This window comes from Phyllostomus hastatus, unplaced genomic scaffold, assembly GCF_019186645.2.
Source record: "Phyllostomus hastatus isolate PE091 unplaced genomic scaffold, TTU_PhHast_1.1 phas_scaffold_78, whole genome shotgun sequence".
NCBI lineage: Eukaryota > Metazoa > Chordata > Mammalia > Chiroptera > Phyllostomidae > Phyllostomus > Phyllostomus hastatus.
The window spans coordinates 105,593,678-106,103,167 of NW_025334041.1; the positions used below are offsets into that span (position 1 = coordinate 105,593,678).

The 509,490-nt window shown below is 46.9% G+C and overlaps 1 protein-coding gene across 1 annotated transcript; it reads right to left on the bottom strand.

Moving 5' to 3' along the window:
* Positions 1-4,653: 4,653 nt before the first annotated feature.
* Positions 4,654-476,521, bottom strand: PRKCE (protein kinase C epsilon). The gene is made up of 15 exons (XM_045827647.1): positions 475,245-476,521; positions 297,247-297,310; positions 170,753-170,912; positions 168,694-168,728; positions 167,328-167,413; positions 165,653-165,782; positions 155,880-156,022; positions 153,415-153,511; positions 150,135-150,334; positions 146,423-146,596; positions 84,561-84,715; positions 36,490-36,628; positions 31,909-32,097; positions 27,942-28,088; positions 4,654-7,491 (listed from the first exon to the last, which is right to left on the bottom strand). The coding sequence occupies exons 1-15, from the start codon at positions 475,590-475,592 to the stop codon at positions 7,345-7,347; spliced, it is 2,214 nt and encodes a 737-aa protein (XP_045683603.1). The 5' UTR covers positions 475,593-476,521; the 3' UTR covers positions 4,654-7,344.
* Between the last annotated feature and the right edge of the window lie 32,969 nt (positions 476,522-509,490).

Consider the following 509,490-nt stretch of genomic DNA (forward strand, 5'->3'; position numbering starts at 1 on the left):
AAATTACCATGTGATGTGCTTAGCACAATGTCTGGATCAGAGAAGATAATAAACATTAAACTTAAATGATTAATAACCTAAAGAAGGAAGCATGGGTGGTGACATTTCTTGGCTGGTGCCCTGGGGGGGGCCCTCGCGGAGCCTCTCTAAGCAGCCAGTGGGTGGCCTCTCGCTCCAGGGGGCAGGAGGCCCGGGAGGGAGTGGGGTTTGTATGTTACCTGGCAGACCCCGGAACTGAGGCGGGCCTGACCTCAGCCCTCAGGCAGCATTTACCTGATCGGCTGGGGAAGAGCAGGCAGTGAAATGAACCCTCCTGTCACACACAAAGACAGGTGCCTTTCCCGGAGGTCTGTGCTGAAGGTCTCTTACAGATACTCTCACACCGCTTTGAAGGATTGCTGTGACCTTGACAGTCACGGGTTGAGAAACGATGTTGAGGGCTACTGCAGTGCTGCTCTGGGACTCAGGCCCTCCACCCCTCAGCCCTTCATGCCACTGCTGGTGAATGGCCAGCCAGGATACCCTTCTCTGCACTTTGTCTACCCACATCCTCCTCATCCTTCAGTGCCTTCTCACCACTGCCTCCTCCAGGAAGGCTGCCAGGACAATACAAACCTAACCCCCTTCTCTGACTTTCCTGGCACCATCTGCAAGGCTATCTTTGCCCCTCTTGTCTGCCTTCCTCTGCTTTTTCTGCATTGGCCCTGTCTCATGTCCTGCTGGTTTGAAGTTCCCTGAGGCCAGGACCTGCTTTTTGCTGCTTGTGCTCCCTCCCTGCCCCATGGCAGGTCCTTCACCAGTGGGGTGAGGATGTCAGGTGTTCCCAGGAGTGCTCAGGCGAATGGGGAAAAGCAAATCAGAGAAAAGGCAAGTGGCTCCCACTATAGACCAAGCCGAGCTTCCCCAGACTCAGGCTCTGCTCTGGCCAGGGGAAGAGAAACAACGGCAAGAGTCCCAGACACTGCTGTGGAGGCTTCATCTCACTGATATTTCACAACAGGCCTTTGAAGCAGTAGGTCTTATTGCCCCCATTTCACAAATGTGGCAACAGGTTTAGCAAGGTACAGCTACCTGCCCAAGATGAAGGCGCTGAAGCCAAACCTGGCCTGCTGTGGGCTCCCGGGGCCACACCAGTCGGCTCTTCTCAGAAGAGCTCGGCAGCTGTGAGGGGGGAGACCTCGCCGCTCCCTAACAACCTCACGGAGCGAGTTCTGACACGTGGACAACAGACATTTATTAGCAAGCAGACACAGCGGAGTCTGTAGATATTCCCAAGTTCCCTGAAGTTGCAGCTGTCCGTTGGTTTGAGTGGTTATGAGTCCCTTACAGGGGGGGTCCTCAAGGCAGAGGCCACCCTGTTCCAGCCATGGGATCAGGCTTCCTGTGAGAGTTAGGCAACCAAGACGCCTCCTAGACAGCAAAGACACAGGCAGTTTACAGACCCAGCCTAGGGGGCCATTGTCAAGGGTGACAGACAGAGACCACCCTGGGTTTGGGGGGTAATTCTTTACTGAGAGGTGCACAGGTCTAAGGGAAAAGCTCAATGAATTATCACAAAGTGAACATACCTTTTGCCAGGTCCCACCTCAGAAAACAAAATCCGCACCCCTGACGCCCTGTGGCGCCCACTCCCAGCCGCCACCTCTCCTCCCCGGAGAGCAACCAGTGGCCTGATTCCCAGCAGCACGGGAGGGCTGTCTTATACTTGACACAAATGGGATCATACAATCTGGGCTGCTTCTCTGTGCCTGGTTCTTAAACTGCGCGTTACATAGTGAGGTTCACCTGGTGTTGCATGTCGTTGGAAATCATTCATTCTCATGGCTCTGTAGTGCTTTTCTGGCAGAAATATGCCACATTCACCTGGTCTACAGTTGCTACTTTTCTGCTGAGTCCAGGGTGTGCACATTTCACTTTGGTAGATATGGATCAAGCTTTTCAAAGTGGTTGTAGCATTTTATACCCAAACCTTAAACACGGAGAGTTCTGATTGTCTCATATCCTTAGTAAACCTTGCTGCCTGCTTTGTTGATTTCGCCATTCTGGTGGGTCTGCAGGGTGCTGCATCGCCCTGACTGCTAGTGAAGCTGAAGCCTCTCCAGGTTCTTACATCCTGTGTGTTTTTTAAATGTAGAGGTGTGTCATAAAATATCTGTGCCAATCTACTTATCTCCAATACCATTAGTATCACCTTTCTAACAGCCTTTATGCTAATTAACATGTCACCATTTTCCTTGAGAAAATCCTTTCCTGGAATTCTTTCTGCTAATAACAAAGCTTCTAAGTGTTGATGGCAGATAAAAGGGAGCTGAAGCAACTTGTAGTAGCCTTTGGAGTAAACACTGTCCTTTCATTCGATCAGATAGCTGTCCCTCCCTGGAGAGCGCCACCCCAGGGCGGCAGATCACCCTCCAGGTACAGTTGAAAACCAACACACCACGCACGTGGCATCATTTTCTAGGCAAAAGGACTCTAGAGTGAAAGCAGAATTTATAATGTGGCCTCTAAGCCTCCTTCCCAACCTGTCTCTGCCACTGGAGGCACTAGACAGCACAGGCCTCCTGTTTCAAGAATTGTATCGCATGGGGATCGCCAGGCTGCTGGTAACCCGGGCACTGGACTGCACTCGGGTGCAAGCACACAGAGAAGGGGCGGCCTTCCCACAGATCCCCTCTGTGAGAAGTCTGTTCAACTTGCTGTCTCCTGGGCCAGGGCACAGCCGCACGGACAGGCTTTCCTAAAGCGGCTCCGGAGCCATCTGGCCCTTGCCAGGAACCAGTGGCCGTGGCTCCTGTGGCACAGACCTGCCGGCGCCTGGACTGTGGTTGAGTGGGGGGGGGGGGGGAAGTTCCAAACCGGGAGCGCTAAGTGGCAAGCGGCCTTTCTCGAGGCTTCAGCATGCTTCGTGGGGCTCGCGGGTTTGGGAAGGCGCACTCTCTCATCTCCAGGACTTACCGGGGGTGTCTCTTCCAGGCTGCAAGGCAAGAGAGGTGTAGACCAGTCGTATTTCCCGCAGTGAAATGCCTGGAGATGTTTTCTGGGCTTCCCAAAACAGCTCCTTTTAGTTTGTTTCTCTTGGTTTTTATTTAAATTCGTAATAAGACAGACACACTGATGGGAGACTTGATTCTCCTGAGGCAATCACTTACCTAGAGACAGCTGCCTGGTCAGAGAGGAACATGTGTCATAAACACGACTTTCTTCCTGAGGTGGGTCAGAGGCCCACACTCCCCTGTTGAGTTAGGCAGGCAATGTTGCGGATGGCAGAAACTGCTGGACGGAAGTCCTTTCGGGATGATATACGTACCAAAGTCACCAGCAGGCTTATGAAGAAGTGACTCTGTGGGCTGACAAGTGAGGTCATCCCCTCATCTTAGAATGACACATAGTAAAACAGCAATTATTCCCATAATTCCTTAAGGAACAGGGAGTTTCGTTCATTGAAATTTCTGGTGTATTCAAGTATACTTTTGGGTTTCAAAAGTTCTTGAAAAATCTCTGCTGGAGAAAGAAGAGGAGGAGCCTTGGGGAACCAGCACAGCAGAGTGCAGTGGCAGGAAAGGCACCCCAAGGTGAGGGAGGAACTCAGATGGCCGTGAGGACTGGCTGAGCAGGAGAAGTGGGCAGTGGCTTCACATGAAGCCCCGCTGGCCAGTCTGCACTCCCCACCCAGCCTTCAAGGGGTTCTCAGGCCGGGAGTTTCTTGGACTCCCAAGGCCTGAAGTTCTGAGTAGCAGAGACTGAGTGAAGAGGCTGGACTGGGCATTGGTTGCAGGGAGATCTAGCACTTGCTTTTCAAGAAAGACAAAAACAGGGGTGCTGCGTGCTGTGCTTGCCCGTGTTCCTGCAGGCCCAGGCAGCTCCATGCGGAAGCAGCCCGGCACCACATCCAGTCCACTTGGGCCCCCCGAGTCCCTCCTGCACTCCTGGCAGCCCCGGGAGCACAGAGGTGAGGCGGAGCGGAGGTGAGGCATGGGAGGGCACGGCCGCCTTCAGACAAGACTGTCGGCCTCCTTTGTGCTTCTTCAAGTGACAAGGGGAGAGCTGACACTACGTCCAGGCTTCCAAATTTTTGAGTCTCTAATGTACAAAAGGTGACAAGCTTCATCAGTGCCACCTTGCCACTCACAAGGAAGATAAAACTGTTCACAGGGGCTGAGAAATAAGATGTAACATTATTGTATTTATTAGGTTCTGAAACAATACACATTCACATCCTTTTGAATACAGTACATTTGGCACAATAATGTTTACAATGAAATAACACTAATGAATGGCAAGAGATTAAAATTACATCCAGAAAGGAAAAAAATGTACAAATAAAGCATCACAATACAAAATAAAAAACAAATCCCTAAAATTGAATACATTTTCTATTTAGCCAGAATTATTTTGCACATAATTTAAAAAGAGGTAATTTTTAAGCCTTCTTTTTTATTTAAAGCAAGAATGCATTTTTTCACCTTTGGAGGAAAATATGTTTCCACTTCACAAGGTTTCTCACTGCCATAATGAGAGAACACAGGAGGACAACTATCCTTCATATATTTTTTGGCTTTTTTTTCCACACTCTTTTTTTTTTTTGAGAGAGAGAGAGAGGGAGAGAGGGAGAGATAGAGAAGAGAGAGAGAGAGAGAGAGAGAGAGAGAGAGAGAGAGAGAGAGAGAGACATGGACCTGGACAGATTAGAAAGGATCAGTAGAAATGTAACAGTGTGTCTACTTCTAAACTCTTGTAAAAACTCAAATGAAACAATGAATACTCAAGGAACACACAAGCTTTTTTCTACAGACTACATGGGATTTGAATCGGCCAGTGTGAGAACTTATCAGCTCCAGCCCCAAGGAGGAGGTGTCCCAGCGAGCATGGAGCTTTGGGTGCGGACAAGGGTGTCTCTGGGCCAGGCAACCTGCTGACTGCCTTGCCTGGAGCTGCCGGCTGGAATGTGTTATTATTTGCCTTCCCAGCCAAAATGCCAGTTGTCCCGCTGGAAGGGCCCTACCCCGCCGACGTGGGAATACCACCCAGCCCTCGGACAAAGCCATGTGGCATGGCAGTGAGAGCTGGCTGGGATGTTCTCAGCTCATCCTGGTGAAGGAAGCGGAGAAACACAGAGAGCAGAAGTGACGCATGAGTATGACGGATGGGCAGTCTTGTCACGCCTTCCCCCAAAATGAGATGATGCCACCAGGAACATGTTTCTGTGCTTGTGCTCAACTCCAGAAGATAGTCTCTCCCCAGTATGTCAGGCTACCGAAGATAAATTAAATTACTCTACTGTTCTTCATCACTTCACTGGTATGCCAAACACACAAGCTGACGTAGCATAATATTGGAAATTATCATAAGAACAGATAATAATTACACCTGAGTTTTTAAAAAATAAAAACAAAAGAGAACTGAATGTCACCATTAGTAACAAAGGCTATGGCCAGCCAGGTGCAAACATGGACACCAACTCCCTACAGGCTCAAGCTGGTTCCCGTCCACACTTTGACACCTCCATCAAGAACATTCCTTTCTCTTCCCCATCTCTATCAGGGCACAATAGAGCACAGGAGAACGATATGTGAGATTTAATATAGCTTAATATATGTTTACATCTTTTAAAACAAACCAAAAGGCAATAAACAATACAAAGGAGACCCCCCTCCCGCAAAGAAACAAACACACCTTATCTCTCGGTAACTTGAACCAATACACATACAGAGTATTGCACCTGGACATTATTAGAATTATTCTTTCATAGACTAAAGTTTTATAGTATGCCTGAACATGCAGCAGTTGATACCTCTAAAGTCAATGAATTAATTCCACAGGCCTTGCAGCAAACACTATATACAAAAATCTCAAATGTACAAAAGGCAAAAAGCTTCAATAGTGCCACTTTGCCACTCACAAGTAGATATATTTAGGGGCAGCTGGGAAATCCACGTGCAACGGTTGGAATGGATTCCATTCCCTGCTGAAACAGTTCAGGAAAATAGATAATCCAATGACCTCCGGGAAACATGTACACAAAGCCACAGAGAACCCTTGGGAATCAGAGAATGTAACACTGTCAGCGTATCTACAGGAGGTAACATCGCATCAGTTAAATAGTGTCCACATGAGTTGCCTCTGCATGTCACACAGCAGCAAGCCTCCGAGTCCGTCCTGCCACACTGTCAGTTTCCGAGCAAGGTGCTGTTCAGTCTCGCCACACCCTCTGCGTAACCCATGTGTAACCTCAGTCTGCTTGCTCCAAAGGCAGACACTTCATAGTCAACGTTACATGTTTAATGTTCAAAACCACAACACAGTAGTACTACCATTTTGTAGAAGTGTGTAAAAAGAACACACTGCTGCAGAAAATAAATAGAGTTTATACCGGGAACTTAGGACGAAACTGGAAAGAGAATTTGGGAGCCGAGTTCTGCGGGAAACCTGGGGTCCTGGCCATCAGTGCGGTGGCCTCTGCGTCCAGCCGACCTTCAATCGTGAGGATCACTGCTTGTTTCCTTTCAATCCATCCAGCCCCCACGCGCCACTAATGCACTCAGAGCATAACCCTCGGACAACTGGTTTCTCGTTGCATATTAGCCCTTTAATATCAACCTATTAATAATGAAATTTATATCTCTTGGCCAATTAGCAAATTTGAGGATATATTTTTCAAATGTTTATAATAGAGTTCAAAGTCACATTTCTTTTTCTACAAGGAGTGACTTCTTCCACGAGATACATGCTTCCACGACTTCGGCATGCTCCACAGCCAAAACCAGGGCAAGCAAGAATGAGCCATTCCAGGCAAACCCAACACAGGCAGCCAGCCCGTGCATCTCCCGCTCTCCGTCCTTTGCAGGCACGCCTCGCGGGTGCCCACCCTCGTGCGGAAGAAGCACAGTCTCTTCTCCTGGACAGGAGGGCAGAGGGGTGGCGGGTGAGGGGACTGGAGGGATGAGAAGCGAGAGTTGCTGGAACTCTATGTCCGACAGCACAGCCTGAGTCTTGTTTGCTTTTTAAGTTTTCCTTTGCAGTCACAGAACTGAGGTCGCGTCACTGCCGGCAGCCCCCGAGAAGTGGAAACAGGCTTGCCCAGGCCGAACCCAGCGCCATGTCCAGCTGACTGCTGACCCAACCGGATTCTGCTCCAGTGGTGAGTCAGGAGCCAAGACTGCCTTCTGGTCACCAGGCAGAAGGAAGGAGGAGCTGGCTTGGGTGAGGGGACACAATAAATAGAGTGGACAGGGACGGGGGCTCCGGGGAGGAAAAGTAGTTCAAGACCCTCTGAGCCTCTGGAAAACAGCAATCTTCTCAGGGTCCCTTCTTGCAGCATCACCGAACTCCACCTGGCGGGACCTCTCAGGGCATCAGGTCCTCCCCAAAGTAGGAGAAGCCTTTGAATTCCTCCTGGTTGATCTGCTTCACAATCGCTTCGTCCACAAGCGTGAGTATTGGCTCTTCTCGGGTAAAGTCTTGGTCAAAGTTATTGACGTCTCTTTTGGTTTTCTGTGGAGAAAAGAGAAAGCACTGACTCCAGGCTGACCTGGCTCCCCAGGGCCCCCCACAGGGAGTGAGCAGCGCGCTGCCCAGCCTCTCGCCAAAGCAGGCCGCTAGCTACCGACAGCAGACACAGAGCTGTTCCAATGAGGTCATGACGGATGGCCCCGGGACCAGGAGGTGACAGAGGGCTTGGGCAGGAACCAATGAGCTCCGGTGAGAAGGAAGGAGGGGCGAGAGGTGTGATGGAAAAGCAGGGAAGCGGGTTCCCACGGACGGTGTGTGCGGCGTGTGGGCGTGTCCGGGAGCCTGGGGCGCAGGGCTCCCGCCTCCCACTCCCCTCAGGCATCTGCCCTGGCCCTCCGGCTCCCTCCAGACCTCCCTCCCTGGGACCCAGGGAGCAGACTCCCACCTGCCTCCCACCGCGTCTCTAGGGCCCTCTCTGACCCGCAGGCAGACCCCATAACCTTGCTGTGCCTGCCCCATACGACACCCTCCCTACGGTAGGCAAATAGGCAGGGGTGGGGATGTCGTCTGGAAAACCTGCCTGGATCTCCATCTGCTCTCACCATGACCTCGGTTTTGTGCCCCCACATTATTTCTGTTCTCACACTCAACACTCTAGTTTGCAGTGAACTGTTTATGCTTCTCCTCGGCCAACAGCTCCTCAGAAGCAGGGACCTCATTCAACCTTGGGTTCCCAGCCGTGAACACGTGCTGAGTAACTGAACATGAAGGTAAACCCACCCCTAACTGCCCAGCTCAGAAGGTCCCACCCCGACTTGGAGGCTCAGGTTCCCAAAGTAGGGCTCATGGCAATCGAACAAACCATGGCTTGGGGAGAAAACCAGGATGTGTAAGCCCTGTAGGGGCTCGCGGCTGAGTCAGGAGTCAGTATTCCCATCTGGAACTTCTACAATGGTTAGATAAACTGGCACTGAGAAGTGGGGGCTTGGCTGAGGCTTGAAGACTGAGTTTCAATCGTGTTGGTAGAGATGGGAGAAAGGCACCTTGTTAGGAAGAAAGATGGGCCATGGGCAGGGGCAGGAACATGAAAGACATAAACACAGGACAGTGGGTTTGCTGAGCTGCCTGGGGCAGAGTCCAGCGTGAGGGTGGCAGGAGGTCAGAATGGAGTCCGACTGTGGAGGCCTTCAGTGCCAGGTCTCCTGCCCCCTACGGTATACAGCCCAGTGCTGAGAAGCTTGAAAGGCCTCTGGCAATTCTTTCTCATACACAGCTTAACTGGTGCTACCCAGGGTTAGTGACCTGGATGATGGGTAAGTTTTGTGGAAAGATTAGCATTATTATCTATAGGAGCAATAATATTAATAGATGCTATGTTCTGTGGAAGCCAGTAACTGAAAAGGTGTTAGTAAGTCGTCCATGCAACAAGTGGTTTTGAGATAAAGCTTTGTCTTGTACCCCTTTCTTGCATGTTAGCCATGCTCCTCGGCACAGTGCAGGCTCTGAGACATCCCCGAGTCCAGAGACCCAGCTGCCGTTTTCAGGCCACGCTTCCCCAGACTTGGCATAATTTTTTTTGTCCTGAATAATTTATTACTATTTCTCCCTGAAGCAGAGTTCTGCAGAACCTGGTGTGGGGTGTTCGCTGTTTACAAAGCACCTCTGCATTTGTTTGCTCATTGACCCTTGGAATGGGCTATGATCATCCTGAGTGTGCAGGTGAGGAAAGGCGGTTCACAGAGGCTTGCTGACTTGCCAGAGTCACCCGGCCAGGTAAGGGCAGAGCCAGCCTCCAAGCCAGGTGCCAGCAGGGTGCCTGACATGATGCGGGGTGTCTGGGAGGCTGGACACCGGAGAAGTGGGAAGACCCAACAAGGGTCAAACTCAATCAGGAGATGTTTGGGGAAGGCTACAATGCAGCCAGGAAGGCTTGCCAGGAGGCTGGCATGGTGGCACAGGGCTGCGGGGCCAGGAGACAGGGCACAATGCAGAGTGGGTGAGCTCAGCAGGGGAGTCTGTTTTCAAACGGCCCAGCCTGAGATCAGAATCAGATGCACAGCACGAATCCGGGATGAGATAATCTTCCCGAACCCATCAGTGCAGCTCGGCCTCTTCTCCCTGGGCTTGAGCTACACAGCAGGCAGGTCTCGGAGACCTGGGACGGGAGGCAGAACGGAGAGGCAGAAAACCCGAGGGATGGAAACAGGCCCTGCAGCTGAGGGGAGTACGTGCCGCCTGTGACCTGGCACAGCCTCGTGCTACGTCATCTCTAGCAGGAGGCCTGGCCCCCGGCATGCGGGCTATCTGCTTTCCATCTCCACTGCGCACAGAGCAAGAGGAAAACGGGGGGCCTGCATGGAGACTGCCTTCAAAGGAGAACATCCAGGCCCATCCCCACAGTGTCGCAAGTCAGTCATGGGAAGACGGCACCTGGGGAAGGTGTGCTGACGCCTCTCCTGCAGATCTCTTTCGAAGGAGGGCTTACAGGGTGCGGGTTTGCGAAGATGAGTGGAATGAGTCCAGCAGGAGGAGTGGGGAGGGGAGGAGAAGGTGGCCGTGACTCAGGGGACACTGGGGGTCATCCCAGAAGGTGACCATGGGACATCCTCCGTGGGGGCTGGAGGGCCAGGAGCTGGTGAAGAAGAGGGGCCGTGGCCCAGGGCAGGAGGAAAACTCAGCACAGCAGCAGCAAGCGCTGCCCAGGCCTCCCGTGCTTTCCGGGGCAGGGCCGCCGCTCTGCCAGCTCACGGTCCCTGGTCAGTGAGGGCAGGGGTGCGCACAGAGAACCTCGTGGACCTGCCAGGCCTCTGCTGTGGGCTCTGCCAGATCATTGACTTGTCTGTGCTTCTCTCAGTCACTGGTGTCTATTGGTCTCGGAAACTGGTTTGTTTCCTGAGCATGGTGTCAGGCTGAGACCCCACATTGTGTGCGAACATCACAGCCCGCCAATCAGGTACCGGGAATTGGTCTCAGACAACCCAGCTGGGAACCTCCTTCCCTGAGGACCTCTAGCTCCCTGGCGGGCTGGCTTGGGGGGCCGTCTAGCTCAGTTCTGGGCTTTCCGGGCGTCTCAGATCATCGGCGGTACGTGAGTGAGCGTGCCACTCCTTAAGAGCTCTGCAGGAAAACACACTTGACTCACCCAGCCCCTATGCGCCCGGGCCCTGTTTCCCCAGACATCTTAGGTGCATGTCAGTCACTCACTTCCAGTTCAAGTAGCCAGCGTCCCCACTGTGTGCAATGCCTGCTAATTAACCATGGAGACTTGGGAAGTTTTCCAAAGCACTTATCTCTGGGAAACACCACTGCCTCTTAGTAACATGTATGCAGCATGGCAACCCCACACTTGGGGAGGACTGGGGATTGCATCCTTCACTCATCAGTTTTATTCTTTGAAAAGCTGCTGCCTCCCTCACAGGCATAAGAGTTGACTCCAAGGTTCCAATGGACAAACTCCTGGAGAGAGCCCAGTTCACCCAGCTCCCCGGTCACCCCAGATGCCTGCCATGTCTAAGGCAGACTCTTAGCCCACACTGCAGCCTGAGAGGTGACACTGGGACACTCGGAACCCTCGAACTCTTCAGATGTTATCTCCTCCATGAAGTCATCCCCCATCCCTTGGCCCACACGGGTGGGGCGCAGTGAGCTGCACGGAGGGAGCCAAAGAGCACCGGCTGACCTCTCACCCTGTACTGTCCCTTCCTGGTTAGATGACGTTGCTCTTCCAGCCTTGGTCTTTTTATCTGTACAAGGCAGGTGGCAAGAGTGGCCTGAATGAGATGCCAAACATTGGGTGCCTTGGTGACCCCTTATCCCACGGCAAGTGCTCCATAAATGTGAGTTCCAACTCTGCCTCCGAGTCGTAGCGCTTGTGCGCCTTGGGCAGGTGCCACGCACAGCTTGGCCGTGTCACCCAGCGCAGACCCTGTGCTCCGCCCGTCAAGGCTGTGAGCTTCTTGGAGGCGGGGACTGGGTCTTACATTCCTCTGCACACCCCCAAATCCTGAGCTAGTGCTGAGCTGGGGCCTGCCTGGACATTCAAGGGCTTCCCCCAGGGGTTGGGTTTCCTGGGAAAAGCCCCAGGTTCTTATACATGTTTCTAAGGCCCTTTAGCACCTTGTCCTGCCTGTCGGCCCGGCTTCCTCTCTCACAAAGTTCCCTGGACTCGTGGGCTTGCTCCTGCCTCCAAGCCTCTGCACAGTGAGTCCTCTGCCTGGAACACTCTCTCTGCTCCTTGTCACGGAGTGGACTTCGCTCACCTTTTGTGTCTCAGCTTAGAGGCCCTTCCTTGTCCCTGTAGGCCTCTTACGGATGTCAGTGATGGCCCCTAACCCTTAACACAGCACCCAGCACCCTGGATTCCCTTCTCTTCTCAACTAATCTGTGAGGGACTTGGGGGCAGGGACCGGGCTGAACTCACCCTTCCATCCCCAGCCTAGTGCAATGCCTGGCACATAGTGAGTGCTCAGTGAATGTCTACTAAAAACATGAATGAATGCATCTCTCTTGCTGCCACTTCATCTAGAGCCAGCAATGTGATCTAGGTTCAGAACTGGTGGCAGCTGCCCTGCCAGAGGGGTTTCCATTTGGGGAAGAATGGATGGAGTGAGGAGAAGGCCGAGGTCTGATTCTCGAAGGGCCCAGAGGAGCAGGCCCGGCTAATGGGGTCTCTTCCCCTGGCAACAGTCACCCGGGCACTTGGACTCCCTGACTGCTGCTGGTACAAGACAGAAACGAGTCCAACCAGGGTTTGGGGAAACAGCACCATGACAGATGGCTGAAGGGGAGTTCAGGGAGTTGGTGGGTGTGTCCCTAATCCTCGAGCTTGGGGTTAACGGGAAAATGACATTCCTACTCTGTTTGGCATCCCTGCAGAAATGAAGTCTTGGCTGTGAGAGGTCTAGGGGTGACCTTGGTGAAAGGGCACACTGCTGGAGTCTGCAGTGGGGAAGCGAAGTAGAACTCGTGGAAACTGAGTTACAGGCACTCCAGTTCCTTCCGCGAAATTGCATCTGAGGAGCGAAGCCCTGAGCTCATCTGATAAATCACTCAGAGGCCACCAGGTGCCAGGGGCTCAGCTGGGTGTGGCAGTGCTGGGAGCCCAGCACGTACTCCCTCTGGGGCTGGTATCATTCTCTACCAGCGCTCACTGTGCTGAAGCCAGAAGCACAAGCTTTCAGAGGAGCCAGCGATGCCTGCTTCTGTCTCCACTTGTCACTGGGAGAGCAACAGGTGACTGTTATGAAGCATCAAGAAAACTCTCTGATCTTATGGGCTGGGGCATGGGGCCAGCTTTCATGTGGCCACCTTGGGGGTCCCTGCTCACCTCTCCACCTCGGCTAGGCATGACAGCAAGCACATAGGTAGGGTGACCCCAAGCCAGGGGTGCCCTGCCCAGAATTGTGACTGTCTCCACACGGTCCCAAAACTCGAGCTTTCCTCGACACCCCATGTCAGGTTCCAACTCCCTCTTGAGTCTCCCCTGACGCCAGCCTCATGCCCATCTCACCCTCTTCCCGGCCCCCGTGGTGCTCCCTGGACCGTGCGCTTGGTCCCTCCATCTGGCAGTTTATGTGTCCTGATACCCTCTCACCCAACAGACTCTCAACATGCATTTCCTGAAAATAACTGTATTCACTGGGACAGTCAAGCCCAAAACTGCTCCTAGCTTTGAAATGTCAATAGTCTTATCTAAGCTTGACTATCTTTTTAAAAGATTCTAGAAGGAAAGGCAAGAATTTCAACAGTCAGGATGCTTGCGCAACAGCAGTTACTTAAAACTTGGCCACACAGTGTCTTGACTGGCTGGAAGGCTGGGTTGGAACCCAATTTCCAAGGTAACTGCCACTTACCTAGACATTTCTTTAAATATCACCCTCTACCGCCACCCCCTTTTAATTTTGTCCACCAGGAGCTGGGCACACATTGCGCTTCCTTTGTAGAAGACAGGGCAGAATGCAGCGCTCGTGTGGCCCGGGCGCCCGGGCAGCCTCTCATAGCACCGGTCGTGCCCCATGCCCTCCAGGGTTCCCTGCCGTGTTTCACCCATCGCCTTCCTAGAATGCGGTGGCCAGGGCCGGCGGATCCACTCTCATCTCTGGTCTGAGCAACACCACATTCTGTGCCATGACCTCTCCTTGGTGGAAACCCTCAAGTTAAACTGATAGCTAAGATAGTACCAATGTGTTATCATCCTTCCTTAAGTAGCTGTCATAAATCGAAGTGTGACCAATCCAAGCTAACCCTGTGACAGGTCGGACGGTGTCCCCCAAACAGATCTGTTGGAACCCTAATTCCTGGGACTGCAGAAAGTAACCTTAAGTTACTTTCAAAGTAACTTGAAAGTCTTCAAGTCTTTGCAGAGGTAATCCAATTGAGATGCGGTCACTGGGGTGGGCCTTAATCCCATGTGACCAGTGTCCCTGCAAGAAAGGGGAAACTTGGACACAGAGACAGACATGCTCAGAGTGGAGGTCATGTGAGAGCCACAGACAGGGTAACACCATCACAGACCAAGGGACATCTGGGGCTGCCAGGAGCTGAAAGGAGAAAAAGGATCCTTCCCCTGCAGGTCTTCAAAAGTGCAAGATCCCACTGACACCTTGAGCTGAGACTTCCGGCCTCCCCAAGGGTGAGACAATATAATTCTGTCATCTCGTGCCCCCAGGCTGCGGCACTCATTGTGGGGACTTCGGAAACTAATACATACTCCTAGTTTTCCAAGACTGCCTTTTCAAATCCCAGTGTAATCCTTTATATTTGACCTTGATTCTTGTTGGTATTTATTTCTAGCCTGCCAAGATCACCACAAATAATGATTCTATAATTTTCCTCTCTGAATCTCAGTTAATTTACTAAAAAGTGGGAAAATAAATACACCTAGGCTGCTGAGGGTTATTAGGAGGGCCTCAAAGGAAGGCGCACTGGAACTCCAAAGCACCATGCGAACGTCAGGACACTCTGGTCGTCCTCCTGCCTGCTGCACCTGCAGCTTTTGATCATCCTGAAATGTCATTGGCACGCCCCCCATTTCTCTTCGTAGAGGTGTATCGGAACAGTGTGCAAGACCGGTCAGGCTCCGAGCCCTTCCCAGAGCCCCTCACCAGCCGTGGTCACTTTTTCCATCTCGTTCAGGAGGACGGCATCGGAGCCTCACACTAGATCTCCCAGGCTTTAAATGCAGCCTGGCTGAATGGGTGGCACAGCTCTCCCATGTGTGACCTCTGCTGTATTTGGTAAAGCTGCTTCCACCTCTCAGGGGAGGAGAAATCAAGACCCCTTTGCTTTTTAAGCACCGACGATTAGCTTCATGGCACTGAAAAATGGGAAGCCACTTGCTTCTTGGCCACTCCCAGTCCGAAGGAGGGTGGTGGCCTACATTGCGGGTACATGGGGGTGAGGAGCCACCAAGCCCCAGGCAGTGGCTTGAACGCCCCACCCCCCAGCCTGGCCTGCTGCCTCCTGTCCAAGCCACTCCTGTGGGAAAAAGCTGCTTCACTCCTGAGGCGGTCAGTGCAGAGAAAAATATTTTAAAACTGGTCCGAGTCCACTGGACCTCAGACCACCAAGCATTCTGAATAGACAACCACACCTGGATTCTGTCCCATCAGCTGTCTGAGGGAATGCAATCATCTCCCTTCTCAGCTCGTCCTCGCTTTATTGCTGGGCATTAAAAAACACATTTATTTCTACAACTTCTGTTTGAACAGCTACTTTGGAAACTCCTCTTAGCTAACACTACCCTCCCTCTCACACGCAGCAAATACTCCAGCGGTCACAGGAGCTCGGCGGGTTACGACGTGTCCTGTGAATCAGCCGTCCATAGGGGTATGTGGAGCCGGCCCTCGGACCTGCATCACAGCAGAGAGTGCGATCCCCAGCGGCAAGAAGTTGTTACCCAACTTCAAAAACGTGTCACAATGCTTTTTAAACAAAACTTCAGGGCGACGGCCCAAAAGCTGGTCGGAAGGCAGTGCCAGTTTGGAAACCCCTGCCCCCAGAGGGACAGGGACCACCATCCCTGTCTGCCCCTGGCACAGCGGGAGCTCATCAAGGTGATTCTCAAAGCCACTCCTGCCTCTAACTTCCACGGCTCAATCACTTTCTGTAAAAGTAAAGCATTTTCAGCAAGCCTTCTTAACCTGGCTTCCTGCTCCTAAAGCAGAGGCAGCGCATTTTCCGGGCAGGGCCAGGTGGTCCATATTCCGGGCTCTGCACGCCCCAGGGTCTCTGTCACAAGCACCCCGCTCTGCCGTGAGGCACAAAGACAGCCGCAGACAAGACGGAGGCGAGGGAGCGTGGCTGCGTTCCAACAGCACTTACTTGACGGACAGTGACTTTCCAACTTGCTATCGTGTTCACGTGTCACCAAGGGTCTCTTCAACCATTTGAAAAACATGCAATAACTGTCTCAGTTCGAGCGCTGCACAAAAAAAGGCAGCAGGCTGGGTGGGGGCGGAAGGCCGGGGTTGGCCAACCCCTGCCCTAGGTAATGGGCTTCCCGGAACCTTGTGAAATGCAGCCCAGTGTGCCGAGTGTCTGCATGAATTTGGATTTTCCTGGAGAGAGTTCGCTGTATCAGATTCTCAAAGGGCTGGGGTGGGGGGTGACTTCACTGCTAAGTTAGGAACCACAGGTTTAAAAGTTTCCCCTCCAATAAAACCTGAATTCCTCAGTGCCACGGTAACTGTCTCTGAGTATCCACTTAGAGGACAAAGCCCCGAGAGGCGATTCCAGGACCTGAGATGCCCCCTTCTGCTGAAATCCCTCCAACCACAGAGGGGCGGGGGCAGCCCCAGGCACTCCCTGCAGCCACTTGTTGCTGGGTCAGCAGGAAGGCCGAGGTGTCCCTCTGGAACGGCTGGGTAAAGTCGCTCAGATGCAGACTGTGTGCCGAGGGCTCTTTCGGGGCTCTTAAAAGAGGGATCTTTTAAGACCAGCTGAAGCCATTTATCTCAAAGCTGTAGCTACACAGACACAGTATTTCTCCATTCCTTTCAGAGAAGGAGGTCCTTCTGGGTATTTCTGAAGTGCTTGTAATACCTGCCTCCTCAAATCCTCCTCGGCCTGCCCTGGTCCACACGTACTGGACTCTGAAATACGGTAACAGAAGTATGAAGCATACACTCCGGCCAAGAGTCATCCCGGGTTCACAGTTCTGGATGAGTGCTCATCACCTGGACAGCGAACCTCTGGCCCCTGACGCCATTCAGCGGGGAACTTAGAAATGGCCTGAAGGTGTCTCTAAGTGCCCCCTCATGAGGCAGGTGGCGTCTCGGGGCGAATGATGCCTGCTGCACGTTCCCTGGCTAGTGGTGTCCAAGCCACAGCTGGTCCTCGCCAGCTCCCAGTTAACCACATTGGACCCTGCTGGTCCCCAGAGGATGGCAGGGAGCAATAGCTTTTCTCACACAGGTGACCACCACCCTCCAAGACCAGAAGCGAGAGCAAAGGAGGGTCCATTTCCCCCTCAAAAGCAGCAAAGGAGCCCTAAAACCATTCCTGAGGCCACTAACAAGGAGGGTCTCATGCTGCTAGGAGGGACAGGAAGGCCCCTTCCTGGGGAGCCACCCCCCAGCCAGGCCGGCCTCCTCCTGCACCTCCATGGCCCGTGCCGCTCTTTCCTGGTACTTCCCGTAACTGGAACTAAGTGACAACTCACTCAGGAACTGTTCCGCCTGCCAGGCAAGGAGCTCCTTCTGCTGGGTGTCTGTTTTGTGCTTCTAGTGCCAGCACAGTGCTTGGTGCAGCCTCGGTTTCTTCATGTGGAAAATGTACTAAGGGTCCCAGATGGAGACGTCTCCTAAGTGCTTTACCTGCCTGCCTCATTTAACCTCACACGCCACCCTCCCGGGAGGCCGCAGCCACCGCTGCTGAGATCGGTAAACAGCCTGCCCAAGATGCACACCAGCCAGAGGCAGAGCCAGGAACGAACCCAGCTTGTTCGGACCCCGCAGCCCTTGTCCCCGGCATGTGCCGTCCTGCCTCCTGCTGTGAGGCGTCCACGCACTCACATGTGCCTCTGGAGGGCTGGACGGCTGCTGCCCGTGGGGCTGTGGCTGTGTGACAAAGGCGTAAACACACAGCTGCCTCCCACCCTGTACCCCTCGCCGTGCATGGGGCCACCATCCCCACGACACCTTGTGGGGTCATTTCTTAGACATCGGGGTGAAGAAAGGCATCACCCTTCAAAATTTCACATCACAGGCAACAGCAGGAAATACATTTTATATATGACCTAGCACACAGCACCTCCTGGTACCACCCCCATGGAAGATTCAGCAAGTATGTACTGCCTTTATGTGATGTGTTCTGTGTTCTAGTCTAATATTCTATCCCACCCCACCCTACCCCATCCCATCTCACCCCATCCCATCCGTCATTACGAGATTTTTTGCATCTGGCCCACTAAATTGATTTTACAGCCCACTGTTGTGTAGACCCCAGAGTGGGGTGAGGGGGCACCCAGTCGCAGAGCCTGGGACTGAGAGAGTGTTGGAAGCCCAGTGGACTCCCAGGAACAAAAGCCTGAGGAGGAGATGGTGCCCCGCCTGCCGCGGCTCGCCTGAGGCCCGAGCTCCGAGCCTGGCTGCACAGCAAGCTGGCCCCGCACGGCCACAGCGGACGTGCTGCTGCAGGATCTGCGCCAGGAGCTGCAGCTGAAAGAGGGGAGGCCCACAGTGGCACCGTGGCCCCGCGCTGCTTCTAACCATGGGGCCCTCTCTCATTTATCGTCTGCTTTTCAAAGCAGTGTCTTTACTGGGAGCTGTCGGGCTCAGCTTTCCAGGGATAACTGTTGGTGCCCAAAGAAAAAGCTTTCCCATCTGGTTCTGGCAAAATCCCTGTTGCTCCACTCACTAATCTATTCCCTCCTTACTTATGAAAGTGCTCTAGATAGAGATCCGTTCTTTTGGCCGGGGTTCATTACTGCTCTGCCTGCTGGCTTTGAAACAGGAGCTGTAGACACTCTAGCATATGTCTCTCAAGTCAAGATGAGGTGACCCCCCTCCTTTTACCATTTGGTAACATCAGGGTTCCTAATGCAGGGTCTCGTCACCCCTAAATTCCCAGGCACATACTGGAATCAGTCTGGGGCCATAAGAGGTGAGAAGAGAATTTAGAGATGGGACAAAGAGAGAAACATTCTCTAGAAAAACACTGTAGATCTACACAATTCATTCCTTCCACAAACACAGACCGAATTCCTACTATGAGCCAGGAGCTGTTGCTGAGGATGCAGCTCTGAGTATAACAGATAAAAAGCCCTCCCCCCAACCAATTAACCAGGTCTTGCTGACTGATGTGGTGATGGGCACAGGGGGATTCTCTCTCACTCGGGTACACACTTAAATTTTCCATAATATCAAGTTAAAAACATAGATCTCAAACCTGAAGCACAGGACGCTGCGTGAAAGGGGCCTGGCACAAAAGCCTGCCCATGACGTGGCTCCACAGACATGACCCTCTAGGGGAGGTGAACCTACTGCGGTGACGGAGAGCAGACGAGGGGCCGCCCAAGGCACAGGGCACCGTGTGGGGGCTAGAGACACCCCATCTACTCACTGCTCATCGCAGCACACTGTACACCTGAAATGAGTAGGCTTTATTCTGTGTGAATGTTATTATAGCAATGTTGATTTTAAAAACCCTCGATCCCTGTCCTCACGGAGCATGTTTAAATGGAGTGGCTGTGGCTGGCAGTTATCTCAGGGACTGAGTGCGGTCTCATTTTCAGGAAGGGAGCAGAGAAGTTCAGTGACTTGCTCAGGATCTCACAGGTACTAACAGCAGGGATGAGCACCCAGCTCTGCCCAACCTTTTCCTCTGAGCTCACTGCCTGTGATGCAGGTCGGGGCTAAGTTCTGGAACCCCACGATTTTGGGTGACTATTCTGAAGCATTGGGTGGAACACCCCCACCCCAGGTCTCTGCGTGAGCGCAGCCCACATCTGCCGTGCCCTCCAGGAAGACCTCCTGTTATTGCTGAACCAGCTGGGAGCCAGCAGCTGCGGGCAGAGGAGGGAGTCCGCCAGATGCCCAAGTCAAGGTCTTCTTTATTTTGTAAGTCATTCCAGTCGATAAGCTCACTCTGGCTTATCTTCTCATCTCTCTACTTAAGGCAAGAGACATATTTCCCTGTCCTGGCGGTTGTCTACCCTCCTCCACACCTAGCTGGGCTCACAAGCCTGAAATACTCCACTCACACCCAGGCTCTGCGCACTAAGGACACCCCTCTGCAGCCGGGGTAGATCCCAGGAAGGACGAGCCAGAATAGCACGGAGGCTCGGTGGCTGCAGGCTCACGGGCCAGGTCTTCTCACTTTGGAAAGACTAAAGTTGATGTGGAAACTTACTGAATCTTCACAAACCTACTGTGTGTCTGTCAAATCACAGAATTCCAAAATGACACCTGAGTGTTGAGTTTAGGCCAAATCCAATGGTCACCATCCGCTACCCCAGCACACACTATGGGGAGTGCACAGGGCACCAGTCTCCCCACGTGCAAACTTGGGTTTCCAAGAGCATCTTTCCTCTAGGACAGAGGCGGCCCTGCAGAGTCAAGGTCCTGCACTGGAGGCTGGTGTGGGTGGGGGAACCAATCAGCTCGCAGAATGTCCCTTGGTGCCTGCAGCCTTCGAAGAGCAAACTCTGGTTTCGAGGAGACAAGACCGAGCCCCTCCAAGGGGAAGGTTTAATGTTCCTTCTGCTTCTACCTTGATGTGTGTTACTGAGCCTCTGACCACTGCCCCACCACCTCTGGCCGCCAGACCACTCTTTGGCTTTCTCTGCAGAAGTGGGCAGGAGGGCACTGGTCAAGTGTCCCCTCCTGGACAGGACCTCCTACAGGACGGCAGGTGGGAAGAGGCTCCTGTGACACATAGAGGCCCTGCCTCCCAGCTTGTGTGTGTGGGGGGGAGCTCTTCTTCATGCCATCTCTTCCCCTCTGTCCATTACTGAACTGCAAGACTCCCCTCTCAAAGTCAAGCCCTGGGTTTTACCCTGTGGCCTAGTATTTCTGTTACAGCATCTCGTCCCACCACCTACACTCCTCACGATGGTGACATTAAGGTGATGACAGGGGATTCTCATCTTCCTATGTCAACTGCCCTCTCTGGGGCTTCAGGGAGAGCACAAAGTACATCCTCAATAAATACCCATCAAAAAGAGCTGATCCGAATCCTGCCTTTCTCTTTCTCAAGCCTTTGCCCAGGTCGTCCTCTCTTCCGAACCCTTCCTGGCTTCCTCTGCCAAGACCCAGCTAGTGCAGCGAACCTCTCCTGACTGCCCCCGCTTCCCCATCCTTCCATTGGGCACGGCCCAGGAGGTCCCATGTGCCCAGGGAGGTGCCACCTCAAGTGGCAGTGGTACAGGGAAGAGATTAAATTCAGTCACACTAGTTCGATGAACCCATGAAGGCAAATCCCAACAGCTATCAAGTCATAAGTGAACCCCTCCGGGGCTTACAGAAATGCCGAGCCCAGGGCTCAAAGTCTTGCCTCCACCCCCTCTGCATGATGAGGGGAGAGGAGAACTAAAGTGCAGGCAGCCCCTCTCCCCAGGCTGCAGGAAGGCTCCTGCAAAAAGAATTCTGAGGTGAAGAAATCTCTGTCAAAGGGCTCACTTGAGGCCACTCAGCTCAGAAATTCTTGGGAACCTGCCATGCTAGCACGGTGCCTCAGCGACGGTGGCCACCATTTCAGGGCGGGGCACCGAGGGGCACAGACAGCTACGCACAGCAGAAACACTGCTGAGCACGACGGCGGAGAGAGGAAAGGTAGTGCGCAAGTTCAAAGGATAATGGGGGGTAAGACCATGTGAGAAACTGGGGTGCTATTTCAAGGCTCAAAACAGAGAGAATTCTGGCATCCGGGGTGATCTCACAGGGTCTTGCATCGCCGCCCTTCCTCTGGTGTTCTCTCGTCTCAGAACTAAGCCCAGAAGGCTCTCTGGCAGAGTCTGAATTACGTTTTGTTTTTTGTTTTTGTTTTTTGCCAGCATTCGGATGCCTTTCTGTCCTGGGACGATTTCTTCCAGAACTGCGCAGTGTCATCCTTCATCTGAACTCCTGGTCCCCCCTCCGCTCTGGAGCAGGACAGCCTCCCTGGGCTTAGACCCGCACCATCCCCGTCACTGTCAGCACCACGCCGCGCTCACTGCACACCAAGGACAGCCTAGTCCGCTCACACAATCCAGTGTGGCAGACACTACCATTCCCACTCTGCGGGCCAGCGGACGGAGGCTCAGGGAGATGGGGTGACTCTCCCAAGATCCTATAGCCCGAACTGGAACCTCAGTGCATCTGACTCTATAGCCCAGCCTCCGAACCTCACACTGCCTCCTGCGATCCTTAAGTCTTGATTCTGGGAGTCTTGGGATGAGAGGAAAAGGGGCTTTAACAGGCTGGGGTGGGGACTGGTGAATGGAGAGAGGAAATAATTCAGTGAGCAAGGCATCCTGGGCTTGTTCGCTAGTCCTGTTTATGACACTCTGAGCTGGTGTTCTCGTCCCCATTTTAAAGGTAAGGAGGGTGGGGGGCTCAAGGAGGCCAGACGTCTGGGCTGAAGGGAATTTGCAGGTTTGAGTGGTGCTCCTGTGACAGCAATTTTATTTAACCCCAGTCTCTTCGAGGTCAAAGCCAGTACCATGTCCACTATACCAAACCGCCACCTGGGCCAACTACCAAAACTAGCTTCCTGGACTTCTCCCACACCCTCCAGCCCTGGGCCAGAGTCCTCGCTCCTTGAGGGGCCTTGCAGCCTCTTGCAGGCTGAAGGCGCTCACTGCAGCATGGACAGCTCGGGGGGATGTCCTGACTGCCAGGCCGTAGGAGTCATTTGCTCCCTGCTTTTGCTCTGCTGGGTAGGTGACGAGGACAGAGTCTAAGGATCACCCGGGCTCTGTCCTATGGTCCACACCATCAGGCGGCCCCTGGCCCGGCGGGCTGACTGCAGGGGAGGGGCTGCCCCTTCAGCAGGGCTCCTCCTCAGACCACGAGTCGGTGAGGGTGTGCGGGTCTCAAGCCCACTTCCCAGTGTTCTCCCAGCACAGCCCGGTCATGCAGGAGCATGCAGGAAAGGCCTCCCTGGGCGTCCCGCCATGCAGTGTTGATGGCCGGATGGAAACGGATTATGAGGTCGGAAGGGGCCTCCATGTCACCGGGCCTGAGGGCTCACCTACCTGGAGAGACTCCCCTCTCTGGAGGCCTTACCTTAAAGAGGGACATTCACACTGAAGCAAACTTGAAAAGAGAGAACACGTACACAAAGAGAAGTTTACTTGGCCAGCATTTTCCCTCGTTGCCTTTGGCTTTCACTGAGGACTGCTAGGTTTCTGGGGACACAGATCTCTCCTGGCCTCCCCCCTTTGTCGGTGCCAAGGCCCTGGGAGCCATAACCTCAGAGCCTAATGCTTTTTTTGTGGGGGTGGGGAGAGGGGAGGTTAGGAGGAATATGCAGGAGGGAAGCTGGGAGTGAGTAAAATACTTTGGAGATCTGCAAGGTCAGAGGACGTGTCCCCAGCCACACCGAACACATCACTTCTGCCCTCTATGGTCCCATGGACACAAACCCACCAGCGACACAAAAGCTCAATGTGCTTCTTTCACTGGCGACATGATGGTGCTGTCGTCTTGGACCCAAATCCCCAGTGAGACAGACCAATGAATTCGAGGCTTGGAGCTTTTTTCCAGCATCAGAGACCTTGGCTCCAGCCTTGCTGGCTTTTCTGTTCCCTCACTCACGGCTGGGTGCCCGCTCCCCACTGCGTGTGTCCTTGCTCTAGAGCCAGATACCCCAGAAAACCCGTGTGAGTGCCCGATAGCACCAAGTCTTCGGTTTCGTGTGGACGGCGCATTGCTCGCATGTCAGTTGAGCGTAGGGGCGCACAGGAGGAGGACAAGAAGGATGTGAAGGAGGGAGAATGGATAACGGAGCTGGGAGGATGAGCGAGAGGAAACTCTCCACGTGGAGACAGAGGCCACGGAAACTGCTGTGGGTGGGGGCCCGTGCAAAGGAGCGTAAGTAACCCTGAAGGCGGGAAGCCCAGGGGAACTAGTGACAGCCAGGGAGTCAGGGCAGGGGTTAGACAGTGAGGCTCAGGCACCCGGGCGCTTAGCAACCATCCCAAGAAGGCAAAGGCCCGGAGGGGACAGCAGCCAGTGGAGGTATGTGACAGAAGCTGACTGGAGGCCGAATTCCAGCTGTGGATCTGGACAATCTCCTCGGTGCTCTTTGGATGGGGCGGCCCTGGGGAAGGACAGAATCGGGCCTGGGAACTGCTCTCCTGCCACATCCCCAGCCCCCATGGGGGTGACCCCGGGACACCAGCCTCCGGCGGCACCAGACTGGGCAGAGCACAGGCTCAGAGTGCCCCCCAGAAGGTTCTGCCGAGGAGGAGGATTTGTGTCATGGGCATGGACAGGAGCCCTGGAACACATGCCACTGTTCTCAAGGCTTAGACCGGACGACTTGACCTTCACCAGCCTCACCACCACCACCGACCATCAGGCAAAACCAGTTCCTTCCTGAATCAGACAGACACCCCACCTCGGCTTCAGCACGGCCAGCTGGGTGGGAGGACAGTAGCTATTCAGCAGGTTTCTGGGACTGCAGCGTTCTGGTGTGATGTCAGTGGGCATGGGGAGGGGCGAGTGGAGCTGGCCCAGGACACCGCAGACCCGCGCTCCCTCCCAGGCCCCAGGCCCTCGCCCGGATGCCCTGAGAGCTTCCGCCTGCTGAGAGCAGCAGGGTCTGTGCGCCTGGTTTCCCGGTCTGCTACACACGTGCGCTGCGTCTCGAGGCCACCACCACACTGCAAGGCTGGGGATGGTCGCTGACACTTGTGCCTCCCCTCAGCCTCCTTCTCACCGTGTCTTTCTTTTGACCTGGAGTCCGCCCCTAAGATCCAAGAGCCTCACTGTCCCTGGCTGCTTGAAACCAACTCTCTGGCTACTTCCTCCCAAGGTCAGCCTCCAAACCAGCTTCCCTTCATTCCCTCTGTCAAAACCTCTCTCTCCCAGCTCTCCCTGGAAGGCACCTGATGTGGCTTCAAGCCTGTGACACTGAAAGCCTGTCTTGTGACAGAACTCCCTGTCCCATGAAGGGAAGGTGACTTCTATGACCTCTGCTTCCTAGTGTCTCTCCAATGGCCAAAGACAGAGGCCTATCTTGCCTGAGGGTAAGGCTGACCCTATGTTTGGGGCACAGAGCCGTCCTCACAGCTGGTTTCCAAGCCAGGCTCCCACCCACTCCCCCAGGGGCTAATCCTCAGGGGGGCTGGAGACGGGTGAAGGCTTATAAAAACTTCTGTGAGATTTCACGTGGGTCCTGCCAGACCCTGAGATGAGACGTACAGTACATTCAGCACTGCGGAGGGCTTTCATCGACTCAAAATTCACTTCCGCTGGACACGAGCCCTCCGATGGCTGAGGCTGCTGCCGTTAACACGTTTCAGAAAAGAGCTTTCGACTTAGGGGTGGATTTGGGACACGTTTCCAACCTGCTAACTAGATGAGGACTATCCTGTTCTTCCCCAATTTCGATATTTTTCCAAAGAGAAATCTCTAGTCTGAAGGATATAAATGTGATCACGTATTTAAATAATTTACGTCTTTAAAGATCTGTAGCCGAGAACTCTGTGAGGATCAGCATGATCTGGCTCCAAATGTGACCGGACACACCGTGCTGCACAACGTCAGGTTTCCTCCTGTCCTCCCGGCAGGTGCTCTAATTCTCCCCTCCGGACTGAACTCAAGTCAGCCGAGCACGTACCCTCTGCCCTCACCCCCAACAGTGGCGGCCTGTGGGGGGTGAGCAGGAACACGCATGGGGGCGGGGGGGGGGGGGGACTTCCAAGGCAGTGATGAAATCAGGCGCCAGGATGGCTAAGACGGTTGGAAATTGGTGGGAGCTCCTGGACAGCCCCCGCCCTTTGTCACTGCCATCCTGTCAGGGGACAGTAAGGCCTCTGAGCCCACCTGAGCCCCTCAGCAAAGGAGCATGCAGAGTTTTGCCCTCTGCTCCCAGGGGGTGTGGCGTTCTCTGGAGGTACATGGAAGGAAGCAAGCATAGGCCCCTTGTACTGCAGGCGGAGATGCGAGGCCCACCCGACCCTCAGGTGGTCCTGACCTGCTAACCCGGAGATGGACTTCTATGGCTGGTACCCAAGGGCCCCCTCACATCCCTGCCCACAGGAGCACCTGCGCTCCTGGCCAAGGACAGCTGTACGGCACCCTGCCTGTCTAGGCCAGGCGAGGCCTGCAAAGTAGTGGATCAGGCCACGGGCTTGGCCTCCGGAGTCATTCCTCACTCTTTCCCCTTCCTCTGTGCCAGGTTCCTTCCCACCCCTCTGGGCCACAGAAGCCTCACACCTGTTCTTCACACCTTTCCCTCACTCTGGGGAAGCCAGGCACTGCTGCCAGTGTCACTCCTCTGAGGTCTGCACTTTCCCTGGCTTAGAGTTTAGACCAGAGGGTGGAAGCCCCATGAGGAACCCCAGTGCTGCTAGGGCCTTGGGAAGGGCTTCGGGGGCCACAGCTGCTCGGACTCCTGAAGTCTCAGAGCACTCTCCTCTGCTGGATCCGTGCCATGCTCTGCCACCTCTGTGATGTCAGTGAGAGACTCTGCCCCCTGAATCCATAACGGCTTGCTTCCATGGCGCCTCTCAGCAAAGACCTGCTGCCTGCCTCTGCCCTACCCCAGGCCCGCTCTCCCCTTCCCAGCCCTTGTGGATGGTCCCCTGGGGCTTGTCCCCGTCCTCTCCACCCTGCATGCCACAGGAAGGAGCCACTCCTCCAGCCTTGCCCCAGCCCTCCGCAAGCTTAACATTAAGTCGTTTTGTTGACCTGAAGTTCAGATTGAGGTTTAATTCGCTTTGTAGACCTGTGCTGGATGATCAGTTCTAGATCTTGTACTGGGTTCCTGTTTGTTGGGCCTGGATTCTTTACTTAGCTCTACTACCCAATTTCTTTTGGGTTGACTCACTTGGATTAACCCTAAATTAACATGTCACCCTCAGATCAGCACTCTGGTTTCTCCTCCTCCTCAGCCTGGTCTTTGGTTTCCTACTTCCCCTCAGTTTGTCAGGGGGAGAGCTAATCTTGTCCTTGAAGGCCACCTGCACAGACCCTGGGCGGTGGGGGTGGGGGAGCGGTGGGGGGGGGGGGGAGCGGTGGGCAGCCTTCAGCAGGCTGGTGTGTACGGTGAGCCCTGCCTTGGCACAGCAGGCCCCAGAGCTGTGGGGCCAACAGGCAGGGGTGGCGGAAATGTTAACCGGGAAGGAAGGTGAACCTAAACTTAGCCCGTTCCAAGCTGTGTGCTGGCCAGTGAAAAGTCTTCAAACCAAAGAAGAAAGCACGTGGAGAATGGTGACAGGATGGAGTGTCCAGGGACAGTGGACCCACCCTGCAATGAGCCCCACTGAGGCCTGGACCATGCCCTCGGCTCAGAGCCACCTGCCCCCAAATGGAACACTGGGAAGCAAGGCAGTGTCAATATCGCTCCTCGGAAAACCTGATTATAACGGAATTCCTCTCTGATGATCCGCAAAGCACAGGAGGGTCGCTTGTGTGCCTGACAGTGAAGGGGACAGGCCGCCTGGCACTGTGGGGCGGCTGGGGGCTGGCTGGGGCTCTGCCCAGTGAAGTCCGGTATCCCACACCCTCTTCACTCCCTGTAAGCACGCCTGCTGTCCACCCACGTTTTCAGCCTCATCCTGCTAAAAGCCAGAGAATTAAGAGGCCCGCTTCCCACCACACACACGTTCTTGCTAACTTTAAGGAGAGCCACGCCAGCCCTGTCCCCTTCCAGCAGGTCACTGCTGGGCATGACCTTTGCTCTGGGTCAAGCCCCGACTCAAGGGTTCTATTCCTCTTTCCAACTTCTGGGCTTCAAACACCATCTACGGCGCCCCCTCCACTGGCACCGCCCTAACAGGCCGCAGAGCCTGGAAGGAAGGGAGTGCTGACGCTGGAGGGAAGTCCGAAGGGAGAGCCGGTGGGAGAAGGGACAGGAGGTCTCTGGCGTGGCCTCAGGAACTGGCCACCCCCCCATGAGTTCCCATGGGACAGTTCTCAAATGTCAGCCACTGAGTCACAGCTTCGTGCTCTGTGCTAGTTCCGCACAATGGCTGTGAAATACTGAGCTGATATTTTTCTTTAAATTGACTCATTGAGAAAACAAACCTATTTATAAAGAAACCTTCTATTGTTACCACACACAGAGAACTAGGACCAGTTGCCATTTTTGATCAAAATAAACAAGTGCATCTGTAGTAAAGTGAAAAGGGCTCTTCAGTGTCCCGCAGCAGTCGCACCTGGTTATGGCTGGGGGCCGGCAGGTTTCTACAGTGAGCTCCTGGGGCCACACACACAGCTTTTTAGCGAGCGTCCTGGCTGCCTCACCACTTGTCATTCTGGTTGTACGTGTGCCCAGCCCAGCTCCCCTGCACGGTACCCAGGCCCCGCCGCGCTGTGGGAGGGGCTCTAGGCCCTACTTACAATTCGAGGTTTGAAGGGCGGCTTGATCTTCTTCTGCTCCAGGAGCACCCAGTCGATCTCCTTGAAGAACGGGTGCTGCTTGATGGCATCCTCCCCATTCTGTGCTGCCACACAGCCCAGGCGCTTGTGGGGGTTCTTGGTCATGAACTGCGGGGACGAGGACATAGAGAGAATTAGCAACAAAGGCCCGACAGGCACAGGCTGTGAGGGGAAGATGGAAGCCAGCCAAGGTGATGTCTTTGGGATGCTGCCCGAGCCTGCGTGCTGTGTGTTCAGGGTCTTCACCCTTCAGGGTGTATTGTTAACTCTTACACAGCCCTTACTGTGTGCCAACGACCATCTAAGCAGAGTGTGGTGTGTGTGTGTGTGTGTGTGTGTGTAAATTCATTGCAGCCAGCTGCAACCCTCTGAGCCACTTCTACTATCCCTGTTTTCTAAGTGAGGTAGTTGAGGCACAGAGAGGTTAATTAAGTTGGCCGAGGTCAAACAGCCAGCCAAGTACCCAGTTTGGTTTGGAAACTCAAGTTCTTACCAACTCCCTTATTGCCCTCAGATTCTCAAGCCTTCTCCTCGGGGAACTGAGGTCCGATGAACCCACTTACACGGAGAAGTCAGCAGTCCGTTCTGAGGCACGAGAAGAGGATCAGACTCTTATTCATATTGGGGTAAACGATCAAAGGTGCCTCCTGGCCCTTTCCCTTTTCCGGACCTGGGTGCTCCTACTTTTTAAAGATTTGAATTTGTAATCTCTAGCACAAAATACACATGTAGATAAAAATATTTTGAAAAAACAAGAAAAAGAAAGTCTTACTTCTCAGCGCTTGCCCGTAAAAACCACATTGATGACTTTTTTTTACATTTTTTGGCTGGTGTCTTATGACCCAACACACCCACGGGAACTCATTCCTATTAAATGAGTCAGTCCTGACAGCAAATGTTAATTTAAATGAGCAGATATGTAACAACATAACCTTGGGGGGAAAAACAGTGCTAGTAGGTAGAAATATTTTTCATACTCACCCAAAATAATGGTAGGGATATGGGTGTGCATGTGTTGGAGACAAAGTGTTACATTTCATAGGGAGAAGGCTGAGTCTGTATTTAACAAAGGAACTTTAGAGGACTAACTATAAGCCAAAGGAATAAATCTATAATGGTGGAATTTTAGGCTTCATCAGCAAGAAAGACTGGAAGAGCCTCCTACTGTCTGTTGCCTGGTGCCCCTGAAACCGAAGCACATGGGTACAGACCAAATGCTACTGGAGGGGTGGGAGCCTCAGGTGAGAGTGTAACGGGGTGGGGGGTAGCTGTGAGTTAGGAACAGTACCGACGCACGTCACCTTTCTAATCAGAGTCAGCTGAGGCCCCCTGCTCAGGCACCTCCGGTGGTTTCCGATCTCCTGCAGGCTGAAGGCCATGCTCCTCACTTTGGCGACAGAAATTTCTTGGTCTGAGCCTAGTCTAGCTTGATGGCCTTTTGCATCCTTTGTCCCTTGGTCAGATGCTCTTCTCCAGTGCCCATGCATCCTCTAGGAACCAGCCAAAATGCTGCCTCCTCTGGGAAGCCTCCCCAGATGCCCTCCTCTGTGGGGACTGGGACCTCTTATTTCTTGTGTATTTAAATTATAATTTGTCTGAACATCTCCTTCCCTTGGTAAGTTCCATGACACGGGATCAGTCCTATGTTCCCAGCACCAGGCTTTGTGCCTGGCTGCTCTTGAGCACACAAATGACTGATGGGGGCGGGGCTGAAGGTGGGGCCTGGTGCACCGTGGGGAGGGTGGGAGGCAGCAGGGCTGCCTCTGATAGTGGTGGAGGCTGTGCACAGTGTAACCCTGCAACGCAGTGGCCTTCTCTAGAGCTCTGTGCCACCTTCACAAGGCGGCAGCCCTCAGAGACGCAGCTCGGTGGCCAGAGTCATGGAAAACCTGGCCTGGCCCTGGAATCAAGCGACAATGTGAGGAAGTGAAGGGTCCCAAGGCCAAGGGAGGAGAAGCCTGTTCCTTACTTCCTCAGCTCTTCCTGCCCTCCCACTCGGGGAGGAGACGGATCGGGGCTGCAGAGAAGCCCACAGGTTTTAACGCCTCAGGAAGCTGCCCCTGAGCCGGAGGAGGCTCTTCTCAGAAGGAGGGTACCTTTTCCCAGGCACTTCACCGTCACCAGCTGTGGACACGGACACGGTCTCTAGCTTCTGAATGTCTGTAGGTCAAAGTTCCTCAACCTCTGTGCTAATGACATTTTGGACCAGATACTTCTTAGTCTCGGGGGCCTTCCTGTGCGCTCTAGGAGGTTTAGCAGCATCCCTGCGCCCTACACACTAGCTACTCATAGCGCCCCCTGCTCCAAGTTGCGACACTAAGAATATCTCCAGATACTGACACGGCTCTGGGTCACCCAAAATGAAAGGACTCTGTCGGGCGGCTGGCAGGAGGCCCCCAGGAAGGTGCGCCAGGCTGGCGTTCAGAGCCTGGGCTGAGTGGCCGGCTCTGCTGGGCTGGGGCTCCGACTGCCTTGGGTGCTACAGGGTTCTCCTTAGCCAGCACCTGGCGCAGGGCCTGCCACATACTAGATGCTCAATAATACATGTTGAATAGATGAGTGAATAAACATGCTCTGTTTGGCTCCTTCACTGATCTTACTCCAGTTGTGATCACATATGGATGCATTTCTTAGGTATTGCCCACTTCCTCCCGCCGGGCTGTGCCCTCTCCTGGAAGGGACGACAGCCGCTGTGCTCACCAGCACTCACTTTGCACCTAGTGTAGTGCTTGGCGCTCTGGGGCACTCAACCAACAGCAGTTCCGTATGGACTGAATTAGTTAGTGGAAGGAAAGACGGAGGGACAGAAAGGGGAATTGATGAGGCAGGGAGGAAAACACTGAGGTGAGGGATAAAGGAAGGAAAAAGCCCCAAGTATAGCAAAAAGTAACACGTTCTGATGTGGCATTTTCCAAAATGTGGTGTGTGTCCGCCCCAGACACCTACAAAATCACTTTAGTTCTTTTTAACATTTTCATATGACGAATTATGTAAATTACTTATGGCAAATGCTACTGATTTTCCATTTATAATAGCAACATACAATTTCTTTGTAAAATATGTATAACTAGGTAAATATGGGGCGTGGACTGGAAGAACTAGGAAAGTAAGTCATGCTGGAGAGAGTACAGGGATTTGGCCAACTTTGGGAACCGAACTTCGGGGTGTTCTGGCCAGCACTGAAGTCACGGTCCCTGGGCTGTCACCACGGTCCTGCCTCAGCCCAGCTAGGTGGCCCTTCCCAGGCAAACTGGTCCACAGCCTTCCCAGGGCTACAGGTGACCACTTATTTGCCTCAGCACAAGTGTCTTCCGTTGCAGAGACAGCTGCCGTGGGCAAGTGTTAAGTACTTTCGCATGTGAGGGATTTTCTGAGGGGGTGGGGACAGTCTCTCTATGACATGTCTGAATCCAGAACAGCCGCAGGGATCCCGGGCGGACACTTCTTCTGATCAGCTCTTCAGCCCCAGCAATGCTGTGGTGGACACAGGGGCAGTGGCCTCCCTCCTCTTCCCCATCACAGGCTCCAGAGGAAGACAGGCCACGGGGGCAGGTCTGGATGCAGGGTCCAGCCCCAGGGCCGAAGAGCAGGGGGATCCCAGCGCAGTTTGGGTTGGTTTTGCTTCCTCCAGAGCACTCACCGGGACTCGCCCATGTGCACACAGCTCCCTGCCAGGAAGCACGACTACACTGTCCTCTTCCCACCAGAAGAGCAGTTCGTCCAAGGCCCCACTCTCTCGGCGGCCGCCCCCTGAACATGGCCCAGGCTCCCAGTGCTTACTGCCCTCTACTCCTTCCCTTCAGTGGTGAGCAGAGGTGGGACAGGGAGAGGCAGACAGAGGAAGGGAGAAAGAGGGAGGAGGCGGGTGGGGAGGAGAGAGATGGACAGATGAGAAGAGGGAGATGGTGGGTGCAGGGTGACGACTCACAGCTTTCAGGATGCTGACGGCCTCCTTGCTGAGCCAGACGGGGTAGAGCACGTCATCGTGGAGGATGGACTCGAACAGGTCGTCCTCGTTGTCCGCCTCAAAGGGTGGCTGCCCAGCCATCATCTCGTACATCAGCACCCCCAGGGCCCACCAGTCCACCGAGGGGCCGTACTCCAACTCCTGCAGGATCTGTTCGGGAGACGGGCAACGTCAGAGCCCAGCAGGGACTCCCGCCCACGCCCACACCTGTGCCACAAGCGCCCATGGGCACAGCTGCGCCTTCACCTCCAGCTTGCTCCTCCAGAGCGGAGCCCCGTGTCACATAAAGTCAGGTTCTCCGTCGGTGACCTCAGTGAACACTGAGTTTGGGAGACACTGTGGCACTGTGCTGGGGACCAGCTATCAACTCTCCAAAGTCAATCTCCAGTCTGAACTCCAGGGGGGACAACTGGCTGTTTCTTCGTTTAAACACCAGATGAAGTTCCTGACCTGTGTTTATTTATGGCCAAGTTAAAAAAAATGCTTCTTTTTTTTATATTAAAATCGGGGTCAGAGGAGCAAGATGCAGAGTAAAAGCGACACAAGCAAGCCACAAGTGACCGCATGCAGGAGATGCAGGCCTCCTGTCCCACACCCAGTCCAAGGCACGGCTCTCTGGGCGATGGGGTGAGCAGGATCTCCGTCTTCTTTAAATGACGACAGTATGCGCTTACCTGCGTGCTATGCTCTCGGAAAAGAAACTACAGTCCATAAGCCTCCCCACTCTTTCCTGTTCTAATCAAAAAGGACCGCTACTCTCTGGCATATTCCAAGGGAAGACTCATCGCCGGTGTTTCTCAGGATCTCTGTACCACTTGCTAACGGATCCCTCATGTATCTGCCTCCATAAAGCCTCAGGCAGGAGCCCCAAACGGCAAGGCCATGTCTAATCACTGTAGCTTGCAGGACACCTCAGACAGGTAACTTCTCAGATAAACTGTTCCAGAACAAGTCTCTAGCTCAGTTCTCAGATCTCAAGACAGCCAGGGAAGAGGAGGCTGAAGCCCAGTCCGTGAGCTCTCGGGGTCTACTCCACACCGCCTCCTGGGGATTACAGGCCGCTTGGGATTAAATACAAAGACTTGGATACAAGGATTTTGAAAATAGTAAAAACATGTTCCAGAAATATTTTGAATTTACAATGAAAAGAAATATAAGCAAATATAGCCAACTCTAAATTATTTGGGGCTAGGAGTGTGTTTGGTGCGGATCTCTGGTCTCTTAGCCCAGGTGTGAGTACGTGGTCTCTGTCAGAGGTCAGAGTCACAGGCTCCGCTGTCCTGAGGGGCCAGTAGTGTTACTCTATTCCAAAACCCAAGCCAGTGCCTCCCTCAGCCTTGAAAGATCCAGTGCCCCAACCTGCCTTACTACAGAACAGAAAGAACCACCACTGTCTGTTCTCCAAGGTTATGATTACCACCCATCTCCTTGGAAATCTTTGTCGGACCTCCCCAGTCTTTCTCCTATCCTAAGACCTTTACCTGGCCCTAAAACCCGCAGCACCTCCCCAAGTACTACCATGATTTTAGTTATATTTTTCATGGTCAACTGACCCTCCAGGGAGTTTGTGACTGAGCATGTGGTAGGGGCTCTGCATTCTTTTGAGCCCCCACTGTGACCAGCCCAGTTCCAGCCCCCGGGCAACTGGCTGTCACACATGCCTGCTGTGTGTGCCTTACTGGGGTGGGACTTCTTTCACTTCTTGGCTCAGGGGACTCTAAGCGCTGAGGTGGCCACACTCCGGCCTCCAGGAGGTGGCACAGCTGAGTTCTATGCCTCGGCAGGGTGACGGGAGGGAGTCTCCAGGTGCCCGTGTATGCTCACACAGGATGGTGCTGTAGGAACCACAAAGTGGCCCTGGCACCTTCCCCCTAGCCTCTTCCAGGGCCTTCCCATTTGGATGGCATCTTCTGTAAAATTGGTTTTAGGCTTGGCCCTAATTATCTGCTTTCTAATCTGCTTGTCTGCAATGGAGCTGGTGAGAAGGGCAAGGCTTTGCACGCCATGGGAGGGCACCCAGCGCAGCAGCCAACCCCTGGTGTGGGTCAGAGCTGGGGTGGAAGGGAAGGGCAGGTACTGGGTCTGGCGGCCATTCCTGAGGCATGGAGGGTGGGGGTGGAGAAAGAAGAGGGTGTGGTGGGGTTGGCCAGGGGCATGTGGTGGGAAGAGAAGCCCTGGGGCAGAGCTAGCACCTCAGGAGGAGGTTTCAGGTTTAGCCTGCCGCCTTACAATTCTTCCTCCTGAATAGAAGCTTACGCTTTCTGAAGCTATTCAAGCTCCATGCTTTAATCTCATTAGATTCTCAAAACAGCTTGGTGAGGTGGGTAGGGCAGGCAGAAACTGTGAAAGGTAAAGACCCGAGGATGAAAACCATGTGATCAAGGTCACATGTGGGCATTAGTGGTCAAGTCTGTCCTAGGATCTCAACACTCAGGTCTATGCATTTGCCACCTGACTGCACAACCAGCAACGACAGTAATGATGGAGCAGCCGTTCGTTACCCAGTGCCTGCAGTGGGCCAGGTGCTGTGCTAAAGGCTTTAGAGTCACACTTGCATTTAATCTTCTGGTATACCTTTATCAGCTGTAACTTGCCTACAGAAAGACCACGGATTATTAGCCACTTCACACCCAGATGTGAGTCTGCATAGTGGCCGCAAGTGTGGAAAGGGAAGGAAGAGTGTCTCGGCCTCCTCGACAGAGATCAGAGTTGGTCACTGTGAGTCTTGCCGGGGGATGGCTTTTCAAGAACATTGTGTGGGCATTTTGTTCATCAGGAAGTGGACGTGTGTCTTGGGCTGGCTCCTGAACTACTGCACTGGGCTGGCAACCTTTGCCTCTGGCATCAGCTCAGAGGGACTGGAACCAGCATTCTGATGCTAAAGGATGAATGAGGAAGATGCTGAAAAGCAGGACCCAGTGGCCTTTACTGTCTTTGTGAAGGTTAAATTCCTAGTCTTCCTGCTAGGGGAACACATTAGTAGAGATTGGCTGAAACCTCTTCAGATCTCTTAGAAAGCAGATGTGCTGACGAGAATTTACCTATTGTTTGATCTTTGCTTCTCTGACCCTCCCCAGGCCTCTCCATGTCTCATGTGGCCTGTGGAAGTCTCTCAGTTGTCCTCCCTCGCACTGTGCCCTCTGATCCACACTGCTGCTGCCCATCTTCTTCCTGGGACTGGTATGAGTATGGCCCTTCTATACTGGGAGGCCCTTCGTGGGTCCTCAGATCCTATAGGATAAAGGCCAGCTTCTTTGGTCCTTTATTCTAAGCTCGTTCATTCCTACTAAGAAATCCTCTGTTCTAGCTCCTTTGTTTTTCTTTCTTAAAAAAAGGCCAAGAATGTTGTCATCCCTTCATCTCTGCTCCTGTTGGAGGGTCCCAGGTTCTCATTCGTTTATTCATTCAACAATCCATGATGAAGAGCCGGATTTGTGTGCTGAATCCAGGAAGTACCCAGATTAGAAACAGCTCCTGCCCTAAAGGAATCAGAGCCCAGGGATGCTGAACCTCCGCCCCTGCCCTACCCCCACTCAGTCCTCTCTATTGTTCTCAGGAATGTTCCCTGCCCCCACCACCAAAGGAAATCCTGCTAATTTTTTACAACTCAATTCATTCACCAGGTGCTTCAAGAAGCCTTCCCCAATCCTTGAGGATACCATCCTGTATTTTGTACCTATTTATTCTACTTAATTAGTTGTTTACTTACCTGTCACTCCCTCTAGACCAAACGTTCTTTTAAGAGAGAGACCAGTGTCTTAGTCAGTTCTGTGCCCCCACACTGGTCTGTGCCTAGCAGGTGCTCAAACAATGCCCACTGGGAGGAAATGAAATCCGAGTGTGTTAACACACACCCATCCACCATGGGCAATGCTTAATGGGGACTGGTACTTCCTCCCCACCTTCCACGGGTCACAACACTCAAGACCATTTTTATAAAGGACATATGACAGGCTATGTCTTAAATCAAAATCATATCACACTAGGTATCTCTCAGTTGGGCGAGCTGGAACTAGAAAAACTCGAGGCAAACACACACTTTATGATGAAAAAAGCATCTAAGTAACTTTCACAAAAGGCAACCCATGGGTGCGGCTCCAAACGAACACCTCTGATCTCCATTTATAACGAGGCAATTTATCTCCTCCTCCTCCTGGACCCGGTGCGCCCCCTCTGTGGAACTGTCACCACACTAGAAATGGCCAGTTACTCCTGGTTTTACTGTAGGCAAATTATAGCCTTTATCAATGGTGCTCCTCTACTCGGGTTAGACGTGAAAACAATGGTACATGTCAACACATTTCTCTCGATCCCAGTTTCACGGATAGTTCTGGACTGGAATAGAAGAAATATTTAGAAGGACCTGCCCAGATTTGGGGAATTGCCTGTTACTTTCAGCTCCCCTATTAGCTTCCCCATCACCACCACTTCCTTGTGCAGCCTTTCTTCCCTGGAACCCTCCTGGTTCCCAGGCCCTTCCCCCAGTACCACCAGGCTCAGCCGCGGCAGCAGCAGGAGGTGGCCCTGTACACACAGTCTTACCTCGGGAGCGATGTAGTCGGGAGTCCCACAGAAGGTGGTCGTTGTCACCCCGTTCAGAATCCCTTCCTTGCACATCCCGAAGTCGGCCAGCTTGCAGTGCCCTTCTGCATCCAGAAGGATGTTGTCCAGTTTCAAATCCCTGCAAGATAGCCCAGGACCACGTGGTTAATGCTTCACTCCTCCCAACACAGTCTTCTCGAGCTGGAGAGAAGTGCACATCTCAGGGAAATCTGCTACAGAAAGCAAAGTCTTGAGGAGACTTGACCTGTCAGCAACCAACTTCAGTCTGGGTCTCTTGCCCATGACTGGCCAACCCCCAAAGCTGCCTCCATTCATCCCAACATGAGGGAGGAGCTTCTGTACCCCCAGGACTGCTACAGCATAATAGATCAAAGTTAGTAGCTAGTCATTGAAGCTACCACATGTGCTGAAACTCATAGAATTTAGGCCCCGGCCTTCATGAGTTAACCATGCAGACCACCCAGAGGAATAAGGCTGACACATGTTAACATTCACGAGTCAGATACAAGCCACGTAAGAATCAGATGCCACTTTACACAGCACCTACTCGAGCTGTTGGGTTTCAGGAGGAGGCCACTGACGGCTGGTATGGGCAGGAGGGCTCCCAGGAGACAGCTACTCTCCAGAGAAGCTTGGGTAGATGGTAAGGTTTGGAAAAAGAAAAGTTGAGCCCTGACTGGTGTAGCTCAGATGGTTAGGCATTGTCCTGCAAAGTGAAAGGTCGCTGGTTCAATTCCTGGTCAGGGCACCTGCCTGGGTCGCAGGTTCTGCCCTTGGTTGGGGTGCCGAGGAGAGGCAACTGATTGATGTTTCTCTCTTACATCAGTGTGTCTCTTCCTGTCTTCCCCTCTAAAAATAAGTAAAATCTCTTTAAAAAAAAAGCTCAGTGTTCTATTGAAAGTGGAAATCTGATCCTACTACCTACTTAAATGCCCTTAAAAAAAGGTGGGAGGGAGGGGAGAGTCAACACAGTAGATGCAAAAGGTAGTGAAGAAACCAGAGAACTGCATCCCAGTGAATGGTGACGCAAGACAGGCATGTTGAGACCAACCGTGACGAGCCTCCAGTGCCAGGAAGAGGGGTCTGGCAGACACACTGAGGGTGATGGGACCCCTACTGCAGTGGACCAAGTATTGTGAGACCAATCTTGTAGAAGCAGAGAGGCTGGGTGGGGGGAGGGCCTGCGACAGGACAGGAGACACACAGGTTGTGATAACCAGGACCTCTAGCGCCCGGGAGGTTTGGTGCATGAGTAGCAGCTGGATCAACCAGGGCAGCTCCCCTGTGGTCTGCGTTACAGTTTGGGGGTTCTGTGTAAGATCTTGTATAAAACCTGGGGTTCTGGACAAGAATTCCCAACCAACCAAGTCTGCAAACCCCAGACCTGTCCCACAGAAAGACTTAGATTCTTGAATGCAGCCCCTCTATACAGTCTGGGTGGGGGTGGGGTGGGGGTTTTGCAAAGAAGGTCGACTGTCCTGCACATAGAGCAAGAGAGATTCTCTTCCAAGCCTGCTGGCGTCTGGACTTGAACTCCTTCTCTGAGGAATCCAGGCCTGAGTGCAAAGGTGGGACAGGAAGCATTTGGGGACTGCCTGCCTTGCACCCGTGGCCCCATTTTCCACTTACAGCTGGGACTTCTTGAGAAAAGAGCACATAAAACATGCTGCTCTAAGCAAATGCTCACAGACAGCAGAAAGAACAGTGAGACCAACCAGTGCTAGTCACTGTGACTGGGGTCCCTGACCCCCCAGTGGGGCCACTGTGTGTGGTCAGGGCTCAGTGTTGGCTGGGGGTGGAGAGCAGTGAGATGAATACCAGCTCGGCTTCAGCATAGGAGGTCTGGGTTTTAATCACTGCTGTGGGCTGGTCCTGGTGAGGTCACCTTGCTGCTGTTACCTTATCAGTCAAGTTGGACCAGATACATTCCTGCTCCTAGGCGTGTGTGCGTGTATGTGCGCATGTGAAAGGCAGCAGGTCTTGTATACTGTTATACCTACTTCCTTCATGAGGAAACTGAGCTAGGGGGAACTGGGTGTCCTGTCTGCCCACTGGCAACTGCTGGAGTCCCTGAGAGGTGGACCTATGGGTCTAGGGAGTTACGGCCCCTCTACACTCTCTAATCTAGAGTTGCCCTTCCAAGACCCAAGTGCAAGCATAATGATCCCATGGCAACACTCACTGTAATAGTAACAATAACACCACCAACATGTGGAAAGCCCGGAGGCCTACAAAACACATTCGTGCTCTGAACAATACGAGGGCTAGGCAGAGCACCCTCAGCTACTGCTGCGGCAGAAATAAGTCAATAGAAACCGGAAGAAGGTAAGTGATTTCTGTAAGGTTACAGGGTGTTGGTGGAATTAGGACCCCAGCTCAGGTTCCCAGCTCCAGAAGTTGGTATTCTTACTTCTTTATAAAGGTCCCCAAGTGCCACTGTTCAGAGTACTCTCTTTTTTAAAAATATATATTTTAAATATTTATTTACTGCTAAAGAAAGGGGAAAGGAGGGAGAAAGAAAGGGAGAGAAACATCAATGTGTAGTTGCCTTTCGTGTGCCTCCCCATGCGCCTCCCCACCGGGGACCTAGCCCGTAACCCAGGAATGTGCCCTCACTAGGAATCGAACCAGCCACCCTTTGGTTTGCAGGTTGGCACTCAATCCACTGAGCCATACCAGCTAGGGCTCAGAGCACTCTCTTTTAAAGCCTTTGTTATGTCATAGAAAGGACTAGTTCTAACTGGTATGAATGGAATACATTCATAAGTTCCACACCAGCCTGAACCTTGCCCTTGTTCTGAAAATTGAGACTCAGCATTTCCGGCCGATCAGGCTTAGCCTTTCCTTCACCTCAGGGATCCTATTCACAGCAAGGGGTGGTGGAAAGTCTTATTTCTCCTCAGCTCCTGCTCTTTCCCTGACTTGGGCCAGATGCATAAGATCCCCTTGCTTCCTGCTCCCTCCTCCCTGGGGGAAGAAGCTGCCCTAGCTGAAGGCCCAGGGTGGCCTGGGAGGAGTGTACTCGGCAAGCAGCTGCCCCTGAATGGATCTGCCTAGGGCCAGCTATGGTGTGTAGGTTCTTGACTTAGTGCAGGAGGGATTTCACAACATGAGTCCAGGTGACTATGAGGATACACTTCTTAAAGATGAGGACAGTGAAACGTAGAAGGGCTTAGCTTAGCACAGGAGAGCCTGGGCTGGGCTGCCTTAGCTCACTGGGAGTCAGAGAAAAGGGGCCTTGAGGGACAGGGGTTCAGGGGACCAGCCTGGGCCAAGCTACCAGCTGCCCAGAGTTAAGGAGATGTGTACCTGTGGAGAAAGAAGTGGGGGAGAAGAGGAGGGAAGGAATGGCACAAGCTGCTCCCTGCAGGGAAAGCATGCACTGGGCCCTCTGTCTTGAGACTTCTTTCTCTCTCTTGCAGGTGGGAGTCTTAGGGGAGGTCTCAGGGGAGGGTCTCATAGAATATTCATCCGTCCTCCAGGTGTGCCCTTTCAGGGTCACGGTCTCCACTGACTGGTCAGTGGCAGGGCAGTGTCTTTAGTCATTGCAGTGGGTCCTGGTGTCATCTACCTGGTTCTGCTGCTTTTCTGGGCCTGGAGCTGAAACACAGCTAGGGCCTAAATGTTGTCTCCAGGGAGGAGAGGCCAGGGGAGAAGAGATTACCCAGGGGGTGAGGTCCTTGTTTTCTGTTTTGCCCCCTTTCAGGCACTGGGGGCCTTCTCCCTGGTGACTATCTGCACTGGGCTGTAAATTGCTAAGCCACTGTGCTCAGCTCACTCGGTTTCCCTATTCTGCTAGCCAAAGACCTTTCCCAGCTTCCCACTACCCTATCTCAGTTACTTCCCACTGTCCTGCCACTGATGCCTGAAATCCTGCCATGAGTCACTCCCTCCGAGTCCCCTTGCTGTATGTATTTCCCGAAAACTCCAACTCCCCACACAAAACCCAGCTCCCAGACAGTGACTTCTGTTCCTTTCCTTTGTGGTAGGAAGACTAGTGAAGATTGAAAGACCCCTGGGGCCAGAAAGGCCTTTCCTAGAACATGATTCCTCTGGGGGTCTTCAGTCTCAATAAAAAGAAACATATTGATACCACCGGACAACCTCTGCCTGGTCCTGAGCTCTCGGTGAGCTCCTGAGTGGGATGTCGGTGGATGGGAGAGCTCAGGGAAGCCCAGGGCCATGCTTGCTCAGACAGAGGAAACAAGAGGGAAAAACGCCTTTCCCCACCTGGGGCTAGGGGTGCGGGCTGCTGAAAGAAGGGGGCATCCCTGCAATTCTGCCTGATTTCCAGCTGGTTGGGGGCTATGGTCTCCTCCTGGTTCCTCCCCGTCTCCTTCCCAGCACAGCCGCCCCAAGACCCCAGACTTTCTACTTCCTGTTCCTGCCCTGTGCTTCTCCCACCTGTTGGCTTTAAGTGCTGCCTCTTCACTAGGGGCCTCTAACTCCCCCTGGGAAGGGGATCAGGGACAAACGTCTCCCAGCCTTGCCTGCTCTAAGGCCCAGCTCGCAGAGCAGCAGCGTGAGGCATTTTGTCTCCTTCCTGAGAGTTCCCATGGTGCTCGGCGCTCAGGGTTCGGAGTGGCCCAGGACAGAGCAGGTACTTGTCAAACTCGTTGACTGACAGCTTTGCAAAGAAGGGCTTCTGCTTAGCTATAATCCCTGCTACTCAGTTCTGAAATGCAAGGTCAGGGCACTTTTGAGGCCTGGGGAAATTCCTAAGGAGTGGGGTCATTTTTTTAATAGTGAGGGGGAAAAAGGCAGCCAAATCCCTTTCCTTATGTATGAGCCAATGTGACTAGACTTTGCTTCTTAAGTTTCCCTATTAATAGTTTCATGTAATTTTTCAATAGGTAGTACATGCATATATTTATAAAATCCAAAGTATAAAAGGGCATACAGCAATACTCTCTCTGCTGCATCTGTTCCTCACATACCCCTTTCTCCCCTGAAAGCAACTGTTTTTATGTAACCTTTGTGCATCCTCTTGCTCACACTTTGTATATAAATGACACAATGTGAATATACCGTATTTTTCGAACCAGAAGATGCACCTAGGTTTTAAAGGAGGAAAATTGGAAAAAAAATTTTGAAGCAAAAGATGTAGTAAAATATTTAGTAACATAAATAACATATTTCACCAATGTAAATGTAAACAGAACTCAACAGCGGCATTAACAACCATTGTTCCTTCCAAATTGGGTGGGAGAGGTGCATCTTATAATCCGGAAAATAAGGTATACAGGTGTATCTTGGAGATATTGCAGGTTCGGGTCCAGATCACCACTATGAAGTAAGTCACAATTTTTTTTTTGTTTCCCAGGAAATATAATAATTATATTTACACCACCCCATAGTCTATGAAGTGTGCAATAGCATTATGACTTTAAAAATGTACATACCTTGATTAAACATACTTCATTGCTAAAAAATGCTAACTATTGCCTGAACTTTCAGCGAGTTGTAATCTTTTTGCTGATGGAGGGTCTTGCCCAAGTCACATCAAAGATCGTTGATCATAGATCAGGATAACAAGTATAATAAGAAAGTCTGGAATATTATGAGGATTACCAAAATGTGTCCACAGAGACACGAAGTGAGGAAATACTGTTGGAAAAGTGGCTTGCTCGAGGCAGGGCTGCCACTAACCCTCGATCTGTAAAAAGACAATGTCTACGACGTGCAGTAAGATGAGGTACACCAGCATTCACGTGCCTCTTTTAACCAGATGGAGCTCACTATGTTCACTTGTTTGTGTCTTAGCTTTTCCACCTGAGTTTTAATAGAGATCTTTCTGTGTCGGTGCAGAAGGAGCCTCCTAATTCTTTTTATGGCTGTACATACTGCACCATGTTCACTGGGGGACACTCAGGATGCTTCCCATGCTGTGCTACGCAGACAGGGCTGCAGGGAATGAGCTCGTGCTTATATATGAAGGTCATTGCACACACTCCCTAGAAAAGAAACTGCTGAATCTGATAGTCCAAGAATGTGGATTTCAATGGACATTGTCAAACTACCTTCTTAGAAGCTGAACAACCTACACTTCCATCGGCAGTATAGTATCTTGGTATTTGCTTAAGTTTCTCTATAAGTTTGAGCATTTTTCATCTATTTGAAAGTGATCTATATTTTTTTCCTGTGAACTGTTTGTTGCCCATTTTCCTTTCGTGGTGTTTGTTTTTTATTGATTTTCTGAAGCTATTTCTATATTAGGGATGAACTTGGTGTAGGTTAAAAATTATATTTGTCCTAGTTTCCTGTTTTGACATTTATTTTTAACATTGCTTACAGTGATTCTGCCACACTGGTATTTATTTTTATGTAACTGAGTTGATGTTTTGTTTTTATGGTCTTTGGATTTTACATCTTAATTTAAAAGGGCATATCCATTTCAAAGTTATAAAAGCATACTCCCAAGGTTTCTCCTAGGACTTTGATGCTTTTATTTTATAAACTTGTCTTTGATGTACTTGGAATTTGTGCTGATACAAGGTGTGAAGTATGGATCCAACTGTGTGAGCTGTCCCAGTTCCATATGCTGAAGAGTTCACAGCTTTTCCTCACTGACTGAAACACCACCTTTGTCAAATACTGGTGCTAGATCCCCACATGTGTTTGCACTTGTTTTTATACTCTTCCTTCTGTAATATTGATCTTTAGCACACTTTTAAACTTAACATAGGTTTATAATACATTTTAAAATTTAAAAAAATTTTTGTTAAGACTTTACTTATTTACTTTTAGACAGAGGGGAAGGGAGAGAGAAGGAAGGGAAAGAAACATCAGTCTGTGGTTGCTCCTCATGCTCCCCCAACCAGGGACCTGGCCCACAACCCAGGCCTGTGCCCTGACTGGGAGCTGAACCAGCGACCCTTTTGTTTGCAGGCCGGCATTCAGTCCACTGAGCCACAGCAGCCAGGGCAGTTTTATAATATGTTTTAATATCCAGGAAGGCTGGCCCCCTTATTATTCTTCTTTTTCAAAATTACAGGCTATTCTTGCTTGTTTATCTTTCCATGTGAACTTTAGAATCATCTGTCTAGTTTAAAAAAAATCCTGGTGATTTTATTGGGAAGGATCATGTTTAGGGTTATAAATTAACTCAGGGAGAATTGATATTTTTATGAGGTTGAGTCTTCCTATCCAATAATACTGTTCGTCTATTTGCACAAGTCCTGTCTGTGTCCTTTAGGAAGATTTTAAAGTTCTCTCGTATAGATCTTATACACATCTTATCACATTTTATGGCAGACTGCTGGCCGTCCCAACATCCATTCTCATTTTCTTCCTTAGTAAGAGAACTTTTTTAAAGCCATGCATATAGCGATGGAGCTATAAGCTAGAATTCAAAGCCTTCTTCAGAGCTGGCTGTGGTTATGTGTCTAAGTTTGAGCCAATCAGATGTGTGAAAGTCTCCTTAAAAAGAATTCTTCTTTCCTCCCTCTGCCCTGTTGCCTGGATGAGGATGTGATGCCTGTGGTCCTGGCGTGTGGTGGGCGACGGCGACTCTACGATAAGCCTTGAGCAGTGATCAAGGGCTCCAGGACGGTCTGGCCCACATCACAGAGCCGGACAGGGACCTGGGAGCCACGGCCTGGCTATCAGGAAAGTCACGAAGTTGCCTGACTGGTGAGAGACAGACTCCACGTGACCGTCCGTGACCACCTTTCAGATCAAATATAAAATCCATGAGGTGGAAATCTGTCTCTGCTGATTGGACCCAAATTCCTGTGGGCTGGGAAAGGAAGGCTTCCTGGTGAGAAGGGGAACCCAGAGACTGAGAGGTCGCAGTCGCTGATACAGAAGAACTGACTCAGGGGCCCCGCGGTACACCCATGGTGCCTTTGGGGCAGGAGCCCAGACCTTTTCCAGAAACTCAAAGGACAGCCAGAGGGGAGATTCCCCAAACAATGTACCTTTTTTTTAAAAAAAGCAATTCTATAAAACCTGAAGGGGGGAAAGACCTAGCAGTTAATTTTATGAAGGAAAGAGAAAAGCTTGTCTTCTAAGAGCCACTGTGCTCCTGTATTGGGGCGGGAAAGGGAGCGGGGCCTGCGAGCAAAAGCAAGGAGCCCCGGAGTGAGTTTTCCGTGCGGTGGGGAAGAGTGGCCTCCTCCCGAGAGAGTGGTGGTGGGTCAGATGATACTTGCCCTTTTAACAAAAGTTTAGTGTCAGTGGGATAACAATCCATTGTTGATATCTCTAGAGTCACGGGTAATTTTGGCTTCTAAGAACGGCCTTCCCTCACAGCTGTCTATGCATCTAATTTGGTGTCTGGCTCACATACAAGCCGTTGTCGGAGCCGACATGTGTGATCTGAAATGCTCGGTGGCTCCCCCAACCCCCCGCTTCCTGGTGTTCAGATGGGAAGTGAAGGGATTCGGAGGCAGAATCATAAGGAGCAGAACTGTAAGTAGCAGAACCTGCTGCTTACTAGCTGGAGGAGGCTGGGCTGGTCCAAACCATCTTTGAGACTCGGTTTCCTACCTAGAAAGTGGGGATAACCTTGTCGTGACTGAACGATACAGCAGAGGTGAGGCTCCAGCACAGTGCCCGATACATGGTAGTTACCTCGGAAGTCCTGCCCTCTCCAGCAAGCAACAGTCATTTTTCTTAAAACACACACCCCTCATGAAGGAAAGTCACTAGATACCTAACGACTGTTTAATTTTTAAAAAATACTTACTACCTTCTATTGTGTGTAAGCCACCGAGTTAGACACTGTGGGGTGAACAACAGAAAACACAGGCAATGGTAACATATGGAAGAAAGTGATAAATGATGCTTAAGTGGCAGAGAGAGGGTGAGAAGGGGAGAGAGAAGGAGGGGTGAAAGAGAAGGAGGGGGTGGGGAGGGAGAGGGGGAGAGAAGGAGGGGGGTGGAGAGAGAGAGAGAGAGAGAGAGAGAGAGAGAGAGAGAGAGAGAGAGAGAGAGGGAGGGAATTTCAGTTTAGCCCAGTGAGAACATCAGGAATCCCTTTCCTCTGGGCCTGGGGAAGGATGGATGCTGCAGGGTACACCAAGGGCCCCAGGGAGAAGGACCAGCAGGGGAGGCAGGGAGTGGGGCTAGGGCTGCGCAGGTGTTACTGGTCAGGGTTGTCGGGACAGCCTCCAGATCCCAGCCAGCTTCTCCGACCTGGGATGGCTGTGCTGTGAGCGGGGCCTTTCTGCAGGGCCACAGGGGCTGCTGTGGTCAGCGGCGTTCATCTGTCCCTGGGCTCTGGGGTTTGCCAAGCACTGCCGCTCACCTTATCTCCCTTAGTGCCCGCAACAGTCCCGGGCAGGGGGCATCGTCACCCTTGCTTTACAGATAAAGAACTTGGGGGGCACGCAACTCACGGAGCTGAACTGGGACCTGAACTTCGCAAGTTGGGTAGAACCCAACTTGTTTTCTTAACACGGCACCTCAGTGGTCTCATCTAAGAATTTATCCGTTCCCATTTATAAAATTTAGTTTTCCCAATGTGATGGCAGGGTCCCCAAGAATAAGCACCAGAAAACCCTTTCCTGTAAACCGCATAGCATGTAGCAAGGGGTTGGCACACGTGACAGCCTTCACGCACAAGAAAAAAACTGAAAAGATTTTTTGCTTGGCCTGAACACTTGCCCTGAAGGAAGAGCCCCACAAGGCCCGGTCTCTTCGCCCAGGCCCCGCTCTCAAAGCTCTCGCTCCCTCGCACACTGGACCCCTCTGCAAGGCTAATCCCACGGCGCTCGGGCATGAGTGCCACATGAACAGCAGCAAATTCTTTCATTTACTTACAGATAAAAGATTAGAAATAGGACTTCGCAGATGCCAAGTATTTGGAGCACCAGGGCACAGGCCCTGGGGAAGTTATGAAGAAACTCTGCTTGTTTTTGGACAAACAGTGGAGACTCGAGAGCGACCGCAGTGCATCACGTGGGGACACAGGCTCTCCTGGCAGACGCTGCCCAGCACCTTTGTAAATCCAACGACAAATTCAGGAAGGAGACAATTCCCCCTTCAACACAGTCAGACTCCCCCCAACACTGTGGCGAATGTCGGCATCCTCCACTAGGCTTTCTCTGCACGGCCCCTCCTTCCTCTCCCAGGAACGCCACATCACGCAAGTCCCACCCAGCCCACGCAGGATGGCAGGCGAGAAACCTAGGAACAGGCAGCGCACGCCCCTCTATCAAACAGAAAAGCCCAAGTTGCTTCAGAGCCAAGGTAACTGACTTCAAAATTCTCCATTGCAGGGCTGACGCCTGAGAGCCAGCAGTGGTATCTCACTGTGGGCCAGTCTGTAGGGCAATCCTGCTCCAAGCCTTTCAGTAGAAGGAGCTCAATCATTTAGGGGAAAAATAACTTTTTTCCCCCAAGAGCTTCTGTATGTCAGGCTCAGTTTTCAGTCTCTTACATGGTTTATCTCATTTAATCTCACAAATAGCCTATGAGTCTGGTAGCACGATCATTATCCCCCTACAGGGTGAGGAGGAAGGATACGTGGGGGTTATCTACCTGGCCCAGGATGCACAGGTGTTGAGTGACGGAGTCAGTTCTGCCTCACGTCAGCTCCCATGCTAGTAACCGCTTTGCCTGGGTGCTTGAGGAGGGAAAAAAGTCTGTATTCACACTCCTGCCCTTGTGGGGGATTGAGAACACAGCTGATGCTGTTGGGGTGATGGCTCTGACTCCCAGCAACAGGGTTACAAGATGTAACTGATAAGCTAGATGACGCTGTTTTGAGCAAACCGATGACCCCTTGTCTGAAGAGAGCACACTTTCAGCTACTGCAGTGGCAGCTGGAAACCCGAGGTGTGAAGCAGCATCCTCATTCCCAGCCAACACAAATAGCCTGGGACCGCACCTGCGCATTAACACTTGGAATCGAGGCAGAATACCTTATCTGATTGCAAGGCGGTCCAATTACTTATTTTACCCACAGCAATTAAAGCAAATTCTTCGCCTTCATACTTGAGAATAATATCCTGACCTCCGCCGATGGGAAATGGGCCTTGACTTGTGTCCCCACCAAGTGGGGTGGGCTGCCCTGCCCATCATCCCACTACGCCCAGGGCCCCCATTCCTCTCCAGGCTATCTATCAACTTGCTCCTTGAAATGGCTATTTTGGGGTTCAGTGTTTGGACTGGGGCTAAGGACAGCGTGGCCTCACGCAAACCACTTCTCTGAGTTTTGCTGTCCTCAAATATGAGATACGGCGGCTGGATGAGTTAGACCCCATGGACGCTTCTCGTCCACAATCCTGGGAAGCAAAGGCAGCTGGAGTCCATGAAACTTGAAGGTGAAATCCTGGCTGTTGCACACCAAATGCTTCCCCTCCCACTTTGCATCAAACCGTAGACTAGCAGGCGTTTTAGATGAAGTGTAAATCAGATGAAGCTCTCCTTCTGCTTGCACTCTTTAATGACGCCCCATGGACACGCTTCCCAGTACAGTGGGAACCGCCTCTGTGGACTCCACCAGCCTGGTCTTTCACTCTCATACCTCACCACACCCCCCTCACAATCCACACCTGGGGCCCGAGAGACTGGGTGGGGGGCGTTCCCAGGTGGGTAAGGCTGTCTCCTGCCTCAGTGCTCCAGCATGGGCCCCACTGTTTCTGCCTTCCACCAGGGAATGGTGAGGGCAGGGCCCAGAATCCCCCCCTTGCCTGATGCGTCCTAGCTTCTCAATACTGGTTGGTTAGAGGGATGAAGGACTGGCTGACTGAGGAGAGAGGGGATTTGAGCATCATGGCCCCGTGCAGCCAGATGACTTGAACAAACATTGTCAGATAACACATGGAACTATTAAAACAAAGGCCCAAACCATCACAGGCAGTCGAACCTGATGTTCTCTTGAATCTTCTAATCCCATTTCCCAATACACCCAGGAAGAACCCCTTTGCTAACTTCCAGGAGCCTCCATGGCGGTCAGAGTAGAACTCAGGTGCCTCATTCCAGGTCTGGGGCTGGTCCTCCTTCCCCCGTCATTTGGTGCCACTATCCCCCTCCGTTCAGCCACAGGCATCTCGGACAGTTCAAGCTCACCAAATACTGTCCTGCCTTGAGACTTTTGCCATATTCCTGTTCTCTCTCCCTGGAGAACAGACTCCTCAGTGTTCAGGTCTCTGTCTCCAGACCCTTTCCTCAAAGGAGCCTCTCCTGCCCAGCCCGTCCCGCCACTGCCCGCCCCGGCCCCTTACTTTAATCTCCGTCACATTTAGAGTAGTGATCACAATTCGTAATTACTTTGCTTTTTCCTTGAGTTTTCTTCAGTGAGCTTCATGAGAACCGGGACTGCGACTTCAAGTTCACAGCTTGGTCCCCAGAGCCCTGCAAAGTGCCTGACACTCAACATTCATTGAAGGTCTGGATAAGATAATGGGAAGGATCTGGATTAAGTACATTTTAATGACGGTCTAGTTAATGGCATGATTACAACTACTAACTCGCTGCCTACTTGGCCCTGCTGTGTAATGTTCCGCAACATTTACTGAGTTACCCCTCCCAGTCTACCGTCCCGCTAGCTCTTGAGGATACTCTGAGAGAAGACACAGCCCCTATCCTCAAGGAGGGGCCTGGCGGGAGCCGTGGGCATGAGGCACGGATACTTGGGATGGTAAGTTCTATACCAGACGGACGGACAGGACACTGCCGTTGCCCCTAGAAGGCTAGGACTGCTGGTCTCGCCTTTTTTGGGCCCAGTGATTTGCAGCTAGAGAGGCAGCCAGCATTCTGTCATCACAGAAAGGGCCACTGCTGCTTAAGGACCAAGAGTAACCTTTCCGGGGCCGTGCCTGGAGCCCGGCGGATGTAGACTGGAGAGCCCTACTCGGGGTCCAGAACTGCTGCAGGGAGGCCAGAGAGCCGCCCTTTGGGCTCCTTTGTCAGGATGAGAAGCTGCCAAAAGTAGTGAGGCAGGTCTTCCACATCCAGCCACATGAGGAGCCGCGTGCTAGGAGAGTGGTCAGCACCTCGCAGGCCACCCCAGCCCGGATGGAGAGCTGAGGGAGCACGAATGGAGCTCCGCACGAGTTGAGGGGGATGTAGGGAAAGCACGTCTTCCTGTAAAGTGGGGGTCACCCAAGTTACGGAGGATATCAGAGGCCTCGTGCAAGGCCAGGAAGCTGAAATGGACTGACCTCTGAGGGGACAGAGAACAGATTTTATTATTTTTAAAAAACGAAGTCTTACATTTGTATTTGTTTAATTTGGCCACTGAAGGTATTTGCTTTAAGACCGTGTGGTGCTTTTCAGCTAATCAGAAATGTGAGCGTGCACACGCATGTGGGCGCATGCACGCGTGCCGCCAGGGAAGGGTCTGGGGTTGCGCTCACACCCGCACGTGTGTCTACAGGGTTAGGCCTGTGGCTGACAAATAGGGAGAATACACAGGTCCATGCGCATCAGGCAGGTTAAGAAGATCCCTGTTTTTCACTGGAGCAGACACGTTCTGGTTGAGTTTACAAAACAAGGGGGATTAGAGCTAAAGACAGCTTCCGTTGCTCCTCTTGATGAAGATGAATATTCATATTAAGTACCTTACTAAGTACCAGGCAGGGCCAGGTTTTCGGTGAGAGATGGCAGGGGTCTACCAGTAGTTCAGTTCACACATTCTGAGTGCAAGGTGCCTTGGAGACATCTCACTGGACATGCGGAGCAGGTGGTGATACATGAAGGTTTGGGCTGGAGAGCTAAGCAGCGTAGGTGAGATTTTCTGAGAGGAGGATATTGCGTGAGAAAAGAGGCGAGGCTAGAGCTGATCTTTGGGCAAGCCTAACAATTCAATGCTAGGACTTGCAACGGACCAACCTGAGCGGGGACCAGGAAGCCTGAGGAGGGAGGGGGGGACCTCAACCACAGGCCACGTCCGTCACTGACATGCTGTCTTAAGTTTGCTGACTCAGCGGCTCAGAGGTCTTTTTATCCAAGGGAAATAGAGTTATTTGTCCTTATTTACATTTATTGATATTTTCTCTTCATGCTTCGAGATTCCAATTTAGTAATAATAATAATAGTAATGGTATCTTTTAAGAAGAGACTTTCCAGATCTATATGGGTATCATGTGCCAGGGTCTGCCCAGTGAACAGTGTTAGTAAAATACTATAAACTTCAGGCCCACCAATGGGAAAGGGGAGAAAAAAACACACAAAAAAGGAAGCAACAGTTCTGTCAGTGACATTAGGGAGACGTGCCCTTGCAGAAGACAGTAGTGCTCTCCTTGTAAGGAGAACCCCCATTCAGAGAAAACCTAGTGGGGCTCCATGTGCTCTTGGTTGGAGCCTTCCGGGCTCCTCGTGTGGCTCCTTCCAGGCTCCAGCCAAAAAGACCTGGCGGCTTCTCCTCCTGCTCCAGGTTGGTGGGTGCCCGGGTGCTCCAGCTCAACAATCATTCCGTTTCTGGGCCCTTCTCCCTCCACTCCACCAGCCACTGCCTTCTGCCTGCTGTCCCCGGCGCTCCCTGCACACTGCTCCATCTGACGGGAGGCTGTGCTCCAGACAGTTCGCCACTTCTTTTTCTCAAAAATCACCCTGCCCAAGTGGTAAGCCCTTCTGAGTAACTTGCGAATCTGTTCAATGTCATGAAACTAGGGTGGACACCATGGCTTGATATGCAACCTACCCCAGGGAACCTGCGTATATTGATCAGATGTACACATTGGTCAGAAGACTCTGGAGAGTTACTAGAGGAGATGGGGTGTGGGCACAGCCTCAATAACACTTCTCAAATCCTGGCTGGAGGGCGTCTTGATCCCCTCCAGGGCCCCCCAGTGGCCACTGCCTCACTCCCACTCTAAGTCCAACCTGATTCAGCCACTTCCTTTTTTCCCCCCTTAACCCGTGACCATTCCTGAGGCAAGACTGGGATTTTTTTATGTCATCCAGCTCAAATTCAGAGTGCTGTTTGTTCCTTGACTTTGCTAGAAATTAGTGGCTGCATTTTATCCTCACACTAGAGCAAGTTGTTTGGGCACAGATGTGGATAAAATAGTAATCAGTTATGTTCAACAACAAAAAAATACTTAAGGGTGACCCATCTCTACTTTATGAAAAAGTGGTAACAAAATCTCTTTCAATTACAGCCGAGGTCATGGAAGTGCACCGAGGGCGTGGGGATATGTGTGCAGAACAGAGCAGACCCTGAGAATTGGCATGTATCGCTTTACCAATCCTGAGCTACCCCGAGGGCCCATGACAAGTAGCAATTGCTACCTGTGTTGAGTATATATTTTAATTTGAATTTTAAGGAAGCCAGTGTGTGTGGAGCCCAGCTGGCCAAGCAAATGAGTCCGACCAGATGGAGACAGACGAGGTCTGTGAGAGAAACAGCTCTCAGCCAGAAAGCAAGTGGTTTGACCCAATTAAACACAGGGACGTGCAACTGGTTGGTGGTCAGATCTGGGACCAACACGTCCTCCGAATAATCTATTCCGAAATAAAGCATCATTGGCGAGCTTACTTAGCAAGCACTAGGGCACCAACTGAAACTTTGCTGCAAACTAAAAAGGTGGTTAGCATGCTGTATGTGCCCAGGCAACACACAACTCTCAGCATCGCTCTCTATATACGTCTTTATATTACATTAAGCATATTATGTACTTTCTTACATGCATACTTCATTATACATTAAATGTGCACTTCATTTTGCATATACAGTTAATATATGTAATTAATATGGACAGATAAAGCCACACAGGGAAATGCTGTAAGTGATGTGCTGCCTGTACATGAGAAGTGTACATGCAAAGAAGCAGATGACGTGCAGTGTGGGGATGAGCCCCAGCAACACACAGCTCTCAATCTCTCTTTCTCTCATATACTAATCACACAACTTGACTGTGTGTCTATATAGTAAGGCATACATAATAAATGTACATATATGTAATAAATATGCAGTATGATTAATATATGCAATATATAGAGGTATTGAGAGTTATGCATTGCTTATATATATATATATAAAGTTCACGTGATAAAGCATTCGGTATCATTGATATTTGTAACAAATGTTTAGTATAAGTATTTGTGTATGTGCATTTATACTTTTATAATATATGTACACATAGTATAATACATGTAGCTATAGTGTATGTTTTACATAAAATCAACAGAAGTTTGACGTCTTGGATTACATTTGGTGTTTGGTCTCTTCTTAAATTTGCAATAGATTTTTTACCCACTGCTTTATACTAACAGAGATAAAAAGAACAACAACAATCACTCTTGAAGCCTTAGAATATACAAATACAAAATCCATCATCTTTTCAGGCTAAAAAACCCCTATATTTTCGTGTGCTAACAGCCCCAAATGGAGGTTAATTACACAAATGTCAATTTCCTAATCTGTTGATGACTGTCAAGCAGCTTATTGCCAGAGATTAGCTGTTAAGATATACATATCCACAACCATATCTGCTCTTTTCTGCAGCATAAATGTTCTGATTTAATGGAAAATCACTGCAGGGCACAAGTATAAACTAAAAAACAATTAAAATCATAAATCCAAATGGCAGCAATTCCCAGTGAGTCTTACAACATCCAGCTAAGCAGCTGCCAGTCTGAGCAGCTCTGCCCTGGGTCCTGCAGGTGAGCTGGCCGGAGCCGGGGCCAGAGCCGGGCACAGGCGGCTTCCTGCGCTGGGTCTCCAGCAAGAACCCAGGAGGGCTGGTGCCCCATGGGACGGGGGGTAGTCAGCCCCAGGGCTCAGGAGGTTCCAGGGCAGAGGCTGCCCACAGGTTTCAAGCCAGCTTGTTTCCCTTTCATAGGAAATGCCATTCATCCATGCATTCAAATATTTACTGAGCATCTACTGAGTGGCATGTACTGTTCTCAACATGGAGGAAACAAATGCCCTGCCTTTGTGGAGCTTATGTTCTAGCGTGGGAAGAGACAGTCAGCAGAACGATAAATAGTACGTTAAGGAAGGAAAGTGCTATGAACATTGAGACTGGGATTAACTCTGGTCCGTGTCTGTGTTCCTCTTCCGTTAAGTGACAATTGTTCATTGAGCACCTGCTAAATGCCCCGGCCTTTGTGAGATGACTGCAAGGGACAGAAATTCTAAGACTGGCTTCTTCTACTCACAGGTGAAACAAGGAGAAAACCAGGAAGCCACTGTGCTTGATGACAGCATTCCGTCAGTATTTGCTAGTGCACCCCGTGTCCCCACATGGACGATCTCCTCCCCTCAGAAATGCTTTTCAGTGGCTCTTCCAATCACCGACGAAACTGAGCCTCCCAGAGGGTGACTCCCTTGCAGAGAGGCCCACGGCCGGTATGGGGGTGGGGAACCAAGATGTGCGCCTTGCAGAGGGAGCTCGTACCCACACCCCTGCATGTGTCTACACTGGGCAGGGGAGACAATAAGCACTGAAGGACTGCCCGAGAAGCTGGGAGCTTCTCAAAGAAGGACGCATACCTGCTACATTGTCTGCATTCTCCTCAGGTCCACAGCGCCTGGCCCATGCTAGGTGCCAGCGGGGTCAGTAAGTACTGACCGTCTCGTCCTGCTCCGGTGGTCTCACTGCAGGACCACCCACTCTCCCATTCCAGAAGGGCTTCAGGTGCACCCGGTCTTAACTTCTCAATAATAACACTTCATTGGCTTATTGATTATTTTTAATGGTCAACCAGAGATCTGGGAAAACTGGGTAAAGACCAGGACATAAGGATTGGGGAACATTTCCCCAAACAGGGACTTTCCATGATGTCACATAGGGGTGAGTAAGGCTGCGATGCCTGAGCCGGAGCAGGAGACTATGGCATCTCACAGAGCCGAGTCTGAAGACTACTCCACTCTGACTTACGAACGAGATGCGAGTACAGTGACTGAATGCCACTGAGCCTCAGGCTCCTCACCCGTAAAACGGGGAAAATGACACTCATTTCAAAGGTTTACTGTGATGCTTAAGTGAGATGACACGTGAAGAACTTCTTACAGTTCCAGCACAGAGTGGGTACTTGACAAACAGTTCTAATTCCTCTTTGTGAGCGGTTTCCAAACGTGATCATTCAAACCACTGATTTCACACTCTTCCCTCACCTGCAACAAAGTGACTTTCTGCCACATAAACACACTTGAATGTGTGCTATTTCTTCAGACTGACCACATTCCAAGTGCCACCATAAGGAAGGACACAATGGCAAACAACCACTTCCAGCAGGAGGGAAACCAGACGGGGACATGTAAAGCAGAACTACAGGGTGGTGGCTGTACTCTTGCCACTTTGATTTCACCTTGATTTCCCACTGTAGCAGATGCTGTCATGGACAGGTGAGGCGGGCACCTCAATGTGTGAATTGTGAAAGGACATGAGACACCGAGTCTCAGCCACGTTGACACTCCCCGTGGCTTTCGAGGCAGGGTCATGAAGGTGAAGGGACTGTGAGCTGACCAGGCTGTGGTGTCCCATGCTTACGTGTAGCAGGCATGGCTGTGTCCAGCCCCCTCAGCTGGACACAATTTCCTATTCATTTTTCAACTGGCCCATTGTGTCTGCAACCTGTCCCATCTCAGTTCAGCAAATTCCTTGTCTACGCAGGTTAGCCAGAGGTAGGCTTACTACTGAGACCCCTGACTGAACCCCAGGTCCCAGGCCAGTCTAAAAACTCCATGTACACCAGTGGTAGCAGGCTGCCCATGACGACAAGCACTCACTGTCAGAGGCTTACAGACTTGGGGCGCAGGAGCCTGGCTGGTGTATTTTGAGAGTGGGGAGGCCCTGCCGGCCATCACACATCTGCAAGTGCCTGCCGATCACCTGCTATGCATACAGCACTGGCTGAGGACGAGACCAGCACTGGGAACAGCAGCCCAGGGCAGCAGAACCAGCAACACCAACTGCATTAGGCCTCGGTACTCTAAGACAAGGCTGGGGCAGGCCGTGCCAGCCGATGTATATTGACATGACCCATGAACATCCAGAAGGTGAAAGGGTGGGATCAGAGGCTGGTTTAGTGCTGTCTTAAAACATACAAAAAAGCCCTGGCTGATGTGGCTCAGTGGACTGAGTGCTGGCGCGTGAACCCAAAGGTCACCTGTTTCATTCCCAGTCAGGGCACTGACTGCTGCATCTCTCACACATCAGTGTTTCTCCCCGTTTTTCTGCCTCCCTTCTCCTGTCTCTAAAAAGAAATAAATAAAATCTTTTTTAAAAAAATGTGTTTATATAGCTCTTCTACTCCAACTTGAAATAAAGGAGAAAACATTAAACATTAAACATATTACTTAAACCTGGAGGCATCATTTTGAGGGACAACGTGTTGAAAGGACTCTGAGAACCCAGGGTCTCCATGATGTGTGAAGAAAGCACTCGTGACAAAATGTTCAAGGGCAAGGCCCAATGACGTTGGGCTGAGCAAACCTGGAAGGCCCCAGTTAGCACGCTTTCTGGGCCTCAGTTCTATTTCTGGACTTGGCCCCTCACCTCCCAGGGTAAGGGTCGGGAGGCTTAAAATAGCACAACCGATTCCAATTTTTAAAGCTCAGCAACAACACCCGTGTTTCAGAGGAGCTCCTAGAGAAGTCCCTGAGCACTGGGCCTTAAGAAAACTCTAAGTTCCCAGAGAAGAAAAAGCAAGAGGAGTTAACCACCACCAAAACTGTGCTAAAAGAAATGTTAAAGGGACTTCTTTAAGAAGAAGAGAAAGGGGGAAAGATAAAAATATGAACAATAAGATGGCAATAACTACACACCTATCAATAATTACTTTAAATGTAAGTGGAGTAAACACTCCAGCCCAAAGCCAGAGTGACCAGGTAGAGAGGGAAACAAGACCGGCACCAGTGCCGCCCCCAGGAGGCCCACCTCGGATCCACGGACGCTCAGACCGAGAGTCACAGTGGTGGATAAAGATGCTTCATGAAAATGGAAAAAAAACCCTGGGGTAGCAATATTTATAGCAGGCAGAAATGGACCTTAAAACCAAGCCTACATCAAGACAAGAGCCCAGTAAGGACATTTTGTATACAACAGCCAAGACAGAGAGGGAACCCAAGAGTGCACTGAGGGACGGTTGGGTACAGAAGACGTGGTACACACACACAATGGATATGACTCGGCGTGAGAAAAAGTGAGCCCTGACCCATTTGGTTCAGGGGGTGGGGCATCATCCTGCAAAGCGAAAGGTCGCTGTCAGGGCACACTCCCAGTCAGGGCACAAGCTGGAGTCGCAGGTTCTATCCCCAGTCAGGGTGCAGACGCGAGGCAACCAATTGATGTTTCTTTCTCACACTGATGTTTCTTTCCCTCTATTTCTCCTTCCCTTCCCCACTCTAAAAACAAACACACACATTTTTTAAAAAAAAGAATGAAATCTTATCATTTGCAACAACACAAGTGGACCTAAAGGGTATTATGCTAAGTGAATTAAGTCAGAGAAATACAAATACCATATTATTTCACTTATATGTGAAATCTAAAAAACAAAACAATCAAAACAGAAACAGACTCAGAGGTACACAGAGCATTTTGATGGCTGCCAGACGGGGGTAGGGTTGGGAGCCGGGTACAACAGCTGAAGGGATCAGGAGTGGCAGCTACAGAGCAGTCACAGGAACATGAAGTACGGCACGGGAAACACAGGCATGCTATCGTCATCGATGCGCGTGATGCCGGGTGGTTGCTGGATTTACCAGGGAATCCCTTCGTAATCGACATGAATATCTAACCACCATGCTGTGCACATGAAACTAATGCAGTAGTGAATGTCAACTGTAGTGGGAAGAAACCTTTAAAGAAAACTGCATCAGTGAGGTGTGACTTCACTATCTGGAGTGCTTCCTCACCTCACCCGTCTTCCTCAGTGACACCCCTCTCCCCAGCCCAGCGCCTGCTGCCTCTGCGCTCTTCCACTGTCCCCCCGCCAGCTCCAGGAAGGGCAGGCACCTTTGTCTACCCAAGTCATATCCGTCTGCTAGGTTCTGTGGGGGAGATCTGAAAATGTTAAGAAAGAGTTTCCACCAGGAAAGAGTTTTGAATCTGGTATTAAAATGGGAAATACATGTTTTTAAATAATAAATGGCAAGTAAAAGGTATGAATAGTAAGTGTTCACTTTGGGGCTTTTGCAGAAACTGTTCTTTCTGCCTACCACACTCTTCTTCCCCAGCCCCCCCTCACTGGCCAGCTCCCATCCCTCTCTGCAAGGAGCTCTCATGGGCTCCCCCACTTAGGTTAGTGCCCCTTCCATGGGGTTCCAAGGCACTCAGACCATCCCTGCCATAATATTCACAACAATGAAATGCGGACATTTACTTATCTGTCTGTCTCCCCCACTAAGCAGTGAAATGCACAGAGAGGGGATGGAGGGCGGGGAGAGAGGGACTCCCACGGGACTTGTACACGGGACGTAGGAGGCACCTAGCGAGTATCTGATGGCTGACTGAGAATGAACGCAGGCATGGAGGGGAGACCCAGGGAGCTCTCTGTGGGCTGAGGGGCTCAGCTTCCACGAGAGCAGGCACTCAGGAGTACTTGCTTAAGAAAGACGCATTAAATAATTTTCTTCTGGAAACTTAGTGTTGCCTGTGCCACAGCTTGGATGCCAATCTGATAAAGCCACAAATCCTGCACCCGCTCTACAAGAACCAACCTGCTGGGCTATTAGTGCCCCGGCTTGGCAGCCTCAGCCCTGTTGCTTGCATCTGCTGTGCTGTTTGCACAGATTAACTTGCCTTAAATAATTTTTAATCATTTTAAACAGGTACTTCACTTGGATGAAATGAAGACACATACAATCCAATTTTGATTCACACTCCATTTTGTTATGGCAGTAATCATATAAGGAATGGACTTGGATTTTCCTGCTTATTTAATCCTACGGTGAATTAGGAATGACTCACTGCCATAGGCTGAACATCTGTTTGTCTCAGACAGTCCTTACCTATGGACTTACGAAGTGTCTCTGTATTTTAATGTTTTTTTTTAATGTCTACATTTATTGGCATGTGTGAACTTAGGAGAAGGGAGTTATTCAAAGACACTAAAAAGTGGAAAACTCCATCCGTCAGTTGTACTTGCCTGGATGACATTGATGGCTACTTCATTTGCTTCTTGACTAGACACAGTGAACCACATCCAGGAACTGGCTCTCCCTCCCTCCTCCCCACTTTACGCCCCACACGGCACAGGCCGACCTCTAGTCCGATATACGGGCTTTGGAAAAGATTCTCCTTTTCCAGACAAGTTGATTCCCATAAACGCACACTTTTACTGAATGCCCAGTCACCGCTGCCTGCCGCCAGGCCCCTTGCCTGGAAACCACACTCAGCATGCACCTCCGCATCAGGCTGCCGGAGCGCCGAGCCGTGTCTGTGACATCTGCACTTTATCTAGATTTGTTTTGTGCATCTGTTAGCAAGATGTGTCCTAATCTAATTGCTGTTTTGCTTTACCCCATTTCTCACGCAAGCCTGTAGAAAAAGGCTCTAGGAAACCTGCATCAGAACCAAGCAATCCTCTTCGTCAGCCTCGCATGGGGACCACGCTATTTTTCCTTTCTGTCCAAAGTTGGGTGACTGAGGTGTGCAGAAAGCATGAACCATTGCAATGGCCATCAGTTCATTTCCCCAAATACCCTTTGCAAAGACATTTCTACTAATATTTAAATAAATGTAATGGTAAATTGATTGAATTCTAATTCTCAAAAGCTTATACACATACGCGCGACTAAGCACGGCAATGAAGAGCTGGGGGAGCTGCTACAGAGAGAGAGTGTTGGGCAGTTAGTTACTGGCTGCCGTCGGCATGACCCCGCAGCAAGCTATTGCCCGAGTATCTTATTTGTGCCCCAAAGGGACAGTCCAAGTCAGAAATCCCTTTTTCCAGAACAGACTTAACTCTGCGTAAAAAAGTTCAAGACTCAACATACCAATGAAGTGGAGGTTGCCCGAAATCATCATAGTTGTTCAGGGCCACCTGCCATTGCACAAACATGCCACACAGCCTCTCCCATCCTTCCTCACACTGGCTCTGTGAAAGATCTTTGCTAGATGTAGTGGGAGCTCAGAGAGATGTAAGACTTGTTCCCTGTCCTTGAGGAGTGTCTAGTCTGTCAGAGGGAGACCAACGAAAAAAGTCCTGGGTACAAAGAGTGTGATCTCTTTCCTCTACCCAGAAGCCCTAACAGAAATGCAGGCCCATGGATTTACAAGGTCATTTTTAAATATAAGTAGGGGTCTCCGATTGGGGAATGAATAGAAAGTTATATGGCAGTACCAAGGTTATTGATCAAATAAGCTTTCAACGGAGAATAGGCCTGATTATGTTAATATCGATGGATTAGATTAGATTATTATTTAAAGGGAAATTCTAAGATGGTTGTCTACTCATATTCCTTAAGAGTCTCAGGGGGCAGCCACACTGATATGGTTAGAAATGGAAACCGCTGGACACTGGCATTCCTTCATGAACAAGCAAACAGTTAAAAGCCGCTTTTCCAGCTACTAACGGCTCAGTGAACCCCCTGGCAACCGCCAGGTGCCTGAATCCAGCAATGCCTTGAGTGTGCCTCTGTTTCCACCAGTAGGTGCCTCATAAAACATTTTCTTCCTCATTCACTGTTGGTAACTTAGTTTCTTTGTGCTTAGAAGAGCACTGTCCCTCCCCATCAAACACCTTAAGAGGGTCAGGAAGGAACAGGATATGATATAACAAAAATCATTCCATCTGCTTCTGATCCATGTGGTACAGAACAGAATTCCTAAGGATTCTGAGAGTCAACAGGTGAAGTCATTCCTTCCCCCAATAAAAGTAATTTCTAGCTTTTGATAAATACTTTTGATTTTCCCCCAATTTTTGTATTCTCATTACCACACTGCAGCTCATTTCAGTCTCACTTCTCCCCAGTAACTGTCCCGCAGTTGGAGGTGACAGTTTAGGACATTAAAGTGTGTTCACCTGCTTATCTTGTTGTTCTGAGTTTCCTTCCAACAGAGTGTAGACACACACAAAGGAGGGGGTGGAGAGCTCGAGTGTTTTCCTTTGTCAGGCTTTTCCTTTCCTTGTATTTGCACATTTTTGCTAGTGAACTTGGGTAAACTTTCTTCCTAAAGTTTAAACATACATTCCACAGCGAGTTCCAGAATCCATGACCACTGAGCAGCAAATATTGCCACCGTGACCAATGGCCAGTTGGTCTTGTCAAGTTTTCTAGAATCTCTTCTCAAGCTTCACTAGCGAGGACTGAACTCGATTTTAGATGAAAACCAATTTGGCTTCGCCAGCCTCTCTGACGGAGTGTACGGCGGCAAACACTTGTCGGCACAGGGCGGCAGGAAGTGCACTCTGGCGTCGGAGCCAGGTTCTAGTGCCGCTCCCTCACTTCCTGGCGATGCGACCTTCCTGCTCCGTATCCCAGCGTGAAGCCTCAGTCTCTTCCTCTGTAAAATGGGGACACGACTGTCTACCTCACAGGCTGTGTTCCTGAGGGTTAAATGACAGTATGTAGGAAAAATATGTATTTCCAGGCACAGTTTGACCCCTTGATAATTATTACGATTTTCAAAGTGGGGAGCTTCACATATCAACCCAGACTTGGGCGAGATCAGAGGGCTACAATAAAAGGCTATTTAGGGTATTTCACCAGCAAGGTCCTTTAAAGAGACCTAAACGTAAAACTTGTCTATGGGTCAGGGTGGCAGTCACCTCTGGGGGCGGGCTCTGCACTGCCTAGAAGGGCACAGGAGAGTCTGCTGGGGTACTGGAGTAGTCTGTGTCTTGGTCTGGATTACACAGGTGTACATTCAAGTAAAATTCCATGGACATCTAAGAATTGTGGACTTCACTGTAGGCCTGTTATGGCTCAATAAGAAAGAAAGAAAAAGGGAGGGAGGGAGAGAAGGAGGGAGAAAAACAGGGAAAACAGAAAAGAAACAATGAGGGCAAGCATAAATGACTTTGCCCTTGGTCTGCTTGCTCCTTTTCAGTTACATGCAACCCTAATTCAGGAGAGTCTTGTTAAATGAGTGAGCTGACTGGCTGGACATACAGTGCCACCTTTCCTCTGTGATCAGACCCTCAGCCTGGTACAGAGTTCTCCGTGCGTGTTACTTATGGTGTGTATTTAGGTGAACACATACCCCCCACGGGGGTATGTGTTCAGAGCTGGCATGTTGGTCTGCTTTCAGTCCAAAGTGCCCATTGACACGTGCTCCATGCCTGCTCCTGTGAGAACCTTGTACTGACATTGTTGGGCCTCACCTTCAACCCAGAATCTTCCGTCAACAAGTTGGCCACCATTTTCCAGCCGTCTCTTGCAAGTCCCCACCCTGCCAGGTCCTGTAAATACCCTACGGGCAATTGTACCATCTCGAAGCCTGATCGCTGTGCTGCGCAGACTGGGCAGGCATGTGCAGGTGCCCACCATGGTTGTCAGAGGCAGTGAGAGAACGTACCGGGCACTGTGGTATCAGAGAGACCAGAACCAGGTGACTTCTCCAGTGTGCAGGGTGGAGCCGTCCCAGGGCGCGGGGCTGGCGCCGCCTCGGACCACTCTCATGCTGTCAGACACTCAAGGCCGTCTGGTCCCACGAGGCCATACGCAATGTAATGTTTACTGCAATGTCTACTTTACGGTGGGTGCACTGGGGTGGAAACGAAAACTGTCTACTTGTGTATTCTTAATCCTTTTAATCCCAAGAACGCCAAACCATTACTGGCAGAAACCTCCCCATTAAGGACACTGAAAGGGTGGGGTGATATAAAGGTGCTCTGGTTGGATCAAGTTATGAGGGTAAAATTGTTTTGTTTGAAATAATGCTAATCTGCGGAGAAGTGGTTTGAGTTTGGGAGTAGATCCAAGCAGCTCAAAAGGATGCTGCCGCAAGTTCTTGGTGCACACACACGAGGGCCAGCGCTGGGAAACCGACAGTAACACATTCATAAGAACGAGGGTCACATTTAGGTCCCCTCTGGTTTTTCAGACATGAGTGGTATCTTTTGGAAGAAATTTCAGTACAATCTGAGAAGTCACACTGTGAGCAGAGAAAAAGGAAGGACAAGTGGAAGTCTCTCGTTTATGCCTTCCTCTACCTTCAAAAAGCCTTCACCACCTTGACCCGATCCCTTCGGGGTCAGAAAGCAAGGCAGTTCTGGTGGTATTCCATCTAGGCTGCGGAAACCTTAACACACAATCTCGCTAAGCCTTACAGTTGCATAATGACAGAACTTTAGAGCCAGGACAGGGTTTTTCAACCTCGGCACCACGAACATCTTGGGTTGAACAATTTGTGGTTGGAGGCGGGGGCGTCCTGCGCATGCGTAGGGGGTGTTTGTGTGTGTGTGTGTGTGTGTGTGTGTGTGTGTGAGTGTGAGAGAGAGAGGGTGTGTAGCAGTGCCCTTGGCCTCCACCTGCTGGCTGCCAGCAGCAGTGCCCCCCCCCCCAAAGTTGGGACAACCGAAAATGCCTCTACCAGAGGTGTCTAACCTTTGGCATCTGGACCACACTGGAAGAAGAAAGGTTGCCCTGAGCCACACGTTAAATACATTGAGACACATAACCACAAAAAATACCTTATAGTGTTTTAAGTAAATTTATGTTTTTGTGTTGGGCTGCATTCATAGCCATCCTGGGCTGCGTGCAGCCTGTGGGCTATGGGCTGGACGCCCCTGGTAGCCATTACCAGATGTCCCCTGGGTAAAATCACCACCAGTTGAGAACCACGTGCTGGAAGAACATCAAGAATCACCTGGTCCAATCTCATCTCTGAGAGGTGAAGAGGCTGATACAATGTTCTGAACCCACATTCAGTAATGTTCCCTGTAAACAGTGTTGCCACGTAAGAACCATATTCTTTTGTTGTTGTTGTTGTTTTTTTGGCCTGAGTTCCATGCTGGGAATGAAGTCTACTCAGTCTATTGTCCAGAAAGACAACATCTCCTGGAGCCTCAGCACAAAGGAGCCTCTTGGCTGCAGGCAGAGCACAGCACATCCAGGGCAGCACTCCAGGGGCCTCTTATTTGCAAACTCCCAGGGAACTCACCACCCGAAAGCCAGGAGAATCCAACCAATTCCCAGGTGGCCTTTTAAATGACACAGTGTAACTACAGAATCCAACTGCTCTATCCACCTTCCAGCAAAGGAACTGAGAATCAATCCTAAACCAAAATTAAGACATACTAAATGAATTCCACTAACAGGATGGGGTGGGTGTTTCTTGCCAGCTCTGGGTGAGAATCTAGCTCTTTCTGCTGCTGGAACGTGTGTGTCTATAAGTCCATTGGTTTTGAAGGTCTTGTTGCAGGAGGGTTTTCGCTTGCTAAGAGGTAATAGTTTCTGAGAAAAGAAGTCACTGGAAACAGTATTACATCTCCTAAACTAACGTAAACCACCCTGCAAAAGGAGGAACTAAGCTAAAAATGAATCTCATCCTGTTCATCCTAGAGCTATCAGAAATTAAAGGAATTCAGAAAACATGAGCCCCTGAGCTAATAAATCATCTTTAGAACCACTTGAATGCATTTAATACTTATGGGAATTTTATTTACGATAAGAATTGAATGTTTTCTGACCCCCGCTCCCACCCCCAATTATAAAGATTAAGTGACATCATTTAGCTAGAGCACTGAATGCCCTAAAAAGAACGGGCCAAATTGTTTCTACCATTTAGGAAAGGAAAAAAAAAAAAAGAAAAACCAAACCAAACCTAACAAACCCTGGGGTTTTTTTCCTCCTTCACAAAAATAACAGAAGGAAAGCTGCTACTGTAATCAGCAGTGATTACAGGCATTTCCTGTATTTTTATATCAAGCTGGATGTTTTTTTTCCATTACATACCCAGTGAACTCTAGCTGGGTCAAGACTAGAGAAAAACAGGACTAATTATGCCTCCAAACCCACCAATCTGCCTACTTAGCTCCCTGCTAATTTTACTGGGTTGGCTCCACACTTCCCAGGAGCCAGCCGGAGGAAAACCTCCAGGAGCCCCTTGCTGCTCTCCTTCCCCAGAGGCCACGACCCCAAACAACCCCCACCCTGACCCCCACCATCCTCACCCATGGAGTGTGTGGCACCCTAAGAAAGAACTTTTGCTCCACCTGCCCCAGGCTGAGATTCAATCAAGTTGTTCAAATGAGAGGGGCAGGGGCCAAACACCACCTTTCTCAGAAGTTCCCCAGGGTTGGTGCTCCGGGCCTACCTCTGGGCAGGACAACACCCAGACCTCCAGGGCCCACAGCTACTTGTGTCCATCACTAGGGGTCTGCATTCTCATGTTCTATCCCCAACGAGGGCAAGAAGGTCTTCTTCCTTAGGCCTCCCCTTCCGTGTCTTTGGCTTTAAGCCCATTTCCTCCTGCTTTGTCTTCCTTGGTTAGGAGGCAGCATTAGGAGGCTCCCCACTGAAGTCAACTGGCATGCAGTCATAATCAAGTAGCCTCATCTCCATTTTCCTTTTTTTGTTGCTTCGAGATTTTCCATGAAAGGTGTATGCCCTGTGTGTCTCTCGGCCTTTCCCCCTCGTTTTCAGTATCTTGTTTACCGCACTGGTGTTTGCAGCCCTCACGCTGTTTTCACAGTTGCCAGTATCTAGTTTCACTTTCAGCCCTTCCGAAAAGCTGTGAAACCCTTCCTTACCGATTTAAGATCATTACAAAAACGGTGATGAGAACTTCTGCCAAACTTGGGTATTTGCTCTTTCTCCACCCTGCCCCATACCTACGCAAGTGCCCACTCCTCTTTGTTTGGGGAGTTTTGGGTAGGTTTTTCTTCTTGGTGATCCTCTCATGCCCAAGTCAAACAAATTACTTCATGGTTTTAAACGACGGGGCCACAGGGGAGTTTCTCCAGTTGACAGTTTCCCAAAACCATCCTGAGCACATTTGCCTCTGCGTGGTACCCACAGGGTGACTGGACTCGGGCAGTCTCTTCTCCAATTATCCATGCTACTTAACGTTTCTTCCTGCTGTTCGTGTTAGTTCCAGTGTCGGATGTAAGAGTCGGTTTCATCAACTATTAGAGCTGGGGCGGATCCCTGAGCTAAATAAATGCCACTCTGAAGTTGTTTTACAAGATTAAGGATTAGAGACGTTTTCTTTGTCCACCTGCGGTTACCTCAGGTGACCCCAGCCTTCCAATACAGATCTCCATTCAAGTCAAGCCTTGACATTCTCGGCATCAACCTCGCAACCAGTCGACCAATATTAAGTGATTACCTACCACATGCCAGGCTCCACATTAAGGCATTATAAAAGAATAACAATGATAAACAATTACTAAGCCCTTCCTCTGTGGTTTTCCAGCATTACCCCATTTAATATTCATAACAGGTATTTTTGAAATGAGGACACTGAAGGTCAGAAGGGAAGAACTGACTAGAGTGCGGTGCCGGGAGCCCACCTGCGCCAGGTGTGCGTGGCTCACAGGTGTGTGCAGTCGCCCACCGGGCTGCGGCGTGCCAGGCTCCCCGGAAGTCACCGTGGAAAGTGCTGAGGCGGCTGCCTCTGCCCACCTGCTCTCTGGACCTCCTGCAGAATTTCTTTCAGAATCCTTCACTTTACAGTCACTTAGAAAAATCGGGGTTTCTCCATTTTATACCTATACACACATTACTTTTGATCTGAAATGGTTTCAGAAACCAGATTTACCCCCAAAGAGGACTATCAGACACGAGAGAGACCAGCCAAAGAAAAGCCCTGAGAGGAGTGTACAAACGTTCAAAGTAAAAGCAGTATTTCGTCCTGAGAATAAAGTCTGCCAGGACTCTCGTAAAGGAGATGACAGTACTCGTTTGGCTGTACAAACTCTGGCATGTTTACTTAAATAAAAATCAGTCTATTTCCTTATGGCACACCTGAGAAACTCCCAGCCCACTGGTGCCCTCCCATGCTTTCTGGAAGGGCTCACGCAACAGGATTCTGCAGCACTTGTGATAGTCAATTGGTTTTTTCCCCACTTTCCTTCAAACATTAAATTGTGTTTTTGGCTATTAAAGACAAAATCCTTTGTTTCATGTTTCTTATTATACAAAATTTGAGCTATAATTTTCTGTACCACTGGCTTCCCTTTAAACAGTGGCAAGAGAAACCACCCCAATTTGTCAAGTCCAAAGGAAAGGTCTTTGTGCTACCCACAGTTCGGTCTTCCCCTCTCCAAACCCGGCTACTGCGGTACGCACCTTCTCAGGAACTACTCTTTCTCCTCCCCCAGTTCCAACCTAGGATGTTTTTAATCCTCTCATTTCTCTAGCTTGGCTTTCCAGGAGGCTTTTGTTTGTTTTGTTTTGTTTTAAACAGATATTCTTCTTAGAAAAAGCATTATTTGTGACTTTAAAATGCTTGTCTCTGGCCAACCACAGAGCGAGTGGAAAGGGACAAACACATGGACCAGAAACTCAGGTGGTTAAGCACATGGAGGCTGTGGGCTTAACTCTATTGAGCGCAGAGCAAACCCCATGGGCCTCTTGGCTTCGGTGAAGGGCAGAAGGAGGGGATGCAGGAAAGAACACACACCCGGGGTAACCCAGCCTCTGACTTCATAACTGTTCCTAGATGTCAATGGACCAGGTTATCATCCTTGCAGCTCTCCAATCTCCTTTCACATTTTCTTTTATCATCTTATTTTATCTGAAACTTGAATGGAAGCACCCAGGTCACCGTTACCGAACTGCTTATTGCTCGATTCCTGGGATGTTTGCGATTAGAATCCTGAGGCTTCTCCTGTGGGCTGCAGTCACCATGTGGCTCATGTCCATGTGTGCACACCGCTCTCTGGGAGGTCCTAAAGGGCAATTCCCACTGGACGCTTTCCATCTGTGGAAACGTGCTCACCTGCCACACAGGGACATTCTTCCCAAAGCAGGCTCATCTCATACACAGCCCCACGGGGCACCTCAGGGGACGTGAGAGGAGGAGAGGTATGGTCCCTAAGTAAGGGCTAACAATTTAGTTGGGAGACAAGACTAACAAAAGTGAAACATTTCAAGATGGGGCAAGCACTCTATCCCTACCTACACGCTGACATCCCATAAGCCACTGGGCAAGTGCTCCTCCACCTTTCGGGAAAATCTCCCCCCAATCTTCTTGCCCCCGGAACACTGTAAAGCAAGACCTCTCCCTCTGTAACTTTAGGCCTTTGCTTCCTAAAAGTAAGAAAGAGTCATGTGTAATGACAAAAGAAAAGGCAACAAATGATGGGAAAACTCTGAGCTGCATGCCCCCAGTTCCCCTGGGTACCTTCTGCGATGAGGTGCTAATTACAGATGGGGAAGAAGCCTAAGTCTGATTCCAAGCAGGTCCTAATTATAGCTCTGACTCTTGCTGCCATTGAAAATGCTGATTTACAATTCAGACAAACACACAAAAAGAACTTTGAAGCAAGCACTGATGCAAACACAGAGGGCTCTAGACTCAGGCCTGATGCATGCAAAGTTCTGTCTTCACTGATGGTCAGACACTGTGTTGTCTGCACACAGACGTGCCCCGCAGACAGCAAAGGGTTGCCACGGGAGGACGCTGTGGAGTCTGCAGAAAAGTGAGGCTTCTGGGCTCCTCACGCCCCTCAGCTCATTTTCCCATGTGTGTGTTCAGTGGCTGAAGTCTCTGGACAAGACAGACTGGGTGGACATTTTTCACTTCGGGCTTGGGCTTTATGAGATATGCACTTCTTTGTGCAACAAATAAATTAGGTTTGAGACTCTCACCAATAACTATCACTTCTGTAAGTCACAGGGACCTGGAGAGGATGGGAAGCAGTGTCTGGGAACAGACCCTGTCTGTGGAAGCCCGCAAGGCCCCGTGATGAGAGTTCAAGGTGGCAGACGAAGCTTGGAACTTTTGTTGTGCTTTGGATAGTGGACAACTTGTGAAGTAATATTTCCCTGCCACTTTGGTCAGTACCTATAACCCTCTAGTGCCAGGACTGAGGCTTGAACTCCATTATGGTTGAGGAGGAACAGCAGACAGAGAACTTCTCCAGGCCTGCCATTCGCGTGGAGGGTGTTACTCAGGACGGGCTGGACGGCTCCGTGGAGCTGTCCCTGCATTTCTGCTGCGGCCCAGGCCAACAGGACAGGGTTTCCTGGGATCTTCTAGAACAAATAATCTCGGGGAAAGGGACCTCTACATACATATTATTAAGGCCTCAAATTCTTTTTCTCCAAATCCTGTACTTTTCTTGGCTTAAGTCATCCAGACAATTACTCTAATTTGCTATAATTAGAAAATTCATGTCAGCATATCACAGAATTCTCACAGTATCATAAAGCATGGCAAAAGGGCTCTCTTGAAAGAAAGAGTTTTAGATTCTTCTAGAAGCCTTGGACTCCAGAAGGGTAATGTTATATTCGGCCATGTTGGCCAGTAGATGTCCAGCCTCTGGAAATTGAAGCCCTGACTCAGAAAAATCATGACCAAAGCCCCTGGACCATAGAAAACTGAGCCACAGAAACCTTCTCTTAGGCAGGCCAGCTCTGCACATGCTCAGTTCCGTGCTGTTGGACGTGCCCGCTACCTCTGGGAAGCACGGCCAGGCTCTGTAGGGTTCTCCTGGAGGTTCATCCTCCCTGCTCATCGGGGCCCGGGGACCCAGCCTGGTGGTTGTTGAGACACTAAAAATGTGTCCAGAGAGTGAAGAGAGAGGCAGTGATTCATTCCCACTAAACCCAAACTGCAGATTCAGACAACAAAAATACAAGGGAAAAGTAAATAAGAAATTAAAAGAAAAGGAGTAACTATAAGTTATCTAGAATACTCCTGAGGACAAAACTGCCAAGACAAAGCACACCCGTCCACCGGGGGTCCCCACGACCACCTCGGCCGGGACGAGTGTGCAGCCGGTATTCCGTCAGGAGTCACTGCTTTGTGGTGGGTGTGCGAAGGGTGGCTGCTGCCATGTCGCCCCCGTGCCCACATCAGCCAGGAAGCTCCTCTGACCTGGAGCGAGCCCTGCCCGGGGCTGAGAGGGAGCTCTCCACAGGAGGCAGCCGGGGAGCAGCTCTCCCCTTCCCCACCTCCAAGTCTACCTGGAGAAATTTATCCCTATAGTAAGGCGTTTCCCCTGCTAATGTTTAAATTCTTCTATACACCCTCTGCCTTCATCAGCTCTGAAGTACTCCTGCCTGGGGTTTCCAGCTCAAAAAGGGAGACTGAGCCACACAGGAAGCATCTTGTTTAGAAGAGGAGACATGATGACAGCTGATAACAAATCTAATAACTGTGCCTGGGGTTCCTGCTGGGTCCTGACCCCATTCTGTGATGGAGGTATAAATACATTGTACAGGTAAGGAAACTGCGATTCAGAGAGGCAAAGAAACTTCCCCAAGGCTAGGTATTTATTGTAAGCAACAAGTCTGGGATTCAAACGCAGGGCTGTATGACCTCTGAGTTCTGAATTTAAGTGTGGCCCACACAGCAGACAGCTAAGAGGACATACTTGCAGTAAATCACCACAAAAACAAACAAACAAACACACACCCAGTCCAGAACTATATTCCTATGTATTTAGACTGGTTATCCTCAACTGTGACGCCATGGCAGAAATGGGGTGTCTAAGTTAGCTGTGAGGTCCACACAGCAATTGGGTAGTACCGATACAGTCATCATGGAAATGGTTAGTATCTAGTGCTCACCGCCAAACCCAACGCAGCGCTGAGCCCTCTGCTGCACGGTCCTGATGAAGCCTCATGACCTCCCTGTGAGGGGACTGTGACCATGTTTCACAGATTCCAGAAGACACTTTTAAATAACAATGTTGCAGTTAAGATGAATCTTACAATCAAAATGAGCAGTTTTTCTTTTTAATGCCAAAGCAACTGAAAAAGAGGGAGGGAAAAAGGAAATAAAGGACAAATATAATGAACAGGAAAGAGTGATAAAGACAGCAGATCTTAGTCCTGCAACATCACAAATCACTTTGCATGTGAATGGTCTAAATACACCAGTGAAAGGCAGAGCTGTCAGAATGAATTTAGAAAACAACAATCAAGACCCAATTATATGCTGTATAGAAGACACCTACTTTAAATACAAAAATTCAGATAGATTCAATGTAAAGGGACAGAGGAAGAAATACCGTGTTAACACCAATGAAAAGGAAGCTGGGATATGTATATTACTTTCAGATAAATCAGATTTCATAAGTGAAAATGATCAGGAATAAAGAGGTAAAATGATCAGATTTCACAAGTAAAATTACCAGGAATAATAAGAGAGTCAATTCTGCAAGGTGACTTAAAATCCTAAACACGTATGCACCTAACAACAGAGCATCAAAATAGAGGTAAAAACAGAGAGAACACAAGACTGCAAAGGGATATACATCACACCCACTTGGATATAAAATTGAAAAGACAGATAATAACAAGTATCGGTAGGGACACGGAGACACTGAACCCTTCCTGTGTTGCTGGGGGTAATGGGAAACAGCTTGGCAGATCCTCAGTAAGTTAAACATAGTTACCGTTTGACCCAGCAATTCCGCTCCTAGGTGTATAACCTAGATAAATGAAAATACACATCCACTCAAAAAACTTATATGCTGATATTTACAGCAGCAGATAATGACCAAAATGTCTATCAGCTGATAAATGAATAAAGAAAATGTGGCAGATCCATACACAGAAATATTATTCAGCCATTCAAAAGAATGCAGCACTGGTACATGCTACAGCACGGATGAGCCTTGACGGCATTATGCCGAATGAAAGAAGCCATACACGAAAGGCCACAGTGTACAGTTCCATTTACATGAAATGTCCAGAATAGGCAAAACGATGGAGAAAGTAGGTTGGCAGTTGTCTAGGGGTGAGCAGTGGGGTGGTGAGAGGGCTGGGGGGTGAGGGTGGGAGGGTTAGGGGGGTAATTTTTAAAAGGAAAAGAGTTTCAAGCCCTGGCTGGCGTAGCTCAGTGGATTGAGCACGGGCTGCGAACCAAAGTGTCGCAGGTTCGATTCCCAGCCAGGGTACATTCCTGGGTTGCAGGCCAGAACCCCCAGCAACCGCACATTGATGTTTCTCTCTCTCTCTCTCTCTCTCTCTCTCTCTCTCTCTCTCTCTCTCCCCCTCCCTCCCTTCCCTCTCTAAAAATAAATAAATAAAATCTTAAAAAAATTCTCTATTAAAAAAAAAGGAAAGGAGTTTCTTGGGGGGTGACAAAAACATTCTAAATTTGTGGCGATCTTTGCACAACTATGTGAGTATACTAAAGACCAATGATTCTATAGCTTCAATGGGTGAATTGTATGGTATATGAATTATATTTCAATGAAGCTGTTAGAAAAAGTTTTTTTGAGCTCAAGGGAGAAATGGGCAAACACCCTCTTTTGGTGATAGATCCAATAGGCAGGAAATAAATAAGGACATGGCGGGTCAATGTTCAACCACCCCTCTCCAGGCGCAGCATACCTCGCTCGGCAGCACTTCCTGATTTCCATGGTAGAAATCCTTCTCCCCAGGACGCTTTCAAGCTACCAGTGGGATGTGGCTGATCACGGACATGGGAAGAGACATGTGCAATCAGCTGTCCCTTCGGTGTGCTGCTGTCAGTCCAGATCAATTGTTCAATATTCAGGAATTTTGTGAGCTGATTGTCAAACACGGGTAGTTTGAAAATGGCCGTGGGGGGAGATGTTTACACCATGGAAATCAGCAATAAACCAAGTGTTTCTGCTGGTTCAGCCAGTGCATTAACACACCAGCAAAAAGGAAAACAAAAAAAAACCCCAAAACACCAGAGCCCCAACTCATGGTTCTGCTCCTGTCGCTAAGAAACTGAATGACCTTGGGCAAGTCACGCAGCTTCTCTAAGTTTCAGTTTATTCATCTGTACGTGATGGAACTGGAGTAGCTGGACCCCAAATTTCCTCCCACTTCTGAAACTCTATTAAACAGCAGGCCCCGCTTCCTCAGTTCTCACACACAGGATCACATCCGTGTGAACGTACATTACTTTTGACAGTCATTCTATGGCCCCTCGGGATGGGGTTCCTGGTCTCCCTCATGCCTTGCTGCTCACTGGGCCTCCCTTTGCATTTTGAGTTTCCAGGCATGAAGAAAGTCTTCAGGCCCACAAACCCATTTGGCTTCCCTCTAACATCCTGTTCCCACTCCTTGGCACACTCTCCCACGCCCTTTCACTTGGGCCAACTCCTACTCACCCCATCAGGCCTCCATGGGAGAGGTCACTTCCCCCAGAAAGCCTTTCTTGTTTCTCTCCAACTAGAGGAGGCATCTCTGCTGTGTGGTTCTCTGGCACCCTACCTCTTCCCTGTCATCCTCCTTATCAGTTTTTATTGTTACTGCTTCCTTTATTGTCTGCCATTCCACCCAAACAGCCAAGAGGGCAGAAAATATATGTGTCTTTTGCTTTTCATTGCATCTGGAAGGCCTACCCCTCACACATTAATGGGGCTGAATCATCGCTGTTGGCTGAACAAATGAGCGTCTGTGTAAACGCACTGCTCCCCAAACAGCAGAGACTTTTTCTTGGTTGCTCCTCCAGAAAAGGTACAAGCCCGAACAGAAATCTCTTTTGGATGAAGGCTTTTCCTCTAGCAGATTTCCAATAAGGGAGGGAATGTCCTCTGAGAGATGCACCACCTGTGAGAGGGTTCTGACCCGGGGCTCTGAGAGTCTTCGTCCCGACGGGACCAGGACTCTCTAATCAAGCAGCCCTGCTTTCCAGGCAGTTCTTGCCTGTGTGGTGGGTTCTGGCCCCTCGGCGGAGCTCTGCTCCCCACAGGAATTAACATGCAACGTGGCAACAACAGAGCCTTGAAGCTGTTTGTTCTGATCGAAAGGGAGGACTGTACATACTTCACAGATGGGGAACCCACCTCCAGGAATCTGACACTCAGAGAACAGAGCACAGGCTACCTGTGGGTGAAGTCCCACATTCTGAGGAAACATGGGGATTGTGGGAATCACAGGTCAGGACCGCTGAACCCTCCCAGTGGGCACTGGGCATTCCTGGTCCTTGGACTCCCTTCCCTCCAGAGCCCCACTGAGGTCATCTGGAGAGGCCATTTCAGAGGTTCATTTTCAGATTCTGTCCAAGGCATTCCCAGACCTAAAATCTCGGGATCACAGAGCCCGATCATCCAATCCAGCTGTCATGTAAGGACCAGAGTCCAGAGAAGAGAAGCAATTTGCCTGAGGCAGAGGTTCATTCCAGTTCTGGCCCCGTGTTGTTCCCATGACAATGCTTCACCGACGAGACCCCGTGCAGGGTAAAAAGACTCGTGGACTGGGGCGGGGCCCACGGAACTGGCTCAGGGCAGTGTGGGTCCTGCAGGAAGTGCATTTGAAAATACATCTTGTGGCCAAACACGCTTAGAAAATTCCTCTACCTCCCCATAAGTAGTTTCTGGATACATTTGAATAGGTTGGCCAAGAAATCAAGAGCCATTGGGTAAAACCATAAGTTTTGCATAATCCCAGAAAGCTCTGAAAGAACTTCCAACCAAGAAGTAGTTACACTACTATGTGAGGAATGCTCTGATATGATCTAGCAGATGCAATGCTAACAGCAGGAGGACACAAACCTTGCTTGACAGGGTCAAGGGACATGAGCTGAAGCTGAATCTGAAGGCTGGGAAGAGTTGGAAACAAAAAAAAGTGCAAAAGGAGGTGTGGCATTCCAGGAAAAGGCACGGTGTTCCTGGGCAGAGGCACAGGTCATGTTGTGACAGCCAACGTTCAGGACCTAGGTGAGAAACGCACACTGTGTACACCTGTGTTGAGGAGGACACCGGCTGGCCCGAGAACCGGTTTAAGGAGGTCAGCAGGGGAAGCACTTGGGAAGACAGGGGTGTAGAAACTTGTGTGCAAGTCCCCGAGGCAAAGCTAGTGAGTGGGTCGAGCTTGGGGATGGCTTCGGGCGGGAGGCAGATGAGCCCCGACGTCGTCCTGAGACAACGTGGAGTCCTCGCAGAGTCCTGAGCGAGAAGGTGCCCCAGCGCCTTGTTTGATGACCATTAACCTGCAGGAATGGTCAGCCGGTTACCACGTGACCAAAGAAGGATGCAAAACCATTCTAGTGAGGCCCCTGTGCCCTCCACACGAGGGGGTACTCTGCTCCAAGCCCACCCCGAGCCATCTTGAGCTCAGCCAGGGCCCACAGAGACTGAGGGGCCAGCGCAGCCACTCACACAGACTCTGCTTACATGTGGCATGCTGCCCACTGTTGGCTCAGGCAATTCCCCTTTTTAGTAGCGCAATCACTAGCCAAAGGCATTGAAGAAATAACACAGAAATGACAACATCTATGGGAATTCAGGCTCTACCTCAGATACATTGCATTAACACACGTTCCAAGATTTCAACTTCCTGTAGAACACTACAGAGTCATAAAATAAAAGCTAATACACAGATGCTGAATTTCCTTCATAAGACAGGACCCAACTCCTCACACTAGCTGTTGTTTGGACGACTTTAACCTAACAAAATGTTTTCACCAGTGTGCCAACTGGCAGGATCCATTTGGGGAGAAATTTTCAAGACGAGCAAAGTGAGTCTTACCCACTGTCTACTCAGCCATTTGTGACATGGAGCAATGGCGGTGGGAAGAACGGTGGGAAGCTAACATGTAACAAGCGCTTACTCTGCACCAGACACAACAGTAATTACTTGACATGCATTAACCTGTATTTGACTCTCCCACTATCTGCCAGGGGGAGGCAATATCCCCATTGTTCAGATGAAGAAGCTGAGGTTTAGGGAAGTGAGTTGCTTGCCCAAGATCACGTATCTTGAGAACAGTGGAGACAGAGTTGGAGCCCAGGGGTCCTTAACCACCGTGCTGCGTTCCCAGCGCTAGGGACGGTGTCACGAGAGACACAAAAGTAGGGTTCCCGGGCACTTTTCATTTGAACACACACTGCCAGCTGAAACACTCAAACAAATTCAATCAGGAATTTCCCTCTGGTCCCAGACTTCCTCTTTGCACTGAACCTACAGTGTCAGTGGGAGTCAGGATCCTACTTCCAATCTGGTGGCAATACGTGGCTTCCGCAGAGGAATGTAAACCCCTCTTTCATCCCAGCCACCTTAGTCTCCACTCTCCCTCCCCCCTCCCCTTTGTCATGTCGCACCAACTTCACCCCACCCTGTCCCTGGTGGGTAACACCACAAAAAATTTGGGGTAACAGCCTCACATCTAAGTAAAACTGGACCCACAAAAAAGTGACCACTCCTGAAAAACCCATGATAATATTTAGCGTTCCTTTACCAGGAGGACAAGCCCTTCAGTTCTACAACATGGTGGAGGGACAGAATGACTCTCATTACCAAAATGCACATTTTTAAGGTCAGCCTGTTTGCGGAAACAGGTTGTGTAGGGACTGGGTGTGGAGGGGGGGTGCTGCTCGTGAAGATGGACAGATGCAAAGGGAGCCCAACGGGGGGGCTGAGGCACCAAGCCAGACGTTGCAACTCTCCAACGCAAGCACATCTGCCAGCTGTCTCAGCCCACTGGCCACTGCCATGCGCACTGACCAGCACTTGCTTTCCCTGTCCCAGGGTCCCCAAGTGCTCATGGTGGTGCCCTGCTGCCAAAGAGAGGCTCCCTTCTCTGGAATACTGCCGGGCCCTGAAATCTGGGCCCTGCCCTAGATGGCTGTTGGACAGAGACTCATGTATCTACCACCCTGCTGCCCTCGGATCGGTGGACAGAGACTCACGCATCTACCACCCTGCGGACCTCGGATCAGGGCGTTGCTGCACTGTCATCACTGCTGGTGTGTCTATACCTCCCTCAGGCCTTGCTGGGCCCCAAACAACTTCCTGGGGCCCTACTATGTCCATTAGCTTATTTAAATCTTTTAATTTATGCCCAAACTGGTCATCTTATTTTATTTAATATCTGTTATGAGCTCTGCTTTACAGACACGGAAACTGTGGCTCAGAGAGATGAAGTCATTTGCCCAGGGCTATACCATCAGTAAGTGGCAGTAAGGTTCAGTGCTGTGCTGTGAACCCGGGTCCTCTGTATTAGTTTCCTGCCAGAACAAAGCACCACAGACTGGAGACTTACACAAGAGAAATGTATTCTCTCACAGTTCTGGAGACTAGAAGTTCTAGATCATGGTGCTGGCAGGCTTGGTTTCTCCTGAGGCCTCTCTTTTTGGTTTGTAAATGGGTCTTTCCCCAGTGTCTTTATATCGTCTCCCCTCAGTAGATTTCTATGCCCTAATCTCTCTTTATGAGGATACCCATCATACTAGCTTAGGGCCTACTCACATGATCTTATTTTACCTTTTACCTCTTTAAAGGCCCAATCTCCCAGCACGATTAGGTTCTAAGGTATCGGGGATTAGGATTTCACTGTGCCAATTTATAACAGACACAATTGATTGTACCCGGCACTTCTGCAAATGTTTTCTCATGTAATTCTCAAAACAGTCTGGGGAACTTCGTGTTTTAATTCCCATGGTAATATGAGGAAACTACATTTCAAACAGTTTGAGTATTTGCACCTCCCGCCCCCCCGCCCCAAAACAACAAAGATGAGGCAGGCCCAGGATTCCACCCCAGTTCCCTGACTGCAAACGCAGTGCTATCTCCAACGTCCAGCTTTGCTTCCCACGCGAAACCGTAGCTGGCAGCAGCGGGACAGGGTGACCCGACCGTGGCAGCCATCGGGTGGGACTGGGCAGGATCTCCCTTTTTGGAAAGATCATAAATCCCGGATAACAGGGGGATCTACCACAGGGGGGTGCGGCGATGACTAAACTAACCACACAGTGCTCAGAGCTGGTCTGGCTCATGACAAAGGCTAAACAAGGGTGCTGCTGCCACTGTTGTTGCTGCTGCTTCTGTTGCAGTGGGAACGGTGGTTATTTTTGTTGTTATTGTTATTATTATTATTTTATTGACTTCTGGATAAAGAGGGTAGCGTAAGTACCCACAACTATTTTTCTTTTCTTCCCAGAATCATACACAAAGGCTTAAATATACAAACATGAGGAGAACAAGAGAGGAAACAATAGCAACAGAAGTTTGGAAGCTGGAGAGCACAGGGATAAGTGGTAAATGACTTAGTAGACCCAGAAAAGAGCCGATTCCTAAACCAGCCATGGGGAAGTACAGGACAATCAGATTTATGGAGCAGAATCTTCCACCTTCTGTCCCACCAAAGCTCAGGAATTTGCAGCAACAGTCACCTCTGGTGGTAAGAGTGATGTGGAGAGAGACAAAATAAAGGTATTTGGTTGAAAAACAATTATACACTAGATTTTCTTCTTTACTCTGCACAGCCCCTTCTGTGCCCCCTCTTCTCTAGAGAATTAAAATTCTCTAGAGAAGAGAAACAGAGGTTCTCCAGACCCAGGGTAGAACAGGGGGACAGGACCAGCACCAGGGCACAGAACTGGAAACAAGCCAATTAAATGAACACACGTTTTCTGGGAGCTGGGCCCTCCAACCCTCCTCCCTCACTGGACTCCGGATATATGGGCTGCCAAGCCCTCTCTCTCCAGGCAGGACCCTGGAAGTGCCTTCCAGGGTAACTTGGGCACTCTCAGAGGGAAGGTACAGATGCACTGACAGACAAGGTGCCCCAGCTAAGTGGTCAGCCAGGTTAGTCTACTATGAACCCCAGGTTGACTAATCCAATATCTGAATGCTAGTTCCAGAATGAGAAAAGAGAGGAGGAATTGCTAAAGAAATATTTTCCAGAACTAAAGGACATAACTTTTTAAATCAAAATGGTTTATCCAGGGCCTAGTGCAATGGATGAAAATAGGCCTATACCATATCATTAAGGAATTAACAAGCTCCCAGAAATTATAATATATGCTTACAAAAGATCAAGAATCAAAATAGTTTTAGCCTTCTTAATAGCAATACCAGGAGTTAGAAAGCAAGGGAACAATAGTAAATTCTGAGAAATACTAGTTTTCAATCCAGTATTCTATACCCAGCCAAACTGTTTACCAAGTTTGAAAGATAAAGATGATTTCAGATATAAAAAGAAGATCTCAAAGATTTACTTCCCATATTCTTTCTCAGAAAACTGCTGAGGGTGCTTCACCGCACGGAGGAAGTTTATCAAGAAGGAGGAGACAAGGAAGGGAAAGACAGGAGTTCCGAGAAGGAGAGGGGTGAAAAGGAGTGCTAGGGCCAGAGTGCAGGCAGGTCCCAGGGTGACGGCTGTGCAGCAGGCACCAAGGACACCCACTCAGGCTGGAGCAGTTTAGAAGGCTCTGGGAGAAGTGTATCCAGGACTAGGAACTTGACAGAATAGCTACGGCACCTAAACACCCTGAAGGGAGAGGCAGACAATCTGTAGAAAGTTCAAGTTGAATTAATAATGTCTACATGGAAAACCAATAGATAATTCTTATCTGCAAAGAAAACAAAGAAATTTGTATAGAAAAGGAAAAGTAATTAAAGCATACCACATGGCTTCATTCCAAGTAGTATTTCACAGTCATAATAATGTATACAAAGTATATTCACTTAACCAAGATTACACTGAACTCTAGTGAGGATGGGGGGATCGGAAGGGGGGGAGAGAACTGAATTCTCACTTTGGTAGTGGGAGGCCACTAGATAATGCCTAAAATAAAGTTTCAAGAAAGGAACAATAAATGCATGTTATTTAGAAAGACACAGGTTTGTGCCCAAGCGTCAGCTAGGAGAGTTGAAAGTGGTTGTCTCTGTGGAAGGAGAAATTGGGGGCGGGGGGCAGGGAGGGAGGGCAGAAAATGGCTTTTTATTTCTTTAAACACCTGGTTGAACAGTTTGACATTATCTATATGTACATCTTAGATTAAAATAACATCTGAGCTTTATAACACCTCATTGTGTAAACTGGGGTGAGTCACGGCTCAGGTTTGGTTTCCAAGTTCGATCTGTAACAGGGAGTTGGATTAGGTCACCTCCGAGGCCCTCGCTGATCTAACACTCACACGCGAGATTCCTGCCGCAGCAGTAGCCGTGCCCTCCCGTTACACACTCAGCCCTAGATCCTCAGGAACTGTGTGTTAGAAGGTCATTTTCTAGTTCTGGTGAAGATGGCGGACGATAAGGATTCTTACCAGATGTGATACTGGGGACTGTAAGAAGATGTAAACAAAGTGAGTGCATTCAACACTAAAATAAAATAAAAGTAAATAAAAGTAAAATGGCATTTTTAATGGGTGGGGAAATTGCCGACAGCTGAGAATGATACTCTGTGGGGAAACAGGTCCCCGAGTACCCTAAATGATTTTCTAAGGGTGAGGCCCTTAGGAGGGAGGAAAAGGGGATGACCCCGACTCCTCCCTTTTCCCTGCTTTGTTTTAGCATTAGATTGAAGATGTATTGAAAGACGGTGAGACTCTAAATATTAGACCTTCCATCTGTTAACACAGGATTTAAGTGGAGACTTCACTGAGTCAGGAAATGCCCACTGTGCCAAAGGGCAGAACATGGTTCCAGGGACACGGCGGGCTCACACCTCCTCTCCCTTTGACTAGCAGGACAGCAAGGCCACAGTTTGCGTCACAACTCCACATGCGTCTTTCAGGAAGGCTTGGCTTGGAGAGTACAGCTGCAGACCTCAGTATGTCTCCAGCTTTTCTGAGGGAAATCCCTTCTAAGCCCCTCCCTTTTGGGCTTTGTCCCCCAGACCTGGAGAGGACAAGACATTTAAGACTCGGGTTTATTTAGTGCTCTGATGTTTGACTTCATCTTTGTTCTCTGCTCTTAATTCTTATTTGACTTTTTATAAACATCATCATCAACAAGAAAAGCCTTTTCTAGGTACTTCTTGAGTGCGGAGTGAGCCAGACTCCGCCCAAGCAGAGACACTCTCTTTCTCCTCTTCTCTCTCCACTGCCCACCCAATTCTGGCACCAGGCACACAATAGGCTCCTGGGGCGCACTGACTCCTGAGGAGTGGTGATGACAGCTCGTCAAAGATCGGAAGTCTTGCCCTGGCCAGTGGCTCAGTTGGTTGGAGCGTCGTCCCGTACACCAAAAGGTTGTGGGTTCAATCCCTGGTCAGGGCATATACCTAGGTTGCAGGTTCAATCCTCAGTCTGGTTGGGGCAGGTACAGTAGGCAACCAGTTGATGTTTCTCTTTATATCTCTCTGTCCCCCTCCTTTTTTCTAAGAATCAATAAACATATCTTTGGTGTGAAAATTAAAAAAAAAGATTGAAAGCCTTGGAGAATTTAAGGAGCACCATAGCTTTATAACTCATAACTTCTTCCTCTGCTAGAAAAAGACTAAATTTTAGGGCTCCAAGTGACAAATGCTAATCATTAATAACAATTTACATAAATAAAATACCTGGTCTTAGCCTTCACCTCCATCGCTACAGTCTGACGTCCAGCCACCCCTCTCAACTACCATGGGAGGGAGACAGGCAGGCACTCCTGAACTTCTCAAGTGGAAGCCTGTCCCAAGGAGGTTCAGTAACTTGCTCAGCAAGATTTCTTAAACCTTTTAGAAACCGTTCAAAGGTTTTACCCAGGGGGCTATGAGGCTGGTGAAGGAAAAACTGACTTTATACATTTCTTTGCTGCTTAAATTATTATTTGTCCTATGACTACTACTTTTATAATTCTTTTAAGAGGAGTTTAATTTTATAAGAAGGGAGGAAGGAATTCATTTTCCTGCAATTTCAGAATTCCCTTTTGAAGCCTGGGCTGAATGAAATATCCCCAACGTTCTTTCAACACACCTTAATAAAAATCAACTCAAAATATGATAACATTAGCTACCTGAGAACTTAGTGTGGCAGGCACTATTCAAAATTATTTAGACCTAGCAGCTCACTAAACCCCCAAAGACTCAAGACAAAGATACAACAACTATCCCCACTGTACAGATGAGGACACTGAGGCATAAAATGCTAAGATGCTTCACAGGGTGGCAGAGGCCACGGTCTCCAACCCACTCTGCTGCAGTGCCCCTGGCTTCTGGGCTGTCTGCCGAGCCCTGGTTCTCTTCCCAGGGCCCCCAGCTGCCCTCTGTCTGAGGCAGGTCACACAATCTCCCTTTTCCATGTCGCATGGACAGAGGAGCGCTCTCAGGGAGTCAGTCAGTGCCACTGAGCAGCTCAGAGAAAAATGCGCAAGCACTGAGCAGCTGGTAGTGGAGGAGGAAGTTCCCCGAATCACCTTGGGAAAGAAGGGCCACCCTTCGAAGCCTCCACCTCTCATGGGGTGTGCAATTGCGTAGGGAGGGAAAGAGACCTTTAAAAGCCGTAGTTAGGAAGAGTGGACACAGTGAGCCAACGCCTTCCTCCACAGAGGAGTGCCAGGAACGCTGGGAAGGGGACACAAAGACGGGGCTCTGCTGCTGCCCGGTGTGGGAAACCAGCGCAGAGAGGGACTGGAGGAAAGGAAAGGCGGCTGTGCCTGTCAACCCGGGCTGTCCTGTGAGTGTGAGCCAATGGCCCGAGAAACGTCTTCTTCCTTTGGTCCTGAACACTGGCCAGTGAGTCGCTCATCTGTGTGTCAATTCTAGCAGGAAGGCTGAAAAATTCAATCTCAACTTGAGCAGTGAAGTTCTCCTCCAATAACTGGTTTTGCTATTCTTCCAAATAAAGCCCTGTATCATACAAACTATGGCCTCTGCCCGCGCCCCAGAAGAGCCAACAGGACACACTCTCACTGCCTCTCCAGCCAGCTGCAGACTAACTGCCCTGAATAACCTTCTGCTGACAGCTTAAAGCAAAGCATCGTGGGAAACAGAGACCACATGGTCCTCATTAATCCATAAAAGGAGAGATATGAAGAAATGGGGACCTTTTCGGGTCAAGGAAAAAAAAAACTGTCTACTGCGTGTTAGGAATGCTTCTAACACAGACTTTTAAGAAGTATACACCTGTGAGGTAGAAAGCCACTGGACTGGAAGGCTCTGGACTTACAGACTGGAGTAACAAATACCTAGCGAGCACCTACTACAAGCAGGGTACTGTCCTAGGCCAACAAGGTAAGTGCTCAAATGTGGTGTCTCAATCACAGAAAAAAAAAAGATTAAGGGGTTAAAAAAGAAAAAAAATGACCCTTAAGAGAGTTTGCTACTTAGTGAAGGATCCACGTGGATGCTTAGGCCCAGCACAAGGTGAACAGTGGTAGGTGCAGCCGTGACAGTCCCAGACTGCAAATGAGAGTGTGCGGGACAGGCGGGCTCACTCTGGCAGGCGGGATCAGGCTTTGTGAAGGCAGGAAGTACTGCATGGCAGAGAGGGGAGCGAGGCGGGGCACAAGCATGGGAAAGCTGGGCACTGGCAGATGAGTTTGAGGAAAGCTAAGAGCCTTGGTGGGTTCAAAACAAGGTATTGTGGGAAGTGAGAGAAGGAAGGTGTATGGGCTGTAGCAGGCAGAAGCTAAGGTGACCTCCAATGATGCATACTCTGGCATAATTCCATAATTCCCTCCTCTTGACTTTGGTGGAAACTGAGACTTCCCTCTAACCAAAAGAATGTGGAAGAAGGGATGGGACATCACTCTCACGACTATGTAATATTACAGTGCAAAGGCAAAGGGATTTGCAGATATAATTATGGTCCCTAATCATTTGACTTTCAGAAATGAAAAGGAGATTATCCTGGGCAGGCCTGATCTAAATGAATAATTCTTTTAAAGGAGGGTCCAGGCTTTACTTAGAGACTCAAAGCAAGAAAGGCTTTCTCTCCTGCTAGCCTCAAAGGAGCAAGACACGTGAATTCTACATCTACAAGGAAATAACTTCTACCCACAACCACATGAGCTTGGAAGAGGACCCCAGACTTCAGATAAGAATGCAGCCTGGCTGATATGTCAATCACAGTAGAGAGATCCTGCGCAGAGGCCCAGGTACACCAGGGCCTGGACTGCTGACCCACAGGAACTGAGAGGTAATAAACAGTTGTTATATTAAGCCACTAAGACTGTGGTAACTGCCCTGACTGGCGTAGCTCAGTGGACTGAGCATGGGCTGCGAACCAAAGTGTCGCAGGTTCAATTCCCAGTCAGGGTACATGCCTGGGTTGCAGGCCATGACCCCCAGCAACCGCACATTGATGTTTCTCTCTCTCTCTATCTCCCTTCCTTCCCTCTCTAAAAATAAATAAATAAAATATTTTTTTAAAAAAAGACTGTGGTAACTTGTCCTGCGTCAATAGGAAACAAGTAGGTGAACTCACAGTGCAGGAGGTCACGAACAAGAGGGCTAGAAAGTGCCGGCTTTGTTATGCAGCCCACAGGGAACCACTGACTCTGAGCAGAGAGGCACATCATTCGGGAAGCTAAGGAATGTCATTAGGAAGCAAAGCCTGGGTAGGGGTTGGTCAGAAACCTTTTCAGAACATTTAGTTGCTCCCAGGAGTGGGAACTTGAGTGACCAGTGAAGTTCTAGTGAGTGACTAAGTTCTGAGATGAACCAAACCAGCTATCCTTCCCCCAAATTAAAAAAGAGGGTGAAAAAGCAAAAACCAAGAAATTGACAGTCACTGAAATAACTTTAGAACTTTAGTGGCCTGTTGCTAATTATAAATATTTACTTCTCCCAGAATTCCTGACCTCAGAGAAGAGCCTGCGTAAATAGGCCGTCCTTACTGGAAAATGTGTGTGTGCGCGCGCATGCGCACGCTGCGTCTCATGTTTTCTTGGACCGGGGACAGGGCAGTAATCGGGGACTAGATGATCTGCAGAGAGTCACTTCCTCTGGATATTGTCTAGTTCCCTTCCTTTCCTCGGCCTGGACCGTAAACCCTGAGACCCCCGGGCAACTCCTCCTTCTCTGATTCTATCTGCTGGAGACAACTAAGCCAAACAAACTGAGGAAGTGGCAAGAGGTTGGGAAGGGGAGGAAGTTCATGGCACAGAAGGAAAAAGTAAAGAGAATGCCCTGATGTCGAAGGAAGAGGGTGGGGAAAGAAAGAAATGAAGGTCACACCAAGGTCGTTGGGCACCAGGCCCTTAAAATGTCGTTCTTGGGCTTTCAATCAAAACTGGCACAAGCAGCGGGTCTCCTGGGGCTATTCAAATATTAACATTCGCGGCGATAAACAGCCGCCCCCTCCCCAAAGTCCTCTGTAAGCAAATTAAAACAAACAACTACTCTGAAGCGGGTTACTAAGAGACCAGCTGGGCAGCAGCCAAAGGCAGTTCGAGTGTCTGGAGGGTTCTCTCCTTGCCCGCTGTCGGGAGGGGAGCGGGGCTGGAGAGCTACCTGTAGATGACTCCGTGTTGGTGGAGGAACATGAGGGCGGACGTGACCTCTGCAGCATAGAACCGGGAACGAGGCTCGTCGAACTTTCGGGAGCGCTGAATCTGGAACATGAGGTCTCCGCCATTTACGTACTCCATGACGAAAAAGAGGCGATCCTGAAAGGAGAGGAGAAAACGCCATTTAGCTCATTTCACTGTGGCTGCCCACACAGGCCGGCATCCGGGGAGCCCATCGTGATAGAACCAGGATGCTACGGGGACCTGGCTGCTGGCTGGATCCTGGAAGCACGCATACAATCCAGAGAGAAGATGAGTGCATGCCGCGCACCACTGAGGGTCCGGGGTGCTAGCTTAAAACCTCTTGCCCTGTATTACTTTCACGGGCATTCTCTCGGTCTAGCAGAAGAAGACCAAAGTTGACATCAAGGAGACTTGGATTTTTGTCCGACTTCTGTCACAGCCTTGCAGTGTGGCCTTGGACGGGTCTGGAGGCACCAGCTCCCTTTACGTGTGTGGAAGGTTGAATAATGGGCTCTCCAAAAGATATCCATGTTCTAATCCCTAAACAGGTGAACATTCCCTTTGATGGCTATCCTGGGTCACGGGGCGGGGCAGGGCCTTTCCTGCAACCACAAATGTTCTCAGAAGAGGGAGGTTTGAGAAGGGAAGAGAAAGCAATGTGACCAGAAGGCAGAGACTGGAGTGATGTGGCCACAAGCCAAGGAAGGCAGCTGCCACCAGGAGCTGGAAGGGGCAAGAAGACTCCCCTAAAGCCTGGAGGGAGCACGGCCCACCCAACACCTTGTGTTGGTCCATGACGCTGGTTTCAGAATTCTGGTCTCCAGAACTGTGAGAGAAGAGATTCTATGTTTTCAGCCACCAAGTGTGTGACGATGTGTCAGAGCAGGTGTGGAAACCATACAAAGTAGCACAGAACAAACAATGTCAGAGCCCCTTCCCATGAGGGCCACCTGTCACTCTGGATGATGTTCCCTCTGGGTTCCTGCTTCAGCCCTCAGAAAAGCCAGGCCACAGTCTCAGCTCCTGGCGGCAGAGGGGTGGTGCCTGCTTCTCCACAAGCCATGGTCATGGGGAAGAAGATGAACTGAAACGCATCTTGGCTACGATTTTCTAAGCCTGTGGGGGGTGGGGTGCTATGCTAGGCAGGGGGTAAAAATTGTAAGTCATAACTGTCCTTGGGGGACTTATCATCCAGGGGTGGAGATGGAAAGGGAGCCAAGTGATGAAAACAGAATAGAAGCAGAGTGCCTTAAAGACACCGGGTGCTGACAGGGTTGGAGAAGGGAGCGCTCCCTGAGCCAGGGGACCATGCGGGATTTTCAATGGGGCGAGGCCTGGAGAGGAGGGGGAGGTGGGGCAGGGGAGACACACACAAACGCCTGGGTGTGGGGATGCTTGGGGACCAGGAAACTGGCCAGGGCGGCTGGGGTGGAAGGTGATGTTTGAGAGACCAGAGGAGCAGAGCACCTTCTTAACATACAGGTGGAGTCCTAAGTGGATCTCCCAGGAGAAAGTCAGCATATTGTTTTCAGTCAAAATTCATAGAATCACTTCCATTAAGACTGAGTAAAATCACAATGATACTTTTTCATTCACGCAACTGATAGTGCATCTACTTTATTATTGGCATCTCTTTGAAAAATAAGTCCATCGTTAAGAACTGTTATTAATTCAGATAACCTTCTCTCATATCCCAATCTCCAGAATTTTTGAGGCTTTCCTGGTATTCAAAATGGGCCCAAGGCCCAAGGTCTAGTTTCTTTTCCATTTGCCCCACCCTTCCCCTTCAAGACCTGACTCACTTTCCTCCCAGAGTACAGTTTTGTACTCAGAAGTACAGAGGCTGCCTTACTGACCATTCATTCATCCATTGCCCATTCAACTATTCATTTCAAAACCCGGATGCTCAGAAAAACCCCGGGCCCACGGAACCAGAATTTCCGAGGGAAGGACTCAGGCATCAGTGCTTTAAAGCTCCCCGTGTGAATCCCATGAGCAGCCAGGGCTGAGAACCACTGACTCTTCCATCTGGTTTCTTCCAAGGTGTTTTGCGTCTGTGAGATATATGGATTATAAGTTATTTGAGTTTTCCTTTTTTTTTCTCTTTTCTTGTCAAGGATCCCCGAGAACAAGGATTCTTGAACTTGTATCAGAATCACACAGAGGTTTGTTAGAACCTGGATGGACTGCTGGTTCTATTTCTGATGCAGAAGGTGAGGAACGGAGCCTGAGAATCTGCAGCGCAGTCCCCAAATGATGTCGATGCTGCTGGTCCTGGGACCCCAATTTTGAGGACCACCACCCTGGAGCACTTGCGGAAAGCCTTTCACCAGGCACGGACCCTGCACCATGTCGTGGACACGGCCCTCGTCCAGCTGAACCACACCATCAGAAATGGCCACAGCTGCACCACTCCAGCGCCACCACTTTGGACCTGGGCTTTAGAGACCACGGAGCATTTCCTTGGCTGTGTTTGAATGAGTTCGAATCTTTAAAGAAGAATCTTCTGCCCTCCCTGCTTACCCTTCCTTGCTGCTTTTCCCTTCTAACACTGGACGCACGGCGTTAAGAATAGTGGCTGTGCAGTGAGAGAGAGCTCCCACCCCAGCTTCATCACGTGACTGGCTGAGTGACCCGGGGCAAATGAGTTCCCATCTCTGTGCTCAGTGTTCTCCTCTGTAAAAATGAGGATGGTAATAAGACCTGCCTTAAAGACTTCTTAGGAGGATTAAATTATACGTTAAAATGCCTGACTCATAAATGGTGCTCCCCAAAGATCATCTATATTATTGTTTCTGGCAGTATTAGAGCTGCTATTATTATCACGGTCAAGTCTTCATTTTTCCTGTCCTTTCAGCAGCATTTTCCCCTGGTCACCGTCTCTTCCAATGAACACTCACTTCCCTTGGCTGTCAGGCTGCACTTCCTCCCTATGTTTCTGGCAGGGTTTTTTCTGCTTCCTCTTGTAGGCTTCTCCCTTCCCCAGCCACTAGGTGTTAGAATTCCACACAGCTGGTTCTAGAACCACCCCCCACCCCCACCACCACCTTTGCTCACTCTGTAATTGCTGAGTGATGTCATTGATACCCACAGCGTTCAGTGTACCTGGACTCGGAGGGCTCACAAATGTCCACCTCCATCCTAGACCTCTTCTGCAAGCTGCAGACCCATTTATCCAACTCTGTTTCTGACATCTGCCGCTAGGTGCCCCAAAGTCAGTTATGTTCAAAACTGACTTCGTAATCTTCCCCTCAGCCAGCGGGTCCTCATCCAGGGTGCCTGTCTCAGGGTCGGGCTTCACCCTTCGGCCAACTGTACACGTCAGAAACTGGGAAGTCATTTGCAATACCTCCCTCTCCCTCTCCCTCACCCCTTGCATGCACCTTTGAGCCCTGCTGCATTCACCTGTTGTATCTTTGCACTTCCTGTTTTGTACATGTTATATTTGTCTACTTTGGTCCATCTCTACTACCTTCATGACCACCATTCTGGCTCAAACAGTTATTACCTCTTGTCTAGACTCTTGCCTTGTATTCCTGCTCCCTACGTCAACCCCAGCATCCCCACCACATGCTGATCGCATGACAGGCAGTGTGCCCTGCTGAAATGAAATTCTGATTGTAACTCACCCCCTTCCTCCCCTCATTCTACTGGCCAATTCTTTTAAAGGCTTCCTGTTGGAATACATAGAAAACTTCTTAATGTGCCATACAGCTCGTATGGTCTGGCTTTACCTACCCCCGAGTCATCTCACTTCTGGCTGCCTCTCATTCCTTCTGCCTCAGCAGAGAACTCCCTCCTGCCACAGGGCCTTTGCTCATGCTGTTTCTTCTGCTTGAAATGTTTCCCCTTCTCCCTGCACCTTGTTAATTCCTCCACATCCTCCAGATTTAAGTGCAGCCATCTTTCTTCTAGGAAGCTGTCCCTGACTTCTCGGCTGAGGTCAAATCCCCCCAATATGTGCTATGCTTTCCACTATAGCGTTCAGAACAGTGACAGTTTTATTTGTTTGACTGATGTATGCATTTCAACCCCAGTAGTCGGTATACTAAATTAAGGCAGGAACTGTGGAAAATTCTGGTTTTTGTTTTTAAAGGACATTAGCCTAACCCAAAAGAAAACTGCTACAATTTCCGTTAAAAACAAGCACTGTGTGGGCAGAGGAACAAATGAGGTTAGGGGGCTGTAAGAGAGAACAGGAACCAAAGGGTGCACTAACATTTGTGTCTGCCGAGCCCCGCTGTGTGAGGACCCGAAGACAGTCGGCGCGCTGCGGCGCCTTCCGCCTGCGGCATCTGGAGTCGGGGTGCTCCGACCACGCTGCCCTCCTGGAATCCGCCTCTCTCGGCCCCCACTGCTCAGGCGCAGCTTCCAAAAGCCCTTTTATTTTGTGGACAGATATCTTCACTTCCCTGGGAGATGCTCAGTTCCTTAAGGAGCACGTCTTATTCTTCCTCCATCACCCCTGGCTCTGGACTCTGTACCTAGGGAGGTACTGCACCGAAGTCTGCTCATCCAACCCTCCCTCCATGCGAGCGTCAGGGAGAAGGGATTTTTGCCAGTGTGCGCCCTTACCGTATCCTCAGCAACTAGGACTGAGCCCGGCCCACCGTGGGCTCCTAGTATGTCTTTGTCGAATGTGTGAGGGATCGAACTGTCGAATGTGTGAGGGATCGAACACTCACCATGGATGAGGCTCTAGATGCTGGAAGTTCAACAGTAAACTATATTTGCTTTCCCCATATTATTAGCCTCATTCTGAGTTATTCTAACATAGGGCAATTTTGAACTCCAGTTTTAACCTGCTTTCTACTCAACACAGCTCAGTCGACCCTTTCTATGGAGGAATGTTTTAAGGCAAGATAAGTTTTTCACTTCCCCTCCCTCCATTCAGTGAGTCCGCATTGTTTCTGGCCTCCACACCTAACACATCTGAGAAGCATGTTTTGATGCAGAGTGAGAACCTCCAGTCACTCTGGGAACTGCCTAATTACATAAACTGAAATCCAAAGAAAGCTGGCAAACCCAGCGGCTACTCCTTAATCCTCTCTTGGCAGGGATCGAAAACAAAACAAAAGAAAACACTAGCTTCCTGGTAAAGTAAGCAAATATGTTTTCTGAGGTAATCAAAGATTTTAAGAGCCTTATTCTACCTTCTCCTCCCTTAATCTCACCTGAATGTCTAAACAGTTACGATCTTGTGATACCAAGTAAAATAATACAATTAGGAAAGAGATTATATGTCACGGCCATTTAGGGTAAGAATAGTTAATAATGACCTACAAGCCGGAAGGGCCACACCATCTATTAGAAATCCCCGCTGTGCCCCACTGCGCCCCATTTTCCCAGAGCGCTAACCTTTCCTGCCTTTGAAGGGAACACTAGACCCGCCCTATTCACCCTTTGAGGTGTGATGGATAGTCGGGGGCTTCCTCTCCGCAGCACTGCGTGTCCTGCCAGTGGGTTTGTTTGGACACACACTCTTCATCATTTGTTAGGTGTTTATATGTGCAAAGATTCTATCACTTTTGAATGCATTTCACATAAGCGCCCAACAAAAGATCGGACTTGGAACAGTTTGCCTTTGATGTGCCAGTGACATGATGAACGATTTCTACAATGTGCCGTCTGAAGGTCCTCACCCCACACTCTGTCACATCTCCTTTTCCCCCGTGTGTCTATGTCATTTGACCCATAGACACAACAGGTCTTCCTGGGTACCCAGCCCTGGGGCAGGCGACTGGAGAGTCTGGAGTATGATGTAAGCCACGACTTCGGTGTCCAGAAGCTAGGAACTGAAGACGGGAAACCACAGACAGCAAGGCAAAATGCTCCATCATTAGGGGACAACTCTCTTCTTTCAAATTCAATTGTGACACCCATGTCTCTGGGTCATATTTTCTTAGCCCCACTAGAAAGTAACTGCCCGTCATTCGGGCCTTACCACTTATAGGAGACCACTGTAAGAAACAGTCATATGAAAACCCTTTTATGTTTTATTTTTCGTAATACTAGTGGTATTGATGGAACTGGCCATTGCTATAGCTATTTGGTGAGGCAAGTCTGAATTTGAGGAAAGGCCACTTGAGTGAGGTCAGGAACACCGGGAGGAGGGAGGAGGGAGGAGGGAGGAGGAGGAGGCCTGGCGAGTTAGAGGCACAGCCTTGTGGGGCAGCAGTAAGCAAAGTGAATGCTGTATACGGGGACGAGCAGGGTAGAGGCGAGCCCGAGAGAAAACTCACTATCTAGGAAACGGCTCATCAACTCTGGATACAGGCAGGATGGAGAGAGGCTGGGTACTGATGAGGGGACATGGTTCTGAAAACATATGTGGAAAGTAAAGAACTCTAGAGATCTTTTGAGTTATAAAATGGCATCATGAAAGCTGATGTTAAAAAAATGAAAACTACTCTAGCCCTGGCTGGGTGGCTCAACTGGTTGGAGCATTGTCCTGTACACCAAAAGGGTGAGGGTTCAATTCCTGGTCAGGGCACATACCTAGTGGGTTTGATCCTCTGTCAGGGCATGTACAGGAGGCAATCAATAGATGTTTCCCTCTCTTGCTCTCTCTCTCCCCTCAATCTCTAAAATCAGTAAACATATCCTTGGGTGAGGAGGACTAAAAAGAATAAAAAAGAAAAACTATTCTAGAAACAGAGTTTAAGATAAATGAAAAAGTTTAAGAAAAAGTTAGCTTGAAGTCACTCCATCTCTTCCCTATTTCCACTGTCCTAAATATCTTATTTTTGAAAAAGAACAAGCAACCCTCCCTCTCCAATACACTGCCTTGGTAGAACAGGAAGCATCTCCTGCAGTGACCAGGGCCACGTCTCCCGCACCTGGCTGTGTCCTTACAATGCCTAACACCAGGCCAGGCTCACCCAAGCCATTCCAAAGATGCCATAATACAGCACTTACTGTGTCTCTGATACTGGGCTTACTGTGTTTCCACAACTCTAAGACACAATCATATCAAGGGCCTGAAATTCCAACTATGGCTAGAGAGCTATGCTTTCGTAACCTCATTTCTTATCTTTTTCTTTCTATCAGTCATAATGGGCTTGACGTTTAGTCCTATAGAGTTGTTGCTGGGTTCATACACATGGCTGCCCTGAGCCAAATCAACCTCTCCGTGATGGCAGGAAAGCGCGGCTGACATTACCACTGCGCTCTGGCCCCTTTCATGTTCTGACTCCTGTGACAGAGCCAACATGAAAATGTGCTGCCCTGGGGGAAACTGGCAACTTGGAAAGAATACACTGACGTACAGACACAGCTCAGTCCTGTGGATTCTGAACACTTGATCACATTGTTTTAAACCTTAAGTGGCATGGCTGGTGGCTGCAGGCACCTTGAAGAGGATTTCTGTACCACTTCACTAAGACTTTCATTTGATGACAGGCTGAGCATGAAAGGAAGCTTTTTGGTTATTACATTCTTTGATTTCCATACTTCTGCCCAGGATGACTCTGAACGCTGGGCAGAGTGCTGAGATAAATGTATAAATATGTGGTGTCATAGCACAGGGTCCTCTCTGAGGAAGGGTTTAATCATGGTCGTGCTATTGTAAGAAGGTGCTTGATTCCAGCATGGGTGGTTTTATGAAAATCTAGGAGCACAGACTCCAATTCACACCCTGCAGTCCGCTCTGAGCGGGCAAAGGGGCCTGTAGAAGCAGAGCAGACACAGCCTGTGTTTGGTCTGTCCACAAACCTTTTGTTCTTAACGACTTGGAAAGGTGGTGAGGCGGCCAGAGCAAGTGGCAGTGTCAGGAGCGAGTCACCTTGTGACGGGGACCAAGGGCTCAGCAACTTGGATAGCCAGCTGGTTTCTCTAGATGTAGAAATCCATGATCTGAACAGACTTGTTAATGCCACGAATGAGAGAAAAAACTTGGGAGCTTGAGAACCTCAACTGAAACAGTTCATGCCTGGACAGTACACCATCCTGTTTGTGATACTCTGTCATGAGTGTTTTTGAATGTTCTGATAGCTTTCTCCATACACACCCTCCCCTACGTAGTCCAGACTCAGGCACTGCATCCCGTCTGCCTGCGTGTGAGTCCTGGCTCAGCTATTGTACTTACGGGCTTTGTGAGCTTGGCCAAACAGAGGTGTTGGTTGCCCCAGCTGTTAAATTAATATCCGATAGTAGCTACTTCATGGAGAATTAAAATAGGTTATCCTTAATTGTAGGTGTCTGACAAAAAGAAAGAAAAGCTGCTCAGGAAAATATTAATTCTAATTTTTCATTCACAAGCCTGCGTTTGGTGGCCACATATGGTGTAGTGAGGGACCAATGTCCTATTGGTCAGTTAGTTTGGATTTATAGAGAGTCTTCAAAAGGCTACAGTCCAGTTGGAGGAATGAGAACTTCTGATGAAATATGAATTACCACCACAGTATTTCATTCCTAGTGGATTTGTGATGAAGAAATAGTGAAGGAAAGTTCCATGGAAGAGCTGGGACTTCAAGGAGGGGAAGGGGAGCATCAAAATGAGTCAGGTCTGAGCATCCCAGGAGCAGGAATGCCTCCCGAGTGCAGAGATGGGATGCAGCTGGTGTTCCTAGGCAACGGTGAGGAGACCTCACTGCTTGAAGCAAACCATCTCCATCTTGGCCTTTTATTTCCTTAGAAAAGTATAATCTAAGGCTAATGTGAGACAACAAACAAGGAGAGGTTAACAGTGGCAATCATGTGTTGAGCACCTACCACATGTGAGTTATGAGCTACGTTCCCACTGATGCGAGACTCTCGGAAGCAGGCGTTAATACCTGCATTTTCCAGAGTGAAACAGAGGCTCAGAGGTGGGAGCTGACTTGCCCAAGGCCACAGGGCTGCTGAGTAATACAGCCAGACCTTGAACCCAGGCCCATTTGTCCCAAAGCCAGGCTTCTTTCCATTACGATGGGAGCCACCCTCAGTGTCATTCAACAGAGCTGACAATAGAGCTCATGTTTTATGCACCAAAAGTAAAGGTGCTTAGGGCTAAGGTTCAAGACTGAGTGCTCAGGTCTGCACATGAAGCCTTTGCTCAGGCTGTATTTATAAACGTGGTTCTGAATCTCTAGGACAAGAACGCAGCTGCTGTTTAAGGGGGCGTGGCAGAGATCTGCTCTTGCGGTCTCCAGGGTCCACCTGGAGTCTCGGTGAATACAACGTCCTGTCTTTCGTGGGGTCTACTTTCTGGCAAACTCCAACATCTAAATTACCCTGTGACCATCAGGGGAAGAGGTCCTCCACGTGGGGAGGGAAGTGCTGATGCCCAGAACCACATGATCCACACTGACAGAGGCTAACATCGCCCTCAAGTCCATGGGCCAAGGACAACTCTGTGATACTGCAGGCAAAATTAAGGTTAGTATTTTAACCTGAAGAAAATTCCATCCTTTCTTGCTTATTGGAACAGTCATGTGGGAAGTAAAGGCCTGAGTGATTGCTAGAATTGACCAAAAAATTGCTAATCTGGGGCTGTTTAAAATAGGAACAGCAGTCCTAACTTCTTATAGCCCTGAAGGCATTATTACACCAAAGTCATCAAATAAACCTGAAATAATATTCAAACTTATTTTTACCAAGACTTAAAAATGTGTGCTTATGGTTTATCATAATGGTAATTCCATTGGTACATATGATCATACAATGATCTAGCTTGGAAAATTCTTTCTATTGAAAGTAATGTGGAAATCTAAATTTCCTGATAAATTCCAGATAAATGAACTGATTCAAATCAGGTGGGAACTGATTTTTTAAATAGTCAGAAAATACATGAATGAGTGTATTTTAAACTATAAGGCATTAATCATCTAGGTATGTTTGTTATTGCTGCTGATTTAATTGCTTTTTGCAAAGCACGCACTTTAAAAAATCCCTGCTTATAAAAATGCATCACAGATGCATACTACAGCACTGCTCAGACAAGACCTACCCTCAGCCTGGAGACACCACTTCAAAGGCTAGTTATATGACTTCAGCTTCAACAGTTAGGTGATTGGCAACTTGGATGGAGTTCATCTTGCAGATGGCGGGCACACTGAGTGAGAACACTGAAGAGGCTTCTATGTAAAAGCCATTTTCCCAAATGTCCTGGATTGTCAGCTCACTCAAGAGCCTTCAACAGGTCTTCGCTGTCATTTGGAACAGAGCCCAAATTACCAGTAGTCCTGCTTTTCACACTTTAGCACGTATAAAGAATCCACTGGGCACTTACACACACACACACGCACAGATTCCTGGACCCCACCCCCCCAAAATTCTGAGTCTGGAGGTCCAGGTTAGGACCTGAGATTCCGCAATTCTAACGAGCTCTCAGGTGGCGCAATGCCGCTAGTCTGCAGACCAGACTTTGAGTAGTCCAGGTAGGGCCTCACCCAGTCCTTCTTCTCATCTCGCAGCCACCCCTTGTTCTTGGTCCTCCCTGACCCACCCAGGCAACTCTGCTCCAAGTCCCTCCTCTCCACACACCAAACACTTCCTCTTCCCATCCTCCTCTTTGGCGACGCCTTTTCCAGTGAAGACAGCATACAGAGAACTCTTCTTCTTATGAACTCATAGTAGTACTTCAACCACCCATGTGATGATTAATCATATCCTATACATGATAACCTTACACCACTATTCAGGCACAGAGGGTTATTTCATTTAGTGTTATTTTTCTGCCCTACTTCTTCAATTGGACTTTTCTCAGTCCTTGAGAGCAGGAATTATACATTGCATATATGTAATAGTCAATCAATAAATAATGAGTGGCCCTGGCTGGTGTGGCTCAGTGGACTGACTGCTGGGCCTGTGACCCAAAGAGCCGCCAGTTTGATTCCCAGTCAGGGCACATGCCTGGGTTGCAGGTCAGGTCCCAGTACGGGGTGTGTGAGAAGCAACCACACATTGATGTTTCTCTCCCTGTCTTTCTCCCTCCCTTCCCCTCTTTCTAAAAATAAATAAATAAAATCTTTAAAAAATAAAAATAAATAAATAATGACCAATTAGACTTACCCATCAATATAGGTAATATAATTTTGGTTTTGCTTAGCTAAGATTGTTTGAATTACCAAGGTGGGTGACTGAGCACCATTACTTTGGACAATCCAACTCAACACCACTTTATGGTCTTGGTTTCCAGAGCAGCCCCTGAAGTCTCCTTCTGAATCCCTTTACTGAACCTAATGAAGTAGGCATGTGCATAAATTAGATGGCTGATGACTTAAGCAGCTCACCTAAATAGGTAACTTCTCTTCATTCTGGATACAGACCAGCTAAGGCCTATACACTTGCATAACCCTTCTTCTAAGAATTCCACAGAGGCATGTGCCTGCCAATGAATCAGAGTGTAGGCAAACCACAGTGTTTCTCAAGGACAGTGAAAACAAAAGATATTCTAATTGTCTTCTGACTAATCCCTAATTAGTAAAATAATCAGTGAGTTGGTGAGGAAACTGCTTTCCACCACAGTATTATGTTAAAAATGTGTATTCTTTTGCAATACTGACCTACAAACAATCCAGTGCCAGGAAATTCTAAACAAATGCCTGGAAAAGGAATACATTTCCACATTTATATGACTTTTACTGTTACTCTACTTTGTGTCCAATTCTTGGTCTGCCAAGTAGGAGGCAAACTAAGTAACTATTACCAAGCGAATTGGTTTCATAAGAATCAGCAGTCCTCGACTTCGGGCTCCCAGACTCTGCTACACTAACTGGAGGGTTAGCACTGGAGGGTCTTGCAAGTGCCAATCAATCATTAGCAGATACCTGTTGATCTTCTACTACATGCAAGCCCCCGAGTGTTGCCGCCAACATGTAAACTGCTCATTCTCTGTCTTCCTCTCAGAACTCCAAGACACGTCTGTCCTTGAAATTATACTTGGTGTTTCATTTTGTACCATGTAGTCTGGGCCTGTACCTAAATATGCACTGAGCATGCAGAAGAGTCGAGCAAGAGCACAAAACCCACTGCCTCGGGCTGACAGGTACCCCTCACCTCTGTCTCTCTGCCCCCGCTCAGGAGTCTAAACCACTGCTTCAGTACCATTCTTTTCTCTTGAAACCAAACTGTTGGAACCAAATTATTTTCATGGACATGCACCTACCGCGTAGTGCACTTCATGCATCTGGCATCTGTTCAAATAGGACATTGTGGTACCTTAAAACGGGAGCAAACTGAGAATTAATTTTTCTAAAGAAATGCATTGCTTGGCCACTTAATAGCCAATTCACACGCATGAAAATTTGTAACTCATTTAAGAACACAAATTGTTAAGCAAGCACATCGACAGTACTCATCTAATTAGCAAATGCGCTAATTAAAATTGCCCTTATCTTTTTAGAATGGAAGGTTCTGAGGAACTCCTACCTGGCAGCAACGTGTTTCCTGCTCACACATGACAGTAATATGATGTCACCTTTTTGAACATGTTCCGTATAATTCAGATTTGCCACCAATTCTAATTGCCCAAGTTAGTTTTCTTTTGCTGTATATCTCTGTTTGGGTAAGATAGAACTCTGCCAACTTGGTTAAAATAGAAGCGCTGACAAAAGAGTCGTCAGCAAGAGCTCCCCACCGACCCAAAGGCAGACCTCACCACAGAGCTCTCTCCTCGCCCTCTCCTGCTCTCCCAGAAGCCCTGGACAGCGTTCCCACGTACTTACGGCCCCAGGTCAGCCAGTGAGAACGGTGGCCTGATCCCTGACTACACAGCAAGACTTCTGCCCTGCTCCAACCAGCCAAACGGAAAATTTATGAGAGACAGAAACAGATCAGTTCACAGACTATGCCCCAAGCACTAGAAATAACTTACTTTCACAACTTACTTGGACAAAATGTACTAGGTAATATGAAGTTGTTAAATGAACAGAAGTCTAGGATTGCTAACTGGTGTAGATGGTTCCCTACCCCCTTTCCCAGAGACTGGGAAAGTCAAGATGCAACCTACAGCCTTAGCGCTGATTCAACCCCCGTTCATCCAGTTCCATTCATAATTTGGGGGTGAAGAAAGGAGGGAAGGAAGGCAAGGTCTAAATAAAGGTAGGTGATTCTCATTACTTCAACACTTCCTTTGGGGTGACTTTAGCCAAGCCGACACTCAAGTGGGTGTGCTGGCAGTAACAGAGGGGAAACAACCAACCACAGGAAGAGAAGTTTATAAATGCTTTACCTTCACCCAATAGCGATAGTACAGGGCTATCTTACCCCCTCCCCGCCGCGCCCTGCAGAACCCTGAAGCCCCTTACCACTTCCATGTCCTTCCTCTAGGGCACAGCCTGCTACTCCTACATTTTCTCAAGGGCAATGCCAAGCTAACATGGCTGTTGCACTATCAGCATCCAGACCTTCAGAATGTCTATGAAATGGCACTTTCTGGAGAGCTGCTGTCCCCAGATCTTTGCGGATGGGAGGGGGTGGATGGAGAAAGGCAGCAATACAGTCTCGGAAAAGACAGCTAAGACAAGTTGAAGAGCAGCCTTCATTGCACAAGCCCCACTTGCAAGGGGCCAGGGTGCCTTAGCTTCTCAGGAGACAACGCCACCAGTTTCAGCATGAATCAACTGGTCTGCTCTATTTTCTAAACTTGCGCAAACACTTTCCTGGAATCAGCAACATGACTCAAAGCACCTGCAATCATTTATTTATGGCTCAAAAATAGAATAAAGATATTTCGGGATAGTTTTCCAACTGGAAAATATTTAAATTTTCTCCCCCCGCCCATATATTTCTGACCTCTAGTGACATCCTATCTCCAGCATTAATATAGAGACCTGTCAGAAGTATCTGATTCTAGAATAGGAAGTAAAAGAGTTTGGGCTGAAATCTGAAAAGGAGTCACAGCAGATCTGATCTGAACGGTGGTTCTCACACACAAATAACATTTGGCTCTTCAGATGGGAAGTGCAGCCAATCATTGACCAAAATGGCTGAGTTCTTCTTTGGTCTGTGAGGCTTAAGTGGACCCACAATAAGACAGAAGGGCTGTTGGTGGAGTCAGAGAAAGTCTGCATGTGAGGTGATGTCTGCTTTCGCTTCTTGGGAAATAGACGGCTCCGAGAGTCCATTAGAAGCCATGACAAACCCCAAACACCATTTCTCAATGAGGTTTTTGGAGGAGTTAGTTCACCCAAAGACACATGCCCTGTCCTTTGGATACCAGATACAACAGCATTCTTTCAAGGCTTTAAACAGTTGCCTCCCCATTTTCTCTTTCCCTAAGTAGGCTTTTTGGCTTCAATAAAGTGGGAATTACATCAACCCCCATTCCTTTACCTGTCTGAATAAAGGAACTTTGGAGAATTATTATCATCCACTCTATGATACTAGCTCTGAAATCCAGAAGAATTTAAATTAAATGTTTTAAAAAGTCAAGAATGTGCAAGGGTCAAATAATTTAAGAGTGTGGTCTTGCAAGTTAGAAAGTCAACACTTTCTCCTCCATATTCCAGTTAAAAATGAAGAGCAACATCTGTAGAAAGCTCAGGCTCACTGTCAGCAACAAGAGCACCCCCCCCACTTCCTCCCCCTCAATCACACCAAAGGGAGATGCATTCCACACATCCCAGACCAGGGACTCAGACAAGCCCAGAGAGACCAGGAAGCATAAAGAAGCAAAATCTACAATGCTCAGGAGCCCAAAGAGAGAGAGAGCCCAAGAGAATCAGGAAAAAATTCTGTAACTCTAACTCTGCCTCCTGTAGTAATTTATCACGCTGCTAGGTTTAGACCAATATACGGCACTTTCCTATTCCCACAGTTTGTATTGTCACCTAAATCAGAGTGTAACCAGTGTTAGAAAATGTTTCTTTGTATCTCCCTAATTCTTCTTTCTATCTAATCTAGAAAGGAGATTCTATTCAGTAAGACTCTGCTGCTGGAGCAGACTGCTGATGATAATCTAAATCCCTTGGGCTACAGTGTAAACCTTTGTTGCCAAGACTGTTCTTTCCATTGTCACCCAGTGCCATTTTTTTTAATATAAAAGAAACCATCAGTGCAAGGAAATCTCATTAATTTGGGGTTGCTAATTAGTCAGTATGAAGAAACACATCATTAAATGAAATTTATGTGAACTTTATTTGTAAATATATTTGCATGATTTCTGGGTGTCAAAGAAACAAGTCTATATTTTATAGGCAGTTCACCATTCTTATATATAGCAAAAATGAGCAAATGAAGCATTTGAAGATTGAAACCTCATTATAGTCTACAACTCCTGGGGCTCAGAGAGGAACTCAGAGGCGCTCAGAAATGAATCCTCTACCCTCTTCCCCAGTTCTTTAATAATGCGTATCTTCAATGAGTGTGACAGAATGCTCCTCCAATTCAGGCAAAAGAGGAGCCACTAACTAGCAAGGATTATTACAGCAGGAAGAACAGAGATGAGGCTTTGTCTGGCAATGCCCTGCACATCCTTTCCTTCCCCTTTCACGATGGTCACAGTTGCAGAACTCTCTGTCCTGGGAGCAAGCTTGGCTTCCATTTCCACAGGCAGGGGAAAACAAACAATGGGCTGCTTCACAGAGCATTGGACAGCTTTTCCCAAAGATGAGCCTCATCTCTCATCAGGTGGAGTTTGTGGCCCTGGCCACAGAACCCGTCTGGGAGTCTGTGCTCAAAAGTCCAGAACAATTCAGAAATTATTTCAGCTGTTCTCATTTTAGAAGTAAAACAAAAACACCCAGTAGAAACAAACACATGCTTCTGTGTATCTATTTTTAAAAGAGAAGCACAGCTCTGCCCCTGACATTTTGTCCATTTTTTTTTCCTGCTTGACTTCAAGATCTTGTTCATAAAAAATACACTACAATGCTGGAAATGAGGATGTTTCCAAAATTCCTTCTCTTTGAATGTTACAAATTCACTCACTTATCTTAGCCTAAACTATTTTAGGGCTTCGTCTGCTCTTTCTGGCTCTGGATCAATCAAACGAAATAACCAGTTGCTGTTTCCTCAATATTGACTTTCTCAGCAATACCTTTCCAATTTTGATCACCCCCTAGTGGCAAAAGCAGTTAACTGCAAGGTACTCAGCAACTGACTGTAGAAAGACCAGCTTTTCTCCTCCCTGCCTTCTGATGCTGTTTCCAAGAATACACTTAGAAAAAGGAGAGGCATGCTTGAAGATTTGTGTGCTATTGTTTTACATGTAGGGAAACCTACATTAGTAAGCTGAGTGTGTACCCTTCAACTCCTAGTTAAAAGAATATGGGTAGTGAGGAGGGGTGGCCAATCCAAATTAAAACGAAAAGTTATTACATTGCAAAGAACTTTAGCCATCTTTCTAACTTCCCTATTTACCTTAGTCCCCATGGTTTGTTTCTAGTCCCTGATTCCCAGAGAGAGTTTTAGAATCACAGCAGGGCTTCCTTGGCATGCTGGGCTTCTCATGGCTTCCTACCGGGAATGCTTTGCATGAAGAGGCCGCCTGGATTGGGTGAGACACATCCACCCAGGGAGCAGCACTCTGGCAGGGCGGGGAGTGACCTGTCACCGGAACATGTACATTAGCCCATGCGCTGGGGCAGACTTTGCTCCTAAAAGTCTAAAACCCCTTCCTCAGCAAGACGATAGGGGCCATGTCCATATTACTCATTTTGACATCACCAGCGTCTGACGCAGTGCTTTAGACCAAGTAAAAGAGCAAGAAACACTAAGCTTATGCCTGAATAAGAGCAAGATACTGCAAGGGTGCTTGGCAAAGCAAGGGCAATGCTAACCTCCAGAGGACTCTGCCTGTAGGCCCCGATGTCCCTCCGACAACTAAAGAGAGGTAAAACTCTACTGCAGGAATCATATAGATCCCAAGCCACCAGGCCACCAAGTCCCCCCAGCTCACTTGAATAAAAAGGGGATTCCCTTTTATATAATTTCTTAGAGCTGCTCCGTAGGTTTCATGTCAAGGAAGGGTTCCATTAGTACAAACAGCCTGAAACTACTGCATTAGGACACTGGTCTCAGCAGAGTAACAGCCAATCGGAGGAAACAAGGCTAAAGAAATTACAGGAGAAAATCAGAATAGGACACAATTTAAAAAATAAAATTAGACAATGAGACCGACGGGGTTAGAAAGAGTGTTCTTCGCATTACTGGGATGGGCGAGCATCTCGCGAGCGCCCAGAAGTCTCCGCAGCCCTGCCCCCACCGCACGAGGTGACTCCGCAGCCCGGCAGGGGAGGCCTGTTTCCTGCGGCACGTGCAAGCGGGGCTGTTCCCCTTCTCTGGTCTAGTCCGTTTCTTTGCAGATATCGCGTTTTCCTCAGCGCAGACGTGGGCCGCCCAGGGCAAGGGAGCTCTTCACCCTCCACTGCTCCGCCCACCCAAAGTCTCATTCACGGCAGGCTCCATGCAGCCTTGGCGTCTCCCCTCAAGGAGGGCAGGCCATCGGGCTGTCCAGGCAGCACGCATGGAAGGGAAGGGACGTCTGACCCTCTGTGGTGACTGTGTGAGAACCTGCTTCCTCACTCATCACTCCTGCTAACTTCAGTTTTGGGGGGCTGAAACAGTGTTCCCTAAATCGAAACTGCACATTTTTTAGAGAAAAGATACACAGCAAAACTACTTCCCCCAACCTTTAATAGTATATAATTCAAAGCCAAAACTATGCCCTGCTGTTCTGTAATAGAAATGCAGAATAATTCACATTCAATGAACTCGATGACTACTCTTCTTTAGTCCTTTCCAGTCCTTTATTTTGTTTGGTTTTCGTTTTCACCACGTATGTGGTAACAGTGCAGACACATGACCCTGAGCACAAAGCAATGAGGGAATGTCAAATCAGTAACAAGAAAACGCGCGTGCTGGCTAATCTCTAAATGTTCCACATCTCTTGAAGTTTAGTTTATTTAAAAAATAATTCAGATATCGCCTTGGATGAGCACATCACAAGTGGCGAGCAGATGACCCAGACCAGACGCGGGGTTTAGAGAGCCGTAAGACGCACAGGCCTATGGGGAAGAGCCAGAGGGACGGAACGCCTCTGGCATCCGCCTGGAAACCCGAGCAGAGTCACTGATTCTCGCAAAAGCCAGGTACATTCCAGTGGACTCACAGGTGAAGGCTTCTGCATCACATTCTGGGTTAGTCACTTCATGAGTTCTAACCCATGACTTACAGCATGCGGGTTACTTAACAGAGCCTGCTCACAAGGATCACCCTGGCTGACGCCAACGATCTGTGCGCTGAGGCCCCTGGACTAAAGAAGTCACTGGAGAGAATGCTACAGGCCCAGGGAAAACAAGGGAAGTGCAGGCAGACAGGCATGGATACTATTTTATTTCACTTAAGTGTGTCATTCTAAGTAACAGTACAGAGTGTCCCTCCATGGGACTGAACCCGTGGCATTTGGTAAACCTTTCAGAAAGAACATCTGGAAAACTGGAAGCACCTGGGTCTGTCCTTGCAGTGGTAGGAGCCCAACCCTTCCCAGAGCTGTCTCCCCGGGTGACACACAGAACGTGTCCTGCAGTGACATCTTTGCCACTGGTCTCTGACAGGGCATACCTCTGGCCTCCCCTTCCCCACTGCCTGCTCCCTCCAGGCTGGGTTGGTGGGATTTAAAATCCAGACTTTTTGGCTTCTTCAGCTGAAGTCTGGTTTGATCAAATAAATATTTAGCATCTGAAACAATGAGCCAGTTCCTTTGGAAACATTCCATCCGCACACAATGAGCTCCTGGCCCCTGGCCAGTCCTGTTCCAGCTTTGCAGAGGCTGGGGTGATGGCGTGGCCAGGGGACCTCCTCTTGTCCTGACCTGCCACTTCACCCTGGGCACTCGTGTCCCGTCAGAAGAGAAAGCTAAGGTCCCGCACACCCCCGCAGAAGCTGTGAGCCCTGGTCTAGTGTCCGTGTGGCTGGAGCCGGCCACGCTCCCTCGTGGGACTCGAACTCGGTGGTCTCTACAGCTCCTCCCCATCTGGATGGCAGAGCACGGAGACAGGCAGGCCTTTGCCCCTGATTGCTCTGCTGTGACCTGAGAAGTGAGGGCGAACAGGGCAGGGGAAAGGGAGCTGGGTGGGAAGGTAACTGTTAGGGTCTAAACCTAACTTTGGCATTTCTTCTGTCGGTTGCTTGGTGAGTGGGCCTCTTGCTGCTGTGACTGGCCAGGGCGAGGAGAGTCACTGCGAATAGTCCCAGCGGAAGTTTGCACTCAGCTCTTTTCACAAGTGGCTGCTCTTCTGATCCTTGCAATAGCTCGGCCTGGGTGACCAGGGCGCTCGATCTGAATCTCCATTTCAGTGGAGGAACAAGTTGAACTCCTACATGCTTGAGTAAAAATTGCAAACTCCAACAAAACAAAACACAAGCCTGTGGAAGTTCAGCCTTTCAGCAAATGAAATGAATTTGAAAAGGCAATTTTTGTTTTCTTATCCCAAATCCCACTCTTTCTAATACGTCATAGCAATCAGTTTATCAACTAAGATTTTAAGGAGTCCCAGATCAGAAAGAATCCGTGGGAAGGAGGTTGTGTTTGCCAGGTCACTGCCACAGTAGTCCTCATCCTACAGCTCTGTGGACCTGGGTGGGCTTCGGGGGCAGCGGTGATGGCACAGGACTCTCACAGAGGACAATGCAGCTTCCATACTGCTCACGGGAAGATTCTCTCTGGAAGCCTTCAGCCACCACGTGAGCGGTCTGGCAGCCCTGAGGCCACTATGCTATGAGGAAGGCCAAACCAGCCCATGCAGAGACCACACAGAAAGGCTCTGAGACTCCTGGAAAGAGAGAGAGGCCAGGCCGGCTCCCAGACCTGAGAGAGGTCAGCCCAGCTGCTGCCCCCTGGAAGGATGGTGTGATGAGGACAGCATTTAATTATTCCAGAGAGCAGAACTGGAATTGAGAATTGAAGTCACAGCAAGGCCAATGACAATGAGGGGCAGAGACTGTCAATTTGGACAGGAGATGCCCCAAGAACTGAAGACTTGTTGCCCTCCTGTAATTCTTCTCTACCTAACACCTTACATATGTGGGATGTGTGTCCTGAGTGGGCAGGGGCTAATGAGTAGATACACACTAGATAGAGTGATAGAGACCTTGCTGTACAACCTTGAGCAATCACTCAGTGTCCCTGCACTGTAGCTTCCTCCGTGACCAAATGCAAGTGCTAAGACACAGCACAGGGTATGGTGAGGAGCCACAGCCCTCTCTCGAGTTACACTGCCTGCATTTGTACCCTGGCTCTCCATCTTACTAGCAGCAAGTCAAAAACGACTTGTGCTTCAATTTTGTCATCTGCAAAATGGGAATGATCACAGCTCCCATCTCCTAGTGCTGTTAGGAGAATTCGGTGAGTTAGCAATTTGTAAAGTGCCGGGAGCAGAGCCTAGCACAGAGTAAGCATGAACTAAGTGTGAGCTAAAAGGAAGGTGATAGGACTCTTCCTAGCTTACTGGGAGGTTGTGAGTAGGGGGAAAAAAAAGAAAAAAAAAAGAGCCATACATAGGAAATAAGAAATAAAAAGAATTTGAAATAAAAAGTAGCTTTTTTATGCTACAAAGTAAACTCCCTTGTAACATTATAAGGTCCCTTACTAGGTCTGAATTTCTCAGGTTGCAAGTGAGTAGTAGGGTCCAGACAGTGAAAGAAGGATGCTTCCTCCTCAGACCAGGGCTTCTTACCATGTTTTCACTGTTTTGTTTTTCTCTCACATCCAGCTGTTTCTTTGAAATCACTGGGGTCCTTGACAGAAAGGTAATCTTACGCTCCTGCTTACACCCTTCATGCCAGCGGCCCCCAGCTTCGACATTCCCCTCCTGGAAACTGTGTAGGAAGCTGCATGAGCAGCCTACACTTCGGTTTGTGATCCACGTTGAGCTGGTTTTAGTATGTGGTGTGGGAGAAGGATCTAAATATCTACCATTTGTTGAAAGAGCCATCCTTTCCCACACTGAATGATGTTTGACACTGTTGTTGAAAATCAATTGACCGTAAAGGTGAGGGTTTTTTTCTGGACTCTCAACTCTGTTCCATTGATCCAGAAGAGGTCTACCCTTATGCTGGCACCATGCTGTTTTGATTACTGTAGCTTTACAAAAAGTTTTGAAATCAGGAAGTATGCATCCTCCAACTTTGTTCTTCTTTTTCAACATTCCTTTGGCTGTTCTGAGTCCTTTGGATTTCCATATGAATTTTAAGAACAAATTGTCAGTGTGTACAAAGAAGTCTGCTCGGCCTTTGATAGCAATTGACTGAACATGTAGACCGAGGTGGGGAGAAATACCGTTTTAATAATATTGAGTCTTCTAATCCGTAAACAGAGGCTGTTTCTCCATTCATTTAAATCTCCCTGAATTTCTCTCGGCAAAGTTTCGTATTTTTCAGCACTTGCCTGAAAGAGCAGCATCCCACCTGACGTGACACACAAGTTGCCCCCCCTTCCTTCCCAACTGGGCACAGGACGGGAATGGGGGGCAGGAGCATCGCTGAGAGTCAAAACCTCCGCGGGGCTTCTCGGATGATGCCACAGGAGACGCACCTGCCCAGGGTGGGCATCGAGAAAATGCACTGGGGTTTTTGCTGTTGCCATTGTTTTGTATTCTGGAAATGAGTGAGGCTTTGACAAGAAGGAAGAGAAATGGGAGAAGGCACATTCAAAATGGGCCAGGTTGCCCCCAAATTATTCCCAGAACATGACTGAAAAAAAAAAAATCAAAGCTCTACCAGGTCATGTTCTTTCCATGGTAACGGTGTCCTGAAATCGCCCCCAGATGGAACGTCATCGAAAAGGCCAGTGCTGTGGGAGCAGGAGGGAGGGGGAAACAAAATCCTTGTGCCTTCGCACCCCAAGGCCACGCCTAACGTTTCATAATCCATTCAGCCCGCTAGGGAGGGGCAGGGAGGCAGAGAGGAGTTGGGAAAGGAAACCACAAAACTAGAAGTAGTGTTTCCTCCCAACACAACCCACATGGTTGAAAGCCATTAAACTGTGAGGTAATTAGAGAAATTAGACACCTTTTAAGTGGCAGAACACCAGAGCCTAGGTGTGCCCAGGACAGGCATGCAGGGGCGGCTCAGACAGCTTCTCACGGCTGGCTTGGGGATTAGGAGGAGGACTGTTGACTTAAATTTCACAAACTCTACAATCACAAAGGGCCCATAAGAAATGACCAGGGCTAGAGTCTCGGTGACAGTGCTTCTGTTGAGCTTTCCCCCTTCAGCTTTGTTCTTGCAAAAGGTAAACATGATCTAAGAGAAGTGACTTCACAGATTAAGCCACCTCTGCCCCCCACCACCCCACCACCCCGCCCCATGAACAGGCCGCTCAGAGCACTCGCTGGGGCCAGCACCATGTCGCATTAGGTAGACAGGCAGACCTGGTCTTTGCCCAAGGGTCTTACAGTCATGATGGGGAACTATAAACCACAGGAAATTAATCACAGGACATACAATGGCACGTCCTGAAGGGCTAAGCCGATGCAAAGCATGAGGAGTTGGGCAGTGGGCAACAAACAGGGAGAAACAAGCTAGGCTCTCCAGAGCAGATGAGACTTAGGAGAGCACACAGCAGAAAAGTGGAGGTGCGGCCCCTCAGCTCTTGCTGACACATGGAGTCAAGTGAGAGTACTTTCTCATAGCTGCAAGGGAACCAGAGGTGTTTCCTGCAGTGGGTATGAAACCTGCAGATGCTTACCCCTCACCAGAGGACTTCTTAGGAACAGCTTAGGTTTACACTAGCTTGGCTCCTCGAGTCCTGTCCTCTGGTCTGGGCTCACAGTTAACTGCCGAATGTGTATGTGAAGGGCTCTGCACCCAGTCTGGTACGTGCTGTTCCATCTCACCCGACCTCAGACCACTTGAAGTCGGCAGAGGGTTAAAGGGTTTGTAGGCCTCAGAGAGGGCCTGGCTACTGCACTGCCAGGATGGAAGGAACCCAGGGCAGCGCCAGTCCAGGGGTGGGGCTGCCCCCTTACTCCAGGCCCATTCTGCAAGCAGTCACTGGTTCAGAAGCTCCTAAGCAGAAACCCTGGGGCCCCTGGGGACCACTAAATAGGGCAAGGGATTGGGTAAGTAAAAGTTCAGGAAGGATGGGCCTGGACAGAAAATCCTTCCCCAAGTTCAGTCCAGAAAAGGAAAGAAAGGCCTTGTCCTTCTGCCCTTCCAACTCTGACTATTAAGGTCAAGTCATCTTCGTAAGCGATTTCCAAGGAAAGCCTTGGTACTCTAGATGTGGGAAAGAGCCAACTACATTGCTTTTAGAGCCTCTACTGAGTTCCTCCCGTTAAGGTCAGGCATGAGGCACCACTAGAGAGTCACGTGACCCAGGCCCAACTACTGCGTTCTGGGATTTGTACCACATGGAAGAGGAAACAGGGAGAGTGCATTCTCTCAGGGAAGCAGAAGGAAGAGGGAAACAGTCACAGGTCTTGTGGGATGGGCAGAATTTCCCCACGTGGAGAGAGCTCTGAGTTTTCTGACCAGGCCCTTTTGCATTCAAAGCCCAAAGTGTTTCCTACCCAAAGGAATAGGTCACCCAACAAAGGCTGGTTTCCTTCGGCACCACCAAAACCCCCATGCAGAACAAATCACTTCCAGCTATACCCTGTCTCCCTCTGGAGAAAGGCTGAGTGTTAGGAGAAAAATGGGATCAAGAACAATTGGGCTGATCTCCACACTGGGCAAACCAGCCCCACCCCTGGGCGCCAAGACCCAGAGCCTTGCTCAGCAAGCCATCTGCCTGGTCAGAGGTGCTGGCAGAGGGGTGCTGGTGGGATACCAAGAGCAGTGAACCTCACTGAGTCTCAGGTGAGGGTGAGGAATACCTGGAAGAGGGAAACCAATGGGGGAACACAAAAGGAGCACATGGTGGAACATTTCCATTTTACTAATACTCTTAGGACTTTTCAAAACACTGCCCTTTACACCTCAGGGTAGCTCTGTGAATGCAGTAGGTAAGGAGTAGTGTCCCATTCCACAGATGAGGGAACTGAGGCTCAAAGGGATCATCATATAATTGCCCTTAGGCCCTACAGTCGTCAGAAGAATAGAAAATAGAACTTAAATTCTCCTCCTTTTCCCGATGTACCCTTCCTTATGTTAAGTCATTAAACCTCACAGTTGTGGGCAGGCGGGCTTATCTGTGGAGTTCTTGCCAACTGGGCAGAAATGTAAGAGTTAAATTAAAAGACACTGATTTTGTGACTGTTGATAATAGCTAACAGGTGTGTTGGCCTGGTAAGTTTTAAAGCAGTTTCTACGCTTAAATGAGCAACCCACACAATATGTACCACCTCCTGTTGCTGGACTCGCATTTTAAAATCAAGTTCAGTTTCCTAGGATTTGCCTAAAACTTGATGGGAAACATCCCATATGCAGGTAAAGGTCAGCAGTCAAAGTGGGAATGCTTTGATAGGATTTTTTTAGACCAAAATGTCCTCTCTCTTAAAAAAAAAAAAGCTTCCCGTTTATGCTTTTGAGTCATTCAGCAATCTCACCCAAAAATCAGCAAGTTAATTAAGTAAATAAGTGAGAGGAGCGGAGAGAGTGAAGTGCTTTGACCTGAAGCTCTGGACGAGTGAAATAAGGGACACCGTCAAGCCTGTCCCGATCTACTGCAGTGTTTCCAAATGCACAGCTTCTCAAACACTTAACATCTACAATATGATTAATGGCTTAAGATTCATGGCGCTCTCTAACTCAGCAGGTTGCCCAGTACGTGCCAACTAACCTGCTTGCGTTAAACACACAGCACTGGGAGCTGGGCAGCCCGCTAGGTGGGAACGAGCATGAGGAACTCCCAAAATGACAGTTTCCATGACACATGTCTTGCCTTTTTCTTGTGCCAGCCATGTGCCTTCATCACTCTATAAAAGAGGACCCGCATCACCAGGTAACCGTTGTGTGTATCAGCCCCCAGTGAGACCTTGTCAAGTTCAAGTGCCTGAAGTTCTCCCAACCAACTGGAGATCAGATTTTTGTACTTCTTTGAACTTCTGGTCAAGAGGCAGCATAGGTAAATGCAGTACTCACATACTCCCACAACCATATCAAAATTACAAGTAAACTACAGAACAACCATCATTTAGAACCACTGAAATCTAGCTGATACTCATCCTACAACTAGGGATTTAAAGAAGAAGCCACATCAAGGCTGGTAGGAGGGGTAAGAGACACAGGATGGGCTAGTCCCACACCCACAAGTGATAGATAAAAATCGAGAGAGATGTCTCAGCTGCAAAGGTCCCCCCTGAGGAGCAAGGGTCCCAGGCCCATACCAGGCCCCAAGCCCATGGTTCCAGTTCTGGGAAGAGAAGTCCTCAGAACTTCTGGCTGCAAAAATTAATGGGAATTGAGGCTGAGTGAGACAGCTACTGAAGTCCCAGGCAGTTCCTCTCAAAGGGCCCTCCCACAGACTTACTCTCTCTGAGCTCCCATGCTGGGATAGCAGGTCAAAGTGTACCAGGGACATACAGGGAGGAACTAAAGTGACTGGCACCAGGGTGAGAGCTGAGAGGCAGCTTCCTCCCAGACAAAAGTACTGGCAGAGGCCATTGTGTCTTTGATTAGCCTTCCCCACAGAGCCAGCAGGTGGGTGCCATATCTGAAACTCCATCAACTTGGCTGTCACTGCTCTCCCTGCCCTGGTGATTCCCTATGACTCTGACCCACCACACTTGTGGGCCTATCCAAGTTGTTTCCTGTGCCTTTTCCATACAAATGGCCTGTATTGGCTCATGCTTCAGACTTTCCTAAAATCTCTCAAACAAGCAGCATCTAGCCTCATGTGCCCCATACTTTTTGCTAAGTGGACCCAGGTCCAGCACAAGCATCAGATGGCCATGGTTCACAGCTTGGCCTCTCCTGGGCATCTCCAAGCCCAGCACAAGTAGCAGCCATCTGCAGATCACTTTGTAGCTCAAGCCAGGTGGCCCTGTGTAGAATGCAGGTGTGGCTGACCTTGGCCTGCACCTCCCAGGAGGCCCCAGAGCCAGTGTACCCAGTGGACTACTTCAGACCATGTTGAAATATCACCTTACCACTTTCACAGTGACTCACTAGGGGAAACTCAGCAGGCACCAGAGCCCTTCTGAAGTAAGTCCTGCTCTGTGGGGCAGGTCCCTGCCCAGCTGACCCTCCACAGTGGATGGCTGTCCCAGCCAGTCCTTGCAGCAGATCAGCCTGGGGGTAAATCCCTCCCATTGAGGTACCAACAGCAATTAAGGCTCAACTACAACAAGAAGGTATACACAGCCCATGCAGAGGTGGGGGTAAGGGGTGGTACAACTGGAGTGCCCAGCTTGGATGATCAGGGAGGCTGTGCCAATAGACCCCACAGGATATCTATTACATTAGGCCACTCTACCAAGCCCAGAAGACATAGCAGCTCTACCTAATACAAAGAAACAAATACAGGGAGGCTGCCAAAATGAGGAAACAAAGAAACATGTCCCATTTGAAATAATAGAACTAAACTCCAGGAAAAGAACTAAACAAAATGGAGACAAGCAATCTACTAGATGCAGAGTTCAAAACACGGGTTATAACGATGCTCAGTGAACTTAGAGGAAAAGTAGTTGAACTTACAGAGAACTTCAATAGCATAAAAAGGGACGTGGAAACCATAAAAAAGAATCAGTCAGAAATGAAGGATACACTAACTGAAAGGAAGAATAATTTACAGAAAATCAACAGTACATTAGGTGAAGTCAAGACTCAAGTCAGCAATTTAGAATATAAGGAAGCTAAATGCACCCCAATCAGAACAACAAAAGAATCCCCCCAAATGAGGATAGTGTATGGAGCCTCTGGGACAACTTTAAGCATTCCAACACTTGCAGCATGGAGGTGCCAGAAGGAGAAGAGAGAAAAAAAATTGAAAACCTATTTGAAAAAAGAATGATGAAAACTTTTCTAACCTGGTGAAAGAAATAGACATACAAGGTCTGTCCAGAAGATACCCAGTCATGTAATATGAAAAAAGGAGACATTCATTGAAGAAGATACAAGGAAAAAAGAAACATAGTACATAGGGCAATGATGGTTCAGTCCCCTTCAAAGTAAGCACCTTGTAACCTCACACAGTTCTAATTGCCATCAGCTGCCCTGTTTTATTTTCCTGAATTTCATCAACAGTCTGAAATTTCCCTTTCAAAGGTGATTTTAATTTTGGGAAAAGTCAGAAGTTGCAGGTTGACAAATCTGGGCTGTAGGGGGGCTGAGTCACCTGGGTGATTTGATGTTTCTTTCATCAAAAAACTCTTCACAAGACATGATGCACGTGAGTAGGCATGTTGTTGTGATGAAACTGTCAATCACCAGTTGCCCATAGGTTCGGCCTTCTGCATCCGAATAGTTCCCACAGAGGAATGCTCAAGCTTACTGCAAAATTTGATGCAGATTTCTTGCTCTACTCATTCAGTCATTTTGAATGCAACAGACACACAGTACACATGCTCACTCAATGGTGTCTACTGCCCCAACTGACTGGTACAGTGAAGTCATCACTGTTCAGTCATGTGCATTCCAGTCCATGCTCCTTGGCTTCCAGGTTATATTTATGTCATGCAAACTGTTCTCATTATATTAACAATGGCTGGACTTTTTCTGGATAGACCTTGTTGTACAAGTCCAGGAAGCTCAAAGAGTCCCAAACAAGATAAACCCAAAGAGGCCCACACTAAGAAACATCATAATTAAAATGCAAAAGGTGAAAGACAAAGAAAAAATCTTAAAAGAAGCAAGAAAAACGCAATTAGCTACCTACAGGGGAGCTCTCATAAGACTGTCAGCTGATTTCTCAACAGAAACTTTGCAGGCCAGAAGAAATTAGAAAGAAATATTCTGTGGTGAAAAGCAACGACTTACAACCAAGATTACTCTACTCTGTAACACTATCATTTAGAATCCAAGGACATATTAAGAGCCTCCCAGACAAGGAAAAGCTAAAGGAATTCATCACCACCAAACCAGTATTACACGAAATGTTAAAGGACCTTCTTTAAGAAGAAGGAAAAAAAAAAGATAAAAAATATGAACAATAAAATGGCAACAAACACATACCTATCAATAAATGAATCTACAAAAACAAATACCAAAAATAAAAAAGCAGAAGATAAACAGATTCATAGATACAAAGAACATTTTGACAGTTGCCAGATGGGAGGGGCTTTGGGGGATGGATGAAAAAGGTGAAGGGATTAAGAGGAACAAATTGCTAGTTACAGAATAATTATGGGGCTGTAAAACTACAGCATAGAGAATACAGTCAATAATATTCTAGTAACTATGTACGGTGTCAGATGGGTACTATTATATAATGTCTAATCACTGGGGTGGACACCTGAAATTAACATAATATTGTATGTCGACTGTAATCGAAAAAGAAAAATCATTTAAATGGGAAAAAAAGAGATTTTTGCACTCTTTGTCCAATACGTTTTCAGAAAGCAGCGTAGCAAAGAGCTGTCAGACAAGTGGCCCAGCTCAGTGAGAGAACTTCGGCCATCAGCTTGCCTGGCCCAGCCTGCTCTGAATTCTGTGCTGTGAAGAAACTTCTCTAACTAGGGGTAAACGTGGCCAGAAAGTCTGGATCTCCAGAAAGAAAAAAAGCAGCCACAGGGCTTCTCAAACATCTCTTAAATCCCATCCAAGTCCTTGTATATAAGATAATATTTTAGAAAGGATTCCTGAAGGAGGTGGAGGCCCTAAGGGCAGTGCTATACTGTTGCTTCTACACACAGCTGAATGCCCCCACCCACTTTTAAGTTTCCAGCCAGCTCTGTACAACCCTGACCAAGAAGAGCCCAAATGAAGCCACCTCAAACATTATTTCATTATAAAATAATGCACCCTACATGCTTAAGTTTTTCCATCTTTCAGTGTGATATGTGTATCAAAGAAACTGTAAAACTTAAATTCTCAAATTTTACTGTGCAGAAGAACCCCCCGGAAGGCTCATTAAAATCACCTGGAATCAGCCCAGAGATTCCACTTCAGCAGGTGATTTTGATGTAAAGCCAAAGTTCTCTGGGCCACTTTCTGAGAAAGACTGCCTTGTGGAGCTATGTGTCTCCATGTACTGCTGGAAAAATCACCTCTATAGCCCTAGAAGTGGGACAAGCCCCACAGCCATGCCAGAGTGCTGGAGAATGCCAAACCAGGCTAAAGACTGTTGTATTTAATTAAAGAAAAAATGTTCATGGAGACACACTGAATGACTTTCATGACCTACTAGTTAAACAAGACCTGGATTTGAAAAAGGCTGCTCTAACTCTCCTGTTAGTGTATAGGACACATGGTTTTAAGTATAGGGCTCTGTAAAGTAAAAGGTGAGTACAAATACATAACGTACGATAAAGTACACTTTAGAATAATCTGGCACAAGCTCATGACTTAACATATACTAGCATCCCACTTGTGTGCAGTGATGCCCTCCTCCTGAGGAGGTTTCCCTGCTTGGACAAGCAGGGAAGAGTTGAGAATCCCTGAGCACTGAGCAGGTCCATGGCTCACGTGCCCGAATTTATTTATTTGCCAACCACCTATAATTAAATTAGTATAAATTTTACAAAGTTTTGTGTGTGGTGACCCTACAGCATTCCTACTGCTGTCAAGAACTGTTGAGCATTCTAGGTGTCTACAGGACTTTGCATTGAAAATGTTAAAGGATGAAAACTCCAGATTGAATAACAGCATACTAAATCAGCAACCACCTCGACTCAAGAATAGCTCTGGCTGGTGTGGCTCAGTGGATTAAGCACTGGCCTGTGAACTAAAGGGTCGCTGGTTCGATTCCCAGTCAGGGCACAACATGTCTGGGTTGCAGGCCAGGTCCCCAGTAGGGGGCACACGAGAGGCAACCACACATTGATGTTTCTCTCCCTCTCTTTCTCCCTTCCTTCCCCTCTGTCTAAAGTAAATAAATAAAATCTTTAAAAAAAAATAAAGACGTGAAGAGAAAATTCTGAGCACTGGCGTAACAATGGGACCCCATCACAGCTAAATACAATAGTATTGATTATGCAGTATGTCTCCACAGAATAATTAAGCTGTTGCTCTTGGAGGAAAGCCCCCAAACCACCGTGTGAGCTCAGCTAAGACTACTGCTGGCCTTCGGTGAGACGTAACACTGTAGGAAGCAACAGATGCTGGATGGAAAAACTGATAGAGCCTCTGGTCCAAGTGTTACATAAGGAAACAGCCTTGAACCTCTCCGTGAGAACAACAAAGCTGTTGTGTTGCCCTGTGTTTTCCTGCATACAGACCTGTGGGGCCGCTCCTCAGTCAGAGATGGGTGGAGTTTTTAAAAAAATTATTGGTGTGACATGGGTTAACAAAGCCATGCAGGTTTCAAGTGCACAATTCTACAACACATCTGCATGCTGCATCGTGTGCTCACTACCTAAAGCCAAGTCTCTCTCTGCCTCCCTTTATCCCTGCTTCACCCCTTTCCACCTGCCCTAACCCCTTTTCCCTCTGGTGATCTCCAGACTGTTATTTGTGTCCTTTTTACTTAACCCCTTCACCTTTTTCACACATGCCCCCAAACTTCCTCCCTTCTGATAGCTGTCAGTCTGTTCTCTGTATCTGTTAGTTTGTTTCTATTTTGTTTGTTAGTTTATTTTGTTCATTAGATTCCTCATGTAAGTGGAATCATATGGTATATGTCTTTCTCTGACTGGCTTATTTCACTTAGTGTAATGCTCTCCAGGTCCACCCATGCTGTCGCAAAAGATAACATTTTCCTCTTTCTAAAAGGCTGAGTAGAATTCCTTCATGTAAATATACTACAGCTTCTTTATTCACTCACCTACTGGTGGTCATGTGGGCTGCTTCCAGATCCTGATATTGTAAATGATGCTGCAGTGAACATAGGGTACATACATTTTTTCAAATTAGTGCTTTAGGCTTGTTTGGTTAGATTCCCAGAATTAGAATCAGCGGGTGGGTCATAGAGCAGTTCCACTTGTAGTTTTTTGAGGAAACTTCATACTGTTTTCCACAGTTGCTGCACCAGTCTGCATTCCCACCAACAGTGCATATGTGTTCTCTTTTCTCCACATCTTTACCAGCACTTGTTGTTTGTTGGTTTACTGATGATAGTTGTTCTGACAGGTGCGAGGTGATATCTCATGGTGATTTTAATTTGCATTTCTCTGATGATTAGTGATGTTGAGCATCTTTTCATATGTCTATTGGCCATCTGGATATCCTCTTTGGAGAATATCCTCTTTGGAGAAGTGTCCATTCAGGCCCTTTGACCACTTTTTAAATAGGTTGTTTTCTTGATGTTGAGTTTTATAAGTTCTTTATAAATGTTGGAAATTAATCTTTTATCAGATGTGTCATTGGTGAATATGTTCTCCCATTCAGCGGGCTGTCTTTTTATTTTGTTGATGGTTTACTTTGCTGTGCAAACACTTTTTAGTTTGATATAGTCCCATTTATTTATTTCTTCTTTTCTTTCCCTTGCCCAAGAAGATACATCAGAAAACATACTGCTACAAGGAATACCTGTGATTTTACTGCCTATGTTTCCTTCAAGGATTTTTATGATTTCATGATTTACATTTAAGCCTTTATTACATGTTGAGTTTATTCTTGTGAATGGTGTAAAAAGGTGGTCTAGTTTCATTTATTTTGCATGTATCTGTACAATTTTCCCAAAATCATTTATTGAATAGACTTTTACCCCATTGTATGTTCTTGCCTCCTTTGTCAAATATTAATTAACCATAAGGTGTGGGTTTATTCCTTGGCTCTCTATTCTGTCTCATTGATCTGTATGCCTGTCTTTATGTCAGTACCATGCTGTTTTGATTACTATGACCTTATAGTATAGTTTGATACCAGGTAGCATGATACCTTCAACTTTGCTCTTCTTTCTCAAGTTTGCTGTGGCTATTAAGGGTATTTTGTAGTTCCATATAAATTTTTGAAATATTTGTCCTAGTCCTGTGAGACACGCCATTGGTATTTTAATAATAATTCCACTGAACGTATAGATTGCTTTGGGTAGTATAAACATTTTAACAATGTTAATTCTTCCTATCTATGAACATGGTATATGCTTCCACTTATTGGTATCTTCTTCAATTTCATTCTTCAATATCCTATAATTTTTCCAAGTACAGGTATTTTACCTCCTTGGTTAAATTTATTCCTAGGTACCTTATTTATTTATTTATTGTTGCATTGTAATGGGATTGTTTTTCTTAGTTTCTGATTACTCACTGTTGGTATATAAAAGTGCTACCAATTTCTGATTATTAATTTTGTATCATGCTACTTTAATGAATTCTTTATCAGCTCTAGAAGTTTTCTGATGGAGTCTTCAGGGTTTTCTGTACACAGTGTCATGTCATCCACAGATAATGACAGTTTTACTTGTTCCTTTCCAATTTGGATGCCTTTCCTTTCTTCTTCTTGTCTGATTGCTGTGGCTAAGACTTCCAGTACTGTGTTGAATAAGAGTGGTAAAAGCAGAAATCTCTGTCTTGTTTCCGATCTTAAGGAAAGCACTTGTAGCTTCTGTCCATTGAGTAAGATGTCGGCTGTGGGTTTGTCACATGTGGCCTTTAATATGTTGAGGATTGTTCCACCTATTCCCACTTTGCTGAGAGTTTTGATCACAAATGGGTGCTGAATTTTATCAAGTGCTTTTGCTGCATCTATTGATATAACCATGTGATTTTTATCCTTCCTTTTGTTTATGTGGTGAATCACATTTATTGATTTGCAGATATTGTACTAACCTTGCATCCCAGGAATAAATCCTACTTGATCATGGTGTATGATATTTCTAATGTATTGCTGGGTCTGATTTGCTAATATTTTGTTGAGGAGTTTAGTACCTTTCATGGATACTGGCTTACAATTTTCTCTTTGTAGTGTCTTTATCTGGTTTTGGAATGAAGATAATGCTGGGCTTGCAAAATGAGTGTGGGTGTGTTCCCTTCTTTTGAGATTTTTGGAATAGTATGAGAAAGATGGGTGTTAGTTCTTCCTTGAGTGTTTGATATAATTCACCTGTAAAGTCATCCAGACCAGGACTTTTGCTTTCTGGGAGTTTTTTGATTGCAGCTTCAATTTCATTCATTTTAATTGGTCTATTCAGATTTTCTGATTCTTCCTGATTTAGTTTTGGAAGATTGTATATTTCTAGGAATTTATGTATTTCATCCAAGTTGTCCAATTTGTTAGCATATAGTTTTCCATAATATTTTCTTACAATCCTTTTTATTTCTGTGGTGTCAGTTGTTACTTCTCTTTCAGTTTTGCTTTTATTTATTTGGGTATTCTTTTTCTTTGAGTCTGGTTAAAGGTTTGCCAATCTTGTTTATCTTTTCAAAGAACAAGCTCTTGGTTTCATTGATCTTTTGTATTTTATCATCTCTATGTCACTTATTTCTGCTATAATTTTTACTATTTCCTTTCTTCTACTTACTCTGAACTTTTTTGTTCTTTTTCTAGTTCTTTTAGGTGTAGGGTTAGATTGTGTATTTGAGATATTTCTTGCTTCTTGAGGTAGACCTATAATGCTATGAATTTTCCTCTTCAAACTGCTTTTGCTGTGCCCATAGGTTTAGGCTTGTCTTGTGTTCATTTTCATTTGTCTCAAGGTAACTTTTGATTTTTTCTGGATCTCATTGTTGACCCAATCATTGTTTAGTAACATGTTATTTAGCCACCACATGTTTGAGTGTTTTTCAGTTTTTCATTGCAATTGATTTCTAGTTTCATACCATTGTGGTCAGAGAAGATGTCTGATATGATTTCAATCTTCTTGAATTTATTAAGACTTTTTTGTGTCCTAACATATGGTCTACCCTAGAGACTGTTCCATGTGTACCTGAAAAGAATGTATAGTCTGATACTTTGGGGTAAAATATTCCATAAATATCAATTAAACCCATGTGGTCCAACGTGTCATTTAAGGTCACTGTTACCTTGTAATTTTTTGTCTGGAAGATCTATCCATTGTTGTCAATGGGGTGTTAAAATCCCATTCTATGACTGTACTACTGTTGATCTCTCCCTTTATGTGCACCAAGATTTTCTTTATATATTTAGGTGCTCCTATGTTGGGTGCCTATATGTTTACAAGGGTTATATCCTCTTATTGGATTGATCCCTTTACTATTATGTAATGTCCTTCTTTGTCTGTTGTTATGACCTTTGTTTGAAGTCTATTTTCAGTCAGAAATGGAGTTTTAGACTCACTGATGGATTCATATCATTCCTTCAGCCAGAGGAAAATTATGGACCAAATACCTTCCTGCTTTGCCCCATGTCACCCAATGAGGCAGCCTTTTCTCATAGTGGAGTCTACAGTCTTCCATCATCTGGTCCCAACCTCCCTACCCAAACTCTTCTTTCTGCTTCCCCTGCTACTCTTGTCAGGTGAGAGGCCTCATTATCCTTCCTAACTCTGATCTTCCCCCACCAATCTCTCTGTCTGCTTACACCTGCCACCAAGACGTTATTTATACGGATCCCTGCCTTGTAGTGTTCCCCTACTGCTCATCTCTAAGAACTCAAATGTTTCCCTTCTACCTCCTTGATGAATGAATGCCTTCCCCAACTATCCTAGACACCATCAATATCCCTGTTCTCTAACAAATGGTGTCATATAATTGTTCCTTTTAATTATTTCATGTAGCTAAATCTTCTTTGCTAGATGAAAATCTAAGTGCCTTCAGGACCAGACCCAAACTTCTCCCTCTCATTCATTCATTCAACAAATACTTATATCACTAAGACCAAGTTGCTCTTCTCTTATATTCTTAGTCTGTAGACCAAAGTTTTTCAGAGCCTCCAGCCTATGCTTATTGTATGGAATTAAATTTAATGTGTATAACTGGTGACCAGGATTGAAAGTGTGCTTCGGATCCAAGGTGCCTGGCCTGAAACCCTAACAAGGACAGAGCCCAGTATGTCACCCATCGCTGCTATGTTCATGACACTCAAACCAACGGGCCCAAGAGGCACTCTGTGTAGGTCTTGCCCCTTCAAAATTCTGCATCTACTTAGAGATAGTTGCCATAAAGATAAATGAGGGACTGCTACATAAAAGTCACTATTTCACTCATAAAAACACTCACATTTTCAGACAAATTGAGGAGAGCTCTAACAATTCATGAACACAGAAATAGAAATTTCTTTCCAATTCCTTCACCTGGAGTTCCATAATGGAGATTCGGGGGAACAATGAGAAGTAACAGAACCCCTGTCTTACTTTACTTTCTCTGAGGGAATCATCTCAGTTCCTAAAATCCCTTCCTGTGCCCCTCACTCCCAGCACATCCCCACAACCCACACACACAACCAAGGACTGTTTTTTACTGATGACAAAAAATTTGGTGGATTTTTCCATTACTTACGATGACACCTCGTAGGCGACGATTGCCTTCAGACCCACACATCTCTGGGAGTTTACTGTGTATCTGCCCTTTGAGTTAAAAACTTCACTGTAACATATCACAAAAAGATATCAACTGGGTATTTCTAATACTACTTTTTCAAAAACCCAAACTGGAATAATTACCATGTGTATGACTCCTACCCTTCACTGTTGGACGGAAGGTTGTTTTTCTTGCCATATAAGCATGTCTATAAGAAGTCCAAACAAGCTCTGGGTTATATAACATATTTTGCATTTTGGGGGGCTATAATTAGAGTGATAAGATTGTGGCAATGATCCTAGAACAGATTAAGGACATAATTGTGATGAAAGAGGGCTTTGGGTCAGTAAAAGTACAGATCTGAAACTGTTTTATTTAACATGATTTTGGCACAAAGCACAGGAATAATCCCATATTTACAGAACACCTTTTCAGAAACTGTTTTTCTGAAGGCCCCACAAAGTTTTCCCACGTTAAATGTTTAATTTGGATGGGAAGTTGCCTTGTGAGTTTCAGATGAAGTTATAAAACAAAGAGGGTCTCTCAGGAAACCACCACAACTTTAAAAGGGCTTGAAAAGGCAGGAGCTACAGAGGCCAATATCATTTGTGAAACTTGACTATGTCCTTCTCTTAAAAATGCTACCCATGGAACAACAGTGTTGGTAGAGCAATGCCTGAAACTAAAGTGCTGCCCAGGTTGGGGCCTGTGAATAAGCACGTCCGAGGAGAAGCCCAGAGTCAGGCTGGAGTAACCATACCAGTTAACCTGGGGGGCAAGGACAGGGCCTCAGTCAGCAGCAGGGCCTTAGGGAGTGAGCCCCTGCCTCTCGCCTCTGCTTTTTAAAAAGAAGGATAGAAGACTTCTGTGGAGGAGGCCTGGCAGAGATCTCTTCTCCCATTGGTTACTTAACAGTACACTGCTCAGGACTCACTCATGCCACTGGTTGAAATTAAATAGAAGGACCAAAGGGGGTTCATACCATGGGCTTTAAAGTGGTGGGGGTGGGTGGACCCTGGTTCTCCAGAGGCAAAGGGAGAAGAACTGCAGGCTGGCATATATACCTCTCGAGCTGGGCTCTGCAGCTACATCTCATTTATATTAGGAACAGAATCTTGCACCCTGACCTCTCTTGTTTACTTTCGTTTATTTTCCCTTCTTACCTATGTTTCGTTTGAAAAACTCCAACTGCCCTAGGCAGTAAGCAAATGGGGAAATCTTTTTCCCTTGCCTTAATAAGAATAAAAAGGGGCAACATTATCTGGGGGGACAAGGATGCTGGGGGAGAAAAAGGGAATAGGAAGGGGGAACTCACAGGGATCAGAGGGGGGCCGGCAGTGGAAGCTACTACCCTTCCTGGCTGAGACCCACACACTACAAAGGCCAGCAGCTACTGGTCCATAATAAAGTGCTAACTTACTCATTTAAGTTTTCCTGTTCACATTAAACTCCTATATTCAACAATGTTAATATTAACTGGCTGGTATTCCCAGTTAGTTAGCTTTTGGAATTTAGCTGCAACTCACGTATACAAAATACAACAAAAGATAGAAACAGGATTCCTGGAAAAGGAACATGAAATGATGTTAGAACCTGTGGTATAAGAGCCATACATTGTGATAACTAAACTTCAACCATAGAACAGAAAAGCTCACACATCTTTAGGACAGAAAATAAGAGTGTTCAAGCTGACATGTCAGAGTGTGCACGGATTGTCTCCACATCAAACTGTTGGCAGTGCCATGGAGTTTCCGGGTGAATTCCTCCAGCCCAGAGAACTTTAAATTTCACTAAGCAATGTAATGTAAACTGACCTACACTTTGCCAATGATGCACACGGGAAGACATTCACAAGGAAACATTTCAGTACTATGTTTTTCATTCCACATTAAGCAAGAAGCTATTATGTGTGATTGCCAGTTAGGTTGGTGAACAAACCCAAAGTCACTGCCTTCATGGTTACTCAGGCCAGTGCTGCTGAAGCCTGCTCCAGACCGCGCTGGGCTGCTCATGGTTCCTGCAAGGGCCACAGCTTCCTGCGCCGGGAATTCCTCTGCCTTTCTCCTGGAGGACTGCATGCATGTGGCCTGAGTGTGGACAAGTGTGGGGAGAAACAGGCATATGTGGTTTTCCTTCTTTAAAGCCCAGGGTGTTCCCATGGGGGTGTGTGCTCTCTAAGTGCATATGACTCGATGAGAGCCCCAGTGTCACGTAAGGGAAAGGCTAATGGACTAAATAAACCCTCCTCCGTGAAAAGCATTTTGTTTTGTTTGCGTACTGCTCTAAAATTCTTCATAGACTGTGGGCATACCCAGCATTCCATGATCAAGAGTAATTATTTGTTACAGTTCTAAGGCTTAATTACTGGTATCAATATGAGAAACACTTAAGACGGTGTCCTTGCCATGAACTTGAAGACCTATGGAAACAAATCTACTTATGAAATGAATACCTCGTGTCACTTATTCATGAACAGAAAGGATTTTCAAAATGTCAGGATATGACAGTTAACTGAATGACTTACTTGGAATACTGGAAATATAAGCAGTGCTTTAACTAACTTGCACATTTCTCATTCCTGGTACATGTGGTGGCTTTTGCTATGACCCAGATATAGGCTGAAGTCTGAACTACATTTAAAATTGAGATTAGTCGGTTTGTAAGCATTCAGCAAATCAGCAATTTTCAGAGTGCAAGGGTTACAATTAAGGAAAAGTGAGGGTAGTGAAGTCTAAGTAAGTCTTCAGCATTGCCCATCCTCATTGTTATCAGTCTTTATTAATTCTGTGTCACAAACAGATCTCTTCCATTGATTTTTATTCAATTCTTTCGCAATTCACTCTAGAATTTTAAACTCCAGCTTGGAAGACTTGGCAGATTCTGCCACTCCCCCAAGAGTGTTGACAATTTATATTAAAAGAGGCCTCCTGCTGTGGGACTCCCGCCACATTCTGCAAAGTTACCCTTACGTCCTAAGTCAGTGGTTCCTGTCCATCCCCAGAACCCTCCCCAGGCCCCAGTTCCAACTGAACTAGGCTGAGGCCCAGTGGGGGTATGTTTTTCAAGGAGCCTGAGTGATTCTGACCTGAAGCCAAAGTAGACAGTGCTGCTCTAAGGTATCCGGAGCAAGCCCTCGGTCCGTCTTCCAGTTCCCCTTGTTATGTAATCAATCAAATTGCACTCTAGTTGCTGTTTGCTCTTCGGAATTCCTGCTCCCACCTGTGTTTTTCATGTAGCATCCTCTCCCTAGAATGACCCTAGTTCTCTAGTTCTCCCAGCGACAATCTAGTCATTCTTCATACCGTGTTTGGCTCAGAGAATCCAAACAATGCATGAGACATAGGACCTGCCTTCAGGGAGCTCCCAGCCATAGTTGAGAAGCCACAACTTTCTGCGATGTCAGATGTCTACCCTCGGTAGGTAACAATGGCAATTCTGGAAATAGCACAGGTTTGTAAGCATGGCAGCCCAGAAGTACAACCACAGAAAATTCAAGAAGGACATGAATCAATCTAGGTACCATGGAGACCCACAGAGTGTGGATGGTGGTGGAACCCTTAACATTCCCCTCCTAGATCAGTGAACACGAGCCACAGAGAAAATCAGCAAGCACCAACTTGAGTCTAGACAAGGGGGCCTTATTTGGAATGTCAATATTGTCACCCCTAAGTATTCCTAGAATAAAGAACATATAAGAGGAAAGGTACTTTAAAGCACATTAGCCATAGCAGACTTCTGGAAGAGGAAGACTGAGTTGACCTGCAGATCCATCTTATACCTTGGAAGACAAGTTTATGTTTGTGTTTTGTTTTTTAAAGAATATGAAGCAATATGCAGCTAGAAAAGCAATGGTCAGTAGAAATAAGAGGGACAGCTTGGGTTGAGGTTTATTTAGCAACAGTGTTTTGGAGCATCAGGGTGGGGACTTGAAGCTCTGACAGGTCAAGTGCCACTGTGAAGACAATGGTGTCAGAAGTGACAGCTGGTTGCCGAGCTCCCTGGAGCCACTCTCCCAGAAGGAAGGCGTGAGGCCCAGAGAGACCGGGTAGGAGGCAGGAGAACAAGAGATGGGAAACCTGAAGAGAACAATAGTAAAAGTCATAGCAAATTATGTGTCATATGGCTTACTAAAGACTTGGTATTGAAATCACTCACTTAATCCTCTAAGTTTTCCTTATTAATTATGGTTCTCTTCATTTTGCAGATAAAGAAACTGAACCACAGAGAAGTTGCTGGACCAAAATCACGCAGCCAGTTAAAACAGAAGTGGAATTTACACCACGGCCATGACCTCGCCACCATGCTGAACGGCACTTTCAGCAGTCCATATGAGGCCTTAGGAACTAAATAAATGGCACTTGAAAGACATTTTCTCAATATAAACTAGAAGCCAGGAAGTGAGCTGGCACTTGAAATGTTGATTAGTTAAGATCTGGTTCCCAACTTGAAGATATTCACAGATGCTATAGCAGAAAAACAAAACAAAACAAAAAAAACACAAAAATTCAAAGTAAGTAAGCATTTTAAAAATCAAAATAACTCATGTATTTTTGTCATGTTACTGTTTGGAGTTGGTAGAGGAGCTGTGTTTGTCATCATGAGGTAGGGCTGAGCCTGGAAGCTTGATGTAATGGAACAAGAAGGTTACTCACAAGGAAGTGTCTGGAAAAGTGCTGTGCACGAGAGGGCATGCATTCGAGAGGGAAGCCGTCACCACGCCGCCTTCATTTCTCCTTTCCAGGTGGTTCGCCACCCTACCACCAAGGACCGTGGCGAGCACTGGGAAACGTCGGGGAGGCAGGAGCGTGTGTGGGTTGCCACACTTTTCGGGCCTCTTCCAAAGCCGGTTCATTCTAAGTTCACACATCACTTGGGAACTCGCAGTAGTTTGAACTTTTGGCCTGCGAGACATCCTGCCCATTCGTGAGTAAACACGCGGCTGGGGACAAACAGTTTGTATAGAACTGCTCTTCATTGTACGGTGATAAGATCTGGGGAAACTTTTTTTTCCCCTAGTTTAGATTTCTTTATTCAAATATCACACTCAGAAATTCCCCATCCCACTTTGCCAAGGCCTGACATTTGCTCCCTCGTCTGGGAACTTCAATAATTTGGCAATGGCTGCCAGTGTGTTTTCTGAAAAGAATTTTAAATGCTATGTAGCCTCTTGAATTTCTTTCTCAAAATTACACCACGAGCAGAGTTGGCTTATAAAGAAGATAAATGTAGTGGAAGGGCCCCCAGCCACCCAATGCCACACCCAACTGGCCTCCAGTCACCGTGCTACCAACTTCACAGACTGCATGGCATCCGAAGCCTGAAAGAACTCCAGGACTTGGTCATTAGCGCCCTGTCCCCAGGGTTTCCCAGCTTTAATGAGATACAGTTGACCTATAACATTGTGTTGGCTTAGGGTGTACACTGTGATTTGTTATGCTTATGTCATGCAAAATGACTACCACCATGGTGTTAGCTCACACTTGTCCCATTCCTCTTTTTAAGATGAGAAAACAAAGGTTCCAGGAGTTTCAATAATTTGCTCATAAGTCGACCAGCCCTCAAAATAGAGGGAACACGTGTGTCTAGCTTTGAAGTTAGGGATCGTTTCCCCTTAGCTAGAGCTCATCTGCCATCTTCGAGACGTTTTCTCCCACCCCCAAGGCCCCGTCACACTCCCTGTAACCCAACTGTAGCCCAGACCAGTTTCTGTAGGTTGAGGGGCAGCCTAGGAAGAAACAAGAGCCTCATGACATCCTGCCCACGGAAGTAAGGCTTGAGACTTGTGGTTATTTCTTTCAAAAAGTAGTATTACCAGGCTGAATAATGGCTTGGGTATTTTTCTCCGTCTTTTAAAAAGTGGCAAGTAAAATAATACTCAGCTATAGTGTTACAAACCTGGAGAGGTAAACATTAGCCTGGGGCACATCTGAACTCCTTCATGAAGAGTATCTTATGTAACAGTGCCTCTCTGAACCAAATGGCATCAGCAGGTAATCCCTGTTTGCCGTGTCTTATGGCGGCAGCACCCCCCTGCATTTCTCACGCATGGGAGGGTGATCGCAGAGGAAGGACAGAGGTGAGCAAGTCAGAGGCTGCGCTTGCAGAGATGCCCGACTTGGAGCTGGGGATCCTTATCTTCAGCTCTTGCGCGCTTCTGCAGCCCAGAAACCGAGCTATACTTTTCATGAGAATGGCGAGCTGCCCACCCCTGCCTGTGGGATTCCAGTGGTTGCAGAAAGACCGGGAGAGAATTCCTGCAGACCTCAGAGTTTTCTGTCTGGGGAGGGTGCCTGGAAGGGGACAGGGTCTGTGCTCCTGGCAGAGGGAGAGTCATCACTGGAAGGGTTACAGGAAAGTCTGAGTCACCAGTGGACTGGTTGAACCCGAGGCAGGGAGATAGGCCCGGGCCTGGGCCTGGGCCTGGGCAGCTTTGGGAAGCCTCCAAGAGCTGGCATCTCCACAGTCCTGGGCCCGGCTGCCACTTGGGTGGAACAGAACTCGGGACAGCCACGCTTCCACTGGTTCTTCACAACTTTCTCATCCCTGCCTGAGTCCCTCTAAGCATAGCGCCCACCTCTGTGTTCAGCTTTATCTCCCACTAGGCCCGACGCCTCAGAGCCAAAGCACATGAAGAAGAAGAAAATGTATTAGTGCCATCTGGTTCCTCACCCATTTTATAGTCCAGTGTGGTGGGCAGTACTGTCACAGGCACAACCACCACATGAAGACTCGGGAGGCACACACAGCGCCACAGGGCAGCGGAGTCTCAGGAGGGTTAAAGGAAGAAGGCAGCAGACTTGGTTAGAAGGACAGGGGGTCACAGACAGTGCAGCTATCCGCAAAGAAAGAGACACTTTAGGGGGATCTTAAAGGTCAGTGGGAGAGGAAAATCTTTGAAAAAAAATTTTTTAATTTGTTATTTTACAGAAAGAGAGCCCTAAAAATGATGCTGGGAGGCTTGTGGACTTTCCTTAGTGTAGGTGGCAGGAGACTCCCAGCTGAGTGTCAGGGGGCCTGTGCAAGAGACCCCCTTCCATCCCACATCCCTGTGGAATTTCAAGAGCATCCCCCCGCGTTCCTTCCCACTGAAGGAGGTGATAGTCTCCTTTCTGCATCCCGCCTAAGGATCACATAAAAGTGAGTGTGCCAAAAATTTGAAACATACTTTATAAGCAACATCAAGGTACAAACACTGAGGTCCCGAACTCCCACAGATCACAGTTTACGGTGCCCCGAGGCACCCTTTGTTTCCGAGCAAAATTGCTAAAAGCCCAGAGTGTGGTTTGCCACCTGCCACATGGTCTGGGCTAAGACCTCGCATTCTGATGGGGGCCTGGGCCACTGCCCACTTTCGGTGCCCATTCCAGGTTCATTAACACCAGACTCCAGGGAGCCCTGGCTAATGCCTGCTGAGCCTATGGCTTCTGTGCCCGGAGACATAAGCTTTCAGGCCGGTGAAATACCAAGCTCTAGGCTGCCCTCACATGGTGGCCCCCATCAGAAATGCCCTCTTCGCCCTCTGAGTCATCTGTGCGAAGTCTGCAGTCCTCCAGGCTGAGCTAGAGCACACCTCCCAGTGCCTTGTGGGCCCTCTGGGAACTCCCCTCCAGCAGTCCACCCTCTGATGCCGTCCAGCCCTGCACTGCCCACTCTGCTTCATACATGTGCTTCACGAGGATAAGGCTCTCACAGCCTGTGAATCTTCTGCAAATCCCAGCAGGCCTAGGACAGTGCCTAGAGCACCCACTTGCTGATCGACTTGAAAGCCGCTCTCTCCAACAGCAGATGGCTGTGCCACTATCAGGCAGTAAAAAAAAAAGTGGCCACCTAAAGTGTGGTCACTGAGTGGACCCTGCACCAAAAAATTGCAAATCCTGAGTCCTGCTGCATGCGAATCTCCAGGGGTGGAACCTATCCCCTGCCATTGGATCAGCCCCCTGACAGCTGCAATGCACACTGTTCCTGAACCCTGAAACAGGGGACCGTGCAATAACCCACTTAGAAAGAGCCATGTCGGACAGTGATCAGGACACGGGGTGTGGGGCTCCCACTCTGGCGGGACTTCCCACCCCCATGCCTAGTGAAGCTGAGGAGGAGCAGCAGCTACCTGGCTGCCCTCTGGCTCCCCAAAGGCTGGCGTGGTGATGTGCTGTTCATTCCTGCCGATCAAATCGCATGCCTGAGTCCACAGCCAAGGCCTGGTCCGCCTTTTCTCCTCTCTCATCCCCCCAGAAGGGACTGATCTCTGTAAATACTACCTGTTGATCTCTTACCCCTGCATCAGGGGCGGAGGCCATCTGATCCCCACCCCCGCCCTGCACCTCTCACACTGATTACAGACGAGAATGGGCCTTTCTCCTCCAACTGGATGGCTCCCGTTCTATAAATGAAACCTTGACCTTTAGAAGCAGCCCTGATGATGGCTGCTTCATTTTCCATACTTTCCTGTTTCCAGTACATGGTGAATTCTTGGCAAAGAGTTCCTTTCTCACAGCCGAAAACACCGGCAGACCACAGGTGTGGGGATCTCAGCTGCGAAACATGAAATTCCATTAACATCCCCAAAAGCACACATGTTGGGAGAGAACTCTGCCCGTGACTAATTAGAGAGTCACTCCTAATGAAACAATAACAGAGAGGATTAAAACGCTCATCCCTTTCTCTCAGAGTCCGGATCAGGAGCGCCTAGGGTTACCGGGCTCTCGTAAATCACCGCTGGCTGCACCATGCTGACTCCCAGCGTCAGCGGCCATCCCTGCTGGGGGGCTTGTGCGCCTGGCCAATACAAACTCCCATGTCGCCCTGGAACGCTCTGGGACAACTGGGACGGAAGAAAAACACAGGGTAACCTCTAACAAGTCCTACTGCAGAGACAAGCAGAGGAGAAGACCCTGGAAGGCTGGGAGGGGGTGGCCTGACCCTAATGAGCAGGATTCTCACCAGCAAACTCACGCCCATTCTGACGGGGACCATAGTTTTCTCAGGCCGCTGCCTGGTGTGGGGGTTCCGCTCTGCCCTTGGCGAACGCTGCCCCTCTCCCATCGCCCCCAACGTGAATGTTGCTGGTAGCAGAACCCCTGCGGCTGGCACGCACCATGAATTACGGGCCCCTGAGCAAGTCTCCACACTAACTTGCGCCTGTTTCCTCATCTGTTGCCAGAAAATCTACTGCCATCTGCTTATCTCATAGGTACTGTGACAACGGAGTGAGGCGAGAATGCACGAAGGACTGTGAACAGCAGCTTCAGAGTCGCACGGGGGCTGCCCGCCAGGCGCAGCGCAGACGGCTGTCTGCACTCTCACCCAGTTCCCAGGGCAGCCCTCTGAGGGAGCGGAGTTGCCTCCACCCTGGGCAGGGGGAACCACCATCACGGGCACCCTGAATATTCGCTGGTAGTTAAAGAAAAAAAAAAACAGACAAAATAATAGGTCTCTGAAAACTAAATCACTGTTCAAATTGAGACACCCTGGTCTGAGGAGCTGTGACATGAGTTTGTCCCAGGTGCTTCTCTCCCGTGCGAAGGGCAGTCAGTCAGGTCGGGCCTGGGAGGGCAGCGTGGGTGGTCCAGAACGCTCTCCCCCCTTCCACAGCCACATGCTGAAAGAGGGGGAATGACGCACTAGCTGCAAGACGGCAGCTGGTAAGTCGGGTGATTTTAATTCACCCAAAATGATTGCTGCTGGGCGTGGTCACGCTCACTTTCACTACCATTGCTACCACAGGATGCCTTTACTGAGCACTTACTCTGGGTAAGTGGGCTTTTCCTACACACACACACACACACACTCACGGTAGAAGTCTGCATCAGCCTTCGGGAGTTTAGCAGCTGGTTTAGGATAAGTCATTTGTGCATATGAACCAAACAGAGAGTCAGGGTGCACGTGCTGGGTGCCAAGTGAGAAGAGTAATTAATACATAATTAATGCCCAGTCAAGGGTTCAGATGGACTGAAGGGTCCCCAGGACGGGCTGGCTGTGGGAGGAGCGGTAAGAGAGCTAGGTCACCAGAGACGCGTGGCCGCGTCACTCCGGGCAGAGGGAACGGGCAGGAGGGCAGGAGTGCGCAGGGCACGCCTCGGACTCGGGCAGTGAGACAGAGGAGGGCAGCGTGAGAGCCGACAAAGGACATTCTATTTCACAGGCCACGGGCGGTGCCCAGACTCTCAGAACAGGGTAGTGAAAGTGGTCAAGCTCTTTTGGTTTATCTGTAAAACTCCCTCTATAAGTGATTCATTTCACATAAACATCAAAATGGCTGTGTCTCACTATAACCTGCTGCTCCTGGTGCTACCGAAAATAGTACTTAAGGCAGGTCCATTTCAATAGTCTTCCCTGCTCACATGGAGCTTGCCCTATCACTCACAAGGAAGCTGTTTAAAAATAGTATGCCTTAGAGGTAAGGAGTTCAAGGACAAGGGCAAGGGCCAGGTCCCAGGGAAAGTTTCCACCTACTATAAGAGAAAACACAAAACAAAAATCACTACTTTCGGGGAGAAGAAACTTACTTACTCTATGGTTGACAAAGAGAGCAGGACCCTAGAGTTTGCGGGCTGAAGGCAGGGACTATGCCACATCGGGTTAGGAGCGGGAGAGGGCAGAGTCCTTTTAGCAGATAATTCCTTCTTGATATTGTTACAATTCAGTTACAGTTTGCTACAGGAAAGTGTTACTGCAGCAGCCACCCTAGGAGACATTCATCTCAGTAATCCTAAAGGTAGCGGCATCCTTATAACTCACACATCTCCCTAACAGCCTCTGAAAGAGGCCCTCACTCTTCAGAAGCAACACTGACGGGGAGAAGGGACAGAGTCCTCAGGGCGGTGCGAGGCTGGAAAAGGCCACGGGTGATTCTGAAGATTGCTCCTTCTGTCCTCCGTGTCTCCCCCACTTCCTATGGACCTCTCCCCACCCAAGGTCAAATACTGCTGTCCTGAGGAATTATGAGATGATAGCACGAGCTTAAGTCTGATGAGGACACCAAGAAGGTCCTCCCGAGTCCCTGGTATGGGTGTAAAGGATGCGGATATGAGACGAGGAGGTTATGGTCGGGGTCCTGCTGTCTTCTCAGCAAGTTGGCTGTGTTTCGGAGAGTATCCATCTGGAAGGCCCTCCAGAGCTGCCTTCTCCACGTGAACAGGAGATGCCCAGAACTTTGACCATGGTTTTAGAGGACAGAGCCAGACATGGACATGTTCCACCTCAGGCAGCAAGGACCACGAAGCGCTGTCAGCTCGGTCGCCCTACTCAGCCACCCAGCAGCTGCAAGTGAGGACCCTTCACCACTCCCTGGTGAGGAGTAGCTTAACTCTCTGAAGGGTTTATACGGTCTCCTGGGCATGTTTTGTGGGTAGACTTCCCTCCTTACATCACAGCAGGGGCACCAAGAGGAAAGCTGGGGATAGGAAACCTTTACTTAAACGCCTGACTTGAGGAGAGGTCATTCTGCATGGAGCCTTCTGTGACGAGGACCCCAGAAAGTCCCCCTAAACATCATTTCCTCCACTTCTATTAAAGAGAGAGAGAGAGAAAGCTGGAGGAGCTGGTATTTTCTTATAGTTTCCTTTTCCTGACTCTCTCTGTGCAAAATGATGTAGTTGTTTACTTTAAAGCTCAGGAGCCGGCCAGCATTGTATGAAAAGCTTTCCCACAAAAACCCCACAATACGACAAACTCCTTTCCATGATGTTTTAGCAATTAGCAAGACACGAACAGGCTTGCTCATGCTCTCGCTCCAGGATCTGCTCCTTCCTCCTGGCCCAGGAGCCAAGCGCCCTGTTTCCTGGGGGACATGGGGAGCACTTCTCATTCCCTGGGAGTCAGGGGGTGGTGTGAGGAGGGGCGTAAAGACGTCAGGGACAAGGAATAAATGAGATCTTCACTGGTCCCATCTCCAAGCCACTTTCAGGGCTCCCTCTGTCCAATCCTTCATGAAATGAAATTCCAAACCTCAGTATGCTTATCCCTGAAATGGGGGAACAGTAACACCGGCAGAGGTGCGGCGAGAGCGAACCGCCTGTGGAGTGGTTGGCCTGCCGTCTGAGCCGGCGCGGCGGAGCGGTGAGCACGGGCACAGAGGCAGTGGAGACTGCCCGGGTCCACATCTCAGCTCCACCACTCACCAGCTGTGTGACGCGGGGGAAGGCGGTCCACCTCTCGGCATTGGACAGACCTGCCTCAGAGAGCCCGCGCAAGGGTTACAGTCATTGATATATGGAAGGAGCTTTAAAAGTGACTGGTGCACAGTAAGTGCTGCAGAAATGTCGGCTGCTATTATTTTTGGCTTATAGAAAACGTTCTACAGATGTTTGCTGCTGGTGGTGGCAACAAGGAAAGCTGTTTTCAACGGGCAGTGGGTATGGGGGAGGGCGGCCCAGGAAGGGACATGTCCCGGGCAGAGCACAGATACGTCACAATCTCAAAAGCAGGTAAGTATACAATACAAAAGCAGAATTAATTTATAATTAGATGGAAAATGGGAAGATGTCTATGGTTTTCATAATATAGATTGTCAACGGAAATGTTTGGCTACATCATCTTCTTGGCTGTAAAACACGGCTTACAAAATGGTGAGATGCACCGAAGTTGTGGAAACCAGGGAAGATTCCGCCCCTAAGAAGACCTGCATGCTCAAAATGTCAGGCTGGGCTGGGTGACTCCCCAGGCTGGGCGCCAGGGAGGCCAGCTTTCCTGCGGGTAACCCCTCGATTTCAGCCCCAGCCTGGCCTTGGTCTGGGGTCAGGAGATGGGACTAGACTTCATCCTCCCAGCTAAACAGACCCTGTGAGCAGTGGCCACACTTCCTGTCCTTGAGACAGCCCTCGCTGCCAGAGACAACAGGAAAGTCAGGGCTTTCGTGGCAAAATAATGGTACGCAGACACTGCACTCGAGCTCGGTTTTCACTCGTGAGAATTTTTTGGAGGGGTATCATTATTTAAAGTGCAGATATATGCAGTTTGGATACCTTCATTGTCTTGTCCTCCTCTCCCTCTTTTATTACGAAGTATACCCACAGAAGAATATATAAAACATATATATTAAAGACTAACTCAATAAAGCAAACTCTCTCTTAGTCACGACGCATCTTGACAAACAGATCCTTGCCCATCCTCAAAGCTCCTTAAACCTCTCAGGTGGTGGCCCCTCCCCTCCCGCGCACCCTCCCCACCCAGGGATTATCATCATATGGACTTCCCTGGTAATCACTGACCTATTTTTTTCTTTGTAGTCTCACCACCAATGTGTTTATCTCTAAACAAGACATCGTTGAACTCTTCCTGTTTGGGGACTTTATATAAAGGTAGTCATACTGCACATACCTTTCTGGGACTTACACCTTTCATCTGTGGATCCTTCTTTTTAACCACCAGTTCTTATGGCTCAGGGCTCAGTTCTTAAGGGGGGCATCCCTCTTCCTCTTTTAAAACTGTCCTTTCAAAAAAGCCCCTCAAGTATTTTCCTTAACCTATCATGGCACAGCCACTGACCTGATTCATTCTGTTGCCCCAGATGCAAATTGCCACATTTAGGTAGGCTGCGGTCAACTCCTCAACTTTTCAATTCAAACATCATTTCCTTACATCAAAGTGACATTTTCTGATAGATTTAAAGATCAAAGAAATACATTCAAACCTTTCGAATTACACCATCTTCCAAAAAGACACTTTATCTTCCCCAAGCACTGGCCCTTAATGTTTTTGCACAGGGTGCTCTGTCTCTCTCTGGTTGGGGCCAACTGCGCACGCTCCTCCCTTTTCTTGTCCTTTGCCTACGCAGTCCAAATGGCTCTTTTTATAAAATTGGGATTTTTAAGTTTCACATCTTTACCTTAACCTTTGAACAATTTGTATAGATTAAAAAAAATGAAAACAAAAACCCCTCTAACCTTGTGTTCTTCCCCCTCCCACCAAAATGCGTATTTGGATCAAATGGGCTTTTCACTCTCATAACCCTGCAAAATGTTAGCACCATTCCCCCACAGAGGAGGAAGGAACGTCTGAGCGCTTGCATTTTATGCTAAAGCTCGTGTCTTCAAAATTCAGGAATTAACATGGAGCTCAAGAACTAAACAGAACCTTGGCGCCTGGGATGTAAAGGTACAGGAGTCACACGGTTTTTGAGCTGGAGGCATCTATGATTTCAAGTTTCTGGAAAAACCGAGTTTGTTCCTAGTGGCATCCACAAGACGTTGACTTCCTGTGTTTACCCAGCGCCCAGGACAACAGGCTCTCCCCAGTTCCCTTGGCAATGAGCTGATGTTCCTCCCTGAGATTACTGCGGTTTAAAGCAGCAGACATCAACACTGGGCGAGGCAGCGGGATGGGAAGATCTGGACGACAGAAGCATCTGCATCTGTCTCAGAGGCTTCCACACAATGTCGTGACTGCACAGAGCCGATCCCACTGATTCAAACAGGCTCTCTCCACTGTGCCACCATCCGTCCTGGGTCTTCCTCTTGGGACAAAGCCCTTCATGTGTGAAGGGACAGTGCCCCTCCAACTTGTAGCAGTATGCCTACTACTTAAGCCCACTCACATCTTCTCTTTCTCCGACTTTCAACGATAATTTCTGCACCACTCATCGTTTCATACAATCATACTTAATTTTCTGGTTCACCTGCGCTAGTCTTGCCTCCCTGGATACACGAGACATTCTTTGGACAAAGACTGTCTTGTTTTTTTTTATCCCTGGCATACCTGGTACTGAGCTGAAGATACACCAGATTTTGAAGAATACCAACCATCCAACATATTCTAAAGCAGAACCCTCCCCCGCTGGCCGATGGTGTGGCTTCCACGCGTCTTCCTCCACTCCCAGCAGAGGTGGTACCGCGCCTGAGTTACCACTCTGTTTAAAGCTTCGCAGTTCCGTTACTCTGCGAATACCCCCACACGCCAGCCCCTCTACCTGGCAATCCAAATGGGTCTTGCCAGTCCAGGGTGTTTTCTAGGGAATTCTTCTGCAAACATTTGATAAAAGGAGTTGGCTTATGTAGGTGTGAACAGTCACACCTAAAATTTATTTATTTTTAAAGCCCAGCTTTTATTTCCAAGTTTTCTTCTAGTGGCCCTACTTATACTTCTTTGCGAAGTTCACTTCCAAGTTACTACCTTAAGAAATACTTTCCACATCCCTAGTAAATCCCCCAAAGGAACAGCACTCCGGGCGCATTAGAGTGTGGGAGTATTTCGGCTTTAATGGCACCATGTTTCATCTGGTTGTCTGTGTTTTTATTGTTAACAGTGGTGAATCTAGAAAAACCTTCACAAATCAGGGCTTGATAAAGGAGGCTGGGTTTAGCCTATTACCCAAACCGCAAAACAAAGCAGGCCTGAGTTAGGTAAATGATGGAAAAGACATTGAGAACAAAGACAGCATTCCCCCACCACTCCCACCCTTGAACTTGTACGAACTGCCCCTTCCATGCCCCTTTTACAGGACTGAGGGAGGCCACAAACCCCACTGCCACCCTGTAACCATCGGTGGGTCAGGTCCAAACCCAGCTCTAGAGCCAGGGCTGGATAATGAGCTCAGTTCCCTAGCAACCTGCACACAGGTGTCCCTGATAAAATGGATTACGTACTGCTGAGGAGTCACACGTGAAGATCAGATTGACCCAACAAAAGAGTTAATTTGTACCTCCCGCCACTGCACAGGGTAGACTAAGAGAACTCGAGAACTTGTCTGCCCGTGTTCCCTCCCGGCACTCTCCCTGCGACGTCATGGTGAAAATAAAGTGCTCTGGTGGGGTCAGAAGTGGGGGCTTCAACTTCCTATGGCCTCTGCCAAAAGTTCTCATAACAGGAAGAAGAGGGGCTGTTATTCCTTTCTCTTACTTTCCCAATACAATTCAGATTGCCTAAAATACTACCCCCAAGGAGTTATTCCAGGATGCCCTGGATAACAGACATAAGTAGTCTGCTCGCCCCACTATGCAGGATGGGGCGGAAGTATGTGTGCAGTTGTTCATATGGAACACAGTACAAGAATGAAGAAATAATGATGCAAGAATAATGAAGAAATAATGATGCAAGATGAAATAATACATCTGTTTCGTAGACTCACAGATGTAAACCGACTTTTGCCCCACCCTGTAAATCAACCAACTGCCATTTTATATACACCTTGGTCTTTTGGGAGTTCATCAGTCCTCAGGAGCCTAACCTCTCCTGGTCATCAGACAAAATGAAGTTTCTGGAAGCCAACTACAGCAGTGCCCCCCTTATCCATGGTTTTGCTATCAGGGGCTTTAGTTACCCACAGTCAACCATGGGCTAGAAGTATTAAATGAAAAATTCCAGAAATAAAAATATCATAAGTTTTGCCCTGGCTGGTGTGGCTCAGTGGACTGAGTGCTGACCCTCGAACCAAAGGGTCGCCACTTAGATTCCCAGTCAGGGCACATGCCTGGGTTGCGGGCCAGGTCCCCAACAGGGGGTGCACGAGAGGAACCACATGTTGATGTTTATCTCCCCCACTTTCTCCCTCCCTTCCCTCTCTCTAAAAATAAATAAAATCTTTTAAAATTTTTCATAAGTTTTATATTGCACACCATTCTGAGCAGTGAGTATGATAACAGCTGATGCCTTCCCACCCTGTCCCTGGCATGATGTGAATCATCCCTTTGTCCAGTGTAGCCACACTGTTGACACTGTCCCCACATTAGTCACTTAGTAGCCACCTGGGTTATCAGACTGACGACTGCGGAATCCCAGGACTCGTGTTCACGTCACCTCCACAGCAGCCAATGCTGTGTCCCAATGCCTATGTTGTTTGCCTCCCTTCATGTCACGCTTAGGCACAGATCATCTCACATCAGCGCAAGAAGGGTAAACACAGTATAATGAGATACTTTGAAAGAGGGGGAGACCACCTTCATATAATTTTTGTTACTGTATATTGTTACAATTGTTCTACTTGATTATGATTGTTAATCTCTGACAGTGCTTAATGTATAAACTTTAGCACAGGTATGTATGTATAGGAAAAAATAGTATGTACAGGGTTCAGGGCTACCTGTGACTTCAGGCACCCACTGGGGTACTAGGATCTGTGCCCTGCAGATAAGCGGGGACCAATGTACCTGGGTTTGCATCCAGGATCTGCCACTTCCGGCTGTGTGACCTCTCTCTGGGCTAACAGTCCCACCTCAGAAGGCTCATGTAAAGATCGAATGAGTTAATACATGTAAAATGCTTAATATAAACCCCGGCATGTAATGAGCACTACATGAGTTTTTGCTCTAATTGGTATTACCGAGCCAAGGATGACCCTGAAATGAAAGGTGACGGCCAGCCTGGCTGGCACACTTGAATAAGACAACGATAACACCTCCCAGAAGATCTTCTCATGTGGGACCCTCCGCCACTGAAAGTGTTTGGATTTGCAGCCCAGATACAGAATGGCAGCCTGTGGACACAAGGGCTTTGAGAAAGGCAGGAACATTTACTGAGCCGAGCGTGGAGAAAGGGGACCCAACAGAAACACGTTCACTCGTGCGTTAGAAGCAAGCCTGCAATGGCCCCATGGGTGGTTCCCAGGGAGCTGCATCATCACAGATCTTTACGGTCAGATTTAGGGACCCTTACAGGTCATGTTGCCTCGCTCCCCTCCGGGTTCTCCACCCTGTTTTATCGTGAGTGGAGAAACCCATGTCCAGAGAGCTGTCTCCCAGCCAGCATCGGTGGCAGAAGCCAGAGCTAGAACCCCAGTGTCTTGACCCCGTGCCCTCTTTCCTGCACCCTGTGTTAACTGCAAATCAGCATGGCACGTGGGGACATGAGGAGCCAAGTGGGACATACCCACCACCTGGCAAGACCTTCAAAGTCAAGGCAGAAAGGGCCAGCAAAGTTTTTGGAAGGGCCTGAGACCACTGAAGAAAAAGTCCCGGCTGCCTGAGAAAAACCTGTTGCTTAAACTGAATAATCTCAACAGGCTGAGTGGGAGGGTCTCTACAAAGTGCCCATGTGTAAAACAACATCGGTCCATGGTCAAAATTCAGCATGAATTTAAAAATAAACACATTAAAGAAAAAAAAGGTAAATCCTGAAACCCAAGAGGCAGCACGGGGTGGGGATAGGGGCATTCTGAAGTCAGCCGACGAGGAAGCTGGCTTTGTTTGGTGAACGGGTCAGGTAACTCAGGCCTCTGGTTTGATTTCAAGATGAAACTTTTTATTTGAACTCAATCATTATGCACCCATTGCACTGTGGGCGAATGGCACCTTAGAAGTGGGTAGGTCATATAACCCCACTGGCAGCAATCTAAGCTCTTGTGTCTCATCGGGCCAGGGTCACATGGCCAGTGTTTTCCACAGTATTAACTGGAGTGGGCTACCTTCCCCACAAGCAGGCAGCCCTCCCAGGTGCCAGGGGACATGGAACGGCCTCTGAGGATTCCAACTTCAGAAGTTCTTCCACCGCCTCTGGACCTGAGTTACTGAAACAGCCTCCTCACCAGTAGCTCTGCTTTTTATTTTTCCCTTTCATCCCCAGCTCACAGAGTGGCTGCCACATTGTGCTTCCTATGTTATCACTTCCTGTCACACTTTTTGGGAATCCTTTGCTTGCAGAATAGGTCGAAACTCCTTGTCTGGCATTGTACAAAGCCCGCAGCTGAGCCAGAATCTTCTCATGAAGCTATCTTTCTCACACTCTCCCACCAATGGGTGCCTGCGATTTCAGCACATGTCTTTACTCTTCTTAGTTTAGGGGTTTCTTCCTGCAAGCTCCTCCCTCCCTGAAATTTGCTGCACCTTGCTCCTCACCCTCCAGCCAGACTCCCCCTCAGAGCGCTTGGCTGCTCCACGGTGGTCCTCTCCCACAGGATGCAAGGGTGGGAGCACCGGTCTGAATCCTAGATCTATCACTAAACTATGTGTGACCCTGGCCAAGTTGCTAAGCCTCCCTGAGTCTCAGTTTCTGCACCTGCCCAGAGAAATGAGAACAACATGTATACCCCACGGGACTTGTATAAGATTTATGAAATTAGTTCTTGTACAAGGCTTTGCCACATAATAGGTGTTCACTAAACCTCTCCCTCTTTATCACATACTACTACCTTTATTCTAAGTTACCATTTGATATGCAAATGTTGTCATCTCTCCTTGAACATATGAGTCCCAGTCCCTGTTATCTCCCAAGGGCACCTAACAAGTGCAGACCCTCAAGCTTATTAACGGAGAAGGGCCATATCCAGGTCCCATGCTCTCTCTCTATGATGGAAAACCTTCTTTGGTGAGCCAAAGTGCCCTATGCACATGCTTTTGGGTATTGTGTCCCGCAGGTACCTCTCTGAGTGACCCAACCAAAGGAGACACGGCGCGCACGGAGAATGGCAGAGACGTGCATCTTGAATCTGCTTCCGGAATTCCAGCTGCACTCCAGTCTCAGGAACAGGCACGTATTGGTAACGCGTGCACACTTGTAATGGAAACCTTCAGAAGATGGTGCCTGCTTATGCACATCCAGTCACGTCTGGGCAGTTAAAAATTACCGAGACTTACTCCAAACTCTCAGCAGAAGTTACAGGGGTTTTAAACTTTGTTGTTGTTGTTGTTTTCAAAATAAAATCCTTTCTTCTTAGAATTCTATTTGGTGCTCTACTTGGAATACTAATATGTGAAGCAGCCAACAGTGGGACTTCTCTGAATGGAATGAAAGGAGGAAGGTGAACGTCCCCTCGCCATAGCACATGCAGGGTCTACATGTCCAGAAGTGTGAGCGCACGTGTGTGTTTTGCACATGCACAAAGTGGAGCTCCTGACGCACCTAAGTCAAAAAGCTAATTCAAAAACTACAACTTAGAAGAATGAGTGAATAGTTTAGGAGAATGGGTAACTATACTCCTTACTGGTGAAAACACATCTACTAGACAAACATACAGACAAAAAAATACGTCAAATATGGAATTTAAATCTTGCTCATATGATTGACCTATGAAATAGGTCAATGTCAGATTTTTTACAAATGGCACAGCAGTGTATGTTATAGAAAGAGAGAAACACAAGGAGCAGGAGGTGGGTCTGTGGCACAGATGCCATGCTGCCCCCGGGTGACTCCGGGCACAGCGTCCCGCCTCACTCATGCCCTGCTGACATCAGCTGCCCAGGGACCCGAGGATCGACTGTGACCTGCAACCCCCAAATGCTGGATTTCTCTACAGGAAGCCCTCAGGTACCGTAGAAACTTAGAAATCATTTGGTTGGAGACTATTTACTGAGAACAAAAGCAGTTACAATATATATCACTTGGTGAAATAGTTTCATAGAGGGGTATGTTACCAGTTTTATAAATGTATACGTCTGAACAGAGGTGTTTTTGAACTGGGATTTTACACAGCAAACATTAATAGTCATTAGAATGATTCTTATTGTCCTTTCTGAATGTTCCAAATCTTTGACAATTAACAAATATCCTTTGTCATAAAAATTAAATATTCATTATTCATTATTATTTAAAAGCCAAGGCCAATAGTTTCTGAAGGAGAACAAAGCAGTGCGTTCTGGGCACTACCAGAGGCCAGCATTTTCCACACTGTGGACCAGTAAACACGTTCCTATGAGGCTAGGAAATACCAGCTTCTCCATCACTAAATCCCTTGACAGGCAGCATGACGCCCATAGCACGGCACATAGTAGGTGCTCAGTAAACGATGGCTAAATGGACGAGTGTGAAGGCCTCGTCCTGCTCCAGCCCATTTTGGACAGAATTCCTGTGCTCTTGCCCCTTGTCCTCCCTTCCCTCTTGCTCCCGCAGAGAACAGAAACACTTCTGAGAACAGGTTGCTACTCTCACCAGCTTCATGGGCATTAACTTTTTTTAATTCTACTCTTACGAGTGCAAATAAAATAGACCCTTTTTCACATGTGGGACAGCAAATGGGACGTGGGGAGAGGGGACCTGGAGGTGAGCATATCTGAACTAGAGAACTGGACAGTGGGGAGGCGTTGGAGACAAAGTAGCGCCCTATCAGGAAACCGCAGCCCCAATCCTGGTGCTGTGACGCACAGGCTGTGAGACCCAGCCGGGCCTGTTTTCCCACCTCTGAAGAGAAAGATGCCTCACAGTGACCTCATCAAGGAAAGGTGGGATGACTAATTAGGCAAAGGCATTTTTGAAGGCAACTGTCCTATTTAAATGCAAGGTTTCCTTAGAGGTGAAGAAGGTACAAAAATCAGCAGCCCTAAATTAAGAGCCAACAGGTAGACCTCTGCCCCGGGGGCATGTTGTTTTATCACACAGAGTGCTTCCAGACCTAGTCCTCCACCTCCATGAAGCCTTCCTTGATGATAAAAACTGTGATCTATTCTCTCTGATTGGCTTGGGCACCCCTGACCTGTCTGCTCATATACCACCCATCACCCCATCCCACCCTAGACTTTCTTTCTCTCTGCCCCGCCAGTCCCCAGAGTCCTCAGGCCATCCGTCCTCAAGTGAATAGAGTTTATATATCCCCACGAACTTGACAGAGGCCCCAGCAGAAAAGTCTTGCCACGCCCTGCAGTGACCTGCATGCTGCAGAGCCTCCCTGAAGACGTCTTCACTGGCTGATTGGTAGAAAGGGCACAGCAGGCCGGCCCTCACTCTGAGGCAAGAACGACCTTCAGGACTCAGGAGACAGAGCTTGCTGGAGTCTGATCATTCCAACAACTGATTCTGCCAACGCTCAGCACGTACCTCCTACCACGGAGCTCATTTCTCTAAAATCTGGTGAAAACTACTGCAGCTACCTCAATTTGAAATCTTTTACTGGCAATTGTATTGATTCCCACGTGGCTGCCTGGCCCCTGGACAAACCCCTGGTGTTGAACATCTCAACCCCCTCTTGCGAGGCACTCGCCAAACCCAGTAGAGCCCCTCCGGCATTGTGTGGCCTCAGGGTGCGCGCTCCTGGGGGAAGAGACCCCTACTTTGTTCAACTGTTTGCCTGGCTCTTTTAGATTTCATCGGACATAATCGCCTCTTTTTTTTTTTAAACAAAAATCTACCAAAGGCCTAGCTTTTAACTTTTTTGTTCTCTGCATTCACATTCGCTGTTCTTCAGAGTTAATGGTCAAAATATACACCAGAGTTCTGTGAAACTAAAAGTTCCCCCTGATGGCCAGCACTCCGTCTCAGCAGTTCCTGCCCCACGCTCAGACTGGTTATTAAAAGTCATCTGAAAAATGTCTCCAGTTGCTTTTTAAGGATTTTTCCATTTTGCATTTCCCCCAGGGCAGTGAGCAAGGCTGGCCAAGGGAGATTCACTAGGAGTTCACTCTGTGTTTCCTGCACAGCAGCTCCAGGGCAGAGCCCTCCTCCAGTTGGCTTCCCAGGCCAGGCGGGAAATGCCACAGGGAGGGGGACAGGAATGATTACGGAAAGGGTATTAACGAGGAAAAATCTCGGATGAACTTATTCAAGTCAGGTTTTGTGGGGTCCAACTGGAAGAGATGATTTCACAATGGAGAGCCTACCCAGAACCTTAAATTGCCTGAGAATTTTAGTTTCTGTAACTATAAAAACAAAAGCAAAACAAGCCTACCACTCAGCAGCTCTCCTGTCCCTAGGAGACTGAGTACCCAGGGGCAGTTCCTAGAGTCACTCCTCCCCCTAAGGCCTGATTTACCAAACACGGAACTTTCGGAGCCTCGCTGAGCGCCCAGCCCAAGGAAACAGCCTCCAAGAGTTACCCTTCCCTCCCTTGCAGTCTGATCCCCTGCAGAAGCAGGAATTCCCTCCTTTATTCTACAAAGACTCCTCCTTTCTTCCTCTCCTTCCTTGTTGCCGTTCAGCCATTGTCATTTCCTTGGGAGAAGCAGGACACAGAATCAGCTGGGGACTCCAGCTTTGAAAAGGAGTAATGAAAATGAGATTTGGTCTCATCAACCATCTCTTCGCCCTTACCCTATTCCTAATGCCACCCACTCTTCAAGGTCCAGGTTAGATTGCACCTCCTCCAGGAAGCCTTCCAAACTACCTTCTGCAAAGCTTCAAAAGAATCACCTAAATGGCTCCATCAGAAGAGCGACCATGCTGTAGAATGTCACTTTTTTGTGTCATTCTCCCCACGAGACAGTGACCTCCATGAGTTTAGAGTTGATATGTTTTGAGTGTTGTAGCCCCAGAGTCTAGCTGTCTGATGCAGTAACAGATGTTCAACAAATACATGTTCATTCACTGAGAACATTATAGGCCATACCTTTTTCTTCTAACCAAGGAACAGTGTGTGTGTGTGTGTGTGTGTGTGTGTGAAAACATCAAACACTGCTACTAATTTAACGCCATCCATTAAATCACTGGGCAGTGTTAAAAACTAAAAATATGAAAATTTTAGTTTCTCATGCATATGAACAGATAGTACAATTTCTATAATTCTTTCTGGCTGTGTCAGTCTTGATAAGCAATGTGTCTTTATAAAATAAGCTTTATGGTTTAGGGTTTTTTAGTTGTAAGACAGAGAACCCAAGAGGAAGGAGGCTACTCCATCTCAGCTAGAGCCAGAAGTCCCTGGTCCCCTTTCTCCCCTACATTTGGTCGTTTAATAAATATAATTCAGTAGCTTTCTCTAGTTCTCTGAGTTTATCCTAGCATCCCAAAGAGCACATAGTGGGGTGGGAACTCATGTCAAACACTGGTTTAAATTTGATTGAAATTAATGTCACTCACTGAATTTACTGGCCGGTCTGCCCTTTCTCAGTAGCCCTGGAAGGCTGGAACCACTTCGCTGGCTTGTTTTCCTTCCAGACCCCCCAGGACTGATCGGAGTTCAACGAGCCGAGGGAGGTGGGCTTGCTACACAAAAGGCTAAGTCACTCCTGCACCACAACCCGGCCATTCATTGGGCTGCGGGGACCAGAATGAACCCGTGACCTGACTTCGTAAGTGACGCCCGTGGCTTCGCACAACCACTGCCACTGGTCCTCCTACCAGGCCTGGTACCCGTACCTCACACACATCAAGTGCCATCAGCAACCTGTGGAGTAGCCAGAAACCATGAGCAGCCCATCAGGAATGTTTCCATAGGGGCTGTTTTCGTCCTATGAACTGAAAAATAAAGGCTCACCTAAAAATAACTAAGCCTGCCTTTAAACATTATTGATGCTCTGGGTGTCTAAATTAAACAAGAAGGCAAAAAAGCTTCCTCTGTTTGTACTTCACTATGGCATTGTAAGCACCTGTTTACATCCTTTACTGCATGTGATGTCATGCCATCAGGGCCTGTGTTCCTCAGCTGCATATACAGAGTCTTGGTTGAAATCAGGTTCGCATTGGCTCAGATGAGCTGTCCTTTCTTTTTGGGAAAAGTGAAACTAAAGCAGGAGTGACCTATGGCTACTGAGCCCAGCGGACTCTCCCTGGTGACTTCCCAAGCTCCACCATGGACAGGGGGCTCACAGGACCCCACAACTAGAATGCACGCCTCCTGGGATGTTGGGTCTCTTAGCAATGTGTCCAAAGAGAAGATGCTAGTGAGGAGCCCCGCCCAGGAAACCCGCTCCGTGAAAGAGGTGGCTCACCTGCTAGGGGTAGAGGGAGAAGGGTGTTTCCCCACAGAGGGGACACTGTGCGGAGTCTGGCACGTGAAAGAAGCAATGCAGCATCACAGCAAGGCCCCTCCGGGTCGGGGGTCCCAATCCAGAACAGGTAGTTAAGTGCAACTCAGCCCACGTGGAGAGTCTGTGGGCAAAAGACTTTGACTTCCCTAAAATCTGGGAATCTTTCTCACTGGCATGAAGAGTGGAAGAGAGAATTTCTAAAAATCTTCCAGTCTTCCAATTCTGATAAAGAACACTTATTATTAGGTGTGAGGCCCTGTGAAGGCACCAGGGGAGATAAAGAAATACTGGACACATTCCTTATTAATCTAGAATTATGCTCAAGAGGAGAAAAGAAGAAAGCTGACCTTGAGGTTAATCCTCTATTATCGTGCTGGGCCTTCTGTGTGTATGTGTATACACAAATGCACAGACCCACAGACTTTAGGCATTATGTAATACACATCAAAGACAAGGATAGCTAATGTAAGTCCTGTACTTGTTCAGAAATGGGATTTCCAGATTTTCTGAAGCTATTTCTCATTTTATAAGGGATCAGAGGAATATGAAGAATTCCATTAGATGTGGTTCTCAGTGTGGAATGGTGGGGCAGAGTTTGAGATCAAATAATTGAGAAGCAGTAGATTAAATAAAGAGAATCTTTCAGCCCTGGCTGGTGTGGCTCAGTGGACTGAGCACTGGCCTATGAGCCATAGGGTCACTGGTTCGATTCCTGGTCAGGGTACATGCCTGGGTTGCAGGCTGGGTCCCTGGTAGGGGGGTGGTGTGAGAGGCAACCTCATGTTGATGTTTCTCTTCCTCTCTTTCTCCCTCCCTTTCCCTCTGTGTAAAACTAAGTAAATAAAATCTTTAAAAAATAAAAAAGATAACTTTTCTCTTTTCATTGCAGGTTTCCTCAGGCACTTTAACAAGCAAATGTATACTGAGAAATTCCAAGAGCGGTCAAGACTGCAGTGTTCCAAACTATGGGCCACAGGGTCCTCTGTCCTTAGAGCTTCTCAGGGGAGGAGGGCCCTCCCCAAACGCCCCTTGGGAGACGGTGTGGCAAAGAGATGCACTGTGTCCCCAGCACCCGGCACCCGGGAATGATCCAGTGAAATATAACACACTAACAGTCGGCCACACGGCCACATGAGCAACTGCTGAGTTCTAGGCAGGAAGACTGGCAGGCGCGGTGACGTGGAGGTGAGCGTGTGCCACCGTCTGCGCTCCGAACGGGCACAGGCGAGAGTTTCGGGGGAGGTTGCCTTCATCTTTACAAGAAGCCCAGGGCTACAAATCCATACGGCACCTGGAAAGACTCTTACTTTTTTTCTCCTAAGAAAGAGGTCATAAGAGCTTCTTAAAGAATGCTGGCATTTCTCTTCTTTACTAGGAATAAGGAATAACTCAGAGGTCAGACTCCATAAGGTAGTGACAGATTATCTTTGTTTCTTTACTGCCACCCTCTGGTTACCAGGTGCCTACGTGACAAATCCAAAATGTCACCTACATTTGTATATCGCTATGGCATTTTAAGCACTTGTTTACGCCCTCTACCTCCTTGGACCTTAGGCAAGTTAAGAGCTGTAAGGGGGGCCTTCATTCTTTTTCCTTTGACCTGAAGGCAGCCGAGAACTTTAGGGATTTGCACAGCGATAGTGAGTTAGGAGCAGAGCGAGGACTCACCACACCTGTTGGTTTCTCCAAAGAGCAAACACGGGGTTTAGTTGTTTGGCTTTGTCCAGATACATCTGCAAAGAGTTCTACAGCTCTCTCATCCCCTCACAAATCCAACCTTGAATGGGAAATTCCATGCCCGTAAAAAAGAGGATGCTGTTCACATACACCCTGATCTATTCAAGGGTAGAATCCATTCCACTTTACAAGGTTTTTGAGAAAGAATGTAAAGGGTTGATAACTGATTTTTCACTGAAGGCTGAGATACCGTAGGCCCCCCAGCGTGACTCCAAGATGGTGGTCCACCAGCTTTGTCCTACACATACCTTGGTTTGGAAGCAGCAATAGAGTTGGGTTAGGTACGGGTGTTTCCGTGCTAGAGCCAAAATCCTCTTCTCCGTCATCGTGCAGTCCACGTCATCGTCCTGCAGGATGACGTCCTTCTTTAAGACTTTCACAGCATATACTTCATCTTTGCCTTTGAGCTCCGCCAACATGACCTGCAATCAACCAGAACCACCTGGTCAGTGTATATAGGGAGGGGGACAAAGGGGAAACATGAGTCGATACCGACCGCCTAAAAACTGACTCCCTTTTCCTATCCTTTTAACTACTGTGACATCCTTGACAAATATGCAAAAAACTACCCATCCCAATATAGCTATTGCCACAGATTTATTTTTCATCTCTAACACAGTGTCCAGGCAAACAAGAGTTCAATGCACATCTGTTAATTATTCACATGTTCACATACATTTCTCATACTTGCAATTATAGCATAGTAAATAGAATAAAGCATTTTTTAAAACCAAACAGTAGTTCATAAGCAGTTTTCTGTACAGTCTTCGCCATTATCATGGTATCTGATACTCAATTCAAGTAAGTACATTACAATTTATTTAACCTTTTACCTCCTACTGGATACTTGAGTTACATGTAATTAATAAGTATTATATAAAAATTGCAGGCCCTGGCTGGCATAGCTCAGTGGATTGAGCACGGGCTGGGAACCAAAGTGTCCCAGGTTCGATTCCCAGCCAGGGTACATTCCTGGGTTGCAGGCCAGAACACCCAGCAACCGCACATTGATCTCTCTCTCTCTCTCTCTCTCTCCCTTCCCTCTCTAAAAATAAATAAATAAAATCTTTAAAAAAAATTGCAAAGAGTATTTTTGTACATATACCTTTTTCTTTCTTTTAAGTCATATCTTCAAGACAGAAAGTGTTAGAAGTAGATGATGGGGTTAAGTATTCACGCATTCCTAAGATTTTCAAAAAGGATGTACAATAGAATCTGCCACTAGCAACAGAGAAGTCCTTTAGTTTCATGGCAATTTACCAACGCTAGGTGCTTTCACTTAAAAGGTTATTTTGTTCATGCAGTGGGTATGAAATGCTACCTTAACACTGTTTTAACCTGCAATACAAATTTCTAAATATTTGTTTTCTAATTAAATTTCTTTTCTGTAAACTATTTGTCGGTCTCCTCTGTCTAGTCATCTTCAGTTTTATATTATTTTCTTATGCATGTGTATGAGCTTGGTATATGGACATACTAAGACTTTACTTTCTGTTAAGGTTTTTCTAAATTTGTCTTAAAATTTTCTGTTGTTGTTTTTCCTACTGGATAGGATCATTTATCTTTACATAGTTGAATCTCTCCTTGTCTCCCTTTGTGGTTTCTCCTATAGTTTTAAAGCTGGCAATATGATTCCTTCTCCAGAGAACAAATGAACAGTTCTGTTTCTTGGTATTTTTGTACTTATTTCCCTACAAATGTTGTAACAGGGTGACTTCACCGGTGTTTTAATCATATTAAAACCTGTGCCTGCGCAGAGCCAGGGAGATGGGTGTGACTCCTATGCGAGATGTGATGCAGCTTGGAGGTGGCTTCTACACCCTGGGGCCGTGCCTGCCCGGACTAACTATGGCAGCCCAAAAAGGCAGAGAATATGGGAGTGCCAGCCCATGTCACCTATTGTGGTAAGAGCTGGAAATGGCGTTACAGAGGAGGTTCCAGTTTGGGGTTTAAACAGGAAGGTTGGCCACCATGTGGAACAATGCGGGACCATGTGGGTCCATAAGGGTTGACAGGACTCTCACTGGTGGACCATGAGGAGGTGCCACATGGTTTTGGATTCAGAACTGGAGACGGTAGCCACACAGCTGATAGTGCTGGGAACCGTGGGAGGCCTGCCCAGCAGGGCATGAATTACTGGGAGGAACCAGGAGAAGCGAGCTTCAGACTGCTGGTTTTTCCTCCTGGAGGACCGTACTTCTGACTGGCCTGCTCTGAGACTGGCCCAAATGGGCAAAGAGGGGAGGGCAGGACTGTGTGTTTGTGGGTCTATCTTCGTTTCCAAGAGGAGTGAGATTTAATGGTAGAATCACGCTATTATTCTAAACCTGTATAACTTTTAATTAAATAACTCCCTTCCTTTTTACCAAACTCTGGCATCGAAAGCCGAAGTCCTGAATACGGCGGCGGGCATAAAGGATCTGGAATACAAAAAGACCCAGGAGTGGGGGGGGGTTGTTTCTGTAACAATGTGAGTGGCTTTTCTCCCATTCAGTAACTCACTCCTCAGTATAGTCCCAGGGTAAGTTGTGAGAACTAAAGAACGGTAACTCAGAAACTCAATGAGGGAATTCAGAATGTTAACTGGAAGACCTGTAGTTGCCCATATACAACACAAACTCCTTAAAACTGGCTCACTTTGACAGGGATTTTTCCCAAGAGAAATGTCTAAAATGCTCCAGAGTCATCCCAGTTCCCGTCCTGCCTGCCTACACCACACAGGAACCTGGAGACTCAGAGGCTGCACATGCCCCTGGAATCTTGCTCACAGGAAAACCTGCTCACGTGCTAGAGTCACACCTGCCAGAGGACTGGGGTCTGCTTCTCATGTAGCCAGTCTAAAGAATGTGATTACTTCAGCCTTTGCCATTCAAATAAACCCAGTCGCCTTCCCAAAGCATTGATCTCAGACTGAGATGGGGCCGGCAACCAGGCCCTGTACCCTGGGGGCTTCACAAAGCCATTCTCTTGGGAGCTGAGTGGAGACAGGGGGCTCTGTCCCTCAGCAAGCCTCCTGACTCACAGGCTGACACATGAGGGCTTGCGACTCCGCACCCACCCCCTCCAGGAGCTCCCAGAGGCAGGGCCCCTCTGCTCTGGGAGGTCCCTGAAAGACAATGCCCATCCACTCCCAGATGTGGCTTTGCTATGAGCCAAGGAGCCGAGAAATCATCAGGGATCACAGCCGAAATGTTAACCAGTGTCCTAGGCTCTCTGCCCCTCTATCTTTTGCTAAAATGAACGGGACGCACTGTTCCATCTCACCCCACCTTCAGAATGGTAGCTGGCCGCCAGGAGTGCTTTATTTGAGCGCCCTCTGCCTCCACACTGCACACCACTGTGCCTGTCCCCATGGGGAGCGGGATAGGGAGAACGGTGCTGAGGGCAGAGGACCCTGATCCAAGATCGGGGGTGACCCCCCACCCTCGTGCCACAAGCAGAGGATAAACAAAGCGTTTAGTAAGTGCCAGAAAAGCCAGTTACACAATAGTTCATTCCCAGAGTAACACACTCTAAGATTTGTTTTGAGCCCCGAGTTCATCGAGGGCAGAGATTCTAGAGTTCATTTCTAAGTCTCTGTAATGAATTAAAACCAGAATTTCAGATGACTCTGAAGGAGGAAAGAAACACAGTGTTACTCATGTTGATGATGAAATGCCAAGCACATGTAAAGCAATGGAAACCTTCAGAGTACTTTCTCACCCACTATGTCACTTGGTGGTACCCGTCCCCATTTGACAAGCGGGATATGCGGAATCCCAAAGAGATAAAATGCCTCCACGGATGTCCCACTGCCAGTTAAGAGCAGAACCCCAGCTCCGATACACTTGACCTCAGGTCACTTCCACTCAGTAAGCGAGGAAAACATAACAAGACCGGGTGGGAAGTTGATCGCTTAACCTTACATCAAACAAACAAGGGGACAGATGCCACAGGCTTCCACCGACACAGCCCACAGACCTTGCCAAAGCTGCCTTTGCCCAGCACTTTGATGAAGTTGAACTCCTCCAGGCCCAAGCGCTTGGCCTGGCCTTGCCGGACTTCACCGTTCTCGCCCGGGCTCGCCAGCTGGCCATCCGTGGATGCGGCCGCCCTGTGTTCCTCCCCTCGGTTGTCAAACGACAGGGCCTTCCGGATGTTGTTTTCAAGTTCTTTTAATTCTAGGCCCAAGGGTGACAAGAGAATGCATTAGTACACACCTCACGAGCCCTTCCGACAAGGACTCAAAACTCAGAATTCCACCCCCATGAGCTCGCAACCCTCTTTTTTGCTCTTTGTAGCAACCGATCCAGTGCGGCATCCCTGTAGGTTCCTTTATGTGCTCCGCACACGCTCACTGGTGCCAGTGAACAGCAGGGCCTAGGCGTGCAGAGAGGAGGGGGACACACCCACCAGCCAACTCCTCCTGCTTAGATTGGGACCCTGAGGGCTCTCTGAAAGACCCCCGTAGGCTAGTAGCCTATTCCATTATTCTTGGTTAGTGCAAGAATCGCTGTCTTCCCTCCAGAACCTTGCCGAGTTCCAAAGGCAATGGGTAACCTTTGGGTTTCCTTTGAAGATTAGAGATTAATTGAGAACTGTCATCTTGGTAATAAAATTATTTCACTTTCTAAAGGACTTTACTTGGCTTTGTTGCTAGGTTTACTCTAAATACCCATCTGATGCATGGGAATTTAACAAAGAGAGCAAGGAGCTGATCATTAACCAAAGAATTGCTTCCCAAGCGACATGGTGCAAATTTATCTCAGATGGGGCTGGAATTCCTCAGTAGTGTCACAATGGTGAGATGGTCCTGCTTCCTCCAGAGTATGAGAGCAGAACTCCCTGGCGGTGATAATGCTAGAAGATCCTTTGACCTTTTCCCTTTGAGGGACTTTATTGTTAGCTATTAATTCACCAAGACACACGCTCCTCTGTCTATCGGGTTGGCCAAAAAGTCCATATGATTTTTTTCCATAAAAGAAAAGATATTTTTCATTTTCACTAATAACTTTATTTATTTGGATATTTTGAGTATGCTGCCTATCTCCTGTGTTGCATAACGTTAATTGTCAATTAACGTCTCGATTTGATTGCTATCAACTTCAACTGGTCTGCCCAACTGTGGAGCTTTGTCCTGTGAGAAATCTCCAGCTCAAAACTTCACAAATCAATTTTGACACGTTTGATCAGTCACAGCACCTTCTCCATACACCGAACAAATCTTTTTCTGCATTTCAGTTGTGTTTTTACCTTTCTTGAAACAATAAAGCATAGTATGCTGAAAATGTTGGGTGTTTTCTTCCATCTTCAATATAAAATGGCTACATAAAAATTCACCAATTTTTTTAAATGCATGCTGATATGACAGCTGTCACAATACAGTTTAACAAAATTGGTTTGAATGAAGTTAAAGACAATTAAGCACTACTAGGGCCACCTTAAGGAAAAAAAATAAACTTTTTGGCCAACCCAATAGAAATGGACATCTTGAGCATGATCCAATTTTGAGATGCCTGTGAATAAAGCTGGGATTACAGAAGGAGAACACTGACTTTCAGCCCTTAGGAATTAGAAGCAGCCGCGAGTGATCAGATGCTGTTTGACACAGATCTTCAGCTTCTTTCCAGAAGCACAGAGGCCCATGAGAGCTTGCTCGAGGAACCTGGAGATCTTTCTCAGACCTGGTGCTGGGCTCCCCTCCTCAGGGGGAATTTCCTACCACATACTCTTACCTAAGCATAACTTTTAGTCTCAGCATAGACCAAAAAGTCTCAGTTTCCAAGGCAAGTTATCAAATGTATTTTCTTTAAATGTCTACATGTCCTTACAACAGAAGACAGAGAAACCATCACTGTTCTGTAATAATGCCACGTTTTGCTCAGAGGGCTTTCACAGTCACCTGCACTCACGTCACTGCTGGGTAATACTGGTACCTGCATTCACCAGGGCCAGAGCAAGGCCCGGGAGGTCCCTCGCTCAGCCAAGGCTGGAGAGCACACTGAACAGGAACCAGGCCTAAAACCTGGTCACCTCACTCTCACTGAGGGTCTCTTTACCATATGACCCCATCTCCCTGAAGGTCTCAGAGGGGGTCTCAGCATTAAAATGGGAGACATGAAAACACCCACACTGGTCCAGGGCACTATCTATTGTTCTGAGGGTCATACAACATCATCAGATAACTTACAAATGGGTTAAGACTATTTCGGGGTGATGCATGACATACATGTGCAGAAAGTAATCAGAGCATCACGAAGAGAGACTTGGACCAATTATTTTGTGGCCTCGGGGCTGGCACACTGGCCCTGCAGCTGTTCTATTCTCCCCTGGGTAAGAAGAGCTGGGTCACAAGGATGATCTCCAAGGAGGGTTTGATGGCACAGATTCTGAGTGTGGGGACCCTAAGCCAGGAGGGGCACGGTCTCACCCTCATCCCTGGCATAGACCCTGACCTTGGAACAAACCTTTTCAATTCTTTGACCTTCTGCTTCCACCCAGGAACATGAAAACGGCAAAGAACACCAGCACAGGCTTGGTGTGAGCAGAACATTCAAATGATGAACACAAAAGGGGGCTACAAACAAATCCGGGCACTATAAGGCAGTGATGGCTAGCTCTGTCCTGCTAGGCACACTTCCCTCCTAGCCAGAGGGGAAGGTTTTAAATGTGTAAGTCCCTGCTCAGCCTCGACATTCTTGCCTGCAGAACCAGGCAAGAAGGAGGAGACAGCTGAGCTGAGCTTTCAGGGGAGTAAGGCCCAGCGCTGGCTTCCTGCCCACTTCTGGCAGTCTCTTCCCTAGCGTTGTCCTATCCCCCCACCACCCGCCCTGATCTCAGGCTTTGGGGGTGATGGCTTGAGTCTGGTGGAAGGAAGTCAGATTCAGCTGAGTGACATTGTCAGGCCTGGGTTAGGCACTGTAGACCCTGGGGCAGAGTGGGAGGAGAAGGGGCTGTCCCTCATCCCTCTCCTATACTCAGAACGAAGGAAATGAAAGAACCACAGCATCACGTGCTCTCCTTTCTAGCTCCGGCCTGGAAGGGATTAAAGGTAGAAAGCCATTTGGTGCCTTGCCCTCAAGAAAGCCTTGTAGAGTGAAAGAACAGCTAACGAGTCAACAGGGAGAGTGTGTCCCCAGACCTTCCAGGGCCGCTGGCTGTTTGGGCTAACACCAGGTCACTCTTGGATAGAGAGGTCTCAGCCCCTTGGAATGTCCAACGACCAAGCTCAGAGGTAAAAAAGCAAATCTGAGGGTCTCACCCTGGTCACAAGGGGAGGTGGGTGCTGACTTGGACCGATCTTCCTCAGAGGGTGAGCTTCCAGAAGCAGGCTGTGGGGACTCAGCGCCAGCAATGAGCTAGAGAGAGGGAGAGAGAAAGGGGGGAGAGAGGCATCAGAAAGGATGGTGGTGAGTTTCCCCAAGGTCAAAAGCATCGAGATCCCACGCTGAGCACCAAAGGAGCTCCTGCTGCACAGAACACTTGTCGAACTGATCATCTGAAAGCACAGTCTCGAGGGTTCATTTGCCAATTAAAGAAAAGAGAACAAGAGACTTCAGTTTGTTCAATTTGTATTCTGCCCAAACACAACTAATCTTTTAAAGCAAAACTCAACCACAGCCCCTTCTGTAAACCTCCCTTGCCTGTCCATGCAATGCAAGTCCCCTCACCCAGCGTGACACTGACTGTCTCCAACACTGGTTTGGCATTTGTGCTTCATCCTGCTCAGCTTCAGCCAACAACATCTGATGTGTAACTGTGCAGGGCTCTCTACTTAGGTACACTATGGGTTTGTTGAAGGCAAAACCCTATCCAGGATGGTATTGACTTCCTGCTGACTCACACAAAATGATACACATTAACAGACGCTCAGTAATGCTTTCAGATGTATTGATATTTGTTGGCAAAGTTTAACAGAACATTCCCAGTGAACTCTATTTTCTCCACAACTGCTGGCATGTCCGTTTTAAGTTCCCACTGAAGTCAGAGGACTAAGAGACCACAAGCACATCTGCTCTTGGTCTGCCAGCTGTGTGCGCATGCCCCTTCTGGATGATGGACTGACTGCTTGCAAGGGGCCCTATGAAGGGAATGAAGGCTCCAGCAAGCCTGACACTCCTGCACAGAGGCCCCTGTAGCTTCTGACCACGGGCATCTGCCTCCCATCCTCTCATACTAACTTGAGTTTCTACGTGGTTCCCTTGGCTTTCCCCAGCTTTTGCATCAGAAATATTGCAACAATAAAAACAGCATGACTGAGCTCCCTTAGTCTTTTACTCTGCTGCTTCCTGAATTTCTCCACGTTGGCTTCTTACCACCAGGTTCCCAAATCCAAGATAGACTGGCATTATAGCCCATGTAAATATGCGAGAGAGGGCAGGCACTCGGTTCTCTTTTAGGTGTTTCATGACAATAGAGATTCTGTCTCAATTTACCTCTAGCAAGGAAAACAAAGTCTTCTGAAAATGGCTCTGTCTAGAATTCTTCAATGTGTGTGTCCAATACTGTCAACACACGGTGTTTGCATAACCAGCCTCATCAGGGGGGCCCTAGACCTCTTGGGTGCTGATCTTTTGCTTGCAATTTCAATGCCTTGGGTCAATAACATAAGTCCTGTTTCCACCAGTGGGATATAACAGAGCAGAGAAGAGCCACCGAGGCACAGACTCTCACAGTTAACTAGGAAAAGAGACTTTTTTCCCCCTGCAACTCTTGTAAAACAGCTCGTTTATTGGGAAGGTAGAGAACAAACCATTTAAGAAAATGAAAACAGTCCATATCTTCCCATTCAATGGAGAAGGCGCTTCTGAGAGACACCAGGGAAAAGGCGTGGCAGTTTCTAAGATGAGAAGGGAAACGCAGAGCCCTTCAGAAGGCATTTTAGTGCAAAATTTAGGAGAAGCATTCAGGAGTCATGATTGTAGAGGCGCTCAGAGTAAGGCTTGCTGTTCTAGTAAAAGCTGGAGAATGCCTGGTACTGGGCAATGAGGGCCACTGCCCAGCTACCTCCACCAGGATTTCTTGCCCAGTGAACTCCGTTCTGATTCTGTCATTACTTCGTTTGTTCAAAGACCACTGACATTTTCTAGATTAGCAGCCTACGATAAGAGGGACCTTCAAACAAAATGCCATAGATACCTTTCCCCTCTGTTTACGTCTGTGGGCCCTGAATTACCAAACCAACATTTTTGCAAATGAATCTCTCTTCCTACTGACGTTCAGAATGTCACATGGATAGAGACAGGGCTCTGGTCTCCAAAGAGAAGCCCAGATGTTTCGTGTCAGGGGGCACTGACAATACTCCTGGGGCAGCTGAGTGCCGGCACTATCACAAAACTTGGCTTGCTCCCTCGAAAAGAATGTGGTTCCAGCCCTTCATCCATTTAACCTCATTACAGCGATCCCAGAGGCAAAGTTCAAACACGACATGGCTTTCCTGCTGGTTCTGGAGGCCGATACGCCTACTTCCTTGCCTAGAACTGCCCCGCTTCTCTAGAGGGAGTTCCAACTTGCTTTGTTTTCCCTCCACTTTGGGAACTGAAGGACACTTTAATGTTACCTGCCTGACCTCTTTTTTTTTTTTTTTTTCACTTAAGCACACACTGTTTTGAATCCAGTGTCTCACACCGAGCAATCTTGCTACTTCCCTCCCAAGCCCCAGCAAGAAGCCAGCACCGAGATGCTAGCCACAAGGAGCTCCAGGAAGCCCACCGAGTGGCCCGTTACCTTTTTCCTCCTCTGGCCGCTGTTGGTGATTTTGTCTGGAGTGACGCCAAGGTCGGCCAGGACTTTGGCGATGCCCCTGGCGTCCACCCCGCAGTTGGGAGCCACGTTGGTCTCGCAGCGTCGGTGAACGTTCATCTTGCAGACTGTAGGGGGACGCGGAGAAGAGACTTCAACAGTGTTCACGGCCTAAAACCGTGTCTGTTTTTTTCTGATGGTAAAAGCACTATGGGTTCATTTGATAGGGTTTGGAAAAGGCAGGAAGATGAAAAGAGGAAAATAAAAATTGCCCATCATCCTATCACAGAGAACTAAATTCACCCATCAAACTATCATACACGGATAACCACTGTTTATCAATTAAATAAATGTCACATTCAAATTTCCTTTCAGGGGACAGAACACTGGCTGGAGATTGGTTTATCTGAAGAAAAGTTCATGTGGCTCGTGAACCCAAAGGGGTCATGTGTATACAGCCCATTCTGTTCCTCTGCTGAAAGGGGATTATTGCCCAGAGAGGGAGGCCCAAACAGAGCCTATGAAGATGCCCATCTGAAAATGAGGAGACTGAATGAAGGAAGCTCTGAGGCACTTTTCAAATCTAAAATCCAGTTTCAACAGAACAAAGGCCATGCTTGCATGTCTTTCTTCGGCCTGCATTGCTTAGCTGTTCTTGCTACGGGACATCAAAGAGAAAACAAACTATTCAGGTTCCAGGCCAGCACGTAAGCAGCTTAGAAGTAGTTACTCTGTCCTAACAAGTAAAAAGCTGAACAAACTGAAAAATCAACAACTCTTCTTGGATTTATCAGAAAAGTAAGGTCACAGGGTAAAACACCATCCCCAAAATGGGAGCGACAGGCGACTCCCGTGAATCACAACCCACTGGGACGGAAACTGCCCAGCAGCAATCTCTGCGGGAACCCGGACCCAGAGGGGAAAATCTGACCTGAAATGGGCAAACTGCCGGAGTCTCAGAGAGGACAAGCCTGAGGCTCCAAAACGCTAGGCAGATCCCACCCTTTTGTGAGTTTTACCTCTAGGAGTTCGACCACGTTCTCATAGTGAATATCGAGGGAAATATTCCCTGCTCTGGCAGAAGGAGGAAAAAAGGAACCATATGAAATACACCAGAGCACTCCAGAGCCTAACCCATCTAGGGGAGGAAAAACCCCCAACGCCAGCCTGCTCTAGCCGTCCTGTCCCACCCAACAGAGGAGAAAAACCTGAACTTGGGAAGCTCACAGTGCAGAGGCACAGGGTCACTGGAACACAGATCTAATCACAGGACCACAGAACGTGTCCCTTCCCCACACCCTACCACCACATTCCGAAAGGCCTGTTTACTGCAGCTCCTACTAACCAGCACCTCATGCTCAGCTATCAGGAAAAAAAAATGATAAGACACACTAAGTGACAAAAAACATGATTTGAAGACACAGATCAAGCAACAAAACCAGAACCAGCTATGGCAGGGATGCTGGAATGATCAGACTAGGAATCTATAACAACTACAATTAATGTGCTAAGGGCTCTGAATAATAAAGTAGGTAGCATGTAAAAATAGATGGGCAATGTAAGCAGAGAGACTGGGATTCTAAAAGAGAATCAGAAGGAAATGCAAGAGAGCAAAACCACTGTAGCGGGCATGAAGAATGCCATTGGTGGGCCCATTAACAACATGGACAAAGCCAAGGAAAGAACCTTCGAACTTGAAGATATGGCAACAGAAACTTCCAAAACGAAAAGAGAAAGAAGACTGGAAAAAAGGGAACAGAATACCTAGGAACTGTGGGACAACTACAAAAGATATGACCTATCTGTTATGGAAATAATGGAAGGAGAAGAAAGAGAGAAAGGAGCAGAAGAGAAATTCAAGCAAAAATGACCAAGAATGTCCTTGAAATAATGTCAGACACCAAAGCACAGATCCAGGAATAATATCAAGTAGGATAAATGAAAAAAATAAAAATAAAAAACCACACCTAGGCACATCATATGTGAACTGCAAAAAATCAAAGACAAAAAAAAATCTTAAAAGAAGCCAGAAGGAAGTTTCCTGTAGAGGAGTAAAGATAACAGTCACACCTGACTTCTCCAAAACCATGCAAGCAAGATGAGAGTGAAGTGAAATATCTAAAAGTATCTAGAGAAAAAAGAAACCCAATATAGAATTTTGTGCCCTATGAAATTATCTTTCAAAAGTGAAGGAGAAAGAAAACCTTCTCAGACAAGAATTGAGGAAATATGTTGCCAATAGACCTGCCTTGCAAAAAATGTTAAAATGTTAAATGAATGAAGGCATCCAATAGAAAACAGTAGCAAAAATGTAGACATTAATTCAACTCTATCAATAATCATGTTAAATCTCATTGGTCTAAATATAATTAAAAGAGATTGTCAGAATAGATAAAAAATAAGTTGCTACTCTATGATGTCTACAAGAAATGTACTTGAATTATAAGACATTCATAGATTAAAATTAAAGGTATGGAGAAAGATATACCATGCTAACACTAACTTTAAAAAAAGCTGGAGTAGTTATATTCATTTCAGACAGAGAAGGCTTCAGAGCAAGGAATGTTATCAGGGGTAACAAAGGGGATTATATAATGATAAAAGGGCCAGTTCTCATTAAACCCTTAATGTGCATGCACCTAAAAAGAGCATCAGACTACAGAAAGGGGGAAAAAAAGACTGCCAGGATACTATGAATCTCTTATTATGATTGGAGACTTCCATGCTCATCCTATCAGAAGTGAACAGGTCCAGAAGGCAGAAAATCAGTAAAGACATAGTTAAAGTCAACAGCGCCATTAATCAATCGGACATAATTGATTACTACATCTACTGACTACTTATCCAACAACAGCAGAATAAACATGCTTCTCAACGTCACATGGAACATGTACTAAGACAGACCATATTCTGAGCCATAAAACACACCCTAACAAATCTGAAAGGATGGAAATCATACGGTGTCTGCTCTCAGATTACTGTGCAATTAAATTAGAAATCAGTAAGAAAAAGATGGTTGGAAAGTCCCCAAATACTAGGAAATTGCATAACACATGGCTAAATAACCCATGGGTCAAGGAGGAAAACTCAAGAGAAATTTTAAAATATTTTGAACTGATTGAAAAGGGAAATACAACATATTAGCAGGAGACAGCAAAAGCATCCTTGAAAGACATGATCTGCTAAAACTCAAACAAGAAATAGACAATGTGAAAGTCCCATATCTAAGAAACTTAGTCAGTAATTAATAACTTTCCAAAACAGAGAGTATCAGGTACAGATGGGTTCACTAGTAAATTCTACCAAATATTTAAGAAAGAAATCATACCTATTATCTACAACATCTTCTAGAAGATGAAAGCAGAGAGATCATTTCCTAATTTTTCAAAAGGCCATCATTACAAGAAACCAATCAACATTATAAGAAATGACAACTATACACCAATATCTCTCATTAATTTACCCTCAACAAGGTGTTAGCAACCTGAATCCAACAATGTATAAAAAGAAATAGACATCAGGACCAAAAGGAATTCGTCCCAGTTATCCAAGGCTAGTTCAACATTTGAACATCAATTAATATAATCCATCACATTAACACGCTAAAGATGAAAAATCAAATGATCCATTAATAGATGCAGAAAAAAAGCATTTGATAAAACCCATTCATGATAAAAATCTCTCAGCAACCAAGAGAGAGAGAGGGAATTTCCTCAACTTGAAAAAGAATATCTACAAAAACCTACAACTAACATCATACTTAATGCTGATAAAGAACTGTTTATCCACAACATACAAAGAATGCTTAAAAGTCAATAATAAGAAAATGAACAACCCAATTTAAAAAATGGGCAAAAGACCTGAGCAGAAACCTCACCAAAGGAAATACACAGACTCCATACAAGCACGTGAGATGCCGTTCAACGTCACATGTCACCAGGAAACTGCAAATGAAAACAGCCAGCTCCCACTATGCACTGTTAGCATGGGCCAACCCCAACACACTGACACCAAAATGCAGGTGAGGGCGGGTGTGGAGCAGCTGGAGCTCTCCCTCAGTGCGGTGGGAGTGCCAAATGGTGTACCTGCTTAGGAAGACAGTTTGGCAGTTTCATATAAAACTAAACATACTTTAAGCATTTGATCCACCAATCACACTCCTGGTATTTATCTCAATGAGTAGAAAACTTATTCCCACGCAAAAACCTGCACATGGACATTTACAGCAGTTTTATTCCTAATTGCCAAAACCTAGCAACCTAGAGGTCCTTCAGTCGATGACTGGGTAAACCGTGGTCCATTCATACAATGGAATGTGTCCTTCAGCACTAAAAATAAGTCAGCTATTAAGCCATGAAAAGACAAAGGAACTTTAGATGCATATTACTAAGTGAAAGAAAATGATATACTCTATATATTCTATGGTTACAATTATATGACATTCTGGAAAAGTAAAACTACATAGACAGTGAAAAGATCAGTGGTTGCCAGGGGGTAGGAGAGGGGCAGGGATGAGCAGACTCAGCACAGAGGATTTTTAGGGCAGTGAAACCACTCTGTATGATACTACAGTGGTGGATTCATGGCATTCACTATACGTGTGCCCAAACCCATGACATGTGCACCACCAGGACTGAATCTGAATGTAAACTGAGTGAGGACGAAGTCTCAGTGGAGGCGAACCGATGGTAACAAATGGAGCACTCCGGTGGGGGACGCTGTTGGCGGGAAAGGCTGTGTGTTGTGGGGCTGGAGTAGTATAAGGAGAGATGTTTGTGCCTGCCCTTCAGTGCTGCCGTGAATCTACAACTGTCCTAAAACTTTGTCTATTAAACACACATACACACACACACACCTGTTTGTGTAGAATGAAACCAGTCAGGATGGCCAGACCCTCCGCTGGCCTTGCATGGCCTGATCACTTCCTGGCCTCCCACCCCAATTTGGTGGGTTCAGCTGAAGATGCCTAGAGAACCACCCGTGGAGGTGTGGGCTGGCTGTGCTCGTGGAGAGGGGCTTTCTCAGAAAATACAAACAGGTAAGAAAGCTCCACCCAAACTTAGCCATGACGCCGACCTGATCAGTTGAATGTTACTAATGATGCCTGAAAACCCGAAGACCCCCCATGTACTCCAGGCCACAGCACTGTGTTCTGAACTCTCTGCCCGACTCCCCTCAGCGACGGCTCCCCCTGACACTCAGTTCACTCTACCTGCACCTGCCCACCAACCCCTGGAACATGTCTTCTTTCTTTTCGTTAGGCAACAGAAAGGAAGACGGGAATTGAGATAATTTCTTACCAGGGGCAGCGTGTGCACATAATTTAGCCACTGGTGCCCTCTGGTGTTGAAAATCTGGACCTGTTCTAATAAGTAGCTTGGGTTGGCAGCTTAGCAAAATAGAAGTGGTCTTTGAGGACTTCGTTTTTTTTTAGTTTTAAAAACTCTGTTATTTTCTTCAGTGAGCTGTGTAGTTGTCTTAACAGATTAAAAAAAAAGTCCCAATGACAGGTGGCTGACTCTGAAAGTGCTTTTAAAATTCTGGAAACAAAAGGACAAAGCTGGCTGAAGATGGGGAACGTGGACAATTTGGGCAGCCACAGCGGGGCTCCTGGAGGCAGGAGGGTGCCAGCGGGAGGCAGCAAAACCAAACAGATGTGCCAGCTGGAACCCAGGGGACCCTGAGTCTCACTTGGGCCCAGTAACGAGGGCCCGAGAACCCATCCCAATCCCCACCCCCCTCACCCATCGAGACTGCTGGCCTGCCACTCCTAGGCTGCCCTTGGGGCTTCTGTTTGCAGGCTGCCTCTCATTGCTCATTTTCAGCTGCTTTTGCAGGGATGAACTCTGCTGGGAGGGAACAGAGCAGCCCTGCTGGGGCTCTCTGGAAAGGAGAATCAGCACTCTGCCACCACCCAATTTTGCATCGCACATTTTTTGGCTTCTCCTGTGTGCGCTGGACGGGGCTGCAGCAGCAGTGCTGTCCTCAGGGCAGAGTGGGGCTCAGGCACGCTGGCCTCAGGCACCCGGGACTGCATTTTGGTTTGGTGTCTACACCCTTATCCCAGCTGAGATTAGAGCTGGGATAGCAGTGAGGTGGGTCAGACTGCCAGGAATTCTTCCAAAGCAAGCAGCTTTCTGAGAACAATGACAAGGCCGTGCCTGGGGAGAGAGGCGGGCCCATGAGACCCCCAGAAGTTTATGTTAGGGTGATCTGGCCCCTCAGGGTGAGTCAGGGCAATGGTGTGATTTCACAACAGGTTTAAGTCAGCCATGCCATTCTTGGAAACTGCGAACAAACAGTTGTGACCAGGAAATTGTGTAACTGTGTGAGGGAGGTTGACAGGGAGACTGAGTGCAGAGGTCTAGGCAGAAGACGAGAGACGGAGGGTCACACTGGGCACCAGTTGTCACCGGACAGGGAACTGCAAGTCCCGATCACACTGAAGATGTCATCCAAGGCTTTCCAGAGACTGGGACTGGCCAACTGCCTGCTGCCCAGCATTCCTCAGATGAAAACACTGCATGCCCGATGGGGGTCCCTAAGTGCTGATTTTTTTTTCCTTTCGGCCATAGCAGTAGAAAGAGCCAGGCTGAGATCCCGGCAGGAAGGGCCCCTGCTCTGGTCCATGCTGGCCTCTTCTGGCCATGACCCTGTCTACAGGTGAGGCGACTGCAGGGGCAAAGAGACTAGAGGTTGAGAAAGAATCAAAAGAGAAGTAACCCCATGGGACTCGGGGACAGGGCAAGTACTCTGGATGGTGCTACATGGGTGGGTACATGTCATTACACATTTGTCAAAACACACTGAATGTCCAGCAAGAGTGAGTCCCAATGCAAACTGTGGACGTGGGAGGATTACAATGTGTTGGTGTAGGTTCAGTTGAAATAAATGCACCGTTCTGGTGGGGGGATGTCGATGGTGGGGAAGTTCAGTGCATGTGGAGGCAGGGCGTATATGCGAAACCTCTGTACTTTCTGCTGAGAACCTGAAACTGTCCTAAGTAACACAGTTTGTTGAGAGGGAAGCGGGGAGGACAGGAAGGAGGGTCACAGGAGCAGGAAAGCAGCAAGGGGACGTGGCCAAGCCAGGTACCAGAGGAGCGAGGGGCCAGAATTCTGGATGCCTTTGCCCCTGGTTTCTGCGTGGCCTGACTCCCTCGTGCTCCCTGGGGCTCCAGCGCTCAGCTACCGTTGCTGCAGGCAGCCTCACTCTCCCATCCTCTACCGGAGCAGGCGTGAGCGCATTTCCTGCCAAAACAGCGCTGAGTACACGTCTCTGGGCCCTGCTTCTCCCAGGGTCATCCAGGGACCCACTGCCCAACAGCAACGGCTGGGTGTCTGGGTTGCTTTCTTAAAATATCAATATTTATGAGATAATGGCATCTTCATTGGAATTCCCTAGATAGATCAATAATGAATATATTTACTAAAAGCCAGACGTGGCCTCATCTGAGTCCCTTCCAAAGCAGGCTCTGTGCTTCCCAGCAACTCTGCTCAGCGGTCCAAATACCCAGCACTCCTCTGCTGAAAACACTCACGGTTCCTGCTCTATTATTTTCTTTTCTCCCCACATTTGATTTTCTCACTCTTCCTTTGCTGTAATGTCATTTAATGTGAAAAAGGATTCTGGCAGGCTGTTTCCTCCAAGATTGGGGGCCAGAATCCTAAGAAGGGATGCGTGAATGTCTGGGAACCCAACACAGGACACCGGACATGTCACCAGTCAGCACTTCCTGCCGTCCTGGGTCGGGCCGCCCTCAGTCCCCATCACGGCCATCTCCAGCCTTCACCACCCTCCTCACACCTTCCACACCCTACTTCCCACTTCAACTTCAAAAAGGATCTGTTTCAGAAAATACGGAAACTCGCATTGCATTGCCCTCGGCAGATTCAGAACTTCCATGACCACTTTGTGCCCCCTCTTCCTCCTGGACTGCTACCCCGGACGGGACACAGCAAACATATCTATGTTCAGGCTGCCTCTTGAGGCTTTGCCTCCTCTGGAAGGAGCCTCCATCCTTCCCCAAGGCCCACCTCCCCTGGTCCCCCTGCTGTATCAATGGTCTCTTCTCCCTTCTGGTGCACTAATCTCCCCTTTTCCACCATCTTTTTCCTAATATACAACATCCTAAAAGTGCTACACCCTCTGTCCTCTATTCAGCCTCTGCATTTGGGCTTCCACTCCACCGTCCCACCAAGATAGCTCCTGTTGAGGTCATTAGAGACTCTTTGTCATTAAATCCAACCCCATGCTTTAGTTCTTATCTTAAACAACCTCTTGGAAGCACTTGGCACCACCCATTGCTTCCTTCTTAATTTTTTTTTAATGCTCTACCCTTTTGGCTTCCACAGTGCCATTTCTCCACACTCTTCTGCCTGCCTCTGAGGTCCTTCCCCCTGTTGTTTTGCAGGCTCATCCTTGGATGCTGGTAACCCTCCTCCCCCTGGCCCCCAAGGTGCTAGCATCTCTCTTCACACTCAGGGGACTTCTGGAGATGACACCTACCCTGCAGCTTTCACTACTTAGACAATGACAAATCCCAACTCGAAGTGCTCAGTCTAACCTCTCCCCCAGATGTCTATGACAATGTCCAGAAGTTGGAGAGCCCCACGTAAATTTCCCATGGGCACATTGGGCCAAGACGTCCCCAGCTCAACTCCACCGCATCTGCCTCCAGCCCTGTAGCCTCTCCTGTGCTCCCATCTGAGCAAACGGTGTCACTGTCCTCCTGGAGGGACCTGGTCACCACATGCACTTAATTACTCCTTAGCATCATGTAGGTTACCCATTACCGGCCTCTTTATTCCCACTGAAGACATTGCCTTATTTCCAATCCTGACAATTTCCCATTGGGATCCTGTCAAGGACCAATTTGTTCATGACCTCAGTTTTCCTTCTTATACTTTACCTCTTTTTCTAATTTTTTTCACAATGGGAATTTACTAATAATATATTAAGTACAACTAATAAAACACTGTTTTTAAATAGCCATGCAATATTCCTGACTTAGAGTTCACAGTTGTTCAGCTCTGTGAGTGGACAGACCACCTAACAGAACTGGACACTCCGTTTAGGCCCCCAGAGTACGTTCTCACCTCCCCATATTATATGCTATTACCTGTCACTCCACATAACCATTTGTGCAGAAGATAACGCATGGGCAGGTAAGCAGGAAACACAGGAAGGAACCCAAGACTCAAGCCCTACTTATGCTAACAAGCTGTGTCACATAAACAAGTTCCTTAGTCTCTGAGCCTCAGTTCCCTCATTGGCGACACGGGGATCAATAAAATGTCTTATGTGACAGTGTTCTAGCATGGCTCCTTCCCAGAGTAAACTCTGAACCACGGACTGTTTTTCTGAACCACAGAAAAATATCGATCACTTATTTCAGTGCCTAACTCGAAAAACATTTTTCCCTTCTGCTCCAATGTATCTTTTCCTTAAAAATTTCTATGCTTTTATAGACTCCTCTTGTCTCCCCAGCTTGTTAAATCTCTTAAAAGGGGCAGTCATGCCTTCTTCCTGGAGTTCCCTTGGTGGAGTTCCCCTGGCCGGTGTCTGCACAGAGAGTATTTAACAAAAATGCAGAGTAACTAACGAGGGTTCAACAAGAGCTTGTGTTCATTCATCCCGCCAAACCTGGGACCTGCTTTTGAGGCTATGAGAACAGATGAAGATTTTTAAGAAGAGGAGATAACAGGGGCATGCACATGCGGGGTGTGGGGGGCGAGGTGGGGCACGGAGCTCCTTACCTTTGCACTGCAGACCCTGCCGCAAGAGGCCCCAGAGCAGTGACCCACAGTGGTCACAGAACGTGGGGACCTTGTAGTTGTGGATACTGAACTTGTGAGGCATGTTGACGCTGAACCGCTGGGAGCCCACCTGCAGGATTGCAAAACACAGGGTCATGGCCAAGTTCCTATGCACCCTGGAGCACTTATCGCTGGGCCTTCTACAGATCTTCTTTGCAGAAGGCACGGTCATTGTGGGTGGCAGGTCCTGGCTTGGCTCTGAAAGCTGCCCTGAGAAATGACAGGACTAAAGCCTCCGTCCTGCCCCAGGGCCTTTGCCCCTGATGCCCTTATCTCATGTTCTGCTGCCAGTTTCACTCTGCAGCCCTGTGCAGGACTTCCGGCCTCTACCTCTCAGGGCACACAACACTCAACGTGCACCTACGCTTGGCCATTAATGAGCTGTCACCATGTGCTTTCAAGGCTGCTTTGTGTGCAGAAGCCACGCCTGGACAGCTTTTTGTAGACATGAAATTTTATAAACACCCTGAAAACCCAGCCTAGCTGTGGAACCTATAGGGTGCCAATTAGGACAAATGGTAATGGTAGAGAAGACTGCTAATACAGAGCGGTGACCACTAAGGGTGTTACGGTGTGGGTGCTGACCACAGGACAGGCACCTCCAGCTCAGTTAAACCTCACCTCCACCCTCCTGGGTGGGCACCACTGTTAGCCTGTGTTTACAGATGGGGAAATTAAGGTGGAAGGAGATTAAGAAACATGCCTATAAGCTGATGAGGGGAAGAACCAGGATTATGGGAGAATTAAAACATGGCTTTGAAACCAAGTATTGTGAATATAGGTAACACCCGTACTGACCCTCACACTCTTCTCCCAAAAGGTCAGTTAGGAGAAACCTAGCTTTGTTGTTGAATTTTCTTGCTTCTTTACCCTTAGCAACTTCCCTAAGGGTCAATCTGACACTAGTTTGTAGGATTAAAAGACAACATAGTGCCATGGTCAAGGGCTTAGACCCTGGAACAGATGACCCGGGCCTGAATGTGGCCCTTTCACATACTAGCTGTGTGATTTGGGGCAAGTTAACTTGACCTCTCTTTGCCTCTATTCTCTCTGTTGTAAAATGATAATAACATCAATCACATTGAGCTTGTTAAGGGGTTAAATAATTTATGATAAAGTGCTTACATCAGGGCATGGTAAGTACCCAATGAATGTAGGCTGCTGTTACTCTCATGGTTTTTTTCTGCTTCCTAAGTGTTTCTTGGGTTTTCCGATTCCACTCCATTGCTCCATAACCCCATAAAGATAAGATTTCTGCTTGCGTGTTGTGTCTCTCTCACTGTTTATGAGCGGTGTGGAGCCTTTGACACGCCAGTTAGCCGCTTCCCTGTTCCGATGAGATGATGGCATGAAAGAATTCCCATTTTCCCCTGTGGGCTTTAGCCCTTGGCAGAGTCTCCACAGACGTAAGACCGACATTGAGCCACACTCATTCCGTAGGTTGTGCCCCACAACCGGAAGGCTGTGGACAACTCCCTCAACTTTTGATCAACACAAGGAAGAAAGCGGTGGAACCTCAGAGAGATAAGGTTTTTTCTTAGGGCCCACAGAGGAGGCCGTGGAGGGCAGGATGGCAGGGAAGAAAGCCCAGAATGTCAATGTTATAAATATTTACCTCGTCAGGCGTTTCCTGTTTCTTTAATCCAGCACACTTCGTAATTATGAGCTCATGGCATCGCTTGTGGACCACGCAAGTGCAAACTGCAAACAGCAAAACATGGAAAGGCTGAGCAACAAGTGGGGGAAGGAAGGTTCCACTCCAAGATTTAATCAGGCTTCAGTGAAGGGATGAGGGCAGCCAGACCCTTCTGTCACTGGTAATGGAAGCCCTTTCTGCTGTCATTTCAAAGCCCTTTGCCATCAGAGCCATTGTAGTGTCCTAACTGCTCTGGAGAAGAACAAACCATTTACATCCTTAGGGCATCATCAGTTTTCTCTTATTTCACGAATCCCAATCAATTTTCTTGCTCCCATACACCAAGGTCAGGGAACAATTCCCCTTCCGTGAAGCACTGTCTATCAGAGGTGTTGCAGACCTCTCATGCTCTCCACTCAGGGCCATGTAAGGGCTGGCTGGCGTGGTGGGGAGGGTCGCAGTGGGAGAATGTGTGTTTCATGGCAAAGAAGTTCTTAAGCTTTTGACCTGGTTGTATCCTTACAGGCCAAACTCAAAAATTTCCATTTGATTTACTAACTCCACAAGAAGTGGCCTATAGCTCGGTCTTCGGCATCATGGGGCAGTGTGGGCAGTAAGTGGCTGAAGAGGCCAGTAACTTTTTGCACACCCAGCGATGTCCAAAAGAATCTACCCAAGCCCACAGGGGTGAGGCCCAAGTTTACCTGTGGCTTGAGAGGAGGTGGAATGATCTCCCAGGCCAAACCACAGAGAAGCCCCCACACGACCACATCACACACCCGCCCTCCGATTCTGGGCAACTTAACCTTGCCATTGTAGTCAATTAACTGCAAACAAACTTCAATAACTTCGAGTGAGGTTTAAATGTTTAAGAGCTAATGACTCCCGAGTAGAGACAAAAAGAGACTTGGCAAGGACTGTCGGAGACACTGAGTAAATAAAACAAGCAGTGAGGGAGCTTCTCCAGGGAGCCACAGGGTAAGGGGACTGACGGCACCCCTGAGGCAGGTGTGGTGCCCAGGGGGACCTTCATGGAGCCTCAGACTGAAGCACGTGTCTCAGCAGGAAAGATGGGCGTGCTACCCACAAACAGCTAGGCCCCTGGGACACCTGGGGACAGGTGGTTCCTCGAGGTTGTCCCACACATACACTCCCACATGTGTGGGTGGGAGTCACGGCCAGTCAGTGACAAAGAAAACAGGGTTCTGCTCCTCAAAGAGTGCGCGTGAGCATGGGAACTGCAGGGACTTAAGTGTCCTTAAGCCCAGCACACACCTCCTGCGAGCACTGTAGCATCAGTGATCTGGGGGGCCCCACGGGATTCAGTTCATACTGTATCTCTTACCTTGACACTGGTATCCCTGCTTTCCTATGACACCCCTGAAAAGAAGAATACAGCCCTTTTAGAAATTTTAGTAGGTCAAAACCACACAAAGCCACCCCATTCTGGTCACCACCCACAAAGCCCCAAGTATACTGAGGTCTCCCTAGCAGTGTAACTGCACCCCCACTTGCAGGCTGCCCTAAGTCAGCTCCTTCAGAAGGGCAGCCCCAGCACTCGGAAGGAAGTGCAAGGTTTGGTCGGTATCCGGGCTTGGTTTGGTTTACAGCCATTCCCGCGGGACCAGCAGTGCTCTGGAAAGCCACAGAGACTCTGCTTGCTCTCTGCAGGCCTCCCGGAGTCCAAGGTGCCCCTCCTTGTGGGTAATCATGGCAGGGGCTGCCGCTGGCAGGCACTTTCCCTGGCATTCCAGGAGCTAGCAAGGATTATAGGTTAGTCTGTGGCCAGGGCTGGGGGTTCGATGTACCATTCAGGTGAAGGCCAACATTAAAGGTTCCTTCTGTGGCCAGAACAGAGTCTCCTAGGGCCAGTTTAGGGTCAGCAGGGACACAATCCGATCAGCCTGGCCTGAGCCCTGTCCTCAGTGCACTAACCACAAGTGGAATTCCAGCCCAGTGGGAGGAGCCGGAAGTCATTCAGGCTACACCTCAGCAGACTAGGAGCCCAGCGGTGTTTGTCGTGGGCTCACAGGAGACCTGACTCTGTAAGACTCAGCTGTCAGGGCCTGTTCCCTCAGAACATGCAATTTGTTACCATGTTACAGAAAACGGAGGTCAGAGGATTGAGTCAGTTCCGAAACTGAGACCTGTCTGTGGGTGGGAGTGGGGTGTTGTCTCTGCTTCAGTTGGGTTGAGTTTGCTCTGAGCTTTGTCACCTCAGACCTTCATGTCAACCTCAGTGACCAGTTCTGGAAAACCACCAGGACAGGACAAGCCACTCCCGGACACCCTGGGAAGCCAGGGGGTTCCTGAGAGTGCAATTCAAATGCACCCCAGCTAGGTTTATGCTGCAATTGGGCTTCATTTACTTTTGCCTGCTGGATTCAACTGCATGGGCAAACTCCAGTCAGCTTTAAAGAGCTCAGAGAGGTTGCCAGAAAAGCTGGTGGGATGTCAGGAAAAGCAGGAGCTTTGAGCTGTGCTCACTGGGGTAGAAATCTGACACTTCCCAGCTGGAGGACTGCAGGCTCCATACTGCTGTTAGTGGAATGAGCTTCATAATACATAGCTCACAGGACCCTGGGAAGGTTTAATAAAATATTTCCAGTGCCTGAGAGACAATCTTACTTGTGGTGGGTATTCATTAAAAGTCCCCTTCCAATCCCCAAGACCTGTGTTCCTCATCTTTCTCTACCTCCCAAATAGGCCTACTACTTACCTGTCTCGGTCTATCAAAATCTGAGTCATCATGAAAAGAGAAATGCCACCTCCTCCAAGAAGCCTTCCCTGAGCTCTCCAGTCAACACTACTCTCTCACTCCTCTGAAACCACAGCATCCTAGCAGCACCAGTGTTACAACAGGTACTAAGAACTGCTTTGTGTTATCAATATTGGAAACCGAGTATGTTTAACTCTATTGTGAGAAAACTAAAATGTATACAAAAATAGGGAGATGCACCTCATTTACCCATCACCCAGCTCCAACAGTGACCAATACATGGGTGGTCTTGTTTCATCTCTACTCCTAGGCCCTTCCTCCTCTCCCCACCCTATTTTTAAAAATAAATCCCAGGTTCCTATCATTTGTAAATAACTCAGTTTGTCTCTCCAAAAATAAGGATACCTTTTAAAGAGTCTACAACCACAATACCATTGTTGATTATAAAATCTTAGCTCCTTAAATGTGATATGTGATATGATTCTAAGAGTACAGTCACCAGGAACTACAGCTTCTTTCCATTGATTGCCCCAAGCACCACACACTCAATCTTCCAGAAAAGTCTTCTGCAATTAAATAAAGAAGAAATAAAGCACATCTGCACTTTTTACGTGAAATTTGTAATCTCCCAGCCTCTCGTCCCAGAGAAGGCATAACTAGAGGTTCACAGGAGAGAGGGCCTTACCAGATAAAATCTCTGCAGTGGGAGCAGTAGGTGGGCTGCCGAAGGTAGGTGGCCATGAACTTGTGGCCGTTGACCTGGTGGACCCTGCGCCTGACGGCCCCCTGCCGCTTCCTGGGCCGCATGCGCTCCCTGAACACGCGCTCTTCATTGTCTTTCGGGGCTGGGGAAGGACAAGAGCAGAAAAGAAAGCACAGTCTGGGTTAGCACACCTTGAAAGTGATCTGCAGGAGAGACCTACTTTACATCCCTGGATGCCTGGAAGTAGGAGGGGATGTGGGGGGCGGCCTTCACTGGTAGAGGGATGAGGTGGGCTGAGGAGCCTCGCTGCTCAGCTCCAACAAGAGTCCACATGCGTGGGAAGGCCCAACTGCGGTTTGGATGCCAGCTGCCCGCTTAGTATACATCCCAATCCCAGCTTGGCTCCAGATGTGGCTGTTCCACTCCTCCTACACCAACTGTACATTGTATGGGTATGGGGTCAAAAGGCATAAGGTTCAATCTTACTGCAACTTCTGAGCAGCATGACCTTGGACAGCTGGTGCTCCCTCGCCCTGAGCCTCTGCAGGTGCCTCCTTCTGTAAGTGCGGGTGGCAATGCCCACCCCAGGGGGAGCTTTGGAGTCAACAGTGTGACTTCCCTCGGCACCCAGCCACCTGGCTCAGAGTGGCTGCCTAATAAACCTGATTCTTCTTCCTCTTCCCTCTTATCTAGACAATGAAGAGCCTTTCCCCAAAGCTGAGAAGGAGAGGGGAGTACAACACTACAAAAGCTGAGAGTTTCTGAAGGGCGAAGACCCACCACCACAGTGGCCATCCACGGGTCAGGAGGAGGGCCCTCACCAGAACCCAGTCTTGCTGGCATCTTGAGCTCGGACTTCCAGCCTTCAGAACCCAGAGAGAGAAATTCCTTCTGTCGAATCCACCCAGTCTGGGGTGTTTTGCTAATTTGGCCTGAGCTGAGTAACAGAGATGACGACAGCGGCATCTATCAAAGACACACTCTGTGGCAAAGTACTCTGAGTGCATTACCTGTAGTAACTCACTGAATCTCCCCAACATCCCTACTCAAAGGGTACTGCTCTTAACTCCATTTTGCAGGTATGCAAACTGAGGAATAGGGAGTTTAAGTGACCTGTTCCTGTTAACACAGCTATCAATGGCAGAGCCCAGATTCTAATCCAGACAACAGGGGAGGAGCCACACACTGCTCCGAGGGGCAGTCCCCTCTCCCCACAGCAAGGCCCAATGCTCTCATCTGAGTGGTTCTCATTATGGAAGAGTCTAGCTGCCTGTGGCTTTTCCAAGGGCAGGAGAGGGGCAGGCTCTGGCTGTCCTGCCAGGCTCCTAGCCCCAGTTCAGGCCCTGGAAGGTCACTGGCGTGGCATAGCTTCAAGTGCTCTGGAGAGGCTCTGTGTCTCCTAACAGCCCTCCCCCAGACATCACACTATAACAGTGTCAGTCCTCGGGGAGAGCATTATCCCCGTCGAAAATAAGGTTTTTGAAGAGGTCCCCCCTGCAGGGACCTCTTTGAAAAGAAGATTCCCTGCACTGGGGATCACAGGTGTGAGCAAAGCAGCTGCTCCACCCACGGGCATCTGGTCAGTCCAGAGAGGGTAGCGGTAGAGGGAAAGTAAAACTGAGGGAGGAGAAAGGCCAGGGCAGGAACACATGACCAGTGGGGGCTTTGAGAGGAAAGCAGCCTCCCAGCGAACAGGAGCATGTGGACAGGAGGCTGCCTTCTTAGCACCGACACTGAAAGCCCAGTTGTGGGTCTCCTTGCGCCCCGCCTCCTGGCCTCCAGCCTGCCTGTCTTCCCTTTTCACCTGGTGCTTACAGTTTCAAAAAGCCACTGACACCAACTACCTTCTAGGTGTGGAAACCCGCCACCTCCCACCCTGCAACCTGGGGGCCGAGACCAGCTGACTGAATTCTCACTCGAGGACCCCAGCTCCATTCCAACACAGAGACTCTATACGCGCACACATACAGAACGGCGGCAATCACCACTTAGTGGTGAGTCAGGTGGTTTTCAATTCCTCTTCATACTTTTCACTGTGTTTAAAATATTCTACTACTTTTATAAGCTGGAAAAGAAATGGGGCGATTAAAAAAATGTATTCAATAGCTCTAACTTGCTACAGAATTAATCTACACCAAAAACCCAGTCCAGGGCAGCTCAGGCCAGAGGATGGGAATTCTCTTTGCAGAATGCATCCTTCCTATTCTTTCACAGAATTCACCAATGAACATATTTAAACAGTAAGTCAGCCCCCTAATGCATTTTAGATGCAATTTAATTTACAAACCCATCAAATTCCTTGGTCATTTTGATCCTGGAAAATTGTATTTTCAGTTAAGGTGGTGATGAGCCCACTCTAGGGTTCTCAAGGGGGCACTGCTGTGATGGGCACCCTGGGCATCCCTGAGGGCCTTATTTCTCAACCTCTTACAGAGACAACCAGAACCAAACGTTCTAAACTGTGTTTACATTGATCCAATAGGTAAACATAGCAACCACTCAATTTAACTCCAGTTCCTCTTAAAGACCTCTTGGAGAAGTGCACTGAGACCAGGACAGGTGGAGGGGTCTTGGGGGCCAGAGAGCTCGGATACCTCCCGCTAGCCTGGGGTCTGACTGAACTTCTGCAAAGCGGTTCTGATCCTCCTGCCCACACACACTGCTGTGTAAGTCAGGTTTAGGTCACAGGTGTAGGAAAACAGAAGGCTACAGGAAAGGAAGAACACAGGGAAGCTTCACATTCCCAATGATGCCCCACACACTCCCCCACCCTCCCGCCAATGCCCTGTGTATAAGGGAGCGGGATAGGCAACAGGAGAAAAGGGGTGGGCCCTTGCTGTGGAAATACCCCCAATACCACATCCCTCTGCATGAGGGAGCCAAGGGTCTGGGCAGGGCATCTCTGCACCCATCACCCCACACTCAGAAGGAACAGACTAGATGATGTGAGGAGGAAAGCCACAGGATTCCTCAGCCTCAGAGAATGACATTGCTGGAATCTGGAATCACCAATAGAAAGCGATCTCTTCAGATGTCCCACTGCTATGAAGGGTCGCTATTAAAACGCAGCTCCCATGAGGGAGGGGTAATTCAGTGTGTGTGTGTGTGTGTGTGTGTGTGTGTGTGCGTGTATGTGGGAGAGAGGAGAGAGAGAAAGAGAGAGAATTAGTAGTAGTGTGAATATGACAATTGATTTATAAATGTATATGTGTGTATATCAATTAACATACTATATAATGAATCATACATATTATATTAATGTATTTGATGGCAAACAATAATTGTATTATATATTATAATTACTATTCTAACAAAATTATATAATTATAACTTAATTATATTAATAACATATTATATATAATGTACAATATGATATAAACATATACAATTTTGCTGAGCCATTTCAACATTGCAAACACAGTCAACAATTTACACCTAAATACATCAGCCTTTATCCTCTAAGAACAAAGATATTTTCCTTCATAACCACAATATCAGAGTCAAGAAATTTAACATTGCTATAACATTATCTGATATATAGTTCATATTCAAATTTCTCCAATTATCCCCAAAATATCCTTTATAGCTGTTCTAAAATTTTTAATCCAGGACCCAATTAGAGGTCACACATCACATTTGGTTGCCATGTCCCTTCAGTGTGCTTCATCTGGAACAGTTTTCTTGACTTTTATCCTTTTTATGACACATTTATGAGAAGTCCAGGATGCTGTGTTATGGAATGTTCCCCAATCTGGATTTGTTAACTTTCTCCGAATCAGTTTCCAGTTAAATGCCAGGAACCCCAAAGAGGCCTATGTATCAACAAGTCCAAATACACACATCGAGACCCCCTGTAGATAACTGTGTAAATGACACGAACATACTACGTACAGGAGAACCATAAAATATTCATTTTTATTGGGAATTTTTAAAATGCAAAGCAGAGCAGTTTGGATATAACACTAACATACCATGTAATACTTAATAAAGAAACAATTTTTTAAAGGAAATGGTAAGTTCATTTTTTTACCATATCTTTTAAAAAAATTTTGGATACATTTGTTTTAAAATGGTATTACCCACTAATGGGGAAGCTGCTGTGAAACTGCTCTATTCATTCTCTGCTCCAGGCCATGTAATGTAACACTTTCTGAAAGTAATGCTGCAGTACACAGCAAACACAACGAAGAGATGCATAGCCTTTGATTTGGCAACTCCTTAGGAATTTAAGTCAATAATGAAACAGAAGCTAAAAGCTATACACTTATAACTCATAGATGTTCCCTCATTGCATAATTACATTGGCCAACAAATAGAAGTAACTTGATTGCCTAACATTAGGAAAGTGTTCTAATAAATTATATTATACTATGTAGAGCAATTTAAAAATGGTGAGGAAATACCATGTAGGAAGATGCGGAAATGTGACAAAATGTAAAAACAGAATGCACAAGAACACAACCCTATGTAAAACATACTTGCAGGTTTAAAGTAACATAAGAATTATCATGCTATACAAGGACGGTGGGATTATGTATTGTAATATTTGAAAAAATCTTCTCTAGTGTTCCTTAATGGCTTTTAAAAGCAGCTCTCTCTACCCAAAGCATTAGCTCAAGGAAGGGCCCCTCGTGCTGCAAGGATGGGGGCTGCATGGCAGGACAGGAAGAGAAGAAACGAAAGGGCGCCCTGGGAAGCAGGGCAAGTTTCATCAGCTTCCCAGCTGCCTGTGGTTCTGAACTGAGTGAAGAATGACCCCGATCTAACCCCTCCACCCGTGAGCTGTCCCCGCAACCCGTGCCTCCCTCTGAAGGATGCTCATTGCTGTCATTGGATGCACCCGGCCATGCCCACTTGGTGTGACCTTTTATTGGCTGCAGCCTCTGAGGCGAAACCAAGGCTGGCTTCCCTCCTTTGTTTTATGGCTGCGTCTGTCACATAGCAGATGGGGCACCTTTTCTGGCAAGTCTAATTACTGAAGGGCTCACCATTCTGCCATCACCTCCCTCACCCGGCCTCATCTCCTGCACAGAAAGGGAGCCAAGGCGACAGACTGAACACACGAGAGCAGCCTGAATTTCAGTGCTCTTGGGGTGCCTTCTGGGATAGGAGTAGCCACCAGAGCAGTTCTAGTTGGCCCAGGCTTACAAACTCCTGCTCTGTGTAGCAGGACTGCTAAATCCAAGCACCAACCTTGCCCAAGACCCTCCAGACTGGCCAACGCTCATGACTGGCCACCGCTAAGCACCGCTGTCATTCCTCACTGCAGCGTGGTCACCTGCCCTTGGTGTTCAGGGCACATAGGGTCCTTCCCTCAAGCAAGTATGCTGTGGGGTCTTTATTTTTTCTGACCTCTTCTGCCATCATGGTTGAAATAGGTGTTAGGAGCCCAGACAAACTGCCTTTGCCTCAGACTTGCATCAGGTCCTCAAATGAGTCATTTAATCTCTTTGGGCCTATTTTTTGTTTGTTTGTTTTGAATCTATCAAGAGTGGGTAATGTAACGGCTCTGCCTAAATCCCAAGCTGGCACACTTCTTTCTCTCCCTGGCGCCAACATGACACCTCATTGCTGAGGAAGAGTGAAACAGCCTCACCGCCACCCTGCACAACCTACTGACAGCCCCGGTTGCCCCCACCCTGATGGGGACCAGCTGCCTCCAGACGTTCCGCACCTGCCGCTGTGAGTATGGAAGAGAGTCAGCCTTCTCTCCCCACCCCATCCATTAGGGGCTTTAGAAAAACAGACTCCATCCTCAGACCTGGAAAACTGTCAGGAAGATTGGGCTGGGCAAGGAGTACGGCTCAGCTGTAGGACCAAGGCAGTAAGAAATGTGGGTGGTTTGAGAGAGGCCTGCGGACTTCCTCTGCAGGCTGGCGCAAGCAAATAATGAACCCGGTCCTCGATGTAGGATATTTCACAACACAAAGAAACCAATTCAATCATCCTGATATTTTTTTATCTAAAGAGCTTTCAAACCTTGGATCATTTTCAGCTGAAAAATTACAGCCACCATATATAGGGCCCCTACCAGAGCTGAGTACCATTCTAAGCATCTTACATCCAAGACGTACTACTGTACTCCATACACACAAAGTGCTGTTCCATACACATGGAATACTGCTCCATACATGTGAGGCTGTTCCATACACAAGAGGTTCTGTCCCACACACAGAAGGTTTTGTTCCACACACAGCAGGTTCTGTTCCATATACATGAGGGGTTATCACATATACATTAGGTACTATTGCATACCCCTGAGGTATTACTGTATATTCATAAGATGTTATTAGATAAACATAAGGTACTATTACATATCCATGAGGTACTATCACACACGTACATGAGCTATGTAGGCAACTTACATACATCCTCTTCTAATGCCATGAGCTGGTATTACTCTCAGCTTACAAAGAAACCAAGCCTCCAAGAAGTTAAACAATTAATTTGTTGAAGGTCACACAGCTCACCAACAGTAAATGTCAGCTCAAAAATCCCCTCCCTGGCTCATCCATTCATGTCTCCCAGAGATAGTGCAATAGCCTGGGTCCCCCTTGTACCCAGGTCAGCGTGTGGAAGCCTCCCGCTGCTGTCCACCCATGTCTCCACACGTCCGCTCCTGCTCTCATCTGGAGAACCAGAAAGAGGGCTCGAGGGGACGGCTGACTCATGGTACACCCACACAATGGGATTTAGTGCACTGGTTTCAAAAAGCAAGTCCACTGAGAAACAAATGGAAAAAGAAAACCAAGAAAAGTGTGTATAGTTTGTATTTGTATAAAGTAAAAAGGAGAAAAGGATAAATAAACTCAAACAACATAAGCAAAAATACACACTGAAACTTTCTAAAAAATAAACTGTTCATCCAAAAATGTAAATCATGTGGATACTGGATGCCAGGCTCTGCTCTGGGCACAGGCCCTTGGCCACACTCTAATTATTCTTCTCAGATATCCCGGACTCAGTCCGCCAGAGACAGGGCCCCGGGACAAGACAGGAGTTACTGACACCCCAGCCCAGCGTGATCGGGCTTGATCCCGACAGAGGCGAGGCAGAACCTCTCCCCCCAATCTCTGAGGAGTTAACATTCCCTCACAAAAATTCTCTGGTTTGATCTTATGGCCTTATTGGAAAAAAAAAAGAAAAAAATATCAGGTAAAGGAAAAAATAAAAAGATAAAACGAGGTGCTGAAAACTGAAGGAGCAATGCCTTTTATTTTTTAGTTGCCACGAGGAAAACAGGTTATAATATGTTCAAGTGAAATAAATGCTTCATGACAGTTTGAACTATCGAGTAAATATTTATGTGATGCCAAAGAATATGTTGCACATGCTGTACTCACACAATACATTAAAGAGAATTTCTGTTCAAAACAGGAAAGAGGAAACAGCAATGAACTCCCTGAGTGAGACCAGCCCGTGCTATCTGCTTCTTCCCAGAGGGCCTCACGGCGTGGATCGGAGACGGCTGGGAGGAGAGGCGTGGAACCGTCTGCGTGTGTTGTTCTGTGGGTAATCTAATCAGGAGGGCACTGGTGGCCTTTCAAGATTGGCATCTCGAATTTAATGTAAACCATCTCTCTCTCTCCTTCACTTTCTGAATGATCTGTTCTGTGTTCATGGCATTGCTCATGCTCTGTCCACTCGTTGAAACAAAGCTTAAGCTATTTCATGCTTTATAGGAAAAAATCCAACATGAAGAAGGAAGGGAGAGCAACACTGGTGTAAATGGAGGGAAAACAGAGTGGTGGCCAAACAATGGTCACTGAGGAAGAGTCCAAGGGAGAAAGTGGAGGGCACCCCCCAACCCCGCCATCCCATGCGCTGATTGATGCAAGGCCCAGGAGTACAAAGAGAACCACTGGAGAACGGGGATTTACTTAAGCAGGAAGTCTGCTTGCCTCCTTCCCATCTGCACTCCTTCATTTACTCCCTCCCTCCCACCTCCATCCATTCAAAGCTTCAAAATCACATGTGGGAGTCAATGACACCTGACTGTATGCCTCTGGTACCCAGGAAAAGTCACTACTTGCCAGAAGGAAACCACAGAGCAAAAACCCTCCAGGCAGACCTACTAAAAGCCCATAGAGTATTCACAGCCTGGGAAACCAGCCCAGTGGGGCACCGGCCAAGGGTGGGGCCGGAGTCCCTCCTGGTGCCAGCGATGGGCCAGTGATTCCTATGACAGGAAACTGAGCTGTTGCTGAATTCTTGGGCACCTGAGCCTTATGGAGCTGATGTCCATGAGGCCAGGTTCTGTCCATTGTTCGTATTAGAAATACGTTCATATTTAGAAATACTGTTCATATTTCTAAAATGCTGTATTAAAAAATGCCTATGGGAAAACAGTGGCAGAAGTCCCAGCAGGGCATCTGTCTATTCCCACATGCTCCTTGGTGGTCCTGGGTAGGGGGAGGTGCCAATGCCAAGTGAAGGTTGACACTCCCCTCCCATATACGCTTCCAATATCGTATACACTTCTAATATCATATACACTTCCAATATCATATATAACTAGCCCGTCAATGCCACAGGCAACCAAGCCAAAGGATGAGGGGGTATTTATTGAAAACCCTATGCCTATCCAGTGCAGTTGGTATCCCCCTTTCCATCATATTCAGTCAGCAGCCAGCAGAGTTCAAGATGGGGCGAGCAGAGTGAGCTAAAACTCGTACCCCTGAATTCCCTAGGGACCCCATCTACCTAAACTGAGCTCTAAAGAGCTTCTCAAAATTAAGTGCCTGCACCATTTCCCCGAATACCACAGCAAACAAACTCTTTGGTTTCCCCAAGTTTCTTCTTTGCTTAGGTGGTTTTGAGCTCTCACTAATGGTTCAGTTAAAATTGGAAAGAAAGCCCCTGGCCTGTCCCAGAGAGAGCTGGAGGCCTGAGCAGGGTTCCCACGAGGCTGACGAGGTGGGTATTCTATTGGACTACCTGGGAAAGGAGGAGAGTTTCTGGAGAAAATCAGAAGATTATAAAAGAAGAAAATAAAAGGCAGTGGAAGGATGGTGAGACAAAGGAGATGAAGAAAGAAGATAAAAAGAAGATGACTATTAAGTCACAAAGCCCAGGCTGGCAACTGGCTGAAGAAACCCCATACCTGTTCAGGAAGAAGATGGATTTGTGTGAAGTCACACAACCTCCTCTGTGTGCTTTGGTCCATACTGACCAAGACATGAGATCACCTTCCTTCCACCCCTGTTCCTAGTAACCCAGGCCTGGCTAGTCTCTAGGGCAGGGCCCTGGGGGACGGACCTTCCTTAGGAAGACAAACACAGGTGGACAAGCCCCAAGGCTTTCTATAGAAACAGCTGTAATGGTCACAGCACTTGCAGAATTATATGTCTTCTCTCATCACCAAAACCTGCTTAAATGAAACTTTCTCTTACAAGTTTTTGTTCCACTGAGACTGAGACCAAAACTCTGCACATGAAGATGGGGATAAGAAGGTCAAAAGCAATAATGCCTTTATTATGAACCAAAAGCATCCCATTATCCAACCCCTGCTCTGATCTCTCTCTCTTTCACACACACACTCACACACACTCACACACTCACACAGACACACACACACATACACACCCCCGACACTGGTACTTCTCCCCAGATGGGGACACTGTAGTCTAAAAACCTAATTAATTCCCAGCTATTGCTTCTTAGGGCCTCAAAAATTCCTATTTCCTCCTGAGCTGTCTTCCATAGTGGTATGAGAATGTTGGGGAAAGAACAGTCACCATGTGAGGAAAAAATATGTTTCTAATAGCTCCATGAAACAACAGAGACATCTGGTCAATTTTGGGCTGCACAGCTGTAAATTCCCATACAGTGAACACAGAACTACCAAAAAAACAAGAAGGGAGAAAACTGCCCCCCCTCATTTTGGTGACCCTAGGAAAATATTCTGAGGCCAGAGATTCTTAAGGGAGATCCAGTTGGCTTAGGTCTTAGTGCTCATAAAGTCCAAGTGGAGATGAAATTCTCTAAATAAGTAAGTTATCTTTGTCCAGAGGGAAAACATGACTGGCCACAGGCCCTGGCTTGAATGCACCTCAGCAAGCTTCTTGCAGGTGTATGCTCTTGGTCACTAGGGCCCTGGGGAAGAAGTAGTTATGACTCTTCTTCCCAACTCCCAATCTATAATTTAGCATCTTGGGACAGCCCAGGAGCTGTATCTTTACATATAGAAGGTGGCACTATCCTAACCTGGAAATCTGAGCCCTTCTTCATACAGTGAAGTTACCTGCCTGCCCTTTCAGTCAGTCTTGGTTCAAGCAGTAAGTGGGACGAACCAGCAATGGTTAGGCTGAGGTTAAGGTGTACCACACAGTCTTGAGAGTCTTAAGAATCCTGTGATAGTGAGCACTGCCTCTGGCCAAAGCACATCGCTTCCACATCTCTGAAGTGTGAGTGAGTCTGGCTATCTGTTATAGGTCAAGAGATGCCTAAGGGAGAGCTGAAGTCCATCTAGAGGAAAGAGACAAAAGTAATTTCCATTTCTGGGAGAAATAAGAAAGGGTTGAATGAGAGGTATGGTATCCAATCTCCAAGATGACCCCCAGTGACCCCGCCTCCTGGTATCCACAGAGACGACGTGCTGACTCGTGTAACCAGAAAGACTTTGCAGAAATGACAGAGGGTGACTTCTGATGCTAGGTCACTAAAGACATTGTGGCTTCCACCTGGCTCTCTCTTGGATCACTCACCCCGGAGAAAGCCAGCCGCCACGTCACAAGGACACTCAGCAGCTCTGGTGGGGAGTGGAAGCCTCCTGCTGAGAGTCAACCCCGACTTGTGAGCCACACGTGTCAGCCGCATTGGACTTGGATCCTCTGGCTCCAGCCCAGTCTTCAGCTGATCCTTCAGCTGAGCATAATCCAAATGTGACCTCAGGGGAGCCCATGGGCCAGAACCGTCCAGCTAAAGCTGCTGAATTCCTGACTGGCACAAACTTTATGAGACAATGCATATTCATTATTGTCTTAAGCTGCTACATTTGTGGTGATATGTTATGTGACAATGGATATCTAGTTCAAGAGATAATAGATAAACCAAGCAGCAGAGACGTAGGACAGACATGGGCAAGAGCAGATTTTAATTGTGACAATTGTCCATTCCCTCAATAAGTATTTGCTGAGTGCCTCCTAGGTGCTAGGTACTGTGCCTATACTTCGTGTTACACATTAATCCTGCCCGTGGAGAGAGAGAGAAGGAAAGGAAGAATAAATGTTGACAAGACAGGTATATTAGAATCACTGTCACATGCATCCCGGTAATAAATAATCAAAGTGAGGTAGGCTGCCCTGGCTCCTGAGAGCTGAGAAATCAAAGCTGCTGGTGTCCTAAAAACCAAAATGATCCCTGCTGCTTCCAGCTTCACTGCATTCGCTTTATCCCTTAAGCTTGAGGCTTTCAGCCCAGTTAAAACACAGATCCTCTGGGAGGGCCATGATGAGTGTGGTATGGATGAGTTTCGGGTCCTTTTGGAGAGGCTGTGCTGGGAAGGTAGGAAAACCGTGGGGCAGAAAGGGTTGTAGGACCCTCAGGGAGAGTGGTGGCAGGAGATCATTTTGGAAACTTGACAGTCAAAGGCTAATGGGTGCTTGGCATAGCTTAAGCAAAAGATCAAGTCCATTTTCTAAAAATCTAATAAAAATTATAGGTACCACTGACTGACTAACATGTGTGATCAGAACAGATTTTCTCTACGTCTCAAAAGGATCCTACAGGTTTGGTATTAGTGTCTCCATGATACAAATGAGGAAACGGGGGTGAAGAAAATCAAAGTGAATCGCCCAAGGGTGCACAGTCATTAAGTGCAAGAGCCTGATTTTGTACCAAGGCTGTCTGGCTCCAAAGTTCAGGGTTTCCCCACCAGACACCGCGTGTTAAAGAATATGGAACGAACACTGTTTTCCCCTTTTCACCTCATATGGAAACTGGAAAGAACACTTAAGAAAATTTGAGCATGGTGTTCACATTTCTCTCACAGGTGGTTTATAGACTTTTAAAAAATGAAATTTCCTTCTCAAATGGTGTAAATGAAAGAGCTTTGAGGAAAATTATTAACAGATTGGCAGGAGAGAGGCCAATTTCTTTCAAGTGAATATGGGGTTGGATGAGAAGTTCCGAGAGTTGTTTTGGAAACCAGACTGCTGGCAACATAACAGAAAACAGAACCTTGCAGAGACGACTCACTTCCATGCCACAAGCCACATGCCAGGGAGCACAGGGCGGGACAGAGACCGGAGCCCCTCCTTTCAGACCATGAGCACTGATTCCCGTCTGCTCCTCCCGAACCCGAGAGGCGGGAGGAGATGTGAGGTGTGACACAGGAGCAAATACAATCCTCACGCAGGCACCCACCTCCCAGAACACAAAGTTTGTATCTGCTTGAGCCAAGCAAGGAAGCAAGTTTCAGGTCAGAGCATCCCCTAACCTGCCCCCAGCCATCATGTGTGCGGCAGGAACACCTACCATAAAGGAAGACAGCTCTGTTCCCCAGGTCGGTCCCCTCCTCCATCCTAAGGCTAAAAAGATGGAGGCTTATTGCTACTAGTTTTTTTAATAAACATTATTCTCTTTCTCCAAACAGAGCAGTTAGCAAAGGCCCAGATCAAATCTATTACTAGAAAGTTAGAATGGAGAGATTAAAAAATTGTGTGTGTCTCTGTGTGTATGTGTGTAAGGGATAAGAACTAAAATAGAGCCCCTACCGGTGTGGCTTAGTTGGTTGGAGTGTCGTCTCATACACCAAAAGCTTGTGGGTTCAATCCTCAGTCAGGGCACATGCCTAGGTTGTGGGTTCCATCCCCAGTGGGGGAGCCTATGAGAGGCAACCAATAGATGTTTCTCTTTCTCTCTCCTTCCCCCGCTCCCCCCCACATACCCTGTCCTCTCTCTCTAGAAGATATGAAAAAAATGTCTTCAGATGAGGATTAAAAAAATAAAAGAACTAAAATAAAGATATGATACTATATCCTGTGTTCTTTCAAACCATCTTCCTGGAAATAAAAAAGAGCACAGTGTTGAGAAGGCATCCTTCCTCTTTTCTGGGGCGGCCCTGCCTGTGGCTAGCAGCCTGGTCTGGATGACCTGTGGAGAGGAGAGTTCTTCCTCTCCACGGGAAGAACAGGGCAGTGATTTCCCTCTTGCACTGGGGAAGTGTGGAGCTTTGTAAAAGCTAACACAATATCCTACACCCTTTTGTGCAGCTCAGGAGAATTCCAGTTGATTTCAGAGGGAAGATGACCTGGAACTTGACCACTCATTAACCAGAACTACCGGCTGATTCTCAACCTATCAATCTGAAATGTCCACCCATTAGACCCCTGACTTGGCTCTATCTGATGCTGCTGCCTCGCTCCAAAACCTTCCTGCGTATCAGAAATGGCCTCTCATTTTTCAAGGGGAAATCTCATTTCCTGTTGGAGTGTGATGGCTAAAGGAGATCAGAAAAATGTTTTAAAGGCTGAAAGGAAGGGGGGAAAAGGATCTCTTTCAGACAGACAGTGGCCACCGTGTCTTATTAAATGTGAATCAGAACCCAGAAGAACCCAGATCAAGCCTATCAACATAATCCCATCACCGTTTTCTTCTCAATGACTTAAATTCTGAGGTCTTTACCTCCTTAAAATAGTAGTGGCTCTCAAGCTTTAGCAGGCATCAGAATTGCTTGGAGGGCTTACTGAAACAGAGCTCTACCAGACCCTGTCCCCAGAGTTCCTTTCGGCAGGTTTGGGGAGTAGCTGAGAGCTTTATTTTTAAGAGGCATCCGGGTGATGGTAATGCTGTTGGTCTGGGACCACATTTTGGGAGCTGTCTGGACCGCGTTCGCCACCTTACTCGAATCACCTATGGATAAAAGTGGCACACTTATTTATTTGGAAGTAACCAGGGCCCTGCTCAGAATGGAGGAAGCTAAAAGGGTCATCACTGCCACCGTTACACCAAAAACAGGGGGACAGGCAGCCCAAGGGAGCAGAACGGAGCCCGGCGACTTGTCTGCACGCACATGTTCAACCGACTTTCAGCGAAGACGGAAAAGCAGTACGATGGAGAAATTACTGTTTTTTTCAACAAACAGTACTGGAACAATTAGCAAAAAATAAGCAGGGATCAATACCTTGCACCTTGTACAAAAACAGACTATTGTCACAAAGGGAATTTTGAGGGGATACATGGAGATCTTTTTTTTAAATAGACTCAAAACAGATGATAGACAAAAACATAAAGCCTAAAACTAACAAACATCTGGAGGAAAACACAGGAGAAAATCTCTGTGACCTTGTGGTTGGGTAAGAATTTACTAGACGTGACGCCAAAAGCACAATTCACAGAAGAAAAGACTGACACATGGAACTTCACCAAAAGCAACAACTTCTGTTCAAAAGGTGTCGTTAAAAGAGTGAAAAGGCAAGTCCCCAAGTCGGGAAAAATATTTGCCAACTACATGGCTGGTAAGGCACTTATGTCTAGAATATCTAAAGAATTCTTAGAACTCAATAATAAAAAAATAACAATTAAAAAAATGGATTAAAGATCTGAAAGACACCTCACCAAAAAAGATATATGGATAGCAATTAAGCACAGGAAAAGATGCTGAACATTGGCTTTAGGAAAATTAAAATTAAAACCACAATGAAACCACTATATAACCATTAGAATGGCTAACTTTAAGCTAACAATAATAATAATACATAAACATATGAAGTGAGGATGTGGATGGAAAGTAACTGGCATTTTCATACATGGCTGGTAGAAACAGAAAATGGCCTCCCCACTTGGAAAACAGTTTGCAGTTTCTTACAAAATCAAACACACAGTCACCACACACACCCCTGCAGTGCCATCCCTAGGTATTTACTCAAATGAAATAAAAAGTTACATTACATAAAAACTGATATGCACATGTCTATGAGGTTTTTATTTGTAATCATTTAAAACCAGAAACAATCCAAATGTCCCTCAACTGGAGAACGGATGAACGAACAAATTGGTGTCCATCCATACAGTGACATTCCACTCAGTAACGAGAAGGAATGAGGGACTGATGCCATCAACAGCATGGATGAACCTCCAATGCCGCATGAAAAGAAGCTGGATGCAAAGGGCTCTGTGCTGTATGGTTCCACCCAAAAGGCATTCTGGAAAAGGCAAAGTTACAGGCACCGAAAAGGGATCAGTGGTTTCTGAAGGTGGAGAAAGGCTTTGACTATGAAAGGGAAAGGTACTTGGTGAATTTGGGGGGATGATGGAACCACAGAATTCTATATTTTGATCCTGGTGATGGCTACATGACTGCATGCATTTGTCAAAACTGGCAGAAGTGTATGCTGAAATGGGCTATTTTTTATGTAGTAAATATGACCTTATTTTATTTTTAAGAAGGGAAAAAAGTAATTTGGGAGGACCTGCTACATCCTCAGCCCTGTATCAAGAGCTACTACAAAAAAACCACATTAGATGTTAGAACGAACATCTGCCTCAAGCATTTAAAGAGCCCACACCTGGGAACTCAAGTGAGGCAACTGTTCAATGAGCCTGGAGACAGCTGGGGTCTCTGGTACAAACCTGGTCCCCTCCACTACCTGGTTCTACCTTCAGTGCAAAGGCTCTTCGTTCTTCCTCTCATGCTCCCACCACCTGAGCCAGGTTGATCTCCTGACTGCCCCTCACAGAAGTCATGTTTATTCCTGCCTCCGAGTTAATTACACTGGTCCTCTGCCCTAGGACACAGTTCTTTACCCCTTCCTCCTAGTCAAAATAATTCTCATCCTTAAAGATACACATCTCCCACGAAACCTTTCTTAACCATAGCAGTCCACAGGGATCACCTCTTCTTTGAACGATCATGGCACCTGGAGTTTTTACTATTCAGTATGACATCCATTCATTAAACATGTAACATACGCTTTCCCAGTGCCTGACATGGTGTTTATACTGTCTCCCCATCTATTTTAGGAAAAGAAGAAGCCCTTAAGATTTCTCTTGAGTCCTTGTCCCCAACCTCACCCCGAAACTCCCAATGCCTAGTTCGAACCATAATTAATTGAATGAGACACTGATTATTAAGCAGAAGTTTGCACAACAACCTTAGCTCTCAGTTAGACTCACCTGGAGAGTTGGACACATGCCGGTGCCCGGCGCCCACCACAGACAACTGAATCACAGTCTCAGGGGGGTAGGGCACTGGTATTGCTTTAAAGCTCACCCGGGATAGTAACGTGCAGCACTGATGGAAAGGGTGGGTAGTGGTGCAGTTAAGAATCGGGAGAGGACTTCCAGCAAGATGGAGGCATAGATGGATGCACCGTACCTCCACGCACAACCAAGATTAGAACAACAACAATTTAGAGCCAGAATATACCCAGAACTGATAGAGAATTTATATGAATGGAAGTCGAACAGCCAAGAAGTTGAAGTAGACCTGTTCATCCAGACCAGTAGGAGGGGCTGAGAGGAGGAACGGGAGCGGGTCACGGCGCGCAGAGATTGGGGAAAACTGGGCGCATAAGGCAACCGGGAGCATGTAAGCCTTCTGGGATGCAGCGGTGGACCCTGAGTATGCAAGCGGCAGCGGGCAGACCCACTGAGGCGGCATTGTGAACCAGGGCAGAGTGCGCAACCCAGGATCCCAGAGAAGGGACTGAGGTCCCAAAAGAACGGAGCTACCGCCATTGTTCCCTCCTGCTCCCGCCCCCGCCCCCACATACGATGTCACAATCTAGCGACTGGGGTGCCCAGCCCAGGTGAACACCTAAGGCTCTGCCCCTCACCAAAACAAGAGCGACCAGACCCGCCCCCCCCCCAAAAAAAAAGGAGAGAGAGAGTCATGTCTCCAACAGAAAAACAGATCAGTCTCCCAGGACTCATCCTTTTGAGCAACCAAGAAATAGGCAATCTATCAGATGCACAGTTCAAAACACTGGTGATCAGGAAGCTCACAGAATTGGTTGATTTTGGGTGCAAATTACATGAAAAAATGGAGGTTACCATAAAAGAGATGAAGGAAGATGCATGGAGAAGCAATAGTGAAGGGAAGGAAACTGGGACTCAAAACAATAGAGTGGACCAGAAGGAAGAAAAAAACAACCAAGCAGGAGAGAATGAAGAAACAAGAATTCAAAAAAATGAGCAGAAGCTTAGGAACCTCCAGGACATCTTTAAACGTTCCAACATCCGAATTATAGGGGTACCAGAAGGAGAAGAGGAAAAGCAACAGATTGAGCACATATTTGAACAAATAATGAAGGAGAACTTCCCCAGTCTGGCAAAGGAAATAGACTTCCAAGAAATCCAGGAAGCTCAGAGAGCCTCAAAGAAGTTGGACCCAAGAAGAAACACACCAAGGCACATCATAATTACATTAGCCAAGGTAAAAATGAAGGAGAGAATCCTAGAAGCAGCAAGAGATAAGGGGACAGTAACCTACGAAGGAGTTCCCATCAGACTGTCAGCTGATTTCTCAAAAGAGACCTTGCAGTCAAGAAGGGGCTGGAAAGAAATATTCCAAGTCATGAAAGACAAGGACCTACATCCCAGATTGCTCTATCCAGCAAAGCTCTCATTTAGAATGGAAGGGCAGATAAAGTGCTTCTCAGATAAGGTCAAGTTAAAGGAGTTCATCATCACCAAGCCCTTATTATATGAAATGTTAAAGGGACTTATCTAAGAAAAGAAGATAAAGAAAAAACATGTATAGTAAAAGGACAGCAAACTCACAATTATTAACAACCACACCTAAAGCAAAACCAAAAGAAACTAAGCAAACAACTAGAAGAGGAACAGAACCACAGAAATGGAGATCACATGGAGGGTTAGCAACAGGGGAGTGGGAGGAGGAGAGAGGGGGAAAAGGTACAGAGAATAAGTAGCATAGAATGTAGGTTGAAAGTAGATAGGGGGAGGGTAAGAATAGTATGAGAAATGTAGAAGCTAAATAACATAAGTATGACACATGGACATGACTAAAGGGGGGGATATGGGTGGGAGAGGTTGTACAGGGTGGAGGGGAGTGAAGGGGGGAAATGGGACAACTGTAATAGCATAATCAATAAAATATATTTAAAAAAATTTAAAAAAAAAGAATTGGGAGATGCATGGAGGGATAGCAGCATTCACAGAGCCAGTGACATGGATGTGTTTCCTTCAGTGTTTTTTGGGAGTTACCCAGAAACAGGTATTCCAGGGGAGGTATCCAAGGCAGAGGGAGAGAGAGAAGGGAAAGGAATTGGTATTCAGGAAGAGGAGGAGAGAAAGAGGGGGCAATGTTTGAAAACGCATGAAAGGTGCCCTCAACTGGGACTCTGGTCATGGAGGATAAGACCTTGGTTCTGACACAAATCAGACACGCGACCCCTGGGTAAGCCATTTCCCTTGCTTTGGTCTCAGTTTCCACAAAATAAACTTACAGGAGTGGCTGTGTGTTTTCAAGCCCCTTCTGAGCTGAGATTTTCCAGGTGTGTTCTATCAAAGTCACCAGGGTATTAAACGGGCCTTTGTTTGTGACAGTGAGGGAGAGTAGGGGCTTCAGGGCTGAGTATCTTCCAGGTAATCTAATGCATGTGCTAAAGATTGAGGACAACTGGTCAAGGGCTTTTTGGGGACTATCAATTATTTGAGAATTTCATTAGCACGAACACCACTCGGTAATGTCCAAAAAGGTAGCTGGCTCGACCTTCCTGCCAATGAAATAAGGTTTCGAGGTGAACCCAGACTACCATGAAAAAGAAATTTTCATAGTTGTATCTATAGCTTTACTTGGCTACTGTGTTTTGTGTTTTCTTAATTTATAAGCTCTGTGAAAGTAGGAACTGGTTGTCTAACAGAACCCTGGTATTACGTGGCCTGGCTTACACAAAGCGCTTCCTCGGTGTTCTTCCTTTTTCTACAAAAGTTAGGTTCTTGGAAAACTGCATGTCAAGGGAACCACCATCAATCAAACCCAAATTTAATGCACATTAAGTGCTATATCAAGAGCCATGAGGTGAGCACTTTGGAAGAATGCCTACATTTTTTTTGGAAGTGCTAATAATCACACCTTAATTCGGCTGTTTGGTAAGTCTAAATTTAACATAGCAATTTCCATGTAAAATAGAGGTTGTTTTATGTTCCTTTAAATTGAACCCTTAATGAGGGATTCTTGGGCATAGTACGGGGGCCGGTACAAATAATGCCCCCTTTTATTACAAAATCATAAGCATGTAATACTGTAACATGACAACATCACATTCAAACACGCCATATGACATTTTAGGTGACATGTTCAAATTGCTGTCCACCACATGCAAGATATCTGTGCATCCTACCAACCACACCCAAGCAGGCATTCTTTCTATGGGACCCCATGTAATAAATTCTATAGTCCGTGCTCCTTCAGAATACTTTCAGCAAAAGGAGGCTGTTTTATTGGTTTAAACCTCAGTATGCTTCTATGTGCCGAGTCACTTACACACACAGAACAGTAGGTGACCTGTGAATGGTACAAGGCCCAGGAGCCGTGTGGTGTCATGAGCTGAGCATGATTACTGCGGGCTGGGGGCCTAGGTTCACCTGCTCACCACCTCCCAGCATGCACCCTTGGGTGAGACCCCTTCCTTTTCTGGGCTTCAGTTATCCATGTGATAGAAATATTGGACTACTGATTTCTAATGTCCTTTTCAGCTCTGGGATTCCAGGATTTTAGGGTTCTTTGGAGAGTCTAGATCATCTAAGGCTGTCAAATTTTACAGTCCTAAAACCACTCTATTAGAGCTTTAATCCAACTTGGCACAAGCCTGGAGGATGAGGTGTGAGAGAACCACACTCTCCATGTGGGTTGTGCACTGCAAAAAGGTACCCCCTTTTGCTGCATTTGCTCAGTGGGGGCCCACTGTGTTAGGTGCTTACATGGCCTAGCCTGACGCCGGTGATAGCGAGACCTTTAAACCCAAGGGCAGCAAAGCACAAATCAAAGTGTGGTTCCATGACAAGAGAGCTATTCTTCTGGGTCCAGAGGAAGCCCAGCCCAGGTGTGGTGATCAGGTGCTCATAAGTGTTACCTAGTTTCAGTGAGGAAGTCAGGTTTAAGGAGGAATTATGGAAGCCCAAAGACTTGCAAGGTAGAGGGACATACCCTGAAAAGATGGCTGCTAGTGGAAATGTTACTTACTGAATAGTCTACATGAAGCTGTCCCTAGAGGGCCTGGTGCCTCCCTGCAGGCTCACATTGAGGTTGAGTCGTAGAGCTGTGTTCTCAGACCTGGCTGCTTATTAGAGTCACCTGGGAAGCTGGTGCAACCACAGACTCCCGCACCACTCCTCAATCCCATTGGATGAGGCTTGAAAATCTGTAATTCCAATCAGTGCCCCAGGAAATCTGGCATAGCCAGCACAGCACCAGACAGCATACAGAGTGTTTGAAGAACTCTGGTTTGGAGTGACCACCCTGGCTCCAGGTAAGTAAGAGTCAAGCTGTGGAGAGGATTGATACGCAGTTCACAATCATGACCAGGGACAGATGCCACTAGAGCAAGTGCAAGTACAATGCTTGGGGCTGTCACGGTGGCCAAAGGAATGTGGTCCCAGACCTGAAATCTAAGGCCACCCACTGGGCAACAATAGGTCAAAGAAATGGACCTGGTAGTTGGAGGACATTTCACTAGGGCAGCCGAGTTCTCAGAGGTCCTCAAGGAATGCCGACCCTCCCACTTGTCCTCTAGATGCTACACCTCATCCCTAAACCCTTCTCACCTTGAGCCAACAGGAGTGTGAGCCACGGAGACTAGGCAGACACGTGCTGATCTGCATCCCACCCCCGGTATTCATTCTCTCTCTGCCCTCCACAGGCCTGCAGGGACATTTTTTATGCCATTCCTCATTAGACACTTGGCCTGGGGCATCACCAAGCCAGGCATCTGGCAGTCTCTGGGGAAACTGGGCAGAGTCAAAAATAAACCCTGGTAATTGACCTTAAAAGCGATTTATTTTCTCCTCGCCCAGTCAGAGTTCTCCATGCAAATGCACTGTGACATCTTTATCAGCTACCCTCAAAATTAGAGAGAAGAAGATAAAAAAAAAATCTCAGTGTCACTGAAATTCTGCCAGCAAATTTTAAGATAAAGGTTTTTATAAGAAAATGTAAAGATCAAATGTACTTATCTAAAGGCTGGAGACTGGCTAGTGCCTGTTAGACGGTGATAAATTGCCTGATCTCTAAGGCAGCGATCTGTTTCTATGCCTACTACTTAAGCATTAGTTTTTGGTAAATAATGGCAAAAAAACAACTAAGCTAAAGATAGTTTCAGCCTTTGGTCAAAAATTCATTTTGTTATGTTCCCCAGGATACCAATTAGGGACACATTTTGTAAGGATTTATTTTAGGCAAGTATTGAGCTTTAAAAAATATTTAATGGGAAGAAATTAAAAGCCTGAATGGATCTATAATCATTTAAAAAATTCAATTCCAAAATCAGTGCATTTCTGATTTAAATCCCAGTAGGCTTTTCATAGAATTTGAGAAGTTGATCCCAAACTTCATTGAACAAAAATGCCCAAAAATAGCCAGAGAGAGAGAGAGAAAAGTAACAAATTAAGAATGAAGAATGGGAGCATGCACTATTGGATATCAAGATTTCTTTCATGGCTAAAGCAACTGAAACAATGTGGGCTGGCCCAGGAATGGATCGGCAGACTACAGGACAGAACAGAACTGTGGGGCAGGGGACCCTGGGGGAACACGGATGTGACAGCAACACGGTCCAGGTCCGTGGGTTGTCACACCAACCCAACGTCCATAGGGTGTCAAACTGGGGGAAAGTAGAATTAAAACCAAGTGCAAAAACAGTAAAACACTAAAACTTTCACTTAAAACATAAATAGGAAAATATCTCTGCCATTCAAACAGGGAAGGATTTATTAAACACTGCAAAAAGCACAAACCAATCATAATCACATTAAAATGTAAGACCGCACAGAAGACACCACAGATAAGTGGCAGCAACAAGCCACAGACACTGGGAGAAGATAATTTACAACACATAATAGACTCAGATTTAGTAGTTCTGTATTTATCCAAAATTTCTCCCATCAATAAAAGACCAATAATCAAGTAAGAAAAAGACCAACAATCAAAAAGAAAAATGAGCAAAATTGATGAATAGTTTCCACTCAAGAAAAATACAATTGGCCAATAATCCTGACAGAATTCTCAACCTTACAGGTAATCAGGGAAATGCAGATTAAAACAATAATGAGATGCCACATTATACTTAATGGCTGGCAGAAATAAAAATCCGACATTATTAAGTGTTGGTGAGAATATAAAAAGACAAACTCTTACTCACTGCCAATGGGGATGTGAACTAATAGAACCATGTTGAAGAACAATCTGGCAGTAATGAGCTGAGCTGATGGTGTGTTGATCCTATAACCGAGCAGTTGCTCCCTAAGTAAACATCCTAGAATGAACACATATACCCAAACACGCACATGCACGCACGTGCACACACACACACATGCAAAGATGTTCACTGGAACGCTGTGGAAGTAGAAAACTGAAAACAACTGAAGTGTCCACCAACAAGTGAATGGATAAAAAGTGTGATATTGTCATACAAGTAATATCATCTAGTAGTTAAAATGAATGAACCAGAACTATATCAACAGGGACAAATGTTTAAAACATGTTCCCTTAAAAAATTACAAAAGAATATGCACAGTATGATACCATTTATACAAAATTGAATGCGCAAAACAAACATTTATAAACACACATACCAATAAAAACAACAAACATGAATAAATACCAGTTGCAGCCCAGCAGTTGGTTACCGGGGGGAAGAGATAAACGCTTCTACAGGGATTGTGACCATATCTGGCGTTTTCTTTCTTTAACAAAAGCCAATGAAAAAGATCCACAGCAAATACTAAATTCTCATATTTCCTAACTAGGGTTAATTAGACTATTCTTGCTTTTTCATCTATTTTTAAATATTTTCAACATTTTTAAAGCTTCTGTGTGTCCATTTGTTTGAATGTGTTGCATTAGTATGTATGTGACATGTGAATGCTCATAAGTGGCTGCTTTGCACAGCACAACTTTAAAACAAATGCAACTTACAGACTGACTGCCCCTCACAGCTGTGGTTACCAGCCAGCATCCAACATACAGACAGCAGACACTTACGTGCAAGCAACGCTTGAACTCAGTCTACCATGAGGTGGGAGGGGAGTTTATCACTGTGCAAAGAGACACTGCTGCCCTCACACATGCATTGCTCTCTGACTTCCTCCTCTTCTAAACCATGTTCATAGCTCCAGACTGTACTGGGTAAAGCAGGCTAGAAAGGGAATATAAATTCATTGCAAGAAATTTTGATTGGACAGTCCCACTCTAAAGAAGTAATCCTAAATAAAATTTTTAGTTCTATGGAAACACTATCTATAGTAATAACCAACGCTGCAACCTGGAAACCTGCATGCCTACCAGCCAGAAAATAATTAGGCAAAATGTCAAACTGATAGACTACAAGTGATAGCTCTAAAGACTCTGTAACAAAATGAACATTTGCTGAAAGGAACAGTGATCGAGGCACACCAAAACCACAGAAAAATGTGTTCCAGTGGCTGAAAATCAGGAGACATGTAAACATTAAAATACTTTGTTGGCATGTATTATTATAAACATAATTTTAAACTTTTCTCCAGCATTTTGATACATTTAATCCTTAGATACCTTTTTTTGATCACAGCTCTTTTTGGAGATATAATTCACATATCACACAATTGACCCACTTAAAGTGTAACATCATGGTTTTTAGTATATGTGGAGTTGTGTGACCATCTCCACAGTCAATTTTAGAACATTGCATCACCCCCAAAAGAAGCCCCCACCCCTTTTAGCAAACATCCCCCAGTTCCCTTCCTCCCAGCCCCTGGCAGTCACTTTCCAACTCTGTGGAAGTGCCTTTTCTGCACATGTCATACAATGGAATCACACAATATATGGTCGTTTGTGCCTAGCTTCCTTCACCTCGAATAATGTTTTCAAGGCTCATCCATGTTGTAACAAGAATCAGTGCTTTGTTCCTTTTTACTGCTGAATAATATTCCACTGAATGGGCAAAGCACACTTTATTCATGTTTTTACATGAATAAATACTATTTTTACAATAACAATACATAGACTACGTGATGGAAAGAGGCTTAGAGAGTTTTCCTTCTACCGTATTCTGACAAGAATAACTCTTGGTGGTTGAAAGGTGACCTTAGAGGAGCTAAAAATCTCATAGCGTCTAGGTCTCCTGGGTCACACTTGGGGCTCGGCTGGTAGGTAGGACAGGCCTGATGGGAGAGGCTGAGATCCAGGGACCAGAAGTCTCTAGGGGGCAGAGCTGACCACTGATATGGTCTGGTAGAGAGAAAGGGTAGCAAAGGGGGACTTCTAGCACAAGCAGGAGGTGGCTGGACTGGTGGGAGTTGGGAAGGAGGGTAGGAAACAGGTGGCTACAGGTAACCAGTTGCCCAGGGAGATTGAGCCACAGAAGGAGAAGCCCAAGTGTAGGACTGGGCCAAGTACAGGCCCAATGCATGGAAAGCCCTGGGACACTGGGAGGGAGACCAGGGTTTGGACCTGGCTATGGGGTCAGTGTGGCTCCTAACTACAGAAAGCTTGGTCAAGGCAGAGCCAGGCTACTCAACCTGGGATCTGAGACCAGAGAAGGGCCAGGGATGGCAGGGCTAAGAGAATGCTGTCCTCTGTGTCCTGAAAACTGAACCTTAGCAGGAGGTAAGGGTTACGAAAGCCATGAAGCTCAATGGGCTGGGAGGGAGGAAGGACTTCCATAATTGTCATAACAACAGGCACCAGTGATTATATGCTGTGCACCATGCACGGTGGCTGGCAGTTTATCATACATTATGTCACCAGTCCTCACAACCAGTTAAAGTGAAAGAACAGTATTACCCTAATTTTACAGGTGAAAAAATTAAGACTTAAAGAGGTTAGACAATGATACAACAGAAAGTGACAAAGCGGACTCTGAACCCAAGTCTGACTCCAAAGTCAGAGTCTCTAATGCTGAGGGTGGCAGTGACGGCATGCTGAGTCCATGGCAGACCAGTTCTTGGAGCTCCTGGCCACTGTAAGCCAAGACAAGGCTACTTTACATCCCAGGCTGTGTAGGAGTTAGGAGGGTGGTGACAGCTAACATTTACATTGGGGTACCATCCTGAACTGATCGAGAATATGGTCATACCAGCTTTTATCAGGACTTACTTTCCACAGAAGCCCCATAAGGCTGGCAGGGGGACATTAACCCAGAAAATCATCTTGGTATCTTTACTACAATCTGGCTCTATGGACCTTTAACTCAACTCCTCATGGCACTTCAACAAGAACATCTTACAACTGGCTGTTTCCCAGGGCACCAGTGTAGATCTCAAAAAATTAAGATGTGGACTTCCAGCCAAGATGGAGACATAGGTAGACACACAGTGCCTCCTCGAGCAACCAAAAGAAGGACAACAACAATTTAAAAGCAAAAAAAAAAAAAAAACACACAACCAGAACTGACAGAAAACTGAACTGTATGGAAGTCTGACAACCAAAGAGTTAAAGAAGAAACATTCATCCAGACCTGTAGGAGGGGCAGAGTCAGGCAGCTGGGCAGAGAGGACTTGCGGCAAGATGGCAGCTGGAGGATCCTTGAGGCGGCAGATTGTGGAGCCAGAGGTCCCATATTTGCATGTGGATAAACCGGGAAGAACAACTGGGGAATGAGACAAATCTCACAACCTGGGGTCCCAGCCTGGGGAAATAAAGCCTCAAACCAGTGATTGAAAACACCTGTAGGGGTTGAGGCGGCAGCGGGGGAAAAACTCCCAGCCTCGCAGGAGAGTTTGTTGGAGAGACCCACAGGGTCCTAGAATGTCCACAAACCTACCCACCCAGGAATCAGTACCAGAAGGGCCCACTTTGCTTGTGGGTAGCAGGGGGAAGTGACTGAAATCTGGCAGAGAGCAGAGCAAGCAGCATTGTTTCCTCTCGGACCCCTCCCCCACAAAAAATGTCACAACACAGCAACCTGGATTGCCCCACCCTGGTGAACACCTAAGGCTCTACCCCTCACTACATAATGGGTGCATCAAGACAAAAAATATGGTCCAAATGAAAGAACAGATCAAAGCTCCAGAAAAAATACAACTAAGTGATGAAGAGATAGCCAACCTATCAGATGCACAGTTCAAAACACTGGTAATCAGAATGCTCACAGAATTGGTTGAATTTGGCTACAAATTAGATGAAAAAATAAAGGCTACGCTAAGTGAAATAAAGGAAAATGTACAGGGAACCAATATTGATGGGAAGGAAACTGGGACTCAAATCAATGGTGTAGACCAGAAGGAAGAAAGAAACATCTAATCAAAATAGAATGAAGAAATAAGAATTCAAAAAAATGAAGAGAGACTTAGGAACCTCCAGAACATCTTTCAATGTTCCAACATCCAAAGTATAGGGGTACCAGAAGGAGAAAAGGAAGAACAAGAAATTGAAAACTTATTTGAACAAATAATGAAGAAGAACTTCCCCAATCTGGCAAAGGAAATAGACTTCCAGGAAGTCCAGGAAGCTCAGAGAGTCCCAAAGAAATTGGACCCAAGGAGGAACACACCAAGGCACATCAGAATTACATTACCCAAGATTAAAAATCAGGAATCTTAGAAGCAGCAAGAGAAAAGGAGATGGTTACCTACAAAGGAGTCCCCAAAAGACTGTCAGTTGATTTCTCAAAAGAAGATGCTGGAAAGAAGTATTCCGAGTTATGAAAGGCAAGGACCTACATCCAATATTACTCTCTGCAGCAAAACTATCATTTAGAATGGAAGGGCAGACCAAGTGCTTCTCAGATAAGGTCAAGTTAAAGGAGTTCATCATTGCCAAACCCTTAGTATATGAAATGTTAAAGGGACTTATCTAAGAAAAAGAAGATAAAAAATATGAACAGTAAAATGACAGCAAACTCACAGTTATTAACAACCATGCCTAAAACAAAAACAAAGGCAAACTAAGCAAACAACTAGAAAAGGAACAGAACCACAGAAATGAAGGCCACATTGAGGGTTATCAACAGGGAAGTGGGATGGGGAGTGGGGGAAAAGATACAGGGAATAAGTAGCATAGATGGTAGGTAAGAAATAGATAGGGTGGGGTTAAGAATAGTATAGGAAATGCAGAAACCAAAAACTTATATGTATGACCCATGGACATGAACTAAAGCGGGGGAATGTGGGTGGGAGGGGGTGTGCAGGGTGGAAGGGAATAAAGGGGGGGAAATGGGACAACTGTAATAGCATAATCAATAAAACATATTAAAAGAAAAAAATTAAGATGCGGTGGGCTGGCAGGGTGACTCCCTGTGCTGCTCAGCATTGTTGACCTTCTGTGAACAAAAGCTCAAGGGTAAACCTTCGGGATTAAATGGCCTTTTTCTCCAGGACCTCGCCTTTTCTCCCCTCTGGACGGATGTTTCAGTTGTACTCACGTTCCCTGAAAGTCCTGGGAAAAGCTGAGCCAGCATGTTCCAAAGTTCTGACTTGGGTCATTTATAAGCCATTTCATTTCCATAAAATTTAAATAAAAAATAGATTCAGGTGAAGTCAGACAGCAAACAAATGGGAAGGCAAATCGGCCAAGTGGCCTGACTGCACAGTTAGTCTAAGACTGACCGAGCATGGTCACAGCCACCAATGATCTCATCACAGGTCTCGTGGGCCAGGAGCCCAGTGGTGGGCAGGGGCTTAAGAGACACGGGGCACCTGGGGCTCCTCTGTGAACTCTGGTCACCTCACTTGGTATTCAGCCAACGCCTTAAGCCCTGGGAGGCCTCTGTCAGGTTCATAACCCACCCCAGCCTTGCAGATGAGGGATTAATGGCAGCCATAGTCATTAATAAACACAGAACAACTTGTGCATGTGGATTACTGAGTCCATGTTTTGGTTTGTCATCTCTGCCATCCAGCACTAGCCTCATAGGTGGGCATAAGGGGCCCTTCGTGTGGAAGAAAATGGAGAAGCCTCTCACCACATGGCCTGCCCACCGGTGCCCAACATTCTACCATTAGCGAGTCATTCTTGCCTCTCAAGAGGCTGTGTAAAGTAGAGGCAAAGAACCCTGGCTTTGAGGGTCACGTGCCTGGGTTCTAATGCTGGCTCTTACTGGCAGTACAGTCACACAACCTCTCTTTAGGAGGTCTATAAGGATAATAGTAATAATAAAAGTAGTATTTGGAGAACAGTGAGCACAGTGCCTGGCACACAGTAAGTGCAGAATGCCCCAGAAAGCAGCAGGCAAGGTGTGAAACGATGTGAAGTAGGCCAAGAGAGTATAATAAATGACAGCTGTGGTTTTGGGTGTTGTGCAGACCTCTTAGGTCCTCCTCTAAAGACAGAAATCTTCCCAGAACATGTCCTTGTCTTAGTGCATTAATGCACTCGTCAGTTCCCTGCCTCATGGGAAGGACCTGTGGCAGGCTCGGGCTCAGGGGAGGGGTGGATGGAAGAGGAGCAGGAAATGGAAGAACCATTATGGGAGAGAAGGGCACTGGGAGGCATGGCTGGGGACACAGAAACAAGTGTCTCCACTTGACTGAGGTTTTGGCCGTGGGTGGAACTCACCAATCACAATGTCCAAGGATTTATAAGTGAAGTTATTTGAATGCGGCTTTTTATGAGGATTAATTTACATAAAGTGGAATGCAAAGATCTTAAGTGTACAGGGTGGTGAGTTTTGACAAATGTATATGCCAGTGTAGCTGCCACTCTAACTAGAGCTGTCTTTCATTTATTGGCTCAAAGATTTCCATACAGAGCTCACACGCCAGAAATACCCATTGGGGAAGTCACAGCTCTTCCCTACAGCCCTGGAAGCTGAAGCGACCCATGGCGTGCAGGACAAAAGTGGTGCCAACGGGTTGGAATGGAGAACATGGGATTAGAACAGTGAAGCAGAACGGAGAGGGGAACTGAGTTGCCAGCTAAGAGATTCCATCCTAAAAGTCTGTGTATCAATGAATCTGGGCAAGAATCTGCATGCAGGGGCCCTGTGGGAGTGTCATGGGGGCTGAGCACTGGGACTGACTCATGACACCTCGATTCTTTCCACACCTGACTCAGCCATCGTCCCACTAACTGTCTTTGAGAAAATCACATCATGGCTTAGTGCCTTAGCCTCCAAACCTTGCAAAACCATGAGAGTGGGCCAAGCACTTTTCTCTGTCTTTTCTGGCTCCAGCAACTTCAACAATTGTCTGTAGATGATCTAGACAGGGCAGCTTCACTACACAGTGACTCCAAGTTCTCCCTTGTTTACTTACTGCAGACACAGCCGCCCCCGCCACTGTCTGGGGCGTTCTGCGAACTGCGACTCTTGACAAAGGGGACACCAGAAAGCAGGCACGGAGGCTCATTCACACCAAGACAGGGTAATAAGGCTGGCACATTTTATATCCTGGTGTCTGGTGAGAACCTGGTCCTCCTCTGTCCTCCTCAAAGGCATTTGGGAAAGTGGAACGGGAAAACATTTAAGAAAAAGGGGGATCTGGAAAGAAGGAAGTCTCCTCTCTGTCATTTCCAAGATTTTGACTGTAGGACAAGTTCTCATCTTGTATGTCTAAATTCTAACCGACCTGCAAGGCACCCTAACCACCCCTCCCTGGGAAGCCCCTCCTAAGCCCTGGCTAGAGGGGCTCGTGAACTCCTGCACCCCTCTCTACACACATGCATCCTGTACTGTCATTTAGTGTCTCCCAGCTGAGCTGGTTATGGTCTTTCTACTCTTCCACAGGCCAGTTAAGTGCTTTGTACATGGTAAGCACAAAAGCCTGTATTAAAATGGAGCAATAAATGAATGGGTGTCTGTCAGGTTTATGGGAAACTGAACTGTGTCCTTTGACAAAGAAATTTACCTTCTGCCAGTAGAAAATTGTCTAAAATGAGCCCTTAGATCCTCCTGAATCTTCATTGATGAGTCCTAGCCCACAATATGTAACGATTCTCTTTGGCAAAGATGAACAGTCAATTTAGACAATGCTGTAAAAGTTGAAAGATTATCTGAAATAAATAAAAATTAAAGTAGTCCCGTGTATTTGCAGGGCACTTTGAACTCCTCTGTGAGGCGGGAAATGCGGTGGCAGCTAACTTCCGGGGGGGCGGGAGTGAGAGGACAGGGGCCCGGAGCTCAGGCAGCCTCTGTCTCCCTCCTCCTGGCACTCTCTGCGCTGTCCAGTGCGCTTCTCGAAGGATGGGTGGTTTCACTTTTAAATCACACTTAACTAAAACTAAAGTTTACAGAGAGTTTTGACACAGAGCCACTCATTTAATTACATATACACTGTAATATACATGATGTATCATAATGCGTTTTATTGTTGAAAAATCGCAATCTCAAAGAGGTTAAATGACTTACCCAAGAGTTAACTGCAGAATCAAAAAACAGTGTGCTTACATTACAAAACACAGGAGGAGAGAAACTGGTGTTCCATTCACGTTCTAATCCCTCGAGGTCACAAGAACCTCGCCATCAAACCAATGTAATTTGCTAAGTGCATGCCCTGCACCAGTGCCTGCTGTCCTCACCACCCCCCAACCCCCATGGGCTCCCGGGAGCTGTAGGGACTGTGCTCACCACAATGGCTGTCTGTTCTTTCAGATGGGACACATACATAAGATATATGCAGGGGGACCCCCCCCAAAACAGAATTATCTTCCGGGGGGCAGGCCTCATAGCACAGGCTTCCCCCACTAAGTGACTGTTCTAGAAACCCATCTGCATCTGTGTACCAGCTAGTATTGTTGTGAGAGGCTGCATTCAGCTTCAGTGAATTTTTTGAAGACTCTCTCAATGCATTTGCCCATTTCCTGATGGGTGATTTATGAGTGCACCTGCCCACAGCACGCTGAGTGTTCAGCAGTTTTTGACCAAAAATGGCCTCACCCCAGTGCCTCAACCTCCCTATTCACCTGATCTGCCCCAAGGGCTTTTGTTTGTTTGTTTCCCCAGATGGAAAAAGTCCTCAAAGGGAAACATTTCACCAGTGTGGAAGAGGTAAAACAAAAAAACGGCAGGAGCACTAAAAGGCATCTAAATCTATGCATTCAAAAACTGTTTTGAGCAGTGGAAAAAACATCTGGAGAGGTGTATTGCATCAAATGGAGAATACTTTGAAGATGACTGGAGTTTAAACATGTAAGAATAAACATACAATTTTTTATAAATAAATTCTGGCGTTTTTTTGGGTCCCCCCCATACAAGGGACTTGCTCATTTATGTCACCTAAATGGATTCTGGAATGGGAATGTTGCCCACATTGTTACCTTTTGCTCACCTGCACAGTTTAGAAGTCCCCAACCATGTGATGTCATTATCCTGGTCCACGTGTAACTTTTTTCCGGGTATCTCAGGCTACACCCAGATAAGCACTGTCTTTGGCCAGAAATGTTTCTTTAATTGGTGTCTTTGGAACTTAACTAGCACAATGATTCAATCTGTCAACACTTAACAGGTAGAAATAGAATCAATCTCTTATTGAATCTGCCTCAGATGAACAAAAGAAGTAAAAAAAACTTTATTTTAGTGCCTAGTTCCCATATATCTCTCTCTAGGCACGAGCGCTCACACTCCGTGGACCATGTGAGGGGGTGTCACGCCTCTGGAAGAAGCACCAAGTTCAGAACAGGGATTAGGTTTGGTTTCCAAGAGTCTGCCTGGACAGCTACTTGGAAAGACAGAGCCCACTGGGACAGAACTTCTGGCTAATCACAGCAGCCTCTTGCCTTGGTCTCCTGTTTTAATCAGTGTAAAAGAGCTAAACCTCCCTAGCAACAAGGGTCCTTTATCCCAGTAAACAACCTCCCCATAATCAGTGGATTTGTCACCTCTTACCTAGAGCCAGCCAGGAAAGGCTGTCATGTCATAAAATCCCAGGGCTCACTCGGACCTTGAAGGTTATCTAGGTCAATAACTTTCCATCACGAGACTCCCTCTAGGCTCCTCCAGTGTATGCTCAAACTGCCTAATGAGCAGGTGGGTACTCACTTCGGAATAAATAAATTTAGCTCTGCAGGTCCTTGGTCCCTCTGCAGACGGAACTGTGCTGGCTGAATACGCCTGTCCCTCTTCTTGTTAGTTTAATTATCTATCCTTTGGGCCCAGCTGAAATCCTGCTCCTTTTTCAAAGTCTCCCCACTGACCCACTCCCTCCTGGCCCTCCTTCCTCTGGATGGCACAGTCCAGCATGTTACGAACACTTGCCAGGGCCTGGTTTGACACAGGTCTGTATTATCTCCAACCCAAACACCAGGTGTCTGAAGACTAGAGACCATGTCTTCTCCTCCCCCCTGCCCTCAGGTCAGCTAATCCACAGAAGACTACACCGATGGTGTCCACCCAATATGTGCTGAATGTGCAGAAAATGGCTAAACTTCAGCGTGCACATGCCATATGCTTGGGTCTGATCCTGGCCATCAGAACAGGCTAAGTCAGTCTGCTAGTGGCTGCTAGTGCTCTCCATGGGATCAGACATGCCACCACTTCCCCTTCTGATTCAGGGAATGTGTGTCCCTGCTCTGGGTCACCACACAACTCATCTGTCCAGCTGGGAATAGGTGTCTATTAAGTTTCCAGGCACTGCAGGTTATTAAGCAAAAGGTGCACATATGTGTTTGAGAGTCTAGTGTGTGTGTGTTGGTGAGTGTGAGAGTGGGAGGCAGTATGGCAGTGTTTGTGTTTGTGTGAGGGTGGGAGTGAAGATGGGTGTAGTGTGCACACCTGTGAGTGTACAAGTGCATGTGGCGTGCAGAGGGTGTGTGAGTGCATGAGTGTGCAGGCACAGGTACATGCACATGCCCTAGGGCGCAGGAACCACCTTTGCTCTTGCTCTGATTGACACACTCTCTGCATCTTTCATTTCTTGGACCTACTCAGCTTGACTAAGCCAGAAGTCTTCAAATATTTTTGACTACAAATACCAGTAAAACCTTTTTGATATGTAGGTTTATTTTCTTATAAATTATAAACATATATGCTAGCAATCCATACATTAAATATTAAAATGAAATCATTTTCTTGATTCTTAGGTAAGAAAACAAATACAAATGGAAGGTCTATCACTTCTTTCCCATGTCCCAGCAGCCCACTTCGCCCAGCCCAAGCTGTATGCAAATTCACTTTTCAGGCCACTCCTCTGAACCACAATGGCACTTACTCCGGGTTCTCACCCTGCTCCTGGACACACACACACCCTGCTAGCACTTAAGGACAACCTCCAATCTGCATTGCTGATGCCAATTTCTAGAAGCCAGTGAGGGACAAAAGGAAGAAGCCAAGAAGATGCAGACACGAGTTCTAACGCATGACGTCAACCAAGCAAGGAGACCCAGAGAGTGCATGGGGGGCGGGGTTCATTCGTGTTTCCAGAACGTACCTGCTGGCAGGTCAGGGCCAGCCCAGCATGGGGAGGGGTTGGGTTATTCCACATCTCAGAAGTGCCAGCAGATTCCCCCAACAACGAACTATAAGCATGCCTTAAAAGTGCATTAGTGAACCGCTACTGGAACCACTTAAGTAAAACACTTCTTTAATTCACTGCATTTTCTCTTAATGACATGGAATTGAGAATGTCTCTCTGTAAGCCTTAGTCATCTAGTGAAGGAGAGTGCCCAGACTCTGTTCTACAAGAGAGTTCAGTATAAAATGAGGACAGGGCAGCAAAAAGGTCAGCCAGCTCCAAAGCCCAGCCACCTGGTGTGAGTGAGTCTCATTAGGGAGTGGAATGGCAAACTCCAGGAAAGGTGGAGGTGCTAGTTTTATACCTGCCAGTCTCTTGTCTGTCACCATTGGGATGCTACCAAGATAAACTCGTAAGATGTTTAATTAATGACATTTCACACTTGGATCAAACTTCTCTTTCCCCAAACACCTCTATTTCCATTATTTCGCAGCAGACGTGCAGTGACTGTCTGAATGAGGCTCAGAGAGCCTGATGTCTAGAGGTCTGTGTGTGCTCACACTTTCCAGAAGAAGAAATAACTCAGAGAACTGACACTCCAGCACCTCCTCCACCCCGGCAGGCTGGCCGCTCTGAGCTGGATTTCACAGGCACTGGCAGGCGCAGCCAGTGGGGAATGAGCCTACTGCGCTGGATTCCTGAATGTTGACCCAGCCACAGCACTCCTCCAGGGCAGAGCTCGAAAAGTGCCAGAGCAAGTTATGTATGAATGAGGCGCCACCATGCCTGACTGGGTGAGAAGACCAGCCTCTGCCCTCTGGGGTTTACAGTCAAATATCTTACGAATGGGGCCAATGTTTTTGAGACTTGAAAATAAGTGAGCAAGAAAATTGGCTCAATTTTGTAAGTATACTCTGTCCCTGTTTAAGCAAATTTATATGTCTGTTCCTTTTGTTCTGAAAGTTGCCGAAAAAGGCATGATACTAGTTACGGTCAATTAATTAGGAAAAGGAAACATTTAAGCAAAAGAGAAGGCGTCCACAAGTTAGGAAAGAATGCAAACTGGAGGCCAGAAAAAGTTTGCTAACTGTTAAACAACCAGCTGCTACAAGGGTCTGGTGGGGGTGAGAAGGGTAGGTAATAAATATGGAAAGAGCCCCAAAGGCTAATCAAGGAAGCAAGGTGGGAAGTTCAGGGACATTTACAGAGCAGGTAGGGAGAGTACAGGTTTTGAAATGCCCAAGAGAGTCCTACATTTTTTCTGTTTTCCCAAAGTAATTATGAATAGTGCTACCTTTTGCTTTCAAGTGTGTCCTCTCTTGGAGGGTAAACTACATACCCACCCTAGTTCTCAAACGCTCACAAGATGCACTGAATTACTAGACAGCGCCTCCTTCAGGCAAGCCATGTGCACTGGCTTCTCCATTTGTAGAACCTCTCCAATGGGCTCAAAACCGCCCCCTCAGCCACCCTGAGCAGGGGAGAGCTCCTGTTCTCTCTGGAGCAGACGGGTTTGCGGGTTTGCAGGAAGGTACAGTTCTTTGTTTCCGGGGGCCATGCTGGTTCCTGAGAATGCCAGGGAAATGGAAATTTTGTTTACTCAGCAGACAGAAGAGGGACGACTGGGGTTTGGGTGTTGAGGCCTCTACGGGACATTAATGCTGAGTAAAGCAGAACTCGCCCTTGCTGTAGAGAGGTCAGTGAGCAGGGTGAGGGGGCCTGGGCGTTCTGCTCCCAGACCCCATGGCCCCCTGCTGAGCCTCAGTTTCCTCATCTCTAAAACAATGGATTATACTATCTGCCTTCCAGAGTTAGTGGGACCTGGAATGTAATCAATATAAAGTATCAGGCACATCATAGGCACTTAACAGTGTGGTAGCTGTTGTTGGGAGGATGACGGCTGCCTAAGGGGAGTTTTCTCAAAACCAAAGCACCTAAACCATGGGTACGACCAGGTTTTAGTTCCCTCCAACCCCGGAACCCTGTAGCTCAGGTCACCCTCAGGCAGAGAGACAGGGGAAGTCACCAGTATTCTGTGGGGGACCTCAGTGGTGGTCCGAGGGAGACAGCCATGGCTGGGGCACCAACAGCGGCTGCTACAACCACCCCTCAGGCATTCTGGTTTAAGTACAATTATACAACTATACACAAAGAAACCTTTTCAAGCAGTAGGTAAAAAATATATGGATGAAATTTAATCTTTTCTCCCCAAATGGGGTCACATGGTTCATCTCTGAGGCCGCATGTCACCTCCCCTGTAATCACTGCCCCGAGCACCTACACTAGAGGTCTGAGCACCTGTGGGGTTTGAAATACAAGCACTGGAAGCCGCCTCCCACCCACACCGGGCCCTGGTCTCCACGCTGGAGATTCAAGGCACAGCCCTGGCAACTGTTTGGCAAATGCCTGCTCATTGTAGCCTGAAGGTGTAAGCAGGACAGGCAGAGCGACAGCTTCTGTCCCTGACCCTTTTAGTAAAAACACACACCTGTAAGAGACTGGGTTGGAGGAAGTCTCCTAAGACTGGGACAGGGTATACACTACACCCACAGAAATTTTGTGGGTGCCCAGAACCACGCTTCACAACTGAAGCTGAATGAGGCCTTAGGATGCTTAACGGTTAAGAAATAATAGCAATAAAAGTTAAGTTAAAAAAATAATAGTAATATAGCAATCAGTGATCATGTAAAATACCTTCTTTTTTAAGGGAGGGAGCAGGGGCTGCAGGCTGCTGGCTGCACTCTCTAGACTCTAAGAAAAACCTGGAGGCATTTTCTGAATGTGCTCACCAGGGCCACACGGGGGCGCGAGAGTCAACGCCTTGGATCCAGGCTGAGGGTGGGTGGGCCTTCTCTCAGTAACAGAAGAAAAGAGGGTTGGGTGACCAAGAGTAGAGAGGCGCTACAGGATGGTTTGCTGCCTGGCCCCCTTCCAGGAAGGCAGTGACTCAGGCTGATCTGCCTTGAGTGTTTCAAAACTGTGTGGGTGTCGGCCCCAAAGGTTTACCCCCTCACTTTCTAAGCACGTTCCCAGCACCATGGCCTGGGGCACTGGTTGCTGTTATTACACCAGAGAGAGGGGGAGCCAGGTGGGACCTCCTAACCTGCCAGCAGGGGAGCAACTGAATAACCCCCAAAGGAGAACCCTGGAGGACAGCATGCTGGGGGAGGGGGTTACAGCCAGCTCTTCAGTGTGTCACCATGGTGTCCTTGGCACGAAAGGCATGCTTATCCTCAGTGCCTGCCAGCTTCTGTAAAGAATCCAGCTTGAGATGCCGGGCAGCGTGCTGGCTCCCGAACAGAGCAGTGCTGCACTTCTGGAACAGATGGTCTCTCACATCCACCACCACACACGTACATGTTCACGCCCAGGGCCAGACCAGTGGCCCCAACACCCATCATCGCCAGGCACGGGGAGGTGCCGGCAAGGCTGGGCTCCAGCTCCAGGGTGCAGGTGGGCCCACCTTAAAGATCAGGAATGCAACTTGCAGTCACTGTTTAATATAGCACTGAATAAAGGATGCAAGCGATCCATGGACGAGTGATCAACTGATAGCTCTGCAAGTAATTGACTTATTTTTCTTTAATAATGTTGCATAAACCAATGGGGGGTGGGGGGAGATCAGGATGAATCCCAACAGCACTGATCCAGCAGATAAATTAGAAGAAGGTGATTTAAATCACCAAAATCTATCACAGAAGAATTTAGTAGGCTATGATTTTGGGGGATGGGGCCAGGGTGGGAAGATTTTGGAAATAAAAAAACATTTTTGTTTTTAAACACCGAGTAGAATGCAAATATTGAAGTATTAACATTATTTTTAAAAAACACAAAATAGGACTTCAAAGAAGTTTCTAGCTTCATGCCAGCTTAGGGGAGTCCCAATTCCCTCTGCCCTTTTATTTGTGATGAATAAACACTGCTTACTTAATAAAAAGTCAATTAGAGCAGAGAATCATGAGAAAATAAGACAAATATCCTTTAAATATTTTAACAGCACACATCAAACTTAAAACATTTATCTGAAAATAAATATGTATGGCCATTGGCCAGTAACATAAGGCCACAGTCTCTTCTTCATGCACTTTCTCTCACAGATAACAGATTATCTATGGTTTCTAATTTACATTTCTCTGCGATGGAGCAAAACCTTAGACATGTTTATGAAACAAGTCAAATTTAGACTCTTTTCAGAGCTTCATTATCCAACTGTCCCCCAGAATTTGGTTGTTTTTCTCTCACATAATTCAATGGCAGTTTTATTAGCAACTCATCTTCATTGACTCTAACACATTCAACTGCTTTCACAGAAACTCTTTCTTTTCATGCTCATGAAATAAAACCAAAATTATGTGATTATAAATAAGAATGGTGAACACCAGCGACTTTTGAGAAACACACCACTACAACGATGGGGACAGGAGTGCACAGCGCTCTAGAGGACAGGTCAGTACATTACAACTGTGAGCTTTCAAGTTCACCTTGGTCATCAGTGGGGGGAGGGGAGGGGAGGCAGAGTCGATTTAGAAAGTCAGTAAACCAGAGACTGGTTAAGAGAACAACCCTTAAACTTTGGTGGCGTTGTCTGAAAAGTCACAGACTCAGCATTTATAATAGGGCCAAATTTATTAGATATAATTTACATGCAGCTCTTCATAAAAACAAACATGAAGCATGAGCAAGAAGCACCAGCAGCGCCCACATTGCCTGACCCCAGTACAACTGACCCAAGTTAGCACGGTTTCACCACAGTGCTGCCCAAATCCTAGGTTTGCATCTCAAACAACCTGGTTTACCTAAGCTTAAAAAATGACTCCCAGTTGAAAAGGCAGTCACATTATGTGGAAGCAAAACAATCAAACTTTTGGAAGATGGGTGAATGTCTTTGGGTGGGCAGCATTTTCTTTAATCAGGACACAAAAAATGCTAACTATAAACAAAAATATGAATACATTTGACTACATTCATTAAGAACCTATATTTATCAAAACATGTTCTTAAGGAGTGAAAAGCAAGCCACAGATTAGAAGGTACTTGTAATTCATATGTTCAACAAAGACTCATATCCAGAAGATATTAAGATGTCCTACAAATCAATAAGAAAAAGGCAATCTGGTAGAAAACTGGGCAAAAGACTTGAGCAGGCACTTCTAAAAACAGACATCCAAATAGCCAATAATCATATAAAAGGTGCTCAAGAGAAATGCAAAGTTACAAGACAAATACAAATTAAAATCAGAATAAAATTGAAGGATGCTTGGAGAAAGAGAATGTCTTATGTACATGCAGTGCAATACTTTTTGGCCTTAAGAAGACAGGGAATTCTGATGCCTGTTCTAACATAGATGAGCCTTGGGTACGTTGTCATAAGTGAAATAAGCCAGTCAGAAAAGGACAAATACTGTACCAGCCTGTACATTATAGGAGGCATTTGGAGTAGTCATATTCATAGAGACAGAAAGTAGCATGGTGGCTGCCAGAGGTGAGAGGAGAGGCAAATGGGGAGTTCGTGTTTAATGGAGACAGAGCTACAGTTTGGAAAACCAAAAAATATTCTGGAGATAGGTGGAGGCGATGATTGCACAACAGTGTGAATGTACTTCATGCCAGGGAACTGTACACTTAAAAAGGTAAATTTGAATGTTATACATATTCTACCACAATAAGAAAAAAATCACACTGAAACACATCCACTAGGACAGCGCACAGTGGCAGAGACGAACAATACCCAGTCTGGGCAGGGTCGGGGAGATCTGACGGGAGCTCTGACACACAGTGGCGGGGGTGTCAGTCAGGATGGCCGCTTCGGAACACTGTTCACTAAAGCTGAACAGCTGCAACCTCATGACTCAGCAATCCCATTCCCGGGTGTGCGTGCAACACCCACGTGTGCATTTGTTCACCCAAAGATGTGAAGTAGAACATTCAGAGCAGCATTATTTGTACTAGCCCTAGCCTGGGCACAGCCACTGGTAGAATGGATAGATATATTCCCACAGTGGACTGTCCCACAGCAATGCAAATGAACAATCCACACACAAAAGTATGAGCCAACCTCATAAACATAACGCTGGAGGAAAGAAAGCAGATAGAAAAGAGCATATGCCACATGAATCCATTTATCTAAAGTTCAAAACCAAGGAAAATCATTATCTTCGAAGTGAAGATGGCCAGAGGAGGGGGTATGACAAGACAACAGCACGGAGGGAGATGGTCAGGTTCTAGTTCCTCTGAATGCTGACCACATGGTGTATTCACTTTGTACACTTAGGGACTAGGCATTATTCAATGTATATGCCACTTTAAATTCAAAGACTGGACAAAAGAACAAAATCAGTCATATGTAGCACTGCATGTTAATAAAGTATTCAATGATGGAATATTTAGGACACAAGAGGGTGGGGAACTTAAGCTGTAATGGAACATTGGTGAAGTGAAATAATGCAGGCAGCTTCACTTAGAGTGCAACTCACCATCAGGGAGCCATCAGGAGTGGGGACAATTTAGGTCAAGGAGCTGATGGCACCAGAATGTATTGTTAGGGCATTGACCACCTCTGTCATTCATTTTGGCATCTAATCACATGGTGCCTTGTTCTATTACTTAACTGTCTAATGAGTGTTTCTTCTAACTATACGCTCCCTGAAACAGGGACTCTGGTGATACTATTGCAGTATAAATCAGAACCTAGCACAGGGTCAGGTGTGCCATAGGCTCACATTGTACACAGCACACACACATACACATAAAACAATACAGCATAACATCAGAACTAGATGACAATGCTATAATACATGAAATGTGTTATCATCTAAGGCAAGGACTTAGATATATTAAAATATCTATCCAGGGGCACCTTTACAATAAACAAACAGCTTGTTTTATTTTTCATTAATTACATTATTTGTATTGTATTTTTTCATATAAAGAGCTTGGGTTTTGAAGCATGACAGACTTGCACAAGTCATACAATGTGTCTGGCCTCTGCTCAGCAACCTCAGAGCGAGGATATGAGTGACCTCATACAATCGGTGTGAGGATGAAATAAATTGAGATAAAGCTGAGGAAATAGGGCATCAGGGCACAATAATGTGGCCAGCAGCACACAGGCAAGTATCGTAGCTCTCTTCTCCTAAACCCTGAGTACACTTCTGACCCTGAGGAGAAGGGAAGGCAGGAAGCAGAACTGCATACTTCTCCATGCTTCCGCTCCTCCAATCTTTCTGAAGCCAGCTCCTAGGAAATTGCACCTCATGCCTTTATGATCTGTCAGCAAGAATCCTTTTTGCAGCCACAAGTTTTTTTTTTCATGAGCCAGATGCCTCTTTATTAATTTCATAACTCATGTATTAAGTTCCACAACTCTGAATAACTTGATATCCCAGTGAGGGCAGGGGTTGGTTATCAAAAACATCGCACTTTTCTAAGTACAAATACGTACTTGATGCCACATTTAACTGTTACACGGGTCTCCTTTCCATCAAGTCTCCCTCCTTCCTCTAACTCAACACCCACGTCGAGGCTCCTGCTGCCAGCGGGGGTGGATGCTGGGAGCTCTCGGCCCTGCTGGGATTCTCAGAGGTGATGATGTGGGTGTTGGGTGGGGAATCCAAAGACTGAGATCCAGTTCAATTTCTGCCAGGCTCTGCCTGTGAGTTGCTGGGCCTCTAACCTCCTCTCTTTGAGCTTTGTTCTCTCATCTGAAAAGTGAAGAATCTGTTCTCTTCCGACTTTAGTTCAGATTCTCTCAATTACAAGTAACAGGGACTAGAAGAAGCAGCTTCAGCACACAAGGGGAATTTATTGGAAGGACACTGGACTGTCTCCCGGACTCTAAGGAAGCCCTTAACCCCAAGCCACAAGAAGAGTGCAGCAGAGATGTCCAGGGTGCCCCACAATGGGAAGTTATGGGCTGCCCTCTCATCCCCATGACTCAGCTCTAGGCAGCCACGAATTTTGGAGTTGCACAAAAGCAAACAAACAACAGATGCATTAAGTGGATTCTAGGTGGACTAAGTCATGTGAGTGATGGAGAAATATAAGGGTGTGTGTGTGTGTGTGTGTGGGTGTGTGTGTGTGTGTGTGTGTGTGTGTGTGTGTGTGTGTCCACAATGAGGACACAAGGACTCTGTGTATACACACCCCCCCAACCATGAGGCAACTGTTCATTATGGAGTACCCACACTGCCATGCCCTCTACAGACCAAATACAACTATTCAAATTGGAGGGTGAGCAGTGAGAGCCTTCCTCGGAGCTACCTATGTGGAAATGCCCTGCCTCATGGACCAGTCTTGGTCCCTTTCTCCCTAGTAAGGGGCAAGGTGGTGTCTGGGGAGGGCTCTGAACTTAGGTTCTGAAGATGTGCTGTACAACTGTAAGACCCACCAAGCAGCTAGCGTGAACCAGTGGGTGTTGTCCCGGATCTACCACCAATGAACCAAGGCATGTTGGTCAAATGTTCTGAACACCTTTAGCCTCCATTTCCTCATTTTAAACTGGTCAGTACTACCAGGTCGTCTCCAAGTCCCTTATCAACCCACATGCTTTCCAAACACTGAAGCTAACCTTCCTCTATTTCTAAGTCACTCCATGACATCTAATTCAGCTATCTTTAGACTCCTCATTGTGGGGTGTCACACGAACAGTAATCAGGTGACTGATAAGCTGGATGGATGTGCCAAAGGAGAACAGCATCAGACCTGAATAATGAGAGCAGAGTTCATCTCTCACACGGTATTTTTCAGAAACCATAATATGTCTGCTCTGGTTTGTTCATTCATGAGTTCACTAAATGACCCATTTATTCAACAAGCAGGTATTTGGTGCTCACCTTGGACCAGGCATTATGCTAGGCATTGGGTTGTACCAAGGCCTTGACCTCAGGGTACTCATGCACTATAGGAAATGCAGACCCTCCACACTAATCACACACAATCCAACATAATAAGGGAGGACTGAGCACATTGTAGGCAGGGGGAAGAATTCAGGAGAAAAGAGCAAAGAAAGATTCGAGAGAAGGAGAAGACTCAACTGATAGAGTAAGTTCCTGGGGTTAGGGCTGGCAGATAGAGAGGGAGCTGGAAGAAGACAGTATTCCCATCCATTTTTTAAAAATCCTTAAAGTTAAAAAAATTGCAGGGCAGAAAGAACCTTTGATAATTTGAGTCTTCCAAGTGTCTGGCTTTGGCAGGAGTCAGAAGTGGGAACTTTCTTTACCATCCTAACATCTGGTTGGGCCCCTAGACAGTCTCATTTTGCCGTAAGGGGCCCCAGCTTTCTGCATCTTCTCTCTGCTTCTCCCTCGGTGTCTGCTGCCTAAATTCAGCCCCATGGGAGGATGAGTGGGACTTGAGAGCATGGTTAAAAGCCACAAAGTGGAGAGTATGCACAAGAGTAAAGTGAGTTATATATGGGCATCTTCCGCTGGGAGAAATCACTTCCCTGTCACTCTTTTATTTCTCAGTCTAAGGCTTAAGCACAACGCATTTTTCGCTTTTCCATTCCAATTAGCTGCATATTTTTAGCACGTGTTATATAAGGCTCATCTGCCCAAATTTGTTGGCTCGGGGCCTTTCCTTCCTTTCATTTCAGTGGTAGGTTGACCCGCGTGGTGGGATGACAAGTCTGTAAATAGCCTGCCCGAGGAGGGGTGGATGGAAAGAGAGCTCTTGAGATGAAGTGAGGGTTTGTATTTGGTATGCCAGAGCTAAATCTATCCCTTCTAAAAGGGGAAAGCAGAAAGAACGCACTATTCCAAACCGAACTGTGCCGAGTTAGGAAAGGGCTGCTCCACCTACAGCGAGCACGTGAAGGCAAGAAGCACAACTCAGACAGGTGGAGCTGAGCACCCACACAGAGGCCCCCAGATTGCCACTGAGCGGGGTGACGAGGTGGCTGACCTCAGGCACAAAATGTCCCAGGGCCTCCATCCGCTGCAGACTTGTCTAATGCTGGTGTGCACATTACTATACGGGTTGCAGGCCTTTCTAGGAAAAAAAAAAAAAAAGCTCATCAGCACTGTCAATGGGAGGCAGTGAAAAGCATGAAGTGGGAATGAGAAAACCTTGCCCTAGGCCCACCTCTGTCATCAAGTCCTTGTATCCTAGGGAAGACACTTCACCTCTCTCAAGATCGACATCCCTATGTTATAAATATCTCCCCTCACTTTTATATACAGGGTTGCACAAGGACTAAAATGGAACAATGAATGTGCCCAAAAGAGTATAACATTACATTCAAATGTAAAGCCTCATTGTTATGAGTCTGCACCATAACCAAAATCAATGATTACACTCCCCAGGCAAAGTCTGCAGAGAGCACTGTCAGCTACCTCCTTCAGAGGTCACAGCGTGGAACAAGTTAAGTTCCTCTACAACCAGAGCCTAGCAAGGCTTGGAGGGAGGTGAGAGGGAACCCTAGAAGCCAAGGAGTTGAGTGCTACCTTAGAGGGGTACTACCTTAGAGTGCAAAAGAAAAACACCCTTCCTCAGGTCCAGGGCTCATTGAAGGCAAGCCTTTGGACATTGAGACCCTTCGGTCCATCCATCCTCTTCTTCCTCCTCCAGGTGATGCAACAGGCAATAGTTACCACAGAAAACACACCGAATGAAGCCTTGGACATTTCAAACAGTGCCTGAAGTCACTACGGAAAAATCTGCCTCAAGTTAAAGAAAAATAAAGCTGTATTCTTCCTCAGCATTTATCAGAAGTTCGCTGTTTACCAATTCAATGGCAAGACCAGTGTTCAAATCCACTGCAGGAGAGAGGACCCAGCCTCTCTGAGGTAAGTATTTGAGCGCTAGAGATGAAATCCCTTCTCCAATGCCCCTAGGCTGAGCTGCAGACCTGTGTAATGCATCCCAGGCTGCGTGTCTGGACCAGCAGTTACTGACTAGTGCTTAGCATGCCTGGGAGGGGTTAGGCACTGTAGGGATGCCATAGAAAGTGATGGCCTTTGGGTCAGACAGGCCTGGATTCATGTAGCTTCATTAGATGACCTTGAGGGAGGTATTTATTCTGTTTACACATCTTGTTTTCAACTGTGATAATAATACCTGCTTCAAGGAGGTTGTGGAGATAAAATTAGATGCATTTTTTAAAAAATTAATATTAAAAGCACAGGGCCTGGCACACTGAGATCAACAAATATTAATTTCCTTCCCTTCTCTAGGTTCCAAACCCAGGGAAATCCAACTAAATTTGTTGGTTCAAAAATTGTATCTTTATTTTAATATCCCTTTGCTCTAACAACACGCCCCTCCATACACACGCACTCACACATACACACATATAACGCCTTATTCTGTGTCTATTTTCCAGCCCAAACCTATAAGCCCAAATTCTATTTCTATTTCTTAATTGCTCTTTCTGATAGTCTGTTGTTAGTATATAGAAATGCAACAGATTTTTTTGTATTGATTTTATATCTTAAAACTTCACTGAATTTGTTTATTAGTTCTAGTTTTGTGGGTGGAATTTTTATGACTTCCTATATATAATACCATGTCCTCTATAAATAGTGACAGTTTTACTTCTTTCTTTCCAATACGGAAAGAATTGCTTGGGCAAGGACTTTCCACACTGTACTGAGTGAAGTGGCAAGGGCGGGCATCCTTGTCTCATTCCTGATTTTAGAAGAAAAGCTTTCAGCTTTTCAAGGTTGAGTACGTTACCTGTGTGCTTACCATATATGGCCTTTATTATACTGAGGCACGACTCTCTATACCTGCTTTGTCAAGAATTTTTATCATACATGGATGTTGAATTATGTCGAATGCCTTTTCTATGTCTATTGAAATGATCATATGATTTTTATCCTTTATTTTGTTACTGTGGTGTATCACGTTAATTGATTTGTGGATGTCACATCATCCTCACATCCCTGGAATAAATCCCACTTGACCATGTATAATGCTTTTAATGTATTATTAAATTTGCTTTGCTAATATTTTGTTGAGAACTGTTGTATCTATATTCACCAGGGATGTTGGTCTGTTATTTTCTTTTCTTGTGGCATCCCTGTCTGGTTTTCATAACAGCATAATGCTGGCCTCATAAACATGTTTGCAAGAGTTCTCTCCTCTTCTTCTTCTTCTTCTTTTTTTTGGGGAGAGTTTCCAAGCACTGGTATTAACTCTTCTCTGAATGTTTGGTAGAATGCACCAGTGAAGCTGTCAGATCTTGGACTTTGGTTTGTTGGGAAGTTATTGCTTACTGGTTCCATCGTCTTACTAGTAATTGGTCATTTCATCACTAGTCAATCCCGGTAGTTTGTATGTTTCCAGGAATTCATCCTTTTCTTCTAGGATGTCCAATCTGTTGTTATAAATACAATTGTTCATAGTAGTCCCTTATGACCCTTTGTGTTTATGTGATGTCAGTTGTAACACCCCTTTTTCATTTCTGATTTTATTTGAGTCATCTCTTTTTCTTGGTAAGTCTAACTAAAGGTTTGTCAATTTTATTTATCTTTTTAAAAAACAGCTCTTAGCTTCATTGATCTTTTTTATGTTCCTTTGTCTCTTATTTATTTCTGCTCTAATCTTTGTTATTTTCTTCCTTCCACTAACAGCAGAAGTTGGAAAAAGTCTCTTCAATAAGTGGTGCTGAAAAACTGTACAGCCACGTGAATAAAAATGAAACTGGACAACTATCTTACACCGTATACAAAAACCAATTCAAAATGCATTAAAGACTTGAATGTAAGACAAACCACAGAATTCCTAGAAGAAAACACAGGTGGCAAGCTCTCTGACACACATTTTGGCAACATTTTTAAAAATCTGACCAAAAGCAAAAATAAACAACTGGAACTACATCAAATTAAAAAGTTTCTGTACAGCAAGGGAAACCATCAACGAAATGAAAAGGCAACCTACTGAATGGAAAAAGAAATATTTGCGAATCATGTATCTAATTAGGGACTAATATCCAAAATATATTTTAAAAACTCATTCAGTTCAATAGCAAAACATCCCAAAAGATCCAATTAAAAATGCACAGAAGATCTGAACAGACATTTCTTTACATAAGACACACAGATGGCCAACAGAGACATGAAAAAGTGCTCTACACTTCATTAGTTATCAGGGATGTGCAACAAAACATACTGAAATATCATCTCACACCGTTACAATGGCCATTATCAAAAAGGTAAAAATAACAAGTGTTGCAAAAGATAGGGAGAAAAGAGAACCCTTGTGCACTGTTGGTGGGTACAGGAATTGGTGGAGCCGTGATGGCAAATAGTATAGAGGCTCCTCAAAAAATTAAAGTAAAACTACCATGTGGTCCAGCAGTTCCACTTTTGGATATAAAAACACAAAAATGCTAATTTGAAAAGATATATCAAGCCCCAGGTTCACTGCAGCATTGTTTATAATCGCCTAGATATAAAAACCACCTAAGTGTTCACCAGTCACTGAGTGGATAAAGAAACTGGGGTGTGTGTGTGTGTGTGCATTTATTTATTTATTCAGCTACAAAAAAGAATGAAACCTTTCCATTTGCAACAACACGGATGGGTCTTGAGGACTTTATAAGTGAAATAAGTCAAACAAAAAAAGACAGATACCAGAGGAGCTCTCATATGTGAAATCAAAATTAAATATAAAAATAATAACAAACCAAAACCAGTTACATATAAAAAGAATTACATGCCATCACCAAATGGGTTTTACTTCAGTAATATAAGGCTAGCTTAATATCCAAAAAGCAATGGATGTAATATCCCATAATAGAATCAAGGACAGAAACAATAATCATCTCAGTAGATTCAGATAAAGCATTTGACAAACTCAACATCCATTTATGATTTAAAGTAAAAAGCACTCAAAAAGCTAAGGAGAGGAGAGAACTTCATTAATCTGATTACCACAATCTATGCAACGCCCATATCTAACATCATTCTTCATGGCAAGACTGGATGGTTTCCTCCTAATATCAGGGGCCTGCTTTTGCCACTTCTATGCAGTGGTGTGTTAGAGATTCCAGTCGATGCAATAAGGGAAGGGGGAAAAAGAAAGAAAAAGAAATTAAAGGCCTCTGGATTATGGGAGAAGATACCCTGCATTTATGTGCAGACCACATGATGCTTCATGCAGAAGTCTCAAAAACATTAGAACTAATAAACTGCTTTAGTGAGGCTGCAGGCTATAAGATCAATTTATAAAAATCAATTGAAATAGATTATACAAAAATATATGTAGAGAAGTACTGTAATTTAAGATTATTGAAATATCATATATTTGTAAATACATACTGTAGAAATAGTATTTCTATTTACTAGCAAAGAAAAACCTGGCAATGAAATAAAGAAAATTCAATTCACAATAGCATCAAAAAGAGTAAACTATAAAGAGTAGATTTGGCCCTGGCTGGCGTAGCTCAGTGGATTGAGCACGGGCTGCGAACCAAAGCACCGCAGGTTCGATTCCCAGTAAGGGCACATGCCTGGGTTGCAGGCCATGGCCCCCGCAACGGCACATTGATGTTTCTCTCTCTCTTTCTCCCTCCCGTCCCTCTCTAAAAATAAATAAATAAAATCTTAAAAAAAAAGAGTAGATTTAACAAATAATAATACACAAGACACGTACATCAAAAACCACAAAACACCGCAGAGAAAAATTAAGGGAGATCTAGATAAATGGAGAGAAATTCCATGTTCATGAACTGAAAGACCCAATATTAACAAGTTAGTACTTTTTAATAATTGATCTTTAAATTGAAATGAATCCTTACCAAAATCCCCACAGGCATTTTTGTAGGAACTGACAAGCAGACTCTAAAATTTATATGACAAACAAAGGACCTAGAATAGCCAAACCAAATTTGACCAAAAAAAAATAAATCCTCATAATATTAAATTTCAAAACTGACTACAGCCACAGGAATTAAGACAATGTGACACTGGTGCACAGGTGGGTACACACAGCGATGGAAGGGACTTGGAAGCACAGAAATCTATCATCCCACATCTGGGTGCTCGGTGCCAACAAAGGGGACCAGGGTCCTTCAAAAGAAGGGCGGTCTCTTCCCTGACTGGTGTTGCAGTAACTGAACATCCGAATAGGCAATGATGAACTTGAATCCTCACGCCACATTATACATACTAATTACCTCAAAATGGATTAGAAACCTAAATCTCAGAGCTAAATGATAGCACCTCTAGGAGAAATCACAGGACAAACTTCAAGATCTTGGGGTGGGTGAGGAGTTCTCAGGACAACAAAACACAATCCATAAAAGGAAAAAACTGATAGATGGGATTTCATCAAAATTAAAAACTTTTGTGCCCTGACACAGATAGAAAAGACAAGGTAAGCCACAGATTGGGAGATAATATTTACAACTCATACATTTCATGAATGATTTCTATTGAGAACATATAGAGAACATGTCGATAACTCCCAACATTCTATTTCTGGAAACCCTTTCTGGTGCCTGCGGGCCACGGGGGCCGTTCTCTGTCTGAACATTCCTGGCCATGACTGTCCCTGCCACTCATCTGATACTCACTTGACAAGATGCAGTGGTGAAATGATTAAAAAATAAAATAAAATAAAGTAAAGCAAACACTGGCTTGTAAATTCTCTGAATCTCAGGTATCTCAGGTGGAGATAACAATACCTGCTCTGTCTATCCCATGGTTTTGCTTTAGGCTCAAATAAGATGACCTGTACAGAACAGCTCTGTCATCTGCCAATAATTTATAAGTACAAGGTTTCCTCTCCTTCACCACCGTCACCACCGCCACTATCATCACCACCACATTTGCCTCCATAATCATCACCACCACCGCCATCATCACAACCATTGTCACTGCCACCACCACTGTTGTCACCAACATCATTGCAGCAGCAACCACCACCACCTCCATCATCCTCATCATAACAGAGAGTCTGTGGGACGTGGGCACTCACATGACTCACTGAATTCCCTGGCTCCTTGCTGAGCTGCTGTGCAATGGAAATTTATTTGTGCCAGGCTTTTCTTTGAAGAAAGTGGTTATGTGTGGCTGCTGCCCTGAAACAAGGAGTGATAACCCCTCTGCCCCACGTGCCCTTGGCCAGGGCCCTGGGGAAAGGAGAATTCAGAATTAGCCAGCCAAGTTTCCATGCACATCATTGCAAGCCCCAGCAACCTCAATCAGCTGCTGAGCAGCAGACCGAAAATTCATGCCTGCCAACCTTGTCATTTGTCAGAATTTCTGAGTTATTTATACCACACAGGTCTGTTAGATGCAAGTCCCCAGTTTCCTGGGATGTCAGAGAAACTGGCACGATTTTCTTCTAGAAACTCCCAACCAAAAGTGGGTAGTAATAAGAGATCTAATCTCCTGCCCCAATGAATTTTCCCAATCTGATTCCACCCACCTAAATCAGTCTTGATTTGCCACTGAACCCCTCCCTAGGGGGACCCCTGCATCGGGGCCAGAAATGTCAGCCCCCATATTCTGTGTGCTTATGGGAACCCTTGAAGTCCTTGTCCCAGTCCCGCCTGGTCCCGGAAGTCTGCTGAAGTTTCCCCAGCCCACAATGACTGACAGCAGCTTTCTCTCATCAGCATCAGCATCACCAATCTTAGCTCTCGAGAAGAGTAACTAACCCTCAGCCTAAGTGATCCTTGAGCATCCCGCGAGCTCCCTGAGCTGACGCTCCAGCACTCTCCTGCAGGTTCAAAGCTGAGCTGGATATATCTTAGGTACACAGCGAACACCTACTGATAATAAGTGATAATAAAAATGAAGGATGCTTGGAGAGGTCAGGGGAAATGAGTATCAGGACAATTTGCTAGCAGCATATGGGGCCTTTCAGGAAGCAAAGGAGAAAATTTTCGCCCTTTGGTATAAGTCGTATGTTTCAAAAATGAGAAACTGGACATCTTAAAAAATAGTCCTCAAGTGCTGCTTGCCCGATATGAGGCCCCAGATATTTCTCTACTTTACGATGTTAGCAAGTTTACCCTTGAGGCTGGGTTGGGTACCTTTAAAACACCCTGCCCACCCAGGCCGGCGCCAGCTGCCCTACTCCTCTTCAGTGTTCCTCAGTTTCCCCTCACCGAATCTACTCGAGAAGTCTTGGCTGCTCAGCCCTGAGTGCCATAGGCCCCTCAGGCTGGTGCCTTGTCCTCTGTGCTCAGAGCAGCCCACATCCCCGCTGGCTAATGAGCCCGGAGGCATCCAGAGTTCTGCTAGTTTCTGCATAGCCAGGCCTGGCTTTGGGAACCGGCTCCACCGTCTCTGCCCTCAGCGCTGTGTCTGAGGCCAGCAACAGAGCCATAATATCTCTAGGTAATTGTTTACTGAGCACGTATTATTGGCCAAGTGCTTGTCCAAACACTTTACGTGCATACACCCTGTTAAGCACTGTGACAACCTGAGGAGGCAGGAAGGTAGGTGCTAGTATGTTCCCCAGTGAGTTAAACAACTAACCTGAGGTCCCGCTTCTGGGAACTGGGAAGTGGGAAGTGGCAGAGCCCAGATCCAGTCTGGGCGGGGACAGCGTCCCAACTTCCCTGCTATCCGGTCTTCACAGAACGCCCACGACAGTGAAGAATGCCCCTTTCAACCCACCCCAACAACCACTGTTTTCTTAGTATCTCCTCGCCCTCAGCCCTTCATCTTCCCATTACGCAAAAATGACTGGCTTGGTAAAGAAAGCCTCAGATGTGGCATCACGATTTTTCTTCTGGCAGGAGATCTATTTGTTTTACCTCTCCCCAAACAAAAGTATATTTGTTTCCCTTTGTTACAATGACCAAGAAACGAATTACTTAGCAACTCAAGGGCCAGGCCAGGGATGAAGAGTCCATGCCACTGCCCATTCCCCACCCACAAGCAGAGGTTCCCATGGACGTCCGTGACAGACGTAAGTCACAGAAGAAGAGAGAATGTGGCCCAGTGGGTTAGGCCCATTTGTTCACTGGGAAGACCTGTGGAGGGAGAGCTCACGCTCGCGCTCTCTGTCTCTCTGTCTCTCTGTCTCTCTGTCTCTCTCTCTCTCCCTCCCTCTCCATATACAGGGTCCGACAGAAGTAACACCTATGTGAGTGTGGTTAAGTGTGATATTGTTATGTTGCAGAATTACATGCTTGTGATTTTGTAAAAAAAGATTTTTTAGATTAAAAAGGGGCATTATTTGTACTGAACCCTGTATGCATGTATACACCCCACCCCCCGAAGGAGCCTAGCACATACAAACTCATGTTTCGATGTTAATTTATTCATGCCACTCTTCTACAAACTTCCAATAAACCCTTCTCCCTGCACTGCCCACTGCACCTAACAATATTGAGCTCTGGTGAGTGTGGTTCCCACACATTCCTATTACATTCCAAGCTCAGTCCAGCCACTTCACCTTTGCTTAACAAGGCTCTTCCTGCCTGGAGTTTTCCCCGTCTCCCCTGCTACCCTTGCTCATAGAAATCCATCCTCCAAGGCCAGCTCCAGCCTGACCCCCCATGGAGTCTTCAAGCCCCTTGAAGCCTCAGGGAGAGCTCCCTCCCTGCTCTGCGTGCCCACCTCATGAGGCTGTGCTACAGAAGTCAGCGCTTAATTATACCCCAGCACACACTGTTCCCCATGTGGAACGCGTCTGGGGGAAGACACCTCAAGTCTTGTACCTCGCATCTGCCTCAGTGTCTGAAACGGGGCTGAGAACCCAATAAAGGCAACAAACACCCTCAGCTGGCTGATGGAAACTGGAGATGTCCCTGGGCTCTGGTCTACCTCAAACGCCAGTGTCAAAAACAACAGTTTACAGGCCAGAGTCACAGGAACTACTGACCCCACTGGGCCTCCCTTCTCCAGACCACACTGTGAGACTCCAGGGCCTGGGCCCATGGCTTGGCCCACCCGGATGCTGTTCTGGGCACCCACAGAATGACTGGTTCACTCTGCCCAAATTACCCAGCACCCCTGCCTCCAGATCTGAAAGCTGTCAAAAGCTGAAGAAGAGGTAAACGCATCCCAGCATCACTGAGGGGGGCCAGGGACCTGTCATTTCTCCATTTCCTAAAAGACCTTCAGTGCCATAGTCTCTCCCACAGGAACTTTCTGAAATGCTCTCCACTCAGCGAGGCCTAGGCCTCTAATTGTTTCTCCCCATACAAATAAACACTCCAAGGAAAACTGAAAAGCACCACTTTCCTCCCCTCCATTATAAGCACAAAAGCTCAATTTCTGTTGCTTTCCTTTATCCTACTTTACAGAAGGCATGTGGTATCTTCCCCCCTTTGATCCTGAAAAAAGAATTGCCGATCCCTGTAAATCTGGGGATATTGGAACATGATCTTTGTGCACTTATTATTTCCAATAACTAATACGTGGAGGATGTATCCTCAAGTTGCAGGGATTTATCACAAAATCAGAGCTGTAAGAGAATGGTCTGGTGATTCTTTAAGTGTTCAAGCACATCCCAGGGCCGGGTGAGATACACACGTTTTCAGTGTGGTCTGCACTCCACGATAATCTCCGGGCAACCAAAAGCCAAGCTGCTTAGCAACACAAGCTGGAGGATCAGCTCGGCTCATGTGTCTCTATTAAAGAGAGGCTCTTACCTGGTGGTAAGGTCAGGTCTGAGCTGGAGGCATTGTGGTCAGCCAGCTGCCAGGCAGAGACCAGCCCAGGAGGAAGGGTTTAACAAAGACAGGCAGTGGGAAGGGCGTGGGTGGCGGGTTGTTCAGAAGTAACAGGAGAAATTCAAATAGGCTACAGTTCCAGAGAGGACCCCTCCAGAGAACTTGAAGCACTTCCTTGCACTTAACTTCTAACTCCTCTGTCTCCCTCTCTGGACTCCACACTCCTTGAGGGCATGAGGGGACTTGACTTTAGAACGGCCTCATAGTCAGCCAGCAGCTGAGCCAGTACAAAGACTTTTGGGGCCCCCGTCCAGCTCTTTCCCGCTGAATCACACTAAACACAACAGGAAAGAGAACAGGGATTTGTGAAACCATTATCTGACAGATTTTTAAGGAACTCAAGCTTTACCAGATGCCGTGAAGAATAAAACAAAAATACAGGGTCAGGGAGCATGTAGTGATTTTAGACCTAGGATACCCGGGCTGGAGAGCAGACAACCGCCAACCAGCTCTGGGACCATGAAAAATGCTTCCCAGGCCTTGTCTCTAAAGAGGAGGATAATAGTACTTGCCCTGTTCCCCACTGGGTTCTTGTGAAGAACAAATGAGGAAACAGCTGTCTGGAGGAAGTTCTACCTTTCTTTGGAGCTGTAGCATCAACACTGTGATAAGATACATCAAGGAGTCTGCTCTGGAGAAAAGCTGAACTGGATGTAGAGAGAGGCCAATGCATGGAGCAATGTGAAATCGCCAAGGGGGGCATGGCAAGGCCGCAGGAAAAGGGAATCAAGAGACTGGAGTCTGTTCTCCCTGTTGTCTGATTTACAAGCTTCTTGCCTGAAGGCTGGGCAATGGAAACTATAGGAAAACCAATTCACATTAATCTAGAGAGGTCCTCAGGGACAGAAGCTCCTTTGTCATAGGTTTAAACTGGTCTGTGTGTCGAACCAGTTCTATGGATTTTAATCATACAGGCTACAGCGGTTCCCCAGAGTCAGACCACCTCAAATTGATGTCAATAGACACTCTGCCATCTCCACCCCAGATCTTTCAACTTGACCTCCTAGAAGAACATCAGATCATCAGTGAGCAAGAATGCCCCCACGTAGGGAAAATTTGATTTTGAGCCCTCAGAGCACCTGCCCATCTGTAATCTCATCTAAACCTTAGTTCATTATCCTTATATAAGGATCATATGGATAAATAGTATTTATAATTATAATTCTATGCCCACCAACTACCAGAATACCAAATACCAAAAATTGTCTAGAAATCAGTTTAACTGCCTCCCTTTATTATGCATCCAAATCAGTTCAGTCCGAGGCAACAAGTGTGTCCTGAGCCATTTCTGAAAGCCAGCAGGCACCACTCCAGGAGGAGATACCAAACAAGGACGGTGCTGGGGCGGTGGCCTCGTGGCATTATACAACTTCAGCTTTGTGTGGAATACCACGTGTGGTCACGATGACATTTGACCAGCATGTAGGGTAACTGCATGAAGCTGCTCACAGCAGAGACGGTGGACCCAGGGGCTCTGGCCACCGGGACCTTCCTGTCAGTTTACCCTGGCACCACTCCTTACTAGCTGGCTACCCTTAGGCAGGTGACCCAACTAACTGTAACCGAGTCTCTCAATCTGGGAAAAAGGGACAATAATAGCAAATCACTCCCTGGCCTGTGGTGAGGAACAAACAAGCTATTACATGCAACACTTATAAAACAGTGCTGGGCACAGAGTAAGCACTCAATTTAGGTCAACTATTGTGTTTCTCCCTTCTTTTCTTTTAAGAGGGCCTTGTTCACTCTTTTTATGCAATTGTACCTTATTCATTTTTATTTTCTATAATCCTTGGACACAATTTTTCTCAGAGGCTGTCGGAATTTCAGCAGCTGCCATTCCACATACATATTCCCTGGTACGAGTCTCCCCTTCACAAACACCTCAGGAGTTTCACTATGGGCTTTGCCCTGGAAAATACCCGTCCCCTTCCCCGACATCTTTATGTGGCCCATATTCTTCAATCTCCTTAGGTTCACTAAAGACCTAAGCCCAATTAATTTATTCCTATTTTGTGACAATATTTTTAGGTCAAGTTTTTAGGCCAGGGCTACTTGTGTCTCACAGCCCTCTCATTCCATCAGCCGACTCACCTCAGCAGGGATGAGCTGAGGGCCTGGCTGCCTGTTAGAAATGTCTTAACTACAGGCATGTGCCTGGGGGAAGGGGGAGAGGGAGGAGGGAGAGGTGGGAGATGGGAGAGACAATTAATTGGTTGATTTTTAAAAATTCAATGTTATTGAGGCATAATTCACATACTAAAAATTCATTCATTAAAGCGTACAGTCCAATGGTTTTTATTATAGTCACAGATATGCACAAACATCACAATTTCAGAAAACTTTCATTGCTGCAGAAAGAAATCTCTTATCTTTTAGCTATCTCCCCCCTAATCCTTCAATGCCCCACACCCAGCCCTAGGCAACCACTAACCTACCCTCTGGCACTACGAGTTTCCCTCTTCCGGACATTTCGTATGAAAGAAATCATGCAGCGCATGATCTTTTGTGACTGGCTTCACATACTCACACAATACAGTCAAGGTCCATCCCTCCTCTGCATGCCACCCATACTTCATTCCTCTTTACGGCTCACTAATATTCCCTCACACAGATACTCCACATTTATTTATTCAATAGCTGATGGACCTCTGGGTTCTCTCTGCATTTTGGCTATCACAAAAAATGCTTCTATGAACATCCATGTGCAAGTTTCTGTGTGGACATATGTTTTCATGTCTCTTGGAAGTAAACCTAGGGATAGAATTGCTGGGTCACGTGGTAATTCTACATTTAATCCTTAGAGGAACTGCCAGACTATTTTCCAAACAGCTGGACCATGATACATTCCCATATTTAGTTAATTATTGAATGGATAAATTAGAAAACCTAAAGCTGAGGCCTTACTGTGCACTCCTTCGTCTTCTCAAGCTGACATCACTTTACCTTCCTCCATGCGACCTTGGGAATAGAGTTTTTCTCTTGTCAAGGAGAAATTTGATTGTAAGGGTGTCCTGACCCTGCCGGAACACTGAAGGTAAAGCTGTGTCCTTACCTCTTGGTGGGGGTCCTGGGTGTTACACTACTGACCCTGGGGCTGCAGAGAATCAAGATGATGGGTGTGTTTGCACCAGTTGGGCACATCGTGCACTCACGTGGAAACAAAGCTTGAGGTCGGCTGCCTGGCCCAAGGTCACTAGGCAATTAACGTGGCCAGGAAGAGGAAAGCCAGTGCTTACGTCCCCAGTACCCAGTGGCTATGCTCTGCCCACCCACCTGCTTCCCACACCTAATGGACACTGGTGCCAGCGCCTGCCTGAACAGCGAAGATGTCACACACATTTCTTGACCTCTTCAGAGAGGTCCTGACATTTACGTCCTCCTGCTTTCATTTGTCAGAACGAACTCCGTGCCTGTGGTGGCCGATGTCCCTCGGCTGTTTGCTGTGCTTTTCTCTGGCACCCCAATCTACAGCCACAGAAGGCCTAGACTTTTTTTTTTTTAAAGGTGATTCCCAGAAACAACCTGAGTGCTCTTGGGCTGCCTTCCTCAGCTTTCCCAGGGCCTCTGCCTCCTGGCAGCCTTCCCCACCCCAGGTTTCCTCACTGTTCCCCAAAGCATGAGCCATACAGCACTGAGTGGCCCACGGGGCTGGCTCACCACAGGAAACGGAGGTACAGGAGGAGAGGCATGGGTTGTCTCCCAAATCCAGGCTAAAACAAGGCTTACACACACACTTCAGTGGAAAGGCAGTAAATCCATGAGACGGGGACAGGAGGCAGGGAGAAGAAGGGCAGAAGACAAACACCTTGATGTGCTCTGGCTTTCCTGTGGTCTCCCTCACAGAGCTGTTCCGCGGTCACGTGCTTTGGAAAGGAAGAGGATCCCTGGGGCCAAGCCGGTGCTGGAGCAGCCAGCTCAGACCGCCCGCACCTGGTCTCCTAAACTAAACTGATGCTACACTGACGCCTGTCTACCTTCGCTCTCCTGACAGGTCATCTGCACCACATCACCCGGTGAGCCCAAGTCACCGTCTCTTCTCCATCCACCTCTCCTCATCTTCCCACCCCCAAAGTCCTCTTGTTTTCAAATAAACTGAAGTGAAACCAGCTGTTTCCATGCCACAACCTGGATTTACATAAACCTTCCTACCCAGCCAAGATGGGCTGGCTTCTGGCCAAACTTGTTCTGACCACTCTCCGGGTGACACACTCTCGGTCCCAGCTGTGACACCCTGGCCGCTGCCATATCCTGCCGGCTCCTCCCGGGAGCCCCTCTAGGCCCCTGGAGTGGTCATGTTTCTTCTCCCCGCACCTTCAGCCAGGCCCACGTTCCTAATCCACAGAAGCCTTCCCCGTGACTCCAGCCCACGCAACCCCTCTCACACTGTCGGTACCGCCCCCGTTTTCATCTGCCTGGGACATCTCCCAGAGAGCTCACGCTTTGTATTATTTTCATCATAGACACTATATAAGATTATGAAAGACCACCTGTGAAATTCAACAGGTATGGATGGACGATCATTCAGCATTCCACCATCTGAACACAACACTTTGTATTGTAATGTCCTCGCATGTGTGCATGTATGTATGTGTATGTGTGCCTGTGTGTATGCCCGTATGTGTTCCTTTCCGCCACAGATCTTGCCTTGTTTACCTTTTCAGTTCTGCCCCTCCCACATTTGTGTTTACAAAGGAAGCTCCTTGAAGACAAGAAAGGAGAACTACACTTGGGCATTAAAAGGAGCCATGAGACAGGCTCCTCTGGCAGGGGTGTCACCCTCACTTTCACCAGGGGCCACATCAGCCTCGCAGTTGCCTTCAAAGGGCCAAATGCAATATGTGGACTGTATAAATGTAACTACTCCTTAACAGTTAAGTAAGAGCTCGGTGCTGCTGCCGGGTAGAAACAAGGTGGTGGGCCGGATAAAACAAGGTGGAGGGCCGGATTCGGCCCACGGGCCTGGCATTCGCCACCTGCGCTCCACACTATTCCCTATAACAGAACCACCCTCTGGGCTTCCACCAAGCAAACTCATGAGATAGGCTCTGTCTGAGGACACGCGCTTCTCCCCTCCCTGCCCCACTGCCCCCTTGCTGACCTCCGCCCCCTGACAGGCTCCTGTAGGCATCAGCCCTAGTGTTCCCAGGCCCACCGCAGAGGACTCAAGCCAGCAATAAATCTGGCCCATGAAAAAGATTTCCTATATGTGCCTCCAGTTTCCAGCTGGTGGACAGATTGGTTTACTATACACAACCATGAAAGCTTCAGGGACTTGGACTGAATTGGAATCAGCTGGTTTTAAAGGAACTCTAGAGACCTAAAAATGATTTAAATGGTGATTTTCTCTCTTCCCACTGCATGGTCTGGACCCCTTTCCAGTCTTTAATGCTATGTGGTTTTGCATGGTAGTCATCTAAGTGTGTCTGCACGCACGGCCCTTGATAAAAACAGCTGCTTTACCTCGACTCCTCAGCCAGTTCCCTGCTTCTTGACTCTGGCCCTGTGCTCCTTCACCATCCTTGCAAAATGCTAATAGAATAGTAGAGGCTTAATCTCAAATGTGTATTGTTGATAATACAGTTGGGTATAATGATCAAGAGCTAAACTAAAAATAAGTATGAGTTACAATTTTGAAAAATGTTAGTGGAAAGCACTTGTAGAGACTAGACATAAAGAGATAAGGCTAAAGCCCACCTTACAAACTCCCCACTCAGGGTGGGGAAGGAAATGCACCACCTACACCCCTTCCGCAGCTGCCAGGTGAGGTTTCACGTGCAGGAGCAAGTAAACACCACCACGGAGCTTTACTGTGGATCCACGCTCTTTTAGAACTACAGCCTAGGGAGATCGGAGCACCTAAGATCCTATATTTGGCTAAAGATATACTCAATAGGAGAGGAAGTGAAAATCCCCAAATAAAACAATACTGTGGACTAAGCTTTGTCAAGTGATAAATTTCCCCAGTGTAAACAGAAGAAAACTATTGCTCTCTCCTGTCACAGGAGCACTAGATCCTAGAAAACTTTAAAGGGAAAAATAAGTGACAGAAAAGACCAGCCCCAAACCCAGCAGATACCAGGCTGGCCCTCCTCTGGGTCTGCAGAGTTTCTCCTCAACACGGCCACCTCTCACATGAGCCCCAGAGCCATGCTGGACTCTCCAAGTTCTGCCATTCTTTTCGCAGATCAGGGGTAAATTAGGACAAGTTCAGAAAATTGACCTAATTTTTCTGGCTGGCGACATTACTGTTCTGAGAGATAGGGTGTAGGTAGATGCTATGAAGGGACATACCCTTCCGAGTTTCTTTAGTCCTCCACAACTCAGGCCATCTCCCGAGACCAAGGGCATGCGTAGTTGAGTCACACCAAAGCAAGGCCATGATACGGACCCACCGGCACCCCCCTCTGCTGAGCTACCTGGCAAACGGGGGAAAAGATGGCGTGACTTCGGGAAGAACTTGGGGGACAACTGAAGATCTACCTCCATCTCTAGGAGGCTCCCACACCCTTCATCTGTCCTTTGTTCATTCTACAGGTAGGAAGTGCTTGCTCCCAGAAGGCCCCCAGGGAACCTGGCTCTCTGACAGTGAAGGGCTGAGCTCTTCAGGGTTCACTGGCACTTTAGTGAATTCTAAAACACTCATACAGAGCAGCCAATTCCCAACTTTATTAATATTTAAAACCTGTCTGCTTGCAAATTCATGCCATGGATCTCAAAGATGTGCTTGGAGGCTAACAACAGATGTGATGGCTGAACATTTTTAAAAATCTATTTATTCAAAAAAAAACAACCCAAAATTAAAAGTCTTTGGGCTGAAAGAACAGCACGGGCCTACTCCTGTATTATTTTGCACAAAACTTCAGGTATAGGGAAAGGACAAAAATCTCTTTAGTCTAAAACACACTGTAGTAAATCCTTGCAAGAGGACACCCCACCCCCCCAAAGGCTGACAATGAAGGAAAATAGAAATTTGAGGAGGGAAGATCAAGAAAGGGTTCTCTACCGAGTCTGCGTGTATAACCCTCAAGCTGGGCGCTCCTGGAAAGCAATGCATGGTATTCACTCCTTGCCGTGTATGCCCAGCCAATGAAAGCAACACTTGATTAATTTGCCATCCATGAAAGACCCTACGGACTCTTAAAAAATTCCTAATGTGATTATGGCTCATTGACTTTAACATGGAAACGGGAATAATATCTGCATTTCAGAGCCATATACCCTCCTCCTCCCAGTTGATACTCAAACCAGAACTTCGGAATGTAGGTCATTCAGCCAAGCAGCCTCACTTTACAAATGAGGAAGCCAAGGTCAGAGAGATTACGTGGCTTACCCAAGGTCACATCACTAGCACTGGCAGAAGCAGAACTCCTTGCTCTCAGTGTTGTTTCCATTGTAGTTAGTGAATTGTGTTCTCTTTTTGACAAGCGTCAGTCAGAGATGCTAAAGTAGGATGAGGAAGACTGTTCTACTGTAACTGATGAAGGATGGTTCAAGACCCTGGAATTGCTTAGCTTGAGGGGAATAAAAAAGCCGGAGGAGAAAAGAAAGGCTGCTTTTTAGTCTCTGAAAGGCTATCAACGTGGACAATGAGGACAAAGGTTTACTCCGCAGAGCTCCAGGGAATTGCCCAAAGCCTGCCAAGAGTGGAAGCTACAAGCAAGCAGGGTTTGGATCAACCCCCAGGAGAAGTTTCTAATAAGAAGATGCATCCCCAAGGCATGGGCTGAATGTTGTTCTGCATGCTTCAGGCTCTCATGCATATGCCTGGTGTGAACGAGGAGAGAACGCTGGGACCCAGGGGCTTGATTCTCAACTGCATGAAGTAATATACAGGGAATCCTCTTTAGGGTGGGAATTTGAACCAGACCAGCAGACCTTTATACATGGTCGATGGTTGGAATCTCTGGGAATGCTTTCATATACAGATGACTGAACCCATAGGTGGAAACTGGCCTCAAAACAGGTACTTAAACACACACACACTCACTATGATTTCAATGATCCTATAGGTAAGGGAATCAATGAAATGGATTAGTGGTGCTTATGCATTTTGACCACGACCCATAGTATGGAAAACATTTTGCACAGAAACTCAGGATACACACCTATTTACATAACTAACACACATTTCCTGACACAACAGCTGCACCTACTGCACAATGCACTGTGATATTTTCTATTTTATCTTGTACATATTCTTTAAAAGTTAGTTGAGACCCACTAAATTCATTTTGCAAACAATTAATTGGAGCATTTTGAAAAATACTGAACTACACAACCTCCCAGAACCCAAGAAATGGAAAGCAAAGTTGAAAAAAAGAGAGTGTGCCCAGAGGGGAAAATAAAAGGAACCATGGGCTTAGGTTCTATTGGTTTTTTGCATGTATGTGGTTCAGTTGTTTAAGGTACAGCTGAGAAGGGACCAAGCAGAACCTCGAAGTGGGTGCTCATGCAAAAAGGTATTCAAAGAGGTGCTAGCTGTCCTTACACTGCAGGTAGGCTGACAGTTACTGAATCTTTTAGAAGCAAAACATCTGTACAAACCTCCATGCACATGGGTTATCTTCCCTTGGAGAGCTTTGGAGAGGCAGCAAAGATCAGTCTAATCTATGCAGTTCATTATGCTAGCAATTGAAAGCGTGTTTTCTTCCTTTGCATCTGCATTATTACTTGAAAATGGCTGTTAATTAAAATTATAGCAAAACTTCGCTCAGAGCCCAATGTGCCCCATAATCCTATAGCAAAGGTTGCCATTGTGGCCCTGGCATGGTGGAAGGGCTCGGGGGCTGGTGGATGACCTTCCCTGTGAAGGTAAGCTCTTCAAAGTCAGCTGAGGACATGCATGTGTCTCCAGCCTCTCAGAGAAAGGAAGAAGTGGCTGCCTCTCCCACCTATTTCTGCTTTTGTCAATCTGATAATTCAGGTTCTCCTTAGCTGATACCTGGATGGTTAAAAGGTAATATAGGGAAAGCCCAGACAGTGCCTCTCACATTTTAATGTGCATGTGCATCACCTGGACCTTATTAATATGCAGATTATGAGTAGGTCTAGGGTCTGAGAATCTGCATTTCCAATGCTGTCCTGGGTGATGCCCATGTTATTAGACTTGGGAGCCAGGCATACTGAGATTTGAATACCTACTCTGCCATTTCCTATTTGCAATACCTTTGGAAAACACTTTTAATAACCTTTATTGGGGTGGGAGTAGGTATTTCTGTTTATAATGGTAATGTAAAGAAAGCACATTATTTCACAGCCCCCACTGTTTGGGGCAGTATTGGAAGCTCTCACCCATGCCCTCTCTTCCCCTTACAGTCCTCAAAGTGGGATCTCCCTGCACTGCCCCACTCCTTCACTGATCCTTCTTTCTAGTCAAGTCAGTGCACCCTGCCCTTTGCCCTTAACTTCCCCTCAAGTCTGCTCTGCCCAAGGGCACCAGGAACCAATGGGTGGGTGCCACTGCTCAGTTCTCACTTGATCACTCTTGAACACCCGACACTGCTCACTATGCCTTTGTTCTGAAAATGCTCTTTGGTTTGGGGACCAGCCCCCACCTGCTCATTTGGTCAATCCTTCTCCATCTCCTTTGTAGGTTCTTCTTCCTCCTCCTGCCCATGCAACGGGGACTTCCTTGGGCTCTGCCCTTGACTGGGCTTTCTGTCAGGTTCCCTCTACACACACTTCCTTGACCCCCCAGAGCACCAGGATTCCCCAAATGCTGACAACCCAAATGTGAATCTGCAGCACAGAACACTCCTCCGAGCTCCAGATCCAGAAAGCCACCAGCCCTCCGGACGCTATGTCCTCAGGACATATACAACTCCATCTGTCCAAGCAGAACTTGTCACTTCCTCCTGTGTTCTGTGTTCTGTATTCAGTACTGAGACCTGCCATCGGCCATCTGATTAGATATTTAAGGCATTACATATTTACCTTCAACCTTGCTGGTATCATCATTTTTTGAATTCCCATATGGATGTATCATCTCCCTAACAATTATGTAGTAAGTTCCCTAGTGCCCTCAGCGCACCTAGCATGATGCCTCCTTCATAGTTGTCACTGAAGTCACCAATTGTTATTTCAGAACGCAGAATGTGAATTACACTTTGCTACACATGCGGAGAAAAATGCATGCACTAACAGGTCTTGGTCCTATTAACGGTTTCTGCCCACAAAGGAAAGTACTAAGCTCCATTAAGTTTGGAGGTCACCAACAAAATCTCAGGACATTCCACATGAATGAGAGAGAGGCGCAGGGTCGGGGGATCCCAGATTTTCTAGGACTTGAGGGCTAGACGCTAACGTTATGGCAGGCCGGTGTTATCAGCAAAGCCCTGGAATTACCAAAGATGAGGAACACACTATAATTCACTGTAACTCACCTGTTTACACACCTGGCCCCTCTTCCTGACTACACATGCAACACCTGGGTGGCAGGGACCATGTCTGCAGGTTACACCCCTGCGTCCCAGACTGTGCTCAACATGTTAGAGTGTCCAGCAGAGCGGTGGAGAGACGGACAGGGGGACGGAAAACTGGTCTACTGGTGCTGACGTAGGTGTTTCAGCCCAAATGCTATGGCTGGAGGGATGAGGCCAGACCTTAGAGACTTCAAGCAGCTCGCAAATGAGAATCACCTAATCCAAGGAGCCCCAGGACCCAGGGCTTCTGCTTATACCAAGTATTCACAAACTGTCTTACTTCTCTCTAATCTGGAGATTAGAGAAGAAACACGTGATGAGAAAACTTGTCTAGCTCCCTCATTCTGTTAAGTGGTTCTATATAGTTCATCAATGTCACCATATTACTGCTGTGACCCCAGAGTGGCCTAGTGAGGTGTGGTCTTGAATGTCATCAGGATGCTCATTCTGAGTCCTGGTGTGGTTGGCTGGTGGCCCCCCACAAGGCTTCCACACAGAAGACTACAAGTGTGCACATGGCCCCCTTCCAGATACCCGAGCTGAGGTAAGTCTATTTTGTCATTTCCAAGCCCTCCATCTCACAGGCTCTCTTCTCTGCAAAGCTTTTTCTTTGAAATCCAGTCTGTATTAGAAACCTTTAAGATCTGCCCAGCTGAACTGAGAATGGGTCCTGGCTGATTCAGTGCCGATTTCTGGGGAGAGATGCTGCCAAGGTGCATTTCAGAGGCCACTCCCTGCCACCTGCAAAGCCCCTTGCTCACTGTCTCCAGGGGCACTCCTGCCAGCCTCCTGAATGACCTACATTGCCGAGAGGGGTCAGATGCCTTCTCTGGAAAAAGGCTGGGATGGTGAGCCTCAACCCTCCACAGTCAGAGCCCTGCACCATGTGGCAGAATCTAGCCCACTTGACAGGTGCCAACAGTCCCCAGGAAAAGGGCCTTCCTCCACCAACTGAAGGCAGAGCAGGCCCAGAGGGATGAGAGGCCACGGCTGTCATCGCCTCCTTCCCTGTCTCCTCCTGCCTTCCGTGTACCTGGAGCACACTCAGTGGCACTGCCCTGCAGCTGGGGAGGCAAGAATTATGGGGTTTCCATCTTTCACTGACTAGCTGTGTGGCTTCGGGCAGGCCACTTATCCCTCATCTCCTGTATTATAGCAGATAACACCTTCCCTGCCTACCTTTCAGAGTGCTGGATCCAATCGAATTATGAAAGTGCACTGGAAAAAGCTGGCTTTTATTGCTGGTATTTTTCTGATTGCTATGACCAATATGCCCTGTGGGTAAGAAGCCCCTTTGGGGAGGGAGAAAGCCCCGAAGCATGCTCGCTCTCTTAACAACTTAATTGCTAAAAGTTTTGGGCAAGAGTGTCCTGATCCAAGGCAAACTAAAAATTCTCCACTGTTCTCTAGTTTCTTCATCAACACCCCTGCCCATGGCCATGCTGACCACAGTGACCTCGGCACCACAGCAGCGGCTGCAGTCCTTGAAGCCAGGTAACATTAGCAGATTGGCTATCCTCTGGCCTGGAGGACTCCTAAACACTCAGAAAATGGGCTGACAGATTAACAATCCATCCTTCTGCCTCCAGGCAGGGTTTACAAAGAATATTCTTTAAAAGCAACTTCTCATCTGGTCTCCAGGGTTTAGGGAAGCATCTGCAGCCCGGGGGCATGGCCTCCCTGGAAACGGAGAGTCGCAGCTGCTTCAAGCCACATTTGGGATTTGTTGACCCGTTCTCCCAAGAGACTGCCCTGTTCCGCATGCACAACACAGCAGTTCTGAACAAGCAAAACGCGCACTGTCTAGCACTGTGCAGGCGATACCTCCTCCACCGCCCATTTCCTCAGTGATTCGTGTTTTGAGGAATCGTGGGGAGGGCTGCATAGTGGTGGGGCTAGGAAAGGTATTTATAGGAAAAAGACACAGCTTTCTGTTTTAAATAACCCATATCTGCCTAATGTTGATCGACAGAATTTTTTCTCCATTTCAGTCAGAGGAAATCTGTAAAGAAAACTCCTTTAGGCTGAAAACACCAGCGGTCAGTATTTCTTGGGATACTGAGGCAGGAAACCTGAATGAACCACAGCAGTGAGCTGCTCAGGGCAATCCTCCCAGATCTCCAACACTGAAAATATGCCATCTGTGATGGGCATCACTTCTTGCCCTATTTCCTATTCCTGACCTCCCACTCCCCTTCTGTGCATCTATGACCTTCAACAAACTCCCCTAAGCACACATTCCCTTCCCACAGGCCTTCATGGTTTGCTGCACAGCAGAACCCAGCCCCTGTCCCTTTCCAGTACTTCCAGGACTGCTGACTGCTCCCTGCCCCCTGCTGCCTGCCCAGGCGGGCAGCTCAAACCCCCAAGGCTTGGCTGTGTTCTCCCCCACCCTCGAACCTTCTTTTCTCCAGCTCCACCACTGTCTCACCCCTCCCCCCAAAAGGTAGGAAAGAGGTCTGGATCTAGTTTTCACTGAGCACCTACTATGTGCAAGACACATGCTAGGGTCTCCAACAATACATACCATTTCATTTAATTCTCATAACCACCTTCCTGCAAAGGTATAGAAGTGGAGGCTCTGAAAGGTTAAGAAACTCTCCCAGAGACGCTGAGCTAATAAGCAGGAGAGTTAGAGTTTGAACCCCGGCCTGCCCCTGCGGAAGTCTCCCAGTTTCCTTTCCACGGAACGAACAGCTTGAAGCCAGTGCAGCATTAGAACACAGGAAGCGCCTCTGAGCATAGGATCTTCTCGCCTCCGACGACACATGCTTTCGGGGCAGGGTGGCTGCTTTAGCACTCTCCGGGTTCCTCCCCTCCCCTCCCCCCACTGCCGAGTCACTCTGCACACAGCCCTTGGGACCCCAGACCAACGCCGTTTTATGGTCTGGCTCCATGTGCGTGGTGACATTTTTTTAAAACAACTTAGCCGTGACATTCCTAGAATCATTAACTACAAATGGAATTACAAGTGATTATTCTGAAGTGTTTCGTTCTGCTTTTTCTTTTTTTCTTTAAGTACCTTATAGAGTGAGTTTAGGTGACCTGCTCATACATTCCTGGCCACTCGCCTGGGGGGGATTTTACTGGAAAGGGCCATGGGCAGAAATGCTGCTCTGCCACTTCTCCCTCGCACATGAGCAGAAGTGTGATTCCGGTTCTATTTGAGGGAGAAGGCAGTAGACTGTTACCATGACAACCCTAAGCAGCATGCGGAATGAGAGCCTAAAGAAGGTTTGGGGAAAATTAAGTTGTGGTTGGCCTCCTGTCTGCCCACCTTGTCATGTGCCGTGGCTCGGAATGCCCGCCAGAAGGAAGCAGACAGGTGTGGTGACTTGGAGGGGACGTTCCAGGAGTGAGGGCAATGAGCACTGCCTGGCGGACTCCTGCCCGGACGGCAGTCTGCAGACTTCGCCGTGGAATGTCAGCCTAACCAGGAAAAGTGAGCACCGTGCGTGTGCGCGCTCGTGTGTGTGTATGAGAGACTGAGTCGTTTCAAACACATTGTATAGATTATTTACCTATGCTTTTCTTCGTGCTGACTTTTTTTGGTTTTATCTGTTATTTTAACACTTTTTTAAATTTTAGAGAATTCTCAGCTATGCACTTTAGAAACAATACGGTCACTGTCATTTCAGGAACAGCCCTGACACCCAGCTATAGGCTGGCCGCACCTGCGGAGTCTTCCTCAGTATGAAGTCACAGAGTTTGGATGGGGTAGACTATGACCGGCAGTATCAGCAAGTTTACTGAACTGTCAATATCCTCTCTCATAAGAACACAGGTGTGCATCCAGTTCTGTACCTGCTGCCCTGTGGGTCTGGGCAAGCTCATACACCCAGCTGAGCCTCAGTTTTCTGGGGACAATCATCTTCTTTCATCTCATAATGGCATTTTGAGTATCAAATAAAATAAAGACTGTGAGAGTGCCCTGTAATATCATCCACAAATGGAAGGAAGTGGTACTGTTATCATCATAATATTAGTAAGTGCAGGATATAATGCAAAGGAGTTGCATCAGTAATGACAACATTATTTTAGCAAAATGGCTTGCTGTTTTTCTTCCCTAACCTTTTCCCAAGTTCAAAGGCACAATGAAAGACAGAAGCCTGCGTGACTAGCTGGCTTCAAGGTCAAAATTCAGTCATGCATCTCTACGTCGCACAAAGAGTGGCCAATCGATTGGACACAGAGATCAGAGTGCTAAGTAGAAAGCTGCTTGAACAGATGACCGCAGGGCTCCGAGGAAGGAGGTACAAATTTGCCAGCCGCCCAGCTGCCTGCTGCCCTCTCTCAAGGGTTTTGCCACCTAGGAGGATAATCCTTCTCTCCCAGGGAAACCGGAGCAACGCTCCCTCAGAGAGGCCCTCCGCTCTGCCCCAGGGGGGCCTTATTAGCCTCACTCTGTCTTGTTCCCACCTAGCTGGTGTTGAGAAACCTGTGGGCGTGAGAAGAGAAGAAAAACCAGTGCACAAGGAGGGAGGGCTCCTGATAGGAAAGACATCCAGGCCGTGCCAATATCCTCTAGACCCTCACTCCCCAGGCAGGGCCCATGAACAGCAACACCGGCAAGACTGGGGACTGGGGAGACTGGGGAGAGGCGCAGCCTCTGCAGCCGTCCGCTGGCCCACTGAGTCCGAACTGCATTGTAACACGATGCCCAGGCGACTCCTGTGCAATCGAAGTTTCAGAAACACTGCTCTGGTAGGTACCCCAGAGTTAGAACTTGGAAGTTGAGGGAACTTCTCCCACCTGCCTTGGTCCTGGGGGCAGCGCCTGCCTCCTGAGCACTGGGCAAGGAGCAGGACCACCATGCAGGGCATGCCAGCTTTCAGCAAGAAGCCAGTAGGTGAGATGGACCCCTTCACATGACAGCTTTCTCCTCCTCTCTACCCAGGACCACACGGGGCCTTGGCCCCCTTTGGCACTGTAGAAAACGTGCCTTTCCAGTTCACTAGGCCTTTATCCAAAGAACGTGAGAGGCTGGAGTGGTCACTTCCAGTCACATTTCCTTAGTGTTCAGGAGCAGGCTGCACACAGGCCTTGGAGCCTGAACCCTGCGCCCTCACCCATCCCTGACAGGCTGGGCGGTGCCCGGGCCACAGTGCCCTCCTGCTCCCATGGCCAGGGCCTGGCTGCTCGTCAGTACTCGTTTCTTCCTACTGCCCAGGAGTTCTTTCTCATCTGTCCATTTGTCTTCATCCTGCACCTGGGGAGCAGGCCCATATGCCCAATACCAAGACTGGGAAACTGAGGGAGGCAGAGGGGAAGTGGGGAGACAGCAAGGGCCACAGGACTCGATATGATTCCTTCCTCCTCTGACGTGGGACAGTCACGCTGGCTCAGGGTTCTTGGTTTCTGCGTTCCCTCATCACCAGCCAGCCAGCTGCTCTGGAAAATATCTCCACAGTTTTCCTGTGCTTCCCCTATCTCCAAAACAGGGCGATGATGGACTTCCCCAGCTCACAGGTCTGCAGAGGCTGAAATGAAACAGGGTCAGAGGAACTGAAACCTGAGAGGGACACGAGAGACCGTTTGGGATAAGTTTTATTGATTTAGATGCCAGGCACTGTTCTCAGCACTGTATAAGCCCTGCCATTTAACAGGTACAATGAGGCTATGAAGTCGGTACTACTAGTGTGTAAGGATGAGGTCCAGAGACCCAGAAGCCCCAGCGTTTGCTCGCAGTCCCCCCGGAGGAAAGAGGCAGAGAGGGGCTGTGATGGCAGAGAGAGGCCAGGATGGCAGGCCGAGGAGCCCCAGGACTGTGCCCCCCTAACCTGCTGCTCCTTCCCGAGACAGAGCCCTCCCCAGAACAGTCACAGCCGTGGAGACTGGCTCTGGGGGGAGACAGCATGTGTGACAAGGGTCAGTGACCCTCAGCAGCTGCCTCCATGGCACGGAAAACCTCAGAGGGCGACTGGTGGGTACTTCAGGGAGGTGTGTTCCATCACGTACCTCCCTGTCAGGGACAAATCCAGTCTAATCCCATTTTCTCCTAATTCCACAGGAGAGTTCCCCCAGGGGGAAAAAAGACGCTCTTGGCCTCTGAACCCAAACACAATCTGGTACATTCAAACGCTTCCTCAATATCCAAGTGCCTGCCGCTAATTCCTGAAAGTCACTCAACAGGGGGCTGATTTATTTCTCCCTTTGCCAAGGGCCAGCCCACTTAAAAGTCTTTTACTCTCAGTCAGATGCTCTGTGATACTGAAAGCTTCATTTTCTCTCCCAGGCTTCCTCCTCCATTGCTGATCCAATCACTTGGACAATTTTAACCTTTGTTCTTCAATAATGTAACACACCCCCTGATGTTCTGGCATCTGCACCACTCTCCACCTCCCCCTGCCTTGTTCCGCAGCTGACCGGGGGCACCGCCCAGCATGATGCCTACAGGGGGCCATGGGAGGGAAGCAGTCCGTGTCCCCTACACTCCTCCAGGGCCCCTCCCTGCCTGGTCCTCTGGGATGGGGCTGACAAGAAGAAGTCCCAGGGCAACCCTCCCCTCGTAGAGAAGGAAGGCAGGCAGACCTTCTGCAAAACAGTATCCCAGCCAAGGGTGGGCAGGACCAATTTCCAGAGAGGTTCTGGGAATGGAACAGGTGTTCCAGTCGGTGCTGGCCCGAGGCCTCAGCCGAGCTGCACGCTCAGCCAGGCATCCCGGAAGCTGCCGGAACACTGACACACAGCTGCCACCTGACAGAGGGTGGGACAGCAGCAGCAGGTCATGGCTCCTGTTCCTGCTGCCTGGCGATCAGGGGACACATGGAGGAGCACAGCCCCCTGCCCTGGCAGAGATGGCTGCTCTCAACCCGGCCCGGCAGAGGGTGAGATGGAAGGATGAGCCGAGGAGCACACTGGCCAGGCCTGTGTTCAGAATCCCATGGAAGATACTCCAAGAACAAAGGACACCCTTTGCCTTTCTCGCCGCCCACATTCAACCGCAGTGCTGTGCATAATGCCAGTGCCACAGGTGGAAAGGGCTCACCTTGGTTTACTGTGGGAGTTCTGGCTTTGTTTTAGGAAATGCACAATTTTTCATCTTCAGAGTATCTTAGAGCGATTCTGCAGCTGGAGATCTGTAGGGATTTAATTAACCTAATTACTGTCAACTTCCTGCCTCCAGAAACCTGATCTCAGAACCTTGGCAGCATCCCGGCCCTGCAGTCCTGCGGCCCTGCGGCCCTGGCCCATCAGAGCCGCCTGTTCCCTGTGAGTAGTGCTACCCTTGCGGACCCAGTACGCGCAGGCCCAGCAGCCCAAGGGAGCAGGAGACGCACAACAGTCCAGGCACACGAGACTGCTCGAGTCACCCTGCGTGACCTTCCAACTGACTGGCCCAGCTAATTAGCTGGAGAATTCCATATTAGATTCCAGCGTGCTACCAGATACCACGTCACGCCCCATACCTGGGACATGGGCAGGGCGGAACTGAGGTGCTTCATGGAAAGCAGCCCCCCCAACCTCACCCCTACATGCACAGACACGTACGCACACACGCACCACACCGCACCATGCACAAATGCAGCCCTCCTCCCACGGAGCCTCTTGAACTAAAGACCCTAACGGAAAGTATTTCCCACTGTGGGAACCACATCTCACCCAGTTTGCAGCTCTGATGATAAGCACAGAGCTGGGAGAGCAGTTCAGGTGATATGTGTGCTCATGGACTACGCATGGCAAGTGTCAGTCCCCATGGCCCCTTCCACACACAGTTGTGGTTTTCCCCCCTTGCCTCCCTCCTCCCTGCCTGTCCTCCTCTGTTCACTCCAGTGGCAGCAGAGGCTTCAGCCCGTCTGCCCCGCAGGAAGGGTGCACAGGGCCTCGACACAGGACCCAGCGTGAACCCTGCTCTGCCCGACTGTTAAGGAAGCACACGGGGCTCCGACGTGCTGAAGCTGTGTTTCACTAGACTGCAGGATGTTTTCCACTGATTATTAAAGTCATAGTCAACTATGGCCCATCAACAACCAATTTGGCCCCAGTAAAATGGATTCCAATTCCCCCAGCGCTAGTCTCCTAGCAATCAGCTCATCAATATACATAATGTTTAGAAGCTGGATATTGATTGTGGAATCTAATGGACTCTTATACAGGGTTCGGCTTCACCTCCAGAATAACATTTTCTTGGAGCTTCCCTCTCCTCTCACTATCAAATTCCAAAACTGGGGGTGGGAATGTTGGAGAATAAGCAAAGAGGTTCCTGGACCTTGGCCATAAATCAAGGATGCTCTTGACCCGGGGTTTTCCCCAGCCATTGGGAAGTAGGCTAGACTATATAGCCTGCCCCCCTCCCCCGCCCCCGGCATCACTGAATTAACAAGGAGCTGCTGTTGCCATAGGATACAGCAAGCACCAGTGGTGTGATTAATGCTGGTGGCCACCAAGGATCCTGTGTGTCACTGTACCCTTGAAGGAGACTTGGAGTCCCGGCCGGTGTCTCCACAATGGTGAGCAGAAGCTCCGTGCCCTGCCCTCCAACTCGCCCTCCAGAGCCCAGCTCCCCAGCGTTCCCTGACCCTCCACCCAGGGCCCAGCAACACACATTTACAGGACGGGAGCTGACCGGACCCCAGGCTCTCAGGAGCCTGTCCCACAAAGGACTGTGGGAAAGGTGGGCTTCTGGGGCAGAAAAGAGAGGCGGCCTGTTATCAAGAAGAGTATAGCTGGGGCGGGTGGTCCAGCTACTCAGCAGCAGATCATGGGGAGCAGACCTTTTCCACAAAGAGACCAGTTTGATTATCGTTCCTCTGATGCTATATCCCTCAGTGGGGCCAGCAGGTAAGCCCTGGCTTTTCCGTAATCATCGCTGGACGTGGAGCGAAGACGTTTCCCTTCTTACCCAGGAAAGGAACACCCAGAGCCTCCAGTCTCCCAGCTCCTCAGCCCTCCTCTCATCTAGGGTCAGTATAATGACACATTTTGGACCATCGTTTCATTTTTACATGCGAAATAATTTGGTGTCCTCAATTACATTTTCAATTCCAAAAATAAGGGGTGGGAGTGTTCAGTAAGCTTATCTTCTTACCCTCTCCCCCACTGAGGTCTGCCCTAGACCAGTGCAAGAATTTTTAAAATGTGCAATACCTGACTACCCAGTCGGGGCACTCTCCTCTTCTCCCTTAGGCTGTCAAATAAAAAAAAAGTGACAACAGCCAACACAATAGTCATCCAGTGTGAATGAATCAAAATTATACCTATTTGTCAGATCAGCAAAAAATATAATGTATTTTTGGTGTGCTACAGAATTTCAGGGATTACTTTATGGGTGCCATCAGACGAAATGGTCTGAAAATCACTGTCCTTGACAGACACGGGGCCCGCCCACACTGTGTTCTCGGCAGGCAGGGAATTTCTAGTTCTTTTGGTTTCAAAACTTCTAGGTTTAGGCACAAATGACTTCTTCCTATGAAACTGTGATGTTTCTACATTTTCAAGAGGAGCTGAAAATCTGTGTGTGTGAGTGTGTATCTGTTTTGACTAAGGTTTTGGCTCTTACGTTTATTTATTTGTAAAAGTGTGTGAGCCAAATAAAATACCTCCAGGCTACAACCTCTCCTATATAAACTCTCCCAAACTGAGGAGAATGGGAGTGGGGGGGGCGGCACCTGGGGACATGGTGACCCATCTTCCAGGTGGGAGGGCCTGGGCCCTCGAGAAATTAGAACATACCTGTGTTAAGTTTGCCTTGACCTTTTTTAGTCATTTTCTGGTCTTTGTATCTAGGCTCCCCCAAGCATCCTGAAAGAGGGTACCAGATTTAGAAAATAAAAATACAAGATGACCAGTTAAATCTCAACTTCAGAGAAACAATATATTATACGCGTGTGTGTGTCCGTCCCAGGAAATATTTGGGACATAGTTATACCGAACAGTTATGCAGGATCTGAAATGCAAATATAACAGGCATCTTGTATTTTATCTGGCAGCCTCAATCCTGCCAGCTCTTTGAACTTCACCTTCACACACAGCCCCAGTGACAGCAGCCAAGTCCTCTGTCCCAGCAGTGAGGATGTGCTGTTGATACAAAACCCTTCCCCACATTTGAAGAAAAGAAAGGGAATGACATTAACCAAACAACTTTGTTTAAAGGCCACGTTATGCGTCTACTATGGAGAAATAACCTCTGAACTCAGATGGCCCTAGAGCACTTGACTTCAGGCTGGGCAGCCTTGCAGGACCACTTATTCGCTGGTTTCCGTCAATAAAGTCCCTCTCACTCCCTTCCAGTGAATCCCCTTGGGCTTTCAGACCACTGAAAACATGACTCTACTGCTAGTGACTTGCACTAAAAACACACTGAAATAAAATTATTTAGGCTAGCATTTCCTCGATTCAATTATACTCTTTGGAACTGTATTCCTGCAGAAGCCTCCTAAAAAAAAAAAATCCTGGTTCCGTGGTTGAGGGAGCAGGAAAGTACCCACTGTCCGTGCGTGTCCAGGAAAGTCACCACAAACCTCAGCACATAAAACCCAACTCACGTGACCGCACACCCCCTGGCCTGCACTTTCCCCACCTAAAACGTATTAACCCTGTAGAGAACACCTCAGATGGCTGTTTCTCAAACACCACAAATACCGGAGTTTCCACCCCCTGGTTTAGGTCGGGGCTTCTTCTGGGTCCTTCAGTAGTCTTCCCAGCCCTGCTCGCTCCTCCACCTGTTTGGTCATGGTCTTCCTTCAAGGTCTTCCCCACGCTCCACCTGTTCCATGAGGACTTCCTGACCTCCTGACCCCTCCAACCCCTAGGGACCACCCCTTTCTTTGTTTCTCTGACCTTTCATTCAGCAACTATTGCCAGTGCGCCATTCCCAGCACACCAGTTCACATATCCTGTGGCCTCGGGATTTTAATCCAAATTAAATCCTGATTAGATTCCATCAGGTACCAAGACAGGCTGCCCCCAAATATCCCACAGTGGCATACTGATCACTTTGAATTAAAGTTACTTGGCCAGTGGAAGGTGCCAGAAGGACACCTCGATCCCTGCCCCCCTCACAACACCCCCCTCTGCCTCCTTGAATGAAGGAAGTGAATCTACCATGTGAAAGGTGCCCTCCTCACACCTAGAAAAAGTCCCTTTTCACCAGAGTAAACTCAAAACTGGAAAGTCTGTATAAACAAATCTTACTGCCTCTTTTCTAACTTATGGCTTTGTTTAGATTCCTCATTAATGAACACTCTAACACTGATTGGATTCCTTTCTAATAAGCATTATCCTTCTTTGTCTTACCAATTTCTCACAACCTTATTGTTTCCTTGTCTAAGGGGTATAAAAATGTACCTGGTTAGTTCATTCCTTTCAGTTCCATTTTATGATCTGAGCATCATAGTGGGATCCTCCCATGAATGGGCATTAAATTAATTTTTCTCCTATTAATCAAGTCTTATGTCAAGTTTATTATTTTATTATTGGTCCAGCTGTAAGAACTAAAGAAAAGTGGAGAGGAGGAATTCTCCCTCTCCCCAACTATTTTTTTTTTTGCTATTATTTTCTGATCCTTTCATTTCTATATATTTTGGCTCTTTAGCCAGACTTGAAGCTACATGGAGGCTTAACCGCAGCCACGCAGTGCAAGGTGGGCTGCGCATCCAACGGGCCTTCAGTTAACATTGGTGGCAGAGTTTCGTGCATTCGCGCACCGTGTTCTGCCTGTTGCAGGTTTCAGACATGATGGTTTCTCTGGAGAAGCCGTGCACTGGCTTCGCTCACGCACCACAAAACATGAAAGAGCAATCTCCGAGCCACCTTCTTCACCAGGCACTGGGTGCCCTCACATCGGTTACTACACCGCTGGCAGACACCCCAGCTCTGAGTTTCATGAAGCTGAAATAACTTTCCAGTTCGCTTATCAGTCCAACTTCCAGGGATTATGAGATCTACAGGCTTAGAAATTCCAATGATTTCAAATCTTCTGTCCTGGGAAATACTGCATCACTTCCCTAAGGCAAAGACACTGTGTGCTCCTCTCAAAAAGAGCAGACTCTAGCAAACTCTGAAGTCACTGTCCTCTTACTGTGCCTACTTCGCGTGCCCGGAGGTCAGGGCTTTGCTCACATTTTCCCGTGTGCTCCATCGCACATGAGGGCCTAAGCAATGACTTCCCATAGTCTTCCAGGAGCTCGCATCTTCCACCCCAAGGCACTGACTTAAAAAAAAACTCTGGCCAACAACAGGGATGTCTTTAAAATGCGTAATGGGAAATCGAAACACATGGTACACCTCAACTGTGTCCACACTTCATTGTTGCAGCAGCACATGTCTTTCCATATCGAGGCAATTGTTCAGAAAGTCTTCAAACTCCACACTCGACATTTTAAATAAATAGCCTCGGTTTCCAAGGTGAAAGAGACTGATCTGAACAATAAATAAGTGATAAAAATACCAGTAGCACACTGATATTTTAAAATCAATTATTTTCTAAAAGGCATACAAGTCTTTGCATGAAGGCCCGTGGCCAACTTCATTGGATTTAGTTCCTGAAAAAATTAAATGAGAAATATGCGAGGGGTCTAATACATTTCCTGGATGAGCACACTGCCAGGTCTGAGAGTGGGTATTGGGTAAGGAAGACATAACACTCTATGCCACTGATGCCCTGCTTGTCCCCATTTCAACCTCAAGCAATAGATCAGGAACACTTAACACAGGCACTGTGGGTGCGCAAGCATAGTTCGTAAGTAGTTTTGGTTTCTGCAGCAATTTCTGTATCTCAGAAATCTCGGTGAGAAGTCAGGTAAAAGGGAATTCAGATATACTCATTGAGGTTTAATGGATCAAATCATTTCTCCTCATTCAAGATTTGCTTCAGGGTCCTTTCAGCCCATCCCAGCTGAAGCGCCCCACCCACTCACATGTAGACATGGGTCCCCATCACATTAGTTCCCTGCTGTTACCTTTCTCAAACTCCTTCTAGCCCCTGTACTGCCTTCCCCATTGACTAAATATTTGTTGTCCACCCTCTATCAGTAAAGAATAATCTAAGCGTTCTCCTTGCAATCAGGCCCTCTGCCTGGCTCCAGGCTGTATCTCCATGTGTCTGGATGGGGGCCTGGCAGCCTATATTTGTAAAAGAATTACATTAAACATTTTAAAATTTTATTGTGGTAAATATACATGACAGAAAATTCACCATTCTAAGTGTCCTGTTGGGCGGTGTGAAGTGAGGCACACTGTTGTGCAACTGTTACCACCCTCTCCAGAACTTTTCATTTTCTCAAAACGAAACTCTGAACTCATTAAACACTGATTCCCCATTCCCTTCTCCCCCCGGCTCTAGGCACCCAGCATTCTGCTGTACTTTCTGTCTCCATACATTCAACCGCTCTGGGAACTCGTGTAAGTGCAATCATGCAAGATTTGACCCTTTTTGTCGCTTATTTCACTTAGCACAATGTCCTCAAGGCTCACCTGTGTTCTATCAGCTTTTTATCCCTCTGCAAGGCTACACACAATTCCACTGTAAGCATACACTACACTTTGTTAATTCATTCATCTGTCAGTGCCCAGTGGAGTCACTTCCACATTTTGGCTGCCATGAAAAATGCTGCTCTGAACTCGGGTGCACAAATACTTGTTCTAGACCCTGCTTCCAGTTCTCTGGAGTACACACCCAGTAGCTGAACTTCTGAATCTTGTGGTAATTCCATGTTTAAGTTTTTGAGGCAATGCCTACCTTACTGTTTTCCATAGTGGCTGCACCATTTTACCTACCCACCCGCAATGCACGAGGGCTCCGATTTCTCCACATCCTCACCAACACTTGTTCTTTTCTTTTTTGCCAATTCTGTTTTATCTGGAGCAACAGTTCCTGCTCAGGCCTTCTGTAGATCCCTTCGCGGGTCTGATGAGAAGAAACTTTGAGTATGACTCAGTTTACCACCTAACGCACAGTCTGAGGTCAAGAACGGAAAACAGTTTCAGTTTTACAGCTCAGCCTGGGCTAACAGCACAAGAATATTCTGAATATTCAGAGGCACCTCACACTAGAAAGATCAGTGAAAGAAAAGAGAACCAAGTGCTAGGTAGCGTTCTCCCTGCACCAGTGGCCATCCTGGCTGCAAAAGAGCCCCAGCCAACAGCAAGCAGGGTCCCTGGCAGGAGCTGCTCGAGAGCACTGACCGCAGGCCCTGCCACTCCTGGAAGAGCATGAAAGGCCTTTGGGAAACTGTGTGGTGTTGGCTATTAAGACTGGGAAGGAAGGACGAGTGGAAATTACAGCCATCTGAACGCAGTTGCCTGGCTCTGTCTTTGCCCGACACTCTAGGAGCCTATAAACATCGGTAGAGGGGAAAAGGTTTAATTTCCAAAGACATAAAATTTTCAGAGCTATGTGACCTCTGAGAGAATAAGGCCATCTGAGAAAACTATTTCCTGAAACTCAAATCCAGGCTTGGGGAACGAGGCCACTGGCCAAGGCTCCGTCTTCTACTCCAAATGTTTACACAGGAGCCTTTCCTGCTGGATTTGGAGGCTGGAGAGAAAAAGGTGTGGCTGAGCTAACTCTGTCTCCCCGGCTTGGCACCCAGCTGGGAAAGAATATACATTTCCTGAAACAATAAGTGAATGGATGACCAATCTAAGAAGATCGGGAGCTTTCTGATTAGAGGTGAGAGAATGTTGCCTTCTTGGCATTTTCCACCCTGGCTGCTGTCTTTTTCGTGCATGGACTAGGCCTTAGTGTTCTCTGAATACCCGAGACGGCAGTCCTACACAGAACCCCTCTAATGGTCAAGGCCTCACGTCAGCTCAGGGCTGAGACGGCCTTCTCCAGCCCTGCTGTAGAGCCGTCCCTCAGAGATACTAACCCAACTAGTATAATTTTCGGTCCCCTCTCTCTGCACCCCAACCTATTTCTGTATCGCCCCCCTCCCATCTGCTGCACTGGTTCCCCTTCCAACAATAACAGCAGTAGGGGTAACAATGAAAGCAACAGCCAGCTTCCTTTATTGTTTGACAGTTTACGTAAGGCTTTCAACTGCATTAGTTTATTTGACCCCCAGCATAACTGATAAGAAAACCAAGGGGAAAGCTGACTTACCGACAGTGTGTGAGCAATGTGTTGTACAACCAAGTCTCCTGCTTCCAAAAACCCAGTCGTCTTTCAGTTAGTGGCTCCCTGGTCCGTCCGTAAACATTACCCAAGCATATATGAGTCTCCACACCCGGACTCTCATCCTTTAGGACTGTTCCCAATTACCCACTCAGAGGAGAGACAGCACTCGGCGGGTAGATCCTAATCACACTAATGCACTAAATGATGGCAAATGAGTTCATGTGTTTGTGGTTGTTTAAAGCTATGTCCACAGACTCTTTCATACTCTGCTATTCAAAAGATGGAGCTTAATTCTCTCCCCTTCAAGTGTGGGATGGCCTTGGCGACTTGATGCTGATGAATAAATAAGCAGAAGTGACGATATGTGGTTTCAGAAACTAGGTCCTAAGAGCCACTGTGGCTTCACCTCTGCCCACTCTCTTTGATCACTGTCTGTGAAGGAAGCCGGCCCCAGGCCGTGCGGCCACTCTAGCGACAACACGGACAGACTCACATGGCGAGGACCTAAGGCCTCCTGCCAGCAGCCACATGAAAGTATGATTTGGGGAGGGGATCCTCCAGCCCCATCGAAGCCTTCAGGTGACTGCAGTACAGGCAGAAGAATGACTGCAACCTCCTGCGAGTCCCTGCGCCAGAAGCAACAAGGTTATGCTTTTCCTGAATCCTGAGCCACAGGAACATGGAGCCAAATAAATGTTCAGTGTATAAAACGGCTAAGTTTAGGGGCAATTTGTTACACAGCAGTAAGTACCTAATACAGTTTTCTATCACTTAGGGAATATTTATACTCTAAGAAAGATTACCTTTAAAAATCTTTCATTTTTATACCATTAATGTATAGTTATTTTATTAAAATTTTAAAGAAAAAATTTTAAATTACATTTTCATTCAGCAATAACTAACTTTACTATTTTAATGCATAACTTTTCATGTTTCCTACTTGTGTTTATTTTTCTTACAAAAATGAGCTCATGTTACTTGGAATTTGCTTCTTGTCATTCAATAATACTGGATATTATTTCAAGCCTTTAAAGATAATATTACAGCAATGTTTAAAATAATTGCATAGAATTTTATTGCATAAGCATACCAAGCTATATTCAACCAACCCTTTCGTAAGAAAGAGATCTAGGCTATTACAAGTTGTCTCTATCACTGGTAAGGCCACAGTGAGGACCGTCCATGTGCCTTTGGGAGCTTGCCCAGCTACATCTTCAGCGCAAATTGGTAGAAGTGGAACTGCTGAGTAGGAAAAGGCACATCTTATGTGACTGTCCCACATATTACCAATTACATCAAAGACTGGGCACATTTATATCCTCCCAGCAGCTTATCAGGGTGTCCTCCTCACCATACCCTGGTCAGCAGTGGTTGGTATTAAAAGCCAATTCTTAACTCAAAGAACTGAATCTCTAGTGAGAAGGATTTCTGAAAGACCAATAAAAAAGATATTTGGGTGGCTCAAGAACTGTTTCTCTTAAATCATACGCCATACCGCAACATTCCCTCCATCTAAGTCTCTGCCAAACTGACCTTGACCCCTCTTGCTTCAGCCAGGCAGACCAAGGGAGGAGGCAGAGTGCACCCCTGCCATGCAAGTCACCAGACGCAGCTGTGGACAACGTGGCACCGTCCTCTGGTGCATGTCCCGACATCTGGCAGCTGGCGTAGACAAAAGTGCCTTTTTCCCCCAAAAGAACCTCAGTGGCACTATGGTCTGTAACACCAGCTATTCATTCATCCATCAGACCTACATAAGCTTTTCTCAGGTTTTTAAAATAAAAACCATCAAATGACTTGTTCCTGTTGGCATGGGCCAAGATGGGCAGCCTGACCAAAGAGAGAGGACTTGATTCATCACACAGCCCTGAACAGTGGTCTCCAAGCTTTCTCCTGAGGAAAACCGGTGTCCTAAAGAAGACTAAAGTTATCACCTTCCACAAGATACAGCCTGGAAAACACTGGCCGAGGTGATATACTCACATGCACGCACGGATAGATGGATGGATGGACAGAAAGATGGATAAATGGACAGACAGATGGATAAAACAATTATTAATGACTATACTTCTATAAAACTAAAGAGTAGAAAGTGCTCTAAATCATTCAAATGTTTAATATAATTTTAGCTCTTTCAAAGAACATATTATATTTAAAGATACCCCCAATCCAGTTATTAATGGTCATTATTGTTTTTCATCTTTCATTTAAGGTTGCACATGAAGCTCTGGGTCACAAGCGGGTCACCTCTGGCTACTACAGGACGTACATATTTATGTCAGGGTTATTGAGCAACTGTATGTGTTTTCTCTATAATCTGTTAAAATAGAAGTAATTGTGTACTTCACTACTTTGACAAGGGTATATTGATCCAAACTGCCTCCTGTCTTACAAAGAAAACTTGTACATCATGCTATTTACAAAAAAAAAAAAGAGCCAATTTCTTGATTGAAATGTGTAAATCCAATATATAAAAATCTGGGGAAAGGGAATACAAAAATAAAGCTGACAGGGAAATACAGGCATTTAGGTGGACATATCATCCTCGCAGGAGGACTAGACAATGAGATTTCCAGAGACAGGACGGAGCACAGAGGTCCTTGGGCTCCTTCTCAGCCAGGGTCCCTCAAAGCCCATGACTTTCCCATTGCTGCCTTTAGAGCCTGCGCAAACCATCTAGAGGTAGGGGTGGGATGACGACACCATTTAACCAACCTATGAAGAGATACGTGTACCTTAAAGAGGTTAGGGGACTTGGAAGAGGTAACACAGCCAGGCTGGAAATAAGAGAACCAGAACCCAGATCTCCTGATCCCATGCAGGAGCAAGTTCAACGTTATAAACACTGCTCAGCAGATGACCGCCCTGGAGTAGGCACATCCAGGACAATCAGCACAGAGTTCTGGGACTCTTATCAGAAGTGCCTTCTGCACCTGAACCCTTCCTGAGGACACATTCACACAGTGTGTCTCAGCTGCAGCCCACACGCAGCTCCTCTGGAACCCCTGGCCCGTGCCCCCAGGCCCTTCTGTGTCAGCGATCCCACCCTCCCCAGTACTCCTCTATCCCTGCCCCTGCACCAATCTCAGCGTGCCCAGACAGTTCCTGCTTTCCCAATGTACTGGAATGGGAACCATACCCTCTTCCCTGACGCTCTGTCAGCAGCAAAGGCTCAGCAAAATTTAACTCAGCTGAGATGGAAAAGCTGATACCATCTACTCCGCATGCCTTAGGAGTGACTTCTACCAAATGATGAATAAACCATGATCACTTTGCATAAACTCAGAAAAGCATTTTTTTTCCCTAACCAAATTAAAGAAGTAAAGAAATCAGGCTTTTCCTGGTGGCCTACGGTTATTCCTTTTAAAAGCACCATGTGGCAATCTTGCCTTGGTTGGCTGCGTCACATATTCCCACAGTCAGGGTCCAGCCCAGTGGCATCAGGGCACATAAGGACAGCCGGACCTTCCTTCCCTGGCTAACAGAAGCACTAATAGAAAGTCCCTCTTTTCTCACTGAAACTCGCCAAAGTCAGTATGCAGGGCACAGATTCACTGTGGCAGGAGAGCTGCTGTTACCGCAGCTCTAGAGGAGCTTACCTGCAACTTGCAGTGCTCATGCGTGAAAGAAGGAAAGCAGAACAGAATTGACTTACGAAGATGCTCCTGGCCCACACCACTTACCCTGCGGGAGAAACGCGTCTCACTTCCCGGCAGCCATCCTCTCGACACGCGTCCAAACCCTCACAACTGACGCCCTCAGGGAGCCCCTCTCTGCCTAAGCTCCTAAGTTTATCCAGCTTGATGACATCAGCGAGATCACTTTTTAGGTGATCTTTTTTTTTTTGTATTTTAGGGGGACATGGAAGGGAACTACTGCAAGCCAGGCAATACACAGGGTGTTTCTTATACACTGTTCCAATCCCATCTTCACATCAACTCTGTGAAACAGCCTTATGACCCCCACTCCAGGGTAGAGGGCACTTTGGCTCAGACGCCCTGGGTACCTTGCAGACATCTGCCCTCCCCAGCCCCTGCAGGCTGCCCCTCATCTTAGGGGACGCTTCGTTGTTAACTCCCAGGCATTCGGTCTATTTCACCTTTAACCTAAACTTACCCTATTAATTTTTATCACTATTAGACACTCAGCTTCCTCTCTAGCTATCTCTACCTGGCATTAATTCGTTGTTCAGCGAAGTATCAGTTCCCTTACTCTTCCTTTATCAAACAACCTGTTTCCTTTATCACCCTGAATAAGACAAGTTCCAGGCCTCTCCCCCGACCCTCACCCCCACGGTTCTAGTTCCAAACGCTTGCAGGCTAAACTCAGAGCTCTAACAGAGATCCACAAAAACTGATATTGCAACAATGTTCATCACCCCTTATTAACAGACATGTACACACAGAACAGCTATTGCATGTCCCAGTCCTGTGTGACAACATGTATGGGCTGCACGGGGTTGGAGGGGTGGCCACCCAGCCAGTGCACTCTGAGTGCCCGCTATGTCTGGGCACAGTGCACGTGACCCTCTCTGGTCTGACATACCCTTGTTTCTATTTTACAAATGAGCAGACTTAGCCTGTAAGTCCTTCAGCTGGAAGCAAGAGAGGCAGGATTATGGTCCTAGAGGCCCAGCCCCTGCAGCAGCCTCCCACCTGCTGCTGGGCGCCGAGCTAAGGGCCCTTGGGCATATAGAGAACAAACCAGCCCCGGGCGTGGAGCTCTGGCCTCATTGGGAAACTTGGCTTTTCCAAAGATAAAGAACCTACAACTTAAGTGGGTGCTTGCTGTGGGATCGCTGAGTGTCCAAACAAGAGGAACCCCTGAGGTGGGAGGAGCTGGGCAGTCAGGAGGCCCTGAGCAGAAGGACGAGAGCCAGGTGAGGGAGAGAGGAGCTGATCCCAATGGACAACCCCTCCCGTGAGCTCCCTGCACACGGACCCTACTGGGCAGTGGTCACTTTCAAGGGTCATTCCCTCCTATAACCAACTCTCCACAAGTTCTCTGAAGATAAGGGCCTTTCTTTTCTTTCCACAAAACTGCCCAGCTGAACACTCCCCAGGTGCCCCAACCCTTCCCAGCTCTCCCTTCTCGCTCTTCCCTACCCGAATTTTGCTGTGCATGTGGCCTTGAGGGTTCTGCGAGGGACACAAAGAGTCAGCCCAAATCCGGGGCCCTTTTCAACACTTCTCTGAACAGCTGAAGGAGGCTAATGGAAAAGTGGGCCAGAAGCCCAGGCTGACGTTCATGGTCACTCCTTGAGCCACCTGGGGATGTTTCCCTTGAGAAGTCATCAGTCAACAGCAATGCCATGGACACAGCATTGACTGTCACGAGTTTCTGCAAAGAACATGAGGATACACATCAAAGTTATACATCAAAGTGCGAGCTGTGAGAATAATCCACCTGCCATCAGTGTGCATGGATACAGCTTATCAAGCAGCCAATGTTGCTCAAGTACCTGCCACTCATTTCTATTTATACAGACACACACTTTGGTCACTGGAAAAACTTGCTGCTTAACTCTGGGCCACCTCTAGAGCATGCTTTCAAACCAGCTGGGCCCTCGAAGTACACCCAGGAGCACACAACAAAGGGCCTCCATTTGCTTCATATGCCACTGAACTGCCCCATCTTCCCACACTCACCTCCCATACCAGCTTGCCTGACTTTGACTTATGACAATGCATTTCTGCCTCTGCCTTTTATACTGGACCTTCCATGTTTCTATTTTTTTTCCCATTGTAAAAAAAAACAAAAAACAAAACGAAAATCAATTATCTAGTGAGCTCCTGTGTGCCAGCACTGTGACAGACAGCACAGAGGAGAAATACAAAGCCTGCAGCACATTGGCCACTGCGCACATTGGTCTAAGTGAGACATGAAAGGGCCCGGTGAGCAATGCACACTGTGCCATAAGAGCTGAAAGACAGTGGACACCTCTCTCTGGGGAGGTCAGCAGAGCCTGAGTGGAACAGCGATCCTGTTAGGCAGAGAGAGCAGAGGGAAAGGCCTTTTGGGCAACAGAGCTATCATTGAGTAAAGCACAGAGCTGGCAAGGTACAGGATATGTCTGGGGACGTGCTTAGCCAGAGAGGAAGGTTTCCGTAATGATAGACAAGGCTAAAAATGGAGACCAGATGCCGACTATGGAAGGCAGGCCCAATGTAAGCAGTTAGCCTTTATTTCCCAGGCAACAGGAGGACATCAGAGATTATTCGAGCCAGCGCACTGGTTTGGTGGAACAGTACCACTGTGTAGGAAGGACTGGAGGTGGGAGCAACTAGAAGCAGGAATGCTGCACAGGAGATGCGCTGGTGCACCTGGGCTCTTGGAGGTTGCCATGGAAATGGAAAAACAGAAGCTAGCATATGCAAATAGCTTTTTTAAGGAAAAGGAAGACCAGGTGACTGTGCTGGGAACAATCGAGAGGAAACAGTCCAAGATGATAGTGATGTTCACAGTAGACACATTATCCTTTGAGTATTTGGCATCTATACCCCTTTCTACCTGGGGGGAACCCCCACCCTGTGCTTCTGGATGAAAACAGGGTCCATGTCTTCTGGAGAAGCTGTAGGAGCCAGACCTCCTTTCTGCCTCCCCCTGGCAGCCACTGTTCAGATGTGTGACCTACACCACCAATCAGACACTCCCACCTGGGACTTTGAAACTTGAAGGGTGACAAGGACATATAGAGATAATTTAGGATTCAATCCCAGAGAAGGCACCCCAAGGTGCTGGGCGGCACCAGGGGTGCGATTGAGCCAGCGAGCTTTCATGGTCCAGCTCAGGCTGGGTCTCCTGAGGTCCAGCAGAGCGCGATGCTCCAGCCACTGTCCAGGCCGGTGATCCTGTAGGTACCTGACAGGCTCCCAACACATTCCCCTCTAGGGTAAAAATATCAAACTGATCCATGCTCTGTGCCCCTCCTCAGAGCCTTTGTCCCCAGACACCCAGTCCACACAGCCTCTTGCTCTGCTGAACCACTCGAGCACGTCTGGACACAGGCTCGGCGGGCACCTGACTTAGGCTCACTTCTGTTCGCCGGTGTCCCAAGGACTGCAAGTGCCATTAGGATACAGGCTGATATTTCCTACACCCGCCGCTCCACCCCTTCCAACAAAACCTGATCCTTCCCCACACCCTGCACAGCACCCTGGGCAGAGCAGGCACTCTGCGCGCGCCTGCAGTGTGACCTGAACATGGATTATTATTCTAGACAAAACTCGGAAAAGCCCTCCACATGAGTTAAAAGTCCCGCTGCTGCAGTGATTACAAAATTTTGTAAAAGCATTGAGAAATAACATAGAGAAAGAACAGGGATAGAATAACACTAAAATATATACTTTTATGATAATTTTTGTTTCACTGTATCTCCAGGGGGGAGGGAAAATGGGTACAAGCACAGGTGGGACAAGACCAGTCGTGCCTGAGGAGATAACTCACGCCAGCAATAGGCATGGGGGGATTTACTATACTCTCCTACTTTTGATATTGAAATGTTCCATAATAAATACTTTAAAAGATTAAATAATATCAACATTAAGTGACTAAGCACAGATGGAAAGGGGATTGTGGTCTCTGGTAACTGTGTGGTAAAAATTACTCTGGACTTAGCAAGCCCTGAAAAGCTGAGATTTGGTAATGATGCAAAACTTCTAGTTATGAAAGTGCTCGTCACAGGGGGAGAGGGGGCTTCAATAAGGAATCACCACTGAGGGATCTGAGCCCAAGGGGCAGAGAGGGGGAAGGAGTGGTACTCTCCACCGTGAGCTCACGCCGTTTCCACACCCACTCTGCCTGTGACGGTAACTGGAGAAGCAGCTGGCACTGTGACATATATTCATATACATGGAATCTGTGTCATCCCACAACTTCAGGGTCAGTAAACCAGAACATGTAAAAAGTTAAGGGCGCCAGACACATGCTCGAGATGGTGCAGAAATAACTCCACCTCTCAGCAAACTCATTTAATCTTGTAACTCCCATTTCCCCGTGCCTGGGAAGGCTACATCCACGTCTACTGAAGGCATGTGTGACGGACTTCCTGAGGGAACCCACCTGTGTTAGGGAGCGGAGGTGCACACTCAGGTTTGAACGCTTTCTCAAATAGCCCATGCCCTGTTTCAATGCTTAAACTGTGACTTCCCAAAGGACTTGCTTGAGTATGACATACACATGCCACACACTCTTTGATAGTTAAAGATAGAAAATTCATATCAATGAAAGATGCACTATAAGATACAAGTTCATCTCGGAGGGTGTCTTCTTCTACCCTCTCCTGCATCATCTGATTCTTGGAAGGCACTTACTGATTGACTAGATGTATTGATGGTCCAATTCTCATCACTGTCTCTGGGGCTTTGCTGTCCTGACTGCAAATCCTTATATGCAGGGGCTGCCTCCTCCTGCCTTCACGCAGTTCATGTATGCTCAACCGCAGGCGTCACTCATGGAGGTCTCCTGCCCTCACACCCTCTCTGTCCCCGCTCTGCCCAGCACACTCTCACCAGAGACCCTGAGCTCCCTACTTAGCTGCCTTTATTCTTCTTGAGCTACATGCAGTCCCTTCTCTGTAATACCATCTGCTTCTGTAACAGGCCGGCACACATGAGGAGGGCTCTCCAACTGCTTAATGCTTTATTATTGTTGTAGCTTCTACTAGTGACAAGTTCCCTTTTCAGAGGCCCCTGAAGAAGACTCTCAGGCTGTCCGGATTCCTAAGAAGACCCCCTCTGTCTACACAGGCTCATTTCCCTGGGCCTCCCCACCTCTTTGCAGGGCAGAGTGCCACCCTCCCTTGAAGAAATCCTATCATTCTGACGGTGGACATTCCTGATCAAAGCTATTGAAAAAGTCAATTCCCTGGAAAGAAAACAAATCTTTTCTCCAGGGTAATCGCTGCCTTCCTCTTTGAAATAGCATTTCTCAAGAATGTGGGGACACACTACTTCTGCATCCTTTAAAAGTGGGGCTTTCCTATGGCCAAATAAGTTTGAGGAACCTTTGCATGCTATATCTTTATTGGTGACTCATGCATACTTTTGCATAGTAAAGGCTACAATTAGGACTATTTTTTAACATATCATTTCCTCTAATAACATCCAGTGAAAGTAGAGTTCTCTAGAACCCCCCCCCCCACCCCCTTGGGATGTTGTGGCTACAGCTGAACAGTCCCAAAGAAGTGGAGCAGAAGCCAGAGGCCATCCTGGGGCTTTTTGCCACCTGTTTATCTAGGGGTCATTGACACACGACCCCCTAGATGCACGACTACTCCAGGCTCTGGTTGTCACCTCAGTTCTGTCCTCTTCAGCTGATCCTGGTTATCAAGGTCCGTTCCTACTCATCCCTGAGCACAGAGGATATGAGGGACCAGTTTTCGACATACATTCTACCATCTTTGCAGTGTGTCCGCCTGCCCTGCAGAGGATGGAAAGCTAAAACCACATCTCCCAGATCTCTTCCAGCTAAGGTTCAAGATGTGAGTTAGGTTGGGCCAATCAGAGGTACTTGTGTGAAGTCTGGAAAGCAAAAGTGAGGCCGAGACCACACTTCCGCAGTAGCTGCCATCTGCTCGGCAAGCGAAATCCAGGAAACATCTGGTTCTTCTAGGACAGTTTCAGCCAAGGTGTCGGCATCTAGGTGCCAGCTTCACGGGTGTCAGGAAGCAGGACCTGCACTCCCATTTGCATGTATGAAACGTACCAGTGTGACGTGATTCTGATCATGGGAGCCTCTCAATCACAGCCCTCCCAGTGTGGCTCCGGGGAGCCACTTCAGGCTGTGAAAGAGGCAGCAGCTTCCTTGGCGGCTCTGGCTCTTTAGTTTGGCTTCGGGACACATTCCCGAAACCTCCACCTGGAGACCTGTGTCTTCAGAACTCTTCCTAATTCTTCAGGCCATTAAAGTCCCTACCACAAATCCCTTCCCCCCTAAGTCTGCGATATTGAATTCTTCTCTGCAACTGAACTGGGGCCAACCCTCCAAGGCAAGCTATAGTTTGGGTGTCAAACCTTTTGGAATCTCTGGGTCACACTGGAAGAAGGATTGTCTTGGGGCCACACATTAAATACACAAACACTAACAAAACTGATGAGCAAATAAAAGGTTTTAAGTAAATTTACAATTTTGTGTTGGGCCACATTCATAGCCATCCTGGGCCGCATGTGGCCCACAGGCTGAGAGTTGGACACCCCACAGATTCTAACTTCTCGGTCTCTCCTAGATGGTAGTGGAATTCCACTGTCTGTGTTCCATCCATGTAGGAAGCCTCCTGTATGGCTAAGTGCATCCAAACAGCTAGAAACCTGCAGAGCCGACCCTCTGTAAGCCAGCATGCATCCCAGGACAAGTCAACACGGATGCCTGCCTCACACAAAGTAATGATGTAGTAATGCCGCAACTGTGTGACAGAAGCCACTAGAGGTAGAAACCACGCAAAACCCAGTCATTAGAGTTCACAGGAAGGAGAAGCACACCTGAGTTCTAACTCCAGCCCATATCATTTAAACTCTGAGTTGCAGACCCCGTTCTGCCAGGTGGACACAGTGACACCACCTACCTCGCTGGAAGACAGGAAGGAAGTTAGTAGGCCTGAAAGGTCTTGGAAGGGAAAAAAGAATATTCTATTAAAGAATGACATTTATACTAATTAATATTATTAGCATACAAGAATCATAACCAAGACAGAAAACTTTTTTCCATACTTTTAGAGACACTTGTGAAATCTTTAACACTCATACTTTCCAGCACATTGGCATTTAGAGACAAAGCTTTACAAGTTTCGTAAAAAAAATCAGAGCACTTGAAGTGCAATGTTTCCTTTAGATTATAGCCAAGCACTGGAAAGGTTTTTAAAAAATCATTTCACTTCAACACTCAAGACTCACTGCAAGGTCACTGTTTTTATGTCCCTTGTCTCTGTGCTCTGCCCTACAAGACGGCTGGAACGCTTCCTGGACCCATAGAGTTCTGGGCTGTTGTTGCCGCTGTTGTTTGTTTTGAAGGAAGCATCACTCCTGCTTCTTCGGTTTTTGACACAACAGGAAGTCAGTGTGGCAGGTTTGCTTCACTGCCAGCCTGAAAACGCAGCGTCCCCTTGAAGCTAATCCTCTGGACACAATCTCTAAGTGCTGCTCTCAGATAACGGACAGCCACATGGCAGGGGTTCTCAGAAGAAACGGTCTAACAGACAGGAAAGCAGGCAGCAGCCTGACCCAGAGGAAGGAGCTCAGAGCTCCAAGGTCTGTGCAGAGAGGAGTCAGTTAGAAATTGGGACAAGTGACAGAGGGAGAGTGAGAGTTGCCAGCAGCCAGAGCTCCCTTGGCTGTGGACAATTCTGCATACAGGTCACCATGCATTCCAGGACCCAGGAGAGAAGTCACCAAGTTCGTGGTACCCAAAGGTCAGGGCAGGTAAGAGTCACACCTGCCAGGAAGAGCTGGGCTGACAGCAAGAGGCCCAGGCAGCTGTCGTGGTGAGAAGGGAGAGAGGAGGAGACGGTGGAGGGAAAGAGAGGAAGAGGAAGAGGAGCAGCAGTGGGAGGACGTGGATCAGGAGTCCTGAGGGAGGGATCCAGGCCCCGAGGAGGTGTGGATGCATCCCTTTTACATCTGATTCTCGGACTGACAGGACCAAACCAAACAAACAAAAAAAGACCTTCATTAAAACAAAACATGTAACTCCACAGGATTCCTTTAAGACTCCTTCGTGCATTTAAGATTTAACTTTTTAAATGTTCTTACACATAAATAACATTCCAAGAAAATATCAACATAAAATCAAAGTAGCAAAACCCCATAAATCTGTGTGCTTTTTAACCATAGGAGAAGCCATTTCACACTGCAACATGGAATCACAGGAGTTGGTCTAACCCCAAAATAGGCGCTTTAGGATGTTGAAAGTGTTTGCTTTAACTAGAAAACTAAACCTCATTTGTCATCAAGGACTGGCAAAAAAAAAAAAATGTTACAGTATGAGAATGCACTGCCCGAACAGCCAGGCCGAGCGCAGCCAAAGGGACGTCTGCGTCCACGGAGACTAAGTGCTCTTTAAAATGAAGTTGGCCGGGCTCATTTTGTGTGTAGGAAGACAGATTTAAAAATACACACAGCCACGTTCTACCACCTGACTACTGGTAACAGCTTCCTTCAAGGAAAAGAGGGTGAGCTGCAAATACAAACGTCCCAGGCAGAAGGGCTCTGAACACAGGGCCTTCTGAAGAGAGCTTTGCTGTATTCTCTGGGATCTAAAAAAAAAAAAGAGAGAGAGAGAAGCTTTGTCAGGTCCCTTCCCTCTAGACACACACATCATTTTATTTGGAAGTCACATGGTGTGATTAAATTTAACTGGGTGGAGCAGTGGAAAACCACAGTATTAACAACATAATTCTTTTTGAGGAGAGATTCTGCCAAGTGCAAGGGAGATAATACTGAAAGCTTTGTGCCGCTAGGCACCGCTTTCAACATTTGTTTTCAAGGCAGGGGTTCTGAGATAGGAGTATATCTCTGCTCGCCATGGCGCTGCTTCTAAAAATCGAAATGCTGAATACTCCCCGAGTCTTCATCATTTGGGCTCCTGGTGAAAAAATGTATGACCCATATACAAGTGGGTACATGCAGCTTATATACTTATGTAAGTATATGCCTGTGTGCATCCATGTGTCCCATTTCTGGAATGTTACAGAAAAGTAAACAGAAGTCAGCTCTGGGGAACAGAGTCAATTGGGGGCAGGGGTGTCTTTCACGCTTCACTCTACACCCTTTTGTCCTAGTTGAATTTCTACCACAAGTCAGTATGACTTTTGTAATTAGAAAAGCTAGTCATGAGGCCCTGGCCAGGTAGCTCTGCTGGTTAGAGCATTGACCCCATACGCCAAGGTTGCGGGTTCTATCCCAGGTCAGGGCACAGACAAGATTCAATCAATGAATGCATAAATAAGTGCAGCAACAAACTGATGTTTCTTTCTCTTTCTGTCTCCCCCTTCCTCCTTTTCCTCTCTCCCTACAATCAATAAGTAAAAAAAAAATTTAAAGAGGGGAAAAAAACTAGCCATGAAAACACTTTTAAAAATCACTTCAGGAGCTCACAGACCAGGAACTCTAAGGTTTTCAGTGGCCAAGAAGCTGTAAAGGTGGAAATGTTTTACGACTATAAAATTCCTTACAGCTTACAAGACATCAACTGCCTCCCTTTATTCCTATAACAGTGTCATAGGCATCCAGGAAAGACCCTATTTGTTCTTGGGGCCACAGGCGCCATACACGGGGACCTACACTTCAACCCAGACCTCCCTCCTCACTGTCATCCTATCTTTATACTGTGAACCCTGGGCAGGTCACTTATGGGGCTTGACTTACTCATCAATAAAATGAAAGACATGCTTTCAACAAATGAGTAAATAGTATCCTCTCCACCAACGAGGAAACTGAAGTCAGAGAGATCAAGACACTTGCCCAAAGACAGAGACAGGACTTGAACCCAGAACCCTCCCCTTCTGTATCCTGGGCACTATTCCAGGGAGTCTCCCCAGACTTTCCCCTCCACTTACTACAGTGCTGGTGGCAGGCTCCTAGATGTTCCCAAGAGTCCTGGTTTCTGACAATTCACAAAAACGGGTATTCTAGAAACTGTGGTAGGCACAAAGGCCAATAAGCAGTCCACCAGCCCACCTCACCGGGAGCTTACCAGAGGAGGAGCCTTCCAGACTCTAGGCCTGGCTCCCCCTGAGCATTAGCCAATGGCCACAGCTGGTGGTATAATAAGCTCTGACTCCCACACCACAGGGCCAGCCAGAAGTCACCCCTGCAGGGCCTCAGAGTTCTCTCTAGACTGCTCCACAACTGCGCTGCCAATTGCATTGCCAGTCAATGCAAACCCAGTGACCAGGTAAGCTCCACAAAGTCAAAATCCACACTTGGCTCTATTCATGAGCAATCTGTTTAAGGTGGCCCCCCAAATGGCGGGGTTAAAATGCGGTGAACACACACAGTTGAATATGCACATGGATGGCTGGAGGAACATGCACATGGGTGGCTGGAGGAAAGAGAGCAAACACTCAAAAATGGTGCTAAAATGTGAAGCTGAGTATGTGAGGACTTTTCTTCCCCCACCAAGATGTAAGGCCCAGAGAGTCAAATACTTTGGCAGTGACTGGTCATCACCACACACTGCTGTGGAGTGTGGTTTTCAGTCCAGCTTTGCCAGACTAACCAATGGCAAACCTCGACATTTCCGAGTAGTGGCCAGTTTTATTAAAACCTTAATTAAGTCCTGTATGGGGCCTGCCTTCCCCCACACGGGTGCGTCCTGCCCTGGAATCAGCAGGCTTAGATGTGCCATGTGAAGATTTCAGAAGAAAGCTCCGTACAGGCCCAAAGGGACAGGAGGAATCATAAATCCCAGCTCACACGGCTCTCTCCATTCATTTTCGTCTTCATCCTTCTCCATTTGTGGACAGGCCCCTAAGGTCAGGGAACCATTGAGAATTAGGGCAATCTTTTAAAAATAATTCAAGAAAGAAAAATGACCACCCAAAATCAAGGTGAGGAAAAGCATCTGGGAGAAAGCCAATCAACACCTGCTTATTCTGCAATTTAACAGTTCCCCAAACGTCACTCTCCCCTGGAGTTGGGGAACATAAGTCCCCAGGACATCTTTGTGCTCTTCAATCCCAGCGGCTGTAGGGGGACCCAACACCACGGAGTAACCCCCAGTGAAGCAACCCGCAAGGTCACTGCCTGAGACCACTGTGTGATTGAGACCACGAGGGCAAGGGTGTTGCACTAACCCATCTGTGCCCCTTCTCAGCTCCCACGTGGAGGTATTCTGACAGGGCAGCCTTACCCTGAAATGCAGAACCTGCTCTCCAGACAGTACTAATTACATCACTATAAAAGATTTAGGAAGTGAGACAAGTCATCAAAAAGGAGAAATAGCTAAAACAGAGCTATTTCATCTGTAAACTTTCAAAAAATATTTACTTATATTTCACAGCAACACCTTTTCCCTTAGCTGGTCATACCTGACACATCAGCTTTTTGGAAACAGCTCATAAACCCAAGGAAGGCAGGGGACGGACTGTCTCTGTTGAGACTGTGCTGTAATGATGCACGGAGCTCCATCTGCCCAGAGGTCCTCAGGCTACCACTGAGCTCCTAGTCTCTGGTTAAACCGACTATTGCATATAGCACTGGGTAGCCTCAGAAAAGCCACTTATCTTTCAATCTTGTTCCTTGCAACTGTATAGTGTAAAACTACAAACACAGATGCCAGAGTCAGAAGGGCTGTGTTCAGATCTTGGCTCTGCCTCTTACTGTGACACCTGGTTATACCCGGTTACTGGGCCTCAGCTTCTTCATCTGTAAAAACAGGCATGATAATAGCATCCACAACATGGCATTGTTGAGATAATTAAATGAATTACTATATATTACATGGTTAAAATAAGTCTTGGGATGCAGTATGCACTATATAAGAGTTGGCTATTATTAATTATGATTACTTAATACACATTTACTGAGAGCCTACTAAGCACTGTGAATACAATGACTTTTAAATTCTAGTACAAATAATAACTACAGTCGTAAATATTTTACTTGGGTACTTAAAGGTTACTGGTGTTACATGTTACTGAAAAATAGTAATGAGGCCTGGAATGCCTATAGATTTCAAACAGGTTCCACTGGATTGCAACAGTGCCTCATCCTCTGTCTTTCAGGATGCACACAATAAAATTAACACATAGCATGATCTATATATGGATTGTCTTAATTCTGTGGTTCTCCCTCTTCGAACAGATAATGCACAGAGCGGGAAGGTGTGCACAGTAAGATGCCAGCTGCAGTTCCTGAAGACAAATGCACCCTGAAATCTTGAAAGAGCTGTTACAAACCTAAATATCTAGTTCTTACTTATTAATATGAAAATGTGACCAATAGTGCTGCTTTACAGAACTGAATTTAAACCACCACAATCCTTTGCATCTGGGTGGTACCTGCATATCAACAATACTGTGTTGCATCCATTTTCCTAGAGACCAGATATTTACTGTGCACATGCTATGAACTAGCTATATGTATGTATATCATAGCTGTCTATATATATGTATCATGTCCTTTCTTACATGTATATATAAGTGTATATGTATATATGTATTATTTCCTTTCTTATATATATCTACACACATATCATAGCTACTATGATATATATATCATAGTGCACATACTATGAGATGCACACACATACATAGATATAGATATAGATATAGATATAGATATAGATATAGATATAGATATATAGATACATATCAGTGCCTGCTCTCACACAGCTATCTAGGCAGCAAACAGATTTTTCAATCATTAAAATAAACAAAAATAAGTTGAGATAAATGTCAAAGGAAAAAATAAGAGTTATGCTAGTATATAACAAGGAGATGTAATTAAGACTGAGCTCAGCCAAGTCTCTGAAGAAGTGACATTCAAAGTGAGACATCCAGTTTTTCGTAATGGTAGACTAGATACTTGAGCCAACTGTATTACTAAAAGTAATAACCAAAAAATACTGAATTGTTAAAATTCTTCTTTAAAGCATCAGAGTATAGGTAAGATAATAATAAAGATCTAGGATTCCAAGGAGCCACTTTAACCCTGAAGGTATTTGCCAATCTTGGAAAACTAAAATTTAGTTTTGAAGATTTTTTGAAGATTAAGAGGACAGAAAGAAAAGATCAAAGCCTCCCAAAGCCAACATCACACTCAACAGGGAACAACTAAAAGCATTTCCCTTAAAATTAGGAACAAGACAGGAATGTTCACTTTCAACACTTTTACTCAACATAGTACTAGAAGTCCTAGCCACAGCAATCAGACAAGAAGAAGAAATAAAAGGCAAATTGGAAAGGAAGAAGTAAAACTGTCATTATTTGCAGATGACATAATACTGTATATAGAGAATCCTAAAGATTCCACCAGGAAACTACTAGAGTTGATAAATGAATTGAGTAAAGTAGCAGACATGAAATTAATATTCAGAAATCAATTGCATTTTTATACACCAATAATAAGCTATCAGAAAGAGAAACTAAGAAAACCTATTTTTTTTTGGTATTGAGTTTTTAAGTTCTTTATAAATTTTGGATATTAACCCCTTATAAAATGTACTGACAAATATGTTCTCCCATTCCATGGGTTATCTTTTTATTTTGTTGATGGTCTTCTCTGCTGTGCAAAAAAATTTTTTCTTGATGAGTCTGATTAAAGGTTTCTCAATCTTGTTTAGCTTTTCAAAGAATCAGCTCTTGGATTCATTGATCTTTTGTATTTTTTTAGGCTATTTCATTTATTTCTGCTCTGATCTTTATTATTTCCTTTCTTATACTCACTTTGGACTTTGTTGTTCTTTTTCAAGTTCCTTTAAGTGTGAAGCTGGATTGTTTATTCAAGCTACGGACTGAATGTTTGTGTCTTCCCCCCACCACCTACCCTGAATTCTTTTTAAATCCTAACACCCAATGTGATGGTATTAGGAAGTGGGGCCTTTGAAAAGTGATTAGGTCATGAAGGTGGAGCCCTCATGAATGGGATTAATGTTCTTTATGCCCCAGAGAGTTCCCTTAATCATTCCACCATGTCAGGACACAGTGCCGGCCAGGAAGTGAGCCACTGCCAGACATAGAATTTGCCAGTGCCTCGATCTTGGACTTCTAGACTCCAGAACTGTGAGAGGTAATTTTTTGTTACTTATACACAGATATTCTGTCTATGGTATTCTGTTATAGCAGCTCAAACAGAGTAAGACAGAAATAGAGCCTAAATAGTATAAGACAGAGACCCAAGCCCTGAACTTGACTTAAGGTGGCCCTGGAGGCCAGGCACACAGCAGAAGCAAATACCAGAGGAAGCCTCCTTCACAACAGGTCACAAATAAAAATTTCAGCACAATGAATGAGTGATAACTAAGTCTACAGGGAAACAAGGCACCATGAACAAGAACTAGCAAAAAACACATAATAAGAACAAAGCTACAATAACTTCAAGTGTTGGAATTATCAAACTATAAGCCTTGCTTAAAATGTTAAAAAGACAAGTTTGAAAATATCTTCTAGGGACAGAAGTCCAAGTTACCTAGGAATTTTTAAAAGAACCAAATAGAAATTAAAAATACAATAGCAAAATTTAAAAACTCAAGAAGGATTTAATATCAAATTAGATACAGCTGGAGTAAGACTTAAAAGGTTGGAAGAAATTATCCAGTGTGCTCCAGGGAAAGACAAAAAGATGCAAAGTACAGAAGAGAGGATGGAAGATGTAGAAGAAAGAGTGAGAAAACAGGATTTATTCACGCAGGATCCCAGAGTCAGGAAAACAGGATGGTGTAGAGACAGTATCTGAAGAGATAATGGCAGATCATTTTCCAGAACTTTTGAAAGATAGCAGTATGTAAATTTAAAAGCCCATTGGATTCCAAATTAAACTGAGACACATTAGCATGAAAATGTGTCCCATCAAAGACAAGCAGAAAAATCTTAGAGATCTTGAAAAACCAAAACCAAAATCTGTTAACTTCAAAAGAGTGACAGATCAGTAATAGGAGGCTTCTCCATAACAATGCAAGACAACAGGCTGACACTTCAATGTGCTGAATGAAAATAAATCCCTATGCAGAATTCTAGGCTAGAAAAAAATCAAGAATAAAAGTTACTGAAAAAATTTTTGAACAAACAAAACCAAGAGTTTGCTAGGAGCATGCTAAAATGTATTTTAGGCAGAAGAAAATTATCCCAAATGATGAGTCTGAAATGTAAGAAAGAATAGAGGGCAAACAAAGTGGTAAATATGTGGATATATCAACATAAGTATTGGCTACAGAAAACAGTGATTATAATATTTTTAAACTAGAGTTTCCTTTAACATAAAATTTCCATCAACATTAGTATATAAGATGACCCTAGGGAAAGTAAATGTAATTAATTATTTTAAGGGCTTGGTAGTATCCAAAAAGAAGGTAAAAGTCTGATTAACTTAAAATTTGATAAGTAGACATAAATATATTTAAGTGGTAATTTCCAAGGTAATCACTAAAAAGAGAAGAAGTGGGGGAGAGGGTGGGGGGGGGAGGGAGAGGGAGAGAGAGAGAGAGAGAGAGAGAGAGAGAGAGAATATGCAATTTCCCAAACTAGTAAATGAGGAAAACAAATGATTTTTAAAAATCAGTCCAAAAGAAGTGAGGAGCAAAAAAGAAAAATAGACCAGGGTACATGTAGAAAGAATATTGTAAAATGTTAGGTCTAAGCCCAAATATATCAGCAATTACATTACATATGAGTAGACCAGATACTCTAGTCAAAAAACAAAGACAGTCAAACTGAAACGAGAAATTGTCAACTTGGTGGAGAGTAGCTTTCTGGGCTGAAGCAACAGCATCCGCAAAGGCCCGGGAGAGGGGAAAGTAGAACTGACAGGTCAGTGTGGTGAAGCACAAAGATCAAGAGCAAATGTGGTCCGAATCAGCCCTGGCTGGTGTGGCTCAGTGGATTAAGCACTGGCCTGCGAATCAAAGGGCCACCGGTTTGATTCCCAGTCAGGGCATGTGCCTGGGTTGCAGGCCAAGTCCCCAATAGGGCATCTAAGAGGCAACCACACATTGATGTTTCTCTCTCTTTCTCTCAGTCTAAAAATAAACAAATAAAATCTTTAAAAAAAATGTGGCCTGAATCAGCCATGGAGGGGTAGGTGTGGCCGGTCCACACAGGGTGAACAAAAAAGGAATCACCTAAATTATCCCAAATGGTTGAAAGGTATTGGAGGAGGTACAAGAGACACCATCTATAACATCAAGTTGTAATACAATAGACTAAGGACAATAATAGAAAGCAACTTGGTCCACTTAGGAAATCATGTGCCTACAGTGTGAATTTTGAGGTAAGGATAAGCTGAAATGACCTGAACCACAGAGGCTCGATGATGGAGGGTTTGTATTCTGATAAAGAAGTTTAAGTTTATTTTTTGCAGATAATGGGAAACTGCTTAAGGATATTAAACTGGAGAGTGTTTTGATGAGATGTGAATTTAAAACCACTCAGGCAAGACTGCAGAAGATGAAACAAGAGGAAGGTCGGAAGCAGGGAGACCCGTCAAACCACTCTTCGTTTCAGAGCTACTATCACTTTTTTTTATTACCCCACCTCCTCGGTGATATACAGAGAAGTGTGGATTCTTATTCCTCACTCCCCAGAGAGATCAAAATTTGCAACACAGAGATGGATTTTCAGGACCCATAGACAGTTATTCCCACCACTGTTACCAAACTCTTCAGGAATCAGCTTAATTTGAAATTCCAAAATCTGCCCACTGTACTATTAACTAATGAACAGTTATGTATTTAGCCTTTCCGGAGGACTGGGTATCTGCCTAGCACAGTGGTAAATAGGAAAGACTCAGCACCTTCAGCGGGAGGAGACACTGTGCCACTGGTTTTCTAAAGCATCTGTGATGAGTCTGCAAACTCACTGAGTCCAACCTCCCAGGCACAGTGGGCACTCCTTTCAGGCAGAAGGCCCGCCCACGTCTTTAGGAACACTTAAAGGGAGGGCAGCTGACTGTCTCCACCAAGCAGCCAGTTTAACAGCGTGGGAAATCTTTATCTTGAGCTTACGGTACCCGACTGGTCTTTGTGTTCTCCCGGTCAGTGCAGAACAAAATCAATCCCTCGTCTATATAAATGCCCTCCCCACAGAGATGACTGCCTGTGGGCTTGTATGTGCCAAGTGTCTCTTCCATCCACTCTCTGCCATCAGAGCCTCGAGACCCCTCTTCTGATCCCCCCAAGCCAGACTCTGGTGCGCCAACATCCTCCTTAGCGTGGATCGCCAGCACAGGTCCCCAAGTTGAAGAGTCTTCGATACAGCTGTGGACACTGAATCAGCAGGCTTTAAGTCATAGCAAATTGAGGAAGTAGATGAAAATGCTAACCAAGATGGAAATTAGATAAGCTGTGAAAATTTTACCACAGTACTGCCGGTTGAACCTTAGCCCCAAATGTGTAACTTTCTCTATTAACGGGCAAGGAAATCTGTATTTGGTTGTTCTTTCCTCCCAGACTCTGCTGCACCATTTCTGCTCTGGGTCTCACCTGAAGGAGCTACCTGAGGGCCTGTACACCCGTCACTCATGCCCACACCACCTACCTGCTCAATCTTGCAGCAGCATCTGAGGGGACACCACGTGGAGACCAGGTGCACCTGCTTGAAAATCTCCACACAGGTGCACTTGAGTTTCACGAATTCCCTTGAATTAATTATTAAATATGTATGTATATGTGTGTACACAGGTATATATACAAGTATATACACATATTATACATATTTTATAACTCATATTTATATCTGCATGTTTGCTCTTACTGAAATAAGAAAAACAGGCTACGCTTACCTGCTTGAAACATAGGTCAAATAGACATAAGCGATCCCCTCATGTTAAAATAGATCAGAACCAGAAAAATAGAAATAGGCACTTAAGCCCCCAATATCCCCAGGTACCATCTGTTCAGTGGCACATTCTGAAATCTCTGAGATCCAGTGCCGGCAGAAAGCAGGAATTGTCTGTGAACAGCGGAACAATAAGCCACCAACTGCACATAAATCACAAGGACTTTAGAGCCTGAAGGCAAGGGTTAATTAAATGGCACTTTAATAAAATAAACAAGCGGGGCATGCCAGCTAGATATTTGACACCTTGTGGCCACTGCCCAATGTGACTCTTCCAAAGACCCAAGTCAAAGAGTCAGAAGGAAGGAGGCAGGGAGCCTCAAAAGAGTGGCAGCTGGCAATTAGCTCAGAAGTAAGTGACAAATTGAAAACACAGCTCTGGGAGACCTTGCCCAGCTGTAGGGAGGGCCTACTTGAGGGCTGGCAGCCCACTCTCGGCTGAAGAACCTCCTCCCTCGTTCAGCCTCCCAGACAGCAGGGTGGGAGGAGAAAGGGCAGGCATAAGTTCAGGACAAGCCAAGGCAATCACAGAAGCCCCCACAGCCTCCTCCTTTTGTCACCAGCAGAAATGAAGAAGCCATTAGAGTTGGCAGTGAATACCCTACACAGTGGCCTTTCCAGCAACGTGGGGTCTAACACAATGACCACAAAGCCCTACAGACAAGGAAGGGAGGGATGGGGGGAGAAGGGACAACCCCAAAGATCTCAGAATGAGGAGTGTGAGAGATGGAAACTGAGGCAAGTCTGGATCTGTAGTAGGATGTTACCCACATTGTGTGATTTGATCGAAGTCTTCTTGGCAATCTCTTTAGTGCCAGTTCCTCTACCAGGTGCCTTACATCACTATTTCACCTCTGCCTCCCAACGTTGCTATGAGGTGGAAACTACTGCTCCATTATAGAGAGGGAAGGGTTAAGGCTCAGAAGGGTTTAACAAGGGCATTTGTCCAGGGTCCGTCTCCCTCCAAAACTCCTATTCTTTGTATAATAGCACAGGGCCTCCCTCTAGACTAAAGCCAGACTAGATCCCCTCTCTTGAAGTGTCAAGATGAGACTCAGTTCTCGTGTGTTATGGGCAACCCTCAGCACACACAGCTGGGCTCACACGAAGACATGGGGGAGTTGTCCAGAGAACAGCTCTCAGGGAAGGCCGACACTGAGCTGAGACACGTGTTGTCTCCAGGGAGATGGGACAGTGGAATCACAGGACCTCCAGGAGGGGGGAGAAGGAAGCTGAGTTGCTCCAGAGGGAAAAAGGAACTGCTGACTTCATCATTTGGCAAAAGGCATGACCTGAATCTCCCATAACAGGAAAAGGAACACAAGCTTCTTCATTAACATCTAATGTGTTCGCTGGGTGTTTCCCTCAGAAGGCATCATGCTGGGGCTGTGCTTCTCAAACTGTCTGTGGTGAAAGGCTTATGTTTTTCATTTATTTATTTTATTTGCAATCTAATACGTGGTCCTATTACACATGACTAATATGTAGCTCATACCACAAACGAGTCACCACGTGATATTAACATCCTCACTTGCCCATACCCTGTCCAACAAGATGAGGTCACTAATGTTGCTCTTAGATGTTGTGGCAATGTCAAGTTGTCGTGGATGTTTCTGAATGCTTCCTGTCAACTTGTGGTCTTCTCTCTTCACCACCAATAGCAGGCAGTTCATGCACTGCACCATGCTTGAGTCACACTGTAGCCACTAGGCTAGAAGATTAGGGAATGTCCCACATTACGAAAGCAGAAAGCTACATGTGTGTGAGCCAACGCCTGTGGTCCAGACAGACTCCCAGCAAATGCTGCCTGCTTCATAGCTCCAGTCAACTGTACTGAGATGTACTAGGTAGGCACTTGCAGACCTGGCCTCTAACCCAGATTTTGCACCTGATTCAAGGTATGACTATGGGTATAACCCTTTACTTCTATGTGATGGAGATGACGAATTTGAACCATGCAGACGCTAAGGGTATTCACTGACAACTCCCCGGTGCCATGCTCTCCCCCCGACTCACAGCTCCACAGACTACCTACATGCTTGCACCTCCTAAATTTCTATCTCCAGCCTGGATATCTCCCTGAATGCCAGAGCCATACACCCAGCTACCTTTTTGACATCTGCCCTCAATATCGCACAGAATTCCAAATTTTATGTGCCCAAAAGCTAGATCCACAATAGCCCCTCCGCCCCGTGCAGTCTCCCCTATCAGTTAATGCTACCAATTGCTCAGACAAAAATCTGAATCACACTTATTCTCTTCACCTCATAACTCACTTCCAACATGTCCATATAATTCTCAACTTATGGCTCAAAAATATCCAAAACCCAACTTCGTATCTGCCATCACCCTGATCTGGTCTCATGGCGGTGGCTCCTAACAGACCTTTGATCCTGCCCTTTCCCCTCTGCTGTCCACTCACACACTGTGGCCAGAGTGACCCTGCTCAAACCCGGGTCAAGCCCCTCCTCTGCTCAGACCCCTCCAATAGCCCCCACCCTTCCTCCAGAGCAAACCTTGCATGAGCTGGCTCCCGGCTGCCTCTCCCTCAGCCTCTCTGCTCCAGTCACACTGGTGTCCTTGGCTCACCCCTTCATTTCCTTCAGGACTTTACCCAAAGGTCTCCCTGTCCCCTTAACATCTCAGAGTCCCCCCCCGCTACAATTCATATCCCCCTTTCCTGCTTAATTTTTTCTCCTTAGTGGTTACAATTCTGTAACATACTATTACTTATCTTGTCTGTGGGCCGTGCCCCCCACCAGAATGTAAATGCCATGAAGGCAGAGAGTTTTTGTGTTTTATCCACCTTGTAGCCCCATTGTCTTATCACAGTACCTGGCACAAGGGAGGTACCCCACACATTTGCAGAATGAAGGGAGGAGTTCTGTGGGTCGCTGGTCTGGCTGGTCCAAGGTCCTCTGGTTCCCCTTTCTGCACTTGGTCGCCAGACCCAGACAGCAGCCATCTCAGCATCTAGGGCACAGGTGGCAAACACAAGGCCCTCGGGCCCTCTACCTTGTTTTATCCAGCCCAGCACCTTGTTTCTACCTGACAGCAGCACCAAAGGAGTAGTTACATTTCTACAGTCCTAAAATTACATTCGGACCTCTGAAGGCAACCACGAGGCTGATGTGGCCCCCAGTGAAAATGAGTTTGATGCCCCCGATCTGAGGGGATGATTCTAGAGTGTGTGAAAGAGGCCTGTGTCCTGTCTCCAAGGCACTGTCTCAGGAGGGAACTGTGAGGACGCCTGATCCTCACCACTGACCCAGCTTCCAAAGCCGCTGCTTTGCACCCTCACCTCTACAAAGGAAAATACCTCCTAGGATGGCTTTTAAAAAACTTAATCCCATGTAAACCCTTCCGCTGTTTACCTGAATTCCATTTAATCTCCTATAGAGAGGCCTCTAAATCATCTGCTCTCAAGGAGTCAGGAAAGAACCAACTCCTCCTCTGAAGATGTTTTTATTGCTCTTGCTGCTGAGAAAACAAGTTTTAATTTCCATGAAGAGAAGCAGCACAAAGCAACAGAGCAATTATTTATAGTTTTTTCCTCAGTGCTGGATTATCTAACCGCAGGTCTCACAGAGTGTTTAATCTCCAGCAGGTGACAGGTTTTATCCATTTAAATGCACCTTTGGACACAGATCCGGGGCCCCAGCTGCAGGTTCGTGTATGAACCAGCTGGACCTTCCATTTGTCCCCACCAGGGAGGACATAAAATGCTCCCAAAGCCAGGGCCCTACAAAATGAGGTTTCCCTCTCCCGGGGGTGGGGGTGGGGCAAAAGGCCAGGCCAGCCACATGGGGAGGAGGGGGAAGAGGAGAGGAGAGGAGAGGAGAGGAGAGGAGAGGAGAGGAGAGGAGAGGAGAGGAGAGGAGAGGAGAGGAGAGGAGAGGGTCTCTTCGCATCTCTTCAAATAACTGGGGTGCCTGATTTGTATGACAGTCCCTCTGAAAGGAATAAGACAGCCTAGAATCTTCAAAGACAAGAGGCATTTGGAGGCCCTTGGAGCGCACCACCCTCCCAGAAGTCCCTTCCACAAGATCACTGGCCACCAGGCACTACTGTTTGCCCTAACGTTTCTGGAGACAGGGCATTCCCTCGCTGTCTGCCAGGAACTTGTTTCTGCTGAATGCCATTGGTCCCCCTTGGGTTTACTCTCTTCAAGGATTTCGGGTCTTTGTAGTCGCAGAATGCTCACTAGGTGCCCAGACCCTCACATGCCTTACCTCATTTAATCTCCATAGCCTACGGAGAGGGAGAATGATCACCCCCATTTCCAGATGAGGAATTAGACCTTCCACTTCTTTCCGCCCCTTCCTAGCCATTCTCCTGGAGACGGGGATTATAATGTATTTTATGAATATGGTAACCATTCTCTGAATTGTTTTCACTTGTATTCTTATAGAAGCTTACATCCCTCCCAGAGGGAGGGAGAAAAACCAGCATGTTTAGCCTGGCCACCAAGAAACAAACCAGGGACCACCCAATTCATCACCAGATCAAATAGTGAGGCAGGTCACTCTCCCAGCTGAGGAAAGACTCAAAACGTGCCCACCAACCCGAGGCATACTGATTTCATTAAGGCCTTTCATCAATTTTTTTATTATTAATAGAGTTTTTTTTAGAGCAGTTATACCTTTATATAAAAATTGGGAAGTATAGAGTTTCCAAATACCTCCTGCACCCTACGAACACAGGGTTCCCCTATTACTTACATATCACGTTATTAACATGACACATTTCTTATCATTGATGAACCAATACTGATACATTCACTGATGTCCACAGTTTATGTTAGGATTCACTCTGTGTTGTGTGTTCTATGGGTTTTGACAAGTATGTAATGAAGCACCCATCCTTACTGTAGCCTACAGAACAGTTTCACTGCCCTAAGTATCCCCTGTGCTCTACATATTCACTCCTCCTTCCCACTCCCTGGAAATAGCTGGTCCCAAATCACTGACCAAAAAATCCTGGAACCAGTAAGAAACTGGAGCAAAGTTGCAGAATACAAAGTTTATATATAAAAATCAATTGTTTTTCTGTATACCAACCATGAAGATTTGAAATTTGAAATTAAAAACTTTCATTAGCATCCCCCCCAAAACACTCAAGGATAAATCTAGTGAAATATGTGTGTTATCTCTAATATGGAAAGCCACCTCTGATGAAATGGGACACTATGCAGCAGAAAGAAAGAAGGAGCTACTACCCTTCGTGACAGCATGGATGGAACTGGAGAGCATTATCTAAATGAAATAAGCCAGGTGGTGAAAGACAAATACCATATGATCTCACCTTTAATGGAACCTAATCAACAAAACAAACAAGCAAGTCAATGTAACCACAGACATGGAAATAAAGAACAAACTAACTGTAACCAGAAGGGAGGGGAGGGTGATAACGGGGAAAGAAGGGGAAGGGTCATCAAGAAACATGTATAAAGGACACATGGACAAAGCCAAAGTGGGGAAGGACTGAAGATGGGGCAGGGGAAAGTGGTGGCAGGACAAGGGAGACAGCTATACTTGAACAACAATAAAAAAATGCAAAAAAAAAAAAAAAGCAAAGAGCATGTAAATAAATGGAGAGGCAGTCCACCATTAAATTTAAAAACCGAACTCTCCAACTCTCTCTGTTGGCCTCAAACCAGAGGTTTGGAAATGCCTTCCTTCACAATGACAGTTAACAAAAGAATCCCCTGAACAAAGGTGGCCACGTGGATATGCAACTATCAATGGGAAGCCCATCTGTAGTCAGCTGCGGTGGGGAAAGGGGCCCAAGACAGGGCTGCCAGAAAACATGCAGCTGAGTGTCAGTGCATATCTCTCCCAAAGAGTACACGGAACATACTTATACTGAGACTTCCATGACATTTGTAGTTTAGCTGAAATTCAAATTTAACTGGGCCTCCTGTGTTTTCATTTGTAATATCTGGCAACCCTACTCCAAGGCCTTCAACCTGGAAAAGCAACAACCTCTTAGGGGTATTCAGTGCTTGAAAATTTTCAAATACTTTTCAACTATTTTTCTCTCTGGATTTTCCTACATCTTGAGGGAAAAGCAGGACAAGTATCTCCCAACCTCATGAACCAGGTGAGAAAAAAAACTGGCACCAAACATGGCAGGAAGGCCACGCAGGTCAGGGACACAGCTGCCTCGAGTCACTCTTGAGCCCAGAGTTTCAGGTGCCCAGTGGGTTTCAGCCCTGGCTCATCTTGGAATCACCTGGGGAAGCTGCTAAAACCATACCTTTGCCCGGGCCTCCCCCTGAAAGGGCCCGATGGAAATGTCCCATGTCTGCGCTGTCCAGTGAGGTAGCTGCTTGTCACATGTGACTAGTGAGCACTTGAAATGTGACTGACGTCCCAGAGAAACTGCATTTTCAGTCTTGTTATTTTAATTAGTTTCAAGGTAAATGGCCACAGGTGGCTGGCTACATATTGGATAGCACAGATCAATACCCTCACTCATCTCTCCCCTCACCATGGTATTCTGAGGCAAATCCCAGACCTATTATTTCATCTGGGTGTCAATATCTTTTAAAGCTTTGCAGATGATTCAAATATGAAACCAGTGCTGGAGACCAATGGTAAGTCAATCAAATATTCAATACTGCAACACTTTGTTTACTCAGAGGACAGACTTTCAGCAAGTTCACAACCTTGAGAACAAGGTTCTCAACCTTCACCTATGCCCATGCCCCCCACACAGAGATTCGGGTTTATCTGTTCAGAGCTTTGAGTCTTTTTTCTTTTCCTCCACCTCCGCCATTCTTCTATAAGTTCTTCTTGTGATTCTAACATGTAGTCAGAACGAAGAACCAGTTTTAAAGTCTGTCTGTATGAAGCATGTTCCAAGGCCCAGCACTGCCACTGTCACCAGGGAGCTGGTTAGAAAAGCAGAATCTTGCCCTCCCTCAACCTTCTGAATCAGAATCTGCATTTTAACTAGGTTCCCAAATGACTTAGATGCACTTTAAAGCTTGAGAAATATTCAAAAACAGTGGTTCTCAGAGTGGTCCACTGACCAGTGACCTCAGACTACCTGGAAGTTTGTTAGGAATACAAATTCTTGGGCCTCACCCCAGACCTACAGCATCAGAAACTCTGGGGGTGGGACCCAGCAGGCAGTATTTGTTATAACCAGCCCTCCTGGTGATGCTGACGCAAGTTCAAGACCCACCTCTCTGGAGTCTGGAACACAGCTTCGCAGTGCCCACGCATCCAGTATGATGATAAAAACAGCGCTTCCCTTCAAAACAGGAGCTACAGCTACCCTCAGTCTCCCACGCAAAAAAATTATACATTAAGATGTCTCTTTATGCTACGTGACATAGGAAAGTAACTAGGAGTAGTGAGGAGGAATGCAAAACTGAGAAAGCAACCTGGGGTCCTTAGAAATGTACAGGACAATCAGTGATATTTATAAAAATGTCCAGGACATTAACCCCCATGGTTGTATTCAGCGCATTCTCCTCCAGAAGGCAACAAGTTTACATTTTAGAAGTATTTCTATTACAACGTTTTACATTTCTTTCAAGTGAAAAGTAATTGCTTAGAACAGTCTATTGTGTCAAGCATTTTATTCCTAAAACTGTGTGTGGGGTGGGACAGGGGAACAAGAAGAAAGCTTCCACCAGGGTGGTATGGTAGGATCCGAGACCATTCTCCAGTGCAGTTTTTGTTAAGCTTTTTGAAGTCCTGAATTCTTCTGAGGACTCAGGCAAAGCTACAGATCTTCTGCCCTTAATATGCGTGTCCAGAATATATAGAAAATTTTGCACTCAAATGTCTGAGAATTCAAGGCCTCTAAGCCAAAGGATCCGATGCTGAGGGTGTGTATTCAAATGTAGAAAATAGGCAGAGAACAGAATGCAGCTGTTTTAGGGGTAGAACCATTCAGACTTCAGGCCAAATCCCAGCTTACTCAACAACCAGCTAAACGACAGACTCAGATTCCTCTAAAAAAGTGGCTGAAGGAAGGGCAGTTTTATTGTTGCCATTCCACAGGTGTGGAAATTGCAATCTGGAAAAGTGAGGGGCTAGTATAAGTGGGCCAGAGACAGGGTCAATCTTTAAACCTTGACAGTCTTCCAACTGTCCCCATCCATCACCAACCACGATGTCACACTGTCTGCCACGTGTCCCCAGGTCAGCCAGGCATACCAAGTCCATCCTTACTGCCCACCCTTTAGATCCCATCTCCTAACATCCAGATGAAGCCTGCATCTATGACCACTTATACCCTCCCAATTAGGAGAGACTCGTCTCTGCTTCCAAGCCTCTATTCCAGGCCAGGTAGAGTTGGCCAGCCCATCGTTTAAGCCTCAATGAATTCTGAACAAACAGAGTTCTTAAATCATCAACACTGTATTACACTGACTCTTTTGCAATGTCTATTCCTGCTAGTAAGTCATGAACTCCCTTAGAGCAGAGCTGTGTGTAACTCATCTTTGCATCCCCAGAGTTGACCAGTGAGCATTCAACAGGAGGGAGGCAGGGACGGAGGGAGGCAGGGAGGGAGGGGGAGCAGGCACCGCTCCAGCCCTCTGAGGTTCATAATTGAGCAGCCTTTGGGCCTTTGCGAGAGTTAGTTTACCTTGGCATTGTTGTGTTTGCAGGCAAGCCTATCTCTAGGACTAAACTTCAGGCTCTTTGAAGATGCAATTGAGTTTTTCTATCTTTATGTGGGATCTACCAAGAGCCACATTATATAGGAGACACCGTGGGTGGTCCTGAGACCCTCCATTTCCCTAAAGAGTCAAGTTCTTGCAAACCAAATAGCCAGTAGGCTGAATGCTAATAAATTGTCACGAAATGGGGAGCCTAATTCTACACACCCGCCTTCCAGGAACCACCCATCAACAGGACAAGCTGTGTCTGGCTGCCCTCTCCCACATCCCCATAGGCCCTCAAGTCGCTCTTGCTGTCCGCCTGGCCCCACTCTTTCTCCTTCAGCAGGGCCCCAGCAAGCTGCAGGGCGAGGGCTGCAGAGCCTGCAGGCACCAGGGCGTATGTAGCAGAGAGAACAAGGAGGCTGTTTTTCATAACAGCACTCAGCCAGAATGCTCTGACCTGGGAGAACGGGGCACCTGAGTTTCCAGTGCCAAGGTGGCCCCTGCCAGGGTTGGGGCCCAGAGGCACGCTGCACAAGTGACTGGGAGCACACATGAGCATGCCTTTTGCTTGGTTGCTACCATTTTTCAGAGGTAAAAATTTTCGTGTGCAGACAGGTCTAGTGTATGTATGTGGGGGTTGTTTTCTTTCTTTTTTGCATGAATGGGATCATACCATATATACACGTACAATTCCATTTTATTTTTAACATCTTTCCCCATTAATAAATAAAGATAATTCTAACAACTTGTAATGCTTGTTTATTACTCTGTTTAAGGAGGTATGAAAGGCCCCTATAGGTTACAGGCATTTTGTTTGTTTCCAGCATTTTGCTTTTCCACATCTGCGACTTGTCCTTGCACTACCTGGGCGGGTCTCTCAGTGGGATAAACCTGCAGCAAAATGTCTGGGTCAAGGGACACTCCAGTCACATTCCCACCAAAGGTCAACTGGCACTCACTGAGTACCTGCCACATGCAAGAAAGAGGCAAGAAGGAAATAACTTTTATTTTAATGACACCAAAGTTCCTGACACTGATCTTGGATGCCTGACCTTAAGTAGAAAAAGGACATTTATTGACAAGTGAGGGTTAAGGGGATTTCTGCTCTTTCTGTATTTTTCCTATTGTATGTACACATATTTTTATGATAAATATTAAATGTGCCAACCTAACACATGGGTTATAAAACATTACTGCACAGCAGGTACTTAAATGGCATATTTAGCCCAATCTATTTTACATCATAAGTTCTTTTCACTGTCTTCAGCACACCCCAGTATGTGCTAAATTATGTGCACAAAAAAAAAAAAAAAACACCTTGCACTTGTTCAAAATGATCTCCCAGGGGTTGCAAGGATTGCCTGTGGGGGTCAGAACCAAATTGGTCTCTAGCCTCAAGCCCATCCCTGGTATCAGCCCCAGCATGAAAGAGCATTAACAAGCTCAACTTGCTGTTTCCACAGCCAGAAAAAGCTGTGAGCGGGGAGAAGGGCTCTCTCTACTTGGGTTGATTTCCTGAAAAGCCGAATTCTCATTGCTCTCCCTACCCAGAATTTTTCTCTGCCCCTATCCTTTTATCAACAGTGAAAGTCTTACTGCAGCAGTCCATGAGCCTTGGCATCAAAGATCTGCATTCCTCGCTGGTTCCCACAAAAACACTGGTCTGGGACACGGGTTAGGGAGCAGCCAAGAAGAGGTCATTGATCTCTGTCTCCAGGGCTCAGAGGTTCTGCCATGAGGAGGGGCCAAGGCTTTCCAGATGTTCCACTGGAGGGCTGGACGGGCGCCAGGGGAGCCCTCCAGATCTACAAAGGGATGCCTGTTCCCCAAGTGTGTGCCATGCGCAGTCAAAAGCTCTCTGAAGAGAGTGCCCTCCAGAGTGGGCGGGGCCTTCATGGAGACTTCTGGGGTGACAGTCTTCCTGCTGTCCTCACTCACTCCGCAGCCACGGCCACCACCCAGCTCTGGTTGGCCGCTTCCACAACATCCCCTCCCCCAGCGCTCACATGCACACAACATTTCCCCCAAACTACTAGCTCTGGCGTCCACAGCAACAAAGCAAAGGCCAACAAAATTTGAAAAAGCAGCAAATTTGACAACAACCATACAGAAGGGCAAAGAAAACAGCCTGGGAAATGTTGGTCTCACCCTAGAGACTGGCCCTCAGAGGAGTGCCAGCCCATCGGGGTTCCCGGCTACAAATCTAAAAACTGAGCTCTAGGCTCCCAAGGGTACAGCTCCCTCCCTCTGGTTCCACCCACAGTTTCTGGAAAGGAAAAGGCCAAAGATACACTGAACAACATACTACCTAAGTTTAAAAGTTTTCTGAACAGGAAGCAAATCCTAAAAAACAGCATTTGGATGATTACATAGCAATGATATCATACCTACTACTAACACCAACAGTTCAGTCATTCATTGAACAAATATTTACTGACCATCTGCTATGTACCAGGCTCTATTCCAAGTAGCTAGGAATGCAATGACAAAATGATTTTTCTATGGCAACGATGCCTGCCCTCTGCAGTTTTCATTCTATAGGGACAAACAGATAATAAGTGAATAAAGAAATAATTTCTAAAGGTACCAAGTACAATAAAAATAGCAGCTCAACAACAATAAATATTCCCAGAAAGTATGTTATATTATAGAAATGGAGGCATGCCCTGCCAGTGTGGCTCAGTTGGTTGGAGCATTGTCCTGCAACCAAAAGGCTGTGGGTTCGATTCTCAGTCAGGGCACATACCTAGGGTGTGGGTTCAGTCCCTGGTCAAGACACATATAATCCCTGGTCTGGGTGTATATGAGAAGCAACCAATCGATGCTTCTCTCTTACATCGATATTTCTCTCCTTTTCTCTCTCTCTCTCTAAAAAGCAATGAAAAAAAGTGTCCTTGGGTACTTGGGTAAGGGTAAATATACACACACACACACACAAACACATATACACATAAATATATGGAAGCAGTATGATACTACAGGAAGAAAATTAGACTTTATATGTGTGTGGGGGGCTTTACTTTTAAAACGTGCCTTTACGCATATCAACCCATTCTGTCATCACTCACTGTTGAGTTTGCAGGGTGGGAATACACCAGTATGCTCATTCAATTGAGCAGAAATGGAAGATCAAATGTGTTAAAGGATTTGTTCAAGGTCCACAAGTTTCACTCTTTGAATGTCTATTTATCAGATGACCATAGAGAAAATGAAATTATCAGCCACAAATTCAGGGAAGCTATTTGCAACAAATATAACTGCCTCTGAAGCAATAAGAACTAGACAAAAGCATGATAGAAAAAATGCATAAAAGGAATGGACAGATATTTTTCAGGAAAGGTCAAAAACCTGTAGATACATGAAAAGACTAATAACCAGAGCATCATTAATAACCAGAGAAACACAAATTAAAACTATACTGAAATATCACCCATCATACTTGTAGAAATTTAAAAGTCTTACAATACCAAGTATTCACAAAATATAAAGCAATTGGAAACCGCAAGTATGTCTGTGGTGGCATCAATTGGTGCAATCACTTTGGGAAGCAACTTATCATCACCTAGTAAACTTGAATATACACATATGTACTGAACCATCATTTCCAAAACTAAGTCAATAACCTCAAGAAACTCTGGGTGAGCGTGTGCCTTGGGGTGCCATATTGTCTGTAATAGCAAAAACTTGAAAACGACCCAGATGTCTAAAATAAGAGAACAAACAAATGAATTTTGATATGGTAATGATATATATACATCAAGAAAAATGATAAAACTATATCCACATGCATCATGATAGATGAATCTCAAAGGTATAATGTTGCATGAATTGATGACACTATTTAAATAAAGCTAAAATGTAGGTGATAGCAAAATAATATGTATTTTAAAAATATACATCTAGGTGGTAAAATCATAAAGAAATGCAAGAAAATAACAAAATTCAGGATAGTACCTTCGGGGAAGACAGTGTTAAGAAAAGATCAGCAAAGGGGCCCAGAGGGCTGCAACGACACCAGAAATGCTGTTTTGTTTTGCTGTGTGTTCCTTAATCTGGGTCATAGTTACACAGGACGCATGACAAATTATGATACAATTTCACAATAGATATAGTGGAAGAGAGGGAGAGCAGGGCCACTTTAAATTAATCCCAAAAGACAGATTGACTCAAGGAAAGCAAATCACAGGGGGCACTTTTTCCAAAGCCAAGGGAATGATCATTTGCTCATTTTCTAAGGCAAGGAAACCCGGTGAAGGCCTCATGCCCTATAGGAAATGAATGTCACATCAAAAGAACCCTGGTTTGATTTATGTTTTAAAAAATTAAAAATAAAAGCAAAATAGGTCCCTGTCCAGGCTGAGCTAGGTGTTTCTAGCTGGCCTGTCAGCACAGTGGACACCAGGGCTCTAATTACAGCAAGGGAGAGGTCGGGCGGCCAGTGGACGTCTGTAATTAAGCAGGTGAAGTCTGTCCTCCAGGCTCCAGCTGCTCTGCTGACAACCCCGGTGACCCCAAAGCCACCTATTACAGGCAGTTCTTGACTCCCATATGTTTAGCCTTCGCACAACACACACGGACGCTCGGCCGTGAGCTGGCCTTAACATCTCACGGTGGCACTCTCTCTTTGCCAAGCCACGGAGCCGCCTCCATACCTTCCCTGTACTTACCTGGACAGTGGTCACTCATTAATTCATGGAACAAACATTCCCTAATTATCACTCATCCTGGCACTGTCTTAGATCATGACGGGGCAGCAGAGACCAAAATAGTCCTCCACAGAGTTTAGGGTCTCAAGTAAGTGTTTGTGCAAGTATTTGAATACATGTAGTTTATTGCCTTCATCCCTTTTTTGCTAAATATAAATCATGGGTAAAGGAAAAAAATGAAAACATTGGCCTTTGTGATGAGGTGCAATTTTTTCTACTTCAGAGAATAGAGGCTAATACAATAAATCAGTGAAGTCCTCAGGGGCCTGCGAAGGCCCCTGGGTACATTCAGCTGAACCCTCCGGGCGCTTCAGCAGGTTGACGGGCTGCCCAGATGACACAGGGTGGGGCAGGGGAGATGCTGCAACCAGCACCAAAGACAGTGTCTAAACAAGGAGATATAATGCAAGAATTTGATAACGTTTTAGTTCTCTGGGAATCAAATCTCCATTACAGCATTTAGCTCAGTTATTCAAATTTCCACGCCTCTGACCTTCAGACATCTTTTAGAAAGCACCCGTGCAAAATTAAGGAACTGCCTACAAACCTAGCTGTTGGTCTTTCATGCATGAGAAGATTCAAGAAAGCTTAGTTTCTCATCTTTCTAAAAGGGTTGGTCCTGTTTTGTTTTTGTTTTTGACGGAAGGAAGAGTTAGCTACTTAATAAGCATTAAAAGCTTAAATGACCATCAATGTGAAAACTCTGAAGATAAAATTTCAAGCATCAGACCAAAACTGGGTTGATGTAAGGGGAAGGAGATAACCACCTTGCTGGTGCCCAGCTGTACACTGGCACACCAATTACTTCCTACTTCCGTAGCTCCTGTGCAATACCTTCTTAAGTGTGAAGAGAAAAGCCTTACCACAAAGCAGGTGTGAACAGCATGAATAAAGGGTGTTTCCCCTAAAATCAGGAGGCTTTGTAACCACTCTTCTTCCCCTAGATGGACCTCTTCACAGACACACACCAGTGGACTACTCTTTCATGAGTAAACATGACATGCGCATCCATGTGAGAGAGAATTAAGGGTCAACTACTGATGTCACAAGAGATATCTCTACTGACACTCTCCAAGAGCAGTTCACATTTAGGGGCCATTCAAATACAGACCTTCCCTACTTTTTTGGAAACAAGATTCAATTTTTTAACATTTCCATTTTTGCTTAAATTTCAAGAAAGATAACTATTCCATAAGTAGATGCTAAGACCCAACTTATTCCTTTTTCCCATTATTTCATACATTCTTTTTCTGCCCTTTTACAATGTGGGCCTTGGGTTTTTTTAAATAAAATAAACATTTGCCTTGTTATCCTCCATTTGTATGTACTTATGCAAGTTATCCATTACAAATATTTAGATCTTACAAAAGACCATTAGAAGAATCTTTCCTACAGTGTTTTAAAATACTTGATCTCTGTTTGAATACCTCCAGAGATGGAGATCTCACTACTCACTGTTCAAATGCATTAAACTGCTGATGAGCTCTGTCTATTAGAGGCTTTTCCCATATATTAAACTAAGCTTAAAGCTGCCTCCCTATAACTTCTACTCTTAATGGTCCTAGAACTGCCTCGAGAAGCCCCAGGGTAAGTCCTCTCCCTCTTCTACTTGCTCACAGGGACCCCGTGCTTTGGCCAGCAGTAATGAGTCTGGCTCGCTGGTGGTAAGTATCAAGACTAGGGAACCTTCTCACTGACTCACACCTGTATTCAGACAGTCTTCAGTCTGAGAATCTGAAATCCCTGAGCATTTACCGAATCAAACCATTTTAATATGCTAATATTTAATATTCATTTGAGGGCTGGAAGCACCCAATGATTGGTTCACCTTCGATTGGCTGGTTAGTAACAGAGTCAGGAATAGAATCCAAACTTCTGATTTAAAAAAAAAAAATAAAAAGGTTACTTATTCTCATTACACCTCACCATTAAGCTGTTTAACGCTGAACTCAGTGTAATTGGGGCCTTGTGCCCAGCACTAGTGAGGCTCCCATGGGCTTTGTCCAAGTTCAGAGATGGCCCTTGTTCCCACTCTGGCTTTGTTTACTTTGAATGTAAGACAGTGCCCCAGGGTCAGCACTGCCCTATAGCGAGGCCAGCCAGCAGGGTCACGTGTGCTGGGCCAGCTCTCAGCTCCGGGTCCATTTCACAGACACCTCTGCTTTTGAATGGCTTGTGGCTTACTGCGATGGGCAGGGCCCAACCAGGACTCTAGTTATAGGTACAGTATCAATATATGAGTAGGTGATCACACAAAGACGAGTGTGGGAGCAAACCCAGTGTCGGGGCCCAGCAGGCAGGAGCATGGGGGCCAACGTGGGAAGACCCCAGGAGGAGACAAACTTGAAATCAAATTTTGAAAGAGTAGAGAAGCAGTTGAATAAACAGGGAGGGGTCAAGGTATTATAACTGGGAACTTGGTGTGTGCGCCTTAAACACCAAGCACAGAAAGCATAAACGTGCAAGCCCACGCACACCCATGAAACTGATTGTGCACTGGAGCATGAAACAACTGATTACCCAAAGCGAAGTCAGTCCAAACATCTTGTTTTTCTCAATAGTTTCCCTTCAAAGGGACACTTTTTCTTTGTACTTCATTTAGCCATGCAGTCATTTATCCCATGAGTGAAAATGACGCCCCTCCTATGTACCCAGCACCTAATCTGGAACGCCCTCTGCATTGCCCACCCATTAAAGGCAGGCGCAACTTGCCTACTCAGAGGAGGATCACATAAAGGTGAGTTCTAGCAAGGTCCCTGGGTGAGTTATTTTAATTAAAGCCCTAGGAACCAGGAGAAAATTAGCGCAGTGGGATCAAATTCAAGCACCACTCAATACTTGAGGGTATTTATAGAAAAATAAACACAAGAAGCAAAAAATCCAATATCCTGACTGGTTGCTTTTTTTCTTTTTTGTCCTGCTGGTATAAATTGGTTCTTGGTCTCTTAGCTGAAGAACACTAATGATACCCACTTTGACCTTCTGAATACAATTATAATCATGACTCGAAAAATAAGGCCTGGGTGTTACCCACCCTCCCTAAGAATACCAAGTACCTTCTCGACCCTTTTCCCAGAAGAAGGGAGAATGGGGAGGGAAAAGACACTGAACAGAAAAGATTCAAAGACATTGACTTTGAGATGGACTAAATGGTTGGTATTTGGGAAAGGGAGGAATCATTACATTTCCCTCTTAATTTTTAACCAAGCACAACAGAAACTGGTGTCTGCTCAGCACTGTTCAGAGTGAGGTCACGGGTCTTACAGTGTCTTCCTACTCCAAGTGGTGGCGAGGGACCAGCAGCCTGGGCATCTCCTGGGAGCTGGTGAGAAATGCAGCGTTCCAGGCTCCACCCGAGGCCCAATGAGTCAGAATCTACATTTTCACAGGATCCCGGGGGCTTCACAGTCTTAAATTCTTTAAGCATCATTTTCCCATATATGAAAACAGGGACGGCAAAACTTAGCTGGCAGATCCATTCACACTTAAACAAAATAATCTCTGTAGAGCGATTTTGCTTTAAAAATGTTGCTCTCCCACTTCCCCCTTCCAGGTGTCTGTTTGTGTGCAAACTCCTCTTGCTTGTGACTCAGAACTACAGTGCAAGAAGGGGACTTACTTTCACATCCTCCTCCTGTACAGAGGAAGCCACCGAGGCCCACGTGGAGTAGATGGCTTGGGGCAGCCATGTCCTAGTTTGGGAGCTCCTGGAGTGCAGGGCCTGGCTCTTTTTCATCTTTGTTCCTCTAGCTCTTAGCATGGTGCCTGGCACACAACAGATTCTCAGGATATGTTTGCTCAATTAATCAGTAAATTGAGCAATTAGCTAATTGTGGAGAAGGAACTACAATGGAGGTGTCTAGGAAATCCTAGTTGCAACACCTGAAAGTGAACTCAATGTCTCCTGCGTTCACTCTTCCTGTCAATTCTAAATGAACTCACACCTGGCTAATAGTGGCAGCCCCTGAACTACACATCACAATGATTTTCAATGCCCAAAAACACATTTTGGAGAGTAGGAATAACCCACGGGCAGCTGGTTTGCCCTCCTCAGCTGGGCAGAAGGTACCCCAGCTGGTGAAGCCACTCCGTCTGTGGAGATGACCAAGGCTGGTTCAAGTAGCAGCTGACCCTACATGCTGGAGAGCGCTGTCTGGGGCCAGCAGAGAATGCCACAGTGGGGCTGTCCACCCGAGGAGACATGAGGCTCTCAGCAGCGGCTCACAGAGGCAAGCGGCTCCCTGGAGTAAACGCTGTTCCTGCATCAGTCACTCCCTACCCACTCCATGGGCCAGCTACCCGCGCCCCACTGCGTCTCCATATGGGAGCAGTCAGTCAGTCCTCAGGGACAGGCACAATCTGAGGGAACCCCGAATTTCCTCGTACCCCACACAAAGCAGAGGTGTCTGCGGGGCAATGCAGAGCATCAGTCTTCGAGCTCCCTGCCCTTCATTGTGTTGTTCTGCGGGTTTGATGGATTGTCCCCCTCTGACAGTTCTTCTGGAGCCTGTCACAGCCTCTAGCTATGGGCAAGTCACTGTCACTGTGTGTATGGGAATTGTCACATTCCCACCTAATTAATTTTTTTTCAAAATTTCTAAGTAATTGTTTTAATAGCTCATGCACATACATGGGAAAGAAAAACAAGATTACAGTCATTGACAAGAAAGGCTGCCTCCTTTCTAAATCCACCCCTTCTCTTCCCCGGAGACAACTCCTATTCCCAGTGTGGTACATAGGTTTGTCGAGAAAGCCCCCTGTACACATGCGTGTGCACACACACACACACACCGCGTGTCCAATCTCCACTAGAATGAATGGCCCCCAAGGGCCAAGATTTCTATTTATATCGTTTGCTTCTGTGTCCTTAGCACTGACAACAGTAACTGGCATAGGTACCCAATAGCTATGTACTGAATAAACAACTATACAAATCAGAGATATTTCTGAAAAGTTCAAATATTGGTCAATTAAGTTCTAGTCCACTTTAATTTTTTGATTGGATGTCTCTTCAGTGGACAGTGGCTCTGTTTCCTTGCCCAAGGAAAGGGGATACCTGTTATTACCTGCCTTTCAGGTTGGTGCGGGGAGCTGACAAGGACATGTGGAAGTGTTGGTGGATGTCACTTACGGATTGCCTACCCCCCCGAGTGGGAGGGAGACTCCTTGGTGGTCCCACTGAACCCTGTTCGACCAACATGTGAAACACACGGTTGCGTTGTGTTTACTGGCCCACTGCTCACCTCCTTCTGTAAGAGTATACTGCAGGGACCATGCTATAAGCCCTCTACTTGCAGGGCCTAGTAGATCTTAGATAGGCAACTAAGTGATGTTTCCAATGAAGGACACTGACCGGAGGAGAGAGAGAACAGGTGCATCAGAGACATTCATGCTCATCTGTGTGTACATAGGCAAATGCACCCACCCTCACAGGCCCCCACAAGCGCACACCCAGGGTTTACAGTAAAGGAGGAAGATGAAAGCCCCGGCGGTGGCAGCTCAAGTAAGATGGTGAATGCACTTGGTTTGTGAAAATTGAATGTATCAACAAAGCTAGGTAATAAGGAAAATCAATAAGACTGTCAACACTGGCCAATTTCAACTGGATAAAGGATAAAGTAATTGGTCCTAAAGGACAACTCTCTAAATTAGGTTAGATGAATGGAAATACACTTTTGTTTTAAGCCAAATCACGAGGATATCAATGGGAGTAAATGATTCAATTACAGGCCACTTTGACCCAGGATGATCTGTGAGCTACAAACATGAATGTCCAAAAACAGTCTTCTTGATAAGACACGGAAATGATTTACACCAAGACCGCAAAGATGGACCGGGGGGCCAGGAAACGCGGGGCTCACTCCTTGACTAAGGATCTGTTATAAACCCGCCCTTTTTGTAAGTTCATTCCTTCAATATGACTATTCCTTATTCAATTACTTTATTAGGAAAATAGGCACACAAGACAAGAGACAATACAGATCCGTGCTCCCATAATGGCAGAGGGGAAGGAGGCTGTGGGAGTGATCCTAAAGAGCTCTGTTCTCCAAACACTCAGGACTCGACTGTTTTTCATCTGCTAATGGTTGCCATTTGGTGCTGTTATCCATGGGTAATTCACTTCAGAGGAACTGCTGTGCCTCTAGAGCCTATTTGGAAGGAAATGAGGGTTTCTTGGCTTATTTCTCAAGTACTTTAGCATTGTCTCTTTGTGACATTATAAACCCCTTGATGGAGGTTTAGTGCTCACTGCTTTCAAGCTGACCGCCCTGGTCACATCTGGTGCACAGGGTCACTTCTAGGAACAAGCATTGATTTCATCAGGACAATAGATAGAGCCAAAAATCTGGAGACTGAGGGGCCAGCTCCCTGGGCCTGAGTATCAGTAGCAAGCAGCTATGCTGAGGGGAATGTGGGGTACACTTTGCAAGATCAATGTTTTTGAACACCTGGACTTTATTATTTTCACTCCTATTGAGCACTGAGGCTGCGTCTCTCTGAATGCTCCCAGAGAATCCCACAGGTCCATTCCCGTATGGGGAGCCCGTGGGGTGGGCCAGACCAGGATCTCATTGCCCAAGGCACCCCACAGGATGGAGACCTATGAGCATCTTGGAGCTGGTGTCTGACTTTGAAGTCTGCTGTTTGGGAAGGTGGAGGAGTCTCTTTAACCTCTCAAGCAATGTTTCTCATTAGAGACTGAACAGAACTTGAAAAGAGAGAAAGAGTGGGAGTATCAGGGCTTGGTGCCAGGACACTAGCTCGACAGGCTGGAGAGGAGGAGAATGCTGCGGGTGGCAGAGTGCTTACCACGGGATTCCGCAAGATTGCTGAGGGAGGAGAGAGTGTGGGGCAAAGACTGCATAGGGGTATCTGTACCAGGGCTTGACCTTCTAATCACCTACGCCCCGTGCTTATGAAATGTGCTCTACTCAATGTCTCAGACTTGACCAAACTTGACCTAGAACATTCCCCCTCCTCTGGGGCCAAGGTAGATGAGAGGCCTTGACCATGAAAACAGGTCCAGGAAAAACTGCTTCCCCTTCAAACACAGCTTAATCATTGAAGACATTTCATTTTCTCGTTGGCATAGCGTGAAAATTTCTGTCTGCAACACTGATGACTGTCTTTGTTTGAAAGCTCCCAGAGAACACAAATCGCAGCTCTTTAATTTATCGTGTCTATCCAGCTCTATCTAAAAATGAGAGCGTCAAAGCTGTCTTTGACAGGGATGCCACAGTCCCTCTGCTCAGGATGGCCTCCCCACGTCTCCCTGTCAATCCAGTCTACCTACCTTTCCCTTTCAGCCCAAGCCCTGCTTCTCCCCTGAAGTTTTCCTGAGTTTTTCCAGCCCTGATTTATCCCCATTTAAAGAGCTTCTGGTAACAGCCCGTTGAGCACTCTATATCATGCTGCCTGGCATGATACATTCTCTAGTGCTTTTCTCCTGCAAGTTCTGGATCGCTAATTTGACTGCAAGCTTCCTGAAGCGAGGCCATGTGTTCCTGCCAAGGCCATCCCTCATTCTCCACCTCCCTCCCTGCTTCCCCCTCCCCAAACCCAGGACGCGCACCCAGCTGGGCACGCGTGTTGAAGTGCATGGGTGACTACTGTTCATTTCAACAAATGGTTCTTTCTGTCTGATAACCAGAAGGCATTGGATTAAATAATGTAGAATTTTGAAGGAAAAAGGTAATATTATCAACTGAAGCTTCAGTGGGACTCTGGGAACTAAGGGATGTTTTCTAGAAAGATACTGCCCACTGGTTGAGGCCGAGATTCAAGAAGTCCTCGCCCTCTATTTTAGTCTTGCGGGCAGTGCTCTGACGCTTGCAATGGACACAAGGAAGATGACTGAGCTGCAGGGAGGAGAGGCGGGTCTGGGTGAGGACCAATACCCAGGGTCGAGCCACCTTTCAGGGAGCCCTAGAAGCAGCTGACCACTCCCAACCTGGGACCAAGAGCATTTCCACTTCTAAGAGAGTGGAAAAAAGATCTGCTTTTTTTTTTAATGAATGAGACTCTCTGCGTCACCTTTGGGTTCAAAGCTAATAACTTTAGCTTTATAGTTCTGTAAAAAGCTTGCTGGAGAAAAGAATTAAAATAAAAAGAACAGCAGGGAAGTCTTTGCCCTGTGAGCAAACTCATTATCGGCCGTGAGCTAGCACAGGGCACGGAACCACGGCCTGCGGTCTGGGCCCAGCAGGGCCAAGTCGTCAACCCTGCGGCCTCGAGCACATCACCTGACCTCTCAATGTCACCACCTCCCGCATGGAAGTCGTACTGTCAGGCACTTGATCTGCACACATTATCATTTCAGAATGGAGCGAAGCTGTTTTGATGGTGTCTGTCTGTCTGTCTGTGCAACTTGAAAAAAGTTCAAAAGAGCCGCCAAGATGAGTTAAGATTTCTAAACTAGGCCGTCGGAAAAGTTAAGGGATTTGATGGATTCAGCCTGAAGAGGAGAGATTTAATAACAGTCTTCAAACAGAAGAAGGGTTTTTACCCAGGGCCCGTGAGGGTGTGGGGACCACATGTTCTCAGTCTGCGCTGAGAAAGGGAAGCCACGGCCCAGACTCTGACCAGGAGACGTTTCTGACATCAAGGGCCACAGGACACAAACAAGCTCGAGAATATATTTCTGGGGAATCCTTCACTGGGGGAAGGAGAGGGGAGAGAGGGAGGGAGGGGAGAAGGGGGGGGAGAGAGGGAGGGAGGGGAGGAGTGAGGGAGGGAATGGGGCAATACTACGGCAAGGTGTGAATGCTGCAGAAAGCAATCCCATAGCCCCTGCCAGATGTGTCAGTCTGCAGACGACCTCTTGGTCACCTTGCTCTGTTCTTGGACCATTTGAACATACATGTCCCAAGACCAGAAACCTGCCCTCAAACTATTTCTCTGAACTGTTCTACTTCTCTGAACCTGCCTGCTGTGCCTTCAGGGCCACTGGGCCAGAGCTATCCCCACCTCCCTGCCCGCAGGTCTGCAGGGCCTTTGGGCATTTATTGAGCATCTCCTATACGAGAGGGCACTGTACTGAGGCACTTTCTTATAGCAATCCTATCATACACGGTACCTATCCTGGGTATGACCATCCCCATGTACGGGTGAGAAATCTGAAGCTCTAAACTGGTAAGCACTAGAGCCAGGATTTAAATTCAGGATGGGAGAACTCCTGTGCTTTTTCCGCTCTGTCTGCTGCCAATTCCAGAAGGGAGACTAAATGCTTTCTGTGGCACGTGGCTGCAGAAAGAAGGGGAGGAAGTGGGGGATCCCACTCCCTGCTCCACATCTTCTGCTTCCGCAATACATAATCACTCCAGAACCTGACTTAACAGCATTATTTCTGATGCCTGTGTTGCAAAAAACCATTCGAATGATTTTGTATCTTCTTCATTTTACTGAAGAAACAGTTTGGTGATCCAAACATTCCAGTAAGGCCTACTTCTTGTTCTTTCCATTGTTGGCTTATACTCTGAAGACCTCCCCTAGGTGAGCACAACACCTGGGTGGAAGGCAGGGAAGGAAGAGTCTAGAAAGTCCCAGGCCAGACTAATTGCCCCTCCTCTGGGAGCCTGCACATCAGGGTGCAGTGTCCTATTATTATCAAGAATGGAAAACACAGACAAATTACATCACAACAAAGGAAGAAACACTAACTATAGTGCACAGCAGGGAACAACAGTTGGCTCGTTTGAGAATTACATTGCTGTTTACGCTTCTGCTACCTGGGCTAATTATGCTCTGATTTAAGCCTCTGGTGAACCTGCAGTGCCATGTTTACCAGGAAGCCACGTGGTCATTACTGATGATAAAAGCAAAAAACACTCAGAAGCACCTGAGACTGGAGGATTGCACACAAGCCTTCCAAAAAGGTTTTCTACTTGGGATAATGGAAAGTGCCTCACACAGGACCTACCTTTCTTTCAGCCCCTTCCACCTGCTACAGATATTAGCCAACCCCCAGCCTTGAGCTCTTGTAGGTGTCTATTCAAATTACACCAAAGGACAAAATCACGTGACCGGAGATGACCTTAGCCATCATCCAGCCTGACCCCTAACATCTGGGGTTAGGTTTCCTGGTTTAGACAAAGCATACACTGATCAAATCCCATTATGCTGAACTGCACAGGACATGCAAGCAGTGCAATTTTATTAGACAGTTAGAAATCACATTAGCTCCAACTCAAGCAGACGTCAACATCCAGGCTTTCTGCAGTGTGTTAGCAAGAGAAAGACTCCTCTGACGCATCCTAAAAGAAGGCAGTATACTCATACCATCTCAGCCCCACAATGTTGTGAAGTTTATTGCAAATTCGATTAAGTATATTTTTTCCATTGATGGGACCCAGCATTGGAAGGGATGCTTGATGGGAGAATAGAGTGGTGAAAACATCAGCTATTCCTCATTTCAACTCTTTTCTTCCTTTTGAGGACACGAAGTTAGGTCTTTTCACTAAAGAAGGGAACTTAGAGAAGAATCTATGGATGTCCATGAACTAGCTGTGATACCATTTTCCCACTGGACCATTCTCATGCAGCGCAGGGAACAAACAAAATGTTGGCTATGCATCCTTACTCCTCTCCCTGCCCTCCCAACCCTTCCAAAAACAAACCTGCATCTGGACCAGGAGCCCGCAAAGTCCCAGCAGCAGGACCAGGAGAACAGACGCGTAGAACACAAACAGAGCCCCACAAGATCAGCTTTTAGGAAGAGATCATCGGAAGTCCTCCCACCATCCAGAGAAAGAATCCCAAATCCACCAAGAGCGAGAAAACAAGAGCAGAAAATGTCTCCTTGTCTTCAGAGCAGCACATGCTAGTATTCTACAGAATCTGGCGTGTCAGCATTTCTGAATTTTTCGTCATTTCTCCATTTTTTTAGATGAAGGAGATTTTTTAAAAAAGCAAACTAAGAATTCAGCCCAATGAAAATTGCTTTGGGAATTCACATACAATAAGCCATAGAAGCAAGAAGAAGAAAAATCAATTGCTTTTAATTTATTTATTCATTCATTTGTCCATATCCTTTCCTTCTAATGTAAAAAAAAAAAGGATGTCTTCTGTAATTTTGCACATCATTAATCTTTTCAAAAACCCAAGTCTCCCATTGGTTGCCCAGCATCTTGGCACTGAAAATATACACTTAATTAATTATCTCATTGCATACAGATTATGTAAGGAAAAAAGGGGGCCGAGTTGGCTCATCAAATGTTTCACCGGTGTCTACAATTAGGAGGCCACTGCATACAGACATATACAGATATGATGGGTTCGGTTCCAGACCACCGCAATCAAGTGAGCTGTAATCTTTTTGCTGGTGGAGAGTCTTTCTTTCAATTTGTTTTTTTCTTTAAAAATCAACCTCTATGAAGCACAATAAAGCAAAGCGTGACAAAACGAGATATATCTGTACAGTTGACCCATGAACAAAAGGGGGTAAGGGGTGCTGACCACTTGCATAGTCAAAAGCTAAGTCAGCCCTCAGCATATCCAGATGCCCAAGCACGGACCGAAAGTATGTGCTATTAAGTCTGGTGGACTTGAGATCATGTGTTTGGTTAAAAGCAATGCAAGGTTTCAACTTACTGAGTGCTTTATTTCTTAACCTGGGTCGTGGGTACACTGGTGTTCATTTTATCATTCTTTAGGCCCCTTTGTACATTTCACATAGTTCACACTAAATGCTGCTGGATCCCCAAAACTTCTACAACAGATTCTATTCTGGGATTTTCTGAGCTGTGAGTAGAGAAGTAAGGTTGGAAACACCAAACTGTAATTACAACAAAGAGCAGAAAATTGAAGAGACCGACTTTAGCAGGATGTCTAAAGTTTTAAACCCATGCCAAATAATTGCGATTAAAAGAGAGCCAAACTCTATTATAAGCCCCATGTATACACAATTGAATTACTGAATTATTCTGAATACGTGTTGAAACTGGGGATGAATCAGCCAGGTGAAAATCATCAAGCACCACTGTCAAGGGCACCATCCAACCACCTCTTCTGAATTTGCTCACAGATGCTCTCCTCCCATTACCAAACCTAAGACTAGAGCTTAGGTCTCCCTAAAGTCAGGGAGACCATCTGGGGTTGTGACTTGTAATCCCCAGTATCCAGGGGAGATGCTGTAAATAGTCCAAATCCACCAGCCAGGGCTTAAGTGAGCTGTTTCCTTCCCTTTGGGCCACAGTCCCTAAAACCCCATTTGTTCTCATTGCCAAGAACCAGCCGTGGTCCTCTAATCTTTCTGCCGTGACATGAAACCCAGCTGTTCCATCCCGCTGCCTGCAGAGAGGAGGAGAAGAAAGACGGTCCCAATAACTAAATTTCAGTCCTAATTCCCAACCTGCCACCATATCCCTGTTCCCACGTGGTCAGGTTTTATTGTCTCTCCTTCCCTTTACCCCGGCTGCTCAGTCCTCACCAGCCCGCAAGCTCTTAAGACCAGTAAGAGGGCAAAGACAGGATCGATGGCGGAGGGCGTGAGAAGGAGGAAGAAAAATCCAACTATCCGAGAACATCTATGCCCCGTGTAATCAGCCAGTGGGCGCAGACGGTCCCTCACCCCAGTATTTCTAAGAGTAGGACTTTTCCTCCCAGACCTGGTTAAAAAAAAAGTAACACTTCTATAAAAGCTCTACAGAAATAAGATTCTGAAATTTGACACCTTATTTGTTTTATTTCTGAATACCGTTAGACCAACTGGTTTTACTTCCCCCACCCCCACCCCCACACACAAACCCCACGGGAGCCTCCGGGGAGAGGCTGGCGCTCCCCGCTCCCCAAAGCCTGCCTGGCGCACGAGGGTGCGGGAACGCCTGTTTCATTGGCCTCGCTTGGTAAGTCGCAAATACTCCCTCTGCTCCACCGAAGTTAACAGATGGCTAGTCCCTTTTGGTACACAGGCATAAGCATCTTCAAAATAACCTTTTGCTTTAAAGGGTGCCAGTTAATTAAATGTCACTGTAAAATACCCCAGCCAAGGAGGGGAGGGAGAGCCCAGGAGACAAAGCGTCAGTGGAGGCGAACAAGGCTGAGGTCACTCTCTCCTACCTTCACCCGATGACCCCGAAAGATCGATGATCACATACACTCTGCCTTCTGGCTCCAGATCAATCTGCAATTAAGAAAATGACAGTGACTCTGTTAGTGTGTTGTGGGGGCAACCCAAGAGATCCATGACATTTCCACCCCAAACTGCAAAAACCTGGAGTCACAGCTGCATTCAACTCATCAACCTGCGGAGTGTCAAGCGGCAGGTGAACGAGGGAAGCAAAGGAGAATCCACGTTTACAGACTATCTGTGAGGATCTGGATGCTGTCCTAGGAGGTCTGATGCATCCCCAGCAGGTGGGTCACCCCAGGGGTTCTGCACCAGAAGCAATATTGCTATACAAGGGAAACCTGGCCCAGGGGACACTTGCTGCAGGGGGCATTTGGGGGACATAAAAATGTCAAGGGACATTTTTTACTGTCATGGCTGGAGAGGGAGTGCTGCTACTGGCATCTACTGGGTGGAGGCCAAGGACGCTACCAAATGTCCTACAGCACACAGGACAGCCCCCGCCACAAAGAATGACCCAGCCCAAATGCCAACAGTGTCACACTGAGAAACTCTGTGTCACCCCATTTCACAGTTAAGAAAGCTGTGCTCCAGGTTCCAAAGGAAGTGGCAATGCTGAGGTTCTGCCCAAACAGTGTAAAGAAACTTAGTTTTTTTTATACTAAACAATACCGCTCCTGCTCTCAAAGTGTTTGCAGTCTCGTGGGGGAGTTCAAAAACAGAGAACAGTGCTGAGCCCAGCTTCACGATGAGGGATGGAATAACTGAGTCTGGTGAGCCTGAAATCCATGTAGAAGAGCAGTCTGGGAAGACTTTGTGCAGGAAGGAAGGGAAGGCATTCATGGTGGAAGTAACAGCATAAGCAAAGGCTGAGAACACGCATGGTGCTTGCAGGAGAGCAAAGGAACCCCAGGCTCAGGCTGTGTATTGGCACATGCATTTTTGCAAAGTCCAGATTCTATCAGGGTTGTGGAGAGAGACTATATCGCTGAAGTCCTACCACTGACCTCTTGTGCTCACCCTCACTCCCACCCCCAACCTCCAAATCCAGCTAAGCACTACCATACACAACCAGGCTGATGCAACCCTCTGATGGAAGAAAAGCCGGAGGGGCTGGGCCTCTTTGTAGTCGTGCTATCTTTGCAAGGTCTAAACTGTGCTAACAGAAACTGTCCTCATGAGAGAGCAGTAATTCTGGAAACCGCAGGTCACCGAATGCCCCCAGTTGCCTACCCCCACCCCCACAATCCCATCTGCCCATACAGGGCTTTAATTGGCTTATATGTGCCATGCTTGTCTCCCCAATGAGCTGCAAATTTCTTGCTGGGGCCACTACTCCTTTTCTCTTTCACTGTCACCTACAAAGAGCGGGCACACTGTTAGCAAGCGGGACTTAGGAAGGGTCATTCTGGTGAATACCTCCTCCTCCTTCAAGGTCCAGGTCGATTATGGCCTCCTCTCTGAAGCCTTCCCAGATATTCCCAGTAAGACTCAACTACCCCTCACATGTGTTCCCACAGTACACACACATATCTTAACCACAGCTCCTATTCAACTGTGCTCCACGGTCCACATGCCTATCTCCTCTGCTAGACAGAGAGCGTGAGAACCCCATCTGCATCCTTAGTGCTTAGCTCACTGTCTGTTGGTCGGAGACATCCAATAAACATTTGAGGAAAGGGGAAAAGACTCCGGGTTCAGAACTTCCAGAGCCCATTCTGGGATCGTTCACTCCTCCAAGGCCCCATCCCTGGTAGGAAGGAAGGCAGGTAACCTGCACCAAAGTGACATTCCGATGAGGTAAGAGGAAAAGAGAGGCAGCTGTGCCACGAACAGTACACGCTCCCTGGGCAGGAAAAAGCGCAGCCTGAGCTGACAATCCCCAGAACCCCACCCCAGCGCCATGCTCACTCCACTCACAGCCCAGTTCCCAGAGCCGTTCGCCAACTCTGCTTTATTCCAGACTCAGCCTTTCGTGGTTGAGAATGCTTACGGCATCCCTCAAAAATCCCCTTTCATCAACAGGGGTCTTCAAGGCCCGCTGGGTGAGGCCCCTGCCCCTCCCCACTTCAGGTGCTGGAGTGGAGAGGGGCAGGGCTCTCAGGTGGCCCACAGGAGCCCTGTACCTGGGATCTCCAGCTTGATATGCAGATGCAAACCACTTAACAAACTGGCTACAGCCCTAAGATGACTCTCCCCATTCCTTCTGCCCCCAGAGTCTGTGAGTTTAGATCTCTTAGTGAAGAAAATGTTCTCCAGCACCCTTACCCCTAGTACTGCGCCCTCACCACTGGTACTGTGCCCTCACCCCTGGCCACAAGCATCAGCCGGCCCCTGCACTGAACTGCAAACAGGAAAACCAACAACAGCAGGCTCTGCCAATCAGAGCCAAACCAGAATCCCGTCCCTGCCACATTTCAAAATTATCAGGGGCCCCCTTGTCCAAAAGCATGGAATTTAAATAATGTATGCCTTGTAGAGATTAGATCATCCCTATTAAACCCTGCCGGCAAAATGAAACGCTTTCTCACACCCTCTAAGTCAGAGATTTCCCACGACTGTGGACTTCCTTGGCGAAGTACAATGCTATCTGCGAGAGGCAGGGGGGAGGCAGTGGAGGAATGAGATGGGCTGCGAGGCAGATCCAAGGCAGGCTGCGTGCCTATCTTTGCAAGAGGGGAGTGAGAGCTGGTGGCCAAGGGGACGGGTCATTGATGATAAAATGTATTAGGATATTAACATTCAAGATAGCAATCAGAAACCATTTTAGCACCCACTGCTGCTTCAATGCTGGTGAACTGTGTTTCCAAGCAGAGAAATAGAAATTAAGCTATTAAACATGCCAAAAGCAACAGAGAGCTTTGCAGCCGGGGCAGATGGCCACGGAGAGCCAGCTGAGCTGCAGCCAGCGGACTGAGGAGGCTCTGAGAACCCATCTAGGGTGGTGCACCTCCAATGCAGATGAGCGCAGGGGTTATCAGGTACAAAAGGTGGTGGAAGAGTCGTGCAACCTCCTGGCCAACTTAGCTTCATCACAGAATCATCTGCTCACAATTATGAGGCCCGGACAATGCAGCAATGTAGGTGCCCAGCCCTGAGCTGCCCCAGGAGGCTGTCAGTGGACATCACCACCAGGCAGCTGGCACTACACAAAAGCAGGCCTCCTCCCGCCTCCCAGTCAATCCTGGGGTCAGTTCTAAGCTCCTTCTGCCCTCCAGATCCCTCCCAATTCTCTCTGATGCAAATGTCTCTATCAAATCTCCTCGAACCTCATACTTGATGGGTCTTCACAGCTACTCTCTCCGTTCCTTTGACTGTGATTCCCTTCCAAGCCCCAGTAGCACAGTGGGGGAGACACAGTCGCTGGAGTCAGACTGGGATTGGGTCCCAGTTCTGTCACTTCCCAGCCCAGGCAACTATTTCCTTTCCCTGAGCCTCGGCCTCAGTCGCTTTGTCTGTGAAATGGGTGGTTATGAAAACTCCAGGAGACATGCACACAAAGCACTTGGCCCTAGGAGATACTCAGCTCGTGGTGGTGAAGAGTGAACTTCCTGGCTTTGCAGCCTGAAGCATGATACTAACTTCTCTCTGCCTCAAGTCTTGTGTCCATGAAATGGAGTTAATAATAGATTGTGTCATTTGGCTTGTGTCATTTGGCTGTCATGATGCCAAATGAAATAATCAAGGTAAAGTGCTTAGCGTGATGCCTGGCATGAAATACTCAGTACTTGCTGGTGTTGTTATTATTAAAAAAGCCAGTCTTCAAACCTGCCTTTTAGGGCAATGTTCTTTCCGCTATATCCAAGTTTTCCCCCCAACCAAAAAAAAATTTCTTGTCCAACCAAAGTTAATATTATTACATGTTATTCCAGGATACCTAATGACTGTGCAGAAGCTTGGTACACAGCCCAGAGGAAACCCAGGGCAGGAAAGGCTCTAGCCCGGTCATCAGAGGGCCATGCGCCACACCTGAGAAAAGGAGAAGGGGAGGGTGGCCACGTATAGGCTGAGCGCCTGCTGGGCCTCGGACCCCGTGTTCACGGGATCTCCTGTGAGGCCAGCAATAGCCCCTACTTTTCGGATGGGCAAACTGGGCCTCGGAGAGCTTTAAGCTGGATTCCCCACCCAGGGCTGCCTGGAGCATGCAGGAGAGATGACTGTAACAGAGCTCCCAACTCCAGCCCTGCCTGGCCCTCCAGCCTTCCCCAGCAGCCCGGTCCCGGGGTTCTCCTTCCCCTACGCCTCTGTGGGTTCATCTCCTTCTCAGGTGTAAGCAACTGGCTTCCCAGCCAGATCAGTTTAAAGCAGAGCACTGCCTCCCAGACTTCGGCCCTCCCCCCACCCTTGGAAAAGGTCTGGTCTGAGAGCTCCATTCATTTGAGTTAAGAACAAGGCCCAAGCAGTCATGGGCCCATGACAAAGAACTCCCTGGAAAGCAACAACACTCACAGGCACTTTTCTGGGGGCGGGGGTGGGGGTGGTATCCGACCATTCATAAAGCCCTCCACACACTTTATTTTATGTCTTCCTCATAATTAATCTGTAAGATAGCAAGTATTATTAGTACCATTGTATGTAAGAGAACGCTGAAATTCAGGCACAGAACTAGCCAATATGGTGATAACACACCACCACCCAAATCCAGGGGACACCATTCACCTGAATGAGTCCCCTGCAGCTGGGGAGCCTGGAGGTGAGGGGCACCCCCAGCTCCTGACCCTCTCAGCCCAGTATTTCTGTCACCACACCACACCTGCCCAGCGAGAACCCTGACCACTGGGCTAGCACCCCACCAAGTTTGCAACTTAAGCACTGCTGCTGCGTGTCACTGGGAGCCACAGACATCTACGTGCATATCTTTTGGGGGTGACCAAGTTCAAGGCAAAGAAGGTCAGAAATTCATAGCCAAGCTTCCTCTTAACCATAGGCTCAGCTTTCACTGGAGACCTCTAGGCAACAGAACAGCCCACAGAGGTCACACACATGCCCGATTTGAGTTTCGCTTCCTGTTCCCTCTGTTGGCAGATACAGGGCCTAGAAGGAAGCAAAAAGCAGGGAGTGGGTCAGAAAAAGATGGATCCAGAAAGGATGAGAAGGGTGAAGAGAGCTTTGCACTGCCCAGGTTGCACCATCTAAGTCTTAAGTAATAGACTGTTCCTTTTTCACTTGGAGGAAGGTGAGGAGTAAGGAAGGAGGAGGTATACAGGAGAAGGAGAGAGAAGACTCAGGAGTCCTTTTCCAAAGTAGAGGACCTGCAACTGAACTTCTACCTCCCTCTTATCACTGGCCATTCCCCACTGGAGACACCTTGGGCACGCTGCTGTCCCCAGAGGCACCTGGCATGGAAGAGGCAAGCCAGACAGAGTAGGAGAACTTCCTGCAGCGGGCATCCTTCTGGCCCCCGCTTTGGAAAGCACGAAATGTTAAGGCACTACATGGGCAACTCTCGAGCAGCTGCTGGGAGCAGGTTTTGAAGTTAACAGCTCAGACTCTTCATCTGCAGAGGAGTTTGCTACCGGCCCTACTGGTAGAGTACATTCACTGCCTGGAAAGCAGAGGGCGCACAAGTAAATATTAAATAGTTTAAGGTTCCGCTCTGACAACAGGCTTCCAACAGCAGCGACTGTCATAAAATAGCACTTTCTTTCATAAAGAAAGGCTGCTTCTTTTTCAAACACCTTCCACAGAAGTGCAACTATACTATTCAGGCTTTAGTGTCCATCCCCGCAGAGCAGAATCTTTTATGTCCAGCACGCAGGAGGGATTCGATACATATTTACACCTGTTGGCTCAATGGGCGGGTGGCCTGATTTTAAACTGGATCTTCACAACTGAATTTTGGAGGTGATTTACTTGGAAAGCCATCCACCCATACACAAATGTTCTTCGCAGCTTCATTCCTATCAGCCAAATACTGGAGACAATCCAAATGTCCAAACCCCAGGTAAACGAATACACACATCAAGCTGGGTCCATATGATGGCATTTTACTCAGCAATAAAGAGCGAAGTGCTGGGACATGCCACAGAAATGGATGCCACTTCTACGACGTTGTAGAACAGGCAAAATGAGCCTTCAGTGACAAAAAGCCTATCAGTGACCTCTTGGCGGTGGAGGCGGGCACTGAGTGCGCAGCGGCACAGAGGAGCGTTGGAGGATTGGGTCAGTATCGCAGTTTACAATACCGAAGTATACAGTCAATTAAAAAAATAAGAAAGAAAACCAAAAAATAAAGGCACAGAGAAACTTTTGAGGGAGATGGAAATTTTCTATGTTGACTGGGTGGTGGCTACATGAATGTATACCTTTGTCAAACTGCATTAAGCCGTACTCTGAAAATAGATGCACTTTTCTGCATGTAAATTATACCTCAATGAAGTCGTTGTTTTTTTTTAAAGGAAAAAATAGCCATCATCGTACGTAAGGATTGCCCCACAATTTTCCTTTAAATAACAAATCATCTTCCCACCCTCAGGGCATTTAAATGTTCATATTCCATTTTTAAAAATAAAAGGATTCATTCAGAGTTGTTCAAGAGTACATCTTCACATGACAGAATGTACACCTACCTGTGTAGGCACACGTTCACACACCCACCCACCCACACATGCAAAACACACTCCCAGGCACAGCCACCTTCTTCTGTCTTCTGTGATCAAAATATGATCATCGAGAGAAAAACACATCCACCATGTAGGTTCGAGAGACTGCCGAGTTTTTTAAAGCTGTCTTTGTGTGTGTGTGTATCTCAGTTTCCTCATATGCAAAACAAGGCGATTAGACCAAATGCTCTAGAATGGCTTTTTAATGACCTTAAGGACCTAAATGCCCATGAATCAGGGACTGCTTAAATAAATTGTGGTATATTTGATAGATCACAACGCAAGCCCTAACAAAAAGAATGAAAAGATCTAAGTGTACTGACTAATATGGAACTATCACTGGGATATATTAAATGAGAAAAAAAGGCAAGGTGTCCTGTGTTTATTACACAAGGCTACAGTGTGAATAAAATGGGAGTGTGCATGGGGTACACACACACACATTCTTCCACACACTTGTTCCACCAAGATTATCTCTAGGAGTCTCGGTCAATGGGGGCTGCCTCAGCACTGGGTGACCAGGAATCAGGGAAGGGGCCTTATTCTCCACTCTATACTCTTTCAGGACATTTGCTTTTGAAATTGTGTTCTTCAGTTACCTTGTCACAAAATTTCAGTCAATGCCATTTATTTTTGCTAGGTATTTCTAACCTCCAATCCTCAAGAGAACAGCTTGCTTCAGTTACCAGATACATCGTAAATAATGTCCCTCAAAAGTGGCAGACACGGCGCTCTCCCAGCCCCCAAAGCCAGGGCACAGGAACCGAGGGCGGCAGCAGCCATCGTCTCCGTGTGAAGGCCCAGGTGGCTGGGCGGGAGGCCTACGTGCAGATCCTGGCTCTCTGCAGGTCACAAAATGGAGCAAACATAAGTTAGCACCTGCTTCCTCTTCTCCGAAGGCTCAGAAATAGACCCAGAGAGCCAGCTCCCTCTGATGACAGAGGTGGCTAAAAACAAATAGCTCCATGTGTATGCAAATGCTTTCCTGCACCAAGAAAACAGTCAACAGTGCCAGACCTAATAATGAGGGTGTGTAATGGTTTGCAAAGCATCCCCCGTCACAGTACAGTTTTTCTATCGCCTTTCAGGGAAATGAGCGTGCATGACTGTGTATCCTACCTAAGAGGAGATGATGAGTGCAAACAGCAGGAAATACTGTCACTTACCACCAGCGTTTTGAAGTGAAAAATACCCACTACCAATCTGCACTTTGCATTTTACTTTGCAATGGTCTCTCACACTGGGTGTATTTGTGTGTATGCATTTTATTCCATGTTTCCTATTTTTTAAGCCAATACATTGCAGTGATTAAGAGGGAAGGCTCTGAAGCTAGCCTACTTGGGTTCAAATCCCAACTCTGCCTGTTACAAGCTGCGTGGCCCTTGCTTTGATTTCTTCATCCACAAATGGAGGATGTCAGGGGCACCGGCCTCATAGTGTTGGGAGGATTAAATGAAACCGTTTAATTTAAGCACATGGAGGTATGCCTGGCACACAGCTAGCTAGTGTCCCATAAACGTAAGTTGTCTGGTCATTATCATCACTTCCCAGCCAGACCGTGAGCACCTCTAGGAGAGAGCCCTGTGCTCCTCTGAGGGGGTCCACAGTTCCTGGTTGGTGGCTGGGCACACGGCAGGTCTCCAAGTGGGACTGTGTGGATCCACGTGGAGCAGCGGAGCTCAGGAGTATGCCACCAGAAAACTCATCTTCAAGCCAGAAACCGTTCTGTCTCTATAATAGTCCAACCCAGCAGAACCCCCATTAATGAGTGCTCGCAAAGACATCCGATTCCTGACCACCTTCAAAATCTAGACATTAGACGTGTTATTAAATCACTTGAACTTTTCAAGAAGAGAGACTATTTTATTCTTCATAATAAACACAACTCTAATGAACAGCCTTTGTTGGGCATTTACATGTGTTCCCCGGGTGAGGGGGGCAATATCCTTATTCTGAACCATTTCAGAGGTGAGAAAACTGAGGCTTGGGGATTTCAGTACCTTGCCCACCTTGTCACAGCTTGAAGGAGAGGAGCCTGGATTATACTAGGGCTCTCCAACTCTGAGCCTGATGTCTTGTCACCTTGGGGCCTGGCACTCTGCCCAGCAAATGGCAACAGCTCAAGGACATCATGTGGAAAGAACACGTCGTGAGCTATTCAAGGAGTTCACGCTGCGTGCACGATGACAGGGCTGCTTGTTGGACACAGAACAATGAAAGGAAAGCTCCTTCAGGTTGACAATATTGTGATAAGTATGTGTGCTGCCAGGTGGGCACCCGAAAAACCAGGGAGAACACTTTGTATGGTATATGGTTGTCTAACTACCACGCCGTACACATCTGAACTAATGCAAAATAATATCAAATGTGGACCATAATTGAAAAAAATAAAAATTAAATTTAAAAAACCCTGTTATTCTCAGGAGCATTTGAGACCTTGCTCCCCAATATGTATCATCAATTTGGCTCAGATAAACTTTTACAAGAAAAAAAGAAGAAAGTGAAGTTCCTTCATTTTCCTCCTGGAGCTCGTGGTTGCAAGTCCACTAAACCCACAGCAGTCGGGAGCTCAGACAACGATGCACAAATATACTGCAGGCTCCGACTCGGGGAATAAACGTCCAGCTGAAAACACTGCTGTAACCTGGTTTTTATGGATATCAAGTCCTATTTGCCATTACTTCTCATCATATATTTGAAACTATGTCTTATGAGAAAAAGAACACTTATAAATATCATAGGAGCCTAAAATTTCCTTGTAACCCATACCCGTGGGTATGTTTTTATTGGTTTTAGAGAGGAAGGAAGGAAGGAAGAGAGGGAGGGAGGGAGGGAGGGAGGGAAAAGGGGGGAGGGAGAGAGAGAGAGAGAGAGAGAGAGAGAGAGAGAGAGAGAGAGAGAGGGAGATATCAGTGTAAGAAAGAAACATGGACTGGTTGAATCCCGTACAAGCTCCAAGCAGGGACAGAACCCACAACCGAGGTATGTGCTCTGACTGGGATCGAACCTGCAACCATTTGGTGTATGGGACAATGCTCCAAACAACTGAGCTACCCAGCCAGGGCATGACATTTAAGAGTCATAATCAACTTTATCATCACTTAGTTCAAATAAGCAGAGAAATAAAATTAAAGGCTATTTTTCCCTCTTATTTTGCCTATCATAATTAGCCAAAGTTGCTTTTAGAGTACGTATTTCTGTGCTATTTGTTCATTAAAATACAGACAACACTAAGTATCATAATGTATTCAGTTTTAAAAAATAAGACCACATGTGAACATACAATAAGAAGCAACAATCCCCTGACCCATTATTCCCCAGAGGAAGCCAATCCTATTTAGGTTTTCCTGGTAGCCACTGCCATGGCCCTGAATAAAAAGTTTATACCTCAATTTCCTGATGTCTTGTGTTAGACATTCCCTCTTGTTTTGCTGGTATGATAGATGACAACTTATTTAGTTTTCTCACTATCTCCCTCCCCTTTCCCCCTCCATAATTCTCATCACAATTCTCAGTTCCTTCTCTGTTCTTTTCTACAACTGCAGAAGTGCAATTCAAAATGTCAATCTCTTCTTCCACATCCTAGAGATGCTGTCCCTTGATCTCTATGTTCTAACGACAGGACATTAGAGCTCCCAGCCCTCCCGTCCTCCGCCTGCCTCTCCCTCGGTCTCTGCTGTTTTTACTGTTAGTCCATCAACAATGCAACGTATCAGTGCTGTTCTCTAACTGCAGTTGAGTTCCACACTTTGTGTACTCCTTGGCTATAAAATCTGAAAACTGATTAATTATGACTTTGTAAATTATTTTACATACTCTTTTTTCCCCAATGGCCTAATGTGACAACCCGAGTGCCAGTAAATGGAGAAAATAACTAGTATCGAATTCAAATGGATCCTTTTCCTTTCCACTCTACCAACTGCCTTTTTCAGATCTTCAGGTTGCCCCAGGATCCTCTTCTGTCAGGATTAGCCCCTCTGGAGACTTCCACTCCCTACACTGACTAACTGCTCTCTGGGCCGCTGCACGGCTGTAGAATCGTCGCTTCTTTTCACGGCACTGCGGGGTGCAGCGGCTGGTGCGGGAATCCATCATCTTCCTCATTCTGATTGAAATAACTAAGAGAGTACATAGGAAGCCAGCGTTTCTAAGACTTTGCATGCCTGTCCTCTCACACGTGATAGTTCAGCTGGATATAGAAATCTAGGTTTTAAAAAAGTCATTATCGGAAGGAACTTTCTCTTAACATAAATATTGCCAGTGGACTCTGATGCCAGTCTGTTTTCTGTTGCTTAGTAGTTGACTTTGTTTTGTTTTGACTCTAGAAGTTTTAGGATTTGTTTTATCCTCAGTGTTCTGACATTTCACAATGATACGTCTCTGGGTGTGTTTTTTGACTCATTGTACCAAATGAAACTGAACTGGTGGGAGGTACTCTTCTATTTGTTCTTTGCTATTGGCCTCTTTTCCATTTTCTCTGTGAGACTTCTATTATTAAGATCTTGGACCAATAGGATTGATCCCTATGTCTCTTACTATTTGTTATATATGTTTTCATTTCTTTTACTTTTTAACCCATATTCTAGGAGATCTCCTTTAGAGCCCTTTCACTGAACTTTTGTTTCTGACAATATGTTAAGTTTCCAGAAATGCCTTCCTATTTTCTATGCATCCTTTCTCATAGCATCTTTTTTCTCTCGTTTCGGTTTATGGGTGCAACACATGTCTGCAGTTACCAGCCCATCTGCCTTAGGGTTAGAGAGTGGGAGCCGGCATTACAGCAGGGGAGTCCCACATCAGCCCCGCCGGTCCTCCCCAAACCACCAGACCATTCCTCAAAAGAACCTTCCAATTTTTCACACTGGGAGTCCAGGTCTGGCTCTGGGTCCTTTGGCAGCGAAGTGAATCTACAGTTCCACAGACAGATCTTCAGAGAGTCACGTTTTCAGCTGTACATCTCACTCCTGATCCTTGAGGTTATTAACTCTAGTCTCCACACTTGGGGCCCCTTCAGGGTTCTGTGGAGCAGCTGGCTCTCCGCCAGGCTCCAGCCCCTCTGCACGGGTTGTGGGCCCTCCCAGACTCTACTGTTTCACCAGTTGCCACTCTATCCTGTACTTTCACCCACAGAAATTCACTGAAGTAACTTAATAATGGCTTCTTTCTGCTTACATGGAGGTTGTGGAATTTTACCCCCCACCCCCACCCCCTTTTCCTTTTCTGTTACTTAGATTGGGTCTTGAGCAGGCAAAGAAGCAAACAGATCACCTTGAGTGGGAAATCCAAAAACATGTCGTCTTAAATGACGTTACCCGGTGCTGTGAGAGTGGGGAGAGACGGGCACTCTTACACACTGCTGACGAAGTGCAAGCGGGCACAGCATTTGTACAGAGTGGTTTAGCATGAAATAACAAAATCCTTTGACCTAGCAATTCTACTACTTCTGGGAACTTATCCCAAATCACACATGTGCAAAAACAATTTAAATACAAGAATGATCATTACAGCATTTTTAAAGAGTGTAAACTTAGAAACTAATTATCCAATAATAGCAAACTATTTAAATAAGTTGTGGCATACTCAAATCATTAGCTACCATGTCACAGTGAAAAAAAATCTTGTAGAATTATACTTACTGACATGGAAAGATACTCAAAACATGGCATTAAGTGGAGGAAACGTGAGATAAATACATGGTTTATAATCCAGTTTTGTAAAAGTACAACATGTATGGGTAGGTACATAACAAAGGGAAAAAGGTTCTGTGTGGGGGAGTGCAATAATGTGGGTGTGTGTTTTCTTTGTGCATATCCACAGTTTTCTAACCTTTGTACTTCTGTTTTCTACTATAATGTCTTATTTTTTTAAATTAAATAATAAACTTCTTGTTGCCTGAAGAACATTCCATAGTTCAATCCTCTCATTTACAGGTAAGGAAACCAAGGCACAATAAACAGTGAGATTAAGCAGTCTATTTGGGCATCTGAATAACTGACCACAGCCGAAGTCCCAGGCCTTACCAAGTGAGCAGGCTGATGCAACGGGACACACACACTGGACACCCTTGGGCTGGAACCCACACCGACATTGGAACTAGGAGGCGAAATGCTCTCTGAAGGGGATAGCAAAGAGGGTCTGAAGGTCCTGCTCAAGCTCTGAGTGTCCGAATAGAGCCTTACTCCATGCCCAGCATCACCGATGTGAGATCTGCATAGGATATTTTGGACAAACACAGAAAAGAGCTACATCACAGGTGTAAGGTGTGATAAACCACATAAAAGGCGGTCTATGGCCTCACATCTACTTTGGGAGGACAATTTAAGGCCATCTGCAATCACTACTTAATTAAGGGAAGCAGGGTTTGAAATAAACAGAAGAAATAAACCCAAGCACAAAGAAAGCCCTCAGCCTTTCAAAGACATCAAAGGAAAATAAAGTTTAAAACTTTCATATCCATCCTTATAAGAGTCCATGCCTTGTTCACTGCCCAGAGTAGAGGTGACTGGAAGCTAGTTTCAGTTAAGAGGTCTTTCCTAATATGTTGAACCTTTTGCTGGTTTTCATGCAGGGGTGTCCAGCCTTTTGATGTCTCTGTGCCACACCTGAAGAAGAGTTGCCTTGGGCCACACGTTAAATACATTGTGACACGCTATCACACACAAAAAAAATCTCATCATGTTTTAAGTAAATCTACAATTTGTGTTGGGCCATATTCACAGCCATCCTGGGCTGCAGTGTGGACACCCCTAGAGTATTTCATGTCTTAGGTTCAAAAAGACAGGATTCAAAGTTTGGGTTTAGTGACTATGTGTTAATTTATCTGTTAATGTATCAAGGAAGGTCTGATACTCAAAGGAGCCAGCCCTGCGGATTTCTGGAAGGGCAGCAGGAGCACTAACAGACTGAAGCAAGAGCAAGGACAGGGGCTCAGAAGTGGGACTTGGCCTTGGCCAGGAGCAGAGGGAGATGGGTGTGACTGGAGCAGTGAGGGGAGGAGCAGTGGGAGATGAGGCCAGGGAGCAGACTGCAGTCCGGTCAGTACTTAAGCTCTGGCTCTGAGTGTGATGAGGAGCCAGAGGAGAGTGTGAGCAGAGCGGGAACACGCTATGCCTTACCCATGGAAAGGCTCGCACTGGCCGTTGTGCGGAGAATAAGCCTTAGGTACACCTGAGGAAGCAGGAAGGCCACTAAGGAGGCTATCGCAATAATCCAGGTGAAAGTGAGAGGTTATCATGGTAACCCAGGTGAGGGAAGATGAGGGCTAGAAAGAGCCGGGAGGAGCAGAAGTGATGTGAAATGGTTAGGTTCCGAAGATATTTTGAAGTTATAGCCAAAAGGATAGCCGATGGATTGGACGCAGTGTGTGAGGTAAAGCGAGGGTGGCGTGGACACTGCTGGCCTGAGCAAAGCACAGAGCTGCCCCCGGGGCCGGGCGGGAGACCCCGTGGAGCGGGGCAGTGGGACTAGGAGCAGGGTTCAGAGGGGCTCAGCGGGAGGCAGCCCCGAGACAACCATGGACAACCAGATACACAGACCTGAAATTCAGGGGAGAGGTCGGAGGCGAAGATCTGATTTTGGTACTCACTAGCACATACATAGTACACATCCAAAATCCCTGTCCCACAATCCTGACATCCAAAAAAAAAAAAAACCCTCTGAAAACTGAACTTTGTTTGAAGTTTGGGTCAAAATCGTTTGGCAACAAACCCTGACCCAATCTGGCACAAGGCTATTTATTGTCTATATTTATTCCCCTTAGTGTGAATATTTATACAATTGTGCTACAGAAATATTAATTTGTTTCCTCATGAAAGGTTGTCCCAGAATGTGCTGGCATGTTCTATAATGTACGGAATATATACCGTATTTAACTTCTATACTCAAAAGTCTGCATTGCTAATATCCGGCCCAAAGGGGTTTGGATAAAGGATATGGAGCTGTAGTTTGAGCCATGAGACTGGAGGGCTGAGAACCAATCCCAGGGGCCTTCCAACACACAGAGACTGGGAAGGTGAGGAGAGATATGCCCAGATATCTAAACAGACCTTGACACAGAGGCCTGACCTCTGCCCTGGGTGGGGTCCACTTTGACTGGTCTCCTTGCTCCCTCCAAACCGCCACCACCAAATACACACACTCGGCACAGACATGTGGCTTTTAAAAGGCTTGCTATTTTTTTTAGCTTTCTATGTGTCTTCAAAAGAGATGACAGAAAGGCATCCTCTCTCTCTCTCTCTCTCTCTCTCTCTCTCTCTCTCTCACTCACACACACACACACACACACACACACACACAGAGTTTTTATTAACACTGTTGTAACACTGACTTCATGCACCACTGAACTAACTCACTGCATTTGTTATGAGGTGGGGTTTGTGTGACAAGGGGAAAAAATGTAGAAAAACTGAAATAATGCTTGAAGTTGGCATGAAGGCATTTCCTGTCTCTGGGAAGCCTGTTCGCCTGCTGCTGTTGCTCTGCTAGATTCAGTGCCCTTCCCCTGACCATTAAAACACTTCACCTCCAAAATGCTGTCAGGAGGCAGGGGCAGGGGCCTGCAGTGGGGCACCCCCAGGTCCGGGCCTGCTGCGGGAAGCACTGGAGAGAGAGGCTGGTGACTGATCCCCCTACCCAAGGTGCCCTGTTAGGCTGCAGTGCCACAAGGTCCCCACACAGACAACCTCATGGGTTCTGAGATAAGACACGGGAAAGGGGTGAGAGGATTTGGAACGGAGGCCAAGTGAAAAGAGCTGATGCTAACACCGCTGCTATTACGGAAATTATTATTCCCTGCGTTCACCCCTGTGGATAACCATGCTCCGGAGTGGGCAGGCTTGCTGCAGACAAGTAACCTTGTACAGAGTTAAAATAAAAATGAAAAGGGAATCCTGCTCACAAATCCATCCAGCCCGCCCCATGAACCCAGGTCTTGCTGCCTTCCCAGGCCTCCACTGCCCAGCCTCCCAATCTGCGTCTCCCACCCTGGATGCAGCTTCCCAGGCTCCGCAAACCTCCATATCAGGCTAAATTGTTGGTTCATCAGAAGAGAAAGAAGAAACAAGAGCTCTCTATCAGAAATTCTGGGGGCTCCTTCATTAATAGACAGATGAGCTGCACATAACAAATGAGAACACCCTCCGAGAGGCAAGGGTGGTAACTGTTACGTACAAACTGGGGGATCAGCCAGTGGTCATCTTAACCGTTGGAAGTGTGGATCTTCCGTGGGGTGGAAGATCTATGGGGGCCATTCTTGGACTCTGTCTACTTCTGCATATGTTTGAAGTTTCCCATAATAAGATAAAGAAGAGGAGAAGGGGAGGGGAGGGAAGGAAGGAAGGGAGGAGGAAGTGGACAGCTTCAATTTCCCAATTGGACTGATGTTCCGTGGCTAATCCTAGGTTTTGTTGCAGACCTCACCTGGGGAGCAGGGTGCCTCATTGAACCAACCCTTCCCACCTCCTGCACCAACCAATCTAACAAATACCCTGCCGGGAACAAAAAGATGACTAAACGCCAGTCACCGCTGTCCGTTCCAGCCCTCCTCAGAGTGACCTCTGAAGAGGCTCCCCCAGCCTGTCCCCAGTCCTCTCCTGCACATACAGTAAGTGGTGACTGCTTTTACTGTTCTGCTCAAGACTCCCAATAATCAGTGCTATGGAGTGAAAAAGCAGTGGATCACTTCATCCTTTTCCTCTCTTCACAAAGATGTCTTCCCTGCTTTCAAAGGCTGTCTGTTTACCTTAGCTGATTAGAGAGGATTAATGGAACTAATTGTGTTAACAATATGACTGTCCTGCTGAAGCCGGCAAATTATCCCTGATTCCCTTTGACTGCCTCCAGATTACCTCACCACCACCAAGCCCAGTAAACTTCCATGACCATGCCCAGCTGTGCCCCTGCACAAAGCCAGATGTGCGCAGTCAGCACTCTGCCGGGACAGAGGCTGCGGCAGCTCCGGAGTGTGAAATAAGCCTGTCACCCTCCCAGGGGTGCAGAGGAGAAGCCAGCGATCCAGGGAGCACACCCTGTGAGTGCAAAACTCAGGCCACGTCAGCTGAGCCCGATACCCTGACCTCACACATCCTGGGAGCTGTGACCCTCAAGCTGGCATCTGCTGTGCCAGGAAGAGAACCAGCTGCCCAGAGCACACACATCTCAGCTGTCTCAGTGCCTTCCAGCAGCAGAGCTGGACGTGCCCCCAGAGGTGGAACTGGGCCCAGGCAACAACCTGCGAGATAAACAAAATGCAGCTGGAGTAAAGCAGGAACAACCTGCAGCTCTGGCACAGGCAAATGAAAGATGCCGTCCTCAGAAAGCTGCAGGTGGCATTCCAACCAAGCAGCTGTGGGGGGACCACTCATGGCTCCCATCTTGTTCCTCCCTCTGACTTTACTGCTGTGGGTGATTCTCCCTGGGGTGTAACACATACCCTGGGACCCAATTAATCAAATGTGGGAAAATCCACCACTTGCTCCTCACAAGTTAACTCTGATCCTTTAAATCATTAACCAATCGGTGAATCACAGGTCTCCCAATTTAATGGGATCCAAAATTTGCAACAGCTTGTCTGAGAAAGCTAATTCAACAGCTCAGCCACTTGGTGTGAAATATTTTCCAACAAATTCCTGTTTCTTTTTGTCCAGGAAGAACAGAGATCAAATTACTGCTGATAAACCCAGTAGCCTCGGGTGTGCTATTTGTCACGGTGGGAGGGATGCGGTGTCTGTGCCAGCTTCTTAGGCCTTACGAAACACAGCCCTGGGAGCTCCCTCCAAAGCAAGGAGGCCCAACTGCGCCTGCCTCCTCCATCGTCTGGGGCACAGGGCTTGACAAGGAGGTATGACCTTAAGGAAACCCTGAGCTCTTCCAGGACAGGTTCCCATGCACCCCTGTCTCCCCAGACCTAGCATGGCTCCTGGGCAATTGGAGTGGGGGTGAGGCTTACAGGTGATGGTTGCAGAGAAGTGACTATCCCAATCGGAAAAGGAAAGAGAGACTTCACTTATCTAATACAGTCATACCTCAGTACTCGTCAGCTTCAGAACTCGTAAACCCTGCACTCATCACATTTTGATGAGAAAAAATGTTTCAGCACCCAGTGCTTGCTCAAGACTAATCGCACTTCCTAGTACTGGTACGAATCATGACGCCGCCCCGGAAGGGAAAAGCTTCATCGTTCGGTACTCGTTGGTTCCAGCACGTGTCACAAGTTCTGATGAGTACCAAGGTACCACTGTATTATGTTTTATTTGGGCCATTGTACAGGGGTCACAGGACTTATTGCAGGGGAGTGATTATTGTGAGTTTACGCTCTGCTTAAGGGAATCACTGCCAAAAAAAAAAGTTAGGAAGCAACTCTTACAGAGATTAAAAAGCAAACACTCCCAATTAGGAGAGAAAAGACAAGTCAGTCTTGTGAGAAATATTTACCGTATGTTTCAGACTATAAGATACAGCCCCTGCCACTCCCCACCCACTGCAGTTTGGGAGGAATAATGGTTGTTAATGCTGCTGTTGAGTTCTGTTTACATTTACACTGGTGAAATATTATGTTATTAAATATTTTACCACATTTTTTGCTTCAAAAATTTTTTTTTCCTATTTTCCTCCTCTAAAACCTAGGTGCGTTTTATGGTCTGAAAAATACTGTAACCCTTGATCATGCAGCTCATTCTGTGAGGGACACAGATTCGTGCCTCTTGCCCCAGAGCATCCCAAATGCACCTTTACCTCCTTCCAGTGCCAAGCCATCTGAGTTAACCGGGTGGAACGTGCAAAGCCCAGGGGCACAACACTCTATGTTGCCGAGAGTCCTCACGGAGATTCCAGAATGGAACAAAAGGAAGAAAGTAACCATGCAGAGGTGGGGATCCCTGGCAATTACCCTTCACTTCCATTTCCAACAACACAGTCATCTACAACCTGCAGGCAGGATGTGGGAGCTCCAGAGGGCTGGTTCCCTCCCAGGGCCCCCCACCTCATCTACTGGGGCTGCCAGTGGGTACACAGTTTTGGCTGCTTTCTAATTATTCCCAAGAGCTACGGCACTTATGTCTGGGGTTGGCTCAAGTTTCATTCTCTGGAAACCAACTGCTCTTGAAATGCCATGGGCCTTCCCCTGACCGGGTGGCTCAGTTGTAGGAGCATTGTCCCATACACCAAAAGGTTGTGGGTTTGACTGCTGGTCAGGGCATATACCTAGGTTGCAGGTTTCATCCCTGGTCCGGGAGTATACAATCAATATTTCTCTCTCCCTTCCCCTTCCTCTCTTTCTAAGATCAATAAACATATCCTCGGGTAGGGATTTCAAAAAAAAAATGCCATGGGCCTTCCCCAAACTATAAAATCACTTTTCTCCCCTCTGGAGAGGACAAGAACATTAATAAGCTTTCCTATCTCTGTACTTTTGTACACACACACACACACACACACACTCTTGATATATACAATAAATGATGTATGTTGACTTTACACTATAATTTCTGCAAAGATATACACAAAGAATTTGGAAAGAGAGAGTGCTGACAAGCGCCAAGCCCGCTGCAGCCTGGCCTCCCGGACCCTGCACGTGGAGCCACTGCTGGGCCCTCCCACACTCTGCCCCTCACATCTACCCTCTGACCCCTTCCGGTCCTGCTTCATAAGCTGTTGTGCCTACCCCTCGGTTCCCTCTCCACCCCAGATGCCAGCCCTCAGAGGATCCGGCCCCACAGCTCCTTCATCTCCCCTTATTCTTCCAGTCCTCAGCACTAATCCACCCTGCACAGAGAAACCCAGCTGACAGAGGTACAAACAAGTGTCATCATGGTGCCTCTTGCCTCCAAACTTCCCTCTGTGCTTAGAGTGACATTCAGTTCTTCATGCCACTACTTCCTCCACATTGTCCCCTGTGTCCCTCCCATACCCTAGTTGGCACTGCAAATGACCAGTGCTCCAGCTAGGCTCACCTCGCCACCATCCTGCCCAAGGACGCCCACGGGGGCCGGTCTCCAAATCGGACTGTCACTGGACTCCAAAGGCATTCCTTCCCAGGCCCGGCCTGACTTCGGGTGCCCCTCCTCGTGTTCTCCATCTGAGCCACTTCTTTGGCACTGAGCATCATTTAGGCTGTCAGGAACACTCTTCTCACCTGTACGACTGGTCCCTAGGTAGCTCTTCAGGGGCATTACCTACCTTATATTCCCCCTTCTCTCCTCACCCCCAGTTCCCAGAACTTAGTGAAAGGTCCTGCATACCAGAGCTGTCCAATGAGCATTTGTCGCTTGCCCCCACTCCAGGCAGTGAGGTTCCATCTCTTCCTTCGGTATCTATACCTTAAGGGTGATAATCACTTCACCTTCTAGGTGTCCAATGTCAAGGAAAGTGACTCTGGACACGAACAATGTATTTTAAATGCTGTACCTCCTTTCCATCAATCAACCAGCTTCTAAGTATTACAAAAAGGTAGTGTGCCTACAGCCTGTGAGAGTACCACAGGGCACAGGAGGCCTGGGAGGAGTGAATTATCCCAAACTGACCTTGGAAGTTTTAAACACAGAGCACAACCCTCCACCGTCCTAGCCTGAACTTGGCTCCCCAGGGCCTCGAGGCTCAGAGACGCTGGCTCCTTGCAGTCTTGCAGTAGATGGTCTGTCACCAGACAGACCAAGCTCTATGGAGGTGAGGGGACCAGGGCTAGGACCTCCTAGGATTCCAGCTTGTTGTCATGGGGGCGAGGAGCACGAAGGCCAAGTTTCTTGCCTTGCCTCTGCCCGGATGACCCAGGCCGAATCTCTCAGCACCTCAACTGTAAACTCCCACAGGGGCAACAATCGTGCATAAAACAGAGTGCTTGGAATAGTCAAGAACTCAACAAAGGAAGAGACAGCAGCTTTCAGTTGGCATTTGGGTCCTGATTCCAGACTTAACGGACAAAAAAGCCCCCTAGGCACCTCACTTCTAAATACCAAAGTTAAAATCTTCAATTTCATAATTCCCACTGCCACAAGTCACAACTCCTCTTGCTGGCATTTAACATTCTTTAAAACTTGGCCCCGACTGGAATTTCCAACTTTTGCTCCCACCCCCTTATGCTTCGGCCATATTGCCCTCCTACTGCACCAGACCTCCCTCTTTCCACCCTCCCTTCTTCAGCACAGCGTGTTCCTTCCAACCCCCCCACCCCCAGAGTCCAAATCAAATGTACGTAGACTGTCCTGACGGGTGTGGCCCGGTGGGCTGGGTGTTATCCCGTGAACCAGAGGGCCGCCAGTTTGATTCTCAGGGAGGGCACGTGCCCAGCTCGTGGGCCAGGCCCCCGGGGTTGGGAGCTTGCAAGAGGCAACTGATCGATGTTTCTCTCATACATTGATATTTCTCTCTCCCCTTCCTCTCTCTCTCAAAATAAATAAATATGTAGAATCTTTTAAAAATACATATACATAAACTTTCAGGCCTCCCTCAATCTGGAATCTGCTCTCCCTGTCAATACTGGGGCCCCTCAAAGGCAGGGTCACATCCCTGCTCTTCTTGCTCACCCCTGGAGAGTGCCCGCCCCGCCGACAGAAGCACATGGAACAATGCTGGGCTCGTGGAAAGTGCTCGATGACTTCTCTGTTAAATGATGTAATACCAAGGAATACTGAAGCTCCATGATGTTTCCATTACATTCAGCTGGAAAATCCCACAGAAGAGTCACTCCTTCAGTCCAACCCCCTTAAAACACCCTCCTTTATTTTGCTGCTGAGCTCATTTCAGTCCTGTAAAAGGACTGCACCCAGGTTCTATCTGTACTCCCCAGACCAGAGATCGCTTCCAAGCCCTGTTCAACTCCCTATCACCTTCCAAAGAAACAGCCACCTCAGACCCACGCATGATGAAGACAGTCAGCCCAAACCCATCTTGATGCGATTATCTCCTTGTGCTGCTGCTTCCCTGCCATCTCACCATTGTTCTTCATCCACCCGGTGAGCTGTGTCTGAGACTTCACAGGAAAAGTGAATTATGACTCAAGTTGCATTCCGAACCTCCCTGCACCCCACCATGAGTTTTAAAGCTTTTGCTGGCGCCTCTCAAGGCTCTGAGGTGAACAGTCTCACAAAGCAGCTTGCCATACTGGTGTCACCCAGGTCTGTTCTGGCCTCTGGCCTCCAACCTCCTACATCCCACCTGTACTGCATGTGTGCAGCCTTTCCATCACCTAGACTCTTATCCCCGGTCCAAGCACATGAAAAACCACATGCTAACTACGAGCCAGCCTGGCAGAGAGTGAGCTGGAGGAAGAGAATGAGTTCAGAAACCACAGGCTTGGAAGAACGGGACGGCCACTCAGCTCTACAGCTATAACAATCAAGGACAACGTGTCCTCTTGGATCCACACTATAGACCTTGACTCATAAGAGTGGTGTTCTCTCTGGATGTCCTAGAGGAAAGGCAGCGTTCTGAACCAGGTAAGTTCTTATCACGAGGAAAAGCCACACCATACTGTGCAAGAAGCAGACTTGGGAGCCAGACTTCCTGGGCTCCAGCTGCACTTAATAGCAGTGTGGTCTTGGGCAAGTTGATTACTCCCTTCATGCCTCATTGTCAGTCTGCAAACTGGGAGTTAACGACATACAGTTAATGTATACAAAATGCCTAGAAACTATGCCTGACATCGTCATCACTGTGGTCATTACTATTACCTCCTCGGCTTTGTTTAGGGAGGAGAACAAAGGTCTCACCCTCAACACACATCTCCCTGTTTCAGGAGACTACACTCCACATCCCTTTTCCCTCCTACCTCCTTTTTCTCCTCCAACATTTCCAACACGAAATATCCACTGAAGCACCCAAACCATCACCCTGACCTGTTCTCACTTACTTTCTCTCCTTAGCAAATACCTCAGATTCTTACAAGCTACTGGATACATTTGGTGGCAAATTCAAGAGTGTTGATACAGCTTTGTATCATTATACATGCTTTGGAAACCTGCATGGTGTGTGGTGCAGCAGGGCACAGGAGAAAGCAGGGCATTAAAACGATCAAAAATAGGTCTCCACCTCCTGGCATTAAAATGCAGTGGTAACCCTCTGCCAAAGCCAGAGGATCGTTTGAGGTTTCAGTTCTTCTGAATTCAAACCATCAGCTCACAGAGCTGGCAGGGAAAGAAGATAAGGCAGATGGGAAAAAAACTGAGGATAAAAGGTTGAATCTGAAAATGTCAGATGAACCCTTTATATGTTCTCGTTTAATAACATAGTTTCTGAGACTTGCCCACCAGGGTCCTGTCCTTCCTAAGCAAACATCTGTTACGATGACTGAGGCCCGGGCTAGTTTATTCTTTCTTTGCTAAAACTTCCTGTGGGGTATTGATCTCATAAATGTTATCCTTATGGCTCAGATGAAAGTCAACTCTCAAATCTAAGACTGAAAGTCACAGGATTGATTATTGTTTATACCTTCGATCCCAAATATTTGGAATGAACAGTTTGATGTAACAAAAACATGTCCCATGGATGCCAAAAAACAAAAACAGAACTTACATTTCTGTGTTACAGATAATTAATTTTACCCTCACGGGCTGATTGATAATGCAAAATGATTCTGAAAGTCCTACTGCACCGCAAGGGAGAAAGTCACCGAATTCTAAACGTGTCACTTTCTTTTCTCATATTAGACTCTAAAGACTGATTTACACCTTGCAGGACTCCGGGGTTAACAAAGGAGAAGCTCCAGGGAGACTGAGCCTCATCTGATTCCTACCACAACTGAACGAACCCCTGCCTCTTCATGCCCAGAACCCTGAGAGCAGGCAGTGAGACGCCCCAAGCCCCTCCAGGCTCTGTGCAGGCAGGTAGAGAGAGCACCATCCAGGCTTTAAAACGCAGGCCTCCATTCCCAGCTTCTCCTCTGTTAACAGGGGGGCATTGCACAGGCCACTTAACCCAGGGGAGCCCCAGTGTCGACACAGTTGGAGGGTTGTTTGAGGGTTTTAAAAGAGAAGATATTTGAAAGTTGGTACTCAGCCAACTGCAAAGCCCTGCTCCATGTAGACTGTAACACCCAATAAGAAGTTAGGCAGTGCTTTTATTTCAAAGGAAAAGGTTGCAGCTTGTGTTGTAGAGGGGTGCCTGACCCAAAACAAACACACACGCTCTCTCCCCACCCCAGATTTTCTGTCATTTGAGTCATTTCCTTACAGAACAATCTTTTATCTTTTCCCCTCACTTTCTATTCCCCTATAGATTTTTAGTAATACTGTTATTACAAAAGTTCACAGTAGTAATCATAGAAAAGAGAAACAACATAGGAAAAAATCACCATAATATCACCACCTTAAGGTAATTTGCAATACATGCCTTCCAGCCTTACCTATTTGTGTATGTATGCATATGTATGCATGAGTAATTTTTAACAATAAGAGCAGCTACCATGTATTAAATAGTTATTATGGGTCAGGTACTAGCCACAGCACCTTACATGCTTTTAATTATGTGACCCTCTCAACAACACCTGAGGAAGTATCGTTCATCCTTCATTTTGCAGATGAGGAAACTGACACTCAGACAACTTAAGACATGTATCCAAGGTCACACAGCTTGTAAATGGCGGAGCCTGGGTTCAGACCCAAGCAGAGTCCACTCAACCATTACAATACTGAACCAAACATAATAATATGACCTGCGAACTTTGTCACTTAATACATTTTTAAAATCTTGGCATTTCACTATGTTTTTCTAGTATCATGATTGCATAGTCATCCATAGCAGCAATGAGGCAAATTTTAATCAATTTTTTGACTATTTTCGAATACCTACAATATACCTGTATTTGGATTAAACAACACCAAATAGAACACCTCCTATACACACCTACTGTCATTCTCACCTGAAGGGGAACTGCGGGGTCAAGAGGAAAGTATACTTTTAGAGTTCTTGATATTTTTTTGTCTTAGTGCCCTCCAGAAAGATTTCATCAATTACATCCTCCCTCGTAGCATAGGAAGAAATTCTTGCATCTCCACCAACACTAGGTAATATTACTATTCAATTCCTAAACACATTCTCTTTCAAAACACAACACCTTTGAAAGGAAGTAAACCTACGGCTCATTTATACCTCGGGGTAGTTTGCCCTCTAACACTTAGGGAAAGGGAAACGCAGGGTTGACAGGGAGCAACCAGAAGGCAGGGAAGGTGCAGTCTGATGTATAGGGGTTCAGGTGGGGCGTGGTGTGGGGAGGGGAGGGGCCAGGGCAGGAGCAGGGTAGTGGAAGACAGGGAAGAAGGAAAAGCAAGAGTGTTCCAAAACCAAAATCTTGAAAAAAAAAATAATAAAATGTCAGGAATCTAAAAGCAAGAAAAATTTAATTGAAAATAAAAAACCAGGAATTTCACAATAAGTTTAGAGTCCAGCCAGCACTGGATCGCTTCCCTCGAGGTGACGCAGGTGGGCAAGCGCACCTGTAGGCCTTAAGGGCAGTGAGGTGCCTGGTCATCCATGCACATGCGGTGTCCTGGAGAAAGCCCACCTGGTCTCATCCCCAAGGAAGAATCACTAATTGATTCCCTACTTCCAGAGGGCCAGGACGCCCCAAAACTGTAAATCTCACTACAGTCCAGGGGATAGTGGACAAATACCATTCGGCCCCCTCGTAGGACAAACTATCCTGCCACACCAACAGTGGTCTGGGCCACAGGGAGGAGGGCAATGGGGCCGTTAAAGCACGTCCTGCGGTCAGACACTAATGGGGGAGAGCCACGTGTCAAGCCTCCATATCCACAGTGCCAGGCAACAATGGGAGTAGGAATTTTTGTGGTTGTGTAAGTGAACAGATGAATAAATGCCATATACATATATGTGTATGTATCATACATACATATACATACACATAAACACACACACACTGCCATGTCTTTCCAGTACTCCCCCCAGACCAAGAGAAATGGTTAAATGAGAGCCCCATTTATACCTGGGACATGTCTTGCTTTAACTGCCAGATCCATAAATACACCATTAACACTCCTATCTCACCTGTGCTTCCTGGCGCTCGGGAACACCATCCCAGGGCTGGTGCTGCACTGCAGGGGCGGATACCATTGTACCCATGTTTCAGAGGAGAATGTGACTGGAGGGTGACTGACCGGAGATCATCTCACTGGAAGGTGGCAGGGGCACAGCCGGACCCCCCAGTTCTAATGGCAGTACCTGCAGCGGTGGAGGCTGTTGACTCTAGCTGTGTCACCCCCCCAACAGTATCCCCTTGTCCTTTCTTATAAATAAAGTAGTACAACTGGCTAGAACAGTCAATAAAATGCTCTCCCTGCACGGAGGGTGGAGATGCTGGCTGGAAACATCTGGTTCTTTCCGGTTGCCTGGGGAAGCTCACTTAGGCAGCCTGCCCCTGAGGTGACCCACCAGGAAGTGCTTCCAGGCACTAACCTTTCTGAGGTCTAAGGGAGGGAACCTGGGGAGAAGAGGCCAGGTACCCAGGGCTGGAGAGCTGGAAGAAGACATGGAAATGCAAAGTCAGAACAGGAGTCTGTATGTCAGACCAGGTCCAGGGGGAAAATGGACCTGCTGGGGCAGGCTTGGAAGGCACCGCCCAAGCTTTGGAGAACAGAGTCGCAGCCAGCATGCCATGGCCACAGCTCAGAGAATGCGCTGCTCTCCTTTGCCTCCAGAACCAACACTTTACCAAATGCACTTCTTGCCTAACATTACAAAAAAAAAATTTTTTAATCATATTCTTGATCCTGAACCACCAAAGAGCAAAGAAAGAGGGGAGAAACTGCCATATCAAATTTCCTGTATAATCCTCTTATGAGATTAGTACCTTCTTAAATGGTAATGAGGTTCTGGCTTGGAAACTAAATTATGCCACAGGGTAGTTCTCCTGTGGGGGGACACGAGTGTATGGCACAGGGTGGGAAGAGGGAACCCCGCTCCCCAGCTCTACACGAGTGCAGCTGGAACCATTTCCAACCAGGAGCTAGGAGCATGGGGCGTTAGAGCCAAAGGGAACTTAGCACCCAATCCAATGCCTTTGTTGGTTCATTTGGGAGAAAGTCATGTTGCCAGGAACTTGGGATGGCATCCCCAAACCCCTTCTTGGCTCTCTTCTGCTCCTAAGGGCCCATGTGGACAAGTGCAGCCTGTGGCCAAGGTGCTATGAAGCACTCCTCCCCCACCTCTCCCTCCAGAGAGTATAAAGTGCCTGCAAGACGTTGTCCAGGGCTGGGACATTTCAGCAACTCTGTTGCAACGAATACTCTTGGCGCCTAAGCCACCTCCTGAATGTGCCTGAGGCCTTGAAAGAATCAAGATGCCTGGCTCGCACCTCAGAGCACGGATCCCAGGAGTACTGGGGCTGCTCATTTCCTTTCAAACCGGCCGTGATGTCGGATTATCCATCCCGCCTCGTCCATATGCATATTTGGTCCATGAGTCTTATTTGCCTTCCTGGTTTTCAGCATGAAAGATTCCTCAAATCCCAGTGGAGGATGAATGAGCCCGGACCCCAGCAGTGGTGCCAGGACTGAAACCGGAGATCTGGACAGAGGCAGCACTCTGACCTCCAGCTGCAGCCCGGACATGGCCGCCTCCCACAGCCAGCACTTCTGTGGAGTCACCTGACAGTCTCCGCAGCAGGGCAAGGGGACAGGGGCCACCAGGTGACTCAGGTCGCCAGTCCTGTGGGACAATGGCTCTGCATCATTCCTGGCCGGCTGAACTTGATCAAACCCCTCAAGTTTGACATATCTAGTCTCCAGCTCTGGCTTCATGATTCTTCTCAACCTAGTATCAAAGGCCCGCTTGGGTCCCCTGTCACCGCAAGCCTCATCCCTGCAGCTGGGAGGTGGTTACCTTCTTCGCCACTCCACCTGCAATCCAGCCACCCAAATCTTGTTGTTCTCTCAAAATCAATTCCTGGGGAGGTGATTGGGAGGACAATCCCCGATTGTCCTGCCTACTCTGGGGGCTCTGCTCCCCACTAAAAGGGTCAACATTCATAACGCACATTGGACCCACAAACACTAGATTCAGTGTTTAGTTGCTTGTGTCCTTGGAGCGTTAGGGTTCACAAATATTCGGCTAAGTTCAGCTATGCTGGTGCCCAACAGGAGAGAAGCGATGCAGACGTGGTGGGGCACACGCTCCGTGGGCCAGGTTAGGTGCCTTCCACTCTCGCAGTAATTTCTGACTGACGCCCTTATAGGGTCATTTCCATTTTACAGAGGAAAAGTCTTGACAGGCCACAGTCTGAACCCAGCTCCTCCTGCTTCCCCCCTCCCTGTCCTGTGTGGCCTCCCAGACAGGACTCCGATGACTCTGGGTCTGGTGGGACCCGCCTCTCTGTCTCCATGTGACCTCCTTGCACTTCCCTGGGTCTGTGAAAAGGACACGTGGCTCCTGAGGCCCCTTCATGCCCTACATGGTGTTAAGCCAGGGGCCTGGGCGTACTACATCTGTAAGGAAATGGGATGACAAAGCTGCCCCTCCTCCTCTGCTTAGGGTCAGCCCTGTCATTAGCACCTGCCCCACACCAAAGACTCACCAGGGGTGCTATCGGCACCGCCATTAACCCCACAAGTCCTTTCCTGCTAATGCAACCAGCGGGCCACTTTAAGGCCTTTTTAAAAAATGACCCGTGGCTGGCAGGCAAGGCCTGGCCAAGAGAAGCCTGCCAACCCAACCCAGGCCACAGAGGCAGCTGGGCTGCTGAATCACCTTACAGAAGTGCCTCAGGAAGGTGTAATGGCTTCCTGGCTGGTGATTAGCCCACGGGATGAGATAACGCCAAATTCCCTGAAGCCCTGCAGCCTGGAACCAGATGCCAAAAGCTTATTAACTCCATCCCAAACAAGGCTCGTGCCTGGGCTGCTAATGGGGCCAGGAAACCCCAGAAATGGAATTTTCTAAGCCATTTTCTTCTAATTGCCTTTCTGGTTTCTCAAAACCACGCTAAAAACTCTCCTTAAGGTACTTGTTAACCTGCCAAGGCCTACTAACTCTAACATGCGGACTCGATACTAAAATATTCACCCCCGTAGCCTATGATTTTGTTGGTGCTGGGTTGTTTCACACGAGCCTTGCCACCACTAGATTGTAAGCTACACAAGAGTAGAGAACAATGCTGCTCACAGGTGTGCTTCCATTCAAACCGCCTCTCCTGCTGGGAGGCCAGCTCCCTGGGCTCCCGGCCCTGTGTGGCATGCTGTACAATCACTAGTACACGTAATTATTGTCACCTACTGTGGTAGGTACTATTATTATCACTTCACAGTATTTGCATGCGCCAGGCATTGTTGTTATAAGTGTTTTACGTCTATTAACTCATTCATCCTCATTAGTACAAGCCTATGAGCTGGGTACTAATATTACCTGCATTGTACAAAAGAGGACACTGAGGAACAGAGAGGCCAAGTCACCAGCCCGAGGTCACCCAGAAGGTGGGAGGAGGAGCCAGCATTCATGGAGTTTCTGTTCCTCACCATCACACTCCACTGCCCCCACCTCCCCACAATCCCCCCAGCCCCAAACTGCCGTAAACTCGACATGCACCATGCTCCATGAATACTGGTTTTACTGGCTGCCACTCCACAGTTCATTCTGTAGGCTTCACGTTTCACACAGCCTTTCTGCTGTCTAAGATAGAATTTCTTGTATGAGATCTGAGCTCTGCGGCTTCCTCTCTCAGTGGGTAATAATAATCCTGTGCATTTGAATTACGCTTTACATTTTTCACGAGGGCTGACAGGTCACCTCCCCCCAAACACAGATCCTGGGAATGTTCCTGCAGGGTGAGTGTCGCACGTGTATGGAAGCCATGGAAGCCGTCTTCCTGAGGTGGGATCTCTCCAGAGAGGTGAAATGACTCACCCAAAGTCACGCAGTTCATCAGGGTTTGAGGCTGAGGCTAAAACCCAGGCTTCTTATATCTTGGTTCTCTCTTCTTCCCACATGAAACAGGATGACTACAAATAGTCATCACTCCCTAAAGTGGAATCCCCTGGACAAAATTATGTAGAAATGTAGGTGTAGATAAATAGAGAGAGACACACACACAGAGAAGAGAGAGAAGAGAGGTGGGCAGAGGCATGAACATCTGTAATGGCTACAATAATTTTAAAATTCCATTTAATATTTTTAAATGGTATCAAGATTTTAAAATTATATTAAATCCAAGTGGCTCAGACTTCAAGAATCTGGAAGATATGCAGTACAAATGTTCCCTATCGCGTGTTTTACTCTGGGATGGCATCTTTCTTCTCCCAGCCCCCACTTCCAATACCTGGGCAACCTGTTGTGACAGCGGAGAAACCATACCCGCTCTCCGTGCTCAGACCAACTCCAATTTCCTTTAGAGACATACAGAATGATGCCTTTCATTTTATTAACAATAGGTTATAGGTGACTATGGTACAGATTCAGAAAGCACCAAAACCTTTATAATGGCAAGTCAGTCTCCTTTTTCTCTCTGGCTCTCAGTCACTAGAAGCCACTACTCCTTTCTCTTGCTCCTTCCAGAGAGAATCTGTATTCGCAAGCATGCTCATATATATTTTTTCAACTCAAATAGTAATTTGTCACACACAGTTTTCTGCATGTATTTTTTCACTGAACAATGTGTCTTGGAGATTCTCACATCAGTACATATGCAGCTGCCTTCTTCCTTTGATGACTACATACTAGTCTATTGCATGTCTGTACCATAGTTATCTGTTGGACCTTTGGTTGCCTCTAACTTTTTTGCTACTCAAAACAAGGCTGCAACACCACAGATGACGTGTCCCACTCTGTGTGCACCCTTTCTCCAGCACAAGACAATTTTATGAAGACCACATTCCCAACCCCCCTTGCAACTATGTGTGGCCAGTGACTCAACTCTGGCCATAGGATGTAAGCAAATGCATACGTGGCAAGTTTGGGGAACTTTCCTGAAGAGAAAGCAGATGTACTCCCTTGACTTGCGTCATCTTTATCTTGTCAGGAAAAACTGTGAAATGGGCAAAAAGATTATGGGTGTCCTGTCTAGAGCACATTTCTGTGTTATATCATGTTGGGGTCCACCCTGCCTGGTCTCAGGAAGCTATAACCCCCCGAGACTTAAGCTGAGTGAGAGACCTCCGAATCAGAAGCTACTAAGGAAACAAAACTTATTTCCCTGGCATGAACGCTGCCTGTTCTGTGCCAGCCCCCAATGCTTGATCAGTTAGCCAATGACAGGTAAGATTTCCCAAGGGGGGAATGACCTAAGACAGGCATGATCACATGGAAGCCTCAGGGAAGGACTTGGAGGGCTGTGAAAATGAAGGGGTGCTCGACACCGACCCCTGCCCCCTCGGCTTTGTCAAAGCCTGAGTCCTTGTTCTTAGTTGTGAGAAATCCAAGTCTCCCAGCTGCCTTTGTCTCCTCTGCCCGGCTCAGGCCTGTGGAAATAACAGGGGCGGGGCAGTTCAGACCAGAGTTGGCAGACCCCTGGGGTAATCAGGCCTGGGACATAGAATATGCAAGATCCTGTGAGATCTGCTTGCTGGAGGATGCTCTTGAATTAGAATATGAAGGCACAGGCAGGAAACGAAACTAGGCTTTTAGGTCCTGTAGTCTTTTTAAGTGATGAAACCCCAAACTCTGCCCAGAATCCCAGCTGCAGATCTACCAGCACCTTTGAAAGCTACCTATTCCCCTTGATCTTCCCTGCCAGACTGTAATCCACAAACTGTATCTGTATTCTTAACAAAAGCCTGCTCAGGTGGTGACTCAGGGCGCTCTCCACTAGAGAGAGTGGCCGTTTCATACCTATTTCCCCACAGGACTCGGTTGTCTGTGTGTATGTTTTTCTTGTGTTTTGACGAGCATCTGCAGCAATGGATACCACTAGCCCGGTACCCATCTCAATATCAGACTGCAGTTGTCGCTGAGCTATCTACAAACAACTCTGGGAATGGTAAAGTGCTGCTAATAATGCCCATGAGCCCCACCTTAAAAAGATGCAAATGATGTCCAGTGGAGGCGAAGTTGAGAGTGCAGTGAATACTGATCAGTTTTGCATCTAATTATAGGTTTGCTTCCGCATTCTTGGTGGCCTGTAAGCGTGTGTGTGCTTTCAGCTCTCCTCTGAACCGACGAACACCTCACTGGCTCCCTCATTAATTGAGGCAAATAAAATCTTTACATCGTGTTTACTTTACATTTCTATGACAGTCATGGTTTTACCTTTTCAAAAAGTTACTGCTTTTATAATCCTTTTCACTATCCCACTGCCCAGAACACAGATGGTGCCATCTCAGACGTAAGACGGAGACCACCCTAGATAGAAGGAGCCTGGGTCCCTGAGACTTTTGAGCACCATGCCCACCTTGGACTTCACCCAGACTTTTCCGTACAAGAAAAACACGTCTAGCCCTAGCTGGCGTAGCTCAGTGGATTGAGTGCGGGCTGCGAACCAAAGCATCACAGGTTCAATTCCCAGTCAGGGCACATGCCTGGGTTGCAGGCCATGGCCCCCAGCAACCGCACACTGATGTTTCTCTCTTTCTCCCTCCTTTCCCTCTCTAAAAATAAATAAATAAAATCTTTTAAAAAAAAAGAAAAACACGTCTGTTTTCTGTAAGTCCCATGTTGTTCAGGTTTTCTGTTACAGTTAAACCTAACGATGAAACAATTTCCAAGAGGAATTTTTACTAATAGAATATGCAGTGATTTCATCTTTGCACAGCTGCAAAGTCTCCTTTAGACTGTTCTTGGCAGAAACTATTAATCAGTCACGGTGCTTCCACCTCCGCCCCAGGGCCCTTACTCATAATGCTTCTCAAGGTCACACTCTAAGTGGTCATTAGGATCAGAAAGAGTTATGGGCAACATTTAACTACCATTCCAGTTCTAGGATGACAAATCAGCACAAGGTTCTCAACTGCCCAGGTTCTAACACAAACTTGTTGCCTTAAACCCCATTTCATTCCCCAGAAAATTTAGAGCAGCAAACTATAGGGACCGATGTGAAGGCTTGTGGAGCTTCAGGGCAAGAAGGGGTCCCAGCCTTGCCCATCAAGCCAGCATGCACCCAACCCAGGTCCCTTCTCTTCAAGGAGTTCCGTACAGTCTCCTGGCCATGCAGAATCACAGAGGGGAGCAGTCTCTGGATAGGTGAGTACTATACCATCAGGTGCCAGATTCCGGGCAGCCTGGGGCTGGGTATAGTAGCGATTTAGAAAGACTGGCGTGGCAGTGGGGAGGGGACAAACTATAGTTCTATGCATGCCAATCCCAGGAACAGTTGGAGAATGGCCACTAAACTACGAATTGGGGAAGCCAGTGTCCCCTTCAGCTCTGCTCCTACCTCCTCATTAGCTGTGTGACCAAGCCAAACACCTTCCCTCACTGGATCTCAGGGTCCCTATCTGACTGGACTAGATGATTCCCAGCCCTAAAATGATATACTTCTTTCTACCTAGAACAACACAGTCTCTGCAGCCTGGAGAGCATCTTCAGTTCAGCAGGGCCAGGTGCAGAGATAACTCTCCCTCCCACCCCAACCCCACTGCTTGGCAGTGGGGGGCTCCAACACTGGCAGCTAACTCCATGGCAGAGGGAAGGGCTGGCAGGACCGGTGACTTTGGTGTTCTCCAGCCTGCACACAAACAGGAAGCCAGGCAGGGGTGATAATTGTTTAATCAGCACTTCGGCAACACCTGTTGCGTTTCCCATAATGATGTGAACAGAAGGCACACAGGGAATAACAGTTTCTCGTGGAGGTTAGCGTTGATTGTGATGTGCCATCGAAGATGATAGGAACAGTGTTCCTTTGACAATTTTCTGCAATTTGTTTTCTCTAACTTCCAAGCCTATAAATGCCAATTGATCAGGTAGGTATATTTTGAGTGTCTACAACTGGTACCCATGATGGTAAAAACACACACTGAATGTTGGAGGAGAAAGAAAGAACTGGAAGGCACATTTCATGCCAGCCAGGAATCTACATCTTGAACGTGGGGGACAAGACCAAAGTCCAGAGAAGTTAACTGGCAATAAAACGAGCAAAGAGTGGGTCAGATATAAGGGTCACAGATGATCAGAGAGTGACCTCCATGGGCTGGCTGGCATGTCTAGGAGCAGTCCAGGTGCGCTGAGTTCTGCGGGCTGCCCTGGAGGATGGGTAAGATCTCAGTGAGCTCAGGGATAGAACATTCCAAGTGCAGAACAGGGGGTAGGGGTGGGAGACACGCTGGAGCAATAACTCTCAAACTTGAGTGTGCATCAGAGGCTTGCTAGGCTCCACTCCTGGGGTTTCTGATTCAGTGGGTCTGGAGTAGGGGCCTCAGAATTTGCATTTCTAACAAGTTCCCAGGTGATGCTGATGCTGCTGGTCCAGGGACCGCACTTTGAGAACCACTGGGCTAGACTATAGGGGGTGGTGAATGCTGTGCAGCTGGGAGCTCTGGAGGTCCTGCCCCAAGGGACAGGTAGAATGGGAGTGGTGGTGTTGAACTTGCACCCTGCTCTTTTCTGTGCCTACAAATGATTTTCCTGTCCCCTTTGCTGTTTTCTGTTTTTGCATAGACAGAATTACTAAACATCGATCCCTACCTACCGCTGTTATTCATATTCCTGTTCTAATTTGTGTGTGAAACACCATGCTTTTAAGAGGAATTGGTGGTTATCACTCTGGGCCATCATCAGCAGAGACAAGAAAACACTGTGTGGAGATTTCATCTTTCAAAATGCTGAGCGTGAACACCCATCTTTGTTCTTGTCACCATATGTGAATGTCTACTTTGTGCGAGCCCAGGGCCTAACACTATATGTATATTATACTTTTGGAATGATATTGCAAGGAAGGGATTGCCATCCCCATTTTACAGATGAAAAAGCAGAGACAAGTTGCGTAGCTTGCTCAAGATCACATCTAGTAAAAGCCAGAGACAGTACTGAAAACCCAGGTCTACCTGCTCCCCAGCCCGTGCCAGGCCTGCACCCAGCAGCCTGTCCTCCATCTCTCCAGGCCGGTGGAGAGCTTAGATACTGTTCAGTCCCATCTTGGCAGTCTCAGTGAGGACTGTCTGCAGTGACCCTCTAGACAAAACGTCCCGAAGGACCCAAGCTCTGAACAAGCCTCACAGAAGTTGGGTGACAAACACCCCCCTCCTTCACAGGCCTCTGGGTGGCAGAGCTTTCCTAGCCCTCCTCTCCTCAGGCCCTGACACACACACACACACACACACACACACACACACACACACACACACACACACTGTCCCCCGGGCACAGGCACTTCCTCACCCAGCCCTAGGTCCACCCTCATCTGCCAGCAAGCTGGAAACTATTGAGAGGAAAGAATCAAGTGATGTAAGTAGAATAAGCCAGTCAAAATGGACAAATACCACCCTGGCCGGGTGGCTTAATCAGCTGGAGTGTCATCCCATACACCAAAAAGTTGCAGGTTCAATTCCCAGTAAAGGCACATACAAGAAGCAACTGTTTTCTCTCTCTCTCTCTCTCTCCCTCCCTCCCATCCCCCGCCAAATCAATAAGCATATTCTCAGATAAAGGTTAAAAAAAGGAAAAATACTGCATGATTCCACTTATAGAAGGTACCTAAAGCAGTCAAATTCATAGAGACAAAAACCAGAATGGTAGTTGCAGGGGGCAAGGGGGAGTGAGGAGGGAGAGGTGCTTAATGGGCACTGGGATGATGGAGAGAGTTCTGGAGACGGACGGTGATCGTGCTTGCACAACAGGGTAAATACACTTAATGCCCCTGAACTGCACACTTCAGACGTTAAGATGGCAAATTTTATGTTATGTGTATCTTGCCATAATTTAATCAGTGAATAAATGAACAGATTGAGGGAAAGGAGAGAACTGGGTTTCTTGGGTCCTGCTCTAGCAGCCTGTGTCTCCTGCCCCCACTGCTCACGGAGGAGCAGGAAGTGCAAGTGACTGTGAGATGAGGGAGAGTGGGCACAGTCGAGCGGGGGAAGGGCAGCGCTGCTGACACGCACACTACAGAATGATAACGCTACACACTTGAATGGTGCTCTTCGGTTCACAAGCTTTCTCACACACTCGGGCTCACTTGATTGATATGGTTGATACGGTTTCACTCTGAGGATCCGGACAGGATCCTAAGAGAAGAACACTTCTAGAATCTACCTTCTGAATGATGTACATGTGGGTTAAGAACTTTGCCCTTGAAGTCTGGGGTGAGGACCCCAGTCTCCTCTCTTCCAATCTCCTGGCTGCTAAAAGCCTGCGTCTCAACCCCTAGCTCTTGAGCTCAATTAGGCAAACATTTACTGAGTTGGACACGGGAGCTCAAGGGCATGGACACAGACATGCTAGACAGCTGTGTGACCTTGGGCAAGTTTCTTGGCCTCTCTCAAGGTCATTTCTTTCTGCATAAGACAGGAGAAGATCTGTGACAGGATAAATGAGATAATGCATGCAAGTACTTAGCATAGCCTCTCAATAAATGAAAGCTCTTTTGAGGATCTTTCATAGCTGGGTCTGTGCTGGTAAGACCCACTCCTGTTCTCCAGAAGTCATGGCCCAAGGAGGCAGACAAGGAAAGAGTAGACGCAAGCAAACAACACCACGATGTGCTGTTTGAGTGGGCATGAGCACAGGATCAGCATACCAAACCCAGCCAAAAAGAGAGGATTCACCTCTAATTGTGTAACTGTCCCTTACCAGGCTGAGAACTCCTTACTTTAGAGGCCCCATGGGCAGTGGTTAAGAGCACACGGCCATGTAGCTAGACTGGGACTGAACCCGGCTGTAGGATTTTAGGCCAGTTACAATCTCTGTGCCTCTGTTTCCTCATCTCTTAAACAGGGATTGTAAAAATAGTGCCTAATCATTAGGTTCCTATAAAGACTGGATAAACTAATGCACAGAGCATGTCTGAAAAGGGGAAAGATATTTATAACGTAGTTATTCTAATTATTGGGTCTTTGACTTATCTTTCACATTTTCTTCTTTTTTGTATCCACGTATCTACCCAAATTTTACACAGGACTTAAGCAGCAGAGCTGTGAACATGCAGTAAGTGCTCAGAGAAGTCTAGTTTTCTGCCATTACCATATATGTAACCCCTGTTACCCAATTCTCCTCCCCTTCTCCCCCGCTGGTATCCATTGTTTTGCTGTATCTGTGTTTGTTTTTATTAGTTCATTTGCAACATGACTAGTTTATTAGGGAAAGAGAAATCAAAACCACAATGACATCACCTCTCACTTGTTAAAACGGCTATTGTCAAAAAGAAAAAAGGCGTGTTTGCGAGGACGTGTAGCAAAGGGGACCTCCGTACACGGTGGGGACGTAAGTTGATACAGTTGCTCTGGAGACCAGTATGGAGGTTCCTTTCAAAATTAAGACCAGAACTGCCATACAATCAAGCAATTCTTCTTCTAGGTACTTCCCCCCAAAAATATGAAAACACTAATCTATAAAGATACATGCACCCTTATGTTCATTACAGAATTACTTATAACAGCCAAGATACAGAAGCAATGTAAGTATTCATTGACAGACAAACAGATTTAAAAAAGTGGTATGTATATAAACACACACGGTGGAATACTACTCAGCCATAAAAAGGTGAAATCTTGTCATTAGCAACAAGATAGACAGATCCTGAGGGTATCACACTAAGTGAAGTAAGTCAGACATAAAAGGGCAAAAACCGTATGATTTCCCTCATCTGTGGAATCTAAAACAGAAAGTTCCAAACAGGCATCTGTATTCTTTAAAGCTACTCCACATGATGCCAATGCTTAGTCAGGGATGAGACCCACTCCACAATTTCCCTAACAGCTCTCAGCTTTGGCTACCCTGCATTAAATTTGCTTCTGCAGTCAGAACATCTTCATAAAGCTCTCACTCACGCACGCCCTGAGCACTCACGGCAGGCAAGACACTGAACTTAACGCTGTAGGATGGTGACAAAGTTAAATCAGTCGCAGACAGCCTAGGAGCCCCGCTCCCCGCACCCCCCCGCCCCGTCCAGTAAGGGAACTGTGTTCCTGCAAAAGGTTTCCCTCCTGGGAGGGGCAAGGAAGAGCACCCAGGAGCCCTCCCTCACTTCTGGCTTGGCCCCTTTAAAGAACATTCTGTCTGCAGAATCTGCAAGTTCAGACATACTACTTTATGGAACTATCCCTCAGCAAATAAGCTTAATACATTGTTTAAAATTAACTAAACTCATAGTGTATACAATATTTTGGGGGGAAGCACTCTGTTTCTAAAACATTTCAGAAACAATTTACTAAACATTTATTCCTTAGGCCTAAATACAGCAGAGCCCACAGTGGCTGAGCCAGGATTCATTACCAGCGAGGACGGTAACAAACCCAGGACCATCCAAAGCCAAGCCACTGACAAACACTGGGTTGGCCAAAAAGTCTGTTCAGTCTTTTTTCTATAAAAGAAAAGATACGTTTTTCATTTTCACCAGTAACTTTAAGGATTTGGACATTTTGAGCATGTCGGCTCTCTCCTGCTATTGACTTCTCGTAGGTAGAGGCCAGGGGTGCTGCTAAACATGTTCCATGCACAAGACAGCCCCACAGCAAAGAACTATTTGGCCAAAATGTCCATAGTGCCAAGAAACTTTGCAAACCACTTTTGACATGTTCCATCAGTCACAGCACCTTCTCCATACAATGCAGAAATCTTTTTTGCATTTCAGTTGTATTTTTACCTTTTTTGAAATAATAAAGCATAATATGCCAAAAATGTTGCATATTCTTCCATATTCAATATCAAAATGACTGCACAAAATTCACCAATTTTGATAAGGTTTTTTTAATGTAGGATGATATGACAGCTGTCACAATACAATCTAACAAAATTGTTTCGAATGAAGTTAAAGACAACTAAGCACTATTAGAGCCACCGTACAGAAAAAAACCAAATGAACTTTTTGGCCCACCCAATATTAAAAGCCAGCTTCCTTACAGCTGGGAGCAGAGAGGAGGGATTCAAGTTGAAAGCCTCCCCTGACCATTCTGAAGTCAAATGTGATGAGCAGGGACAACGGGATTCAGGCAAACCCACCCCTCATCTCTGAGGGTGCCAGAGGAACAGCAGAGTCTTGTGCCGCCCTGGATGGCAACCCAGGCCCAAGGCAGCTGAAACTGCCCCGTGGCAGCACGCCCAGGGGACTGGCCTACTGACACTCAAAGTCTGACTGTTCAGGGTCGGTACCAGCTCGTCTAAGCGCATCCCGACCCCAAAGCACTGTCCAACCTTCCTGTCCTGGGATTTAATTCCAAATGTCTCATCTTGTGATACAAGACGGTCCCAGCCAAATGACCGCATCCATCACCTAGTACAATTCAAACCCCTGAGCACAGGCCAGATCTCGTCATCTTGCATTCAAACATCCTCATTCTCCCTTCTCTCCAGGCCATGTGGTGATGAAATGATTCCCCTAAAATACACCATTTTCTGAGATGTTTTAAAATTTGAATCTCTTCAAAATTGCCTTGGCATACTGTTTAGAAATCAAGCTCCACCTTTCAAGCCATATTTTATTTTTACTTCAAAATTAAGCACCTATGTGCACATATAGAGTCCAGTAGAAGTAACGCCATTGAATGTGGTTGGTAGGGTACGTGAATGTCTCACATGAGACAGACAGCAATTTAAACTTTTCACCTAAAATGTCATACTGTGTGCTTGAGGGTGATACTGTTATGTTACAGAATTACATGCTTATGATTTTGTAATAAAAGATTTGGTATAAAGCCCTAGCTGGCATAGCTCAGTGGATTGAGCGCGGGTTGTGGACCAAAGTGTCGCAGGTTCGATTCCCAGTCAGGAATGCCTAGGTTGCAGGCCATGGCCCCCAGCAACCATCACATTGATGTTTCCCTCTCTCTCTCTTTCTCCCTCCTTTCCCTCTCTAAAAATAAATAAATAAAATCTTTTTTTTTCAATAAATAAAATCTTAAAAAAAAAAAGATTTGGTATAGATCACCAGCCCATAAAATGGGGGTGTTATTTGTGCCGGACCCTGCAGACACATTTTGCACTCTCTCTCATACAGCGAGCCAACTGGTTCCACTCTGGTCTGGTTCGAGTTCACAGAATGCTTGTCCTCAGTAACAGGTGAGATCCATGACACTGCATTGTATACAGGTGCTGGTTGTGTTCTCAAGTCAGGGACTAAAAAATTAAAGTGGTCAGAACTACCCTAGGAAACCTTACCAGCCACACCATATACAGACAGAGTATATGTTATGCATGTTTATGCTCTATGTCCAGTGATCCTAGTTCACCCTGAAGTCTGAGAATCCCTGAACTCAATCCCTGTGGAAGGAACAAAAGGAAAGCCCATGTGCATTCAAACCTTTCGGCTATTAGAGACCTGCTGAAGTCTGCTGTGGGACTAGGGGCTGAGTGGAGCATTCAAAAGGATTTCAGTTTCCCAGGAGGGTTTACAAGATTTGTTTAGAATCGGGCCTGAATACATTTTAATGTGTTTGTTGTTGTGGAGATTAAGCCGGAAGACAGCCTCATCTTCAGGGAGAGGTAGGCTGTCAAAGGCCCTCCGATTGTCTTACTCTATTAAGGTTTTCAAAATACACATTAATTATAGCATTTCATCTAATCTAAGATGCCATCAGTTAAGATGGAGCATTTCATCTATCATTAAGAAAAAATGCTTCCAATTAAAATATAATAGGCTACTTTGTAAGATGTATCTAGAATTCATAGGTATTAACAGGTAAAAGACTCAATGAAATACAGTATTAAAAATAAATAAATTCACACATACAAAAAAGAAATACAGTATTGCTTGAAAACTCAACCTAGATAGATGGTAAGGATTATTTTCCACATTTTGCAACAAAAGAAAGGAGGAGGGGTAGAAGATTGGCCCCAGTCACAGGACTAGCTTGAGCAGCCATGCTGTAACTCTGACTCAGTTTCCCACCAGTTCTGGTCACCACCCACAGACCCACAGCGACTGCCCAGAGACACCAGGAAAGGACATCCTTTCCAGGACCTCTCCTCCTTTCCCGCAGAAACTGCACTCCCGCTGCGCCCCCACAGGCCCTCCACAGAGCCCTCTCCACCAGCTCCCAAACTGCACCCCACATGTCCCTCCCAGCACCTCATCCCAAATTCCCACTACCTTGTATTGTACCAGAGCTGGAAACTGGGGAAGCATCCTCAGCTCCTCTTTCTCTCACCGTCAACACTCATCAATCACTAGTTCCTGGGGATTCCTCCTCCTAAATGCTTCTCATCCTCCTCTTCCATTCCAATTAACACAGCCCCAGTTTCCATTCTCGCCACCTTTTTCCTGGATTCAAGAACAGCCAGTGAACTGGTTTCCCTCCTCCGGTTTTCTGTTCTCCAAATGCATCCCCGCAAAATTCCTTTTAAGATCCCATCTCTACCAAGGCACTAAAAATGGCCACTCTTTAGCTACCATCATCACGGCCTGTGAGATCAAAGGGGGAACACCTGAGCTGAGCAAACCACTCCCCAGGTGTGGCTTACCCTTCTCCAACCTCATTTCTCACAGCCCTCCAGCAAACCTTGTATATTCTACTGCCCAGAGACCCTAGGAACACTCCAATGCTTTCACTTGCATCTCCCCTTTGGCTTGCACTGTTCCCCCTGCCCAGAACCCCCTTTATCAGCTAATTCTTACCCATCCTCTGAGACTTGCTAAGGAATCTCTCCTGATACTGGTCAGCAATGCACTTCTTTATGGCTGCACTAGTCTCAGTGTATTGCAATGATCTCTTCTGGGTCCCTGATGTGGTAGCTTTTAATCACCTGGTAAGAGTGGGTCTGGGGCCACGTCTCATTCATACTTATGTGTGAGTGCCTAGCATAGTACGTGGTACATAGGAGACAACTCATGAATATTTGTAGAAGGAAAAAGGAAAGAAGGAGGGAAGACAGCTTTACTGCTAGTTTTGCTCCAACTTCCCCAATTTTAATGACGGGAGTTTTATTTTGTTCTTCTACTTCCAACTCCATAGGTTGAAACTCCCCCATTAAGGGTCAATGCCAAACTTGATCCCTTGTCTAGCAGCCCAGTTCGGCCAAAACTCTGGCTCTTCTTTCTCCCTCTCTCCAGTCCTTAGTCATTCTGTGGAATGGAGGCTGCCCTTGAACTCAAGTCCAAAACTGAGTTCTCGCTGCCTACTGCCACAGCCAGTAGCCAACTGCTTGTTAAAACTTCCCTTGGCACCTGCCAGGCGCTGCAGTCTGCCGGGGCTCTGGGCACTCCAGGCCTGGCCTCAGACCATGGCCGATGACACAGGTAACCTGACTGCTCCCTGGACTGGCCAGCCTAGGTGAGGTTTTAGGGTAGTGCTCCAGCCTGGGCCATGTGAATCCCCTGCTGGGGGATCAGGCTGGGGAACCCCCATGTTGTCGGAGTTCACATCCCATACTGCTCATCCTTGCCTGTCCTGTTCTGTTCCTTCCTATGTCTTGAAAACACCTATCCTATCTAGCAGCCCTGTGGCCGGACTATAACATACCATCCAGTCTTGGGCAACTTGGCCCTCCTGCACCACCCCTCCCCACTCCACCCCTATAGGTGTTATTTCCATCCACTCAGTGTTACACAACCCGAGAACTAGGGGGCAAATCCCTCACCACTTGGCCAGCCCAGAAAAGACTACCCATACCTCTGTCCTTCCCCTCTGCGGAGCATACCATGGGAACAGCACCCAGCTGAGACCCCCCTGGCCTCGTAAATGAGAAGTCCAGACACCCAGCTGCTAAGGGCTTCCTTTACCAAGCCACAGCCTGATGACACCACTCTAACAGCTGACCCTGCCTATGCTGGATGGCCTGGCCCTGCCTGGGTCCAGATTAGGATAAATACCCCCTCTGCCACCTCAGAAAGGAGAAATTGCATTTGTCCTCTGGACAAACCAAATTCTGAGTGGCACCACCTGTAGATCTGAGCATGAGGGGCCCTGGCTTGGACCCAATACTTCACAAGGGTGTCCAACCTTTTGGTGTCTCTGGGCCACACTGCAAGAAGAGTTGTCTTGGGCCACACATTAAATATATTGCAACATGTAACCACAAAAAAAAATCTCATAATGTTTTAAGGAGATTTACGATTTTGTATTGGGTTGCATGCATAGCCGTCCCGGGCCACATGTGGCCTACAGGCCACAGGTTGGACACCCCTGAGAGCCCTGCACATCACAACACAAACATATACACATTTTATTTATTTAAAAAACTGCTGTGGCTGGTGTGGCTCAATGGATTGAGTGCAGATCTGCGAATCACTGGTTTGATTCCCAGTCAGGGCACATGCCTGGGTTGCCGGCCAGGTCCCCAGTAGGGAGTGCATGAGAGGCAACCATACATTGATGTTTCTCTCCCTGCCTTTCTCCCTCCCTTCCCCTCTCTCTGATAGATAGATAGATAGATAGATAGATAGATAAATCTTTAAAAAAACTGATGGTATTTCTGCTGCTAAGAGCTGGTACACAGTACAGACCTAGTGTGACCCATTACCCTACATATCCACCCCCCTTACAAATGTAGTTCAGGCCCCACACCTCTTGTCCTAGGTGCTCAAAGTCAAAGCCAAATGCATCCAAGTGCCCAGAGGGTGCATGGGTTGTGCCACTTCCAGCAGTGGAGACAAACCCAGCTTTGAAATGTGGGGAGATTTGAGTGGTATCAGTGCTTAGGTAAGTAAGAGAAGAAGTAAATTAATTAACTTGAACAATTCTTTCTTTAACGATCTCATGAATAAATGCAACTGAGTCTTGAATAACCAATAACCTTGTGTACTTCTCAGTGAGCCAAGCGATCACTTTCTCGCTTCTCTTTTCACTCCGAATCGTGGTCCAGAGATGCTCAGGTTTGTGTGGCATTAGTAGTTGCCCATGGCAGCTGGGGACATGTAGCAATTTCAACTCACATTACTCTTAAATGTGCATCAACTCAAGGCTAGACACAGCAAAAGAAAGGTGATACCTATTCTATTAGCAAGCAGACTGATTAGAATCCTAAAAATTGTAGATAGTTTGCTTTAAAAAATAAAAATAAAATATTAAAAAACTTTAATAAGATTTCATTAATTTTTCACAAGTTAAAATTTTAGCTTCAGTTACATAATTTTTTATTTAAAAATTAATATTTAGTAATTATATTGACATTTTGTCTCTTAGTTTCACAGGATAATTTTGAATGTTTTCAAAGAAAAACATGTTTTAAAAACATCAATTTAATTTTTCCATGTTGAGATTTAATTGCAATTTACATATTTGATTAAATATATCAATTTTTTGTACTTTCAATAATTATATTTCATTGCATTATTCTTAGATCACTGAAAATCAGTATAAATTACTATCGCCATAGAAACAGAAAAGAAAGTGGAGCTCAGAAAAGAAAGAATTGAAAAGAAAACTGAAATGGAAAATCAGTCAAGGAAAATGCTTACATTTTTAAAAACTGAAAACAATCAAGATTTCTGTTGAACATGACCTACATACAATTAGAAACAGAATATTACAAATTCTTGATTTATAAAGGCTCAAGGCTTAATTACTGATCAAAACAATGAAATTCAGCAAGAAAAATATTCCCATGAAATGTGTAACCTGAACTTCATATTTTGCTGATTTTCAACCATGAAACTCTGGCTTTCCATGTTCTAATTTTGCCATTCTGGCGGTATACCTGTCAGACTAGGAGGCCAGAACTTACTTTATTTAACGGTTAGTTTGTTTGACTTACAACGTTCCAGTATTTAGACACATGGTATGCAGCTCTCTGCATCCATTAGCCCCTATGTCAGGTCCTACAAGTGTTGGGGGGCAGGCACGTGTATGCGCTTCTGCAGGAGGCAGTGTGGTCAGTGGTCAGAGCTTAGACCTTCAAGTTCATCTCAGAGCTGTGCTCCTTACTAGCTGGGTAACTTTTCTTTGGGGAGCCTCAGTTCCCCGACCTGTAACATGGACATAGTAAAACCTAGCTCACATTATACTCGTATGCTCCAGAATGTAAATTCCTTTTTCATTTTTCCCATCTGCCTTTTGTAATCTTATTTACCCTAATCCAAGGAAACAGTGGTTTCAGCTACGCACTTCAACTGCACAAATGAGTCTGCTGTGCTCCCTTCAGATCTACCTGGGAGAAGGTACAGGCATGCCTCATTTTATTGCATTTTGCTTTATTGCGCTTCACAGGTGTTGCATAGTTTTTACAGGTCGAAGACAAAACCTTCTGCTAGCAAAAAGATGACAACTCACTTTATTGCAAGACTCTCTTGATTGCAGTGGTCTGGAGCTGAGCCCACCATATTTCCCAGGTATGCCTCCTGGAAACCTTACACACCGAACAGCCAGCCCCTGGATTTATCGCAGTGTGCATTCCTGAGAACTCTTCACAGGAATATAAAATGAGGAAATAGAAACAAACCTACATTCCTGGTTTTTGGCAAATCAAGGGACTCATAAGCCCAGCACATGGTTTTGCTGTACTGGCAATTTGCATTCTCCTTCCAGCTAAATCCAGCCGAATGCCAGAGCCCCACAAGGAGACCTGGACCCCCCTCCATCTCACTGAGGGAGAGCAGAGCAGCATTTGTGCTAAAAATGGAACACCACAGATGCCAAGGTGGTCTCAATTCAAAAAAACAGGGCTTGGAACAGAGCAAAACCCTGAAGTCCAATGCCATCTCTCCCAAGTTTTTGGAGTTCCAGCCATCCATTGCAAAACACCACTGCCCCAGCACATGAGACCCTCTGAGCAGAGCAGGTGCAGGGCCTGGGTAAACACTGGCTGTCTTTCTGAGGTGCCCCGCCACTTCCCACAGTCACAGGGGACCCACTGGTTTGCATGGAGATTAACTGAGGTGAGCAATTGACCTCAGCTCCATGCCCAAAAGACGCCTGCTTAGAAGGTTACAAACTCAGTCTTAAGGTGTGGCCCCCAAGCTCTGGGAAGGACACTGTGAGAATGAACAGGTATGCTGTGGGTCCACAGGTGTTAACCCGGGCCGTCCTGGGCAAGCCAGGATGTGTGGTCACTCCAGGCATGGAGAGAGCTGAGTAACTCTAGCAAGACTTGGAGTCCTGTGGCTCCCTCTCCTCCCCCATCCCAAAGCTGTCTGTGGCTCATTGAAAACAGTAATGTGGCAGACAGAGTAAGGTGACCTGGACCCTGAACTCCATGAGAGACAGATGTATGAGTTTAGATAAAACAGGTTTGGGCGCAGTTCCTCCACATGAACCACAAGGATAGCGATGCCCACTGACCCCGTACACAGACGTCTCTGACAACAACAGCCCACAGTCACGGACAGCGTCACTCTCTACTTCCTCTCAAGTCTGTGTTGTCCGAAATATGTCGGACCCTACTGGGCACATACTCTGTTGTGTTGTTATAACTCCAATAAATCACAAAGGGAGCTGTGTGACCTTGAATGATTTTTAAACGTTTTCGCTATCTTCACCTGTCAAGTTAAAAAGCCTCATGACCTCTGAAGCTCCAGCTCTACAATTCTTGACCTGGGCCCCAAGAGAAATACATAATAGCGAGTAATGACGGCTCACCCTACAGACCATGACATGCCAGTCACTGTTCTCAGCACTTTTCCTCCGTTGACTCATTTCATCTCCCCAGCTGCCCAGTGAAGTAGACATTATAGGAACCCCATTTAGCAGATGGAGAAGCTGAGGCCAGAAAGGTTAAGTTGACTTGCCTGGAATTAGACTGCCCAGGTCAAGCTAAGACAGTGCCTCTTCTCCAGACGTTCAAGTTTAGTGATGTTTTCAGTTTGATAAATATTAAATGCTCTCAGAAGAGATAAATAATAGCCAACCTTTACATATGTGGCACTTATATGTATTAGGTATTGTTCTCAGTGCATAACATATATTCATTCATTTGATACTCATTACATCCCTAAGAAGTAGAATTACTGTTATCTCCTGTTTACACATAAGGAAGTCAAGACGGTTAATTAAGTAATTGCCCCACATCTCAGCTAGGATTCGAATCTAGCTTCAGGTGTTGTCCGTCACATGACACTAACCACACCAGGGCACTTCAGGAACATCGAAGAGGGACAACTAACCTAGGCCAGGCATTGGTGTGGGGATCCTGGAGACGTCAAATAATTCACTGGAGTTAGGCAAGTAGCGCAGGGAAGGGCACTGAAGGAACAGTACAGACCAAGGCACAGAGGTGTGAAGAATAACTATTCAGAGAGATGCAAGTAGGACTAGAGTGAAGGGAGACAGAGGCTGGGAGAATTACTCAGAGAAAAGTAAGCTATGTTCACTTTTCTATCCTTTTCAACTTTTCTGAACGCTGGGAATTTTTCATAATGAGAACACTTTAAAAGCACTGTCATGTCTCAGTGGGGGTCATGCCAAAAAAGGAGCAGAAGTCTGCAGCGCACAAGCACATGGAGACAAATGAAGGCCATGTCCCGCTTTGCTCTGCTCCCAGCCACCTGGGTCGGTTTGGCAGACACTGAAGTGAGACGGGCAAGGACCAGAGTGGCCGATCCCCAGGCAGCCCCTGACGAGGGAATCAGAGCCCAGGGAGCCAGTGTGTGTGGTTTTGAAGCAGCTGACTATGATCTTCAGGCCAGCAGGGAATCCAGTGTGGCCAGCAGCAGACAATAGGCTGAGCAAATTGAAAGCGTTCAAGTGTTAAGGTTTGAGGGAGAACAGAGTGCGGATGTGGAGGAGGGGGAGAGGTCGAAGGCAGGAGGGCAGAGGCCTGAACTCAGAAGGGCCTGTGCTAAGATGTCACAAACTCCGGGTGTAAGCTACGGGCCCTGAAACAGATGCATCCACACCAAGGAGCGCCAGGAACTATGGGGCCAGGGGGCCAGGCTGGCTCATCAGCATGGGTGCTGCAGTCTCTGGAAGCCCCAGGAGGGGACTCCTGGGGCAGAGGAAGAAGTGTTGGCCTCACCTCTTCAGGACAGTGGAAATGGACCTCTGGACCTGGCAGTAGTTATCTCCAGACAGGGAAGGGTGGAGGGCATAGAGTAAAGAAAAGAGTTTGAGAAACAATGACAACAAACCAACAGTGAAAACTGTGTCTGTCCCTGGCCAGGTAACTCAGTTGGTTGGAGCGTTGTCCCATGTACCAAGGAGTTGCGAGTTCGATACCCAGCTGGGGTACATGCCTGGGTTGCTGGTTCAGTTTCTGGTCAGGGCATGTTTGGGAGGCAGCCAGTTGATGTCTGTCTGTCTGTCTGTCTGTCTCTCTCTCTCCCCTGTCCCCTCTCCCCCCTCTCTAAAATCAATGAATGTATCCTTGATTTAAGAACAAAAACTCTGTCTGAATCATTCTATGCTCTGATCTATTTCTTTGAGGTTTAGTTTTTCCCCTGTTAAATGGGGACAGTCACAGCCCCTCCCCCAGAGGGTACCATGAGAATTGAGTGAGACACTACACTATCGAGCGGTGACCAAGCACACCGCAGGTAAACAATACATGATGGCTACAGGTACTGTTTCAAATAATTAAAAATGAAGAAGGACAGTGCTTCACATATCCAAAACTGGCACTGCCTGGGGAACACAGGAAGTCAGAGACCCTCAAAAGGAAAAGGACGGAAACCAGTCACACATCCCCCTCTAGGGATAGCTTTGTTGGGCCACTTCGTGCTCTGAGATTTCTAGCAACAGCGATGCCTGGTTTCTTCCCCCGGCACTTGAACCACAGAAAATGTTTGCTTCCAGATCTATGCTAGATAGAATAAGGCATGAGTGAGGAAGCAAAAGCTTCTTGCTTCATTCAGGATGGTTAACCCCTCCCTAAAAGATAAGAAACCCAACCCAGAGTGTAATTCCTTCCTGTCTATCCTGCCAATGCATTTGCCATTTTCAAAAACAATAACCTCTCCCTGAATAATTCATTATTCAAAGGAAGCCTCAGCCCAGAGTGCGCCACTCCATTTATTCTGGCATAAGAGCCAATCTCAGGTGGTGTGTATGTGTTTCTGAAAAGGATCCACATGAGAAATCGCTTTTTAAAACGTCGATATCCGAGGAGGCAAGCGGAGGGTTTAAAAGGGCCATAATTCGTAAATCAATGATGCTGCACTCCTGGGGAAGCAGTCTGCCTTGACTGCTCAACAATTCCATCTGCAGCAAACTGGACCATCTGTGTCTCCCTGGGTTTCCAGCCGGGTCCCTGGGCTGTGGCCCACAATGAGGCAATGTTTCAGGGACGCTTAGAATCTTATGTTCTCTGGGACTTGGGCACAGGGGTGTGGGATTGCTGTAGATTTTATCTACATCTATTAGTTTCTGTTAACACACCCATAACCAGAACCAACCAGAGGGAAGCAAAGACCCAACCACCTGCACAACCATGACTCAGTGCAAGACTGCTCACGAGTAGGAGGGGGACACTGTCCTCTCCTTCACAGGCAACTGCACAGGTTTCAGCTGAGCCTGGATCCCGGTTCCACACATATGTGTAGGGCAATTTGATGTTGCTGAATATGTGTTGCTGTTGATGGATCCTGATGGCCTCGATCAACGCACAGTGGTCGGTGCAGAACAGGGCTGCAGAAACGGAACCCTGCACGTGGGATTGGCTAACTGCCCACATAACTTAGGCAGGAGTAAAAGCAAGAGCATGAGCAAGAAAATCAGTAAGCTGAGGCTGCCCTTTACAGTTGCTTTTGGACAGAGACCTCACTGCTACCGGAGGTAAACAACCGGGATTGATCAGGCATTCTCAATGCAGAGAAACAAGAAACAGAACCCCGGGAAGCTCTCGGGGTTTGCAAAGAGCGGGGACCTGGAAGTCTAGGTATGCATTCTTCTTTTTTCCTTTCTCAGCTTGCCTCCCTCCCCGTGAACTGTCCAACCAAACACAGACAGAAGAAAGAGAACAAGTGGGAGAGAAGAGAAGCCAGGACAGATGGAGAACAAGTGGCCTTCAGAGCTGTAGGTCTTCACTATTCTCCTAGATTCGACAAATAGGAAGGATCCTTTACTGCTTTCTCACAGTCATCAAAGAGCTTTCCAGCCTGTGCTGTGAACATTTAACTGCATTCAATCCTAGAAACAATTCCTGGAGGAAAAGACTATTCTTAATCCCCTTTCACACGTGAGGGAACCTAGGGACTGAGAGGTTACGGATTAGTGAGCGGTGGATGTGGGACATGATCTTGGACAATCTGGAGCCAGAAGCCACACTCAGCCACCATTTTCTTGGTGTGTCAAAGCCGGCAGAATGAGCTAAAGAGAAGTGAGGGGGCAGCGGGAGGAGCAGGTTATCTAGCTATGTTTTTAGGATAGTGAGAGGAAGTGGCTAGCGACAGTAACAGAACATTTACTGAGTGTCCACTGAGCACCTACGGTCCCGTCGTTATTCACAACACCCTGTGGCACAGGCTCCATTGTCCTCATTTCACAGAGGAGAAAGCCGAGACCCAGAAAGGTCCTCTTATGTGTATGGAATAGAGGAGGATTCCAATCCAAGTGGCCAGGGTCACAGTCCGTACTCAACCATAACACTCTACTGCCAGCTGTGAGCTTCTGAGCGTCAGTGCTGCTTAGATATGAGCAGGAGCAGGCATGAGCCTATAACCCACACCAAGAACAGGCTATCCTTAAGGAAAGCACAACTGCTTTGCATCGTTACCCGTGAAGATTCTGAGGTCGAATAAGCTATCAGAATTTAACCCTGGCCAGGTGACTCGTTGGTGGGACACCACATACCAAAATGTTGCTGGTTTGATTCCCAGGCAGGACACATCCCTGGTTGCAGGTTTGATCCCTGGTCAAGGAGTATACCAAAGGCAACCAATAGATGTTTCTCTCTCACATTGATGTTTCTCTCTTTCTCTCTCTCTCTCTCTCTCTCTCTCTCTCTCAGATCAATAAACACATCCTTGGGTGAGGATTTAAAAACTTTTTCAGTAAGGAAATTTAATTCAGCAGGTATTAGTTGGGCTTCTGTTTGGTTACTCAAGATAAATTAGTCAACTACATTCTTCAAGAAAGAAATACAAGAAAGTAAGGATAGGAAGAGAAAATAGGGATTTGTAGAAATACAGTGTAGTGTGAATCCTATTGGCCCGAAGCTGTGCCTGAAAGAAGGAAGCGAGATCTCACTAGCGCAGGACCAGGCTGGGGGACTCTGCACATGCACTGCCTGGTGTCGGGGGTGGGGGGCTCTGGACTGGGACTTCCGCCTGCTCGGCTGTGGCCTTTGCTCTTCCAAAGCCCGTGCTAGACCTACAAGTCCTGGGATCTTCTCCATATCTAGTATGCTATTATTCTAAGCAGTGGATTTCAACCTTTTAGTATTAGGATGCTCTTTCTCAGAAAGCTCAATACCTAAAATGGACATAGGAAACTGATCTGGTGGGAATAAGGGAGGGTCACAGAGTGCAGGCCACAGTGACCTACCCCACCCCCAACCTCCTGACAAGTCAGAGGTATCTCTACAAGCCAATTTAGAGGCCTCTCCTTTGTCATCTAAGTGTGAGCTGTAGACTACAAAAGGTGGGGCCTGGGGGATGCACACGTAAGAGAATGGGGAGATGCCTTCTAAGAGGTCTTCAATCAGTACAGGCCTGGGTCTCCCGGAGAGTCATCTCCCGTCCCCTCTCCACCGCTGCCACCATCGAGACCACAGAGTGATACGGTCAGCTGCTTAGCTAGAGAATCAACAACCTTGAAAACTTCCAAGGAAGGCACAGAGATATAAAATACGTTCACAGATCAATTTCCACAATGCCCAGAGCTCAGTACATCCCTCCTCAAGAGTGATAACCTTTCAAGTCTGCAGAAGATTAAAAAGGAGCAGAAAAAAGCGGAGGGTTACCCAAGGTTGCAAGCACAATGGCCAGAATGTGTGTAAATACTGGAGCGCCCTGTGCTGCTTCGGATCCCCTGATATAATGGCCACTTCCTGGAGCCCCATTTCCTCTCATTGTATTTCAGTGGAAAAAAAATGTTATAGTGAGCACCGACTCAAGTCACATAGGTTATTTTAATAGATACATCCTACGAGCCTTGAAAACCTGCTCTAAGCACTGATAACGAGGCTAAATATATCACAGGCCCTCACAGTGAATTCGAGAATCTAAAACAGTGAGATTGCACGTGTGTGTTTTTCTGGGCGCATCCTGCACGCTTTCTCACACTCTGGCCCCCTGGACACATATCCTCGTGATCCCTGTCCCCGAATCTCAGTCCAAAGCACTGCTTTCACGCAAGCATGGAGAATTATGTTGTATTGAATTAGCTCCAGTGTCCCTCATCCAGCTGTGCATTTAATCTGAAGGCTGAAGGATGACACTCTTGCTTATGTCTCTGTGCCTTTTTGCAAGCACAGACGTGAACAACGGAGGCGGTTCCGCAAGCGCGCTCTGCCTGGGCAGCCATCACAAATGCTAGTCCTTCCGCACAGCGCTGGAGAGCCCTCTGACACGCAGCCGCTCCCCGGGTTTCCACCCTCAGGATCAGAGACAGAGCTGTGGGGTCCCAGGGGTTCGATCACAGCTCTCCTTTCCTTCATGTTGCACTAACACGGGCAAGTGCCACCATTTGCGTGTAGACTTGTAAAGCTAGTCTAACGACAAAGATTGTCATCATCTCCAAGAAAAATACTGCTATATGAAAAGACTTCCGAGCCTCTCAGAGAAGACAGATTAATAAATAGTGATATTGCAGGCCAAAAAAAAATCTTAAAGCAGTGGTTTTCAACCCTGACTGCTCATTAAGAGTGCTGGCAGGGAGGTTTGCAAACCCTTCCTGGGTCCTCCAGGTGGTTCTCCTGGGGAGCCAGAGCTGAGAACACAGGCCTTCAGGTGGTGGCTTGGACAGGGCCTGGAGCGGTTGTTCTCAGCCTTGCTGCACGTTAGAATCTCAAGGAGACTTGTAGAAATATCAATGCCTGGGACTCCCCCCCAAAGATTCTGACTTCTTTGGCTTTGGATGGGGCTGATCTTGGTATTCGAATAGTATTTCAAGATACAGCCAGGGTTGAGGACCACTAATCTAAGTCAATGCACTTCTCTGAACAACTTATCCTCAACCTATGAAGATGAAGAACTCTGAAACTTTACCTTCATCTATTTCTTTAGATCTAGAAACCCAGATGACAGTACTACTTTGTCTACCTTAAATAGGAAGTAAGTAATAAAGGCATCTGGATGAACAATTAAGTTCGACGTTATGATGTCCACGAACATCCCTTCAGGCTGAATGTCCCTCGGGTCCTTACGGGGAGCTCGTTTCATTTCATTTTATGCACTGTTCAAACAAGGATCATTTATCTGGCTCCTAAACCGACAGGCAATCTGAATCAAGCAAATTAGAAGTGATAGAGGGGGCGGGGAGAAAAGAGGAGAGAAACTACTAGAAGCGGGTCCCCTGACTGCAGTGACAGGTGACTGCTAATAAGGAAGAAACAGAAAAGCTGAAGTATGTGCAGACGGCACAAGGAAGCATTAGCCGGGGTTCTTTAATAAAGGTCCTATGTGCAGATCAAGGTGCCACATCACCAACAATCCTAGGAACAGCCCAGAGTTCATTATGTTACCTGTGGAAGCTGAAATATATGTAACGACTTCTTCCATCAAAACTAGTAATAATAAAAAGCAAGTGCAATTAAGAGGATGGATCTTTAGCTATTTGGCAATTACAGCCACCCAGAATGCCTCATTTCCTGGCAGCCACAGGCTTCTGCAGGAGGCTTTTTAGCAGGAAAAACCTCAGCTTGACCAGGAAGAAATCACTGTCAGAGTCAGAATGTAGTGAGGCCCGAGAAACTCAGTGGACGATCCTGAGCCCAGGGTTTCTTGGCACCAGGTCACAGGCCAACTCTGAAAACCTAAGAGCAGGCACAGCTAAGCCCCAGGGGAGTCCTACTTAGCTGGTAGGATCCAATGCTCTGGGGGCCTCCCATCAACTATATCTCCACTGCACAGGGTCTCCCGGCCTGTAATTCCTTGTGCAGAACACCATCTCCCCCAGGCCACACATGCCACCATCCAGATACTTCTTTTAAATGCAAAACTCATATGGATAATAACCTGAATCCTGAGTACTTAAGCAATTTGTCAAGTTTACTTTGTTTATACAATAAGGCTGTTGTTTTTCATGCTTTTCCCCTCTCCAAATGAAATCTTATATGAAACCCAAATATATTACAAAGATATTATGAGACACCCCCGGCTGAAGAGCTCTTGGCATCTACAGTCTTGCTACCCCTCCCCTCCCATCAAAGCCCTGTGAGACACCTGGTTAGGAAACCATTTGGAAACCTACTTGGCCCCGCAAGTGAACTTCCCCCTCCCCCAAACCACTTGCAGGCTCTGTGGCCCACGTCACCCAGTATTGACTAAGCGTGGAGCCCCTAGCTGCTCTTCTGGTATAGGTGAGCCCCTCCCCATCTCCATTATGTTTTATTCTAATAGGATGTCTGTTTGTTCCCCAAATCCATCCCTAAAACTATATAGGCCTGCTAACTGGCCTCTTGGACCTGGAGCCCTATTTTGACCCAGCTCCTAAGGCTAGGCTCTGTTGCAGCGAACACACACTGAAGAAAGGAAGCCACTGCCAGCATGTTCCCAGCAAAGCCTACACCCACAGCCCAGGCTCCGCCCAGCAGAGCCACAGCACTTCACTTGCAAATGACCTGGTGCAGAACTTCCTAAACACAAGGGCAGGTAGAATTCACACAGGGTCTCTGTTTGATGTGCAGATTCCCACACCCATGGGATCCTAGTTCCTGGTGCAACCACCTGGGAAATCGGATATATTTGAGACCCTGGCTTCATGGCCCACTGTGAGGCTCTGGAAGCAGACTGCCTGGGTTTGACTCCCAGCCCTACTATCTCCTTGCAATTTTGTGCAAGTAACGTAAGCTGTCTGCGCCCTCAGTTTCCACTTGCATAAAGCAGGGGTAATGAGAGCGCCCACCTCGGGAGGTTGTTAGAGGATTAGTACAAACCAGGTGCTTAGAACCCATGCAGCACATGGTCAACTCCTAGAAAGGTTTACTGCTACTTGATAATGAACTTGGCCACTTGCCATGTTGCTCCCACCTCTGACTTCTCACACAAAATACTCTGCCTTCTCCCTTGAATCTCCAGTGCTTGAGAGAAACCTGCTTGTGCCCCAAAGGCCTGTTCTGTCCCTGGGAGAGGGGCCAGGCCCCTTTGCATCTACCTTGTCTTATTGCAGCAAATTAGGTCACATGTAGATGAAAGTTAAAGACACAATGCATGGCTGAAAGGAGGTACAAGGAGAAGCCAGAAAGAGACAAAGTGGGCATGATAATGGCATATAGAAATGGCAGGTGGGGTAATGGATCCAACTTTGCTGATGTCACAGTTTTCTAGGAACTCCGTGGTTGAGGTGGTTAAACAGCAACTGGCACCTGAACTCCTCCCGGAGACTTGGGGTGAATTCTATGGTTTGGCCAGACAAAGGGATACACAAAGACACCGGACAGCTGACCTGAATAGCACAGGCTCCCTGACACCAGAGGGCAAGGAGCAGAACAGGACATAAATAAGTCACTGGAAGACTGCAATTGATGTTCCTTGTACATTATTCATTTCCGTTACAGATCTCAATCATGTGTCCCTGGAGAGATGACCCAGTAGGGCAGTGAGACTTGGCCCCAGCAGCACCTGAGCAGCTCGGCTATAACCTGTTCCTGCAGCAGAGTCCGAGGAGGTACTGAGGTACAGGTGAGTAAGGAAGAGGGTTCAAGGCCTCTTTGTGACCCTGTTTTTACTCTACTCTGACAGCATGGCCAGGCCTCCCAGTCACCCTGTGCTACATGTGAGTGAAGGTTAGAGCTTTACTTCTGGCTGAACTCCTCCCATCATCGACTCTGTTTCCTGGGCCTTCCTTATTTCCCCCAGTCCACCTCAGGTGCCCTAATCCCAACAGCCGGCTCTCACTGCTGCTGGCGCTGCAGGGAACGACTACCATGGGTTCAGAAAACAAAACTGAACTCGATGAGTAACGCCCAAGAGACTCCGAATAAGAACAAGCCCTCCCCTCTGTCCCATGGGGCACCCTGAAGTAGTACCTCCCCATTCTGCTGGTTTTTCTCAGATGCCCGCCACTCACATACCACCTCGCAGTTTCCACTCGATCTGCTTACCACTTACATCTCTTCTTTTTAGAAAATATAATGCTACTCAGGAAAGCTAGTATCAGTGGTCAAAAAATTATTTTTCTGCAATAAAAAACACAAAATAATATTCTTCTGAAACCTTCTGCCTTTGTTTGAAAAGGGAGATAAGTATTAGAGAGATGTTGTCGACACTCTGGCCCCAACTTGAGAATTTCTCCTTGATATCATCAGAGAACTGGGAGAAAACTAGGGGAAAAGGAAGAATATTTTTGAGGCAGAATTATATACAGTGCAATGCCCAGATCTTAGGTACACAGTTTGCTAAGTTTGACAAATGTATACACCTGAGCCACGAAAGCCCCAATAAAGACAAAGAACCTTATCCTTATCCCCCCAAACTTCTCTCCTCCCCCTTCCCAGCCAACCTCTCCCCTGACCAGAAGCAACCCCCATTTTGATTTCTATCTCCATAGATTAGTGTTTTCTGTTCTTGAACTACATAATATTGCCTCTGGGGATAGCTTTTCCATTGTTAAATGAAAGTTATGATGTTTGTATGTGTTTAAAATGTTTCATAATAAAAGTCTTATTTTTTTTAAGTTCTGGAATGTCCTGTCTACACTTTACCTCCAGTCCTCTCCAGACCCTCGGAATGGAATGAGGACTGCGGAACTGGAGGGCACCCTGAACTAAAGAAAGGGAAAGGATGGGCCAAATTAGGAAATTGTATTTTGACTGCAAATCCCAACATGATCCTGATTATAGCAATGATTAGCCAAATTTTCACCCCTAAATGCCAACTAATCTGATTATCTTTTAAGCTCTCCAAAAGGAAGCCTTCTCCAAGACTCACATTCCTCCAGTCAGCCCAACTCCGCCTGCTCCACGGGCGGCTAGGAGCCCCTCCTCACCTGCAACAGCCACAGTGCACGTGCTCCCTCTGAGGACCTTTCCTGCCTCCCTCCCACCCTACCAGTCTTCCTCAGGACCTCCCACAAGGCCGGCACCTCTCCCTTCCTTTCCAATTCGGTTTACGCTGCACACTTGCACTGAGCCTTCCTTGCCTTCAATTGCCTTTTAATCTGAGCACACTTAACCTTTTCAACTAGACACCAAGCTCCCTGAAGACAAACACCGAATTATCCTGGCACCAATGAAAAGACACTGGGAATACAGGGGTACATGTGGATGAACATGTGGGTGACTGAAATGAAACAAAAACTGCCTGCAGGTTGGACCCCGACAAGGTGCAAGGTCATAGCCTCAAAGGGAAAGGAAGAAATGGACAGAGGCAGCAGCAGCATCTTCTGCGATGCCCTTTAATCCACAGACCAACACTGTTTCTGGGACTTTCCAATCACAGACTCCTGGGCCCACCGCTCGAGATTCAGACTTAAGTCTGGAGGAGAGTGCACGCATTTGCACACTCCCCAGCTCCTGGAGGATTCCAACACTGACGGTTTAGGGTTCACACCAATAGAAACGCCACCTGTGAACAGACGACAGGGCAGGATACTGAACGCCCACACAGCTGGAAGACAAAGGAAGACTGTGTTCCTGGCTGGCATGCGGAGCCAAACTTGTGTTCTAGTGAATTCTATCTCTGTCACTGGAGGTGGGATTGGACAATAAGAAAACCGCTTTGATACAACCAAAGGTAAATGTGAAGTAAAAAAACAAAATGCAGATAAAAATTCCCAGGGAGAGAAGAACTGAACCCCAGTTAAGGAAACCACACAGAGCTCCTGACCTGGGGCCTTGTCCTATTTTCCTTAAAACTTTACCCAGTGGGATTTTTCTGTCCCTGGAACACCAACAATAAGGTAAACTTTGGGGTGCAGCCTCGGTTGGGTGGGGGTGTGTGTGTGCACAAATGCACGTAGAGATTTAAAAAAAATTTTTTTCAATAAAAAGGCTAACTGCAGGACAGCAAAACCAGCAGGGGGATGCCAAGAGAACTGGCATTCTTACCACAACTAATGAAAACCCCGAGTCTCCGTCCTCCGTAACCCGGGAAAACAAAGGGGGTTTTGAGACGGCTGCGTGGAAAGGAGGTAGGACTCATTCCAGCACTTAGAGCTTCGATTGAAGATAAACAAACAGCCCAAGCCCGCCCAAGGACCCAGGCCACCAAACACCAGCCTGGGAGCGCACGCTGGCCGCTGGGGCCAGCGCACAGCTGTTTGTACGTGTGATCCAATTTGGATTGGGAAGGTGAGTGCAAATAAATGGATTATCTTGAAGTTGTAAGAGCAAAACTCACTGGGACAAAAAGTCACGAGAATAATAAAGTGAAAGGCCCTGAGTAGGGCCAACAGGATGCTTCTCGTGACCGGTTCTGACCCAGTCTATTCTGTGGACTCAAACATGATGAAACCATGACTGACCACGTGACAGGAAGCACAGGCTAACCTGTGGGCAGAGGTTTGCTGAGTTTATCCCTTGCCGTGTGTGTGCACATGTGCATATACATGTATACGCAATCAATCAACCAAAAAATCACTCCGAGATTATATGACAAAGAGCTGATTATCTCAACTTAGTTTAGAGCCTGTGAGGAAGAAAAGTGAGTAGTTCATAAAAAACAACCATCTTTCCCAAATCTAAGGTCGAACAAAAGCATACATTATCTAGAAAACACTAGCCTTCTATCTTAGGTCTCTCTCATCCCCCCTTCCCTGGAGGCTGGATCCAGCTCTGCCTCTCCACAGTGACAATGACCGCCATTTAGGAAGCATATGGCATATGCTAAGGGCTGGAGATGTGAAGTCTGGAAGGGCCACCCCAGTCCTGGGGGAGGGACTGTCAGCCCATTTTAAAGATAAAGAAACTGAGGATTATACTCTAAGTGACTCAAACACCACACTGCTACCACGGAGGGACTCGGGATTTGAACCTAAGTCTCTCCGGGGTTGGTTTCATTACATCACACTGCCTCCACAAAGGAACGTAAATACAGTCTCCAAAACCAACGCAGGTTCCCAGGAAGTGGGCAGCTGAGCCTGTGAGCACTTGTCGCACCAGAGACAGAAGAACAACAGAAAGAAGAGGCCTGGTGAAGCATGGGTAGCTTAGTCAAGAAAGTATTCCTCCTTTTCCTCAGCTCAAAAGAGTTTATATGGCAGATTAAGGAGGAATAATCCCCAACTCACAGGCTGAAGATATGAAGGATGCCCCATATTACAGACAACCTCTGTGCATAGACCATAAGAAGTAACAAAAATTTTGATCAAGATCAAACACACATAACCAAAGACTGGGCTCAAACTTCACCTCCATTTATTACTTACTGATTCTGAGAAATGATGTGACTCATCTAGGATTCAGAGAATAACTTTGTTTTTTAAGCGGAGGGACTGAGGAGGGGATGGGTCAGGCAGAACCCCGGGCCAGTTTATCTCCTGTGGTTCCCCCCAAAAAGAAGGTTGATAAATGTAGTAACTAAGTAAAGGAACCCCACCCTCTGGTACCCCAGACTCCTAGGAACTCAGAAAAGTGATGAAAAACTATTTCTAATATTTCAGACGGCCTACAGACAAGCATACATCTCACTGAGATAAGACTACACAGCAAATTAAACGATCGAGTTCAGTTGCTTTAATGCCATGTCTGCACGGAAGCCCTGTATTAGCAGCTCTGTTCCTGGGTCTTTGATTCATAGAAAATAACAACCCAATTGTCTTTAAGAAATGTGATCTGTTCCCATGGTTGGGGAGGGGAGCTAATCAAAGGTACTGAGAAACTGGGAATGACCACTTATGACAAATGTGGCTGAAGATGGGCTCTGGGGATGGGGTGAGAAGTGGGATTCGGAGCTCGTCATTTAATTTCTAAACGAAGTGATTCTCCTGTAGGAGCTTGTGATACGACATGTGAAGTATTTGAGCAGCACTGGTAATTTCTGCAAACACTGTCCTGCTTTTTCCCAGCTCCGAACTGAGACAGGTAAGCTGTTCTCAGTGGCTTGGCAGTGTCAACTGGATAGACTGACTGAGAAGAGGAAAGAAAAGCATTTTTATGTTGTTTATATGAAGATGTATGACTTATGGGAGGAAGGGAAGAAAGTCAGTGCAAAACCACACAAGGAGAAAGCCAGAGACTTCCACTTGTTGCAACAGCCAGGTGCTGATCAGCTAGCTCCGGATGACCAGATGGTGGATCAGACAGTCCCAGAGGCCCCACATGGGAGGTGGGATAAGATGAGACCTCCCAGCAGCTAAGCATCCTGGAAGTCAACCTTATAGAGGTTTGGGGTGCACCCTCTCTGTCTCCCCGCTGCAAATCAAGGGGACTGCTTGGGGAGGCCAGGGAAGTGTCTTCCTTCCTATGGCCACCACTCTTGCTCTTGGTCACTTCATTCCCCTGCCTAAAAAGCTCCCCCCTTTTTGCTAAGAAATAAAATCTGATTCTGCCCAGGACCTTGGAACTAACCACCAGTTTACAAGAAATACGGGGACAGAGGAACACGGACAAAGACACCACAGGGATCCAATCAACAGAACCAAGAACGTGGACAAGTAACTGCTTTCTTCAACAAACGAATGGCAAAAACAGAAAAAGGAAAAGGAAAGAGTAGAAATCTAAGAATAAAAAGAGACTTAAAAAGCATCAACCACATGCGATAGTCTGGACCTTACTTGAATCATGACTCAAACATGTTAGCTGCTTTAAAGAAATGTATAAGACAATTGGAAAAACATGAATACTGACCAGATATTTGATTTATATAACAGAATTCATGCTTTTGTCTGTGATAATGGTATTGTGGTTATACATTTTTTAAAGTGTTCTAATCTTTTGAGATACATACAAACATATTTGCAGATGAGTTGTACGATGTCGGGAACCTTCTTTAAAATAATCAAATTGGGGGGGGGAACCTACGGAGAGGGCAGTGGGGAAACAAGATTAGCCAGGTACTGACAAATGTCAAAGCTGGAAGAAAGCAGATTTATTTTTATATATGTTCAAAATTTTCAACAGCAGAAGATTTTAAAGCTAAAAGATAACTTCAATGCATTTTTAAGATTTCTATGACAAGAAAATTATAAAATTGTATCTTAAAAATAATCCTATTTAAAGTAACTCATTATATCTGTGTATATATTGACTTATGTATACATGAATGGACAGATTTATCTACTTAATTTTATAGGCATAGGTAATCTTCTAGAAGCATATACACCAAACTTTTAATTATTAATCCTGTTTTCTGGGGGAGGATGGGACTGAAGGAGATTTTTTTTTTTGCATTTTGTACTTCTGTATTGTTTTAATTTGTTCCATCAAGCATGTGTTACTTCTCAATTTATAAATGTCACATGGGAGTGGATATGGTGATTCCCTGGAGCCCCAAACTGGCTCTCGAGGCTCTGTATCCTGGGCCTTCATCCATAACCCCAGGCTCAGCTCTGGACCGGCAACCTGTCCTTGCCCTCAGACACTCCCTTCCTGCGCCGTCTCTGAGCCTTCACCTACCAGAGGCTCTCCTCCCACGCAGCCTTCCATCCAGAGAGTCCTGCTGGATTACTCCATGGTGCACAGGTCTCCCCCTTCTGCAGGATGGCCAGGGCCTGACAACTCTGTGCCTCTGTGCCTGGACAGTACACTTTTAGAGCAAAACAGGCTATAATCCACGTACTACTTGGGAGAGCTACTACATGGTTCGGGTAAGTGTGGGGTGCTCAAAAAGGTGCCACGTTAAACTTTCTGAGCCTGATTTCCTTACCTGTAAATGGGCACATGGGTACTTACATCATCAGACTGCTGTGAGAAGTAGGGGAAAGCAGAGCTCCCTGCACCTTTCTAACGCTTCTGTCTGGTACACCAAACCGCCCCACTGAGACTTGCAACTGCAAGCTCTAAGAGAGTGGAAAGGGGACCTGAAAATCCAGTTGGAGTCATAAACTGGGAAGAACACTGCACTCAGGACTACTCATTAGTTTGACTATTAGTCACAGAAATAATGTACTAGGGTCAGGAGGAGGAGCTCTGAAGGTCACACTCTGGACTCCCACTAGGTGGCAGTATTGTTTTCTCACCATTATGCAAATTGAGGGGAGGGCCATGAGAAGGAGAAAACAAACATTTTTTTTTTGAGACTGATACAAAGAACATTTCTATAGGAATCTCCTCATAATACTGAGATAAAGATTAACTTAAGATAATGCACCAACTTAGAAGAACATCCAGTAATACCAATTATGAAATCCCATCCAGGATCCCTTGGTCTCTCAGTAGGTGATGGATAGAAATATTGGGAATAAATGGGGGGAGGGACGACAATGGGTAGAGAGGACCCTGAGTGGAAGTGGAGGCAACATCTCAAAGAGGGGACTCCAGTCAGGAGCGAGAACTTGCTGTAAGTCCAAACTGTGACTCAGCCTTCCTCATCTGAAGAGAGACATGAATGGGACCAATGACCATGAGTCCTCCTATCAAGCATTCCTAGAGCATGGGTTCCATGGACCTAAGTGGCCAGGCATGTCCTCCTGGGAGGCCAGTCTCCAGAGATACATAATTGGAAGGTAAATACCTCTCTGGATCCACCTTCCTAAAGCCACACTTGCTTCTTCATGTCCCAGTGCCCAAAGCCTCACACTGGCCCCTCACTGCCTCAGGACACAGTCTGAATTCCTCTGCCCGCTGGCGACAGAGTCATCAGCAACTGGTCTGAGCTCCACCCACCACCCGGTGGACTTCCGAGAACACCGTATGACCCACCCTCACCCTCCTGCAATGTGGCCAGGGAAGGAAATGAAGCCCAAGAGATGAACTGACTGACTCCCCAGGCCGACCCTTCTCTCGAAAAAGACCACAGCTCCATGAGGGCAGGGAAAATGTCACAGTTCAGCAGAAACACTGCAAGCTGAGGTTCTGGAAGGAGGAAATGCAAGATAGTAATTCAGAATGTGGTCAGACTGGGTTTAAACCCCGATTCTACCCTGAGCTGTAGGACCTTGAGGGGATTACTTATCCACTCTGGGCATAAGTTCCTTCATCTGTAAACAAGGAATAGTGATAGTACTTACGGCACAGAGTTGTTAGTGAAGGCTGAATAGGGAGCCTGTACAGCTCTGGAAGGGTGGTATGGCAACAGGGGCGCTAAGTTTTCTAGTTCTATTGCTCATCAGCCAAGGGGCCTGAGAGAGTCACATTGTCTTTTGTGCTTCATTTCTTGCAGAAGGCTGAGGGTAGAAGACGGTGAGTTGTATAATGTGCTCCAAAGTCCTCCGTGGCTCTGAAATCCCATGCCTCTCTGCAATGCTTCTCTCACATTCCCCACAGGACCCAGTATGAGGGGACGTGAATCCAGGGACTGACTCCGCACACTGAAAACCAGCCTCCTATCAACACACAGCTCAAACAGTGCCTTCTCAAGGTTCCCCCTGACCACCCCACTCCCACCTCATCCCTCTTCAACTAGGGTTGGTCCCACTCCCTTATGCTCTTATAACACACTATACTTCGCTTTTAATACATAGCCCAAACGTCAACAGAATTATTAATTGGGGATCACAACCCCCACTTTGCAGATGAGCAAACATAGGTTTTGGAAGCTTATATTATCCATCCAAGACGCACACCACCAGTCAGTGGCAGACAAGATTCAAACCCTGGTCTATTTGACCACAGAATCTGCAAGATCTCTTTCCTATACCTTCATATAGCTTATTATTGAATATATATAAAAGGACATTTATAACAAATATGTCATGTGAGTTCTGAAGTGTAATAGGAAGAATTCTAATGAACCTAATACCTGACCCAAAAAGTGGAAGGGAGCCTTAAAGCTGCCAGAGCGTGTCTCTCCAATGCCACCCTTCTGCCCTCCTCTGCCCCTCATGAGCAGAGTGAGTGCACAAATTGTTCTCTTGCTTATTGTCTCTTCTGCTTCACTCTGGATGGAAGTGAGATGTATTTACAGAAAAGTGCACACAGGGATGGAGACTGTGTGGCCAGGCCCAGATGAAGTACACACACAGCACCCAGAGGCCCCGTGCCCCTTCCAGTCACGAGACCCTGCGTTCTTCTCACAGTCCATGCTGCTCCTGAGGGCTCCGGGTTCTAACCAAGTGAAAATGTTCATCTTAAGGCTGGGATCTTTCACATACACAAGCTCCTCATTCAGAAGAAAGGGTTGGCTTTCTGGGCTCTTGGGAAGGATTTGCTTGGAGAGTTCTGGTCCAGAAAAATCCTGATGTCCCCTGTGAAAGAAGGCTAGCGGGGACATACAGCTGTGGCAGGAGGCTGGCCTCCTCCTCTAGCAGCTTTCTCCAAGTTCCTGGAAAAATAGCTGGGCTTCTTTAAACAGAATCAGGGTGCAGTGGAGAACAGCAGCGGGCAGAGCAGCGTCATTAAAGCCTCCTGTGTGGTTTTGATTAGATCATCTGAATTAATAGTTCTCACAGGCAGGCCTTGAGTATAAGCAAATAAGTCTGCAAACAGACCACCTACTGGAAAATACCGAGCTTGGTGTGGAGTTAAGAGTCAAGTCTCTTGAGGAAAAGCCAGCAACATTATGTGGATGAAATCCTAGGCTTGGCCAGTATGTTAGGAGGCCCCAAGAAAAGTCACCCTCAGCCCTTTACTCTGCCAGTCCCTGGTTATTGACTCTCTTCACTGAAGCCATTCTGGGTCCTCTCACACCAACTGGCTCATTGAGCATGTGTGAGAACATGTGCCAATGCTGCAGGGGGTTCAAATGATGACATCTGACCCCTGACCTCAAGGAAGATGCCAAAGGAATGACTCAGAAAAAAAGGAGTACAGTGGGCCTGGCGGTCAAGAAAGAACATCTTCCAAGAGGTTGGGTGGGAAGGTTGGAACTAGGCCTTTGGAAGGGGCAGGGTCTCCATCAAACTGTCTTCTCTGAAGCTTCTCTATCCAGTCCCATATCAGGTGCTGAATTCATTGTCTAATTAACATCTTGGAAGGCAGAATTATGACTCTGTAATACTCCACTGCCACATGAAATCCAAGAGCTGCAAGAGGAACTAGTTTGGTTCCACCAGGCTCTGCTGTTACAATCCTGCCAATTTCTCCACAGCCCATGAGGACCCGAGGCTGAGGGAAGTGAAGCAGCGTGGGTGGGTCCCTTGGTACCGAGAGCCCACAGGGATGACAGACGCCCTTAATCACCATACAAAGCCTAAGTGAAGCCTTCCTGTCTCCATGGAAACTTCCAAAGCCTTGGTGAAAGGTGTACTCAATGTTCCTAATTATTCCCCTCCTAGTAGCCAGTGGGAGGGTTTTCCTGGCCAACATGGGCAAAAGGTACATCTACTGTTGATACCATGAGCCAGCATCACCCAGGGCCAAGCTTGCTGTGTCCTGCTCCTTCACAGTCAACGATGATGCTACTCCTGTCATACAACCTACAGTCGCCTGGTACCCCTTGCACTACACGAACCATCAGTGGGCCACAGTGTCCACACTTCTCTGAGTTTCAAAGGACACCTTGTTTGCATGTATATAGTCTTCTCCAAAGTACCGACTGAGGAAACATCCATAGCACATAGCTCATGGATTAAATTTATGTTCCTGTTTTGCAGCTGTATAATATTAGTAATTCTATGTAGTATACCTAATCTCCACAAGTAGAACAGAAACTCCTTGAGTGAAAAGACAAATCCACCTTTCACTGAACCCTCGCTGGCCCCCAACATGATCTGGACAGTGAGTCTTTCTAAAAGGTATGGGTGTACGCCCAGTCAGGGAGGCTTTCAAACCAGTTTCTCACTGGCACTCAACAGCTCGAAGGATGGACTGGGGAGGAGCTTGCTGGATGGAAACAGTAAGTTGGTCTCGATCATGCCCCATGCAGGTCCCTTCAGCAACAGCTAAGCTTGACTGCAGAAGGGGGGGCCACAGTGGTGCCCTTTAGTAAGCAGCCCAAGCCTGCAGTTGCTTTTTTGTAACCTCCTGGCTTACTTTGGCTGGAACGTGAGAAGTACCAGAGCCTGACTATTGAGCACCGCCCAAGGCCTCACTCAGGAAAGGAGGAAGGGCCAACCCACGTGATAGTGGGGGAGGGGACCAGAACCCAGAGGAGGTGAGCTCAGCATCAAGTCTGGTTCTCCACCCAGCTGGCAGGAACATCAGGGGCAAACAGCTAGGTTATCAGTGTTGTTTCCTCCAAGGACATATTGGAAAGAGGCTTTGAGGCCACAGGGACCTGAAGTGAAACCCAGCTCGATCTGAGTTGTTAGACTCATGAGTGCCATGGGCACATCCATTTCTCTACTTTGAGTCTCACTCTTCTCCTGGGAAAGATGCAGACAGCATGAGATAATCCATGCACAATATAGCGTACGTTTCACGCACAGTACATGTGGTACTTATCTTCTGCTTTCTATGATCATGTTAAGTTTTGATTAATCTCCAAAAAATTGTTTTCTTCTAACATAAAACTCTTGGACAGATCTTTATCTTGGCAGTAAAACACCAGGTTCTAGGCATGAGTCCCTCACTGACCTGATGTGTGATTTCATTCATTCATCAAATATTTATTGAAATGCCTACTATGGGCCAGGCACTGTTCTAGGTATTTGAGATGTACAGTGAACAGAAGAGGCCTTGTACAGCCTACATGCTAGCTGCAAATAAAGTAAATTACATGATATTTTAGAACATGATAAGTAGTCTGGACAAAAGAACAGATGGCGGGGTAAGGAGGATCAGGGTGGGGAATGGTGACATTCAAGGCATGCCTCCTTATTGGGGTCATTGGAGCAAAGACTTAAAGGAAGACGTTCAGATACCAGAAGTCATCCAGGCATAGAGAATGGCCAGCACAAAGCCAAGAAAGTGCCTGGCCTTTTCCAGGAGCAGCAAGAAGACCAGCATAAGGAATCGGGAGGGAAATATGCAAAACGAAATCAGAGAGGTGGGGATTGGGTGCAGACCTTGCAGGGTCTCGTCGGCTGCTCTAAGGGTTTTGGTTTTCACCCAGGATAAGGACCCATCATGGGGTTCCAAGCATAAGAATAACATCATCTGAAGATCACGCTGGCAGGGACGGTGGGGAGACAGCAAGGATGGGAGCAGAGAGACCAAGCAGGAAGCCTCGACATCTGCTGCCCTGGCAGCAGATGGGGCTGCAGAGGTTCAGACGGCATGGTGCAAATGCAGAGAAGGGGTCCCCTCCTGGATTTGTGTCCTCCTTTGACCCTCAACTTCCCCACTGGTAACAGTTCCAGCACCCCTTTTCCACAGTCCAGGCAGGTATGAGAGTAAGTGGAGAACAACTACATAGAAATCTTTGAGACCACTTTGATTCAAAATGCCCCCAAAACTCACAGCGATGTGAAGAAGCTTGTCATCGGGGGAACTTCAGGAGCCTCAGATCCCACGTGCACTGCATGAAGGACAGGGCGGACAACCCACAAGGGGGCCCTCTTCCCGAGGGCCTTCTCACACATGTGTGTGCTCTCACACACACACACACAGAGTAGGAAGGTGGCGATCCCTGGAGGGACACAGACCCGTCAGGAGCTTGGCTAGGACACTATTTAACCATGAGACCAAGGGCAACTTATTTTGAGTCCATGAGATTTAGTTCCTCGAGAGCAAACAGGACAAAAATATGGACAGATGAGGTCTGGGGGACAATGACATGAAAGAATGTGAGTAAAGTACCTGTCGTAACACTTGGTACATAATACAGTCTCAGTAAATCTTAGTTCCTTTCTTACTGCTAACTCCCCTTGGTAACCAAGCCCACCTTGGGAGGAGAAAGCTGTGGATTATCCAGAATGCAGATGAATCCACTTGTGAATAACTGAGAAGTGTCTGCACTGTTGTTGTCCGACTGTCCTGTTTACCATGAACAGAAACAACTTCCTTCACCACATCCTGCTGGGCCAGTATCGCTGTGCCTGTGTCAGCGTGATCCCCTGGGCCTGGAGATGGCCTCAGGACTGGGAGGAGCAGGAACAGGGCTCACAGGCCCAGGGGCTGGGTGTGTAGGCCCTGGGGGCACACAGCCTGGGCAGGCCCAGCCAGAAGGGAATCGGAGTCAGAATGACTGGGCGTCTTGGCCGGATTCATCTGTCAGGAGGCAGGAATGGAGGGCACATGGTTTCCATGGGCCTGTGGCTTCGGAACACCTTCCTGGTGGAGGCCACTCCTCGTCTTGCCCTGCTCTGTAGGGTCACACAAAACCCATGCCTCACTCCTAACATTCAGCTCTTCCCAAGGCAGATAACCGTGAGTGGGGAGAAAGAGTACGGAGTGCTTCAGGGCAACGGAAAGAGGACAGGAGAGATTGAAGGGGTGGCAGGGCTCAGCGAGGAGAAAGAAAAGCACCACTCAGGCCCTGAAGTTGCACCAAGGCCCCGACCTATGTTCACAGCTCAGCGCAACATGCATTTAGGGAGTCCCTCCACAGGGGGAGGCTGGAATCTGCAGGTGGCCCGGTGAGCCACCCTGCCAGGCCAGTGTCCCATCACCTTCCCACCTTCCCACGGCTCGTGAAGCAGCTGCTGAGAGAGAGGATGCCTTGAAGCTGTGAGCCAGACGCAGGCCCTGACCACAAGGGAGGTCACCTCAAGGTGCCTCGGCCAGTGCCAGCCCTGGGACCCCCAGGCAGACTGGCTTCCTGCAGCCCTCTGCCCCTCCCAAGAGGCCCCAGCAACTAGGGCAGCACAGGCGGGCCCCCCAGATGAGTGGCAGTGGAGCAGAGGGAAGGACTCTGGGGCCCAACAGGCAGTTTCTATTTCTAACCTGACATGGACGCCAGCAGCTGCTGGGGGATGACAGCAGCACACGGCCCTGCTGAGCGCCTCGCTCAGCAGGGAGGATGCTAAGGACTAGCCGCCCAGCCCGCAAGCGGGGAGCCTCAGGCTTTCCACACCAAGGTACCTTCTCCTTCTCTGGGGCCTGGTGGCTCCAGATGCAACAGCCCTGGCTCACTCAGGGCGCTCCCCACTGGGCCAGCACGTTCCAGCTGAGTCTGGGAGACAGAAACTGGGAAACCGGCCCCCGGCTGCTGCGGGGCAAGCAGGGGCTCAGCATCTCGTGTCTCCTCCTCCCCACCATTTCTGAAGCGCCATCATTCCCAAAAGCTTTGCCCACTTGGGCACACCCCTCTGTAAAATTCAAGAACGATAGTGCCAACAGGGGCCTGAGCAGTCAGTTCATTCAAGTCCTAATCTTACAGGGGATACAAACAAGGCCTGGGGGGAATAACTGGCTTGGGAGTCAGGAAGCCTCGGACCCCAACTCTGCCCACCCCCCACCCAGTGCCCACGAGTGCTGTGAGCTTCCATTTCCTCCTCTGCACAAGGACACTAATGATGCACCTCCGCCATACAGCTGCTGATCAGAGGAGTCGGTGTCTGTAACCTGCTCAGCACAAGGTCGGGCACAGAGTGGTGACAACCACTACCTTCGTCATCATCTTCACCTAAGTCACACAGCTGGCCAGGAACAAGCCCGAATCCAGGTGCCCTTTGCCTGCCACTCCCTTGTTACCCACCCTCCTGCTGGTGGCAGTGAGATGGCCCCTCTGGCTGGCCCCTCCATGAGAGGATGGAATTGGAGGGCCGTGGACCGTAGGAGCCAAGGCACATCTTCTTGGACTCCTGGTCACAAAAGACCCACTCTGAGGGGCCCCTGCTCTGAAAACACCTCACAGGGACTTTGCGACCAGTACCAAGGAAGCCCAAAGGGAAAGGGACAGAGTAGCCAGCGGGAGACTATTGGGCAGGGCTCTTTCCTTCTCAGGAACAACAATGCCCCCCTCCTCCAGAAAGCCTTCCTAGGTTACACCACACCAGATGCCTTCCCCAGCCACCAGCCTACAGCATTCCATTCAAGTGAGCTTGATTCTAAACACCTTGCAGAGAGGGCACTCAACAGGGCGTCACAGGGCAGAACAGAGTCGTAGGTGCAGACCGGAGACTCAGGCCATGGCAGCCACCCCACTCACTTTACTTCTCGGCTCCCTTCCACACCGAGCGTGGGGGGACCACTTTCTTCGGCTCATGCTCCCCTTCCCTGAACCGCCCTCCCTGATCGCCTTCCCCACGCAGAGTCTGTTCCTCGGAAGCCACGGCTTGATTCCAAATGGTGCCGTGCACAAGGCAGATGCTCCACTCACGTATCTTCTTCATTCAACAACGTTTTGCTGTCTACTTAACTCTGCCGAGCACGTGGGTCCAACAGAGGAGGCGAGCGTACTGGGCGGAGGGCCTATTCCTCTCAGTCTCAAGTGTCCCCAACGAGCCTAGGACCATGCAGAATGTCCAGAAGGTGATCAACAAGCTTCTTTTTTTTTTTTAAGTGTCCAGTGAAAGTGACTGAGAAATAACAGGGAAAATTAACAAAAGACGCATTTTTTTTGGTAAGATTTATCTACTGATTTTCCTTCTCACTGGGATCCTTGGAGGCAGATGTGAGAATCTCTCTCACCAGTTCCTCCAACTTTCCAGGCCCCACGACTTCCCTTTTCTCTTTCCCATAACTTTCCATTTCCCTTTCTCCTTCAGTTACTCTGACTCACCTTGCTTTTCCTTTGTTCTACAGCCTAATGAGGAAGCACTAAATGAGGCATCAGCGTGTGCATGTGCTAATTCTGACTCTACTACCCAAACTACCCACCTGACCAGGGCTGAGCAAGCCATTCTCTCTAGGCGTCAATTTCTCCTTCTGTCAAATGGGGCTAATCACATTTCCAAGAGCCACTGGGAGAATGAAATAGTGTGAGAGGCTGCTCTTCCCGTCCAGTCCCTCCACCCATCTACTGCGTGCTTTTGGAGGGAAGAGGGCCGTGGCTTCGTCCTCATGGTAACAACTGAAATGCCGTCCAGGAAACTGATGTTACATGCAAGATTCTAGCTCCTTCTCTCTGCCCCTAGCAACCTATGCAAGACTTGAGATCCTAGGGAAAGGTTTCGGGGCAGGTGGGAGAGGGCAGAAGTGGACTGCGGACATCTGGAGAGGAAGGGGACCTGCCTGCCTGTCACTGGTCCTGGGCAGCTCCCCACAACACACACTTACAGAATCACCTCAATAAAGCTGCTCAGCTTCCCTTGTGTCTTAGGCAAGAGCGAAACCGGAACAAAAATTCCGAGAGAAGACAAAGGAGGAGGAAGGGGAAGATAGCCAGGATTTAGTGCATGTCACAAAGGGCAGCTCTCAGAAAGAGGAAAAACCCTGGCCACAGAGCACAGGCTGCCCTGTGCCTGCAGGGAGAGGTCAACCTGGGGCCACCAGGTTCCCCATCTCTCTGGGGAGGGAGGTGGCAGCACCAGGGAGAAGGAACCTCTCATTAGCTGTCTGAGAAGCTCTTCCCCAGCCCACTGCTTGCAGCATCTGCCAGGAAAAAAAAAAAAAGATCTGCTTAATGCGAGCCCTCTATGAATAGATTCCGCTTGTTTCTTTCCACTTTGCCTTCTTCCTGAGTCCTTCCCTGTGTTTTCCTTTCAGCTTCCAAATCCTCTAGGTCACCTCTACCTTTGCCAACACAGGGCAGAAAAGAATATCAGCCTCGGGAAGTCTGAAATGACCCACCTCTCCCACACCCTGCTCCTTATTCACCAACAGGCTGCCCAAACACCACTGCCCTCCTCCTCACTGAATTCTCAGGTCAGCTGATCCAGGCCTGGGGTACCCCAGCACTACGAGGACACTTGGGAAGAACAGCACAGAGCTTTCCAAGAGTCAGTCCCTAATGCACTCAAACTGGCCAGCCTAAACAATGGCCAAACTTAAATATTTTCCACCCACATTAAATAGCGCTATAATTCCTTAATGACTTCCTAAGAAAAGTGTAAAAAAAAAAAAACCCAAAACCTTGTTTGTTTTGATTTGGTTGGACTTTTTCATTCTTGGTAAAGGATTTCATTGTCTCTGCATAGCAAGAAGCAGCCTGGATTTTTAGGAAGGAAGAAATAATTTTCTGTGGATGTGGCCGGTGCTGCTGACCCACACAGGTCAGGAGAGGGTGCAGTTGGAGAGCTGGCCATTGGCCCCTGAGCTGCGCACTGTCCCAATTTCGTCATCCACCTATGCAGCAAAGATAACCATAACTACAGGCTGCCTAAATCACAGGGTGTTTTTGAGGGTTTGGGCTCGGGACCAAGGCTGTGCCTGGCTCTCCTGTGTAGGTACAAAGCTAAAGCAGTCATCAGCGGACCAGAAAAGCAGTAACTCACACTTCAGCTGGTCCCAGCAGCGCTGCAGAAGGGAGGGCATACATCTGACGCCTCAGAATCTGTCCCAAATGCTGCAGTCTACGTGAGTGTGAATATAACTCACACACGCTACAATCATCGTGAACGTGAAACAGGTAATGCTTAGCCTTTGGAAACAAAAGAGCGACATCATGTCCCTAAAATAAAAAAGCCACAGGCAGTGTGTGTTTTCCAGACAGAGGAAGCAGGATTTCCACCTCGCTGATGCATCTGGATGGCCATTCCAGCCCGTGCCTGACAGCACGGTGCTTGACCCCAGGGAGAAGAAGCAATTACTCGGCGGCAGTGGGGGCGGGGGCGGGGTCAGCAGAACATTGCCCAGCACGGGGACAGCAGTCCCTGAGAGCGGGATGGAGCCCACCCCAAGCCAATGTCTGGTAGCCCCCCTACAAGAACCACCTAGGAAAGAGGCTATGGGCACAGGGAAGCCGAGCATTTCAGAACCCTGACTTTTGTGGAATTGGAAATCCTTTCAGGTGGCCATGCACAAACATCCACGTGGGCATCCAAGAGCGTGGATGTGCGTGACTGAGCGACTGTGGTGTGCACGTGCCTGTGGCAGCTGGACAAGAACAAGGAACTGGGAGACTGGGACTAGACATGTTCTGTCCACCTCCCCAGCCCCCGACTTACCGCTTTACCCAGGATGCTGGTGTCTGAGGATCTGGAGACAAGTACACATTTGGCCAAGGCTAAACATCAACAGGTTCCTCTACAGTGGACTGACCCCAGACCCTTAGGATGACCCTACGTAGCAAAGCACACCGAAGTGCATGAGCACGGCGTACACGTTCCATGCTAAAAGCAGACTAGTGCAAACCCGTAACAGAGAAAACAACTTACAAACTCGTGAAACAGAACCCCACATTCCGTATCACAGGCTAAACAAACTTAATGTCAGTGAGAAAGACACTAGTCTCCGGATGAAAAAAAAAAAAAGTTCTATTTCTGTTGCAGCCCACGCTCCTACTCAGATGCCACGTCACTCACTCCAGGGCTACTCACCAGCAACTGTGCACAACTGTGTGTGCACGTCCAACACTCAGATATACACACAGGTACGTTATATGTGTATACACATGTGTACGGGTACATGGGCACACACCCAAACATACACACAAATGCAGACAACCACAAACAGGTGCACACTCCTCCCGGTCCTGCCAAAGGGGAGGCAGCTATAAAACCTCACAAAGGAGTGGAAGAGCAAATGGCAACTGAAAAGTACCCATGAGGAGGAAGGAGGAAAAAGGTCCTTGAGACGCAGCTTGACTCACAGACTTCGAGGCGCGAGGTGGGCGAGGATGAAAAGGCCTTCATGGAGAGCGTACAAAGGAAGTCGGGGCAACAGCCAGGCCTCGCTGGCTCCCACACAGAACCACCCCAGCCAGACTCCAGATGATTAAAAATGAGCTAATCTGATTAGAGATTTTAAAATTTGGATTGATTGCTCGGTTCACCGACAAACAGGAACAAATCACTTAAATCTTGCCCCCAAGCTCTGCTGCCAGAAGGGCCCAGGATCTGCCAAACACGGAAACCAGGGTGGGAGGAGATGAACGTGTCAGCGGCAGAACAAGCAGATGATCACTATGCATCTGGGGCTGAGACCTGCCCTGGCCACGTGGCCACAGAAAGATGTCCAGCCAGCTCCAGGCCCCCAGGAACCTACCGCCAAGTGACCATACAACGTGTACATGTAAGAAACAGCAGCCAATAAAAAGCGGCAAAATCCATATTACACTGCATGGTAAAGACCAGGATCACCACAGATATTCCGAGAAGGGCAGATTACTAGAGGTCTGTGAAGGACCCAGAGGATCTGGATCAACATCCACTCTCTTGTCCATCTCTCTGGCCCACTGTCCCAGTGGGATCCCAGTGAGAAAGAAAACGATCTAGTATTGTCTCCCAGCCTTGACTGCCCCCTCGTAACTTTCCCCTGGCCATCCGCCCATCCCTCTCACCAGCTGTCTGTTACTTAAGTTTTGATGGAAGGAAACAACAAAATGTCTTTCATCTTTCAATCCAATTAGAACCCAATTAGTGCCATGAAAGACGCCCAAGGAATGAGCTGCAGTATGATTCTGAACTGTTCTTTCCAAAACCCTCCACGTGGGACAAACACCTGGACCGTGTCATTTGGAGACAATCAGACGTCCCCGCAGATAATGAGAGCCAGGCCAGGACAGAACCGAGGGGAAAAGTGCTCCCAGCATGCACACTCAGCAATGGAACTGCTTTTTGGGGTTCTTTATTATTTTGACTTTTTCCCATTAATGAAATTGTCAAATTCTTCAGAAGTTGTGTCTACTGACCAGAAAACATCTGTGTGAAAAAGGCGTAAAAAGCGTGGCCATCGCAGAAGTGCCGCCCGTGGTCTCAGGCATCTGGGACCGAGGAGCCGTCTCCGAGACCGGCCAGTGTTTTTGTGTCTCCCCAGGGCCCCAGGACCACAGCCAAGGAGCAGCTCCTCTCCAGGAAGCTGCTGGAAATTCAGCTCTCAGGGTTTCATCTCCTCTGCTGTACCAGGCTAAATTTTGCCCTTCGGGGCATTTTCACAGGAATGCCCTATTCCCACAAATGTTTTCTATCCCCTGGTGTTTCTAGTTCACAGGCAAACACCTGTGACACCTTCCAGGGAGGGACAAGAGATGCCCTCAACTCCTAAAACACAGCCCTGTTTCCATCCAGTAAGGACTATAACTCACAGATCCTTCCCAGTGCACACCCATGTCAGACTGACAGCAAGTCCACGGAAGGTGCGCTGAGAGTGAAGGCACCTTCTTTGTAAAGCTGTTCCTTTGATCCTCAATAGAACCCTCCGGCAACGATTAGAGAAAAGGTGCGGCCCAGTAGTTTGAGTGTGCAGGATTATAAAATTCTTCTGTACATAAACCCTTCAGTATTACAAAGCCTCTACCAGAGTCTTCCTGTATAAACTCTCTCTGCAATAGGAACCTGGTTGATTATATACTTGCTTTCTACTTAAACACCCTCCGAATGAGGAGAGGCAGGAAGATCAAGACTCAGATAAGCAGAACAAGGTTGCTGAGAGTATACGTATTTCTGACATCAACACTCCCACATTCTGACATTGCTCGGAAATGCCTGTTAAGAGGTTGATCAGAAGTGATATTGTTGTGAAAACTTTTTCCTTTCTTGTTCCTTTAAAGAAAAAATCACAAAGAGCATCAGTGCATTGAGTTAGGAGGTTGGGCTGATTTCCCCCTACCTGCCTTCCAGGACAATATCTGAGAAACCTGTTGCCTTCGTATTATTTTTGCAGAGCCCTTCGGAGTACAAAGTGCATCGATCTCCACAAGAGGCAAACGTGAAGCCCAAAACGTGTCAGGGCCATGCCATTGTCCCAAGTTTCCTCACAGGAAGTCAGACTCTTCTTTTGTCCCATCGTTAGGAACGTGAATGACAGTGGAACAGGCACCTAAGAATATGACTCAACAGGCTCAGGAAATGCTCCTAGCCCTAACCAAAAAAACACCCCCCACCCATTAGCTCACCTGAGGGTCCGGCTCACCGGCCATTTACTATTGAGGGTTCAGCAGTTACACCTCAGGCTCTTTTTTTTTATCTGACTTGTTTATCAAACTTTTTTCTTTACTCTTCTTCTGCCTTTCTCTGTATCTCCATTAATTCACTAGAAATGTCTCTGATCTCAATCTAAGAGAAGAGCTGCAGGCTGCAGAAAGAGAAGAGAACAGAACCAGACTGCCAGTGGCCACAGGACTTTCTCTCTACTTGAGTGAGAAAGCGCTAGATTGGCCTCTTACACGATTCACCCTTCAGAATTGACAGAGATCTACACAGCACCCTGAACTAAAAAGTCAATCAAACATTGGTGTGAGTCCTTCACATTAATAACCAACCTCCTCTTTTCTTTACCCAGTTGATTGTCTGGGCCTGAAGTTGTGAGGTGAACAGAAACTTCATTGACTATGAAGCCCACAGACCTACACATTTCCATTCACTGCAGCTCAACTTTGCAAATCCCCATTAACACAGATAACCTTGAGTACCTGCTAGCAACACTAGGGAACTGCTCTGTAGGCCCGAGTCTTGGAAGAATCCTCCCTTTGCCAGTACCTATCTAAGTTTCCTAGTTGCCACCTGAAGGCAGGGGTGGAAGCAAGGGAGACAGGTAGGAAACAACCACTAGACTTGCAAGTTCATTGCAATAATGTCCTTAGTTCTTTCAGCTACTCGCATTTACCCAGTGTCATTCCCTTTTCCTAAACTTGGTCAAGATTAGCTCTTCTGGCTGGAAGTGGTAGAAAGGTGGGGTGGGGGGGGACAGGAAAAAAAGGAGATTTGAAATCCCCTTCTGTGCAGCAATGCTTGATGCTCTAAAAGGCAAAATCGGCCAAGAGCCGAGTTCTGGGAAGCAGCTCTGGGGACAGCCAGGATCCTGATGGGTGGTCTCATCTTTGGGCCTGGGGTGTGGAGGTCAACGGTCCAGAGTTCTATTTCCAGCACCATCAAAACTTCAGCCAAGATACTTGACCTCATTTCATAAGACATGGCCCCCAGATGAAAGGGAGAAGGGGAGGGTGAAGAGAAATGTAGAAGGGATGACTGCAGTGGGCAGAGAAATGTTTGGTACTGAACAAAGACCCCGGGAAGCAAACCACAAAAGGTGCTGCAATGCAGCACGGGGGCCCTGTAAGAATGAGGAGAGTTTGAAAATGAGGCCACTTTGGAACTGGTTACCTTGTGGCTTTGATGCACCAGGAGTTCAAATGAAGTATCTCCTCAGAATTCTATCCCCAAGTCACACCTGAGAACCCAACCTGGATATTCAATAGGCCTTGGCCATCAGTTGCAGGTTTCAATAAACACTGTTTTTGTTGTCAATAAAACTTCCTCAGAAAGCTTAATTTCCAGGCTTACCCATCATATGAGTTCTTTTTAAAAAAATGAAGAAAAAGAACTGAAGAATTAAGTAAAAATTAATGAGAAGCACATGACTAAATTTCTCTTAAAGTTATACATGGCTCAAGAACATATTAAGGGTAAAAAGCCTTGCCTTCATCTGGGCCTGAAGATCTGCAGAGGACAAGGTCTATGCCACTAGGTGGGTTTTAAGGGTATGACCTCTAGAGCTGCCCTATGCCAAGGCCACAGAGAGGAAGGCTTATGGCTCACGTGGAGTCTAGGTGCCTCAGGACATTACTCCCGATGGCAAAGACAGACCCAAGGTTGCTTTGTTTCTAAGGCCTTCAAGTCAAAGCACTTTGGAAGATATAAGGGCAAGAGCACAAAGATAGAGGGAGGAATTATAAATATTTCCAATCTGTTATTTTAGTGTTTGTTCTTTGAACATAATCTAATTCATCTCTAACAGAATAGATGGCAATGTCTCTCCACTGCAAAGATAATAGTAGCCCATAACCTTTACCCTCAGACATGGAAGTAATAACTTAAATTTATTTCTAGGTGGATTTACTAAATGAATGGCTGAACTTTCTCAGCTTTTACAGTAACCAGGAAATAGATAAAGAGAAATTTGGAGTGTTGAGACCTGCTGTCACCTCCCTCTTTTCACTCGACCTCAAGTCACAATTTCTCTGGCCGTGACCATCACACTACACATGCGTGAGCTGCAAGTACTAACTGTCATGCACACGTCATACAATCACGCCTGAAGACCCAATCTTCATTGCAACTGAAGCCAGTCGGCAGATAAATTAGTCCATTATTTAATTATTCCTTAAATAGGTCCCTTTCTGGCTTTTATTGTTAACCATAATCATTTCTTTCTTTGAAATAAAATCTTCTGCCTTCATTTACAGGCTCTTAGTAGAACACGTGCTTGAGTTTCCTCGAGCGGATCAGAATTCCACCCGTCTTGTGTTACACGGTCGCGGCAGATGTGGGCCAACAGTTTCCCCTGTCGGCATTCGCACGAGAGGGCTTTGCCTTAAGAAATTCAAAACAAGAAAATTGGTATTTAAAAAGTGGACAAATTAAAGATGACTACTGTTGGCGTGGAGGGACCGTGGGTTCCCCCAGAGACTCACCAATAACGGGAACTCCCGGGGAAGGCACTACCTTTAGCCCGATGGTGGCGCCCGTAAGCATTTCTTGAGCACAATTTCAACAATAGTCTAAAGCATCTGCCCTGAAGGAATCACACTTCACAACCACAAAGGTTCCTTCTAGTTATGAGACGCTATGATTTGATATTAAACATAGGAACCCCCCTAAAACATAGGCAAGATGGGAGTATAGGAGAATGGAGTTAATTAAGAGGAGTTCAGATCTAAACGGAGAAATCCCAAGCGTGCGGCCAAGCACCCACCAAAACAAACAATACACGGCACTTCCAATCTGTTCACTGCAGTTTGGGATTCTTTCAAAAAAGTGGTATAACTTCTCCTTCCACTGTGAAAGAGACCCTATTGCTGGCCTTTTTCCTCGCCGATAAAAACAGCAGATCAAACTGTTTAAACGACCTCTTAGGTCTTTCCTGACTGCAGGGCTCACCGGGTCCGGGCAGGAGGGGAGGCGGCAGAAGAGACCAGGGGCCCCTGACACCCAAAGCAGCGTAAGGGGTGCTACCAGGGGAGAATGGAGAGTCACCCCTAGACTGGATATGACAGAATCCAAATGATGAAACTTTCAGAGAAAAGGAAAATCAGTGAGAGCTGAGGTCATTTTGAGAGGACTTCAGGAGAGAGAGGTGGGACACGGCTGAAACCTCGACATTTCCTGTACTTGGCTGGGTAGCACTGGGTCTGGGTTCAAATGATGGGAATGAGGAAGGTTATGAAATCATTTCGGCCCCTGCCCTTTGGCATAAGCTCGGGCACTATCGTCCACCAGACAGGCCTCTACTGTTTCCTGCCACAAAGATTCCTTTTTATCTGAGGAGGAAACACCTCTCCCATGCACAGGCCCAAGACAAAGCACATTGAGATGGACAGGGACCAAAGAGGGACCACCTCAAGGAGGCAGGGCTTTCTCCCAGGGTAACTTTGGCCACTCTGGGCCTTAGATCCTGGGGGCCTCCCACAGCACTGGAGCTTCCTCTCCTGGTCCTGCCCCTTCCCCATCTGTAACATGGGCTGGTGGGTGTCTGGTAGATTGTTGTGTAGATAATAGGGCATCCACTTATAGCACCCAGGGAGCACTCCTAAGTGGTAGCTACTATACTGATGGAAGAAACTGAAGGCATTGGCACAACCTCAGGTATGCAGGCCCAGGGGAGACCCCACAAGGTATCTTTCAGACATCTACCTTCTTTGCCTTCCCAGGCCAGTGCTTCTAAAGAGAGCCAAACGTAAGAGGCCGAGTTGATCCCATGGAAAATACTCTCCTTCAAAAGTTTCTGAGAATACAAGAGAGCCCTGGCATTCAGCAAGGAGCATACTTCGGAGCCTCTGAAAGCACACAGCTCAGCTCATCCCACCGCAGTGACAAAGGTCAGAGGGGAGCGAAAGAGACTGAGCAGGGGCAAAGGCAGGAATTCAGCATAAACCCAAGAGTTATTCAGCAGGTCGCCAGCTTTCCCAGCACAGCGGGTCCCATCGGCATCTGGCAGTATCCCCAGATGCACAATCTCTTCCCGCAGGAATAAACGCAGCCTCAGTCCAAAGGTAGCCAGCATCCTCAGTCCATCAGAAGTAAGAGCGCTTGGCAAAATGCTTTCCTCTTTCTCCACTGATGAGAGTGAAAATCTTAATGTGCTTGTAAAATATTTTTGATATGATACCGTGACAATGGCCCACGACAGCCATTGGCCTGGAGAGCAGCTGGAGAGGGTAGAGTACCAACCAGGGCCCCGGTCAGGGCCCGGGGTAAGTGAGTGGAATGGAAACGTGAACCGAGCCTGACCGTCCACCATCAACCCCGACTGCGGTATCCCCTGATGGTCAGTAGGAACTTGCTGGGAGGTCCTGAAGGAAAGGGGGACTTGAAAAACAAAGAGACCTGGACTCTGCCTTTATGATTCTTAGAAGGGACGGATGGGATGCAGACAATGCTGGCTGAAGCAGAAAGGGTGAGATGGGGTGGGACTCTGGGGACAGAATATGGCAGCGTGAGGCCCAGAAGAAGAGCCTCTGAGATCAGATAGGGAAGTGATCTCATCTACAGTGGAGGGCCAAGGACTTGCAGGAGGGCCCAGGACAAGCTTGGAACAGAAGACCCTGGCCAGAGAGAAGGGGCAGGGGAGGGGAGAGGGAAAGACCCGTGGCCAGGGATTCGATGGGGAGCCAAGACTCGGTCCACCAGACGCAAAGTGAGGCCAGCTGGAATCTCCTCCGACTGGAGGCTTCAGAGTGATTCGAAATCTACACAAGCCTCAGGCTCTCCAGCAAAATGGAGATAATAATAGCATAGACTTCCAGAAGTTGTGAGCATGATGTAAATATAATGTAGGTAAAGTGCTTGGGACAAGAATACTCAACAAATGGCAGCTATTGATAGTATTAAGAGTTGCAAAGCCACCTATGAGCATGTAATCTTTTCTGATGCTGGATTTTGTTTGTTTGTTTGTTTGTTTGTTTTTCTAAGAAAAACTACCCTTTCTAGACTTCAAATTACTTGAGAACTTGTCAGGGACAAGAGCAGGTATTTCAAGTCCCAATTAACATAGACCATGGACTAGCGTCCTAAGGGGTGCTGGTGACAGAGGCAAGACCAGCTCTGGACTCTGGAACCAGACGTGTGTTTCCTTTTATGCCCTTGGCCGCCGGAACCCTCAGCACCCAGTCGGATACCCAGACAGGGTAATTACAGGTTGGAGAGTGGGAACCCAGAGCAGGAACATGCACATCCCTCTCCCGAGTATAATCTCATCAGGGTCAAGAAGGCTTGCCCTCTGGATTCCCACCAGAAGGGCTCCACGGGACTTCTCCTCCACGTGCTCTTCTAGCAAGTGATTCTAAGTTCATTTTGCTTCACGTCAGAGTCCCCAAAAGCCACGTAACTGGATCTTGCCAGTTTAACCACTAGCCCAATTACCTTCAACATGTCACACCTCGGTGTTCAATTTATCGGGGCTTTTGTTGCCGATGAATCGATGTCCATTACGCCCCTGTGTCCTCTGTGCAAACTCCCACATGAGAAAATGATTTTAGAAAAATGTGGCAGGAAGAATTCTGCCTCCCCCGACGAGCTGGTAGATTTTTGCCTTCCTGATCAAGAGAGCTGTGTAATTAACCTGGTTTTCATCTCCTGGATGCCAAGAAGTTCAAAACCAGTGCCGTGCTCAATCAGAGCCATAGATTAGCCAATTTCTTTCCATTTGTGGCCTCAGCTTCCTATTTATGTTTGTTAACCTTCTTGTATAAGGTGTTTCCGTCCTTCGAAGACAAAGGCATGTTGAGAATCAAGGAAAAGCAAAACATTCTATCCCTGATATCTTCACCATTTCTCTCGCTGCCTTCTCCAGGAACCATTCCCTGACCAGCCCCCGGCCCCAGTGACCTCTGCCTCCCACAACTGTTACACTCTTACGGCAGTCACTCCTTCAGTGCACCTCTTCCAAATGCATTCTTTTACCTGTGCATAGGTTGCCTCCCTAACTAGCTCCTTAGCTAAGACTCAAGGGCTGCGTCCTATGCTTTTCAGTAAGTACCTCCCGTAGAATCTAACTGCAGCCACACACTCGGGACTAAGAGTAGCAGGTGCTGTGCAGATCACCCAATACTAAACCGTGAGCAACCTAACCCAGGATCTCCCCCAGACCGTCCTCCACCTGCCCTGCCCCCACCTCCACATGCTGAACTCCAGCATCCACTCAAACAGCACATCATGCCACGCAAGGATGATCCCTGTGAGTGCTTTTAGAAGATAACTCACCCACACTGACTAGCTATTTCTGTCTTACTCCTGAGAGCATAAGCAAAATGCTTCTATACTTAAACGAGTGTAATAACTGACATTTCAGATTAGAGCTAAGAGGAGGTCTGCCCTTAAAGAGATGGCGTTAATTGCTGAACTTGAGGAACAACAGGCGTCTCCCAGCCGCTGCCGCCCCTGCTTCCCAAGGAGCCCAGGTGTGAGGGCAGAGGCCCAGCCTCCCAGGGGCTGAGCTGCATGGAAGCCTCTTGGCAGCTCCTGGCTGACCCGGGTTCCTTCCCAGCCCTGCGCAGACACAGATAAATCAGTGCCATCTGCCTGGCTCCTCTTCTGACACGTGTCAGCTCCTCTCCCAGCCTCCACGCCTCCTCAGCCTGATGCGCTCCGTATGCACAGAACCTGGAGTTGGCTCCCTTTCAAAATGGAACGACTCATGACATATTAAAACGATGACCCCACACACCACTCATTTGGCATTTACCAGCACTGCCTTGTTCCGGCACATTCGTCCCCTGCGTGTCTCTAAAGCAGGGGCTCTCAAATGCAGGGCCTGGGCAGGAGAGAGGAGGGAGTTTGGAACGTGATATTCAAAATTACCTTTAAATAACCGAATTCACTTTGTCATTTCAAAGAGCATGTGGGGGCAGGACATGCCTAAGACTCAAAAAGTAGGAGCTTTAATAAAAGGAGGGGAACAAAAACTTGTATGTAAATGCTCACAGCACCATTATTCATAGTAGCCCAAAGGTGGAAACAATTCAAATATCCAACTGGCGAACTGATAAACAGAATGTGTTATATATATCCAAACAATGGAAGATTATTTAACCGTACATGTTACTGCATGGATGAACTTCAAAACTAATATACTAAGTGAAAGAAGCCAGATGCAAAAGGCCACCTATTGTAAGATTCCACTTACATGAAATGGCCAGAATAGGCAAATCCAAAGAAACGGAAAGCAGATTGGTGGTTGCCAGGGGATGGAAGATAGGGCGATACAGCATGATCGCTAACGGGTATGGGCAGTGCTCTTTTGGGGGTGATAAAAGTGTCCTAGAAACTGATTGAGGTGTTGGTTGTACATACAATTCTGTACAACCAGCTAAAAACCAATGATAGACTAAGAACCAATGCACTGCACATTTTAAATTAATGAATTGTACGGTGGGTGAATTATATCTCAAAAGAGCTGTTATAAAAAAGGTTGAGAGGGAGTTATGCAACACTGGCCTAGAGCCGAAGGGCAGGAAGGAGAGTCTCCTCTTAGAATTCATAACACTGAGCACAGACCTAGTACAAGTAGGTGTTCGAATCCCTGCCCACCAGGGTACTAACTCACAAACAGAAAGGGGTGATTTGTATTTGTACACATCAGTGTGGTCCTATTGCCCAAGGCTGCTGTCCCCTGTCTCTCCTCTAGAGGCTTCGCACCCTTCCCATCCTTATCTTATAGCTCTGACACAATCCCCACAGTCCCTTCACCACATCGCTCCCTTGTTCAAGACTCCGCACCGGACTCCCCATGGAGCCACGTCACTTTCAGGCAGACGGGCTTATGAGGTGCTCGAACTCCACAACTTGCAGATGAGGAGACCGAGGACTGAAGATATGAAGTGATGCATCCCAGGACACAGACTGATAAGTCTTCCAGTCAACAAACATTTATTGAACATCCACTACATTCCAGGACGTGCTCAGGCACAGAGGATACAGTGGCAGACAAAACGTGGTCTCTGTGGAGTTTACATTCTAGTCGGGGGGGGGGAGGAAATTAAGCAAATAAATAGATATATATCTGTGCTATTTTCAGTATGGTGCGGTGAGCAAAGGCCTCTCTGACGAGGTGATATCTGAGCAGAGACCTGATGTCTGGGAGGGGTGCGAGGGACATCAGGAGCTACCAAGCACCCGATATTCTTTTAGTCCTAACATGTGACTGTGGTTAGATTTTATGGGAGGTACTAAAAAGTACCAGAGGACAACTCCGGGAAGAGTGTTCCAGGCAACATTGTCCCAACAAGTGCAAAGGCCCTCGGCAGGAAAGGCAAGGAGCATGTCTTGCTGACGGACTCCCCCTGCTGTACCCACAGCTTGTACCCCGATGAGCCTAGCATTCCAGGGCCTGCCTGATAGTACATAAATAATAATGATAATAATGGCATCGGCAATAACATTTATTGAGTACTTAGTTTATGCCAGGCATTGTTCTAAATACTTTTCCTATACAGGGTGGGGCAAAAGTGGGTTTACAGTTGTTCATATGGGAAATAATAAAATAATTAATAAATAATAATACAAGAATAAACTCTGTGTTTCACATATTCACAACTGTAAGAAGTCTACCTTTGCTCCACCCTATATTAACTCACTTAATGTTCACTATAAGCCTGTGAGGTGTGGACTGTTCCTATTCCCATTTTTCAGATGAGAAAAGTGAGGCGCGGAGAAGTGAGGTCATCCAAAGATTGACCAAAGATTGATCAATCTTTGGAGAGTGATCCAAAGATTGCCCAGTTTCTAAGTGGTATAGCCAGAACACACAGCCAGGCAGTTTGGATCCATCCCCCAGGCCCTGACCGCCAGCCCATCCAGCCTTGGTTCTGGATAGTAGCCCTTTTCACATTGCACCCTCAGCCTTCCCTGCACCTGCCTCCCCTTGGTCCCCCAACACACAGCTTGTTGATTTCTCTTGTAGGCCTTGCTCATCCAGCACCTCTCTGCTCTTAACATTCTCTCCACTTGGTGAGTTCACCTCTGATCCTACAGCCACCTAGAGCTCTAATGTGACTAGTACTCAAAGGCAGTTCCTGTCACCCAGGTGCACCTTATGTTCAGTTTTAATAGTGGCTCTTCCTTGCCATCCTGAGCTCCTCCAGGTTGTCCACTTTGTCTTCTCTTGTTTCCCTTGAAATGTATTAACTCAAATTCAGGGATGGGAATGTAGGAAGTTTGCAAGAATGGTGTGTTTAACTGAACTGCATGAATCACTCAATCACCACCTTTATTTGTTTTAACAGCTTTATTAAAGTATAACTAACAGACAACAAACTGAACACGTTTAAGGAGTAAGCTGTGGTAAATTCTGACATACATATACACCTGCATATAGCAAAATCATCACTACAATCAAAATAATGAACACATTCTTCAGCCCCTGAGGTCTCCTCCAGCATCTCCTCCAGCGTCTCTGTGCCCTCCTCCTTCCTGCCCTCCCCACAGCCTCCTTCCCAGGGCAGCCACCACTCGGCTCGCCCTCTCTCGCTCCGGATCGGTCCGCACTTTCAAGAATTTTACAACAGTGGGATCATACTGTATGTGTATTTTTTCATCTGGCTTTTTGCACTTTAAATAATTATTTTGGGACTCATCTACTCATTCTTCTTTATCGCTCAATAGCGCTCCATTGTATGGATATACCGCCATGTGTTTATCCATTCATCTCTTGACGGACATTTGAGTTCCTCCCCGTTTCTGGCTACTACAAATAAAGCTGATAAGAACATGTCTGTATAAGACTTTGTATGGACACGTGCTTTTCTTTATCTTGGGTAAATACCTAGGAGTGGAATGCCTGGATCACATGGTAAGTTTATGTTTAATTTGTTTAAGGAACTGCCAAACTATTTTCCAAAGCAATTGTATAATCACCATTTTTCTAACCCTGAAACTTTGCGCTTTTCCATCTTCTCCAGCCCATCCCAGTATTTCTTTCCCAGCTAAACCACCAGAGCCTGCAGGCAGGAGCCCCTTAATCCTGTTCTTCCTCCCTTCTCCATTATCTGGATGGTATTTGGGAACATGGCCTTTTGAAGTCCAAGGACATAGAAAATAGGGTGGATTTCCATCTGTTAAGCAAATGTTTATCTCTGTCTTAACCAGATTCATCCCCATAAGCCTCAGCAGGAACTGGAGTGAGCATCATGTTTTAAGAATTTGTAGCCACCCCTCCCTATGGTCAGTCTATACAGTTCTTGGCAGTTCACTGTGCGTCTTGTCAACGCCCAGAATCCAGTGGCTGCAAACTCGTTAGCCACACCCATACCTTTTTATTATACCCAGCAGTGGAGGTTCAAAATCTCCTGTGATCTTCCCAACATCAAAACTTCCCCCCCTCCACTCCCCCTACCCGCTTTCTCCTCCTCTCCACCTTCCTCATTTCTCCCCATGCCAGTCAGCTCCAACCTCCTTCAGGATGGTTCTCCTGAGGACTGTCCAGGCCATTTCTTTAATACACGACAGAGAAGGCTTGCATTTCATGGGGCAACTAGATCTGAGTTCCTGCTAATATGTGTAGAACACAGTGCCAGGGGCTAAAAAAGATGAAAAAAAGGGTAAATGCTGCACTCATATACCATGAACTCCAGAGCAAGGGTGAGATATAGTTAAAATGAAAATACTTCTAAATGGACTGGTAATTGCCATTAGAAATTTGAGCTAAATATAGTGGGGTTGGCCAGGCAGGAAAAGACAAGGACCAAAAGAGTTTCTCAGCAAAACAGCCGCCATGAGCGGTCACTTTAGAATGAAGCCCCTTATCTTGAGCAGGTTAGGGGGCTCAAGACATTCAAGACCACCTCAGATTTGGTTTTGCACTGTCTGCTTAAAACCTAACTTACCACCAAGACACCTCTCTTCCCTCCATTTCCTGGGCTGCAGTAGTGCACTGCTGTCCATATGGAAAATGATACAATAATTAATCAATAATAATATAAGAGTAAACTGTGTTTCACATGCTTACAACTGGAAAGCTACATTTGCCCCATCCCGTATTTGCTGCACATTTATTAAGTGCTGTTGTGTACCAAAGAGCAAAATGGTCAACATCACCACCCCTGAGGATCTTCCAGTCCAGAGAAAGGTACAGACAAGGTGCCCTAATGGAACATGCCTGGGACCACAGCAGATGCGCACAGAGGGCTGTCAGGGGGCCGGGGAGGCAACCCAGGGGACTATGCTGGGCTGAAACCAGGCAATCAGCCAAGCACACTGCCGTCTCTTCCAGACCCTCCTTGCTAGGTCACTCAGGGCATCTCCATACATACTGTTGCTGCTCCCCTGCCTTGCACTAGTGGTGGAAATGTCCCGGAAGCCCCTGACAATCAAGTCCCTGTCCAGGGAAGTCCTCCCCTCCTGGCAGCCCTGTGATCGCATCCTCGGCCCAGCTTGAAGTTGGCAGCCCCTCTTAGCACCGCATTGTGGGCCATATGGCAGTACAGCTGATGCTGCATGACGCAGGACAGCTTTGCTTTCCAATCCACGTCAGCCCCAGCCACGGGTACACTGTGGCATTTAAATGGCAGCAAGGGACCTCCGATTAGGATGGGGAAGCTAAATTAGAAGCCTGTAACATGTTTGAAACAGCTACGTGAAGGATGAGCATGGAGGCAGGGCTGTGAGGGGGCTGGGGACAGCACACTGATATTTATTTATCATGCTGCAGGCAGGAAACCAGGCCACCCAAGGGGACTAGGTGTGTGTGTGTGAGTTCTCAGAGCCGGGAGCTTGAAGGAATATTTTCCTTCTGCACAGCCTGGATGGAGGCCGAGTACTAACAGAAGGAGACAGGAAAGCCCATGGAGAATAAAACACACATCCCAGACACTCTAGAACACTCACAGCCAAAAGTCCTCAGGGCCAGGAACTCCTTTTCCGACCCTGGGCAACTCAGCTGCTTTATAAACATATTCTAGCAGATAACACACTCCCACATGAGGCAACGCACAGATCTAGAAGTCACACACCTGGTCTTCCTGCCTCTGCAGATTGAAGAGAAGAGAAGAAAAGAAAGTAAAAGCGTCTGTGAAGATAGCAGAGGTATCTCTAAGCTCTTGCACCAGAATTCACACTCTTCTCACAGGCCTTCACTCAAAGCCCACCTTCCACTGCTACAGATACATTTCATCAGCTCGGCAGAACTAGTAGTGACCATCTACCCCCAAGTCACTGCAGATCTCCCGACCCCTGAAAGAGTAAATTTAAAGGGAAAGGTACCTCACAGTCAAAGGTTGGGCAGGCATAGAATGTTTTTGCTCCCAATTCAACTGGAAAGATGTTTTTGAACAACTGGGGGAATGTGAGTATGGTTTGAGTCTCATGATACTGAGGAATTACTGTTGATTTGTTAGTTATGATAATGGCCTGGTGGTTATGCAAGAAATGTCTTTATTTTTTAGAGATGCAGTCGGAAATATTTGGGAGAAGAATGTTACGATGTCTGGAATTGGCTTTAGAATACTTCTGCAAAATGAAGAAAAATGTTAAAAATCTGGATGTTGGGTATATGAGAGTTCATTGTTCTGCTTGCTCTACTTTTATAGGTGTGAACAGTTTAATAAGAAAACATTTGTAAAAACTCCAGGCAGGGAAACATGCTACAGGCATGGCAGGCCGCATGAGGGTGACCTCCTGACCTGCTAGAACGACTCAGAAAATGTAAAACGCAAACCAGCATCTCAAACAGCCTGGGCCAAATCTCAAGGTGATCTTGAAAATCCCGAATTACAGCCAACCACAATTAATCAATAGTCATAATTATGACTATTGGTACCAAGAAGATACTAAATTATTTTTTCAGTAGACTGGAGTACAAAGGAATCATTTCTACCTAAAAACATGGCCAAAAATGTTTTAGTTTCATTTGAGTGTAGTACTTAATGGAATACAAAGTTTCAGTTCTTTGGTGCAGTTGGTTCTCAGAGTGTGATCCCTGGACCAGCGATTTCAGCATCACCTGGGGACTTGTTAGAAATGCAAAATATTCAATTCCACTCCGGAGCTACTCCAGTCAGAAACTCCAGCCCCCTGTGCTTTAACAAACCTTCGGGTCGCTCTGATGCTTACTAACCAGAGGTGCCAGATAAACCAGACAGCACCCTGAGCCTGTTATACACACAGCGGGGGTATAAACACGCACACACACTCTGCTCGGACATACTCTGTCCTATATTCACAGCCCTGGCCAGAAAGCTGGTGGCGGGGGGACAGACAAAATGACATAGCCCCACTAAAGGCATGGGCCCTGAGAAGCCTCATAAACCCTGGGGGCCCTCCCCCTCTGTCCAAGCTCCAGAAAGCCCATGAACAGCAGGCACCCCATCTGTAGTTCAAAGGATGCACACTCCATTAAAACGGATCGTAAATGGATTACATAACCCTCCAAATCCCAACCACCCGGCAAACCCTCCTGACAGCATCGGGCTGGCAGCTGGCGGCTCCTCCAGGCACACCGAGCATGGGGAGGTACCTGGGTCAGGGTGACCTGACTGTCTGCCTGTGTGGACAGAAGATAACATGCCTACAGGTGTAGGGATGAGGTGGGGCGGGGGAAGTCGAGGGGACACAGCAGGAAAACAAGTCCCTGCTTCAGTGTTTAATTCATAAAATCACAGCCTGTTCTAGCTGAATAACAGAGATCCCTGAGACCAGTTTCCAGATTTACAGGTGAGAAAACTTAGGTTCAGAGGTGACGGGATTGTCTTAACGTCTCACAACCGGTGAGTGCAAAAAGGAAAGAAAAGTCCCGCTTCCCTGAGTCTCAGTGCTGATTTGTTCTATTAAACATGGGGGAGAAGGGGTGGAGGGCCATCTCAGTGGGTGTGGGAATGAGGGAGGGCAGCTGAGCAGGAGTTCAGCACAGACAGGGGTGCAGGGAGGGTAGAAGGGACAGCCAGGAGGCCCAGGAAGGGGCAGGCAGTTTCTGGGAACAGCATCTGAAAGCAGTTTGGGGTGAGAATGACGAAGGATTCGTTTGCAGCACTTTTAGCCCCTCTGCAGCCAGTGGCATCCATCAGTGTCAGACCAAAGAACCATTCACCTACCACAGACCTGGACAAATGATGGAACACAGAATGGATAAGTTTTGAAGTGTGGGAGGAAGAATGGAAACACCTAACACACACGTGGGGGCCTGGCTAGGACAGCCCTGTGAGAGGGTCGCTGGCAGATGGGTTGGCAACATGGGGATACTGGGCTCCAAGATGGGGGCTTGGGACCCTGAAAAGTCAAGGTAAACAAACTAGGCCCATTTCACCAACTGGTTCAGACTTCATCAACAACTGACTTCTCCCCCTAATGGAAAGAGGGGATGGGAATAACCAAGGATATTTCTCATTTGAATCAATTTAATAATTCATTATGGAAACTCTATCTAGGCACAAGTGGGGACATAGACATTACAAGATATGGCCCTATTCTCAAGAAATCTGCAGTGTAGTTGGAAAAGCAGGTATGTACAAACAGTCTTAATAGAATGATATAATGATATGATAGGGAGATAACTAACACACCCTGAACAATTACCAGATGTCTCCCACACAGGTGTGCTTTCATCTCAATTAATATTATTATGCACTATGCATCATCTCAGTCATGTACTGTGTCAGATGATCCTCAGAACAACCCGTGCTGTACATGCCATTATGATGGATGAAAAACCTGGGGAAAGACATGAGCAAAGCTTCGTCAGAGGATGACAAGTGGGAGGCCATCCCAACACAGGGAAGAGCAGGAGCACAGGCGCGGAGGAGGCTGGAGAGCCCAGGGGGCCTTTGCACCAAGGGTGGACCACAGTGGTGGCTGGGATGGGTTCATGGGCAACAGGATGGGAAAAGAAACCAGTAAGGGAAAAAAGCAAGATGCAGGGGACATTCAATGCAAAGTTAAGGAATTTGAACTCTCTGTCTAGGTGGCAGAGAGTCAGAGAAGTTTCCAGAGATAAAGAGTGAGTGGTCAGCACTGCTCTGCTGACACTGCTCAGGCTGGCTCTGAGGGCAGAGAGGCCACCAAGGGGCAGCCTCCATTATTTTACTCCAGTGAATGATGTAGGACCTGGTCTAACTTTTGCCACCAAACTCTGTGCCCCTAATACTGAGCAATTCCACGTGCAAGCACTGTTCTCCACACTTCCATGTATGGCCTCACTGAATCCTCAGAGCAGCCCCATGATGTAGGGAAAGAAAACAAAAGCAAAGAAGTGTTAAATAACTTGCCCAAGGTCAAGTACAAGAAGTTTTATATCATTTCACTTAACCCTCCAGTAACCTTGACTGGCTCAGAGAAGTCACCTAACTTACCCAGCTTGGTCTCTCTGATCCCAAAACCATACCTACCTTGGGACACAGCACCGCCCCCCCCAACCCAGCACAGTGGAGCTACAAATGTTGGTAGGGAAAAGAGGAACTATGCATGGTAAAATTAACAGGACACACACAGGGCCACATATTGTATGTTTCCACTTATATGAAATACCCAGAGTAGGCCAATCTATAGAATCAGAAAGCAAATGAATGTTTGCCGGGAGCTGGAGGAGAGAGGGATGGGGACTGACTGCTTTTGGTGGTGATGAAAATGTTCTAGACCTAGGGAGTCTAGGTGGTGGTGACAGTCACACAAAACTGTGAATGCCTAAATGTCACTAGTGGTATATTTTGTGCTGTATGTATTTTATCACAATTAAAGTACCCTAACAAGAAAGAACAACCATTTGGGGGTGGGGACAAGGGAATTGTTGAAGTTGGTACATAATTCGCAACCTGGACTTAAGAGGCTAGAAAAATCGGCCATACTGAAAGGGCTCAGGCCTCAGGCAAGAACGGTCTCCTTTACTACAGGACAGATGTCCTCCTTAAAAAGTCCTCAGCCTTTCACACAGTCCTTGTCCCCCACACATCTCTCTGCAAGAATGCTAAGTGTGGTCAAAGGTACAAGGCATTTATACTAACTTCCTTTTTCCAGCTGATGTCCCAGCTTCCGGGAGCACATATGATAAAGAGGAGGTTTAGTGCAGCGTTTGAAAGCAAAAGCTCTAGAAACAAAGCAGAGTCGTGTCCAAGCCTGGGTTCCATCATCTACCACTTGTGAGGCTACAGAAAATTCAGTTAGCCTTGCTAATGATAGTAGTTATACTTCCTAGGATTTTTACAAAAAGGAAATGAAATAGTGTTCATAAACTACTTATGTGTTCAGTGCTCATTATGTGGGTTATGACTGTACAATGCAAGTGCTAGGATACGCAATGCACATCGCACGAATGCCATTCCATACCTAGTGCCGGGTGGAGTCCCTCCTTGAGGCTGGCGAGGCCCTCCCGTCATGGCCTCCCTTAGCTTACACCGGATGAGCTTCTGAGCGGTCGGCATGTGTCCTTCAGCAGAGCTGCAACCCATGTGTTAACGACACTCAGTGACAGACATTTGGTCTCAACTAAACCAAGGCCTAGCGAGATAGGAAAAAAATTCATGTTCCAAAGACGGCCTCTCTCGGCTTTGGATCACACTGTACAATTTGTTTGTGGCATATTTCCTTCCTGAGTATGTTTTGCTCAGCCTGACAGTGAACAGGTTGGCTTTTCTGAGCAACACCCACGGTGGGTCAAGAACACATTAAAATCCTGCCTCCCCCTGTTTCAGAACCCAGTCTGCACTGCACTGCTTACTCACCTTCGAAGGCACGGCATCTCTAGTGACTCTCCAGTTGTGTGTGCCTTGGGGCGTCTACTCCTTCAGAGCAGGACTGTCCTTCCCTTCCCCCATCCAAGCACGAAGCCTGGCCTGCCAGGCCGAACTTCCTGTCAAATCAAATTGATTAATGCCTGTGAGCCGCTCCGAGAAGCCCTAAGCTAAGAACAGGACAATGGAGATGACCGATCTGAAAAGCCAGAGTGTGTGCCCTCCCTAACGAAGCTGGGTAAAGCAACACCAGGTGTTTGAGTCATGCCGCGGAGATGCAATCGTGGAGAGGGATCGCATTTTGCAGAGTCAGGGGTGCTGGCAGCAGCCTGCTTGCCAGGCACAGGGGTTTCTTTAATGAAATCCAGAGAACGAGAGCAATGAGCAACACATGTGCGAAGCTTGCTCACGCTCTCACACGCAGCTGAAGGCGTAGGAGGCAAGGACACTCAGGGGGGTTGGCACCACACCCTGGTTCTGCCACTTCCAAGGCTGGACGACTTTGGATAAATGATCTGACCTCTCTGAGCCTCAGTTTCTTCATCTGTAAAAAGGAAGTGATACCGCATACCTTACAGGATTCTTGTGAGTGTTGCATGAGCTCAAGTGTGGGCAATGCCTGGCATACAGCCACAGATCAAACGAATTCTTTCAAATTACCTGCCAGCTGGCCTTTGAGGACCTACTACTCCTATAGTAGTCAGTGGTTAGCAATGGATAACCTATGAAAAGTATCCAAGTCTTGTACCTTAGATATCTGACAAGGGGTTAATATCCAGAATATATAAAGAACTCTAACAGCTCAAAAACAATAAAAACACCTGATTAAAAAATGGGCCAAGGACTTGAATAGACATTTGTCCAAAGAAGACATATAAAGGGCTGATAAGGACATGGAAAGATGCTCAATATCCCTAACAATCATTAGGGAAATGCAAGTGGTGGCTATTATCAAAATAAATCGATGCACAAAACAAGTACTAGCAAAGATGTGGAAGAACTGGAACACCTGCCCTGCTGGCAGGAAAATGATGCAGCCACTATGGAAAACAATTTGGTGGTTCCTCAGAAAGTTCAAAATAAAATTACCATATATTCTAGCAACTCTGCTTCCTGGTTTACATAAGAATTGAAAGCGGCCCTGGCTGGTGTGGCTCAATGGACTGAGTGCTGGCTTGCAAACCAAAGAGTCACCAGTTCCATTCCCACTCATGGCACATGCCTGGGTTACAGGTCAGGTCCCCAGTAGGGGTCACGTGAAAGGCAACCACACACTGACGTTTCTTTCCCTCTCTTCCTTCCTCTACTTCTCTCTAAAAATAAATAAATAAAATCTTAAAAAAAAAGAATTGAAAGCAGGGCCTCTAGGAGACATTCAAAGACCCGTGTTCATACCAGTGTTATTTGCAACAGCCAAAAGGTAAAAGCATTCCAAGTGCCCTTTGATGAATGAATGAATAAATAAACTCATATACATACAATGGACTATTCAGTCTTAGAAAGGAAAGAAATTCTGACACATGGTACAACATGGTTGAACCTTGAGGACATCATGCTTAGTGAAATAAGCCAGGCACATAAAGACAAACACTGTGCGATTCCATTATACGAGGTCCTTCGGTAGTCAAAATCACAGACAGAAAGTAGAAGGTGGTTGCCAGGGGCGGGGTGTAGGGGGAGTGGAGAGTTAGTGTTAAATGGACACTCAGTTTCCGGTCTTCAGGATGAAAAGTTATGGAAGTGGAGGGTGGTGATGGTTCCACAACAGTGTGAGTGTACTTAACACTACTGCATGTGCCCTTAAAAATGGTGAAGATGAAAAGGTGAAAGGATTGAAGAGCAGCTATCAGTAGTTACAAACAGTCATGGGGATGTGAAGTGCAGCCTAGGAAACATAGCCAGTAATATTGTAACATCTCTGTAGGGTGCGGGGTGGGTACTGGAAATATCAGAGGGAACACTTTGTAAGCATATGATTGCCTAACCACCAAAGAATGAGAAACAAACGTCCTGGCCTCAAGAGGTTACAGTCTCTAAGGAAATGAGATGAGCACATGGGTGGCGAGGCTGGGGCAGCCCAAGGTGGGTCAGTATTGGAGAAGTCGGAGAAACGAGTAATCAGTGCAGCGGCAAAGTCAGGGGGACAGTGTGGGGGGTGGGAGCCCATGGGAATTGAGGCCTTGAAAGGTAGGAAGAGTCTGGAGGCGCCGGGGAGATAGGGGAGGGCATTCCAGGCCTGGAACTGGGAGAGGGGACATAAGGGCAGGAATGTGATATGTTCCTGAGACAATGGGAAAGTCTGTCTCCTTAGAGAGAAGGAGCACGTTAAGAAATCATTTTTGTAGACAGGACAGAGAAGTGTAACGCAGTCTTGAGAAAGCTGGGTGAAATGTACACGTGATGCTGCGGGAAGAGGGGACCCTGAGTGCTCTGGGGAAGTGCATGACAGACACAGTGTGTTCGCACTGCACAGTTCTTTCACTGTGTCCTGGTACGCTCCATGACGGACGTAGTCACCTCATCACATTTTAATGGGGTGGAAACTGACGCAGGGGGTTGAGCCACTCAGCTGGCGACACACATCTCATGAGCCGCAGAGCAGGGAACGGCTCCACTCCCGACCCCATGCACCCAAGTCTGAACTCTTCATTTTCTTATCCTCTGTTCTATAAATATTTATTGACACTATATGCCAGGCACTCACTCTTCTTGACACTGAGGTTGGGAAAGACTGCAGGAGGAGCAGGGCTCGGGAGGAAAACCAGGAGCTCAGTTTGGTCAGAAGAAGTGTGAAAAGCCTATTCGAGCAGGAGGACATACAAGTCTTACAGCAGAGGTTTGGAGAGAAGAAAAAATTTAGGTATTTGAAGCCATGAAACTGGATATAGCCGGTAGTTTTCCCTACAAATACAAATAAAAGCTCAAAGAGAGAAAGCGTGGAGGGGAGGGGAAGAGAACCCCTCAGGGAGGGGAGACCGGCAATCCTGGGATTGCCACCTCATTTCCTGCGGTTCCACTACCTGGTTTCTTTCACCCATCACTTGCAGGCACACGATGATTGACATGTTCGTATGATAAAAGTCACAGCTTGTGACTCTTCTATAATGACCTTTTAGGTCGTCCGTTTAAATTGGCGCAGTGATACAGGGCTAGAGGGGATTGAGACAAAGTGAGAAATATATAAGACGCTAAGCAAACGGAAATACAGAAACTGGAACTCTGGCTCTCAGAAAGAACCCTAATGTTCTGGCTTCCACATCTCACTGCTGTTCTGATATCAGGGCCACCCTAAGGGGCGTGTCTAACCCATCATCTCCCTAAGAGACAAACTGACAAGTTCTCCACCCCCAGGCCTCCTATTAACCACCAGAAACAAAACTGACTGGGATTATAAGTGAGATTAAAAAAAATTGTAAATGTCATACCCACTTCCATTGGGGGGTAGATATCTGTATAGACCATAAACACAGAAAAGCAAAACCTCCACATGTTTCAGTTTAAATTAGAAAGCTTCCTTGAATTACAGCAAAGTCAGGAGGTCAGATGCCCACAGGGCAGAGTGAGTGACGTGGACAGGGCAGAAGGGAAAGAAAGTGGTTTAGAGCAGGGAAGAAAATGCTCAACACACCAGAGCAGATGGGGGGAGGAAGCCTCAGAGGCTGCGGTTCCAGGCACAAGGTCTGGGGCCACTGCAGGGAGCGGTGCAGCGGGCTGCTCAGAGCGCAGTGAGACATGGGGCACCTGTGCCCAGGGCTGCTGGCCCAGCCCCACCAGTCCCCACCACCATCCGCCTCCATCGCTGCAGGAAGCGGGCAAATGCACAGGATGAAGTGGTTTCCCCCAATAACAGACCCCCAATAACAGACAGGGACAATGATAAGATGTGACTGATCTCAGAATCCCCAGAAAGTGGCCCTCCTTACCCTGCAAACCTCCCCTCTGCACCCTTCCCCACATCACACCCCACAGCAGTGTCTAAAATTCTACTCAGGGAGACCCATTCTTGGGGTTCAATCAGGGCCCATTGGTATCGCCTAGAGAACTTTGAAAACTACAGCCTCTAGGGAATCCCATCAGACTCCCAAATCAGCATCACCAGAATTGAAATCAAGCAAATGCATTTTTAAAAACCTCTTCATGTGATTCTAATGTGTGGACAGAATTGAGAGAAAAACATTGCCTACTCTAGGAAGCTTTTTGGGAAAGCAAAATTACAGACTGTCTACCTGATGGTACTAATAACAGTCACTACCCTTGGCTGAGAGCCTCTTGTGTTCCCGACCCTGAGCTGTGTGCTTATGCAGATTGTCTCTAGTATTTCTCATACCAAACAACCCAGTTGGTATTATTATCCCCATCTTACAGATGAGGAAACTAAGCTCAGAAACATTAAGCAAACCTTGCTAACCCAAGGTTAGCAAGCTTGTGATGGGGCAGCATTTGAACCCAGGACTATCTGCCTCTTTCCTGTACGTCATCCATTAGATGCACTATCTAAAAAAACTACAGCCAAGTCCACAATCAACTTAGCTCCCAAGAGGCAGGCTCCTTCCTGTACATTCAGGTCTCCGCACCCTTCACCAGGGCCCCGCAATGAGGTCATTCTGGCACTCTGACAGCCTCTGGCCAAGCCAGCTTCCTATTTTGATGGCTCAGAAGCTGACAGAACATCTGTAGGGACCAGGGCCGGAATCAAGCTCTCTGTAGAGTCAGCTAATGTGGGTGTGTTGGCTCACACTATTTGGACTAAACAGAATCGAGGAAACATCGTGCCTGGGGCAGGGTTTGGGAAAGCAGCAGTGCCAGGAGGGGGCAGGCCCACTCCCACAACACGGATGTGAGGAGTAAGTAAACGCACACAGATGCAGCCCGGCAGGGTGGGATCTGAAAGATAAACCAGAGCTGGCTCAGTGGGAAGGGATGAGCTAACTTCCGACCTCAGCTTCTCCTGGTTCCTTTCTCCAGAGCAGCTTCAAAGGCAGAAAAGTATCAGCCGAGCCCGGAAGGCTCCTGGACCTTCTGTCTGTGAGGGGTGCGAAAAAGCAGGAAAGGAAGAAGACTTCCGTGAAGTTGTCCTTGGCTGACTTTATTCTGACTCTGGAGGTTTAACCTGGCCAGTGTGGATAAGGAAAGCAAAGAGTACATGCAGGCTCTTGCTCTCTGCTCCATCACGGATCATTCTAACGCTGCCTTTTCGAGACCAGAAAAGCCTTGGCTGTGTCCCCAAATGCCAGTGGCAGTGTCCTCCCTCCCTCAGTGTCTCAGACCTCCTGCAGCACCTGAGTCCATGCCTCTTTTAAGGAGGCAGGTCCAGGAGGCTAGCCCACATCCATCATGGCCTTAGGGCACACCTGGCAAGGATAAGGGCGGTTTCCATCCCCAGAAGATGTAGAGAGCACCTGGAAGCAGGAACACACAAGTCCTCCAGCCTGACCACAGTCTCTTTCCACTGTCACTCCAGCACAGCACACATGCAGTGCCAGTAGAGGCTGAACAGGCAACAAGCACTACAGGGGACTCACTTGGAGACCCCTGCATCCCACGGCCTCTGCCCGGAGTCCACTGAGAAGACAGTGCAGGAGCAGAGCCCCGTTGTACTTCTCTGGCAGCAGTGGCTGTCGCACTGGCAGCCTTCCCAGCATAATCCAGCACAGGCTGTCTTAGCACTGAGCTCCCTCCTGAACCTGCCCTTCGAGACCACAGCCCGCAGCCTGTCAGCAATGCCATCCAGTCCGGGCACAGGCCCAAAATGTGCACATACCCATCTGCTGGGCCTGGCTGGGCTGGCAAGATCTGTGACCTGATTGGTGGATGCTGGCTGGGGACCAGGTCAGAGCAGGAGAACAGGCCCCTTTCAACCAGGGCAGTGCTGGCTTTCCCCAGAAGAGTACTTGCTGGCCCTCTGCCACAGCCAGGCCCTAGTCTTCTGGCACTACCTGCCCCAGCCAGACCCCGATACTCATACCCAGTGGTCTCAAGACCCTCTCTCACTCCCCACAACCAACTGGGTGGTTTTGTGCAACTTAAAGCCAGAAAGTGTCGGACCTGTGCAGGTTAAAAGCAAACTACTGCCAGGAAATGTTTCCCGGAAGCTTTATTACAAGTAAGGTGTGTTGTTCCATCTAATTTCCAACTCATCGAAAATATCATCTAAATGCTGAACACACACAGTCTACCTGAGCCTGGGTCTTACCTGCAACTCGGCACAAGCCTGCTTCTGTAATCCATGGCTCCTCTACAGGCGCAGAAGGAAGCAGTGCCATGTGAGACTGCGGAAACCAGCTTCCAAATGCCTCAATTCTGCCTCCACGGCTTTCCCGAGTTTAGTTTTAGTAACTGGGGGCCCTGGCTGGGTAGCCCAGTTGGTTAGAGTGATACCTTGATACACCAAGGTTGCAGGTTCAATGTCCAGCCAGGGCACACACAAGAATCAACCAATGAATCCACAAATAAATGGAACAAGTTGATCTTTCTTTCTCTCCTTTCTTCTCTCTCTAAAAATCAATAATTTTTTTTAAAAAATTTAAAGAATGATACTTTTAGGAATTGGTGAGCAACATTTTTTTCAAAAGAATTATTTCAGAAAAGAATAAGAAATGTTTGCAGCTCATATATGCTCATATATATTTTTATCAGGTGTTTTAAATCAGAAAATGTGATATACACCTACAACTGAAAGTATTTATTATTTCCCCATCAGCAGAGGATTTCACTGAGCAGAAGGCTACACAAACTTCAGAAACCACTGTGTAATGTGGACAGCATATAATATCTCCTTATCACGCTGCACCTTTGCACAACTGTGTTCTGAGATGAGACCAGGTAGAATTAGGGTGGGCACGGAGAAATAAAAACATATAGTGGTACAGAAATGAAAAATCAGACTGGCGTGAAGAAGCAAAAATGTCCAGACGAGATGAGTGAGAAGGGTTCGGGGAGGGGAGGCGTTTGAGGGAATAGGGTGTATGGAAACTGTAGGAAAAAGAGGGTCTCTTGGGCAGAATCCTGGAGCCAAGAACAGAAAAGATGCAATGGGAGGGGATTTTGGGGGAGGGCCTCCGAGTCCTAAACAATGCACTGGGCCACGGTGAAAGAGGTGGGATGGGGTGGGGGGGGATGAGAATTAAGCAGGTGGATGCTAATACTGTGAATGGTCACACTTTCTCACTTTCTTCCCAGCCTATCAGCCTGTCACCTCAGGCTGCACTCTAAGCCCACTGCACCCATCCCAGCCCCCCATTCCCTAGGACGCCCTTGTCCCTGGCTCAGCCCAGGGGAAGGGAGTGGGCACAGCTTTCCTGCTCCAGGTCTGATGGCAGCAGAAGACGCACTGAGCTCAGGGAGAGCTTGTTCACTTCCCCGGCAATGAGAGTACGTAATTATTTTTGAATGATTATAAGGCTTTGTGGTTTCTCATTCTTGACGTTAGATGATGGTGGTATGGCAAAGCTACTTAGCTCATCACAGCCTAAAGTTCCGATGCTCATTAAGATGCAAATCCCACTGTCACTCAGGCCTGAATAGGATCTGAGAGACAAGGGTTTTGTTTTTATTTTTATTAAGTATAATTTACATGCCAAAAAATGCACCCTTTTTAGTGTAGGCTTCTGTGAATTTGACAAATACATACTGTCATGTAAACACCAGCACAATCAAGTTATAAAACAATCTATTACCTAAAAAAAATCCCCCATGGCCCTTTGCAGTCAGTCCCCTAGCCCTCACCCACCCCTGCCACGTTGTCCAAGCCAGTAGTTGGCCCTTCCCAGAACGCCATATACATGGGATCGTGCAGCACGGAGCCCCCCGAGTCTGGTTTCCTTCACTTGGCATAACACTTTGACCTCAATTATCAGGTTCTTAAAGAGGATGGGAAGAAAAAGAATTAGAAGGCATGGGAATTAGCTGAGTTCTCAGACAGGCTCAAAAGGGTCCAGACAAAGGAAAACAGGAACCCAAAAGATCCAATCTGCCTCCTTTGCAACTGGCCCAGGGCCATCCCTAAACTAAGAAGACACACAGACATAAAAAGGCATTGGTTGTCCAGAAACAACTTAGGAGAATTAAAAAAACACAAACTTTGGTGAGAAGACACGTACGTACTTCAGTCCGTTACATGATCTTGAGTAAGTCGCCTCGGCCTTTCTGATGCTCATAATTTCCTTCTCTGTCCAACGAGACCTTGAGCCAGCCAATCAGAGCACCGTGTCTCTTTGGCCACAAAGATGAACTCAAGGATAGACCCTTGCAGTGACTTCTGCTGCAGCTATTAGGAAAGATACTTGTTCTTGTCATTCTGTGGGTTCCTAAAATATCAATAGTTGAATTTAATCCTGGAGCTGCTAGTGGCCATTTCTGCCACCACATGGGAAGAACTGGCCTGTGACTATACCCAGTCAGCAGACAGCAGCCTGGAGGGATAAAGGCAGCAATGTGATGGCACCCTACAAGCACCCTGACCCAACTTTGTCCCCTTCTGTTCCTGGACAGGTACACGAACTAGTGTAGTCAGTCCCTTTATCTGCTTAACAAAAACAGTACACGGGAAACCTCATTGCTCAGAGGTGTTGGAAGATTCATAAAATAGCACCTATGGACAGGACCATGTAACTTACACAGGCATATGATGGTAAAATTCATCTGTTTCAGACTCCAGAAACACGACTCCCAACCCAGCACCTTTAAGGACAACCACATCTTAATTTCCAATAACTCAAAGGCCAGATGCAAAGTATCTGTTATGCCACATACGACAACCAACATCTAAGACTTCTCAGCATTGGTTAGGCCTTCTTAGAGACTCAGGCGGGCTTTTTCCCGGAGGCTCAAATCCAGTTCAGTTCAGACAATGCTTACTGTGTCCAAGGCTAGGGTCTGCGGTTATATAAGGGTTGATAAGATACAGTCTCTACTGTAAAGGCAATTCAAAGGAAAGAGAAAACACATCTGGTTGGGAAAACCAGAAATCCTTGAGACACATTATTTGAGGACAGATGGGATTTCCACCAGTGGAGAAGGAAGGCATTTTGGGGAAGGCGAGGCAAAGCAAAGGAAGGCACAGAGGAAGGGCGTACTCAGCTTATTCAGAAAACAGCAGACAAGCCCCTTGGCTGACGTGTTGTTTATCTACAGGTGTGAAGGAATTAACTCCGAAAGACTGAGTAAATATGATAGAAGAGTTTAGTCGCTAGGTAAGAAGTCATTATTTAATTCCAAAGCAAAGAAAAAACCCTCAAAGATTTGAGCAGGAAAATAACATAATTAAATCTGTGTTCATTAATGATCTTAATGAACATAATTAAAACTATAAATCCGGTAATGGTGTGTAGGCTGAACCTGAAGGTGAGCGAGGCTGGCAGCAGGGAGGGCAGGTAGGAGGGAAACGCAGGAGTCCAGGCAAAAAGGTACAGGCACCGGCCCCGGGAGGAAGGAAGGGAGGACTCTGGGATGAGAGGCCGTCAGGAAACAACAGAGAGGACTTGCAAGGAGTCATGGAGCACGACGGAGAAAGGAATGATACAAAGGGCACCAGCAGTGGGGACAGAAAGAACGGAGGCGCTGTTATTGCCAGGCAGGGAAGCCAAGTAGGGGAGGGAGAGTAAGTCCATTCTGCATTTGTTGAATTGAGATGCTGGGATAATGTCCAGGTTGAGATGTCGAAGAAGCATTTGGAAAGGCAAACAACTTAGCACACACAGTAAGCTGTGGGACCTAGCGTGACGAGAGGAGGGATGTGGAGCAGAGCGTGGAGAACCTCCCAGAGAGAGGAAGGTGGGAAAATCAGCAAAGGGTGCCTGGTTGGACTTGACTTCTCCAACCCTGCCTTTCTACATGTCTTATGGCTCCGCAGGAGAGGGGGACCCAGTGATGGCAGATGCTGGGGAACACCTATGTGTCAGGGAAGAAGAGATGAAGAGACGATCATAAAAGAGGCAGAAGAGAAGCAGGAGGTCAGGGAGAACCAGGGAGACTCTGCCAGGCAGCTGAGATGAGCCGTGGGCCTTGGGCAGATCAGCCCCCACTTTGGGCCTCAGTCTGCAGCCTGTGGTTGGTCACACTGCTTCCTGACCTTCCTCCTGGCCCACAGGTGCGAAGGCTGGACAGGTCATATACGTATGGGCATTCCGAGGAAGATCATTAAGTGTTCCAAAACTGGCAGGCTTGGATTCTGTCAGGCTCAGGGCGGGGCGGGAAGGGGGAACAGTTCCATGAGGAATGTTTGGGAGTTCCCGATTTATCTCAAAGATGAGAGAAAGCTCAAGCAAGCAGGCAGCCTGTAAGCAAGCCAAGCCGTGGGCCAGGGGTAATTCATGCTCGCTTCTCACCCGCCTCCCACCAGGATTTCATTTCGAAGAGAGCTGCGTAGGAGGAGCATTTGGTTTCTCGTTGGCAAGGCTGGCACATCCACAGTCCCTGAGGAACCGTCCAGCCCCCTGTGCTGCAGGAGAGACACTGGTCCCCAGGTTTGGCCCTCACAGCACACAAGAGAGATACACATGACTGACAGCTGTTCATCCCCCTGAAAAAGGCAGCTCTCCTTCAGCATGACCATGCTCCTCTTCCCTCTGCCCTACCTGACGCTCACTTGTTCCCATTCTCCGAGGTCTGGGTTTGGGCCTCACCTCCTCAGTGAAGTCTCACCTGCCCACCCTTCCCCAAAATGATTCTCATCTCCATCATATTTCTAAAGCACCCGTGGCTGCAGGACCGAGTTGCTTATCACCACAGTCTGATGTTCCCACTCATTCATGCTTCCCATGAAACTCCCTGCACACCTGCTGGAGGATACCCGGGGAAAGGTGACACGTGAAGCAACAGAAGGAAAGAGGCTCAGCCTTTTCTGTTTTCTAGAAACTTGACTGTGGCCCTGGTTAGATAGCTCAGTTGGTTGGAGTGTCATTCCAATACGCCAAGGTTGCACGTTCGATCACCAGTCAGAGCACATACAACAATCAACCAATGGGTGCGTAAATGAGTGGGGCAAGAAATCGATGTCTGTCTGGCTGGCTGGCTCTCTCTCCCTCCTTCCCTCCCTTTCTCTCTTTCTCTCAAATCAATAAATTTAAAAATATATAATAAAACTGACTGTGTGAGGGAAATAAGCACGGCCCCACAGGTAACCATGTACCTGTCAGAAATGAGAGGAGCCTTAGAGCCGATGGAGATGCAGACAGTGTCAGAGAAGTCCGAGCAAGGGGCAGACCTCAGGGTAGGGGAACTCATGGAGGGCTTCCTGGAAGAGGTAGCTTCTCTGTCTTATTTGCCTAACACATTGATTTATCTATAAGAAACCAATTTCTTCCCATGCCCCTCTGGCCCTGGCACATGGCAGTACTGAAGCACAGTGCTTTAAGTAGTGAAATCTAGTCACAGGCACGTGGGTCATGCTGTCACAGAGACCTGCCTCCCAGCCCTGCCTGTCAAGTAATAGCTCTCTGACCTTGGGAAAGCAACTTAATCTCTCACCTCAGTGTCCCACCTATGAAACAGGAATAAAAGTACCTATATATAAAGTGGATATGGTAAGGAATAAATGGGACAATATGTGAAATGACTTAGCACAGCATCTAGCACCCAGTCAGTAATTAGTGTGAGTTCCCTTCCCCACCCTCCCCCACCCCAGCTCCAGAATCCAAGCCTGAGCCTTTGTGAGTAGCAGCTCTTGTCCTTGCCTCCCGGGACAGGATCTGGGCTGCCTGCCTCATTCATTCCCCTATGCGTCTTCAGACAAAACACACACAATGTTGACGTTTTAAGAGTTATTATCTCTTTGGTGCCTCCAGCACTTTACTTTTCTGCCACTTCCCATCTCCTCTGAGCTCCTGGTCCTTCCTATTAATCTGCAAAGAGCCAACACTTACACAGGTATGTGCCAGGCACCCTGTAATTGCTTTAGAGTTACTACTTCACTCAGCCTGCCAGACAGCACTATGAGGTGGACACCATTATTAACCCTGTTTTGCCGATGACGGAGCTGGGGTACAGAGAGGTTAAATGACTTGCCCATGGTCACCAAAGCTAATGTGGTGGGGGAGCTGATTGCAAGTCCATGCAAAGTTCAATCCAGATTCTGTGCCTTTAGCCCCAAACAGTATTGCCTCATATGTCTTACACATTCATTCACCAGACCTTCTCAGAGGCTGAGTGGTTCTGAGACCACTGTTCACACCGAGGTGACAGTCTCTGAACAATGCCCAGAGCCAAAGAAGAGGCTACAGGAAGGAGGACTCAAAGATATAAACCTCTAGTGGTGAGAGAGACAGCGGGTAGCCTGGGCATTGACCCCAAACCATGTCACGGGGTGACGGACCACAAACAGTGTTGCAATCATATCTGTCTCTATGGCTCCAAGGGATCCGCCTACATCACAGGCTGCTGTTTCCACCAGAGGCTGGCCTGGCCTCGTGTCCCGGGTCAGGCTCCTGGAAAGCGGCTCTGAGACAGAGATGTGTGCAGGAGATGACTGGGTTCTGCTCTCAGCCCCAGGCACTGCGGAAGTGGTGATGGCAGCTGGATGGGGCACAGGGAGAGGCTGGGCTATGGTGCAGCTACAAAGGTCTCAGCCAGTCCTAAGGGGAGCTCTGCAGCAAGGATGGCCTTACAGAGTTGACCCAAGTTGGGGTAAAGGAGTAGGGCTTTTTCTCCCCATAAGTCAGTCATTCCATGCAGGCTACTCCCAGGGAGGGGCAGGACCTTGGGCAATAATAGCCTGGGGCAGAAAGGACTGCTGCGACTGTGAGCAGTCAGCTGTCTCCACTCCCAGCGGGTGGGGAAATGGACGCTTCAGGCTTGTAGGGTGTCCATGCGCCACACCATCCACCACAACTCTGCAGGTCAGGGGTCATCTTGACATGCACTAGAGACCCAGGCCAAAAGGCCTGCTGCTCCCAGGAAGGTGGGGTACACAGACCGGGGCACTCATTTCCCCTCTGGCTTGCCTGACCCCCCCAGCTGTTCCATAAAACCAGCTCTTCTACAGATACCTGCTCACTTCCAACACTCAACATTCCCAGGCAACAACACTTTGTATTTGGTTGAATGACAGCTAGTCTGAAGCATAAAGTTGTCTTTTGAGTTGATACCAGCAGACAAAGACCCTCAAAACACCCAAAGACTTTAACACATGAGTCTGGGTGAAATATACTTATAATGGCATTCAGGGCTCAGTGATGGGGAAACTTTGATTCCTAAGGCACGTCTGTCCTTCACCAACCCAAGTAGAGCCCTTTGTCTACCCTGGGAGGGTCAGGGCCCCTATATTCTCTCCTTCCTTCCTTCTAATGACGGTCTGTTGCGGTTAAAGCTTTTATAACTTTCATTGACAAGGATGTTCAAATGACTTGTAAGATGCCGTGGTCCTTCTATAAAAATATCTGTATTTTAGCCTAGTCATAAAAATGTTTAAGGTACAAGAAAGACTTTCTAAAGGTGAGATTTCAAGGATTGTGGTGGAAGGCAGGACAGGCCTGCTGTGGAGGAAAGATTGTCTCTAATGTTTCATTTGTCTCACAGATGACCCTGCTGCAGTGGAAAATCCAGGAGATCAGAAGACCTCTGATTTTTAGGCTTAGGGACCTCACTCACTCACCCCACAATCATGACCAAGGCACATAATGTCTCTGAGTCTACTTCTTTCATCCATGAAATGAATGCAACAACTAAGGAAGGAAATTATCATGGTTTCCAGCAGTTAAGCTATGGAAGCCACCTAAATGTCCGTCAACAGATGAAGAGATGAAGAGAATGGTGGTTCACACACACCATGGGATAGTATTTGATCTTAAAAAGGAAGGAATGTCTGCCATATGTGACACTGATATACCAGGAAGACAGCATGCTAAGTGAAATAAGCCAGTCACAGAACAACACATTCTGAATGGTGTCACTTACATGAGGTCTCTAGGGTAGTCAAAGTCGTAGAAACAGAAAGCAGGATGGTGGCTGCCAGGGGCTGGGGGAAGTCGCTGTTCAATGGGCACAGAGTTTCAATTATGAAAGCTGAGTAAGTTCTAGGGATCTGCTATGCGATGTTTTGTGGTCTGTAGTTAGCAATACTGCACTGTACGCTTATAAACTGGTTAAGAGTGCAGATCTCATGTTAAATGTTCCTACCACAATTTTTAAAAAACAATTTCCCAGGAAAGGGACTCAGTAAATGAAACATCTCCAGATAGGTGTTTATTACTCTAAAAATACTCCACCTCCCCATCCCTTTGAGCATCTCTGCCAGGCCACACATTGACACAGCAGCCCCACATCAGCCATAGGACCGATGGTCCTGAAATACTGACCAGGAAACCACAGGGAAGGGGGCTGCCCTAAGTGAACACTCGGGCCCAAGAGGCTGAGCTGTGAAAAGAAGGCAAACTCTTCAGCAAGTCTCACCCAAGGGCATTTTTTCATTGCTTTTACAGAGCGAGGAAGGGAGAAAGAGAAACATCGATGCGAGGGAGAAACATTGATTGGCTGACTCCCATGCACGCCTGGACTAGGGACTGAACCCACAAGCTAGATTTGTGCCCTTACCAGGAGTCGAAATAGCAACCTTTCAATTATGGGATGATGCTTCAAACAACTGAGACACACTGGCCAGAATATTATCTCCATCCTTAAACCACAGGAAAACAACATCCCTTGCTCACCTGACAGTAGCTGGAACAACCATCCTCCTCTCTAAAAGCAAAGGTGAATGCTAACTAATCACAGTCATCAACGGGCAACAAAGCCCACCTTCTTAGTCCCCAGGCTGCCCCCAGCAGCTGCCTTCCGCCTGAGAACTCTCCCCGGTTTGAAAGCACCCAACCTTCCACTGTTTCCCACATGCCTCCTTCCTTCACCTCAACATTTTCATCAACAGCCTCTGTGTGTTGTTTCAGACCCGTGGCACTTGGTTCTCCTTTCGGTAAATCTGGGGAATATCATTTTCATGTTCCATGAATGTAAGAACTTCTTTTTAAAACATTTTACAAATAATAGCTCTCTGTCTGCCATGATCTGTTGGGCAGACACACAAAGTTAATTTCTCTTTTCTAATGGAAATGGTTCCTTGAGAGAAATGTCTCTTAAGAGGCAAAAACAAACTGGCAGTGATGAAAGCTCTTGACAGTTACAAATGTTGTGCTCTGCTAAGTCCCCAACGGCTCTTCGGTCCTTCGTGTCCTCGGCAACAGCACTGTAACCCCGGTGCCGTTCTTCTGATGTGTGGGTTTCACTTTTCTTCCTCTTTTCACTAACCTAAGGTTAATGAAGGCACTCAAATCAAGGATCCATACTAGTCAGTGTTGCTGAATGATAAAATTCTAACGCTATATCCTTGTCAAAAGTGCAAAATATGCCCATGACCCTAAGCTCTGCTCCACAGCCATCTGTTTCTCTCATATGACTTCAGATGGGTCTAGAACCCTGCCTCTAGTTTGGTGGGTTCTTAAGCCATTGCTGAGTCTGCTCCCCTCACTCCCCTTGGGGCGAGATGAAGGTACCAGTCTTTCCTCTATGAAAAGTGACCAGAGCACCCCCACAGCCCCCGCTCTGGCCAACATCAGGGTCAGCTTATCGATCGATACGACCACCAGCATCCCTTGAAATATTTTCTGCTCAAACTTGGAAAAGGAGCCTCCACAGAGGCCAAAGCCTCTGGCTCAGAATCTCTACTAAGGATTCAAAAACAGCTGCATTTCTGAGCATGCAGATCTGTTCAGTGCTGCGTAAGACTTCACATAAGCCAAGGGTCAGTGATCATAGCCTCACAGGGTCTGAGTAATATCCCTCAGGCCACTGTTCCAGGAAGGGAAGAAGGACAAGAGAGAAGAGAATGCAAGAGAGAGATGCAGAGGCAATTGGTGGAAGCTACGAACAGGAGCCCTTGGCTACCTTGCTATCACAACCGAGTCGGGGACACACTCTTTGACAACAAAGATAATGCAACTGACCCCTCCTAACAGCGCATGTGCTTGAGTTGGGGATCGGTTTCATGGAGTCTTCCATCTACTTTTTCTGTCCTCTCTTGTTCGGTCCTCCATAAGCCCATGTAAGAAGGCACTCCATTATGCTCTCCGCTGCCCTAACTGCCTAAATTAACTAGCCAAGGATTCCTGATATCGGTGATGAGGCACCACCCCTTTTATGTCCCAAGATAAGAATTCTGAACCACTGGAAAGGCTCCAAGGGAAGGAGCCCAGGCTTCTGAATCATTGTGGTGGCCCTGGTCAGAACCCTGCCATTGTACCATAGAAGAGTGAGGTCCCTCGTGGGAGGGGTGAAAGTGGGGGAAGAAATGAGAACAGAGAGAAAGCCTAGCTTGGGAAATACAGCGTGGCACAGCCCAGCAATCAAGAACAAGTGCTGTGTAGTCACTGCCTTCTGAGTTCAAATCTCTGTGCCTTACCTATTCACATCCGACTGTAACCACATTACTCAGCCTCTCCAACCTGAAAGGGGAGACGATAGTAATACCTCCCTCATACAGTTGTTACAAGAAATAAATGACATGATGCATGGAAAGCACTTAGTTTGGGGCCTCAGTAAGTGATAATTGTTGTTATTATGTTTTCAGATACTGAAAAAAAGCCATGAACTGGTGAAGAGAGACTTGGACTTGAGTCAGACAACCTGGGTTTTCAGTTCCTCATTCATAAAACAAAGGGCTTCAAATTAAGATTCCTTCCAGCTCAGATGTTCTAGAAGTCAGTGACTAAGAGGCTAAGACTAAAATGCCATGGGGGCATTACAAATGTAATATAAAAGGACACCCAGCAGCGCATCCGCCACCATCAAAGGAGGCTATGTGCACAACGGGATCGTGTGAAGTGTGTGTTGGGCGTGGGAGTGCTGGGGGAGGGGCACTGCTGGGGAAAGGGGTGGTGAACCACAACCGGCATTGCTCTTGTTGTTATGTTACTCTTTGCTTGGCTAGACCAGACCCCAGCAAAGTTGCTAGCCATCTAGGTACCAGGCAGGCAATGAGGGTCTTATTTTTTTAACAGTTCCCCTAAAAGCATTAGGGAGAGGTTTCTCCTTGACCTAACCATGATTCTTTGCCCTTTGAGGTCAAAACCAATGGTTCCTTTAATTTATATAAAATAAATTTCTCACCTGTTATCTTACTCCCTTGATGGGCTACAAAAGCCTTCCAGAAAGAACTGAAGTCCCACTTTAAAACATGCAGTTAAAGCCAGAGTGAGGCAAAGTGTCCACACGAGACCACCACCGCAGCCTAGCTGAAACCAGGTGAGGGCTTCCACCTGGGTGGTGTCCTTCTTGGCTCCCCCCGAGTCCTGGCACAGTGTGAAAATACATGCCCCAAACGCAGAGCCAAGAGGCAAAGACCACTGCAATGGTGAAAAACCAGTGTCATCAGGGCTCAAATGACTGCCAGCACATCCGAGCAGAACGACAGATACTACACAAAAGCTCGATCGAGTCCTCTAAGCTACTGGGAACGCCCTCCCTGCCCGAATCCCCTTATCCCCTAAGGCAGATGTCAGGTCCCCCCTTCTCCTGGGCAACCACAGTACTGCACCGCGAGCATTCACAGGTACTATTCTGCACTCAGCAGACACATGGCACATTCTGCCATTGCTGGTTTTCGTCCTCAACACACATTTCATTCTCATGAAAGGACTTTCAAAGGGTTTTATTGTGTCCCCCTTATCACCTTGCACTTGGCTCACACTGAACAAATAACTGTGGCCTAAACAGGTAAGCACACCATTCTTAGTATTCACATAATTTTCCTCTCAGAAGAAGACTACACCACTGGTCTCATAAAGATTTACTGTGCCAGTCATATACAATGAATTTCCTCTCGGGCAGATAAGGGACAGCACTACGACACACACATCCAGGTGTACATGTTCACCTAGGAAATCTGCTCAGTGAGTGGCAAGTCTATTAATGAGGATACTCAGGCCAAAATCTTTTTCTTTTTAAAAACATTTTATTTTTATTTATTTATTTGAAAGTGGGGAAGGGAAGGAGGAAGAGAAACATTGATGCAAGAGGGAAACATTGATGGGTTGCCTCTTGTAGGCACCACGACTGGGGACCGAACCTGCAACCTAGGCATGTACCCTCACTGGGAATCAAACCCACAGCCTTTCACTTTGCGGGATGATGCCCAACCAACAGAGCCACACTGGTCAGGGCCTAAGGCTAGACCTTAAATGGAACAGAGCTCAACAGTGCTGAGTCTTCACATACATACTTATTCTTGTTTCTCATGAGGAAAGTGAGGCTCAAAAAGGCGACGTGGCATGGCCAAGGCCACCCAGCTAACAAAGAGCAAAGTCAGCACTGGAATCCCGTTCCAATCCCCTGTCACTACCTACAGCCCCACTACAAGGCCCTCTATGTCACCTGGGTAAGCAGGAGGGTTGGGAGCACAAGGCAATAGTGTCAGAAACCAAAAGCTTCCAGGACACATCTGATTCCTGAAACCAGCAACATTTTGTGTAAGAAAAGCATATCTTAATCAAAGCTCTGCAGTGAAGACCCCAGCACCCCGTCCAGAATCTGAAGCCAGGCAGTGCTAATCGGAAATTCTAAATGGTTTAAGCTGCTTGAAAACAAGACTAAAAGCAGGATCTCCTACTAAGAACAGACCATGTCATCAGAGTGTGAAGAAATTAAAAGAACATATGTTGGAATGTTAAATTCAAAACCAGTGAGCTGCCCGAGCAGCAGAAACTCCAGAGTGGGCAGAGTGAATGGTGCATTGTGACCATCAACAGGGCAAACCAATTAGGGGAAAGGACAGCACCTCCCCCAACAAACAGCAGCAAGCAGCACACACTTAACCTGGAGGCCACAAGTCCAGAAGCACATCTGTGTTGAAAATTAACACTTAAAAACCCCAGGCCCTGGAAGATTCCTGGGGCCTACAGGCACCCTCTAATTATCACCTTGGAAACACATGTGAACTGGATTCTGGGCTCACAGGGGCCTTTCTTCCCTCATTGCATATTTTAACAGGGAGGATTCACAATGTTTCCTCCAGGAATCTCCAGGGTTGGAGAACCACACGTGTAAACCACGTGGACTGAAGGCTCCGAGAGGGCAGAAGTGGCCTCTCCCACTCCACTTGTTTCCCACCCGCAGGAAACGGGGAATAAATGCTGGCAACTCATCTTCTAACCGACAACAATGCATTCCTGGGTCCTGAAGACAGTCATGAGGTGCCTTTGTTACACACACAAGGGGAGATTAGAGCTCACTATGGAAACAGGCCAACTTTGTCACCACCACTGAATCACACCTGGTTTTAGTCCACTCACACTCCGGCATCACTCCAGGAAGTGAAAGGATGGTGTCTTACCTGCTTTCTTTCTTCCTCCCATTTCCCAAGGGAGACCCACCAAGGCCATCATCCCAAGTTCAGCACCCTCCCCTGCCCACGTTGAAGTTTTCTTGGGTCACAGCAGTGGTTCCCAAAGTGTGGTCTGGGGACTCCAGGGGGTCCCTGAGACATTTCAAGTTGGTCTGCAAGATCAAAGTTAGTTTCATAATAACACAAACACATTTTTTGGGTCTCTTTCATTCTCATACTCTCAGGAGTGTCCCATGAAGTTTCCAAAGGCTACATGATGTGTGATAGGGCAACAGATTGGATGCAGAAGCAGATAGAAGAATCCAGCTGACTTCTATTAAAGCAGACATTAAAGAGACTTGCAACACTATAAAACAATGCCACACTTCTAAGATCTTTGTTTTGGAAAATGTAATCACATTCCACAAAAATATGCCCTTATGTTGACATGTAATTGGTTTACTTTTTGTCAATTAATTTTTAAAATGCATTGATTTTCATGTTAATGTAGTAAACATTAATAGATATGGCCCACAGAAACACTTCCTGAAGTCTTCAATAATTTTTAAATATTTATATTTAAATAAATTAAATTTTGGTCTTGAGACCCAAAAGTTTGAGAATTACTAGTTCATACAAACAAAAGATGTTTGCATCCCTTCTGTGTTTCTTAACAAACTAAATCTGAGCAAGCCTGTTGCTTTCTGCCCACCACTCCCTCCCTCCACCAGATCTTCCTGATGACCCAGCCCCCTGAGAACTGGATCCTCCGATTGCCCACGACAACTAGTTTTTCTATGCCACCAAGCAATGCATCATGCACTGCCCTGTGACATCCACTGCATTATCGTCCTGGGTAATGCAACTTCTATTGCTATTTAATTTTCCTTATAGATGTGTCTTGCTTCCCCCTCGCCAACGTGGAACTATAAAAATGGGCCCGAATCCCTGTTCTACCTTTTAACTAGCCAGCTTATCTTGGGTGAGTTACAGCCTGGCAGCTTCCTCATTCTCAAGTGCAGAGCAGGCAGAAACCTGCTCTTCCAACACCACCTAGTTAAGGATTTTTCTGAGAACAAACTGCTATAATAATGTTGAGCACAAAGCATGGTGTTGGCAGGAGACAAGCAAACATGCCCTTAACTATCAACTGCACTTATTAGATGAATGAATGAATGAACGATGCATGAATCAATACATAAAGTTTGGGTCTCACCAAACTTTATGCTCTGTTAGGGGGACATTCGGAAATGAGTATGGGTAAAGAGGACTACTGGCTTTTGTTGAGCAGGAATTATTGGCATTTAGTGGGCAGGGATATACCTAAGAATCCATTCATTCCAAGGTCACAAGTTTCTCTCTCAGACATGAATTTTATCATCTCAGTATCTTGTACCTCATATTGTACCTCTCAGGGTCATAAGCTCTCATTCATTCATATAAGAGGGTCCCCGGTGTTTCTCTTGTACCAGTGTTTCATACTGTTCCTGGGGGGTGTTCAGGATCTCCTCAGATCCCTAGGAGGAATGCCAGCTCCTCCGTCCTCCAGGTAGTTAGTTCTCTTACCAACCAATAGGTTGAAATGATAGTGCGTCCATCTCACTTTATCTCAACTCCGGAGGGGTGGGAAAGTGGCTGCTCCCAGCTTTGGGGGTGTGTCTCCTTCACCCAGAGCTCCTTCCTACACTTTTCCTCTCCCACCAGCCCCTTTCTCTGGCAGGCAGCCCAAAGCTCCATCAGAGAGAGACAGGAGGCAGCCAAGGAATGCTGTTTCTGTGAGTTTGGATTCCGCTGCCTCGGATGGTGACCTCTGGGATGGGACTCCAGCAAGCGAGCCCTGTGTGAACTCAGGACAGGCAATCTGAGTGTCTTCGTTGTTTCCTGGGGAGTCAGGGTTTTGCTGGATCTAGACTGCAAAGGAGGAAGAAAAAATTTCTTCCAAGCCATATCCACATGCTATGTGTGTTTAACAGCTACATACTACATATCATGCACATGTGTTTCAGGTGTACCACACCCTGAAATATTTGTTAAATAAAACTGCAATTCTATCTTTTAAATGAGACCCAACATCAATTCATCCATGCATCCACTCAGTACACATTTCCCATGTGACTACTGCCCACCACTGCTTCCCCAAGAATGGGACCGAGGGATGAAATGAAGACAAGCCGATGCCCAAACAGTCCTTTCCATGGTCCACGCGTCACTGTGGAGAAATCAGCTAAAGGGATGCCAGCACTCAGGTCTTCACTGATATCCTCCTTTCAAATCAGACATACAGTTTGCCCTCTGTCAATAAAACTTTCAGATCAACACGATAATGAGTCAGTGCAAATTTAAGTAAAGCCAATCACTTAGACAAGCTCTCAATCAAATTAAACACATTAATATAATCTCAAAAAAACCCAGAGGCTGAGATGGGACTGGAGGAGGTTAGGGGGAGAGAAGAACCAGCAAAGAGACCCGAGCGAGGGGGGAAGTCCCACCACACAATGACAGTGCCCAGCCCAGCTGTGCCCACGGGTGAGAGTATCCCATGGTGAAGATGGATGCCGCGGCCTTCTCCGCCTACTACTAATAACCATTTTCCCAAACTTTGGTGCAGTACAGACTCAGAGATGCTCCATAAATTTAATACATTTGGGCAACACCAGGAGAGTTATAACCCACATCAGCATATTAAAGGCTCTGATAAGCTCTGAAATAAAGAAACCTGTATGACTTTTAACTCCACAGTTTCCAAACTCATTTAACCATAGAACCCTTTCCTTATGGACCAACGATTAACAGCCCCGAGAACTACTGTTCCCCAGAACCCCAGAGTAAACCACGGAACCACTGAACTCGTCTTCCTGTCTGTGGTTCCGGCACTAGAAATGGGCTTCCTGCAGGGCCCGCCTCCAGACCGAGAACAGGATGGCGAACTGGCCCCAGCATCCCAGCTGACATAGCACCCAATCTCCTCATAACATGATAACTGGCACCCTGACTTTATAAATTAATTGCAAGCACTTGGGTACTGTTCACTCCGCCCAAAAGGCTGGAGCCTCTCTCATGTTCTAACCTAGTGGTTCTCAACTTGGGGCACTTGGTAATACTGGAGACATTTTTAGCTGTCAACAGTCAGGAGGAGATGCTACTGGCATCTAATGGCTAGAGGCCAGAGACACTGCTAAGCATCCCACGAGGCCCAGGACAGCCCCCACAACAAAGTATTAATTGTCCAGCGGCGCTGAGGTTGGGAAGCCTATATACCCATAATCTTGGTCTACAAGTATGAGAATCTTGGGGAATTGATCAAAACAATGAATGTCACCCTGAAAGGAAATTGCCAACTAGCCATTAACCTCTGCAGGGGACCCATCTCTGGTCACAAAAGGAGCCTTTCCTTTAATGTCCACCAGAGATGCAGCCTGGGGCAGGACACAAAGGTCAGTCACACAGACAGCGAACCTGTGACAATGACCAGCTTGTGGATGTAGCCAGGCCAGTGGACACTGGGCCCCTCAGCTGCCTCTTTACCCTCAGGAGTCCCCATCACAGGGGCAAAAGCAGGAGTGTGAATGCCAGCTGCAGCTATGTCCGTGGGCTGCACATTATCATCATCATTACAAACACAAGCTGTTAGGAAAGAAGCCTTGGGATCCTTTTCCTGAATTCAAGATACATTAAAGCAGGGGTCCCCAGTTTCCGGGCCGTGGATCTGTACCAGTCCAGGCCTGTTAGGAACCAGGCCATACAGCAGGAGGTGAGCTTGAATGAATGTGCTTCAACCATCCCAAAACCAGCACCCCCTGCCTGGTTGTCTTCCATGAAACCGGTCCCTGGTGCCAAAAAGGCTGGGGACCATTGCGTTAAAGAACTCAGTCGGAAGAGACACACTGTGCTCCGTGGGACAGGCAGATATGCACAAAGCATGAGCTACGCTTTAGGGAGAGCCCAAAAGCATAAACAGAGAGTAGATTACCTTATGTGAGCAAACACTCCAAGATATGCATGTATCTGTGTTTGCATACATGCGCCCATGTGTACATAGACAGAAAAAGGTAGATGATGAATAGGTAGACAGAGGGCCAATTGACTGACTGATTTGATAGAGATTCGAAAGTGGCTGGTATCCAAATGCTGCTCCTTAACTCACAGGGCCCAGCTCCTCTTCCCATTCAATGAGACACAGACACAAACAGCCTGGAAGCCAAGAAGCTGCAGTCTGGGTGGCAAATGTGAGGAGAAAGCTCCTTCTTCCTGACAGCAGTTACATCATCCTCCTGTGGGTCCAGCCTGTGCTTGGAGGCAGTCACAGCGGGAGCTCCATCCATCACTCAAGGACCTTGAACAGGTTGGGGCAGCCAGACTATCACCAAGGCATTAGCCTTGACCTTTGAAAGCTGAAGAAAGAACTCTTTCCAAGGATTCTAGTTCTGCGTGGGCCCTTGTGTAACAACTGAAGGCAAATGCGAGACGTGTGCAAAGAAGGGAGGGAAAGAGTTTTCAGGCTTCAAAAGGCACTTTCTAGGTTAAAAACTAAAACAGGATCCCGACAGGCGGGGCTCGGCCGAGAATGTGGGGCACGGCGCTGGGAGGACAGACCTTTCGGCCTCTACCCAGGAGGGAGGGGCTCGGCAGTGTTTGGAGGGGAGAGGCCCACAGAGCAGGGTGCAGAAAGGGAGGACCGGCAACCAAGCCAGCCTCTACAGGCTTCAGTTTTCTGTGAACTAACACGGCCCGACCCGCCCCAAACCGTGAGACCCCATCCTGCCGCAAAAATAGGAGCAAAAAGAAATAACTGAGTCACCAGAGAAAGGCAGTTTTTGTGGTGAGGGAAAATGGCAAGAAGGGAGAAACGCTGAACTAGCAGCCAAGAGGAGAAACAAGATGACCCGGGCCACATTGGGAAAAAGAGCCATGCTCACCACAAGGCATATGTGCCAGGAACCTGTGCGAGCACCTCACTCAGTCCAAGAAACGAGGCACCATGGTGAGCTGTTCACATGGCTCCAGAGCCCTACAGACCCGGCCTCCAGCCCCGGTTTCTCCCGGAGCAGCTGAGTGACCCTGGGCAAGGTGGTTGACTTCCCAAGATCCCGTTCCCTGCTCTGCAGGATGGCGACAACACCTTCTTCCCAGGGCAGTGAGGCCCCAGCTAGTGCAAGTAAAGCAGGAGGCTCTCAGCATTCACCTATACACAGTCCACCCCTCCCTACTCACCCCTTCTTCATTCCTTCACCATGGAGACTCTATTTCTAAAAAAGATTGGACTCCTTCGAATACAGTGGCCTGTTTATATGGAGACAGGAGACTGACACCCACAGAAAACTCCAGAAGCCAAGAGATGGCAGGAGTCTCTTATTCCTCAGAAGCTCCCTGACAATGAGAATGAAAGCAGGAAGGAAAAGATTGCCTCTGAGAGGTAACAGCCAAAATTGGTCAGCAAGAAAAACCAACTATGTCTTGAACTGATCTCCCTAAAGATCCAAGGTCAGTGACATAACTTAAGATTGACTACCACCTATGGGGGGCAGTCGACAGGCACTGGGTACTAAGTGGGTCAAAACAGACTGAGAATCTTCCCCCACCAGGAGCTTGAGCCTGGCAGAGGTTACAAAAACAATACCCTGGGGACAGTTCATGACAAAAGATGACAAAGTGCAGACCAGGGGCATCTACGTGTAGTCAGCACTAAAAAATATTTGTTCAGTACGTGAGGAGTTATTCATTCAACTCAAAGCTCTGAGTCGTTTGCCTGAGGAAAAGCCAGTCCTGTTCTCTGCCCGGGAACCCTTCCAGCCTGTTTCGGGGAAAACAACAAAGCCTGGGGAGGAACCTGCACACGCTGGAAACCCTGAGGCCAAGAGGTGAGCCGCCCTGCGGCTGTCCCCTCGGCCCAAACACCCCGACTGCGGGGCTGGCTGCCTGCTTACTCACACACATGACTGTTATTAACACTCTCGGGCCAGTGGCCAATGCCTTGAGTCTCCCTTGGTTCTGAGGGACACAGAAGTCAGACTCCACGCACAGCAAGAGATTCCAGGACAGCTCAAGGCCCATTGCCTGAGTCAGTGAAGACAGCTGCTAAGTCTAACCTTGACCCCTCCCCAGGCACTCTCCCCACATGATCTGTACTCTTCACGTGGAAAGGATATGACCTCTTTATCAGGCTTAGCAGTGCGGGGCCAAGAAAACCTTTTACTAGGCCACAGCAAGATGACGCAGGGAGGGAGGAAAGAAGGGAGGCAAAAAGACAGACATTGCTGTGAGTTTTGCTAGAGCTGTATGTATTTAAAGAGCCATCCTTTATACTGAGATAAACCTGTCCTAGTTTTTCTTTTCTATGTGAAGCACACCAAGTCCTTTCCAACCTCAGGGCCTTTGCACATGCAGTTGCCACTGCCCACAACACTTGTCTCCCTTCCCATGTCAGCTCCTCCTCTCTCCCGTGTCTCAGTTTAATCGTCCCTTCCACACCAAGGTCTTGCCACAGAAAGGCAAGCCACTTCTCCTCACCTGGATCTCAGCCCCTCGTTTTTCTTCAGAGCCCTTCTCACAACACGCACTTATCGGATGGGTTTTGTGTCGATCCCCCACCCAACTCTCCAGGGCTCATGAGAGCAGAGGCCGTGCCTGCCGAGTCTGCGGTTGGACAGCCACTGCTTAATGCGGTGTTCCAGGCACACCGGCTCTCAACAAACGCTCGTCCAATCATTGAATTAAAATTATCTGTTTGTGAAATAATTACAATAGTAAACTTATTTTTTTAAATTCTTACTTAGTAAAATTAAAGGAGGGTAACTCCAGGTTGGTGCTGTCCCCTTTTGCAGGGGGAGGCAGAAAAAGAGCAGGTATTTTATTGTTTCAAGAAATGCAAAACGTTTGCAAACCAATGTTTTACAGAATAAAAGTCCACTGCATGGGGGTCCCTCTATTCAAACCACAGACCTCCTTCTGAAATGAACACCTATAAAGGGAATGTCCACAAATCCAGATCCATTTCCAGAGACACTCACTTCCAGAGGTATTTTATATTCAGTTCTCACTTACCAACAGTAGCCACTCATATCACAGCTTTAGGGCTTTCTGTCTTCCTGTTTCCTTGCCAAACTCTTTATTATGCAGGTTTTAATTTTTCAACCTACAAATATGTATGAAGAAATGGATCCTTTCTTCAAACGAAGAACCACATTTGACTATACTAACGACCCTCCTTCCCCCCGCCCCCAGCATCTTGGTTTGGATGTTCATATACCGAATTTTCTTACAGCAGGGATCACCTGTGCACTGGACGGCTCCACTCCTCACGGGCCTGGCCTCCTGATCAGGAACACAGGAGGAGGACACAGAGCTGAGCAGCGACACAGGATGTAATGCGTCTTTACAGCTCTCCATTTCCAGGCGCTGCACCACTATGTAGAGCACAGACGAATACCCATTACCAGCCCCGCCAGGCTTGTGCTCCCCTGTGACTGCTCCCATCTGGCAAGGTAATCGGCTGTGGAGTCCGAGGGCAAGATGTGCAAAACAATGGTGCCATCTGTATGTGCAGCACACCATTACAAACACATTCTTCAATAAGCACGTACTTCACCTTTACAAGATCATCGGGATGAAGGTGACTGCAGGCCATGTGCAGGTAGAGAAAGGGAGGCCCAGGAGATGAGTGGGCTTACTGAAGACAGCACTGAAAGGCCGCAAAACCCAGGACTAGCAATGTGCAAAGTGTGCGAGCTTTGAGAGCAGTCAAGGAGACGCTAGGCAACAGCTTGTAGTTCTCATGATTACCCCTCCATTCAAACCTTCCAGCATTTACCATGCGCCAGATGTACCTTGGAGCCCTAGGAGCTAGGCATGTGGGGTGAATACAAAGATGAATGACCCACGGTGCCTGCCCGTCAAGAAAAGAGAAGTATATTGGAGGGGTGGACAGTGTCGTAAATAACCCTGTACCACACAATGAAATTCCAGAGCCTCATGGCTGGGAGTCCAGAGGGGACAGCCTGACTCCATTCTGTAAGAGGGGGCATTTGAGCTAAAACTTCAAAGAGGGCTTCACTGGGTGGAGAAGAAGCAAAGGGCCATTCCAGGCCAAAGGAACAGTGTGCCGGGGCCCTGGAGGTGTGACTGATCATGAAAGGACCGCAAAGGTCAGGAGGGATCACCCAGGCCTTGCCTCAGAGGGAGACCTTCCTGGAGGCCAGAACAACACAGGGTCCCATCGGGGTATGAACACGGGAAGGGTGTGATCAGATGTAGTTGTCCAGAAGATGGGTCAGGCAGTAGGCCGGCTGGCAAGAGGTTCACAGGGGCACCTGGGGGCACAGAGGCCAGTGAGGAGTAGATGTGATTGTTCAGGCCAGTGACAGTGGAGGCTGAACAGGGGATCTGCTCCCATCACTTAACCTTTTACCTGCAGAGTGAATAATAGTATTTGTCCTGCCTTCTTTATGAGGGTTATGATAAAGTTATCAATAATAATGAGAAAATCAAAATAATGGCCAACACATATTAAGTACTTACATATTTCACTTAACAAATACTCAGATTGCTTTTGCTAGGCACTAGTCATTGTTCTAAGTGCCTTACAAATACGGATCCATTTAATCCATATAACAAACCTGTGAAATAAGGGCTTTTATTACCCCCATTTCACAGATGAGGAAATTGAGGTGCAGGGAGGTTAAGTAGCTTACACCAGGTCACACAGGTGGTAAGTAGCATTGCTATGATTTGCACCCAAGCAGCCTGGCCCCAGTCCCTGTTCTGGGTCATGATGTGCATGGCCTCTTGCCCATTAACCCCAGAGCTGCGGGAAGTACCTTGCAGCCATTGTTGTACTGCTTTGGTCCTCACAGTAATTACATGAGCTAGGCACTCTTTGTGTGCCTGTTGTGTAGATAAGGAAACTAAGACATGGAGAAGACATATATTTTCCCAAGGTTACACATCTGATAAGTAGCAGAGCTGCACATGGAACCCTGGTCTGTATGACTGCAAAGCCTATGCACTTAACACCTCTCCCCACTCCCTTCAGTCGGAAAGTATGAAAAATAGGGGGAGGGCCCAGGAGGGAGCAGCAACCTGGAAGGACAGCTGAACACTAAGAGTGGCAGACAAGCAAGGCGGAATAAGCTTTCCTGGTGGGGTTTTTCCACCCAATGTCAAGCAGAGAAGGGAGAAGGCAAGGCCACTCTCTCCCAGCACCCCTGGCTCAGTCTGGCCCCCATTAGCCAGCCAGTGAAATAGCCCGAATCCTTGGGGGTGAGGGTCTGCAGGCTCGGCTCTGAGAACAGGGGTAGGGAACAATGGCATCCCAGTCAGGCCTAGGCTGCGCTGATCAATCCTGGCAAAAACAAGATGGCAGTTAGTCACAGCTGTAAATCTCTGTGACAGCAGCTCCCTGGGCCCCGGGTACACTCTGGGCCACACTGGAGCCACGATGTCCAGAGCCTCCTCCTGCCACGTCTCAGGGCTGAGAGCCCTGGCCTGGGGCCTGATCATGGAGTCATTAATCTATGGACAGACTTCATCAGGAGGAAACTATGCAGAAAATTTTACCAAAGACAAGTGAACTGAAAAATGAAGTCACAGAGGTTCAGCTGAGACCAGACCAACTAAGGCAGTGACTCTGAAGCAGGAGGGCAAACCCCCCAGGAGGGCAGGTTAGAGGCTCTGGGGGAGGCATGGACTTACAAGACACTGCACATCACAAAGGTCAAGGGCATGGACTTTAAAGCCAGACTCCCTGGGTTCAAATTCCTGCCCAGTTACTAGTAGGGAGCCTCAGCATGTTCCTTAGTCTCTCTAGGCCTCGGTTTTCACACTTGTCATATGGGGATAATGACAGTACCTACCCCATCAGGTTGTCATGGGGATTATATGAATTAATATATGGAAAGCTCTGAGTCCAGTGCTAGACACCTAGATAGTGCTGTATATGTGTTTATTAAATAAGAAAAATGGGCTAGGCGAAACAGGAGACTAATATCTAGGTTCGTCGAAGCAGGAGGCTGGGACAAGATGTTTCTATTTCTTTTAAAAGCATTTAGATTTTTTTCTTAAGTTACATATTTAGTGTCACAGGGAAAGAGGAATGCTATCTGACAGCATGCCACAGCAACGATACAAAGGCAGAGCCACAACCTTAGAATCTGGGGTGGGGCTGGGTGGACCAGGAGCTCTAGAAACTCCTGGGATATAGTCTATACTCAAGTTTTCAAAATTCACACTCAGAAATGCCTGAAATCATCTAGCCCACACCCAGCCCACTGAAAAGGAAAAGAATCATGCTGAGGGGCAAAGAAGGGCCTTGTCCAAGGTCACATAACTGGTTGGTGTAGAATACAGAGCAAGAACCAAGAGCTGCTGGAGCTGGGCCATCTCACACCACATAGGCCTTCTAGTTTCACCCCACGAAGGCTGAGAGCCCAGCATCCAGATCTCCGTCCAGTTGAAGCAGCTGCCACCTGGCCTGGTAGGGCCTGCTGCTGCACTAGCCCCAGCCCAGGTGCTGCTGCCCAGCACCTGCCATCACGCTCTGGCTGTCCTTAGAGGCCTCAGGCCCAAGGAAGTGGGGACTGGGAGTCCTCACCTCCTACGCTTTCACACCCAAAAGTGGCTGCAGGTCTGGGCACTAGTCCAGGAAAGGTAGCCCAAAAAGTCCCATAATCTCATTTGTCTCATCCAGACTGATTCCTTGTTCCTGACTCAAGCTAGTGTCTCTGTCCCTGAAACAGGCATATTAGGGAAACAGGTAAATCCCCTAATCTCAGTGGCTCATCGCAATCCAAGTCCAACTGTGTGCCCCCATCCACACAGGAGTGGCTCTCCTCTGAGGAGAGAAGTGAAGAGCCCTGGTCCTCTGCCACCTTCCATCCATGGCCCCCAAGATGACAACTGGCTGCTTGGAAACAATGAAACGGGAAGGAGCACGGGGCATTTGCCCATGAGGCTCTTATGGACTGCACTAAAAGAGGCACTTTTATTCCATTGGCCAGAATTTAGCCACAGCTGGCCATAAGGGAAGCTGAGAGGTATAGTCTAGTTGTTTGCCTAGGAATTAGAAGAAATAGACCTCAGTGGACACATAGGCTATTCCTGCTATAATCAACTTCACAACTTCACTCTGTGGCACTGGATGGTCCTAGAGCCCCAACTCAAGTCAATGGCTCGCTCTTCCCAGGCAGACTTAAAAGGGAATCTTATGGCCTTTGATGTCAAGCTATTACATGCCAAGAGGAGTGACAGGGACAGACTTGTACCAGGCTGGGAACTCCCTCAGGGCAAGAACAGTGCACAGGCTCCCCGAGGCATCCCCAGCATTCCTGGCACATGGCCGGTCACAGAGTGGGAGCCCCATACAAGTCGGCTGAATGGGAAGAGGGGAGAAACGGGATCCGCAGCAGTGCCAGGGACGAGGCTTATTGGCAGGAACACCATGGCTTGACTAACTGGAACTGTGCAGCTGGGATTCCCAGGTCCACTTCTTGGCTTTGCAGGGGAACCAATAAGGGGACAGGCAGAGCCATCTCCCCTCCTCGCCTGTCTCTCACGTCAGGGGCGGACTCTCAGGACATCTGTGCAGAAAGGAAGCAGGAGCTATTTCCATTTTATTTCATATTCATCACGAACTGTTCCCACAGACATGAGAAGCCACAGAAGAAACATTCTCCCTTCCCCACTGCAGTGTTTCAAAAGCAGGGGCCCAAGGAAAATGCTGGGAGGCAACAAACACCCTTAACTGCAGCGCACGGAGAAAGGCTCCCCCATGAGGGGCCAGCACAGGGGAAAGAGCAAGAACCAAAGACAACTATCAGTTTGCCCTGTGACCTTGAGCAAGTGACAAATTCCCCGTTTCCATTTTTCCCCCATCTGCCAAATGGAGAAAATGAAGGCTGTTCTGAAGTTAGAATGAGATAATCAATGTTTAAATGGTTCTAGAAAGTAGAATGCTTTGTACGGGAATATAAGGTATTATTATCCACTCACCCTTCCTGCCTCTCCAGCAGATTCAGATGTTTGATAACAATTCCAGTAGTGGCTAGGGCTCCGTCTTGATGAATAGAAGCAATGCAGCAGCCTCCGTGTTTAAGAGGTGGGCACGGGCACAGGCCTGTGCCTGATGTAGTCCGGTATGTTCTGGGACGCGTGCCCTAATCCAAGAAGACGCGCATGCGAAATCACGACCTGTAATCTACGAGGCACTCCCACCGCGCTCACCAGAGGCCAGACTCAAATGTGGTATCTGTTGGTCTGTGAGGGACACGCAGCCCAAAAGTCACAGAATTCTACAGTTGGCTGGGACCCCAGCCTGGGAGGAGGGCGGGGGATGAGCTAGTTCTCAAGTGAAAGGTAAAAAAACGATTCAATTTCCCACTGACCTGTGAAAGGCAAAACAGGTTCAGGGCTATCATCACTTATTGGGTTTGGGATCGTCAGCAAATCACTGAACCACCTGCAGCCCATTTTCCTCCTCATGGGAGTACAAAATGGGAAAGCACTTTGGTAATGAAAGACCCAGTTCAAATAAAGGGTATTTCTTGCTATTGGTGATCAAATTTCCAACCTATGAATCACCTGCAGTGTTCTCAGGTTCTCTCACGGAAGACAGGGGTTCCCATTTTCTTTCTGCTGGAATTTAATTCACTGGGGCGGGGCCGACCTGTCCTGCAGCCAAACCCAATTCTACCGCGGCATGAACAGGAGAGAAGACACGGCTGGGACGAGACCGGCAGAGACGGGGACACCTGCAAACTTAATTCAAAGCAGAAACAAGTGCAAAGATCATTCCGGATTCCAGTCCCACTCCTGAAAGGACTGAGTCCAGGTTTCCAGGAGCCTAACTTTGCAGACCAGGTGACAGATCCCGCTTCAAGCCCCACAGATCTAGCAGAACCACGGGATGAGGCCTGAAACAAGGCCACGGAGCCCTCAGGAAAAAGAAGGGGAAGATGAGAACAAAGGGAACAGGCATGCTCACAGCCTCCTTTTCTCATTACCGTTACTTTGAATTTACTTGTTCTGGAAGAAGGGGAAAAAAAAGTTTTCCATTGAGAGTCTAGGGCTATTCTGTGTAATATTTCACTTCATCGCCTCCTTCTGTTGCCAACTAAGACAGCAGCTGTCCAAGCAGCCTCTCCCTCGAGCCCTGTGGCACTCCTGCGCCAGCATCCACTCAGAATCCTTTCCCCCCCGAGCTTCCATTCTTTCTCTTCCTACCCGCCACCCTGACCTCCATCACTTTCACCTGGACACGCTTCTGTTCAGGTAAAATCCCTGGTAGAAATGATTTCTAGTCCTCAAACAATGGAAAATTCAAAGAAGGCCAGAGACCCCTTTGTCTGCTGGAATGCCCTGAGCAACAGAGTGAACAAAGATGGAAAGCCAGACACAAGCTACAAAGCATACATCTAACTTGATGCATCTGATGGTTATAAAAGCTCAGCACCGTCTCACAAGCCTCTTCAAAGAGCCCCTGGATTCCACCAGCCACTGCACTGGACAAATGCATTATCCTCAGCTCCAAGGCAAGACAGGAGGCTTAATCAGATCAGCAGCATTTGATCTGAAAATAAGTACCTGCTTTTGACATTCCTGGATTATAGAAATTATGTCTGGTAATGCTACCTATACCACCATCAAGTCAAAGGACATTCAGCTGAGAGGAATAATTACACGGTGAAATGCTATTGAACCCACAAAATGAAAGCAAGCCCACCCATCATCACTCTAGAAGCCAAAGCCTTGAGGTTGGTCTGACAGTGGAAAAAAACAGACAATTCCCAAGATTTTTCCTGCCTCCCTCTTTCCACTGGGCCTGGAACTTATACTCAGGGAGGGCCGGGGATGGTATGGTGGGGTTACACGAATCCTTCTGTGATGGGCACATATGCCCCAGTTTGCCGTCACTCCTGTGTTTTCTGACAAGCCATTGTTTCCAGCTAAAATTTTCCACTCCTGGACTCAACCCAAAGGTGAGTTTATTTTGGAAAGTCTGAGCCAAATTTTTCTGCAACCAGAATTTTAAGCAGGTGAAATAAAGGCTGCTGCTTCTCCCCACATAAAACTATATCCTAAGTGCAACAATAGTTCAGGTCCCTGGAGTTACACAGAGCCCAGCTCCACAGACCCAGAAACCAAGTTTGCAATAAACGTGGAGTAGAAAGGAATGCCTCCAAAAACAATACCAAGCAAGGAACTGAAATTTAATTTGGACGTGCCCAAATAGTGATGATAGTGATGACAGTCCCGGGCATTCGGAAGCTTCAAAATACTTCATTCCATTGTGTCATCTGTGCCACACGGCTGTCCCAGGGGAAAGGGGGACCTTCCACACTCCCATCTACAGATGGTAAAATGGGAGCTAAGAAGGGGCTGAGAATGAGTAAAGGTCAAGTGTGATAACTTGACCATACACTATACATTAGTATAGCGATTTTCAACCAGTGGGCCACGGCATGTTGGTGTGATGCAAGAATTCTTAAAACATGCAACAGCTGATTTAGTCTGGGGCACTGACCTCTTTTCCCTTAGATTGTCAAGTGAAAAAAAAAAAAGACAACAGCCAACACAGTAGCCATCTGGTGTAAATGAATCAAAATTATACCTATTTTTTTGTTGGACCAGCAAAAAATATATTTTTTGGTGTGCTGCAGAATTTTAGTAAGTAGTTTATATGTGCCATGAGATAAAAAAAAAAGTTGAAAATTGCTGCATTAGTAGATAAGGTCATTGACCCCTGGTTTTCCTAAGTCACATTTTATAGTCCCTTAATACTGAGCATAGGACTTGCAAGAGAATCTTAAAATATGGCACTGAACTGTACAGGGCTGGGTAAAGCTAGATTTATAGTTGTTCATATGGAAAAGAATACAATAAATAAGGAATACAAGAATAAACTCTGTCTCATGTGCTCACAACTATAAATCTACACTTGTCCTTGTATTATCAAGGTTTCCAAAAACTCTGTTGTCATCTTGCTTGTAATCTTGACAAATTAGAGGGAGGAGGAAGAGACTGCCACTTACTGAGTATCCACACATGCCAGACACCATACCAGGCATTACATTCTCACAAAGTGTCTATAAGACTAACATGTTGATGCCCGTCCTTCAGAGAGGGTAGCTGAACAGCATGGAGAGTAACTGGCAGGAGCACCACTGAGAGCCAAGTCAGTCTTCTGGCAAAGGCTACGCCATCACACCAGAATGGCAGGCTGCAGGAAACTCAAAGACCCCAAGTCATATTTTATACAGAAAAGTCACTTTAGGATTTGGAAAGATAAGCACATACAGGGTTTTTATCTTCTATATTTAATCCTAAAAAGAATGAATGAAATTAAATGGATATAAAATGATAATAATCTCAAATACTATGTGCTACTCCCCGCCATGATTTCCTTGGCCCTTTTCTATGCAGGTATGTCTCCACGCCTACAACAAGTAAATGCTCAACACGTGTTGGATGGATGGGTGGATGAGTGGACAGATGGAATGGATGGATGGATGGACAGAATAATAATGTTGTCAGTAATAATGCCTCCTAATCTTGGTAGAATTTATATCTGCACCATTCCAATCACTTGATATTTGGAGACATATTTGTCATTTTAATACTTGTACTATAAATGAAGCTATTTTAGCTTTATCTTCTGTGAGCATATGGATGAAAGAATATGAATGTTTTGTTGAGAGTTAACAGGCTGCATAGTTGAAGAATTTTCCAAAGAATGTGACAGAAGCCCAATTATTGTCTCTTAAAAAACACAACAAAATAAATGTTCTAGGAAAGAATCTTTACAGGAACAAGCAGAGCTTTCTATTTTTGACAACAAATGCAAATCCAAAGAAGAATCAGTTCCATAAATGGAGGGCCTTTGTTTGTCCTTCAAATGGGAGGGGGGAGCTGTGGAGATTCCAGATGAGGTGCCTCTCTACCCTCCAGGAGCTTCTAATCAAGTTGTTTACTGGCTACACAGTGCAGTTCAGGAGGAAGGAAACGGCACTGTGGACTCCACCTCAGGTTGGGGACACACCACAACACTCACCAGGGAGGCAACAAATCATCATACAGAAGCTGAGGCCCCACGTGCTCCACCTTTACTAAGGATGGCAAAACTGTAAGATTTTTAGCTAAGAATAAGAACTGACTTCCTGAGAAGTAAAAACAAAAAGCAGACATTCCTTCTACTTCCAACAGAGTTTTCAGTCTCTCTGCTCTCAGTGTAAAGGTTTCAAATGCTCCTTCCAGACTCATGTCTGATGAACAAAACGGGAGGTGGTCTTCGCCCTGCTCTCGGTAAGAGGAGCTCCTCTAAAACTTACTGCATGTGCTGGGGTTCCCCTAGAGCTTTATTTTGAAAAGGAAAAGTGGAGGGGAATCCCTACTACTAAAAAAAAATCACAATTTGGATACTACTGTTGCAGAACATGGGCTGAGTCTCATTCAACAGTCATTAAACAAGTGCTTAAGGGACCAAGCACAGAACTGGATGCTTTAGACAGCCAAGACACGGAAACAACCTAGATGTCCACTGACAGATGAATGGATCTTCAAAATGCGCTGTATAGACAATGGAATATTATTTGGCCATAAAATAGAAGGAAGTCCTTCCATTTGTGACAATGTGACGAACCAGGGCAAACATTAGAATAAGTTGAATAAATCAAGACACGGAAAGACAAACACTGCGTGATCTTGCTTATACATAAATTTAAAAACGTCAGACTCCCAGCACAGAGAGAATGGTGGCCCCTAGGGGGCGGGGAGAGTGGTCGGCGGCTGGCCAAAGGGCACAGACTGTCAGCTGTAGGATGGACATGCCCCGGCGATCTCAGGCGCAGCACGGTGGCTACGGTTAATAGCATAGTGTCGCATACTTGATGTTTGGTAAGACGGTCGATCTTAAGTGTTCTCACCACAAAAAAGGTAACTATGTGAGATGATGGGTGTATTCATTAACTTGATGGTGGTAATCTTCTCATAATGTATGAAATGTATGGATACTAAATCGTTACTCTGTACAACATAAACATATACAATTTTCATCGATTATATCTCAACAAAGCTAGAAAAAAAATAGAGCGGGAAAAAACAACCTAGACCCTGAAGAGCAGCCGGCAGGAGGCATAAAGCCCACAGCTCGGGATAAACACATCCGACAACCAGCTAGGCAACTCACAGACACCCTCGCACCTGATCGTCACTACAGGAACTGCTGTAGGGGCGGGTATCACCCTCCGGATCTTACCAATGAGGTAACTGACAGCAAGAACCAGCAATGCCTATATCCCAGCACTGGGACGACAAGCCCAGGCCACCTGACATCAGAGCCTCCTCACCAGCTTGATCTCCGCACCTGTCTTCAGGGGGAGACGCCGCACTGCAGATTTATGCATCTTTGTGTGTGCTTCGTGGTGGTTATTGTAAATTGTAGGCACCAAGGGAGGAGACAAGACCCATCAATGTCTCTGAGAATCCAGATGTTTTCTAAACCACCAATGTCAAAGGCAGACCTCTATCCGCCTAGATTTAAATAGGAATGGAGAGCAGTCTGGGACCAATGCTTTCATCTGGGGCCATGCCTGGGTTAACGCACGAGGTGGGGAAAACTGGCTTTCTTCACTGTGTTCTCCCTTCTGGAATGCCTCTTGTATACGTCAGGCCTTTCCTGCCCTGGTAAGCTCTGCATTCTCCTCTCTCTAGATCAAAACTGCCCCCAAAAGGATCAGGACATCACTCATTTACCTGTTAGTGTATCGCTGTGGCCCACCTCCCAGGGCGCCAGCATTGTAAAGCTCTGCCCTCTGATGAAGGGCTGAAGACCTCACCAACAGTGGATCGGGAGGGGCATGTTCTTTCAACACAGAGAAGCATAGCTACCAGAGTTAGAGACAGATAAGGCAACCCAATTTAACCTTGAGTACTTCCAGTTTTCTCAAAAACAAAATAACAACACACAACCCAAAACACAAAATGGAGTCCAACCCTGTTTTCCATCCAGTAAGATAACATTAGTTATTGTTCACTGGGCATCTATTTTGTCCCAGGCCTTGTTCAGAGTACAAATACATTATCTTTAATCTTCAACACAAGCCTTCATTCTCTCCCCTTCCTCAGTGTTTTAGTTTCCTAGAGGTACCATAACAAAGAACCACGGACCGGGTGGCTTGCAACAACAGAGATTGATTCTCATGCAGTTCCAGAGGCTAGAAGTCTGAGATCAAGGTGTTGTGAGGGCCGTGTTCCCCCCAAAGCCTCTGAGACAGGACCCTTCTCTGCCCTTCCAGCTTCTGGCAGCCCCAGTGTTCCCTGTCTCGTGGCACCAATCCCTGCCTCCACCCTCTCATGGCCATCTTCTCCCTGTGCCTGTCTCTGTGTCCAAATATCCCCTTTCTACAAGTATACCAATCCTACTGGATAGCAGCCCACCCTCATGACCACATCCTAAGTTAATCACATCTGCAAAGACCCTATTCCCAACAAGGTCACACTGGGAGGTGCTGGGGTTAGGACTTCAACACACCTTATGGTGAACACAATTCAACTCCTAACATGCACCTATGAGAGAGGGATGACCTCAAGGTCCTACGAGGTCCAAGGCTAAGCAAAGTTCAATTTCATTTCCTAAGTTATTCTCCAACAAACAGAAGCACAGACTTAAATATCCTGTGAAAAATGACAGTCCCAGGCTTCTTCCTGCAGTTCCCTCCACTCCACATCTCTTCTCTCCCTCCTTTACATCTCAGCTCCAGTGTCCCGACCCCAGGGAGCCTCCCCTGGCCTCCCAGACCAGGTCGAAACCCCCTGCTATAGAATCTCACCACGGATCTCTCTCCCTTATTGTCCCCATCACCTTTGCGCTGTTCCATTTGTCTGGGGATTGTCTGATAGCCATCTGTGCCATCAGCCTGCAAGCCCCTAGAGGTCAGGGACCTCTCTGCTTTGCTCACAGGGGATCCCCACCTTTCAGCACAGCCCCTGAGTCTCAGAGGTTAGTCCTCTGCTACTTAGAAGGAAAACACAGACAACCATTTCATCTCAGCCCTAAGCAGCCTAGTTAGCTAAAGTGCAGTCAATATTGTGACCCATGCCTTCCACGGGCTGGGCCCAGCCGCAGCATGCCCTGTACAGCCCAGTCTATGCCTAGCCATCTCTGAGAACCAGAGAATCACCAGTGCTACCCACTCAACTGCACAGCCCCGCCCCCACTGCATCCAGCCCTCATCAGTGTGGGAAACTGGCGTCCTCACTCCCACCAGAAACGGCATCACCACACGAGCTTTCCATGGCCCTAAGACGGTTTTCCACTTTATACCTTCCTTGGCAGCTGGCAACAACCACTGCCTTCTGAGGAGTCAATTTTGTACCTTTAACACTCTATCCAACCCTGTACACCACCCACACAATCTGCTTCTGAAATCCTCTAAGCCCATAAAAAGCATGGCAGGCTTCCTTCAGGGCAACTTGAAACACTCACTGCAGCTAGAGCCACCTGGGCCCCCGTGATCGATAAGAAAGATAAGGACAGCAGAGCCAGACAGACAAGGAGCTCCGTGCGGTGCCACTGAGGAGGGCATTCTGGTGATTCCTCCACTCTTTCACTTTGTAACGCATTATCACTCACTCACCGCCTCACTCACCCAGCCTTTGAGTCTTTATGGTATTAGGGGAACAATTTGAGACACCGGAGCTGATAGAGGAAAAATGAAGCCCCTCCTGTTCCTAGATTCCAGCACTGAAACCCCGGACAGACACACAGAGGAATCAAACAATGAGAAGGCAGTGGGGCACAGGCCCCAACAGGGGTCGGTACAAAGGGCTACAGGGGGCTATACATCCCCGGGGATGGAGGGCAGCCCCTCTGCTGCCTGTGAAGGCCAGCGAGGCTGGGAGGAGGGTGAGAGGGGGTGGGGAGGTGTGAGGCAGAGCCTGCAATCAGAGGGAAAGAAAAATATGATTTAAGCACAGCAGACCGCGCCGCTTCCCTGTGGTGTCAGGTGTCCAGTAAAAACAGACATAGATGAAGCTAAAAAGATAAAACCAGGGGCCAGTTTGTAAAGGGTCTTGTAATCAGCTGACAAGGTGTAATTTGTTACCACTCCCTTGAAAATACATAAATTTTAACCTAATACTAACGGTGAATTTTTAAGTTCATGATGTTAACTCTCTCAGAACAGGCATAAATACCCATATACACATCTCTCTATGCTGCCTGTTCTGTTCCGCTCTGCACACACAACCAGCCTCTAAGGAATGACAGTCTCATCCACACGGCTGCCCTTGGTCCCCTTCAGGGCTTCCTCAGATTGGCTTTTTCCAGATGAGTTCCTAAGACACATGCATTTGCCATCATGCCCAGATACAAGAACTTGGACTTGAAAAACCTCACCTCATCCTTGTTGTTTCCTGCTTACGCTGCAGACCTCCCTCCCCTTCTCTTCCTCTCCTTCCTTTTCCTTTATAATACCTTTCTCTGTGTTCACTGGAGTCTGTAACAGCTGCTGAATTGCACATATCTGGGAAGTCCATTAACTTGCTGTTTACTTGAGTTCCATACCATCAGCAGAGATGTGGGGCAAACTCAATCTTCTCACCACCCCCCGCCCTCTGGGAGCCATGGCCCCTTGCCGACGGGGCAGGGGGACTCCTTCCAAACAGCCCCTTTTCTTCACTCACACCCTCAAACAACAGAATTATGTTTTATATCAAGACAGATCCCATTAATTTTACTAAAACCAGATTCTAAACACAACTTGAAATTCTGATAGAAAAGGTTCCACCAAATTCACCTACCAGTAACCTGGGTACTTTTAATGTAAATCTATATAGAAAATAATCACACACAAAATTCTATTTTCACCACCTGTTCAAAAGGTTGCCCACAAAATGAGTGGGGGCGGCCCGACACACAGCCAAACATTACATTTGCACGTGGCGCCCGGTGGAGCGTTTGTGGAAAGTCATCCAGCACGGACTGCTGTCCACTCCGACTGCAGCTGCCTGGAGCTGAAAATAAGTCTACAGGGAGATGACACACGCTCGGGAGCTCCCTGGAAACTAGGCTCTTCTGTCCAAAGGCTGCTCTTCACTCACTCTGGATGGGAATGAAGTGCTCGAGAATTTTAATGTTCTCAATTTCTTTCACTGCAGACATCCAATACACACACAATTAAAGAACCTGGGGACAAATTCTAAGTACTTGCAGAAATACAAAATCTGTCCATAAAGTATCCAGACACGTGATATGAAAAACAGAGACCTTTATTGAAGAAGACACAAGAAACATTGTACATAGGACAATGATGCCTCAGTCCTCTTTAAAGTAGGCACCTTGGGACCTCACAGAGTTCTCCCAATTGCCATCAGCTGCCCCATCATATTTTCTTGAATCTCATTGATGGTCTGAAATCTCTTCCCTTTTGAAGGTGATTTTAGTTTGGAGAAAAGCCAGAAATCACAGGGCACCAAATCTAGGTTGTAAAGGGGCTGAGTCACCTGGGTGATATAATGTTTCACCAAAATCTCTGCACGAGACATGCTGCATGAGCAGCCACACTGTCATGATGAAGCTGCCAACCACCAGCTACTTATAGCTGCGGCCTTCTGAATCATCAGAATAGTTTCCGAGGAGGAATGTGCAAGCTTAACACAAAATCTGATGCAGATTCATTGCTCTAATCACTCACTCATTTTGAATGGGACAGCCACAGAGTACACATGCTCACTCAATGGCATCTATCTCCCCCACTGACTAGTACAGTGAAGTCGTCCTTGTTCATGCAGGCACATTCCAGTCCACTCCCCTTGGCTATCAGGTGACATCAAAGTTGGGCAAACCATTCTCATTATGTTAACAATGGCTGGACTTTTTCTGGACAGGCCTCATATATGTGGGTGATGATTCATCCAAAATTTAAAAAAAAAAAAGTTTCTCAGAAATTGAGGTGGCAAGCTGAGCTGGTCTGACCATCCGGTCTAGAAATGAGACCCTCTTGGGAAGACTGGGTTCCCTCTTGGATCCTGGGAATGGAGGCAGGTGAGGATCAAGGACACCCAGCTGAGGATGGCTCCTGCATGGAAGCCACCTAAGGTGTGAGGTAGCCAGGACCAGTGTGAATAAAGAGGCTGGAGATGCCACCTACATAGTGCCAACCAGTCCACACTGGGCAAAGAGCAGAGGCCTGTTCTGTTTGTCCCTCCAACTTCTTTGCTTTTGTTGGGGGTTGGAGGAGCTGGTTGCCAATTCCCCTCTAGTCTGGCTTGGTTTTGTTTTTGACAGCAAACATTCTGATCTGTCCTGGCTAAATGAAGAAGAAAATGGATTTGCACCCAAATTTTGGCAAAGACCAAAAGAGGATCAGAGCATCATTAGCAGGCAGAGAGGATAATAGTGTCAGACACACCACAGTTCTCTTGAGTTAAAAAAAAAAAACAAAAAAAAAACCTCAAGACCAAAGCCAAGTAGAATGTTGGGGAGCCAGAGGACAGGGCAAGGCAAGTAGAAGAGGGAATGCACCCTCCCCATCTCCCATGCCCTCCCCAGAGACCATGGGCTTCAAAATGAGAAACTAATCACTTGGCAGCTATATCAGAGCTTTTTGTTTTATATGGAAGCATCTTCCTGAGTATTAGAGCAAAATCCACCTTTAATCTCAGAGGATAATCCTCCATATCACCATGGGCGTGAATGGGAGAGCCATCAGATGAGGATTTGCCTTTAGCTCCATACCAACCACAGTCCTTTTTGGCAGTTACAGAAGCCAAGGGGGGAAGGAGGTCTCAAATAAAAAGGAAGTGTGATTAAGGGTTCCTGGGGGAGAACAGGAGATCTGTGATGGGAGGAGAGGGGCTGTGGTCACATGGCTGGTCATGTGACCACAGTGTCCTGAACAATCACTTCTGGTCCTCACCTGCACAGACAGGGTATTAAAGCTTCTTTAAGCTCTGTGATGAGTCAGAAATCTAATGAAAAGCCTGGTGCTGGAAGAAGGGGCCACACAGTGGCCTGATTTCACTGAGTGGAGCCATCAGCATTCTCAGCTTCCTATGAGAAAACTCCATCTGGGTAGGAAAATGGACATCTAGGTTCCCAGGTCTTCATGCACCCCCACCACCTCGGTAGTTCCCTGCTATGCTTTCTGCTTATTTCAGAAGGGCCGGAATTTTTCAAAGAAAATTACAACAATGGTGCCAGGTAGCACCTTCATTCACCATGTGGCCCTGTGGATTTTCTCCCAAAGGCTGTGAGAAGATAGACTGAGGGTGAGGGGTTGGGGGGCAATAGCGAATCCAAGACATGAAATGGAGACACTGGAGAAGCCAACAGGACAGCAAAGGCACACAGAGCACCTCAACAGAAATTCTAAATTTGAAGGTAAGAGAACGGGTGCGTTCACTGCCTGCTGCCAAGATTCCCACGTGGGTCTGGAAAAACAAGGTGTCTCTTTTCAGGCCCCGACAAAATCGACTGCAAGGCAGTGCAGCTGCTATTTAGCAGAACACCTTTTTCATAATTTTAAAAAAGTAATTATTTTAAGCACTGATGTGTATAATAAACTCTTGTCAGGCTGACATTAAAATTTGTATCTTTTCTCTGCTCCCTACCCTCCTCCCCACCAGCACTTGCATCCCACAAGTGGGGCACATGTTCTATCATTGTTATTTTAAGACTTCTTCAAGGAGTTCTGTGACGGACAGTTATCTTGCTAAGTGGCGGTGCATATTTATCTGAGACAACTGCCATTTCCCTGAAGGAAAGACGAGAAAGATTGGAATGCAGCCGGTCTCTCAGCCTCCAGCCTGGGACTGGGTTGTCTTCTGTGGGTGGTGATGGTTTCATTAAAATCAGTGTGGGAATCAGGAAAATGCAAAGAGGAATTTTATCAAGGTCCTTAGGGCCTAAGGGCAAGAGACCAATGTGCAGGGAAAAGAAGAGAAAATCTGAAAAACAAGTTTTTCCCCTTCAGCTCTACACTAACCTGCATTCTTCATGGTTTAGAGAAATAAACCCAAGCTGCTGGGGGAAGTTTCCTGACAGAGCGAGGATAAACAGGAAGGAAGGTCTGCCTTCTGGCGAGTCCCACAAGGGCAGAGAACAGAGCCAGCATATCTTGCATGAGGCCATTAGCGCTTCACAGCCAAACTGAAGCAGAAAGGAGAGACAACTCTCTTTCCACAACACTGAAGTCAGTCCTGTGAACTGAAAGGTCCTCCTGTGACCTTTTCTCTGTAACTTCCTGTAGCTCCCAGGCACTTTCAGGAAAAAGTTCACACTCTTCAGCCTTGTATTTGAAGCCCTCCACAAACCAGGTTCACCCCACCTGATCACAGTTCACTCCCAAACACAATCCCCTCCAGCCTGGCCAGTCTTTTCATTGTTTCATGGACATGCTGTGTCGCTTCCAGCATATTGGTCATCAACCTGAGATGACACTGCATTTTTTTATTTTTTAACAAGATTTTATGATTTATTCTTATTTGTTAATGTGTTTTATTGATTATGCTATTATAGTTGTCCCAATGTTTCCCCCTTTGCCCCCCTCCACCCAGTACTCCCATTCCCTCCAGCAAACCCCCTGCTTAGTTCACATCCATGGGCTGTGCATATAAGTTCTTTGGCTTCTCCATTTCCTATACTGTTCTTAGCATCCCCCTATCTATTCTGTACCTACCAATTTGTACTTCTTAATCCTTGTATCCTTTCCCCATTCTCTCTTTTCCCCTCCTAAATGATAACCCTTCAAATGATCTCCTTATCTATGATTCTGTTTCTGTTCTGCTTGTTTGCTTAGTTTGTTTTCTAGGTTCATTTGTTGATAGCTGTGAATGTATTGCCATTTTACTGTTCATAGTTTTAATTTTTTTCTTAGTTAAGTCCCTTTAACGTTTCATATAATAATGGCTTGGTCATGATGAACTCCTTTAGTTTTACTTTGTCTGGAAAGTGCTTTATCTGTTAAAATAACTTTTTAGATAGCTTTATCTAAATGATAGCTTTGCTGGATAGAGTAATCTAGGTTGTAGGTCCTTGCTTTTCATCATTTTGAATACTTCTTTCCAGTTCCTATTAGCCTGTGGCATTTATTCTGAGAAATCAGCTGACAGTCTTATGGGAACTCCTTCATGGGTAACTATCTGCTTTCCTCATGCTGCTTTTAAGATTTTTTCTTTATCTTTAACCTTGGTATTTTAATTATGCTGTGTCTTGGTGTGGTCCAGTTTGGGTAGCTACCTGCTTTCCTCTTGCTGCTTTTAAGATTTTTTCTTTTTTTTTTAAGATTTTATTTATTTATTTTTAGAGAGGGAAGGGAGAGAGAGAGAGAGAGAGAGAGAGAGAGAGAGAGAGAGACATCAATGTGCGGTTGCTGGGGGCCGTGGCCTGCAACCCATGAAGGTACCCTGGCTGGGAATCGAACCCGGGACACTTTGGTTCCCACTCTGTGCTCAATCCACTGAGCTACGCCAGCCAGGAAGATTTTTTCTTTATCTTTAACCTTTGGTATTTTAATTATGCTGTATCTTGGTGTGGTCCTGGTTGGGTAACTATCTGCTGTCCTCTTGCTGCTTTTAAGATTTTTTCTTTATCTTTAACCTTTGGTATTTAAATTATGCTGTGTCTTGGTGTGGTCCTGTTTGTGTTCATCTTGTTGGGGCTCTCTGTGCTTCCTGGACTTGCATGTCTATTTCTTTCACCAAATTAGGAAAGTTTTATTTCATTATTTTTTCAAATAAGTTTTCAATTTCTTACTCTTTCTCTCTTCTACTTCTGGCTCCCCTAGAATTCAAATGTTGGTATGTTTGAAGTTGTCCCAGAGGCTCCTTAACCTACCCTTGGTTTTTTGGATTCTTTTTTCTTCTTCCTGTTCTGATTGAATATTTTTTTCCTCCCTTGTGTTCCAAATCATTGATTTGATTCTTGGCTTCATCCACTCCACTGTTGGTTCTTTATAAAATTTTCTTTATTTCTCTTAGTGTAACCTTCATTTCTGCCTGGGTCTTTTTTATGCTATTGAAGTCCCCAATGAGTTCCTTGAATATACTAACAAGTGTTTTGAACTGCATCTGATAGATTGCTTATCTCCATTTTGTTCAGTTCTTTTTCTGGAGTTTTGTTCTATTCTCTCATTTAGGCCATGTTTCTTTATCTCCTCAGTTTGGCAGCCTTCCTGTGTTTGTTTCATGTATTAGGTAGAGCTGCTTTGACTCCCCTAGTAGCATGGCCTGTTGTAGAAAAGCCCACTCGTAAGTTGGATAGGATGGAGCCTTAAGTGATCACCAGGGTGGGATAACCCATGTGAACCAGGTTGCTGGAGTTCCAGATTTGATGTTGCCACTCTGTGGCTATGTGCAGGGGAGGGCCCAGAAAAAGGAAAGTGGCCACTGTCTGGCCTCTGGAGTTTTATCCAGGAGGAAGTTTTTCCCCACAGCATTCATCTTGATGCTAGGCACTTCAGTATTTCCCTATATGCCATTGGTGTCCTTCCAGCTGCTCCCCTGGTGCTAGAGCCCAGAAAGAATGAGTCTGTGTAAGTCCTAAGTCCACTGTGGGCCCTTTAAGAGGAGATACCTGAGAATTTTGCAGTTTCTTCCACTGCCCCTACCCCCACTGGTTTTTACAGTCAGAAATTATGGGGGCTTATCTTCCTGGCACTGGAACCCTGGGCTGGGTGTTCTGGTGTGAGGCTGGAATCCCTTGTTACTGAGAAATTCTTCCCAATTTTTATCCACCATACGAGGGTGTGGGACTGCCCATTCTACATCTTCAGGCCTCTGCATCTCCACATCTCCCCTCCTACCCATCTGGATGAATGTGACTTCTCTAATTCCTTGGTGGTCAGACTTCCACACAGTTCAATTTTCTGACAATTCTGGGTGCTGTTGTTTTGTAATTTGGTTATGTGGTTGTACGAAGAGGCAAGCTCTGTTCACTTATGCCTACATGTTGAATGGAACTCTATATATTTATTTTTAGAGAGAAGGGAAGGAAGGAGAAAGAGAGGGAGGGAAACATTGATGTGCAAAAAAACATTGATTGGTTGCCTCTCACATGCATCCTGACCAAGGATTGAACCTGAAACACAGGCATGTGCCCCAACCACGGAATCAAACCTGTGAACTTAGGCTTTGCAGAATGACATCAACCAAATGAGCCACACTGGTCTGGGCAATACTGCATTTCTTACATATCTATGCAAACTACTCATCATTCAACATTCCACTCTTGTCTTACATAGAGTTTTTCTCAACCACTCTAGCCATAGCCAAACTTGCCTCTCCTTTCTGAATCATACAACTAGCACAGCTGTATTTCCCAGGGAGCTCTTTCTCCCCAACCTGTGCAGCACAGTCTCCAAGTTCCATGAAAGTCCCATCAAGGCAGGAAACCCAACATTCCTGTATCTGTTAGTGCTTAGCACGAAACTGGACAGACTTCAGTTTTTGGAACCCAATAAGCATAGCAGGGGGTTGAGGCTTCCTGACCCCTCGTTACTCTCCTGTCCCATTCCCTAGATCCAGACTGCAGTCTAGAAACCCAGATCTAGACAGAGGCAGGGATGAGGGAGAAAGCATAGTTGTTCCCCTGGATGGTGATAGAAGGAAAACAGTTATTTCCAGGTCAGGCTCCTCTAGCATTTTTGTTTCCTGATGAAACATTTATTTGGCTTTAGTTTGGGGGCTAGAGAAAACCTATCTGGGATGTTGGAGCTATCCCTTAGTTTTGGGAACACAAAATGAAAAAGCCAGATAATCTATGGAGAAGCTCTTGGTGCTGGGGTATACACCTTTCATCCCATGTCAGTGAGGTACAGCAGAGGTCAATAATCACAAAACTCTGTGTCCACACAGGTCAACTAGTCAATCTCCAGTCTTCGGGAAGAGATATGGAGCCCACTGCAAGAATGACCCTAATGGATTAAATATGTCTGTGTGATTCAGACTTCATTCATACAATGACTCCCTTATTATTATTCTCAAGATTCCCTTGAGTCTCAGTTAAGCTTATCCCTCTCTCCCTGCTACCAGTCTCACAGTTTGCCATCTTCTATAGAAACCAAGTCATTAAATAATCTTCCTCTTTTCTGTTCTCCTGACTGACTAAAAATTCCTTTTCTACTCTGCTACCTCCAGTTACCATTCCTCCTCTCTCCCTGATAAACTCTTCAAGAGTGAGAGTCTGCCCTGACTGTCTTACTTCCACGTCACCCATTCATCTTAACCTCTAGCAATTTGGATTCTGCCCCAATCACTTCAGTGAGAGTTTTCTTGCAATCAGCCTCTCAGATAGAATATCACCTGTCATATCTGACAGTTTCCTTATTTTTCATTCTTCTCTCCCCAACTCAAGGCAGGATGCAGTATTGCTGGTGTATTGTCTGTCTCCTCTCAACTCTCTCCCCTTTCCTTTCCAACCTGAGCTATCTCTTACCCCTGTCCATATCCTGGGCATTCCCTAAGGTTTGGGCCTTGCCCTGCTTCTCTTCTGCCCTGTGCACTCTCTCTAGGTCACTTCATCCACTCCCGTGATTTCAACTATCACATTAGCATTCTTGCCTCCAACCTTGACCTCTCCTCCAGATTGCCAATCTCAAGTTCCTAACTTTTTGTTGGACACCTATGCCTGGAGCCACAATAATCTCAAACTGAACATATTTATAAGAAAATGTATCTTCTTTTCAAATTTGCTTTCCTCTTAAGCTCCCCATCCTGTCTGAAGGCATCACCATCCTCCCAGTCAACTCCACCAAAAATCCAAGAGTCAGCTCTCCTCTGACCATCCCCTCTCCCCATTTACTGCCAGCTCCCCTCATCTCTCCCCACCCCTGCCCCACTCCCTGTGGTCTGTCTCTGACTTCTCACCCTACCACCATTTCCAAATCCAAACCCTCCTGAGCTGCTCTGACCTCCAGAAGAATCACATAACTGGCCTCTAGGCTCCAGATTTCAATCCTCCCTTCACATTTCTACCGGAAGCATTTTTCTTCCCATGTCTGACCAATATGCTTTCATAATTTTGCTCACATTCATCTTGAAGTGCCCTTCCCTGCCCATTTCTCCCATCCTTCAAGACCACATGCCAAGACAAACTCCTCTACATGGCCTTTATTAATGTATGAGTTCTGCATCACGTTATAGGTGTGTGGTTGGCGTTAGTTGGGGTGTGATTCTGTGTGTCTGTGTGTGTACGTATACTTGTGTGTGTGTATCCCTTGGACTCCTACAACCAGTGCTCAGACCTCTTTAACACTGATTTCACCATCCTTTCCCATTCGTTTCCCCCTACGAGCTAGGAGCTTCTTGAAGACAGGTGAAATTATGAGTTGAACTGTGTCCCCCAAAAAGATATGTTGAAGTCCTAACCCCTGACACCTATAAATGTAAACTTGTTTGGAAACAGGGTCTTTTTGGAGGTAATCAAGTTAAGGTGAGGTCATTGGACAGAGGTGTCCAATGGCTGTTCGTCCTTATAAGAAGAGAAGACAGAGAAAGGGAGGGAATACAGCCACATAAAGACAGAGCCAGAGCCTGGAGTTCTACTAATACAAGCCAAGAAAGCCTGGGGCTACCAGAAGCTGGAAGAGACATAGAAGGATTCCCCTAGCTATTTCACAAGGAGTGTGGTCCAGCCTTGACTTCAGAATGCTTCCAGAACTGTGAGAGCATGAATTTCTGTTGTTGTAAGCCACCCGTCTGTTGTACTTGTTATGGCAGCCCTAGGAAATGAAGACGGGTGGGACCTATGTCTCAATTCCTCTTTGCAAACTCTCAGAATCCCAGAAGCTCATTAACTTCTTGGCAAATTCATGAGCAAAAATGAACCATGCACACCAAGGAGCTTTTGTCGAAGTGCAGACATTTTATTTCATTTTTATTTTTTAAAGATTCTATTTATTTGTTTTTAGAGAGAAGGGAAGGGAAGGAGAAAGAGAAGGAGAGAAACATCGATCGATCGGTTGCCTGCATGTGCCCTAAACGGGACTCAAACTGACAACGTTTTTGCTTTGCAGGACAACGCCCAACCTACTGAGCCACACCAGCCAGGGCAACTGCAGACTTTTTTTTTTTAATTAATCCCTTACCCTTGAATTATAGTCATACTTAAACCATAATTTCCTCAGGCAGACTGACTGCCCCACAATCACCAGAAAGAAGAAGAGATGAGCTGAGTTAAGCCATCTTTACCCTTTTCACCTGGCCTTCTCGCACCTCATGGAAACACTGGCAAAGCAGCTGGCGAGGCCTGCAGGTGTCCTCTCCAAGACATAGCTGAGACTTCCCTCATGCAAAGCTGTGGCCTTGTACTCATTAGCACAGAGCCCTGTTCCACTACGCTAATGACCTCAAATACCAGCCAACAGAAATTAGACTCACTAAAAGGGGTGCGAGCAGAGGAGGCAGATAAAGACAGTGCCTCCTCCCTCACAAAGTGAAGCCAGACACAATTATCAGGATGTCAGTGCTGACACCAAAATGCTTTCTACTCGACCAAGTGGACACTTGAACCAAATGCCTTTCAGGAATGAATGGGTGGGGGGTGAAGGCAGCTGAATTAGCCAGAGAATGAGTTTTTCTCATTTCTCATTTTTGAACTAACACTGAAAAGCAACGTGTTGGGGATGTTCCAGAAAAACCTCTTCCCTCGGCCTGTCATACTCTGTCTGTCTCCACCAGCATGGCAGCCATAAATAATACTCATGAGTCACAAAGAAAATCCACAATCTCTCTGGAGACGCCGCAGAGCAGCAGCAGGTGCACCTCGTCCTGTTTCTGTAAGGAAATCAAATTGGATGGGGGAAAGCGGCACAAAAATGCAAATGGCCCCTTCCTCCCTGCCCCGGCTGCTCATGGACCCGGCTCTCCTCTTTCCAGCGGCTCCGCTGGGCCTGGCGGTGGCCTTTAGACCCTCAGTCCTAACAACATGATGCTCCCCACATGTGTGGTTTTAAAGAACATAATACTTGCCATAGAGAAGGAAGTCCAACCAAGTTCAGGCTTTTCCCATGATGACTACTTAGAAGCTTTTTGGAAATATTAAACATAAAATTCCTTCCCAAATGAATTTGCAGGGTCTCTACTTAGCTGGCACCCTAAGACAACGCACTTCACCTGCCTCCAGCCCAGGCTGTTATTCAAAATTGTTCCTCAGCTCCAGGAGCGCAGGCAGTCCTCAACTGCCTCCCCATTGTCCCCCTCCCCTACCCCCACTGTGAGAGTAAGTCTCGCCTTGTCATCAGGCTCAGAAAGAAAATCACTTTGCACCCTCAACCTCACTAATTCTATTAACTCTCTTACTTCCAGCTCCTACCTGATGTGCTCAACCCTGTCTTTGGGGGGGTTCTTCTGCAACTCAAAATTATTTTTTAACATTTTTAAAATGAGAAAAGCTTCCAACATAGACACTATTGTTTTAAAAGGCAGTAAATTTTTGTCTCAAATCTGATTTAACCTTTGACCCGGAACCCAACAGGAATCGCAGTTCTCACACGGGTGAAGTCGACACTGCAAGAGGCCTGACCCAGTGGATGAAATGTGCTTCCTCCACGCCCCCGTGTCTGCTGACCTGGCATGCTTCCTCCTCACCTTCCCTCACACAGGCCTGCAGATGGGGCTGGTACCAGGTGGGCTTTGTCTCCCAACAGGATCAGCACATGTGATTTATAACAACTAGTTTTTTTCTTACTCAGACATCTTCTTAACCAAGATGTGACAGTCAGGGAAATTTAGAGCTGTAGGGAAGTGAAGAGATGATCAATGAAAATGAACTATGCATCGACAAGACATTAGTTAAATTAGTTACCGAACATGAATTACTGTACTGTGGAGCCTTTCAGAAGAGAGAAGATTACTAGGAGCCAATGGTTACGATTTCCAAAAGTAGTAAGGAAAAAAAGGCAAGAAGCAAAAAAGTATATGCCATTTATCCCCCTCGGTTTCAAAAGATATACTCCTGTTCATAATATGCCTATAGAATATTCTGGAAGGACAGACAAGGAACTAGACTAGTGGTTGCCTCTACAGAGAGAGCTGGGAGTCTGGCATAAAAGGGTGACTTTTCACGGTCTACCTTTTTACTGTCTGAATGCTTTACAATATATGCTTATTAAATCTTTTTTTAGTATTATAATATATATAAGTACCTAAAGAAAAATAAAGCACAGATGACATGTTCAATTGTAAATCTGTCCAACACCTTCATTCCACCAGTGAGGACACCGAAGTCTGGGGAATGGCCGGAAAGTGGCCGGGGGGGGGCCAGACCCCTGGCCCTTCAGTTCGGTTCCCTCTGCTCTTCCGCAGCATCTCCTTATTCACGGTCATGTTCTGGCGGCCCAAAGTTACCCGAAGTCTACTCCCCACTTAGATGAGGCATCGCTGTTCTTTATTTCACTTACATTACCTGCTTCAAACAAGGAATTCGTGAACTGGATATTTTTTGTAAGTCAACTTCTATTCCCAATGTGCTGCGAGAGTTGTGTATAAATGAAAAGCAAACAAATGATCCCTAACTTGCCACGCTTCTTTAATCCTGCATTTCTTTGATGAGGTTTGCTTTAAACAGCACACTTATGGCTCATTTGTGCCTGAAACATTCCGTTCATTTTTCCTTGTGTTCTTACTTTCTGGCCACATCAGTGCTATCAGCTTTGAAATGTGAGCTCCCAAAAGGTCAACACCGACCCTCTTCTGCTGCTGATGCTCAACCAATTAATCACGGCTCCTACAGAACTCCTGGTATGACCCAAGGCCCAAGATGCATTAGCTGTAGGTGCAATTTATAAAATTATCATAACAAGTCATGAGAATGTATTCTTCTAACTCAGATAGGAAGATTTATTTGAAATCCTGTTCTCCACGCTTCGTTTTTTCTTGACTTAACCAATGCAATACCTGAAGTGTTTCATAAGTCAGGAAGATTCTAAATGCTTCATGTCTTTTCAGAAACCCACAAAATCAACACAATCATTTGGTGGTTTAGGCATTTGCCATTAACAAAGCCCAAGTCGATGCTCTATATCTTATGCATAATGTATTCACCCAAGCTAAATTCTCTTCGTTTTGCTGAATTCTAGCCTCTGCTGTTTATAAACTCCCAGAATGGTTATTTTCTTAGGCCTAATTTGAGGTTAAGGGCAGCAACGGGGATGGGGGGAGGATGATAAGAAGTCCAACAGAGTATTTTTTAAAGATATTTTAAAGAAAAAAAGAGCTTAAAACCAAAGTTTGAACATCCGCAAATCTCAACTTACCTTCTTCTAGCATACCCCCTTTTCCAGACAGACAGTAGTTCAGACATCTTCTTCTAGGGCTTTCCTATTTTTCAATATTAATTTTTTTACCTGCCCACCCATTAATTACTTGAAAATATTTCCTTCTGGCCTCCAACTGCTCAGGGACCTCCCTTAGCAATTTCCTTACCTATAATTACACTGATGGGCTGTGTAACAGGTGGCATCATTATCTGAGTCAAATAATGTTGGTGTGACAGTAATGTCAAATTTGAGGGGGTCCCACCTGCTGGGACCCAAGAAGATGGTCCTAGGGGAGCTTTGCCCTTGAGGCATGCCAGAAAGCCAGGCTGGATGCCCCCAAGTAGCCCAGAGAGCAGCAACCAGCAGCTCCATCTCTAGGGGTCCAGTGTGAAAAAGGCCACCAGCCACCCCCAACACACTGGCCTCCCAAGTCCTTCCGAGTGCTTGCAGCTTGGTGGCAGAGCGGAGAGGCTGGCCAAAACCCAGCACAATGGGGCTGACTTGGCCCTGACATTTCAACGCACAGGACAATTACTTTATAATTAGGACTCTTCCTTTTTCTAAAACACTAGAATAATGTCCTAAATTTAGAGACTACCTTTCTTCTTTCAGGCAGCCTAGCTGGTTTCTAAGACACTCTTATACCAGCCATTTCAAGTGTCAGGAAACTAGAATCATCATTTCCACCTCCCAGTTAAGCAAAAGGAAACATAGAGTAATGAAGACGTAGACACCACAATAGGTATTCTAGTACCTATGTTCACACATGTCTGAAGGACAACATTTCTGGAAGTGGAATTATTGAATTAATGGGTTTACATATTTTTTTTTTCATTTGGAGGAAGATTATCAAAACACCCACTATGGAAGTCATTCCAATTTAGGCTGCTGTTATGCATAAATGCCTGGTTTCCTCTCCCGTCAATGATAACTTTTTTATATTTACCATTCTGATAGTTTTTTAAAAATACCTTATTGTAGGCTGAATTTTTTTATATGTTTGAGTCATTTTATTTCTTTTTCCCATCACTAATCTGTTCTTGTCTTTCCCCATTTTTCCATTTCATCGTTGATCTTCTATTAATTCACTAAAGTTCTCTCTATAAATTAAGGATATTAGTCCTTTGGTTTCTGTTGTGAATCTAAGTTCATTTTTTGTGTGTTTGGCATTGTTTCCGATGGTCCATGAAGCTGTCGGGGACCTAGGCTCCATGAGGTCTTGTTTTTTTTTAGTTTTATGAAATTTAATATATCAGTCTTTTTACTTATGATTTTTGGATTTTGGGTTATACCTAGGAAGACTGTGCTAAAACAAGACTTAAACCTTCTCTGTTTTCTTCTACTACTTTTAATATTTAAAGTTTTGATCCATCTGGCACGCATGTTGGCATAAGAAACGAGGCATGGATCCAATTTTTGTGTTCCCAGATGGTGACCCAGTTGTCCCAAACTATTTCTGAAAAATCTATCATTTCCTTACTGACACAAAATGCCACCTTCATCTAAAGACGACATTTCTGCACATATCAATGTCTAGGTTTGGATTCCTTTCTGTGCTACTGATCTTTCTGTCTATTAAAGCACCAGCACAATACTACTCAAACACACGTAGCGTTCTTTAAAATATATAGTATCAGGTGAATCTAGTTCATCTTAATTATTCTCACTTATCCCTACTATAATATAAAGGGAGCCTTTGCTTCCATTCTACTTTCTACCTGGTTGGGTTTTTCTAAAGCTATATTTATATATTATTTCATGCCAAGTCACCTTACTTTATTCTCTTATTGTTTATAATAAATAGCATATCATTCATTATACAAACATGTCAAATGCACACAATAACTTCACCTTACTTTCCACATGTGCACTTTAGCTTCCTTTAGTCCCTTATCCAATGCATCAGCTAGTACCGACAGAACAATGTTTAATAAAGGTAGTGGTGGGAGACAGCCTTATTTTGTTGGCAGCATGACCCCTAACAACCCATGTGCTTCTGCTAGCTCTGCATTCTGAAAACCCCTAGAGGAAGAGGAAAAAAGGGATAAAATCAAACTGTCAATTTCCACTCGGGGATCTAGGTGAAACAGGCAGGGAAATGATGAAGCAGGAGAGAACCTTTCCTCTAGGGCCCTCTGGGTTACTGCTTGCCTTTTCTTCCCCTTTATCTGCCACACTCCATAGGGCCAGGTATGTGCTGTATGGATGACAAACACAAAACAAGGGGCTAAGGCCCCATTCCAAGAACTTCTGTGTGCAATTCCCTATATTACACCTGCAAAATCTCCCCAGTTAAATTTTAAAATAACAGTAATAACCAAAGCATGTTGTTCTATAATCTGCCTCAAGCTACTGGATGGTCAGGGTTCTGTTGATGGACAGGCAGCAATGAAGCTGCTACAGCGGCCTTCACCAGCTCCGTCACAGGCACATCCGCCACGTCAGCGGGGTCTCATCTACAGTGTAGATGGTATCCGCCAGTCTCATCCAAATACTACAAAGTCCATGGAAGCCTGAGTCACGTCCCACCCCCTTTACAAAGCTTTCCCACACCATTGCACCCCATACTTAGAGGAAAATTGCTAGTTGCCTACCTCAATATCTATTCTCCAGGAACAAACATGTGATATCTGGAGCTCCGGCAGCCACACTGAACCATGTGGATGAGGGCTGTGCTCCAAAGACAATGGATTGGAAAGCTGGATGGAGCCTGGGTCCCTTACAGCTTCACGTAACACCCTAGCAGCCCTGATCGAGACTTCTTACCCTTGAGAAAATAAAACCTTGTATCTTCCAGCCACTGTTAATTTAGATTTCTCGTCACATGCAGACACAATCCTAATTGCTACTGGAACCCATGCCGATCACCATTAAGGGAGACTCAGAGCCCCTTCCGGTGCGTGCACACTGGTAAGCCTTGCCTTCCCCTCAACACTGTCCCCTGAGGCCAAAGGCCTGTGTGTCCTACTTCATGCCCAGTGCCCACTCAGTCGGTGTCGGGTGACTTAGTGAACACTCAATAAATATTTGCTGAACAAGGAATTCTGGGTGACACAAAAGAAACACCAATTAGTCTTCTGTGCTTTATTTACATGATATTACCAGAAGCACACGGGAAAAAGAAAACATTTTCTTACCTGAGGAAACCTGGCCATTTTTTTTATTAGCTTTAGCTCCTGACACTCCCCCGCTGGCACAACGGTCATTATTTGAATAAGAGCAGTCAAATCTCTTCTGCTTTCAGGAGATGCACACTCGGTGCTTGGTGACTAACCAGAAGTGAAGAAAAGTCATAGAATTCAAATGAGGGCATTCATGCGGATGGGCAAATCTCATCTTTTTTTAAAACAAGAAATTATTGCAATCCACGGTGACTATAAGAAGCTATTTATGCAATGCGGTACATGATTCTGTCTTGGGTACAGAGGTGTCTTCAACAAACATTTGTTGAATTTATTATTTATTTTTATTTTGTATTACATTTCTTTTTGCTTAGTGCTTTTTCCTGATTTTCCTACTCAGACAGAAATTCAGCTCTTCCTCTGAGACGAATCTTGGTTTTCCAAGAGTGTTTAGGTGACATGGGTCCTTTTTCTTTGTCTCGGTAGGTGACATGGGTCCTTTTTCTTTGTCTCGGTTCAGGGCCTTCCTCATCCTTTGACGTCCAAGTGCAGCAAACAGGAGAAGAAACCTGGGAGCAGATGTGCTAACCATGCCAACGCAATGAAGGGCATCCTCTCTCACTCTGCATCTAGCCTCTCCTCACCTGTCACTTTCTACCTGCACAGTCGGTGCCTACTCATAGGACACTACCCGGCATAGACATCTTATTTATAAATCACAAATGGCACCAAGTAGGGACCATCCATGTGCATGTTATAAAAGGCACCCCTTCCTTCACCAAATCTGGGTACCCACTTGGTGAGAGAAATCAATTGAGGTTCAGCCTCCAGTATCCCCCTGACCAGGTGCCCTAGTCCAGAAAACCCAAACTAGCAGTGTGGCCTGGCCCTGGGGTTCATATGCCACTTGTGGGTTGTGAAATCAATTTAGCAGGTCCAATCAACACATTTTTAAATTAAATAATAGGTTATAAAATGGATTGTGTGCTTCTCACATAGACAGGGTAATTAGCGTTCCATCACTCCTTGTGTGTACGCCCTGCATCACGAGGCAGAATGCACTGCCTACTGCAGGTCCAGCTCAGATCTCTGAAAAGCCAGCCTGCAGTGTGCCCGGGTGCTCCTCTGTGGAGACAGAGGCAGGCCTCACCCTCCCGGGGCCACTTCGGAGTCCTGTTGCCTGTCCCTCATCTCCCTGGGATTGCTTCACCAGAATCCAAGGCATTTCCGTTCACCAGGGAGACCCAGATTCAAAAGGCAAATCTCCTGAAGAAGGGAACCCACTGGCTTCTGGCCACCCTGGGGTCTAAATGGCTGACTGCAGACCGCAAGTGTCAGTGAGACAGAAAAAGACCAACTCATTGTTGAATGGAGAGGAGAAGAATGAGGATAGCCCCACTTAACTTCACGATTTTGTCCAGCTCTGGCCTAACTTCCGACCCCCTCCCATCCACAGTCCCCCCAGCACCGAGCAATGGTTTATGGTCTTCGATGAAAACTTCTGGCTAATAAGGCCTTGTGGATGTAGCTTCTTCCCACATTATTTCTGTCCCCCTAACACCACAAATGATTGATAATTGGCTGCAAATTTAGCTGCCCATCAGTGGAAAACACATGCCTAGCCAAGGGGATGGGAAGACAGGGGCATCCACGAGGAAAAGCAGACATTGGATCCCGGGTGAGTGTGGCTGAGAGGGGAAGGAGCACCCAAGACTGCCTGCAAACTGCTTGTTTCATTAAACTTTATTTTTTTGGCATCCGTGTCCAGTTCCAGTTCTAATGACATGTTCAAGGTAAGAAGATGCCTCCTGGAATGGCCATAAATACTGCTCCGGAGAAACACTTCCCCAGCTCCCATGAAACAGCACGGCTTGATTACATCCCATCTTTCATTCTTTCCAACTAGAGTCCACGGCACTTGAGAGCAAGACCTAAGTACCTCCTTCCTGCTGAGCGGAGCCCAGGACTGGGTTTCCAGTGAACACATCCTGCACCTTGCCCCACCCCACCCCGCCCCCTGCCCAGGTATTTCTTTCCTTATCTCACTTCCTCCCTGTTTCTGAAAAAGTCAGGACTTGCAGAGACTGAACCTGAAAATAGTTTTGCCTCAGTTGATGATTCTAAAGAAAGATATCTCACCTTTCATTAATGCTACTTGGCTGACTGACTTGGGGAGAAAAAAAATGTTACAGTTTATGGAGGTGCTAATTAGAGCCTATTAAAATTCAGCTGGCCTGCCCTGGCGCTGACTCTGACTTCCCTTGCAGGACTCGTCCAGACCTCAGGAAAATCAAGGAGGGATCCCAAGAGAAGGAGATCCCGCAGCCAGGGCACGTCAGGATCGAACCTTCCTGACCGCATCTTCCAACCAAGCCTTGGCCAGCCAGGATCCCTTCACTCAGGAGAGTAAAAATTGCTGGCTTTGTCAAGAGGATAAAATGCCCTAAATTGCTGAAACTATTATAAACCATCCTCCATTTAAAAAAAAGGGGGAACTATGTGAGGTCATAGATACGATCATTAACTTAATTGTGGTAATCATTTCACAATGTTTACATGAATCAAATCATCATGTTGTACTCGATAAATACATACATTTTTATTTGTCAATTATACATCAATAAAACTGGACAAAATAAATTTTAAAAACTAGCCCCCATTAAAAAATAAACCAATGAGAGATGTAAGTTATTCCCTGTTTTTATTCCTTGTTTAACGAGCACAGGAATGAAGAGCTGACAAGCACACACACTCGGCCTCCAGTGCCCGGACCAACCGCGTGCCTGCTGGGTGCCCGCGGGAAACTGCAGTGGGGAAGTCGGCGGAGAGCCACTGCCCCTTACGTCACACAAGTGTCATTTCTAAATCCCTGCCTCACACTCTTAGACAGGCAAACGCATGCAGAATCGGCGCTCGCTGAATGCTTCTTTCAGGGGGAAAACAAAAAGAATTAGAAATCAAGTTACCGAGTCCAAACGTATCAAAACTGCGCATCTTAAATACATATAGCTTATTATATGTTGATGATGCCTCAATAAATCTGTGTTTAAAAAGTAAGTTCAATTAGTCAATTTATAATGGCTTGAATAAACAACATTTTAATAATTCAAGCACTCCTATTTCATGATTAAAACAAAAATCAAGTCTGCGGCCCACAAAGAGCACTGGTGAAAAATCTGGATGGGGAGAGACCCCTGGACCCACACTGATGCGCGGTGCAGCTGGGAGGGAAACAAATGCACGCACAGGTTACTGAGAACCCGGAATGGGATGCAGCAGGTGTCAGTGCATGCCCAGAGTGCATGTCCTAGGAGTAGCGACTACTGACCCCTTTTGTCCAGGGGGAATGAGCCATTCTGCTGTTCTAAATACAGGGCATGCATCCCTCTCCTGGCCCTCGGTGTCTGCATTCCCAGGGACATTACCCATCCATGTCCATGGATGGGCCATGTGGGCACGGCAGGTGTGTCACCAAGAAATGACCCCAGGTTCTGGTGGTCCTGGTCTCACCCACAGGCCAAGGAAGGGATAACCAATAGGACGAGGTCAATGGTGGCCTGTAATGACACGGAAGAAACTGCTCAAATCAGCCGTTAGTCACAGGTAAATACACTAAAACCCAAACAGATCTAATTAGCCTCTATTTAACTGTATAAATACCTACCTAGGCACTCACTCTGAAAACTTCATGATGTGGCTTATAGATAAATATAAATAGAACCAAATTCCAAATGGCAATTTAAAAGGCACCCAGCTAAAGTATAGGATAACTGCATTATCCTAGATACAGAAGCACAATTACTTCCTATTCTGAGACAAATGAAGAGTGGCTGTAGTGAATATAGAAAGAAAACACTATGTCTTTAAATGACATTTATGGACTGTAATACCTGAGTTACTAGAGTTTTAAAATCTCTGACACAGTGCCTGGACCACAGCAGGCAGTCCATAAACAACTGTTGGAGGAAGAACAAATGAAAACCTCAGAGCATCTAAGACAATTCTAACTGTCATGTGTATTCGTCTGGCTTTCATTATAGGCATCTTGAGACAACCCTATTTTCTTATTTATTTTCACAGGTGGAAATGTATAAGGCTGCTGGAAAGTCTCTATAATATAAATACATTTTTAAATAGTTTTTCTGCAGTCATTCAAGAGCAAGATGCCTTGGGCATGTATGTGCATACAATACCTACCTGACCCTGTGTGCGTTCTGTTCTAATGGCAGACACGGGCTAAGCTTTATCCGCCTGCCTTTATCTTACATCCCCAGTTTGGCTCTCCGTGTCCTCAGCATGCAAACAGCCCAGCTTTCATGTTTAAGACTGGGCACCGTAAAACTATCAAAGGAGCAGTTCTGAGCCTAAAGGGCCAGGGTGGATATCGTACTTGGGTATCTTAGGAGCAGGATCTTCTTTCTCTCTTCTCCCTCCCAATAGGAGAGAGAGGGGCAGAGCCCATTCCGTCAGACTGGATGCACCAGAATCTCCTAACTTGGAGAAAAACAAACCTTACTGCTAGGCCTCCTAAGACAGCTAGCGCTCACTATTCAAACTCAAAAAGTTGTCGACTTCTTGAGGTTTATAGCCCCAGTGCCAAACCACCCCTTCATGATTTGTCTAGAGGCTTTTATTGTTTCCAGAACAGCCAGCGCTGAGTCTATAAATGCTAGCTTCAAACCCATACCATCCGTCAGCCTTTATCCCAACACAAACCTGTTCATTCCTGAGTCTCTCTCTTTGCCCCACTCTCAGCAGTTATTACAATTGCTCTCGAAATGCTCCATTAACTCAGAGAGATGCTAAATCTCTTTCCCGCATGGAGTAAAAGTGTGGGAAACAGGTAGAGCCTGGATTTGAAAACAGGTTTCTTGTGCCCTTTGCTCAAAGAGGCCTTGAGCTTTGTGTTGCTTCATCCTCTGGTCAGGCCTGGAAAAGCAGAGCTGAGCCAGCCCTCACTGTGCCAGCTGGCAGGACCCCAGATGCGGGAGGGTCAGAGTGCCTACAGAAGTCCATCAGCAAACCTACAGCAGGGCCCAACACTCATCCACCAGGTCCAGGCTCCCTGCTCTTGGTAGTCACCAGCTCACCACACCCCTTCCTCATGTAAGTACTCCACACCTTTCAACCCATCACCCAAGTTCCACTTCTCCAAAGAGGACTTCACAACTATTCCAACCCATATATACACCCATGAGCTTCACCTTCTTAACTCTATCTACAATACTTCCTTTCTGCATCACATATTTGGCACTTGTTACAAAAAGACCTAGATTTTAATATACGTGCGTTTTATTTTCCTGATTGGATTGCAAATGCTGAGGGCAGAATTTTCCATAGCAACACTACCTTTCCCATAGTAGATATGCTGTAAAAATGTATGAATTAGTCCTGGCTGGTGTGGCTCCATGGATTGAGTGCCAGCCTGAGAACCAAAGGATCACTGGTTCAATTCCCAGTCAAGGCACATGCCTGGGTTGTGGGCCAGATCCCCAGTTGGGTGCTTATGAGGAGCAACCACACATTGAGGTTTCTCTCCCTCTCTCCCTCCCTTCCCCTCTCCCTAAATATAAATAAATAAAACCTTTTTTAAAAAACTATGAATTGATGTAGAATAAAGGTAAAGTAGGAATCTGTACCTATGTAGGTCTTAGAGAAAAAAAGTCTCAATCCCAATGGAAATGCATAACTAGGCTTCCAATATTGTGCTGTGCACCTAATCAGGGTGCCTGCAGTCCAGGGCTTACTGCGGGGGACCGTGCAAGTCCAAAGGCAGAGTCTATTATAGCCACACTGCCATTCACTGCTTGTGTATTTACAAAAAATTATCCTTTCAAAATGAAATTTTCCATGACTGGTTTCTAATCCAAAACAAGGGTGTTTCTCTTTCCTTCTCTCTCTCTCTCTCTCTCTCTCTCTCTCTCTCTCTCTCTCTCTCTCTCTCTCTCTCTCTCTCTCTCTTTTTTTTCTTTTGGAAAATTTGAACAATATCCAGTCAGCCATGTAGAAGTTAGGCATTAGTGGAAAAAACAATGACATGTTTTGTCTTTCAAAATCAATGTAAGCCTTTCTTCTGAGTGACCAATTAAAAAACAACTAAACTTCCAAATGAGAAGCTTTCCACTTGCCCAGGCCTCCTCAAGGATGAACCTTGTTGATAACGAGATAACAGAAAGAGAACAGAACAAAAACAATTGAAATATGTCTCTTTTTCGTTTTACTTCCATTAGGTTTCACACAGAAACCCACTAATACCATCCTCTTCCAGTGACTTCTGGAACTTAAAAAGCATATTGTATTCATGAAACCTCCAGGTCTCCTGAGCAAAATGAAAAAAGTTTCCAGAAAATTCCAGGATAAACTTCTGGACAGTAAATAATTTTTATAATAATAATAATCCTGAAAGAATCTTGAAAAAAGAGTTCCTTCCAAGTTTCCGTTAATATAGACTTTGTTGCCTTTTAACTTCTAATCTATAAAATTTCCTCACCTTGTTTTAATGCTCTGATTTACCCAAGTTTATTCTGTGCCCTTACAAATAGAAAGAAGTTTAGAAACAGCTGTTCACCTTAACTAGCATATGCATTTTTTTAATCTAATAATAGTCAGTACAAACATTTGCAATCTGAAGAATGTAACAACATTGGATAAATGTTTAAAACCTGATCCCTCACGAATGCTACCAAAACTATACATCGCACTAGTGACAACTGTCAAAATAAAATTAAAAATCTTTTGGTTTCTTTTTATAATTTAAAAGAAAGACATTTTAAGAACATTTGCATTATATAATTCAAAGGAACTACAGCTGGCCCTTGAACAACACAGGTTTGGACAGCGTGGTCCACTTATAATAGATTTTTTCCCATAAGTACATATGGTACTGCAAATGTATTTTCTCCTTCTAATGATTTTCTGAATAGCATTTTCTTTTCTGTAGCATATTGTATCGTAAGAAGATGGCATAATAGATATACCACACAAAAATGTGTTAACCGACTCTGCTATTGGTAGGATTCTAGTCAACAACAGGTTATTAGCACTTGAGTTCCCGGGAAATCAACTGTTAATCACACATGGATTACATGATGTACTCGGTGCCCTTGACCCCTGTGTTGTTCAGGACCCAACTGTGTATTGTATATTCTGAACACCTTTGAACATAGATAGAACATTCAAGGTTGAAAAAAGAAAGTCCAAAATTTCAATATGATGTACTTACATACACATACAACCCAAGAAAACCATAAAGAAATAGGTAAGGAAGGCAGAAAAATCAGGTAGGTAGAAACTGCCTGGTTACAACAAAGAAACAAAGCTTTCCCCCTGGATTAGTGGATGAACCACCAACTTGATTGGTCAGGTCCTCAAAAGTTTCTTACACTCATAGAAAACAAGGTTAATATTTACATTGTAGGGGCAGGGGAAAAGGGCAAGAAAAGCTATTGATATGCTGGTCTAGTTCCCACTATCACTTCACACCTTCATCACAGAATTCACCTTTCAATTATCCTTACTGTTTCCCACCTTAAATAGCCCTGTCTTTTTTTTTTTTAAGATTTTATTTATTGGCTGGTGTGGCTGAGTGGATTGCATGCCAGCCTGCAAACCAAAGGGTCACTGGTTCGATTCCCAGTCAGGGCACATGCCTCGGTTGCAGGCCAGGTCCCCAGTTGGGAGCCTGTGAAGGGCAACCACACACTGAGGTTTCTCTCCTTTTCTTTCGTTCTCCCTTTCTCCCTCCCTTCCCCTCTGTCTAAAAATAAATAAAATCTGTTTAAAATTTTTTATTTACTTTTAGGGAGAGGGGAAGGGAGAAAGGAAGAGGGAAAGAGACACTGATGTGTGAAAGAAACATCAATGGGTTGCCTCTCGTATGTGGCCCGGCTGGGGACCAAACCCGCACCCCAGGCATGTGCCCTGACTAGACATTGAACTGGCCACCTTTTGCTTTGCAGGATGATGCCCAACCACCAGAGCCACACCAGTCAGGGCTTAACAGCCCTTTCTATGGTAAAAAAGAATTCCCAGAGCAGATCTAAAGCAGCCATCAAGTACCCCTGCACCCACAAAGGCCTCTGTCCCTCTGAACTGCCCACCTCAGTAAACAGCACCCCGTTGCTCAAGCCACACACCCAGCACTGGTCTTAGGTAACAGCCATCCTCACCCCCACGTTCCACCCACTGCCAGCTCCACTCTTCCCACCACCATCAGCCCTGCCGACCTCCCACTTCCAGCCCCCAGCACCTCCAACCTGCTAACGACAACAGTTCCCTGATTTTTAAGTCTATCTCTAGTCCATTCTCCAGGGTGATAAAATTCAAATCTGACCAGGCTATTTCTACCTTAAGAATCTTTCACTGGCTCTCCTGTTACTCTCAGAATAGCCCTAACTCACAAATTGCTATGCACCTGAGGTGGTCCCTCAGGATTCCAAAATTAATTATGTCTTAGGGATGAAGGGAAGGAAGAAGGCAGGAAGAGAGGAACAGAGGGGAGATGGGAATGGGTAAGAAAAGGAAGGAAGGAAGGAAGGAAGGAAGGAAGGAAGGAAGGAAGGAAGGAAGGAAGGGAGGCATCAGCTCACAAAAAAAAAAAACCTTACTCTTCCGCATGCCTCCAACTCACTCCCATCCGCCACCCCACTTCACCATGCAGTCACATTAAACTACTTTCGGTTTCTCTTTTCAGGTGTCTGCATGAATGTCACCTTTCCCCAAAAGTCTCCCCCAACCCCACACATCTAGGTCAGGGCCCCTACTAAGTGCTCCTGTAACGTACATCACAGGCTTTTCATACTATTCCAGAATTACCCGTTTGCTTATCTGCCCCCCTCAGGGTATGGAGCTGTCGTTCCTAGTTATATCCCCGGGTTATAGCTGGATGTCTGGCACATGGCAGGGGCTCCCTAAGACTTGTTGAATGAATGCACAAATGATCTAGATGTTAGAAAGAGAAAAGGAAGGGACAGAGATGCTTGGTACCACCGTCCTTTGGTGGTCAGACAACTAGCGGTGATTGACCACAGAAGGGTGGGCGTGTACTGCCTTTCCTCAGGCCTCCTTAGAGCCTGGGCTGAGCTTTTCACGGCCCTCTTCATCACCGCCTTTCAGCACCAGAGAACTATGTGTGTGTCCGACGGAGAATGCAAAATGTGATCCTGGTATCTGCACCCGCTGGCGCCACTTCCTGGCTCCCTTTGGTGTGGGGGTCAACATTTATTTCAAACAGAAACATCCTTCTCTCTCAATCCACACTCCAGTCCTGAACTTAGTCTTACCTCTTAGCATAAGAATATAATCCTTATTGGTGTCGTTCTGAACTGCATGTGTCAGTGAGAAGGCTCTGGATCTTTTAAGAATTTGTTAAAATGTATCAAAACAGATTTAAATAGTTTTAACTGCAGTGTTCTGGGTTTTTTTATCTATTTCACAGAGCAACACTTCAATCACTGTAATACTCACTTTATAGGCAAACAAGTATCAAAAAGCAGGTTGCTGGGGGAACTTGCACAGGTGAGCAATGGAATGTCAATAGAGCTGAACAAGGAACAGAGAAGCAGTGGTGGGGCAGGGAAGGTCGGTCAGTCCTCAGAATGGGAATGATTCTGGAAATGAGCCACCTCTAGTGAAGACATCTTGGGGCTCCTTGAACTTCCCATGGCCCAGAAGATCTCCCAACTCTGGTAGTATATAACCTCTCAAAAAAAAAAGAAAAACCCAAAAACTGTCATTCATTAACCACCATGATTATAGAGCCAAGGCAGAAAGTCAATGTGGAGAGGCTTAAGCTTCTCATGTCAGAGCCTGAAGTAGAGGCAGAGACTTTGAGGGAAAGAAGCAAAATGCCTTGATACTGCTCAGCCTACTTCCCCTCCTCCCCCATACTGCCAGCAGGAGGTTTCCTGGAGGATGGCAGCCGCCCACCTGGGCCCTCTGTGAGCTGAAGGTCAACTTCCCAAGATGCCTGGGAATTCCAAAGAGTGCTGGCTATCAAGCAGAGAACCTGACCGACAGCTTCTTGCCTGACCTTTGGCTCAGCCCCTCCTCCCAGCCTAAGATGATGAAAGATAAGCAGGCCAAGCAGACCAGCATGCCAAAAAGGAGCAAGGAAGGAGGGAAATGGGAGCTACAAAATCAGGAAACGCACCACTGAATTTCCCCAAACCACATGGACCTTAAAACTTGTCAGACCGGTTTAAAATTAGCCAATACTCAGGAGATTTTATTAAATGCAACTGTTATGATTCATTTAGATTCGCTCCGATTCTAAAATGATAACAGTGAAACAACTGTATTTACCCCAAACCCGTCACAATACCCTCATTGCTCCTGAGTGAAAGATTAGATGAAAGCAAAGACTGAAAAACAGCATCGTGTTTATCCACTGCAGGGAGAAGCCAGCGGAGCGGAGGGAGGGCTTCAGCTAAGGTGATACGGGGCTTCCTGGTATGAGGAATCGTACTCTGGAAAGGAAGCTACTCAATGTATGTCTACAAAGTGTTCTCTCATGTTGGTCCTGTTTTGTTTTGCAACATACAACGTTCTGGACTTTTCTATTTGCAATTTATGATGAAGTCCAATCCCCAGGATTTGTCCTTGGTCAGCCAGTCTCAGAAAAATCCCACCTCACCCCTTCCTTTCCCTCAACCTGTACACAGCATCTAATTGGCATCAGGTATATGAAGACATGAGGAATTCTTAACCTTGCTGGGGCAAGTGTAAATTAAGATATTGGATTTACCACCGCATGAACCAAGGACAAAAATTTTGCTACCAAAAAATAATCACTTCTCTCATCCACTTCCCAGGCACACCATTCAACTGCCTGCTTCACTTTGCTGTCAGGTTCATCGGGGATGAGGCCTAGAACTCTCAGCAGCTCCTCAAGGGCACCAGCAGAGGATGTGATCGGCCACAGCCAACCTTCAAGTCTCCCCTCTGGCTGCTGCCACACCCTCAAGCAGTGCCCACCTCTCCTCAGGAAGCAATCTCTCTTTTCCATTTGACTTTCCAGAAAGAAGCTGGACTTTTATTTTTCCTTGGCTTCCAATCAGCGCTTTGGACAGTGCCATAAAATTCCTCAGTAATTTATGGACTATTTTTCCTTTAAAGTGGAAAAGTGCTAATGCCTCACAGAGGGCGGGGAGGCAAGCCTTTCAAATGTGAAGTAATCTAGAACTACGTCCATTCGTCCATTCCGCATAGGAGAGTGTGTCCTTCAACCTGACCCACTGTGGAAGGTTCCCATGGAGACCCTAGCCGTTGACAAAGGACATGGTCCCAGTCATAGGCTGGTCACAAGTGAACACCAGGTTTGAAAGATTCCTCATGACCCAAAAACTCATCTTAAACTGTCAGTGACATCTGAAAATTCCAGAGGTAGAGATGTTACCCTGTGGTTGAAGGATTGCTTCCTCTACATCACTCTTGTACAATGCCAGCCTGTAAAACTCATTATACACAAACTTCAGCGTAAATGAGTTTATCAGCCACGAGGAGCCCAGGAACCCTGACTGGGCCCCAGGTTCAGAGGGGCTCGCAAGGGCGTGAAAACCCGAGGTCAGTCTTTACCTCCTTGACCCTTTTTTTCCCCTGCAAATCAAGCTCAGTGATCACCCTTGGATCTTTGCAAGGAACTTTTCCACAATCTTTTCTACTAAACACACAGGAATGAAATATTAAAGTATAGCTTCGCAATAGAGTTGATTGGTAGCAACAACCAGGTAACAAATGGTTTCTAAAGAGAAGGCACAAGCGTTACATTGCACCTGGATAATAGTCAGCCCGACCTGGTTCGGGGAGGCGGAGGAACCATGGGCCTCTGGCCTCAGCCCACGTGTTCTATATGAACCATAACATTAGCTTTGCTGCTGCTTAATAAATGCCACTGGCTAAAGATAGAGCAAGGATGAGCCACTAGAATATCATTTAGAAAAATGATAAATAGAGCCTCCTAATGAAGGCCCTATTTGCACTCCTATTATCATATAAAAATATTTGTCCAACTTGGCTTCTCTTCCTTCTTTAGAGTCAAACACCTTTAAACAACACTGGGGATCCTACTTTAAAAGGTTTAGCCCCAGCCAGGTGGCTCAGTGGGTTGGAACATCATCCCCTACACCTAAAGGTTACGGGTTCAATTCCCTATCAGGGCATGTGCCTACATTGTGGATTCGACCCCTGGTTAGGGAGCATACAAGAGGCAACCAATTGATGTTTCTCTCTCTCTCTCGCTCTCTCTCTTGCTCTCTCTCTTCCTCTCTCTCTAAAATCAGTGAACATATTCTCAGGTGAGGATTTAAAAAAACAAAGGTTTGTCCTTAATGATAGAAAGATTAACAAAAATTAATAATAATCCTTTCCTGTACACGATATTAATCTCCCTTGGTCAACAGCCCTAAACACATAGTATTTGCTTTAAGTAACAGGGACCATATTCTCAGACGGTACTTCCCAAATGAGTTCAAGAGATGTAAATACTGTCCCCAGAACAGTGAGGCATGATCAAACGTGTTCGGGAACACTACTCACTCAACTGCCATCCTGGAGACCGATGGAAATTAGCATACTAAAGCTCTGAAAAGTCCTGCAAGAATTATTTAGCTTTATTTACTCCACTGGTTCCCAAATCTACATGATTATGGCATTTCTTTTTTGGATGTGTGAGACCTATTAACTTCTTTTATTCTACAGAACACATTTTGGAAAACCCTGCACCAACTTAAAAGGAAGGATCTTACCACTGCAGTAGGCTGAATTACAAAGTAAATGCATCCTGATACTCTAGAGAATTGTGGAAGTAAGAGGACTAAAAAGGGGAATCTTAAAAAAAAATTAATTCCTTATCCTAGTTATACCATCCCTTTGACAGTAAAAACCAACCCCTGAGAGATAGGCAAATTGTTATCTCCACTTGTCAGCCCAAAGGGTGGGCTCACAGACTGACTGCCCCAACCTCAGGCAATAGCTAAAGAACAGATTGAAAACATAAAGTAAAAAATCAGAGCCCTGGCTGGATAGATAGCTCAGTTGGTTAGAGCATCATTCTGATATACCAAGGTTGTGGGTTCAATCCTCAGTCAGGGCAAATACAGGAATCAACCAATGAATGCATAAATGAATGGAACGAGTTGATCTCTCTCTCTCCCCCCTCTTCCTCTATCTCATCCCTCTTCCTCTCTCTCTCTCTAAAAACCAATCAATAAATTTTTAAAAATCAGCCTCCCTTAGTAAACTTCTGGACACACAGTATCGGCATTAACTTATGACCAATAAGCTGGATGGGTGGATGATGACAGACAATGGGATGATGACAGACGACGGCAGTGTGGTAGGTGGCGATGGTCCGACCCAGTGGTATAGCCACACGAGCATCTTACTAGAAGTCAGGACACCGGTTTTCTCATTCTTCCTCTGTCAAAGTAATTTTTTACCTTGATCAAATCCCTTAAGTTCCAAGCTCTTATTTTTTTCACCTGCACACAAGAATTTAATGAATATGTTGATAGCTACTTTTACATTCTTTCAATTGGAGAAAAAAATGTTCCACAAACCTTCTCCCCACCTGATCATCCCTAAGAGAAAAAGAGAAAAGGACAGAGAGGGAAAGAGAAAGGTAGAAAAGAATTTTAACTCACTTGATGCCTTTTGAATAGAGCTTAAATGCATAAATATACAAGTGACATTAAATGTATAACAGTATTGGTATCAGCACCTTCTGGGCTGCACACCCTGGGTCTCCTGGGTCTCCAGTATGTTTGGGAGACAACATAAATATACCTGTGCAGGAACTAGCCCAGTTCTAAAAACCAAGTGACCCAGATGCTTGTTCATCTGCCTCCACTTCAAGTTCATCATTTAACTTCTGTGTCTTTTTGTCCTCAAATGTCAAATTAAGAGGTAAGACATGTGGTGTGCATTGAGCGCCAGCCTATTAACCAAAGGGTCGCCTGTTCAATTCCCAGTCAGGGCACATGCCTGGGTTGCAGGCCAGGTCCCCAGTAGGGGGCACACGAGAGGCAACCATACATTGATATTTCTCTCCCTCTCTTTCTCTCTCTAAAAGTAAATAAATAAAATCTTTTTAAAAAGAGGTGAGACATGTACTTACTACCATATAAATTTGATGAGAGAATCAAGAGAAAAGCTACAGATTTTTTAATAAACGTATTAGCATTATGCAGCCAGGTGAGGTCAAAACACATTATTTTCCAAAGCCCCCACATTCATGATGAAAAAGTCCCAAACTGTCCTGTGCTGACTGAAATGTAACCAGTGATGGAGGAATCCACCATGCATGAGAGGTTTCTAACCTCAATTTCTGGTGGTTCAACCCAAGAACACTGATGCTCCACTATCTGATACTGAATGCCATTTGCAGGGGTGTCAGGACATGGGGGCTCTTGGAGAACACAAGGTATTTCAGTCCCCCAGGTCACTTCTGCATCCTGCATTGTGATGCACTTGTTCCCTGGGAGTAGTTGGGCAGGTTTCCCAAAAACCCTACCCATTCTTCAAAAGCCACCTTCTCCACAAAGCCTGTAACAACCTTCCTCTGGGCAATTGTAACACAGCTGCCTTTCTCGAATTATCTGGGTGAGCAAATGGGAAGCTTATTGAGTGTAGAGCACCCAATATCTTCTTGACTCTTATCTTCACTTCGCTGGTCACTCATTAAGAACATATTAAATTAGAAACCTTGTGCTAAGCCAATGGCTTTTAAACATTTTTATTGTTACTGAAACCTACAGACAGAATAAAGATTATCACATAAATAATATTCATATACATAAAACAGAAACAGAAGTTCTATAAAGCAATATGGGATGGGGCAAAAGTAGGTTTACAGTTGTTCATATGGAAAATAAAGTAACTAATATATAATAATACAAGAATAAGCTGTGTTTTGCATACTCACAACTATAAACCTACTTTCGCCCCGCCCTGGATTTACCACTACTGCCTGCCGTGCACTCTCATCACTTCAATGTTGTTCTATTCTAGTTCCATGTTTCAAATTGCTGTTTGAGATCCAATTCATCGATTTTTATCACCTCAATTGATGTGTCCTGACCTGTAGTTTGAAAGACTAGTCAAGATGTGCTCTTATTCTTGTTTCTCACGTCTTTCCCCCTCAAAAAGAAAAGCAGATTGTCTACAAAAAGTAGAGAACAATTCTAAGAGTTCTTAACCAATGTAAATTTGGAAAGGGTCGAACTAGGCCCACCTGCCTGAAATCCCCATCCCGTTACAGAAGACACAGGGCAGGGGTGAGGTGCGTGGGCATCCGCAGGGCCGCCCGCTGGGCCACTGTAAACAAGCCCCCTCAGGGTCTCAAACAGTACTCGTGTGGTAGATAGATAACAAAGGGCAACTGATTGCAGCATACACATTATCCTGATTCTACCTTGTTTCTCTGTGTTTGAGGTTTTACATACACTTCCTGCCAAATTGTTTTTCCAAAATAGGCTCACTAATGTATACTTTTCCACCAATAGCTGAGAACAGGACCCAGTTTCCTCTAACTCTACCACTGATGTGATCAGCCTCTTCAAGTGGGCGTTTCTCCTTTTGAGATTCCTGAGGGCAGGCACCCAGACCTGCCCCTCAGAGCCCGCCCCCGACTGCCCCAGCACAGCCCCAGGTGCAGAGGGGGGCCCCAGCCCGAGGGCACGGGCCCAGCTCTATGAGGGCATGCACCTGTGAACCTTGTGAAGGGCGCCCCTGCTGAGCTCTGAAGCCCCCCCAGCACAGGAAAGGCTTGCAAACACATCCCCGATGGGCCTCACTCACCCTCCAGGCACTCGGGCGCTGTCTCGGTCTACAGAACTATCGTACATCCCACCCACAAGGGGACAGACACATGACTCCATCTTCCTGCTTGTTTCTGAATCATTGTCTTATCTGTCTTCCTCCCTTTTGCCCCTAAAACAGTTGGCTTTACGGCTGTCTCTGCACAGTCATATGACAAGCAGTGATTTAAAAAAATCTTAAGAGCCAAGAAAGGATAAGGAAGCAGAGAGAGACATGTTCTCTTGCACACGGGGGTGGGCTTCTGAGATTCCAGTTTCCCAGACTGGATTAATTAATTTTAAGATTAATTTTAAACCTTCAGTCCCAACAACATGAAAGTGAGACAAACTGTTTGGCTGAGAAGCCCGAATGCTGCTCAGAGTTACTAGGGACTTAGGGGAACAAGCCCTGAGCTCCACTCTGGTCCCCACCAGGGCACCCTCTGACCTCAGTCTGCCCATCTGTACACTTTGGACGAAAATGCCACCCCCTCCCCAAATCCCAAACTGGTTCGTAATTACTACTTCCTCGTGTAGGACACGTTCCATTTTTTTCAGACGCTGCTAAATGAGTCTCACAATCCAGGGAAGCAGGCAGAGCCAATAGGACTGGTCCCGTTTTGCAGGTGAGGAACCTGAAGTTCAGAGAGGTTCAGTCCCCCAACCCCAGGGTCACACAGCTCATTAGTGATGGAGCTGAGCTGATCAAGAATAAACTGCTAACTGTGAATGCAAGACTTTGTGAATATACACTGGCCTATATATAAATGCTTGAACGTAGGCAGCATATACAAACTGGGCGAACCACAGTCATTTCCTATGTCACTCATTACTGTGAGAACTACCATCTATCCAAGGCACGCCCCTCCATGAAAAGCAGCCCCCAGCCCCGAGAAACCCTCAGACACATAGAATTAAATCAAATGGACTCTGACAACATAATCAATATAATAGATTTCCAAAACCACATAGTCTACAGTGTTTTTCAATAGAACTATAATAATAATAGCTGACAATTTTTGTGTGCTTATCAGTGATGATCGCTTTTACAAGCACTTTCTTTGTATTACCTGGTTTATTCCAAACACAATTAAATAATACTGATCTTGTTTTACAGATGAAGAAAGGAAGACTTCAGAGAGGTTACACAGTTTCTCAGAAGCTCACACCACTGGTTCAGGTGTACAACCAGAATTAGAACCTGCCTCCCTCTAGTGCAAAGCTTTTGCATTTAACCATGATGCCACAATGCCACCTGCTTCAATATGCAGTGGCTGAGCTGCATCTTTCCCCCACCCCTTACTTTAAAAGTCAAATGTATATAATAATAGGGGAAACTGTATTGGGAAGGCGGGGGTATATGTGAACTCTGTACTTCCTGCTCAATAGCTCTGTAAATGTAAAACTCCTTTAAACAGTAGTTAATTATTTCTTCAAATAGTGCTGAAGTGGTAAAAATACTTTTTAAAAATAGTACTGAAGTGATAAAAATCCTCCCCATGTGTCTACACCCTCCCTGAGTTTTTCTTTTTTAAAGTAATAACATGTACAGGTATGGCCTTGGCCAAGTGGCTCAGGTGGGTGGAGGTACACCAGGAGGTTGTGGGTTCAATTCCTGGTCAGGGCCTGTACAGGGGATAGCTGATGGATGTTTCTCTCTCACATCATTGTTTCTCTCTCTCTGTCTTTCTTTCTCTCTCTCTCTTTCCTGTCCTCTCTCTAAAATCAATAAACATATCCTCAGTTGAAGATTTAAAAATTTTAAGTATATACAGGTGTGTGTATGTGTGTATAACTTTAAAAATGTTACATTCTTCTCTGTCATGGGAGAAAGGAGAACACCCCAGAAGAAATATCTAAAGAACATCTATTATTTAGGTAAATATCATATTAAATATTATAACAATGTTAAAATTTATTTTATTTTATTTATTTATTTTTGAAGAAAGGGAGAGAAAATCAATGTGTAGTTGCCGCTCACACACCCTCTACTGGGAACCTGGCCTGCCACCCAGGCATGTGCCCTGACTAGGAATCGAACCAGCGACCCCTTGGTTCACAGGCCAGCACTCAATCCACTAAACCACACCAACCAGGGCATAATGTTAAAGTTTATATAACCAATCAAGCATGTATTATATGCAAGGCGCTATGCCAGGTGTAAGAACAAAATGACATGAGTTTTCACTCTCAGGGACCTTTTCTGTCCCTTCAAGAGAACAGAGACAGAGAAAATCCTCTGGTCAACACCAGACATCAATAATTTTCAACGGACTACACAAATCATACATATTACCAAAATTCCAAGACCAACAAGGGCTGTGGCAAGTTCTAGGAATGATGGCCCACGGAGGAGGGAGACCTGACCAGGTGGTGAGAGCATTCCAGGAATGTGGATAAGGGAGATCAGGGCACAGAGGAAAAACTGGGATGGAAGGCAGAAACAGGCCCTGGTGGAGGAGGTTCCGAGCACACACGGTGTGGGGCCCACTTAGCAGAAAGCGGGGCAGGGGAAGGATACAAGCCATGCAGGGCCCTGAGTGTCTGGCTGGATGATGAGCTAGACTCCCGTCCTATAAGCAACTGGGGCTGGGAGGAGACAATTGTTTGTTGGTTCTGAGCACCCCAGGGGGTATTTAGTGCCATTGCACAACTCTTGCACAAGTCCTCTGGATTCCAGGAAACCAGACTAAGAGATGAAAACCAATCTTAAAGCTGTCATCACAAATTAGTACCCAGGCACCTGGAACTTAAGTGAGATAGCCTTTTGCAAAGTGGAAAAAGTATTGTAAACCAGCTAGGTGGTAGTGGCTGTGTCCCTTCTGTGACTAGAGCCCTGATATTCACCATGGGCAAAAGGAGCAGCTGTGGGGTCCTGTAGCACATAACAGGTCAACGGGTGTCTGAACTTCAAACCTCAGGGCAGAAGCCGCCTCTGTGACTCTAGGGTTCTCAGAAGGGGTCCCTGACCAGAAGACTTGTTCCCTACTTCCAGCTGATGCTGGCATCATTTTAACACGAAGCTAGGCCTTTCATCTTGAAGTGACTTCACACTTCCCCCCTCTTCCCGTACAGGGACAAAGAGATGCTCCTTAAAGCACGCAGTAATCCTTTCAAGGGGTTGGCGGTTCTTCAGCTCTTGTTACTCCTTAGCAATTCTGATGTCCTGGTCCAAAGCAGCACCTTGGTGCACTGCCCACGTTGAGGGGCGGGGGTGTGGGGGGGGTGTGGGGGGGCAGTCCACGGAGGAACAACAGAGCAATCAGTGCACGCTGCATCAGAGGCTGGGCTTATGTAAGGCACACACGGTTGGAAAATGAAGTCACCTGGATCACAGCAAAATGAGCTATAAAAGCCTCGAACCTCAGTTACCACATCAGGCTCATTAGCTAATGCAGGTGATGTTCGGGTCAAAATGCAACATCGCCTCTGCTTTTTAAAAACACAAGAGGGAACAATGCGTCATGTATCCATCCACTGGAATCAAAGCCAGCCCAAGGGCAGGTAATCCTTGCGCACCTCAACTCCCACCCCAGGGGCCCACTAAGAAGGGTCAAGTGCGGGATTCTAGTTTTGCACACTTGGAATTCAGCAAACCCTGAGTTCCTGTTTCCTGCTGCTAGCCAATTTCAGAGAGGGAGGGAAGTGGACAGGGAAAAGGTTTTGCTTGAAAGCCCTCAGTTGGTAATTACTGAACAAAATCTTCAGACAGCAGCACAGGTTTACCTATATCTAATAATAAATATTAATTGCAGGTATTTACCAATAATAACTTAGCACTTACTAAGAACTTGCTAGAAGCCAGGCACTTTTACATGTTTCATCTATCATTACAATAATGCTACAAGAGAGCAATTACTCCCACTTTATAGGGATGAGGAAATGGGTACAGATGAATAATTTGCCCAATATCGTGCAGCCCAAACTGGTATGACTGGAATGCAAGCCAGGACGGGCTGGCTCCAAAGCCCACAGTCCTTTTTTAGATTCATGAATTTGGACAAGCCACCACTCAATTACATGAAGGATGCAACGAAGTTATTCTCCACCCCTGCCAGTCCTGTCAAGAAATAAACAAAAAAAAATCAACTGAGAACACAGCGTGGGAGATTGAGGTGAGCCGGCAGGATAGATTTCCTTGATAACCAAAAGTTCAATATATCATGAGTGATTCTGTTCAACACTTTGCTCCAAGCAAAATTCCTAGAACACAGAAAGTATTCAATGTATACTTGTCAAATGGCTGGCTGGCTAGTTTGCTGGCCAGCTAGATAGATGAATAGATGAATGAATGAATATCCATTCTATCCACCGTTCCCTTTCTTTGGATAGCTTATTGTTTTGGGGGGTGTGTGTGTGTGTGTGTGTGTGTGTGTGTGTGTTTTCAACGAAGCAATTATTTTTGGGCTGCAGTCCTACTTTAATCTCCCCAGTTTCCTGGCTGTCCTCATAACCCCAAATGCTAACCACTGCTTGTCCAACATTTTTTTCTGTTCTTCCAGTGTAGGGGGGCCTCCTTTCCTGTCTATTCAGGTTCCATTTTATTTAATACCTAGCTCAAAATCTTACCAAGAAGCCTTTGCTAACTATTAGAACCCCCAGGAATCCCCTCTCCTGTGAATTCCCACAGTTCCTCAACTCCACTGTTTCATAAAAGGGGGTTAGTGTTGAATCCCCAAATGGCCCTCTTGAGGAAGGTCCATTTCTTCTTTTATCCAATTTTGTTTTTCAGAACACATCCACAAAACACTAGTTCTGTGGTGCTAATAATTTTTAACAAACAAGAGCAATATGTTCATCACAGAGATGTGTGGTCACACCCAGGGACATGCAAGCCCCTTTGCTATAGGCCATCCTGGAGACTGTAATACACTAACGTGCACTTGACTGGGTAATACCCCCAGCCTCTCTGATCATGGCAAGTGGAAGGTGCTCTGGCAACCTCTGGTGGGTGACAGGCTCCAGCTTCACTGGCTGATTGACAATTCTCTCCGCTGCCTAAAATGGTTTGGGTAATCATCAGCCCAGAAAGTAGGAAGATGGATTGAAAGACCCTACATTCTAGAAATTCTGCTTGCTGGTTTGTCTTCAGACCCTCCTTTGAGTGGCTCAGTGATCCAGAGAGAGGGCTCCATTGTAAAATAAATGTGTTTCTGTGGGTCTTGAACACCAGGTCAAGCTGCAGGCCACCAAACATTGCTTTCTGGTCTGGATCATGACAACAAGGGAAGATGAGGAGGGAATGAAAGCAGAAGCTGGCACTCTTTTGGGGGAGACAAGACTTAGCTTCAGGAGAACAATAAAGACGAAATATTATCAAGTATGAGGTCGAGCAAAGTCAAAGCCCATAATGCAGACAGCCAAGTCAGATCCCTGTTCACAGAGGCCTTACAGAGCAACAGACCATGCTAATGTGGAATCTAAGGTCCAACACCACCAATTAACAAAAGTCACCTGGCTCTCCATTCAATAAATTCTCCAGAGGGCAGAAATATAATCCTACCCTGAAGAGGTGAGGTCTGGGCATCCCTAGCTCTGAGAGACTTGTGATGAGCTCTGCTTCTTAGCTGTGATTTCACACGCCAGTATATGTGCATTATTCCTTGATTCACATTGTGTCTCCTACGAGATTATACGCTCTGTGACAGCAAGGACCAGCTCCTGGCATGGTGCCTGGCAAACAAGGTATTCAATAAAGACTTGCTAAGTAGATAAAAAGATGGCTGGGACAATGCGTGAACACACCGATTTTTCACTGGTGAGAAACTTCAGCGGCATCCCCCATGCTTCTTTTCAGACTGTACTAGATGAACTTCCAAAAAGAGCAGAATCTAAGTCAGTCTGATTCAAGAATGCTGCCTAATTTGAGTGTCTACAAGAGACTCCAAAGGGGCAGGCTTTTATTCAACCAAATGATGAATGAGTAGCTTACACGGACTTCCTAAGTGGCTCACACTCCGGCTGGCAAGCCTTGTTGGGGGGCGGGGATGAACCGCTCCCTGCTCACAGGTGCTCACATCTGGCTGGGGAAAAGACAACTGGCACCAAGAGATGCCACTGTCTGAAAAGACAAGCAACTCTCTCCGGGAGGGACATATGCAAAATCAAAGACCATCTCTTCCCTCAATAATTAATTATAGAGTCACCCCCATGATTTTTCTAAACCCTCTTGAACCTGTGATTACATTTTGACTCTGATCTACTTCTTGAGGACATCAGCTCAAGGAGTTTATTCCTGGGTGGTAAATAAAGGTGACTTTTCACCAGGTTATAAACTACTTCTCTGAGACTTCAAGGTGAGGTAGAGGGGACTGGGAAGGGGTGGGGGCAGGGGAGGTCCTGCTTTCTGCACTTGAATTTGGTATCAGGCTTGTGCTTCTCTGCCTCGCAGACAAGACATTACGGAGCTCAGTCATGTTCCCTCTGCAGTGTCCCATTCTGCTTAGAGGCTCTAATAACAGTAGCGTGTGTTACGAGCACAGCAGAGTTTTGGCTACTTCATATGGGTTCTGCCAGAAAACTAGACTTCAAACAGGTGCAGCCTTGCTGATTAGCATTACAATAGATTGTAATTACTTAACAAGCCCATATATACCCAGAGGAACTTGGAGAGAAATATGTTTTGCCAAGTGTAGCTTTTATTTATATAAAATACTGCAGGCCTGCTCTAGAGTTCTTTTAAACTGGGTGAAACCCCTGGGAGCTTTGTCTGCATTTGCCTCAATGAGCTCTGTGAGTTCAGATGCTGGAATTTAAAATTTCATTTCTTGTTGCTGCCAACTACAAAGGGTTTCGTATCTAAAGCCCTTATAAGAATTTAAAGTTGATTTTAAACTTTGCAAAGGAAGGACAAATGGACCTTTTCCTTCTCCTCTCATCCCAGCATCTTGCATGAGCCCTGGGCATCTAGAAGGTGTATAATTCCTACTTTCAAAACTTCAGACTCGATGAGATGCTTCAGCTTAGAAACTGCCATATGGGAAATAACAGAGCATTCCCTCATAAAAACATCTTTATAGATAACATAGATTTTTATAAAGCAAAATATCCCGTTCTTCCTTTTCTCAGCTGTACAGAAAGATTGTTTAAGAAATTCACTCAACTGGCCACACTCCTCAAAGGCAGGAATAATATCACCACAACTTTCGTGTTTACCAAGCCCCGGAAATCTCCCACAGTAGGTGCTAGGGAACACAGGGTTGTTGAATGAATTTCGTTCATTCTACAGTGTGCCGGGAACTGTTTTTAGCACCAAGAATACAGTCATGAACAAAAACTTTTGCCATTTACAGAACCCCTGTTCTGGTGTTAGAAATGGACAATAAAAACAAATAAGAAAAATATATAATATGTTAAGACCTAAAGATCAAACTAAAGCAGGACAGGAACATGTGAAATGTCAAGGGCAGGGTAAAATTTTAGAAAGGACTGCCAAAAAGGGCCTTACTGAGAAAGTAATATTTGGTAAAGACTTGAGCTGTGAGGCTATCTGGAGAGGGAACATTCTAGAAAAGGGTGGAATGGCAAGTGCAAAGACTGAGACAGGAGCATGGTGAATATTTTTAAGGGGGTCAGGTGGGCCAGTGTGGCTGGGAGAGGGGTGAACAAGGTAAAGAGTAATGGATGAGGGGTCAGAGGGTGTGTAACAGGGTGCCTGACCACCGTAGCCTGGTGGGTTAGGAGCAAGACCTGGGCTTTCACCCGGAGGGATTTGTGAGCAGGTTGACATGACCTAATTACACAGGGGGAACCAGTTAGGAGGCTGCTGCAATAATGCAGGTGTGAGGTGATGGGACGTGGGCCAGAATGGTGTCCGAAAGATGATCAGATCCAGGACCCATGTTGAAAACAGAGACAGCAGCTGTTGCTGATGGACTGGATATGAGGTGTCAGACAAGGTTTCTCCCAGTTTCCAGCCTGGGCAGCTGGAAGGACGGAGCTGCCATTTCCTGAGATGGGGAAGACCACAAGAGACTTAGATCAAGGAGCGGGGAAATCAGGTGTACAGTTTTCGACATGTTTACGTTTGAGATGTTGCCTTGTACAAATCACATGGCAATGCCAAGAAAGCAGTCACATACATGAGTTCAGAAGTTCAAGGGCAGGAATGGGCTGGAATTAGGAATTGAGACTCAACAGCATTGAAACTAGATGAAATGAGGTTAGTAGAACCAACACAGCAGCTCTCAAATACCCCTATTTCCAATTACTCATATGCTTCAACAAATAATTAACCTTTGATTACAGTGGCCACAATTCCTAGGCTTCCCAAAACAATCTCATTTCAAGTAATTGTAATGTTTTCAAAAAGGCAATTTGCTAACTGTAACTAAATTAAACTTATTTGTGGACTACGTAAGACTTTTCTGATAAATACATTCGGAAATCAAGGAAAACAATGTCTTTCACTGCATCTGTGTTCTGACTGAAGATTCTAAAGCTATGAATATATACATATAACTCTCCAAATATTACTAATATTGTTAGAATGCACTGTAGCCTAGCCCTTTGCTAAGAGCTTTTACATGGATTCCCTTATTTCTCACAACAACCCTGGGAGGTAAGAACTATTGTATTCCCACATTACAGATGAAAAGATAGGTTTATAATAGACTTAAAAAACAGGTTAAGTCACATGCCCAAAGGCACACAACTAGTGAGTGGTAGAGACAGCCTATGGTTAGAATTCAGATTCCAGGGAGGGGGGCCCTCTGAGGAGCTAGGGAATGTGGGCCTGAAATGTTCTCTAAGTTGGTTGCTGGTCAAAAACACAAGAGAAACACGACAGACAGACCAGACTGGACTGTCCATGAGGCCCAAGGCCCTTTAACTTCAGGGCTGCCAAACCAGCAGCTATCTGTGATAGCACTGGGGCGAGAACTAACCTTTAGGGTAGTTGTCAAACAACCAATGTGTACCACAGGGAACAGTGTTTAATTAGAAGGTTAGTATTATAGGAGTCAGTAGGGAACACAGTAGCGAGAGACGCATGGAACCTCAACTGCTGGGGGACAAATTCAGCTTTAGGTACATAAAAGGGGCACAAAGACCATTCCCAGCCCTTGCACAGCCCCTTTCCAGACCTGGACCTATTGAAATGATGACAGAGATCTTCATAGGTCCTCTAAGGTTTCCCTATAAAAGTCCTGAAGCTAAACACCTCTGTGCAGCATATATCAAGGTGTGCTCAGGCCACCATCAGGATGACACTCAGCAGGGGCCTGTCTAACCACAGTGTCCTCGGCTTCACCCAGGGCATCAGCCTCTAAACCCAGAGGAGCCTGTCCTTGGCCTCTGCATTGTGAGAATCTCCCCACGGGATCCTGGGGCCAAAGTGCAATCAGCCCCAGAGCCTACCTTTCCAAACAGGGTGTGGGCCTCTCTCCCAGGGTCAGCAAGGTGAGATCATTGTGAGGAGCCCTCTCAATGTGCTATGTTGGAAATATGAAACAGAAACTTCAGTGTCTCATCCCCACGGATGAGAAAGATTTTGGAGACCACGTAAAGCTGCCTTCTTGGAGATCTGTAGAATAATCAGCTCAGTGAAGAGCCCTCCCTAGGGCCTTCCCCATGGAGGGTTAGGGGACACAACAGCAAGTGCAGACGTCAAACACTCGCTGAGCCCGCACCAAGGGCCAGGCATTGTCATGCACACTTCACAGGCACCGGCTCCGTTCCCCCAGGTCAGCCCCACTCTACCAGAGCCTGGCACTTTCACTACCATCCTCTTGTTTTATGCTCACTTTGTTTTTAATAGTTCATTTTTATTTTTTTTTTCCATTACCATTTATCGCCCCATACTCTCTTACACCTCTACCTTCCTCCTCCACTGCCACCACAATCACCACACTGGTGTCTAGGTCCATGAGTTCTTTTTCCTTTTTGCTCCATCCCTCCACCCTCACATCCCTCCCCACAGAGCTGTCACCCTGCTCTCCATCTACGGGTCTGTCTTTGTTTTGCTTGTTAGATCGGTTTGTTCGTTAGATTCCACATATGAGTGAAATCATATAGTACTTATCTTTCTCTGACTGGCTTATTTCACTTAGCATCATGCTCTCCAGGCCCATCCATGCTGTTGCAAAGGGTAAAATTTTCCTCCCTTTACAGCAGAGTAGATTTCCATTGTGTAAATGTCCCATAGTTGTTTCATCCACTCATCTACTGATGGACCACTTGGGCTGCTTCCAAAAACAGCAGCACAGGTTAAATAGTTCACTCAAGGTCATGAAAGTGATTGGTGGGATTCAAACCTAAACGTCCTGGGTCCAGAGCTCTGCCCTTACGCACTCTGCTGAACCACCTCTCAAAAGACAACTTTGTCATTACCACTGTATTCTGAGCATTCTAGTACAGGGTGAAGCAAGGGAGTGACCCAAACCGAAGATGTCTTCAGAAGCCAGGATGGCGCAAGGGAGCAGGAGGATGAGAGGGTGGAAACTCGGCTCGGTATACAGACATATACAGACTGATAAAACCATACAGCAAACTCCTGAGTGTGATGGGGACCCGCCAGCTGTCACCTGCATGTGCCACCTACCCTCTGCCACCTAGTGTGCTCCCCACCATCGGTCCTAAACGCAAGTGCAGCGCCACCCAGCCTTGGGCTCTAACGTGAATCCCCATGGTTTACACAAATACTCTGATAAGTCTTGTGGTAGGACTTACAAAGGTCTACTAGAAAATTTCAGGACATCTGTACAACATCTTGATACATTAATTAGCCGGAGCTACTCTGACCCAGTGTTTCTCGAAGCATGGTCTGGTCCAAACCCTGAACACAGTGTGTGAAAAATGAGGACTCCTAGCACTCATCCTAAACCACAGAATGAAAAGCTCTGAAGGTGGGCAGGAGGATCTCTCTTTTTCACACCTTCCCCTTGGTGATTCTTAGGCACACTAAAGCCTGAGGAGCATTATTATCTCTTTCTTGGAAACCCAAGCTGTAGCAACGGTGTGAAACGGGATTCTGCTTCAAGCACTAGTGAAATCTTCCCATCTCTCTGTAACAAGCCTTCTCTAGAGAACCCCCTTTGCCATCGCAACTGATCCATCTCTCATTATCTGGAGAACAATTATCTCAGCCTGGCTTTTACACATTTTGAAATCCGCCTTGGTTTTCTAAATGCTCTCCTACTCCACTATTTCCAAAAGGCATCCCCCACATCACTTAGGATTTCAAGAGGCACCTGAGATGAACTCCTTTGCTTTTCATTTTAGAAGCCATGTGTTTATTTTAATGGGAATGAAGAAAAATGACAACCACATTATCCAACCCTGTGATTTCATGAAAATGCTGGGGCTCAAGGAGAAAGTAAAGGAATCAACGTTGAAAACTATTAAGTCAGCAGCAGCACAGTCGGTGCCCGGATAGTAAGTACATCCTGAGTTTGGGAAACAGCACCCGGCTGCTCCCTTCCTACAGGCGCCCTCCATTTCAGCCGCGCTTCTTGGTTCTCCAGCCCAGACCACACGTATTCTCCACCTTTATTCCAGCGGTGCCCAGGCCCCGGGAACAGGGTCTCAGCTCATAAATACCTCTTTAAATGTTACCCATGTTTCACATCCACTGCATGTCTCCTTCCAGGAACCCTCCAGATTCTTCCAGCTCTCTGGCCTACTCCCTTTCTGAATTCCTTCAAATATTCATTTAGAACCTAATTGCTACTTGAGTGTCCATCCGTATCTAGTCATTACTGTTTCCCTAGTGAGACGGAAGCCCCCTGAGCGTCACCCATGGGTCTCTTTGACTGCTGGATTAGAGTGCTAAACTTCCCTGGTTGCATCTGAGCACCAAGCAGGAACACGGTGAATGCATGTGAATTTGCCACAAATGAAATGTTCCGCAGCAGTGAGAGAAGAGCCTGTCTGGGGCCCCCACAGAGGCCGTACTTCAGTCCAGGGCTCTCAGCCACACCTGGGAAAGGGCGTTATCTCTGCAGCACTGCCGGGGAAAGAGAGCACGAAGGCCTGAGCCCGGGAATTCTACCCAAAGGTGTGATTCTGTAGTTGTCCCCAGGGCGGGAATGGGAGAGGTGACCTTTCTTGGCCTACACGCAATCTGTCTCTGCTCCAAGAGCAAGTCCCCTCTGCTGATGCATGCCCACCCTCGGGCTGAGGGAAACAGAGTCGCCACAGCCTCCGCTCATGCAGACAACACTAGAGGAGCAAAGAGAACCAGCTCCGCCTCTTGATTCATTATCCTATGACTTTGGCCTTTCTGGACCTAAGGTCTTTCAATCTGTCTAATATCTGTCATACTTAATTCACACTTGCTATAAGGCAAAAGTGATAATGACTTTGAATTGTCATGTTCAGTAAAAATGTTCAGGGACACAGCATATCTCTCTGCAGGGAGAACAGACTGGGAGACCAGGAGGCTTAGTTCTCCACCAGGCCAGCATGGGCAACTGGGGGTCTGGGCCTTACCTCTAGCCGCCTGTGCCGGTCAATGACCTCAGGTACCCACTTAGCTTCTCGGGGACACCAAGTTCTTGTCTGTTAAACTTGCCTGCGCACTAGATGATCTGGTCTAGGGCCAAACCCAATGTGAATTTGAGGCCCTGAGAGAATGATAACCAAACGAGACTCACGGCCACCGCACACTTCCCTAGAAGCGCTCCAACGTGGGATGGCGCCCTGATGCGCCGGGGTGTGGTGAGCCCCACACAGCATCGCCAGAGGCACGGAGACACCTCCCCCCAGGCAGGACCTGTTTGTAGATAAAAGCAGACGTGCTGTTCGCTCTCCTGCTCTCTGCCTCCTGTCCAACTCAAGGCCTCATTCCCCCACAACCATAGTCTTGGGGTTTTGGGGTTTTCTTTTCTCCTTCCTGTTATAAAACAACCACAACTTGAGAACCATAGCTTTTTAGTGTTAAGGTCTGGCTCTGAAATGAGCTACTCCTTTGGCTCCCCCTCAGACACATGCTGCTTTCATGAGTAAAGGACTGACAGTCACGTGTAGAAAGGGCACAGGGTGAGAACTAACTCAGGTCAGCGGGGAGGCAGAGGTCAGGGGCATCGGTGGGACGGAATGGCACTGTGTGCTTCGGGATTCCATAAAGGTTTGCCTGCTTCCCAAAGTGCCAGTCACAGATCATCCAGGGTTGCACTTGGTGTGGTGTGTCGGGAGCTCCCCTGCAAGTCCTGTAACCATGGTTTCGGGCAGGCTACAGCACAGCTGTGAGCATGAAGGGAAGAGGCATTTTCTGATTTTCCCCTAAAACTCTACCTCCTTGAAAAAATACAGAAGGTGATTTGCCAAGGTGATTCATAGGCAATCTCTGACCCTGGGACAATCATGAAGTTATCTGTTCTCAACAATGAGAAGGTGATTTCTCTACATCTCTCCATGAGAAGCAGATACCTCTCTTTTTGTGTGGATCAAAGAACCCTGAACACACACACACTCAGAACCACACCTGCGCTAGGTGGAAACAGGTAACAAGTCTAAAAACACAGAAATTCATTTCCTCATTTAACACCATCCCTCCAAGAACAGCTAACACAAGGCTGCCTCTCCCGGCTTCTCTGGGTGCCAAGGTTCAATGCATTTGGCTTAGAGTAAGTACATGGACAAGGCCTATTTCCTAGTAGTTTGACAATGTCACCAATTAACTCAATCTCAGACTTAGAAATGGCATCTCATTACACAGTATCTTGAAAATCAAAACAGGGAAACACTGTAAGTAGGTTTCAAAGCACTGATTTTTAATTACTCCCAAGCAGAACCATTTTTGAGATACAACACATTCTGGATGGGTGGTCAATGCACTGGGCAAAGCAAGCTGGGCTGATGTTTCTTGGACCCCGGAGGGGACATCCTAGAGAACACATTTTTCTCCCCCTATGTCAGAAGATGAGCTAACCGCCATGCCACAGAATAGAAACGAGCTATCTTCCTCTTGGAAGGGGAAACAGAGCAGCTCCCTTTACCAGGGCGTGCAAGAAGCCTTCAGTCCTGGGCTCCACGTGCCGCTGCAAGGGCAGAGGAACCCACCCACACACAATCACTTACAGCCAGCCCACCATGTGCCTGTGGAAGGCGCCGGGTTCTCGCCAACCTTCAAGCACTGGAGGCTCGGGGCTCTCCCAGCTTGCAAGCTCCCTGTAGCACCAGCAGTGCTGGAGAGGGCAGAGAGCCAGACCCTCTTTCCAAGTCTTGTCTTCCTCCCCACCTCCCTCCCAGGGCTACCTCTCCCCAGCTACGAAGTAGACAGAACGTGCTTCTCCAAGGCAGCTGAGACTTAGGTACGCATACACACACCCTCCGGATGACAGTTAAGTCCCCACACTCCACTACCAATGCCAAGGCCGTGTATCCCCCGCCGCCGCCACCACCCAACCCTGGACCCCTCGGAGGGGCTCCTGGACTGGGAGGCGCCAGACTCACCCAGTCCTCGAAGTGGCGGCTCCCGTTCTGCAGCAGCTCCTCAAACTGGATGGTGCAGTTGGCCACGAAGTCGTCGTAGCCGATGGGGGCATCGTGGAAGACGGCCAGCTCGATCTTGCGCCCGTTGCACACATCGGTCACGAACTCGTCGTGCCAGGACGGGCTGTTGGTCTTCTGCTTCGTCGCCGTTTGGCCGATGCGCGAATCGTCCACGTTGAGGGCAATGTAGGGGTCCAGAAGGAAAGTCTGTGGCCGGAGTCCCACTGCATGGCGCAGCGACCAGGCTGTGGGCTTCAAGCTCACGGCCTCGCAGATTTTGATCTTGAGCAGGCCATTGAACACTACCATGGTCGGGGCAGGGAGTGGGGCCGGGGTCACTCCGTCCGCCCTGAGGGCAGGATGAAGAACCGACGCCCCGGTGCTGCGAGCCTCGGGGACTCCTGAGTCCCCTCTCGCCCCACCCCACACTCAGCCTACACCTGGTAGCGTTGCACCCTGGCTCAGGCGATTCTCAGCGAGTGCATGTATTTCCTCGCCGGGTTCCTAACGGAAAACAGGGAGGGGGGGAGAGCTGGGGGACGTTCGTGTTTGGAGCAAGTCTCTCCCCCCCTACCACCAGCCGCACCTCCAGAAGCAGAGAGGAGCTGTCGGCTCCGCTGCCGGCCACGGGGTCTGTCTCGCCGCCTCGCTGGCTCTCCGCGTCCGGGCTGTGTGGAGCGGGCGCCGCGTCGGGCGCTTACCTACCTTTCCGAAACATAATCCCCGGGAAATTTTGACTCCGGGAGGGCGAGGGGGCGGTGGGGCGGGGACGAGAACCCGGGGCGCAGATTTCAACCCGGATCCTCTTCGCACACCCAGCGCCCGCCTCTGACCGCGCGGGGCGGGGGATGGACCGAGGGATGTTCAGTCTATCCGGAGGGATGCATGTCGAGAGGAAATGGTCCGCCTCGGAGCCAATTTTTTAAAAATCCACAAGCCTCACAGCTAGCCTGGTCACTGCCTCTTGGGCGAAACAGCGCCGCGCCACAGTCGGCAGTCGGGAGGCTCCGGGAGCCCGGAATCTCACATCCGCGCGGGCTCGGTGGCCGCTGCTCTGGCTCGGGGCGCAGGCCGGCACCGGGCGGTGCGCAGCGCGGTGGCGGGGCCAGGACTGTGACTCGGCACGGCCCCACCTCCTGGGCGCCGGCGCCCGCCCGCCAGCCCGCCCGCCGCGCTCCCGAGTCCCTGCTCTCAGCTGCAGCTCGCTAGCCGCCCGCCCGCTCTCCCCCTCGGTCCCTTCTCGCTCCGTCGGTGTGTGAGCAAGTCTCCCTCCCTCTAATGCAGGAAATGCGCAAAAGACGTCAGAGAGAGCGAGAGAGGGAGTGTGTGTGTGCGTGTGTGTGTGTGTGTGTGTGTGTGTACACGGGGGCGCGCGCGCGCGCGCGCTCCAGTGTTTAGGGAAATAGAAAGTTTTGCCGGTTGGGGGAGCAATACGGGAAAAGTGAGCTGCAAAGAGGACCACGAAGAGCGGGCGAGCCTGCCTGGGTTGTGGCGGCAGGCGGGGAAGCCTGGCAGGGACCCGGCGTGAGACCCGGGAGAGTGGCGGTGTTGGGGCCCAGGGTGTGGGCGCTGTGTGCCGTGGGTACCTGGTCTTGACTCTCCACCCGCGAGGAGCAGGCTGCGCAATTCCTCTGGGCTCTGTGGCCAACACTATTTTAGAACCACCGGTGGGAGAGCAGCGGGGGGGGCGCACTACGAAAAAGGAAATCGAGACCCTCCCCCACCCCCAGCCTCACTTGGGCCGCAACAGGAGAGCGCAGCCAGCGGAGTACTGTCCTTCATTCTGTCCCGAGACCCTGGGCTTCGCTGGGGGGCGGGGGGGGGGCACAGGGAGGGGCGTGCAAAGCTCTGTGTGAGGTTTTTATACATTTATTCTCTCTTTATTCTCTCTTCCCTTTCTTTGGGGCATTCTCCCCCTTGTGATCTGTCCTAGAGTTCTCAGGCTGCGAGAACTTGTTGACAAGTGAAAGCTTAGTGGAACCCCGGCTCGGTTTGTGTGTTTATTTTCCGCAAAGTGACTTCATATTTACTCTGGACCTCGTCTGCTCTTTGTGGGGAGATGGCTGTGATCAGCGCACCGGCAGTGGCCGTCCGAGATGCGGGAAAACCGGACGCACCCAATGGGGGGCCAGAGACTATGTCCCGGCTAATTTCCTCCATAACCTTTAAACTCCTGCTGGAAGCGGCCTAGGCGGCCAGTCACGTGAGGCGATCCCTGGGCTGCCGGGGAAAAATTTCCTCCGCTGGGAGTCCAGACGGAGAAGGCGGCCCTGCGAGGGACTGCCCCTCGCTGTGGGACACGGACCTGGGAGGGCGGGGCCGCGATCCGCAGGCTTGGGGCGCGGCCCTGCCCTGAGTACTCTGAAGGACTGGGCTTGGAAGAGGTCATCTCTGCAACCTGCGAGCGGGGGAAGTGGGGAGGAGGATCTGTAAATGGAAAAAGAAAACCTCGGCCCTCGCCGGTGTGCCAAGTCAAGTCAGGAAGTTTGTAGAAATCGTTGTAAGCTGAGTGTTTATCTGGCGGGACTGGTTAAAACCCACCTCTCCATCACTTCTCAGCAGAAAAAAAGTTATCATTACCTGTGAGTTAAAAAAAAAAAGTTAAAGGCGAGGAAGGAGACAGTCCCCTGGAACAATAGAATACCACATGCAGCACACAGGTCGCAAAAATAATCAGTAAAGTCCTAAGGTGATTGTGGCAGATCCCCTGTCTCCTAAGGCTGGCAGTCGCTGCCCGCCAGGATCCTGTGCGTCATTTCTAGAAGCCTGCCGGGTGAAGCGGGCAGCAGGGCAGGGGTAGTGCTAAAACAGAGGCTTAGGGACAGACGAGATGGTTCACATATAAAACATGATGCCTTCCTTGGCCACTTCCACCAGCTGGAGATGGTGTTCGAAAATCTGTCATTTTGACAAAGCAAAACAGGGATACGTCCATGTTGTTTAATTTTTATCTTCTGAACATTAGGACTTTTTCCTCCTTGGTTTTCACTTTCACCATTCTATTTTTCTTAAACTTTTTCCCCCTTCACTGGGCATGTAATTGAAGACAACTGGCAGAAAGGGCTTGATTTCCAGAAAATGCACTTGGGAAGCAGAGACAGTGCGAGATGCAGTGAGCGGCCTACCAGACAAAGGCAAAATGTAAAGGCTGCCAATCAGCTCCAGATAAAACATACTGTAGTGCAATATTTTTAGAAGTCTAAACTTATGTAAAAAGTCAGCATGAACATATCCAAAGCTTAAATCACTTTAAATGATGCATTCAAATATTACTTCTATTACTGAGATTATTGACACCCCTGAAAATCTGCACCCAAGGTGAATGCTTCATTTGCCTCGCTCCAGCCCCGACCCTGTCGGGAAGCCTAGATAGGCAAGGATTTCGTGAAGTTAGAGATCCTTGAGTGAACAATGCTCCATACCTGTCCTTCCTCTGGGCGAGTTCCAGCTTGCCATACCAACAGAGGGACTGAACAACAGTGGCCCAACCCTTCCTCCCCAGTATGTTAAATAAGAATAAGTTTAGAATTATAGACCCACGGAACTTGAGCTTTTTACATAATATCCTATCCCACCCCTTCTGAAGCACGACCCCCAAATATATTAAGGAGGGTCCGTTGCCATCTCAGGGAGTAGACACGCTTAAAGGCATTGGTTTTCTTCTTCCTTATGACCTAAGTAAGGTTGCAGAAAGGCAGCAGCTGCCTCTCAGCAGAATGTTTGTTACACGTGTGACTAATCACACTGCAATCTTCAGGTGCAGCCACTACCAGTGTGTGACCTCTCCTTTCAATTATGGTTCTTTCTGTGGTGGGGGTGCGGGGTGGTGTAACTGAAAGACTCAGCCACACTGCCTGTTTTGTATCGGATGGACATTTATGGAAAAAGAGGGGATGCTGATAGTCTACGTGCAAACATTGCTGATTCCCTGCCCCTCTTACATCCTTATTTCTAAATAAACTTCTCACCTCCCTACATTTAAACTTGGCTGAATGAAAGTGATGTGTTCTCCAGGGGCCCCATGGAAATGCCTGGTGGGAGGCTTTTTGGGGGAAAGCCCTTACACTTACCTGGGAAGGAAGGTCCGAGATGACTGTCTGCCCCAGATTCCATGCGAGAAGAAAAAGAAGCACTCGCAGGGAGGAAGGTTTCAAATGTAAAACTCCAATCAATAATTAGTATTTACTTCATCTTCTCTTGGCCCCTGTCTATGCGAGGAGAGACCAAAAAAACCCCAGAGTTTATTTATAAAAAATTGTGCATTCATTCTCACACGTGTAAACTTCAGCCACCTTTAAAGCACTCTCCATCTGATGCAATGCACCTATGGAGACTTTTTTCCACTGCTCAAAACAGTTTTGAACTTGTCCATTTTGATGCTTTTTAGTGCTTCTGCCATTTTTTTTCTTTCACCTCTTCACATCAGCAAATCATTTCCCTTTGAGGAGTTTTTTCATCTGGGGAAACAAGCCAACAAAAAAGTCACTTGGCCTGACGTTGGGTGAATAGGGAGAGTGGGGCACAGGGGTCAGGCTGTTTTCGGTCAACGACTGCTGAACACTCAGCGCGGTGTGGGCAGGTGTACTTGTAAATCACCCATCATGAAATGGGCGAACGCGTTGAAAGAGGCTTAAAAATATTCACTGAAGCCCCAGGCAGCCTCTCACAACAACACCAGCTGGTACACTGATACAGATGGGTTCCTGGAACACTCACATAGCGGGGGAAGCCTGCTACAACAGGCCCACCTTCTAGAAGGTAATTCCGGGTTTTTTTTGGAGGGGGTCCCCTCCATTCTTGAAAGCCAGGGCAGCATTGGTGTACATATTGAATAAAATGCCCTTTGGGTTCCAGCTATGGCTTAGTCATCCGGTGACCTATGGGAGACAGAAAAGGGAAGGAAGAAAAACGATACAAGAATTTTAAACAGATGATTAAGATGGTGCTCCTCTCCTTTGAAAATTAAGGTTCATCGGAAAAAGGACTGAAAGGGCAAGAGTCCCATGCCCTGACCAGTGTGGCTCATTGGTCGGGTGTCGTCTTGCAAAGCAAAAAGTTGCTGGTTCAATTATGTGTTAGTGCACATGCCTGGGTTTCAGGTCTGGTCCCCATTCGGGGTGCATACAAGAGGCAGCCAATCCATGTTTCTCCCCCTCCCTTCCCCCCTCTCTAAAAATAAATACATAAAATCTTTAAAAAAGAGTTCCAGAGTGTCTGGTAAGTGCTGCCCTAGATGGAGGGGTGCACCAGCCTCTCAAAAAAAGCAGAGGATCAGCCCTTTGCCTGGGGTTGCCTGGGAAGGCCCCACCCAGAAGGTCAAGGCTTTCCAAGAGGAGTTCCTCCAGAGGCAAAGAGGGGAGGGAGGGAAGGGCACTGGAGGCAAAAATGGAAACGGAGTGACCAGATGTACCCGGCATGTGGCAGGCGGTAAGATGGGGTGAGGCAGGTTGGAGCAGGCAATGAAGGACTTGTAGAGCCTGCAGATGTGTTTGAACTTTTTCCTTGAGAGACACTGATCATGCTAAAGTGGGGAAGAGCATTACCAGAGTTAACACTTTAAAAAAAGCAATTTTGTGGGAATGGCTATATTTCTCTCTTCTGCAATTTTCCCCCAGAAGACTCACTCCAAACCAGGATGTTGGAAGAATCAAGTCCAAAGATGATTTATACTCCATCTGATCAAAAATCAAACATCCCTAACTGGTGTGGCTCTGTGGGTGGGGTGGCATCCCACAGACCAAAAGGCCTCTCCAGTTTAATTCCTGGTCAGGGCACATGCCTGGGCTGTGGGCCAGGTCTCTGGTTGGGGACATGCAAGAGGGAACTAATCAATGTTTCTCTCCCTCTCTTTCTCTCTCCCTAAAAATAAATAAACAAGATCTTTTAAAAAATGATACAGTCGGTGGATATTGTTTATTTAGATCAGCTAAAGGAGGCAGGGATGGTGCCAGAACCCTAGACTGGCATGCCAATATTCAGGTCCTTGTTGCTGTGTGGCCGCTGCCATTTGTAGAATGCTAATGGCTTCTGCAAAGATCTGCCTGGACCAGATCTGTCCCACATTCCATACATGCTCCACAGAAGAGAATTCAGCCACCTGGGCCATAGGATGGAAGCTACAGCAGCACAACGACACAGAAACCTCCCAGAGTTCTGTCGGCATGGCCCTGCTCTAGCCTAACGCCCACCTGAGTCCCAGCCCCACTGTAACCCCACCCCAGACCCACCACACCTGTCCTGCCACATCTTCTTATTCTGGCTCTATCTCTTCTCTGGACTCTGTTGCAAGGACCCAGAGACTAAACCTCACTCACACCTGCAAGGAAGTGGAGGGATCAGGTGCAACCCCACAAAGTTCAAAGATGGACAAGCACAGCAGATGACCCAGCACCCTTTCTTCCTCAGTCCTCCCGACCCCTGAGCCCCACTCTTTTGATCACCGCACAGAAAATGACGCCACATACCACACCTTCTTCAGTTCTGGGCTTGGATGTTGGGCTGCATCTTGGGGCTTTAAGTACCTGCTATGTCCAGGACCCCAGGGCTGGTGCTCTAGGGAGGACAAATAGATCTATGGATGACCCCACCCCAGTGGGACAGAGAGAGAGCAATTCGGTCATTTATTAAGCAGTCGTTACTGAGTACCAAGTCGTTTGTAACACTGGAGAAACAAAGGCAATGACGCACCATGACCGTTTATTCGTCAGATGAGCCAGGACATGCTGCTGTAATAACAGTCCCCAAATCCAACGGTCTTGAAGTAACAAAGGTTATTCTCAAGCGTGCCCTAAGTCCACGGCAGGTTGGCTGGGAACCCTGTTCCACATCAGCATCGTTGTCACTCCTGCATCCAGGCCAACAGAGAAGTCTCATGTGGGACATGGCTGGTCACAGGCAGAGAGCAGAAGAACCTCCTGAGGGTCTCAGGCAATTAAATAGTCCACGGAAGTGCGTCTCTTCATTAGCTGTTAGCTAGAACCAGTCACACGGCCCACCTCCCAGAACCATAAGGAGGCTGGGAAGTTTTCCCATCTGCAGGGGTGAGGGCCTGGGATATTTGGTGAGTAGCACTGAAGACTGACCCTATCCTCAAACATCTGGTGCAGAAAGATAACTCAAAGTAGCTCAGGGTAAATGACAGATAAATGTCACCATCAGAACGTGCTGCAGTGCTTTAGAGGCCACAGAGATCGCAATTAATGGCCCAGGCCACCACAAACTGAAGACTTCAGAGGCCATGGAGAATCCTGCCTGTTATCAAAACTAGCGGCCACCGGGGCTCCTCTTCCGCTTCCCTCGCATGTCCAACCTCACAGCACCCCTAGGTCCTGGGGCCACGTCAGAGCCCCATCAGTACTGAGCAGGCATTTGGGCACAACAGAACCGAGACTTTTTGTTATACTCTGCAGGATCTGAGTAATCACCTGGTCCATATTCTTTATCACGATTAAATTCCTGCGTTAAAGAAAGCCAAGACATGGAGAAATGAACTGACTGGCCACACGAAAGTTTTAATAATGAAAACACTAATTAGAGGTCTCAAGTCAACTCTCACTTCCTAGTTTAATTTTACTGATTTTTCTACATTACCATGCTGGAAATGATGCAATGTCATGGAGTGGTAATAAGTCCAAGTACATTTTAATTCCTTGGAAACAAAATTTCTGTAAATCCAAGGTCCAGGCTTGTTTTATTTGTTGCTTCTGAATTTAACTGACCTTAGTGCATTATAGACTTATAATAATGTTCAGGGGACTAGGCTATTGACAAGAGTTCTTCCTGAGATTGTTTTGGTCATATGTGTCTTTAAAACAAAAGGGATTTGTTGTTTCTCGAAGTCTCTATATCTTCTCTCCTAACACCCGTGAGCTACCTTTCTGGTGCGTGGTTTTATGTACCTGTATCAAGTGCGACAGCTGTTTCTCCACGCTCCCTGCGGATATCTTATCAATTAGCAGATGATGAATCTGTTGGGATAAGGCTATACATCTTTCACACGTTCTGGACCTTTGGTTAATCCAATGCTACTTCTAATTTACCTTTCAGAATCAAGCAGCTGGGACTCCAGGCAGAGAACAGTGTCTTTGTCATGGAAAACAATTATGTGGCTATAACCAGTATGAAACAGAACTGGTTAAAATCACAAGAGCTGTTGCAACCCGTGTTTGTGTGATGCAGTGTGGCCTTCTCTCCTAAGGCCCCAGCACTTCACGGGCCTGGTCCTTACTCCTCCTCCCTGAACTCTCCTTCCCCTTCCTTCTCACTTCTCCTTGCAGCCCTTACTTCTGCCTGCACTACAATGTACTTATTTGGAACCTGTTTTAATTCTGCCACTTCTTTGAAAGATCTGTAAGTTTGGAGACTCATCTCAATACTTAACTCTCCAGTAGCTTGGGCATAGTAGGCACAACTTTGTGCTCTGTAATTATTTGTTACAAAAATATCAGTTTGAAATAAGAGTATCACAAATCTTGTTAGCTTTTATCTTCCTTGTCTGGATGAGTTCCTTGGCGATAAGTGGCTCGCCACACTCCACCACAAGCGTGTCCTGTCGTGGGAAATGCACGGGTTGGCTGGGCGGTGTCAGGACTGCACCTGCGCCTGGCTCTGCAAGCCGACAGCGCCCTCTGGCGGGCCTGAGCGCTTCCTGCTCGGTTCATCCTCCTGCTTTGACCCCCTGGGCATCTGCTGCTCCCCCAAGGAGCTCTGGCTCCAAAGCAATAGGATTAAACAGGTCAAGGAGAAGGCTACATGGCGTGGGACTACTAGCTTTATTAACATGCTCATCATGAGCAGGAGTAAATGCAGTCGGACAAACACATACCTGCTGTATGAAAAAAATGTGTTGTCATTTTTTTAAAGATGTATTTATTTATAGAAGGAGGGGAAGGGAGGTAGAAAGAGAAGGAGAAAAATATCAGTGTGTGGTTGCCTTTCACATGCCCCCTACTGGGGACCTGGCCAGCAACCCAGTCATGAGCCCTGACTGGGAATCAAACCGGTGACCCTTTGGCTCCCAGTCCAGTGCTCAATCCACTGAGCTACACCAGCCAGCGCTGCTGTCATTTTTTTGTAAACAACTAGGCTTCTCAAAGTGAAGAATTCTGTTGCTATCACTGCATTAGAGCAACAGGCCATCCATTTGCTGGTTAGATCCGTGCTGGATTCAGGGAAAACAGAGATGAAGAAGGTGTGGTCCAGATGTTTGAGAAGCTAGAACTTGAAGGCAGAAGAGAGTTAGGGGCCTCCACACAGACCGCAGAGACTGCCCCTGCTTTGCTCTTGGCTTAGACTGTGGGTCATTACTGAAGCTAAGCTGGCGGTTGTGACTAATGGCCATGGAACCCCGAGAATGGAAAGTACTGGAAGTGGGAGGGACTGGGGCTCCCTCTGAGGTTGCTCCTCTCATTCCAGCAGACAACTTGGCTTCCTTTCCTGGAAGAAAATAACACAACAGATGCCAACAGCTGGGGGAATCACTCAACTTTTTGCCATCAAACCCAACAAACACTTAGGAAGTAAGAAAGAATGAGCATCATTCCTCCATCACCAGCTGAATCCCGTCTGGCCTGCAGTGCATCCACGTCAGCACAGAGCCATATGGGGTGGGATACAGCTTGGAAACACAGGAACTTTGTTCTAGAAATTTGGTCAAATTACCTGCGTCTCAATGTGCCCTAGTGTATTCAAATGTAACTCGGAGTTTGTAACAACTGCCTTATAGAGTAACAATGGGTACTGTGTTTCATGTAGGTACAGTGCCTGACACTGAGCAGTTCTCAGGAAATCCCCTTACGTGCTGAACTCACTCTCCAAGGGACATTTCTTTCTTTAATCCACTCTATCTCCAGCACTGATAGCTCCCCCAAGGTAGCTTGGATAGTGGGGGTTTGATGCAAAGGGTCCCGGAACACAAAGGGGTTTGCCCCAGGCCCAGAACCCCAGTAAGAATGGCCCTGAGACCAGGTATGCAGTACCCTCCTCTACACTGCGCCTTGGTACAATGAGAGAGGGAACTGCAGGGAAAATTCTAGTAACTCGAATAGAATATAAATAATCAGGAAACAAAGCCTGTGGCTAACTAGCTTCCCCTTGCAGCTGTGTGTGAGTTTTCCAGCCATTTAACCCACTGGAACCCTAATTTATGTGTATCCTGCCCCCTCCAGTGGCTGTAAAGTAGTAATCACTTATTTCTGTCTCAGAGGAGATTTAGATAGAAAGAGCACTGAGCAACTTGCCTAACGTTCCACGGTTAGCACCCCGGACACGGCCTCCTGTCCCCTGTCCTTCAGTGCACAATGGACATATTTACTGCTCCATTCATTCGAGTTCCTACCCTGACGCCCTCATCTCGTGGGACCCAGTGTCCCCACGGGATGGGGACAGTGCAACAAGTGACCTTGCAAGAACAGTGCTAGTGCAAGAACTGACCTCGCCAACACAACATGTAGCGTATCATTGTGGTTTTCTCTAGCAAGAGAAACAGAGAAGTGGTTAGTGTTTCCCACACTGTCCTCTGGTAACATCCACACGTTCTGTGTTTGCCTGCCTGTGCGGAGCGTAACTCAGGAGAAAAATGTGTAGTGCGTGCAGAAGACAGGTGCAGTGGGAGGAGCACTTTACAACGTATTTGTTTCTTAAAATAGTAACAGTAGTAGTAATAGTAGCAACAATAATAATGATAATAGCTAACTAACAACTGTCGGTTGAAAATTCTGTGCCAGGCAGTAACATTGAACTACGCTTAATCACTAAAACAACCCAATGAAGTAGGTATTACCATATTTTTCCAGTTCTAAGACACATTTTTTAAAATCACACTTTAACATCTCATAATACACATAGTCAGAAAGTACCATGTCATATCATAATCACAGGTGAGGCTTTTTTAAACCTCTTAGTAGTGCATACAAGTAGGGTCCATTTTATAGATGAAGCAATTGAGGTAGAGAAAAGCTAAGCAATGCACCCAGGCTCTCACCACTAGTGGGCAGCAGAGCCTGGACTCAGACAAGCAGTCTGTCTAGTCCCAGCGCCCGCCATGCGTTTGTTTGTGTTGCAACCTCAGGCATCCTTCAAACCATTTCCCCTCATCGCTCTGTGTCTGTCCAGTAGGAGCCAGGCTCATGCTGACCACACACTCTGTAAAGCAGGATAAGTATTTTTTTCATGCATGCCAATTCTATTTTAACTTGCCCACGTAACCATGATTTTATTCTGCCTCTCACAGAAAACTCGGAATTTAAAAACTAACTACGGAAAAAAAAGAGGCTGAAGTAAACCTGGCTGAGTGGGGCTGGGGGGAGAGGCGGGCTTCAGAGATATTTCCCCAGGAGAACACCCACTCCCGTGACTGCCTCTCACTTCTTTCGGCCTTGATTGAGTGACTTTCACTTTCTGGCCTCAGTTTCTCCAACTGTAAAATGAGAGGCCTGTGTCAGTTCCCAACTTTTCTGATGGTACACCCTTAACATTTAAAACATTTGAGCACACATCTTCAATATACATATCCCCCTTTTTTATTGACAAAAAGGGAAGTGTACTGGTGTGTGCATGTACAGTTATATGTTTTAACACATGTAGAGATCTATGCAATCACCACCCCAGTCAGAACAGGGAACCGTTCCATCACCCCCTCCCCGCAATTCCCTCGTTTTACCATTCGCAGGGCAAGGCCACCCACCACCGTTCAGGTCTTTGTTTCTGCAGTGTTGCCTTTACCGGAATGCCATTTACATGAAACCATACCATACGTCACCTTTTGTCATTTTCACTCTGTGAAATGTCTTTGAGCTTCATCCACAGTGTCAAGTATATAAATAATTTGTTCCTTTTTATTGTTGAGCAATAACCCACAGATTCCTATGATGTACTATGGATAGACATACTGTGTTTGACTTACTTAGCCTCTCACTCTCTGAAGGGCATTTAGGCTGTCCCTAGCTTATGGTGGTTATGAGTGAAGCTACCATAAACATTTTTGTGTAGGTTTTTGGTTGAGCATAAGTTTTCATTGCTTAAGGGTTTACTAGAAGGGGGATTACTGGATCATATAGTAAATATATACTTAACTTTATAAGAAATTGCCAAACTGCTTTTAAGTATCTATACCATTTTGCCTTCCCACCAGCAAAGTGCGGGGGTTCCAGTTCTTCTGCATCCGCACTAGCACTTGGTATTTTCAGTTGGGTCTGTTGTTGTTTTAATTGAAGTCATTGTAATAGGTGTCTCATTGAGATTTTTCTTTTCATGTGCTTATCAGCTGATGGCATATTTATTCAAATCTCTTGCCTATTTTTTTGAGGCTTTATTTATTTTTAGAGAGAGGGGAAGGAGGCAGAAAGGCAGAGAGGAATGTCAATGTGAGAGAAATACACTGGCTGCTCACCTCTCAAACACCCCCATCGGGGACCTGGCCCACAACCCAGGCATGCATCCCACAGGGAATAGAACTGGTGACCTTCTGGTTCACAGGCTGGCGCTCGATCCACAGAGCCACACCGGGCAGTGTTCGTGGCTATTTTTAAAACTGGTTGCCTTCTACTATTGAGTTTTGAAGTTTATTTACATATTCTAAATGCAAGTTCTTTGTTGGATATGAGATTTGTTAACAGTTGCTTCCAGTTTATAGTTTGTCTTTTAATTCTCTTAACAATGTCTATTGCAGAAAAAAGTTTTAATTCTCAAGTTGAATTTGTCATTTTTCTTTAATGATGTTTTATGTCATATCTAAAAAACTCTTTGCCTAACTTAAGATCACAATCTTTTTCTCCTATTTTTTAAATAAAAAATGTATACTTCTGGTTTTACATTTAAATCTATGGCCCATTTCAGGTTAATTTTTCTATAAATTATACTCTTACATGTCAGCTGAAGTTCATTTTTTTTCATATGGATATCTGGCTGCTTTATTTGTTGGAAGGATTACCCATGTTACCCATTGAATTGCCTCCCCACCTTTGTCAAAGTCGGTGGGTCAAGCGTTGTACAATACATTTTAAAATGGTTAAAGTGGTGAATTTTATGTTATGTAGTCCTTGTCTTAAGAAAATAACCTGTCTTTAAAGACTCATCGGTTGTTTTTGTGAGGACCTATTTCTGGGCTCTCTTACTCTGTTCCTTCGCTCTCTGAGCCCAGCCTTGCACCAATACCGCCTGGCCTTGTTACTTAGCTTCAAGTTCAAGTAGCGTGACGCTTCTAACTTTGCTTTTCTTTTTCAAAATGACTTTGCTTATTCTAGGCCCTTTGCTTCTCCATATATATTTTTAATCAGCCTGCTTACATCTACAAAAAATCCTTCTGGGATTTTGATTGTTATTATATTAAATCCATAAAATCAATGTTGGCCCTGTAGGATTCCCTGACAATACATAGGGCATCCAGTTAAATTTGAATTTAAGATAAAAAAAAAGAATACTTAAATATAAAATCTCAAATATTATATGACCATATTTATACTAAAATTATTCATTGTTTATCTGAAATTCAGATTTAACCTGACATGCTGTAATGTTTGGTTTTTTTTCTTTTTTTTTTCCTAAATCTGGAAACTCTAGTTTGGGATGAATTAACACAACTATTTGAATGTTCTGATTTATGAACACAGTATATCTCTTTATTTAGGGCTTCTTTGATTTCCTTCCTCAGTATTTTATAGGTTTTAGCATACAGAATCTCTCTCACATGTTTGGAGACTGCATCCAAAACATTTGAATTACATTTTAAATCTTATGTTATGAGATTCTGTGTCGGATTTAAATCCTATGGAGAATATCAGTTTTTTGTTTGTCTATTTATTTTAACTGGCAATACACCTGTTAAGCTCAGGGTGTAAATTCTCATGTGCCTACTCTACTATGGGCTATAACTTCAACATCTATTCAACGTTCACAGTCGTTGCTGTGCCGTTCAGGTCTGTCCTGCACAAGTGCCACCCGGCGACCAGTCTGGGATGTGGGTGGGAGGTCCACTCTGCAGGTCAGTTCTCTAAGTCTCTGGTGGAAGTTTAGGACTCTATCTACACATGTGCAGCTCGGGCGTGAGCCTAGGAATTGATACATACGTTTCGGAATCCCTTTCCTGGGCTGCCTTCTCTTTGGTTTCTGAGGGTCTGCCTTCCTGGTGTTCTGAGTAGGAATCCAGAGCCTTAGCCTTGCTGCTCTGCCATTTCCTTTCTAAAACTTGGGTTCAAATGGTAAGAGGATATACAGGGGGAAAAAAGCAATGGGGATTCTCCCTATATTTTTAGGATCATATTCCAGTGATTAAAGAGAAAAAGTCCCCTCCCTCTGGGGTCTGGGTGCCCATTGGCATCCACGGCCTTCACTTCCCAGGCTGCCATCCGTCCATCACAGAATTACAGTGTTGTGTCTGGCACTTGCCTGGGGCTGGGCTGGGAAGGAAAGTAAAACAAAAAGGCAGGGGGATTTCCTCAAATCTCTGAATCCCACAGGAGTCCCCCTTCCTGCTTCTCAGGCCGGAAAGAGAAGGCTGTCCTCAGGACAGGCCTGGCACGCTGCTGGGGGCTCGGTCTCTGAATCAGATGGAGAGGTGTGGAAAAGAAGACCAAGAGAACTCACCACCGGGTTGTTCCCTCCTGCATCTCCTTCCCTCGTGTGTCCACTGCCGCTTATTCCCAGCCCTCAGGCAGCTTCTCCAAGTTAAAACAGCAACAAACCCAGCTGAAAACACTAAGTGCCAGTGAGGATACAAAGAGAATTGGGAGGCCCAACCTTTGTAAACTTAAGTTTTAATAATTTTAAACATGTACTATTTTACTGCATTCTATGATATGTAAAGAAATAGTAACATTTTAAAAGGAGAGAAACTTCCATTTTTTTTTCAAGATTTCATTTATTTGTTTTTAGAAGGATGGGAAGGAAGGGAGAAAGAGAGGGAAGAAACGTCGATGTACAAGAGATACATCGACCAGTTGACCTGACCTTCAAGCCAGGCATGCGCCCTGACTGGGAATCGAACTGGCAATCCTTTGGTTTGCAGGCCAGTGCTGAACCCACTGAGCCACACCAGCCAGGCAGAAACTTCCAGTTTTTTTTTGACTCAGGTGGATTAAGAGGTGCTGGATGTCAGGCGACAATGAAAATGAACACTCTGGGATAGAGAACAAACAAAGTGAGCCTGTATATCATTGGCCCAGCTTGGTGCCTTGGGAGAACTTCTGGGCCATAGTGCAATGAGGGGGAATAGAGACAGAGCCCAGTGGACTGGTGAGGTAGAGCTGACAGCCTGAGGAGACCCCAGTGGCTAGAGCTTGTATGACATGGTGTTGAAGAGATGATAACTAGATAGATGGGCTGCTCCAAATATGTGAAGAAAGCTCACTCGAGTTTTCATCTATGTACTGATTAGTGTGTGTCTATGGGGAAACTGCCCTCCTGGGAGACAGCCACCTGCAAGGATTAGGGGGAGCAGTGCCTAGTGCACCTCCAGGGCCAGGAGCAGTGCTTCTTTCCACCAGCCAGAAGGCAAAACCCCACGATTCGCAGGCATCAGGTAGAGTGTTTGCAGCGATCTTGCCCTAGTAGTGGGGAATAATTAGCCCGAGGCTGAGCACTCCTCTAGCTCTGCCTGACAATTTCCAAAAAATAAGACCCCAAATGGTCAAAATATTTCCAAGTAACTTAACTGTGCCCCAGGGCTTAAGAATATTTAAGGGAACCTGTATAATTTTGTTAACCTGTGTCACCCCAATAAATTCAATAAAAAGGAAAAGAATATTTAAGAGGAAACAAGAATATCCATTGTGCAATGAGTTAAAATTTCCAATGTCTGACATCCAATCAAAAATCACTACATGTGCAAAGAAACCAGATAGTACACCCATGAAAGAGGAGAAAAACCCATTGAAATGGATCCAGAACTGCCACAGATGTTAGAATTAGAGGCAATGACATTAAAACAGCTATTATAACTGAATTCCATATGTTCAAAAAGTAAAATAGAGACAGGGAATATTGAAAAGACCTAAATCAAACATCTGGAGATATAAACGACAATGTCTGAGAATAAAAACCCATTAGATGGGATTAATGACAGATTAGATGTTGTAGAAGAAAAAATTTGGTGAATTTGAAGACATAGCAATAGAAATGATCCCAAATGGAACACAGAGAGAAAAAAAAGTCTTTCTAATGAAAGGTCATCACTGAGCTGTAGAACAACTTTATGCAGACCTATATACTGTACATGTAACTGATACTCTGGAAGGAGAGGAAAAAGTGGGAGGGGCAGAATAAATATTTGAATCCAACTCTTCCTTCTTTCATTTTTCAAATTTGAAATGTAGGCCATTCATTTAAAAATTTTAAAAAAATTATTGTAGGCCAGGCATGCTAGCAGGCTGCCATTTGAGGTCTCTGGGCATAACGGGATGAGTAAAATAAGCTGTATCACATGCCAGTACCATTACATAATAAAGCAATTTTTCTCCCAGTGCTCCATTGCCCAAACTCAGATCTTATCATTGCTGCTCAGTGGGTAAGAGGCTTGGAGCCTACTTTGAACTTTGATGGAACTTGAAGTAGACTAGAAAAGCAAAAGTAACAACAAGACAAGAGCAATCCAAGGCAGTATATCATAGGGTAAAACAGGTATGTATCAGATGCAAATATAAATCCCATGAGTGTAGAGCTAGAGAGATGACTTCCTGGCTAACTCAAGGGCTGGGAGTGCTCCATAAAAATTTTTGTTTTGACATTTTCCATGGAGGGAGAAGGTTTACTCTCTACCTGCAGGTTACAGGTTCAGAATCAGGCTGAGTCAGATCTGGCTAATTTTCCTGCAGCCTCCAAGCTGATTTAAATGCAGATATCTTGACCTTTCTTCCTCTAACTTCTTGCCAACCCATTTTGCCCATATCTGTATAGCCAATCATTTTTCTAAGGAGACATTCTGAGTTCTGAGAAGCAAAAAAGAGCTTTACTTTCCTGATGTGCTGAAATCTCAGTATTTTTATTTTTTAAAAGATTTTATTTATTTATTTTTAGAGAGGAAAGGGAGGGAGAAAGAGAGAGAGAGAAACATCAATGTGCGGTTGCTGGGGGCCATGGCCTGCAACACAGGCATGTGCCCTGACTGGGAATCAAACCTGTGATGCTTTGGTTTGCAGCCCACGCTCAATCCACTGAGCTATACCAGTTAGGGCTTGTATGAAATCTCAGTATTTTTAAAATACTGAGTGGACATGCTTTACTATTTGCCTTATGACAAGGTAGGTGTCTTTTGAAAGAATATTGAAAAAAGGATCCAGTTGCCATTCATTCGAATGCCTTCTCCCATAGTATCCTGAATTTCAAAAGTGTCAGGATAGCACACACAGGAGCACCAAATGCTTTTTTGCATCTTCTAGCCCACTGCCCCTGACTAGGTATGTTGCATGTGGTGGAGTGGAGTGCATGGCAGGGGTCACCTGACAGCTGGTGGCATAGGGGGTTTACAGGGAGTGTAGACATAGGTCGTTGCCTTCCAACAACCATCCTACTTCCTTGCTGGGATTGTTGTGTCCTGCTATTGATGGCGTGTTAGGTGTTTCTCAGAGGCTGAGTCCTCCAACACTTTCCCAGCCCCAGGAGTGAATTCCTGATCAGTCTGAGGCTCTTATGCCAATCATGGAAAGTATAAAACATCCCCTTAGCCTGTGATTAGTTAATGAGCATATGATACAAAACTATTTAGTAAGATGTGGGTGGGTGTCTTTTGGGGGAGCTTTCTGGGAAGAAAATATTAAAAAGAAACAGTTCCTTGATAGTGCATGAAATATTGCTATTAGTAATTATTTTTCTTTTTGAGTTAATCACTGCCCTTTTCTTTTTGGTCTGGATGATATTTATGATGCAGATATCCCTTGAAGGAGTAAACTGACAATACATTGTCATAAATTAGTCGGTCAGCTCGCTAACAGGGATTAGGTGGTGTAGCGCACTGTAAGCCCTCCCTGTCCCTCCACCCCAGTAAGGTATGTCCATGCCCTAATCTCTGGAATCTAATTCAGGGCACTGTACTATTACCTAATTTGGGGAAAGGGTCTTTGCAGATATAATGGAATTACAAATTTTGAAATAAGGTGATCATCCTGGATTATCCAGGGGGGCCTTAAATTCAATGATAAGTACCTTTGTAATTGACACTTTTACACTGACACAGACACAGAGGAGAAGGTGATGTGACGACAGAAGAGTGATGAGGCTACAAGCCACAAAAGCCAAAGGATGCTGACAGCCCCCTGGAGCTGGAAGACATGAGGGAGTAAAGCCCTGTTGATGCCTTGATTTCAGACTCTGGCCTTCAGAATTGTGAGAGAACAAAATTTCTGGTGCTTTAAAACTCTGGTTTATGACTTCCGGCCAAGATAGAGGCATAGGTAGACACACTGTGCCTCCTCACACAACCAAAAGAAGGACAACAACAATTTTAAAACAAAAAATAAACAGAACTGACAGAAAATCGAATTGTATGGAAGTCCGGCAACTAAGAAGTTAAAGAAGAAACATCCATCCAGATGATATGAGGGGCAGAGATGGGCAGCCGGGAGGAGAGGACTCACAGAAAGGTGGTGGCTGGTGGAGTAGGCAATCCCACATCACGTGCAGATAAACCAGGAGGAACACCTGGGGAGTGACACAGACCTCGAAACCCAGGGTCCCAGCGCAGGGAAGTAAAGCCTCAAACCTCTGATTGAAAACATCAGTGGGGGGTTGAGGCAGCAGGAGAAATTCCCAGCTTCACAGGAGAGTTTGTTGGAGAGACCCACAGGGTCCTAGAATGTATACAAACCCACCCACCTGGGAATCAGCATGAGAATGGCCTGATTTGCTTGTGGGAAGTGGCGGAAGTGACTGAAATCCAGCAGAGAGCAGAGCAAGTGCCATTGTTCCCTCTCGAACCCCTCCCCCACATACAGCATCACAATGCTACCACGTGGGTTGCCCCACCCTGGTGAACACCTAAGGCTCCACCTTTTATACCTTGCAGGTGCAGAGGAAAAAAAAAAAAGGCCCAAATGAAAGAACAGATCAAAGCTCCAGAAAAAAATACAACTAAGCAACTAAGAGATAGCCAACCTATACGATGCACAGTTCTGCATCTGATAATCAGGATGCTCACAGAATTGGTTGAATTTGGTCACAAATTAGATGAAAAAACAGAGCAATGCTAAGTGAAATAAAGGATAATGTACAGGGAACCAATAGTGATGGGAAGGAAACTGGGATTCTAATCAATGGCGTGGACCAGAAGGAAGAAAGAAACATTCACCAGAAAAGAATGAAGAAACAAGAACTCAAAAAAATGAGGAGAGGCTTAGGAACCTCCAGGGCATCTTGAAACATTCCAACATCTGAGTTATATGGGGTGCCAGAAGGAGAAGAGGAAGAGCAAGAAATTGAAAACTTATTTGAACAAATAATGAAGGAGAACTTCCCCAATCTGGCAAAGGAAATAGACTTCCAGGAAGATCAGAGAGTCCCAAAGAAGTTGGACCCAAGGAGGGACACACCAAGGCACATCATAATTACATTACCTAAGATTAAAAATAAGGAAAGAATCTTAGAAGCAGCAAGAGAAAAGGAGACAGTTACCTACAAAGGAGTTCCCATAGACTGTCAGCTGATTTCTCAAAAGAGAACTTACAGGCAAGAAGGGGCTGGAGTGAAGTATTCCAAGTCATGAGAGGCAAGGACCTACATCCAAGATTACTCTATCCAGCAAAGCTTTCATTTAGAATAGAAGGGCAAATAAAGTGCTTCTCAGATAAGATCAAGTTAAAGGGGTTTATCATTGCCAAGCCCTTATTATATGAAATGTTAAAGGGATTTATCTAAGAAAAAGAAGATAAAAAAATACGAACAGTAAAATGATAGTAAACTCACAGTTATTAACAACCACACCTAAAACAAAAACAAAAACAAACTAAGCAAACAACCAGAACAGGAACAGAACCACAGAAATGGAGATCACTGGGGGAAGGTTATCAATAGGGGAGTAGGGGGGGAAGAAAGGGGGGAAAGGTACAGAGAATAAGTAGCATAAATGGTAGGTAGAAAATAGACAGGGGGAGGTTAAGAATAGTATAGGAAATGTAGAAGCCAAAGAACTTATATGTATGACCCTTGGACATGAACTAAAGGTGGGGAATGTGGGTGGGAGGGGGTGTGCAGGATGGAGAGTAATAAGGGGGTGGGGATGGGACAACTGTAATAGCATAATCAATAAAATATAGTTTAAAAAATAAAATAAAATAAAATAAAACTCTGGTTTATGGTAACTACCTGCAGCAACCACTCTTGTTTTGCTGAGTGTTGTAATGAAATAAAGACCCAGAAAAGGAAGTCTTTGAGTCATGACAAATTCATTAACTCTACAAAAGTCAGCCTTTCTTCAGAGCTCTCACCTGGACCCTAAGTGGGCCAGATGGCTTGTGCCATGCTCCCTACTCATACATGAACTTATAATTCCTTCTAATCACACATTTCATCCCAGTCCTGGCTATAGATGTTGCTCTTCACTGTGGCCTATAGTTTTTCAGGTACAAGCCTTCGACACAGGGAAATCAGATGAAACGGCATGGCAGACTGGTCAGGACAAACTTTTCTCATTCCTGGGGTACGACTGAGCAGCCCCTGTCCCTCAAAGAGACTGCAAGTTTCCATAAGAAGAAGGACATAGTTGGTAGATTCACTCCCCTAGGTGCCTCTGCCCAGGTAACTGACATAATTGGAGAATGGCAAAGAGCTAGGAATAGAAATTTAGGACAAAGGAACTTAATGTTTGTTGTGCAAGTACTGTGAGCCTGGTCTTGTGTTAGGTATTTACATGCACAATCTCATTTAATTTTCACAAAAATCACCTGAGGTAAGTCGTAGCATTTTCCCCGTTTTATATATGGGGAAACTGAGGCTCAGAGGGGCTACCATGTGCCCGTGATCACACAGTTTGTAAGTGCTAGAAAGCAAACTCAAGGTGGTCTATTTGGCTTCAAAGCCCCTGTTTTCTACACAAGAAATTGCTACTTCCTGCAGAAGTTCAAGAAGGCTCAAGACCGAGGGCAAAGGACGAGTGAGGGAAACATCAAGTTCATGCATTTCTGTCGCTCCTTCCCCACAGACAGCGGACAAATGTCTCCAAAGTCCCCGCAGAGAAGCAGTCAGCCCTCCGAGGAAACGGGCCTGGGCTGTTGATCAGGAAGGAAGGCCACCGCGGAAGTGAAATGATGCAGACTTGCATGTGGCTCACTGGAGTCCCGAGCTACTCAGTAAGTAGCTCAGGGACTGCAGATCGCTTGGGAATGAAAAAGTTTCAAGAATAGTTGCCTACCTCGGGTTTGAGAGGCATGTCCCACCCAGGTCTGGTGACCAGTACAGGTGTGACCCAACAATCTGTTTGTAAAAGGAGGCTGTGCTGTTGACTTTTCCTGTTCCACTGCCCCGCCCCGCTGCTTCCAGTCCACCCTCCCTGCGCCTGCGGAATAGCTACCCTGGAAAAGATATGCTCATCCTGTTTAACGGGGCCAGTAGTTTTCAGGGTGGCATAACAAAGAACAGAGCCAGAGTGTCCCTTTCCCTCCAATTCTTATAACAAATTTCCCAGGAGTCCCAGCTAAGGTTTTAAAAGAAAAAGAGTAAGCTTGCCAAAAGGAATGTAATATTTAACCCCCCAACTTTCTTGGTTATTACCACCAATTTCCTTCTCACACCCCATAGTTGGGTGAAATCTTGCTTCCTTCTCACCGCCTCCTATCGCCCTTAGGAGAGAATTTTCCTTTTCCAGGAAACTGTCCAACTGTCCAATTTCAAATTAAGCAAACACACATTTGTTCCTTCAGTTAATAGGCTTGGTTCGGAAGAGACAGGTGGAAAGCTATATCTGGAAAATCATTCTGGGAACACACATTAAGACTAGCCTTTCCTTCACTGGTTTGTTTGCTCTAATTAGCTTTGAAGTTTACCCAAAACTCCTCTGGTCACCACCCAGCAGGATCTATTTACCTGCAGTTCAACTTTCCTTGTGACACTTCTCTAAGAACATGGACTGGATCCAGGTTCTAGGTCCCTATTCACAGTGCATAACTGGTCAGGCAGGGAGCAGGGTGATTCAGAGTGAACCACTTAGCGCCCCGAGTCTGGGTATCCTCCTCACCCCCACAAAAGAGCAAGGCGTCCCTGCCTAACAAAGAAGGTAGATAGAAGTACGTTGAAAACTAGAGAAGCCAGGGCACATATAAATGAGATCATTGTGAAAATCCTTGCCCCATCAGGATGTTAACTGGGATAATAACCAAATTAATAGAGATAGATTAACAGGAGAAAAATCAAAGTTAAATACATGTACATGGGGAATTCACATAGGCATATCATCATTCCATAAAAATTCCAAAGTCAGGGAGGCAGCATTGGGTACATAAGACGTTTTTGGGTAGAGGAGGAAGTGGAAACCGGGTGTTAGGGTTCACAAGTGAGAATGGGTGGTTTACAGGTAGTTGAGGGAGAGACGAACACAGAAGGTAGGACAATCCTTGCTAGGCGACTCAGAAACAACAGGACACGGGTTATCTAGTAAACAGACACCTGCCCAAAGCCCTCTTATTCACCACTGAACTCAAATTGGGCCAGGGTGGCACCTTAAGATCTTCTTTATGAAGCTGGTTTCTCTGTCTGAATCCAGATCAGGAAAGGGGGGAAGGGTCAAAAGTTCTTTCTGAATCTTTTTAATAAACAGCTCAAAATTAATATCCCCCAAAGTAGCTTCATGGTGGCAGCACTGTCATGCGTGCCTGCACTGACATGCATGGTCCCTGCACTGTCATCTCATTGCGCAGCATACCTCATGGGTCAGAGATCCTGAACTCGAACAATTCATAATGTGATGTAGAGAGAACAATGCTTTTTAGGGGGCATACCAAATTACTTTATCTGCAGGAATGGGACAAATGAAAGCACATATGTGGATGACTTGGAACAACTTACAGAAGAGGCAAGGTGACTCCAACATACACGTGCTGTTTTGATAACCAGGGAAGTCATCCCCGTGGCTATGGGAAGCCAGCTGAGACTTAGTTCTCTTCCTCGTCTTCCACGGTGTGCTTGTCAAAGTGGTACTTTGCCATACCAGATTCAAGGGGCTCCCATCTGGCACAAGTTGGTTATGTGGTCACTCAATTCTTTGATGGACTTCACCTGCTCATTCAGGAAATGAGTCTCAATGAAGTCACAGCAACAGGGGTCATTTTTATCAGTGGCCAGTTTATGCAATTCCAGCAGTGACAGATTCATACTTTTTCCCAGGGTAATGCACACCTCATTGCATCCAGCCCCATGCTCCCATTTGGCATGGTCTGGTTTCCTTATAGCCTGAAGAAAAATTCCATCACCTCATTGGTTCTGCAACTTCATCAGTTTCTCAGCCTGTTCCTTCTCCTCATGAGACTGGTGAAGAAAATATATTTGGCAAAGTCGTTCAAAGACACATCGTTGCAGTCAAAGTAGTAAGGCACAGACAGGTAGACATAGGAAGCATAGAGCTCCAGTTTGATCTGGTCATTGATGGTGGCCTCTGAGTTCTAGTCGTAGTTCTGAAGCACCTGTGAGATAGACACGATGCTCTTACCTTGCAGCTGAGGAGAGGTGGAGATGGCCAGGTGCTGTCGGGCACTGGAGTGGTGGAAGGGCCTTGGGTGGTCTCAAGGTGCTGTGAGGAGGTGGTGGAGGGCTCTACCCATTTACCCCAATAGCTCAGCCATGGTCCACTCTGAGTTGCAATTGAGTAACCTAAAGCAGTATATTATAGCACAGTGTGGGGGTTAGGGTGGAGAGAAAATGCCTTTGGATGTCCCTAAGAAGACATCCTTTGTCCTGTGCAGCAACCTATACAACATTTCTGACAGTGCCATCAAACGTCAGCTAGGATCCTTCTGTTAATTCTTAAGGGTCACTTCTCGTGTAGATCACTTGTGACTGTTAGGAAGTGCTTCATAAATGAGAATCCAAACTTATAACCACCTTTTTTTTTTTGTCTGCTAGAATCACACAAAAAAGTTCTGTCCATTACTTCATAGGCTGGAAGAACCTTCCTTTCTTTATTTCTTTTTCAGATAGAAGTACAACTGAATTCTGTATGTTGGTTTGGTATCCTGCAACTTTACTGAATTCATTGATAAGTTCTAGAAAATTTTTTGGTGAAGTCTTTAGGGTTTTCTATATAAAAAATCATAATATCTGCAGAGACAATTTTACTTCTTCCTTTTTTATTTGGATGACTTTTATTTCTTTTTCTTGCCTAACTGCTCTGGCTTGGATTACCAGTACCGTGTTGAATACAGCCAGTGAGAGTGAGCATCTTTGTCTTCTTCCTGATCATAGAGGAAAAGCTTTCAGCTCTTCATCATTGAGTATAATGTTAGCTGTGGAACTGTCACAATGGCAATGCATATCTTCCTTCTATATCCATTTTGAGAGTTTTTATCATGAAAGGAGATTGTATTTTGTCAAATATTTTTCAGCATTGATTGAGATAATCATATGATTTTTATCTTTCTATTAATGTGGTGACCACATTCATTGATTTGCATATATGGAAACATTCTTACATCCCAGGGATAAATATCACTTGATCATGGTATATAGTCCTTTTAATGTATTACTGAATTTGGCTTGCTAATATTTTGTTGAGATTTCTTGCATCCATATTCATCAGGGATATTCACCTGTAGTTTTCTTTTCTTGTAGTGTCCTTATTTGGCTTTGGTATCAGTGTAATTCTGGTCCAGTAAAATGAGGAAGTGTTTCCTTCTCTTCTATTTTTTTAGCAGTTTGAGAAGGATTGGTGCGAATTTTTCTTTAAATGTTTGGTAGACTTCACCGGGGAAACCATCTGGTCCTGGGCTTTTCTCTTTGGAGCATTTTTGATTACTAATTCTATCTCCTTACTCATTGGTCCATTCAGATGTTTTATTTCTTCATGATTCAGTTTTGGTAGGTCATATGTTTCTAGTCATTTATCCATTTCTTCTAGGTTGTCCAATTTGTTGGCATATAATTATTAATAGTAATCTCTTATTATCCTTTCTATTTCTATGATATCAGACATACTGTCTCATTTCTGAGTTTATTTGCTTGAATCTCTCTTTTCTTCTTAATTAGTTTATCAAAGGTTTGTCAATTTTGTTTATATTTTCAAAAAGTGGCTCTTAGTTCTGTTGAGTTTTCTTCAAACAGTTATTTTGAATTTTTCATCAGCAAAGTCGAAGATCTCCATGTGGTTGAAGTCCATTATTAGAAGATTTTTTTATTCTTTGGTGGAAACATTTTTCATGTTTCTTAAAGTTTCAAAACAATTATATATTGATTTTTTTAGACAGAGAGGAAGGGAGGGAGGGAAAGGGGGAGAGGGAGGAGGAGAGAGGGGGAGAGAGAGATAGAGACAGAGATAGATAGATGAGAGAGAGAGAGAGAGAGAAACACTGACTTGTCATTTCATGCAGTCATTGGTTGCTTCCTGCATGTGCCCCCAACCAGGGATCAAACCCACAACCTTAGCACAATCAGAACAATGCTCCAACCAACTGAGCTACCAGCCATGGCTCATGCTCCTTGAAGTTTTACATTGCTGTGTTGGAAATAGCAGTTACTTCCTCCAGTCTTTACTAACCTCCCAATGTATCCCAATGTATCCTTTCCCACACAACAGTATGCTGGAACAGCTCCACTGCAAACTTGAATCAACAAAAACTCTCTCATCTGTGGGTAATTGCCTCAGACAGCATTTTTCAAGGACTCCCAGGTCAAGGAGGGCTGAAGCCAGTTCACAGGCCACTGTAGGACTCACTACCAGGACTGAGGTCTATGTGTCTACTGTCCAGTGGGGTGAGGCTCCTTCCAAGCCCCTTGGTGTATGGTGCCAGATCCCACAGCTCCCACAAAGGCACTTTTGTCTATGGATGGATGCCAAGTCGTTGTTGAGGAGTGGGACACAACAAGGGATATCGTATTCAGCCATGATGCTGATGTCCTCCAGCTGGAAGGTACTTACACATAGACCAGGTCCTTATAAGACTTCCCAATTCTATACAAAATACATCAAGTGTGGGGGAGATTTGCCCACAGAGTCCCCCGCCTGATGCAGGTGAGAATAAGTCTACCAAGACATGATCTGCTTGGGAAGGAAAGGTGGCTGATCTCTCAAAGGAGAAGGACCCAGAGCCTTTTTCCTCAATGGGCTTTTATTGGGTTCATTTGTACAGGAATACAAGTAAGCTCATTAATCATTGTCAGGCAGTAAGGATCAAACAATAGATAACAAAGAACTCTGAGGGCCTATTTTGAGTCAGGGTCAGATAGCTAAAGAGCTGTAAAACTTTGGGGAACAAACTTACTTCTTGCTTGGATCCTTATCATTTCATTGAGAGCATTCTAAACAAAGCAGGTTTCACAGGATTTTACGTATTCTTTCTTAGGCCTGATCACACGGGGAACCAGCCCTTTCCAGCACAGGGCTGCACCACCCTCTGTCATTGTTTCAGGCTTAGGTGGAGCAAGGGAAGTAAGGCAGCCAAGAGATTAGGAGACTTCAGGCAGACAGGATGAGGACTCAGGCTTTGTCAAAGCTGAGGGGTGAGGGTTCATTACCCCCTTTTGCTGTAGCCCCCCAAGTCCTTCCTTGGGGGCCTCCCATGTGATGTGCCTGCCTTAGGTCGTTCCCCCCTTGGGGAATCTTACCCGTCATTGGCTAACCGACCAAGCATTGGGGGCCAGTTATGAATGAAGTAAAAGGAGCAGGAGCAGCTCTCCTGCCAGGGAGATAAGCTTTGTCTCCTTAGTGGCTTATGGTCCGAAGGTCATTCACTCAGCCTTAGCCATGGGGGGTTACAGCTCCTGAAACCAGACAGGGTGGTTCCCAACAATCAAGTGCATTCTTCATGTGGCAGGGCTTCAGATCCTAGTACCCTCCTGGCTGTGCTTCGTGGCACACACTTAAATTTGTCAGTGTCAGTTAAATTGTGTATTAGAGATCTTTTACTGTGAAACAAATTACCTTTAAACAATTTCTTAAAGTTCTGAGCATGTATTATAATTTCTGAGTGTATAATTCAGTGAATTCTTTTTAGTATATTCACAAGGCTGTGCAACCATAATTACTATGTAATTCCAAAACATTTGCATCATTTCAGAAAGAAAGAGTCAGGAATCCAGGAATGGCTTAGGTGAGCGGATCTGACTCTGGGTCTCTCATGAGGTCCCAATCAAGAGTCAAATATTTGAAGGCCACAATCACTTGAAGGCTTGACTGGAACAGAGGATTTGCTTTGAAGAAAGGGCATTCACATGCCTGGTGGGCTATTCCTGGGTTTTGGAAGGGGGTCTCATGTAGACTTTTCCATAGGGTTGCTTGAGTATCCTCAAAACATGGCAGCTTGTCTCCTCCAGAGACAGTGACCCAAAAGAGAGTGCAAGAGGGAAGCCGAAGCCATACTGTGTTTTAGGTCCTAAGATCAGAATCACGTTCTTTTTATTCCATCCTATAGAAGTCATTTACTAGGCCAGCGCACACTCAAGAAGGGAAATTTGGCCTCACATTTTGAAGGGAGCAGCATCAAAGTGTTTATGGACATAATTTAAAACAATCAGTGTGGTGTTCAAAGGCGACCTTGATGATAAAGATGAAGTATAATCAGTACTATTTGCTCTCAGGCTATCACCTCTGTTGATGTGGTTTTTCATCTTATTTATTTATTTATTTTAGAGAGACAGAGAGGGAAGAGAGAGAGAGAGGGAGATTGATTTGTTCTACTTATTTATGTATATCACCTGTTTGCCTCAAAGGGTTATCTTAAAAACAAAAAAAAAATGTATCTTACAAATAGTAAGCAATCTGTAAGTGTGGCCTATTTTCAATTAATAAACTATGCCACAGTAGTTGGTATGGCTAGCAGGAACTATGAATATCTGGTCAACCTGTAGGAAGGGTAAATTTAAGATTAAGTGCCATAAAAGCACTATATTTATTTTTTCAAGATTTTATTTATTTATTTTTAGAGAGCAGAAGGAAAGGAGAAAGAGAGGGAGAGAAACATCAATGTGTGGTTGCCTCTCATGTACCCCGCACTGGGGACCTGACCTGCAACCCAGGCCTGTGCCCTGACTGGGAATCCAACCAGTAACTGTTTGGTTCACAGGCTGGCGCTTAATCCACTGAGCCACACCAGCCAGGGCTAAAAACACATATTTAGAATCCATATTTCTATAGCTCAGTCCTCTAAGTTTCCTAAATCAAGGGCACAGTAAGAATTAGTCCAGTCTTTCTGTAATATGCAGAATCACCTGGTGTCCTCTTACACATGTAGGTTCTACCTTAAACTCCTTAAATTGGGAGATGGAGGTAAGAATCATCATTTTTAAAAGCTCTGCTAGTAATTCTTATGTGTATTTAAATTTGGGAAAGACTAACTAATGCTTTCTAGAAACAGGCCTGAGAGTTACAGGAATTATAGACCTGGGTCTCCTATCTGACAAAGTTAATGGCACAAAGTTATTGAAGGCCCTTATACCTGCAATAACTACTTCTGTTAAACTCTCTAACTTACAGGATACAATAGGAGTTTCTTGGTAAACTATCTGGGTTTTCTTACGCTCAGATCATGGTGCCGTCTTAACAAAATACCCCTTAGGGTGTATGAACATTATGACTCATTTAACTTCTCACAATATTTGCTAAAGCTTGTGGGGTGCCACTTTCTCCATTTTAATGCATTTCTTTAGGGTGATAAATTCATGTATTTTAGACTCATACTTTTATCATCTCTCATTGTGAATGAGATTATTTTTCTACAAAGAATGTTTTCTGTCTGCAGTGATGTTGGTTTCAGGAAAATTCATGTGTGTGGTTTTGACATCATCTGTTAGCTAGCCTGTTGAAGGGATTGTTTTTCTCTATGCTATGATGCTGGCAGCTGCCTGTGATAACTTACTACTCTTTAAGCTAACTGTCATGTTAGATAAAGGGCTAGGATCCACAATACGTGAAGGTCTCTGATAATGCAACAACTAAAAAATCCAGCTACATTGTCAAAATATTTGAACAGACACTTCACCTAAGAAGATATATAGGTGACAAATAAACACATTACATTAGTCATTAAAGAATGCAAATTAAAGCCTTAATGAGATACTTCTAAACACCAATTAAATGGCAACAAGAAAAAAACAAACAAACAAATGTGACCACATCAAGTCCTGGCAAGGATGTGGAACAATTGGAACTTTCACACATTGCTGGTGGGAATGCAAAATGATACAGCTACTTTAATAAACAATTTAGTAGTTTCTTGTAAAACTAAACACTCATCATATAATCAGCAGTCTTGCTCATAGGTATTTACTTACCCAAGAGAAATGAAAACATAAGTCCATACAAAAACTTGTACATGAATGTTTATAGCAGCATTATTAATGATGGTCAAAAAGTGGAAAAAAACCTAAATGTCCATCAACTGCTAAATAGATCAACTGTGGTATATCCACACGATGGAATGCTAACTGGCAATAAAAAGAAACAAATTAGTGATACATGCAACACCATGGATTACTCTAACACGCTTTATATGGAGTAAAAGAAAGCAGACTCAAATGGCTACATACTGTGTGATTCTGTTTATATGACGATCTAGAAAATGTATAATTATCAGGACAGAAAACACAGGAGTGGTTATCAGGGCCTGAGCATGGGGGAGAAGACTGACTACAGAAGGCATTTCTTTAGGTGATGAAAATGTTTTACAGCTTGCTTGTGGTGATGGTCACATGGTTGTATGCATTTATCGGGAAAAAAAGTTGTTTTACTTTATGTAAATTATACTCAATAAATCAGACTTAAAACAAAAACAACATACACATACTTGGATGTATGACATATGATGCTTTTCCAAATTTGAATTCCAGTTAGTGTGTGAAGCTTCTGATATTAAAATTCTGACTCTAGGCATTCTGGATAAGTGTTTCAAGTCAGCCATTTACAGGATAGTTCTAGCTCATTAAGCTGGAAGGAGGACCGAAGGTGCTACAAAGTATTAATTATGATATATAGAGTCTCTGGACATGGTTCCCTGTGGTGACGAACAAAATAAATTTGGCCTCATTATGCAGCCATGCCATCATTAGGATCCTAATGAGCCCCCTGGGGTTTCAATGCTTGGATCTCAGGCTATTTAATGAATATTTTAGGCCTTTGAGGTGGTCCCTGGGCACTACTCAAGGGTGATAAATTCACCAGGAGGAAATTCTGCTCATGAATGCAACTGATTGACTTTTAGCCAGTGAATTTGCCAGACAGGTGATGAGTAGAGCAGTGAGCCATGTAATAGATAAAATGTTTTATCTGTGATTCTGAAGTTTTTTTAAAAACCTTACTTTTAGTAGGCTTCATTACAAAGTACTCTGAGGACTTGTTAAAAATAAGTGGGATACCTGGCTGGTGTGGCTCAGTGGATTGAGCGGCGGCCTGTGAACCAAAGGGTCACTGGTTTGATTCCCAGTCAAGGCACATGCCTGGGTTGTGGGCCAGGTCCCCAGTTGGGGGCGTGTGAGAGGCAACTACACATTGATGTTTCTCTCCCTCTCTCTCTCCCTCCCTTCCCCTCTCTCTATAAAGTAAATAAATACAATTAAAAAATAAGTGGGAAAAGCTGCATTTCAATTTTCAGCTAAAGATAAAAATGACATTCTATTTTAATATGCCGGTCCCATAGTTGTACTTCACGTAAGATACATTTAAATGCATGTAATTCCTTTGAATGATGCCTAAATATCCAATTCTTTGAAAAATCTGCACAGTGAATTTTCTCAGGATTAACCTATGCCTCCTCAAGATCCATTCAATATTTGTCAAAACTCAGGATTTTAATCCCTTGAATCTTTTTTCTTTTACACAGGATAAGGTGACAGACTTACCCTGGGCTATAGCAATGTGCTCACCACTAGACCAGCACTTTGCAGTGCTGCTGCTGCTCCCAGCCAGACTGAAGAGGTAACAGGGCAGGCCAAATCTGGGAATGCATCTACCGGCCTCACTAAACAGGAAGCCCCTTCTATTTGGGAAACAGAGGCAGTCCCTTTTCTGCTTACCAGTCTCATATTTTTTTAGGAAATCTCCAAGTTCCTGGCTGAATTATTGAAACCCGTTGAAGCCAATGTGTCTTAGGGCTTAATAATGAGAGTTTTTGATAGTGCAAAAGTGGATGGGTAGGGCTAATATGCAAATTCATAAAATAGGGCTCAGTTTCAGTTAGTGCATTCTCTGATCTGAAACAGACCCTCTGCTTTTGCAAGGGAATTAGGATGTATCCCTTAGAGTTCTCAGGGACAAAAATATTTGAATTTCCAGAAGTACACTTGATTTTTTAAATGGTAGCCCACTTTCTGTGTGGCAAGAGCTTTAGATTACTTTTCTAGGGCAAGGAAGAATTTTTCTTTACTCCAGGTCCATTCTTCAGTCCAGGAGTTAGTCTGCTATTTTACTGAGTACTTATCATTTGTCAAGCATTATTAGGCAGTGTGTGGGTAAAGGGAGAATTTGGAGAAGAGACCAATATGACTAACACTTAGTTCCTAGACTTAGATCCAAGTATCTTGCAATTAAGTGGGTGCTAAATTCAGTGCAGACAGTTGCATAGATATTAAGAATTTGTTTTCTTATGGAAGTTCAATTAGTGTGAAGCTAATAGGGAAAATAGCCTGATTATGTTTTAAATGGGTAGATAGCAGTTTTTGTAACGTATTTAGTGATTCAACATTTCTTTCAGCATCTCTGTGATTCAGGGTCTTGCACTAACCACCATAGTGGAAAAGGGAAAGGTCTTTGCTTTGCCCTGACCAGGTAGCTCAGCTGGTTAGAGCATCATACTGATATGCCAAGGTTTCTGGTTTGATTCCCTCCCACCCCATCCCTAAGGGCACATACAAGAATCAACCAATGAATGCATAAATAAGTGGAACAACAAATCGATATTTCCCACTTGCTCTCTCTCCCTCTCTTCTTTCCTCTCTTCCTCTAAAATCAATAAATAAAAAAATTTTTTTTTAAAAGATCTTTGCTTCAAGTTGGTGGTATATGGATTATATGGATGTCTTTAAGGGTACTAGGTTTAAATCCTGGATCTGCAATTTAATTGCTTATGTGACTTTGGATGAGTTATTTAGCTTGACCTTCTCATTTATAAAAAGAGGATAGTAGAAACATCTCATTGAGCTGATATGTGAATCAAACACACAAATACATACGAAAGCATTAACTTAGTGCCTGACACATAGTAGATAATAAATGAATGTAAATTACTATTATTACAGTCTCCCTGGAGAGAGAAAATCCACAGGGAAAGGACTTGGAAACACAGTAACATAAAAAAGGTAACATACCAATGAATATTATGTGAGAAGATGTATACTTCAGAGCAATAAAATAAATAACTTCCACAACGTGTTTTTGTTACTCCAAAACCCTACTGCATAGTTTCAGGTGGGTGTCTAGATTATTCTGGGCTAAACCCATGAATTTCTTGGCATTCAGTACTTATCCAAATAATAGCTTGGGCAAGGTCCTAGAGAGAAAAGGCAGTTTTTGTAGTGGGGCCTGGTTTATACTTAATGATTACAAATTTTCCTTAAAGCTTTTAGTGGGAGTGGCTCTCTTGCAAAATTCCAGAGGAAATGTTTTCTGAATGGTTTACTTACCTTTAGAGTAGGCCACCACTTACATTAATGTTAGCAGACCCTGCCCCAGATTTTATTTTTCCCAATGTCTGATGTCTAAAACCTTACTTGGTTACTTAGTTTAGGAGTTCTTTTTTCTTCCCCAGTTGAAAGGGAAACATTCTTGGTAGAAGAGAGGGGAACCAAGGTCCAACACTATGCTGGCCAATCCCTTCTCTCATCCTCACTCTGCGGTGTGATTACTACCATTAGCAACCTAACCCTTCAATCTAGACCATCTTGTATGGGTCTGTCTATTGTGACTCTGTCTAGTCCCCAGTCTCGCTTGTAAATTCCTCTAGAGCAGGAATTATGTCAAAAGATTTTGTAAAATATTGATTCACCTTGACCCTTTTTATTCCTACCTTAAACTTGTATAAGTACAATTTGATATCAAAAGTAGATGAACAGTAAATAGTAAATTACTATTGTTCATTGTGATGACCTGGTTTCCCTTTCCATAATTCCAGACCTTAAAGTGTTATTTATTTATTTACTTATTTACTTATTTATCTTAGAGAGAGGACAGAGAAGACAGAGAGACAGAGGGAGAGAGACTGAGAGAGAGAGAGAGAGAGAGAGAGAGAGAGACATTAATTTGTTGTTCCACTTATTTATGCATTCATTGGTTGATTGTTATATGTGTCCTAATGGGGGATCAAACCCACAACCTTGGCATATCAGGATGATGCTCTAACCAACTGAGCTACCTGGCCAGGGCTCTACTACTCTTTTAGAACTAGAAATTGTGAGCAGGCAGTTTCAGACCTTCTGGAAGTCTGAAACTACTGTAAAAGACAACATAAGACTACAAATTTAGAAGGAAAAAGAAGTCCAAACCATCTCAGAAATTGATTCTTGCTGACCACAGATCTTAGATGTAGAATAGAAATTTACAAAGTCTTATTTTCCTATACTTTGCAAAAATTATGCAGTGAAATTTTTCACTTTGGGTAAATCTATGTGTAGTAAGGCCCACTCATGGGTCATTTCCATAGCTTGCTCCGCTCTTCCATACTCAAGAGTCCCAGGAAATGACTCATTAGCACAGAAAGCCGCTTTTTAGAATCTTCTAAACAAATCCATGGGGTTGTGGCATGCGGAATTCTAATCTAGACTAGCAATAGCCTTATTTCCCTAATCGTACAATGTATTTTTTGACTGTTTCTATGAACTTAGAGTTTAAAAGCACATCACCAGAAAAACAAGTCATTTTTCATTTCTACTGAGGAATGATTTTGAAACATTGTGTTCAAGGCACAGAGAAAGAATTGCCAGGAAGGTCTTGACAGTTTTTAAGTTGGATCAGTTAAAAAAAAAAGAAAAAGAAAAAGTGGGCCTTAAGAGATGAAAATGAGGGCTGACACTTGGGAGTCATTGAAATCAAACAGGAGCTACTTTTGTGTTTTGTAGGAAGAGAGCGGAAATACTGGATCCGGATAAAGGCTCACCTAGG

Coding starts and splice junctions, on each gene's coding strand:
- PRKCE (XM_045827647.1), bottom strand. CDS start 475,592: ATGGTAGTGTTCAATGGCCTGCTCAAGATCAAAATCTGCGAGGCCGTG. Junction 297,311..475,244: donor GCCGCCACTTCGAGGACTGG/GTGAGTCTGGCG, acceptor TCTTAATTGCAG/ATTGATCTGGAGCCAGAAGG. Junction 170,913..297,246: donor TTCGGGGTCATCGGGTGAAG/GTAGGAGAGAGT, acceptor GTCCTTCCCCAG/CCCCGAAAGACAATGAAGAG.